Here is a 484,876-nt window from a genome sequence, read left to right as displayed (position 1 = left end):
CTCGAGCGCATGGGCTGGCTCTTTCAAAACATTACACTATATTCTCAGTCGTCGTGGTCTTATCTGCTTTGAACTAGACAATTATGTTTGCCCAGTCAAAACCCCAAAAGAAATATTAGGCAAGCACTGAAATACGAGATTTTAGACTTCCTTCTGACAAAGACGCGCAACACGCTTGCACATCTCCGTTGATTCTGCAATTCTACCCAACCCAAACACCGGTTTGTCTTGCTACTTCGCCTGTCCCTTTCGTGTTTACGTATCACTGAATGACGAATTGTTCATGCCGCGAGCAGTATGGACTTCATAACTCCAGAATCTTTACGAATCGGGTAAGACGCTTACTTTTGACAAGACAGGACACGCATGCACGGCAAGAAACACGATGGACGAATGCGCGATAAACCAGCAGAACGAATAAGCCGAACCAACTAATGAGAAAAGTCAAACCACCCCTCCCCCCACTCTGGCTCCTTGGCTTCGAACTGAGAAAACAAGCGTCGAGATAAGAGAAGACGAGAGGGAGCAGGGCTAGCTCGGTGTCTGTCTTCTTCCATATTAACTAGAACCAACGAATTGCATCCCAGTGCAACATCGTGTTCTGGCTGTGTCCTGGCTATGCTCTGGCTGTGCTTGTTTGCCTCTGTTTGGCTGGTGCTGCAGATTTGTTTTATTTTGTTGCGTCGTGGCGTTCGTTGTATTGCATGCTATGGATTTAATAGCACGCTACTGCTTGGTCTACTTTACCACTAACGCGAGCCTGTTATATGGCCCTCTTCCCAAGCTTTGGTCCAAGTGTTGCTCTTGACTATTGTCTACGGCTTTCCCCCCTGGTGGTGTGCATAAAGAAACTGTCTCTTTTCAGGCTAGTAAAAGAGATAGCAGAAATTTTGCTTCGTTACACGTGCCAATTTCCACCCCATAGCTAGGAAACGACGAAGCAGACGATCGCTTCCTGTCAAACTAGCAAGTAGCACGAGCCAAGCTTGGACTATGAGTTTTGTGTGCTTCTCTATGATTTCTCTGTTCTGCATTTCTCTTCTATTTTCGTACACGACACACCGTATATATGTCCCCTCCCTTCTGATTTTGTTATAGCCTTAAAGGTTGACTTCCTTGAACCTTCGTTTTCTATTGCGCTAACCTTAGAGGCTTGGCCACAACCTGGCTCTCCCATCCCGCGCTACTTATGCTCATCAGGTCATGAACCAGAGAGCAAAAAGCACAGTCTCAGAGATGGACAGAACACCTGGAATAAAACAGAATGGATTGGAAGAGAAAAGAGAGGAAACAAAAATGGACAATGCAGAAAACAAACATGGCCATCAAGAAACGTTCTGCTCTCATGTTGTCTTTGCTTCTTGTCAAATTATGTGAATGGGCCCACCAACAACTGACAAGTCAATCAACTCTGAAGCATGGATGTCAGCGATGAAGTTTCTTAATTCCGAGGCCGAGATTTTGGTAGTTTTTCTGAAGAATATACTACTAGGCCATTCGGGCCAATTACATCCATCTCACACCTCAACTAACCCTTCCTATTTCTTGCTGTGTTTCCCCCCTCCTGATATCTGGCTTGTTTTACTGCAAATCACCACTTTAATTTCTTCATGTTCCTTTGAAAAGGGCGGGCTTTGAAGCTGCAGCTCGACAAAACAATCCAATCCAGTCCAGTTTGGCTAATGTAAGTACAATGTATTGAAGTAACATAAAGGAGTACTGGACCCACAAAAATAAAGAAATTACATGTTCCGTCTTGTAGCTTGTATCAAGTCTCGTCTCAGCTGCTGCTATGGGCTATGGGCCGATGTGACTTGAGTAGAAATGAGCACGTTATACATAGTACTGCAGTCATTACCCCAAGGCGCTACTTGACCGAAGAGCCCATGTTGCGCTACTTGCTGCGACGCGCTGGCGTCAAATCATCACGTGATACAGGGCTTAGGGTCACTACTATACTGACTATGGAGCATGTGGGTAGTGCTTTTAGTCAGAAATAGTTTCAGTTTAATCAAACATTCAAATCCCCTCTTAATTGTGGGTCTTGTGCAAAATGGCGAGGCCCCAGCCTCAGGTGAGAGGCTTCAACGTCACCTGCAGCAGCTGAGGGAAAGCCATTATCTGTTTATATGACCTAAGCCGCTCCGAACTCTCCGCTGATTACGAATTTGCCCTGCCGTGATTACACGCCGAATTATTCCCTACCCCACCCACCAAAGCATTGTCATCGCCGGCCGAGCCTCTGTCGTCCCCTCCTTCATTCTCCACCTCAACACTTGTCACAGCCCATCGTCAATATGGTGGTACGTATTTTGAGACTTTCCTTACTCCGGTTTTCTTTGCGTCTCTACCTTGTGCTTCTTGCTCTAGACAATCAAGGCCTTCGGTTCTAAGCAGATCTTGTTCTCCCGCTAGTTCCTCGATTTACTGACTTTGGGCTTGTGGTCTAAGCTTGGAAAACTAACCCACTATGCCTTTGACGCCGTCATGAGTGAGTCTCCTGTTCTTTTATGACCTCTAGTTATCATGTGAAGTGCATCTATCTGCACGCCTATATCAAGTTATAGCAATAGCGGTGCAGCTAACTGGTCTTCTTCTTACCCATAAGTCTCTGCTGTTCTGGCTGGGATGCGCCGCTCCACTGGCTTGACGTGAGTTCTCTTTTCATCGCCTTACCCCTTTAGCTTTGATCAATAGCTATAGAGTACTGCCCAACAGGCTTTCTAACACTCATCATGTAACAGCTTCCGTAGCGACAAAATCTCGGGCGACAACAAAGACCTCAATGGATGGGTCGACCGTTACTTGGGTGTTGGTGAATGGGTCATGGACCAATCAGTGGCGATTGCTGGCGCAAGTAGCTGGTTTGAGCGACGCCGGTGAGCCGGCGGCTAGATAGGCTGGGCTGGGGCTTGCTAGAGGAAGCTAGGCTGTAGTAGTGACTGTATAGGCTGTGAGTTGTATATGGTTTCCATGTCATGTTTGTACACTATTTACAAGCAACACATTCAGTCAGTCACTCGACTAGCCACTCAGCAACCCTCCTACCCTTCTTGCCTATCTTCATACGTGTTCCTGACTACCGCATTGCATCATTTGCCCTGATTGGATTCTGTTCTTTTCTTGGTTATTGTTTGTTTTCTTCTGCTTGTCTTTGCCCGCTTGCTCGTTGTCCTCTTGCCCCCCCCTTTTTTTTTGTTCATATCCTCGAGTTTCGATATGAACTCACCTCATGTTTTTATGACTTTTATTTATGCTTGTTTCAATGAACATTGTCCTTCGTTTTGCACGCCTGAGCGACTCTCAATTTTTCCATAGCGATCATTCAAAACAATATAAATAAAGATATGATTAAATGTAGTATTGTAAACTCAGAATACTACTATATAGTGAGTGTCATTATTATAAGTCCTTCCCTTATTCATCGTATTATTCAAGACGCATTGATAAACACCACACTGTCATTTCAGGTCAAAAAGTCCGCTGGTACTTCGTTGTCACTGTAATAAACATCGCCATCATGACGATAAGGCTTGAAAGCTGGTGATGGCATACTCTCTGAAGACTTGGTTGATGATACAGGGCTAGATGAGGCCGCAAGTCCAGACCGAGATACTTCAAATTTGGAAGCTGATCCAGTATCACCCGTTTTGTCATGGTCGGCGTTGGCCTTGTGGCCGTCGGCTCCGACAACTTGATTTTCACGCTGCTCTTGCATATCGACCAGCACACTGCGAGTTGGTTTTGTCAACACATCATTAGACTGCTGCTGTGGCTTCTTCGCATCTTGCGGGGCGTAGCTTTCCAGGAGAACATCCTTGCGGGGCGTAGCTGACCCAAAGCGCAACATCGACTCTGCCTCTTCAAATGCTTCCAGCTCAGCACCAATAGCACATATCAGTAAATTCCACTTTTTTGTCGTTGCCAACTGGAGGTTCTGTTTGAGAACGTTCATGACTGCATCCATTTGCGCCACGAGCTGATCTATGGTATTGTCTGCTGATTGGGAATCATCACTATTGCCTTCACAGTCAAGTTTCTTCATCTGTTCACTTAGTGACGACTCGTACTGAGTGACCAACTTGATTGTGGCAGCCCAAACCTCAGCGCCTTCATCTAGCGCAACGATTTCTTTAGCTACAGCCTCTTCCCGGGCTTTTAGTATTCGTACCTCAGCTTCCCACCAGTCACGGGCTAAGTTTAGTGTACGTCTTTCAGGTACAAGGGCGAGAAATTCGTTGCCGCCAGGCGAGGTGATACGTACGCCGTCGCTGTCTACTACATGTAGATGTGCATAAGCCTCTGCCTGCAACGGCTCGACTGGTGGCTGGTGCATGAAAGTGCTGATTTCCTCGTCGACCTCCTTCAATGCACCGCGATAGCCGCTGAGCCCTGCTTCTCGTTTGCCTCGGATGTTCAGGATCTTATCATCAACCCAGCGACGCTTTTTTTGGAGGAGAACAAGGCGCTCTTCAAGTTCGCGAATCTCACGGCAGAGGCCGTCGTGTTCGGTTTCTAAGCTGTGAAGTTCTTGAGCCAACTCCTCGTCAGTGTTGTTTTCCAAGAGTCCAAGCTCAGTTGATATCTGCAATTGACGGGCAGTAAGGTGTTTAGCACGTGATAGAGCGCTATTGCGCACTTGAGCCTCGTTCTTGATATATTGGTGCTCGTGTTGTTTAAGGCTTCGTAGTTCAGCAAGAGTGTCCAACAAAGACCTGCGTGCGGCTCTCAAGCTAGGCTTTTTTGAAGTCTTGGGCTGGCGTACCGGCATGACCACACCGTTAGGCCCATGGTCATTTAGTTGATGCAATGACATTTTCATATGTGATGACTTCGTAAAGGATGCTGAGCCTTGTGAGTAGAGGTTTCCCGTAGGTGTGCTCCCTCCGCTACTTTGTGGGTGGCTCGCATTGTAAGACGCAATATGGCCATCGTTTCCAAGTCCCCGGGTCAGAGCCTGAGACTGTACGTCTAGAATCAGCTGCAGTTCTTCACTCAGTGATTTTTCACGAAGTTGAATACGGCGCCACACTGAATCGGGATTGTGTTGGGCCCGTGCGGGAGGTTTATTATGAGCTCTGGAGAGGGTAGTGATGTGGCTAGTATCAAAAAAGGCACTACCGATACTAGCTAGACTAGCAGCTATATTATGACCTGTAGATGACACTTGATGCCCATCCTGTAGCGTTGATGATGAGTAGTGGTGTGACTGTGAGGAAGAAGGTGAGTATGGTTTAGCCATGTACATAGAGCGTGCAATAGGTGGGGGTGGGCCGCTAAAGACCGGCGCATCTATGACATCCGCACCTCCACCATGACGATGAGATGGGAGGCGCGAAAAGGCAACGTTCTTGAAACCAGCCGTTGGAGTAGAGAAACCACTACCCCCATCGGATGACTGATCTTGTAGTTTATGGAACGAAGTTGAAGACTGCAGTGGAGAAAGAGGTATATCAGACATTTTGATGCTGCTTTAGGAAATTTCCTTTTGATTTATGTTCGTCTTGATGATAGATCACGGAGTCTGATACCTAGTGATAAATTACAAGGGGCTCAGTTCCTGTCGGCTGTTTTAGGGTTAATATATGTACAGCTATAGGGTTATCATGTGTTTCTCAACCTAGTGTTGAGGCGAGGTTCTATGCTGCTTGCTACCCAATGCTCTTAATAACACTTTAATCATGACCCTTTTCAGCTTCTCACCGCCTATGTGTCTCCTGCCTGATATTCTTTTATTATATTTGTATTAATATGAAGAGAACAGCAATAGGCAAGTGCTCAGTAAACACTATATCACTGCGCCCCACATGATCTTTTTAATTGGCCAAATCACAACGCGCTTGTAAAAACAGCTTCTGTTGCCTTCCATGTTGCTAAGCTATAGAAAGAAGGCTGAAGTAGTCAGCCTGGTTGTTCATTTGAGACCAAATTTCTCATGCCTGCCTGGTCTTTTCACCCCCTTCCCTTCATCTTTTGTTCCCTTTTTAAAATTTCTTATTTTGTTGTCTATTTTCCCACCATCCATCAAGACGACCCCCAGCTTGTTTGGAATTCTTGCTCCCAGGAATTTCTAGGCTTTAACCTATATTCTCCGTTTATCTGTTCTTTTGATCTTTCTTTTTACATCTCTCTTTTCTCCCCACGCCGCGTTCGTGTCTGAGAACTCCCAGTTTAACGAAGAAGAAAAAACACGACCTTATCTAATTTACATCGCGACTTTGTCGAGCTAGACCTAACCGCGCACCCATTCTCCTTTTTTTTATCACCGTCTAACTTAATCATTCGCAATAATGTCTGCTGAAGAGGATCTCATCGACTACTCCGATGACGAGGTCATCACCAGCAAGGAGCCTTTGGTCTCTGCCACCGCTACTAAAAAGGAGACTGTTGGTACTGAGCCTGTTGACAAGAAGGGCTCATACGTCGGTATCCATTCTACTGGCTTCCGTGACTTCTTTCTGAAGACAGAGCTTCTGCGCGCCATCGCCGACTGCGGTTTCGAGCATCCTTCCGAGGGTCAGTTACACTTCTAATTGCCATATTCCAAGCACCCACCATCTCCAACCCATACGTCCCCAACATACGAAGAAGAAGAAGAAGAAGAATATCAAAGAAGAGAGAACAAAAACACCAGCCATTGGTTCTTGAACTACGGCATCAACCCCTTCGTCGTCGCTGGCGTCTGGGAATCCGAAAATACCCAATTGCTACCCTTAATTGGAGTTTCAATTGGTACGCCTGTACGCACGTCGAGTCTAGCTTCTAGTCTTGGTAGCATCGGCAATGAAGATTGGAATATATCTTCAACACTCGCTACGACTTCTCCATCAACACAGGATGCGTAATTACATGGAGAACATCGTAATTGAGGCTCAGCATGCTGGTAGCTTGCCTAGCTAGCTGCAATATCACATGCTGTTTCTTTGTGAGGTGTCTAAAACAACGAGCTGTATGATGTCCTTGCGTTTAGAAATAAACGTATTTGGCTCTTCTTTTCGTTTTATTTATTCATTGACTTTGTGTTTCTGAAAAGAACGGCGTCAATGAGTATCGCAATTCCATCAATGGTCTGGCCTGAAGGTGATACTTCGTAGCCTTGCCTCATGGTATATTGTTTTTTGTATCTTGGAACGACCTAAGAACTGATGGCCAATTGAAAGGTTGGCCAAAGGTTTGGTTGGTTGCTTTCGCTAACATATGCATATATTCACCTATACCATTTACACCTGTGTTCAAAGGATCTCCATCCAGAGAAGTCGTTGGACAAGGTGATTCTAAACCAACCTTCGTGGTTGAGTTCAAGCTGGTTCTTCAAGTAGCCCAAAGGCTCTTCTTCGACAACGCCAAACCACCCATGTTCTGCAGTTTTCTCCCAACTCATACGTGGCTCATGATGCACACCATTATCCGATAGTCACTGGCACCTTTTTTATTCTTCTTCTTCTTCGAGCCACCAGTTCTTGCTTTGATCCCTCGTTTCATATTTCATCAATCAGCCCTTGTGGAAACTTCAATCTAACATCATTCTTCCACATGTACAGTCCAGCAGACCTGCATCCCACAGGCCCTTCTGGGTGGTGATATCATTTGCCAGGCCAAGTCTGGTCTTGGTAAGACTGCTGTCTTCACCCTTGCTACCCTGCAGCGCCTCGAGCCTGTTGATGGCGAGGTCTCTGTCCTCATCATGTGCCATACCCGCGAGCTGGCCTTCCAGATCCGCAACGAGTACAACCGCTTTTCCAAGTACCTGCCTGACGTTCGTACTGGCGTCTTCTACGGCGGTGTTTCTATTAACAAGGACATTGAGCTTATTAAGAACAAGGATACCTGCCCTCATATTATCGTCGGTACTCCTGGTCGTCTAAACGCTCTTGTTCGCGACAAGGTTCTGCGCCTGGGAAGTGTTCGCATGTTTGTCCTCGACGAGTGTGACAAGATGCTTGATCAGATCGGTAAGTTTCTTGCTCTCTTCTCTTCTATTTATGTCATATTAATTCCTCTTAACTAACATTTTGACAGATATGCGCCGTGATGTCCAAGAAATTTTCCGTGCTACTCCTCAGCAGAAGCAGGTCATGATGTTCTCCGCTACTCTGTCGGATGATGTCAAGCCTATCTGCCGCAAGTTCATGCAGAACCCTACTGAGCACTACGTCGACGAAGACACCAAACTCACCCTGCACGGTCTGCAGCAGTACTATCTAGCGCTGGAGGAGCGCGAAAAGAACCGCAAGCTCAATCAGCTTCTAGACGATCTCCAATTCAACCAGGTTATTATTTTTGTCAAGAGCACTGCCCGCTGTACACAGCTGGACAAGCTTCTACGCGAGTGCAACTTCCCCTCCATTGCTGTGCACTCTGGTATCAGCCAAGAAGAACGGTAAGTTATGGAATATGGCCCGGCAACCTTTTAATTTTGTTCAATTCTAACCCAATATCTAGTATCCGCCGCTACAAGGAATTCAAGGACTTCAAGAAGCGCATCTGCGTTGCCACCGATGTCTTTGGCCGTGGTATTGATATCGAGCGCATCAACCTTGCTATCAACTACGATCTTCCTGCCGATGCTGATTCTTATCTTCATCGTGTTGGTCGTGCTGGCCGTTTTGGTACCAAGGGCTTGGCCATCTCCTTTGTTAGCTCTGAGGAAGACCGTGAGGTTCTCAAGGCCATTGAAAAGCGCTTTGAGGTTGCCCTGCCTGAGTACCCTGCTAATGGTATCGATGCCAGTACCTACATGGCGTCGTAAAGGTTGGCTACATGGCTGCATGGCTTCGTGTAATAGTGCCTATCTAGCCTTTGTTTCTTCAGTTCAACGCCTACGGCGTGTTACTTGACATGTCCCATTCTCTCTCTTTCAAGATACACCAAATTGATAGCAATTACACGGGGGCTTATTTCCCTTCTAGATAAGGAACATTGAATACTAGTGCTCTCTGTTTTATATTTTGCTTGGCCTCTTTTTGCATCATTGTTTCTTGTTCAAGGCGAGGCCTGCGCCCGACATACACTGGTACTTGCTTGGCCTTCCATAGCATGATAGATCAGAAGGTTCCAAAGATCCGGGTGGCCGCCTGATGTTACACGTAATATTGCCACGGTTACTTGTCAGCTGTATTGGAGACTTTTTGACCATGTGTGCAGGGTTGTGATGTGTTGCGATGTGTTTAGATGTTGTCACCGCCACCAGTGCTTCTGCCTAGTACTAGGCTGGATCATGATTGCACTTGGTTTCTACAGTAGGCTTTCAGCTTTCAAATAACACTTTAGGAAGAGGCCACCCCTCCTCCCCCTTCCTAAAAAGCCAACTGTCCCCATGCTAAGAGCAGGCAGCATATACATATCTTTTCTCCTTGGGCGAAAAGAATGAAGGGAAAAAAAAAAAGAAAAAGGGAGTCATAGCATGAGCAAAGATGATTGGATGGCGCGAGGCCAGGAATATGAAGCTAAAAAAAAAAAAAGAAAAAACCTCCCAAAAGAAAAGAAATAACACCACGGACCATGAGACTAGGTTTGGCTCACGCGCTCTTCGGGTGAAAAGCGAATTATGAGGTAGAAGAACGAGACGCAAATATGAACGCAGAAGAGCGTTTGGTGCATAGCGACTTATTCGGCCAAATCTGGGCCAAAGCGCATTGGCTGTTGTTCACTGCTTCTTACAAATATCATTAGCTTGTTACCTGATGGGCAAAATGTCAGGGTTGTCAGGATCTAGAATTCTATGGATCCCATCATGTGATGTGATGCCCAACTAGATGGCTCCATTACTCAGATCGGGCTCCGTCATAAGGTGTTAGAATGAGCAAGCGAGTGGAATCATCTCAGGCTTTCTTTGCCCCAAGTTGGATAGCGTCTGATGTCTGTATACTGTTTGCAATTGTATAGGGCATCCATCTACCCACCTTGCAAGCACCCATCCGCGTTCTGTTTAACTTATTGGCGGTGAAGGAGAAGTTACTTTATCACAACACTAATACGTTGTACAGATAACACGACATCCAAGCATGCAGCACTTGGGTGACATGAAGGCCTGGAAAATTCTTTGGAGTTTTAATTAGGCTCCTGACGGGGCTGGTTCGGGTCCGATGTTGAGTGAGAAAAACAACAAGCCCATGCGCATTGTGCTGCTTCTCGAGGTCATAAAGACACGTGCTTTGTACATTTTATTGCTGTTTCAGCATTTGTCAAGTATTGTGTGCAAAATGTGATATTCTTGATGGTCTATAGGCAATAGCAAGCAGCATGCTGTTACCTGCTGGTCCATCTTAAGCCACCTTGTTTTTTTACATTTGGCTGTCATGACAGCCAATAAGCTGCAGTCGGTTTTAATGAGCCATTTAATATTGCCACCTTGGGATGACTTGGCGGGTAAACATGCCCAAAACTTAGGGTTATCATAATGTAATTGGAGCTGCATGCATGTGATATGCGGTACTAACCCTGGTGAGGAAAATTGGGGAAAATTTGAGAAACAACGTTCCCATGTTACCGCCTATCTTGGAATCGCCAAGATATTTAGTGCCCGGATAAAGCGCTTCCATGACTTCTTTAAAACCACTCTCAAGTGACTCTGAGGTCAGGAGGGAGTGGGGAAGTTGAGAAGAAGAAAGCATGGCTAATTCTCGCTAGTGCAGTGAGTCATGCCATTATTGTAGGTAGGCTCAGCTCTCTTTGGCTTGCATTTAGGTTTTGAGGCCGGGCCTGTAGGAGTGATACAGTTATGCCATCGGGCTTGCGTACATTTGGGTATTCTGCCAAAGCTATTCTCGAAGGAGAAATTGTATCCTTTGATCTTGTTCGAGTGTGAGTGTTGGGAAAACTGAGGCTTGCAGTTTGTAAGCTCTTGGTCGGTTAAATCGAAGAAGGGGAGGAAGAGGAGGAGGTCAAGCTTCTTGTGGATTCCTTTTTTTTTTTTTTTTTTTTTTTTTTTCGTTTGCTGCATACGGATCAGCAACGACTCATAATTTGGTACGCGTGCTCATAGACGACGGTTGCAATATGTCAGCAGCAGCAGTAGCAGAGAGGAGGGTCTGGCTATCTTAGTCTGATCTGGCTAAGCCTGCCTGTAGCGTTGCTTTTGGTTCCCTGCAAAAGTCAGCACAACCACAGCCTTTCGGTGCGAGTTTGCATAAGCCAACAGTGATGGAACCTTGAAGACTGGCTTTCCCCCAATTTCGGCAGACGTCGGTCGACCTTGGGCTATTGTACTGTACCGTCTTTCTCTGTTGGATTATTCCTCCGGGTAAATCCAGCAATGTTTTTCCGGAAATACCGGCGTTTGCAAGCTAGATGAGGTGAGTCGTGGTTGGACCTCGCGACTTTTCAAGCAATACAGGATACAGGATTGAACGGGTAGAGGAGTTGCCCTGTGTGAAACATGGTCTGGTACATTAACGGCTTGTATAACTTGCGTGTTGTGATTGAAGCTTGATGCAGCGATTTTTCCACTTCCCCTTTCTTTTAGTCACGGGTATAATAGCACTTGGAATAAGGATAAGATGCGAATTTACCAGCCCTCCAGTAGAAAGAATCGAAGGATTTTGAATGAAGCGTGGCCTTGATGGCCCATTTATTTTCTCCATTTTTTTACCGCACAAGCTGCAGGAGATAAGATAAAGGATTTGGATCCTAGTATTAGGGCGCCACTAGAGGCCGTTGTATGGATCGCCTGGCCAATGAAAAGCCATTGCCTCTCCTACCACTCAGCTCAGAAAAACTGGGTCTGGGAATAGCAGATGATAGCAGTGGTGCCTTGAACTTGTTTCTTGACAAGACCTTAGGACGTGGCGTGGTACGCTGATCATGGGTATGCTCGCAGATGCTGTTGACGAGGGGAAGAAAACCCTAGACATTCTGAGACAAAGTGTATACATACCTGAGGAGATATTGCCATGGGAATTCCCAAACTCATTTGTCCATCACTGTTATGACGTTGGTTTGAGTCGGCAGGCAAAGCTAGGGAAGACGCCCCGGATATCAAAGCAAATTTTACTGTGACGGTTTGAGCATGGCACGCTTTTGTAGCCGGATGAACGAACATCCGCTCCTTCCAGTCCCTTTGTACCCGATTTCGTTTCCATTTTGCGTGCTAGGACTGGTGTAATGTGCACATCCCAAGGCTGGTTGGATATTCACTTACATCCTTTTTGTGCCCACATAAGAGATGCAATTTAACTATTGCGTCTTGGAACTGATAAAACGACCGAAAAACGCCCATCACAAGCAGAATTGTTGGTATTTTGTGCCACGAGCTTGGTGGGAGGGGGAATTCGCGTCATAGCCGCATATCTACAACCTCGGTCAATTATTCTCTGTTCTGTTCTCCTCAGTTCCCCCTTTTTTTTTTTTTTCCAGATTCTGAGGGAGGTAGGCAGATGGCTCTCGCAAAAAACACGAGCTGCGTGATTAGCTGTTGTAGGGGTCTGCTCTGTTAAGCTTTTGCTTTCTTGGTATTTCGTCTTCCTCATGGTGCTTTGCTGTCTCTTTTATAATCAGTGGGAGGAACTTTTTCGTTCGTTTTCTTTTTCTCGGCCGCCAAAACCCTGGATGAAAACTTGCAGCAAGTGGCCGCTCGAGACAGTGTCTATTTCTTGGCTCGACTTCGTATATCTCCCTGACTTGCAAGCCTTGCAAGACCTGGTGGATTTTGTGACGCCATCCGTATCCACCAAAGGGCATCAATCCGCTTCACACGCGTCGCCGTTTGATACTCTGTTTCACGGCCTCACTGAGGCCACCGAAGATCAAGGTCCAGCTTGTAACTTGCCACTAAGCCATGCGATGACTTGTCTTCCTCTGTCTTATTACGCATGCCATACTCATACTCATACCCAAGGTCTTTTTTTTTTTCTACTATTTTCCCTAGTCATAGGTCATAGATAGATCTTGTATCATCCATCGTAAGAGTCATTCCTTGCAATCTAAGCCCGAATCCGTCGTCATATCCTTTTTCCCTCCCATGCTCTGTCCACGCATTGTTCGGAGACAAGCCCCCAAAACAGCAAAAGGACGGGCTAGTCAATTGCAAGTGTTCTTTGACACCAGTAAAAGAGGGGGGGGGGGGCTGCTCTCGTCAGAATCCCGAATTAGCCTGGCCTGGCCTGGCCTAGCCTGGCTTAGTCTGACTTGGACTGGCCTGACTTGGGCCCATTCGCTTTGGAGGTGTCTCGTCATACTGGGAACTGCAAACTTCTTTGCGCGTCATGTGAACCCGGAGATGACTAGATTTCCACAAGTTTGGATGGCTCTAAGCGTGGTTTGGACTACCTCTCCGATATCGTGCCATGCAGCCTGTCTAGCCCCATCGCTTCATTTCATCCACTGTGTGGCATTTTGCATCAGACCACGCTGGCTTGTAATATGCTGGTGCAGTGAGCGCAATTATGTGTCCGCCGTGGTCTCCATGCTGGAAACAAACGCAAACCACGCCTTCTTTCGCTGAGTGAATGAATGATCTGCAGGTTGTCATATCCAGCTGAAAGACGCAATCAACAAAACCTCTAGTCGGGCACGGGCTTTGGCGACAGAGGCCCATCCATCCATGACAACAGGCACACACAGCATAGCACAGCACAGCACAGCAATAGCACAGCAATAGCACAGCATGGCGTAGCCAAGCCGGTGGGACTTTGCGCTAGAACTGAGTTGCCACTAACAATGACCCTCTTGATGCCTGTGCTAATGCTTACGTTGGTGTCTGCGTCTGTCTCAAGGGCTGAGCGAGGAAAAAAAAGGTTGTGGTCACCCATTATTGCCTGTAAATAGGGAGCTTGTATAGCGGGCTGTGCCCTGGAAGCCTTCCTGTTCTAGTGCGCAGTCTGCGCCAAAACCCCGGTAGCTTGACAAGTGGCAATGGCTGAGGCAAAGCAGCAGACGAGTGCAAAAATGGAGATGCTCCTTTGCACTGCCAGCCAGCCAGCCAGCACCTTCTGGCGGATGCCGCTGTGTCTGTTTTTAGAGTGTTTTGGCGGGCTTCCCTTCTTTTCTTGGTGACGGTGATGTCCATTCGCTAATAACGCCCCCAACGCCTCGCAAATGTAGATGTGACATAATGCTGGGAAAGCGAGAAGAAGTCTGGAGCTTAATCATCAGCATAGTCGCCCGCTCGCTTTGATACGATAAATGGATTGGTCCTCCCGAACAGGGGGCGTGCTCCCTCTAACAACAGTCATTTTACTACTCGCAGTATGTTACAGGCAAAGCCAAGGGACACTTTACTGGCCGACGGCCTGCTCATTAAACCAAAGCAAAGCCCCTGTATTCTGGGCCTCTGGGCGGGAAGGGGGTGGATTCCTCTTTTTCTTTTTTGCTTTATTTTTTAATTTTTTAATTTTTTTTTTTTTAAATCTGTTTGGCTGCTTGGCTGCTTGGCTTTGCGAATGGGATATGCAACGCCTGGATGCGCATGTGCAGACACGGATGCATATCAACATCAGGGTTTGTTGGTTGGCAAAAGCCGAAGAGGCACAATAGAAGACCTCAGCCTTTTGTGCTGCGATGTACTACTATTCATAGTGGGACGGAAGAGTCTAGCCTGCAAGGTTAACTCCGTTTGGGTGCCTAACAAAGCCGACATCAAGCATGCCAAGCAAGAGCAGATCCAGAGGCAGAGTCACTGGAAACGAAGGCCTTCCCCCTAGTGGTCTTTCTTTTTTCTTTTGTAATAACGCTATGAGTAAAAAAAGCAACAGACAGCAAGCAAGTCATTGCGCGCTCACGCCTAGGCGGCTGGCATTTACAGCCCCCCCCCTACGCTAGCACACCTGGGTGGGGGGGGGGGGGGGCCTGTACGTGAATAGCCCACTAGCCCACTGAAATATAGTTGGGTCCGCTGATGTTCCAGCGAGCCACTCCTCCTTTCAGCCAGCTGAGCACTGTATTTTAGGCTGCTGACTTGGCCACTTTTCATCAAAGCACCGTACGTCTGACCCTGTGGCTTCAGTCAGTCAAAACGCATTGGCATCTCCATTTTTACCCTCGTCTCTCCTCCACACCCCCCCCCCTTCTCGTCTTTTTCTCTCTGTTTTTCCTTATTCCACACTTCAGGGCGTCAGTATCGCAGACCTCGTGGGGGAAGGCTAATATATTTGGAAACGCGTTTGTCAAATACGACAGCAGAAGCAATATCAAAAGAAACCAACAGCAAACTCACTGCCCACAACGGCTTTCCTGTCGTCTATCAAGCTCAAGCTCGTCACTGACAGGCTCTTTTCCTGCTGCCTCTTTGGATTGTGCTTGCTCGCCATCGTCAACAGTCACACCTTCCGCCCTTCTCCCTCTCCTCTCCTCTCCTCCCATCTCCTCTCTGCTAGGCGGGCAGGCTCGTTCTCTTGCTTGCTCCCTTGTTTGGGCCATCGCCTACGCTTGGACTCTGGTCTTGGGATCTGCTGCGCTGTCTATTTTCCGTCTTCATTTTCCTTAATTGGGTAGCCGGCTTGCTGGAGACGACGTTTCTGCTGGGCCGGATATCTATCTTCCTTTGTGCCTTGTGCCTTGTGCTTTTTATATTTTATTTTCATCGCCACTTATACTATATCTCTTCCTCCTCCTACCTTGTACTCCCTCCTGCCTGCTCTCTTTGCTCAGTCTCCCACTGTCACTCTGCCTATTGGTAGTTGTCCTTTATTATTTTTTATTCCTTCTCTATTTTCCAGCTGTTCATATTCTAGAAACCTCAGCTTAGCGCGTCTTTGTGTCTCTGCATCGCCTTGTTTTTATTTCTCTCTTTTCCCTCTCTTGGCCTGGATTTGCGCTTCCCGAACTTCCCATTCTCCGACGTTTCATGAGGCCTCTGTCTATCCCTTTGCCTTCTGCTTTGCCTTCTGCTTTGTAAAAAAAACTCTTTTTATTTCCCTTTCTCGCCGTCCTGTTCTTTTCCATCCTGTTCTCGCTCACTTTTGCCTCCGTCAGGTTACCCAGCTGGCCACAGCCTAGTCATAGTCAAACAGCCACTCTTTGTCATCAGATGACTGCTTAGCTTGGTTGCCTGCGAATACTCTCGACCGACTCACCACTCCCTCTCTTCCTAGACCAGGCTTGGTCGCCTCAAGATACAAGATATATTCCAGTGGCAGCCTTGTCGGCTTCTGTGTCCTTCCATCGCCTCAAACACCTTTTATACATCTCTTCGCCTTGTCCTCCCGCTTGGCGTCCCCTTTCCCTCTCCCTCTCTCTCCCTCTTCTCCCTCTCCTTCCCGCCTCTTTCTCTGCCAGCAATGCACATTGTGACAAAGCTGTCTTTTCCTCCAGTCGTCTCCGTCTTGTCGAAAACTAAGTCTATCCGGATTTCTGCAATCCGCCAATAAGTCTCGAGCCATCCTAGTCTTCATCCACTCTACTCTACACTCGCAGCATTACCGACTTTGCTCTTTAACAACAACACCGACGACTGGAGGAAAGCCGAGTTACACCACCGACCTGCCTCACCCAACGTTCACCCATCGACAACCAAGATGAACCACAGTTCTATCCAAAATCTATCCTCGCCTTCCGAGTTTGTCTACGGCGGTAGCCCTCATCGCATGGCAGCCTCTTTCACCTCCGAAATATTCGATGTCTGCTCAATATCCTCCTCGCAAACTTCTTTGTCTCCCGGTTGCGACTTCGAGGAATGCGCATCGTCAAATCGATGTGGTGGTAGCGTAAACACTTGCACTGCCAGCTCGGCCGCCGCTCTTTCTACTGCTCTCCCTCCGATCCTCTCTCTTGATGCCTCGCTTCCCCGTGAGCCCACTGTGGTGGCCCCTATGGCTCCCGTAGCCCCTCTGATGCCTGTAGCCCCCGCTGTCTCTATTGCTCCCGCAGCCCCCGTTGCCTCCGCTCCGTACTATGGCCGTCGCACTGCCAACCTTGGAAACACTCGCACGATCCCGAATCTCGTCCGCCAACCCGAGCGCAAGGTTAACTTTGTCGATACCCTTGTCGGTAAGTCCACAAATACTCGCACCCTGTCCTATGGTGCCGGCTATCGCCATTGTCAGCTGCACTTGCTCACCTGTTCATTTCCTCAACTATACAGAATCTGCGACACTTATCGTTGAAGCCATATGGCCGCTCTCGGATGCCATGCAGTGTCAGGTCTCTCAAAGTGCAAAGTCCCCGCTAAAACTGCGCACTTTCATCGAAGAAACCCTGCGTCGTTCACGCACATCCTACTCCACGCTTCAAGTCGCCATGTACTATCTGATTCTCATCAAGCCTCACATCCTCTCACAGAGTAACTCTGCCTCGCAGGAGCACCGCGATTCCTCTCCATCCAGGGCGCTTCAATGTGGTCGACGCATGTTCCTCATCTCTTTGATCTTGGCGTCCAAGTATCTTCAGGACCGCAACTACTCAGCCAAGGCCTGGAGCAAGATTTCTGGTCTTCCCATTTCGGAAATCAACCAGAATGAGCTTGCTTTCTTGCAGGCTATTAACTGGAAACTCTACATCCATGAGTCGCTGTTCTCGCGCTGGACGACCTTCAACCTCAACTTCCCACCCCCCCCTCCAGGACCTGGCCGGGAGAAGGACGCTGCAGCCTTGCGTTGGCGAGACATGATTCTTGACCTAGATGTTGAAATAACCAACGTTGATCTGACTGTCAAGCCTTCGCCTCCTGCAGGTGTCTCGATGCCAAGCTTGCTCTCTATGCCTCGATCGAACACTTTGCCTACTACTGTCGAAATGCCCACAACCTGTCCCACCGCGCCCCTTCGTCGCTTTTCCTACGGCCACATGTCCCTGCCTCCCATGCGGATGGCTGCTCCTGCTGCGAGCCCCACCCCTTCGGCATTCTCTGTCGCGTCGTCTGCTCCCTGCCAGCGATCTATGGCCATGGCCATGGAGTGTGCCAATGCTTCATTCGCTGTCCGGAATATCGATAGGTATCATATGAACTCGTCTCCGGCTTCCCAACTCTCTGCGTCCATGGGTCCCATGCGCTGCTCCCCTTTGGCTGCCCAGTCCTCCATTAGCTCATCGCCTGAATCCATGATTTCCGACGATTCTCGTTCTACAGTGTCCTCTGTGAGCTACACTCCCATCCATGAAGCTGGCACGTATCCTGCGTCGCTGCCGTGTTCGTTGGGCCCCTCTCGTGGCCCACTCCGACCCGTGCGCATGCAAACTACTAGCTTCAGTCGGAGTAACAGCTCTAGTCTGCCCAAGATATACGAGAACAAGGCGCCAGGAGTATTCCCACTTAGCGACTTTGGTGTCCCAACCGTCCAATCACCCGTTAGCTTTGTTGAGCAGGAAGCAGCGCGTATTTTGCAAGGCTTCAAGTCGCAGACCTCTGCTCCGTCACTTAGGCCTAAACGTAGCTTCTCTGTCATGTCATACGAGAGTTGTGGTAGTGCAGGCCCTGCGAACAACAGCTCTCTCCATGGTTCTAGTCGCGATATTTGGATGACACCTGAATCTGCGCTGGAGTCGAGCAAGCGCATGCGGTACAACCAGGACATGGCACCCTATGCCCTGAACTATCTGATGTCACAGTATCCTACTGCGTCTGCGTAGATTTGTTTGCCTACAATTAACTGCGTTTCTGTTTCTGTGGTTAGAAGGAGTCTCCTTGCTAATAACCCTTCATCGGAGCTACGCTTTCCTTCTTCCCGCTCACACCCGTACTACACATTGCTTCTGTAACAATACCCTTTTTTTCATGAAATTAAACGGCGATAGTGGTTTGGGGTTTTTTTTTTATTTATTCATACAGCGATATCCCCCCCCCCATTTTTGCTTCCTCATACGTTTCCTCGCCGATGATGCTCACCATTTTCTTCCCTGCTAATGGCCGTTTCTCTTTGGAGAGCTTTTTCACATGCCACCTCCGTCTTTATCCCCCCCAATTCTTAGGATTCTGTTGTTTCCCTCCTTGCATATATCTTGTATGGCACCAGTCCAACATTCTATCAAGCTTTGCTAGATAAAAACCCTCTTATTCTTGAAACGTCTTTCTTTTTACTTGTCCGAACCTGTTGATACCATTTGTTGTGAGATCATTATTGAGGCTCATAGTATTGTGATTGGAGAGTTGTATGTTGAATGGTCATGTGAACGGGATCGGGTCTTTGATGTACGTTAGCAGCGGAGTGTTGGCGCTCGAGACAATTGAGATGCTCATGGTGGGAGTGCCGTATGGGAACGAAGGCTGAATTAGGATAGATGTAAATGTGCTGCGAGGGGTTGGGCAGAGAAGAAGGCCTCGGGTTGACTAGAGCATAAAAGAAAAGATGTTATTACCATGATATAAGCCGCTATTCATTTCAGCAAAGGAACAACTGGTTTGGTGTCCTGTGGTTTGTTTGATTGCTACTCTGTCCGGGGCGGCATGGGAAAAAAGTGAAGTTGAGTCCCGTCGAGGGATGATGGTGAATGCATGATTCAAGTAATCTATGGGATCGATCCATTGTCCGTAAGCTGTGTATCTCTGCAACTTGTTTGGTACTGTGTGTACTTGGACGTGTAAGTGTTTGTCATATGTCTATAATACGTGCTGTGCACATATGTCTTATTCCTACCCACACTTCGGCTTTCCACCCCGGAAAGAGGCCTATCTCTCTAAGGGGGGGAGGGAAGGTATATCTTCTCCTATGAGGACCAATCCTGATGGAAAAATCAAAGAAAATAAAAAACAAGGTCCTCGATCTGGATATACATAAGCAACGCAACGTCTTATGCAAGCCAGCCAATAAGATCATGACCCTCTTATATCTCCTATATACAGCGCCGCGCCATCTCTGAAGTATCTCCGTACAGTTACTGATTCAACCACTTCGGAATATATTTTTAAAACCTCTCGCTTGTCTCAGTAAGCTGAGCGGAACTTGGCTGTGCTGCAACATAGCTACAGTTCAACATTGTCCAATCGAAGGGCCATTTCGCCTCTCATGAACCCGCTACCACTTACCCACCAGCTCCCCCACTCACTTCCTCTCCCGCTGCCCGCTGCCCGCTGCCAAACGGCCATGGCCCAACTCTTTACCCCAAAACAAATGCCAGCGCCAAACCCACTCTGCGAGCTCGTAATATTTGACGACGTGTAGCCGTAAAATGCGCAGGTATAGTACTACTACGGTACCCAGCACTACGATACACTACTACATCACGAGTCACGACATAGGTGGGCTGTTGCAACAGCTACGAGCTTGCAATTCATGGTCTTCATGTGTCCCCGCTATTCTGCCCCTGCTTTCTCCTTTCTAGTTGGCCTCGCCCTCGCTTCTCCTGTGCGGCGTTCTCTCGATGCTCGAGGTTTTGTCTGCGCCTAGGAGAGACACAGCCGTAGCAATGACAGCATAGCGAGTAGAAGTCCTGGGCATAGAGAACCACAAAACGAAAAGAGAGGGAGGGAGAGCAGTGAACAAATGAGACGTTCCAACTAGCCCAAGATGGTTATCAGAGCAAGGGTAGCGTATTTTGTCTCAAGTAGCACATGCGTGAAGCAAAGGACTTTCTTCGCTTTCGTTTTATGGGCTTCTGTCTTCCTTTCTTCTCATTGTTTCTTGGTTGGCTTTGTGACACCTAACGGTGTTGTCCACTTCGTGCCTTTCCATCATAAGCAAGCCCATTTGTTGTCTTTGCCCCTTGGCCTTGTTCGTCGATCTCAGCCCTTGTCCTTGCCCTTGTTCTTCGTCTTAGTCTTGCTCTGTCTCTGCTCTTTTGTATATACCAGCCCCGGGAGCATGACGTACACCGTTGCACATTAGAAGTAAAGTTGTGCTGGCTTAGATTAGATCACTTGACCTGGCCTGACTTGGCAAGGAACATGGGGTGGGCCGCTGACTGGCGGTTTCGGTATACAAGCTAGGATCCCTATGTACTCCACTCCGCTTGTGGTTGGCTTGGCTGTGTCTTCTGGGTTATCTTTTCTTTTTCGCTCTGCTCTGATGTATAACCTTCTCTACAAGGCAAGACTCACAACAGAAGCGAGGACGAACGATCTTCTGGCTGGTCTATGCACCCCATATATGCATGCTGTCTTGCCTGTGCAGTGTGCTGCTCGTCCTTCTTCTCTCGTTCTCTGTGCTGTTGCCACAGGCGGAAGATGATTTTTGCCTTCCCCTCTTCCTTGTGCTTTTCTCGTGCGAGAGAAAAAAGCCCTGCCATGGGCATCGGACGAGAGGAGTCAAAGGACGAAGCGATATATATGTAGATATATACATAAATTTTTTTCCTGGCTACAGTGCATTGGATGCGAGGCGGATAGTTGCTTACTATTTTTTGCCTCCCCCCCCCCCCTTCGCCCAAGACATGGTGGTGGTGACGATGATGGTGGCCTTGGACTTGGTTATGCAAACCTGACTTGTTTTTGAGATGGGCGGGATTGCTGTCTACCCGCGATTGGCCTGAACTCTGGCCGTGGTCTGCTGCTGCTGCTGCTGCTGCTTTTTTATTTACGGACAAGCATCCGAGCCTGGACTTAACTTGTCTTGCTGGTCAGTGCATTTCTTCTCTGCAGTTTTGTTGGTCTTACTGTGACAACTCCACGGAGGGTCAGCTTTCCGCGGCCTTTGGGTTTCATGCATCGTATTGCTGCATATCCACCCCCCAGCTCTCTCACACCCCCTGCGCATTTGGCGGTGGGCGGCAGCGGCGCTCAAATTGACAAGTTGCAAGGGATGCTAGATTTGCGAAAGAAGAACGAAGCTTGTTGAAGCCAGGCAGAATAGACAGGCAAACATGATCATCGTAGGAGAGTTCTAGAATAAAAGGAGGTTGGGGCTGGGGGGTCTTTGTTTTTGATACTCCCTTTCCAACGATTATTGCCTCCATGTAGCCATGGGAGGCTACCGGTGCCTTGATTGTGGTTAGCTGTTGTTTGTGGGGTTGTGGTCAATTTCCCTAGGTTGCCTTCTAAGTGGAACTTTGGCGAGCCGCAAGTATATTTACTACTATTTTTGCCCTGTTTTTTTTTTTTTTTTTTTTTTTTCTTTCATTTTTTTATTATTTTATTATTTTTATCATTTTTTTCCCCTCTTTTATTATTTTTGTGCGTGTCTTTTTTGTGTGTGGGCGGGTGGCGAGAGCATCGTTCTTGCCAACGAAAGGAACAATGCCTTGCCCCCCCTCCCCCCACTCACGTAGAGCCCCAACCCAATATTGATAGTGTCCCATTATAGGTTGTATTGGCTTGAAGTCTCTTGCCTATTTCAATCCCTTTTTATTCTTTTTATTCTTCCTCTTCTTTTCCTCCCCCACTGGGGTACATGATACATGTTCATGCAAGTAGAGAGAACGCAACTTGACACGCTAGTGAAGGACAGCGTATAATGGCGAACTGCCCCTACCGGGGCTTCGATGGGTAAATCCCCCAAGAGCGCAAGCCAAATGCTTTTGCCTTGTGCCCTCTTTGCTGCTAGCGAACAGAATGCTAGTTCGGCTCGTTGCCTAACTGGGCCGTGCTAGCGTTTCTAGGCTGTCCCATTTCTTTGCTCATTTTCATTTTATCCCCTAGCTTGCGTTCACCTCCATCCGATAGTAGCGTTCCGTACAAATAACATAACTTGCCTAAACTAGCATCTAGTCGTGGAGCCGATGCCCAAGTACTGTCGTCCGCCCTTGACGAACGGATTCTGGAAATACCCTTGCTCCCTCCCCTCTGGACCGGAATTGCGTATTTCTAATTTCTACTAGTAAAAGATTCAAGGCATGCAGCGTCTCTTCTCTTCTACTGGAACTAGCATCACTCAGAACGCACCAGGTTGCTCTCCTGATTTTTGATTTTTTCTTTCCAAGCCATGTCGATGCACAGGTAGCACCTAGTGCTACCGCAGCCCTCCCTTTGGACTTGCTACAGGCCCTCATTACCAAAAGCTATTGGATGCTATGGATTTTTAACGCTACGCCATTTCTGGTCAATATCCCGCCTCTAGTTCTAACTCTAGTTCTGGCTGGCACAAAGGCTATAAAACCTGAGACTTGTGTGGGTAGGTTGCACGTTTAGCTTCCATCTTGGTGAATAATAAACACCTCCTTATTAGTGTAGTTTTGCCCTGCACGAAAATAATACGGAACCGTGAGAGGCGACACAAAAATGCGAAGCCATGCCATCTAGAGGGAGAGATATCTGGCAATGGGTAGCCGCTGCTCCAAATTGGGGAAGTCCTTATGCGCAAACCAAGGCATGATAAGCATCACACTGACAGCACCATCAAGTCGGCGCGTTACGACAATTTATAGACAAAATACTGTGTGAGGTTCTGCGCCACATGCTCCATAGAGGAAGCCCAAGAGAAATATTCGGAAGAGCAGCATCAAGAACATGAACGTCAAGCTCTGAGTGAGTGCTACAAGGGGCGACGAAGGCTAGCCCAGACAAATCAGATATTCATTTACCGGGGTCTTAAACCTTAGCCTCGGAACGTGGAAGTAACGCAGCACTAGCCAGCCTCTTGCGCATCTAGTTGCAATTGGCATTGGTGTCACATATTCTTGCGATGCAGGTTTGCGATACACGGTTCGTGGCCGCAAGTACCTGTTTGCTTGGTCATGTTTCTGATGCTAATCGTCATACACATATATCTATATGTGCGTTGTGTAGACAAAAAAACAATCCCCCCAGGCTGTAGGCCGCTGAGTGGCTTGTGTTGCTGGACGGGCTTCGATTTTATTTGTTCTACCTCCTCAAATCGTCTCGTGATCTATTTTCTGTTTGCTGTGTTGGTGTCTTTCTTGCGTTGTTCCATGCTTTTCCCAAGCTTATTTGTCCTTGCTTTTGGCCTTCTGATTTTCCTTACTTGGCTTCTCTCTCCTACTCCTGCTCCTCCTCCTCCTCCTGCTCCTCCTCCTCTCCTCTTACTCTCCTGCTCCTCATCCTCTCCTGCTCCTCTTCCTCCTACTCCCCCCCCCCCCCCCCGCCTCACCTTGCCCTATTCCATTCATTTGCATGACATGTCATTGGTTGAGCCGAGTGGCAGGGCAGCTATTCGCAGGGGGCTTGGGCAAGACATCTAAGGCCGGCTGTTAAATATGGATAGGAGCATAGCCAAGGGCTTTCTTTCTGAAACTTGGCGGGTCGACATGAGCCTCTCTGCTAGCGGCTTTCATCGCAAGTTTGCTGCTGCTGCTGTATTTGCGGCTGGGCCTAGTCATGGACAGGTGTTTTCGTTGTTGTTTCTATATTGTTTGCTCGGCCCCTTGGTAGTGGGTGTACTATGCTGATATCTCATGAACGGGCAATCCAAACAAACTGCTTGAAAAGCTCCAGTGGGGAATAAGAACGAGGAGGACTGCATGTTTGCATATGCGGGTGGACACAGCATATTGCGCCTTTTTGTTCCTCTCTTCTTGCTCAACCCTTTCTCCCGTTCTGTTGTCTCTTCTATTTTTCCCGTTGTCTCGTTTTTCCATCGCTTGTCGGTCTGGGCGCATCCTTTTTTCTCTGGCCCTCCCTCCTATTCCCTGTGATTTTGCTTCTTTGAGAACATGCTAGGTCTATATCTTCCGGTGTTATTTGTGCCGAAGCATCTAATTAGTAGTAGTAGCTCCGCCTGTGCGTCTTTTTCCCTCTACCCTCGATCCCTGCCTGCTTGTCTTTCTTTTGCTCTTCTGCTTGTTGCTTAAGGGCGTCTTGGTCGTATGCCTATATGCATGTACTGCATATACGCATACACCCGGCCTACATGCAATCGACGAGGTAGAGACGAACCGATGGAGGACAGGGCGCTGTTATTATGTTATTATTGTTCTTTTTTTTTTTTCTCCGCCGAGCTCATGTGCATACACGCAAGCAATGTGTTACGGCTTTCCTCGTAAAGAGAAAGAAGGATAAAATAGAATGACGGAGCGGAGTTATGTAAGTGGGAATGCGCTGCATGTGCATTTGCATGTGATGAAGAAATATTGGCCGCTTATGCACGTTGTACGCACAATGCATACACACACACACACACACCGAGCAACAACTCAGGTATATTGACGCCTAGGCACACACACGTATACATGACAAGCAAACAAGGCATCTGCTTGCAATCGGATTTTGAACCACGGCTCTCCTTGCACAAGTGAGGGTTTCTACCAAGCTTTAGAAGATCTAGTCCATCTACTTTTATCTAGCATTTTACTATTCGATGTTTTACTACCCATTAGCGGCACTGCCTTTGCCCTTTTGGCTTTGTTCTCCTGGAACTAGGCTTCTTACGAATTGCCATGCTATGAAGATTGGCATCGCACCGCTTTAGGCCATAAATGACACGCGGCTTCCTTCCATTTCTATACATCAAAAGATTCAAGTCGGCATCTTATCCGTCGGGCTATGGACACTTGATGGATTTACTAACCAAATTCTCATGATATAACATCTCAGTTAGAAAGCAGGTCGGGTTTAAGCAACAGAGACGCCTCAAGTCGAGGCAACAGACGGCTAAAAGCACACTAAATCAGCCTAACCTTGTCGAAACGACAGCTTGGCTTGCCCCGTTTTTGCCCTGTTTTCCGTACCAATCACGGGAAAGATATTGAGACAAGAAGGAAGGGCAAAAAGGAAGAGGAAAGGGTGGACTGATGTCTTGTTAAGTGACTTGATTTTTACGTCGAGGAACCGTGGCACATACGTAGCATAGCACACATTAGAGATTATTGGGTAGTTGCCTGTATTTGAAGAACCGTGGTCACGGGCCTGTTGAACGCCACCCCACCACGACGCCATCGCGATACTGCCCCCCCTCTCCCCCATCCTCTCTCTCTTTTCTAGCAGAGCCTCCATCAAGTGCACTCTTCATCCAGCCTTCAGTTCGCTTCTTTCCGGCTTCTGCTTGCTCTCTCGCGACTCATCACATCTTATCAAGTCCCAAAGTGTCAATAAAACCCGCTACTAGTGGTGACCACATCCCCCCCCAGTCATCGCTTCAGGGGCCCTGGTCTTCTCAACCCCCGTCCATTCGTCCATCGCCTGCTATTTTTTGACCCTGCCTCGGTGAGATTTTTTCGCTATTGCGCCGACTGTTTTGACAGACCAGGTCCAAGTCGACCTAGTCGAATGATAGGAAGAAGAGTGCGACAAGAAAAAAAAGCAAACAGCCAAGAACCAAGACTTGGCCTTAGTTCGGAGTCTCCTAGAAAACGAGAAAATCACCATTTAGAGCAAGAGATGGAGTTCCCAACCCTAAGACATGGATGGAACTTTGAGACCCGAGAGTCGGGCTGATGAAAGGCCTCAAGTCCTTCGTCAAGGAGACAAGACGGTGTAGGATGTTGACCTACAGCCCAATAATAACCAGCTCTTGCAGCCCTGTTTTTCGACTTTTATTTATTTTTGATCTACGCTCAGCCGCCACGTTGACTTGCAACAAGTGGCAAAAAGAGGAAAATAATAAAAAAAACGATCAAGCGTAGTCCCGCGTTTGTTTGAAGATTTAAGAATTCTACTGGAGGATGGGTCACAGAAGCTTGTCGCATTAACGTACCAAATAGTGGGCTGAATAAAACAGCGGGCATGCAATAGAAGATGTTCATATATATATTATGTATATATGCACGTGATAAGCGCACAATCAGCACACAATAAGTACATGTAAACATGTGTAGTGGGGGTTGTGATAGGCGTGTATGACTGAAGCGGGGCGGCGCTCGATGGGTGGAGGTGGGGGGAGTTGTAGCAAGGTGAGGCCCTGTATTGTACCGCATATTAACATGGTATCGGAGCTATTGAGAGCTTGATTAGGCTAACCTTATGGGCGTTCTTTTGAGAAAATGGGGAAGAGAGATGGAAAGTGGCAGCCATGCAGGTCGCAAGGTCAGACTAGTGAAGAAGAGCCTAGGCTTCGAGTCAAAATAAGAATGCACTTAGCCGGCTTAATATGTCTTTAGCGGAAGGGCGGAGAGAACTGAGAAGCTTGAACGGAACAGAAGGCAATACGCAAAGAATATAGCGAAAAAAAAAACCAGCACTGTACACACACAGTCAGTACACTGCAGCACACAAAAGAGACTGCAACATGTTTGCTTCTCGACCCCCAAACAGTCAAAGCCCGGTGCCAGTGCCAGCAAATCTACTAACTACGCTACAGCAACTAGTCGACTAGTCAAATGGGCCGGTGATGGGCCGCTAACTGGCCAGTAACCCGCAGCCGCGGGCGCAACCAGTTAGTGGTCCTAGGGCTCCAAAGGTCGAAGCAGGGAAGCAGAGAAGCAGAGAAGCAGGAACAACCCACCCCCATTCTTCTGAAAATAGCCGCAGACAAGGAAGAGGAAGGGAAGAAGAACCCAGAGAGCGATATGCATCTAGCGAAGGGGCGGGCCTCTTGGTCTTGGTCTTTCTTGCCTTTGCCTTGCCACTTTTGCTGGATGGCTACTTTTTATTGTTATTTTACTTGGGCATTGGTTTTGTATTTGTATTTCGTAGTATATTTTATTGCTTCTGCGCTGTCTGTACAATAGTAAATTTCCCTCGCTGTTATTGCAGCGCATTAGTCTGTTATGGTTTTTTATTCTTCATTTTCATTTTTTTTTTTTTTTTTTCATTTTTCGTTTCCAACCACCAAGACATCAACTAAGCTAAAACTTCCCCCCTCTTCATCCTCATACCCATTCTCATCCTAATCCAATCTAATCCTGCTTTTTGGGTTCCTCAAGGAAGAAGGAAAGAAGAATCCCAAGCTCCAAGTCCAAGTTGAAGGCCTCCTTTCTCTTTTTCTTCTTCTTTTCGATCTCTGCTAGAGACAAAGTCGTCGTCGTCGCCGTCGTCGTTTCCAACTTGCCTGCCTTATAGTATTGCATTTGCATCTGCATTTGCGTCCGGGTCTGCGTCTTTCTCTTTTGTCCTTTTATTCTTCTTTCTCCTCCACTGCCCTCCGCAATCACCTCCATTCTCATCGTCATCGTCATCGTCTCTTTCCCTTCCTCCCCCCTCTCCTCCTCCTCCTCCGCCTCCTCCGCCTCCTCCTCCTCCTCCTCCAACGACAACAGCAACAAGGTGGCTACTGCCATATTTCGATTACATACTATTATCATCATCGCATCGCCATCTTCGGAAAACAAAACCCACAGTCGCTTCTACTCCAAACTTCAAACTCCGAACTCCAAAATACACGCACACACACACACACACACAATATCGTCACTGCGCCGCCTCTCATATTTTCCCTCGCTTTCTCCCTTCGCCCACCTTTTTCTTTCTATTTTTATTTTTGTTTCTCTTCGGGCTCACCCTTTCATCTCTTTCGCCTTTGCTGCTCGCCCCGGATCTCTGATCTCTCGCATTGCCCGTTCCTTTATCCTCGCCCAGCTTCTCTTCCAATGTCAACTGCTATCGACAGCTATCGCTTCACCCCAATGGCTGAATCAATGGACCTTTTTGGAGCCACAAGCCGGTCAGCGGCGCAAACTCCCACGTCGCTTTCTCTCTCTGCTTTTGACCTCGAATTTGATTACGCTGATGACACACAACTGCACGCTTCTGCGCAATCACACCACATGTTGACTGCATCTTCTTCTGAGTCAGCCTCAGTTTCAGCCCCTACTTCTACCAAACATGTTCATGACTCGCAATCTTACAATCACAGGCAAAGCCATAAGCATTTCGATATGGCTGCCGCAACTCTGCACCTTTTTGATGCGGGGATGCCTCCAATGCGATCATTGCAGGCCGCCGCACCTTCTTCGCTGTCACCGTTGCCGCCACACCCTAACCAGACCCTGTCCGCCACCACCGACGACGACGATGGCAGCAGCAAAAATGCCCAGAGCCACAAGTCACTATCGCCGCCATCGTCGCCGCCACCGTCGTTGGATGAGCTGGCGATGTGTGTTTGGAAGTTCTTTTCGCAGACAAAACAGTCTCTCCCGCAACAACAGCGCATTGAAAATATGAGCTGGCGGATGATGCACGCCGGTCTTCGGCGGCTCTCAATGCAGGCCCATGCCAGCAAGCGAAGTAGTAGTTCTATGAGGTGAGTTATTGCTTTTTTTTTTCTTTTCTTTTTCCTCAACCCAATTCAAGCCGACAAGATCTCACGTTCCTTCAACTTTCTGTCGTATTGTCCGTATCCTTATGTTTGTCTGCTTGGCCTTCTTTGATTTACTAGAGAAATTGAACATAAAACGAAAGAAAAAAAAATCAATAAAGAAGAAGACAAAATCTTGATGAAGGTGCATCGACATCTCCAAATGCTGCCCTGCCTGTCATGTCCCCCTCCTTTGCTCCCTTCCTCGCCTAATCTCACTCACCCACTCTACCTCTATGCCTCAATCCGTCCTGTGTTCACCAGGCCCCGTCCTCCATATATATACCTTTCCCAGCACGCATTCGAATTCTATCGCCACTGCGGTCTTCTGTGACGTGCTATTGCCTATCACTCCGCTGTCAGACGCTCAGACAAGAAAAAAAAGGACCCTCTCCTCCTACTTTGCTGAAAGTCACCCATCCTCTTCCCTCCCTCATCTTATGCTGCCTATATCTAGGCCTCTCTAGACCTCTCTAGATCTCCCCAGATCCCCCCCCCCAGACTTCCGTTTTCCCCAGTACTCCTTTTATTATACTATCCTTGTTTCCCTGCCCTATAGACAGTTCCTATTACTCGTCATGTTGTGCTGCGCTGGCGATGACGAGATAATCCCCTCCCAAGTCGTCAGAATATATCATCCGCTAACCATGTTATACTCGCCCTTTCCGCTCGCTTATAGCTCTGGCACCGCTGTGGGATCTAGTACTCTCTCCGCCCTTTCGGTCGCCTCTACTTCTCTCTCATCCAACCACTCGCTGTCTTTTCATGGCCCTAGTGGTATTGCTCAGCAGCTACAAAAAACCTCGGACAACTATCACCCTATGCAGTCTGGATCCAGTTCAGAGCGCGCTGCCGTTGCTGTCGACTCCATGAACCTTGACGACTTTATTTGTGATAGCATTGCTGCCACACCTATCCCATCGTCCCATGTCATCACCCAGTCCTCCCTCTCACCAAACAGCAACAAGGGCGGTGACTCTAGTTTGGACAACCAAGGCCAAGGCACACATGCACTAGCTTCTGCAATTCCTATCAAGCCGCGAAAACCCGCTTCTGTTTCTGCTTCAGCTTCGGATTCTGCTTCTGGTGCCGGTGCTGGTGCCGGTATTGGTTCTGTTAGCGACGACTTCGCCGATGCCGCAGCACCAGTCGCTAATAGTGGCAGTATGATCATGTCCGGAGAGTCGCAGGCGCATGGAAGCCTACAAACCCAGCTTCACCAATCGGCGCAGAATTTCGTGCCACAATCGTTGCCATATCCACTCAACCACCATGGCCGACTCAAGGATGAGTTTAATTACGTCACAAGACACCACCGCAAGACAAGCGTTGATGACCGCCGGGTAAGTTTATTGAATAGCTCGAGAGGAAAAGAAGCCACGAGAAAGAATAGAAACGACGAGAGCTGTGAAAAGAAAATACCAGAAAATGGAAAAGAAATGTGGATAGAGCCAGTGCTGCCTGAATTCAGATGGGCAAGGAAAAGAAGGCGGATGAGAGATGTTCAAGCACTGGCGGCGAACAAATGTCGGGGGAGAGAATAAGTAAATCAAGACCAAGGAAGCCAGGCACAGTAGCAGACTGAGCTCTAGGTAAGCCCGTCTTATATTTCATGTCTCTTCTCGCTCCGCCTGTTTGTCGTGCGTGCTTTTTTATCTTTGCTCCCTTGCTCGGCCGCTCGGTTGCTGGATAGCCAGCCCGCTCTTTATCTTTGCTCTATCTATCGGGGTTTAAGGCAAGCGGGCATGAACGCCCGCTGTGTTTGGCTTTTTTTTTCTTTATCTATAATTCCTGTGGTGTTATTTATTTTCCAGCTACTCCTTCCGCTACTTTTTTGCTGGCTTCTTTCTCCTTCTCTCCTCTTAGTACCCCTTTGTCCTCCTGCCTTGCCTGCCCTATACTTTTTCTTCTCTCACTCTTTCCTATTCCATTTTCCCATCATCCCACACTCGCCTTGCTCCATAATTCGCTCCGTGTCCCGTCTAGTTGGCAGCTACCCTGTTATTCGGCTATCTATCATCTTTTATGCCATCACCCCCATGCTTCCTCTGATGATACCCACCTCATTTTCCTTATCTCTGCCCACTGCGCGACCCCCTCTGCTCTGTCTTCCCCCCCTCTCTTTCTTGTCCCTCATCTTTTTCTTTACTCTTTTCTCTTTACTGAAAAGACATTCTCTTACTTGTCTTTATCCTCCTCCATTCCTTTATAGCATCTCCTTGTCCTCCCCCACGCACACTCTATTTTATTTCTCCTACTGATCCTAGGCTAATCTCAAACTCTCCCTGTCCCTCCAACACAGACACGCAAACGTCCCGCCAACTTCTCGCCACACGTCTCTGCTACCACCAGTCTAGACTCATCTAACAACCTAGAACCCGAGTCAGAGCTGCACGAGTATTCTCTAGATAATACTAGCACTGCCTCTGCTCCTGGGACTGGCACTGGCACTAGCACTGGCACTGGATCTGCTGCTACTTCTACCGTTATGGGCACTCAGCAACAACAGCAACAGCAGCATCAGCAGCATCATCATCACAGCCACCATTCATCTGCCACTAGTGTACCATTTCCATTGGACACCTATCCTATGGAAAATGACCCCATTATAACTTCTGCTGGCCCTTACCAGCAAGCCTTTCCCTTCTCTCCTTCGACCTCTCCTTTGATGCAGCATGGCCCCTTTTCCAATGCCTTTGGCGGTATAAATACCAATGGCCTCAATAATAGGACTGAATATTATGCTCCTCAGACCTCGAATTTCCAAGCTCCCAACAATCCAACTTCTCATAGCATAGGGGAGACCGACCCATTTTTCTTTGGCAACATAGAAAACCGTCACCATGGCTCGATACGCCCTACAAGCCATGGCCATGGAATTTCGAACTCTGTCAACTCACAATATATCTACAACTCTACGAACAACCCTATGTTTCCTGCCGCGGAATCCACAACTACCTTTGGCTCTTCCTTCACTGGAATTGACCCTAGCCACGTCTTCCCTGATCAGTCAGGACGGTCGCCTAGTACTATTTCAATGCCTACCGACACCATGTTCTCTAACTTTGCTGCCGATTCAGACGAAGAAGAAAACACTGCTTTCCCCGATCGTTTAGTGATGGCCCCCGAGTTTTCGCCTGGTGCTTCTCTCGAAGAGACTGGGACTCCTTCCACCTCTAGCGCTATGAACTGGGATCCTACACTTCCTGGCCAGTTCCAAACCCATGCTGCCCGCTTCCCTGGGGGCCCTCCCCGTAAAAACACAATGTCTAGTGAAGCAGACAAGCCGGACTGGGATTCCTCAAGCGCCCCTCGCAGTCAGCCAATCCATGGCACTACTAGTACTACTACCACCACCACCAACAGCAGCAACAGAAGGTCTAAAGCTCTCCGAGCAGCGCCAGGTACAACCAGCTCCCAGAGCCGCAGAAACCCCTTTGCCCCTTCTAATTCTAATTCACCACCTGCTGATGCCCCTACTTCATTACCTGGAGGCTTTATGTCGGCTCAGCCTAGTCGCCAGTCATCGCCCCCACCTCCACCAAAGAGCGCATCTACCACAAATCTGCAAACCAATTCTAGCTCTGGCGCCACTGCCGACAACTCTTCACCTACTACTTGTACAAACTGCTTCACGCAAACAACACCTTTGTGGCGTCGCAACCCCGAGGGCCAGCCCCTTTGCAATGCCTGCGGTCTTTTCCTCAAGTTACACGGTGTAGTACGACCGCTATCTCTAAAAACTGATGTCATCAAGAAGCGCAATCGTGGCACTGGTGCTGCTACACCTTCGAGCACTGGTACTCGTGCTGGAAAAAAGAGCGGTCTTTCCTCCCGCAAGAATTCTACTTTGGCTCTTTCTTCAACACCTGCCGCGGGAACGGTGGTTACAGGCGCTACTGCTAGCACTCCCCCTAGCAACATGCGGCCTGGATCTGCTACCAATGATGGAGACAGCCCTGGAGCTAGTGCCGCAGGCGGCAAAACCGCAGGAAGCACCCCAAATGGATTCCCAGCAAATGTAAATAACAAGGTGGCTATCCCCCCAGCAAGTCAACCTGCCGCACGTGTAGGAACCGCCCAAAATCGCACATCTACGACTTCTTCGAAGAGACAGAGACGTCACAGTAAGAGTGCAGGAAGCGACTTGGTTAGCGCAGTGTCAATGCCGCCACTTTCGTCAACGTCCTTATCGTCCACGACGACTGTCACTGCTATGAGCGGTAGCAATAGCACACAGCACCACCATAGCCAAAGCATGGACATTGATAGTCCTGGCTCTTCAGACTCAGCGGACCTCATGCGCACATTTTCAGCGTCGCATGGCCTTGGTCCCAGCATCGGGTCGCCAGGAAGCTTGGGTCTGACAAGTGCCTTTGGCTTGGCCAACGCTAATAGGTCTATAGTCTCACCTACTGTGTCTGGGACATCAGCCGCTGGTCAGCAGCAAAACATACTGGGTAGCGGTTCCGCAGGGCCACAAGAATGGGAATGGCTAACCATGAGTCTGTAATTCCATGGTAACATTTCATCTCTTCCCCTTTCCCGTCCCGGCCTTTGTTCTTCCTTAAGTGACATGTGCCTAGCTGGTTATATTCCTGGCCCACTCCCACACCACTTTTCTTTTGTGTTACCTTTTCCTGCCTTTCCTCCCCCATTTGCTCCCTGTTATGATTATCTTTCCTTGTTCTCTTTTGTAGTTCTGTGCTATTTTATACCCCTCTATTTTCATTCCGTTTTCATTTGTCTTGCTATCCGGTTAAATCTACATACATTCTTTTCCTTCTTTTTTCTTCCCCTTATCATCTTAGGTCTCACGACTAGAGAGGTTTTTTTTTATATTCTTGATTGCTTCTATCTCACTGCGCATCTTGTTTGGAGTTTTCTCTCTTACTTTCTTGTTTTGTTTTGTTTTGTTTTGTTTTGTTTTGTTTTGTTTTGTTTTGTTTTGTTTTGTTTTGTTTTGTTTTGTTTTGTTTTGTTTTGTTTTGTTTTGTTTTGTTTTGTTTTGTTTTGTATTTCTTTTTTACTTGACTTTCACAAGTCTCATGTCTCTCTGTCTACTGGGAATTTGATGAGTCTCGCTTTGTCCTTTTATTTTTTTATTTTCCAACCTTCTTCCTCTTTGATTTCCCCATGTTTTCTTGACTACCTTCCTATTTGCGATAGCTCCACTTGATCTCAGAATGCTTTCTTCCATACTTATATCAGTGCGGCAAGTCTTCCTTGACGATTAATGATGCCTTTTATCTCTGGATTCTCAAATAGTTGGATTTTTATTTAATTCTAGCACTTTCCCCATATTATTCTGCTAAGATATTTAACCCATTTTTCCCATTCATATTCCACTGTGTGTGTTGTAATGAAATCACATGTAGGTGACTTGATGCATGTTAGGTCTGAAAACCTCAGGTGACATGACAAAGTACTGTCCATCGTTACGCAGCATGTTGCCAGAAGCACTAGACTGTATTTTCTGGTTACCTCCAGTTGAATATTGGGTACCAAGAGTTCCCAGTCTTGTTATACGTTTCCTAGTTTTAGCATCTATGAAACGTTCTAAATAGTATTTTGCGCAGCTGTTAGACGCCGAAAAGAACCATGGCTGATAGGTCCGTATTTTGGTGCAGATGTGTGGAGTACAGCCGTCATCAAACTTCGTCAAGTCATGGACTGTCCTGTCCGTATTTGTGCAATTCATATTTTGTTCCTCGATAGAAAACTAGTTAATGAGAACTACAATTCCCTCTGGGAACTACGTTTGTATCCCCGCATAGCCACTCTACAGGATGAACTAGCCCATATGCCTGTTCTCTTGCAGGATAATTACTGGAAAGGAGCCACTTAGAGCTAAAAAGAAATGACCACAATGGTGGAATTCTCTAATTGTATAAAACTCGCCAAACTTAATAACCTGTATGAAGTAGACGAGACTTCACAAATAATTCATCCGAGTCGTTCAATCATGAGTGCCATGTACAGACACCGATGTCAACCATATAGTCTGCACAACTAACATGGACATTGGCCCCCTCTTCATTTTCATTTTGAACCCTGAAATGATTCTTTCCTAAAAAAAACCATAATAATGCAGCGTACACAACGTGGTTTCACGCGAGAAATGACTGTAAAAGGAAAAACTCTGTCTCTTGATGCCAGTCTCCTGGACATTGGTATTCGGCTCATAAGGCAGAGGGCGCCATGTTCATATTTTTTATTGACTAGGCAAGTTGTTTAAGCAGAAGGACTAGGGTTCATCTGCACAAAAATGAGTTAGAAACAGACCAACTAATTATTTCACATATGTCAAGAGATATACATACCTTGCGCTTGCCGTTGGTCAGAGTGACATTAACGAAACGGCGGGTGTAAAGGAGCCGCTTGCGAGCACGACCCTTGGGGGACTTCTTCTTCTCCTGAGCCTCGACCTGTTTATGTCAAAAGAGAAATGGTAAGTGTACCGTTCAATACCAAATGCCATGGAGATATAGGTTCGACGGAAGCTAATCGGGTCACTAGTCCTGAACATGTCCCAAGATGCGAATGATGTCGTGTAATAAATGATCGATTGAGGTATATTTCATGTCGTTTGTCGTATTAGAAATCAAAGTTTATTGGCGTATGGGAGTAGTTCGATGGAAAGGCAAGTGAAGATGCGATAGCTTCCTGATGATCAGTAAAAAAGGCGCAATAAATCGGCTTACCTTAGGGGTCTGAGACTTGACCTTACCGGCACGAGCCAGGGAACCTATAAAGCAAAGAGTCAAAACCAATGTCGTCAACGTAATAGGGTGCAAATTGTTGGATTTTCTTCATTAATCGCGTTGAAGTGGGTAAGGAACCATACCGTGAACTTTGCCCTATATACGAGTAGGTTAGTAAATCTATTAAAAATAAGGGTCCTCGTCGACGTGAGCCATCATCATCCACCACCAAAGGTAGCGATTTTTGTCGGCCTTCTCCTTGCAATAAATGACTCTGCTTCTACTAATGAGAGAGCAGCTTAGCCTGCAAGATGGCATTTTATTGAGCCAGCGAAGTGACAGCGAAACGATGGCATTTGGTGATGGTGATTTCAGATTGTCTGTTTTGGCCGTAATGTTGCTAGATTTTCTGTGATCCAAACGTACCATTGTGAGTGTGTGTGTTTGTGACGATGTGGGTTTAACAGCAACAGTACTCAAACTGACCAGCAAGACGTAATAGCGGCCAAGATCTAGAAATTTTGCCCTTGGCATAATTTTCGACTTGCAAGCGGGGGGCTTGCAGAAGCCCTCAAGTCACGTGCAGCCATTATGACTGGTGAATCAATTTTGATTATTGTGCACACACTAAATTAGCATTACTCTGACTAAAAACAGTGGATCAACTTTGGGTAGGGATTACGCTCCGGTGAACACATTCGGTAAAGTGGGTAAGGTCGGTAAAACGGTGTAAGAACGCTTTATGTTACACACTACGTGTGGGGCTCTTTGCTATGCTATTAGACGACGTCGTTAACATGATATGCAAAAAAATAGCGATACTTCATAAAGCTTTACTGGTATGTAGTAGTCATAAATTCATTGGTACCTATAATAATTCGGTGGCATGAGAAGCAGACCAGTGCCTATTTTACAGGTCTTGGGGCTACACATCAAGTTTAAAGAGCTCCAATTGCAAACAATCCACCAGCAAGTACACCTCCAATCAAAACCGAGTGATCCACAGCCCATTCAGTTGCGCCGCTACCCTCTGTAGTAGTCGAAGTACCAGTAGCAGTTGCTGAATTGTCAACTGCTAGAGTACGGATGGTTTCCAGGTCGCCACTGACAGCAGTTTCAAGGGCCAGACTGGCTCCGCTAGTGATGGTCGCCCCTTCGGTGACAATTGATGACTCAGCTGTTGTTGTAGTAGTTGTGAAGTCCCAGCCGGAAGATTTGTTCGCCCAGAAATCATTTCCGTAGCCTAAACCACGCCAGAACGGGAACCCAAATCCGTCTCCGTACCATGGGCAGCCAGTAACTGTGACAGTACCAGTAGGCCATGCCGAGCCCCAGAAGCCACTCCACTGGCCTGAGTTGCTTTCATAGCTGTACGTGTAAGTACCAGTAGACGAGCAGGATAGATACATGGAACACAGAGAGCTGCTTTTAGAAGAGTAGGAAGAGGCCACGGAAGGATCAGCAGAGCAATCTGCCTCTAGACAATCGCCAACACTTGCGCCATTTGAGCACCATGATGAAGGGGCAGGGGTCACCTGTGCGGTACTCCAATAGGAAGAGGCACAAGTAGCCTACGTAAAACAAGTTAGCAAAAGGCTTGCACAGAAAATGTAGTATAGCTTCGGTAAACTCACAGCACAGCTACTGTTAGCAAGACCTGTTCCCCAAGAGTGGCCATTCCGACCGTTTTTGTAGCCACCATATGGCCAGCCATTCCCTTCGCCGCTCCACGCAAAGGTAGTAGCAGGCACAAGGAACATAACGACAGCAGTAGACCACATTTTGACTACCCAGAATATATGAGGACTTGTGGTTTGGGTATAGCAAAGATAATGAGACAGGGAAGATTGGAAAAGAAGGCTGGATTTGGTATGTTGTGATTAACACAACAGAACAAGGTAAGTGTTTAATTAGAAGGGCAGTTTGCCTATTATATACACGCAGCTTATTCAAGCCTAACACAAAACATCAGAAACAGTTGGTCTCTGCTTAAGCCGGAGACAGTAGCCATCCTTCGTACTCAACTACTCTCCGGGAAACACTGCATACGACGCTTTAATCCTACCTAAACAGCATCATAATGCCCGGTTTCCCAGACATTTAGACCTTAGTTCATTGTCGATCGAGGTCCCTCTTTTCCGGAAGCCCGTGTTAGGCCTGCTCTCTGCCTCCCATGTCTTACAATAGCCAATACGTTTTTGTTTTACACGTCAGCTCAGAAGTGGTAGCCATCAATAAACAACGCGCGTCCTCTTTCATTCACTTCTGATAAGTCTGACGTATGGAGTTATTTTATGTCTATAGGCTGTGTGTCTCCGTTTGTAATGCTGTTAATGGACTGGAACCTGTTGTGATCCTTTGTCCGGAGTAAGCTGGGGAAGTTCCGAGTCCCGTCCGTCACAATTTGAGGTCTTGGTAGAACAATGTTGTTATTGATCAAAATGCAGTAGTGGCCAACAGAGACCTAATGTTTCTTCTTCTGCACACAAGGTAACATGCCAAATGGTGCTTGCGTCAGCTGTCGTCTAATCTACATATGGTGTAGAGGGCCATGTTGGTAATGTTGATAATTACCATGCTTTGTGTTAACCCTAATACCAAGACTATCCGGTTATGATGATATTTTTCTAACTTGTTTTTTCTTTTTCATTGTAATCCTTTCTTCAAGGCACTCGTCTTTGGGCTACTCCGTTGTGCCAAATGGTTTCCTGCAACGGCGTCTCTCCCTAAAGTATCGTGCCAAAGTCCATACTAGAATCACCGCTCCCGCTGATATGACTTCCGCTCCCTGGCTTGGGCGCGTTGTCGAACGGAATCGGCTTCCTAGGGCTGCTGCTAGCACCTGAATGGCCCTCATCTGCAGTGGTTTTGCGATGACGGAATGTGAAACCAACAAATAGAGCCTTAGCCATTTCTTCCTCGCGTTCTGCTAAGCCCTCTAGTGCTGTCTGCTTATCGTGAACCTCCTTGTACTTGGCCATATCAGCCTCATTAGTGAAGTCGTCAAAGTAACCCGCGTCAGTTTCGGAGTCTAGCTCGGGAATAAATGGTGCTCGAGTTTCGCGCAGATTGTCCCAATCAACCTCCGCAAAATATTGATGATTGAAGATTGCTTGGATATTAGCAAATCGCTCTTGGCGAGAATTGATAGCCCTAACGTGAGAAAGGATTAGTGATTTGGAAGGTAGGAACAAATATCGGATTGATTCTAAGTCTTACGTAGTAATGAAATTCCAAGTACGGTTGCTGAGGAAATAAGAAGGGTCCTCCCACACTGGCCGCTTTAACACATCTTTCCAGTGTTTCAAGTTACGCCAGGTCTCATCGGCCGTTGAGCCAGCAAATGGTGGGAAACCAGTAAGGGCTTCAAAAAGCATGCATCCCAGACTCCAGTAGTCCACCGTGAAGTCATATTGCTCCCCACGGAGAACCTCCGGGGCCATGTAATCAGGGGAGCCGACAATGGACTTGGCGTAGTTGTAGTCCTTGTCGCGCATAGAGCGGTAGCCCTCACGGCGTTCGGCAATCGTGCGTTGGTCCATGGGTTTGCCAAATGGAACTGGAGTCTCACTTGCCTTTTCTAGACGTACGCGCATCGACTCAATTTTTGCAGGAGCAAGCATGCCGGCAGCAAGACCAAAATCAGTTAGCTTGACATGGCCCTGTGAGTCGATCAGAAAGTTTTCAGGTTTCAAGTCGCGGTGAATATAGCCGAGCTGGTGGAGAGCATCAACAGCACAAAACATCTCAGCGATGTAAAAGCGTGCATGGCGGTTGCTTAGAACACCTGTGTTGTTAAGTAGAGTGCGGAAATCACCACCAGGCACAAACTCCATAGCCAGATAAATGCTCTGGTCGTCTTGGAATGAGTAAAGAAGACGTACGAGCCACTCACTCTTAGCGGTGGTTAATATATCACGCTCCGTCAAAACGTGCCGAACCTCGTCGAGCTTGAAAAGAAGCTTTTTGCTCATGACCTTGAGAGCGCAAACTTCACGAGTATCTTTCTTCTGAGCTAAGAAAACTTGACCGTAGCCACCCTGACCGACCTGAGTCAAAATCTGGAAGTCTCCATGGCGCAATCTCACGCGGCGTTTGCGCAGAGCAGCACGTTCTCTGCCGGTATATTTTGACCACATCTGCCGATACGCAGTTTCGTCGGTTTTAGGGGGAGGGGGAACTTCGGAGAGAAAGGCATTGAGCCGGCCCTGGCGAGAGCCGACATAGGTAAGGAGATCGAAGTAGTAGTCAAGGAAATCTAAGGAAAAAGAAGGGAGAGTTAGCACAAAGGTTTGTTGATTAATAAAGAAAACGGGAGGTAAAAGAGAGAAAGTTAAATACTTACACAGCTGTGTTACATTAACAAGACGCCGCACGTTAGGCTTTTTCAAAATTTCCAGTTCCTCTGGTGTCAACCCTCTAGATGTGTTAAACTTCTTGATAGGTTGGTGACGGGTTCCGTGCTCTTTTTGTTGGTCTTTGTGCTCGCGATGATACATTTCATGTCTAGAGAAGGCAGCATGGTTTTTATGGAAGTTCTCGGGCGCAGCAAGAGCTGATTTCGCCCCAGGTGAAGGGGCCAGAATTTCTTGCCTGAGACTCTTATTGGAAGTGGTTGCAGACATTGGAGCTCTACCATGCGCTACGTTTTCCTCTGCAATCGATGTATTGAGGAGAGACCCAGTGCCTATACCAGAGTTGCCCATGGAAGTGTCAAAGCTCATATTGGTCTTGAGTGGTAATCCATCAGCACTAGTAGAGGATGCTATTGGAATGCGTGTGGAAGTAGATATCGGCTTGGTTGGGCTATCGAAAATTGTCATGTTGTTTATCTTTAGAGAAGCTTCAAAGGCAACAGGCAAGTCATTGGAGCCTGGAGGGACAGTCTTTTTACTGGGACTCCCCTGAGGTGTCGAGATAGGGTTGACAAAGTTGTTGTTTGTCATCTGAACGTCACCATCGTCACCATCATCAAAGATGTTCTTGGAGCTAGGCGTTATAGGACGAATAATTTCTATGCCATCATCACCACCGCGATGGTTAGGATTTTGGAAGAAAGAGCCCATGAATGAGGAGGTCATGATTGATGGCCCAAATCAGCGCACTTGCAGGAAGTCTTCGGAAAATGGAAAGAAAAAAATGCAACATCAATTATGTAACTTTACTACTTCGCGTAACACTGGCAGTATACCAGAAGCGCCGTGGCGAAGAGAGGACGGGGCGGTCAAGGATGACAAATAGGCTAAGGTAGAGGGGTGATGAAATAAGGGGTATCGACCCAATATGCGCAGGCTGCTTGATTGAAGCCGAACAGTCTGTGTCCGATTCCAACAATAATCAGCCTTAAAAAGAAGACGAAGCTTGGACCCAATGGAAAGGGCACAACAAGGTTGGTATCGTGAGGATGAGGATAAAGAGACAAGGGATGGGGGAAGGAGAATAGAGATAGCGGTTATCAATATATCTCAGATAAAAAGAAGTATTGTTTGATGGTAGAAGAATAGCGGCTCGTGGAAAGATCGCCTGCTAGCTTTTATTTTGTTGTTATGAGAGTTGAAACACAGAAGTTTGATGGTGGTCAAACAATAATAACATGGAAGTTCTTGGGCTCTGGTTGTTTGTTGACATTTGATGTACCTAAAGGACTAGAGGGGAAAAGGTAGGAGCTTAGTTTTGGTGGGGCAGAAATAATCGTGGCGTTTTTGGAAAGTAGATGTGGCTAATTTTCCATATGAACCATGGCAGACGACCACATGAAAACATGCGCTGTTCCAGCTTTAACCCAACAAGACAAAATACTCAAGATTCTAGTGCATGAACAAATTTAGTCCTGGATCATATTTACAATCACCCTATCCATAAATCAACACAATAAGAACATTATTTACTCCACGGTCTAATAACATTCTTCTTTTTCCGTTCTATCTATGTCTCACTCACTCTAGGCTTGTTTTTCTGTCTTGCTTTCTTGTGCTCCGCCAATTTATTTTGTGCCCTGTATAGACTATATTAATACATAGACCACTGTCCAGCGATCTCTTCCTCTTCCTCAATCTCTGCTGCTCTACTATACAAAGCACTGAGAGAAGCAACCACGTCGTTCGCCGACCGTAACCGACCCTCCCAGCAAGCCAGAATAACAGAGCCACATACTAATCTGCTAACGTCATCAGGGAAAATACCCTCTTGAAAGCATTGTTGAACTTCGTTATCAGTTAGCTGGGAAAACACCTCACGGCCCATCATGATAAAGTATATGACAGAGCCTAGACTAAACACATCATCAGACTTTTGCGACCGGCGCACCCAGTTCCATCCAGGAGGCAAGTAGCGGGGGCCAGCAGCCATGGTAGCCTCGGAGCCATCAATAGAGCTACCGGCAAAATCAGAAATGACAATATTCAAAGCTTCGTCCAAGAGGAAATTACGGGGGCAGACATCGCAGTGTATGATATCAGCCGCATGCAAACAGTCGAGTGCAGCAGCAGCTTGCAGAGTCCAACGCTGACGAGTCTCTTTGGGAATAGAATCAGTCCCGCGCATATAAGATGCAAGGTCGCCCTTGGGGAGGCATTCGAGAGTCAGAGAACAGGATGTGGAGTCCCAATCAATCAGTTTTGGGACATAGGGCGAGTCACCAACACGGTTGTAAACCTCGGCCTCAGTACGCATGTCTCGAAAATTGAGTTCTTCTTCACGGGCATCGTACGGATTAGGTCGGGGGTACTTGATGATGTTACCGGTCTTGAGGCGTTCAACATGAGAGGTAGGACCATGGCTAATATGCTCGCCACGTGTAATGTAGTAGACAACCCCGGCAGGGACTTCCTTTGGAATCTCAAACTTGGAGTCGGGCCAATCGGGATGAGCTTCGCGTTCCCATGCGCCAGGTACTGCAATATACTTGAGCTGTCCAGACTTTAGGTTCTGTGGGAAGTTAGTATTGATTCAAGCATACAGCAACAATGAATTAAGACTAGATACACACCTCTTCCGTAACGATCTCTTCAAGCTTTGACTCAGTACCGGTTTCTTGAAGTTTCTCCAAATAATCAGTCCGAGTGGTCACATTTCCGGTTTCAAAATCAGTAGTAGCAGCAGTAGTAGTGGTGGTAGCAGTAGCGGTAGTAGTAGCAGTCTCGTTGATGGATCCATGATTAGGACCTTTGCTCGTGATAGGCTTCTTGCCTCCATAAGCCTTGGGAGTTCCGTTGGTGTATCCTGGATTATTACCGGCCCTAGCCTCAAGATCTACAAAGCCTGCATTTGGCCTCGCAGCTAGTTTCCAAATCAAATTCCACAATGACTTGTATTGCTGGAACGCAAATTGCCATATTGAAGATATATACGGCAGCTGCCGAAGGCTGTAAAACATGACGGAGTGAGATTCAAGATGATCGTATGGGCGTAGTATGATAATGAGGAATATATGTAGTAGGTAATAGGTATCAAGGCTTACTTGACATTACCCGGGAAGTGAAGTTCCAAAACAGAATAGAGGTTGTCTTTCGGTGTCCTTCTCGGAATATTTTGTCCTCTCAATGAAAGCTGGGTTACCTCACCACAACGACCAGACTAGTGTTTTTATTTTGGAGCGAGCGTTGTTGGTCTGTGGCTCACGAAATTTAATTGTTGGTAGTGACTAGCTTTTTTGCAGGCGCTCTTTAGGCACCTCCAGCTAGTGCTTTTGGGGAGAAGGGTTGCCTAACAAGTAGCTTTGGCTGTGTGGGATTCTGTGACGGCTCCTTGGAGAACATGAGAATCAAAGAATAGAGCAGGTAGAATAGGCTCTTTTTCTAGCTACCCCGAGAACAAAACTCAACAAGCAGGACAAAAATGAGGAGTATAGAAACAAACAAGGTAAAGCAATAGGTAGATGATAAAAAGAAAGTGAGGAAAGTGAGGGGAATAATGGGAAATAGAAGTGGAGAGTAGAGGCCCAAGATGATTCAGAGCCAGATCATCCACGGCAGAATAGAAATTTATTTCCAACCCAAAGTCAATCGGCCCAAAAGAGAGAAGACTCGAACCCAATCCAGCAAAACGGTTTCTAGTGGTCTCCTGTAATCAAAGAAAAAAAAATAGAACCGGCACTCTTATCAGTCGTGCGGGATGGCTATCAATCACGTGCCCATATTTTTTTATCGGCTGTCTATTACTTCAAGGGTTAAGTAACATCGTAATTACCTTGTTAGTAACTATATGTTGTTAAAACTTGTAACTACTTACTACTACGCAAAGGCTTCTCTTTAAACAGTGGTGTTTTCTGTGCATTATAATCAACTTACATCGGATTTATAGCTGCGTGTTTCCGCATGAACTGATATCTCAGCCGATTGGGTGTATTTTCCTCCAATCCCGATCATCCTATCGAGCCTAACATCAAACACTATAACCACCTTCTCTGCTATAACAATAATATATAAGTACACCAACTTACCCCTCAAAAATCAGAAAGCTCCAAGCTTAAATGCACCTAACTGTTTTTATCAAGTACAATGTTGTGTCAGAAACGCTACTGCAGCTTTGCCGATGCGACCTATTGACATGGCTAAACCATACTCATGCATAGCAATTAGAAACATGAGAAAGAAAGGTGCAGGTGCAGTCGTCCTTCCTTCAAACTTCTCCAAATAGCATGAACAAAGAAACAAAGGGCTAGAATTTCAGGCTCAAAGAATGAATCCCCAGCAACTTCGATTAGAGCCTGGCCCAAGGCACAAGCCTCTTTTCTAGCTTCACGTCAATTGTCATGTAGATGTTTTTTGCGTTTAGTACGCGATGCATTTGATCTAGCACACGATCTAAATATTTTCATTATCATTCAACTAATATTGTGCAGAAGCCGTGGTGAAATTTGAGCATCTCGGTTAAATCAAGTGCTAGAAGTTTAGCTGGTAATGAAAAAGGGTTGCAAACCCTATAGATAATAAATTATTAGTCAGCACAAGCATAGCATGGGCGCCGCCTACATGCGCGCCCCCAATTCTTTTATGCGCCCCCTCCCTTGTTGTTTTTTGCTTACCTAAGCAATTTTTTGGCTTACCTAAGTATGATTTTGCTATGACCAGCAAGCAGACTACAGATACAGCAGATGGAGGCAAACAATACAGTGAAATTTATTGATTCAATAGATCTGAATATCTAAGCGGGCATGTCCTCGAAGCCATTGTATGGCCAACCTGATAACACTTGCTACATTTAGGGGCTTTCCTTGTCCTAGGCTCAACATTCTCAAATCCAGACGGCTCACGCCTCGTACTTGAGGCTGGCTGAGTGGGTGTTCTGAAAGTCGGACACCTCCATGGCTCTAAAATAGGCTGCTGATAAAGTTGATTTCGGTTTAGATGCCAATGAGGATGAAAATATTTAAGGGAAAGATTCCGGTTTGTCTCCTGAAGTAGCTGAAGAGTGTGGACACAGGGTAGACCAAGAGAAGATGTGAATGATTGGGTACAAGCTTTCAGAGGCTTTCCAAGAAGTTGCCGCTGCTCTTGGACTTTGCGTAAAGCCTGATGCGAGACCCAGCCACGGACAGATTCAAATGGTGCCACAGGGATATCTAGAGGCACACGTAATTTCTGGGAGGTTTGCATTTTGTGAAGCTCTCTCATCTGACCCAAGATTGCGTTTTTAATGGCTTGCCAAGCATCGAAAAGATCAAATCTTGAAGTTCCCAAGTGTGATTTGATCAGCCAGTGAATTCCTTCAACCCTTGAGGTAGCGGTATTACCAAAATGGAAATACTTGTCCACCCATGCTTTTACAAGTCGTTCCTTGTGTGGGTTGAGCCAGTATGTCAAGACATACCCAACTTCTTAAAGGTGTTGTGAGGTGTACTGACGCCGAAAGTCTTCAACACGGGTCTTGTACGTCTCTTCGTCTGGCGATGCGATTATGGAGTGCCACCATCCATAAAACTCCTCCCATGCCTTGGTCTCCGGACTGTCGGGTGACTCATTGCGCTTAAGGCCAAAAGCTGGTTGGCAGTGTTGGAGAACTGCCTTATTGGCATGCCAAAGGCAAAGCAAGGCAGCAGCAGAAGGGAAATGAATTGGAACAGCATTCATAACTGCTTGACATCGATCTGTGAGAACAACAGAAGGAAGTTCTTGTTGGTATAGAGACTTCAGGTGTTGTAATGCCCATAGATAGTCATCCTCCGTCTCTCCTGAAAGGAATGCGAAGGCGATGCAAAACGATTTCTGGAAGGAATCGACTCCGATCATATCCAGGAGCGGCATAGAATACCGATTTGTCTTATATGTACAATCAAGTAACAAGACATCTGGGTTCTCTAGTAGATATGCTATAGAGCTAGGATGCGCAAAGAAAAGAGCTGTTAAATGGTTTTCCGAGTCAACCCGAACTTCGCACCTAAAGCCTTCTATCTTGAGCTGGTCGATGAGGGCTTGTACGCTGCTCTGCCCTTGGCGTAATTCTCGTCTCGCAGCTGCAATTTGATTGCCAATGTCTTTTGCAGTTGCAAGAGTATCTGAGGTATTATATAGATACGTCCTGATGCTTCGAGGGGCAACTCCAGCCGTTACTAGGCCCGAAACTGTAGATATGTCCTCTGTTTTGAGAGTGCGATGTATGGGATGTGCAGATGGGTCGTCGCTTGGCGGATGATTATGCTGGGCAAATTCGCTGCCTGGCCGGTAAGTTAGAGTCCAGCCACCGTCATCTGGAGATTCTTTGGCTAATACTGAAAACTTGCAGCTAGTTACTCGACTTGAAGTTCGGCGTTTTCGTATGGCTAAAGGGTTTGGCGGCTTTCTAGATCGATCGCAAGCAACAACAACTTTTGTCCGGCCATTTTTAGTCTTTTTAGACTTTCCAGTTGTGAATGCATAGCCTCGAGGTTTCGCCCAGGCATTCGCAGCAGCAAAGAGAGCTTCGCGAGACTCGTAAATCCCTTCAGGGGGAAGGATATCGTCTGGAAATTGACTGACTTGTAGTGCCTCTGCATTGTCTGCTACTTCATCTGCTGTGTTGTTTGCATTTACAGCATTTAAAGCGTGTGATAAAGCGTCTGTCTCCATCTCTATCTGGTTTATCTGGTGTATTTGATGTGGTGTATGTGGTGTATTTGGTTTCATGTATCTTCTGAATTTGCATCGCTGTTGAGGGGTCAAAATCATACTTAGGTAAGCCAAAAAATTGCTTAGGTAAGCAAAAAACAACAAGGGAGGGGGCGCATAAAAGAATTGGGGGCGCGCATGTAGGCGGCGCCCATAGCATGACCCAACATGATTTCAACTCTAGTAGATCTCGTTAACATCAACTTCTATATCAATCTGTCACACTATATCCATCAAAATGGTCAAAGAAAAGAATTTTAATCCTGTTCAAGTGCAGCGCAAGGCCGAGAAAGCCAAAGCCATAAAAAAAGGTAAGCGATGTTTTCAATCAACTTGATGGACACTATTGACGCCTATATACCGACATAAATATTAACTGATTTGTGCACCCTTTCACTTAGGCAAGGCTGAAAACCAAGCTCGCCGCGATGAGAAACTTTCACGTCGTAATCCTGCGCGAATCCAAAAACAAATTGATGACTTAAAAGTCATCATGATTAACGGCGGCAAGCTTTCGCAGCATGAAGAGCAAGTCTTAGCCGGCCTTGAAAAAGAACTTTCTGCAGTGAAAAAAGCTCGCGCAACACTTGGTGACAAAGCACCGGTCTTTGCGAATCCTTGCAATGATGCCCTAGGCAAGCGGCGACGTGGGGAGGGTGGCGATGGCGGACAGCGACTACGTCGCTGGGATCAGGATTCAACAGACGAAGATGTTCCAACTGAAGTGAGACGCATACCAATGCCACGCGACACTCCACCACCAATTGCAAAGGAGGAGCTAGATAAATGGTACGCAAAGCGTAGAGAACGGCGAGCTCGCGAAGAAGAGCTGCGACAGATAGAACGCGGTGGGGATGGATCAAAATCTATTCCTGAATCATCTTCTGGAACTATGCATGACGACGCTGGGCAAAAAGCTAAAACAAGGGAGCCAGTTGCTGTCAAGAAGGTCTACGAGGCACAGCCAGTTGTCAGAGATTTAGTTAAGGAGGCTGTCAAAGCCTTCACGCCATTGTCAGTATTGCGCAAGCTAGACAAAAGCAAAGGCAAAAATGGGTTATTAGAGCCTGAGGAAGCAGATAGACTTGAGGCACAGGGGTATTTACAACTAAATAATGGGATATCCGTAGGTGGGATGACAGATGAACTAAAAGCTACAGTGGAAGATGCCGACGAGGATGTATAATATGGGGAAATAAATGAGTAGTTTCATAGCGTTACTAAAGCCGCCTTGATAGAATTTGGGATAAAATATTACTATTCGCTTCTATTGGAGTATCTTAACTTCCCACTTGATCACTATATACTGATCTAGATTCATACAGTTTTTCTTAGACAACCATCTTAATAGGATACCTAGACTGCAGATTCTAGGGACATTAACGTCAATGATAAGCGAATGCACCAACTATGCGAACGCACCAAAAATATCGACCCTCGAGACAAAACAGAGCATAAAAACGCAACAAAGCATCTAATCAATTGAAACTAAGTGTTATGCTCTTCTGTAGACACTGTAGCAGCTTTCTGACAAGTTCTTGAATTATGACCAGCCTTTCCACAAGTTCCACACAGCCTTATCCTCGCTAATCCCGACCTTCCCTGACCACCACTTCGGGATAATTCTGCCATCACCTGCGCATCAACGTCTTTCTGATCAATCTCACTCCTTCCCTCATCTAGAGTCATCTCCCCTCTATTCTGTAGTATAGTTCTTTTTGTTCTATGACGCCTGCTAAGGGTCTCATTTGCCTGTCGAAGGATCTGGACCTCGGACTTCAACAAGGTGTTCTGGCACATTGTTGTGTTCATTCCTTTTGAAAATGACTCAAGTGCCTGGATAATTGGTGTTGGGGAGCTGCTTTGATGCCTTCTAATTCGCTTTTCAAGATATTCAGATTGAGAATTGGCTTCTAGCACTGTCTTTGGTGTCTTAGAAACCCAAGGGTCGGGGAGGCCGGCCTCCTCCTCGATCGGTGTTGGAGTCCGTAGCTGCACATCAAGCTTAGATATCACACTTTCTCGATCTAAAGGAATGATTCCAGCGCCTCTAAAACCCCCCTTGATATTGCTTTCCGTCATAGCTGCTTGGTGGGCAGCATAAAAAGCCAGAAAGAAATCAGCCTTGGAAACGTGGGTTATCGAGCACCTGATCAGATGCTCAATTTCTCGACCATAAGCCTTCTTCAGTGGCCCAAAGCACCCGACATCAAGAGGCTGAAGTAGATGAGAGGAATGAGCTGGCATACAAAGTGTGATGATGTGGTTCTCTTCACAATATTTCTCAAAATCGGCTAAGTGGTGGCTTTGATGCCCATCGACGATTAGAAGCCGATAGCGACTGTTTGATCGGGCTCTTGTATGGTGATTGAAGTGCTTGAGCCACTTAAGACCTGTATCATTGTCGGTCCACCCATTTTGAGTCGTGGCAATAGCCCAATCCCCTGGCAGGTTACTTTCTCGGTACCAGCTGGAGAGGTGATATTGGCCCGAAACCACGATGAATGGTGCGACTGCCCAGCCTTCAGCATTAATCGCCTGAATAACTGTGACCCATTCCCGGTTTCCAGGCTGCAATGATTTAGCCTTTCCACGCCTTTCTGCACCTGTGACGACAATTCCACTTGCAATGACACCCATCATAAAGCCAGTCTCATCAAAGTTGTAGACATCAGTGAGGCTGATACCGTATTTTGCAATTGTGTTCTCCACAAGCGTGAACCAACTGCGAAAAATAGCTGGATCTTCGCATTTGGCCCTCTTGTAGTCATATCTACGATTAAAACGCGCCTTGAGGTCTGGCTGTCACTTGACAAAGTTGGAAGCCCAGCGCTTGCTGACGCGTGACGCGTCGCGGTCGGCGAGCAGTCAGTTGGCCATTTCTTCAACACCACGTAGTTGCGGGGGGTACCCTCGCGAATCCAAGTCAAGAATGAACTTGACAATGACCTGCTCTTCTAGATCGGATAGTCTGCGTGAGTTGGGGATGTTATTGCGTCGACATTGAATCCCATTCTGTCGGCGACAAAGGGTATGATAATCCACCTGGTATAATCTAGCGGCAGGTTGGAGACCTAATTCCGGGTTAGTTTGAAGGGCCCGAAGAGCGAGAACAATATTAGCCTCATTTTTTGGTTGCGCCATGTTTTTTGGTGGACAAATAGTCGATTAGATGCGAAAATGAGAGATTGGAAGATTTTTGGTGCGTTCGCATAGTTGGTGCATTCGCTTATCATTGACGTTATCGGTTAGGAACTTTTAAAATCTATTAGTTGTTTTTCGTGCAAAAATGAGATACTCCCCTCCGTGGGACTTTTTAAAGTGATGTCAGAGTTGGAGGCTTTGGTGTAGTAACATGAACCCTAGGCCTGGACTACATAGGGTTATGCAATCACGCAAAACTATTCATCAGCTAGTTGCATCTTTTTTTTTCTCTAAGTGCGACAAGCTAGATTTGCGAAGTGTTATCTAAATAGTACAAACCTGACTGTTCAGTGTTGACATTAAGTCTCTTCTTTCTGCTAGGGCTACTATTGCGGTTTTGTCATTCGAATTCAGAAAAGGAAAAATTGAATCCAATTCATTCCCTATTGCTACAATAAAATGCATATTGATACTATGCGCCTTTCCGATCTCGATCCCGAACTTAATAGCGATGGCGAGCTTATTTTTGGCGGTTCTGTCTCCAATCATGCACAAAGCCTCCAGCCATTCGACAATAGCATTACGCATGTTATTCCACAGGCTGAAATCGTCGAAGCACTATCTACTGGGGGGAGTGATATCGATGAGCATGGGAACCTAGTTGAGGATGGAGGAGAGGTTGACAGTATTTTTGCTTCTGATGATGAAAGCGGTTTAGTGATTCTAGGAGAACACAGACCAGCCGCTCTATCCACCGAGCTTTCCGAACTACCGAGACTGCAGCGTGAGCATGCGACTAACGGTTATCGAGATGGGGTCACGGCTGCCAAGGCGATGAGCATACAGGGCGGTTTTGACGAAGGATTCAGTCTTGGTGCTACATTTGGCAAGATCGCAGGACAGCTTCAGGGCATGCTGAATACAATTGCGGAGGCATTCCCGGAGAATAGTTCTGAACGCACAGAAATTGCAGCTTTCACAGCTGCTGCGGAGAAGGATTTGTGCGTTGAAGCAATCTTTGCGCCCGAACTCTGGAACAATGACGGTACATGGAAATATATTGTGCCGGGGGAGAAAGAAGAAACGGATCTTGATGGGATGGTGGTATTAATCGACGTGGCAAAGGCACATCCTGTGATAAGGAAGTGGACCGAAACGGTCGACGAGCTCATGGCTCGATGGGATATCAAGTGGACGATTCCTGGAAGGGAAGGCGACGAGGATCGGATCATAGATGAAAACGTGGAACAGGAAAGAAAACCACCAATGAAGGGTGTGGGACTATCAGCAGGTGTAACGAAGAGCTCATTAGACTGGTAGAATAGTGGGAGGGTGTACTAGACTTGCATTTCTGGGAGTAGAGGCTCGAGGCGAAAATATAGCAACGAATACTTCAATAAACTGAGGAGTACCTGTAGCATTACACACCTAGCGTTTCTCCTTCTATCAAAGGCTCTTCAGGAGGGTCGTCGAGTTTTCCAATTAGATCTTCTAATTTTATTGTTTGGCCGCCCCCAGCTAGTCTTTGGGCTGTGGCTAGATCTGGGACTCCATCGGCAAAAACTGCTGCTTGCTTGACGTTTCCATCATCATCGACGATAACTCGGCCTGTACGTCCATCTATCCATGTAATTGATATATGCCTTGCCTCTGGATCTGACGCACCAATTTCAAGTATACTTGTGACTTCCTTACTACCACGTATTAGACCATCCCCTAGTTCTTGAAGCGCGTTATTTTGGGACACCCTAGAAGCTTTTCGCACGTCTGCAATAGCTGCTACGCGGTTATGGTATCGAAAGATTTCCCTTCTAAGCGCTTTGGCGAAGCCAGATAAATCTTGTGTATATGTCCGTGTTGTCTCTTGCTCTTCATGTGGTCCCCTCGTTGTGAAAGGCGGGGGAGGAAGAAAGCGAGCTGCTAGCCCCGATAGTGGGATAGCAGGCGGAGCTGTGTGTTTGTGCACACGCCATGCCTTGGAGCTTGGTTTGGCCGAAGTCCATGGCCTATTCAAAAGAACATAGTACGGGCGTAAAAAGCGCGCGCTCACCATGACTTCAAACCGCAGGCCAAATACTTTACCATGGTCAACAGCATGTGGATCTGGGTCCAAGACTTGAAAAGAGGTAATGCTTGCACAGATACGATACAGAGATTGCTGGTCGTATGTTTGTTGTTCAGCAAAATGGGTGGCGAGGACTTTGGAGACTGGGCTAAGATCGGTGGAATGATCGGCTTGAGATGAGGTTGTGGAGGGGGGTGAGAGGCTTAGAAGGGCGCGGTGAATAGACTCGGAAGTCAAAAGATTTGTCGCTTGGATACGAAGTTGCTGCTTGAGGTTTGCGACTATGTGGATGGATTAATTAAATGTTAGCGAGGGTGTGGGTTCGGCAGAATGAAACTATAGCGATACCTTGAACATGTAAAGCCTCTATTTCGGCATCCAGGGACTGAGAGACCGGGTCGGCTTGCGTTTCTGACATGACAAGCTAAAGTGAAAGCTTTGCAGTATTTATGGTAGAGCCTATGGATGTGCAAGCAGAGATGGATGTATTGTAGATTATAACCACATGGATCATCTTATCTTATCAAGGCACCTTGGCCTTTTACCATTCTTGCGAATAATTGGTCGCTTTGTTTGTTATTCTTAATCTATTCCTTCTTCCCCCATAGGATTGAGATTCGCTTAAATGGCTTTACATATTCAAAGTCTTCGAAGACCCTTTGGACCTGCGAACTTTGCTTTATGGTATAGAATGGTAGACTTGTTTGAATATTGATATGAAGGGACAACGCAATATCGGAATCAAGGCTGTAGCCTATGTACAACTATTTATGCATTGAATATTTCCCTTTGTGTTTATGCCCACACATATCTTCGAATGAGGCACTTTCAACTGCAAGGGTTGTTCAAAACCGGCAAGAGTGCTTAGTAATATGTCAGCATTGGTACTTGCTCTACATCTGAATGGCCACCGTGTTAGTCTAGAAATTTGACTTCAGAGGAAGTTTCTTGTTATAATGCTGCGATTTTGGACCCGAGTTGTTTCATGGATAGACATTTCGATTAACCTGTGATTCTGGAGCCAACAGTTTCCCTTCTTTTCCTCTTTTTTCTCTTTTTTTCATCTACATTTCTTTCGCCTGTTCCATCCACTTTGTCCTTGCTTATGCTCCACACTATCTTCGGCTTGGTAGACTTTCTGATATCCATCAACAGATAAGAGAACCTTTCTAACTTTACACATTGGTCTCTTGATCCCTTCGTGTTGTTTTTCATTTTCTTCACATTTGTAGAGGATTCTCGATAACATAATTTTGCTCCACCGCACCATTTGTTGAATATTCTCCAACGAAATTCTCCCTCGAGTCACTGTACATTACTTAGCTTGCGTTTAGCATTACAGCGCAAAACTAGTCGCCAGTTACAAGTATAGCATTAGGGTGTGCATTGTGTTGTTGAGGCGCCTATCGACAAAGATAGACATTACACAATACATGCATACATACCACTGCTTATCCTGCGAAACAAAAAATACCCAACAACTGCATTGGTAACTGCCTGGATCTCCAATGGGAAGCCATCGCTTACAGCGCGGCAAGTCTTCTAAGAGTACTGGTGGCACACCCCTCACAAATCTTGCCCACCAAAGAAGCGATTCGCCCTCTCCCAGCCTTAGCGAAGGACCGTATGATTCAGCCACAACCGAAACTGTACGTGGCCGCAGCCGAACCAAGAAAAAGTCACTCAACGCGAAGAACAGTGCCCTCTCCATCACGACCGCCGGCAACATGAGCTCTGGCATTGAGCTTAGACGCAAGAATGCGACTAATGAAATAACGCCCGGCTCAGTTGCAAATAGCCATATAGCCCGTGGGGACTTTTCGTTAGATGAACCTGCTCCAAAAACCCCGACTATGAACAACCATGGCTTCTTCGAGCTGCCAGCATCTGATCAACGCAACTTTGGCTTGCTTGTGCTACTATATTTCCTGCAAGGCGTACCCATGGGACTTGCGACGGGTTCTGTGCCATTCTTGCTCAAGAATCACATGTCATACAGTCAGATCGGTATCTTTAGCTTGGCGTCATACCCTTATTCGCTCAAGCTCTTTTGGAGCCCTATTGTTGATGCGTGTTGGAGTCCCAAGCTCGGCCGTCGCAAGAGCTGGATCTTGCCCATTCAAATGCTATCTGGCATTGGAATGTTGTGGCTTGGGTCTACAGTCGAGGAGATGATGACGGGCATCGGAAAGTCCGGTGGTCCAACAGTATGGAGTTTTACTGGATGGTGGTTCTTTTTGGTTCTGATGTGCGCTACTCAGGACATTGCTGTAGATGGCTGGGCCTTGACACTCCTGACGCCGGGAAACGTGTCCTACGCTTCTACGGCGCAGACAGTCGGTTTAACTGCCGGTCAATTTTTGTCATACACGGTATTTCTGGCTTTGAATTCGAGCGAATTTGCCAACCGCTGGTTCCGTGCTGTACCTAGCAATGAGGGTCTTGTGACGTTAAGCGGGTACCTTGGCTTCTGGGGTTGGACTTACCTCCTGGTCACTCTAGGTCTAGGGCTTTTGAAGAAGGAAGAACGCACTCGTAATGAAGATGGTATTTGGGATGTATACCGAATTATGTGGGGTGTTCTCAAGCTGCGCAATATCCAAACCATTATTGTAGTGCATTTGATTGCCAAAATTGGATTTCAAGCTAACGATGCAGTTACAAACCTGAAGCTTTTGGATAAAGGCTTTGGAAAGGAAAACATGGCACTCACGGTTCTTATTGATTTTCCTTTCGAGATTGGCTTGGGTTACTATGCAGGAAAGTGGTCTCAGGAATATACACCGATGCGTTTGTGGTGCTGGGCATTCATGGGTCGGCTGTTAGCTGCAGTTATGGCCCAGATCACTATTAGCATATTTCCCGATACTGGTGTTGAGCCATGGTACATGCTTGTGGTTATCCTGGAGCACATCTTTTCGACGTTTACGAATACGGTGATGTTCGTGGCTATTTCGGCCTTCCATGCACGTGTGGCTGATCCTGTGATTGGTGGTACATACATGACTCTGCTGGCAACGTAAGTTCAGTGATTCTCTTTCTCTTGAGTGAGGGCTTGTATGACCTTTTATTTCGTGTGTTACTAACTATCATGATTAGTGTTTGTAACCTGGGTGGTACTTTCCCCCGGTTCTTCATCCTCAGCCTGGTCGATACTTTTACTGTGGCTACATGTCATCCGCCTACTTCTTTGTCTACGGTTGAAGCAGCGGCCTTGGGGAAAAAACTTGTCACAAAATCTTTTTCATGCGCTTTGCAGGCTGATAAAGAGCTTTGCATGGCTGGTGGCGGTGCTTGCGAGATTGAACAAGATGGCTATTACTTGGTCAATATGATGTGTGTGTTGTTTGGGCTTTTTACATTTGTATATTTCATCCGGCCACGCGTTTTGTACCTCCAGAGTCTGCCTCTTCGTGCATGGCGACTAGTCGCAGGTATGAACAAAGAGTAACTCTAAGAGAGGCGAAATGATGGAGTAGAATGGGGAAGACAGTGTTTTTTTTCAAACATATGAGGAAGCCAATTCATTTGCATATTGGAATAACTTTTTGAGCTAGGTGGAGAAGTATACTAATATTATGTGTGATGTAAATAGAGGGCTACATCTGTATGTATCTACAGAAACATGGGGCTTTGTGCACCGTGTTGCCGTCTGGTTTGTAATGGTTTGCTAAATTTGCCATGGCTGGCTGGGATATGGCCTTCGAATGACTTAGATGTATGTCAATATTTAAAGCGCGAAGTAGATGTATTTCTATGATGAGGTTTGAGAAGATGACAGGTAAACTGATGCAACTGCGTTATGACTAATAGTATGTTCTTATTTAACTTTGCTGTGATGTCTAGGACATGACGAGTCCCTTTCCTCTATTCACATAATGTGCTTGGTATCAAATTAATTCTTAGATTTGCGCGCTTTTGGATGCGCAAGGCGGAGATGATCTTTTTATTCATATTTTGCTTGCCTTGTCACTTTTTAGCAGACTGTCTAGATGATGTTCTTTGTGATTTTCGTCTGGGGCCTTCTTCTACTTTGTCACTTGTAGCATCTGCCGCTGGTATTTGTTCTGATGGGATGCCGTTTTCTGAGGCCCCCTCATCCTCATCGCTGACTGAGACAGATTCTTCCTCCTCTTCTCCGCTGAAGCCCTTGAAGTCATCTTCCACACTTTCTTCGTTTATAGAACCTTCTTTATTGGTCTCGTTGTAATCCCTTTTCCGCTTGCGGGGCATTTCGCCAAGCTTGCCATCACGAGCTTTGATAGTAGCATCCTCGGCATCTTCATCTTTAGGGCAAGGAGTGAACCAAGGAATCCGTCCCCTCAAGAAGTCCTGAATGACAATACGAGCAACGCCATCGAGATCAGGCTCGCCTCCCTTGAGAAGACGACCACTCTTTCGGGCAATAAGCTCCAACAGCTCAATGTGCGTGTTCCATCCACTAAGCTCATATGTGCGTTCGATATGATGGCGTTTGCACTTGGCAAGCAAAGCTGGTAGATATTGTTCGGGGTTTTCGACATTTTCGACCCGTACAACACCACGAAGAAGAATATCCTCGGGAGTATCGGTCATACTGGGAGGGACAATTCCGGGACAATCAATCATACTAATACGTTTCATCAACGAAACATATTGCCAAACTTTAGTTGAACCTGGAATAGGAGCAGTAACGCAGGTCTTCTTGGCACGAAGAGTGTTGATGATACTAGACTTGCCGACATTAGGGTAACCAATCATGCCCACGGCAATTTCTTTTCTGTCTTTAGAATGTAGGGTGGAAAATTGACGGAGAAGGGAAATAAGTGATCCCTTGCCGAATGAGTTTGTGATCGAAGCATGGAATGCAAGAGTTGGTGCATCTTTTGATAGTCGACGGACCCAGGCAGCCTAGACATGAATTAATTAGCTAAGAACATGTGCTTAAACATAGTCAAAAAGTCTAGTAATAGGAATGTGTGGACCAAGACTAAGAATGTCATCGGGAAAAAGAGCTTCCATGAAGGAAAATGATGACATTCAACTCAATATGAGCCACAGACATCCTCCGGGCACACTCCAAAACGGAGCATACTAGCCCGACCAGCAAAACGCTGGGGGGCAGTGGAGGTGTATATTTGATTTGCCCAAAGTGTAACAGACCCCTTCCATTGAACCATAAGCGGCTGCAACATGAAGATGCGGATGAGATCCTGACAAAACTATTGGGCATTGGATGTTGATTGAATTTCATATTTGGGGGAGATATTAAGGTGACATTTAATAGTAGCCAGGCATGAAGGTATAGGTAACTTACAGCAACAGTAGTAGGAATGAGATCGGTCTTGTTCAACAAGAATATTAGGTGCTTGTGCTTGGCTTCATTCTTGAGATACTTTTCGACGCTTCTGCATCTGGTACCTTCCGGGTCACGAGCGTCCAGGACATGGATGACGACATCTGAACTATCCAATACCTTGTATAACTCGTTCCAGATGCGCTTAGACTGACCTTTGGAGAAAACATGCTCACGGGCAATCTTCACTGAATCATCCTCAGGGTCGTTAGGATTGCCACTGAGTAGACGATCTTGTTCTAGTTGCTCCTCATACGAGTCAAGGGTTTTCTCAGCTTCATCAACGAAGTCATCCAAGGTACTAGAATTGATCGTCACACGTTTCCGCTGAGCCTTAGGACCAAAGACATCAGAGAACGGGGTGCTCTCAACAGTCATTTTGGCCTTGTGTTGCTTTAATCCATTGACACCATCACCATCGCGGATAAGAGTCATGGGGAGTGTGTTTCGTCTCAGAAGCACACTGTATGGATCATCTGCCCTCTCTGTCATCGCCGAACGGAAGGCTTGTAAGGCTTCTTGCGAAATAACTCGAGTGTTGCTGAACCATTTCCGGTTAGGTTCAATCAATGCTTTTGGTACTTCTCTGCTTTGGAAGGCAGCGGCTACGACGACCTCGCCCTTTGCATTGTGTTGTGATTTCCCTTCTTTGTACATGTTGAGCTGCTTTACCCGCTTCGTATCGCTATAGGGATGAAAATTAGCAAGTTGTAAAGGAGGCACAGATAGTATTGGTGGTATCTTACCGGTAGAAATTTTCACCTTTGACTCGCACATTGGCCATGCCATCGGTTGACTTGCCCTCCTGTTAATCATGGCGGTTAGAAGGTGTAGTCCATGAAAGGCAAGAAGTGCCAAACTTACTCGGACTCGTCTGCTTGATTCCTTCTTTCTGTTGCCCATGATTACGGGTTGCGCTCTGAGATTTGGATGAAAAGTATTCAATAATTAAAAGGAACGTAAAGAAATAAAATGGGTATCGTGTGGTACTAAACGCAGTGGGAGGAAGAAGAGGAAAAGAAGAAGAGGAAAGGAGAAGAAGAGAAGGAACTGATATGCAAATCGGAATAAGGACTAGATGGTGAAAAGTAGAGAGGAAAGGCAAAGCAAGAAGAAAGAAAATGCAATGAGAGAGAATGTTGAGGAAAGATTAAGGACCAAACTTTTTTATTTTTTTCTGCCGGTTTACTCCACTAAAGATTATTTGGCGGTGAGAGAGAGACGCTTGGTTCATGTATCTCCTACCATTAGAATTTATGTGGGGTCGACTGATACCAGACCAATCATACCTCAATTTGACAGCAATTCTTGATGGATGGATTTTGCTGGGAAATAAACTGCCCGGAAGAAAGATATCGTCACGAACAGAAGTCAGGGACCCTCTTTGCTTTCAAGGCAGCAAGTACAACCTCAGAGTCTCTTTGGGTCACTTCGACTGCCCATCCCCTACTCTTCTACTCCTAGCCATTCATATATCTAAACTCTTTTTAAGGTCTATAATGGCCTCCCAGACCTCCATGGTCCCTCTTCGTTTGATCCGTCTCCGGGCTACCATCCCATTTATAACAGCCCAGCGAGCCTTTGTCACGTCATCATCAGTTAGACAAACTGATAAGCCGCCCCCGGAATCCCCTGCTTTTATCTACGTGCCTACGCCCCCTCTATCCGAAACCGAGAAGTTACCCCGTGTGAGGGGTCATCTTCCTATACCACGGAACGTGTTTCCCCGGCAGAAGGAGACCGTAAGGTGACAGAAAGCTACATTCAGCAGACTGCCCCGGAACCTTCTAATGAATCCTCTATGATCCCAGCTAGAGACGGCTCTGCTGAAGAGTGGCGAAGGAAAATGGCCGAAAAGCGACGTGAAAACCTGAGACAAGGTCTATCTGGGCTCTGGCAACGCAAGAAAGCTCGGGACGATGAGGAGGGGAAGGCCAAAATCCGCAAGATTAAACGGGATAAGAAAGCTTCAGAAGCTCAAGAGCCGCGTTCTGAGGAATACACCCGTAGCACTGTTCTTAAGGCCACCGCTGAAGACACAGCTGTTTTACCCGACCCTCTACGTATGCAACGTGCTGAGGAGAGCCGCATTCGCACAAGTGAAATGCAGGCTCAACATCAGAATGCTCGTCGTGATCATTTAGTTGAACTATACATGAAGGCGTCTAAATTCATTGTTCATGAGACCCAATTGCAACAAGAGATCGATCGTATATTCTCAGAAACGTACTGGCCAGTCCAGCCTGGGTTCTATGAGGATGGTAACGCATGGGCTTCATGGGGCAACCCTTCCAGTGTTGAGAACATGCTCAATGATTACACAAACTCCGGCAACACTAGGCAGTTCACAAGCTCGAGAGCGGGTTCAACACACAACGCTATGCGACAGAAAGAGGTTGCTCAAGAGCTCATTGGTGGAAAGATTAACTAAATTAGATGCGATACAACGTCCGCCACCTAAAATCTTGATCTTCTTCATGTAAGACAAATTATGGGTTGCAGCACTAATGTATATTCCAATGGCATGGCCAAGAGACGCAAAGTATCTTGTCTATGTATTTATGTATTTTTATGTTGCCTTCATATCCTTTAATGGGCATCAAAATAGATCTGAGTTTTATTACTGTGCAAGACGTATTCAATTGATAATGACGCTGAAGAATTGGGGTCATAAACTATGCATATATTTAACAATTGCTCTGAAATGTAATATTATTGGATACGATGCGGTTAATGCACCAAAGAAATCAAGCAAAGTATTATATATTGATGGGTGTGGTAGTTAGAAATGGTGCAACAGCTAGTCTAGCAGGGAAACATGTGCGGATGACGAGGTGTGAACAGAAGCAATAATTAAGGCCATCTATCTATCACCGCTTTTCAACTAACAATATATGCATAGCAGCATATGCTACTACAACAAAAGATGCTGCAAATACACCTAGCTTGGTGATATCAGACCAAACAGCGGTTGTGTCAAATCCGAATGAACTGAGAATGGCAGCACCAGGCACTGTAATGTTAATACCGTACTTCTTGTCTATTAGTGTTATCTCAACCACTTCGTTGACTATGAGTGATTCAAAGCCATAGTGGAATATAGATAAAGACTGAAGCCATAAGGCGGTCTTTGGTATTGCGTCATGGTTTAGGAGGAGACCTGCAAACAGTAGGCTAAATAGCATGACAAGACTGCCAATTAAGTTTGCCACACCGTGATCTTTGCACACAATACCAATGAACAAGCAAATTGATGCAGCAGCCAGATTGAATAAAACCAGAATCAATAGGAACTTGGCAAAATGGGAAAGGTCTGGAATAAGGCCAGTCATTGGGTACACGATTGAGCCCATCATAACAGGTGGGATAATTCTCAAAGGGACAATATCGAAGATTACTTTGGCCGCAAAATACGTGATTGGGGCATAGTATCCGTTAGCACGCTCCCTGACAAATAGAAGCCTCTCTTGAGCAAAAACATTGAGGCTAGTAAGGGTGCTGAAGCCAAAGAGAGCTAAGAGAAAAAAGAATAGGCCAAGGCGGTTCTGAAAGCCGGCAATGTCATCCGTAATGCCGTAAAACAAGAATCCGGAAAGGACGGCAAGCAAAATTGCGATCGCATAATGGGTGAGCATGAGCATTGGGTTGCGGTAAAGATTCTTCCATGTACGTTGAGACAGAATAACAAACTGTGACACATATCCGATACGAGGATAGCCACTCCCAAGAACAGAATTATAAGGTAAATCACCGTTGAGAGCATTATCACCATTGGCAGCCTGAGCAGCAGCGACGGCATTTGCAGTTTCCTGTATGTTTTGTTGGGCTATAGTCGAAATTCTAAAGCTTCGAACAAGGCTTTCTAGCTCCGTTAATTGATTAGCAGGTGGGGGCAGGTCGTCAAGCTGGTCAATGTCGTTTGAATCTCTCCGACTTGGGGATTGTGAATCATGAACTTCCATTGTTCCGGCAGTAATATTATGAGTAGTCTTGCGGCGAGTGAAAAGCTCTCGATCCTGACGAAATCGTAGCGAGTTTTGGCGCTTACGGTTACAAGACGGTAGTAAACGGTCATTGCTTTGATCATCGGTATTGCGTAGTGTTTCACCCGCGGCTGACTTCCTAGTGCATAGAGTGCTAGGCTCAATGGTAGCTGCATCTAGGCTAGCATCGACACTTGACTCAGAGGTTAATTCGGAGCTGTTAAGAAAGGTGTTGGCAGCATGCATAGTGAGATCAACAACATAATCCGCAATGTTGAATCCAGGAGGGCAAGTGTAGCCAAGGTTGTCGAAGTAGTTCTGGCATTTTGAGAAAGGACCAGAAAATACAACCTGTCCGTGAGCGAGGAGGATGAGACGATCAAATAATGCAACAATATTAGAACGTGGCTGGTGGATGGTGAAAACAACGGTACGCTTGTATGTCTTGGCTAGAGTAACTAGGCATTCAACGACATTGAATGCGTTGTATGCGTCAAGGCCGCTAGTTGGTTCATCGAGAAACAAAATAGAGGGACTAGTAACCAGTTCACAGGCAATACCAACGCGACGCTTTTCACCGCCAGATATGCCACGTCCCTTGCCTTCCTCCGAGCCAATCAGTGAATCGCGGATATGGTAGATTCCAAGCTGCTTTTCAACTTCCATGACCCTTTGTTCCTTGGAAAGCTGGCTCATATCTCGTGGTAGACGCAGGAGAGCACTATTCATGATGGTCTCATGAACGGTCAAGGTTGGAAGCATTGTATCTTCTTGATCAACAAAGCCAATGAACTGCTTGTAATTTGGGTTGTCAACCTTTTCTCCGTTGACTAACAAGTTACCAGTAACAGTACCACGTTTATTCTTGCGCGCTAGTATGTCAAGAAATGTTGTTTTTCCGGCCCCAGACGCCCCCATTATAGCTGTGATTTCTCCAGGTTTGGAGATTCCTTGAATGTTGCTGAGGATTTGTTTCCCATTAATCATGTATGAGATGTTTTCAAACATGAGCGCAACAGGTTTGTGGTCCGCCATGAGCTTAGAAGTTTCGTCGTCGGATTCCTCGAGTCGGATCAAGCCGTACTGCAAATTGCGCCGAGAAAGATACCATAGACCCAAAATTATAATTACCAGGAATAATGATGCAGCGGCAATAACTGTTGCGATAAGCGGCGTGTTAATAGTCTTCACAGGTGGCTCGTAACCCGGGATCTCGGTGTGATACAGGCATTCTCCGGAGCTGCAGGACAGAAAAATGCTGCTATCGCCAATGAGATTTTGAATCAGCTCATCCATGGCTGGCTCTTTGAATTCACAGTTTCTAGGGCCTCCCAATTGTTGCGAGCACTGAAACTGTGCTGGTCCTCGGACACCTTCATCTAAAAACTCGCTAATATCGAGAGACCCATCCTGGCCACACATCATTCGATCTGGAATGCAACTGCACTTGATGTTAGGACAAGCATAGGATGTTTTGTTTGTAGTTTCAGAGAATTCGGTCTTTGAGGTGCAATCAGTGAGATCGCAATAAAACGACTCGGTTTGATCAACCCAGACTATAGACAAGAGGTGAGCGAATTAGCAACATGACGAAAATATCTAGAAACGCGCAAGGCAGATACAAAATAATTTTCACTTACACTGAAATTGGCAAACAGCTTCTTCTTTCCCGCATGTAAACGTGACCTGGGGTATACGTTCACCCAGAAGATTCTTGATTTTCTTGTTTGTGACATCACACATCTGATAGTTGTTCTTGACTACATCTCCGCCTGTGTAGCAGATACCGCCATCTCCCTCAGGCATGAGGGCATTACACGCCGTATCAGATGTACACATATTGCAGTTGATGCCTGTCCAACCATCGTCGCATTCGCAAGTCGTTTTATTTGATCGCATGGGTCGATCTTTCCCTCGGGCAAGGGAGCCACATACTATAACGCGACGACAGGTTAGAAACAAAATATTGGACTGCGTAAACTTCGAGTTCCAAAGAATTAGATGGTTAGAGAGGAACTCACGAGGTTCAAGACAATCTTCTCCACCGAACCCATCTGGGCAGTCACATTTGCCATTAAATTCATTACAGGTTCCATATTGTGCACAGGTGTTTGAAGGAAGGAGACAATTAAAACTAGGTGGTAGGAAGATGTCAGCCAACGAGACATCGAAGATATCGCGACATAGTTTGGTTTGTAGCATACCAAGGGGGGCACTCATTTGGGGCATTTTGCATCAAAGCCATCTGAGCATGCAACATTTCGGCGGTGGAGTATGTTTTTGCATGCGTCATTGAGCTAGAAATCATGCCCCAGGCGACGAGTGCCTTGAGCGCATAACTAACCATAGTTGCTGAATAGTTAGCGCGTATTTGTGAAGCGTCGTAATGCGCTATCTCTAGGTGTGAGGATCAGATGTATGATAAGAATCTGTCACGATGAAGGTTGGGAAAGCGATGGGAAAAATGTCGACAGATTGAGGAAAGCTAAACACGTCTTGTTGTAACTCTCTCAAAGCCGACTGAAGAATGAAACTCTATTGGTCTGTTAGAGCTTTGACTAGGATGATGACCCACTTTTCTTCCATCATTGCCACTGTGGATTAAGATGAGACTGATATGACAACACATGGGGCAAGGCTAGCATTCTGTTTTAACATCATGATGCATTGTTGATTGACTTGATGCTATCGAAGTCAGCCCAAGGTTATCAAGGGATCAAAGAATCACTGCATCTTCAACCCTGCATATTGTTTCCAGAAAACGCCTGGCTTCTCTGAAAACAGACAGAAAAGAAAACTAAGCCCTGTGCACATTGGTGATGGGCGCCTCTGTTTCTACTGCTTCAAATGCTAGGCAACAGGCAATACGAAAGCTCCCGACAAGCCGCACATCTGTTAGAAGTGAAGCAGTTATTAATACAACTTCAATAGTTAAAGGTACATAAGAAGTCACATTTTTTTAACGTTGGTGTGGCTGTTAGAGGCTGACATGTGAGCATATTCAAAATCAGAAGACCAAATATCAAATGAAGGATCACGACTTTCAGAACGACTTTACGAAATCGGCATTGTAAAAACACCAACACCTCATTCTGGAAATGCAATCGACATCCCCACTGAGATACTAAACAAACATACTCTAATTGCATCACGAAGCAGAAGTATCATACGGGAGACAGCAAAGAGACGGCTTGAAATCCAGGAGGAGATACGAAATGAATCAGCAAACGCGAGTATAGAACCGAAATGGTTAACAGCGGAAGAAATCATAAATGGTGTAGGTACAAGAACAGGCTCACTTGTGGAGAAGATCAATGAGTCCCTGATCACAAAGCTCTGATAGAGACAACCACTAGGCATTTGTCTTTCCCATACATATGCCAGTACACATAATTCAATCATATGAACTTCACTGCCAAAAGCTTCAGTCAAATGCCAATCAATCAGTTGAGTATTGAAATCAATTCAAATTATTTTGTAAATGCTTCACATTGGCCCCATGTACTAAGAGTGACACAATTGTTTTCAATATGCTTTTTAGGAGGCATAAAAAGCCTCAATCAGGTTCAAAGCTTGAAAGTATAGAGGTCAATCTGAGGAATCCACTCTTTGTCCTGAAAGAAACTCCAATGTGGCTACTGGGATTATTTAGTTCTGCTAGCAAAAAGAATGCCCACTTCAATTCTAGGTTGGCATATTGAGTATTTTGGGAACTGATTTTTGAAGTTTTTCTATCTAAGCCACCACCTAATTTTTATGCTTTTCATATGATTTTTTACTGAGCTAAGGAGTTGATACATGATGTCAGAGTAGACTGGTGCCTCTGCCCTGACTGCTGCCATAGCCTTGTGTAACCTTGTCCACTCCTGGGGCCTTGTGTTACTATGTTCACTGCTGTAGCCTTGCTCACTGTTAGCCTTGCCCACCAGGTCTATCACTGTAGCTACTTGTTGTTACTGTTACTGAGTGTGTCACAGGTTGGATATTGTAATGATCTACAGATCATGTATGGTTCAGGCCTTGCCCTCACCTAGGAAACTATATAATGCACCAAAAGCCCCTTTTTCTCTCTAGCCCCCTCTGTAAAGGAGTGAATCAAACAAAAGGATGTATTGGCATAAGAATAGAAACAATTGTTGAAGTAGAAAGAGCTAACTAATACTACAGATGGTGGAGGGTTCTACACTACTTTATACTGGTGGAAAGAGGTGCTTCTTATTACAGTTTAGTACTGAATATGAAAGGCGGTGAAGGTGGGCAGAAACGCGGGGGGTAAGTGAAGTATTTCACCCTGCTCACCAGCACAACCTTCTAGATAGACTCCTTTCCCTCCCCATCAATCAATAAAGATCTTATACGAATCATAGCATTGCGCCTCACCCGTAACAAATTGATTGATCATCCCAAAAATAAACAAAAACACCTCATACAAAAAAAACTTAATGCCAACATATCAATTCTCGTCGGAAGGTTCAAGCATTTACGAAAGCCCGACAGATCACGAAGACGTCCCCGTTGAAGACGTAAGAACCCATAGTGTCCCCGTTGAAGACACAAGAAAACGAACGATGCAAAACACACCAGCAGCAGCCCTAGGCTGCCCTCTATACAATGGTAACCGAGCCCTGTACAGGGCTTGGAAAAACCACATGCAAGGAGCAATGGATTATCAAGACAACCTCAGCGACCAAAAAAAAATCACCCTCATCCTAATGTCCCTGACAATACAAGCCAGCGAGGGTATCAGCGAAAAACTGACAGAACTACGAAAAAAAGAAGGAGCAACGGAAGCTGAGGCGTGGAAGGTCCTTGACAACAGGTTCGAAGACCCGGGACATATAGACGCCGCACGCATGAAGCTGAACGCCCTGAAGCAGAAAGGAGACGCATATGAAGTTTACGTCCAGGACTTCTACAAACTGCTACAGGAGGCCAGAGGACAGGCATGGCCAGAGGAGATTAAAATAGATGCCTTCCGCAAGGGACTGGACAGGAAGGTGACGTACTACACACTTGCCACAGCTCCAGGCAAAACACTGGAGGAAGAAATCAAAATCTACAGACAAGTGTACACAAACATCCTGAGAAATAAAAACCTCGATAAATTCAGCGCGTACATCAGCAGCCCGAACCAGCACGACGAGATCCCAAGAGAATACGGCGACCCAATGGACATCGACTCGAACTATACACAGTCCCACTCCACCCTGAGACCCAAGACAACACAAAACTCCGGCCCTGGGCTACCAGACGACCACAAGTACAGGGGCAGAGTCGCAAAATGGGTCAGCAATGAAGAGATGTCCAGAAGACGCCAGGCAAACGTCTGCCTACGCTGTGCACGACCCAAATGCTGGGCCAGAGTTTGCCCCCTGAAACCAGCAAGAAGGCCAGCCCCTATTCATACCCAAGTCAACAACACCACAGTTGAGGAATGGAATACACCACCGGTGGAAGAAACCTCAGTGGCGGATGATCAGGGAAAAGCCTGAACCCTGCACAAAGTCGTGAGCAGGGGCACCAAGAGGAGGATCTGACTAAACTTTGGTTGAGAGAATGGAAAGAAACAATGGACTGTAGTCTTCTTCTAGTAGAAGTCCTGATCAATGACATGAACATGACAACTGCATTAATAGACCCTGGTTCATCTGCGTACAACGTGGTATCTGATTCATTTGCAAAACAAGCTCAACTAAAGCGCATTCCGATCCCAGCGTGCACAATGAAAGGAGCAATGGGAAGCAGAGGGGTGATCAAGGAAGTAGCCCATATGTCTATCAACATTGAAGGCCATGAAGAAAAAGAAGTGTTTGCATACATTGTACCTGGCAATGACCACGATGTGACACTTGGGCTGCCATGGATCAAAAAGCAAGGAGCCATCTACATACCCCAAGAGGATAGAATGATTATCTGCTCTAGCAACACAGTGGTTGAAAAACTTGGAGTGAGAGAGGAAAGATTAAAAAAAAAGAACAATGGAAAAACGAAAATGAGTGTAGTCAACGGACAAGCATTCGCCGCGATGATGAGAATAGCCAAGAGAAAAGGCAACAACACGACAAAAATCTTCACAGCCAGCATAGAAGATATCAACAAAGTTGAAGAATATGAAACTCGGACGACCCAACCGCAAACTCGACTGGCTCAATGCGAAATACAAAGTCATAAAGCAAGTAGCACCAATGGTCTATGAGCTAGACGTGCCAAGAGGGATACACCCAACATTTCATACGGATCTACTACGGCCAGCAGGAGAAGACCCATGGCCAGGACAAAATGCAGACTCTGACAAGACAACCCCACTCTTCAATGAAAAAGGAGAAGAAGTATGGCTTGTGGATGACATCCTTTGTGCTTTTGGAAAGAGGAAAGAGAGGGTGGTATGGATAAAGTGGAAAGGGTTTGAAACACCAACTTGTGAACCAATCGACAATGTGATCGAAGACAATTTAGAAGCCCTACACAGTTGGGAAGTGAAATGGGGACCAATAACCAAAAACGATGGACCCAAAGAAACTTACCTCACACTGACAGGCCAACTGAAGAGCAAGTGGAAGAAGAAGGAAGGGGAGGAGAAGGAGAATGATATTACAGTTTAGTACTGAATATGAAAGGCGGTGAAGGTGGGCAGAAATGCGGGGGGTAAGTGAAGTATTTCACCCTGCTCACCAGCACAACCTTCTAGATAGACTCCTTTCCCTCCCCATCAATCAATAAAGATCTTATACGAATCATAGCATTGCGCCTCACCCGTAACACTTCTTGTAAGGGCTGTGCCTGTATGTGTTAGGGCAATGCCCTTGGTCTGTGTGAGACCCTGCCACACAGAGCTCACCTATAAAGAGCCCCTCTTCTGCCAGTATAGTCTAGCTAGTTATTCCCTTTCCTCCTTAATGTAATGATCTATAGATCATGTATGGTTCAGGCCTTGCCCTCACCCAGAAAACCATACAATGCACCAAAAGCTCCCTTTTCTCCCTAGTGTCTACCTAGTGTCCTCCTAGCATCTCCCTAGTGTCTACCTAGTGTCCTCCTAGTGTCTTCCTGGTGTCTCCCTCTAGTCCCCCTACTAAAGTACATCTCTCCTAATATATATATAAACCACTTGACCACTATCATTAGTATAGCTCCCTTTAGTTTCTCTTAGAACTTATTGAGTTCTTCTTAAATATAGAGCTATTATACAATTGAATCTTCTTATATCTTATAAAGCCTTATATTAGAACTTGATTATACTTTTTTTTTTTCCTCTATCCTCTGCCCTCTGCCCTCTATCCTCTATCCTCTATCCTCTATCCTCTATCCTCTGTCCTCTATCCTCTGTCCTCTATCCTCTATCCTCTGTCCTCTGTCTTCTATCCTCTATCCTCTATCTTCTATCCCTATTCTAAACTCCACTGCTATAGACCCCTTAAACCTAGCCTAACCTATATATACTCCTGAGCCTACTATACTTCTAATGCCTATAGAAATGAAGGAGGCACTACTTGAATTACACTATAGGCTGAAGTAGTCCTAAACTTCCTAGGAATAAATGCACTAGAAACTCAAGCAATTAGAGTATACTCAGTAGTATATACTCTAGTAGTTCTAGGAGGAAATCAAAACCCTCTAGTAATAAATGATAGCTAGCCTACTGTAGATCACTCAAGCCTTCACTACTCCAACACCTCTAGCCCCCCTAGTAGCACCTAGTGCCCCAGCTACCCCCCTAGCCTCTATAAGCCTTCTAGCCCCCTTAGCCCCTATAGGCTTTCTAGCTCTAGTATTCCTAGAGGTATAACCTACTAGATACCCTAAGCCCTATCTCCTAGACATCTACCTCTTCTTAGGAAAGGGGTTAGAATACTAGGTATAGTCTTAGATAGTAGAGGCTAAGCTAGAATAAGATAGTGATGCTATTAGGAATAATAGTAACTAGTTCACCTACCTATAGATATAGATGTCTACTATAGTATAAACTAAGGTATCACTACTATATAGATAAGCTAAGTTGAAGAACTATACTATAGCCTAATTTCTCAAAGCACTAGATACTATATTTCTAGATCCTTATATAGAGGAATATACTAAGGCTAAGCTATACTACCTAAGTTAGGGAAATAATAAACTATTCTCTATATTTATACTAAAGTTCAAGAACCTACTCCTTGAGGCTAGGATTATTAGTGACTATACCTATATCTTAAGCCTTAAATAATGCCTTAATGATGAGCTTATTAGGGCTATCTATATAGGTGTCAAAGCTAAAACCTACTCTACCTTTGTCTCTAAGGTCTTTAGCCTAGCCTCTAACCTAGAAGTACTGAGAGGGTACTAGACCTAGGTGAATATACTCTCTAGATTTAGCTACTAGATACCTACTCTAGTACCCCTGACCTAGGCTACTCCCTCACTAGATAAAATAGACTAGTAACTATCTAATATCCCCTTCAAGCCTATAACCCCAGGGGAGAGGGAGAACCTAAAGTAGACAAACTCATATTTCTACTACTATAAACCAGGGTATATATAGTAGAACTGCCCCCTTAACCAGGGGTAGCTAGTAGTGACCTAGGCTATAGAAGCCTAGTAACCTAATAATGCCCTAGTCCCTGCTAAATACCTGGAAAACTACTAGGCCTAGATAACTATCACTATCTAGTACCTAAAGGGGAGATAATTACAAAGAAAGAAATAGGAGTAATAGGTACTTATATAGATATAACTCTAAATAAATATATCTTTACTACTGCTTTCATTGACAATAGATGCCTCTATCTTACTACTATTTCCCTATACACTACTATTAGGTGTAAAGCCACTACCTTACTTATTATACCCTATCTAGTCAAATAAGTCATTAGTGACCTAAACCCCTTAATAATAACCTAGATCACTATGATTAACTTAGGCCTTAGGGGTCATAATGAAAAACTCTATATATATATTATCTCTGACTAGATAGAAGACCTTATACTAGGCTAATATTAGCTAATAGACTATAATACCTCTATACACCTAGCCTAGAATGAAGTCCTCTTATAATAACCCTTTAGACTCTACCTTATAACTATTCCCCTTGACTTAGATACTATAGCTATTACCTAGTATATAATATAGGTACTCTAGGCCTAAGTTACTAAAACTAAAGGTATCTATATCTTTTCAGCCTCCCTGTTATAGGCTGGGCACCTATGAGAAGGTTGAGCAAGGGTACAGGAAAGGATCATGTGAAGGGGAGATGTGTCCTTGGCAAATCCTTATAATACTTAAAGAGGGGGAACACTCTAGTTTTTACTTCTTTCTCTTCTTTCTCTTTTCTCATTAGTTTATTTAATAATAAAATGCTTTAAGGTATACTTCTTGAGACATCAATAGCTAGCACTGGTAACAATTATTAAATAAACTCACTTTCTTATTATACAGTGTTTTAACATCCACTTTTATCTCTTTGATCATTTACCTCTTTTATACCCCCCCTATACCATGGAAAATAATAATATAGAACTATGCTATGATAGCTCCTAAGACTTGACCTTTTATTCAAGCCAGTCCTAATTTCAAGGACTACCTACTATAATGACAGCTATACCTATAGTAATAGGTGCCCTGACCTCACAAGCCCCACCTACTAAAACCCTAGAAAACCCACCAGCTCCCCAGCCTCCCCAGATCATCTATATACAACCATGTCCCCAGCAAGTACTCCCACTATTACATATATTTGAAGGAGACTGTAAAAAGTACCTAGACTAGTGCCTAGACATAGTAAATAAGATCCTTATAGATAGGGAAGCTATAGGTATACCTTTAGTATAACTTATTTACATTGTCTCTTGCCTATAAGGAACTGCCAAGGCTAGCTGCTATGAGTTCACTACAAGGCTCTAGAGTAAACCCAACCTATAGGTGGCAAAATTGTTCAAACACCTAGACAAGGTCTACAAGGACCTAGCTACACAGGACTATCACCTAACTATATTGTGAACCCCCTAAGGCAACACCCTATTCCAAGAGTTCTTCCCTGTATTTAAGGGTCACCTCTCATAGGCTAGAGGTCTAGTCTAGTATAAGGATGTGAAGATTACCTAGCTGACAAATGTCATGAACCTAGACCTATGTACCCTTATATCACTAATAGGAATAGAGGGCCTGACCTTTGACTAATACTATGATTTAGTAATGTATTATTCAATGAACCCTAAAGGCCTGAAAATAGTCACTAGGAGCAGTCAGCCTCTACCCCCTACTATAGCTAATAGAGAACTGATAGACTAGATGCACTCTTATCTAGTATATTCCACATAACCTACCTATGACTCATTTGGAAAGAAGTTTCCTACTAATCAGGAACTTAAAGGAAAACAGGTAAAATAGGTATTAGTAGAAGAAATTATAGCCTAAAGAGCTGCTAAAGTGTATTTACACTATGCCTGCCCTAGGTATAGCACCTCCAGATGCCCCTTGTCAGCAGTGATCAACCTGTCTAGACACACCAGGGCAAAGGTAAACTCTACCTAAGTCTAGTTATAGTGGAAAGCTCTAGAGGTGGAAGACATTGTAGAGGATAGAGAGGAATTGAGTGTGAAGGTGGAAAACTAATGTATATAGCTGAAAAGCACCTATCACACAAGACATTAGAATAGGAATAGATGTAGTTTGAAGATAAAATGACTAGCTAGACCTTCTAGACTAGTGTGATTGCAAACTCCTGATATACAATCACAGTATTGATAGATAATAGCTATAACTCCTTTGCTATAATCAATGAAAACACTATTTCCCTCCTGAAACTAAAGTGTATTAAGATAAAACCCTATGCTCTTAAAGGTGTAAATAGAGAGTCAGTCTTAGATATAGTGGTATGCTTAGACTTAGATGTCAGTAATGCCTAGACATATAGAGTATTTATATATATAGTACTAGGCTAAAGTGAAAAATTAATTCTAGGAACACTATGGATTGAATAGAATAGTGCTGTAATCTCCCTAGATAGTAGTATCATAGAACTCCATCTCCCTGGTGTAAGCTACAAGGTTCACCCTATCTCCTAGTATAACAAAGTGAAAAAACCCAAGGCAATCATAGGAGCTATTATAGCAGCCTAAATACTGAGAGATAGACACAGAGTACATGAAGGGGAAGAACTAGTGGTTTTCACAGCTACTATTATAGACATCAAGAAAGCCCTATAAGTCAAGAGTAAGACAGACCTAAAAACAAAAGTTCTACAAACATACTAGAAACATTTAGGAGTCTTTGAGGACAAGTAAGATGAAGAAATCCCCTACTACCTAGGAATCAACTTAGAGATCCACCTAGAGAAAGATGAGAATAGTAAAGAAAAGTGAGCTCCCTAGGGCCCCCTCTATAGTATATCATAGGATGAACTACTAGTCCTGAGAAAGACCCTACTAGAACACCTGGACAAAGGATATATACAAGCCAGTCAATTAGCTACTACAGCACCAGTTGTATTCACTAAGAAACCAGGAGGGGGTCTATGGTTTTGTATAGACTATTATAGGTTGAATATAATCATTATTAAGGACAGATACCCTCTCCCCCTTATATATGAAACCCTCTACCAAGTAGCTAAAGCATAATAGCTAACTAAACTAGATGTATACACTGCTTTCCACTGTATTAGAGTGAAAGAAGGTGATGAGTGGAAAACAGCATTTAAAATACACTATAGCCTCTATGAGTAGAGGGTAATGCCCTTTGGACTTTCAAATAGCTCTATAGTATTCTAACACTATGTCAACTAGGTACTGAGGAACTATCTTAATAACTTCTATTTAGCATATATGGATGACATTTTGATTTATATAAATAGGACAAAGCAAGAGCACTAAGAGTATATACTAAAGGTGCTAGCTGAACTAGAGAAAGCTAGGCTCTAACTAGATATAGACAAATGTAAGTTCAAGGTTAAGAAAACAAAGTACCTAGGGTTCATCATAGAAGTAGGAAAGGGTGTCAGTATAGACCCTAGAAAAATCAAAGCAATTACTACCTAGGAAGCCCTAAAGACAGTAAAAGGAGTCTAATCCTTCCTTAGATTCATAAACTTCTACTAGACTTTCATTGAAAACTTTATAGAGCTTACTACCCCCTTAGTAGAGTTAATAGGAAAGAATAAGCCCTTTATCTAGAGTAAACACTAAGAACAAGCCTTCTAGATACTAAAGGACTACTTCTGCTATAGAGGTTTACTAGTAGGATAGGACCTAGACCTTGAGGCAGATATAACTATTATAGAGAGTGATGCTTCTGGCTTTAGTATTAGAGGACATCTCTCATAGAATAGACTGCTAGTCACCTTCTTCTCCAGAAAAATGAATGACACTAAATGAAACTACCCTATATATGACAAAGAATTACTAGGAGTAATAGGCTATTTCAAAGAATAGTATCTAATGCTCCAAGGCCTTATAGGCTTCAACCTCATTACAGACCATAAGAACTTGGAATATTTCATAAAGAAACAGTTGCTAAATGAAAGACAAGTGAGATAGTCTGAATTCTTGGAATCCCTTCCCCCCTTCAAGGTCATACACTGCCTAAGACACCTTAATCAAGCAGCTGATACACTTTCCAGGAGAGAACAGGATGAACCAGAAGATCTGAAAGAAGGGTGAGAACTCCAACTGTAGAAACCCCTTCAAGTCAACTATCTCTATACAATACCTACCCAAGCCCTAAATAACCTATTTGAAAAAGCAGACCTCCAGAACCTATAGGAAAAAGCTATGAAAGAAGACAGGGATATAGAAGCTATTTGGAATGCCCTCTAAAATCAAGACTCCACTAAAATGCCTAAAGATATATATAGATAACTAGGAGACTTTACTGAGAAAGATAGCTATCTGTTCTATAGAAACAGGTTATAGATACCAAGCTCTAAACCCCTGAGAACCAGACTTTTACAGGAAGCCCATGACAGCTGAGTGACAGGCTACCTAGGATGAGATAGTACAATTGAGATCCTACACTAGTAATTTTATTAGCCAGGCTTAAATTCAGATGCCAGGCAGTTTATATACAACTATAACATCTATAGCAAAGGAAAAGTCTAGAGACAGAAGAAGCAAGGCATCCTCCAACCCCTCCCCATCCCTGACTGATAATAGAAATAGGTCTCAATAGACTTTATAGGTCCCCTCCTAAAGTGTGATAACACAGGTAATGAACACATCATAGTCATCACTGACAGGCTCATAGGAAGTATTACTCTATAAGCCCTACTAAACATCTAGATAGACATAGTCATCACTCACTTTAGTGAATATCACTATAGCCACTACAGCCTCCCTAATTCCATCATCTCAGACAGAGGACCCTAATTCACAAGTGGTTTTTAGAGATACCTATGTAAACTACTAGGGATTGAGTAGAAATTGATAACAGCCTACTATCTATAGTCAAATAGGGGTATAGAGAGGGCAAACTAGGAAATCCAGGCTTATTTACAAGTATTTATCAACTTTACATAGTTAGACTAGGATAAGCTACTCCTGTCAGCTATACTAGCTATCAACAACTAGCCATTAGTACTATAAGTAAACATCAGCCCCTTCTTTACAAGCCATAGGTACTATATAGACCTAGTCCAAGTGGCTATTCCAGAAGGAGAGTGTAGTGTAGAAGGCTTAAATTATAGATAGGTAGAAGTATTAGTTAAGTGTATAGTAGATATAAATGACCTGATAGCTAGTGCCCTAGCAGTAGCTCAACAATGCCTAGAAGACTAACCTCAATGCCCTATAGAGCTATACTAAATTAGGGATCAAGTCTAGCTCACTATGAGGAACCTCCAGATGATAAGAACATCCTGTAAGCTAGACTAGTTACACTGTAAGTTCATAGTTATAGGAATACTAACTCCTCTGACAGTGAAACTAGATATCCCTAAGGAAATATATAATGTATTCTATATAGACTATATAGAAAAAGCTATAAAAGACCTATTTCCCAGTCAGTAATAAGCACTAGAGGAACCCCTAGGCATAGTGAATGAAGATAGAGAGGAAGAATGGACAGTAGAGGACATAGTGTGAGCCCAAGGAAAAGGAAGTACTAGAAAAGCCTTAGTAAAGTGGTTAGGTTAGGATGACCCAACATAGGTACCCCTAGATAACATTAAAGACACTAAAGCTTTAGACCACTAGGAAGCTAAATAGGGCCTGATCTCAGAAAACAATAGACCACCTATGACTAGAGGATGTCATCCTAAGAAAGGAGGGGGGTGATGTTATAGGCTAGGCACCTATGAGAAGGTTGAGCAAGGGTATAGGAAAGGATCATGTGAAGGGGAGACATGTCCTTAGCAAATCCTTACAATACTTAAAGAGGGGGAACACTCTAGTTTTTACTTCTTTCTCTTCTTTCTCTTTTCTCATTAGTTTATTTAACAATAAAATGCTTTAAGGTATACTTCTTGAGACATCAATAGCTAGCACCAGCAACACTCCCTCTATAATATTAAGAAAGCCTTATAAACCAAGATCCACACTAACCCCTGAATATCTTACCCTAGCTAGCTACTCCTAGTCATTAGTACTTTTAATAGAAAGAAGGCTACTACTCTACCACTATCATAACCAGGCCTAGACACTGAGATCTAACTAAAGCCAGATGAATTAACCCCTGTATATCCCTTGTATTCCATGAGTAGAGAGGAGCTGCTAGTCCTATAGAAAACCCTATATAAGCTCCTTAACTCTAGCTTCATTTAGGCTAGTAGTACTAAAGGAGGAGCCCTAGTGATCTTTGTCAAGAAACCTAGTAGAGGCATTCATTTCTATATTGACTACTATACCTTAAATAACACTATAGAGAAGGATAGATACCTACTACTACTTATCTATAATACCCTCTATAATATTACATTAGCTAAATATATCTCTAAAGTCAATATTATCTCTACTTTCCACTATCTTCAAGTTAAAGAAGGCTATGAACTATAGACTATTTTCTATACCTACCTCAGCTCCTTTGAATAGCTAGTAACCTTATTTAGCTTAAGTGGAGCACTAGCTTCCTTCTAGTAGTTCATTAACTATGTCCTTTCCTAGTGGCTAGGCATTACCTACTTAGCCTACCTAGATGATATAGTGATCTATACTTTAGGCTCTAGAGAAGACTACTGTAAGCTTATCTATCAGATCATTAAGGCCCTAGATAATATAGGCCTCTAACTAGATTAGGATAAGAGTGATTTCAAATCCTCTTCAATTAAGTATCTAGGCTTTATTATAGAACCTGGTATTAGAATCTATACTAACCCTAAAAAGACCTATATAATTCAAGAATAGGAAGCCCTAACCTCTATATATAGCCTCTATAGCTTCTTAGGCTTTATAAACTTCTACTACTATTTCATTAAGAACTACTTAACTCTAGTGATACCACTGACTACCCTAACTAAGAAAGACTAACTATTTATTTAGGGCCTAGACTAGTAAGAAGCTTTTAATAAGCTCTACTAGGCCCTTATCTCTATACCTGTCCTAGCTACCTATGATCCTAATCACCCTACTATTATTGAAGTGGATTCCTCTAGATAGGTAATAGGAGCCTTATTAAGATAATAAGGCCTGGATTCCCTTTAGTAGCCTATTATATACTTCTCATGAAAACTCACCCTAGCTAAGGTTAACTATCCTATCTATGATAAGGAAATATTAGTAATCTTTTCCTACTTGAAATATTAGTGCCCTTTCTTAGCTAGTATTATATTCTAAGTATATACTAACTACTATAACCTCATCTACTTCTAAACCTACTAGACCCTCTTAGAATGTCAATACCACTAGTCTTATAAATTATCTGAATTTGACTTTATACTGATATATAGACCTAGAATAATATAAGTCACCTCTAATGCCCTGTCCTGATATGACTAAGACCTCCTATATGACCTGTCTAATGATAGACTATAATCTAGAGTTCACTAGATACTATGTCCCTATAGTAAGAACTTTGTCATTACTATAGTAATATAGGCTAAAAACCCTGATAAAGATCTAGAAGGCTTAGAAGTCACTCCCTACCTAGGTCTTCTATCTCTATTCACTGACCTAGAACTCTATAACCTATAGGACACTGTACTGAGATACAATGAGAGATACTGGTAAGCCTACTCAGTAGTATAAGAAAAAGCATATATATTCCCTAATAACTAAGGCCTGTCTTAGTAAATCAGTGAATACTCCCTTGACTCAGAAATATACCTATTATAGCAGGAGTATCTATGGATCCTAGCCTATAAGCCACTTCATATAGTGATAATTCAAGCTACCTATGATTCAAGTCTAATAGGCTACCCTAGCACTACTATTACATAAGACCTTATAAGCCACTCCTATACCTGGCCTAGGTTAATAGAAGATATATAGTGCTTTATAAGAAACTATAACACTTGTGGATAGAGCAAGATATAGTGGGAACAGAAGTATAGCCTCTTGAAACCCCTCCTGATCCTAGAATAGACTTAGTAAGAAATTATAGTTGATTTTATTATTAACCTTCCACCCTCTAATAGGCATACTGTTATTATAGGTGTCACTGACTAGCTATCAAAGTCTAAAGTCCTCATACCTCTGAAGTCTTCTACTACTCATGATGTGGCTGAAGCCTTCTTAGTCTATATATTCACTTACTATAGAACCCTATATATGATCACCTCTGACTAAGGTCTATAATTCATTAGCCTCTTCTGGGCTGAAGTATACTACTAACTTAGAATCACCTTATTATTTATCTATAGCCTTCTACCTAGAGACTGATAGAGTATAGGAATGCTTGAACTAGGAAATAGAGATATACCTCTAGACATTTACAGCCTACCTATAAGATGACTAGGCTTCCCTACTGCCCTAAGTATAGATCACCTTGAACAACTGGGTTTTAGTATCTATAGGTATTAGCCCTTTTTTCTTCTGCTATAGCTACTATATAGACCCTATTGAAACTAATGCTTCACACCCCACTAGCTCAAGTATTTCCCTAGCTACAGCAGGATATAACTGGCTAGCAAAGCACTGTGAAGCTATGGCATTCTCCTAGGCATCTATAGCCTTAGCCTAAGAAGTATAGGAATAATACACCAATAAAGGCTAATAAGTTATAGAATCATTTCAAGTTAGTAATAGAGTCTACCTAAGACTCAAGAATGTCTATACCCTATACCCCTTAAAGAAACTTAACTAGTTAGCACTACTATATAAAGTCATTAGCCTTATTAGATCCTATACTATTAAACTTGACACCCCCTCTAGCATCCACCTAGTATTCTACATCAACCTAGTCTACTAGTATAGAGAAGACCTATTGCTATCCCAAGTGTCCTCTAATCCTAAGCCACCCCTAATATCATAGGAGGAAGCTATAGATGACATAGTTATAGGGGAATACCAAGTGGACAAGATCCTTTAACACTAGAAATATAGGAAATAATACCAAGTGCTAGTAAAATAGACAGGTTATACAGAACTAACCTAGGAACTATTAGTACACCTTGAAGACATAGCTGCCCTAGAAGAATATGAGTAGACCACTGACTATCCCTAGGTGACCTGAAAGGAGGGGAAGGGATTAATTGTAATGATCTATAGATCATGTATGGTTCAGGCTGTTGCCAGTGCTTGACATCAATTGCTCAATGAAAATACTGTAAAGCATTTTATTTAGAAAAATCTGAAGAAAGAAAGAAAGAAGGAGAAAACTAAAACTAAGTGCCTATTGTCCTATTTGTATTTCTTGCTTCCCTCTAGCAGAGTTTTCTCTGCACCATTTGTCATCCATGGTCACCAGTTTTCTATGCACTCCTTGCTCTGTGATCCATATTGACTGTAGGCACATAGCCTATAACATCATCCCCCTCTTCTTTTGGGCTGGTGTCTCCCTACTGCTGGTGGTCTATTGTGGGTGGTGATTAGTCCTCATTTGGCCTCCTAGTGATTGAGAGCTTCTGTTTCTTTAATGTTTTCAATAGGTACCTAGGTTAGGTCATCCCATCCTACCTATTTTACCAGGACCTTTCTTCTGGCTCCTTTTCCTTAGGCCTGTACAATATCCTCTACTATCTATTCATCTTCACTATCATCATTGATAATAGCAGCTGGTTTGTCTGGCACTTACTACTGGCTTAGTAGAGGGTCATTGGATGCTTTTTCAATATAGTCTATATAGAAAACATTATAGATTCCCTTAGGCACATCTAGTTTCACTGTCAGAGGAGTTAGTACTTTAATTATAGTGAATTTTCTGTGTAACTAGTCTAATTTGTGAGAGGACTGTGCTATCCACAGATTCTTCATAGTAAGCCACACTTAGTCTCCTGCCTAGTACACTTCTACTAGGCATTAGGGCTAGTCCTCTATTCATTATTATATTACTGCCAGGGCACTAGTGATCAGATCTATTACATCAGTTATCTTTTCCACTAAGGCTTCTGTATAGCTGAAGTTTAAACCTTCTATACTCCAGTCTTCATCTGATATAGAGAGTTGTATAGGGTTTACATAATAGCTATAGCTAGTAAAGAATAGACTGATGTTTACTCTTAGTGCTAATGGTCAATTATTAATGGCTGGCATTGCTGAAGGGAGTAGTTAGTCCTAGTCTATTTATGTAAAGTTCATAAAGGCCTATAAGTATGCCTGAACTTCCTAGTTAGCTCTTTCTATACCTCTATTCAATTAGGGATAGTAAGCCATTGTAAGTTTGTGTCTGATTTTCAATAGCTTGTAAAACTATTTCTAGAAACCTCCTGTGAACTGTGGGCCTCTATCTAAGATAATCAAGTCTAGGGGTCTATAGTGTCTATAGTGGCATTTATTGAAATAGTTAATGACTATCTCAGTCTAGATGTTAGGCAATACTTATAGAGTCATATTCCTAGTAAGGCAGTCTGTGATAACTATAATATATTTATTACTAGTGTTATCACACTTTAGAAGTAGGCCTATGAAGTCAATAGAGATTTGCTTCTATTGTTAGTCTAGTATAGGGAGAGGCTATAGGATGCCTTATTTCTTTTGCCTCTATACTTTTCCCCTTCTACAAACATCACAGTTGTATAGAAATTGTCTGACATCTGAGTTTAGGCCTGGCCAGTAAAACTGCTGGCAGAGGATCTCTATAGTTCTATCCCTCCCTAGGTGGCTAGTCACTCTACTGTCATAGGCTTCCTGTAGAAGTTTAGTTCAGAGTGGCTCAGAATTCAGTACCTATAGCTGATTGTGGTAAAACAAACATCTATCTTTTTCAGTGAAGTCTCCTAATTGTCCTTAAATACTCTTTAGGAGTTTAGTAGTATCTTGATTTCTCATTATAGACTAGATGGCTTCTATTTCTTTATCTTCACCTACTCCTTCCTCCTATAGGTCTTGGAGTTCATAGTTCTCAAAGAGGCTAGTCTTGTCATGGGCAGGCAGGAAGGTTCTATGAGACTAACCCAATAGCTCAAAGACAGGACAGGCAGGACAGGTAGACAGGGATGAGGACAGGCAGGACAGGATGTTCAGTATATTCAGGGTAGGAGATGAGGACATTGCTTGGGGAGCAACATTCAGGTAACAGAGGGAGGTTCTATCTAGTCTATATATCTACACAGGTTGTAGTTGACAAGATCTATAGTGGGGTGTGAGGCTAGTAGCAGTGAGCAAGGCTCTAGCATTGAGCAGGACAGTAGTCATGTAGGGAATGCTAAAGTAGTGTAGGAATAGTGGTCATATAGAAACAGTGGTCATGTGGATGACAGTATCATACTATGACAGATGGTGGTTATACAAAGGACACTAGTATGCTGTTACATTATGTAGGAACACTAGTGTACTGTAATAGTCATGTAGAAGACACTAGTGTACTGTGACAGTACCCCCCTCTCTACAGTAGAGCTCTGTCAATGCTGAGAGGGTAACCAGGAGGGTTCACCTAGGGGCCAGGCTTGTCAGGGTAATAGTAGTAGTAGTTTTCCACTAGCTGCTTTGTATTCTCCAGGTATTCAGTAGGTTTAGTTATTAGGTCATTATAGCTAGTCTAATGAATAATATATTTCAAGTAGGGGCAGTGTCTATAGCTATAGTATTCCTAGAAGGAGTCCAAGACTTCTTCAACTTTATACTCAGTTTATCTAGCTACTTCAATATGAGGTGGAGGTAGATAAACTTGACTAGGGATAGGATCAGAGGTATTAATGTATTAGAGCTTAGACATATGAAAAACAGGATGAATCCTTATAGAGGTAGGCAACTCAAGTTTATAAGTGTATAGGCTTACAATCTTATAGATATAGAATAGTCCTAAGTTCTTCTAGTCTAGCTTCTTCTGAGGCTAGGTAGTTTGAATCATCTAGGTGTTAAGCTAGACTTTATTATCAACTTAGAACTAGTGAGGTGGCTAGTAGTACTGATTCACCTGCTCTTCATAGAAGTTTTAGGCTATTACTATTTCAGAATAGGTTAGTTCTATTATCTCTTCTATTTAGGTAGTGAAGGTAGTAGTGTCTCAGGACTAGGTGGAATCAGGTAGGTCAGAGATTAGCTTGAATCCTATCTGGGGTTGGAATCCATAATTCATAAAGAAAGGGGAAATATTAGTGGTTTCAGAGTAATATATATTGCTAGAGAACTCAGCTAGTAGTAACTAATCTTCCTAATCATCTTATAGATATACTATATATATATATAGATATTATTCTAAGACTGAATTCATTCTTTTGGTTTGACCATTGGTTTCTAGGTGGTGGGCAGAGGATAGGGTTAGTTCAATTCTCAAGGACTAAGATAGGCACCTCTAAAATTCAGTAATGAATTGAGGTCCTTAGTCTGAGACAATAGTCAATAGAAGGCTATATAACTTCTAGACATTCTTCAGGTATAGATAGGCAGTGTCTTTAGTATTATAGTTACTATGATAAGGAACTAGATGATATATCTTAGTTAGCTAGTCTATAATTATAAGGATGGTATTATAGCTATTACTCTTAGGTAGGTAGGTGATAAAATCAATAGATATATCATACTATACTCTCTTAGGAATTAGTAGTAGGTGAAGTAGGCCTTTCTAGCTATTATAGAAGGGTATTGTGTAGTGGTAGGTATAGTACTAGTGAACCTAGTAGGTGATGTATCTTACTATGCTAGGCTAATAGTATTCCTAGGATAGGAGGTTATAAGTCTTAGAATGACCTGGGTGTCCTGAGACAGGAGAGTCATAGTATAGGTAGAGGAGCTCTACTTTCAGGGCATTGCTTTTAGGAATATATAAGTAGTCTTATATATATAAGTAGCCTTTACACTCTGAGTACTTAGCTAGGGTGAGTATTAGCAGGTGGCTTATTTCAGGGTTTAGGATTATAGCTAAGGTAGCATAGGGTATAGGGTCAGAATCATATGTAGTGTAGAAGAGTTCTTATAGATTCATTAGTAGGATAATCTGATTCAGGTGAGTCTAGTAGCTAGTATTAGGTAGGTTATGATTCTTTAGGATAGTTTGGCTCTGGTGTAGAAGATAGTTATCACCCTCCTTAGGTAAGTCATCTGACTAGTATATGAGTGAATTAGGCTTTGCACCTAGCTTACCTAGGTGGTAAATAATATAGAAGTTAAATCAGGATAGGAATTCAGACTAATAGGCCTGATAGTGGTTGAGTTACTTCATAGACATAAAGTACTCTAGATTTCAGTGGTCAGTGATAACCTTCATAGGTGAAGGGGCACCTTCTAGTTTAGGATACTATTCCTTGAAATAGTAGATGATAGCCAGGAGTTCTTTATCATAGATTTCATAGTTGTACTCAGCTACTAAATACTTCTTGGAGAAGAAGGCAATAGGGCAGAGGCTACTATTATCATTATATTAGGATATAACACTAGCTGACACATAATCAGATATATTAGTCTTGAGGATAATGTCTTTATCCTAATTGAAATAGGCTAGGACAGGGGTAGAGGAGAAGTGGTCTTTCAGGGTTCAGAACACTGATTCACAGGTAGAATCCTATATAAAAGGGATATCTTTCTTTATTAAGTGTATTAATAGGGTGACTAAGCTAGAGAAGTCATGAATGAAGTAGTAGTAAAAGTTACTAAAGCTAAGGAAGGCTTAGGTATCTATCAGGGATTTCAGGGTAGGCTAATTATATACTATTATGACCTTAGCTAGGTCTATTTGAATACTATCACAGCTGATGATCAAGCCTAGAAACTTGGTTTCAGTGTAGTAGAACTCATACTTAGGAGCCTAGGCATATAATCCAGTAGTGTAGAGGCATTCAAGGACTATATAGATGTGTTGAGTGTATTCTTCATAGGTATAACTATAAATCAGGATATCATCTAAATATACTATATAGAATAGGTTGAGATATTCTCTTAGGGAAGAGTTGATATATCATTAGAAGGAGGATAGGGCTCCTATCAGTCTAAATAGCATGACTAGGCTCTCAAACAGGCTAAAATATATGTAGAAGGCAGTCAGGTATTCTTCTCCTATAGTCATTCAGAGGTTGTTGAAAGTAGAGATGATATTAATCTTGGAAAAGTAGTGTATTCCATATAGATTGTTCAGAGTTTCCTTAACTAAAGGCAGTAGGTATTAGTCTTTGATAGTCATAGCATTCAAGGTATGATAATTGATATAGAAATATAGTCCTCTATTAGCCTTCTTCATAAATAGAATAGGAGTGGTAATATGTGAGGAGCTAGGGTGGATAAAACCTTTCCAGAGATTTTCATTGGGCTATTCACAGAGGGCTTTCAGTTTGTCTTAGGACATGGAGTACAGGGGCCTGAAAGGCAGTTTCACACCTTCTACCAGGGGGATATAGTGATCCATAGGTTGGTATAGTAGTAGTTTTTCTACCTCATGAGGGGAGAAAACATTAGTGAAATCTAATAATTCAGTAGGTAGGGAAAAGGGTTTAGGTTTCTAGGGACTTATAGAGTTATTACAGGGTAGAGATGCAGAAGATGAGGAGCTAGGCTAAATGAGGAAGGCAGTCAAAGATGGCATGAAACCTGGGAGGACATGTAAAGGACACATGGCCAGTAAGCATTTTAGATAGTTTCTTCCTTTCTTCCTCATCTGACAATAAAGTCATCAATTAGCAAACTTAGTAGTATTTACAAGTCCCATAACAAATTATCAGATCTTCAAATTAAAAATTCAGTGAAAAACACCATTTTCTTTACACCTTCAGATTTGTTAAGCCTTTAGACAAGAGAATTCAGAACTATGACACCAAAATCAGAAACACTATTCAGAAAATCAGCAGATCTTTGACAGCAGAAGCAGATGCCACAGTTTAGACCCCACAGCAGTCAATCATCTTCATCAGAATACCATGAACTGGAAATGTCAGATAAAATGGACATTGACTAGAGCCAAGAGAGTCCTAATGCCCTCTGGCCTTGATCCCTATAATTCCCTTCATTTGATGGGAACAAAGGGAAATATTGTATTTGGAAGTGGCACATGGTAGCTGCTTTGAACCTACAATGTTGCATGAAGCTGGAGGACATGATCCTAGCCCTACAGATAGCCTTGGTAGAGGAGGCTAATGAAGGAGTGGGTCAGGATCTGGAGAAACTAGAAAAGAAACCTGAAGCCACAATGAAGGACATCTAGGAGATCCTGGACAAATACTTTGAGGACCCCTTCTACAGAGCCTGGGCCAGTGAGAAGCTGGAGAATGTATAGCAATGTAGAAGGCCTCTGGATGACTATATTATAGAGTATAGTGACCTCTTGTAGTAAGTAGGAGGAGAGGACTACTACAAGGATGTTAAGATCTGAGGTCTGATGAGAGGTTTAGACAATGACCTCTATGACTGAATGATTACAACACCAACTTGTCAGAGGCTGGTAGATCAGATTGAGTCCCTACATCAAGTCTCCTAGTGCCTAGAGGAAGCCTAGAGGTGGAAAAAGCTGAGAAGCCATATAACTATTTTCAACAAACCTACTGAAATTCAGTGGGGTGACCTAATGGATATTGACATTAATACCAGCCAGGTAGGAAATAGGCCTACCCAAGGACCAGGACTAGGCCTACTGACAGACAATGCCTACTAAGGCAAAGTCTTGAAGTAGGTCTTGAAAGAAGAACTTCAGGCCTAGAAGGATATAGGTGTGTGCTTGTATTGTGCTTATAGAGGCTACTTAGTATAAGTGTGCCTGATGAAACTAGCTCAGAACCTGAACAGACTGGCTATAAAGATCAACAATCTGGAAGCATAGGTGGACCCCCCACTGGAAGATGTTTGTGAGAAGGAGGGAAAAGCCTGAGCCCTACATGAAGTCATGTGCAGGTGTAGAACTAGGAAGGGATAGAAGAGAGAGAGAGTTGGTTGCTTGCTGATCTGTGGGAAAGTATATAGAGAAACAGGATGGACTATGAGCTCCTACTAGTAGATGTCTTAGTAAATGAAAAAACAATGACAATAGGACTCATTGACCCAGGCTCTTTAGTATATAACACAGTGTCAGAATCTTTTGCAAAGTGAGCCAACCTCTAGAGAATCCTAATTGAGATATGAATAGTAAGAGGAATTTTAGGTGCACATGGCACTATTACAGAAGTGGCTCACATGTCAATTGATATAGAAGGACATCAAGAGCAGGAGGTTTTTACCTACATTGTGCCAGGAAATAAACATGATGTGATACTAGGGCTTCCCTAGTTAAAACAATAAGAAGTAAACTACATACCAAAGACTAATCAGCTCTTCATTGGGTCAAGTGGAGTGGTTGTAGAGTAGGTAGGAGTTAGGCAGGAGAGAGTGAGGCAGAAGAGCACAATGGGTACAGTGACCCAAGTGAGTGTAGTAGTTTACAGTGCCATGGTGAAACAGGTAAAGAAGAATAGCAGGGAGTCATCAATTTTTGTTACCAGCCTGGAAGACATCAATAAGGCTCTACAGAAGAAAAAGGAGCCAACCCCTGATCAGGTCAAAGCAGCACTGCCAAAGCAATATATAGACCTCTAGGAAGCTTTTGTACATGTAGGGGAGAGACTGCCACTACATAAACTAGGACTAGATGTGAAGCTGGAAATTGAACCAGGCAAAGAAGTACCATAGGGTCTACTATACTAGATGTTAAGAGATGAGCTCCTGGTATTGAGAAAGACACTGACTGAACTGGTGGAAAAAGGGTTTATTAGGACAAGTAGCTCACTAGCAGGGGCACTAGTTCTATTTGCTAGAAAGCCAGGTGGTGGACTCTAGTTTTACATAGACTACTGAGCTCTCAATGCTATTCTCAAGAGAGACTAATACCCTATTCCATTGATCTAGGAAACATTACAGGTGATAGCAGGTGTGAAATAGCTCACAAAATTAGATGTTCAAGCAGCTTTCCACTGTATCTGTATTGAAGAAGGGAGTGAATAGAAGACAGCATTTAGGATAAGGTATAGTTCATATGAATAGATAGTTATGCCATTTGGATTAGTGAATAGACCATTGATTTTCCAGAGATACATCAACTATGTCCTATAGGAGTTCCTAGATGACTTCACCTCAGCCTACATTGATGACATCATTATATACTCCAAAGGTATAAGGACAGACCACTAAGTGAAAGTGAGGAAAGTCCTTTAAAAACTGAAAGAAGTGGAGTTGAGGCTGGACCTTGATAAATATGAATTTGAAGTGAAAAGAGTTAAGTACTTGGGAATGATAGTCACTATAGGAGAAGGAGTTTCAATGGACCCAGAGAAGACAGAAGCTATTCAGGAGTGGAAACCCCCTACCACAGTGAAAGGAGTATAAGGTTTCTTAGGGTTCACAAACTACTACTAGGATTTCATCAGGGATTTTTCAATACTTACAGCTCCCTTGGTGAAGTTGACAAAGAAGGACAAGCCTTTTATATAGAGTTCAGAAGTGGAGGAGTCATTCCAGACTCTGAAATCTACATTCTAGGATGATAAGATACTAGGTAATTAGGACTCAGAGGAATAAACATAGCTAGAGACAGATGCCTCAGGGGTAGGGATAGGTATAGTCCTGTCTCAGGGCCTAGAGAGCAAAAAGCAGCTGATTACCTTCTTCTCCTGAAAGATGAATGTAGTAGAGTAGAATTATGGTATCTATGATAAGGAGCTCTTAGCAGTCATTGAAGCCATACATAAGTAGAGGGGAGAAGTGAGGAGCCTTAAGGAATTCACATTGATTGTTGACTATAAAAACCTTGAGTACTTCAGGACAAAGCAGATCCTCTCAGAGAGACTAGTCAGATGGATGTAGTACATGGAAGAACTTCTACCCTTTATGACAATTCACTGGCCAGGACACTTGGTAGTAGTACTAGACACTCTCTCCTGTAAGGATGAATTCAATGACCTAAAGGAAAGAGAATAGAGTAGGACCTAACAGCTCTGGAAAGAAGAATAGGAACTGAAACCAGAGGTGTGGATCCAGGTATAAGATAGCAGAGGTCTATTTGAGACAGACTTAGATTTGAAAGAATTATAGTAGTAAGCTCTATAGGATGATAAGGACTATGAGAAGATTACTCAACATATCCAAAATAGGCAACAATTCCCTACATCATTAGTACTACTGAGGTCAGCCCAAGTGGTAGAGTGTGAAATACAAGGTGGAGTTGTGAAACATCACTATGCCATCTAGGTACTAAACTATGAACAACTGAGAGGAATCCTGCTATAGAAGCACTACAATGACCTAATTTCCAGCTATAGAGGATGAGATGTGATAGTAGTAGTGCTCAGACAATAATTTTTCTAGCTAGGACTAGATAATGACATCAAGAGGTTAGTGAGAAACTATGATTGGTATAGGAGAATAAAACCATAGTGAGAGAAGCTGTATAGGCTGCTGAAACCACTGCCAATTCCTAACTAACCCTGGCAAGGAATCTCAATAGACTTCATGACACATCTACCAGGAGAGACAGAGAACTTACTAGTAGTTACATACTGCCTAATAGGCAATGTGATACTAGTTCCCCTAGTAGACATTGAGATAGAAATAGTAATTAAGGCTATCATTACACATGTATACATATACTATAGGACCCTAAGGTGGATTATCAGTGACTATAGGCAGTAATAGGTGAGCAAGATGTGGAAAAGGCTATGTGAAGTCCTAGGTATTGAAAGGAAACTCTCAACAGTATACTATCCCTAAATAGATAGGGGTATAGAGAGAGTGAACCAGGAAGTACTATTCTACCTATGAACATGTATTACAATGGACTAGGAAGATTAGCCAGAATGGATTCCTTTGGCATAGCTCTCATTGAATAACTGTCCCTAGCCACACCACTACAGAGTCAGCCCCTTTTTCCTTATATATAGCTATAACATTGTACTAGTGTAGATAGAAGGAATAGACAAAAGTGTAGAAGGGAGCAGAATGGTGAAGGCAGAGGAAGTGGTAGTCAAACTAGGAGAGTTAAATGAGTGGGCCCAAGTGGTAGCAGTAGACATACAGCAGAACATAGAAGTCCAAGTGAACTGACACTACAGCCTAGCACTGATTTTTAAGCCTAGAGACAGCATATAGCTAAAGATGAAGAACATATAGATGGGCAGACTAAGCAAGAAGCTAGACTAGCTAAATGTGAAGTACAAGGTGGTTAGGCAAGTGTCTCTATTAACCTATGAGCTAGATGTCCTAGGAAAGATCCACAAGGTTTTTCACATTGATCTCCTCAGACCTACAGCAAAGGACCCCTGGCCAGGCCAAAATAGGGAAGCAGAGGTAGTAGTGAAACTAATCATATCAGAAGAAGGGCATAAACTATAGGAGGTGGATGAGATTCTGTATACAGTGGGGACAGGGAGTACAAGGAAAGTTTGGGTGAAATGGACAGGTTTTGGGAAACTAACTACAGAACTAATCAATGTGATCTTAGAGACCAATCTACAAGCAATAGATCAATAGGAAGCAAAATAGGGGCTGATTATAGAAAACAATGGACCTAAAGAGACCTACTTGACTAAATCAGGAAACCTGTGAGTGAAATAGGCAAGGTTACCAGATACTACTTGAGAAGGTCACACATCTCAACCCAGAGAAAGAGAAATATATTACAGGGTAGAGATGCAGAAGATGAGGAGCTAGGCTAAATGAGGAAGGTGGTCAAAGATGGCATGAAACCTGGGAGGACATGTAAAGGACACATGGCCAGCAAGCATTTTAGATAGTTTCTTCCTTTCTTCCTCATCTGACAATAAAGTCATCAATCGGCAAACTTAGTAGTATTTACAAGTCCCATAACAAGAGTCTAGGGAGTCAGGACAGTTCAGGATTTAATTGATTTCTTCTAGTGTCATTACAAACAGTCAACAGGTAGACCAGTAGGAATAGGCAATAGTACCTTCCTTTGAGATTAGGACAATGTTCAAGTTGTGAAGGGCTAGGGGTCATAGGGGTAAGTTACTAGGTTAATCTTTATAGGGGACATTGTATAAGGCCTAAAGCTTCTCAGGCTTTCTAGGAATATTACAGTGGTTTCAGTAGTATTCACTATCAAAAGTGATTAAGTGATCAGTGAAGTAGATAGTTGGATCATATTGCTTTAGCTAAGGCATACCTAAGACAATAGGGTAATGAGTGAGCTATGTGATGAAGAATAAAATGTTCTTCTAATAGTGATTGTTTATATAGAGGTAGGCATAGACATAATAAGTACATTTTCCAGCTTCTATTTCTCTTCCATTGAATACTTCAATTCTAAATAGAGAATAGAGGGGGTAGGTCAGAATTCAGTGTAGGGATACCTAGGTGGCATTAATAAAGGCTTTTCCTTCTACACTATAGTCAGTCAGGGTGAATATTAGGAAGGAATAGTCTTGAAGAGATAGTTCTATAGGGAGGATCATAAGATCTGACTACTAATTATATTCTTCCTCAATTAGAAGACTATATATAGTAGTAGTTGAGATATGAATAATCTGGTTTAGGGTTGTACTAGGAGGTTCTACCTAGGGGTAGCTTATTCCAGGTGAGCTCCTTTTTTTAGTCTATCACTAGGGCAGTCTAAGTGGAAGGATGAGAAGGAGTCATAGTGGTAGTAGGAGCAGGAGACCTAGGGTGTTGTAGTAGTAGAGGAAGGGGATAGTATAGCTAAGCAGAGCTATTAGTTATTAGGTTATAGGCACTAGCCTACTAGGTAGCCCTTTATTCTATAATAGTAGTATTCACCCCTTTCTTAGTAGGAGGTATAGTATTAATAGGATAGGTCTATAGTATCTAGGTCTAGTAGAGGGGTAGTTATTCTTTTTAGGTCTGTATTCCCTAGTGCTAGGGCCTAGGGGATAGGGGCATAGGGTTTAGAGGTAGTGCTATAGCTCTAGGCAGGGGGAGCATGATTCTAGACAGGGGGAGCACAGGTCTAGGTAGTGGGTAATATCATAGAGCTGAAGTGGGTCATATAGTTCTCAAGGTTCTAGAGGAAGTTTGTAAATTCAGGGTATATATAACTTAGGGGGTTATGATATAGTAGTATTATGTGGAGTTCCTTTGAGATGTTTTGCTTAAGGAGGGTTAGTAGAGTTGATTCACTTACTTCTCCCTTAAGAGCTAGGCACTAGAACTTAGAGAAGAAGGTAGTAAAATCCTTATTACTTTGTCAGAGGTGGAATAGTTCACTATATATACAGTTGACCTTGTCTAGGTCCCTATATATATAGTCAAGGACCTTTAGGATAGTATTATAATCTGAAAGTAGGTATTCCCTATCCTTGATATATAGTAAAATGAGGGTATATACTAGTCCTTTCAAGTAGTTATTGATATAGGCTATATAGTCCTAGGCATTAGGGAAATAGTCATAGTTTCTTTATATCTTCTAGTGGATCTAGGTATTGAAGTAATAAAGGTCTAATCAGTCACCTTCAAACTTATTAGGGTCAGGTATATATTCAGAGGGCTTAGTAGTATAAGTCATTATGAATAGTTCAGCTATAGAAAGGGCTAGGGCAGGAGCAGGAGTAGAGGTAGGGGAAGCTATAGGGGCAGAAGCAGGAATAGAGGCAGAAGCTTCTCCTTCTATAATAGTAAAGATAGCAGGAGCAGCAGGAGCAGTAGGAGCAGTAGGGGGTGGTATAGCTAACTAGAGTTTGTTAAGAGCCCTTTGCTCATTGAGGTGAGCCTAGTAGAGCTCACCCTAGGCCTCTTTCAACTTGTTTTATATATACTTAAGCTGGCCCTGAGTTGCCTGAAGGTTGGCAGTGAGACTGTCTTGTGTAGTAGTGTGGTTAGTGGACTTGGTAGTCAGTGTGTAGTTCAAGGTGGTAATTTTAGCTTCTTTTTTATTAGTGTATGAAAATAAGGAGTGGATGTATTCAAACCAAGCACTAGTGTAGTTAGTAACCCCTTCACTGAAGCTCTTGAAGCTATCAGGCATGATCAGGGGTTCTGGGCAGGCAGACATCTCATCAGTGTCTATGGGTAGAAGCAACATAATGTCATAGGCAGGCAGGAAGGTTCTATGAGACTAACCTAATAGCTCAAAGACAGGACAGGCAGGACAGGTAGACAGGGACAAGGACAGGCAGGACAGGATATTCAGTATATTCAGGGTAGGAGACAAGGACATTGCTTAGGGAGTAACATTCAGGTAACAGAGGGAGGTTCTATCTAGTCTATATATCTACACAGGTTGTAGTTGACAAGATGTACAGTGGGGTGTGAGGCTGGTAGCAGTGAGTGAGGCTCCAGCATTGAGCAGGACAGCAGTCATACAGGGAATGCTAAAGTAGTGTAGGAACAGTAGTCATGCAGAAACAGTGGTCATGTGGACAACAGTATCATGCTATGACAGACAGTGGTTATGCAAAGGATACTAGTGTGCTGTTACATCATGCAGGAACACTAGTGTACTGTAACAGTCATGCAGAAGACACTAGTGTACCATGACAAGTCTGCCTTTGGGCTGGCATTGCTTAAAGGGGTGGGTCCTATTTATACTTCTACAGTTGTAATTCTCACCCTTCACCAGGGTCTTTTGGCTCATCCTATTCTTTCCTGGATAGGGCATCAGCTACTTGATTCAGGTGGCCTGGTTAGTAGATGACTTTGAAAGGTAGTAGGGTCTATAGGAATTCTGACTATCTGATCTGTCTCTCATTGAGTAGCTATTTGTTGTAGAATTGCTTGTATTGATTGGTTTTTCTCTCTCCTCAGTCCACCCCTGAGTACTTTGACTATGAGATATTATACTTGGGTTTATGATTACATGTCCTTTCCTCCATGTCTGCTTAGTCATGTTCTGACACACCCCCTTGCAAGATTCAATTGTAGTGATATACTCAGAGTATGACTCTCATCCTAGCCTAAGTCTGCCATTTCCTCATCCTCAGATCCTGCACCACATTCTCTAGTTCCCCTCACTTGTGCTTCACCCAGGATCCTCACCCCCAAGGATTGTCTGAAGGCTGTGTATTCTTTGTCTAGTAGTGGCTTTGTGAGCCTATCTGCTGGCATCTATTAGAGGTGACTGATAGATGTGTTGTATCTTGAAAGAGTCTCTAGGAGATTAAAGGGAAGAAGAAGGAGGAAAATGTGAAGGTAGAAAGAAGAGGAGGAATAGCTGTTAAACTTGATTTATTAGATATCTAGTTAGAAGAATATATGGTGGAAAGGCCAACTATTTATGCATTTTCAGTCAAGTCTTTTGGTAGGTCTGTAGTCAAGACTGAGTTCTCCAAGGTTGGTGATTGTGCCATTTAATCTGCTGAAAGTCATTGCCAAGTCTCAATTTCCTAAAGTTCTAGATGAGTCTATCAAGTCCTTCAGATCCTTCAGATCCTTCAGATCCCTCAGATCCTTCAGATCCTTCAGATCCCTCAGATCCTTTAGATCCTTCAGATCCTTCTAAAAGAGTGGGGCAGAAATAGGCATGTGGAGGAAAAAATAATTCTGGCAGTAGACAGGTTTGAACCCATGACTTTCAGAAAGAACAGAACTAGTTTACTAACTGAGCCTTGAGACTTTTCTCTGGATTTGTTAGAAACTAAGAATGTAGATTTCATATAAGAAGTATAGTCAGTTAGGAACATCTGGTCCTAAAATACTAACAGATATGAAGGGGAACCTAATGTACTCATTGATCATGTTCATAGTAGATAGGTTCTCTAGGTTTACCTGGGGGGTATGCCTTATGAATAGGAAAGCCAGAACTGTCTTTGAAGCAGTTATGATGCTCATAAGGAAACTTGATATAGTACACAGATACAAGGTGTCTGTTTTGGAGGCTGATGGAGAGATCAGAAACTTAGGCCTAGAACAAAGCTTTAAGAATTACAGCCTCATGTTATATATCTCAGCACTATATGCTCAAGACTAGAATGGTGGAGCTGAATGAGTTACAGTGGTAATCAAGATGAGATATAGAGTGATATCTGTTTACTCTGGAATCCCTGCTCTCCTATGGACAGAGAAAATAATGTCAGTAATCTATATCTATAACTACTTACCAAGTGATATGATAGGCAGTGTCACACCCTACCAGCTAGTCTATAAGAGAAAGCCCTTGATCAGGCATCTGTAAGTCCTTGGGTCAGTAGTCTACTTACTGAAATCATTAACCCTAAGGGGAGTAGGCAGGATAGAGTGTGACAACCCAAGAGCAGAAGTAGGATGCTTAGTTAGGTATAGAGAGACCACAGGGGTCTACTGAGTGTGGAACCTAGACATAGGGGTAGTCTAGGAGAGGAGAGATGCTGACATTGATAAAAGAACTCTCTTCTACAAGCTGGTGGATTTTTCCTGAGAACCATGCAAGTACATAGAGCATCCACTAGGACACAACATTTTGCCAATATCAAACACCCTACTATGACAGGCTATAATGAATGATGATCTTGTGAAAGTAGTGAAAACAGGATCTCTAGCCTTTAGTCTAATAGTAGACTCCTCACAAGAAGTCTCTAAAGAGCAGTACCTAGGGCCTCAGCCAATCTACATGAATGCAGCTCAGGGGGTGCTTATAGCAGTAGTCAAGTGGTATCTGAAGAAAGCAAAGAAAATAGTGAAGAGAAGGACCTTCTATAACCCTAAGACACTAGAAGAGGATATTTTCAAAGGAAGATAGTAAGACTGACACACCCATCCAATCCCTATGTCAGAAATGCCATTGACACTAGCCCACTACAAGGAATCCCTAACTTACTAGATAGCTGATGAATAGAAGGAAGCATGTGAAGTGCACCTGTAAACACATGCCAAGGTGAACTCATGGGATGAGATTGACTCAGCAAAGGCTACAGGTGACAGGGTCCTTGACAACAAATGGGTCTTCTCCTATAAGACAGATGAATCAGGAACATATTTCAAGTCATATAAGGCAAGACTTATAATTCAAGGTGATCAATAACTAAAAGATCTATTGACAGTACTGTATACCACTATACTATCATTAGTATCATTGCACATGATACTAGTCCTTACCCTTAGGAAGGACATGAGTGTGACCTAGTGGGATGTGTTGCCAGTGCTAGCTATTGATGTCTCAAGAAGTATACCTTAAAGTGTTTTATTGTTAAATAAACTAATGAGAAAAGAGAAAGAAGAGAAAGAAGTAAAAACTAGAGTGTTCCCCCTCTTTAAGTATTGTGAGGATTTGCCAAGGACATGTCTCCCCTTCATGTGATCCTTTCCTATACCCTTGCTCAACCTTCTCATAGGCACCTAGCCTATAATATCACCCCCCTCCTTTCTTAGGATGACATCCTCTAGTCATAGGCAGTCCATTGTTTTCTGAGATCAGGCCCTATTTAGCTTCCTAGTGGTCTAAAGCTTTAGTGTCTTTGATATTGTCTAGGGGTACCTATGTTAGGTCATCCTAACCCAACCACTTTACCAAGGCTTTTCTAGTACTTCCTTTTCCTTAGGCTTGCACTATGTCCTCCACTGTCCATTCTTCCTCTCTATCTTTATTCACTATGCCTAGGGGTTCCTCTAGTACTTGTTACTGACTGGGAAATAGGTCTTTTATAGCTTTTTCTATGTAGTCTATATAGAATATATTATGTATTTCCTTAGGGATATCTAGTTTCACTATCAGGGGAGTTAGTATTCCTATGACTATGAACTTGTAGTGTAACTAGTCTAGCTTATAGGATATTCTTATTGTCCAGAGGTTCCTCATAGTGAGCCAGACTTGATCCCTAATTTAGTATAGCTCTATAGGGCATTGAGGTTAGTCTTCCAGGTATTGTTAAGCTACTGCTAGGGCACTAGCTATCAGGTCATTTGTATCTACTATATACTTAACTAATGCTTCTGCCTATCTATAATTTAAGCCTTCTGCACTACACTCTCCTTCTGGAATAGCCACTTGGACTAGGTCTATATAGTACCTATGGCTTGTAAAGAAGGGGCTGATGTTTACTTGTAGTGCTAATAGCTAGTTGTTAATGGCTAGCATAGCTGATAGGAGTAGCTTATCCTAGTCTAACTGTGTAAAGTTGAGAAATACTTATAAATAAGCCTGGATTTCCTGGTTTACCCTCTCTATACCCCTGTTTGACTATGGATAGTAGGCTGTTATCAGTTTCTACTTGATCCCTAGTAGTTTATATAGGTGTCTCTAAAAACCACTTATGAATTAGGGTCCTCTGTCTGAGATAATGGAATCAGGGAGGCTATAGTAGCTATAGTAATATTCACTGAAGTGAGTGATGACTATATCTATCTAGATGTTTAGCAGGGCTTATAGAGTAATACTTCCTATGAGCCTATTAGTAATAACTATAATATATTCATTGCCTGTGTTATCACACTTTGGGAGGGGACCTATGAAGTCTATTAAGACCTATTTCTATTGTCAGTCAGAGATAGGGAGGGGTTAGAGGATGCCTTACTTCTTCTATCTCTAGAGTTTTCCTTTGCTATAGATATTATAGTTATATATAAACTGCCTGGCATCTGAATTTAAGCCTAGCTAATAAAATTGCCAGTATAGGATCTCAATTGTACTATCTCATCCTAGGTGGCCTGTCACTTAGCTATCATGGGCTTCCTGTAAAAGTCTGGTTCTCAGGGGTTTAGAGCTTAGTATCTATAACCTATTTCTATAGAATAGATAGCTATCTTTCTCAGTAAAGTCTCCTAGTTGTCTATGTATGTCTTTAGGCATTTTGGTGGAGTCTTGATTTCAGAGGGTATTCTAAATAGCTTCTATGTCCCTGTCTTCTTTTATAGCTTTTTCCTATAGGTTCTGGAGGTCTGCTTTTTCAAATAGGTTATTTAGGGCTTGGGTAGGCATTGTATAGAGATAGTTGACTTGAAGGGGTTTCTATAGTTGGAGTTCTCACCCTTCTTTCAGATCTTCTAGTTCATCCTATTCTCTCCTGGAAAGTGTATTAGCTGCTTGATTGAGGTGTCCTAGGCAGTGTATAACCTTGAAGGGGGGAAGGGATTATAAGAATTCAGACTATCTCACTTGTCTTTCATTTAGTAACTATTTCTTTATAAAATATTCTAAGTTCTTATAGTCTATAATGAGGTTAAAGCCTATAAGGCCTTAGAGCATTAGATACTATTCTTTGAAATAGCCTATCACTCCTAGTAATTCTTTATTATAGATGGGGTAGTTTCATTCAGTGTTATTCATTTTTCTGGAGAAGAAGGTGACTAGTAGTCTATTCTATGAGAGACATCCTCTAATGCTAAAGCCAGAAGCATCACTCTCTACAATAGTTACATCTGCCTCAAGGTCTAGGTCCTATCCTACTAGTAAACCTCTATAGCAGAAGTGGTCCTTTAGCATCTAGAAGGCTTGTTCTTAGTATTCACTCTAGACAAAGGGCTTGTTCTTTCCTATCAACTCTATTAAGGGGGTAGTAAGCTCTATAAAGTTTTCAATGAAAGTCTAGTAGAAGTTTGTGAATCTAAGGAAGGATTAGACTCCTTTTACTATCTTTAGGGCTTCCTAGGTGGTAATTGCTTTGATTTTTCTAGGGTCTATACTGACACCCTTTCCCACTTCTATAATAAACCCTAGGTACTTTGTTTTCTTAACCTTAAACTCACATTTGTCTATATCCAGTTAGAGCCTAGCTTTCTCTAGTTTAGCTAGCACCTTTAGTATATACTCTTAGTGCTCTTACTTTATCCCATTTATATAAATCAAAATGTCATCTATATATACTAAATAGAAGTTATTAAGATAGTTCCTTAGTACCTAGTTGACATAGTGTTAGAACACTGTAGAGCCATTTGAAAGTCTGAAGGGCATTACCCTCTACTCATAGAGGCTATAGTATGTTTTGAATGCTATTTTCTACTCATCACCTTCTTTCACTCTAATATAGTAGAAAGCAGTGTATACATCTAGTTTAGTTAGCTATTATGCTTTGGCTACTTAGTAGAGGGTTTTATATATAAGGGGGAGAGGGTATCTATCCTTAATAGTGATTGTGTTCAACCTATGATAGTCTATACAAAACCATAGACCCCCTCCTAGTTTCTTAGTGAATACAACTAGTGCTATAGCAGCTGATTGACTAGCTTATATATATCCTTTGTCTAGGTGTTCTAGTAGGGTCTTTCTCAGGACTAGCAGTTCATCCTATGATATGCTATAGAGGGGGCCCCAGGGAGCTCACTTTTCTTTACTATTCTTATCTTTCTCTAGGTGGATCTCTAAGTCAATTCCTAGGTAGTAGGGGATTTCTTCATCTTACTTATCCTCAAAGACTCCTAAATGTTTCTAGTATGTTTATAGAACTTTTGTTTTTAGGTCTGTCTTACTCTTGACTTGTAGGGCTTTCTCAATGTCTACAATGGTAGCTGTGAAAACCACTGGTTCTTCCCCTTCATGCACTCTGTGTCTATCTCTCAGTATTTAGGCTGCTATGATAGCTCCTATAATTGCCTTAGGTTTTTTCACTTTGTTGTACTAGGAGATAGGGTGAACCTTGTAGCTTGTACCAGGGAGATGGAGTTCTATAATACTGCTATCTAGGGAGATTATAGCACTGTTCTATTTAATCCATAGTGTTCCTAGAATTAATTTTTCACTTTAGCCTAGTACTATATATATAAATGCTCTATGTGTCTAGGTACTACTGATGTCTAAGTCTAAGCACACCACTATGTCTAAGACTGACTCTCTATTTACACCTTTAAGAGCATAGGGTTTTATCTTAATATACTTTAGTTTTAGGAGGGAAACAGTGTTTTCATTGATTATAGCAAAGGAGTTATAGCTATTATCTATCAATACTATAATTGTATATCAGGAGTTTGTAATCACACTAGTCTAGAAGGTCTAGCTAGTCATTTTATCTTTAAACTATATCTATTCCTATTCTAATATCTTATGTGATAGGTGCTTTTCAGCTATACACATTAGTTTTCTACCTTTATACTCAATTCCTCTCCATCCTCTATAATGTCTTCTACCTCTGGAGCTTTCTACTATAACTAGACTTAGGTGGAGTTTACCTTTGCCCTAGTGTGTCTAGACAGGTTGATTGCTACTGACAAGGGGCATCTAGAGGTGCTATACCTAGGGTAGGCATAGTACAAATACACTTTAGTAGCTCTCCAGGCTATAATTTCTTCTACTGATACCTATTTTACCTGTTTTCCTTTAAGTTCCTAATTAGTAGGAAACTTCTTTCTAAATGAGTCATAGGTAGGTTATATAGAATATACTAGATAAGAGTGTATCTAGTCTATCAGTTCTCTATTAGCTATAGTAGGGGGTAGAGGCTGACTGCTCCTAGTGACTATTTTCAGGCCTCTAGGGTTTATTAAATAATATATTACTAAATCACAGTATTAGTCAAAGGTCAGGCCCTCTATTTCCATTAGTGACATAAGGGTATATAGGTCTAGGTTCATAACATTTATCAGCTAGGCAATCTTCACATCCTTATACTAGACTAGACCTCTAGCCTATAAGAGGTGACCCTTAAACACAGGGAAGAACTCTTGGAATAGGGTATTGCCTTAGGGGGTTCACAATATAGTTAGGTGATAGTCCTATGTAGCTAGGTCCTTATAGACCTTGTCTAGGTGTTCAAACAATTTTACTACTTGTCAGTTAGGTTCACTCTAGAGCCTTGTAGTGAACTCATAGTAGCTGGCCTTGGCAGTTCCTTATAGGCAAGAGATAATGTAAATAAGTTATACTAAAGGTATACCTATAGCTTCCCTATCTATAAGGATCTTATTTACTGTGTCCAGGTGCTAGTCTAGGTACTTTTTATAGTCTCCTTCAAATATATGTAATGGTGGGAGTACTTGCTGGGGATATAGTTACATGTAGATGATCTAGGGAGGCTAGGGAGCTGGTAGGTTTTCTAGGGTTTTAGTAGGTGGGGCTTATGAGGTCAGGGCACCTATTACTATAGGTGTAGCTGTCATTGTAGTAGGTAGTCCTTGAAATTAGGACTGGCTTGAATAAAAGGTCAAGTCTTGGGAGCTATCATGGCATAGTTCTATGTTATTATTTTCTATAGTGTAGGGGAGGCATGAAAGAGGTAAATAATCAAAGAGATAAAAGTAGATGTTAAAATACTATATAATAAGAAAGTGAGTTTATTTAATAATTATTACTAGTGCTAGCTATTGATGTCTCAAGAAGTATACCTTAAAGTGTTTTATTATTAAATAAACTAATGAGAAAAGAGAAAGAAGAGAAAGAAGTAAAAACTAGAGTGTTCCCCCTCTTCAAGTATTGCAAGGATTTGCCAAGGACACATCTCCCCTTCACATGATCCTTTCCTGTACCCTTGCTCAACCTTCTCATAGGCACCCAGCCTATAACAGGATGTCTCTAATGCTTTTATGAATGCAATGCTCCTAAGGCCCATTTACATGAAAATGTATACAGGTGGTCAGAAGGATTGCATCCTCTGGATAAAGAAGGTGATCTTTGGTCTCAGAGAAAGTCCATTGCTATGGAATGCTCTCTTCATGAGAATCATCACAGAACTAACAGACCTATAGCCAGTACCAGAAGATCCCTATCTATTTACAAGCCTAGATAGAAAATGTTTTATTATCCTATAGGTAGATGACTGGTTGGAAATCCACACCAAAGACCTAGAGTCAACTAGAAGGGTGATAGAACAGGTCACTATGATCCACTCAGTCATTGAGTGCATAGGGGGTGGACCTCTATCCCTGTACCTTGGAGTACAATATGTTTGAATGGAGAACTACATCAGAGTGAATCAATATGTGTATATTGGAATGCTATTGAACAAATGGGGGACCTACCTGTAAGATCAGAAAAGATGTGTAGCCACATGTCCTATACAGAACTATTGACTTCCAAGGAACCCAGCTGATAACAGTGATCTCAGACTTAAGAACAAATACTAGTAACTTCTAGGAGGACTTCTCTGGCTCAGCAACAACACTAGACCAGATTTGAAGTTTAGTATCAGCATTGCCTTAGAACATGTAGTGAACCCAGGCTAAACACACTAGGTAGCACTACTCAATATACTAGAATATGTCTAACAATCCAAGGACACCTTTCTGACAATAGAGGTAAAAGACACTACACTAGTCCTAACATTCCAGGTCTACTCAGATGTAAGCTTTGCAGACAGATTAGATCTCAGAAGTATATAGGGGCAGTTAGTCAAATTCATATTGACAGTCATCTTTACCAAAAGTAATAAGCAGATAGTTGTCTCTACCTTGACATTGGAAGCAGAATTGATTGCAGTATCATCAGTGTGTAGGGAGGCAATGTGGATACACTGCATTACTAAGGCAATATAGGTTCCTATTCTACTAATACTGAAGACACACTATGATAACCAGCAGACAATCAGGGCAGTGACAAACACCTACACTCCACAGACCTCAAGGATGAGGCATGTTGACCTAGCAAATGAATAGCTATAAGTAGAAGTCTAGGCAAAGTGCATAGCTGTCAACTACCTGCCAACATCAGAGATGCTGTTAGTATTTTAGGACCAGATGTTCCTAACTGACTATACTTCTTATATGAAATCTACATTCTTAGTTTCTAACAAATCCAGAGAAAAGTCTCAAGGCTCAGTTAGTAAACTAGTTCTGTTCTTTCTGAAAGTCATGGGTTCAAACCTGTCTACTGCCAGAATTATTTTTTCCTCCACATGCCTATTTCTGCCCCACTCTTTTAGAAGGATCTGAAGGATCTAAAGGATCTGAGGGATCTGAAGGATCTGAAGGATCTGAAGGACTTGATAGACTCATCTAGAACTTTAGGAAATTGAGACTTGGCAATGACTTTCAGCAGATTAAATGGCACAATCACTGACCTTGGAGAACTCAGTCTTGACTATAGACCTACCAAAAGACTTGACTGAAAATGCATAAATAGTTGGCCTTTCTGCCATATATTCTTCTAACTAGATATCTAATAAATCAAGTTTAACAGCTATTCCTCCTCTTCTTTCTACCTTTACATTTTCCTCCTTCTTCTTCCCTTTAATCTCCTAGAGACTCTTTCAAGATACAACACATCTATTAGTCACCTCTAATAGGTTATGAGCCTGGAATTGCACTAAATCTGCACTGTTTCTCTTCAAAATCCCTTTTCTTTTCACAACTTCAGTTCAATTCCTCAGTTTCTCTCAACTATGTCTCTTCTTACATCAGTCCAAGGCCTTAACATCACCATTCCTATCCTATAGGATAAGGATAAGGATGCTACTAATTTCAGAGTCTGGAAAAATCATCTCCTCTGCTATACTGCTAATGCAGGCTATATTTCAGCACTTCACCCTCCTACTGAGGGTGATAAAACCAAGACAACTCAGTAGCTTGAGCAGGAAGAACTAGCCAAAATCAATATGTGGCAGTTCTATGACCCTGCCCTCTTTGAAAGACTCTTAGGCTCAGAGACAACATAGGCTAAGATGACAGCCTATAACATACTGACTACTCTGGAAACCTACTTCACAAGCTCAAGTTTCCATGACAAAATCTTAGCTTTTCAGCACCTACAAGAACTTGAACAGTCATTTGATCAGTTCTACCCAGCTGAGTATGCTATTAAGGCTAAAGCAGCTTTTGAGAACCTTAGTAACCATGGGTTTACTCTGACTAAGTAGTTCAAAGTGGCTTCTATAATCAGTAAAGTGAGTAAACACTACCCTGAGTAGTATTCTACTATTAGATCAAGTCTCTATACACTTGAGACTGAGAAGTGGCCTTCCCTCACTGATCTGATTTGCCAACTGGAGAACTTAATCATGAGGAAATTAGACCTCAATGCCCTCTCCTATGTTAATGCCTCTAAGCAAACACCTAGTCAACAACCTCTGAAGACTGAGCCTAAGCAGCCCTCTACAAAGTGGTGCTCTTTTCATCACTCTACTACTCATTCTAATGCTGAATGTAGATCTCAGTCTCAGAAGACCTCTACCCCTAATCCTTCACTTCCTAGCACTATTGGCTGGAGCTTTTCCACTATAGGGCTTGGACAGTTCACTACCTTGACATCCCTCTCAGCCTAACAGCTGCCTGATCTCACAAGGGCATGGTTTGTTGACTCAGGAGCCTCTTTCTATATGACTCCTAACAAACAGCACCTAGCTGATTTTCACCCCTGTAGAGGAATCCAGGTTCAAGGATCTAGGGGTATCCTTGAGGTAGAGGGCTATAGCACTATATAGATCAGGACTACCCCTGAAGAGGTGCTTACTTTCACTGAGGTAGCATATGTACCAGGCCTCTCACATAACTTGATTACAGTCTCTAAGATCTGTGAAAAGAAATGCCCTGTGGACTTCCTTCATCACAAAATTCTTGATCCCCAAGGCACTATCCTAGCTCACCTCAAGCAGGAATCAGGAGTTTATCTACTAGATGGAATGATACTCTCTCCATAGGAACCCTTAACTTCTCACTCTCCAGCTTCTACTACAGCTGCCCCTCTATCATCCTCTCCCTCAGCTCCTACAAGAGCTACCCCTCTATCATCTTCTCCTTCAGCTCCCACAAGAGCTATCCCTCTAGCACCTTCTTCAGCAGTACCTATAGCCTCTGCTACTACTCCTCAACCTTCCATGTCTTCAGCTCCTACTTCCCTCTGGCATAGGAGACTTAGTCATGTCTCCCTAGACTATATCAAGAAAACTAGTCAGGCTACAACAGGGATGACAATTACATAGGATAATCACCTACAACAAGCCTGTGAAATCTGTCTAAAGTATAAGGCCCAGGCTTCCTCCTTTCTATCAATCCCTGAAGATGAGAAGCCTAAGAAGTTTAGGGATAGGATACATGCTGACCTAATGGGTCTAATTCATCCTGAAGCCCTAGGAGGTCTTAAGTATATCCTACTTGTCATGGATGCTACAACTAGATACACTTGGACTAGATGCCTTAGTAATAAGCAGTCTAGTACTATCCTTGAAGAAATGCTAGCCCTTATCAAAATCCAGTTTGAGATTCCTATTAAATCCCTCCAGATTGATAGGGGTCTTGAATTCAGCCAGATCTCAAAAGTCCTTGCTAGCCAAGGCACTATCATTAGGAAGTCAGCTCCCTATGCCTATAGCTCTAATGGGCTAGCAGAAAGATGGATCCAAACTCTATAGACTAGAGCTAGAGGACTCCTAGCTGATTCACCACTCCCTCAAACCTTCTGGCCCTATGCATTAGACACAGCAGTTTATATTACAAACAGAATGTCTACAAAGGGAAACAACTGGAAAACTCCTTTTGAAGCAGTATATCATAAGAAACCATTCCTAGGAAACTTAGTGGTCTTTAGTGCTACTACTTATGTATATATACCACCTAAGGAAAGATCAAGGACTCACTACAGTGATAGGCATACCTATGGAAGGGGTGCTAAGTTTGCTCCTAGAGCTCACAAAGGCCTTTTCCTATCTTATGCTAGGAACTCTATATATAGAGTCTATCTCCCTGACTCTAAAAAGATCATTATAACTAGAAGTGTACAGTTTGATGAGTCTATTACAGGGAGCTTTGAAGACACACAACCCACTAGCCCTCTAGTCCCTATAGTCCCACTATCCTACTCAGTTCCAGGGGGTGTTTAGGAAATCACTCAGGATATCCAAATGACAGACATCCCATCTGAGCCTATTCATCAGCAATCCACTCTAGCCAATGAACTAGACCAGATGGAAGGAGTTATTCAAGATTCAACCCCACCTCTTTCCCAGCCTATCTATGACAATAACCAGATAGCTCTCCCCTTACAGCCTGTCTATGACAATAACCAGATAGATCTCCCTTTACACCCTGTCTATGACAATGATCAGATAGAGGTTCCCTTACTACAACACTCTGACTATGACACCAACCAGACAGTTTCCCCATCCCTAAATTCTCTCCTAACCAATACAACAACCTCTGGATCCCTGAATTGCCTTAAAAATAGACCATCTTGAAGACAGAATTGAAGCCTATTAAGACAAGTCCAAGACAAGACTATATCTCAAGTCTCTAGGTATTCCTCCCCTGATCCTATCCTCCCTCTAAGATAAAACTCCCCTTAGCTTCTCCCTATAAGGAGAAGTTACCTTGAATACCTACCAACCTCTCCTGATCCCCTTGAAGGAGACTCACAAGCCCTAGTTCTAGTAACTCAGACAGAAGAACCTGAGGACCTAAACAACCAGTCTACTGCTTTGATGAGACACCCACACTTTGGGCTCACTGTTAGTATTGTCTCAGATGATCCAAAGACATATAGGCAGGCTAAAGCAAGCCCCTATGCCCTCCAATGGCAAGAGGCTATGAAAGAGGAAATGAAATCTCATACAAAGATGAAAACCTTTGAGATGGAAAAGCCTCTGAAAACTGACTAGGTTCTCCCCTCAAAATAGGTCTTTACAACAAAGAGGAAGTCTGATGGCTCAATTCTTAGACACAAAGCAAGATGGGTAGTCTGTGGGAACTACCAATACCCCACTGAGTTTGACACCTTTGCTACTATAGCTTCAGCTATAAGTCTAAGAGTTTTGTTTGCCTTATCAGCACTGAACAACTGGGTAGTGAGACAAGCTGATATTGAAACAGCCTTTTTACATGGAGATATTCATGATAGTGAGAGAGTCTTTATAAGGCTCCCTGATAGCCTCTATGCCTAAGAAACAGGCCAGGCCTGTTGACTGAAAAAGGCCCTCTATGGCCTAAGGCATGCTCCTAGGAGATGGTATGAGAAATTTGAGGCAGAAATTACCTCTTATGGGTTCACTGCCCTTACTGGTGACCCTTGCATATTTAAGAAGGGAAACCTACTCATTGCTCTCTATGTTGATGACATCCTTTTCTTCTGCCCACAGGAATCTCAGATACAACAGCTTTATAATAACCTTCACACTAAATTCCCTATGAAAAGACTGACTGAAATAGGCTAGTATCTAGGGATGGAAATCACTAGTGATGAAGGCTCAGGCTCTATCTCAATTAAATAGACAGCCTATATTAACAAGCTACTTCAGAGGTTTTCTATGGCAGACTGTTCTAGTAGAAAAACCCCTATCAATAGGAAAGACTTCTATCTTCTATTCCAGAACACCAACCCTCCCCTGTCAGCAGATGACCAAAAGCTTTACCAGCAGCTGATAGGGAGCTTCTAGTGGCTGTCTACAATGACTTGACCAGACATTTCATTTGCTACATCTTTCCTTACTAGATCTATAGCAGGCCTATCTCAAGAACATCTTCAAGCAGCTAAACATATCCTTAGATACCTCAAGGGAACTAAAACTAGAGGTCTTTTCTACTTAAAGGGAGATTTTCAGGTATTCACTGATGCCTCCTATGCTGATGATCTACTACATAGAAAGTCAACTTCAGGATATCTGTTTAAGTTAGCAGGGGGGCCTATTGCTTGGAAGTCCTTTAAACAGACTATCCTAACAGGATCAACAGTAGATACTGAGTATGTAGCAGCTGCTAGTACTACTAAAGAAGCTAAGTATCTTCTAAAACTACTTGAAGAACTAAGTCACTCAGTCCCCTAACCAGTTCCCCTGTTCTGTGACAGTGCTAATGTTATTACAAGAGTTAGCACTGAAGCAGTTAATCAACAGTCCAGATATCTTGACATTACCTTCCACCAGATGAGAGAAGCCACTCAGCAAGGGATTCTTCAACCTACACATATCCCAAGCAGAGACATGGCAGCAGATGGACTAACAAAAGCCCTTGAAGGAGAGACCTTCTCAAGATTTATCTATCTCTTAGGATTGATAGATTCCTAAGAATACAGAATTCAAGGGGGTGTGTTAGTATTTTAGGACCAGATGTTCCTAACTGACTATACTTCTTATATGAAATCTACATTCTTAGTTTCTAACAAATCCAGAGAAAAGTCTCAAGGCTCAGTTAGTAAACTAGTTCTATTCTTTCTGAAAGTCATGGGTTCAAACCTGTCTACTGCCAGAATTATTTTTTCCTCCACATGCCTATTTCTGCCCCACTCTTTTAGAAGGATCTGAAGGATCTAAAGGATCTGAGGGATCTGAAGGATCTGAAGGATCTGAGGGATCTGAAGGATCTGAAGGATCTGAAGGACTTGATAGACTCATCTAGAACTTTAGGAAATTGAGACTTGGCAATGACTTTCAGCAGATTAAATGGCACAATCACTGACCTCGGAGAACTCAGTCTTGACTACAGACCTACCAAAAGACTTGACTGAAAATGCATAAATAGTTGGCCTTTCTGCCATATATTCTTCTAACTAGATATCTAATAAATCAAGTTTAACAGCTATTCCTCCTCTTCTTTCTACCTTCACATTTTCCTCCTTCTTCTTCCCTTTAATCTCCTAGAGACTCTTTCAAGATACAACACATCTATCAGTCACCTCTAATAAGGTCATTTGTGTCTGCCATGTGCTCAACCAATGCTTCTGCCTGTCTATAATTTAAGCCTTCTGCACTATGCTCTCCTTCTGGAATAGCCACTTGGACTAGGTCTATATAGTACCTATGGCTTGTAAAGAAGGGGCTGATGTTTACTTGTGGTGCTGATGGCTGGTTGTTGATAGCTAGTATGGCTGATAGGAGTAGCTTATCCTAGTCTGACTATGCAAAGTTGACAAATACTTGTAAATAAGCCTGGATTTCCTGGTTTGCCCTCTCTATACCCCTATTTGACTGTGGATAGTAGGCTATTATCAGTTTCTACTCAATCCCTAGTAGTTTGTATAGGTGTCTCTAAAAACCACTTGTGAATTAGGGTCCTCTATCTAAGATGATAGAATCAGAGAGGCTGTGGTGGCTATAGTGATATTCACTGAAGTGAGTGATGACTATGTCTATCTGGATATTTAGCAGGGCTTATAGAGTAACACTTCCTATAAGCCTGTCAGTGATGACTATAATGTGTTTATTACCTATGTTATCATACTTTAGGAGGGGACCTATGAAGTCTATTGAGACCTGTTTCCATTGTCAGTCAGGGATAGGGAGGGGTTAGAGGATGCCTTACTTCTTCTATCTCTAGACTTTTCCTTTGCTATAGATGTTATAGTTATATATAAACTGCCTAGCATCTGAATTTAAGCCTGGCCAATAAAATTGCTAGTGTAGGATCTCAATTGTGCTATCTTGTCCTAGGTGGCCTGTCACTTAGCTGTCATAGGCTTCCTGTAAAAGTCTGGTTCTCAGGGGTTTAGAGTTTAGTATCTATAACCTGTTTCTATAGAATAGATAGCTATCTTTCTTAGTAAAGTCTCCTAGTTATCTATACATGTCTTTAGGCATTTTGGTGGAGTCTTGATTTCAGAGGGTATTCTAAATAGCTTCTATATCCCTATCTTCTTTTATAGCTTTTTCCTATAGGTTCTGGAGGTCTGCTTTTTCAAATAGGTTGTTTAGGGCTTAGGTAGGTATTGTATAGAGATAGTTGACTTGAAGGGGTTTCTACAGTTGGAGTTCTCACCCTTCTTTTAGATCTTCTAGTTCATCCTATTCTCTCCTGGAAAGTACATTAGCTACTTGATTGAGGTATCCTAGGCAGTGTATGACCTTGAAGAGGGGAAGGGATTGTAAGAATTCAGACTATCTCACTTGTCTTTCATTTAGTAACTATTTCTTTATGAAATATTCTAAGTTCTTATGGTCTGTGATGAGGTTGAAGCCTATAAGGCCTTAGAGCATTAGATACTATTCTTTGAAATAGCCTATCACTCCTATTAATTCTTTATCATAGATAGGGTAGTTTCATTTAGTGTCATTCATTTTTCTGGAGAAGAAGGCAACTAGTAGTCTATTCTATGAGAGATATCCTCTAATACTAAAGCTAGAAGTATTACTCTCTATAATAGTTACATCTGCCTTGAGGTCTAGGTCCTATCCTACTAGTAAACCTCTATAGCAGAAGTAGTCCTTTAGCATCTAGAAGGCTTGTTCTTAGTGTTCACTCTAGATAAAGGGCTTATTCTTTCCTATTAACTCTACTAAGGGGGTAGTAAGCTCTATAAAGTTTTCAATGAAAGTCTAGTAGAAGTTTGTGAATCTAAGGAAGGATCAGACTCCTTTTACTATCTTTAGGGCTTCCTAGGTAGTAATTACTTCAATTTTTCTAGGGTCTATACTAACACCCTTTCCCACTTCTATGATGAACCCTAGGTACTTTGTTTTCTTAACCTCAAACTCACATTTATCTATATCCAGTTAGACCCTAGCTTTCTCTAGTTTAGCTAGCACCTTTAGTATATGCTCTTAGTGCTCTTGCTTTATCCTATTTATATAAATCAAAATGTCATCTATATATACTAAATAGAAGTTATTAAAATAGTTCCTTAGTACCTAGTTGATATAGTATTAGAATACTATAGAGCTATTTGAAAGTCTAAAGGGCATCACCCTCTACTTATAGAGGCTATAGTATGTTTTGAATGCTATTTTCCACTCATCACCTTCTTTCACTCTGATATAGTGGAAAGTAGTGTGTACATCTAGTTTAATTAGCTATTATGCTTTAGCTACTTGGTAGAGGGTTTCATATATAAGGGGGAGAGGGTATCTGTCCTTAATAGTGATTGTATTTAACCTATAATAGTCTATATAAAACTATAGACCCCCTCCTGGTTTCTTAGTGAATACAACTAGTGCTATAGCAGCTGATTGACTAGCTCATATATATCCTTTGTCCAGGTGTTCTAGTAGGGTCTTTCTCAGGACTAGTAGTTCATCCTATAATATGCTATAGAGGGGGCCCTAGGGAGCTTACTTTTCTTTACTATTCTCATCTTTCTCTAGGCAGATCTCCAAGTTGATTCCTAGGCAGTAGGGGATTTCTTTATCTTACTTGTCCTTAAAGACTCCTAAATGTTTCTAGTACATTTGTAGAACTTTTGTTTTTAGGTCTGTCTTACTCTTGACTTGTAGGGCTTTCTCAATATCTACAATAGTAGCTGTGAAAACCACTGGTTCTTCCCCTTCATACACTCTACATCTATCTCTTAGTATTTAGGCTGCTATGATAGCTCCTATGATTGCCTTAGGTTTTTCTACTTTGTTATACTAGGAGATGGGGCAAACCTTATAGCTTATACCAGGGAGATAGAGTTCTATGATACTGCTATCTAGGGAGATTACAGCACTATTCTATTCAATCCATAGTATTCCTAGAATTAATTTTTCACTTTGGCCTAGTACTATATATGTAAATGCTCTATATATCTAGGCACTACTGACATCTAAGTCCAAGTATACTACTATATCTAAGACTAACTCTCTATTTATACCTTTAAGAGTATAGGGTTTTATCTTAATACACTTTAGTTTCAGGAGGGAAATAGTATTTTCATTGATCATAGCAAAGGAGTTATAGCTATTATCTATCAATGCTGTGATTATATATCAGGAGTTTGTAATCACACTGGTCCAGAAGGTCTAGCTAGTCATTTTGTCCTTAAACTATATCTATTCCTATTCTAATGTCTTGTGTAATAGGTGCTTTTCAGCTATACACATTAGTTTTCCACCTTTACACTTGATTCCTCTCTGTCCTCTATAATGTCTTCCACCTCTAGAGCTTTCCACTATAACTAGACTTAGGTGGAGTTTACCTTTGCCCTAGTATGTCTAGACAGGTTGATTACTACTGACAAGGGGTATCTAGAGGTGCTATACCTAGGGCAGGTATAGTGTAAATACACTTTAGCAGCTCTTTAGGCTATAATTTCTTCTACTGATACCTATTTTACCTGTTTTCCTTTAAGTTCCTGATTAGTAGGAAACTTCTTTCTAAATGAGTCATAGGTAGGTCATATGGAATGTACTAGATAAGAGTGTATCTAGTCTATTAGTTCTCTATTAGCTATAGTAGGGGGTAGAGGCCAACTGCTCCTAGTGACTATTTTCAGGCCTCTAGGGTTCATTGAATAATGCATTACTAAATCATAGTATTAGTCAAAGGTCAGGCCCTCTATTCCTATTAGTGACATAAGGGTACATAGGTCTAGGTTTATAATATTTGTCAGCTAGGTAATCTTCACATCATTATACTAGACTAGACCTCTAGCCTATAAGAGATGACCCTCAAATACAGGGAAGAACTCTTAGAACAAGGTATTGCCTTAGGGGGTTTATAATATAGTTAGGTGATAGTCCTATGTAGCTAGGTCCTTGTAGACCTTGTCTAGGTATTTAAACAATTTTACTACCTATGGGTTAGGTTCACTCTAGAGCCTTGTAGTGAACTCATAGCAGCTGGCCTTGGCAGTTCCTTATAGGCAAGAGACAATGTAAATAAGTTATACTAAAGGTATACCTATAGCTTCCCTATCTATAAGGATCTTATTTACTATGTCCAGGTACTAGTCTAGGTACTTTTTACAGTCTCCTTCAAATATATATAATAGTGGGAGTACTTGCTAGGGATGTAGTTATATATAGACAATCTAGGGAGGCTGGGGAGCTAGTGGGTTTTCTAGGGTTTTAGTAGGTGGGGCTTATAAGGTCAGGGCACCTGTTACTATAGGTGTAGCTATCATTATAGTAGGTAGTCCTTGAAATTAGGACTGGCTTGAATAAAAGGTTGAGTCTTAGGAGCCATCATAGCATAGTTCTATATTATTATTTTCCATGGTATAGGGAGGGCATGAAAGAGGTAAATGATTAAAGAGATAAAAGTGGATATTAAAACACTGTATAATAAGAAAGTGAGTTTATTTAATAATTATTACTAGTGCTAGCTATTGATGTCTCAAGAAGTATACCTTAAAGTGTTTTATTATTAAATAAACTAATGAGAAAAGGGAAAGAAGAGAAAGAAGTAAAAACTAGAGTGTTCCCCCTCTTTAAGTATTATGAAGATTTGCCAAGGACACATCTCCCCTTCATGTGATCCTTTCCTGTACCCTTGCTCAACCTTCTCATAGGCACCCAGCCTATAACAATATTGAACTTAGTGAACTATTATACCTTATAGATTCTATATAGGGTTTCATTGAACTTAGGAAGGGGGAAACAATCCTTTTCCATATATTTATTTAGTGCTCAGTAGTCAATACAGAAGTGTAAGCCTCCCCTAGGTTTCTAGATAAATAGGATTAGAGTAGTAGTAGTATAGCTACTGATTCAGATGAATTTCTTCTTTAATAGGTTTAGGAGGGTCTAGTGGAGCATGAGTAGCTCCTTGTATAACATTTTATACAGGGGGCCCTAGGGGGCCTCACTATTAGGAACTATAAGGTTGATCTTATAGTTCATTGCCTTTCTCAAAGGGGGAAGTCAGTGTGTATATAGGGCTTTGGGATTAAAAGTAATGTAGTTATCAGGGGTCACCTATAGGGGAATCTTATCTACCTAGCTCAGGTCAACTAGTCCCTCCTCCTTAGCTAACTTGTAAAGAGCTAGGTTGATATCTTTAAGGGATACTATGAATACTAGTAGGTGTTCTAGGGTTTCCCATTGTACTATGGTTTATACACTATTCTATACCTATGCTATATAGATCTCTTAGGGTCTCCTAGGTACCTTGGCCTAGGAGGAGTAGGGAATAGAGAAGTAGGGGAAAATTAGTCAGTCATACTTATAGTTAATTATGGCTCAGTGCACTTTACACTATAGGTAGCTAATGAGGATTTCATCCTATTTCATATTTAGGATGACTAGTGCTAAAACCTATTCCTCTAGTCTACTAATATCTATAAGGAAGTATATGACTTCTATTACTATTGAAGTAGGTTAGTCATTAAATAGGGCTAGATAGAGTGGAGTGATGAGTATAGATCTATATAGGTCAAGCTATTTACATATATGATCAGGTATAATAATAGAGGTTATATTCCCTGAGTCTACTAAAGTAGTGGTTAGATGGAATCTATTAACTACTACATCTACTTCCAAGGAACCTCCAACCTCTAATTTCTCATAATGTATAGGCAGCTCTTCTAGTAGTATCTCTTTCCTCTAAAGGTGACTATCTATAGAGGGTACTCTTTTCCTAGGGTCCTAGCCTATAGGTCAGGTGACTCATCTTCTGAACCTTTAGTATTAGAGTCTATGTATTACAGGGTAGAGATGCAGAAGATGAGGAGCTAGGCTAAATGAGGAAGGCAGTCAAAGATGGCATGAAACCTGGGAGGACATGTAAAGGATATGTGGCCAGTAAGCATTTTAGATAGTTTCTTCCTTTCTTCCTCATCTGATAATAAAGTCATCAATTGGTAAACTTAATAGTATTTACAAGTCCTATAACAAATTGTCAGATCTTCAAATTAAAAATTCAGTGAAAAACACTATTTTCTTTATACCTTCAGATTTGTTAAGCCTTCAGACAAGAGAATTCAGAACTATGACACTGAAATCAGAAACACTATTCAGAAAATCAGCAGATCTTTGACAGTAGAAGCAGATGCTGTAGTTTAGACCCTATAGCAGTCAATCATCTTCATTAGAATACCATGAACTGGAAACATCAGATAAAATGGATATTGACCAGAGCCAAGAGAGTCCTAATGCCCTCTGGCCTCAATCCCTACAATTCCCTTCATTCAATGGGAACAAAGGGAAATATTACATTTGGAAGCAGTGTATAGTAGCTGCTTTGAACCTATAATATTGTATGAAGCTGGAGGACATGATCCTGGCCCTATAGATAGCCTTGGTGGAGGAGGCTAATGAAGGAGTGGGTTGGGATCTGGAGAAACTAGAAAAGAAACCTGAAGCTATAACAAAGGACATCTAGGAGATCCTGGACAAATGCTTTGAGGACCCCTTCCACAGAGCCTAGGCCAGTGAGAAGCTGGAGAATGTATAGCAATGTGGAAGGCCTCTAGATGACTACATTATGGAGTATAGTGACCTCTTACAGCAAGTAGGAGGAGAGGACTACTACAAGGATATTAAGATCTGAGGTCTGATGAGAGGTTTAGATGATGACCTCTATGACTGAATGATTATAATACCAACTTGTCAGAGGCTAGTAGATCAGATCAAGTCCCTATGTTGAGTCTCCTAGTGCCTGGAGGAAGCCTAGAGGTGGAAAAAGCTAAGAAGCCATATGACTATTTTCAACAAACCTACTGAAATTCAGCAGGGTGACCTAATAGATATTGACATTAATACTAGCCAGGCAGGAAATAGGCCTACCTAAGGACTAGGACCAGGCCTACTAACAGACAATGCCTACTAAGGCAAAGTCTTGAAGTAGGTCTTGAAAGAAGAACTTCAGGCCTAGAAGGATGTAGGTGTGTGCTTGCATTGCACTCACAGAGGCTACTTGGTGTAAGTGTGCCTAATGAAACCAGCTCAGAACCTAAATAGACTAGCTATAAAGATCAACAATCTGGAAGCATAGGTGGACCCCCTACTGGAAGACATTTGCAAGAAGGAGGGAAAAGCCTGAGCCCTATATGAAGTTATGTGTAGGTGTAGAACTAGGAAGGGATGGAAGAGAGAGAGAGTTGGTTACTTGCTGATCTGTGGGAAAGTGTATAGAGAAACAGGATGGACTATAAGCTCCTACTAGTAGATATCTTAGTAAATGAAAAAACAATGATAATAGGACTTATTGACCTAGGCTCTTCAGTATATAACACAGTATCAGAATCTTTTGTAAAGCAAGCCAACCTCTAGAGAATCCTAATTAAGACATAAATAGTGAGAGGAATTTTAAGTACACATAGCACTATTATAGAAGTGGCTCACATATTGATTGATATAGAAGGACATTAAGAGCAGGAGGTTTTTACCTATATTATACCAGGAAATGAACATGATGTGATACTAGGGCTTCCCTAGTTAAAATAATAAGAAGTAAACTATATACTAAAGACTAATCAGCTCTTCATTAGGTCAAGTGGAGTAGTTATAGAGCAGGTAGGAGTTAGGCAGGAGAGAGTAAGGCAGAAGAGCACAATAGGTATAGTGACCCAAGTGAGCATAGCAGTTTACAGTGCTATAGTGAAATAGGTAAAGAAGAATAGCAGGGAGTCATTGATTTTTATTACTAGCCTGGAAGACATCAATAAGGCTCTATAGAAGAAAAAGGAGCCAACCCCTAATCAGGTCAAAGCAGCACTACTGAAGCAATATATAGACCTCTAGGAAGCTTTTGCACATGTAGGGGAGAGACTGCCACCATATAAACCAGGACTAGACACAAAGCTGGAAATTGAACTAGGCAAAGAAGTACTATAGGGTCTACTATACTAGATGTCAAGAGATGAGCTCCTGGTATTGAGAAAGACACTGACTGAACTAGTGGAAAAAGGGTTCATTAGGACAAGCAGCTCACTAGCAGAGGCACTAGTTCTATTTACTAGAAAGCTAGGTGGTGGACCCTGGTTTTACATAGACTACTGAGCTCTCAATGCTATTCTCAAGAGAGACTAATACCCTATTCCATTGATCCAGGAAACATTGCAGGTGATAGCAGGTGTGAAATAGCTTATGAAATTAGATGTTCAAGCAGCTTTCCACTATATCTATATTGAAGAAGGGAGTGAATAGAAGATAGCATTTAGGACAAGGTATAGTTTATATGAATAGATAGTTATGCCATTTGGATTAGTGAATGGACTATTAATTTTCTAGAGATATATCAACTATGTCCTATAGGAGTTCCTAGATGACTTCACCTCAGCCTACATCAATAACATCATTATATACTCCAAAGGTATAAGGATAGACCACTAAGTGAAAGTGAGGAAAGTCCTTTAAAAACTGAAAGAAGTAGAGTTGAGGCTGGACCTCAACAAATGTGAATTTGAAGTGAAAAGAGTTAAGTACTTAGGAATGATAGTCACTACAGGAGAAGGAGTTTCAATGGACCTAGAGAAGACAGAAGCTATTCAGGAGTGGAAACCCCCTACCACAGTGAAAGGAGTATAAGGTTTCTTAGGGTTCACAAACTACTACTAGGATTTCATTAGGGATTTTTCAATACTTATAGCTCCCTTAGTGAAGTTGACAAAGAAGGATAAGCCTTTTATATAGAGTTCAGAAGTGGAGGAGTCATTCCAGACTCCAAAAGCTACATTCCAGGATGACAAGATGCTAGGCAATTAGGACTCAGAGGAACAAACATAGCTAGAGACAGATACCTCAGAGGTAGGGATAGGTGCAGTCCTGTCTCAGGGCCTAGAGAGCAAAAAGCAGCTAATTGCCTTCTTCTCCTGAAAGATGAATACAGTAGAGCAGAATTATAGTATCTATGATAAGGAGCTCTTAGCAGTCATTGAAGCTATGTGTAAGTGGAGGGGAGAAGTGAGGAGCCTTAAGGAATTCATATTGATCATTGACTATAAAAACCTCAAGTACTTCAGGACAAAGTAGATCCTCTTAGAGAGACAAGTCAGATAGATGTAGTACATGGAAGAACTTCCACCCTTCATGACAATTCACTGGCTAGGACACTTGGTAGTAGTACTAGATGCTCTCTCCTACAAGGATGAATTCAATGACCTAAAGGAAAGAGAATAGAGTAGGACCTAATAGCTCTGGAAAGAAGAATAGGAACTAAAACCAGAGGTGTGGATCCAGGTATAAGACAGTAGAGGTCTATTTGAGACAGACTCAGATTTGAAAGAATTATAGTAGTAAGCTCTATAGGACAATGAGGACTATGAGAAGATTACTCAATATATCTAAAATAGGCAACAATTCCCTGCATCATTAGTGCTACTGAGGTCAGCCCAAGTGGTAGAGTATGAAATACAAGGTAGAGTTATGAAACATCACCATACCATCTAGGTACTAAACTATGAACAACTGAGAGGAATCCTGCTGTAGAAGCACTACAATGACCTAATTTCTAGCTATAGAGGATGAGATGTAATAGCAGTAGTGCTCAGATGATAATTTTTCTAGCTAGGACTAGATAATAATGTCAAGAGGTTAGTGAGAAACTATGATTAGTGTAGGAGAACAAAACCATAGTGAGAGAAGCTCTATAGGCTACTGAAACCACTGCTAATTCCTAACTAACCCTGGCAAGGAATCTCAATAGACTTCATAACATATCTACCAGGAGAGATAGAGAACTTACTAGTAGTTATATGCTGCCTGACAGGCAATGTAATACTAGTTCCCCTGGTGGACATTGAGATAGAAATAGTAATTAAGGCTGTCATTACACATATATATATACACCATAGGACCCTAAGGTGGATTATCAGTAACTATAGGCAGTAATAGGTGAGTGAGATATAGAAAAGGCTATATAAAGTCCTAGGTATTGAAAGGAAACTCTCAATAGCATACTATCCCTAAACAGATAGGGGTATAGAGAGAGTGAACCAGGAAGTACTATTCTACCTGTAAACATATATTACAATAGACTAGGAAGATTAGCTAGAATGGATTCCTTTAGCATAGCTCTCATTGAACAACTGTCCCCAGCTACACTACTATAGAGTCAGCCCCTTTTTCCTTACATATGGCTACAACATTGTACTAGTGTAGATAGAAGGAATAGACAAAAGTGTAGAAGGGAGTAGAATAGTGAAGGCAGAGGAAGTGGTAGTTAAACTAGGAGAGTTAAACAAGTGGGCCTAAGTGGTAGCAGTAGACATACAGTAGAACATAGAAGTCCAAGTGAACTGACACCACAGCCTAGCACTGATTTTTAAGCCTAGAGATAGTGTATAGCTAAAGATGAAGAATATATAGATAGGTAGACTAAGCAAGAAGCTAGACTAGCTAAATACAAAGTACAAGGTGGTTAGGCAAGTGTCTCTATTAACCTATGAGCTAGATGTCCTAGGAAAGATCTATAAGGTTTTTCATATTGATCTCCTTAGACCTATAGCAAAGGACCCCTAGCCAGGCTAAAACAGGGAAGCAGAGGTAGTAGTAAAACTAATCATATCAGAAGAAGGGCATGAACTATAGGAGGTGGATGAGATTCTGTGTACAGTGGGGATAGGGAGTGTAAGGAAAGTTTAGGTGAAATAGATAGGTTTTAGGAAACCAACTACAGAACTAATCAATGTGATCTTAGAGACTAATCTATAAGCAATAGATCAATGGGAAGTAAAATAGGGGCTAATTATGGAAAACAATGGACCCAAAGAGACCTACTTGACTAAATCAGGAAACCTATGAGTGAAATGGGCAAGGTTACCAGATGCTACTTGAGAAGGTCATACATCTCAACCCAGAGAAAGAGAAATATATTACAGGGTAAAGATGTAGAAGATGAGGAGCTAGGCTAAATGAGGAAGGCAGTCAAAGATGGCATGAAACCTGGGAGGACATGTAAAGGACACATGGCCAGCAAGCATTTTAGATAGTTTCTTCCTTTCTTCCTCATCTGACAATAAAGTCATCAATTGGCAAACTTAATAGTATTTACAAGTCCTGTAACACTATGACTAAAGGGGGCTAGGCTATTATGTAAGACACCTGAGCCTTTCTTTCTAATAGATGAATAGCAGGGGCATAGGGGCAGCTGCTAATAGTATGTCCTGAGGCCCTATAGTGGAAATACAGTCTATCCTAGTAGTATTAGGTAAGGACTTTGTCTAAGACCTAGACTACTCATTAGTATTTACCTTTAGAGTTATATACTATATATATCTATGTCTAGTCTATATAGTCTTCTCCTTTAGTAGTTATAGGAGGCTCTCTAGGGGCTGGTAGGGCCCTCTGTGATAGGCTAGGATAAGAAGATAATACTAAGGCTATATAGTAGGCTTTATACTAGTCAACTGTCTATATCTCCTACTAAAGCTCTCAGACCTATAGTACCTATATATTATATTCCTTAGGTAGGATTATGAAATAGTAATATAAGATATCTATGATCTTTAGGGAGATAGAAGCCTTTAGGAGTTTGATCTTTTAGTAGTCATTGAACTCATTATAACCTGATAGGTATAGGAGCTCTTCAAACCACTATAGGTAGGCATCAAATGATTTATTTCCTTAGTGGAGTTAGTATAGAGTATAGCAGGCCTTGCCTACTACTATTAGGTTATAATACTTATTATATATTATTTTTAGGAAAGATTCTCCTGAGAGGAGGTAGGCTATATCTAGGCATTGGACCTATACTATGGTATAATGTGTAGTAGGTCCTTTAAGTTTATTAATTACTATAGTGATAAATTCCTTATTAGTTTTTAGGAATTCCTTATCAACCTCCTACTTTATTCAGAGGCATTAGTAGTATATTAGGAAATCCTTAAGATCTCCTTTAAATGTAGGAGCCTCTATCTTAGGGCAGTATATAGTGCTCCCTATGGTCTTCTATATAGGTAATCCTAGGAGGTATTCAAATTATATGAATGACTATCCCTTAGCTTTAACTATAGCCTAGAGCTATGTAATGTAGTAGAGGTAGTTTACATAGGCTTTGACTACTTCATTCACTAACTCTAGAACAGTGATTTGAGCTACTATTAGGGGGTCTATTTCTATGAAAGAAGCCTGAGGGGTATTCTCTAGCACTTAGGGGTTCATTGTAGGGTACATTCCATGTCTTCTATATGATCTATATATTCCATGTGTTCTATATGTTCTATATATTCTATGTATTCCATGTGTTCTATGTGTTCTATGTGTTCTAGATATTCTATGTATATTCTATGTAAGGCTGGTGTCACTTAAACAGTAAGAGGAATGATTGTGATGTAAAGGAGTGAATCAAACAAAAGGATATATTCGCATAAGAATAGAAATAATTATTAAAGAAGAAAGAGCTAACTAATACTATAGATGGTAGAGGGTTCTACACTACTCTATACTGGTGGGAAGAGGTGCTGCTTCTTGCTAAAGGTCTAGACCTCTAGGACCATTCTAGGGGGACTGTCTGAGAGAGGCCTTAATGGATAGGCTGTCTCCAGTGTGTCTGAGACATGTCCCAATGGATAGGCTGTTTCCAGTGGTTGTGTTTAAGGCATGCCCCAATGAATAGGCTGTTTCTAGGGGATTGTATCTAAGGGAAAGGCCCTAGGCAAAGCCTCTATGGGTTGCAGACCCTAACAAACTAGAGTTTGTCAAGAGCCCTTTACTCATTGAGGTGAGCCTAGTAGAGCTTACCCTAGGCCTCTTTCAACTCATTTTATATATACTCAAGCTAGCCCTGAGTTACCTGAAGGTTAGCAGTGAGACTGTCTCATATAGTAGTGTAGTTAGTGGACTTAGTAGTCAGTATATAGTTTAAGGTAGTAATTTCAGCTTCTTTTTCATTAGTGTATGAAAATAAGGAGTAGATATATTCAAACCAAGCACTAGTGTAGTTAGTAACCCCTTTACTAAAGCTCTTGAAGCTATTAGATATGATCAGGGGTTCTAGGTAGGCAGATATCTCGTAAGTGTCTATAGGTAGAAGCAATATAATGTCATAGGTAGGCAGGAAGGTTCTATAAGACTAACCCAATAGCTCAAAGACAGGATAGGTAGGACAGGTAGACAGGGATGAGGACAGGTAGGATAGGATATTCAGGATAGTAACAGATACCAGGACAGAAGGTAGGGACAGGAAGTTCAGTATATTCAGGGTAGGAGATGAGGACATTGCTTAGGGAGTAACATTCAGGTAATAGAGGGAGGTTCTATCTAGTCTATATATCTACATAGGTTATAGTTGACAAGATCTACAGTGGGGTGTGAGGCTGGTAGTGGTGAGTGAGGCTCTAGCATTGAGCAGGATAGCAGTCATACAGGGAATGCTAAAGTAGTGTGGGAACAGTGGTCATATAGAAACAGTGGTCATGTGGACAACAGTATCATGCTATGATGGACAGTGGTTATGCAAAGGATACTAGTGTGCTGTTACATCATGCAGGAACACTAGTGTACTGTAACAGTCATGCAGAAGACACTAGCATACTGTGACAGACTGAGTTCTCCAAGGTTGGTGATTGTGCCATTTAATCTGCCAAAAGTCATTGCTGAGTCTCAATTTCCTAAAGTTCTAGATGATTGTTATAGAAAGGATATATTCACCTAAGCAAGTCTATAGCAGCTGCACTAATCCTATTTGTCAGGAAACCAGGTGGTAGTTTATACTTCTATGTAGACTACTATACCCTTAATATAGTAATGAAAAAGGACTATTACCTATTACCTAACATTATAGAAACTCTATATAATGTCTTAGAAGTAACTCTCTTTATAAAACTAGATGTCATCTCTGCCTTTCATAATATCTATATTACTGAAGGAGATGAATAGAAAATAGCTTTCAGGACTCACTAGGGACTTTATGAGTGGTAAGTGATGCTATTTAGACTAGCTAATGTACCTATACACTTCTAGAGATTTATCAATAGCCTGCTATGACTATATCTTGACATTTAGGTATTAGTATATATTGATAATATTTTGATCTTCACAAATAGAACCCTAGAGGATCACTATGAGAAGGTTAATATAGCCCTGACCTATCTATGAGAAGGAGGCCTAATAGTAGATATTAACAAGTGTAAGTTCATAACCTAGGAAATCATATACTTAGGATACATCCTATAGCCTAGTCAAATCTTGATAGACCTAAAGAAAATCACATTGATCTCAGAATAGAAGACACTAACCTCAGTCCAGTATATTAGAAGATTCTTAGGGCTTTGTAACTTCTACTAAGGGTTTATTGACAATTATTCAGAAGTGGTCTTACTACTTAATGCTCTAGTAACAGTTAAGAAGAAGTTTTTCTAGACTAAAGCAGTAGATAAGGCATTTAAGAAACTCAAGAAAGCCTTCACCTCAGCACTAATCCTTTACAGCTATAACCCAGATTTGACAATAATAGTAGAGGCAGATGCCTCTAGATATACTATAGGTATAGCACTTCTATAGGTTTAGCTAGATGGCTCTAAACACCCCTATACATATATAAGCTAGAAACTAACACCAGCTGAATGTAATTACCCTATCTATGACAAAGAGCTACTTATAATCATTTATATACTCAAGGAATAGTATAGTGAGCTAAAAGGCCTGAAAGATGCCTTTGAGGTATTGTCTAATCATAAGAACCTCTTACACTTTATGAAGCTCTAATACCTATTAGAACACTAAGCTCATTAGTACTTAACTTTGAGTGAATATAATTATTTTATCACCTACTGGCCAGGCAAGCTTTCTCCACTCCCTAATGCCCTGTCATAGCATGACCTACCTGAAGGCCTAGACAATAGTCAATTTGAGGAATAAAAGCAATAGCTACTATAGCACTAAGGGAATAGGTTAGAAGGTGTACTAAAAGTGAGGTGGACTGATAGCTAACTACTAGTCCTAAGTGAGTTCATACCCCTAGAATCACTGCTAGAGAAAATCAAGAACATCTAGTCTAATGCTATAGAGCAGGACAGTGATCTAGAACAAATCAGAGCCTACCTGATAGTGAAAGATAAGCAGTGGCTAGAAGATCTTAGACATAGGATATATATAGGCATTAGTGATTGCTCCCTGGATAATAAGACCTGAGTGCTATACTAAGGCTGATTTTAGGTCCCTGACTCAGAACCTTTGAGAATATCATTGATACAAGACATTCACAACTCACCTACCCTCATTCACCCTGGAAAGAATGTGCTATATATAGAGTTGGCTCACTTGTTTTTCTAGCTAAACTTTGTTATAGATGTATAATAGTTCTTAAGAAATTGTCAAGTGTATAGAAGTATAAATACTTAGTATACTAGTAAAGAAGGGTTATTAAAGCCTCTACCTATCCTAGATCAGCTATGGCAAGACATTGTAATTGATTTCATTAGCCTACTACCAACTGCTAAAAAGGGTGAAGAAGAGTTTACACATATACTTATAGTTATTGACTATATATCAAAAGGTATACTCCTAATACTAATAAAAGCACTAGACATAGAAAACATAGCTAATATCTTCTTATATAACTACTATAGATACTATAGGCTACTAAGATCTATACTTTCAGACCAAGAATTCATCAATAAAGCTTGGAAAATGATTTGTACTGAACTTAGAGTAGAGAGGAGGTCAACAACAGTATACCACCTAGTAACTAATAGAGCTATCAAGAGGATGAATACTGAGGTCAAATCTAAGCTCACTAAACTTAGTGCCTAAGGTCTATACTAGTTGAAAGCTTTACCAATAGTTGAATTTATACTCAATACAATACTAAGTAGCACTACAAAAGTTTCTCTATTCTTCTTAAGCCATAGCTACTATCTAAAGACAATTGACTTAGAACCTCCCTAGACACCACTACCAAACCCTAATGGACCTCTTAGTCAAGTAAAACAGGTTTTAGACAAGTTGAGGAGTGCTTAAGATTAGGCCAAGACAAACCTCACTATGGCTAGAGCTACTATGGAAGAAACAGTAAATGAGAAACAAAGGCCACATAAGGACTACCAGCCAGGTGACTAGTGTAAAGGAGTGAATCAAACAAAAGGATGTATTGGCATAAGAACAGAAACAATCATTGAAGAAGAAAGAGCTAACTAATACTACAGATGGTGGAGGGTTCTACACTACTTTATACTGGTGGGAAGAGGTGCTGCTTCTTGCTAAAGGTCTAGACCTCCAGGACCATTCCAGGGGGACTGTCTGAGAGAGGCCTTAATGGATAGGCTATCTCTAGTATGTCTAAGACATATCCTAATGGATAGGCTGTTTCCAGTGGTTGTGTTTAAGGCATGCCCTAATGAATAGGCTGTTTCCAGGGGATTGTGTCTAAGGGAAAGGCCCTAGGCAAAGCCTCTATGGGTTATAGACCCTAATATCAGCCCCTCCTCTCTTTTCTTTTCCCTGATGGGTAGGAGAGGAAGGGTAGTGAACTTCTTATTAATCAGATACTCAGATCCTTCCTTCTTTGTGTAAATAAACTTCTAATGCTTCTATATCCTCTAGTGTAGATACTGGCTCCCAAGTTGCTTTCTAGTAGCCTCACCACTTGATATAGTAGCTTTCCTCTTGAGTATAGCTGGCAGGGCAGTGTCCTAAGATCTTCTCTACTTCCTATTCTAGTATACTATCTACTATCACTAGATCTAGTTCAACTAGATATATGTCTTATAATAGAAATAGGTCTGAACTGATATAATGTAGTTAGTCAGTATAGAATACATTATAGCCCTAGGCCCCTTGTATGTTGAGCTGGTAGGTATGTGTTCCCACTGATTCCTTGACCTAGGCCTTAGTGTATTGAGGCTATAGTTTATACCCTAGTCCTTCTTATTATTATATGTGTGAACTCTTTGAGACCTAAACCTAATCCCCTGGCTTGAAGTGTTAGTATAGGAGACACTTCTAGTTACTTTGCTCCTCTATAGTGACTCAGGTGTCAGATAGTACTACTCAGGCCTATATTACTATGTCTCAGAGACTCTAGAGCACCTGTATAGCCTACACTATAGGGCTATTATTCTTTAGGTCTAGGGATTCTAGGGAGTTTAGTGTAGAGGGGTCAAGTTACACTAGGTCTAGATTGTTATAGGCTGGGCGCCTATGAGAAGGTTGAGCAAGGGTACAGGAAAGGATCACATGAAGGGGAGACATGTCCTTGGCAAATCCTCACAATACTTAAAGAGGGGGAACACTCTAGTTTTTACTTCTTTCTCTTCTTTCTCTTTTCTCATTAGTTTATTTAATAATAAAACACTTTAAGGTATACTTCTTGAGACATCAATAGCTAGCACTAGTAACAATTGTTAAATAAACTCACTTTCTTATTATATAGTATTTTAACATCTACTTTTATCTCTTTGATTATTTACCTCTTTTATGCCCCCCCTACACTATGGAAAATAATAATATAGAACTATGCTATGATAGCTCCTAAGACTTGACCTTTTATTCAAGCCAGTCCTAATTTCAAGGACTACCTACTATGATAATAGCTACACCTATAGTAATAGGTGCCCTGACCTTGCAAGCCCCACCTACTAAAACCCTAGAAAACCCACCTACTCCCTAGCCTCCCTAGATCATCTACATATAACTACATCCCTAGCAAGTACTCCTACTATTACATATATTTGAAGGAGACTGTAAAAAGTACCTAGACTAGCACCTGGACATAGTAAATAAGATCCTCATAGATAGGGAAGCTATAGGCATACCTTTAGTATAACTTATTTACATTGTCTCTTGCCTACAAGGAACTGCCAAGGCTAGCTGCCATGAGTTCACTATAAGGCTCTAGAGTGAACCTAACCTATAGGTAGTAAAATTATTCAAATACCTAGACAAGGTCTACAAGGACCTAGCCATATAGGACTATCACCTAACTATATTGTGAACCCCCTAAGGCAATACCCTATTCTAAGAGTTCTTCCCTGTGTTTAAGGGTCACCTCTTATAGGCTAGAGGTCTAGTCTAGCATAAGGATATAAAGATTACCTAGCTGATAAACATCATGAACCCAGACCTATATACCCTTATATCACTAATAGGAATAGAGGGCCTGACCTTTGACTAATACTATAATTTAGTAATACATTATTCAATAAACCCTAGAGGCCTGAAAATAGTCACTAGGAGCAGTTGGCCTCTACCCCCTACTATAGCTAATAGAGAACTGATGGACTAGATGCACTCTTATCTAGTATATTCCATATGACCTACCTATGACTTATTTAGAAAGAAGTTTCCTACTAATCAGGAACTTAAAGGAAAACAGGTAAAATAGGTATTAGCAGAAGAAATTATAGCCTGAAGAGCTGCTAAAGTGTATTTACACTACACCTACCCTAGGTGTAGCACCTCCAGATGCCCCTTGTCAGCAGTGATCAACCCATCTAGATACACCAGGGCAAAGGTAAACTCCACCTAAGTCTAGTCATAGTGGAAAGCTCTAGAGGTAGAAGACATTGTAGAGGATAGAGAGGAATCAAGTGTGAAGGTGGAAAACTAATGTGTATAGCTGAAAAGTACCTATTATATAAGATATTAGAATAGGAATAGATGTAGTTTGAAGACAAAATGACTAGCTAGACCTTCTAGCCTAGTGTGATCACAAACTCCTGACATGTAATCACAGTGTTGATAGATAATAGCTATAACTCCTTTGCCATGATCAATGAGAACACTATTTCCCTCCTGAAACTAAAGTGTATTAAGATAAAACCCTATGCTCTTAAAGGTATAAATAGAGAGTCAGTCTTAGACACAGTGGTGTACTTGGACTTAGACATCAGTGGTGCCTAGACATATAGAGCATTTACATATGTAGTACTAGGTCAAAGTGAAAAATTAATTCTAGGAACACTATGGATTGAATAGAATAGTACTATAATCTCCCTAGATAGCAGTATCATAGAACTCCATCTCCCTGGTATAAGCTACAAGGTTCACCCCATCTCCTAGTACAATAAAGTAAAAAAACCCAAGGCAATCATAGGAGCTATTATAGCAGCCTAAATACTGAGAGATAGATATAGAGTGCATGAAGGGGAAGAACCAGTGGTTTTCACAGCCACTATTATAGACATTGAGAAAGCCCTATAAGTCAAGAGCAAGACAGACCTAAAAACAAAAGTTCCATAAATGTACTAGAAACATTTAGGAGTCTTTGAGGACAAGTAAGATGAAGAAATCCCCCACTGCCCAGGAATTGACTTAGAGATCTGCCTAGAGAAAGACAAGAATAGCAAAGAAAAGTAAGCTCCCTAGGGCCCCCTCTATAGCATATCATAGGATGAACTGCTAGTCCTGAGAAAGACCCTACTAGAACACCTGGACAAAGGATATATATAAGCTAGTCAATCAGCTGCTATAGCACTAGTCATATTCACTCAGAAACCAGGAGGGGGTCTATAGTTTTGTATAGACTATCATAGGTTAAATGTAATTACTATTAAGGACAGATACCCTCTCCCCCTTATATATGAAACCCTCTACTAAGTAGCTAAAGCATAATAGCTAACTAAACTAGATGTATATACTGCTTTCCACTATATCAGAGTGAAAGAAGGTGATGAGTGGAAAATAGCATTCAAAACATACTATAGCCTCTATGAGTAGAGGGTGATGCCCTTTGGACTTTCAAATAGCTCTATAGTGTTCTAATGCTATATCAACTAGGTACTAAGGAACTATCTTGACAACTTCTATTTAGTATATGTAGATGACATTTTGATTTATACAAATAGGATAAAGCAAGAGCACTAAGAGCATATACTAAAGGTACTAGCTGAACTAGAGAAAGCTAGGCTCCAACTGGATATAGATAAATGTGAGTTCAAGGTTAAGAAAACAAAGTACCTAGGGTTCATTATAGAAGTGGGAAAGGGTGTTAGTATAGACCCTAGAAAAATCAAAGCAATTACTACCTGGGAAGCCCTAAAGATAGTAAAAGGAGTCTAATCCTTCCTTAGATTCATAAACTTCTACTAGACTTTCATTGAAAACTTTATAGAGCTTACTACCCCCTTAGTAGAGTTGATAGGAAAGAATAAGCCCTTTGTCTAGAGTGAACACTAAGAACAAGCCTTCTAGATGCTGAAGGACTACTTCTGCTATAGAGGTTTACTAGTAGGATAGGACCTAGACCTCAAGGTAGATGTAACTGTTATAGAGAGTAATGCTTCTAGCTTTGGCATTAGAGGACATCTCTCATAGAATAGACTGCTAGTCACCTTCTTCTCTAGAAAAATGAATGACACTGAATGAAACTACCCTATCTATAATAAAGAATTACTAGGAGTAATAGGCTATTTCAAAGAATAGTATCTAATGCTCTAAGGCCTTGTAGGCTTTAACCTCATTACAGACTATAAGAACTTAGAATATTTCATAAAGAAACAGTTACTAAATGAAAGACAAGTGAGATGGTCTGAATTCTTACAATCCCTTCCCCCCTTTAAGGTCACACACTGCCTAGGACACCTCAATCAAGTAGCTGATACACTTTCCAGGAGAGAATAGGATGAACCAGAAGATCTGAAAGAAGGGTAAGAACTCCAACTGTAGAAACCCCTTCAAGTCAACTATCTCTATACAATGCCTACCCAAGCCCTAAATAACCTATTTGAAAAAGCAGACCTCTAGAACCTATAGGAAAAAGCTATGAAAGAAGACAGGGATATAGAAGCTATTTAGAATGCCCTCTAAAATCAAGACTCCACTAAAATGCCTAAAGACATGTGTAGACAACTAGGAGACTTTACTGAGAAAGATAGCTATCTGTTCTATAGAAACAGGTTATAGATACCAAGCTCTAAACCCCTGAGAACTAGACTTTTACAGGAAGCCCATGACAGCTGAGTGATAGGCCACCTAGGATAAGATAGTACAATCAAGATCCTACACTAGTAATTTTATTAGCTAGGCTTAAATTCAGATACTAGGCAGTTTATACATAACTATAACATCTATAGCAAAGGAAAAGTCTGGAGATAGAAGAAGTAAGGCATCCTCTAACCCCTCCCTATCCCTGACTAATAATAGAAATAGGTCTCAATAGACTTCATAGGTCCCCTCCTAAAGTGTGACAACACAGGTAATGAACATATCATAGTTATCACTGATAGGCTTATAGGAAGTATTACTCTATGAGCCCTGCTAAACATTCAGATAGACATAGTCATCACTCACTTCAGTGAATGTCACTATAGCTACTATAGCCTCCCTAATTCTATTATCTCAGACAGAGGACCCCAATTCACAAGTGGTTTTTAGAGACACCTATATAAACTACTAGGGATTGAGTAGAAACTGATAATAGCCTACTATCTACAGTCAAACAGGGGTATAGAGAGGGCAAACCAGGAAATCCAGGCTTATTTATAAGTATTTATCAACTTTGCATAGTCAGACTAGGATAAGCTACTCCTATCAGCTATACTAGCCATCAATAACCAGCCATTAGCACTATGAGTAAACATCAGCCTCTTCTTTGTAAGCTATAGGTACTATATAGACCTAGTCTAAGTGGCTATTCTAGAAGGAGAGTATAGTGCAGAAGGCTCAAATTATAGATAGGTAGAAGCATTAGTTGAGCATATAGTAGATATAAATGACCTGATAGCCAGTGCCCTAGTAGTAGCTTAATAATGCCTAGAAGACTAACCTCAACACCCTATAGAGCTATACTAAATTAGGGATCAAGTCTGGCTCACTATGAGGAACCTCTGGATGATAAGAACATCCCATAAGCTAGACTGGTTATACTATAAGTTCACAGTCATAGGAATACCAACTCCTCTGACAGTGAAACTAGATGTCCCAAGGAAATATATAATGTATTCTATATAGACTACATGGAAAAAGCTATAAAAGACCTATTTCCTAGTCAGCAATAAGTGCTAGAGGAACCCCTAGGCATAGTGAATAAAGATAGAGAGGAAGAATGGATAGTGGAGGACATAGTGTGAGCCTGAGGAAAAGGAAGTACTAGAAAAGCCTTGGTAAAGTGGTTGGGTTGGGATGACCTAACATAGGTACCCCTAGACAATATCAAAGACACTAAAGCTTTAGACCACTAGGAAGCTAAATAGGGCCTAATCTCAGAAAACAATGGACCACCTATAACTAGAGGACATTGTCCTAAGAAAGGAGGGGGGTGATGTTATAGGCTAGGCACCTATGAGAAGGTTGAGCAAGGGTATAGGAAAGGATCACATGAAGGGGAGACATGTCCTTAGCAAATCCTCACAATACTTAAAGAGGGGGAACACTCTAGTTTTTACTTCTTTCTCTTCTTTCTCTTTTCTTATTAGTTTATTTAACAATAAAACACTTTAAGGTATACTTCTTGAGACATCAATAGCTAGCACTGGCAACATAGATTATAACTATAGTATATAGTAAATATAGAGGTGTTTATCATAGAGCTAGTAGCTGTATTAAGGGTGAATTCTACTAATAGTAGGTAGCTTAACTAATCTTTATGTTTATAGAGGAGCTTAGTTAGTTTTGTCTTGATCTCACTATTGACTCTTTCTATAGCTCTATTTATCTATAGGTGATAAGCTATAGAGAGGTGGTGTTCTACTTGTAGTATAGTATAGAGATGCCTCTAGAATACACCTGTGAACCATCTATCTAATATAATCATTATAGGGAGACTATAGTAAGGGTAGTAGTGTTCTAAGAACTGTCCTACTAGGTATAGGATGTCTATAGAGTGGTATAGAATTAGGATTACTCCCTTGGAGAGGTGGTCAACAAGTGTCATAATATACTGGTAAGAGTGCCTATCCCACTCTACTACAGCTAATAGGCCTACTATGTTAAGCCTAATATCTTACTATATCTAATCTAGTATAGGCAGTCCCTTTAGTAGCCCGTACTTCATCTATCACTAAGTGTTTACACTTCTATATAACTCATAGTTATAGTAGAAGTATATAGTATCTTCTATGTAATGTAGCTAGAAGTACTGTTTAGCTAACTCAGAGACTATTATCCTTTTCCCTAGGTGAATTAACACTATAGAGTCATGGATTACCTGTAGTAGTCCTGTATAGAGGGGCTCTGATGCTAGTATCTAAATTCAGTTGCACTAGAAGAGGTGTTCCACTATGTCAAGGGTATATTCTGATATAGAGACTTTCTATATACCTTTAAGGGCCTCTGGCTAGTATAGTGCTCCTATAGCTACTATACTTCATACAAGGGAGTATATATTATTAGATTTGATGGCTTCTTCCTATAGCTTATATAGGGGGGCACTATGGAAGGGGGAGGTAGGTAACTCATTAGATACCTTGACTCACTATACTTTCATTAACCTATTTCTATCTAGCTAGAGCAGTTAGTGCTTCTATATAGTGATATAGGGGTCATTGCTATCTTTAGGTGTATTCAAGTGGGATAGTACATTAGGGAGGGGGGACAGCTTCCTAGGGCAGTGTTCAAGCTCAAGGTTATATTCTGATAGGAGTAGGGCCTATTAGGCTTATCATTCTGTAAGCTGGCAGGTCTCTGTAAAGTGTATGAGGTTTCAGTGGTCAGTTAGTATATGTATAGGGTGTTAGGCCCCTTTCAGTTCTCCCCTCTATTCCTTGAGAGCCCTTATGATTACTAGTAACTCTTTGTTATAGATCTTATAGTTAGCTTCTACTAGTGATAACTTCTTACTGAGGTATATATATAGGAATAGCTGTTTACTATGTCATTGAAGGAGGATAGCACCTATGCTATAACCTGATGAATCTACTTCTAGTGTCATTAGTAGGTCATGGTCAAAGGTTTTCAGGATAGGGGTAGAGTAAAATATATCCTTGAGATCTTAGAAGGCTTTCTCAGCTTCTAGGGACTATATAAATAGGTTCTTCACAGTAGTTAGCTCTACTAATAGATAGGCTAGTGCTGAAAAGTCTTTGATAAAGATCTAGTAGAAATTCATAAAACCTATGAAGGACTATACTTCCTTATATGTAGTAGGGACTTCCTATTCTTTCATAGCTATAACTTTCACATAGTCTATCTTAGCTCTCCCTAGTGTGAGAATATAGCCTAGATACTTGACTTCTCAAACAGTGAATATGTACTTATTAATGTCAACTGTGAGGCTAGTGTGAACTAGTTTCTCAAGGACCTGGTTAGCCTTCCTATAGTGATCCTCCAGTGAACCTTCTGAGAAGACTAGTACTGTCACAGGCAGGCAGGAAGGTTCTATGAGACTAACCCAATAGCTCAAAGACAGGACAGGCAGGACAGGTAGACAGGGACGAGGACAGGCAGGACAGGATGTTCAGGATGGTAACAGATACCAGGACAGAAGACAGGGACAGGAAGTTCAGTATATTCAGGGTAGGAGACAAGGACATTGCTTGGGGAGCAACATTCAGGTAACAGAGGGAGGTTCTATCTAGTCTATATATCTACACAGGTTGTAGTTGACAAGATCTACAGTGGGGTGTGAGGCTGGTAGCGGTGAGCGAGGCTCCAGCATTGAGTAGGACAGCAGTCATGCAGGGAATGCTAAAGTAGCATGGGAACAGTGGTCATGCAGAAACAGTGGTCATGCAGACGACAGTATCATGCTATGACGGACAGTGGTTATGCAAAGGACACTAGCGTGCTGTTAGATCATGCAGGAACACTAGTGTACTGTAACGGTCATGCAGAAGACACTAGCGTACCGTGACAAGTACATCATCTATATATACTGAGCAAAAATTGTCTAGATACTCCTGTAATACTGAGTTTAGGAAACACTAGAACTATACTAGGGCATTAGCTAACCCAAATGGCATTACATTCCACTTAAAACTCCCTAGCCTAGTGTGGAATGTAGTCTTCTACTCATCTCCTAGCTTGATATAGATATTATAGAATACTAAGACCACATTAACCTTAGTGAACTATTATACCTTATAGATTCTATATAGGGTTTCATTGAACTTAGGAAGGGGGAAATAATCCTTTTCTATGTATTTGTTTAGTGCTTATTAGTCAATATAGAAGTATAAGCCTCCCCTAGGTTTCTAGATAAATAGGATTAGGGCAGTGGCAGTAGAGCTACTGATTCAGATGAATTTCTTCTTTAATAGGTTTAGGAGGGTCTAGTAGAGTATGAGTAGCTCCTTATGTGATATTTTATACAGGGGGCCCTAGGGGGCCTTACTATTAGGAACTATGAGGTTGATCTTATAGTTCATTCCCTTTCTCAAAGGGGGAAGTCAGTGTATATATAGGGCTTTAGGATCAAAAGTGATATAGTTATCAGGGGTCACCTATAGGGGAATCTTGTCTACCTAGCTTAGGTCAACTAGTCCCTCCTCCTTAGCTAACTTATAAAGAGCTAGGTTAATATCTTTAAGGGATACTGTAAATACTAGTAGGTGTTCTAGGGTTTCCTATGATACTATAGTTTATATACTATTCTATACCTATACTATGTAGATCTCTCAGGGTCTCCTAGGTACCTTGGCCTAGGAGGAGTAGGGAATAGAGAAGTAGGGGAAAATTAGTCAGTTATACTCATAGTCAATCATAGCTAAGTATACTTTACACTATAGGTAGCTAATAAGGATTTCATCCTATTTTATATTCAGGATAACTAGTACTAAAACCTATTCCTCTAGTCTACTAATGTCTATGAGGAAGTGTATAACTTCTATTACTATTGAAGTAGGTTAGTTATTAAATAGGGCTAGATAGAGTGGAGCAATGAGTATAGATCTATATAGGTCAAGCTATTCACACATATGATCAGGTATAATGATAGAGGTTATATTCCCTGAGTCCACTAAAGCAGTAGTTAGATAGAATCTATTAACTATTATATCTACTTCTAAGGAACCTCTAACCTCTAATTTCTTATAATGTATAGGTAGCTCTTCTAGTAGTATCTCTTTCCTCTAAAGGTGACTATCTATAGAGGGTACTCTTTTCCTAGAGTCCTAGCCTATAGGTCAGGTGACTCATCTTCTAAACCTTCAGTATTAGTGTCTATGACTAAAGAGGGCTAGGCTATTATATAAGACACCTAAGCCTTTCTTTCTAATAGATGAATAGTAGGGGCATAGGGGCAGCTGCTAATAGTATGTCCTAAGGCCCTATTGTAGAAATACAGTCTATCCTGGTGGTATTAGGTAAGGACTGTTGCCAGTGCTAGCTATTGATGTCTCAAGAAGTATACCTTAAAGCATTTTATTGTTAAATAAACTAATGAGAAAAGAGAAAGAAGAGAAAGAAGTAAAAACTAGAGTGTTCCCCCTCTTTAAGTATTGTGAGGATTTGCTAAGGACATGTCTCCCCTTCATGTGATCCTTTCCTATACCCTTGCTCAACCTTCTCATAGGTGCCTAGCCTATAACATCACCCCCCTCCTTTCTTAGGACAATGTCCTCTAGTCATAGGTGGTCTGTTGTTTTCTGAGATCAGGCCCTATTTAGCTTCCTAGTGGTCTAAAGCTTTAGTGTCTTTGATGTTGTCTAGGGGTACCTATATTAGGTCATCCCAACCCAACCACTTTACTAAGGCTTTTCTAGTACTTCCTTTTCCTTAGGCTCACACTATATCCTCTACTGTCCATTCTTCCTCTCTATCTTCATTCACTATGCCTAGGGGTTCCTCTAGCACTTGTTACTGACTGGGAAATAGGTCTTTTATAGCTTTTTCTATACAGTCTATATAGAATACATTATGTATTTCCTTAGGGATATCTAGTTTCACTGTCAGGGGAGTTGGTATTCCTATGACTATGAACTTGTGGTATAACTAGTCTAGCTTGTGGGATGTTCTTATCATCTAGAGGTTCCTCATAGTGAGCTAGACTTGATCCCTAATTTAGTATAGCTCTACAGGGCATTAAGGTTAGTCTTCCAGGCATTGTTGAGCTACTGCTAGGGTGCTAGCTATCAGGTCATTTATGTCTACTATGTACTCAACTAATACTTCTGCCTATCTATAATTTAAGCCTTCTACACTATACTCTCCTTCTGGAATAGCCACTTGGACTAGGTCTATATAGTACCTATAGCTTATAAAGAAGGGGCTGATGTTTACTCATAGTGCTAATGGCCAGTTGTTGATAGCTAGCATAGCTGACAGGAGTAGCTTATCCTAGTCTGACTATGCAAAGTTGATAAATACTTGTAAATAAGCCTGGATTTCCTGGTTTGCCCTCTCTGTACCCCTGTTTGACTATAGATAGTAGGCTATTATCAGTTTCTACTCAATCCCTAGTAGTTTACATAGATGTCTCTAAAAACCACTTGTGAATTAGGGTCCTCTATCTGAGATGATGGAATCAGGGAGGCTATAGTGGCTATAGTGATATTCACTGAAGTGAGTGATAACTATGTCTATCTAGATGTTTAGTAGGGCTTATAGAGTAATACTTCCTATAAGCCTATTAGTAATGACTATAATATGTTTATTACCTGTGTTATCATACTTTGGGAGGGGACCTATGAAGTCTATTAAGACCTGTTTCTATTATTAGTCAGGGATAGGGAGGGGTTAGAGGATGCCTTACTTCTTCTGTCTCTAGACTTTTCCTTTGCTACAAATGTTATAGTTATATATAAACTGCCTAGTATCTGAATTTAAGCCTGGCCAATAAAATTACTAGCATAGGATCTCAATTGTACTATCTCATCCTAGGTGGCCTGTCACTCAGCTATTATAGGCTTCCTATAAAAGTCTAGTTCTTAGGGGTTTAGAGCTTAGTATCCATAACCTGTTTCTATAGAATAGATAGCTATCTTTCTCAGTAAAGTCTCCTAGTTATCTATATATGTCTTTAGGTATTTTGGTGGAGTCTTGATTTCAGAGGGTATTCTAAATAGCTTCTATATCCCTGTCTTCTTTCATAGCTTTTTCCTATAGGTTCTGGAGGTCTGCTTTTTCAAATAGGTTGTTTAGGGCTTGGGTAGGCATTGCATAGAGATAGTTGACTTGAAGGGGTTTCTATAGTTGGAGTTCTCACCCTTCTTTCAGATCTTCTAGTTCATCCTGTTCTCTCCTGGAAAGTGCATCAGCTGCTTGATTGAGGTGTCCTAGGCAGTGTATGACCTTGAAGGGGGGAAGGGATTGTAAGAATTCAGACTATCTCACTTGTCTTTCATTTAGTAACTGTTTCTTTATGAAATATTCCAAGTTCTTATGGTCTGTGATGAGGTTGAAGCCTATAAGGCCTTGGAGCATTAGATACTATTCTTTGAAATAGCCTATCACTCCTAGTAATTCTTTATCATATATAGGGTAGTTTTATTTAGTGTCATTTATTTTTCTAGAGAAGAAGGTGACTGGCAGTCTGTTCTGTGAGAGACATCCTCTAATGCCAAAGCCAGAAGTATCACTCTCTATAATAGTTACATCTGCCTCAAGGTCTAGGTCCTATCCTACTAGTAAACCTCTATAGCAGAAGTAGTCCTTCAGCATCTAGAAGGCTTGTTCTTAGTGTTCACTCTAGACAAAGGGCTTGTTCTTTCCTGTCAACTCTACTAAGGGGGTGGCAAGCTCTGTAAAGTTTTCAATGAAAGTCTAGTAGAAGTTTGTGAATCTAAGGAAGGATCAGACTCCTTTTACTGTCTTTAGGGCTTCCCAGGTAGTAATTGCTTTGATTTTTCTAAGGTCTATACTAATACCCTTTCCCACTTCTATAATGAACCCTAGGTACTTTGTTTTCTTAACCTTGAACTCACATTTGTCTATATCTAGTTAGAGCCTAGCTTTCTCTAGTTCAGCTAGCACCTTTAGCATATGCTCTTAGTGCTCTTACTTTATCCTATTTGTATAAATCAAAATGTCATCTACATATGCTAAATAGAAGTTATTAAGATAGTTCCTCAGTACTTAGTTGACATAGTATTAGAACACTATAGAGCTATTTGAAAGTCTAAAGGGCATCACCCTCTACTCATAGAGGCCATAGTGTGTTTTGAATACTATTTTCTACTCATCACCTTCTTTCACTCTGATATAGTGGAAAGCAGTGTATATATCCAGTTTGGTTAGCTATTGTGCTTTAGCTACTTAGTAGAGGGTTTTATATATAAGGGGGAGAGGGTATCTGTCCTTAATAGTGATTATATTCAACCTATAATAGTCTATATAAAACTATAGACCCCCTCCTAGTTTCTTAGTGAATATAACTAGTGCTATAGCAGCTAATTGACTAGCTTGTATATATCCTTTGTCTAGGTGTTCTAGTAGGGTCTTTCTCAGGACTAGCAGTTCATCCTATGATATGCTATAGAGGGGGCCCTAGGGAGCTTACTTTTCTTTGCTATTCTTGTCTTTCTCTAGGTAGATCTCTAAGTCAATTCCTAGGTGGTAGGGGATTTCTTCATCTTGCTTATCCTCAAAGACTCCTAAATGTTTCTAGTACATTTGTGGAACTTTTGTTTTTAGGTCTATCTTACTCTTGACTTATAGGGCTTTCTCAATGTCTACAATAGTAGCTGTGAAAACCACTGGTTCTTCCCCTTTATACACTCTGTATCTATCTCTTAGTATTTAGGCTGCCATGACAGCTCCTATGATTGCCTTAGGTTTTTTCACTTTATTGTACTAGGAGATGGGGTGAACCTTATAGCTTGTACCAGGGAGATAGAGTTCTATGATACTGCTATCTAGGGAGATTACAGTACTGTTCTATTCAATCCATAGTGTTCCTAGAATTAATTTTTCACTTTGGCCTAGTACTATATATGTAAATGCTCTATATGTCTAGGCACTACTAATGTCTAAGTCTAAGTATACTACTATATCTAAGACTAACTCTCTATTTACACCTTTAAGAGCATAGGGTTTTATCTTAATACACTTTAGTTTCAGGAGGGAAACAGTGTTTTCATTGATCATGGCAAAGGAGTTATAGCTATTATCTATCAACACTGTGATTATATGTCAGGAGTTTATAATCATACTAGTCTAGAAGGTCTAGCTAGTCATTTTGTCTTTAAACTACATCTATTCCTGTTCTAATGTCTTGTGTGATAGGTGCTTTTCAGCTATATACATTAGTTTTCTGCCTTTACACTTAATTCCTCTCCATCCTCTATAATGTCTTCTACCTCTGGAGCTTTCTACTATAACTGGACTTAGGTGGAGTTTACCTTTGCCCTAGTGTGTCTAGACAGGTTGATCACTGCTGACAAGGGGCATCTGGAGGTGCTACACCTAGGGCAGGCATAGTGCAAATACACTTTAGTAGCTCTTCAGGCTATAATTTCTTCTGCTAATACCTATTTTACCTATTTTCCTTTAAGTTCCTGATTAGTAGGAAACTTCTTTCTAAATAAGTCATGGGTAGGTCATATAGAATATACTAGATAAGAGTATATCTAGTCTATTAGTTCTCTATTGGCTATAGTAGGGGGTAGAGGCTGACTACTCCTAGTGACTATTTTCAGGCCTCTAGGGTTTATTGAATAATGCATTACTAAATCACAGTATTAGTCAAAGGTCAGGCCCTCTATTCCTATTAGTAATATAAGGGTACATAGGTCTAGGTTCATAATGTTTATCAGCTAGGCAATCTTCATATCCTTATGCTAGACTAGACCTCTAGCCTATAAGAGGTGACCCTTAAACACAGGGAAGAACTCTTAGAACAGGGTATTGCCTTAGGGGGTTCACAATATAGTTAGGTGATAGTCCTATGTAGCTAGGTCCTTGTAGACCTTGTCTAGGTATTTGAATAATTTTGCTACCTATGGGTTGGGTTCACTCTAGAGCCTTATGGTGAACTCATAGTAGCTGGCCTTAGCAGTTCCTTACAGGCAAGAGATGATGTAAATAAGTTGTACTAAAGGTATGCCTATAGCTTCCCTATCTATGAGGATCTTATTTACTATATCCAGGTGCTAGTCTAGGTACTTTTTACAGTCTCCTTCAAATATATGTAATGGTAGGAGTACTTGCTAGGGATACAGTTGTATATAGATAATCTAGGGAGGCTAGGGAGCTAGTAGGTTTTCTAGGGTTTTAGTAGGTAGGGCTTGTGAGGTCAGGGCACCTGTTACTATAGGTGTAGCTATCATTGTAGTAGGTAGTCCTTGAAATTAGGACTGGCTTGAATAAAAGGTCAAGTCTTAGGAGCTATCATAGCATAGTTCTATATTATTATTTTCTATAGTGTAGGGGGGGCATGAAAGAGGTAAATGATCAAAGAGATAAAAGTGGATGTTAAAACACTATATAATAAGAAAGTGAGTTTATTTAACAATTATTACTAGTGCTAGCTATTGATGTCTCAAGAAGTATACCTTAAAGTGTTTTATTATTAAATAAACTAATGAGAAAAGAGAAAGAAGAGAAAGAAGTAAAAACTAGAGTGTTCCCCCTCTTTAAGTATTGTGAGGATTTGCCAAGGACACATCTCCCCTTCACATCATCCTTTCCTGTACCCTTGCTCAACCTTCTCATAGGCACCCAGCCTATAACAAGGACTTTATCTGAGACCTAGACTACTCATTAATGTTTACCTTTAGAGTTATATACTATATATATCTATATCTAGTCTATATAGTCTTCTCCTTTAGTAGTTATAGGAGGCTCTCTAGGGGCTGGTAGGGCCCTCTATGATAGGCCAGGATGAGAAGATAACACTAAGGCTATATAGTAGGCTTTATACTAGTCAACTGCCTATATCTCCTGCCAAAGCTCTCAGACCTATAGTACCTATGTATTATATTCCTTAGGTAAGATTATAAAATAGTAATATAAGATATCTATAATCTTTAGGGAGATAGAAGCCTTTAGGAGTTTAATCTTTTAGTAGTTATTGAACTCATTGTAACCTGAGAGGTATAGGAGCTCTTTGAACTACTATAGGGAGGTGTCAAATGATTTGTTTCCTTAGTGGAGTTAGTGTAGAGCATAGCAGGCCTTACCCACTGCTATTAGGTCATAATACTTGTCATATATTATTTTCAGGAAAGATTCTCCTGAGAGGAGGTAGGCTATATCTAGGCATTAGACCTATACTATGGTATAATGTGTAGTAGGTCCTTTAAGTTTATTAATTACTGTGGTAATGAATTCCTTATCAGTGTTTAGGAATTCCTTATCAACCTCCTACTTTATTCAGAGGCATTAGTAGTATATTAGGAAATCCTTAAGATCTCCTTTAAATATAGGAACCTCTATCTTAGGGCAGTATATAGTGCTCCCTATAGTCTTCTATGTAGGCAATCCTAGGAGGTATTCAAATTATATGAATAACTGTCCCTTAGCTTCAACTATAGCCTAGAGCTATGTAATATAGTAGAGGTAGCTTGCATAGGCTTCAACTGCTTCATTTACTGACTCTAGAACAGTGGTTTGAGCTACTATTAGGGGGTCTATTTCTATGAAAGAAGCCTGAGGGGCATTCTCTAGCACTTAGGGGTTCATTATAGGGTGTATTCTATGTCTTCTATATAATCCATATGTTCTATTTGTTCTATATATTCTATATATTCTATGTATTCCATGTGTTCCATGTGTTCTATATGTTCTGTGTGTTCTATGTGTATGCCATGTAGTGCTAGTGTCACTCAAATAGCAACAGGAACAATTATAATGTAAAGGAGTGAATCAAATAAAACAATATATTAGCATAAGAATAGAAACAATCATTGAAGAAGAAAGAGCTAACTAATACTATAGATGGTAGAGGGTTCTACACTACTTTATACTAGTGGGAAGAGGTGCTACTTCTTACTAAAGGTCTAGACCTCCAGGACCATTCTAGGGGGACTGTCTGAGAGAGGCCTTAATGGATAGGCCATCTCCAGTGTATCTGAGACATGTCCCAATGGATAGGCTGTTTCTGGTGGTTGTGTTTAAGGCATGCCCCAATGAATAGGCTGTTTCCAGGGGATTGCATCTAAGGGAAAGGCCCTAGGCAAAGCCTCTATGGGTTACAGACCCTAACAACCAGGTCTGGTTGACACTATAGAAAGAACAATTTAGTCTAGGACTAGGGAGAAGCCTATAGAACAAGCATATACATTACCAGGTGAAAGAAAGAGTTAACAGCTATACCTATAAGTTAGATGTCCTAGGCTCAATAGCCCATGACACTTATCATATAGATAGGCTCAGACCAGTAGTAGATGATACTTTCCCTTCCTAGACAATATATAATGACTGCCTAGGCCTGGTTGATAATTAAGAGGGTATAGACATGTATAATACAGAGAAAATATTGAGTGAGAGGAAAAGATATAGTAAGCTACAGTACTAAGTAAAGTGGCAAGGGTAGAATCAACCTACTTAGGAACCAGCTGAATACCTAGAAAACACCATTACATTAGAGGAATAGAGAGAGACAAACTCACTACCAACAGAGGGAAGAAGAAGAAGGAGAAGGAGGCAGATGTAAGGGCTGTACCCATTGGTCAGCCTTTGGCTATAGTGGAGCACCCCCCCCCCTTCAACAGACCCACAAGTCCTGCTAGTATAAGGACCCTTTACCCCTCATGATACTTTAGATTAGTTTCCTTTCCTTTCCCCTCCAATGTGTAATATCTGATTATCTCTGGACCTGCTCATATGAAACTATCTGTGATCTAACCCATGACAGTTAGGACAGTTCAGGATTCAATTGATTTCTTCCAGTGTCATTACAAACAGTCAATAGGCAGACTAGTAGGAATAGGTAATGGCACCTTCCTTCAAGATCAGGACAATGTTTAAGTTGTGAAGGGCCAGGGGTTATAGGGGCAAGTTACTAGGTCAATCTTTATAGGGGATATTGTATAAGGCCTGAAGCTTCTCAGGCTTTCTAGGAACATTACAGTAGTTTTAGTAGTATTCACTATTAAAAGTGATTGAGTGATTAGTGAAGTAGATAGTTAGATCATATTGCTTTAGCTAAGGTATACCTAAGACAATAGGGTAATGAGTGAGCTATGTGATGAAGAATAAAACATTCTTCTAATAGTAATTATTTATATAGAGGTAGGTATAGATATAATGAGTACATTTTCCAGCTTCTATTTCTCTTCCATTGAATACTTTAATTCCAAATAGAGAATAGAGGGGGTAGGTTAGAATTCAGTGTAGGGATACCTAGGTAGTATTAATAAAGGCTTTTCCTTCTATACTATAGTTAGTCAGGGCATATATTAGGAAGGAATAGTCTTAAAGAGATAGTTCTACAGGGAGGATCATAAGATCTGACTACTAATTATATTCTTCCTCAATTAGAAGACTATATATAGTAGTGGCTAAGATATAAATAATCTAGTTCAGGGTTATACTAGGAGGTTCTACCTAGAGGTAGCTTATTCTAGGTGAGCTCCTTTTTTTAGTCTATCACTAGGGTAGTCTGAGTAGAAGGATAAGATGGAGTTATAGTAGTAGTAGGAGCAGGAGACCTAGGGTATTATAGTAGTAGAGGAAGGGGATAGTATAGCTGAGTAGAGCCATTAGTTATCAGGTTATAGGCACTAGCCTACTAGGTAGCCCTTTATTCTATAATAGTAGTATTCACCCCTTTCTCAGTAGGAGGTATAGTATTAATAGGATAGGTCTATAGCATCTAGGTCTAGTAGAGGGGTAGTTATTCTTTTTAGGTCTATGTTCCCTAGTGCTAAGGCCTAGGGGATAGGGGTATAGGGTTTAGAGGTAGTACTATAGTTCTAGGTAGGGGGAGTATAATTCTAGATAGGGGGAGTATAGGTCTAGGTAGTAGGTAATATTATAGAGCTAAAGTAGGTTATATAGTTCTCAAGGTTCTAGAGGAAGTTTGTGAATTCAGGGTATTTATAACTTAGGGGGTTATGATATAGTAGTATTATATGGAGTTCCTTTGAGATGTTTTACTCAAGGAGGGTTAGTAGAGTTGATTCACTTACTTCTCCCTCAAGAGCTAGGCACTAGAACTTAGAGAAGAAGGTAGTAAAATCCTTATTACTTTATTAGAGGTAGAATAGTTCACTACACATATAGTTGACCTTATCTAAGTCCTTATATATATAGTCAAGGACCTTTAGGATAGTATTATAGTCTAAAAGTAGGTATTCCCTATCCTTGATATATAGTAAAGTAAGGGTATATACTAGTCCTTTCAAGTAGTTATTAATATAGGCTATATAGTCCTAGGTATTAGGGAAATAGTTATAGTTTCTTTATATCTTCTAGTAGATCTAGGTATTAAAGTGATAAAGGTCTAATTAGTCACCTTTAAACTTATTAGGGTCAGGTATATATTTAGAGGGCTTAGCAGTACAAGTCATTATAAATAGTTCAGCTATAGAAAGGGCTAGGGTAGGAGTAGGAGTAGAGGTAGGGGAAGCTATAGGGGTAGAAGTAGGAATAGAGGTAGAAGCTTCTCCTTCTACAATAGTAAAGGTAGTAGGAGTAGTAGGAGCAGTAGGAGTAGTAGGGGGTAGTATAGCTAACTAGAGTTTGTCAAGAGCCCTTTGCTTATTGAGGCAAGCCTAGTAGAGCTCACCCTAGGCCTCTTTCAACTCATTTTACATATACTCAAGCTAGCCCTGAGTTGCCTGAAGGTTAGTAGTGAGACTGTCTCATATAGTAGTATAGTTAGTAGACTTAGTAGTCAGTATGTAGTTCAAGGTGGTAATTTCAGCTTCTTTTTCATTAGTATATGAAAATAAGGAGTAGATATATTCAAACCAAGCACTAGTATAGTTAGTAACCCCTTCACTAAAGCTCTTGAAGCTATTAGGCATAATCAGGGGTTCTAGGTAGGTAGATATCTTATTAGTGTCTATAGGTAGAAGTAATGTAATGTCATAGGCAGGCAGGAAGGTTCTATAAGACTAACCTAATAGCTCAAAGACAGGACAGGTAGGACAGGTAGATAGGGATGAGGACAGGTAGGACAGGATGTTCAGGATAGTAATAGATACCAGGACAGAAGACAGGGACAGGAATTTCAGTATATTTAGGGTAGGAGATGAGGACATTACTTAGGGAGTAATATTCAGGTAATAGAGGGAGGTTCTATCTAGTCTATATATCTATACAGGTTGTAGTCAATAAGATCTATAGTAGGGTGTGAGGCTGGTAGCAGTGAGTGAGGCTCTAGCATTGAGCAGGATAGCAGTCATACAGGGAATACTAAAGTAGTATAGGAACAGTAGTCATGTAGAAATAGTAGTCATATAGACAACAGTATCATGCTATGATGGATAGTGGTTATGCAAAGGATGCTAGTGTGCTGTTACATCATGCAGGAACACTAGTGTACTGTAATGGTCATGCAGAAGACACTAGTGTACCATGACAGTCCTTGTCTTCTGTTCCTAGTATCTATTACTATCTTGAATATACTATTCCTTCTGTCCTTGTCCTTGTCTACCTATCCTACCTATCCTGTCTTTGAGCTATTGAGTTAGTCCTATAGAGCCTTCCTGCCTATCCATGACATTATATTACTTCCTCCTATAGACACTGATGAGATGTCTGCCCACCTGAACCCCCTGTCCTCACCTGATAGCTTCAAGAGCTTCAGTGAGGAGATTACTAACTATACTAGTTGTTGCTGGTGCTAGACAATGATGTCTCAAGTGCCTATACCTTAAAGTGATTTATTCTTAAAGAAACTAAAGAAGGAAGGGAAAGAAGAAAAGATCTAAAAGCTAAAGTATTCCTCCTTTTAAGTACTGTGATGATTTGCCAAGGACATGTCTCCTTTTTACATGATCCTTTCCTATACCCTTGCTCACCCTTCTCATAGGCACCCAGCCTATAACACTAGTGACTGGTTCAAATACTTCTACTCCCTATTCTCATATACAGATGAGAAAGAGGCTGAGATCACTACCCTTAACTATACTATGACTACTGAGTCCACTAACTATACTACTGTATAAGATAGCCTCACTACTAATCTTCAAGCAACTCAGGGCTAGCTAGAGTATGTATAGAATGAGTTGAAAGAGGCCTAGGGTGTCATGGGCAGGCAGGAAGGTTCTATGAGACTAACCCAATAGCTCAAAGACAGGACAGGCAGGACAGGTAGACAGGGACAAGGACAGGCAGGACAGGATGTTCAGTATATTCAGGGTAGGAGATGAGGACATTGCTTGGGGAGCAACATTCAGGTAATAGAGGGAGGTTCTATCTAGTCTATATATCTACACAGGTTGTAGTTGACAAGATCTATAGTGGGGTGTGAGGCTGGTAGTAGTGAGTGAGGCTCTAGCATTGAGTAGGACAGCAGTCATGTAGGGAACACTAAAGTAGTGTAGGAACAGTGGTCATGTAGAAACAGTAGTCATGTAGATGACAGTATTATGCTATGACAGATGGTGGTTATGCAAAGGACACTAGTGTGCTGTTATATTATGTAGGAACACTAGTGTACTGTAATAGTTATATAGAAGATGCTAGCATACTATGACAGTACCCCCCTCTCTATAGTAGAGCTCCATTGATGCCAAGAGGGTAACCAGGAGGGTTCACCTAGGGGCTAGGCTTGTCAGGGTAATAGTAGTGGTAGTTTTCCACTAGCTGCTTTGCATTCTCCAGGTATTCAGTAGGTTCAGTTATTGGGTCATTATAGCTGGTCTAATGAATAATATATTTCAAGTAGGGGCAGTATCTATAGCTATAGTGTTCTCAGAAGGAGTCTAAGACTTCTTCAACTTCATACTCAGTTTGTCTAGCCACTTCAACATGAGGTAGAGGTAGATGAACTTGACTAGGGATAGGATCAGAGGTATTAGTATATCAGAGCTTAGACATATGAAAAATAGGATGAATCCTCATAGAGGTAGGCAACTCAAGTTTATAAGCATATAGGCTTATGATCTTATAGATGTAGAATAGTCCTAAGTTCTTCTAGTCTAGCTTCTTCTGAGGCTAGGTGGTTTGAATTATCTAGGCATTAAGCTAGACTTTATCATTAACTTAGAACTGGTGAGGTGGCTAGTGGTGCTGATTCACCTGCTCTTCATAGAAGTTTTAGGATATTACTATTTTAGAATAGGTCAGTTCTATTATCTCTTCTATTCAGGTAGTGAAGGCAGTAGTGTCTTAGGACTAGGTGGAATTAGGTAGGTCAGAGATTAGCTTGAATCCTATCTAGGGTTAGAATCTATAATTTGTAAAGAAAGGGGAAATATTAGTGGTTTCAGAGTAATATACATTACTAGAGAACTCAGCTAGTAGTAACTAATCTTCCTAATCATCTTATAGATATACTATATATACATATAGATATTATTCTAAGACTGAATTCATTCTTTCAGTTTGACTATTAGTTTCTAGGTGGTAGGCAGAGGATAGGGTTGGTTCAATTCTCAAGGACTAAGATAGGCACCTCTAAAATTCAGTAATGAATTGAGGTCCTTAGTCTAAGACAATAGTCAATAGAAGGCTATATAACTTCTAGACATTCTTTAGATATAGATAGGCAGTGTCTTTAGTATTACAGTTACTATGACAAGGAACTAGATGATATATCTTAGTTAGCTAGTCTATAATTATAAGGATAGTATTATAGCTATTGCTCTTAGGCAGGTAGGTGATAAAATCAATAGATATATCACACTATACTCTCTTAGGAATTAGCAGTAGGTGAAGCAGGCCTTTCTAGCCATTATAGAAGGGTGTTATATAGCAGTAGGTATAGTACTGGCAAACCTAGTAGGCAATATATCTTACTATACTAGGCTAATAGTATTCCTAGGACAGGAGGTCATAAGTCTTGGAATGACCTAGGTGTCCTAAGACAGGAGAGTTATGGTATAGGTAGAGGAGCTCTACTTTCAGGGCATTACTTTCAGGAATGTATAAGTAGTCTTATATATATAAGTAGCCTTTATACTCTGAGTACTCAGCTAGGGTGAGTGTTAGTAGGTGGCTTGTTTCAGGGTTTAGGATTATAGCTAAGGTAGCATAGGGTATAGGGTCAGAATCATATATAGTGTAGAAGAGTTCTTATAGATTCATTAGTAGGATGATCTGATTCAGGTGAGTCTAGCAGCTAGTATTAGGTAGGTTGTGATTCTTCAGGATAGTTTAGCTCTAGTATAGAAGATAGTTATTACCCTCCTTAGGTAAGTCATCTGACTGGTATATGAGTGAATCAGGCTTTACACCTAGCTTACCTAGGTAGTAAATAATATAGAAGTTGAATTAGGATAGGAATTCAGACTAATAGGCCTAATAGCAGTTGAGTTACTTCATAGATATGAAGTACTCTAGATTTCAGTGGTCAGTGATAACCTTCACAGGTGAAGGGGTACCTTCTAGTTCAGGACACTATTCCTCAAAACAGTGGATGATGGCCAGGAGTTCTTTATTATAGATTTCATAGTTATACTCAGCTGCTGAATGCTTCTTAGAGAAGAAGGTAATAGGGTAGAGGCTACTATTGTCATTGTATTAGGACATAACACTAGCTGACACATAATTAGACATATTAGTCTCAAGGATACTGTCTTTATCCTAATTGAAATAGGCTAGGATAGGGGTAGAGGAGAAGTAGTCTTTTAGGGTTCAGAACACTGATTCACAGGTAGAATCCTATATAAAAGGGATATCTTTCTTTATCAAGTGTATTAATAGGGCAACTAAGCTAGAGAAGTTATGAATAAAGTAGTAGTAAAAGTTACTAAAGCTAAGGAAGGCTTAGGTATCTATCAGGGATTTCAGGGTAGGCTAATTATATACTATTATGACCTTAGCTAGGTCTATTTAAATGCCATCACAGCTGATGATCAAGCCTAGGAACTTGGTTTTAGTGTAGTAGAACTCATACTTAGGAGCCTAGGTATATAATCTAGTAGTATAGAGGTGTTCAAGGACTATATAGATGTGTTTAGTATATTCTTCATAGGTATGACTATAAATTAGGATATTATCTAAATATACTATATAGAATAGGTCAAGATATTCTCTTAGGGAAGAGTTGATGTATTATTAGAAGGAGGACAGGGCTCCTATCAGTCTAAATGGTATGACTAGGCTCTCAAAGAGGCTAAAAACACATGTAGAAGGCAGTCAGGTATTCTTCTCCTGTAGTCATTCAGAGGTTATTGAAAGTAGAGATGATATCAATCTTAGAAAAGTAGTATATTCCATATAGATTATTTAGAGTTTCCTTGACTAAAGGCAGTAGGTATTAGTCTTTGATAGTCATAGCATTCAAGGCATGATAATCAATATAGAAATATAGTCCTCTATCAGTCTTCTTCATGAATAGAATAGGAGAGGCAACATGTGAGGAGCTAGGGTGGATAAAACCTTTCTAGAGATTTTCATTAAGCTATTCACAGAGGGCTTTCAGTTCATCTCAGGACATGGAGTACAGGGGCCTGAAAGGCAGTTTTACACCTTCTACCAGGGGGATATAGTGATCCATAGGTCAGTGTAGTAGTAGTTTTTCCACCTTATGAGGGGAGAAAACATTAGTGAAATCTGACAATTCAGCAGGTAGGGAAAAGGGTTTAGGTTTCCAGGGACTTATAGAGTCCAGGGAGTCAGGACAGTTCAGGATTCAATTGATTTCTTCTAGTGTTATCACAAACAGTTGACAGGCAGACTGGCAGGAATAGGCAATAGCACCTTCCTTTGAGATCAGGACAATGTTCACATTGTAAAGGGCCAGGGGTCATAGGGGCAAGTTACTAGGTTGATCTTTATAGGGGACATTGTGTAAGGCCTAAAGCTTCTCAGGCTTTCCAGGAACATTACAGTGGTTTCAGTAGTATTCAATTTTCCAGCTTCCATTTCTCTTCTATCAAATACTTTGATTCCAAATGGAGAATAGAGGGGGTAGGTCAGAATTCAGTGCAGGGATACCTAGGTGGTATTAATGAAGGCTTTTCCTTCTGCACTACAGTCAGTCAGGGTGTATATTAGGAAGGAATAGTCTTGAAGAGATAGTTCTACAGGGAGGATTATAAGATCTGACTACTAATTATATTCTTCCTCAATTGGAAGACTATGTACAGTAGTGGCTGAGATATGAATAATCTGGTTCAGGGTTACACTAGGAGGTTCTACCTAGGGGCAGCTTATTCCAGGTGAGCTCCTTTTTTTTAGTCTATCACTGGGGTAGTCCAAGTGGAAGGATGAGAAGGAGTCATAGTGGTAGTGGGAGCAGGAGACCTGGGGTGTCATAGCAGTAGAGGAAGGGGATAGTGCAGCTGAGTAGAGCTATCAGTTATCAGGTTATAGGCACTGGCCCACTAGGTGGCCCTTTATTCTGCAATAGTAGTATTCACCCCTTTCTCAGCAGGAGGCATAGTGTTGATAGGACAGGTCTATGGCATCCAGGTCTGGTGGAGGGGCAGTTGTTCTTTTTCATCAGTGTATAAAAATAAGGAGCAGACATATTCAAACCAAGCACTAGTGTAGTTAGTAACCCCTTTGCTGAAGCTCTCAAAGCTATCAGGCACAATTAGGGGTTCTGGGCAGGCAGACATCTCATCAGTGTCTATGGGTGGAAGCAATGTAATGTCACAGGCAGGCAGGAAGGTTCTATGAGACTAACCCAATAGCTCAAAGACAGGACAGGCAGGACAGGTAGACAGGGATGAGGACAGGCAGGATAGGATGTTCAGGATAGTAATAGATACCAGGACAGAAGACAGGGACAGGAAGTTCAGTATATTCAGGGTAGGAGATGAGGACATTGCTTAGGGAGCAATATTCAGGTAACAGAGGGAGGTTCTATCTAGTCTATATATCTACACAGGTTGTAGTTGACAAGATCTACAGTGGGGTGTGAGGCTGGTAGCAGTGAGTGAGGCTCCAGCATTGAGCAGGACAGCAGTCATGCAGGGAATGCTAAAGTAGTGTGGGAACAGTGGTCATGCAGAAACAGTGGTCATGCAGACAACAGTATCATGCTATGACAGACAGTGGTTATGCAAAGGACACTAGTGTGCTGTTACATCATGCAGGAACACTAGTGTACTGTAACAGTCATGCAGAAGACACTAGTGTACTGTGACATAGGGTGAGCTTTTCTAGGCTTACCTCAATGAGTAAAGGGCTCTTGACAAACTCTAGCTCACTATACCACCCCCTGCTATTCCTACTGCCTCCACTATTATAGAAGGAGAAACTTTTGCCTCTATTCCTGACACTATCCCTATACCTATTCCTATCTATACCCTAGCCCTATTCTCAGCTAAGCAATTCATAATAGCTTATACTGCCCTACTCTCTAAATGACTGCCTAATCCTATAAAGTTCAATGGTAATAAGAAAGACCTCCACTATTTCACCTCCTAGATTAGGGAGAAGTTATCTACTAATAGTGATTAGTTCTTAATACCCTAATCCTATATAGCCTATGTCAATAACTATCTGATAGGTATCCCCTATGCCTAGGTCCTACCCTATATTAATAAAGGTATATACTAAATAATAGACTATAAAGAAATCTTAGAATTACTCAAGCTTACATATAGAGACTCTGACTACTATAACTATGCCTACTATAAACTATTCACACTCTAATAGAATAATAAGGAGTTCCCCTTGTTTTTCACTGAATTCTACTGCCTAGTTCTCAAGGGAGATATAGAGGACTCTATCCTAGTCACCCTCCTTAAGAACACTATTAGTAAGGAGCTAAAGGCTATGCTCCTACACAATGTATTCACTAGTAAAGATTACTATGAATTTACTAGGTTCTTTTAAGAACTTGAGAATTACTATAACCTTTTCTCTAAGGGTAATGCCTAGGGCCCCTAGTTCTATATACCTGTACTATTGACCCTAGCTATAGGAGATACTGCCCCCTACTAAACCACTACCCCTACTCTAGACCTAGATATAATAGACCTTTCTCTCTAGTGTTATACTACTCATTATAAGAAGGGTAAGTATTACTACTATAGTTCAAAAAGCTATATAGTAGTGTAGTATTCACTTCTAGACTCCTACTAGCTCTACTCTACTACCCTACCCCTATCTACTAATACCCCTGCCTTATTATTACAGTGCCCCTGCTCCTACTATTGATAGGCCTCTATCACTCTATTATAAAGGGACTATTCTAGTGATAACTTAGAAAAAGGTACCTACCTGGATTAAGTCACTTCTAGGAGGAGTCCCCCTATATACTATCTAATAAGATCATCTATATCTTAGCTATAGCTATATATAGACTTCTGATTGAGGAAGAGTATAACTAGTGATTAGATCTTATGATTCTTCCTACTAAGCTATCTCTGAAAGATAACTCTTTCCTGACCTATACCCTCACTGACTCTAGTATAGAGGGTAAGGCCTTTATTAATTCTACCTAGGTATCCTAATACTAAATCCCTATCTACCCCCTCTATTCCTTATTTAGGATTAAAGTCTTTAATAGAAGTGAAACTAAAGCTAGTAAGTATATATATTACACCTATACTAGCCTCTATATTAGTGACTATTACTAAAAGAATATCTTATTCTTTATAACCTAGCTTACCTACTACCCTATTATATTAGGTATACCCTAGCTCAAATAATATAACCTGACTATCTACTTCACTAACTACTCTATTATATTTGATAGTGAGTACTATTATGACTACTATAATATTCCTAGTAAGCCTAAGAAGCTTGAAGCCTTATATAATATCTTCCATAAGGATTAACCTAGTAACTTGCCCCTATAACCCTTAGGCCTTTATAATCTAAATATTATTCTAATTATAAAGGAAGGTGCTATTACCTACTCCTACTAGTCTTCCTACTACCTGTTTATAGTAACTCTAGAGGAAATTGATTATATTCTGAACTATCCTGACTCCCTAGACTCCCCTAGTCCCTAGGAGCCTAAACCCTTCCCCCTACCTACTAAACTATTAGATTTCACTAATGTCTTCTCCCCTTATGAGGTGGAAAGACTACTACTACACTATCCCATAGATCACTATATCCCCCTGGTAGAAGGTGTGAAACTGCCTTTTAGGCCTCTATACTCTATGTCCTGAGATGAACTAAAAGCCCTTTATAAATAGCTCAATGAATATCTCTAGAAAGGTTTTATCTATCCTAGCTCCTTATATATTACCTCTCCTATTCTATTTATAAAGAAGGCTAATAGAGGGCTATATTTCTAAATTAATTATTATACCCTAAACACTATGACTATCAAAGACTAATACCTACTGCCTTTAGTCAGGGAAACTCTAAATAATCTATATAGAATATACTATTTCTCTAAGATTAATATTATCTCTACTTTCAATAACCTCTATATGACTATAGGAGAAGAGTACCTGACAACCTTTTATATATATTTTAGCCTCTTTGAGAGCCTAGTTATACTATTTAGACTAATAGGAGCCCTATCCTCCTTCTAATGATATATTAACTCTTCTCTATAAGAATACCTTAACTTATTCTATATAGTATACCTAGATGATATTCTCATTTATAGTTATACCTATAAAGAATATATAGAATATATCTATATAGTCCTAAAGCACCTCTATACCACTAGATTATATACCTAGGCTTATAAGTATAAGTTCTACTATACTAAGACTAAGTTCCTAGGCTTAATCATTAGCTATAATAGTATTTATATAGACCTAGCTAAGGTTATAATAGTATATAATTAGCCTACTCTAAAGTCCCTGATAGATACCTAAGCCTTCCTTAGCTTTAGTAACTTCTACTACTACTTCATCTATGACTTCTCTAGCTTAGTCACTCTATTAATATACTTAATAAAGAAAGATATCTCTTTTATATAGGATTCTACCTATGAATTAGTATTCTAAACCCTGAAAGACTACTTCTCCTCTACCCTTATCCTAGCCTATTTCAATTAGGATAAGGATATTATCCTTAAGACTAATACATCTGATTATATATTAGCTAGTGTTATATCCTAATATAATGATAATAGTAGCCTCTGCCCTATTACCTTCTTCTCTAAGAAGTATTTAGTAGCTAAGTATAACTATGAAATCTATAATAAAGAACTCCTAGCTATTATCTACTATTTCAAGGAATAGTGTCCTGAACTAGAAGGTGCCCCTTTACCTATGAAGGTTATTACTAACTACTGAAATCTAGAGTACTTCATATCTATAAAACAACTCAACTACTATTAGGCCTATTAGTCTGAATTCCTATCCTAATTCAACTTCTATATCATTTACTACCTAGGTAAGCTAGGTATAAAGCCTAATTCACTTATATACTAGTTAGATGACTTACCTAAGGAGGGTAATAACTATCTTCTATACTAGAGCTAAACTATCCTAAAGAATTATAACCTACCTAATACTAGCTACTAGACTTACCTGAATTAGATCATCCTACTAAAAAATCTATAAGAACTCTTCTATACTATATATAATTCTAACCCTATACCCTATACTACCTTAGCTATAATCCTAAAGCTTGAAATAAGTTATCTACTAATACTTACCCTAGCTAAGTGCTTAGAGTATAAAGGCTACTTATATATATAAGACTACTTATATATTCCTAAAAGTAATACCCTAAAAGTAGAGCTCCTCTACCTATACTATAACTCTCCTATCTTAGGATACCTAGGTCATTCTAAGACTTATGACCTCCTGTCCTAGGAATACTATTAGCCTAGTATAGTAAGATATATCACCTGCTAGGTTCACTAGTACTATACCTACCACTATACAATACCCTTCTATAATAGCTAGAAAGGCCTGCTTTACCTACTACTAATTCCTAAGAGAGTATAGTATAATATATCCATTGATTTTATCACCTACCTATCTAAGAGTAATAGCTATAATACTATCCTTATAATTATAGACTAGCTAACTAAGATATATCATCTAGTTCCTTATCATAGTAACTGTAATACTAAAGACACTACCTATCTATACCTAAAGAATATCTAGAAGTTATATAGCCTTCTATTAACTATTATCTCAGACTAAGGACCTCAATTCATTACTGAATTTTAGAGGTGCCTATCTTAGTCCTCAAGAATTGAACTAACCCTATCCTCTACCCACTACCTAGAAACTAATAGTTAAACTAAAAGAATAAATTCAGTCTTAGAATAATATCTATATATATATATAGTATATCTATAAGATGATTAAGGAGATTAGTTACTACTAGCTGAGTTCTCTAGTAATGTATATTACTCTAAAACCACTAATATTTCCCCTTTCTTTATAAATTACAGATTCTAACCCTAGATAGGATTTAAGCTAATCTCTGACCTATCTGATTCCACCTAGTCCTGAGATACTACTACCTTCACTACCTAAATAGAAGAGATAATAGAACTGACCTATTCTGAAATAGCAATAGCCTAAAACTTCTATAAAGAGTAGGTGAATCAGCACCACTAGCTACCTTACTAGTTCTAAGTTAACAATAAATTCTAGCTTAACACCTAGATAATTCAAACTACCTAGCCTTAGAAGAAGCTAGACTAGAAGAACTTAGGACTATTCTATATCTATAAGATCATAAGCCTATATACTTATAAACTCAAGTTGCCTACCTCTATAAGGATTCATCCTATTTTTTACATATCTAAGCTCTAATACACTAATACCTCTGATCCTATCCCTAGTCAAGGTCATCCACCTCTACCTTGTATTGAAGTAGCTAGATAAACTAAGTATAAAGTTAAAGAAGTCTTAGACTCCTTCTAGGAATACTATAGCTATAGACACTACCCCTACTTGAAATATATTATTCATTAGACTAGCTATAATGACCTAATAACTAAACCTACTGAATACCTAGAGAATGCAAAGCAGCTAGTAGAAAACTACCACTACTATTACCCTGACAAGCCTGGCCCCTAGGTGAACCCTCCTGGTTACCCTCTCAGTATTGACAGAGCTCTACTGTAGAGAGGGGGGTACTATCATAGTACACTAGTGTCCTTTATATAACCACTGTCCATCATAGTATGATACTATCATCTATATAACTACTGTTTCTATATGACTACTATTCCTATACTACTTTAGTATTCCCTATATGACTGCTGTCCTACTCAATGCTAGAGCCTTACTCACTGCTACTAGCCTTATACCCCACTATAGATCTTATTAACTACAACCTGTGTAGATATAGACTAGATAGAACCTCCCTCTATTACCTGAATATTACTCCCTAAGCAATGTCCTCATCTCCTACCCTGAATATACTGAACTTCCTGTCCCTGTCTTCTGTCCTGGTATCTGTTACCATCCTGAACATCCTGTCCTGCCTGTCCTTGTCCCTGTCTACCTGTCCTGCCTGTCCTGTCTTTGAGCTATTAGGTTAGTCTCATAGAACCTTCCTGCCTGCCTGTGACAAGAGAGGCCTTTAATGGATAGGCTGTCTCCAGCATGTCTGAGACATGTCCTAATGGATAGGCTGTTTCTAGTGGTTGTGTTTAAGGCATGCCCCAATGAATAGGCTGTTTCCAGGGGATTGTGTCTAAGGGAAAGGCTCTAGGCAAAGCCTCTATGGGTTGCAGACCCTAACATCACACCCCACTGTAGATCTTGTTGACTACAACCTGTATAGATATATAGACTAGATAGAACCTCCCTCTGTTACCTGAATGTTACTCCCCAAGCAATGTCCTTGTCTTCTGTTCCTGGTATCTGTTACTATCTTGAATATATCTTCCTTCTGTCCTTGTCCTTGTCTACCTGTCCTGCCTGTCCTGTCTTTGAGCTATTGAGTTAGTCCCATATAGCCTTCCTGCCTGTCCATGACACTAGTTTACTTCTTTCTCTTCTTTCTCTTCTCTCTTTAGTTTATTTAACAATAAAATGCTTCAAGGTATACTTCTTGAGACATCAATAGCTAGCACTGGCAACAACTAAACCCACTGAATACCTAGAGAATACAAAACAGCTAGTGGAAAACCACCACTACTATTTCCCTGACAAGCCTGGCCCCTAGGTGAACCCTCCTGGTTACCCTCTTAGCATCAATGGAGCTCTACTGTAGAGAGGGGGGTACTATCATAGTACACCAGTGTCTTCTATATGACTATTACAGTACACTAGTATTCCTACATAATATAATAGTATACTAGTGTCCTCTATATAGCTACTATTCATTATAGTATAATACTATCATCCACATGACTACTATTTCTATATGACCACTGTTTCCACACTACTTTAGCATTCCCTATATGACTGCTATCCTGCTCAATACTAGAGCCTTGCTCACTACTACCAGCCTTACACCCCACTTGTCACATTACACTAGTGTCTTCTACATGACTATTACAGTATACTAGTGTTCCTACATAATACAACAGCACACTAGTGTCCTCTGCATAGCTACCATTCATCATGGTATGATACTGTCATCTACATGACTACTGTTTCTATATGACCACTGTTTCCACACTACTTTAGTGTTCCCTACATGACTGCTGTCCTGCTCAATGCTAGAGCCTCACTCACTGCTACTAGCCTCACACCCCACTGTAGATCTTATTGACTACAACCTGTGTAGATATATAGACTAGATAGAACCTCCCTCTGTTACCTGAATGTTACTCCCCAAGCAATGTCCTTGTCTTCTGTTCCTGGTATCTGTTACCATCTTGAATATATCTTCCTTCTGTCCTTGTCCTTGTCTACCTGTCCTGCCTGTCCTGTCTTTGAGCTATTGAGTTAGTCCCATATAGCCTTCCTGCCTGTCCATGACACTAGTTTACTTCTTTCTCTTCTTTCTCTTCTCTCTTTAGTTTATTTAATAATAAAATGCTTCAAGGTATACTTCTTGAGACATCAATAGCTAGCACTGGCAACAACTAAACCCACTGAATACCTAGAGAATACAAAACAGCTAGTGGAAAACTACCACTACTATTTCCCTGACAAGCCTGGCCCCTAGGTGAACCCTCCTGGTTACCCTCTTAGTATCAATGGAGCTCTACTGTAGAGAGGGGGGTACTATTATAGTACACCAGTGTCTTCTATATGACTATTACAGTACACTAGTATTCCTACATAATATAATAGTATACTAGTGTCCTCTATATAGCTACTATTCATTATAGCATGATACTATTATCCACATGACTACTATTTCTACATGACCACTGTTTCCACACTACTTTAGCATTCCCTATATGACTGCTATCCTGCTTAATACTAGAGCCTTACTCACTACTACCAGCCTTGCACCCCACTTATCACAGTACACTAGTGTCTTCTGTATGACTATTACAGTACACTAGTGTTCCTGCATAATGCAACAGCACACTAGTGTCCTCTGCATAGCCACCATTCATCATGGCATGATACTATCATCTGCATGACCACTGTTTCTATATGACCACTGTTTCCACACTACTTTAGTGTTCCCTACATGACTGCTGTCCTGCTCAATGCTAGAGCCTCACTCACTGCTACTAGCCTCACACCCCACTGTAGATCTTATTGACTACAACCTGTGTAGATATATAGACTAGATAGAACCTCCCTCTATTACCTGAATGTTACTCCCTAAGCAATGTCCTTGTCTTCTATTCCTGGTATCTGTTACCATCTTGAATATACTGTTCTTTCTGTCCTCATCCTTGTCTACCTGTCCTGCCAGTCCTGTCTTTGAGCTACTGAGTTAGCCCCATAGAGCCTTCCCTGCCTGTCCATGACACTGGCTGGTTTTCTTGATATAGTCTAGGGAGACATGACCAAGTCTCCTATGCCAGAGGGAAGTAGGAGCTGAAGACATAGAAGGTTGAGGAGTAGTAGCAGAGGCTATAGGTACTGCTGAAGAAGGTGCTAGAGAGATAGCTCTTATAGGAGCTGAGGGAGAAGATGATAGAGGGGTAGCTCTTATAGCAGAAGCTGGAGAGTGAGAAGATGCTTGAGGGGTACCTCTTATAGGAGCTGAGGGAGAGGATGATAGAGGGGTAGCTCTTATAGGAGCTGAGGGAGAGGATGATAGAGGGGCAGCTGTAGTAGAAGCTGGAGAGTGAGAAGATGCTTGAGGGGTAGCTCTTGTAGGAGCTGAGGGAGAGGATGATAGAGGGGCAGCTGTAGTAAAAGCTGGAGAGTGAGAAGTTAAGGGTTCCTATGGAGAGAGTGTCATTCTATCTAGTAGATAAACTCCTGATTCCTGCTTGAGGTGAGCTAGGATAGTGCCTTAGGGATCAAGAATTTTGTAATGAAGGAAGTCCACAGGGCATTTCTTTTCACAGATCTTAGAGACTGCAATCAGGTTATGTGAGAGACCTAGTACATATGCTACCTCAGTGAAAGTAAGCACCTCTTCAGGAGTAGTCCTGATCTGTATAGTGCCATAGCCTTCTACCTCAAGGATACCCCTAGATCCTTGAACCTGAGTTCCTCCACAGGGGTGAAAATCAGCTAGGTACTGTTTGTTAGGAGTCATATGGAAAGAGGCTCCTGAGTCAACAATGTTAGGGTCTGCAACCCATAGAGGCTTTGCCTAGGGCCTTTCCCTTAGATGCAATCCCCCTGAGACAACCTATCCATTCAAGGTGTCATGGGCAGGCAGGAAGGTTCTATGAGACTAACCTAATAGCTCAAAGACAGGACAGGCAGGATAGGTAGACAGGGACAAGGACAGGCAGGACAGGATGTTCAGGATGGTAACAGATACCAGGACAGAAGATAGGGACAGGAAGTTCAGTATATTTAGGGTAGGAGATGAGGACATTGCTTAGGGAGTAACATTCAGGTAATAGAGGGAGGTTCTATCTAGTCTATATATCTATACAGGTTGTAGTTGACAAGATCTACAGTGGGGTGTGAGGCTGGTAGCAGTGAGCAAGGCTCTAGCATTGAGCAGGACAGCAGTCATGTAGGGAATGCTAAAGTAGTGTAGGAACAGTGGTCATATAGAAACAGTAGTCATGTGGACAATAGTATCATGCTATGATGGACAGTGGTTATACAAAGGACACTAGTATGCTATTACATCATACAGGAATACTAGTGTACTGTAATAGTCATGTAGAAGACACTAGTGTACTATGACAGTACCCCCCTCTCTATAGTAGAGCTCTATCAATGCTGAGAGGGTAACCAGGAGGGTTCACCTAGGGGCCAGGCTTATCAGGGTAATGGCAGTGGTAGTTTTCCACTAGCTGCTTTGTATTCTCCAGGTATTCAGTAGGTTCAGTTATTAGGTCATCATAGCTAGTCTAATGAACAATATATTTCAAGTAGGGGCAGTGTCTATAGCTATAGCATTCCTAGAAGGAGTCCAAGACTTCTTTAACTTCATACTCAGTTTATCTAGCCACTTTAATATGAGGTAGAGGTGGATGAACTTGACTAGGGATAGGATCAGAGGTGTTAATGTATTAGAGCTTAGACATATGAAAAACAGGATAAATCCTTATAGAGGTAGGTAACTCAAGTTTATAAGTATATAGGCTTATGATCTTATAGATATAGAATAGTCCTAAGTTCTTCTAGTCTAGCTTCTTCTAAGGCTAGGTAGTTTGAATTATCTAGGCATTAAGCTAGACTTTATCATTAACTTAGAACTAGTGAGGTAGCTGGTGGTGCTAATTCACCTGCTCTTCATGGAAGTTTTAGGCTATTACTATTTCAGAATAGGTCAGTTCTATTATCTCTTCTATTCAGGTAGTGAAGGCAGTAGTGTCTCAGGACTAGGTGGAATCAGGCAGGTCAGAGATTGGCTTGAATCCTATCTAGGGTTAGAATCTGTAATTCATAAAGAAAGAGGAAATATTAGTGGTTTCAGAGTAATGTACCTTACTAGAGAACTCAGCTAGTAGTAACTAATCTTCCTAATTATCTTATAGATATACTATATACACATATAGATATTGTTCTAAGACTGAATTCATTCTATTAGTTTGACCATTGGTTTCTAGGTGGTAGGCAGAGGATAGGGTTGGTTCAATTCTCAAGGACTGAGATAGGCACCTCTAAAATTCAGTAATGAATTAAGGTCCTCAGTCTAAGACAATAGTTAATAGAAGGCTATATAACTTCTAGACATTCTTTAGGTATAGATAGGTAGTGTCTTTAGTATTATAGTTGCTGTGATAAGGAACTAGATGATATATCTTAGTTAGCTAGTCTATAATCACAAGGATAGTATTATAGCTATTGCTCTTAGGTAGGTAGGTGATAAAATCAATAGATATATCACACTATACTCTCTTAGGAATTAGTAGTAGGTGAAGTAGGCCTTTCTAGCTATTATAGAAGGGTGTTGTATAGTAGTAGGTATAGTACTAGTGAACCTAGTAGGCAATATATCTTACTATACCAGGCTAATAGTATTCCTAGGACAGGAGGTTATAAGTCTTAGAATAACCTAGGTGTCCTGAGACAGGAGAGTCATAGTATAGGTAGAGGAGCTCTACTTTCAGGGTATTACTTTCAGGAATATATAAGTGGTCTTATACATATAAGTAGCCTTTATACTCTAAGCACTTGGCTAGGGTAAGTGTTAGCAGGTGGCTTGTTTTAGGGTTTAGGATTATAGCTAAGGTAGTATAGGGTATAGGGTCAGAATCATATATAGTGTAGAAGAGTTCTTATAGATTCATCAGTAGGATAATCTGATTCAGGTGAGTCTAGCAGCTAGTATCAGGTAGGTTATAATTCTTTAGGATAGTTTAGCTCTAGTGTAGAAGATAGTCATCACCCTCCTTAGGTAAGTCATCTAACTAGTGTATAAGTGAATCAGGCTTCACACCTAGCTTACCTAGGCAGTAAATAATATAGAAGTTGAATCAGGATAGGAATTCAGACTAATAGGCCTGACAGCAGTTGAGTTACTTCATAGATATGAAGTACTCTAGATTTCAGTGGTTAGTAATAACCTTCATAGGTAAAGGGGCACCTTCTAGTTCAGGATGCTATTCCTTGAAATAGTAGATGATAGCCAGGAGTTCTTTATTATAGATTTCATAGTTACACTCAGCTACTAAATGCTTCTTAGAGAAGAAGGTAATAGGGCAGAGGCTACTATTGTCATTATATTAGGACATGACACTAGCTGACACATAATCAGACATATTAGTCTTGAGGATGATATCTTTATCCTAATTGAAATAAGCTAGGACAGGGGCAGAGGAGAAGTGGTCTTTCAGGGTTTAGAACACTGATTCATAGGTAGAATCCTATATAAAAGGGATATCTTTCTTCATCAAGCATATCAATAGGGTGACTAAGCTAGAGAAGTCATGAATGAAGCAGTAGTAAAAGTTACTGAAGCTAAGGAAGGCTTAGGTATCTATCAGGGATTTCAGGGTAGGCTAATTACATACTATTATGACCTTAGCTAGGTCTATTCAAATGCTATCATAGCTAATGATCAAGCCTAGGAACTTGGTTTCAGTGTAGTAGAACTTATACTTAGGAGCCTAGGTATATAATCCAGTAGTGTAGAGGCATTCAAGGACTATATAGATGTATTCAGTGTGTTCTTCACAGGTATAACTGTAAATCAGGATGTCATCTAAATACACTATATAGAATAGGTTGAGATATTCTCTTAGAGAAGAGTTAATATATTATTAGAAGGAGGATAGGGCTCCTATCAGTCTAAATAGCATGACTAGGCTCTCAAAGAGGCCAAAACATATATAGAAGGCAGTCAGGTATTCTTCTCCTATAGTCATTCAGAGGTTATTGAAAGTAGAGATGATATCAATCTTAGAAAAGTAGTACATTCTATATAGATTATTCAGAGTTTCCTTGACTAAAGGCAGTAGGTATCAGTCTTTAATAGTCATAGTATTCAAGGCATGATAATCAATATAGAAATGCAGTCCTCTATCAGCCTTCTTCATGAATAGAATAGGAGAGGTAATATACAAGGAGCTAGGGCAGATAAAACCTTTCCAGAAATTTTCATTGAGCTATTCATAGAGGGCTTTCAGTTCATCTCAGGACATAGAGTACAGGGGCCTGAAAGGCAGTTTCACACCTTCCACCAGGGGGATATAGTGATCTATAGGTCAGTGTAGTAGTAGTTTTTCCACCTCATGAGGGGAGAAAACATTAGTGAAATCTAACAATTCAGTAGGTAGGGAAAAGGGTTCAGGTTTCTAGGGACTTATAGAGTCCAGGGAGTCAGGATAGTTCAGGATTTAATTAATTTCTTCTAGTGTCATTACAAATAGTCAATAGGTAGACTAGTAGGAATAGGCAATAGCACCTTCCTTCAAGATTAGGACAATGTTTAAGTTGTAAAGGGCCAGGGGTCATAGGGGTAAGTTACTAGGTTGATCTTTATAGGGGATGTTATGTAAGGCCTGAAGCTTCTCAGGCTTTCTAGGAACATTATAGTGGTTTCAGCAGTATTCACTATCAAAAGTGATTGAGTGATCAGTGAAGTAGATAGTTGGATCATATTGCTTTAGCTAAGGCATACCTAAGACAATGGGGTAATGAGTGAGCTATATAATGAAGAATAAAATGTTCTTCTGACAGTGATTGTTTATATAGAGGTAGGCATAGATATAATGAGTACATTTTCCAGCTTCCATTTCTCTTCTATTGAATACTTTGATTCCAAATAGAGAATAGAGGGGGTAGGTCAGAATTCAGTGCAGGGATACCTAGGTAGCATCAATGAAGGCTTTTCCTTCTACACTACAGTCAGTCAGGGTATATGTCAGGAAGGAATAGTCTTGAAGAGATAGTTCTATAGGGAGGATCATAAGATCTGACTACTAATTGTATTCTTCCTCAATTAGAAGACTATATATAGTAGTAGCTGAGATATGAATAATCTGGTTCAGGGTTATACTAGGAGGTTCTACCTAGGGGTAGCTTATTCCAGGTGAGCTCCTTTTTTTAGTCTATCACTAGGGCAGTCTAAGTGGAAGGATAAGAAGGAGTCATAGCAGTAGTAGGAGCAGGAGACCTAGGGCATTATAGTAGTAGAGGAAGGGGATAGTACAGCTGAGTAGAGCTATCAGTTATCAGGTTATAGGCACTAGCCTACTAGGTGGCCCTTTATTCTATAACAGTAGTATTCACCCCTTTCTCAGTAGGAGGCATAGTGTTAATAGGATAGGTCTATAGCATCTAGGTCTAGTGGAGGGGCAGTTATTCTTTTTAGGTCTATATTCCCTAGTGCTAGGGCCTGGGGGATAGGGGCATAGGGTTCAGAGGTAGTACTATAGTTCTAGGCAGGGGGAGCATGATTCTAGACAGGGGGAGCATAGGTCTAGGTAGTGGGCAATATCATAGAGCTGAAGCAGGTCATGTGGTTCTCAAGGTTCTGGAGGAAGTTTGTGAATTCAGGGTATTTATAACTTAGGGGGTCATGATATAGTAGTATTATGTGGAGTTCCTTTGAGATGTTTTGCTTAAGGAGGGTTAGTAGAGTTGATTCACTTACTTCTCCCTTAAGAGCTAGGCACTAGAACTTAGAGAAGAAGGTAGTAAAATCCTTATTGCTTTGTCAGAGGTAGAATAGTTCACTATACATATAGTTGACCTTGTCTAGGTCCCCATATGCATAGTCAAGGACCTTTAGGACAGTATTATAGTCTGAAAGCAGGTATTCCCTATCCTTGATGTATAGTAAAATGAGGGCATATACTAGTCCTTTCAAGTGGTTGTTTATTAAGGTTGCACCTTGTTCAGAGAAAAGGAAGTGGGAGGCCTCTCACCACCCCCTGACAATCACAATCTGCCATTGATGATCACAATCTGTGTCTGACAATCACAATCTGCCTCTGACAATCATAATCTGCCTCTGACAATGATAATCTTAGCTCTTGGTATAAGTATTCATCCAGTGCACCTGAAATCAACTATTAGTTTAGTTTACTCTTCAATGTGAAATATTTGTCCCTAAGTCCTAAGTGCTATGAAGATCTAGTTCCTAAATCATGACCTTAACATCATTTTGCATTCATTAAACCTTTTATTTTTTTTTTTACCTTCAAAACCCTTTTACCCTTTTCTTTTTTTTTCATCCTCCTCCTTCTTTCCCTTTCCCCACTAAGAAAACATGTCTTCAAAAGCAATAAAGATCACTGTCCCTGACTCAGACTCAGAGATGGCAGAACAGTTCCATGAAGCCTCAGCCCCAGTGTCAATCATCCTAGTAGGCAAATCACATGTACCTCTAGTCCTAACATATAATAACTCAAAACCCTCTAACTACCCTGCTTTCTAAACCTTCCTAGAAGTACAATAGGTGTTAACAGGAAACAACTATATATCCCAGGCTGAGTTCATCCTGCACTATTATAGATACCTAGTAGATAGTGCTTCCTCACAGGTGCATAACTATGTGAAGACAATACTCAAAAAGCCTGAAGAAGCTAATGTCAAGAAGTTCCTCAAGCATCTAGATACATTATTCATAGACCCTGCTGCTGCTACCCAGGCTCTTCACCAAGTGTCAACATTGCAAGTCAATCTGTCAGCATCACCCCAGGCACATGTGTCCATAGTAATACAACTATTGAACAACATAGGTTCTAGTATATGGGCTGATAATGTAAAGAAGAGACAACTGATAGCAATGCTCCTAAAGAAAGTGTGTGATGCCTTGGCATCACACCTAGATATAGGAATATACAAAGAATATACAACAGTTGTCATGGTGGTTTGGCAGAAGTTGTGTAAAGATTTCCCCACTGCCTTTGTAGCACTACCCCCTGCCCCTATCCATACACATCACCACCCTCAACCAGCACTAGATATGATGGATTGGACCCCAATGCCTATCATAGCTGCCTCATATAGCACACTAAACAAACCACAAGCCAAGTGGGTGCCTCCTGCTGTGCTTGAAAGTAGAAAACAGAACTGGCTTTGCTTCCACTGTGGCACAAGTGGGCACATTATCCAAACATACCCTTATCTTCCCCCTACTCCCCCCACTGGCCAACACCTGACCTGAGTCAACAACAGTAATGTTATCATCAAGCCCCTCTTAGAAACAGATGAAAACAATGGCCCCTCTCCTAGTTCAGAACACCAGGAAAACTAGATACCTCTGGTCAAAGTCATGACCAGAGGTCAGAAGCAATTTCCAATAAAGAGCTTAGCAAGTTAGTAGAAAACTAGCAGAATGAATAGAATTCTCAAGGAGCTACTTCAATTAATTTAGATGTAGTAATTAATGATAAATGTCCTGCTTCCACCATGATAGACACTGGTAGTGCCTCTCTATCCATGATCACTCTAAGTCTCATATAAAAATAGAAAATTACAACACATAAAGCATCCTGACTGATTAGATTGTCCCTATTCAATTCCAAGGATCCTATTATAGTAAACACAGTGGCTATTTTCACACTAGATGTGTCTGGCCAAAAGGAAAATCATGTCACCTGGGTAGTCCCTGAGCTTGTAGAAGACTTGCTTATTGGCTACCCATAGCTAAAGAAGAAAGGTATACTCATTGACTGTGAAAAAGACACAGTTACATTCAAATCTAGCATTGTTGCCTATAGAAAACTTATGAATACTCCAAACTTCCACTCAACATTAGAGCAAATTTACAATGTTATAAAGATCCTTCACACTGTCAGCCAGGACTCTCTCCATGTGTTCATGGCTTCAATCAATGATATCAACAAGGTGCTTGACAGACTCTAGAGAGACTAACAGCCTATAGACCCCAATGTCTAGAAGAAGAAGGTCCCCCACTGGATTAATACTGAGAATGTCAAAGTGTTTAACCCTGACATATAGTTTACAAAGAAACTTCCCCTACAGCAACCTGGACATGACCACAAGATAGAACTCACAGTGCCAGATGAAGAAGCCCCCTGGGGTCCCCTGTATAGTATGACAAGAGAAGAACTAGTTGTACTATGACAAACTCTTCTAGTACTACTGGAGAAGGGTTATATTGAAGAAAGTCAATCCACCACTGCTGTACTAATCCTTTTCATCAAGAAGCCTAGTGGTGGCCTATGTTTCTGTATAGACTACTATACACTGAATGCTATTATGAAGAAGAACTGATACCCATTGCCTAACATTATAGAAACATTGAAAAATATCTCTAAAGCAAAATAGTTCACAAAGCTAGATGTAGTCTCAGCCTTCTACAATATAAGAATTACAGAAGGTGATGAGTGGAAAACAGCCTTCAGGACAAGACATGGCCTCTTTCAATGGAAAGTAATGCCCTTTGGCCTGGCCAATGCTCCTGCAGAATTCCAAAGTTTCCTGAACTCCCTTCTACAGCCCTATTTAGATGTATAGCTGTCTGTATACATTGATGACATTTTGATCTACACTGATGGAACACTTGAAGACCATTATGAAAAGGTCAACTTAGCACTAAAGAAGATCCTGGAAGGAAAACTGACAATTGACATTGACAAGTGTGAGTTCACAGTGACTAAAGTCAAGTACCTCAGCTATATCCTTAAACCTAGGTCTATTTCTACAGATCCCTCTAAAGTGTCCACTGTCATAGAATGGCCAATACCAAAGAAAATCAGAGACATCCACTCCTTCCTAGGCTTATACAACTTCTACCACTCCTTCATTCCTGACTTCACTAAACTCACCAATCCCCTACTACAGTTGACAAAGAAAGACCAAGCATTCCAGTGGGGTGTACAAGAAGATGAAGCCTTCTAAGAACTCAAAACCACTTTCATGACAACACCTATCCTATATACACACAATCCTGAGCTTCCCACTATAGTAGAAGTAGATGCCTTAGGCTATTATTTAGGCACTGCCCTCCTATAGAAACAAGCTGACAACTCTACATGGCCCTATACTTACTTCAGTAGGAAGATGACTGCTATAGAATATAACTACCTAATCCATGACAAAGAAATGTTAGGAATAATCTATACACTGAAAGAGTGGCACAGTGAACTGAAAGGTTTACAAGACAAATTCACCATCCTCTCAGATCATAAGAACTTACTGCACTTCACAAAGTTATAGCACCTATCAGAACACTAGACAAGATGGTACCTCACCCTGAGTGAGTACAATTACAGTATTGTCCACTGCCCTAGGAAATTATCCCCCTTCCCAGACACACTCTCTCACTAAGATACCCTAGACAATGTATTAGATAAACACTACCAAGGCCACTTAGTGACTATGTTACATGGTGACTCCAAGACACTGAAAATCTACACAATAGGAACCTAATAAGCAGTACCCTCCCTTCCCCCTATCCTAAGAGAACTCTAGGTAGAAGTATATAACTCAGATGAAATGTATATAGAAATCCATAGAGCTCTAACTGAAGGGTTGTCCTAGTGGCCTGAAACCATCAGAATAAAACTAAGGGTAAATGTATCAGACTACTCCCTGGATACTGATTTAGCAGTATACTTCAGAAATAAACTTTAGGTACTGGAATATAAACCACTACACATAGCAGTACTTCAGAACATCTATGATTCACCAATACTATTGCACCCTAGTAAAAACACAATATAAGTCAAGTTCATATGTGAATTCTTCTGGCCTTATTATGTAGAGGATATTCACTGCTTCTATTGAAATTGCCAAGTCTGTGGCAGTATAAACATCTGAAGAGATAGCAAAGAAACCACACTCAAAGCCCTACCCATTCCCAACCAACCTTAGGCAGAGATTGCCATTGATTTCATAGGACCCCTAGAGCCTATATAGAAGGGGGGTATAATATATACACACATACTGACAATAGTCAACCACCTGACCAAAGGTGTTATGCTCATCCCTACCAACTCCTTGGACATAGAATCAGTAGCTAATAGCTTCTTTTAACACTACTACAGAATCCATGGGATGCCAAAATCTATACTCTCTGATTAGGAGTTTATCAATGTAGCCTAGTGTCACCTATGCAAGAGACTAGACATTGAAAGACTGACAACTACAGTATACCACCCAGTGACAAATGGTGCTATAGAAAGAATAAATGCTGAAATTAAGACCAAACTGGCAAAACTCAATGCTAAAGGCCTAGCCTAGTTAAATCTCTTACCAACAGTGGAATTCAGTCTGAATACAACACCCTCTACCACTACCAATGTCTCCCTATTCTTCTTGCTATACAGCTACCACCCATGCACCTTCTCAGCACCACCATTGCCTACAGAGCCCAATGAGAATGGCCCCCTTAGACAAGCTGAAAGAGTCATGTAACATTTGAGAAATGCCTAGAAATGGGTACACATAAACTTGTCTCTCACAAGGGCAGAAATGGAGCAGAGAGAGAATGAAGACTGCTGGCCAGCACCAGACTTCCCCATCAGCTCATTCATGTGGCTAACCTTACACCCTAAACAACAAGGCCAAGGCCTTAGATAGAAGTTATGACAAAAACACTAACACTGTAAAGTGTTAGAACATATGACACCCTATACATACTGCCTTGAAGTTCCTGGCTCACAATCACATGATGTCTACCACATTGACTAATTGCAACTAGTAGCCAATGACCCCTTCCCATCCCAAGACACCTATAATAGCCAACCACAACCTATAGGAGTGATCAATGGAGAGAACTACTGGGAAGTTGAGAAAGTTTTAGGTGAACACACCTATAGAGACAACAAACAAGTCAAAGTCAAATGGAAAGGCTACATAGAAGCAATATGGGAACCCATTGATGCCCTCCTAGAAACAGATGCATATAAATAGTAGTGCTAAGAAAAGGGCCAAACAACTAACCAAAGGAGGAGAAGAAGAGGCTGATATTAAGGTTACACCTTGTTCAGAGAAAAGGAAGTGGGAGGCCTCTCACTGCCCCCTGACAATCACAATCTGCCATTGATGATCACAATCTGTGTCTGACAATCACAATCTGCCTCTGACAATCATAATCTGCCTCTGACAATGATAATCTTAGCTCTTGGTATAAGTATTCATCCAGTGCACCTGAAATCGACTGTTAGTTTAGTTTACTCTTCAATGCGAAATATTTGTCCCTAAGTCCTAAGTGCTGTGAAGATCCAGTTCCTAAATCATGACCTTAACATTGTTGACATAGGCCATATAGTCCTAGGTATCAGGGAAATAGTCATGGTTTCTTTGTATCTTCTGGCAGATCTAGGTATTGAAGTGACAAAGGTCTGATCAGTCACCTTTGAACTTATCAGGGTCAGGTATACATTCAGAGGGCTTGGCAGCATGAGTCATCATGAATAGTTCAGCTATAGAAAGGGCTAGGGCAGGAGCAGGAGTAGAGGCAGGGGAAGCTATAGGGGCAGAAGTAGGAACAGAGGCAGAAGCTTCTCCTTCCACAATAGTAAAGGTAGCAGGAGCAGTAGGAGCAGCAGGGGGTGGTATGGCTAACTGGAGTTTGTCAAGAGCCCTTTGCTCATTGAGGTGAGCCTGGTAGAGCTCACCCCAGGCCTCTTTCAACTTGTTTTACATATACTCAAGCTGGCCCTGAGTTGCCTGAAGGTTGGCAGTGAGACTGTCTCATGTAGCAGTGTGGTTAGTGGACTTAGTAGTCAGCATGTGGTTCAAGGTGGCAATTTCAGCTTCTTTTTCATCAGTGTATGAAAATAAGGAGCAGATGTATTCAAACCAAGCACTAGTGTGGTTAGTAACCCCTTCACTAAAGCTCTCAAAGCTATCAGGCATGATCAGGGGTTCCAGGTGGGCAGACATCTCATCAGTGTCTATGGGTAGAAGCAACATAATGTCACAGGTAGGCAGGAAGGTTCTATGAGACTAACCCAATAGCTCAAAGACAGGACAGGCAGGACAGGTAGATAGGGATGAGGACAGGCAGGACAGGATGTTCAGGATGGTAATAGATACCAGGACAGAAGACAGGGACAGGAAGTTCAGTATATTCAGGGTAGGAGACAAGGACATTGCTTAGGGAGCAACATTCAGGTAATAGAGGGAGGTTCTATCTAGTCTATATATCTATACAGGTTGTAGTTGACAAGATCTACAGTGGGGTGTGAGGCTGGTAGCAGTGAGCAAGGCTCTAGCATTGAGCAGGACAGCAGTCATGCAGGGAATGCTAAAGTAGTGTGGGAACAGTGGTCATGCAGAAACAGTGGTCATGCAGACAACAGTATCATGCTATGATGGACAGTGGTTATGCAAAGGACGCTAGTGTGCTGTTACATCATGCAGGAACACTAGTGTACTGTAATGGTCATGCAGAAGACACTAGCATACCATGACACAAGGCCTGTCTTAGATGCAATCACTGGAAACAGCCTATTCATTGGGACATGTCTCAGACACACTGGAGATGGCCTATCCATTAAGGCCTCTCTCAGACAGTCCCCCTGGAATGGTCCTGGAGGTCTAGACCTTCAGCAAGAAGCAGCACCTCTTTCCACCAGTATAAAGTAGTGTAGAACCCTCCACCATCTGTAGTATTAGTTAGCTCTTTCTTCTTCAATGATTGTTTCTGTTCTTATGCCAATACATCCTTTTGTTTGATTCGCTCCTTTACAAACAAACCATGCCCTTGTGAGATCAGGCAGCTGCTGGGCTGAGAGGGATGTCAGGGTAGTGAACTGTCTAAGCCCTATAGTGGAAAAGCTCTAACCAATAGTGCTAGGAAGTGAAGGATTAGGGGTAGAGGTATTCTGAGACTGAGATCTATATTCAGCATCAGAATGAGTAGTAGAGTGATAGAAGGAGTACCACTTTGTAGAGGACTACTTAGGCTCAGTTTTCAGGGGTTATTGACTAGGTATTTGTTTAGAGGCATTGACATAGGAGAGGGCATTAAGGTCTAATTTCCTTATGATTGAGTTCTCTAGTTAGCAAATCAGATCAGTGAGGGAAGGCCATTTCTCAGTCTCAAGTGTATAGAGACTTGATCTAATAGTGGAATACTACTCAGGGTAGTGTTTACTCACTTTACTGATTATTGAAGCCACTTTGAACTACTCTATCAGAGTAAACCTATAGTTATCAAGGCTCTCAAAGGCTACTTTAGCCTTAATAGTATAATCAGCTGGGTGAAACTGATTAAATGACTGTTCAAGATCTTATAGATACTGAAAAGCTAAGATTTTATCATAGAAACTTGAGCTAGTGAAGTGGGTTTCCAGAGTAGTCAGTATACTATAGGCTATCATCTTAGCCTAAGTTGTCTCTGAGCCTAAAAGTCTTTCAAAGAGGGTAGGATCACAGAACTGCCACATATTGATTTTAGCTAGTTCATCCTGCTCAAGCTGCTAGCATAGGAAGCATAGGAGGCATTAGTAAATGCCTGGAAATCTCCCTTGGAATAGATTAGACCTCAGGTGATTATCTCCTTAAGGTATCTCAGGATGTGTTTTGCTGCTTGGAAGTGTTCTTAGGATGGGTTGATGTCAATGCCATAGGGAGGCAGAAGCTGATGAGCTAGTCAGGCTTAGCTCCTTGTTTTGCTGGACAGCTGCAAGAGCATGAGGTGTAGTGGATTGTGGATAACTGGTCCCACCATTGAGTAGATATATGGTCGTATACTGCATGGTGATGTTTTCATTTTGTATCTTCAGCAGTGATGTCTCAGTTGTATTCGATTGAGTTTTCACATACACTCGATTTCTCTGATGGAGTATTATAGATTGGCATTAACTTTCCATTCTTCTTGGTTTTGTTAGGTGAAGATTGAATAATTCGTTATAGGCAATGTCGCACTGCTATTCGATGTATAGAAACTTTATTGTTCGATGGGATGTAAAGAGAGCCTAACTGAAAGGCTGTGATGGTGTGCAGGGTGAACCATGTTTATTGACACCACTGTGTTCTTGCCCTGGCTCGCTTCCTTCTACTCTCAGTTGTTCTGATTTCAGGAATCTGATGACTGTAGATGTTGCCGGTATGACTGCTCGAGTCTTCTTCAGTAGGTTGGTCTGGTGAAGATGGAGGAGAGTCATGGTAATGTCTGCTTGGCTACACGCTGATAACACGCTCATTCGTTGATTTGGGGATCGGATCGGGGGAAGACGCTCGGGAGGTGATGTTCTTTTGGAAGGCCACATATAGTGAGCAGACTCGGGAGACGATAATAGCTGGGACTCTAAGCTGTCTCGGTGGGCTTCGATTTTGTTGTCGTACTCGTTTCGGTGTTACACAGAAAGTGGCTATAAGCTCAGTCTTGTGGCAGAAGCCACTGCCTGGCTACAAGTTACTACGTCGATGTGCTTGGTTTCGGTGCTAGCTCCCAGATTTCCTGCAATCTTCAAGGCAGTCCGATTGTCATTCATGGAGCTTTCGTTTGTAGTGATGCGTCCTTGTTCTATGTATTCTCGGTTCCGGATTCGATTTCTTTCTAATCACATTCGCCATAATTGCTTCCAATCTATGTTGGTGGGTCTGATACAAGTCGCCGTAATTGTGCCCGTGGATCTTGTTGTGGCTCCTGTCAAGGATTTAGGTGCGATTGAAATACTTCTGGACTAAATGGCCCAAGTAACGGTTATGATGAGCGCTGCATGGGTTGCTTGTGCTTCCATGTCAAAAGTTGTGGGTTCATCAGTGTTCATGGTAATGTGAAAGAAAGGTCAAGTCGTAAAAGAAGGGAAGAAGCAGATGCTGAAAGATAGGGAAGGGTAATGAAGTGTGAATTGAAGGTAAATCAAAAGTTTGGTGTGGTAAATTTATTCTGATGTGTTTGACAAATATCAGTAAGTTGACATGTAGATGAGAGATGTGGAGTATTAGGTATTCAAATTTGCTTGAGCCATTTTTAGATTGAAGTGCCAGGCTCATAACCTATTGTGTGTTTCCTTACTAAAAATTTAACCCTCTGGGGTTTCTTCACCGCCTGGATTGATTGGGCATCATAGGCTTAGCCGAGGCTCTACCGAGCGGGGGTAAATTCTCCACAACATAGGAGGTATCTTTATGATGTCTGAGGTTACACGAATCGTGGCCGAATGACACTCATGTACAATTGTCATTACATTTATCTATAATTGCTCTCATAGTTCAATCCATATCCATGTCACATTGATTTCGAAAATAATGCCTCCCGAGGATAATGCAGCGCAAACTCCCAAGCTCTCGCTCCCTATAAGCACAGTTGGCCCTAGTCCTGAGGATATTGACAGTTGTGTGTGGAGTGACAGCCAAGATGATGCCATTTCATCAGCGAGTATGCAAACTCCCCTTGGTGGTTCTCAAACAAAGGGCAGCCAGTCATTTAATTTCCACAAGTTTGGGCTTTATGAAACTGCTTCACGCTTCTATGTTGTTGGTAGTGATGTCACTGAAAACCATCACCGTATCCTCAAGATTGAGCGGACATCCGAGGACAGCGAGTTATCTATCGCAGACGATAAGACAGTCTACACGAGAAATGGAATGAATGAGCTCCTAGAAGCAATTGAAGATGGCAACCGGGCAACTGGTGGCATAAAGCTCCGAAGCACTATTTGGGGTCTCCTTGGTTTCATTCGTTTTACTGGCCCCTACTATCTGGTCGTCATTACCAAGAAGAGTACCGTTGCTCTAATAGGAGGCCATCATATATATCAAATCGAGGGGACCGAGATTATCCCGCTCACCAGATGCAAGAACAAACAAGACCACCGTAATGCAGAAGAATCTCGCTTTTTAAATATTTTTACTTCTCTCGATCTCACCAGAACCTTTTACTACAGCCCTTCATATGACATCAGCCACACTTTGCAACACAATCTTTCACGAGAAAGGGAAAGGCTTACTACTCAGCTATCTGAGCCTGGCAATAATGGATTTAATGGCATGTTTGTGTGGAATTCCCATCTCGTGAAACCTATTGAATCTTGCATAGAGAACCCTTACGTCTGGTGTCGGGCCATAATTCATGGGTATATTGAGCAAAGTGGTGAGTTATCTCCTCTCAATTATGGTATAAACAGCAATTCAAATATGTTGCATTAATTTTCTAATCAATTGTCTTAGCTCTAAATGTCTTCGGACGCATACTTCACATCACCCTTATCGGCCGCCGGTCTCGTCATTATGCGGGTGTGCGTTTCCTTAAGCGCGGAGTAACAGAAAAGGTATAAAGATCAACGAAACTCCTGATTTTCTTTTGATTTAAAGTCTCTCTAGGCTTTTATTTTACTCTCTTCCTTGCCTTCCAGCTACTAACTTTCAAATAGGGTCATGTTGCTAATGAGGTTGAAACAGAGCAGATTGTCTCGGAAGCTTTGACAACTTCTTTTCACTCTCCAGGACCTGAGCTTTATAGCAACCCTCACTTCACATCCTATGTACAACACCGAGGAAGCATTCCCTTATCGTGGACGCAAGATGCTTCAGGGGTATCTCCAAAACCCCCTATAGAGCTTCAAGTATCAGATCCCTTTTACTCAGGGGCTGCTGCTCATTTCGACAACCTTTTTGGGCGGTATGGAACACCAGTATACGTTTTGAACTTGGTCAAAGCCCGCGAGAGAATTCCGAGGGAGTCTAAACTTTTGGATCACTATATCCAAGCCACATCGTATCTAAACCAGTATCTGCCCGACGATGCCAAGATTATCCACACAGCGTGGGATATGAGCAGAGCATCTAAAAGTAGAGACCAAGACGTTATTTCCACACTCGAAAGCATAGCCGAAGATACTATTCTAAAAACTGGCTTTTTCCACAATGGTAGCGCTAGTTCCTCCGTAACTCCACCGAGGGTACAGAATGGCGTGGTTCGGACTAACTGCATCGATTGCCTTGATCGTACAAATGCTGCTCAGTTCGTGATAGGAAAGAGGGCGCTTGGGCACCAGCTACACGCTCTAGGCGTTCTACCCGACACAACCATGGACTATGATACTGACGCTATCAACATGTTGACCAATCTATACCATGATCATGGCGATACTATCGCTCTACAGTATGCTGGCTCACAGCTTGTCAATACCGTTGAGACATATCGAAAAACAGGATCCTGGACAAGTAACCCACGTGATATGTTGGAAAGCTTTAAACGCTTTTACAATAACTCATTTCTGGATACTCAAAGGCAACAAACTTATAACCTGTTTCTTGGAAATTATGTGTACGAACCCGGGAAATCCTTCTTATGGGATATGCATGGTGACTACCAGCTACATAACCCACGGCCAGCCAAGAACGAGGAGCTTGCCACAAAAGATTACATGAATTGGTTCAACCCACAACATCTCCAGCCACGACAAATCCCGTTGGACTACCGCTCGACACGCCCTTCTCGGGAGAGATGCTCCATTGATCATGCTGATAATTACTGGGTTGAGTACTACCGACCTCTAACTCTATCAACTTTTAATAATATGTTTGCTTTTAGGATGAAATCAACTCTAAAAGAGGGACAAGCAACCTCTCGCCCCTCTGAAAGCCTAGTAGATATGAGCCCATTTCGGGTCAGAATTGGCCCAGAGGCTAATGCGCCGCTCAAGAGACACCCCGAAAAGTCCTTTTCTGAAAATAACCTGAAAGATGAAGATACAGACGGCACTTCTACCCGCGGATCTTCTTTACAGCAGTGGTTCCATACGACAAATTCTCAAATTATGCAGAACCCAGCACCTACACCTACATCTTCCAAACCAGGACCAACAACAAGCAACACAAATGCAACTCCTGTTTCTGGGACACGACCGCAGAAGTTAACACCACACGAAAAGTTCGAGTCAGCACAATCAATCTTTGCGAAGGCCGTCCATGAATCATTAGACCCAAACGTTACCGTGGAAGAGAAGGAAGACTACTTCCACTATCTATCCCATCCCCATAGTCTACCTTTGGTCGTTTCAGCGGAGACACCTGCAGATGTTGAGCCCGAGTATATCAAGTTTGTGCATGGTTTATGGCAATCTGAGGGTCTTGAACCATCTGGTACAGAGGACTTACAGGCTTATATCGAAACTATGGAAATAGGGGATGATCCTCTTAATGTCACTGAAAACGACTCCCAGAAAAAGCGCTACAAAGCGTATCGGAAGTGGCTACAGGGCAAATCATTCTTCAAGCAACATCCCGCCGTTGCTTGGCAGGTTCTTGAATAACTCCTGAAGAAATGGCTGAGCCTGCAGGAGTGACCTGATTGAAAACTCAGTATCCCCTTGGTTGTCTAAGAGGGTCTTCATCATAGCCGCTATTTTTATAAGCCGTTCCTCAACTCTTCTGAGGAAACTTTTCTCAGGGGTTTGTAAATGTCGGGCAGGAGACATAGCTGTCTTCAAATTCAACCAACATATACAGATCATATTCAGAACTTCTCCGGCGTATAGACTTCTAATACGCACCCAACATGCTGCGAGAGTCTTCTCGAGCACAATGCATGCTTCATAGACAGACTTTATGCTAGCATCCGGCAAAAATGGATCTGTCATAACCATTGATACGATAGGGATTATATCCTAAAGGGCGTGAAATTTTGTCAGTTAACTGTCTCTGCTACTCAACCAACACATGCTACCAATGCTCGCTAATATATATCGTTTCATTCGCTTACCTTTAGATGCTTCACGGCATGAATACCCATTGCATCAGTAATAGTAGCCATTTCGCGCAAAAATAGTTCAATCATACCAGAATACTGTGAGGCGTGAGAGTAGTTTGTAAAAACACCTTCCCGCAACATTTTGTCTAGTAATGCCATTTTCTTCTGCTGGTCGTTTTTAGAGGCGATGCAAGCAAGACTAGCATAAGCGAGCTCAACTACTTGGATGACTTCGTGTTCAGGATAAACACCAGGCGTAATAGATATGACGGGAAACACTGCATCCCAGATAACCTGGCCAATGCCATTGATGAGAATAATCTGGTGAGGAAGCTTGTTGACAACAATAATACTGTAACGGAGGCCAGAAGTTCGGGATGGGATATCGGTGTCATCGAGGAGGTTAAGTACGAATGGTAAAAGCTGTGACCAGTGGTTTGCAGCATATTCAGGCTGTATTTATATGGGTAGCTTGTCAGCAAAGAAGAATAGCATAGATGAAGGTTCTTTATTTTGGACTAATGTGCATACCGAGCAAGTAGTCAAGATCCATTCATACATCCGTCTCAGGAAGAAACCCCGATTGTGCCACGGCCGATCTGTTGAGTGGTCTTGTAGGGTCGCTAGACTTGTCGTTCTCTGTTTCAACCCAATAGATGAAATGGCAGGACGTATCACTTGACTTAACACCAAGTCCATGACTTCTTCAATGCAGCCCCCATTTTGAACATACGATTTCAATATTTCCAACGTAAGAGCGTTTAACCTGTGGCTATTCCAGTCGTCGCAGGGATCCATATACGCTATTACAGGTACCAAAAGGGCTGGGTTTATAACTTTGTGGAACTTGACCATCTGAAGAATAATCTTCAAGCTAACCAAGGCTTCAGCGCCTCTAGAAGGAGGGCCATTGGCAGGAATCAAGATGGGATGCAGTTCCGACAATAAAAGCAAGTTTAGTCTTTCAATATCATCAACAGTATCTTGCCTCAAAGCTAACAAAATAGCTGTCAAGGCTTCCACAATGTTCTGCACTTTAGCGTTAGATTGATGATTAGAAATGAAATGACAAGGAAACTCACTATTTCTTTCTCTACACTAAGCAGCCGGATTAGATCTTCAGCGTGATACTGATATTCACTACTATCAAGTTTTAGGTCTGGTGATGTGTTAGCTATAGAGAAGTTGACATAATTATGGGACATGAAGCTTCTAACCTTCAAGGTTTTGGCTCCCATCATCTTCCAAGATGGACATTGGGTCAATGCTGCGTACTTTTGCTAGCAGTGAGTCCATAGTGGATTGTTCGCGATGGTCAATCATCTTTCGTGTAGTAATATTGAATGAAAGAAGAAAATAAGCTTGAAACAATCTCAGTAGTACTTCTGTTGTCAGTCTCCACAGTTAGGGTTGAGGATACACCATGGCCAGTGTGAATTTCATTAGGATTCACTGTATCCCTATATTGATCACGATCTATATAACCGCTAGACTGCCTTCTCATCCATATATTTCACGAGCAGCATCTATCGGCTTTGTGATATCTGTGACACCGGGGTTGTCAAATTGCCATTCAAGGCAAATATCGAGAGCAGGACGCATCCATTGTCCAGGACGCTTGTTCAAAGCCTTTGAAAGAGTGCGGCCATCTACCAGACCCACGACAAGATGGGCATCCATAAGATTGAGGTTTTCCAGCTCTTTTAAGACCGAAGCCCATGAGACCCGAAGCTTTTTGAGTTCTTGGGTAGCATCAGAAGGATACTGGAGTGCTTCAACGAGCATAGCATAGAGAATTTGGAGGCGCCAGTTCATAGCGTTTCCTTCCCACCTTCTGATCATCATAGCTACAGCACCTCGTTTTTTAGCCCATAGTTGTCCCTCTAGCACAGCATCTTTAAACCGGCGAATCTCGTCAATATTTTTATGTGACCCGGTGAGACAATCAGAGAGTTTGTTTGTTGCTCTAAACCCTTCGCGTGCAACAGTGACAATCTGAGGAAGTGACTTGGACTTGGGCTTTTGTCCACTCAATGGAGTTGGGATATTTTCCCATGGGCAGAGACATGCAAGTGCCCACGCTAGATATGATTCGTTACTATCCGTTACTAGAGTGTTGTAAGGAAAGTCGCCAAAGCTGTTTTTTGACATATCATGAAGAAGGTTGAATGCCGTAGGCCAATTTGCAATATCCGGCTTGGGCATGTCAGGCTGGGTGACATTGGTAAAGATAGTATGATAAAGACCAAGTTCATAAATGAGCTCCAGCGCAGCTCGGGGATCATTCCCTGCAGAAACAAATGACACCGCATTAGTTGATACTTGTAGTATTCAGCGGAGAAGAAAAGTGAAATGAGGACAACTCACCCTTGAGCATCTTATCAAGCTCAATACCTACACGCTCACGCGTAATCTTCAGAGCTAGAGCGTCCAGAACCCGAGGATCGCTCATACATTGACAAGTGTTTTCAGCAATAGTGAAGCCTAGACGGCTAGCAAAACGGACCAGTCGTAAGACCCGGAGAGGGTCATCCATGAAGGTCTGGAAAGGCTCAAGAGGGGTGCGAATAACCTTGTCCTTTAGATCAGCCACACCACCTGTATGATCCTCAATACTGTCCGAGTGCAGATTATAAAACATGGCATTGACTGTTGCATCTCGCCGCATGGCATCTTCGTATGCTGTTCCAAATTCAACTTCAGGATTTCTGCTATCCTGCGCGTATGTCTCTTTGCGGAGATTGACGAAGTCCAGGTCGACACCGAACAGTTGTGTTGTAGCCGTCTCTAGGTTCTTGGATTTTTCAGGATTCAATCGGATCAAGTGTAGGCCATGGAGATCATCCTTTTTTATGCCATACTTTTCTACGACCCATGCCTGCTGGCAAAACTTCCCTAGCTCAAGGCCAAAGGTCTCGCCCGTCATGCAGTTGATAGCAACATCGATATCATTGCTTTCAATTCCTAGAAGCTTGTCTCTCACCCAGCCGCCAGCCCATCGCAGCACTACCGGGCCATTTGGCTGGTCTTGGGCGAGTGAGGCTGTAAGATCTAGGAGAAGATCCTTGAGTCTGGTTTCGTTTGGCGTAAGATTTATCCGAGGCAACAAGGAAGTCGACATGATGGATCGTTTGAATCCAGTTTGGAAGAGGGAGAGCGACCGTTTCATAAAAGGCTGGCTTCGTTTCTCATTAAGGAGGAGAGCTACAAATTTTTCATCGACTGTAAGCCTCACACAAGCACCTTTCAAAAAATCACTAACCCTAAGGACCCCTCTTTAATAAGTTTCTAGTCAAATACTTGGATCAACAACTCTTATTTTGTAGACATCACAACAGCTAGTACAAACATTTGTTTAAACTACTGCCTTAAGGAAATAGTAGGAAGGGGCTTGGGAAAAGAGAAAAATAAAAGGAAAAACGACAAACTAAATGGGGCGTTCAACAGAGAAATAAAGGCAGAAGAAATACGAGCGGCCTAATCTTGATTACTCATCATCAATGTCGATTAGGTCGGGGTTGGCAGCTTGAGGTGCGGCGGCCTCTTCTGGAGGTCCTGACCGGAAAGAAGTACCGGCAGAGACGAAGCCCACGGGTGCCTTAGATTGTCTGTCAAGAAGGGCCATGGCATCTGGGGATGATTGGCCGTCTCCGCCTGCACTGGCACCCTGAACACGAGCTAGAGCCTGTGTTGCAATAAAATTGACATCTGTGTTGAACTGAGCCTGGACACTACGCTTGACCCGCAGCATTTCCTTGAAGGTATCTTCATTTCCATGCTGCACTTCAAATGCCTCCCACTTGGCCCAGAAATCGGGACTCGTGCGAGGGTCACAGAACTGAGATCCGTGACCAAAGATAGCTCTTGCGCGGTCGATCTCTCCTAGGCGTTTTTCCATCTCAGCAAACTTGAGGCACATATCGCGGGCGTCCGTGTCTGGAAGAATTTCAATGGCTTTCTCATAGATGGAGCGTGTTGACGGTAGTCCGAAGTTAGATGCTGACTTTGTGATATAAAAGCTAAACATGTCGGCACGATCCTCGTCGGATACAGCTCTGGTAGCGCGTTCGTAGATGCGCATAGCATGACGTGCTAGGCCGCGTTCTTCTTCTAGGTTACCGTACATGAGATATATGACCTTCGCAAATCGAGGAGGGCAGCCTTCAATAGCTTGTTCAAAGAGGTCTCGGAGCCGTTCGATGCTAATCTTGCGATCAACTGCCTTGGTTAAATAGAGATTCCACAGCTCAAAGGCCACAGGATAACTGAACAGATCCAGACCACGCTCAAAGATTTTGAATGACTCTTCAAAGTACTGGTGCTCTTCTAGCATTTTGGCGTAGTTGACAACAGTCTGTGGCGTTGCTATCCTTAACTCGAATATCCGCTCGTAAACATTGCGTGTTTCATCAAGGCCCTCCACACTCTCGACAAGGTCAACATAGAAGCTCCATAGCTTCCAGCTTTTGTGTACTCGTTGTTGGGGCGTCAGAGTTTCATCAAAGTAGTCAACCGTAGATCGTTTCGGTGCCTGGACAGCTTTGCGCATGACTTTTACTGCGTCTTCAAAGTTTTCATTACGCAGTTCTAGTTCTGTCCAAGACAGCCACATATCAGCGAGCTCAGCAACAGATTTAAAAGGGACTTTGACGGCCTTGTCCATGATGACACGTGCGGTAGCAAGGTCGCCTGCCGATTCGTAGAACTTGGCGTAGTTTCCCCATAGTTCATGGAGGGGTCCAATAGCCTTTTTAGGCTGAATAGTTGCAAGCGCATTGGCATAAGTCTTTCCAATCTCTTGGGCATTTTGGCCCCAGAGCACCACTCTTTTTTCCCATTCATGGACACTGTTGGGGTTTTGTCGGAGAAGAACGTCGTTGAGAAGGAAAGGCCGCCGGTCAAGCAGTTGTTCAAGTCGCATCATGTGAATGTCAAGCTCAAAGTCGGCTGTTTCGTCCACAATACCTTTATCGCTTCGTATGCCGGCCTTTTCCATGAGGGCTTCAATGACATTGCGCTCAAACTCCATGAACGAATCGAATATCATGGTGAAGTCTCGCACGGTCATGACTGTTGATATACCTTCTTCAAAGATATCACGTGCGCGATCAAAATTCCCGCGCTTGATCCAGAATGTTGCAAGACCACACCAAAGATTGCCTCGCTGATCTGGAAATAAACCAACTCCGCTTCGTAGGATTCGCTCGACATTGATTCCGTTTTCTGATCCCGTCTTGATTTCTGAGGCATGCCTAACAAGGAGATCGACCATTTCGCTCCAGATTTCGTGCTTGCCTTTGCCATTTTTGCTTGAGAATTTGGGATTATTTAGCATAGAAATATACGCCTGGACTGCTTCCGTGTATTTCTCTACATGAACCAAAAGCTCGATGTAGTCCTCGTAATCCTGTGGGTGAATTTGTATGTATCTCCGCCAAATTTTGATTGCTGTCTCGCCCGATGCCGAGTTGGCAAAGGGAAGATAGAGCGCCCAGATCCGTTGATGCTGGGTAATGGGAAGGGCGCGCAATGCGCGATCGAATGTTCTTCGAGTCGTAGTTATGGCTGGTTGAAGCAAGAGAAATTTGAGAAACAGCTCCCAAATGCGAGGCATCTTATTGAGGAGAATGAGGGCGCGCTCAAAAAGAGCATTGACTTTGCGATACTCAATGGAGAAGATTGCCGCATTGAGCTTTTTCACATGCTTCACACGGAACTCGAGGTACATTTTCCATAGTTTGTAAGATCGAGGAAGTTGCATACATGCCCGCTCCATCACGAAAGCTTGGTGTCGAACGGTTCCGTGCTGGAGCTTGGAAGCAATAAAGGCCAACCATGGCTTGGGGCTATTAGGGTTTCGGAGAATGTCGTGTTCGTACACTGGATCATCTTCGGTCTAAGGTGGATCGGATTAGATTAGAAAGGCTGAAGTTAGATGGCGATAGCACTCGAAAAGAAATTAACATACAATCATGCAAAGGTCAACTTCATCCTGAGCCGTCATTGTTGAGACAGTGATCGCGGCAGGCATTTACACACGGAATTGGCCGGAGAGGGGGCTTTATCGCATATGGCAGTGCCTTAGGCTGAAGCTAAGAGATTCCAATAATGCCGCGCAGTAAAAGCAAAGTAAAAAAAATGGAACTCTTGCTGTTCAATCCAAATGCAAAGGCGGCGCAAGACGGTGTAGGTACCAACAAGACGATCGGGTGGACATTTAGTGCAGGTCCTTCAAAAAGCTGGGTCGCTCTCAGCAAGGGACTTGGCTGTGCAGCATATCGATTGATGCATATTCTTGGTATATGCATTTGGCCGCAGCACCAAACAGCTTAGCTTATCCCAGTTAAGTCAAGCTCGGAATGATTAATTAGCATTTCAACGCATTGATTGCCCTTTAAAATCGCTACGATAACGCTCCCTCTACTCTAGCAGTCTGGTCTCAAGTCAGTTTGCTGCTTGCTTTTAAGCCCTCGCCTCTCACACACTACCACCTTCGCCTCATCTTCACTTCATCGCCATCTCTCGCGTACCTCTGTTTTATTCGGATCCAATATGTCAGGTGCTGCTGTAAGTTGTACAATGTCTGCTTGCAATTCACAAGATCAACTGGTATAGCGCATCTTTCTCATATATCATAAACTATAGGATCGTGAACCTGTCTTCCCCACGCGCCAGTCGCTGGGCTTGATGAAGGCTAAATTAAAGGGCGCTGAAACTGGCCACAGTCTTCTAAAGAGAAAGAGCGAGGCTCTCACAAAGTATGTTGGCCACCAATTGTCGTGAATGCTTGTTTCTAACATGGCCTTGCTATCTCATAGGCGCTTTCGAGGTATTTAAATATCGCCCCATCCGAATCCGATACTTGTCATAAATAAAAGCTTACCAATTCATCTGCCCGGTACTAGAGATCACCAGACGCATCGATGAGGCGAAACGGAAGATGGGCCGAGTTATGGAGATTGCCGCCTTTTCCCTAGCTGAAGTCACCTATGCTGTTGGTGGTGACATTGGCTACCAGATTCAAGAATCTGCAAAGTCCGCTAGATTCCGCCTGCGCACAAAGCAGGAGAATGTCTCGGGTGTTCTTCTTCCTGCCTTTGAAAGCTACCAGACTGAAGGAAACAATGACTTTGGTCTAACAGGTCTGGGACGTGGTGGTCAACAGGTCCAAAGATGCAGAGAAACCTATGCTAGAGCAGTAGAGGCGCTTGTCGAGCTCGCAAGCTTACAGGTCTGAACCCTCTTAACTTTCAAACCTGCTCAGATTTATTGACTCACCATGCTAACAATCGAGGGGTGATAGACTGCATTTGTTATCCTTGATGAGGTCATCAAAGTCGTGAACCGCAGAGGTAAACTACGTCCCCCCCTTAGTATTTTGGATATGTCGAGACTAACACGCTATTGACAGTAAACGCCATGTATGAATGAATCTCTTTTTAATCCATGTTGCAGCCTCTTTGGCAAAGTAGTCAGCTAACCAACCGCCTTAGTGAGCATGTCATTATCCCAAGAACGGAGAATACTATCAAGTGTAAGCTTTCAATGATACGCCCTCCTAGAACTAGAATAAGCTAACCCGTGTTTAGATATCAACTCCGAGCTTGATGAGTTAGACAGAGAGGAGTTTTATAGATTGAAGAAGGTATGCCCTGAAAAGACATGTGTAGCATTTCGTGCTATACTACGATATCCCATACAGACTAGGCCAGTATTAACCGTATCATAAACAGGTCGCAAACAAGAAACAGCGTGATACAGCAGCTGCGGATCTTGAGCTTAAGGCTAGGAGGGCCGCCAAGGGCCAACCCTCAGAAGATGACGATGGCGATCACCCGAAGGACCTATTAGCTGATGGGGACGAAGAGGAAGTTATCTTCTAAGTATTGTGGGATTGATTATTCGTTGCTTGGTTGTTTAGGAAAGCGGCATTATCCAGGACTTCAGTTTTGCCAGACGTTATATATATTGAATCCGAAGAGATATATATCTCTCGTGCTATGTATGCCAGTGTGTAGTACATGAAGAACTAATCCACTTCCAGAATCAAGACTAATATTGATAAATACACCTACCCTCACATAATAAATATGCTAGATACCATTCATTTCCGCTGGTATGTCACCTTAAGAGGCTTTGCATCATCGCCCAAGGTCATGCCTGAAGTACTCTCCTTGGCAGTAATAGCATTCTGGTCATTTTCGTACTCAACAAAGGCCAACCCACGTCTACCTGGCACTAGGCGAACCTCCTTGAATCCCTCAAAGCGACCAAAAACAGACGTGAGAGCATCAGTATCGTACTGATCTGGGATATTTTGTAGAAACAAAATTTTGTTAGGAGGGAGATACTCGTCTGCCACACCCGTGGGACCGGCTGGGTTGGACGACTTGAGCCCTGTTGGACCACGGCCTAATTTCAATGCCCCCTCCTGCAACGCCTCGGCACGGCGTTGCTCCTCTGCAGCAGCAATGCGCTTTTCTATAGGTGAAATCGAAATCGTTAGCAAATAAGCCTCGTCTGTACAGCCTCCCTGGCACGTGCCCACAACGCGGGCCACACTGTAAGTGGCTTCTGTAACCTACCTTTATCGGCAATGCGGTGGCGTTTGTGAAGCTCAAGCTCTTCGGCTGAGCAGGTCTTTTGGACTGTCGCATCACTCCTGGTGCGCGCCAGCGCGACGCGCATCGGCTTTCCAAAAAGCTCAAAGCCCTGGATTTCTTCGATAGCTTTGGCTGCTGATTCAGGGTTGTCAAACACCACAAAAGCCTGGCCTTTAGCTTTTAAATTGCTTTTAGCAACTACGTCAAGGACGGTACCGTACTCAGAGAAGATGCTCGTCAGAGCCGCAATGAGTGCATCAAGCTTAATGCGCTCCTCCAGGTTCTGGACATAAACCCTACAGTTAGTAGAACATAAGTCAGCCAGATGCATACATAGTGCCGGGGTGCAATGACACTAACGTAGCGATAGGCGGTTGAGAAGATGTCATTTTGAAAAGAAAAGTAAAACTCCGAGTTGGCTGTTTGGAGATCTAAGATAGTTGGAAGGCTGGAAACTTGTCACGAGGCTGATTAACCAAGAAATAATGATATGCTTATATCGGGGCTTTCGGTTCCTTAGCTGGCCCTGTTATATGAATTTCGGTTTTCAATGCTGAAGCTTTCGTCCTGAAGAGCCTGTTATTAATTGTGTATCCATAGTCATATCTAATTCAGGTTTTATTCCAGATTTTCATCTACGCGCAATAATCAAAAGGAAAAAATGAAAAGAAACAAAGCTATCTAGTCTAGGCTATGGTTATTCAACTCCATCAACCTAAATTACGCTGTGCCTTCTGTAACCACATCCTCTATAGCATCCTGCTTCTCTTTTTCACTAGATGCCGACCCCTCATGGTCTACCTCAAGAGCTAAGTCAATCTTCAAATCGGGCAAGAATCGGTCGATACGTTTCCATGTCTCGTGCCAGAGCTCTGCCTTGGAATTATCCTTGGACGGCGGAACCAAATAGTCAATGCTAGACATGAATAAAACCACATTCTTTAGGTTCTCACGGACTGCCTCTTCCTACATGATTTTATGGTGGTTAGTACGGAGACATATTGCTTTGATAAAATACAGCGTCACATACCAGAACGTCGCCCTGGCCGCTGTTCAAGAGGCGATCCATAATGTCAATAATTTTAACCCAGAGATCAAACATGCCGTCCCATGACGACAGAATTACGAGGTACTGTAGGAATACCTTGCACAACAACGAGGCCGTTTGTACACGCATCTCACCCATCCCTTCGCGGTCAGACGAAAACACCTCAGGCTTTAGAAGACGATGGATCAGAGGGAACAGAACCTCGCTGAAAATGGCAGTCCATTCTTTGTGATTCGTATCTGTGAGGTCAGGTGACAAGAGAGTACGGTGAAGGGATGTAAATGCAAGCTGACGAACATCTCGGCACGGGTTTGTGCATTGCGAAGTAAGTGACTTGAATACGGGAAGCCAATAGGCAGACCATGCTTAAATAATGCAGTTAGAATAAAGACGGCACATAAATATCAAGATAAAAAGATAGCTTACCCTCATTACTTTCCAAATGAGATTGCTTCATTAAATGTGGAATTCTGCCTGTCATATTGTAGATCAAGGTGATGGCTCGCATTCCCCTTGAAACAACCTCGTCTGCTTCACAAGTCTTCTTAGAGCGTTGGCTGCTAGGGCGCTGTTTAATGTCTGGTCGGGGCGAGGTTGATAAACGAGAGGCTGTAGCAAAGTCGTTTAACAACTTAATAGCTGCTTCGTAGTTATCTGAGATGATAGATGGAGGATCTCCAGTAGTTCCAGCATCCAAAATCTCAAAAACTATAGACGAACAGTCGGGGCGGCCAGAGAGCAATCTCAAAATAGCCCAAAAATCAGGCGAAGTCATGATCTCACTACGCAAGGGGCTAGGCTCTTGGATACACCCTCTTAGCCCCTTGAGTAAGAGGTTAGAACACTTGGCCATAACGTCCTTGGGGAAGTTGGCGATAGTGTGAAGAAGAACAGGAACATTAATGAACCCATTTTGGTAAGAGGCTCGCAGTAATTCGAACAGGTGTAGCGCACATCGAGACACTACAATAGAATGATTGCTCTTTGCATCGCGAAGTATAGAAAATAAAGAGTCGGCAACAGGGCGGCCCAGGATTCCAACGGTTTCATCATCCTTAAGCACAAAGATTGTGCAAAGTTCTAGAATATACAGAATAGATGGGTCATAAGTGGGCTCGGAGCTGGTAGGATTTTGGCCATTCACAGGAGAGGCTGGCGGCTGGTCGGCCATGACGTTGATGACCGCAGGGCTTCCTTCAGGCAAGTGACGTAGTAGCATATCAATGAACTTCGCCAGAGCATTAGGATCCATATTCCTTTAAAACTATAATCAGCATCAGTTGTACATTTGCGCGTGTGGGGTAACGGGATCTTACTGGATATTGGTGAAGATGTCTTGCATATTGCATTGCTTTACGCAATCAATAGTGCATAGAGTGCTTTCCAATTCCTCGTCGGAGGGCTCCGGGGGGTCGTCGGCAGCGTAGCTTGAAATATAGGAGGTGAAGGCGGAAAAGAAGCCGCTATCATTAACTTTAGTGGCTCGGTCAATAACCTGAGAAGGGGTCTGTAGAGGAATTTCGGGGAATGTAAGCTTGTCAACATTTGACAAAGTAGCAAATGAGGGGATGAGCGAATTGATGAAAAGATTGAGCCAAATTTGAATTATCTGGTGTTTTTAGTTAGCCAAGGACAAAGCCATTTTTTTTCAAACATGTGAGATAGGATTGCAGTTTTACTCACATAGCTCCAGCCACGTTGTACCAAAGCTTCATTGCCATTTACGACACGAAATAGTACAAGAGAAGCTAACTGGGCCCTGAAATCACGGCCAAGTTTGACAGCCAACTCGCTAACCATCACACTGCTATCTCCAACCTGTACCTCGGTATTGAGGGCAGTGTTGTGTGATAATTTCTCTGCCAATGTAGACATCTGGCACAAACAGTACACAATTTGATCAAGGGCCTCCGTATTTCCATGCTTGGCGGCAATTCGGGCACACTCGTGGAAACCAGTGACAACACGAGCAAATACCGCATCGTCAGTGGCAGACATGAAAACATAGGCCAGCGTAGATACGATTGGTTTCCATGTTGTAGCAAACAATTCAGAATCGTAAATATTGGTGTCGCAAACTAACAGCTCACTTTCGCTGCCAGCCTTGGAAAGAAGCTCCCTCCATGCGTAGTTGAAAGCATGTTGGTTGTCATGCTCATCAGGGAGGATAATCTCGTTGGAACGGATGGAGTCAAAAATCCTTTGTAGAAACTCAGGCAAGAAATCTTCGCCGTTGTTTTGCCCCCGAAGATTACGAGAGAAATCCTCAAATGTCATACGCTTCTGATGCTTGAGGTTTGGGTTGTGTTGATCGGTGTTGAGAATAATGACGGCGTAAGTCAAGATAAAGACGCTGTCCTTGTGGGCTATATCGTTATCGGTATAGGATTCAAAATACTTTTCAGAGAATAGACTGACAATGCGCTCAATTAGGGGAGCCTCTCCTGGAAGGCGGAACGTCTCAAGCATCATGCGAAGTGCCTCGTCCAGCGTCTTGCCAGAAAAGTCAAAAGCATTGAGGAATGCATCTAATATCGACTCGTTTCCACGCTTAGAGATGAAGTCACCCAATACAGCTTTGTTTATTTTCGTCGTACTTTGCAGGAAGCTTGCCACAGATACAGGATTGCTAGCATCTTCGATGATTCCTTGTGCTTCAAGGTAAGCTAGCCCATCTTTGGGCTTCTCATTGAAGATAGCAGCGCCCTTCGAAATAACAAGCTTTCTCTGGCGTCGTTTTTTAAGAGACTCCGCATCGGGAAGCCCATCGGTCTTAGGTTCATCGTCTAATCTTTCGGCCAGAAATTGAACGAATCGAAGCAATGCATCTAGACAAAGGGGAGGGACGCTAGTAGTACTCCAAGTGGCTGAATCCGGTAATGCGTTTCTAGACAAAAGACCAACGAGGTCTTCGCAGAGGTCTGCTCGGTCCTCATCACAGTCATAGTTCACAAAGAGTTCAATCATAAAGGTAGGCATTCTTGATAGAACTCCAACGCATTCAACCATTGCCTGTCGGGCATCTGGCTTCCGTGCCGCCAATTCAAAGCTCGACTTAGAACGATCTTTTCCAGCAACTGGTGTTGAACGTCCACTTGCAACCTTTGTCGTGGGGGCTGCAGGAGCTGGCTTTACCAGCTTGAGAGTCTTAGGGATGCCATCATACAAGGACGGATCAATATTCAGTTCTCTAGGTACATCGGCAGGGGTGAATAGACTTGTAATAAGAAAAGAGATGAAGAATTCTTGTTGTAGCTTAAGAATATCGCGGCAAGTCTCAAGCAAAGTTCCAGCAACGGCAAGGGATTCTTGGAGGAGGTCCATGTTGTCCGAGCGAACGAGTTGGAATAAGTGACAGCAAAGGCTGTCGCTAACAATGGCAGCTAGAGAAGGATGGCGAGCAAGTGAGGAGCCTGCAACTTCAAGAGCCACATGGATTATACGCAATGCCATGATACGCATAGTCGCAGTATATTGAAGGTCGTTTGGATCCAAAAAGCTCACGAGCACACGAAGTACCTCCTTTACCGAAGCTAAAGAGTAAGGTCGAAGATCAAGAGGCTCCATTTCCATTTCCTCGTCTTCATCTTGTCTAGAAGATGAGGTACTATTGCGGACAGCCTTATGGCTCGTGTCGCCATCTTCCTGAGATTCCGACAAAAGGGGTGTGTCTGGGGTTGAGGTTTTGATTGTGTTGTCGTCAACCAGGTCTTCATTTACTACCAGATCTTCCTTCTGTCCATTCAAGGGATCATCTTGTGGTTTTTCCGAAGCGATGGGTAGTGGGGGTCCCATAAGGGTTACGTCGAGGTTCGGGTCATCGTCCAGCGAGACTGATTGGAGTTGCGATTCGCTTTCCAAAAACTTAAGATCTTGGAAAATAATCTGACACATGCGGATCAGCGTAGCTTCAGCAGTTTGACGCAAAACAGGAGAGAATCGTGGTGAGGAGCAAATGACCAAGCCTCGCTGCATCATTTTACACACACTGTCATCGCTCAAGATGTGGCCGCCTGGACCGGACATCATGTCCTCCATCAAGTTAAGTATCATAAGCAGTACGACCTCCATCTGCCCAGAATCGTTGAATTGACAATGAGTCAGTGCAGAAGACAAAGATTGCATTGCCAGCGGAAACCTCGGAGAATGTGTCCCTATGAAGCCGTAGGCAAGGAACTTGCGCAAAGCACCAAGGGCAAGAATTGTGATTGGGGCCGCAGTCCCTTTGGTCTGCATAATTTGAAGAAAAGGTTTAAGGAGTGACAAGGCATCGAATGAGCATATATCTGCAAATAACCCATAGTAAGCACAAGTTCCGTTTACAGGGAGAAAATAACAAATTGAATCACTCAGTACAAGTCAGCCTACGCACCTTTGGTTCCAGATAGCTCGTGCCGAAGTCTTCCAAAGCTAGACATTAGGGGATGGTCCTGAGTTGACTTGGCGTTTGTAGCGCGCAGCCCCCAGCGATTGCCTGAGGCCACATCATCATCGACTCGAGAGGCAGAGGTTGAGCTGAAAGCCGCATCGCGAGGGCTAGGAGGTACCAAATGCACAGGATTTGGACTACCACCTAGAATGGCGGATACAGAAGAATTTTGCAAAGGAGCTCTTTTGCGGATTTCAGAGGTGATGGAAATACATTCGGAAATAACAAGGGAAACGGGATCGACGGCGACGGACACTGGGTGGTTGCGATACTGCATTCGTGATGAAGGGAGTTGGGAAGACAGCCCTGATTGCGAATCTTCATACGAGTGCGTTGGTAGTGTGCCGAGACTCATCTTGCAGGAATATTTTATGATGAGCCTTGAACCTGACAAAGAACACGAAGTAATGCTGTGCTTTTCTAAGTTGATAGGGGCAAGGACAGCTTGTTAGCAAGTAGTAATCTGTGTAGATGGCATGTGCAATTTGGCCACTTTTTTTTTAGTTTGTTAGGGGAAGGGGTTGAGGTCTAAGGAAGCAAGTCGTCCATTGAGTTTAGGTTTATGCCATCGAGGGATGGCACAACTATCAAAATCCTTCTGCTCAACTCATATTCGTTCCACCTTTACTTACTTATTCTGCTCTTTCTTCTGCTCAGTTTCAAAGACTTTTAAAGCTGTGACCAAATACTCAGCACGCTCCTAGAATTGATGGCCCACGCCGAGAAAGTAATAATAGAGCCTCAAAGCTTCAACAGATTAGCATTCTAGAATCAAGCCCGGCACCAAATGTCAAGTTCCATGTTGCTACAGCCAGCTGTTGTCAGCCGCCTGTGACTCCACTTATTAATACGTTACAGTGTTCAGCCTCAGCTAGCTGTTATGTCACCTTACAAGTGCATAGCGTCGAGTTAGGAACGGCCATTAACAGATTACATTCGATATTGATCGTTACAACATTCAAGCGCAAACTATCAAACCTCACAGCCCTGCCAAAATTCAAACACAGCCTTCGCCATTTCCCGCATTCTCTATTTTTTTCAAGATATTAAAGCAAAAAATCATGTGCATGATAAAATAACAATCTTAGGCCATATACGGATCTGAACACATCCGTCCACCCATCGATAAAACAAGACCATGTACTATGGCATATCACTTAGATCACACCCTTTGACCAAAAAAGAAACGAAACACTAAGTACAGGAGGCCATCCATCAATCATGACAAGTAACAAGGAAAGGAAAAGAAACAACGCTGAACTATTGGCGCTTTAAGCGGCTCCGGCAACAGGCTTATCTTCTCCATCGGTGATAATACCGGTACCATCCTCCTGTTCTTGGTTAGCCAGGTCCTGCATGTCTGTTTTGTCCTTCTCCCATTGGCTGTTAGCATCGCCAAAGTCCTCCTTCAGCTTCTCAGCCTTCTTGGCCTTTTCCTGGTCCTCTTTCTCGCGTTGTTGACGTTCGCGCTCCATTTCCTATAACCATCTAGGTTAGTATATTGCCTATTTTTCCAAAGAAGACAATCTGCATTCGCATTTTTTACGTACCTCCATATGCCGGATGTCGTCAACACTAGGTTCGTACAGATGCCACACGGTGTAATGAGGCAACCCCACAACAGAGAATCCCATGCGACGAGCCATCTATATCTGTGTTAGCAGTAGTACAACTACAGTAGAGAAAAAATAGACAAATACCTTTCCAAAACCCTCAGTCTCAGCATGTTTCTCAAAGCTGAAAGCAGGGAAATGAGCGCCGAGTCTGAACACTCTTGCCTTGGCAAGAATACTAACACCACCAACACCATCGATTTCCATCTCCATGTCAGGGTCGCCGTAGGGGTCGCGAAGGTAGGCCAGGTGAGGTCTCCAGGTAGCATACTCTGCATAACCTTCAACAATAACGGCATCCTCGTCCAGTGTATCAGCCAAGGCCAGAGCAGTTTCGGACTCTTGCCATGAATTCAAATCGTAAGGTTGTTCGCCGCCAAGCCAATCAGGGAGCGGACGCCAGACATCTAACAAATCAGTTAGCACACAAATCAAAATACAGGCAATGACGATTATTGTCAACTTACTAGGCACAATAACGTCTTTGTTGTGACGCATCAGGTCTTCAAGAATAGTAAAAGGTGCGGTTTCAACATCCACATCTCTCCAATACACCCACGAATGATAGGGACGTAGGGTAGCACTAAGCAGCCAATTGCGAGCCTGCGCCATCAATTTACGACGACTAGCCTGAGCAGCAAATCCATGACGAGATTCAACGTCTTGATTAACCTTTTGACCAAAGTCCTTCTCAATGATAGAGATTTCACCGTAGTGCATGTACTCATTCTCATCAGCCTGAATTCTTTCCAGGTTCTGGATTAAAACACTTAGGGTGTTGTCCTTTGAGTCGGAGACGAGAAATGCCAGATCGATAAGGTGATGAGGGTAGGTGAAGTTTCGAAGGTGAGAGAAGAACATGCCCAGATGAGCCTCAGCATCTCTGAGAGGGACACAGAGGAGAATCCTCTCTTCGCGCTCCCATCCTCTAGCGGTACCCTGGGTTGCAGTAAGATCATAGTATTTGATGCTGTCCACCTGGAGGCTGTTGCTGGCCGATAAAAGACCCAGAGTTAGAACGGAAGCAGGTCCGCTGTTAGGCCAGATGTAGTAGGCAAAGGCGAAGATAACAACGAGACTGACGACAATGCGCAAGACCATATTTCTTCGGCGTCGAGATGCAGGAGTAGACGAGCGAGGTTGGTATCTATTAATATGCAATGAAGCATCTGTTAGTTACCATGGTAAAGGTCAGACAAAGATGAGGCCATGTGTAAAATCAGCAATTAGCCGCAAGGTGGCCTAGAGTTTTCACATGATGCGTGTAGAAATAAGGATGCAAGTAAGGTTGTGTTTGTACCTATGAGGTGAAATATCGAAGGTATTGCCACGAGGGTAGCCATTGGCGAAAGCGCCATTATGATGCCGAGGCATCATTTTGAAGATATGAAAAATATAAAATGATGATGTTGCGAGATGAAAGTAGGCGAAGAGAATGGGACACAGGCACAAAGACCACAGCGCCGCTTCAACGCAGAGCCTCAAGTAATCTGATCGAAGAAACAATTAGTGGCCGCAAAGCTAAATGGGCCTGAATGGATGGGATAAAAGAAGAAACGAGGCGTAATCAATGTGCCATGAAGTACAAGAGAAATTGAAGTTCTGCAACCTGCAACAGGAAGACACAAGAGACGGCAAACGTGTGAAACCTAGTCAATTGGAAAAGACACAATACCAACGACCAGCAAGATGGGTTCCGAAAGGGGCCCCTTTACCCACTAAAAAGATACGCCTCAGCAAAGCTAGGTAAGCTAAGCTACACGTGTGTAGTCACGTGACATCCCAGCATTTTCCCAGAGCCAACCAACGACGCAAGTTGTGGTGAGGTCCCCATTATTTGAGATTACAATCAACTGTTAATCTTCTCAAAAGAATCAGGAAAAACTCCTAGTCAATTTTCAATCTACATGTTCGCGGCAACAAAAGTGGAGATATTTTACATATATTTTTTAACTAAATGGAACTACTATAGGTTTGCACTTATCCTAAAAAGATACGTCGTTAGCACTCAATCCCTTATTAATGAGAAGATTCCAGGGCCGTGTTCAAGAAGACGTTTCTGTTTTGCAATGCATCAGTGTAGCGTTGTACTCAGCCACCTTGACCGTCCCCAAGCAATTCCGGCTCAGAACGAGACGAAGTAGGTCAGGGCAATTGAGCCGAATTAAAGATCCCGCATAAACGGGTTCAAACTCCACGACCAGTCCTCGCCGCCACAAGAACGACTATGGTCTGGAAGGACCGCTTGGTCAAGGCGGAATAGTTGAATGGATAAACTTGATCATCATGTTGCATTTTGCACAAAGCGAATATAGAGAGAAAAAAATCCTTACCTTACCAAATAATGCTATCGTGAGCATTATATGCTGACTATTTTGAGATTAGAAACGCAACGTGAGTTTAGAAGATCTACATGTCTATCTTCAGCATCCAGGTTAGTAACATGCCGATGAAGCGAAGGTAATTCAAGAAGCATCCAGGGTATTGTGACGGTCTTATCAGATAGATTTTGGTATAAAGTTGTCTTCATTCTTTTCAGAAGCAGAACTGAATAAGAATATCATCATTGAAGGTCATAGGAGGGCGAGTCAAGGGAGCGGGGAATGCGATCCTTACCACATAGAGAAAGTTACAAAAAGTCGTTGTGTGAGCAACACATCCAGAATTTACTAGTTTGAGTTAGCAACTCTAATGACGAAAAAAAGGGCAATAAAATGGGGGAAAGATGGTGAAAAAATCAGATGGTAGTGCATGTTGTTTTATATGTTCAGGTAATCACAAAAACAAAGTGGAATTGTTTTGCATCATAAAAGAGTGTGAGATTTCGGATAGGGAGAGTAGGTGTGACTTACCATAGCTATGTTCACTGTCGGCGTAGAGGGTTATAAGGGCACTCATGCTGTTGTCTGCTGCCATGCAGTTTCCAATATCACCATATACTCATCCATGCCCAGCAAATCGCAGGTTTGACAAGATGGCAGTAGTTTTCAAATGTTGTGAGAGAATTGGAAAGAAGAAAAGGTTGACGAAGTTTTCGCGTGGTGCAGGCTTTTTCTATACTTTTTTATTGTGGAGCGTCGTCTCTAAAGAGAAAAGTGTATGTAGTTTATATTGCATTACTGAGGTGTTTTGGAGCCATATATTGTTGTAGCGGGGTTAAGGACCCACATTGGATGGAGCTTGCTTTCTTAGCGTCACGGTACTAGAGACATTGGCAGAGTTCCCAAGGCCGTGGATATGATATTTTCACCTTCATCCAAGATTACTCTCCAAGTTAACCATAATGGCCGATAGAAGACGTATCAACGGCCCCGCAGCTGCTACAAATCCTCCGGTATATCTTCCTACCAAGGTTGAAAATTCTTCTCGAACTCGTAGCAACGATGGCATTCGTGCCGCTTGTAAGTTCGCATCTACGTTGTCTTTCCAGACATGTCCCGTCTTTTCCTAGTGCCTAGAGTAAACATATAGCTAACATACCCAACTATCTAGTTCTCAGAACAGGAGTGACACCCACTGCTTCTGGGTCAGCGTACCTTGAGATTGAGAAGCAGTTGTCATCTTTGCAAACGACCAAGGTAACCAATGGCATGAAGCTCATATGCACTGTCCATGGGCCTCGTGCTTTGCCCCGATCAGCGCCCTTCTCTCCACATCTTGTATTAGCGACGCATGTCAAATATGCGCCTTTTGCGACCCGGCAAAGGCGAGGATATCTTCGTGACACAAGCGAACGTGACTTGAGTGTACATCTTGAGACTGCACTTAGAGGGTCTATCATTGCTGAGCGATGGCCTAAAAGCGGTGTAGAGGTTATAGTCACCATTATTGAAGGCGACGATCCCCGCGATAGTATCGAGGGCATCAACAATAGCGATTGGGATATGATGAATGTTCTTGCAGGATGCATCACAGTAGCGTCAGCCGCCATTGCTGATGCTGGCATAGATGCAGTTGACACTGTCAGTGGCGGTGTAGCAGCGTTAGTCCCAGGAGCTGGCTCGCAGTCTCCTGTCATTGTGCTTGATCCTGTCCCCTCAGAGCACACAGAGATTTTAGCCATGTGCTGTGTCGCATACATGCCATCTCGAGATGAAATCACGAACCTGTGGTTAAAAGGGCAAATCCCTCCGGAAGTTGAGGGAATCCATCTTCAGCTAATTTCCCGGGCAATTCAAGCAGCAAAGGGAAGCAGATCAGTACTTTCCACCAGTCTCATGGAAGTAGTAAAAGTCGACTGTTGATAAAGGTGCATACACCAAGGGATATTTATTTTGAATCTCTTTACTCAGCACTATATCTTCTCTTTTTGTCCAGATCAGACCATAGACCTGTATTTCTTGCATAACCAAGAGTCGAGGCATACTATCCAAAGCAAGCTATTAAAAAACGGACCATTTGAATTTTTGAAACCGCAAAAAAGATGAAAATTTTTGAAGCTGGCTGTTACCATCATCACATCCATTAACCCTAGAAAAGACCCTAGTATATACCCTAACAAATAACTTGTCATCCCTCTAAACGGCGTGATCTGACCTTTCGTTGTTCATAAACAACGAAATCTACTGAATCAAGATGCGTGACTTTTCTGCATGACTTGTGAATAAATCTTTTTTTATTTCCGCAATACGTCTACTTTTTCTAGCTGTTTTCCCCTTATCCTGGTGCTTCTAACACCTAAACTATTCTAACCTCTTTCCATTCTTGAGCGTGCCCAACGTGAGTGACGTGAACGTGAGAGCAAATGTTTGTTTAGCCTTTGATTTTGTCACTACATTCTTGGCCTTATCTTGTCTTGTTTTTTGACGCATGGCTTTGAAATTTAAGCTAGGAATCGCTTAGAACAAGTTCAGGTGTCCCAAGCTGTGTTGTGTTGTGAGCGAGCGGTCTTTAACTTGTTCTCCACCATGTCAACACTATCCACCGAGAATTCTGCCGCGTCAAATGGCGGATGGGGCAGCCTCGGCCTGAATTTCTCGTCGTGGCATTCTCAACAGTTTCTTGCCAAGGCCGACGTTTCAAAATATATGCCATCGTTGAAAGATCTTGCCTTGGTTGGCCCGCGCATTGTGAAGAAACTCAGCACCTTTATTTTGACCCAGGACGACGACGAGGCTATCCCGATCCTGTCGCAGTCACAGTTATTGGCTGACCCTAACCACCCTGATAACACTGTTGCTGCCGTCGCTACTGCTGCTGCTGCGACTGCTTCTGTAGAGCTTCATGCTAGTAGCTTACCGACGATGGCTTCAACTGTTTTTGATGCTGCTACATCTACTACCCTCAACTCTCTTAACGATTCTCAAACCCCGACAGGCCCTGTGGGTAGAATGGCTTCCGACAGCGTTCGAAATTTAGGAACTATTCTGTCATTTGCCTTTAGCAAATGGGCCATCTCGAGTGTGGCTATGACCATTCTTTTGAATAGGACAAATGTTTATGCGTGTACCCGACGGCCCGTTCGCCTCTCTCTTCTTTCTCGACTTATCGTTCGATCACCTGCTATTGCCCTTCTCGTGTATTATGCTATTAGCATCCTCCGAGCCCTACAGTGCCAGACATCGCCCGAATTTTCTCGATTACGATGGAGCGACCCTACGCAATCCTCTGATCTCATGTTCGCCTTCGACCTCCCAGCCTTGAATTGGATAAGCTCATCTCTTCTACTTGGTGCTTCCGATCGCGACTCTTGTATTGCTGCCCATATGATACCTTTAGAGCCTGGAAACAGCGGAAAGCCTTTCAGCTTACATGGCTCTCTTTCCCTCTTGTGGCCTGTGTTCATGAGCATCTGTCTCAGTTGGTTTGTTGAGTGCCTGTCTTGTTCTGTTGAAGGGCGACATGTGGGAACTGAAACTGGCATGAGCTTGCTGGAAACATCACTTGCTTTCTCAGAAGCTGAAGGTGCAATTAGTGGTCAGATCAGCTGGACGAAACAGAATCCAATCAAACCCTCTGTCACCGGCACAACAGGTCTGGTTCTAACGCGCTCTATGATCTTGAATCGTGCTAACGCATCTCCTGAAATGCTGGTTGTCGCATTTTTGACATGTATGGCTCATATCACTAGCAACTTGCTGGCTATATTTAGACTGCAGTCAAGATACCGCCTTATCAGCACTGGAGTATGGGCCTCGTGCTTTATGGCTATTCTGATTTGCAGCTGGTGTAGCTTTTCATTTGATGACATCGAGAGTCAAAGCTTGCTTCGTTTCCCAACTGTCTGTCTTTTGAGCTGGGTGCCTCACATGATGCTCTTCTTTGGCATGGTTTGCTGCCTTGGTATTTATGGTTTGACGGTCCTTCTATCTTCGCTCTCCTTAGATGGGAATAGGGAATACTCAACCATCGCTTCACGAGCTTCGGCTGCTATGGAGAATATGCAGGCCCGAATATCACTGGCAGAACTGAGAGTTACTGGCCAGGTAGACTTTTACACGGCCCTCCTCAGAGTCGGCTTTGCCGCAGTGTCTTTGGCTAGTGAGGTCGTTTATTTACAAGAAGACAAGCAAGTCAATATAAAGCCGCGGACATGGCTTGAACAACATCGCCTGGAATCTTTAGGATCCCCAAATACTGTCTTGGGGCGCATGTCAATTGTGGATCTCCGTTATGACGATGTAGGAACAGTCGGCCTGATACCGATTGAGAGGGACCCTTCTCTGCCAGTTTCGGTCGACAATGGATACGCTCATCAACGCTTGGCACAGTCTATAAAAGACTCGTCTTATCCCGAGAAGCGAATTCGTGATAGTATTGGCGCGGCCGAGCGCAGAAACAAACTTCTCATGGCGATTGATTTGCTGCTCAGTATGCTCCGTCTTGTAGGCGCGGTTTCTGCTTTACTTGCCTTGGCATTATTCAGTTCTGTCGGAGTAACATGGCGCCCTAGGCTTCTCGTACAACTCTCTAGCAATATTAAGCCGCGCCAAACTAACGATTCTGCTGAGGGACCTGGGAAGCAACGATCGAATGGCCTGAAAGGACTCGGTGGTACCATTGCGGGTGTGCGAATTCCAACTTCTGATGACGTTGATGTTGAAGCAGAGGTTCGAAAAGGTCGCGCTGCCTCAATAATGAACGGGGAGATTGATGAAAATGATATCGATAATCGCTTGTACCGTTGGTGGGTTAAGGGGGGGATTTGGGGGAAAACAGATACCAGCGGTGATTACAACCCACCCATCGATGAGGAAAGTGAAGACCACACAAGTGACATTTCTGAAGATGAAGATGATGACGTTACTGACAATGAGGGCGCACCAGGCGCAAGCCAAACTGGGTTGCAGCGATACCGCCACTCATCCCCATTTTCTGATACTCCAATAGAAGCTTCTGATCTTGCCAGGCTCCTCCATCCACAGACACTGCAGGACCGCGAAAATGCACGCACACTTTCTGCCCATTTGGCTAGCGATACACTTGTGACGCGATCACGTTTCAGGCGTATTGAGCAGCTGCAGAAGTCGCGTATTCTTATGCCGCGTCAAGTGCAGCAACGCTCAGTCAAATGGCAATCTGCACTTGATGATGAGGAAGAAGAGCGTCTCTTAGAGGCACTGTTACTATCTCGGCGTAACAAGGCTTCTGGGTCTGTTGACGATAGCAGCGTTGGTGACCATTCGAGTTGGTCTGAGGGCGCATCAGGCTTGGGAAATAGCGGGCCACAGTGTGTTGTATGCCAATGTGCGCCGCGAACCATCATTGTGTGGCCATGCCGTTGTCTGAGTTTGTGTGATGACTGTCGTGTGTCTCTTGCCATGAACAACTTTGACAAGTGTGTTTGCTGTCGCAGAGAGGTTGGTAGCTTCAGTCGCATTTATGTACCATGAAGGAGCAACGGCAATAATCGTTGGAACTTGATCCGCTGGTATGATGACTGGGCGTTGAGACTGTATTTTCTTTATATTCTTTTTGCGCATTTGTATCATTGTCTAGCATCTACTTTTTTATTTTTCGTCTTTTTGCGTTGGGCACCATTAGTTGAGTTAAAACCGAGTTAGGATTTTCCTATTTGCATGAGTTTGTCACATATTCTGCGTTGATTGAGGTTGGCCTGTTTTTATGGCAGTGTACGATGAGTAGCAATGTACACATAGAGTTATTTTTGGTCATCATCATTAAATTTTTTATTTAATCATAAGCTTCTACATCGCCGCCCACTCGATGGTAAACGCTCTGAACGGTCCCTTGCTCTGACAGTTTTCGTCTAGGTACTGACCTCCAATAAGGAACCCCTTTTTCACGGCCGTGCCTAATCTTCCGTTTCCTACTAAATCTAGAAGAGGAACAGGCTTGTCCCACGGGTAAGAATTGGCTAGAAAATGCGCATGGTAGCGAAGAGGGTCGCCAGGATATACGCTGTAGTGTGACCCGAACCGCAGACCAGGTGTCATATAGTAGCCATTGCTTTGAAGCCATCGCCAAAGCGGATCTACTACAGGTTTATGAGAAATTGAAGGGTCATGAGGGGGCGATATAAGGGTAAAGCTATGGGCCGTAGTTAACGATGTCATGGGAAGTTTTGAATCCTCAGTTGTCGTATCTACTTTCGTCTCAAGCTCAAGTCCTGGGTCAGAGGTTTTCAAGATCTGGCTACCCTTCGAGCCCGACTTTCGGTATATTTGGGCTTCTTGTTTCTTGCGTTGGTCCTCTTGATCTAGAGCACTTGAGAATTGGCGTCGACGCGAGGCTAGATCCTTCAAGTATGTATCACGGGTTGTCAGGTCCGAACTGTCTAGAGCGTTGAGATGAGCTTGTAGTTCATCAACAATGTACGCTGCTCCGATGGAAACTAGGCCAGTCGCCTCTTCAGGCCCAATCTCCAAAGGGACCCCTTGGAAGACATTCTGACTTGGGTTCTGTGGTGTAGTTCCAACTAGGATGGCGCAAATGTTGTGATCTCGGCGAAGCCGCGATATTTGCTTGTAGTCAAAGACAAGGTATCTGCCTCCTATGAGGGATATGCGGACAGGATCAGAATCATTTTGGATAGCCATTCTGGAATGTGTGGCGTTTTCTAAAAGAGAGATCTACATCTAGGATGCGTTAGATTTATTTGTTCAAGAACGCAAGACTAAGTGAGAGAATGTGAAGTCAAGATGGATCATATAAAAGACACAGTAAAAGGTTGTCGACATCGTAATTCAGGGGATTGACAGATATAAAGGAGATAATCTTGTCCATGTGGATTTCGTGGTTTTGGAAGTAAGAGTTGTATACATACCTTTGTAATTTTCTCTACACGCTTGTGTTAGCTGTGTAGAGATGATATAACGATAGAATCAGAGAAAAAAAGGTGGGAGCAAATTTTCGGGAGGATACTATTATATGTGGACAGGTTGTGGAGACAGGGGAAATTTTCGTATTCTTATACCGGGGCTATTGGCTATGCAGGCAATTTTTTTTTGTTCGAATTGGTGGGCCCTAGAATTCAAGGTCCACTTTTGACGACGAGGGCTCAACTGGGGCACTGTCGATAGCTGGGGGCAACACTAATGGTGCAATGACTAGCCCCGAGGTACTACTGATGTGGAATGATAGAGTCTCTCCGAGATTGTTGTCCTCAAGGCCACCGCCCTTTTCATTGTAAACAGGAAGCCGGCGCATCTTCATATAGCCTTGGGTAGTTTCCGTAGCATCGCTAGTTTCGTTGTTCGCTGGCTGGGACTCTGTTGGTATGAGATGTGCTACGGCATCATGCATAAGCTCTATCCACTTGCCTAGGCCCGAACTGGCAGGGTATAGGTCAGCAGGTATCGTCAGCATTGCTGCTGTTCTATCAGAAAATTGTCGCAACAGGGCTCGCAGGCAGTGAAGAAACTGAAGACTTTCTGTTGGACGGCAAAATTGAGGGGCGTAGATAGTAGGAAGAAGGAAGCCGGGGATAATTATTCTGTGAATAGATTTTGTGGGCGATGACACCAACTTTTGCTTGATTTCAGCAATTAGGCGTGAGTTCCCGCCTGTAGGAGATAGAGGGTATGTGAAGAGTTGGCCCTTGACTGCACCTGGTTCAAGACGCTTGTTCAGGTCAAAACGATGGCAGAATGGTGTGCTCCCCCTTGATTGGTCTACTGAATTTCGTTAGTTACTTTTATTTGACGTTAACAAGGCTGGCCTGAACAATACCTGTGCCACTAGCCTGGCGCTTCTCGAATGTTTCGTATCTCCAGGCAATCTTCATGCGATCATCGGGAATTTTAGGTGCCGACCTCTTGGGCCCCGAGTCCTGTTTGCTGGCAAGACCCGGCAACGATGCTTTCCATGACTCGGAGACGCCAAGAACGTGGACGTGGTGTCCTTGAACTAGTCCCTCTGCCGCGAAATATCTTAGAGCAAGTCCTCCAAAATCAGTTGTAGTAGATTCCTGGAGCAAAAGGCTGTGTCCAAGGGGAAGTCCCGCATGGCCAGCGAGAGTGCTGTCAAGGGATGTGGTTCCAGTTGAGGTTGTCAAGCGTCCATCCACTGTAGATAGTCGTACACCTGGAGCAAGACTGACTAGGGAGGGTAGGGGAGTTAGAGATGATGGTTCTGTTGAGGCATTTGCGGGTTTTCCAGCTACGCCACTATTAGGTGTGATCGCGACATTCCTTTTTTTGAATGACATGTTGGCTTTAGAATACTGATTTATGAAGCTAGCTGTCGAGGTTATTCTAGAGGTTTGTAGTATTAAAGTCTTAGGTGGGGTGGGGTAATGCTTCAATTGAAGCTTTTGGCCCCACTACAAGGCTGAATGCGTAGCCTCGTAGGATTAAAAAAACCTTGGCCACAGACAACAAAACTTTGACGATGCAGGTTAGCTTCTTGGGATCACCATTTCCTCTATTTTATACATTCAATACGATCTCCGACTATTACTACTTAATAACCAAGAAAAGCTGCCCATAATGTCAGGAAATGGAAGCGACGCCACTCTCTTTGAGGAGAGTTTCAACGTTACAGAGTTCGATCAGTCTAAGTACGACCGTGTCGCCAGAATATCTGCAACATCTTCCGATGAATCAACTATTCTGACACTTGATATCAATGTTGAGCTTATACAGCCAGGCATTGGCCAAAACATGACTGTCATGATTGCTACCTCGTTGGCTTTGGATGGATCTAAGAGTGAGGAGAAGGGCTGGAGAGACACTAGCAAAGGCAACCAGCCTGCGGAACCTACGCTGGCTGATATGTACGATTATGTCTGCTATGGCAAGATTTACAAGTTCGAGGATGGCGACGATGGCAAGAATATGTACGTATACATGCGATCCGAATATTTTATTTCACAGTCAACGAATATAGCACTAACACCAAATCTAGCAAAGTTTACGCCTCGTTTGGCGGTCTTCTACTCTCACTGAATGGTCCTTACAAGAAGCTCACTTCTCTGCGGGTTGACTACATTTACCTGCTAGTCAAGAGACAATAGATGTGAAGCATGACCTAACATTCAATCGTTTCATGTTATCACGAGCGTCATATTTTGTTTTATATAGATACATTAATAGGCCAAAAATAAAGTTGGTGTCGCGAGAAATTTTAGTGGGAACTTCGACTTCTAGATGTTCGTCATTCGGTTCAAATGATATCCCAAGAAAAAGAGAAAATTCCGTTCCGCATGAAGTTATTTCACTTCCCTACACTTGGATATGTTCATGGGGCCCCGGAAAAGGCAGCGGACGTCGGAGACGCGCTTTGATTTCATCAAAATCAGGCTCGTTATCTTTCGTCATAATGCCATGGCGGATGAAAAAGTCTATCAAAAGCAGACCACAATTGGGTTTGAAGTTTCCCTGGTGTAGTTGATCAAGAACTTGGTCTACAGTCCAGAGATAAAACGCCTCAACTTCGCCGTCCTTTGGGACTGGAGTGAGTCCCTCAGGTAACTCTATGTCGTAGATCCATTGACACTCAGGATACAAAAGTCCGGATTCGCCTCCATCCTCACGTGTAGAAGACGTTAGAGCGATGTACGAAATAAACCCTGAAGGAATGACGTTCTGCCGCATTATGGATTCGGGCAAGGATGCCTCTTCATCAGCTTCACGGATAATACACTCGAGAGGATCCTCACCCGTTACCATACCGCCAGCTGCGGTATTATCCAGCATTCTAGGATAGGTAGGCTTATCGGCTGCACGACGCCCAATCCATAATTTCATTCCACCCCTGGAGTCACCGCTGCGAACCCAGGCGTTTAAGTGGGCTCCATACCTGTTGACACCGAATAAACTAGCGGCAACACGTTCTATGCTATACAAAACGGTAACGCCATCACGGCCGTATACTGGCCACATCTCATTTCTGAAGCGTTTGAGGACTTTGAAGACCTGGCGGCTTTGCCAATGCTGGACGATAGCGGCAACATGTGTAGTGCGCTCAGATTCGGTAGGCTCTGTGAAAGCAAGCACGGTCTTGTTTTGGTGGTCAATTTCGATACTGGAGGCAAGTTCTGTCGGGAGCTTGGTCAGGGCATTGACAACCTCAGGCACTAGAAATCCGACAGAGAATCTTCCTTGGCTATCCTCAAACAAGAGGCAATAATGGCTCTTCTCAGGACGTTCACATGCTATGGAATTTGTGGCGTGTTGGGGGTAACTGGATGGCCGATGTTAGTGATGGTGGTGATATTTTGAGTTTCATGATTAATACGGTTACAGACTTGTCCACGTTGTTAATGATATCAAGGTTCGTAAGTTGCGTCATTCTGAAAGAATTAAGGGAGAAATTGCATTATGAGGACTCTGAATGAGGTCGGGGCTTGCGTTGCTGCGGACAAGACGGGGGTTGGGTTGTGTTTGTCTGTGTCACCTTGAGCCCCACTGTGCCCCACAATGCCCCGATAATGCAATAAATTTCAGCTAGAAACTTCATGAAGTGGGAAAAAAAGGATGTGGCTGCATCCACATAAGGCGTAGTCGAACTAATGCTTTGATTACTGGTATATATGTAAAAGCCCCCTTTCTAGGTAAATATCCTCGTGTTGATCAATTGTTCTACTGTAACCACACATTACCGAAAATCTGTCTACGCCAATCTTCATTCAGTATTAGTCAAGACACGCAAAGTCTAGCTCATCATTATCTTTTAGCAATGTCCGGTGCTCTGTTTGGGGTAATCCCCATTGGCCAAGCCATCATGACTGCCCCGAGCTCTGCTATATCAGAGACATCTCTTTTGTATGCGGTTAATAATTGCGAATCTGTGGTTGTGTGCCTCATTCCAGGTGCCTCGCTGCCTGCACAAACTGCAGCTGCAATTTATGTCACTAGTGCATCAGACTTTACTTTGGCCTCTGCAACGGGCCAAACACCTGATTTCAAGCTTAGTGGAGCTGTGGGCCCCGGAAAGGAGAGTGTTTCCATCGACATCAAGTCGTACTTGTCAGCTGAAGGCGCTGTCATTGGCATTAGCATTGAAGCCGCAGATGAGGTAGCGGGAAAGATGCAGCAAATGCCACTTGTTAAATCAAAACCTGGTCGTGAGACTACAATCTCGCTTGCGCAGGCCATAATTAGCAACGCCTTTGATTTCATGGCAAGTTTCAGTGGCACGCCTGGACCAGATGGTGTGGAAGTTGTTCCACTCAAAGCGTTTGAGAATTGGTGGAAGAAATTCGAGAGCCGGGTAAGGAGCGACCCTAGTTTCCTCGAGCGATAGTCAGATTGGCGGGAGACATTGTGGCGTCTATGTTTTGTTGACGAATGTGTCAATAAGGTTGTGCTAGGTTAGGGGGTCGTTTCGGAAGGGAAAGACATACCAAAATATATATAACACGCACATGAATAGTCACGGAATATTGCATATCTCAAATGCTTGGACAATCGAGAAAAAATGAATCTGATAGCTAAGAAATTTTCATACTATCTAGTAAAGCCATAAGTACCAGGAAAACAGCGCAGAGGAAAAGATGAAACCAAAAACTCCGGGACACGATTTATTTCAATCGTCAGTCGGCCAAGGGACTTTTGTTTCGGGTTGGGCTTCCAGTTCGACTTCTCCGACCTGCATTTAACATTTGTGGCAGAGCCAACTGTTCTCTACTCTCTGTTCTGACTACCATGCCTCTTCTATCGATTCTGGCAGCTGGGCTACCTTCCTGCCGTTCAAGATTAATACGAGGCAGGGAGCTTGGGCCTCTACTGAGAGAGCTCACTGAGGCATCAGAGTCATTACCATCAGTGTCGGCAAGTTCAAAGTCGTCAAGATCGGCCTCTTCGAGGACACGTTCGTATGGGACAGAGTTTGTACGTAGCAATCTTCTGATGAACGAAGTTCCAGGACCCAAAGCCTTACGGGGGCTTGAGAGACGATTGTTGGAAAACAGGCCTTGGCAAAAAGTGAAGATACGTGCTCGATAGTCACGCTTTCGGAGGCAAAGAAGTAGGGCAATTATGACTAGGATGAATAAAAGAATGCTTGAGAAAGACTGGGAAGGTGGCTGGACTAAGTTGTTTTTGTCATTGGGGGCCTCATCTTCAACGGAGCCGGCGTACTCAAAGTCTGTGGGGATTCCAGCTTCATTACTGCCGAATCCAACCGGAAGAGCCGAAGGGTCCGAGGAGGGTATCTGACCAGAGGCATATAATAGCATCTTGCCCATAGTCCAGCTAACTTCCGCGCCATCGATTTTGTTCACAGGCTGGAAGGGATCAATGGAAACATTATGTGGCGATTGCTCTAGTCCGACTCGCGGAATACCGATTCCTTCATAAAGTACATTGATTAGCCATGAGGCTTTGAAGCAGGCTTGTAAAGCATCTTGTGCCTTTTCATCAATGGACTTGCTACGGTCTTGTAGTAGATTCTGAATGTCGGCCCAGTCTTGGCTGCAAAATTTGTTGACTTTATCTTGGTACGTCGCAAAATCGTATTCGTCCTTGTCGTCGTCATGTGTTCCAAAAACACCATGTGTAGTATGCCAATATTCTGAAACGCCGACAAAATGATTCACGTCGAAGTCAATGGCCGGAACGTGTTGGCCATTGATTAAGCAAGGCTGGTCAGGACAAGGGGCGTCCTTCTCCAACAGGGGCTGGGTTTCGGCAAGGCAGTTTTTGAAGTCACCTGTTCCGAGAAGAATGGCACCGGAGGGCTTGCTCTTGTCAGAACTCAGAATCTGGCCAGTTGGCGTCACTCGCAGTCCTTTTGGTAAACACGGGTCGGGAAGTCCATCAGGATGATCTTCATACTTGGATACGAGCTGTTCAATATAGCGATCTCTAGCTTTATTCGCTCCAAATCCAAGCCAGGTAGTAGTGAAAACTTTGTATTCTAGAGGGTTGCCATCTAGTGTCCGAAAACGCACGAGCTTCAAATCATTGGCGTGCTTTTCCGCCTCGGTCGCATTTGGTGCAAAGGCAATTTGCGCTGATGCACCACCCATATCCAGGAACCCATAGGTGTTGTGGCTGTTAGTGCCTGCGTTCTCTTTGGGATCAAACCCACCAAGAAGATAGTTGGCAGCTATCCATCCATACAGGCCCTCAGTCTCTCCCGGAATAACTTGAAACTGAGTAGTGCAGTCGCCAATGCTGAACTCGGTGTGTTTTTGAAAATATGAGCACATTTCGCTGAGTAGCATTTTTTGTTGAGCTTCAGGTAGTAGTCGCATACCGGCCGTTGCCATGAGATAAACTGGCGTCCCTGAGACCTTTTCTTTGGGGATTTCAGACAGAGCGACGTCGACTAGGGCCTTTAGGTGATCGGGACCAATACGGGTAGGCGTTTCGGCAAAAGAGGACACTCCAGGATGCACCTTTTTGCTTTCTTCAATCTTGATTTTGGGGAGAATATTCATATGATTTTTTCTAGCCTCTTCAATGTCTTTGTGTGCATCTTTCCATTTATAAACATAAACTCGAGTCCCTGAGGAGCCGGCATCAAATATAACACCGTATCGGCCTAGAGAATACAACAACGGTCGTTAGAAATGGGTAGCAAATGAGGTCTAGCGAATGTTTTGAAGTGGCATACTATGTTTCCCCATGATAGGCTGGAGTCTGTAGTGTATGCGCGATAGGCTGAAATGAAGCTCAATGTTTATCACGTATTAGAAGCTTGATTGTTGAAGTCTGCATGTACTTCTAACTTGGGTCAAATGTCCAGTTTCGGCGTTGCTAGAAATTGAATCCGACAGTGTAGCGCGAGCTAGAATATTCGATGATAGGATAAAGCAAAAAAAAGGCACAGAGAATTCATGTCACGTCTGAAATGACGTTGGTAATGTGCAGACCAATCCCGCGTGTTGATCAACGATATAGAATAACGAGTAAATAATCATGAAGAGTTGCTATGTAGAAAAATGTAAGCTGTATGTTGAAGTGCCTAAAAAAAGAATAAGTGGGGCTGGTTTGTCACTTGCGATAAGAGATAAGGCCAGGGCCTCTTCCATGATAGTAACTCGAACACTAGTCCTTGTTTGTTACCACATGATATTTCTTGAGATTTCCGCCTCTTTTTCCCCTTGGGTCTGCTGGGTTTTCCATGAATAGTTATACGATCTTCGTCTAAAGCCGATTAGATTATTTTCTTCGCTCTTGCCACGATCCGTTTTCGCGCCATTGCAATCAGATAAATTATTTCATTGAAAAAAAACTAATATGAAACACACAAAACGTAACTGAGTGGTGCTATTCGTCATGTATTTTCTAGTTGTCTCAAGATTCCAGACATGAAATTACATTATCCATTATCTTAGTATGTATCGGCGTAACATCTACTATTGCATACACGTGCTACATATTACACCGCTACTCTATCCACGAGGGCCCCATGTCGCAGTTGGTGTTGAGGTAGCAGTGTGCGGATAGTAGGCCACGTTGCCGCTGCCCGAATGACTTGTTTTGACCCCGGAACTAAGACCCATACCTCTTCCATAGCCCCCGGGTTGACCTACGACAGAGGACCCTCTTGGTCGGCCTACATGCCCATGGGATAGAGTTGGACTAGCCGAGGCAATAGCATCACCGGCTCGTTGTCGATAGGATGTGACAGGGGCGTTATTCGTGATCATGTTAGGGCCAACCCCCATAGATCGTACCCGCTCTATGTTGTTATTATGTGCGGTTAGAAAAATGATTCTTTCTCTCAGCCGGGAAGAATAGTGGGAAACACAATTAAACGAACCTGTCATCGGACTGACGAGGAAAGATTGTCCCCATGGTCGTGTGGTGCTATTTGAATTTGGCACAGAGGAATCTATGTCTCCCAGACCTGTGGTAAACAACCCCGATGGATTAACTAGTTTCCTGTTTGCCGATGCTTCTTGCAAAGTGTCAGGAACGAAACCTGTAGCTGCCAGTCGTGTTTGAAAAGGGTGGTTAATATGTGTATCGCCATCAGTCACAGCCTTCTCTATATTGTTGATTGATGACTTCATCTTCGCGTTGTCATACAGTGATTGCACACTATCCAAACGTTTCTTTAAACCAGATCGCGCTTTCTCAAGGCTATCATTTTTACGGCGCAGATCTACGTTTTCAGATTTGAGTTCTAGAAGAGAATAGATAGATTTTGTCAGTAGTGATGCTGGAAACACACTTTATGTTATATGATATACCTGATATTGCCGTATGCAAATCTCGTGTATCTGAGCTCATTTTATTAATGAATGCATCAAACTCTCGGCGGTCGTTATCAAATTGCTTCTTTAGCTGTTTGTTTGCATATTGTTGGTAGTATCTAAGGCATAGTTAGGACATGAATGGTGACTCAAGCCCATGACATTGAACATTTCGAGACATACATTTCTTGGCTAACTTGGTATGCCCAAAAGCTCAGGGCACGGCCGGCGCACTCCATGACAATATTAGGATTAAGGCCACTCAGTACACTTGTTTTATAGTCTTCCGTAGGGTTGAGATTAGAGATGATGGCATCGTCTGGACTATGTAGCTGTGTTTGGCATGCTGGGCATGGAGCTCTTCGTACCGGCTCTTGGTTGAGAAGTCCCTCACGGTTGGCACAATCCAGGCAGTACAGGTGACTAAGAGATTACGAGAATTAGCATTCATAATACCTGAATTTCACTCTAGATAAAGCCATACTTGCCTGCACGTTGTGACTAGAGCTCGGTCTCTGAGCTCTTTTCGGCATTGAATCCAATTGCATCGTAAGTTGTCATCCATCTGCAAGAGCCTCCCGATGTCAGTTGCTTGATAGCAGACAGAAGCGTAATAGGATTATGTAAAAAAGGTGAAATGGGTGAGACGCAAGCCAGCCATCATAGGTTGAAATTGGTGGCTTGTCGAAAAACGAATATAACCCCATCTTGTCCTTGATATTGAACACGTTTAGTATGTTTCATGAAAACGCAATTACTTTCCCTTTAGATATAAGGGCTTTTGCTAGAGAAACCCCAGAGTCAAGAACTAGCAGAAGTATTGTGCGATAGGTGATCCCACAAACTCAAAGTGCAACTTCCCTTATGAAAAAGGCGATATGATAGACTGTACCAATAAGCACTCGATCCTCTATTCCATGCAAAGATTTCTATAGAGCTTGCTTAAATATTGATAACTTGACAACGACTAGTAATTCCATCAAAAATGCACGTGTTGTTGATGGGGATATACTGCCTGGTTATAACTTTGATCATTTCCTGAGCAATCATCCCACCAACCGCTGCTGAGATGTTGTGTAGCTCACTTCCACCTGCACGAGCAACCTCTTCAGCAATAGCTTGGAATCGCTCCCTGTTTTTGATGTTAGGAGTAATTTCGTTGATAGAGCTCATAATTCCTTTAGCTGATGATGTTGCCACATAAGAAGTTGTCTTGAGGGCAAGATAAATAGGAAGTAGAGACAACGGCGCTCCTGTATCCTTAGACATTTCATCGTTGGCAGCTTCTTTTTCTGTGGGTAGAGTCAGTACGCTATTTCACCATTGATTTATTAGAATTCAACAAACCTAATATTTCCTTGAGATGCTCGGGGCTAACAGTCTGAGGTTTTATAAGTTTAGCAAAAGCGGCATTTTTGCAAAACAAAGCGATGTCCTCTTCCGTCACGCATTTCCCGTCAAGACTAGTGCGGAGAATCGCGAGAACCTCTTCAAAATCAGCCTTTGCTTTAGCCTTGTAGATGTTTTGCAAAGAAATGTAAATATCAGACTGCGCCTTCATATCAGGTAACCCCCCAGACACAGGTAGGCAGTTGTGTTTGTTGTAAAAGCTCTTTATTGCTGCTGCTATGGCCCATATAGTCGAGCTAGAGCAGTCAATCTTCTCAACTGGATGTTAGTGATAACTCTAGACTTGTAAGGGATGAATTCGTTGACAAACCTTGCTTGAATCAAGAAGATCAAAAATTTCTTTGAGATTTGGCGGCAATGATGGCTTAGTGAGATTTCTCATAACAGCCGCCACAGCTTCTTCAAAGTTCTCCTCACCACCTTCAGGATTATCTGTTCGCATGGCAGCTGTTACCATCTTGCGGAATTCATTCTTTTGCGAAAAGGTCAGGGGATATGAACCCTCATGGTTATCCTTCCACTTTTGTAGATAGTGCAACAATACAGCGACAAATGGCACGTGACCGTGTGTGTGGTGGTCTTGAGACTCCAGGTCCTTTGTGATATTATCTGCAAAATCGACCAATGCTGCCCAGGGAGACAAAAGACGCAAGTCTGTAGTAGTGGCAGGATCGGGGTGGGTTTCAATAATGAGAAAGGGGCCCGGAAGATGAATATTGAAGTATGCGTAGAATCCCGCAGAATGAACCGAGAGAATGGGAATTTTATGCTTCTTCCCGTAGGCCTCAATTATATCCTGATATTCTGGATTAATTGGCAAGGCATACAGAACAATTGTGAATGCCGGAAGAGATTGCAAGAGGTTTTGGAGACCCAGACATCCAGATGGAGAGTTTGACAGCCTAACTCTCTTGGTTTCTAGAGCACCAGGTGCCAACTGAGCGTCTTGGTCTTCAGTTTTAGGATACCAATTGCCACGAACCTCGGGATTCAGCTCCAACAAGAAGTTAGTACAACATTCAGCACGAGATCGGCCAAGGCTCTTCTCATCGAGGAAGAAGTTGGTGCCGAGATCTACCTCGGTAACAGTAGCCTCATCATATATGGAAAAGTGGCCAATACCTAATAGAAAAGTCAACACTAAATTCATAAAAAAAAGGCCTAAGATTTAAGAGGAACAAGGGAAAAAGTCCACACGAACCGGGTAGTACTAGATTCTTCAATGCTTCAACTCCAACAGTCCCGCCGCCTGAGTTGAGCAATAAGACACGAGCATCTTCCAAGGCAGCTTGTCCACTGGCCGCCCAGAGCCGCAACTGACGATCGTATTTGCGTTCCTTCTCGGAGGGACCATGCAGCGATGGGGGCTGTATACTTGGCGATTCCATAGTATTTATAGCCGAAGATACTGATATAAGAGACAGGAATGTAAGTTTCAAACATTCAGTAATGGTTTAGAAAGCCAGCTTCATTCATGACGTTTAGGCTTCCTTTAGGCGTTAGTGCCCCCACATTATGTACCCTAAAATAACCCTATCATGTATGTTTTAGAGCGCGGGGTCACTAAGGCTGATTTGCAATGCTCATTGTTAGGCTAAGACGCTATCGATTACGTTAGAAGTGACTATAATTCTGTTAGTGATGGCATCATCCGCAGGTCTAGCGAGGATACTAAATATGTGCGTGCTTTTTCTTGTTTCCATAACCTCATAGTCTTTCCCATCTTCCTAAACTTTCTTTCTCAAGTCATTTATGAGATACTTATTGATTTTCTATCTTTCTTGTCGAACCCGTTCTTATTAAGCCAATCCAAGCTATGTCTCTTGCTGCTGCCGCCAAGCGTATTGTAGGCAAGACAATACTGGTCACTGGAGCCTCCAGTGGCATCGGGAAAAGCACTGCCCTGGAATTCGCACGCAATGCTCCTAACAATCTGAAACTTATTTTGACTGCTCGTCGAGTCGAAAACCTTAACGAGCTTGCAACCCAAATTAAGAGTGAGGTTGGTGATGGCGTCAAGGTACTGGCTGTGAAGCTAGACATTAGCAACCCTGCCGAGGTCCGGCAATTTGTCCCTAATCTGCCAGAGGAATTCAAGGAGATTGACGTCCTGGTGAATAATGCGTGAGTTTGCTTTACTTCGGCCTTGCTCAAAGTTGGCTTGATATTTCTTTCTAAATATGTATTGGGTACTGAACAATATTTAAACAGAGGCCTTGTCAAAGGCGTTGCCTGTGCTCCGGATATTGCCGAGGAGGATATAAACATTATGTTTCAGACCAATGTGACTGGCTTGATCAACATGACACAGGCAATTCTGCCAATCTTTAAGAAAAGACCTGATGGTGGTGTCGGCGATATTGTCAATGTCGGTTCTATTGCTGGTAAAGTCCAACTAAATTTCTATTGTAATGCAAATTGCCACTAATTATTAGATATTTCTAGGCCGTGAACCTTACTCTGGCGGGAGCATTTACTGTGCTACAAAAGCTGCTGTTCGCAGTTTCAGTGACAGTCTGCGTAAGGAGCTAATTTCTACTCGTATCAGAGTGATCGAGATTGACCCTGGCCAGGTTGAAACGGTATAATGAGCCGCAATCTGTCTGACCACCCTTAACAAGGACTAACATGATCTAACAGGAATTCTCTGTTGTGCGATTCTACGGTGATAAGAGCAAGGCTGATGCTGTGTACAAGTAAGTCCAAATTAAAGACCCCCTATTACAAGCCATTTTGAGCCAAGGCAATCAGAACTAATGATTTGATACAGTGGCGTGGATCCCCTTACACCAGGAGACATCGCCGAGGTGATCGTATTTGCTGTCTCTCGCAGACAGAACGTTGTTTTGGCAGATGCTCTAATTTTCCCCAGTCACCAGGTAAGTTCCCTTCGTGAGTACGTATGTGAGACACAATACTTTGAACTGACTAAAATATAGGGTGGCGCTGGCGTGATTTACCGCAAGCCGACGTAAATAGCACATGAAAGTCAAATAATAGGATAGAGCATAGGCCGAGAAAGTGATTCATGTGTTTGTATGTGGTGGTTATTGTTTTAGTCCCTAGCTAACAATTCAAATGGGTTATTCGAGTTAGGCGATTTGAGCTTCGGCATGCTAGCCTGTGAAATGGTCTTCGGATTCGTATTGGTCGCCTTTTGCTTCCTGGGTGGTTTCACCCGGGGTTCATCAACTCCAAACTCGGCACAGAGATCCCGAAGAAGAGGTGTTCCTGGAAGCTTCAGAAAAAAACTTTGAATGCCTTGAAGGTCTGGGAGTCCTGTTGGAGGCAGCAATCTTAGAAGATGCCTTCCCATGTGACTTGTGGACTCAGGCTCTTGCGTGTTGTTGCAAGACATAAAGGACAGTAGTTGCTGGATCATGCGGAGCGAATAAGCGCACGCTTGGGTTTGAGCACTGAAATGCAATAGAGCCCAAGATACCGTGCTTTGCAGTTCATTGATTGAAGAAGCATTGGCAACCAGTTTAAACGAATGCGGTCTACGCTGGGCTAATACCGCGTTCTGAATATCAAGACGCAGGGTTATTGCCATTAGAAAGTCTGAAGACGATAAATCATTAAACCTGACCATGATCTGGGTCAAATTTACAATAGCTCGTGTTAAATATTCGTGCGATAACACATCGACGCCTACTCCTTGTGAGTTCATTTGAGATATTCTGCGAAATTCGTTAACAGACTTTATATGGCTTGGGCGAATGATTTGCAGCAAAGAATATGCTATTTGGCGAATAGAGGTAGATGGTACCCATGCCGATGTTTCTAACATCGAGTCTACTAGGGCTGGCAGAAAGGAGTAAGGTGTTTCGGTTTCTTGTGTTTTCTCATCCTTGAAAGAAATCTGAATATATCGTAAAGTTGTTTCTGACAGCCTGGGGTCGAGATACGGAGGGCCAAGAAAGAAGCCTTGATACTTGCTAACCATTGTCAAGTCAGGCGATTCGAGATATTGTTCAGCGAACCTTTGGTATTGTCGTTCCTGATGAGATATGTTGAGACACTCCTTTGCTATCACTCGCGCATTTGCCTGTGGCATGTTAAGGGCTTGATAGGCAAGCTGGATCATCGACTTGGGTGGAAGACTAAGCTGGAGTTCGATGAACGCTGGCTCAAACCGTAAACATCGAAGGGCATCATCTGTCGCCTCTATGTCTGCAAAAAATACAACACCGCCTCCCGGTCCCAGGGCATGGATAATTAAATCACTATCCCCAGACACAACGGTGATGTTCTCATGCTTAGCCGCGTAAGCAGCACAGTAAGTATCAGCTTCTCCAGGAACTACGCAAACTTTGTCTCCATAGTCGGAAGATTCCAGCAATGCCTCAAGCACCGCTGGTACAAGAAACAGAGTAGTTGGTATTTTGGAACCAAAGTTGGCTATGCCAGGTTTTTTCGGGGAGTAGCAAGCTACTGAAAGAGGACAGCCACTGCTAAAAGCTTGGAAAAACTCCCTGCTTGCCTTGCATCGCTCGACATGTCTCTTCATCCTGGTCTGCAGCTTGTCGGCAGGCAAAAGCCCATCAAAGTAAATGGCTTCACTAAGCGCAAGGGAGTGGCATATAATGTCAGAAAAAGTACAACGGCCGCTAAAAAAAGGATTTATAGATCCTTGAGCTAGATTAAGAGGGAACAAAACATTTATAGAGTTAGAAAACGTTCACTTACACTTCTACATTAAATTCTTTCAACACTTCTAGCCATGCAAGCAATCTTTCCACAATATCGAGAGCTGAAAGGAGGCCCGTGGCTTTTTGCTGACATGAATAGAATAAATAATAAGCAAGGGCAGGCCCGTCGATCACGATTTTGGAGCCATTAAGGATAGTTTTTGTGGCATACGGAAGCAGCTTCGCTCTCAGTCGTGGAATGCCCATTGTTGGTTTAAGGCAAGAGACTTGATGTTGGTGATGTTGCTAGGTAAAAAGAATAATCCCGACGATTGCATAAGTATGCTTACAGTAATATTTATATATACAGTATAATGCCAGCTGCTGTCAACTAGCAGGAGCCTAAGCTTTTCCCTTCGGCCCCCCCCCCCACTTTAGAAAACGGTAGAAAATCTCATCCTTCAAGGACACTGAAAAATATTTTCTTCCCAACTTCTCCCTTTCTTGATGCTTAACAAATTGTCCTGCCTCATCTCCGATTGCAACATTACCAAATAAAGCTACCATCATGCGTAGCACCCTCATATTTGCGGGCTCGTCATGCCCAGAACTTACTGGCCAAATCTGTACTCATCTTGGAATGTCGCCAGCAAGGGCCGAGCTGGGCCAGTTCGCGAATGTGAGTTCTTACCAAGATTCTATGCTACAACTGAATTAAAGCTAGACACCCTGATGGGACGAACAGAGACAAATCCATCATGCTAATCATGATTCCATTTTCAGGGCGAAACGAGCGTTCGTATCTTGACTAGTGTGAGAGAGCAGGATGTCTTTGTCGTCCAGTCGGGTAGTCCTCGCATCAATGACTCCATAATGGAGCTGTTGATCATGATCTCAGCTTGCAAAGGTGGCTCTGCAAATAAGATTACCGGTAAGTTGTTGCAATGCACATTCCCCTCGGCCTATTCTGGATCTTTGAGCTAATTTGGATTGCTTAATAGCTGTTGTACCTTACTTCCCATACAGCCGCCAGTCCAAGAAGAAGAGCCAAAGATCTGCCATCACGGCAAGAATGTTGGCCAACCTTTTAAATGTTGCTGGAGTTAAACATGTCATTACTGTTGATCTTCATGCATCTCAGATGCAAGGTTTCTTCAAAGGAACTGTTGATAATCTGCATGCCGAGCCTCTAATCGCCCGTTGGATTCGTCACAATATCTCCAATTGGCGTGAAGGCGTAGTGGTTTCTAAAAACCCTGGTGGTACTAAAAGAGTTGCTTCTTTGGCTGACGCTTTGAAATTAAATTTCGGGATTGTCACGACCGACAAACGCCGTGTTCGGAACATGATGACGAATAACAACACCAGCATTGTCATGAACCATTTCGATGGCATGGACCGCCAGACTATCTTCGACACCTCAATTCATGGCCGTTTACATGGCGGGCTTGACGATATCTCCACGCAATATCCGATAGCACCCGACTCAGTTGGTCCCCCGGCTCATCGCGCGACTGCGCGGGACCGTCCTAATAGAGGAGCTTCTCAGGCTGCTGCTGAGCCCACCATTGTTGAGGTCCCCGAAGCCGAAGAAATCCCTGAAATGAATACCGATGCTGAACCTCAAACTCAAGAGCATATTGAAAATGGAGTTGATGGAATGACTCGAGAGACCATAGCAGAGGATGAAAAACTCCACAGCCAGGATGAAATCACACAAGGACGACTAGTTCAAGGCCACATTGTGGATGATGACTTTCCTTCCCCTGCCCTGTCGACTGCCGATGCTAGCCAACCTGACATAGACCCGATGACTATGTCACATGCTTCATCTTTCTTCGCCCCCGATGCTTCCCACAAGGAAGATGAAGAGGTTTCAGATGAAGAGGAAGAAACCCTGAAAAATCCCAAAGTCGAGCACATGATCACTCTTGTCGGCGATGTTCGCGACAAGCCTGTTATTATCATCGATGATATGATAGATAAGCCAGGATCTTGGGTTGCTGCTGCCGAGACAGTCGTCAAGCGTGGTGGTGCCAAGAAAGTGTTTTGCATGGCAACCCATGGTGTTTTTGGAGGCGACTGCCTTGCCCAAATGCAAGCTTGCGAGTGCATTGATAAGATTGTTGTCACAAACAGTTTTCCTATTAGTGAGGAAGATATCCATAACACACCAAAGCTGGTTGTGATTGACCTTTCTCTCCTTTTAGCTGAGGCTATTCGCCGTAACCATTATGGCGAGTCAATCTCGCCATTATTCCAGCAGTTTGACTAATGTGCTATGTTTCAAGATTTTGAGCCAACTTCAAAAACTTGAACGCCTGCGCTACGTGACACAGACTCTATCTTCTATTTCTTTGGGTAAGGCATTCTTTTTTGGTTTTCTTGCAACATGGGATACCAAAAGATCCTTCTCCGAAGCTGTACTGTACTTTTACTCACTCTACTAGCGGCACCAGCCCTTGACATCTTTCCATGGTAGTGACGTTTGCTTGATTGTTATTTAACCCTTGTTTTGTATGCTTATTAGGTTCCAGCGTTTGGATAATCTTAGTGTTTGCCTTTGAAAGATGGAGGCTCTCAACACTGCAGCTATATCACAGAAAGCAAAGCTAGTAAGGCGACGATCCTCACCAACAATGAACTACCAAAACACTCAGAACACTCAGAACGAGCGTCTGCTTTATCTTCTTGATGCTACTATCCTGCCCTCATGATTCTCTGTAGCACAGATACACGTTCACCTCAAATATAATTATCCACTTTTCTATTGTGGTAACCCGCGATGCTGCCGCTTAGTGGCAGCAGGGGCTCTTGTTCTTTTTTCATGAATGAGTCCCTAACGGAGCGCTGGGAGATTGAGCCGATATAAAAGGACAGGCATTCTCGATCACACCGTGATCAGCGGATGCTTGTTAAGAGAACTATTGCAACATTTGCTTCAAATAAATACATACATAAACTTATAACGTCAATGATAAGCGAATGCACCAACTATGCGAACGCACCAAAAATATCGACCCTCAAGACAAAACAGAGCATAAAAACGCAAAAAAACATCTAATCGATTGAAACTAAGTGTTATGCTCTTCCGTAGACACTGTAGCAGCTTTTTGACAAGTTCTTGAATTATGACCAGCCTTTTCACAAGTTCCACACTGCCTTACCCTCGCTAGTCCCGACCTTCCCTGACCACCACTTCGGGATAATTCTGCCATCACCTGCGCATCGACGTCTTTCTGATCAATCTCAATACTTCCCTCATCTATAGTCATCGCCCCTCTATTCTGTAGCTTAGTTCTTTTTGCTCTATGACGCCTGCTAAGGGTCTCATTTGCCTGTCGAAGGATCTGGACCTCGGACTTCAACAAGGTGTTCTGACACATTGTTGTGTTCATTCCTTTTGAAAATGACTCAGGTGCCTGGATAATTGGTGTTGGGGAGCTGCTTTGATGCCTTCTAATTCGCTTTTCAAGATATTTAGATTGAGAATTGGCTTCTAGCACTGTCTTTGGCGTCTTAGAAACCCAAGGGTCGGGGAGGCTGGCCTCCTCCTCGATCGGTGTTGGAGTCCGTAGCTGCACATCAAGCTTAGATATCACACTTTCTGGATCTAAAGGAATGATTCCAGCGCCTCTAAAACCCCCCTTGATATTGCTTTCCGTCATAGCTGCTTGGTGGACAGCATAAAAAGCCAGAAAGAAATCAGTCTTGGAAACGTGGGTTATCAAGCACCTGATCAGACGCTCAATTTCTCGACCATAAGCCTTCTTCAGTGGCCCAAAGCACCCGACATCAAGAGGCTGAAGTAGGTGAGAGAAATGAGCTGGCATACAAAGTGTGATGATGTGGTTCTCTTCACAATATTTCTCAAAATCGACTGAGTGGTGGCTTTGATGCCCATCAACGATAAGAAGCCGATAGCGACTGTTTGATTGGGCTCTTGTATGGTGATTGAAGTGCTTGAGCCACTCAAGACCTGTATCATTGTCGGTCCACCCATTTTGAGTCGTGGCAATAGCCCAATCCCCTGGCAGGTTACTTTCTCGGTACCAGCTGGAGAGGTGATATTGGCCCGAAACCACGATGAATGGTGCGACTGCCCAGCCTTCAGCATTAATCGCCTGAATAACTGTGACCCATTCCCGGTTTCCAGGCTGCAATGATTTAGCCTTTCCACGCCTTTCTGCACCTGTGACGACAATTCCACTTGCAATGACACCCATCATGAAGCCAGTCTCATCAAAGTTGTAGACATCAGTGAGTCTGATACCGTATTTTGCAATTGTGTTCTCCACAAGCGTGAACCAACTGCGAATAATAGCTAGGTCTTCGCATTTGGCCCTCTTGTAGTCGTATCTACGATTAAAACGCGCCTTGAGGTCTGGCTGTCGCTTGACAAAGTTGGAAGCCCAGCGCTTGCCGACGCGTGACGCGTCGCGGTCGGCGAGCAGTCGGTTGGCCATTTCTTCAACACCACGTAGTTGCGGGGGGTACCCTCGCGAATCCAAGTCAAGAATGAACTTGACAATGGCCTGTTCTTCTAGATCGGATAGTCTGCGTGAGTTGGGGATGGTATTGCATCGACATTGAATCCCATTCTGTCGGCGACGAAGGGTATGATAATCCACCTGGTATAATCTAGCGGCAGGTCGGAGACCTAATTCCGGGTTAGTTTGAAGGGCCTGAAGAGCGAGAACAATATTAGCTTCATTTTTTGGTCACGCCATGTTTTTTGGTGGACAAATAGTCGATTAGATGCGAAAATGAGAGATTGGAAGATTTTTGGTGCGTTCGCATAGTTGGTGCATTCGCTTATCATTGACGTTATGCCGTTAAAGAGAATGGAAAAGTCTACCCAGTAATTTAATATATGAAGTGAACTAATTGTCAAATTAGTTCTTGAACTTCTTGATTAGGGAAGAGTTTCTATTTCAAAGTGATCATGTAAATGCAATGCTAATATCATCTATTACTCCGCACTAATGTATCCCTAAAATTATACAATTTCTTAATGTGCATGAAGAGTCTCCAAAAGGCTAAAAAAGTTCTTGTCCTGAAGCGACACCAACGATACTGGTTCAATCAAGGCCTCAGTTGGCATGCCATTCTGTGCGCCCTGGATCAGTCTCCATGCACGGCGGAATTCATCACGGATGCTCGAAATGCCATGGTGCGTTACGGTGCGGGCAACGTTATGGTCAATCTCGAACGGATCCTCAATAGCGAAAAGGTAGCGACAACGAACCTCTTTGAGAGAGATTTCTGCCATGTCTGTGCGACTAGCCTCATTCTTCTTTTCAGCAGCCGATGTGTCTAACTTGAAGGCTTTTTCAGGGCTGGCATTGGAGCCGAGGTTGGTGGATATATCAGCTTTTGCAGAGGTAAGGCGTGGTGGGCTGCCGGGCCCAGTGAAACTAGAACCACTTTCAACCATGAAAACAGTCTTTGCACCCGTCCAGTTTTTAGCCTGCTTGGTGAGGATGCCTCCCTGGAAGGTCCGCAAGCTTAGAACCTCACGTCCCCAATCAAAACCACGCTTGCCCGGAATGGTGAGCATTGGGCCTGAGTGAGCGTAGTACTCAAAGAAGCCGCAGAGCAAAGCCCCCAACGAATCTGTGTTGGCAGTGATAGCCTTTTGCTTGCAGGCGGCAATTAGAGCCTCTTCATCCCGCATGAAACGTACATCGTAGCCTTGACACTCAACCATTTCAGAGTACTGCTCAGATGAGTATGCAGACTTCGGTGGTGCCGACTTTTGGAGATTAGGGCAGACAAACGGCTCAGCAATATTGACCAAAAAGTGAAGAACCATAAGAACATAGCCATAGCTGCTCAGGGAGCCTCGATACGGCGTGTTTATTTGGCGCATTTTAGCCCAGCGCTTGATGAAGAGGACCATCTGGCGAACCCGAGCATCAGTGTGCGAATAACAGCGTAACAGTGTTGAGTTCTGCAAGGCAAGATGTGCGGAAAAGTTGACATCACATTGTGCGCCTACACCTTCTTTGGGAAACTCAAGCTCGTCGCGATACCGCTCTCGTGACTGCGATATCAAAGCTGGGTCTCCTATAACTTTGATTCGCTCAATCAGTTGTTTCTCCTCGGGCTGCATGGAGAGAGCATACTTGTACCATGCGCGAGCACCAACCGTAGGTAGTCTAGACAATGGACGTCTTAGAATTTCAACATACTCTACCACCGTTTTATTTTGCTCCTCGGTGTATATGCCTTTTTCGCGGGCCAGTTCGAAGTCAGCTGCCAGCTGCAGGGCCATCAATTTAAGTGATAAATCAGCCAATGTAGGAGATTTCAAAGGTTCTTCAATCCCGTTAAATTCTTCAAGCACCTCTCGGAACTCGGGCTTGTAAACTCCACGGATGAAATAGTAGAGAAAGAACTGCGTCATCTGCTCAGAGGCATTGCCACGCCCGGGGGAAAAAGATCTGAATAACCGGTTTGAACGGCTATAGTAGTCCATTGGAGGCTCGTTAGGCCGCTGTTCCATACCAGTAACCTGCACGACTGAAAGTTGCTTGAACCGCGCCAGTGCGTTGTTGATATTACGAGCATAGAGGATAACATCTTCAGCAGTGAGGGTTTCCTGCTCAAGTGAATGCTGTAATTCTGAAGCCACCACCAAACATTCTTGTTCATTGTGCACATCAAGAAGGCCCTTCGGCCTATCGTCCCAGCGCTGTAGGATATCCTCTGCGTCCATTTGCAAGAATGTTGTCATTATGCTGTGGCATGCAGCTGGAATAGAGACTGGAGCATCTTTTAGAGGCAGGCTAAGCTCCATTTCCTCGCTCGCAAACCGATTACTAGGAAGTGACATGACGCGGCGTTTCAGGTCCGGGTCGCACAAACCCTGAATGAAAGCGTAGCATACTTTGTTTATGGTGAGAATAGTAGTAGGAGTCAGAGAACGATAGGTGTCCTCCTCCAGATCAGGGATGTCTAATTGCAAAAGAAGCTTTTTGCATGTAGTGAAGTAAGAGGATAGATTTTGGTTGTGCTGCTGGCAGATTGAAATGCGCCCGGATAGTACGAATAGATGTGGTCCATCAACTAGGTTGAGCCCGGATTCCGTAATTTCAATCTCTTCGGTAGTCACAGCTTGAACCTCTTTGCCTGAAGATAGCGGCGGTGAAATGGCAGCAGCGCCGTCCCGATTCAAAACAGTAGATTGCTCATCACTCCTAGACAAATCCTCGTCATCATTAGATAAACCTTTTTCCCAACACTCTCGCTCTTTCAGTAGCTCCTCAAGCAACTGAGATGATGGCTTTTCGCAAAGCTTGATGATAGGAACGCGTGTCCGAGTGAGAAGACGGGCGCCGTAGCCTAAATCAAGGAAAGCCTTTTCTATTAATCGCGGAATTGGCGAAGAGCGGTTGTCGGGCTGTTGCTTTGATTGGGGAGTAACCAATCCCAAATCCATATCAGATCCTTTAGTCGCAAACCCAGACGCAATGCTTCCAAAGCAACGCAACTGGACAGATTCTGGACGAAAATCGAGGTTTTTATTCACCTCTTTTTCAAACTTAGAGACAGCCTCTCGACACACAGCTTCGAGTGTTTCACGGAACTGGTTTTTGGAAGCAAGATCCTCAGAACTAACTTCACAATCTTCAAGGACCTCGCAGCTGATGCTATCAAGATAAGCAAAAGACTTATCCATCTGAATGCGTGACTGGCCAGAAGCGCCCGACCAGCCTTGGACATTTTGACGACAGTTACTCGCATGATATGATCCACCGTGATGGAAGTCACCTGCAGAACCATTGAACCGATGGCTTTGAACAAAATGGTGGTTGCTATGATGGTCCTGGCCATGGATATTATGGCTATAGCCATTGCGATTATAATGGTTGGCATTATGCGGATTAGTGCGGTTAGGCTGGTGATACTGCTGGTTGTTGTGTTGATTGTTGAGATGCTGATTATATTGATGATTCTGATGGTAACCTTGGCGGTTGTGGTGCTGCCATCGTGGAGAATTTTGCCCATTAAAGCCCAGTGAATGATTGTGGTGATGGGGCGGGCCACCATTGGTTGGAGGCTGCACCCACTGCTGGCCGCCCCGCGTTTGCTCACTATGTCTTTGTTCGGGATGGTGGTTATGAGCTTGTGGTCTTGAGGGGCCAGAAGGCGACTGCTGAGCACGAGGGTCAATAGGAATTACAAGTTGGGAACTCATATTCCGCCGCTGGGCTTGATTCATACGCCTCCGTGTAGCCTTGGGTGATGTTACACCTGCAGGAGAAAAAGCTGAAGATCCTTGAATGGCTCCATTAGCAGCAAGGCCGCAATTTTGAGAAGGGCTTCCCACGGCCATGTTCTGGAAATGGTTTCCAAGCCGATCAACACTGGATTGTACTGGCCGGTTGGCCATGCGGTCTGAGGAGCTCATCTTGGGGAACCAAGACGGGGTGCTGAACGTAGAGGCTTTATCAAGTAATGAAGCTGGGAGAACTGAGCAAGCCAAAGCTGCAAAGAATAACGAAGATTGAGGTGTCTCGTTAGCCTTTTTATGTAATAGAAGGTCAATAAGGGCTACTTACAAAATCAACCTGAGGATAAAAGAGTCAATATTAGTGGCTAGTGCGTTTAGTAAGGGCAATGTTCAAGCCCCTAAAGCTTTCGTGTTTGTATAGTATTCGATAACAAGGGCGTCTATCACAATGGCCTACACCCAAGCACTTAGCTGCAGTCTCAATACGTCCAACGATCAATTCAAAGGGAGAACAAGACCAGCAAGGTTGGGAAAAGTCAAGGGATCTCTAGCAGACAACAAGGAACAGCGTTCTGTGGAGTGAAACTCTATGTATGTATGTGTGTTTGCGTCTGTTTTTTTGTGTCGTATGTGTCGTATGTGTGTACATACGATGGATGTTATGTTTGTTATATTTCAAAGAAAGAAAAAGAAAGTCTCTGTCTCAAGCTCGTTGCACTTGTTTGCAAGGGTATAAAGTTGCACAAAAAGACAAACTCAGCATTGCAAACAAGGTAAGGCGAAGCAAGGCTGTGGGTCATCGCTAGTTAAGCTGGCCGCTTCTGGATTTACCCTAGTGCCGATCGAGATACTCTACAGCTGATGACAGCTGACTAGCGCTAAATCAGGCTGTAATCTTGGGTACCCACAATTTCCCGGTGAAGCTTCTCAACCACTAAGGCAACCTTTGCTCTCTTTGTATCCTGACCCATCCTGCTCCCCTTCTACGGCCTTGCCTTTATTCTTGTTTGTGGCTCTTCGTTCCTACGCCTGCTCCGCTATTGATTAAAGCTATCCCATTGTCTATCGTCTACCATATTCAAGCCCCCGTTCTCGATAAAAGGGTATTGTGGTCTCGGTTTTCGTCGCATTTCTTCGCATTTCTTCGTGTACTGCTACTGTACTACTGATTTACTTCGTCGCTCTTCATATTTGCTCGAGGCACTCCTAAATATGCCGTCGTTGCCTTCTTGATATTAAGATTACCTCCTGTTCTTTCCATTCTTCGCTTGTCCTAGACCAATAATCGCGCGCTCACGTCACCCACTCTGCTTGTCTTGAATTTCCCCCTATCGTGTCGATATCCAACCGCAATATTTTTTTTCGTAAACTACCGTTGTAAACTCTTGATCCTACTTTCATATCCCATCATCAGCCTTCTATCTCTCTCGATTACAATCTGTCGTTAAACCTTTCCACTATGAGTGCTCCTCCGCCTTCCGGCCCTCCCCAACCCATGGGCACACCTACCCCCAATGGCGCTCTCAACGGGAGTCAAGGGCTCCCGGCGCGACGCCCGCCGCCACAGGCTCTTCGCCCGCCTCGCCGGCGACCCGCCGACCCTATGGTAGCGCGGAAGCGCCCCAACGCTGCTAAACAAATCGGGTTCCGCAAAATGGCAGACTCAACTAGTATGGATCGTTTCCCAACAAAGTCCCTTGAAGATTTGCAACGACGCCGTCAGCAGTATGGCGGCTGGTCTGAGCCCCCGCCGAATGTTTCGTATGCCGACTACCCCGTTGTGACTACCAAAAGGGAGCTTCGAGAGCACATGCGAATTCATGCTATGCGCTTCATCAAGTCCAAGGGTGGCGATGATTCGACTGTTATCGACCCAACCAACCAAAACGAATTCACCCGCCCTGTAACTCTCCACCGCCGCGATCCTCGACAACCACCACCTGGCCGTGCGCCGCCCAAAGAGCCTACGCCAGAACCTGTAGCCGTTGATGAGAAGGAGGCCGAGCGCCTAGCGCAACTTAAAGCCGATAAAGAGGCCCAACGCGCTATAGACCAAGCCAAGATTGCGCCGGGGATCAAAGAACAGAAACAACCTAAGCAAAAACCCAAAGAAGAGAAGATAAATCTCAACCGTATGCCGACCACGGCCAAGGGAAAAAAGCAGTCAGATATCAGATATGAAGAAGCTCTTCCTTGGCATCTAGAAGATGCCGACGGAAAAAATGTTTGGGTTGGCTCTTATGAAAGCGCACTTTCAGAAAGCTATGTTGCTCTCCTTATTGATGGCAACAAGTTCCGCATGATTCCCATTGAAAAATGGTACAAATTCACTGCGAAGCCGCCTTTTGTGCCCATCTCAGCAGACCAGGCTGAGGACATGCTCCGCAAACAGATTCCTGTTACTCGCTGGCTAATGAAAAAGGAAGAGGAGAAGGCAGAGGGCCAAAAGCGTATGCAAGAGTTCCGTGCAGCCAGTGGACCCGCCAAACGACGCCGTCCGGACCAGGAGTCTCGCGACTACGATGAAGTGGACATGGACCCCGGTGATGAATTCCAAGATGATGACGAGACGGGTGGTATTCTCGACTTTGATGACGAGGACGCGAAGATTTCTAATGAGCGTATTCGCAAGAACCAACTAGGTGCCAATCTATTCGGAGATGGTGACGAAAAGGATGTCGACGAAAAAGAATCTGCCCAGATGCGGGATGAGCGTATCAAGCGCGAGCAAAGCCGAAAGCTCAAGAAGAAGTTCTTGAAGCGTGTCAACGAAAATGCGATCGAATCGGATGACTCTGATAGCGATCCTTTCTTGGCCCAAGCATCGGTAAGCCTGTGCAGCCCCTATTACACCGTAACTACGACCTACAGCAGCCAATACTAACTGTCTATATCAACGTCATAGTCTGCAGATGAAGATTCAGATGAAGAGGAAGAAGAAAAGAAGGAAGAGGAAAAGCAGAAAGACAAGCCCGAGGATGACGGTGAAGAGGATAAGACCAAGGGAAGCGAAACCTCGAATGCCAAAAAGGCAGTACCTGACCCGCTTAAAAAGAAGAGCCTCAAGCGCGCTGGCTCCCCTGGCGCTTCAGAGTCTAGCGGTAACGAATCATCGCGCAAGAAGAGCAAGATCAAGAAGATCGGTGTCGCTGGCCAGAGTAGGGCATCAACTCCGCTTGCGTCTACTCAGAGACGTAAAGTTGGGGGGGCTGCTAATCTTAGTGATGACGGCGAAGCCACCGCCGGTGAAATGTCGGACAGCCATCCCAGAAAGAAAATTAGAATTATTGGTAACAAGCCTGTCCCGTCTGGCTCACGTGCAGGTAGCCCTGTGCCTCCAAGTAAGTCTACAGTCTTTTCTGTCTCCTTCCTACTCTCTGTTTCCCCATGCTCCCTCTATTGAAATGCGTACTAACGTTTGCCAATAACAAGCTGCTTCTATTGGGCCTATTCAACCCCATGAAATCATCGCCGCATTGCCAGAGTTACCCGACGGCATCACTATTCTCAACCTATTCAAGTCGTTTGATGATCGTGTTGGAGATCGTCCTGGGCTTATGTCCAAGTCGGATTGGCTCAAGCTGGTGAGGGAAAACTCCCAGTATGGGCAAGACAAGCTTCTTCGTCGCAAGGAATGATTTGACAGCTTGTTGTATTCCATCTAATCAATACTGTTTTTTGGCGCCCTGTTGTAAAGTATCGGCCCATGTTGGTACACATATGCGAACTCATTAATAAAACACTGGGCTTTTGCGTAACAAAAAGTTGGCTAGTCATTCTTAAAACAAATGAAAGTGAATACATGTTCTTCCCTTTATATCCAGAAACGGAAGTGCTATGCTTCTTTATTATATGCCGAAATATTATGCGATCTTCACATGTAGTAGTCAGACAGCAGTTTCTATTCGTCCATTTGCCATGAGTACTCCAGGCCTTTGTCCCGCTCTCTGCGATTTAGAGCTTTAAACCTTTCAGCTTCAAATCCATTGCCTCTATCCACACCATCCCATCTATATCCAGGCTTGATACCGTACCGATTTGGTGGCGCAGCCCCTTGATAGGATGGCCGCCCTTTCCTCAAATTATTTTTCTCCATCTCCTTCCTAGGCTCCATGAACTGCATCATAGGGTCGTTCCATCGTTGCTGTTCCTTCAATTCCTTATTAAGCCCATCATCGTCAGCATGGCGTGCAAACTTCATCAAAGCGGCATCCTCTAGATCATTTTTCTTCTTGCGCGCCTCTTCTAGTTGTACGTCTCCCTTGAGAGCTTTTTTCTCCTGTCTTTCCTTTTCTTCGGCTTCCTCTGCGGCTTTCCTTGCCGCGGCGCGTCGCATAGATACATCTATTCTACGACCCGTAGCATCGCGATAGACAGTCTCTGCTTCCTTAACGCCCTGTTTTGAACGCTCAAACTCTTCACGTTCCTCGCGCTGTCGCTTCTTAAGCTGCGCCGAGATGGCTGCCGCGCTTTGCAGGCCAGCATGGGTTCCATCGCTCATCTTGACCACATTATCCGCGCTGTCTACAACCGGCATCTCGTCATCCCCTTGTTGAGCGGCGCGCGTCTCGGCAGCCACTGAAGCCAGGATTGCGTCGGCTGAATTAGAGTCCCGGGTTTCGCTTGATAAGACCTTCCAGCTTGACTCCTTCTTTTTACGAAACTCAGCTGAAGTGCCAGCAACAGCAGCTAGAGCTTCATCTTCGCCGTTTTTCGTGCTATGTGCCTGGCTCCAGCTAGAATCGTCGTCCTCGGTGATGAGAAGCCCAGTTTGGCCTTTGGACTTTTTTTTCTTGGATTTTTTGGATGGTGCTGGATCTGCAACAAGATAATGTGTGGCGAGGTAGTTTGAAAGGTCAGACATTTTGGTGAAAAGCTATTCAGGGATAGTAATATATCGATGGGGTTAAATTATTTGATGTATAGGGAAAGGAGAAGTTATGGTAGCGATCACAAACTTGGTATACTATTGGAAAGGAATATGCATCTAAGCGATATATGCAGAAACTAGCACTTAGGGTTCGTTGACATCATTGCCTAACCGATTGGCTATTAGCTGTCATCTGCCAGTTTGGTCAGTTCCGCGATAAAAGCACGTAGAGGTTTAGTATTATATTATATCATCATAAAAGCTTGGGTTCTTGTTTTGCTGCAAATACGTCGCTGTTTGCTGTACACTTTTCTACTGGGAAATCTGAATTTATTTTTGTAGCAGTCTAACTATACAATCCGTTGCTACATATCATATGTTAGGGTTACATAACCAAACCCCGGTTCAAACTATAGTTGAACATTGGTAAACCAAGGCTTACCAACACATCAATACATCTTGACGATTCGTCTTTGTTTGTTTCGATATCTAGACGATTTTTGTCTTGGCAACTCAAATCTTGTTGGAATAACAATATTTTCAAACCCCAAAACCCTCTTGGTACTCCTCCTCTCCTATTCTCCTCTCTGTAACTGCGCCTCAAGCTTGCTTATTTAGCCTATGCCTTTCGTCTTTTTCGGCCTTTCTGGATGCTAATCACTGCGACAAGTTTATGAATTTGCCGATAATTCGCTCTCATTACCCTGTGTGATCCGGAATAGCGAGGCAATAGCTTTCACACTACATAGGCAAATTCATAGCTGGAGAATATGGAGCCATCAGGTAGCCTGGCGTCTCCGCCTAAAGCCGTATCTCCGCAATCTCCCTTCTCTACTGTCTCAACCCCGCAGTCACGTCCCGAACGAATGTCCTCGCCACTAGACTTCACATCAACATCTACTGAGCTTCCGTTTCGATCGTCCCGAAAATCGCTTACAGCTTCTCTCTATGCTTCCACACTCTCGCCACCCGGTTCACGGTCCATATCCCCCGCGCGCCACGGGTCACCTGGTCTCTCTTCGTCTATCTTTGACACTAGTAGAGTTTGTGAAATAGCTAATGGCGAGGCAGCGGGAACTCCCAGCGACCCTCTCAATCTTATCCTCCAGTCGTTTGTTCCCCATGTTGCTGTCTACGCTTCACGCGATACAGAGGAGCTTCTCGAAAGGAAAGGTTTTGAGAATGGACTCTGGGAGCTTATTCGGCCTTTTGGAGAAAAAATCCATGGAAAGGTGACAATTAGAGACAGCCATGGAGGCTCACACTCTTACGATGACTTTTCAGTCCGCTTCACTCGTTTCGGGGATGATCTTGAAACACCATTACCTCCTACAACATCAACAAAAATTAGCGGCCAGCGTCGAGTCTCGAATCCTGCCGAAGCTGCCTCTCAACAAACCCGGGACGACTTAACCCAGATCGAAACCGTTGTCAAGAGACACCTCGAATTTGCGGAAACGTCGTTTCAAGTTGGGCCAAAACCTGAGCTCCTGCCCCAAGATATTGATATTCCGTCACCATACTACGCTTTGTATCTACGTCGCCTCCTATCTTACATGAAAATGTCGGCTCATGAGACCTTTGCGCATCCCGTGGCATGTGTTGCTGCTATAAGTTCCCGTAATCAGTCACCTATTGAAGAACTGAGGATGTTGTATCAAAATACTAGCCAGGGAGACGACAAGCTTCCCGAATGGATCAACAGCGATTACCTTCGGTACTATGTTTTGGTTCATGACGAGGAGAACGACAACCTTGAGCAGTCTATGGCTCTGTTTGAGCAAATGAAACGACATTTGGGACTCCACTGCCACCTTTTACGAATTAGAACTGCTCAGACCATTCATCCGGATGATACTAATGTGCCCATGCCGCGAACCGAATGGATAACAGCTACTGAAGAGCTTGCACATCTTCAAAAGAGCGAAGCCGCTGGGGACAATGACGAACCTACCAGCTATATTTCCGAGATTGACACTTCAGTAATTCGCACTTTTGTTCGGGAGATGGTCACGCAGTCTATAATACCCACAATGGAGCGCTGTGTAATGCTTTGGAACGAGCAAGAGGCATCTCGCAGGCGAGGAATTACTGGCAAATTCATTACCCTTTCCAAGAAATGGCCTTTTGGTGGCGGCTCTTCCAAATCCTCTTCTGGACTAGGGGGGCAGACTAGTAGCTATGAGTCGACTGGATATTATACTAAAGATGCGTCCGAGGCCATTCTTAGGAAGTTGGCAGATTATGCTTTTATGCTGCGTGACTGGAAGCTTGCTCACTCTACTTACGACATCTTGCGAACCGACTTTAACGAGGCCAAGGCTTGGAAGTACTATGCCGCTGCAAACGAGATGGCTGCTATCAGCCTGCTTATCCTCCCTCAGAATCTATCATCGAAATCTCGTGCAGATACAGTCGATCAGATGCTTGAGGCTGCTTTCTATTCCTATAACACTAGATGCAATTCTCCATTTGGCGCAATACGATCACTAATTTTAGGGATGGAACTGCTCCGGTCACGTGGCGGCAGTAGCATTGACGATGCAGTGCGCTGGGGGGTAAAGCTTTTGGACTCCCAGCTTTTGGGGGAATTCGGGGAGGCTCTTATCAGTGAGCGAATTGCAATTTGCTATGCATCTAGAAAAGGCATTGGCAGTAATTCCTGGGGCAGCCGCAGCCGCAAAGCTGCCTTGTGGAACTTCGTCTCTGCAGAGCGGTGGGCGTCGCTCGAAAAGCCTCTTCAAGCCTGGCGTTGCCTCGAAGCCGCTAATGCGGTGTATGGCGTGAACCCAGGCCAAGGAGTGAGCCAGTTTAAATGGGCCCGCGAGAATCTACGCAGCCTTGAAAAGCATCTCAAGGATGCACTGAATATTGATGAGGGTTCTGGCTGCGATTATAACCATGGTAATGCCGGAGAGGAGGTTGAGGAAAAGCCAGAAGCTTTAGACACGGCTAACCAAGGTGAACTGTAAATGAAGCTACGGGTGGCCTGGATAAGAATAGAGCGGGGAACAACCAAGCGATAATAGAAACATCCATACAGAACTTGCGATATAGGGCTCAGTGCATCTGTTGCAATTTTATGCTTACTTGTGTGTGTCAACAGGATTAACTACATGGAGCGCAATACAGATTCGTAGTGCTTCTGTGCTACCTTGGTTGATAAATATTCGATAAATGCATATTTTCGTTGCCTGCCACTTTGTTATGTTTAGTTGCATAGAATGTCTCTCTTTCACATGGAGGTTTCTTTGGCCTTAGGTAAGGAGTGATAGTACGCCTTCTTCATTATCAACTGTATTATCTTTCTTCCCATTCACACTCTGCTGGTATTTTATTACTGCTTCTGCTTCTTGACACGCCTTGTCATTTCTTTGTATTTAATCACTGCGAGCAATTTTCTTCCCGTTGAACTAATCTACAAATTATCATGGGTGATCTGGGTACATTCTTGACAGCTAACGATCCTAATTTTCGAAGGTATTGCTTAAGCCCCTTTTCTTTCTTGTCAAGTCTTTTTCAGACTCGCTAACTACACACATTTAACAGTGTTCGAATTCCGGCTCTGTACTCAGATTTTCGGGAACAGCGCTTGAAGGCTCCACAGTCGTACCAGGAAAAGATTGATGCATGGAAGCTGGCGTTGTGCAAGATAGCGTGGGATGGCCCATCACCCGCCAATACCGAACGTAATTATCTGTCTATCAATGTGAATGGGAATCTTCTCCAGCGGCTCAAGACTCAGAGATTCGGGAGTCCACAGGCCCTAGGCACGGTGATTCGAGAGTGTCTTTCATCGAAACACGCATATCGACTACAGGACTTTTTGCAAGCCAAGCAAAGCATCTTTAGTTATAGCTTTACTAGTCTTCCGTGGGCTGCTGTATCATGGGCTTGTAGCCAAGTATGGCCGTCCCGTAGTTCTAGCGGTGAAGATAGGCTGGAGAATGGTCAATTTCTCTTGATGGCTAACTTGAACACGGCGTTCCAGGGCCTCACTGACGCTGTCGCGGGGCTCTCGTCGAAATCAGAACGTACTTTTACGAGGGATAAGTTTATCCGGCAGTTCTCAAAGGATATTATTGCCGATAGCCAGCTGTCACAGTCTGACATGGAGGCTCTTCTGGTTTTTGCATCTCGCGATAACAGCTTGCTTTCTTATGATGGCCAAACTGTGCGGATTCGATCGTCTGAAGACAACTTGCCTTCTATTGGTGAGGAGGACTCGTCTATTGCCTCGCTTAAGAGTTTGATAGAGGATTTGCAGGACCAGGTCGAGTTGATGAACAAGAGAGTTGAAGATCTAGGATTACAAGCTAAAGAGGCAGTCGTTAAGAAGAACCGTGTCGCTGCCCTAGCTGCCTTAAAGTCTAAGAAACTCACAGAATCCGCCCTAGAAACCCGTTACGCCACGCTGCACCAACTTGAAACCGTCATGGTCAAGCTTGAGAAAGCAGCCGATAATGTGCAGATGGTGAAGAATATGGAAGCTGCCACGACCGCACTACAAACTCTTAACGAGAAAACCGGAGGTGCTGGCAGGGTTGATGAAGTTGTCCAGGGCTTGCGTGAGACTATGGCTGATGTCGATGAAGTCGGTGCAGTTCTCGCATCTGCAGGCCCCGAGAGTAGTGTTGTGGATGAGGGCGAGCTGGATGAGGAGTTAGCAGCCATGGAGGCATCAGAGAATGCAAAGGTTGCAAAGGAGGAAGAGCGTGCGACGGCATCGGCAAAGGAAAAAGTGCGTCAAGACCTAGAGCAAGCGCGCCAGGCGGTCGAGCTTGGAAAGCTCTTAGATACAGTTTCAGTGCCAAGCGGAGTGCCAGCTCCGTTATCTATGGATCCAGCTGATGCGCTGGCAAGAATGTCCTTGGAAGAAAAGGAAGCAGAGGCAGCCTGAGAGGATGTGGGTGGCTAGATGGGAATGCAGAGAAGGCGAGCAGAGTGTGAGTGACATTTACGATAGTTGGATGTTATTTTTGTGGTGCTTGGTTTTTAATAATAATGGTGTTATACGGCATATAATCACATTGCTATATACACACACATAAGTAGACATGTCCTATTCTTTTAACCTCGTGGTTTCATGTAATGCATTAATTGGCTCGGCTCAGCTGGTTGCCTTTACTACGTGTAATTCTACAGACCCAGGGCCCTGTTATGATTCTAATCTTTTTTTCATCCTATTAGTCCTAGATTGTGACGGCGAGAGCATTGGATCTTGGGCTAAGTCTTGAGACGGATCTTGTGTGACGGCAGACGGGGAGCGGTTAATGGATGCCTGCGTGTGAATAATCTCTACACTGGGGGACCTAGACAGAATGGCTGGCTGGGCGGAGTTAGCCAATGCTGGATTTGATAGAGACAACGATGACGATGGCTCGGTGGATTCCTGTGCACTTTTGGCCTGTGCACGGGACCTCTGCGCGTCAATAACAAGCTCTTGGAATGATTCCTTGTGCTTTGAAGCCCATGACGTAGCATCAAAGTCCTTATCCTTGATGTTGATGCGCCCAGAACTATGGACGGGCAATCTGTTTTGTCGTGGGTTGGCAATCAACCGCTCCCACTGGTCTAGATCACGTAGTAGTTCTTGCTTGCGTTTGGGCTTTCGTGAATCGCAGTTGGCGTTCCATAATGTTGTCCACTCCTGATGGCGGCTGATTTGTAGTGCACGTGAACCATGTGATGGCAAGCCAAGTTCAGTTAGTTTGCGTCTCAAGTGGGCGTCTTTCAGCAGCGAGTAGCTGAGTACGGGTAGGCGCTCGGGCGGCTTGGTTTCTGGTTGGAGGTGTTGAAAGGGATTTGTTTTGGGTAGTGCGGCGGTGGGAGTCGCTGGAGAGATGGAGATGCTCCCACATGTGTTGAGGTGGGTAAATACTTGGACTTCCTTCATGCGCTTGTTACAGATGGGACATGGAACAAGGCCATCTTCTGCGGTGTGTTAGCGATCAAGCTCAGTCACATGCCAGTTAAAGTTTGGATGAGAGTACCTGGAACAACTTCGAAGTCGGGGTCTTGGCTGTTAGATGAGTGGACCTCAGCTATATCGTCTTCTATGGCTTCAGAATCAAGTGTATATGAGATTGTAGATTTCCCTGATGATCGTATCCGCTTGCTTCGCCGTGTAGATTCGGTTGTGGAGTTTGCTGTTGTGGCTTCTAAATGGGTGCGTTTTGACGATGGAGATGGCAGGCCGAGAGAAGATGGCGGTACTTCGGTAACTCTCTGCTGCCCTTGCTGTTCATGTTGAGCGTTCTTTTTTTGGCAGAATTTGATCAAGGCTGATCGTGCTGTAACAAAGGCTTCAATCGTATCCTCAAGGACAGGGCATTTACGCAACTTCATTTCTTGGTCGAGAGAGCTGCATAGTGGACATTTGCTAGTGTCACGTAGCACCCTGCGTATGCACAAAGAGCAGAATGTGTGGTTGCAGGATGTGATCATGGGCGTCTTGTAAAAGTCTTTGCAGACTTCACACCGCATTGCCGCCTCTACAGGTCCCATTTCAGGGACAAATGTGGTGAGCCAGTCTGTGGTATCGGGAATGTCTGGAACTCCAGTATCGGCCATTGTAAGGGTGAAGCAGATAGAAGTACTGTATTAAAGAGAGGTAGTTATGGGTAGCCAAGACTAGGAAATATAGCGTAAATGTTCATATAAAGTGGTAAAGTGTTGTGCCAACACTGTTAGCAATCGAGTTGCATCGTTGAGCCTAGGTTCAAGTGTTTGCAATCTACATAGTCACGTGCTCTCGTGTATTCTAAACTCGCGTTAATTTTGCCCCACTTTACTCGACGCCATTTACGCGTTTGCTATCCAAAGCCATCTACTCAGTGCTGACTTCTGTTCTCGATCTGGTCTCATCTCCAGAACGGCAAACATAGCCTCTCTTCTCCACTTGCCGATTAAAAATGACTGATTATACCGAGTTTCTTGCTGCCCATGTCCTAGCCCAAGATGAAGTCGTTACTTATCGTACGCTAAGCAGAGCTCTTAAGGTTAATGTTCACGTGGCAAAGCAGTAAGTCCCCATGATCATGATGCACAGCTTTGTTACACATTACATTCTAAACGTCTATAATAACTGTTTGCCATAGGATGCTTTATGACTTTCATGCCACTCAGAATGCCATTAAGCCGGGTAGCGTTATTGCTACCTATGCAATCTTCGGAAAATTAAAGGCCAAAGATACAGACGTCTCGATGGAAGACAACCCTGAGCTTACTGTAGTCTCCGACCCCATCGATACTCAAACTCTGACTATAGTCGCTCAAGGTTGCCTTGAAAGAATTCTTGCCACGTATGAGTCTGTTAGTGCTTTGCATGTTTATAGCATAGGCATAACGCTTGGGAATGACCTCCAGTTGATCTCTCAGGCTCCTGCGCTTTGCGAGCCTGATGCTAAGTGTGATCCACTTGAGAATATCAAGGTGTATGGCGGTATTTCAAATAGCCATACCCATCGCCGCTCTCATCGCCCTAACCCCATCGCACCTATTACCCAACCTATAGCAAAAGTTGAGGCACCTTCTGCCAAACAGAATTTCAAGGCTCTTGAACCAGGAAAGTCTACGACTAAACTTCCATTCGGAAAAGCACCACCTGCATCTTCAACATCCAAAGCAAATGTAGCTCTGCCAGAATCCTCTACTAAAACCTCCCAAAAGACTCTGGCAATGTCCCAAACTGCTACCTCGAAAAAGGCTCCTGGGAAAGGCTCTAATATCATGCAATCGTTTGCAAAGGCTGCCTCTCGGCCAGCTAAGCCTAAACCCGAAGCTGAAAAGGGTACTTCTGAAGAGCCTCCTGAAGATACCGTCATGCTTTCAGATGATGGTGACGATGACGAATCTATAATCAATCCAGAACTCGAGGCTGAAGCCGAAATAGCGCGAAAAGCTCGCGAGGAAAAGCAAAGCCAACTCCGTCGCATGATGGATGAGGATGAAGAGGAGTCTGAGGACACGAAAGAAGAGGAGGATGTACCCATGGAAGAAGCCTCAGAAGAAGTAGCTCCCGCCGAATTGGAAAAGACAGAAATCATCACCGCTTCCAGCAATGGTAGGAAACGTGGGCGGCGTCAGGTCATGAAGAAAAAGCAAACCATGGATTCAAATGGCTATTTCGGTGAGTCTCTGACTTTGTCTCAGCATCGTCGCTTTATGTTGCTTATACAGATGCTAACTGTCAATATGCAGTCACTGTTCAAGAAAAAGCATGGGAGTCCTTTTCCGAGGACGAAGAGCCCCCAGCTGCCAAGCATAGGTCTTCAGCTGCCCCAGCAAGCGCTGCTACGTCAACAAAGCCTAAAAAAGGAGCGCCCAAGGGTCAAGGAAACATAATGTCGTTTTTCCAGAAACGGTGATATGCTTTAGCGCGTATTACAATTATGCTTCTTTTTGATAGATTTCGATAGGCTGAACATCCAAAATCTAATCCTCTCTTCTGTCCTAGTCTATAAATGTGGCCCCTTCATCTCTTCAGAGGCTATGGATCTTGCTCGAAACCTCGGACCACTCACTCATTGCTCGAGAATATTGATCTTCTGAAGTCGATGGCGCTGAATTCTGCCTCCAAATAACAACCTCCTCAAACTTTGCCCTGATCTCCATCTTCCCTTCTGGCTGCTTCATGTCTTCCTCCAACCCTTCTTCGACAGCGCTAGGATCTGCCTCAGTCTCGACTACCTCTACAACTACTCCCACATGTGTCTCTGGGATCTTAGTGGTACAGCCAGTCATCTTGCGGCCTCTGAAATATGATGATTGAGAATTATCTAGTGACAGGAATTTCTTAGGTTAGTGCTAAAACGTAAGACTAGATGAAAATCAACTTATGTTCAGAAAAATTAGCAGTGCTCACTCTCGTTTAATGTGGGCTGCCAGTGCGCCTCGTTGTGCGGAAAGGTGCCTGTATGTGATATATTGACGGGGAGGATATTGGCTTTGGCTATGGGCTTGGTTTCGATGCCCGCAATGGCTATCATTGGTTGCGCCATGACTGTAGTTAGCGTGTGGTGTTTTCGAAAAGGAGAAAAAAATAAAAACAAGAAATCGAAACTATCGTGGACTAAATTGTCGAGACAGGGAAAGAGGATTGCTTCATGGGCTTCATACCATGTAAACGTGTAAAGCTGAACGCGTGGTCACGTGGTGTTAATACATAGATAGCCCCACTATAACTTGCCTACTCAAGGGAATGAACTCCTTAGCACGGCACCTTCACTCTTCTGAAGCGCCTTTTCATATTTTGATTTAGAATGGCCAGTAAGATACATTGTATTTGCTGCTTTACGAACTATCTCCGATAGCTTTAACATAAGAAAAGCTGCTAAATACAATGGTATCTCGTACCCGGCACAGCACAATTAGAGAAAGGCGCTAGAAGGCATAGAGAAGCTTAAACGCCTTCTAAATGTGGAGAAAATGTTTTTTTCGGGCCATCAAATCTGGAGATATGCATTCACATGCAAAAATCTCAAGTGTTCTATGAAGTTTCCTAGGGAATTAACACTTAGAAAAGGATGTATTTTTGCCTTTTAAAAGTGAGACCCAAAGGTAGACTGTTAAGCGCTTGAGGAGTGATAGTGCACGCGTCTGTGGTGCATCTGTCAATACTCTTTACGCCTTATGCCTGTCTACAACTCCCATCTGTTCCTAATATTTCAAATAATACGAATAAGGATGATACTGGGCTTATAAAAGATGCTATCGAGGTGAATGCAGGTAATTTTCATTTGTTGGTTAGTTTTGTTTGATAAAAACATTGGGCAGGATATTGACTCGAGTGGCTGGAATCCAGGGATCTAGTTGGCAAATACTTTCGTTTCGGTATTCATATCAACATACTACATGATAAACTATGCGCCACGCGAAATGTACAACCGCCCTACTATCTCTTTGACTTCTTTTTGCCGTTCCCGCCGCCAACCGACCTCTTTTCTCGAATAGCAAATCGCGACGCATTATCAGCGTCAAATCCAGTCTTATAACGACGAAATATCTCCATCGTGACTCGGGCATCCTCTACACTTGAATGCGCACCAGACTGTATCTCCACATGTAGCAACGCTTGGGAGAGTACACGTAGGGCTGGCTTTCTTCCGTTTCCATACTTTCTGAACTGCGGCGACTTGGCAGTGTCCCGAATGTCTTTTACAGGGTGCCTGAGCTCTAGTGCACCTAGATCATGCGATAAGTCGTGGCCTACAAGAATGCGCCCTTGGAGGATAGCTGCAACCTCTGCCTGCACTTGTGCAAATGTGCGCGCAATTTTCATATGGCGTGGTTCGATGCCGCTAACAGGCGTGCGCCAGTCTGTGACTTTACCCTTGGGTCTCACGTATGAATCATATATCTGTCGGCCATGGAAATCAACCATGCTGATGCGAGCTAGGGCGCTTTCCCGCGATGGGCCTATACCAACCATCTCACAATCAATGGCTACATACTTTCCCAGCTCTAGATCGGGAGTCTGGCCGGCGTTTACTTTATCCGTTGGGTGGTGCAAGATGAAGGGTGTCCTTGACGATAGTTTGTAAGCTGCAGCAAGATCATCAGAGCATATAGGTTCAGTTTGAGTCCATAGACTTAGGGAGGGTAGTATCTCAGGCCTCGCGACTTTATCAATCTCAGAGCTTTGTGTAGCCCCCATTTTAGTCTGTGCTAGATTTTTTCCCTGAACATTAACAACAGGCGAAAAAGAAGGTGACTGTCTGGACTTTTTGTTGGGCTTCGTCGGCTGGGTTGATGTGCGCTTTCGCTTAGTTGATTCGGGCTTTGAGGTAGAGAACTGCGTTTGCGATGACTCTTTTTTCATCTGATCCTGGAGCTTCTTCCAGTTAGATGAAAGACCCTGGATATTCATTCTCTTGGGGTTCGTGGGGATATTAGGCAGAATGCTAGGTACGTTGGTTGTGGCTGTAGTTGTAGCTATAGCTGTGCTTATAGCTGCGACTAACTTAACAAAGGCTCTATTAATGGAAGAGCATAGAAGCGTGTTTAGATGGAGGGGCGCTGCTTGCAGTTGTCGGTTAAAGTAGGAAGAAAGTTGGACTGTCATGGAATTTCACAGAATTTCACAGTTTGGATAATCGTTGAATAATAACATGTCAGGAAACATTTTTGCGGGGAAAGCGAAGCACCCAAGGGAGATACGATAAGATAAGATAAGATAAAGGCCCTATTCTCCGTTTAGCGCTTGCATGTACTGGAGCGCATCGCAAAATCGCAATCCGCAAATATCACAAGGCTAGGAGTCAGCGACACACTCATTGACAATATTTCATCAACCACCTCCAAAATTCTATCAATATGACATCTGGAGGATCAGGCGGAGATGGCGCATCAGGTTCTTCAGAGCCCAGGCAAAAGGGACAAGCAACCCCCGACACAATACAGTAAGTAGCAGCTAGTTAAATGAATAACTACTGGATAAATTCTAATTGCAAATAATTTCGTGTTCTACCAGAGTCGGATGCATAGCCATGGTCATGAAGGTAAAAATACTTTTCCTTCTCTCCTCATACTCCTTACAGTCCCATCTAACGCACACTGTAGGACAATGCCCTACGACGAGCTGAAATCCTCAGCATACGAGACATCAAAAGTGGACGACAGTTTTACTGCAACTTTGATACCTTCAATAAGCGACTTGACGAATGGGTCCCCCTCGACCGCATAGACTTTACACACGACGTTGAATGGCCCAACTTAGAAAAAGACAAGGGCAAAGACGGCAAGACCAAGAAGACTGCAGCCGGAAAAAAGACACACCCAGGAAAAAAAGCAAACAAGCGGCCTGGAAAGAAAGAGGCCATTGCTGCTGAATCCCCCACAGTACCAGCAGGTAAGAGATCTCTCATTCCTTCTTACGCCTCGATCCTATACGCCCTAGATCCGGTGCTAACCATGGCTAGAAGGCGGCGACACAGGCGATGATGATGCTAGGCCGGATCCCCTTTCTGGCTTCAAACGCGACGCTGAAATCGAAAAACTTCGAACCTCCGGCTCCATGACGCAAAATCCTACCGAAGTATCCCGTATACGAAACATTTCCAAAGTGCAGTTTGGCAACTCAAACCTCTTCCCATGGTACTTTTCACCGTATCCAGAAATCTTCAACCAAGAAGACGTCATATTTATCTGTGAGCTGTGCTTAGGATACTACGCAGACTCCTTCTCATTTGGCCGTCACCGAAAAAAGTGCACACTCAAGCACCCTCCAGGCAACGAAATATACCGTGACGATTATGTTTCTTTTTTTGAGATTGATGGGCGGCGACAACGCACATGGTGCCGTAATCTTTGTCTGCTTTCCAAGATGTTTCTCGACCACAAAACGCTCTACTACGATGTCGATCCCTTTCTATTCTACGTCATGGCCTCCAAGGACAATAAGGGATTCCATATTGTCGGATACTTTTCCAAGGAAAAAGAAAGCGCAGATGGTTACAATGTTGCATGTATCTTGACACTTCCGCAGTACCAGCGCAAGGGATACGGCCGACTTCTTATTCAGTTCTCATACGAACTGTCCAAGATTGAAAACAAGGTCGGCTCGCCAGAAAAGCCACTCTCAGATCTTGGTTTACTCAGTTACCGACAGTACTGGTCTGAATGTATCGTCGATTACCTTGTTCCCTATGCTGACCGTGCAGAGAAGGTAACGATTGAGAAGATTTCAACCGACCTAGCCATGACCACACAGGACATTGAGCACACGCTTCAAGCAATGAAGATGCAGGTTTACCACAAGCAGGATCACAAGATTGTCATCCCCGATTCATTGCTGGTACGCAGAGAACAACTCAAGTCAAAGCCACGACACGTGATTGACTCAACAAAGATACAGTGGAAACCACCACACTTTGCGCCATCAACAAGGACATGGGCATGGTAAAGGCGGGTTTGGAAGGATAGAAAGATTCCATGACCAAAGTTTCGGAGCTAGTGCTTTACGATGGCAGTGCCTGCCTAGGTCAGATTTTGGCACTACAGAGTTCGGCTTCGATTTAATAGAGCTATGAAGGACTTGTACTGAGAGAACAATCATATCTTCTTCTAGACAAGTGACACAGACAGCGACCACACATGAGCTTTTACGTTGCCTAGTTAGTTTTATATACCCATTAGTACTGCAAAGCCTAAACCTGGCTAACAAGGCGCAAGAGCGAAATCTAAAGCACGTTAGTGCTATACAATGAGTAACTTACCTCGGTCTACAGCTGTTGGCACCTGCCCCCCCACTAACCATCCATGGTCCAAGCTTCATTAACCCTCTCAAGGTCTAGCCAAACTCTTTGTTTTCTTCAAATGGGTTCATTCTTGGATCCAAGCTACATACGAACGCAAAGCTGGCTTAGATTTTGGCCTTCATAGTTTTCTTTTCAAATCTCCTGAATCTTCAATCAGCTGTCTTTACTCGGATTTTACTTCCATCTTTCTTTCTAGTTTCATGTAAATAACGCTCACCTAACCCTTTTGCTTATAGCTTTGATAAGCTAAACTCTATCGTCAAATTTTGAGAACTCTTTGTTAGTCTGACCGCTTTCAACTCATTATGATCTCTCGCTTCGTCAATTTAGCTCTACCGGCTTCGGCAGTATGGACCGCTTCGGTCTCTGCTATCAATAACCAAGTGCCTTTGGCTCCTATAGCAGAGTTTGACAAGAGTGCCTGTCCCAACTATGCCAACTATGCAACGTTTATGCAGTAAGCTTGCGACTCTCCTTCTCTATCTAGGGGACTCTTGAGGCGCTTAGCGTCTGGCCGCCTCCTCAACACTTTCACAGCATCAGCTACTAACTTCTTCGTCTCGATGCCCTCTAGCCAGCCACTCAGCGAAGGCCCTCTTGCACTTCCATTCCAACGCCCAGATGAAAAGTGTCGCACTTTCACCGCAGACTCAATCGAGCAGGTTATTAAAGACGTCACAACTCGCATGAAAGACCCTGACATGGCTCGGCTGTTTGAAAACGCATTTCCCTCTACTACAGACACAACTGTCAAATTCCATACCGATGGGAAAGATGCCACGTTTATGGCGATGGTGCAAAACTCTCTGCAGTTTGACGTTGGCGATAAAGGCAAGTGGGAGGGTCCCCAGTCCTTTGTCATCACCGGTGACATCATTGCCGAGTGGCTACGTGATTCGACCAACCAGCTGCGGCCGTATCAGCCACTTGCCAAAAAAGATAAAAAAGTCTTTACCTTGATTCTCGGTGCTATCAACACCCAGCTTGAATACGTCATTGAATCGCCATACTGCAATGCCTTCCAGCCTCCGCCTATCAGCAATCTTGCGCCTAGTCACAATGGGCAGCACGACGTTGTCAACCCGATTTATGAGCCATCAGTCGTCTTTGAGTGCAAGTACGAGCTTGACTCCTTGGCGCATTTTGTCGCTTTATCAAACGACTTTTACGAACACACTGGCTCTCAGGATCATCTAGGTTCCCGCTGGTACAAAGCCCTCGATACTATTTTAGATGTCTTGGAGGCGCAATCACAGCCGACATTTAACCCTAAAACCCAGCAGTTTGTCCGCAACACGTATACCTTCCAGCGCAAGACCGACACTGGCACCGAAACTCTCAACCTACGCGGTATTGGTAATCCGTTGAACTTTGGCACGGGACTCGTACGCTCTGCCTTCCGTCCCAGCGACGATGCCACCATCCTAGGCTTCCTAATTCCCTCAAATGCTATGATGGGCGCTGAGCTGAAGCGTACTGCTTCCATGCTCACATCAGCTGGAAAGACGGAACTCGCCGACAAGATCTCAGCCTGGAGTAAAAAGCTTATCGACGGAGTCTGGGAGCATGGTGTAGTCAAACACAAAAAATACGGTGACGTCTTTGCCTATGAGGTGGATGGCTACGGCTCCAATATCATGATGGATGATGCCAACTACCCTTCGCTCCTAGCCTTACCGCTTATGGGCTTTTGCAATGAAGACGACCCGGTTTATGTAAACACACGCAAAATGATCTTGGAAAAGGCCGGCAACCCGTACTATCTTGAAGGCCGCCAGTTCAAGGGCATCGGTGGCCCACATATCGGCCCCCAAAATGCCTGGCCAATGAGTCTATTAATTCAGGCACAGACGAGCTCGAACGATGAAGAGATCAAAGAATGTCTCTCACTGGTCCTCAATTCATCTAAGCGGGGCTTAATCCACGAGAGTGTCGATGTCAACCACGCCTCGTCATACACACGCAGCTGGTTTGCTTGTAAGTTTCTTTTCTATAATTGCTTGACTTGTTTGTTCCCTTTTTGTATATCTCCAGTCCAGAGTTAACAATAATCCGATACTTGACCGTAGGGGCCAATGGTGTGTTTGCCAACACCATCCTCGACCTAGCTAAAAGGAAGCCATACCTCATCTTCAAGGAGAATGTTCCTTATGAGATTTAAGGAATTTTCTGCGTTGTCCTGTTGTCTTCTTGTTGCCACGATTAACGGAGTTGTAAAGTCGATGTACTTGGGGTGTTTTATGAAAAAGAATTATTCATATTGCTACATCAAGTTGAAGAGCCGTGTGTTTCAAACTAAATGCCTGATTTCTCCCATTACAACCATGTTCTAGTTATCTAATACATGCATCCTTGTCCTACCGCCAATCGCGCGTAGATTCTACATCAAGCACAGTACTAGATCTATCATCCCACGTCTTAATCACTTTAGCCAGTCTCTTGACCCCATCGACCAAGCTTTCCTCAGGCTCCCACGAGAAACATAGGCGAATATTATTGCTGAATCCCGCCGTCTTTTCATCTTCACGAACTTCAAACAGATCGCCATGACCAATAATCAGATTCTCCAGGACGCTCGTCTGCTCTGCAATAGCCTTGGCACTAATTTCACCGCCCAACGTCAACCAAACAAAATATCCTCCATAGACACTGGCATCTGGCATGCTCTGCTCAAGCATCGTAACCCCCAGTGGATAGAGATGCTCTCGGATAGCAGCGCAGATAATGTTGTGGCGGCGCTGTAGGCTTGGCACTGTCGTCTGCTGAATATGCTCTTGCAGTGACCTAGTACGCAATAGTTCGCACAGAAACGCAGCACTCATCTGACTTGCGGCTCCACCAGAACGTGTTGATCCGGTTTGTGAGAGACCATATGCAAAAGCCGGTGATGCCTCTACCCAGCCAGTTCGGCAGCCTGGACCAGCGATTTTGCTAAACGATCCATTACTAATTGCATATCCAAACTTGCCAGGGTCTTGTGGTGAAAAGCCCATGGCTAGGTCAATGTCGCAGAGACGAGGCAGGTAAAGGTTAGATGATTGCGTGATAGCAGCAGCAGTGGTATCAGTGGTGGGTGCAGAAGTATGCCATTGCAAAAGATCGTAGACATCATCAGCAATAATCAGGGCATTGTGAGCCCGAGCCAGTTTGACAAGGGCTTTGCGTCGATGAAGAGGAAGGGTTTTCCCCGAAGGGTTGCCGCTAGTAGGAACAAGATAGATAACATGACGGTACAGTTTGCGCGAGAACTGAGTCTTGCATGGCTAAACGGAGCAGTTAGTATCCATAGTTCAATTGAGTAAACGAGACGTAGATGCCTTACTGCCATTTCTGGCTCCTTGTCAGCAGCCTCCAGCTTCTCCTTCAAATACTCAACGTTAATCCCCTCCGCATCCTCAGGAACAGATTTCAAGCGACCAACGAAGCTAGAATCTTCAAAGATAGGACAAGCCAGAAAATAGCATGGAGCTACCATCCAGATGTTTTGTGTGTAGTTTGGATCTGTGAATGACTGTAGAATGCAGGCTAGGTTCTGGCTAGCACCGCCAGTGATGCATATACGCTGTGGGTCAGCTGTGACGTTGAAGATAGTGCTAAGCCATTGTGCAAGTTCCTTGCGTAGTGGCTGGAAGCCAAGGTCAGGCCCATACTGCAGGGCTGGCACGGAAGTTTCGGGGTTAGATAATACTTCTGCTGCAGCAGCTTTTAGCTGGTCTATAGGGAGCATATCGGGGGCCGGCCAGCCCCGGAGAAGATTGATGGGGGGAATCTTAGCGGTAGCCATGAGCTGTGTGTTCAAGGTCTAGGTTAAGTGATAGATTCAAGGTGGATAGTAAGAAATGAGAAAGAGCAAAATAGGTAGAATAGTTGTAATAATCCAAAAGTTAGTGTTGGAACTCTTGTTTAGTATGCTTCCGGGTCGGTTCTTGGGTTGGTAGTACACTAGGGTTATTGACGTATTAGGGTCGTTGAGAGGGGGTTAACCGGGGTTAAATGCAAATAATCTTGACGCGTCGCGAGGAACGACAAGGCCAAGTCAAGAGAATTAAGCAGAAAACAATAGCCCCTCTTTCTACGCCTCCATACTTGATGACTGCTAGCTTTTGTTAATTTCTCTTGCTTCTATCACCCGCCTTTCATTTCAAAGCACTGCGCGGACGCTGTATTTTTCGTATCTGCTCCTGGCTGCCCTTTGCTGTGCTATCTATTTTCTATAAGAGACCTGTTCTCCGGCCAGTTTGTTCTCTTTCGCTACTAGAATATCTTGACTATCAGGCCCCATCACGACCACATCAACAACCCCGCTATGTCCACCCCCCAGGACAGCCTCATGTCTGATGGCATCAGCATTGGCACTGCTACTCCCCGCCGCTCTGCATTCCCTAGTTCCCCTTATGGAAATAGGCCTAGTTCCTCGGGTCGGCCTCGTGGTCCACCAACTTCGACGCCGGGTGCTCTCAGTGACGATGATCGCGATCTAGATGACAATGAAGTGCCCATCAAGACCAATCGAAACAAGCGAAATGCCGGCAACGCCAAGCGTATTCTAGACCAAGTAGCTACAACAGCTGCCGATGGAATTGTCGAGTTCCTCAAGAGGTGAGTTGAGCTAATGGCTTGTCCTATAGTCATGAAGTCTGCAAACACCCTCCGTCTACACAATAGAGAACCCCCCTCTAACTCCTTGCTCTTCCCGTGTAGATTCCCTGAGAGATCCTCTAAGCCCATTAATGGCTCCGGCTATGACCCCATTGCTCAAGAAATGGAGACCAAATATGCCAAGGGTTACTATATGTCTATGGTCAAGAATATGCAGAGTCTCAAGATGTCAGTGCTGTACATTGATTATAGCCATCTCGATTACTTTGATGCTGCTATGGCTCGTGCGATCATCAGTGAATACTACCGTGTGTTGCCCTATCTCAACCGCGCTGTCGAGAACCTTGTGGCATCCCAAAGAGCAAGAAATAAGCCCAAGTCTAGGAAATCCACTGCTGGTGAGAGCCGCAACTTCTATCCTTCTACACCTGGCTTTGATGTATCGACGCCTGGTCAGTCCAGTGCAACACCGCAAAACTCTGGCTATGATGATGACCTTGACGATGACGACCTTCCCCAACAAATCCAGCCCGATGCCCCCATAACTGTCGCCTTTTTCAACATGAAAATGACATCACGTTTGCGGAGTCTGCGCTCGAGTGATATTGGCCATCTTATGTCTATTTCGGGAACCGTCACTAGAACCTCCGAGGTTCGTCCTGAGCTGTCACAAGCCGCCTTCATCTGTGAGGCCTGTAGATCAGAAGTCCTTGATGTCGAACAGACCTTCCGCTACACTGAGCCATCTCAGTGCCCAAATGAAGCATGCAACAACCGGTTTGCCTGGCGCCTTGAAATGCAAAAAACTACGTTTATAGACTGGCAAAAGGTCCGTATTCAAGAAAACTCATCTGAAATCCCAACTGGAAGCATGCCGCGTACTATGGACGTTATTCTGCGTGGTGCCATGGTCGATCAAGCGCAGGCTGGAGAGAAATGCATCTTTACTGGCGCATTGATCGTGGTTCCCGATGTTAGCCAGCTGAGTACACCGGGCCAACGGGCGTATGCCATGCGAGATGGCAACAGAACCGATGAAGCTGGTGGTGAGGGTGTCACGGGTCTCAAGGCCCTAGGTGTGCGTGAGTTGACATATCGTATGGCCTTTTTGGCGTGTACCGTGTCTCCGCAAATTGTTGGTGCTGATATGCAAACTATCAACAACACTGTCCGGATATTGACGGAAAACAAGAGTCAGAGTCTCGATACAGACAACGAACAAACCAGACTAAGCGATGCCAACTTATTTCTTACAACAGCCGAGATTGCTAGGTTGAAGGATATGGTGCATGCCGACCATATTTACCAAAAAATTATTGCCTCCTTCGCGCCCATGATTTTTGGCCATGAGACTGTCAAAAAGGGTCTACTTCTCCAACTGGTCTCCGGTGTCCATAAAACTACACCCGAGGGTATGAAGCTCAGAGGTGACATTAACATCTGCATTGTGGGTGATCCGTCAACTTCCAAATCGCAATTTCTCAAATATGTATGCTCTTTTGCCCCGAGAGCTGTCTACACGAGTGGAAAGGCTTCGTCTGCTGCTGGTCTCACGGCTGCTGTGGTTAAGGATGAGGAAACAGGCGAATTTACTATTGAAGCTGGTGCGCTAATGCTGGCTGATAATGGAATTTGCGCTATTGACGAGTTTGACAAAATGGATATTGCTGATCAGGTTGCCATCCATGAAGCTATGGAACAGCAGACCATCTCTATTGCTAAGGCTGGTATTCATGCCACTCTCAATGCCAAGACTAGTGTCCTAGCCGCAGCTAATCCGGTAGGTGGCCGTTACAATCGCAAAGCACCACTGAGAGCCAACATCAACATGAGCGCACCCATTATGTCGCGATTTGATCTTTTCTTTGTCATTTTGGACGACTGCAGCGAGCAGACAGACCGTAACCTAGCTCGTCACATTGTGGGCATTCATCAATTACGCGATGAAGCTATTGAGCCTCTATTCAGTACAGCTGAGCTGCAACGATACATCCGCTACGCACGTACATACGAGCCTGTCTTCACGACGGAGGCTAAAGCCCGGCTTGTCTCTCGATACCAGGAACTCCGCGCCGACGACTCGCAGGGTGGTATCGGTCGTAATTCATATCGCATTACAGTGCGCCAGCTTGAAAGTTTGATCCGCCTGTCAGAAGCTGTAGCTAAGATCAACTGTGTCAACGAAGTAGTACCTGCCTTTGTCGATGAGGCGTACGATTTACTACGTACGAGTATTATATCTATTGAGCACGAGGATCTAGAACTCGATGAAGACCAAGATGGAGCCCCCGAATCGAGCGATGATCTCTTAGCAGCGGCACGCCAGGCTTCAGGCGAATTTGATCAAGAGAATGACGAGTTAATGCAAGGCGGTGCTCCAGCCCCGGCTCCAGCCTCCTCCCAGCCTAAGCTCAAAGTCACATACGAAAAATATCTTGAAATTGTCCGGCTGTTTGTTAAGCTTATCAACGAAAACGAGAATAGTGCTGGTGATGGACTGCATGAGGACCGGCTGGTTGAGGCGTACCTAGAAAGTTTGGAGGCATCATTGAACACACAAGAAGATATGAAGCGGGAGATGCTCACAGCACATGGCGTTTTGAAACTGATGGTCAAGGTAAGTTTGTGTAAAGCAGGAAAAGAGAAAACTGGAATGTGCGCTAACATGTTGTGTTAATTATTAGAACAACGTCATTATGGCTATCCGTGGCGAGGCCCTGCCGGGCACTGAAGTGCCATCAGGCGATACTAGCTCAAGTGCAGGAATGGGCCTGGGAGATAAGCAAAAGCTAGTCTATGTACTACATCCAAACTGTGCGATGGAGGACTTGTCATAGGCCTAGCGGAAGGCGGGAGAACGGTGGGAGAGAAGAGCAGATGAAAGGAGAAAAGAAAAAGAGGTTCACATCTCTTTATCCGTCTTTTTACTTACTATTACGATCCTACGAACTACTAGGCATTCTATCTATTTTTTGCCTTTTGTACTTGATAGTTATTGATATCTTTCTGTAGTACTTACATGAGAAAGTTGGATTTCTTAACACTGGAAGAAAGCAAGAGAAAAAAAGAGGAGACCCAGTGATAGTAGAAGATGCCCCTAAAATGCTTGGTGCTAGCAAGATTCTTTGTAGACTTTCTTCACTCTTGCGCGTATTGAGGAGATGAAGACGGAGGAGAGATAATGCGTAAAAAGACCGAGGAAAAACCCACGCGGAATGAACGAGACAGGCAAGGCAAGACGGCAAAAACGCAGCCCACTAAATAGAGTCAATAACACCGTCCTCTAGAGAACTACTATACATATACTGAGCTACAGTATAGACCAGACAGGGAGGAGAGAACGAGCCATTACAGACACGGGGAAAAGAATCGCAACCAAAAGCCTCATCTCATCAAGGTACACGCTCTCCTCCCTTTGGCCTTTCAGCTCCCACCCTATCTAGTCATTTCTATTTTCATAACACAAAGAACTAAGTGAATCAGTCGTTTTATTGAACAGGTTTGCTTTGCTAGTAGGCTAGCGTGTAGTAAGTAAGAAAACGATCTCTCAAGTGCAAATACGATACGATATGAATATGCAGTGGAGTTAGAGCGTTAGTAAAACATAAAAGACGGGAGGACAGAAGATAACAAATATCGGAAAAAGGGAAGCCTGGTAAGAGATGAATAATGTGGAATCGGAGACTTGGTCGCAGGCTGGTTCAGACGCAATACAGTAGGTAGTGGGAATAAATAAATGTGAAAGAGTTAGCTAAAGGCCATAGCAACCCAGAGTAGTGCAGGCTTAGCAAGAAGGCCTCAAGACAAAGAGATAGATGGTCAACAGAGAACAAAAGTCTAAGCAGTAGCTAAGACAGTGCTCTCAACTCTTAGTCCTAATTCCAGTAGTCCTAGTCTGGCTCGAACTTGAGGGAACTTGCCCGTCTGACATCTAGACTGTTGTCTGGCTCCGAGACGTTGCAACTTCACGGCGGCCCCACTCCGCTCCTCCGCGGTTTTTATATCCTCCACGCGGGGGTCTTCCCTGACCCTGACCCTGACCCTGACCTTGACTTTGACTTCGTGTCTGGCCCTGTCCGTGGCCCCCGGAATCTTTGGAGCCTCTCGATTCCCTGAGCCCACGTGCGGATCGTGGCTCGCGCTCACGTCTATGATGTCCACCACTACTAGCTTCCTTAGCCATAGAAGTCTCCTCGTTGGAGCGAGTTGCCCTGCGGCTGGTTTCAAGTTGATTGCTGTGTGTTTTTGTTTGTGCTGACGCCTGTACCTGTGAATGCGAAACAAAAGTAGATGCTGAAGCAGTTACGGCAGAATCTTCAGAGCCCGGATGAGCCGACTTCGAAGCAGGTGCAGAAGAAGTAGTGGGATGCCCTGGATGAGGTTTAGCAAGAGAGGCAGCAACAACAGCGGCGATAGTGAGCGGAGGCCCGGATTTAGGCGTAGAGGCAGCAGGCACAGAAGTAGAATCAAGCGCAGGTACCGGAGGAGCTGGCATAGACGCAGATACAGATGCGTACGTAGCTGTCGAGTTGCTCGCACCAGAATGGCCCTGTTCCTGACGCTGGCCACGATTTCCGCCCCTGCGAGATCGGCTCGGGCCGCCGGATCCACGGCTCTGTGTACGTGAGCTTCGCGCACTCGCATGGAAAACAAATCGTGGATCTGACATGCCCGCCAAGCTAATCCTAATCTGCCCCGACGGCTCATAGAAGTCGGGGTTGCTGGCCGAAGTGTTGTGGATAATGGCAAAACGGCGTGGCAGTTGCTTGGTCTGAGGCGTGGCCGGGTTCCAGGCAGCTTCAGGTACGTCCTTGGGAATATGGATGGACGGCAGAGAGCCCATCTCAGGCTCTTCAAAACACTCGGTCGACATGGGCATAGTTGTAGGCAGCTCAGCGATCTGTGGTAATGGACTAGCAAGGCTATTGTGAGCAGAATGGCTAGTGCCGCTATTACGCGACACAGGTCGCGAGTGGTGAATCTGAGGAGAGCCATGGTCAAAGGAGTCACGGCGATGCTGAGGCTTGTGACCACTAAGCAAACTATTTATCTTGTCTTGCCAATGGCCTGATGCAGAAAGTGGGGCGGCCAGTGCTCTTCCGGAAGCCAAAGTCGACGCCGACCCGTCCAAAGCCGGAGGCAGTTTAACCACGGGCTGAGGCTTGGGGAACGAGACCATAGGATGTGAAGGGTTGCCGTCATATACAGGATGATCCTCAGCAATAGGAGGGGGCGGTGAAGGCGACTTTATGCGTATTCCCGGCTGCTCAACAACAGGCTCAGTGCTAGAGGTAGATAAAGCAGTAGCATATGCCGACGTTTGTGTGGGCTGAGGATCACGTGTCGGGAAAAACCTTGACGGCCGAGGCTGAACAGGTACGGTAGACTCGACAGAAGTCGGCTTAAAGTCACAAGAACCTTCGGCTTCTGCAGCGCTTCGCCAAGCTGGCTTAAGAATAGCAGAGGGGTGAGAGTGGGTGTGGTGATGTTCAGCATTAACGGTTCCAGTCTTCTCAATGCTGTGAAACTTGCTACCCGAGCGGCCCTCTCTAATACCACGACCTTCAGCATCAGGTGTGGCTGCGCTCCACACAGAAGAGGTAACGCGGGTATTAGATGAGCTACTAGGAGGGCCAATAGGAGTAGGACCACTAGTGGTCTTGTTAGGAGTTACCGATGCAAGACCAGACATATCGGTGATAAAGGTTCCATTACCAAGGCCACGGTCATTATTAGGGGCGCCCCATACATTTCGAGGCGCCTGTGCATTACTCCCAGAGCCCCAGCTAGCTGTTGCTAAGTCTCTAGAAGGAGGAGGTCCAGCGATTTGAGCGTGGGGGGAGACACCTGATGACTCCCAGACACGTGGTTGTTTAGAGGTGTGGGTCGCGGTGTCGTTAGAGGCATCCAGAGCTGCTTTATTTGGCACTGGTTGCTCTGAAGGTAAGACAGGGTATGCCGTGTCCTTAGATTTGCTGCGGTCAGCTGGAACATGATCCCTTAAACGAGCCTGCAGAGCTACGGGAACGGGAACAGTCTCTAAGGCCGTTGTTACGGCATCTGCGGTCGAAGGCTGCACGGACGAGCTTATAGGGGTTTGTTTCTTTGTGCTCTGTCTTTCAGGGGCAGGACCCAATGCTTCGAGCTTTAGCCTCAGGCGTTCCTGTTTCGCAGCTTCTTCTCGACGCTCTTCTTCCTGGCGACGGCGCATAGCCTCTTCCGCCCTTTCGCGCATGAGCTTTTTCTGGAACTCCGCAGTTTCTTCCTCGGGGATTTCAACGGGCAGTACTGTGGCAGAGCCATCGACTTCTATGCTGTTAGGGCTAGGGTTATGGCCACGGTAAATCATTGGTCGTTGACTCTGCATGTTGTTGGGTTCGAGAGGGCGGGCCATGTCAGATGTAGACGCCATAGCCCCATGAGGAGGAAGTCCACCATGGGAGGAGCCACCATGGGAGTTGGCACTACCGCCTTCTGGTCCATTGGCAGACGTGTAGTCACCAGATGCCGAACGACCACTAGCTGATATGTGCCCATGCTGGCGGCCGTGACTGAACGGGAGTGGGCCATTGTTGAATGATGGGCGGCGTGGAGCAGTGTATCGTTCGTGGTGCGACGAGTCCGGATTATGATAGTTGGACGACGGAGAATTATTGCTCATGTGGTGGAATCGATCAGGGCCATGTCCCATATTGGATGAGCCACTTCGGCTACGGCTATATGGACCCTCGTTGGGCATTTGACGAGGAGGATAGCCAGACGAGTGCTTGTAGTCCTGCGAAGTCGTTGTCTGTCGAGACCGCTGCATCATATAATCTTGGTGGCCGCCATAGTCACCGCCGGCTCGCTTGTCCATAGACGAGTCAAAGTTTCTAGACTGATACGAGTCCTGAGGTGGGGCCATGCGATTGTTGCTGTTAGAATTATAACCCTGGTGTTGGCCATGAATATTGCGCTGGCTTTGTTGGGGAGATGATACGAATGGTACAACAGGTGATGCTCTCTCAACAGCGGGCAGAGTGGCCCATGGAGACTTTGCGGGAGCAACAGCGGGTGGTGCTTTGGCTACAAGCGACGGTTTATCGCCAGTGTTGCGCAGAATAAGGCCGGGTTTGTTGGCTGTTCCGGGAACGTATGGGGTTGCACCAGAGGCGCGTGCCGAGTATCTTGCACCTGTAGAGGGGACAGTATTGACATTGGCAGCTGCAGGAGTATTCGGTTGATGCTTAGAAGGAGAGGGGCTAGCGGGCGGCGAGAGAATAGGCGATTGTAGAACCTCGTCAGCCGGAGGTAGGGTAGTTTTGGTTCCATCAGTCCAGGTAATAGAATCGGGAACTGCCCATTCATCATCATCGTCTTCAATGTCGGCCCAGTCGTTATGCGAGGTTTTAGAGTCATCTGTGTGCAGGCGATTGGCAACATGGATGCCGTGCTTTTTGAGTTCCTCGTCGGTAAGTTTGGAGTGATCGACAAGGGGGGTAGCGGTAGCAGTGGCTTGGGTGGTTGAAGTAGAAGGAGTAGTAGTCGCAGGAGGCGGGGGTGCTATGGGCGGTGGGAGAACCAGAAGGGTATATGGTTAGCAGGAAAAGAAGTAGTAGTGTGGTAGCAGTGCCAGTCGAGATAGGAAAGGGCAAATGTGGAGAAGGGAAGAGGAAATAGGAGGAAATGGATAAGGGGAATAGAGGGAGAGACAAACGTGGAGGGTTCTTGTTCCAGACGCCTGCTGGCTCAGGTGTCACCGATGACCGGCCACTATTAACCCCAGCAAACTTTGGCAGTGGGCCATTCCCACCCGTCTTTGCAATCAAACGAGGCCGGGTAGCTGGCAGAGTAGAGCTAGTTGGTGGGGTGGAAGCAGCGGAAGAAGGGGCTGACTTGTCGTTAGTCTTGAGTTGCGAGGCGGACATGGCAGACTTGGCAGCGAGAAAGGTCTTATTGACAGAGACAGCCTTGAAGGTGGTAGCCTTTTTTAGAGACGAGGCGCGGTCTGCTTTCTTTGAGGCATCTTGCTTAGGTATGTTGGTGCTGGAGGCGAGGGTAAGAGACTCTGAGTCGGAACCGTCGGTGGCGCTAGTAGTGGTAGTAGTAGTTACAGGTGGTTGTCGTTGCGAGGGCTGAGCATCTGCGCTGTCTTTGGCTGGTTGTTTTTGGGGCGCGGGGGTGTGACTGTGGGAGATCTGCTGCTTGCGATGCTCTTCAGCAGTTGCAGCGATAGCGGTGCCGGAGATTGATGAGGGAGGCTCGTTGTTAGTGATGGAGCTAGAGCTAGAGCTGGAGATGGAGGAGCAGCTTAAGCCAGGCTCTGCTGAAGCTGAAGCTGGAGTATGTGTCTGTATGTGTTTGTAACCAGATGGTTAGCAAAGAAAGAATGAGAGGCTGCGAGTAAGAAGGGAGGAGGAAGGAAAGAGGGATGACCGTACCTGGCTACTGCAAGCGACAGCGCGGCTGTTGTTGTAATCATCGGCATCGACAGACTTGTTCGTGGCTGTAGTCGTGGCGGCCATCATCTGCATGGGCAGTTGAAATGGGAGGGAAAAAAGACGATGCGATGCGATCGAGGGAAAGGCGATCTTATCTCTTGTCTATTATGAGTCTTGGTGTTGGAGTATGACTTGCGTATATGAGTTTAGTTGTTGTAGTGGGTGTGTGTGCTGTAGATTCAGACAGCAGATAGGATAGTCTGGGCTAAACTGTGGATGTTTGTTGGATGGCTGGATTTGCATTAACGAGGCTTGCTTCCTGCTTTGTGTGTCTATGCCTGTCTGTCCTTGTGTGGGCTTTGACACAGAAAATAAGACAAAATTTGGTTAAAAACTAGCCTTGGGGCTCTATAGAAGCCCTGTAGAAGGTCTTATAACGGTGCTGTAGCTTGTACTCAGCAGCCCCTTTCACCACGCTGCTTTAGGGTTCATGAGGGGCTTTTTTTCTCCAAAACGCAGCTATTTCACTTCTTTTATCGCAACCTCGGAAGAAAAGAGGGGAGTGTCAAACCCTAATGGGATGTGAGAGAAGGGCTGGCCCAGGATGGGTTACATTTGCGTTTTGGAGGGGCACGTACTTTCTTCTTTTTGCATTTTTTTTTCGCCTGCATAGTATCATTTTGTATCATCTGCGTACACAAGATTGAGCATCTGTATTATGTATGATTGGCTGTCTGTACCTGTACTTGTTTTTCCCTATGCTTGTGTCTGCACAGGCTCGTAGCTCTACATCAGATATTTTCACCTCCAACAAGGCCGTGCCGATTTGGCTCATGACATTTTCACGTAACACGGCATAATATCACTTCTTCTTCCTCAGCCACTCATGTTGAGACCTCCAATAAAGATGGCTCTGATATTGGGAATAACTTTAGCTTTTGTACACTACCCGAAGACCGTATGATCTGCCCGGTACATATCAAGAAGGCAAACAAGACAACATGAGTCGCCGCTTAGTCACCTACTTAGTGAGCGTTGTTCTTGTGGTGGCCTGCAAAAAAACAAGTTAGAAATGGATGCATCACACGTCGGCCTTTTTCTGCGTCTTACGGAGGTGGAAGTAGTAGTTCTGGGCGTATCCAATGACCAGAAGCAGGCCAATGGCGTGAATGATGGCTATTATAAATGTGTGGTTAGCTTCTGCATCTTTATCTTCGTATCCTTGATTTTATCAACCTTTGGAATAAGATGGGGTACTCACGCTTAGCCGAGGCGTTCTTGCCAAAGTGCTTAGCCTGGTAGCGGCCCAGAATGCCCTTCGCAACAGGCTCGGGAGCGGCGCCACGAGGAAGCTTTTCGTAGAAGTTGACGACACGCTGCATCTTAACAGCGTCAGGGTTGGCACCCAAGGCCTATATATGTAGCCCAGTAAGTTAGAAACTGCCATTAGAGTTAATTTTCGTAGTAATAGCAACAGTGGCGCTAATGTTGGAATGGCTTGGATCGCAGTCGGCTACTATTTCAGGGCAGCTTGCGGATATTCATCATGGGCTGTCACTGCGGTGGCCGCTTAATTTCGGTATTGTTGTCGCTGTTCTCATTACTACCTGCGGACTTCGCCAATTCGTGTATATTCCATGGCTGGCACAATATCCGCTTCCGATTGTGAGCCTGGGGATTGTTCAAGTTTTTCGTACGTCGTTGTGATCCGATTCGGTTGTGCCATCAGGAATCAGGTAACATGTTGGAGAAAGGGCGAAAACATCGGGACTAGGATACCATCTAGCCCTGGCCTCTGTATATACAAAGCGGGAAGCCAATTAATGGGCGGTTTTCAGATATTCGTTTTTCAGGCAAATTGCGCATCGTTCATCGGCTGTTGTTCATCGTGCTGCGATCCATCCACTTAACTACACCACCAACAAACACACGAGAAAAGTCATACCTTGGGAGAAGCAACCTAAAACCAGATTTATTAGCGAGCTGCCCTAAGCAAAACCCAAAAGTCCTAAGTTACGGCGATTATGCCGTCACCACCACAACTCTCATAGCCGTGACCGGCTTAGAAACGCACCTTGGGAGGAATCAGCGTGGACAGCGCCCGTCTCGTAGCGAAGCTCATGTTTGCGACCTGAAAGGCGAAAAAAAAATCAAAGAGAATGAAAGAGAGAAAAAGGAAAAGAAACTTGATCGAAAAATTACCAAATTTCTGAAGCAATTCGTGGACACAGGCGGGACGACGAGAAGTGGGCTTGTGAAGAGAAGCTTTGCTTTTACAGGGCAGCCAACAGGAGAAGAGCCTCTCTTCCCTCCCAAAATGCTAGCCATCCTGTCCGATAAACCTGGTCTTGTCTTGGGCGCCTTGCCCCCCATACGAAAACCGCTCGGCTTCGGATAATTGTTGTTACGAAGCCGGCCAATCAAAAGAGAGAAATTCCCTCCCCAGGCTTCTCCACCTTTTTGCTGCTGTTTCTTTTCAAGAGCCCATTTCACGATTAAGTAAGCAAACTAAGAAAACGGATCACGACCAACAAAGCAACGCCCGCTCGTCCAATTGAGCTCTTTCGGCCCCCGTATCAACCCATTTTTGCGAGCGACTCTACAAACTAGCCTACCCTGGCCCATATTATCACTAGCTATGTCATCTATGCGAACTTCCTCCGTCCGCGTGCTGCGATCGGCCGTTGCTCCCACCGCCCGGAGCTTCTCTCACGTGTCCCGCCTACAGCAGCAAAAGTCTGTTACCACGACCAACGAGTCTGTGACAGTGGCAGTACCAGCTTCGAACCAGCCTGATTATACCATTGAGCCCGACAAGGCGACGTCGTATGTCTCCCCCCCTCTCCAAAGAATCCGATGATGGAAAAGAGAAAACGAAGATCCTTACAAGAGATGAAAACCACAATTGCTTTACATGCTAATCTACCCATCCTTTTTCCAATTGCCGTATAGCACCTTCACCCCCGTTCCGAAGCGGATCCAGGTTGGTAATGAGAATATTCCTGTGTCTGCAGCCATCAGCTCCGGTGCTCCAATCGAGCTGCAGGGCCGCCAAGTCCGGTGAGTTGCATTACAACGTTTCGACTCTGCACAAGGAGGCTGTACAACTAACTGCCTGCCTCTCTGATAGGATCTATCAAGAATCCAAGCCCGCCACCCAATCTGGCGACTGGAAGGGCCACCATTGGCGGATGGACTGGGACGTACTGGGCAAGGGCCACCGATGGGAGAACCCGCTCATGGGGTGGCAGTCGTCGGCCGATGCTATGCAGGGCACGCGGATTAACTTCGAGACTAAGGAGGCGGCCATACGCTTCGCCGAGAAGCAAGGCTACGAGTACTTTGTTCAGGAACCGCAACGCCGCCGTATTGTGCCTAAGTCGTATGCGGATAACTTCTTGTATTCAGCCAAGGAGTTGAAGCATGTGCGGACGAAGTAAGGGAGTGAGGAGATAAATGGGGGAAGGAAAGGAGAAAGGACTTGCCCACCACCGTATCTACAGACAGGAGACACGAGGTGCAAGACACATGGGAAAGATTTACTTGTCATGAGTCTGCTGCTAACAGGCTTTAACCTCGACATTCAACACAACAGACTAAACAGAACAACAGTATTACGACAGCAGCATGCAATCAATCATGGCACCGGGTGAAACAGAGGAATTACGAAGACATATAAACATGTGACGTAAGACTAGATGCAAGATGAATCACTGATAATTAAACGACTGTATTCAATGCCATCATGTTTCATTGATTTGGATGAGTGTTGACTCGATCTCAAGGATGGGAGGGGGGTATCATTAGATCGACAAGTATATAAACCATGGTGACTTTCGACTTGACATAATTTTTATTGGACTGGGTTCCAGTGGTTGTCAAGCAGAAAACAAAAAGAGACACAACATCATGCATACATATCAGGTTATGAGACGGAAGCAGACAGGCAGACACTCGAAAAGTCAGCGTCATTTCACGTCCAGGCCACTTTGCAGACTCTCAGGCAGCTTAATATCGGAGTTCTCAGCCATCTTTTGCGACCAGGCCCGCATGCCCAGTAAATAGCGTATGACCGTCTCGCCCCGTTTATCTTGATGGCTGAGAATGGCCTTATTTACAGAGTCAGCGACTTCCTGCCGCAGCCTGGGGTCAAGAAGGCTAGTAAGTTCACAGGTAAGTTCGGCTTGGGGAAAGACAATAAGAGACATAGCCTTTTCAAGGCTTTTCAACAATGAAGGGTCTTCAACAGCGCGAGAGGCAAGGTTCTCCTGTGCAAATTGGACAGCAGGGAGGAAGCACCCAGGATCATCACCTTTGCGGGAACAGTCGCGAATCATCTCGATCAGCTGCAGGCGAAGCAGAGAGAAATGGACATCGGTATTACTGTCAAGAATCTTTTCCGATGGAAGAGGATGATTTCATGTTAGCTACATTGTTTTTACTCTCGCAATAGTGCGTGGGATGAGACGTAGCGAATTTGGGAGGGGATGTCATAAAAAATGTGGTTTGTTTCTCAACACAGACCCGAAGAGGTCATCTGCGTGGTGCATGTAAAACTTGAACTAATCATTCGAGGATAGGGGGATAAGATGTGATGTGATGTACGAAAATGTGGTTACTAACCTCGGGATTCAAGTCATTCAAAGCCTCTATGGCGTGTTGTACTCTGCCTGAGCGTATCGCTTGTTGAATATCTCGACGTTCTTGAATCATTTCAGTGGGTTGTTGAGGGTCAAGATCCGCCTCGCGGCAGAACTTGGCAGCCGCATCAGCGTAGCCTTCTCTAGTAAGATAGTCAAGTATCATAGCATTGATTTCACTGCCAGATGGAAGACATCTTGTTAGCTGGCATAGTCATGGAAGAGGGAGATGGAGAAGGGTAGGAATTTTGTTGCTTGTGGCATATCAGAAGTCAACCTTATGATAAATGTGTATCCGCATGATAATTGCTTGGAGAGATTCCCATTTGTTGCTCATCATTTTGCCATTGGAAGGTGGAGTAGGGGAGTATGAGAGCGTACCTTTTTGGGGGATGTAGTGTGTCTATGCGCTGTTCCATAGATCTTGTCATGACCGCCATGAGTGTTGGGGGGGAAGGGGAAGGGGAAGGGGAAGGAAAGAAGTTTTAGTCTCGAACTTTCGAGCTGTGTGGTTTTAGTACTCTGCAAAGAATGTGTCAATTTTTCTTTTGTTTGGCGTAATTTAACACAACCTAAACAATAACTAAGAAGACAACAAATGCGCCTCTGCAGTATAAAGTATGTGATTAGGCTTCTCAATCGTGCCGAGTGTGGTGATGGAGAGAAGAAAAGAAATACAAGAAAGTGAAAGATTGCAAGATGTGATGGAGCTTTTGAAGACGATCAAGAATTTTTAAACTGGGGCCTAAAGGGCTTTAGCCCAAGTTATCTCTGTATCGGGGTTGGAGAATAATGACTTGATAGAAGCATAAATTGGGGCGACTAGATGGCCCCTTGCACAACCTTACGGCTTGGGAGATTTGGAGTTTCTGCAGTAGTGCTGCTAAGTTACAGTCAGTGCTGGTGCCAGTGCTGCCTTGGTCTTTACTTTCCCTTGTCTCCATCGCCTTGTTCCATTATCTTTGAGGGATTCGATTTGATCTCGATAACACATACATTGATAGATAACGCTGATTTGCTTGGCTGATTATGGTTATCGCGGAACCTGACAAAGACAAGCAATCAACTCTTTGTTCCGAAGTCTGATATAATAGATGCGTAGTAAGTCCGGTCTACTATGAAGCACTTTAGGACTCATGCTGTATATGTACGTGCCTTTTCCCACATTTTTTCTCATTAATTCCCGCCAAAATACTCTGCAAATAGCTGCAATAGTCTAGTACGAGCTACTCCAGCCACTGTAAAGTCAGCTATAGCCACTGCAGCCACTGACAGCCACTGAAAAGTGCTACACGGGAGGCACTGTAGCCAACACTGTAAACTCCAAAATCCTCTATCGTCAAACCTGAATTTTATTCTTTTTATTCTTTTTTTTTTCGCTACAAGGAAAAGACAAAGACCACATCGCGATCTTTTTCCACGATCGCGAGCCTTTTTTTTCCTTTGTTATATTTTCTTCTCTTCCGTTTCCTTGATTTTCTTTATATACATAACTCTCTCTTTTTCTTTCCTTTTTTTTCCTCTTCCTTTTTGCTTCTTTTTCCCCGCATCCATCAATCACCCCAGCTTAACTCACTTAACCTTGTCAACCAAAGTCCCTTGCTGCTTCTTACAACCTCAGACAGCTTCCAACCCCGAACTACCAACTTCCCTCTCAACCTCGCCCTAACTTTAGTCTCAGCCTTAGACATGGACGATACGCAAGAAGACGCTACCATCATTAAGCGTACTATGTATGCTCCTCCTTGGGCGGACGTCAGTATTATTGGTATTGCTGGAAGCTCTGGCTCAGGAAAGTCCACACTATCACAGGCCATTGTGAAGAAGCTCAATCTGCCTTGGGTCGTGATTCTTCCTATGGACTCATTTTACAAGCCATTGACCCCAGAGCAGTCCAAGAAGGCCTTTCGCAACGAATATGATTTCGACTCTCCAGAGGTATGGATGGCTACATGGTAGCTAGAGGGGCAGGAAGAACAAGAGAATGAAGCTGACCTTTCGCTTTGTAGGCTATTGACTTTGAAGTCATTATTCAGAAGTTGCGAGATCTCAAGGCTGGGTAAGACATTGCTTGCTTGCTTGATGCTGTTGCTTGACCTGAGAAGGAGGGCAGCGGACACACGGAGGATCTAGATGCGACCAGAACTTTTACCAGACAAATAAATCAGCTTCTGTGTCGGTTCCCTTGTCCTTATCCCCAGTCTCAGTCGGCCACACAGCCGGGCTGAGTTGGCCAGGCAGGGTCATTCATTGTCATTGTCACTGCGCAAAAAAGCAACACTGCTTCACACCCAGCCAGCTAACATCCTAATTCCTCCTCACCTTCTAGCAAGCGGGCCGAGATCCCCGTCTACTCCTTCTCGAAGCATCAGCGCCTACCAGAGACTACCACCATCTACTCTCCACATGTCTTGGTCCTCGAGGGCATTTTTTCCCTGTACGACTCACGAGTGAGAGAGATTCTAGACATGATGGTGAGTTGAAGAGGCCGGCCCGACCCTCATCTTTTGCTTCGTATTTTGTAATCTGACGGGATATAAGCTAACTACTGCTGTCTACTCTTTCTTTGTTCCTTTCGCCAGATCTTTTGCGAGGCAGATCTTGATCTCTGCCTGTCTCGACGACGTGAGCTTGTGGTTCTCTTCTTTCTTATTCTCCCCGTCAAACTAACACATCTTGTTTCTTTCCCTCCCTCTTCCTAGTCCTGCGTGATGTCAAAGAACGCGGCCGCGATATCGAGGGCTGCATAAAGCAATGGTTTAGTTTTGTCAAGCCCAACTTTGAAAAGGTGAGACTATGTCCTCAGTGGCCAGTCTCCAATGGCTAGCTGCCGGCAATCAATGCAACTCCTGGTTTGCTGACAAAAAGACTAGTACGTCGACCCGCAAAGAAAGGTGGCCGACATTATTGTGCCCCGTGGCATCGACAACAAAGCCGCCATGAGTACGTGATTTCTGCTTCCGCCTCATTAATCTTGAGCAGCTGACTAAATTCCCTTCCTCCCTCCCTAATTAGCTATGATGATCCAATATATCGAAAAGAAGCTAGTCGAAAAGTCTACCCATCATCGCGCCGCCCTCAAAGAGCTTGAGATGCATGCGGACCAGTATCCTCTGTCACCTAATGTCAGAATCTTGGACCAAACACAACAGTTAATAGCGATGAACACAATCATCCAGGACATCGACACGTCGCCAGAAGACTTCATCTTCTACTTTGACCGCCTAGCATGTCTGTTGATCGAGCAGTAAGTGCTATTGTTTAGCAGTGCCCCTGTTGTACCCGTCATGTAGGCGCTAACTCAACCGCCGGATAGAGCTCTTAACAAAGTTCGTTTCCTCGAGAAGAACATCGAAACGCCCGACGGCGGCCAGTATCAAGGCTTTCAAATCAAGGGCGAAGTCAGTGCCGTCCTCGTCTTGCGCGGTGGCTCGGCTTTTGAAACATCGATGAAGCGTGTCATGCCCGACTGCAAGTTCGGGCGTATGTTGGTGCAGTCCAACATGAGCACTGGCGAGCCAGAGTTGCACTACTACAAAATGCCGCATGATGTTGCGCAACACGAAAGCGTGCTTCTCATCGATACACAGATGGCCAGCGGTGGCTCGGCCCTAATGGCCGTTCAGGTACTCATTGATCATGGAGTGGATCCCAAGAGGATTGTCTTTGTCGCATACTCTGCTGGGCGTATGGGACTTCGCCGTCTATCTATGGTGTTTCCTGATATTGCTATTGTGGTGTGCAGCATGGTGCCTGACATTGAAGAGCGCTGGGTTGAGGCACGATACTTTCGGTGCTAGGGCGGTAAAAAAGTTTTAGAGACAAACCCTAGTATATGACTGATCGCTTGTGATAGGGTTATCTCGACTCGTCTTCCTTCCTTCCTGCGGTTCTTGTTCAGCGTGACTCTGTTTTGCTTCATTGAAAATAGAGAGTTGGACAAGAGTGTATTTCTAAACTATCTGTTTTATCATTTATTTGCAGTTTGCAGCCATTTATTTGTCGTCTTTTCAAAATATCAATCCAAATCTAAATGCTTTTTCTAGTTGTCTGTTTATCTCCATCTCATGATTCTATATCAAGTGCCCTATATTTTATAGCCCTTGTGTCCATCCCTATCAATCTTGATATGACGCAAACATGGCGCTTTGAAACCTGCACATCAAGCTACCAAATGCAGCCAAGCCAAGTTCAGTCGAAGCTAAAATCTTTCCCCCTCTCTTCAGCCAAGCTTCTGAAAGCTGCAGCTTTTGAGCTATAGCTAGAGATATAGCTTGCCCTTGGTTTCTTTCGCACTGGCGGGAGCTTGTCTCGGCCAAAGATGAGAGAGCTGCATTCGGATTCCATGTCTTCTAAGCTTTTAGGTACGTTGGGCATTTTAGGCTCTCTCGGCTTTTACTACTGCTTTTCCATGAGAAAATCACTCTGAGAAGCTGAACAGGACAAATGGCAAAGCTCCAGATTGGGCGGCGAATAACAGGGCCGCATTCCGCTGTTTCCGTAGCACTTAGGTTAAGTTAGCGGCATAGTGGCAGTAACACAGTTTCCCCTACAATCAGTCATTCTTGTTCATATTTACACAGAAACTTATCCGTCTATCTGTCTGTCCTCTTTATTCCCCCTTTCTCTCCCTCTGTCCTGCTCTTCCATCTTAGACTGTCCAACTCTTCTTCCACATCCACTTTCCCTATCATGAGACGTCCACTTCCTCTCGGCAATGCATCCTTGACATTGGCTAGTTCTACGCCAAGACTAAACCTACGCCGTCTGACATCAAGTCCTGGCGTTAGATCTTCCGTGCCTTCGGCTCTATTTTCGACGGGGCTTGCTGGATACTACCATCATAGGCAATGTTTCCCGTCAGTTACAAAAGCCAGACATAACTCTCTTGGGCCATCGCCAATGCTACAGCCCAGCCAATGCCGGCTAACCTCTACAACATCTACTCCTCCTCCCCTGCCTTCATCCTCATCTTCTCCATTAGCTCCGCCCAAGAAAAGATCCCATCTCTTGACTCTAGCTCAGAACACTGCTGCTGCTCTAGGAGTTACAGTGACTGTGTTAGGTATTGGCATTGTCGGATTTTTCTTGTACGACGCATCAACCTATTCCGAGGAAAATTCCCTTGCGGACATCAATGTCTCCAAGTTGGCTCTTAGTCCGCGCACTGGCGGTCCCAAGAACTTGCCTATTGCTGAGGTCTACATAGACGACAACGATTGCGAAGAGATGAGGCAACGCCGCGATAAACCGCACTTGGTGATTCTCGGCACTGGCTGGGGAAGTGTTGCCATCCTCAAGGACCTCAATCCTGAAGACTACCATGTGACCGTTGTCTCGCCTCGTAACTACTTTCTCTTCACACCCATGTTGCCCTCAGCCACTGTCGGCACACTGGAGGTTCGGTCGTTAGTCGAGTCAGTTCGCCGCATTCTGGCCCGTATCCATGGCCATTATCTCTGCGCCAAGGCTGAGGATGTCGAGTTTGCTGACAAACTGGTTGAAGTCTCGCAACAGGGAACTGATGGCAAAGAAGTGCGTTTCTATGTTCCCTACGATAAACTAGTGATAGCTGTGGGCTCCGTTACCAATCCACACGGCGTCAAGGGGCTGGAAAACGCCCACTTCCTTAAGGACGTCAATGATGCACGCCAGATTCGCAAGCGTATATTGGAGAATGTTGAGATGGCCTGCTTGCCTACTACTAGTGACGAAGAGCGCCGAAGACTCCTTTCATTTGTTGTCAGTGGCGGTGGGCCTACTGGAGTCGAGTTTGCTGCTGAGCTCTTTGATCTGTTGAACGAGGATCTGGCTCGATACTTCCCTAGGCTTCTGCGGAACCAGATTTCCGTTCATTTGATCCAGAGTCGCAGCCATATCCTCAACACATACGACGAAACCGTATCCAAGTATGCCGAGGACCGCTTCTCGCGTGATCAGGTCAACGTCATGACAAACTCTCGAGTCAAGCAGGTCTACAAGGACAAGATTGTTTTCACGCAAAAGGCCGAGGACAACACCATTATAGAGAAAGAGCTTCCCATGGGCTTTTGCCTCTGGTCTACGGGTGTCTCTCAGAACAGTCTCTGCCAAAACATTGCCGCCAAGCTCGACTGCCAAAGCAATCGCCATGCCCTTGAAACTGATACTCACTTGCGTGTAATTGGCACGCCACTCGGCGAGGTTTATGCTATTGGTGACTGCTCAACGGTACAGAATAACATTGCCGACAAAGTCATCACATACCTGCGCCATTTCGCTCAAGAGAGTGGCAAGGACCCCGAGAAAGTGCAGCTGAATTTCCAGCAGTGGCGCAAGATTGCTAAGGGCGCCAAGAAAAACTTCCCTCAGGCTGTCAGCCACCTCAAGAGGTTGGACAAGCTGTTTGCCGAATTTGATAAAGACAACTCAGGCACACTCGACTTTGCCGAGCTACGTGAGCTTCTCAATCAAATTGATTCAAAGCTGACGTCGTTGCCTGCTACTGCCCAGCGTGCTAATCAGCAGGGCCAGTATCTCGCAAGAAAGTTCAACAAGATAGCACGTCACCCAGGCAATTTTGGCACCAAGGATGACACCATTTTTACTGGTGATGCCGACTCCGCCACCTACAAAGCCTTTGAGTACCACCACCTCGGGAGCCTAGCGTACCTTGGAAATTCGGCTGTCTTTGATTTCGGCTCCGGTTGGAACGTGACTGGCGGACTGCTGGCAGTTTATGCTTGGCGAGGCGCGTATTTTGCACAGAACGTGTCGCTGCGGACAAAGATGCTGATGGCCATGGACTGGACGAAGAGAGCGCTTTTTGGGCGAGGTAAGTCCTTTTTTTCCGTAGAGACGGAGTGGCGCAGCTTCTAAGAACAAGAGTGATGTATGCTAACCAGATGTGACAGATCTTGTGACCTTTTGAGTACACGAACCAATACAACACTGCTAGGCTGCCAAACAGAACGGCAGCAACTAGATTATATGCGCAAAGATACACACAATAAAGATCTAAGAAGACAACAGTATCACATATCAATATTGCCTAACAAGACATACAACATTAGGACTTGTCGTATATCAGAGCCATATCAAGCAGCCTCCCCAGCCTACTAATAGGATGATAGCATCTAACTGAATCTATCCAGCAAACGCCAATACTACTCCCTAACTTTATAATACCAGGACATACCTTAATACTACTATGTCGCAAGTGAAATGCTGAATAACAATTAATCAACAAAAGATAGCGCATTACAGCAAGCGCCAGACAGTAATTGTAACCACTACATACTCTTTTCCTTCGAGACCAAAAAATAACTCCGGGTGAAGATAAGCATCATAAGGGCAAACAAGCAGAGAAAGAAACCCGCAGAGAAAGACAAAAGATAAGGCGAAACCCAAAACTGAACCCCTCGTAACAGCAGCATACAGATGAGCGCCAAGCACAACAATCCCACAAAGAACATGCAATAATCTAGCCCTAGCATGAAAGAAAAAGAAAAGAAAAGAGAAAGGAGAAGAAGAAAAGAACCTAGGCCATCAACCTGCCAGCTAAATCCAAGCCTAAATCTTGAAATCTTTGTACGTCCACTTCTCAGTAAGCTTGCCCTTTCTCTGCTTCTTGAACGGCACGCGCTTTCTAGCATCGACGCGGCCACGCACAAGCAAATTGCGATAGCGGTCCTTGAGCAAGTTGCCCTCTGGCTTCAGTGCACGCAACGAGTCCTGTAGCTCATCTGGCAGCACAATTTCCAACTCCTTCTCGAGCAGTGGTAGCCGACTCACGGCCTTGCGGCGTAGAACAGAGTCGTCACCCTCGCTCTCACTGCTGCTTCCAACCTCGGCCTCTACTGCTAATTTCTCCTGTTCCTGCGCCTCAACCTCTTTGGTAATGCGTTTCAGCTGGCGAAGTTGTTCTTGCTTGCGCTTCATGGCACGCTCGTGATTGGCTGCCTGTTCCTCTTCTTTGCGGGCCTTGATGCGATTACGCTGCGCCTGGGTCTTGCGCTGCGGCCGCTTAGCAGAGGCTTTAGCCGCGGCAGCATCCTCGGCACCGCTCTCAAAACCCTCCCATGCCGAGTCTTCCTCCCATTCTGATAGGTCAAGTTTAGCCTCAGCCGCCTCAGCCTCAGCAGCAGAACGAGCAGCAGCCTCAGCACGCTGGCGGTCAATCTCTATTTGTTCCAGGCGTTTCTTCTCGGCTTCCATGGCCTTAGCACCCTCAGTATCTAGCCGGTTAGTGTAGTCATCAAAGGTGGGGTTGTAGCTAAAGCCTCCGGTCGGTTTCTTAACGGCAGGAATGGCCTTGCCATTGGCGGCCAGTGAAACAGGCTGCTCCTTCATAGTAGACGGCAGCTTGGCCTTGGACGCCTTGGGAATGAAGTTGAATTCATCATCGTTGGAGGTGGTAACCGGCTCAGCGTCCCACAAGTCGTAGCTAGCATCTTTGACTTCGAGAAATTCACGCTCACCGTCAGCCACGCGACGCAAACGACTAAGTTCTTTGTGTGACACCCAGTCTTTGCGCAGGCGCTTAGTCTCAACTAGCCCGTCGCCAACTTTGCTATTAGCGGCAGGCCGTTTGCGCAAGGAAACACTGGGCACGGCCGAGCGTTGGTTGATGATCTCATCAGCCTTAAGGCCCCGCAGTCTGGTAGGGATGGACTTTTTGGAAGCGACGTCGCCTTTGGTGTCAATGTCGAACAGATCTTCAGATTCCTTTTCAGCGAGAATGCCACTTGAAAGGGGAAAGGGAGAATAGTTAGTATACAGACAAGTACTAGAGGGGAAGGACACAAAATAGAAGCCTATAGCCTCGCTCACCCTTGAATTATCTGGTCATTGCGCTCTTCTAGGCCTTGCTCGACTTCTGTCACGTCAATGTTTTTTCTCCAGGCCTTTTTTCCCTTTCTCGATGACTGCTTGTGTTGCGCAGGAGCGCTAGGCGCCGCTGAGAGGCCTTGGATGACGGGCATTGCGATTTAGTTTCAGGAAAGGGCAGAAGAGTAGGATTTGAGATGATCAGAAGGTTTAGAAGTAGTGGATGAAGCGCAGTCAATTTGGTCGGTCTTTCGGTAATGATAATCGGTTTTATGGTTGTGACAGGTTCCCGTGTTGGCTGGTCCCTTGTTGGCAGTGGTTCCTTGTAGACTTCACTTTATGATGAGAACCAGATCCAGAAAAAAAATCGCAAACCCCACGATTGATAAGATAAGATAGCAAAGTTACTATCTTATTTACACGTGATTCTTAGACCCTAATTACATCAGGGTGCTATGTCCTTTTAAACCCGTTAAGAGCTTAACCAAGAAGAGAAGAGCAAAGAAAGGCCAGTCCTTAAGCTTCGGTTGTTAGTAAACTAACGGCTAGAAAAAGCCAGAAGCTCTGTCTCATTTCTTGCGCCTTGTTCGTTGTCTTTTCCACCAACTGATTAATCCCTTCTTCCCCTTCATTTTTGGGCTCTTTTTTTTTAATTCAATATCAACAGATAACTCCAGTCTTTTCTGATACTACGACAAATCACAATCTTCTTTGCTGCTAGAAACAAGACAAATAACAGCCTCTTGTTCTTCTTATTTAGACTCAATTCTTCTTTATATTTTATCTCATATTTTGCCTCTATTACTAGCAGTGCCCTCCTCCCCCCATTCACCTACCTATAAGCTTTTTCTTCCCTTCTCTCCCTCACAGCATTATCATCAACCATGGCTTCCGGCGGTACCAGCGGGTCGTATAACACCCCGCTCAAGAAGTTCAAGTAAGCGGCTTCGCCTCTCTCCATTCCCCTCTTCTATGTCTGCTTCGTAACTAACCTTCACATCTTTACGTTAGGCTTGTCTTCCTCGGCGAACAAAGCGGTATGCTCTCATCTTCTTTCCCTCCCCTAACCCCTTCCCGCACCGGTCCCGGTCCCAATCCCGGTATCAATACCAAATGCACCGACCCGGCCCAATCCGAATCCGGTCTCAACTTCGGCAGCATCATCCGCCTCTTCCTCCTCTCTGAAACCGGCTCTGAGCTGGCTAACCATGGCAAATACCCCCTTTTTTAGTTGGCAAGACGTCTCTGATCACGCGCTTCATGTACGACTCTTTCGACAACACCTATCAGGCTACCATTGGCATCGATTTTCTGTCCAAAGTAAGTTGTTTCCCCTCCTCTGTCACTCCTAGCCGGCCCCTCTCCACCCCTGTGTAGCCAGGGCTTTGACCCATGAACGCCACGTTGATCTCTCGCAATTTATAGTTTCTAACGGAAAACCTGCCCCTCCACACAGACCATGTACCTTGAAGACAGAACCGTCCGGTTACAGCTTTGGGACACTGCTGGCCAAGAGCGTTTCCGCAGTTTGATACCTTCGTATATTCGCGACTCCAGCGTTGCTGTTGTAGTCTACGATGTAACCAGTAAGTGTTTTTGGTGTCTCTTTTCGAGAGCCGCAACAATAATAATCATAAAATTAACAATAAACACCCGTTGCTAATCACCATATTCTCTCTTCTCTCCCACAGATGCGAAGTCCTTCCAAAACACCAAAAAGTGGATCGACGACGTCCGCGCCGAGCGTGGCAACGACGTCATTATTGTTCTCGTCGGAAACAAGACCGATCTTAACGACAAGCGCGAAGTCACCACCCAACAGGGTGAGGATGAGGCCAAGAAGAACAACCTCATGTTTATGGAGACCAGCGCCAAGGTTGGCCACAACGTCAAGACGCTGTTCAAGCGGATAGCACAGGCTCTGCCAGGCATGGACGATGCCGGCGCCCAGACTGCGAATCAGAGTGAGCCCCCTAGCCATAGTCGCAAACTTTTCTTTTTCTTTTCTCTATTGTCGAAAAATCTGATCAATATGCTAACGACTTGGGCAACAGTGATTGACGTTAATGTCAACACGTCACCTACTACACAGGACGGCTGCGCCTGCTAAACGGCCTTACTTCCGCATAACCAACGCCATTCCCTCTTCTTCTTTTCCTTGCTATGCCCCGTTATGTCCCCCCCTCCCCATCCTCTCTCCCCTAATCGTTTTTTTGGATCCCCCTTTGTTGGCTTCTAGGTACATACATTATCTTACTTTATAAACATTGTAAAGTTCCGTGTCTGTTATTCCCTCCTGTTTTTCCCATGGAACACTATTTGTCACGTTCTGTCTTGGGCTTGGTCTTAGTTAGTTAGGGTTTCTAGCACGTAAGACCTTGACCCCCTCTACAAAACTCATTTTCGCACAACCAGAGGTGTGCATCAGACTCTCTAAGCTTTCTGCACACTGACAGAACCATCCTGCATGCCAAAATACGCAGCTACTGGTTTCTGCGCACGCTTCTTGCCCTGCTCCTCGGCCTGGATACCATTTATTCCATGGAACAGGCCCGTCTCAACGACGCCCTCAATGTTCTTGAGTGCCGCAGCCAGCGCGCCAACTTCCCAGCAGCCCGGCTTTTCTCCATCTTTAGTCAGAAGCAATGGCTCAAACGGCGCGTCAATGATCCAGTTGCCATTATCCGTCACACACTCGCCTGCCTTGGCTGGTAGGCCCGAGCGGATGGTCGGGTTTACTGAGCCCATTTCTTTCAGGTCCTCGATAATGTCAACAGCGAAGAATGGTGAGACCTCAATTGGGACTCCAGCTTTCCAGGTAGTGCACAGTCGGGGCGAGATTTTACGATAGTCTGAAGAGGCGGGGATGAAAAAAAGGCAGCGTTAGTATAATACACACATAAGCAAGTGAAAGATAAAGTAGTTTCCTGGCACACTCCAGTTGCCAGATGCACGTTAATACTTGGCAACTGGTCCTCTGTCCATGTCGGTACATACCTGCAACAACAATAAACTTCTTGGCGCGAATTGCCACTCCTTTTTCCTGCAACAAGCACGCACCGCCGCCCTTGATGCAATTCAACTCCTCGTCAACCTCGTCCGCGCCATCAAATGCAACATCCAGCGTCACTGGCCGGCCATCAGCCCCTATCGGCCTCTCCGGTAGCTGGCAGACAGCCAGGCCCGCGTCACGGATCAGGCCCTTGGACTGGCTTCCAGTCGGAACGAAGACCATATTCTTATGGAATTCGACGCCCTTCGCAGCAATAGCCTCAACCACATAGACAACTGTGCTTCCAGATCCAATGCCAACGTATTTGCAAGTCGTGGCATTCAAGTGCTCGGCTACAGCTTGGTAAGCGGCGGCTTTTTTGGCGGATTCGACGAGAGTAGATGAGGACATGGTGTGGGTTTGTCTGTGGATGTAAGTGCAGGTGTAGATACGTGCTTGATTGCGAGATCGCGGGTAGCTGCAGGTCACAGTTGCGTCTTCTAAAACTACAAGATTGCGACTGGCACTGGTATAGAGCCCGCTGTTTGTGTTTGTGCTGAAAGATCTGTAATTGAGAGAAGGGAATCGAAGAGTTGAGTGGAAACTGGCGAAATACTTTCCGCGAGACTTGAGTTGTAATAGATTGCGGGTGTTGTTGCAAGACAGCCTTGACATTTCCAATGTCACAGTCCCCTCAGGATATTTACAAGAGTCATTTCAAAAGTTAGACTCCAAACACTTTAAAACAGATTATGTTCCATAAGAATAAGGGTTAGTAAACATTTATTCCGAATTTATCTAACCCTAGAAAGTTAACAAATGCCGCTACAAGAATAAAAAGGGTTTGTTTGTTTGTCTAGCAAGCAGTAATATTTTATTGGCCAACGATGTGGACGGGAGAATACTTATCTTTATAGAGGCTTTCTATCTCCATGCAAGAAACCTGTGACCCGCTGCAAGTCTTCCGAATATACTATAACGTTGTTACTATGTCTACACTAATAGTCATTAGAGCTTCAATCGCTGTCGCCATCACCATCTAAAGCAGTTTAATATTTACTGCACAGGCTTGTGGAAGCTGTGGTTTTAAAGGGTGGTAGATCACAGCTATCAACAGAACTACATTTTTGTTCTGTGAGATAAGGTAGAAGTTAGGGGTTGAAATGAAACTATAGTCTTGAACAGTCGAGATAATCACCGGCTAAAAATCGGAAATACCAACACAACTCATCGAACCCTAAGCGTCATAGCTGGCCAAGCTTGTGTCCCTACATCTAGCTTCTTGTACAGTGAGATGACGACCTTAAAAAGTGTGAGGGCTGCGCAATATTAGCAAAGCTAGACCTGGGCGAGAGCCTCTCTACCAAAACGCAACTACCGTCTTCGCTTACTCTGCGACTATAGTCTACGTGACAGGGTTTCCATTTAGTTGCCAACTATTTTGCACAACCAGGGCGATTACGTTCCTGAATACCCCGTCCCGTTATTAAGGTCCCAGTCTCCTCATTCATACACCGGCCCTCTCTCAATTCATGCCCTTGTGAGTCTGAAATGGACATCTCGACCACAGGCACCCACCGTGGCTCACCCCACCTCGAACAGCATAACGATAGTGCACAAACATCAAGCGCAGCAGACGAGCCATATATCGAACAGAGTTTTGAGGACGACAATTGCGACGGTGCCGCTAGCCCTTTACATACAGAAAATACATACAGCCAGTCTCAAGTTGATATAAATAATTCTGGCTTAGGCCAGGATGTATCATCTTGGGCAAGTGCGGCTTTGCCGGGGTCGCCATCTTCTAGCATAAATGCTAGAGAAATAGTTGTCAAGGGAGATAATATTGCAAATGTGGTACAACCACCACAAAGTCCACAACAATCTATCAAATCAGACTTGGACGACGCAGCTTCAATACAGGTATGCAAACATAGCCCATGAGAGTTCACATGCTTCTGATAATGCCACGGTATCTAATACCTTTGTCCAGGGCTCATTTCTCTCATCACCTGGAAGCAGCATCCTCCCATCTGCTGCAATACACAGAAGCGATACTGGTTCCCCTGCGAGAGGGCTTCACTCCCATACATTGCGCCCGTTCGATCGTAGATTCTCGTCGCGGATTGTCTCGACTTCCTCTTCAATTCATTCACGGCCGACATCCCCAGTTCCAGGTACTCTAGCAAGCCATGTGCGTAATTATTCCGTAACGTCACACTTTGCTTTTGATCAGTTGGGAGCGGAAAGCCAGTCACCTCCCTGGGAGGTAGTGCGATGGACGAGACTGAATAAACTTGCTAGCCTAGCGTTCTCGGAAATGGGCAGACGCAACTTCGGTTCACCCACGTGTCTCGCTATTGCGTCATCAATATTCGTGGGCACATCAAAGGGCTTTATTTTGATGTTTGACTATAGCCAAAACTTGAAGGGTGTGATAGGTTCTGGGACTAAAGCGATCGAGTGTGGCGCTGTCACTTCCATTGCTATTTCGGCTGATCATTCTACTGTGGCTGGAGGCCATATGAACGGGTCCATATTTACTTGGGAGACTAGTAAACCAACTCGGACCTTTCTCTCTATTCCTCCCATCGTTGTTACTGACAAAGCAGAACGGACATCTGATGGTCATGTGCCTGATTCCGCTGTCATTCATCTCGGGTTTCTGGGCACACGGCGCACAGCTCTAGTCTCGGCAGATAATCGTGGGATGGCTTTTTCGCATCTTGCTACGCGAGGCACTGGAGCTCTAGGACGCACAGTCAAGACCAACCGCATTCTTGGGCGCTATCCCGATGCCCTATTAACTAGCACTGAACGACCAGTAAAACCCAGTACAGTTCTTGCCTTTGCGCCATTGCCCCTGGGAAATGCCGAACGTGCTACTGATAGCATGGGGCTCACTGCAATGTTGACGCCATATCTGCTTGTTATTGTCTCGACAACACCAGTTGCACAAACCCAACACAAAGTGGCCCGCCCAAAGAACGCTGGTTCCCAGAGTGCTCTGAGTGGCTGTCTCTCGTGGTTTCCAGCCGGCAAGCTTAAAGTTGCCGATGCAGAATCTGGCAGCGACATCAGCAAGGCAAAACTCGTATATTGCTGGTCCAACATCTTGTCTGTGATGGATGTAGATGAGGTATTACCAGAGAACTCAAACAAACCCCCTACACTTGAATTTCGAACTAGAAATCGATGGAAGTGTGATGAAGCCATTGTCGCTGTACAGTGGCTCAGCCGCTCTGTGATAACAGTACTCACCGCCACCCAGCGGCTTGTGATTATAGAAGATCGGAGCATGCGTGTCACAGATGCCTTTGATCTCCTTCACAAGTCTATTTATCATGTTGATTTCTTCTCGCAACAACTCCGCCCATTAATCGGGCAGGTCGATGTTCAAGATGATAGGAACGAAGCTTCTACGCATAGTGTTGTCTGTGATGCATTTTATATGAGCCTCAGAGTCTTCAAGGGCCGATTGTTCTTGCTTGGGATCGAAGACCTGTCCATTGGTGCTCTCTCTAACTGGTATGACAGGCTTGTGGCCTTGATGAATAACGGGGACTATGTCGCTTCTATGCAACTAGTCATATCTTACTACACCGGTGATTCAGACAAACTCACCGTTGGCCTTCCTGAGGATGCGACAATCCGCCAATCTATCGTCTCATCAAAAGCATTTGATCTTATGACAGAGTCCCTAGCTCATATTGCGACCAGACGCAAAAAGGACAGCACTTGCATCTCCGAATCAACTCTCAAAGATCTTGCTGATGTGTTATTTTTAGCTTGCAAGACTCTAGGGAACATTGACTTTCTTTTCGATGTTGTCTACGATTGGTATGAAGAGAACAGCTATCAAGGCCTTTTTCTAGAGACCCTTGAGAAATACATAGTTGCAGAGGCCATTACGGTTGTTCCACCGGTCGTGATGAAAGCTCTGGTTTCACATTATGTTGAAAAGGGTATGGAAACTCGTTTAGAGGAGATGATATGCCACGTTGAGCCAAGTACATTAGATCTTGATCAAATTACCGCTCTATGCAAACAGCACGGGCTGTACGACGCATTGATATATGTCTGGAACACTGGCTTAGGCGACTACATCACACCTCTGATAGATCTCCTTGATCTCTTAGTTCATTCAGTTTCTCTCCAAGAATCTGCTTCAATGCAAACGAAAACCCAAGGATGTAATGAGGTACACAATGAAAATGCTGCCAAGATCTTCCCTTATCTTGCCTACACCCTCACAGGCCGGGTTTATCCTATGGGCGATATGTTAATGGAAAAAGATGCTACCAAGGCCAAATCAGAAATATATTGGTTTCTGTTTTCAGGCCATAGTGTCGAGTGGCCCCGTGGCAGCAAACAGAAATTCATCACCTGTCCTGATCGGCCTCAAGAGCCGTCATTCCCTTACCTGCGCCTAATCCTCCGATTTGACGCTCCAAGCTTCCTCAGTGCAATGAACGAGGCCTTTGAGGACTCCTTTCTCAACGACTCCCCCGATAAGCAAATAGGAGCCAATATCGGTGGGGATGTTCCAGAAGAACAGGTCTTTGGGCTTACTGTTGATCGCCAGTATATTGTCTCTATCCTACTAGAACTTATGGGGCCTTCAGTAGAGTTTTCCTCTAGCGACACAATCTACTTGGATATGTTTATTGCGCGCAACCTCTCCAAGTTCCAGCAGTATCTGATATTCCCTGGCTCCACACTCACGAAAGTTCTTACTGAGCTTTGCCAGTATTCTGAACAGGACCTGGTGGAAGATGCCCAGCTGAGCGCTGAGTATCTCTTATCAGTCTATCATCCACCTGATATGGATGTGCTGATGCCGTTGCTTAGGGAGGCCTCCTTCTACCGCATATTAAAACGCATTTATTTATCTAATCGAGAATACGGATCTCTTGTCGAGGTCTACCTTGAGGATCCCCACAACCAAATCGCAGTATTTGATTGTCTTGCCGATTGTCTTCGTACGGCAAAGAGTTTGACGCAGAGGCAAAGAGACTCACTGTACGACGCGATTTCGAAATATGCCTCAGCCCTCATTCAACTCGACCCTCGAACAGCTGCCATTACATTTGCCACACAGAATCTCTCTCTTCACCGCCGAATTCTGGATTCAACGATGGATTTTCCACATGCTCAATATATGTATCTCAAAGCACTCCTCGAGCCTGATGCCAGCCTAGAAACTGTTGACGAGTCAGTCACAAATGACCAGGATCTGGTTGAGCTATATGTGCGGCTAATGTGTGCACATGATACAAGTCATGTTTCCGACTATATTACATTGCACCACGTACCTAACTTGCGCTTAGATAAGCTTCTCGAAACACTAGAAGATACGGGTGTGGTTGATGCAGTAGTGATTTTGATGGCCAATCAAGGGCTCATAAAAGACGCCATGGCCCGCCTTGTTAAGCATCTCGAAACGCTAGAGATTGCCTTCAGATACACTTTTACCGGATCCAATTATTCTACCAATTCAAAGTCTACAGCGGATGATCTGCTCCAAAGTGTGCAAAAGTTCATTCATGTGGGCATTTGGCTTTGCAACAAGCAACAGGTCTTGGGGACCCCATTTGAAAGTGCAAAGTCTAGAGCAGCGATTACACCGGCATCGAAACGTTCGTCTATGATACGCGAAGAACCTCTATCTGACACTGAGTCTCTTTGGTTGACTCTCATTCGAGCTTCCGTCCAGATGACGAAATCTCTTTCTCTTGACATTGATGATTTCGTGACGTCAATCGACCTAGATAGAGAGAGACTTGAAATACAAGTGCGCTCCCTTGTTCAGCATGTCTTTACGGCTCTTCTGACCGCTACTGCGAATTTAAATCTTGGCGTTGAAAACAGCCATTCTGTGGATGGCAATGTAACCTTCCTTCGTATTTTACAAGCTTTTTTGACAGATGAAGCCGTCTCTTCACCAAGTTTGGCTGATCTCCGGTCGGTACTGTCTTCGATTTTTGCAGCCTATGCATATGAAGAATCAATTCTCCAATTATCCCATAGGCTATTGAACCAAAGCCTTTTCCTGAGCATGACTCAGTCGATCCAACTGAAACAAAGAGGATGGAGACCCCGAAGCTCTACTTGCGAAGCATGCGGTCGCCGTCTTTGGGGTCCTGGAGTTTCTGGTAATATTTACGAGGCTTGGGAATTAAAGCAAGCGCGCAAAGCTGAAGAACAGAGAAATGACACTAATTCTGCCCGCGGCTTGGTAGACAGTAGAGGCAAATCAAAAGTTGCAGTTATTGAAAGCAACAAGTTGGCCAGTGGTCATCATGATGAATGGCCAGCACCATCTTCGATTCAGCTGCAACAGCAGCAACAGGAGGAACAGCTGACCACCGACTACCATTCAGGAAACGCAAATCCAACACTAGGTACCACTAGGCAAGATCTAGGAGTAGACCGCCGCCAAGATCTCGATGATATCGTGCTCCTTGCATGCCGGCACATATATCATCGGAAATGTCTTGAGACAGAATCTAGCACCATGAAGTGCCCCAGGTCACATTGAGAAGAAGAGGCAATAGTCGAAGAGAATCAACGAAAGAGATAGTAGACACTATGGATCAAAAGGTGTATGGCATTTATAGAGTAAGTGCCTTTGGGTTGAAAAGTTGCTCATCAAGACCCTAAATTTAGATGGGAGGTTTTGGATAAGCTACGTAAATTAACTTCTTCCTGCTCCCGCTTTTTTTTCTTACATAAAATCAGATATTTGCGTAAATATGATCAAGAAGATGGAGCTAGGTGTATAGTAAAAGCTCTCTCTCCTCTTAAGGCTTTCCCTGAGATCATACGTTTGCTCTTTTCCTGGAAGAAAAAAACAACGGCACGTGTCGTGAATATATCATAATCAACGTGGTATAATCATTTGATATTCTATCAACTAACGCCACAGGTTTCAAGGGAGGCATCATTGCCGAGGACTAGCTACATAGAATCACACACGTACATTTTTTATGACTCTAGTAAGCCCTCAGCGATATTTGATAGATACTAATGACGATTCTCTAGTGTTTGAATGACGTTTGACAATATTCCGATGTGCGTTATGGTTCCGTGATGACTCAGGATTCATATTTTTATATACCGCCTCACAGTAAAAGTATCATAGCATTTTGCAAGCTCAAATCATATCTCTTTTCCCAAACGTCCCAGCCCAATCATCAGGAGCTCTTTCAACATGACATGGCTGCAAATATTGGGAACCAATCCTATATGCCATTTCTAACCCCCCCTCGTGTCTCATCATTTAGAGGGTCTTCCATCTACAAACTATACACCAAGCAACTCATTAGGGTTTCCCATAATCTCTAGTCTCCTTCAAAAAGGGCTTGATTCTCATATATAATGCCTGTGTGTAATTTTCTACAAGGGAACCGCAATGAAGGAGGCTAAGCCAAAGCCTTTTGTGATGGGGCAGCCTCGGCTTTTATGGGGAATTCATAGTGAAGAGGATATCAATAATGAATATATATGTCCCTTATTTTGATTCTAGTTTTATTTCCATTCGTTTTCATCCGGAAAACTTTCCATACTTTGCCTATACAACAGTCATCAGGCTTGCGACCAGCTACTGTATCTTGTCCCACCTCAGAAAGTGAGAAAAGAGACAATAAACGCCACATGTGTTCTCGAAGCCACATAACTGGACGCCACATCAAGACGCACAACATGTTAAACTGGGGATCATCAAACTTTTTTTCCTCTCAAAATATTCTCCCACTGTCACAATCGCCATAGAGCTTCTCTTCTTCTCTTCTCGTTGCTTTTATTTGCTTTGCTTCTACGAGCCTAGCATATAGGTCTCGAGGTCTTGAAAGCAGTCTTGTGCTTTGATATTGCGAGACTCAAAATGATCAAGGTAAGCCTTCACTCAGTCTATAACCCCAGTCTGTACTATGCCTCTGTTGGTGATGAGAAAAAGCAATTAGAACCGCTGCAATTAAGCACCTTGTTGTGCTTGTGATTCGAACGTTGCCTTTATTCTGAAAGACAATCCATTGACTGTCCGATAAAAACAAAAACAAAAACTTGACATGTTTTAGCCAAGTTACCATTCTGGGCATTCTGTGCTAACCAACTCTGTGTTGCTATCTTGTTGCATCACATACAGATACAATGACTCTCCTCCAATGTTTCAGGCTACGGGCCATGTCCCGGAGTCTCTCTGGTCCATTTCATCCCGCCATCTTGGTAGCTACATCTCTTTCCCATCCCCTCTTGGCGCTCCACTCCCATTCAGTCCATCGATGGAAATCGTCATCTCATAAACCGGTGACCGGATCTGCAGTCTCCGAATCTCTGCTTTCGGAAGAGGAGGAGTTCTCATCGTTCAAGCGTCAGCGGCTTGAGCGCATTGAACAAGCACGCAATGAAGACCCATCCGTGCCAGTTGAGCCATATCCCCGGCTACAGCACCGTACACCCCCCATGTCGGTTCCAGAGGTACGCGCTCGCCATGACGATGCCTCGGACGCCATCAATTCGGACGTTGACGGCGTGACTGTCTATGGTACGGCCCACCATCACTATCACCAAAACCCATTCGTGACATGACCTAAACTATACCGTGTGTCGTATGCATGTAAAGTGAACAGAACACCTGTAGCTAATCGTGGGATTCTCTGTCTTTTTTCTTCTTTTCTTTATTGCGTAGGCCGCGTTTCTTCAAAGAGGCAACATGGCAAATACCTGCTTTTTCTAGACATCGTAAACGAGTTCCGCTCCGTGCAAGTCATGGTCAACTGGAAACACATATGCGAGGGGACTCATCTCCGTCATGCTCGCTTCCAAATGTTTACACGTCTTTTGGAAAGGGGCGATCATATCTGTAAGCCAAGCTGCTTGGGATCCTAGACATGAGATACAAAACATGTTCTCTCTTTGCTCTCTCCCATCGCAACTACCCACACACTACACCTTCAGATCACACTCAGATCCTAACCATGTCTCTATTTCTCTCTTCCATTAAGCTGTCACTGGGCATCCTGTGCGCTCCAGCACGGGTGAGCTGACCATCAAGGCCGACTTTCTGCCCGAGCTGCTCGCTCCTGCCATGCAGCCCATCCCAACCGAGTACACCGACGCGGACAAAAAAATGTCGCGACGCCACATCGACATGATGATTACGCCACAGGTTTCGGACACACTACGTATGCGCTCCGATATCATTCGCTTCATTCGCGATTTCCTACAGAGCCGCCGCTTCATAGAGGTGCAGACTCCTATTCTAGCCCACAACGCCGGGGGTGCTATTGCCCGGCCCTTTACCACGTCGTCGACCGAATTCCCGTCCCGCGAGTTGGCGCTTCGTGTGGCGCCTGAGCTATGGCTCAAGCGTCTAGTTGTCGGTGGCATGCAGCGCGTGTTTGAGATTGGGCCAGCTTTTAGAAACGAAGGTATTGACCACACACACAATCCCGAATTTACAATGTGCGAGTTCTACAGTGCCTACGCCAACCTAGACGACCTAATTGCTCAGACTGAGGACTTGGTCCACGGCCTAGCAATGGAGGCCCACAACTCCATCAAGACCAGCCTCAAGTCACTGCCACCTCTTGACCTTATGTACTACCAGCGCCCCTTTCAGCGGCTTGAGTTCATCCCAGTGTTAGAAGAGCGCATGCAAATCAAGTTCCCCAACCTCTCTACGTCCACGGCTCTGCCTGATACGCTCACGGCATTGGCACTATGCGGTATCAAGCTCCCCGGCGAGCCACCGGCTACTATCGCTAAGTTGCTTGACCGACTAGCTGCACAGTACCTAGAGCCCGATTCTTTCATTAAGCCAGTTTTCATCACCCATCATCCGGCCTGCATGTCGCCTCTAGCCAAAAGCTACGTGTGTTCTGTAACAGGCCAACAAATTTCAGCACGCGCTGAGTTGTTTGTGCAAGGTCGAGAGATTGCAAACATGTACGAGGAAGAGAATGATCCTGAAGCACAGCGCCGCAAGATGACGGAGTACCGGGATGCGGTTCTTGCAGCACGTCGAGAGAACACCCATGGCAATATGCTGCCGGACGATGCGATCGATGAGCTAGATGAGGTCGATATGGACACGGGTGAAGTGGTCCATCATGCCAGTGAGGACTTTTCCATCGGTTACAGCAACGACGGTGACCTCAACAACCAGTCTGAGCCCGAGTCTCAAGGCTATTCTCATTTAAGCATAAACGACGACAACGATAGCAGTATATCTTCATATGCAATCAATGAAGCCAATGCGACAATCGACGAAGCACCGCCCATTGACAACCGCTACATCGAGGCACTTGAGGCTGGCCTACCCCCAACTGGTGGCTGGGGCTGCGGCATCGAGCGGCTGGTAATGATGTTCACGGGAGCTAAGCGCATCAGCGACTGCTTGCCATTTGGAACGTTGAAGAATGTGGTCAGCCTTGGAGCAAATGTAGGTGCGGGCGGGCGCGAAAGGATTAATCGTAAGAACAGGAAGATTCTACGGGACGAGCGGCAGTAAGAGGTTGACAAGCGGGTGTGGGAATAGAGAAATGGGGTGAATATTTGGTAAGGGTCTGTGTATTATTATTGTTACGATTATTACTGCTACTGCTACTGCTACTGCTACTGCTACTGCTACTGCTACTGCTGCTGCTACTGCTGCTGCCGCTAGTGCTGCTGCCGCTGCTACTACTACGTCTACTTTGATGGCCAACCACGGCCGTATATATAGGATGGATTTCAAACGAGCCAAACTCTGGACATACTCTAGAGAGCGCATAACAAAATTAGAGGAGGCCAAGAGAAGAAAGGAATATGAACATGTCATATCACTTCTGCCAAATGCATGAACCAATCAATCAAATTAGTCACTGGGTGCGAGGCAGTGTTGCTGTGTTAGCGTCGCAGCTATCGGAGGAGAGGGAGGAGAAGAAAGATAACAAAAGAAATAAAATAGAAGGAGGGGGGAGAGAATGAGGGGAATGATATTGGAGAGGGGAATGGGCCCCAATGACATCATAGACGGGCATGACGACAAATGACAGAGGGGTGGTGACAGATAAGATATGTATACACATTCTGCATTGTACGGTGTGTACATGTACAGTACATAATCCAGGCAGGAATGCAGCACACACAGGAATGGAAGAACAAACGTATGCGCCTATGCCGAGCTATCACAGTCTTCACTTCTACCATCTGACCACCCAGTCACTTTCGAGTCTTGGCACTCTTACTTCTTTCTTATTTTTCTTTCTTCTGCGTCTTCTACAACAGCAGGAAAAACAAATCGGGAGGAGTAGGAAGAAAGATGACCTGGAAAAAGAAAATAAAAGGGAAAAGGGAAGACGTCATGTGTCAGTTCACCATCTTCCTCTGAGGCGTATTTCTGAGTCAGTCACATGGCGACTACGTGCATCTTTGAAACCTGGCTTTAGGAGAAGCAGGAAGGAAGAAGTAAATAGAAATAGTCACACGCTTCTAGTACGTCAAAACAAGTCTGCTTCGGCCTTTCTGTCAATCACCTTACGTCTTGCGCATTCGACTAGTATTATAGGGTTATAACCCCTAGTACTACTACTACTAACTAACCCTTGTTTGGGTGACTTGTCTTCACTTCACGCGGCCCACTTCTTCTCTCTTGGTTATCTCGGTGGGAAAATTGAAAGAGAGATCCGAAGAGAGATTGGGAGAAAGAGGCTCAAACTTTCAGCTATTAAAAATAAAATAAAAAAGAACGAAACCGAGGCTCCGACACGAAGCAAAATCCCAGTTATCAAAGCTTTCATTCTTCTTTCCAGCTATGGAGCTTTTCTTTAGCTTATGAATTTATTGAGGTGGTAGTTCTTGATATTAACGACACTTCGCTTAGCGGCCCCGCTTTTACTTTTTAATTCTAAAAAGATAAAGAAAAACAAAGAGGTAAAATCATGTTTTAAGAGCACGACAGAAATACAAGCGGCTAGCTCGATGCTTTATAAGGTGCAGCTCGAAGATTCAGGCCTTTTTTTTATTTTTATTTTCGGTTTCCTTTTGCAAAGAATGTTTGTATTTTTTTTTTAGTGGGAAGCCACATCACAATGAGATTCTCGAAGACAAGTAATATATGACAGCACGTTTGATGCATGTATGCATGTTATGTCTATAGCGAGGAGACAAGTGGAGATAATCAGGTTCTAGGCCATAGAATATAAGATAAGTTAGGGGGACTTGGAGTTTGGTGGTGATAAAAGGGGGCAGAAAAGTTTGGCATTTTATGAAAGGAAAGAATACCGAAAGTAAAAACTAAAAAAAAAAAAAAAAAAAAAAAAAGGCCTGGCCTGGCGTCTTATGATTTGGATGGGCTGTCTGTCTGACCGAAGAGGACCTTTGATTCAGATAGAGACACAAGACAAGACAGGGCCAGGGCCAGGGCCACGGACAGTTCGAGTATCTAGATACAGCACTGTGTTGTTTATACGCACTGTCCACAAGTACGGTGTACACACTACATCGTGAGAGTCAAGGGCAAGACAGAGGAATGGAGACGGATGGAGAACAGACCAGTAGAACTGAAAGAGAAGAGTCGTAGAGTCGTATCCTCCAGGCTGATTCAAAACAAGCGGATTGGACTTGGACTCGGCAGGAAATCACAGGGCCTAGCATTCGAAACCTTCGCAGAAGAAAGGAAAAAAAAAGCAGGACGGGCCAGTGGGGGAGAGGAGGGGACGTCTGGAAATGGCAGTGAGATGTGAGATGAGACGGTGGGTGGTAGGACTAGTACCAGAAAAAGGAGACGAGAAACAATGCTGAGTTTCTGGTTGACTTTGTTTGCTCTCAAGTCTGACGAGTTTCCTGATAAACCTTAGGGTTACAAGCTCAGACTCCTCAAACAGCAGCTAGTTATTATGCCTATGCTGCCGTTGAAACAAGGTCACGAGCGGAAAACGGAGCCTTTCTTGATTCCTGTGTTTAAGGGTTTCACCAATGCACGAACCAAGCGGCGGCGTGCCAAACATTGAGCACTGCTTTTTGCAAAGGACAGCAGGAGATATGACTAAGACGAATAAAGCCCGAAAGTGACGATCTTCCTTGGAACGAGACGAAAGGGAAAGGGAAAGACAAAAGAGAGAGGCTGACCCATATTTTCAGTGGTTGCTCATTTCGGGGAGAGGTTTTGGTTTCTTTTGTGCTGTGCTTATGCTAGGTTGGGCTTGACTAGGCTGGGGTGCTCGTGCCTCTGTCGCGTTCAGAAAAGAGAGACACTGTGAGAACGAGCAAGGCTCTAGCTTTTCTTGGTTTTAGCTTGGTTGAAGTTCCTGGCTGGGTTGAGCATTGACCTTGGCTAAAACTGGACGAAGGAAAGAAGAGAGTAAATGTGTATGGACAAATAGAAATAGATAATACGCAAGCCAGGACAAACAAGACATGGCATACACGCGTGCGATACATACGGGTACAAGACTGGCAAGAACAGACAGATGGATGGACGCACATCTTGGTCTTATCTCCATCTGTACATCGGCTCTGCATACTTGGATGTACCTGTTGGACGTACCTGTTGCTAGTCCTTGTTCTATGCCTTTGTTCATGCAATGCACAACTGCAACTGGGTTGCGTGTATGCAGAATGTGCGTACATACACAACATGCAACACGGTGCATACACGGCGGCCGCCACCTGCCTGTACTGTACTGTACCTGTTTTGGTGAACTGCAACAGAGCTTCTGTGCGATGCATGAGGCTGCAGGCAAGCATTGCTTAACATTTGAAGCAGGCCCCTCTAGTTCTGCTCTTGGTCTGCTTTGCTCTCGCCCTCCAACTAAAACAACACTAAAGGCCCTAAAGGCCCCCCCCCTTCTTCGCCCCCTCACAGAACTTCTGGAGCTAGAAGCAGAAGAGCCCCTATAGTTGCCAGGAGCTAAGCCAAGGTGCGGCGGGCCCCTCGAAAACAGTAGCAATACTATAAAACCATTGGATTTTATTTATTGCGAATCTAGTGCCAAGGGTCCCAATCCTACTGGCTCTTCTATTTCTCTTGTTGGGACGACGCGCTAGGACCCCTGGCCCGTGAACAGCATCAATGAAATAAAGGTGGACCGACTTTTGCTTGAAGCCACGGATACGACACGAGATGAGAGCAAGCAAGAGAACGATGGACGACGGGCCTGCAAACAAATTGGTTGAGTGGACTGTTCGGTTGGTGTCAGGGCCAGCAACAGAAGCAAAGCCCTCCTTCATATTCCTTACCCAGATTCACGCCTTAATCATGACCAATATCAATATCCCAGACCAAGCTAATTTTGGTGCCTCTTCGCTGTCCAATCCCGGGCCATAAAATGAAAATATCAAATCAAAGGGCCTGCTTGGGACAAGACAAGCCAAGCCAGGGCCTGAAAGACACCGCCTAATTATGCAGCTGGCCGGTTTTATTCTCTCTTTTGCTCCGGTTGTGCGCTTTGCTAGACTCCCAGGGCTATAGAAGCCTGTAGAAAGAACAGATCCAGAGCGTGGCCACGACAAAGGCATGCCATGCCAATGCACTTCCATCAGGCCACTTTAAGACTGGCTTCCCATTTCGCGTGATTGGGCGGCAACGTTCAAACAAATGATGGAAGGGTTAGCAAAAAGGACGGGAATGCAGAGATGGAGGGGTAGCGGACGGGCCTTGTTTGTGGCGGTGGTGCTGCTGCTGGAGAAGAAGAAAGAGAAGGGCTGTATCAGGCCAGAGAAGATGCTGGTTGCGGGAGCGGAGCAGAGGAGAGCAGAGCGAGCAGAGCAAAGAACAAGGCGACAGCTAGCTGGCACGATAAAGTCCGAGGAAAAAAAGAGGAAAAATCCTATAAAAAATAGAAAAAAACCCCCCTCAGAAGAAAAAAGAGAATATAGAAGCATACGGGCGACCCCCGGCCAAAGCAACCAGCCGACCGCCTCCCAATATTGCCTGTCAGGAGTACCACATGTACAGTGCGGTACAGTGCAGAACGGACTGAGGAGGGAGGAGACTCAGGAAAAGGAAAGGAACCCCTTTTGTCCCCTTCTGCCTCCTGCCTCCTGGCTCTCCCCACTTGGCTCTCCTTGTCTCTCCTTCCTTCCTTCTTCGTGTCGTCTCTCCTTCCTTTCGCGCAGGACACCGTACTGTTTGTCTCCCACTGTACTGTATACAGCGGCTTCCTGGTTCTCTGCTCTTTCCTCAGGACTCGTACCCAGTTTTATTTTTTGCTCAGGGCTTGCTTGCTTGGCACCATTCTGGACGCAGCTTCCACAGATAAGTACCGTGACTGCCCTCGCTTTCTTCACACTTGTCCTCTCCTCCTTTCCCTTCCTCTCTTTCTCTCTTTTCTCACTGCACATCCATCAGACATTTCTTTTCCCTTTCTTTTCTTTTATTTTCCTTTCTGACTTGCCGACGCCCATCCTCCTCCGTCTGTCTCTTCTATTGTAATAGTCGCTTTCTTTTCTGTGATACCCCTAGTTTTTTCTAATCTTCCACGGCTTTACCTTTGATACCCGGATTCTAGTCAATCCACCGAACTCAAGCCATTCATCTCATTAACTCGATTGACCCTTTTGATACCAAGCTCATCTCTCCCCTTTATTTCTTATTACCAACAATTCTAAAACACTCAACCACTCAAAATGTCTGCTGAACAGAAGCCCACCGAGACCGTCGAGGCTGTTGCCCCCGTCGCCCCCGTTTCCGCTGAGACTCCTGCCGTCGAGGCCACCGAGACCACCACCGAGGCGGCCGCCGCTGCTCCTGCCTCTACTGAGGAGACTGCTGCCGCTCCCGCTGAGGAGGCTGAGGCCCCCAAGGAGGAGGTCAAGCCCATAGAGGAAGGTGTCCTTGAGCACAAGGGTGCTAGCTTCCCTAAGAACTTCCTGTACAAGAAGGACAACTTCTGGTTCGGCACTGATGCTGTCGAAGCCTCTGTCCTGGCTGCCTACCGTAAGCACGAGAAGAACTCGGAGCTGAGCTTCGAGATCTCTGCTTGGGCTGCTGCCACTGGCAAGGGACTGCTGTTTTTCGGTGACAAGGCGGCCCCGTCTGTCATTTCGCTGGTTGACGCCTCAGAGCCCACCACCGAGGGTGTTTCCAAGTTCACCGTCGTTGCCAAGGGAACCAAGTACCTGTTCAAGGCTGCCAACGCTGCTGACCGCGACAACTGGGTTTCCCAGATCAAGGAAAAGACTGCTGAGGCTGCTGAGCTGGCTAAGACTGTCCCTGAGTCGGAGGAATACAAGGCTGCCTACGAGGCACTGAAGCCTACTCCCAAGGCTGAGGAGCCCAAGGCTGAGGAGTCTGCCACTGAGGATGCTCCCGCTGAGGAGGCCAAGTCTGAGGAAGAGGCCCCCAAGGAGGAGGCTGCTGAGGAGTCCAAGACCGAGGAAGCCACCAAGGAGGAGGGATCTAAGCGTCGTTCTGCCTCCCGCAAGCGCGTCTCGATCCTGGGTCTGGGCTTCCTGGGTGGAAAGAAGGAGAAGGCTGCTGTCTCTGAGGAGGCTAAGCCTGAGGCCGCTGCTGAGGAGTCCAAGGCTGAGGAGTCCCCCGCCGCTGAGGCTGCTGCTCCTGCCGAGGAGTCTGCCGCTACCGAGGAGGCTGCTCCTGCTACTGAAGACGCTCCCGCTGAGGAAGAGAAGAAGGAAGAGGTCCCTGCCACCAAAGCCTCTAAGCGCTCTAGGTAAGTAATGAGAAACTGAACAGCGATCATGAGTTGGCGCTAACCCATACACCAGTGTCTTTGGTTTCCTGAAGAAGGCCCCCAAGGCCGAAGCCCCCAAGGAGGAAGCTCCTGTTGAGGAGGCCGCCCCCACTGTCGACGCTCCTGCTGCCGAGACTCCCGCTGCCGAGACTCCTGCCGCTACCGAGGAGGCCACCGAGGCTGCTCCCGCTGCCGCGGAGGAATCGGCCCCTGAGCAGGCGAAGACCGAGAGACGCAAGTCCTCCCTGTTCGTCTTTGGCAAGAAGGAGAAGACCTCTTCTGACGACGAGGCCGAGAAGACCGAGAAGACTGAGAAGTCTGGCTTCTCTCTGGGCAAACTCCGTGCCACCATTCGTGGCCGCAAGCCTGCTAAGGCTGAGGCTGCTGCCCCTGCTGCTGAGGTTAAGGAGGAGGAAGAGGCTGCTCCCGAGGCTGCCAAGGAGGAGGCTGCCGCTGCTCCTGCCACGGAGGAGGCCAAGGCTGAGGAGTCTGCTCCCGCCAAGATTGAGGGTGCTGCGCCTGCTGCCCCCGTTGTTGCTGCTACCGCCTAAGCCGGAAAAAAGCCCCGTAAACTGGCTTTAGCGTTACACCTATTTTATACCCTTGACACTATTGATGTTGTTTTTTACTCGCTTCCATTTCGTTCACTTTATCGTTTTGCTTCTATTTCCCTTTTGATTTGTCCATTTCTGATTTACTTCATGAAACATAAAAATCTTGAACGGGTCCGCATCCCAACACTGGCATAACCAGCAACGGAACAGCAGCAGTAGCAGCGGCAGCATGAGATGCGGCAGGATGTGGCTAGCACTAAGGTCTTGAACCAAGACCCTGATGTGTCGAATTCTTACCCTCTAATGAATATCCCTTCTCCCAACCCCTCTCTGTTCTCATCCCTTTTTATATTACCCATTTCCCAACAAGGCCCACCTTAATACTGATCAGGGGACGATTTCCACTTGGGCGTCGATCTTTGCGAGGATCATGCACCCTGGTGTAATTTCTCACGTTCCTTTTATTGGGTCTGGGTCCTCTCCCCTGTCCCTTGATCCTGTGTTTTTTATATCCATCTATCTGCCTTTGGCTGTCTGATCTGTTAACGATGCTATTTGGTTGTTTTGCTGTTACTCTGTTCTGATATCCTCTCTGCCGTTCCTGTTCTTTTCGTCAAGTTATTATACCAGCTTTCGCATCTTGTAGTTTTTTACTCTTTCCTTTTTGTTCCTAGTTCCCCCCACCGATTGCACTCGTACTTTTTTTTTTCTTTGTTGAATATCAAATTTGTTCTCGAGACTGTCTGAGTAATCCGCGTACTAGAGATATATGAACTGTGCCATTGTATGTGCATGTATCAATTTGTCAGTAGTATTAGGCGTACTGTGATCCGTTTTGTCTGTCTTCTATATACGTGGACATATTATTCCCACTCCCTCAACTACTTCTAGTTTGCATCTCTACTTCCGACTTGACAGGCTTCGACGCGGACATGCCTCGCCCTGATCGCTCACTCTGCCTGACTCGCTCACTAAGTCGCTTCGCTCGTCTCCCAGGTTTGGGGTTGATGGCATATGGGCCGGTGGCCGCGGTCGTTCTAGCCTCGTCATACCCCGCGTCTTGGGCGCTGGGCTGTGCGAGCTGGCTCCCTGGGCTGGTGGTGGCGGGTACAAGGTGTACGGAATCGTTAGCGACGTCGGCCGCTTTGGCTTGCGTGTCGGCGGAGAGGATGGGGTATCGGTCAAGCCTATATTCATTTTTGGGTCCGAAGGCGGAGTTGCCGTCTGCGCACCACTGCCGTTCGTTACTGCGATGATGGAATTGACCTTGGCAATCAATTCACCCATGCGGAACGGCTTCGCAATAACTCCATCCATTCCCAGTTGTGCCATTTCCTCCACCACTGCTGGCCGTGTATACGCCGTGACGGCAATAATTAGCAGCCGTCGTGTCAAGCTTCCATCACGCTCCAATGCGCGGATTTGTCGCGTGCACTCTTTTCCGTCCATGACTGGCATCTCTAGATCCATCAAAATTACGCCAATGTCGAAGCCAGAGCCGCCGTTCGCCGCCCAGAAACGTGATCCGCGTAGTTGCTCTAGGGCTTCGGCTCCGTGCCGTGCGATTCGCACTATAGACCCCAGCTTTTCGAGCTGTCGCTTTGCTAGTGCCGCGTTGACTGTATTGTCTTCGACGTACATGATAAATTTGGGTGGTCGGCTGGTCGTGCTAACATCGCGTAGTGTCTTGGTTGAGGCGTGTAACTGCTTCTGCGAGCCTTCGATAGCGCTTGTTGTACATGCACTATCTACAGCTGCCACGGCTGCAGCATTATTCGGGCCTACGATGTGTAAAGGGTGTTTTTCTGCTGCCATTTCGGCGGCTGCTGCGCTTCTAAGCACTGCTGGTTGTCGGCCATTGCACTGCTTCATCTTGATGTAGAACGTAAACGTTGCACCAACACCCTCGTCACTCGCGACACCTACCCGCCCCCCTTGTAGCTCGACTAGATTGCGGGAGATGAAGAGCCCGAGCCCTGAACCGCCGTACGTCACGTGTGTGCGCGGTGATGCCTGCCAGAACCGTTGAAATAGTTGTTCTCGTGCAGATGGCGAAAGTCCTGGGCCTGTGTCGGTCACGGAGATGACTAGGTTAATGGTACGGCCTGAGCCCCACTGGCTAGCGGCGGGGAAGTGGCAAGACCCGGCAGAGGGGCTCGAGGGGTTTGAAGAGTCTGAGGCACTTGGAAATTGCGAAATGTTCTCGGGACGCGGGGGCAGAAAGTTAGTCCCGGTAATCAGGGGGCATTTATCAAGTGTCAGCGCGGAGGAGTAGCTGCCGCTCGCCGGACTACCGTCAACGTTATCATAGGCAGCTGCTACTTGTACCGTCACAGATTTGCGGGGCTGGCCACTCGTGAACTTGATCGCATTTGTCATGAAGTTAATAAGCACCTGCCGCAATCTCATTGGGTCAAACATCGCCCATCCTGCCAGTCCCGTTGTCATCATGCTATCGTCAACTACACATGACAGCCGAATGCCGGCTGCTAGTAGCTGTGGCTCATGCATACGCAGAACCTCACGAACAACTTGGAGTGGCTGGGCTGCTACGGGTGCCACATGCAGCAGATTGGCGTCCATTTTGGACAGCATCAACACATCATTAACGATGCTGGTCTGGTGGTTGACGCATAGTGTAATGGCCTCGGCTGCTGCCGCAAAGCTGTCGAGCAGTGCTGTGCGCTCGGTCCGAGTTGTTGCTGCTCCAGCTCGAAGTGCCGCTAGGCCCGTAGTGATCTCGTCGGCGCTCTGCATGATCACGCCGAGCGGATTACGCATTTCGTGCGATGTCATATCAATGAACCGGTCCTGTCGCTGCTTTTCCTTCATTGCTTCCTGGCGCTGTCGGGCCTGGAATGCCTCGGCTTCTTTCTGGGCACTGATGTCAGTGATACATCCAAAGACCAGTGCCGTTGTCGACGTGCTGCGCCGTAGCGGGTACGCGTTGAGTAGGACCCATGTTGATTGTGGAACTGATGATTCTAGAATTGGGCAGTGTCCTCCGGCAGTTTCAGCGGAGTCGTATGTTTCGCCAGTCTCGGATCTTGGGGGACGTGGTTTTAGCCGGAACTCATGTGTGAGTGCGTCGGCACCACCTAAGAGCTTCTTCCATAACGCCTCAACACCTGACCGGTCTTCGTCGCACACACTGTCGAACCAAACAGCACGTGATGAATTCTTATCGTGTTGCGACATTTGCGCCCACATATTGTTACAGAAGATGATGACTCCGCTGGCACTGGCCGTGAACAGGCCCACTGGCAAAAACTCTACCATGCGGGAGTATTTGTGCTCACGCTCATTGAACATCTTCTTAAGGTAGATAACCCGCTTTTCGAGCTCGCTGTGGCCTTGCGCTAGCTTATGCGCCTCTTCTTGGCCCTGCCGTAGCAGAACCTCCAGGCTGGTAAACTGTGTGGCTGAAATACGTAGCTGCGAGCACATGGTCTGGAAGAATTGCGTATAGGCAGCGTCCAACCGCCGATGGGGGTTGAGGCCGAGCACCACAAAACCTAGCGTCACGCGGCCACCTAGGTCTGAAGCTGCCGTCTGATCTAGCTGTAGTTGTGCGCGAATGCTGGCCGCCGTGCTGTCGAGCTCGATCGGCAACACCACTACTGTATCGACGTCTGGCACATCCAGATTCTCAACTAGTCCGCTTGCTAGGGTATTATCGCGTTTGGAAAACATCATCAAGCTCTGGCGAGCCATGGCCTGTCGCAGATATGGGGCAAAGCCTGTGTCAGTGCCATCGAGGTCCGCTTTCCGTGCTGCTACTGGGTGGCCTTCAGGAACACCTAGAGTTCCTTCTAGCATTACGCCCGGGGGGTACTTGGGCGATGCTGGTTCACGATCTAGGATTTCAGACGCCTGTGAGACAGATGCCTTGCTTTTGAGCGAGTACAATAGTGCAAAGGTTACTTCGTCCTGAGCCCCTTTAAAGCCGCGCACTAGTGCTGCCCAGAATGAGTCCATGCTGGTGGCCTTGCGTGTCTCGTCCATCATGTTACGTAGTACGAATTCGCGCCGTCGCCGTAGCGTCAACGGCGTTGTCTCGTACATCCATGCTATCACGCCTTCCACAGTTCCGGCCTCTCCAACCGCTGCTGCCATTGACCACGTCACATAAACGTCCTCCATACGGCCATTGCGCAACACCCGGTTCAGCTCTTCGTGCTTTAATATACCCTCGCCTTTGTTGAGAACTGCTAGTAGAAACGGCTTGAACCGATGGTACCGCTTGTTGGGAACGTTTTCAAGCTCCCGGCCGAGTGGTTGTGGATGCATGTCGCCTAGGAAGTTTTTGTAGGCTTCGTTGTAAATCAGCACTAGGTCCCTGCCCCAGAATAGCATGGCGGGGTGTGCAGTGCTGATGATCATGTTGGCCATGGCGCGTAGCGTCTGCGACCAGCCAGTAATCGGTCCGAGTGCTGTTTGTGCCCAGTCAACAGACCGTAGCGTGCGCATGTGTGGCGGCATGTCATCGCTTATTTGAATCTGCGTCCAGTCAAACGAGGTTCTGTTGTATTGAAGGGCTGGCTGTATCTTGTGGTCTGGGAAAAGATCCGGTTGTGATGATGATGCATTTGGTGGTGAGTGTGTATTTGGCATTACCGAACTGCTGCTAATTACGCGGTACCGGCTTTTGAGTACGATGGCAGTCCATGACATGCCTTGGAAGATGTAAGGTACTGTGTTAGACTGCTGGTCGGGATTATTTCCTGGCGATTGAAGCGCCCATTTCTGGAATTGCATCGCCCTGCCTGTACTAGTACTGGTGCTACTCTCGGTTGCCGCTGGAGGTGATAGTACGGCATCAGAGAGGTCTCGCGACTGCCGCAGTGCAGGGTTAGCATATGTTAAGCATAGTGATAAGGAATATGTGGTGTGGGCGTGATTGCGGGCCCGTTCCAACCGGGCTAGGTCAATGGCGAAGGCTGGCCGAGGATCGTGCTCAAGGAACTCAAAGGCGCTGATGCACTGGAGAGTAGTGTTTTCCACAAATCCAGCGGCTGATGGTGATGCTAGTGGAGATGGAAGTGGCGAAGGCGGACGGAAGCTAGGGGCGGGACGGAACTTCCTGACGTCTTCACCCGGTAGGTATGTGTACGGTTGTGGAGAGGTGTCTCCCTTGGAGGCATCGCCTAACTGGCCGGGCGCTATTGGCACCGTGCCCTTGTATAGCGAGGCTTTTTCCGTAGATTCTGGCGCCACGGCGGAGGAAATCGGTGTTAGGGATAGTAAGGGCCGTGGGTCGGACGATAGATTGTACATGTTGGTGAAGTTCATGGCCCTGGCGTTGAGGAGAACGGGGAGAGGGAACAAGTGGGCCGGTCCGACAGTTACTAGAAATATGGGGACACGGATACCGAGAGTAGGGTTAGCAAGCCAAAGAACTTTGCAAAGAGCAACAGCCCTGTTATGTTCGGGGTTGAGTGGCTGGCCGTCCGGTGCCAAAGGACCTAGGGAGAGCTCGCAACTGCTATTTATTGTATAAGCGGGTTTCTATGCAAAGGAGGTACCAGAATGGGAGGGCAAGCACGAAAGGGGGGAACGTGATTGGGTACAACCGGGATTTATTAGAGGATGCGGCTGTTGTATCACCACAGGAAGGAAGGGGAAAGAAGAAAAGGATCAAGGAGACAGAAGACAGAAGACAAGACGTTTGTTGAGTAAAGAAAAGGGAAGATGAAGAAGGAAGAGAAGAAGGAAAGTGAAGGGGAAAGATGGAAGAGAAACAAGAGGCAAGAAAAAGGCGCAATCAAGATGAGAAAGAAGAGAAAAAGGCAATAAGGCTGGATCTACAAAACAGGCAGGAGCGAAGGGGCTGTCAAACAGAGCTAACTTCAAGATTAGGCAGTTTCCTGTTTTTAGTCGAAAGTCATCATCCCATTATCACCAACGCCGATAAACACCCGATACAAAGACAGAACCACAGAGACAAGACAAGGCCACCAGGATAGGCAAGCAAAACTCGAGTCGAGCCTCGAGCTTCCCAGTCAGCTGGCTGGGGCTAATGGGCTCGACTGCGCCTTTACGCGGACCAGCTAGCCAAGCTTAGAAATACAAGAGCACTAGGCACTAGGCACTAGGATGAAGCTAGTCAAAGTATAAAAGCCCCCGCCCCCCAGCTATTAACTAAATATGACCAAGTACTACTAATAGAGTAAGCAGTAACAGTAGCAGTAGCGCCTCTTTCCCCGCAGAAAGAGCTTTCCCCTCTCCTAAAAGAATAAAGAATGCTTTTTTCTCAGCTCCGGATGACCCCTTTCTTAGAGACGGAGGGCGAAAGGAAAAGTGGGTCGTCGGATGCTTCCGGCTTAGCTGTGCGCCGGAGGTGGAGAGGCTACAGTTAGTGCGACAAGAGGTGGAAGTACCGTCTTCTAAAAAGCCGCAGTTGCACTTCTTGGAAGTCGCTGCCAGTGCTGTCCTAAAAAAACTAGAGAAAGGGAGAAATGGAGCACCCCCGGATCAGTGTACACTAATCCTAGCGGGCAGCAAAGGCAAGAATCTGGCATCGTCCGATCTGGTCTAGACCAATGAAGGGCTGCCGACTAGACCACGAGCCTGGGAATGCAAGAGCAGAGCCTCCCTCCCTTGTTTGTTTGTTTGACGGGACGGGGGTTGCACATGTCTATGGCCTTGGCTGTCGCTGTCACTGTCGTTGTCTGCAACCATGCTAAAGCGCAGCTTATGCGTAAAGTCGCCGCCACAAAAGAGGGTGAAAAGCCTTAGATGGATGCATAAGAGCGATAATAAAAATAAGAACAACTAACACCAATGCTGCGTCTGCGTCTGCGTCTGCGTCTCTTCTTAGGGCCCGCAAGGATTAGGCCAAAAAGACGGTTAAGGAGTCTAAGGGATCCTGCCGCTTTGGTTGAAAGGAAGGCACGTGATATAATGGCATATTAGGGTTAAGAGTGTCGCACAGGTGCACAGATACTTGAGAATGCAGTTGCTTCCCAGCCAGCATCAGCTGTCATCCCCCCAAAAGTACTGGGTTCCCCTTCCGTCATAGCTTTGACCTGGCCAATCAGAGCAGGCCTCGGACTCTTTTAGCGCTGGGCCGTCGTGCAGAGTGGGTCTGGGATAGCCAATGGGCCGGGGGAGGGGAGGTATGGCCAATCAACATACGAGATGAGCCGACGGGTTTTGCAAGGTTGGAGCTTTGGAGGGGCAGAGCAAATTTAATGCTGGTTCTTTCGCCCTGTTGGACTGGGGATGGTAGGCTTATCATGTGTATGTTGGTCGACTTGTTGGCTGGTCTTCTGGCTGCTGCTTTTCTGCCAGGCCTGGGCCTGGGCCTGGGGCTGGACTTGGAGGGGAACGGCTCGCAACAGTCCGTCGGCATATTGGGGGAGAAGGCCTATTGTGTGTCCTATATGCTGTAGAAAAGCCGGCTGGGCCCCCGTTTCTGGCTTTGAGAGCAGTTGCTTGCTTGCTTCTCTTTTTTCTTCTCTTCTTTTTTTCTTTTTTTCTCTTTCCGTGCTTATTCCTATTTATTATTTACGTCTTTTAATAGTCTTGGTGTTTCGGTGCCTCTGCTTTGCATCAAGTCCCGCTCGACTTGTCGAATTTGCTTCTTTCCCGTCTCCCTTTGCCATGCCCTACAAGCTTTTACATCGCCCATGGAGGGCCCGCAGCCCCATCTACTATCTAATGCTCGCCGAACTGGCTGGCCTAGTGCCGATTCTCATTATCTTCGGCTTATCACAGCCCAACTGGTACCGCACTCAGTTCTGGCGTATTGGCTTCGAGAATGGCTGGAACTCAAACCCAAATATGGTGCTGTATGCATATGCAAACTACGAGTCACCGCCGAGTATTCCGTTCGTGTGGTCGCAGACGTGAGTTATCCCCGTTCTTGCCTTGAGGCCTTGGTCGCTTGCTGGACTGTGCTGCTCTCTACATACTAACACATGCCGTCGGCGGCCCCTTTCTGCAGCCTCACTAACTTCAACGTCGCCATCTCACTCATCACGCTATTTTTCTTGCTTAGCAAGCTCATTGCCTTTATCATGCACGTGTGGTACCCGTTAATCGCGTTACTCATCAACATCGCCATGGCTGTGCTGTACACTGTCAGTACCTATGGCCAAATTGGACCCGACCATGCCGATGATCGTTATCGCGCCAACGTCGTTTGGTACATTGCGAAGCCATGCAGTGCTGTATCTGACTATGGCGGCAACGTTGTACACAAGTGCAAGATGGCTAAGGCTGGGCTAGCCGTGACTGTATATATGCTGTAAGTGTGTGTGTGCGTGAGCGGAGTGAGAGTGGAGTAGCAAAAGAAGCACGCAAGAAAGAGCGATACACATCTTTTACTAACCACTCTACCCGATAGTTTCCTTTACCTATGCAACGTCGGCCTAGCAGCCTGGTCGATGAAGCCAACCGAGACCGACCGTGTTGCCTGGGACTCGGATACCGAAGCCGACGGCCTCGAAAAGGCCACATCAAACAATAGCTGGCAGATGAAGACGATGCAGCATCAACTGAGAAAGGAACCAACAGGAGCGGAAGTGCCGTTTACACCGAGAACACAGGCATTCAATTCTCTTGGGGGAGGAGCTGTGGGACAGCAGCCAACAGTGCCAGCAGCATATTACTAAAGGCGTTGGCCGGTTCTTTGCTCCTTTTTCTTTGTTTCTTTTCTTGCTTGTACTATTTAAATTAGCCGGTGTCCTTTTCTCTGTGTTTATTTGTACTATCTATGTATGACTTTTTATTATTAAAAATTTGAACCGATTCTTGCTTCCCTCTAACTTGCTCACGTGTCTTAGTATGGATGACCTTCCTGTCCTCTAGTCTGAGTTGGGGTCATCTAGCCCGATAAGGAAGGCCTTTCAATAGCTACCCTTTAAATAAAGCTACCCCAAATTGCTCTTCGTCTTCCCTATCTACACGCAACCACACACGTACATACAGTCAGAGAGATAACCCATGAAAAATGCTTGCCCTGCTACAACCGACGGCCCCTATCGCATCGCGCTGCATTTCTTTGGTCTTTCAGCCTTCTCTTCGCCGCTGGGCGTCAGACCTGGTGCCAAGGGTATGTATTTTCAGTCGGGAACTCAATACTGCAACCATAAGCCCAGCTGACGCTAACACCGCCTATCTAGCTGCGCGATCCATCGCTGCTAAAGACAAACGTGTGCTATGTCAATGGCCAGTGGATTCCTGCTGGTTCTGGAAACACCGTTGACGTATCAGGCAAGCAAAAAGTTTCCATGTCTCTCCTTTATTTCTTCTCCCATCTAACCAGTGCCTATGCAGACCCTGCCACCGGAAAGCTCATTGGATCAAGCCCCGACTTTGCAGCTGTTGATACCGAAGCCGCCATTGCCGCTGCTAGTCATGCTCTAGCTGAGTTCCGCTACGAGACCGGCCGATCCCGGGCTAAGATGCTCCGTCAGTGGCACGGACTTATAGTGAAAAACGCCCAAGACCTTGCAACCCTGATTACTTGGGAAAACGGAAAGCCGGTAGCTGATGCTAAGGGCGAGGTGGCTTATGCCGCTAGCTTCTTGGAATGGTTTGCTGAAGAGGCACCACGTTTGTACGGGCAAACCATCCCGTCGTCAGTGGCTGGTAATAGGGTAATGACATTGAAGGAGCCTGTAGGTGTCTGTGGGCTGATAACCCCGTGAGTGCTGGCTTGTGTGCGTCAACTCTGCCTAGAACTTGGCGCTGACCTTTTCATTGTTTGTTTAGATGGAACTTTCCTGCAGCTATGATTACCCGAAAGGTCGGTCCTGCTCTGGCAGCTGGCTGTACGGTTGTCGTGAAGGTGCCAAGCGAAGCGCCCTATACTGGCCTTGCAATCGCTGAGTTAGGCCACAGGGCAGGCATTCCCAAAGGTGTGATCAACGTCATTACGTCTCATCAGAACACTGCCGAGGTCGGAAAGACTCTTACGACGTCACCTGCTGTTAGAAAAATCTCCTTCACTGGGTCTACAGACGTCGGCAAGACGCTCATGGGGCAAAGCGCTTCAACGTTGAAGAAAATGTCTATGGAACTCGGCGGAAACGCTCCATTCATTGTCTTTGACGATGCTGATCTTGACGCTGCTGTTTCTGGAGCTATCGCCTGTAAATTCCGCTCTTCGGGCCAAACCTGCGTGTGTGCCAACCGCATCTTGGTGCAGGCTAGCATTTATGATGAGTTCAGTGACCGGCTTGTCGCCGCTGTGGCCCGGTTCAAAGTTGGGAACGGCTTCGAGCCAACTACTACACATGGCCCTCTGATCCACGAGCGGGCGGTGCAAAAGGTCGAGGCCCATGTGCAAGATGCCCAGGCTAAGGGCGCACGGCTGCTTTTCGGCGGAAGGCGTCTCCCCTCAACGGGCAGTGCCTTCTTTGAACCTACAGTCCTCGCTGATATGACACCGGACATGGCAATAGCAACAGAGGAGACCTTTGGGCCAGTTGCTGGACTGTTTCCGTTTCAGACAGAGGCCGATGCAGTGAAGTTGGCGAATGCTGTCAATGTAGGCTTAGCGGGATACTTTTTCTCGCGTAATATAGAGAGGATATACCGCATGGTGGAGCATATAGATGTAGGCATGGTCGGAGTCAATACTGGTATTATCTCCGATGCAGCATCGCCGTTCGGGGGAGTCAAAGAATCGGGCTTTGGGAGAGAGGGATCATCTGAGGGTATTTCTGAGTATCAAGTGACAAACACAGTGACATTTGGTAACATAACCAAAACGCTGCAAGAATAGGAGATTAGATCAGGAGGGGCTATTTAAGACGAAACAAACTGGAGAGAGCATAGCTTAGAGAGTGTGGCCTAGAGACTAGTCTGAAGAGCTTAGACTCCCGTTACACAAGTTTACCCTAGTCCGTGCTACAATTTCCGGCCCCACACTAAAACCCAAACCCTCAGCCTCTCATACAAGGCTCCGCTTACGTAACATGCCCCACGAGATTTTCATTGCCTCAAATCCATCTCCATCTTGACGGGCAATCAAGGCCAGCTTCAACGCAAGGCCTCAAAAGACACAGGGAAAAACAAGAGGAATAAAGCCAGCAGCGACGGCATCCTTTCGATCTCGGCCTTCGATCGCCCAATCAACAACCGAAGAATTCCTGCAAGATCAAACCGAAACCCCTCCTCCAGAACGCAGTCCGCCATGTCCCGGAATCTTCTCCGCCCGGCCTACGGCTTGACCCGGGCCGAATTCCACAACCAGCTTTCTGTGCGCTCGCGGGCACTATCCACTACAACCTCTTGCTTGGATGATACCTCCCGGTCTTCACCACCCCACAAGACGTCCTCAACTTCGGCCTCACGTCTGCCGCGCTCGCGGGTAGCGGCCTCGGAAATCAGCTCCATGCTTCGCCATGAGGCCTCGCAGCCACCACCGGGTGCCAACCAGGCTGGTCCCGGTACAGCCGGCAATCCCCGAAGCGGACCACCTCTCGGCACCCGCGTGGTCAACGTCCGCTCACTGCCTCGCGGCCGCGGTGGCCTGCGGTTAGGCGGAGGTGCGCTAGGAACTGTTGTGCGTAATCCCGATGGTACAGTATCGGTTCGTCGCATGGCAAAGCCTACGGCAGGCGGGCGGTCAGATGACCCCCGCCGCCAGCAGAATGGCCGCAACAGTGAGGGCATCTTTCGCTCCCGTGGTGGGGCTCGTACTGGAAGGGGTCGTGGCGGTATGGGCTCAGGCGGTAGGGGAGGAAAGGCCGATGCCGGTGGCCGTGCGGGCCAGCCCGGACAATCGCGTGATAAGCGCCCCGTGAACCAGTACCACGCCATGGCTGAAGATATTGACTGGTACGCCCCGTATACAAAGGAGGAGCTTCAGGTACTTGCCGAGCGCGTGCCAGCCGCACCGACGCGTGTGGCAGAGACGTTTGTTCCGGAACTCGGAATTGACGAACTGCTTGAATATGCCCCAGCTCTAGCAACTGACTCCAATGTGCTCGGAAAGGCAGCTACAGTGCGGCAGACGCTCAAAACCATTGCTGGCGGCCCCGTCGACCCAGGTCACCTTGCCCACCCCAACATGATGGCTGCTAAGTACGACTACCGCGGTGTCATGTACTTTGAGAAGCTGCAGACTAAGGAGTTGCTCGAGCAGCGTGCCAATATCTCTATCAAGATGGGCCCTGACGATAGACTTAAGGACGTACTTGTCCGCCGTACACTCAAGGGCCAGTACGAGCCTATTCCTGCCGTGCCCAAGTCCGATGTGCTCCAGCTCACACGCAACTACCACTTGAAGGCCAACACATACCACAGCACGGCTACCGACAAGTTCCAGGTTAAGCTGGAGGAGATCCTGGCCAAGGCCAAGCCTAAACAGCCCGCTCGCTCTACCTAATTTTGGATATAACGGAACCAGGCTGCAAAAAGAAGGCGGATTACTGTCGGCCGGGATGAGGATAAAGCGAATTATAGTCCTGGGTGTGTGTTGCCCAGGGCGTGTACACTTTTTTCTTCCTTTATTTTTCCTTTTTTCTACTCGCTTTGCTTCTCTCTCTACGCCATGTATAATAGACAACAGTACCTTTACCAACGTTCCGTCCTATATCGTGCATTTTCTGCATTTCAGCACAGTCTACTTGCGCGGATTTTTTTGTATATTAACCCTAATGTAACCCTGGTAATCTGGACCTACTACGATGATGCTTTTCGCTTGATCTCTTTAGCTGCTTGCGCCTCAGCTGTGTCTACGGCTTTGAGATGTTTCTGTGTAGCCTTTAGCAGATCTGCACTAGCCAGTTTGGCCAGATCAGGCAAGATTGTCTTGTCTTTTGTCCAGGCCTGGATGACTTTTTCGCGTTTTGCTCTGATGTTACGCACCTGCTCACGCCAGGCATGGCACAACTCCCCGAGCTTCTTGGTCATTTCGCTAATTGAGACAGCCTCGGTCCTGAGCACAAGCTCTAGCTCGTTGTCGGCGTCCGGCTGGGGCTGCTGGTTAAAGTCGGGCGACGCCTGGATGGCGCTCATCAGCGGCTTGATGTAGCCCTTCTCGAAGGCTAACAGTGAGATAGAGCGTGCCGTGCGTGGCACAACTTGGGCAAGTTCGCGTAATGGATACGTCTTGGTGTCTTTGCCACTGCCTACACGTACGGGAATGGCACCAAGCACGTCGGGGTTGAAGGATCCGCCTGCTTTAAACTGTTGTAGGGCCGAAACATAGTGTGCTTCGGTCCTTGCCCAGCGCGATTCAACGTCAGCCAGATCGCGGGGCTGCTGAGGGTCAGCAGCTGGATGTTCGCTATCATGGCCCTCGGATGCAGAAGGGCCAGACCCAGATGAGCCAGGCACGGAACTGGACTTGGGCGGCTTCTTACCGCCCTTGGCATACTTGTCCTTCTTATACAAAGTTGCAGACCGGCTGAATGCACGCGTCACAGCGACACGTGGGACGCCGCCCGGCATGACATGGGGACTACTAGCATGGAGCGGGGGCATGTTAGCAAGACTGTAATAAAAATATTGGTAGGCAACGGCATAGCGCTAACTTACAGCCGGGGTGCAACCGCAACGGTGCGGCAGATGCGGGGGGCAGCGAGCTTAAACAGACTCATTATTTTCTTAGATTTTAGACAAAACACAGATATTCCCAGTAGCCTTTGTAGTGACCGCCTTTGCTCCTCGTTCACATTTGTTGTCACAGAGTAAGGTTCAAGGGAAGTTTTGGCTTGAGGCCTGAGATGTAAGGATATCAGGATATAAGTGGGGCTGCCTTTATTTGCACTTTGTCTCCACTTCGTCCTACACGGACGAGAATTATGTATGTACTTGGTACTCATGTTTGCATAAGACGGTGCTGAAATCTAACAATATAGACTTCAGCAAATCAATGTCAAGTAACGCAAAAATAATCTGGCGTTTCTCATCGTCACGAGAGGGGTTAGGTGTAGAAGAAGGATCTGAATGGTATTTAGACTTGAGTAGCTCAGTACATAGTAGAGTCGCTGATTGTTATTTTACGTCTACTAGAGTCACTAGGACCAAACAACCTGGTTTAAATTTGAAAATTGAAAAGAAGTGGTTTATATCCTGGGAAAAAAATGAACTTGAGGTTATTCAATGTACAAGAGAACTGCTTAGATCAAACGACGCCGGATCAGCTGACGCTCTGCAAGGCCGATCACAGACTTTGGACGAGAGAAGCGCATATGCTTCCAAGCCTGAACTTGAATATATTTAAAGTTTACCGGAATCACACAGATCGAACGACACGTTTCTAAGCTTCTTACTCGCCTTCATCCTGTAGTCGACGAAGAAGAAAAGGAAAAAAAAAGACTTTCCCCGCTTTCTACATGAGTATATAATGCCCGGTAACGGTCGATTTCCCAAGATCCGCTTAAGTTCTTCGGTCGTGTGGCCCAGTGGTTAAGGCATGTGCTTTACACGCACAGGATCGCAGGTTCGATCCCTGCCACGATCAAGAGAAAGCATTTCTTGTTAGGATCGCTTCTTTTTTTTTATCCCGTCAAGACTTGCTATTGTTGTTCTATTACTCAACGTCTACGACGGAGGTCACCCGACAGGTACGTCCTCGGCGCCGTCGTATTACCGGGAAAAACCAACTCTCCCTCTTACAACCCTCGGGGGGGTACCTTTGAGGTCTGGCGCCTCCCCTTCTTCCGGGCTGCTAGAGGACGACGCCTATGACACTGATAAGCGTCTTTCATTCTTTTCTTTTTCTTTGACTCTGTCATGGATTCAGACAATGAGCTGTGGAGCCTTGAGGCCGCTCTTGCCCAACTTTGAGGAACAATCTCGTCGTCGACTCGCCCCCTTTTTCACGACAACTTTCGCGATCGCCAACTCCTCATCGCCACAACACCACTCCAACTCAAGGAGTTCACCTTCACGCTCAGGACTGAGTATTTGAGAGTTCACACAGTCCACACCTTTTTCTTATGTTTTGTTTTTTCTCGCGCTCCTCTGTCCTCGGACAGACTGGTGACTGTGGCAGGTCACTAGAAAGGGGGCTGCCTTAGGTCACATCCACACCGCATGAGGCAGCGGCCACTAGGGCGGTGGAAGGATAGACCATGAGCCCTCGGATGCTCACACAGTATGGTTGACTTTCTCGTCGCTTGACGGGATGCCCAGACTGCACTGGAATCTGTTGTCTTGTCTCCATGATCTTCATGGCTTCAGGACACATAGCAGATTTTTCAGAGGATCGAATGGTTGTGGGGAAGTTGGGAGTCGTTTCCACTTCTGGGTTTAGGGTTTGTCTGGGGTTTTTGTCGGTGGGGAAAGGGGGATGTGAAAAATGGGAAAACCGAAGGTGTTGCAGCAGCCACGCATGGAAGGACAAAACCACTGTACTCCGCCGGGGCCTACCCCCCGTGCCGACAGCCGGGGCCTTTTAGACTAGTTTTTACACGGGGCCTCCACCAACCAAAAATATCAGGTAACCAATCCTAGATCCCGACAGGTACGCCCTCGGGCCGCGCTATACAGAGACCCTCCTGGCTATATTGCTGGACCCTAAAAAGTCATAGGAGAAGGTTGAAGTCTATGCGTTCCTGTCACTGCGGACCGCCCGGGAGGTGCTCCCGGCCGGAAGGCCGTCGTATTACGGTGAAATAACTGTAGGTAGACGTTAAATAGAACATACATACATACATACATACCGGGAAAAACTGGTAGGTAGACGTTAAATAGAACAAACAAACAAACAAAGTACATACATACATACAGGTACGTCCTCGGGCCGCGCTAGACAGAGACCCTCCTGGCTATATTGCCGGACCCTAAAACGTCATAGGAGATGGTTGAAGTCTATGCGCTCCTGTCACTGCTGACCGCCCGGGAGGTGCTCCCGTCCGGAATATGCCGTCGTATTGCTGCGAAATAACAGTAGGTAGACGTTAAATAGTACAAACAAACAAACAAACTACGAACGGTCAAGACTTGCTATAGTCTGCAGCAGCATACTATCTCACTAAACTCTCATCCTGCTTCACTTCCTTCATTTTTTGTACCATCCACACTTTCTTGTACATCTCTACTTACTCCCCTTCATCCCCCACCGTCCATACCTCCATTCCCACACCTGCAACCACAAATCCTCTCCCTTCATCTACCTCTTCAACGCACCCTGCGTCGGCCACGCCACTATACGCATTCTGCAGCATCTCTACACTAATATCCCCGCTTTGCACGCCACGCACGCGCCAGAGCTTGACACGCTGGTCGTTGCTGGCTGACACAAAAGAGCACGTATCGTCAGTCGGCCTTGCACCCCGGCTGCCGATAGCTAGGCCATTGATGGCTGCCGCATGAGCCTTGCGGATGGCGAATTTACCCGTGACCTTGTACGCGGCCGAAGGCGCAGGCGCAGTAGAACTACCGAGAGTCGAAGAAACGTACCGCACGATTCCGATGGCGTTGTCGTCGCCGCCGGTGACAACAAGGTACCCATGGGCTCCGTCAGGTGTCTCAAAGTAATTTATGTCAAACGCTTTGGGGCTGTTTTGGTGTGTTGTTGTAGCCAGCGTCAGCTCGTACTTTTCAACGCCGCTTGAAACATCACTGTCACTGCGACGTGAAACTTCCCACAGTGCTAGATGGCCATCTGTTGAGGCCGTTAAGACGGGTGGCAGCACATCATCACCCACTCCCGCTCCTGACTTTTCTAGCTCGCGGATCTGCAGTAAACAAGCCCCGGTAAAGTTACCAGATGCCAGGAGCCGGAAGCCGCTGCTAGGCGAGTATGCATACGTCTTGAGCTCCGAGTTTGAGAACGCCATGTGAATGCGAAACTCGGGGTTATCCACGTCAGCCATGGAGATCACGCGCACATCAATGTCTGTGATGCGCAGATCACCGTCACGCGACTTGTCCGGCAGCTGGCCCTGAAACATTGCTGCAAGCCCGGCAATCTTGGCGTCTAGCTTGCGGATGCGCCAGACAAAAAATTCTTCGTTGCCCGAGCTGCTGAAAAGCCACTCGTTCGCTACCCATCTCAGGCTCTGCAGGCCCGAGACATGCGTGCTCAGTTGCGCCACACAGCTCATACTTCCACGGCCTACGGTCTTGTCACCAATGTACTCCCAGATACGGATTGTTGTGTCCTCGGAGCCCGAGGCAAGATAGCGACCACACGGGGCCACCGTACGGATTTCGCGGCCGTGAACTCCCTTTTTCAAGGACCGGAAAGCCGGCTTGAGCTGCGAGTGCACATACACCTTTGAAGCCTTTGTGAAGGCTACCCTAAGTCGGTTTGGGTCGGCCGAGGCTGTGTGGGCAAACACGCGGTGGGCACCCCCGCACTCAACCGATGCGATTTGCTCGCGCTTCGATTCGTTCCACACAACCAGCCTGGTGCTCCGGAAGCCACAGATGATCAAGTCCAATGACTCACTAGAGAACCAGGCCGTTTCAACGACAGGCCCAAATGGCAGGGAAACCTCGTGAAACAAACTAGCCATGCCTGTAACGGCTGAAATCTGGTAGATCCGGTATTTTCCGTCTCTGCCGGTTGTGAGGAAGCACGGGGACTCCGCTGCTTCATGGCCAGGAAGCGCTGCGATACACGTCACCGCATCAAATGCCCGGGGTGGAATCTCGGACACAAGCTTGTACTGGTTATTGTTGTTGGTGGTGGTACACAAGACTGATAGAAAGCCGGATCGCGAGCCTACAACCAGGAAGTCGCCGACAAAGGCAGCAGCCGTGACAATGAAGCGTTCGTCGACACCCTCAAGGATAAGCTCAGACGCAATAGAGCCAGCATCAACATCAATGGTGAGGATTTTGGTCTCGGGGCTGTTGAAGACAGTCACAAGCACCTGGATGGCAGAGTTTCTAGCGCCAGTGTTGAGAGAAATTAACTGCATGATTTTGCCAGATAGTGTAGCCAGCTTTTGCAGTCCTTTCCCCAGAGAGTAGACATAAATATGACCCCTACTAGTACCTAACACGGCATGACCAGTCCCAGGGCTCGTCATGGTAGTGCAAGAGCGGAGGTTGTCACTCGTGTCCTGATCAGTTGCTACGTCCACCCAGACGGCCGCAGTATCAAACTCGCCCTGGCTGAATGTGCCGGTTTTGAGCTTCCCAGATTTGGTAGTGGCAACAAGACAGTCATCAGTGACGAATGTGTACTGACGGAGGCCGTCAGAGTCCTTGCTGCCGCTGTTAGGCGAGGCATCTTGCAGGACCATGACGTCCATGTGGTTGCCGCTGCAGTCAGATTCACGGGAGTTGCCCTGTTCTATAATAGAAATCTTCCCATCGGCGCCTCCAGTGGCAATCTGGGGAAGAGGACTGTCACCAAGCAGGGCAGCGGACCACAGGTGCTTTCCGTCATGGTTTGCATAGCTAGCAATGTGTTTCAAAGTGGAAGGAGGCTTGGACGCGGAAGTCTCGTTTAAAAGAGAAGCCCAGGTGGACTCGAAGTGCCATAGCTGCACGGTTGTGTCCTCGCCAAAGGAGTAAACGGGAAGTACAAACTTGTCTGCGGAAGAGACGAGCGGAGTCGAAGGGAACTTGACGTGCCAGATTCGCGACAGGTGGCCCATTGCCATGGCCAACGGAGACTCGCCCTCTTTGGCAAGTGCGCCAGGAGAATCGCCAAAACCGGTTTCGCGGGGCTGGTGCAAGGCGGATATTGTGCTGCTAGAGGAAAGAGGCTCAGCAGCAGATGCTATGGAGGTTCTAGCTTGTGAAGACGCCCTCTCTGAGATATCCCAGACTCGAATGGTTCGGTCATCGCTACAGCTAGCCAATAGTCTTAGTGGCCTCGAGGTTGGATCTGTGCCTGTGAACTCCGAAGAGATTTGGACACCGAATATAGATCCCTCGTGGCCAGTGAAGACGTGGAGCAATTCTGCGGTAGCGGGCTTGGTGGAATGTGCGTCCGCTATGTGGTAGTTCCAAACCAAGATCTCGCCAAAGACGGTACCTGCAGCTACCAAAACCGTTGTTGGGGCGGTCCAGCAGAGATTAGCCGAGTACAGAATTGGCCTGGAGATAGAAAAGATGGATCCCAAGACAATGGAGTGGTTAGCAGCCAGAGTCACCGGCAGGACTTCGTTGTGAGCCAGAACCAGGAGGCCTCGGGAAGGATCAAAGGGCGAGATAAGGCCATCGTAGATCCAGTCAGGGGTTTTTGTCTCTACGAGCAGGCAAGTGTCCAGGAGCATCCGACCGTTTGCAATAGCATCCTCGAGCATCAGGCTTGGGATAAGAGTAACGGACTGACCGCCCCAAATAAGAATAGGCGCCAAAACAGACTCTGGGTTTGCCTCGGAGGTCGTGGCGGTGCCGATGTGGATGCCATGAATTGCCTGGGCATCAAAAACCTTGAGCGCGCAGCACAGCGCAGGCGCTGCATCACGAGGGCGGGATTCATAGACGTTCAAGACGTTGTCCTCGGCGGCAAGCACGTAGAGCCGGCCGTTGTGCTGTGCTGTGTAGAAGGCAAGAGCAGTGACAGGCAGAAGCGCAAGGTGGCGTTGGAAGCGAGGCTGAGAGGCTGAGGCTGTGGCTGAAGACAGCGGGGGCTGTTTAGGAGTGTGAGCGAAGTGCTAATGGCTGCTACCCCTCCATATTATAAAAGTAAAAAAAAAAAGAGATTGATAAGGGCAAAAGAGAAGCATACAAGACGAGAAAGGACGAGAACGTACCGTTTGAGACGCCATGAAGAGTAAAGACGATCAAGTATAAAAAAGAAGCAGTTTTTTTTTATATCGATTTTTTTTCGAATTTTCTTTCTTCCTTGCCCTTAATTTCTTGTGCGCCACTGGTAAACAAAAAAAAAAAAAAAAAAAAAAAGAAGCCTAGAAAAGAAGGAAGGTCTTGATTTTTTTTCTAGGTACGCACAGTGCCGTCAGACAGTGTTTGTAGAAGACTAAATATTTTGCACGTTGTCATACAAGCACTGGCAAGTGGATCCTTTCAGCTTTGTTAACCAACAAATTTCATTTCTATAGACAGAGAAGAAAGTAAAAACCAACAAAACAGAAGAAAAAGAGTGTAAAAAAAAAAAAGACTATAGAAAACGGAATAGTAATAATGAACCCTGAATTACAGCGAGAATGAACAGAAAAGCGACACAGTCTTTCTCAGTTTCTCCTCTTTGCTTCTCTTGTCTCTCTTTCGCTCTTATAAATAAAAATAGAAGCAGGTATTTATTTATAAGAAGGCCCCTCAAATTTCTCTGGACCAATAAGAAAGCAAAGCATAGAAAAATACCCCACAACAACGATAGCAAATAGCGGAACAAGTAGCCAGAAACGGAAAGAGCCCAAGAAACGCCGAGGTTACACAGAAAGCTCGAACGGCAATAAAGAGAAAAGGAAAAAAAAAAATATGAACAAGCGACAAAGGGAAAAGCAAACAGAGGAGATGGAGGATGGCAGCATAGGAGCGTGGCATGGCGGAGGCCAAGGAAGTCATAAGGCTATGTATGAATAGATAATATGCGACTTAGCCGCGGTGCGAGTACGGCTCGTAGCTAGAGTTGGGCTGGGCAGCTCCCGAGCCCATGGCACCCTGGTTGTGGTCAATGGGCTGGTACTGGGTAGAGCCAGCGACAGGCCCGCCAGCGCCGTTGATCAGCTTCTCGCCATCAACCGAAGCGCGGGTGCCACCGTTGGCAGCAGGAGCACGCATGAACCAGACAGCACAGGCACCCGCAGCGAAAAAGACACCGAACCAGGCCATACCAAGGAAGTTGACGTTCATCTTGGCCTTGAGACCGTAGTCCTTGGCAGCGTCCTTGAAGCCGCCGACAACAACACCGCTAACAATGCTTGCCAGCAGGGCAGAAGCAGTGGCACCCATGACAATGCTCATGGAGGCCATGAGCCAGATCTTGCGCGACAGGGGGCGGACGAAGCTGACAAACAGGCCCAGGCCAAGACCAACGATCATGTGGATGAAGGCAGAGACAAAAGCGGCCTGGCAGTACATGCTGAACTTGCTGAACAGCTTGAGGGCATCCTTGAGGTCCTTGGGCAGCTCAGCGACGCCGTTGGTGCTGGAAGCAAGCTCGTCGAATCTAGTCATGTTGATGGCGTCCTTGGCCCAGTCAAACTTGGCGCTGGAGCAGTCGCGAGTGCCGTTGGCAGAGACGGCGCAGTAGCCCCAGAGGCCGACCTCGTACTTGTTGGCAAGACCCAGGTCGCTGGCGGTGATGTTGTTGTCGTCGCCAAAGACGGCAGAGACAATCTCGGAGGCGGTGGTGGAGCCGGAGGCGTAGGCTTCCTCGACCGAGGCGATAATAGGGGCAACATCACGCTTGGTGAAGAGGTCGGACAGCTCGGTGTTGGAGATGGTCAGGTCGGACAGGTTGACCTCGAACATCTGCATCTTCTTGACAACACCGCTCAGCATGGCGATGAGGAAGAGCATGATGGCGTGGGCCAGCAGCCAGTAGGGCAGGATTCTGTGGACGACGGGGGGGATGTTGAGCTTCATGGTGGAGGGGTGTAGAAGAGAGTAGAGACAAGTAAGTAGAGGGAGATGGAGACGGAGGTAGGACAAGACTGTTCAGAGGGGTCAGTCAGGCGTTAGTTATGAAGAAAAGAAGAAAGAAAAGACGAAGAATATAAAGAAGATGAAGGAAAAAGAAAAGGAAAAAAAGATGCTTTGTTGGTTTTTGATGAAATGTTGATGGTGATGAAGAGCTTGTGTGTAATTCCTCTCCTCCAGACCCGGGCTGTCGGCCGGTTATAAACAACAACGACTCCAGGCATCCAAAATAGCAAGAGAAAGAAAGACGACAGCGAGACGAGAGGAAAGAGAAAAGAAGGCACAAAAAAAAGAAAAAAGCAACGAGACGATAAAATGGAGGTAAAATGGAGGGGGGGAGGGGAGGCAGATCCGATGAGGAAGAACAGAGACCGCGTTAGAGAATAGCATAGCATCTTTTCAACTAGGGTGTTAGCCAGCTGGGCAGTAGGTCTGGCTGGCTGCTTTCATGCGGGGTTTGGCCTATAACTCTAGCTGCGCACCAGATGGTGTACAACACGGCCACCTCTTGTCTCTTCTCTCTAGTCCCTAGTTCGTCCGTGTCGTCTCCTCCGACCCCCCCCCCTTGTATGGTTCCTGTTCCTGCCCTTAGGTCTTGACAAAAGCCGAGAGAGAAGGGCCAAGCCAGGCATGCAGTAGCAGTTTGGTTGGGTTAAAGTTGGTAGTGTTTTGGCGGATGTTTTGGCCAGGGGACTTTATTGTGGAATTAACTAACATTTTACAGCGTATTTCCGTGTGTTTTTATGGTGTATTTTGGTGATTTTTTAGCGTATTTTTCTGTGAATATTCTGGAACTTTGCGTTTATTAATTCCTTTTTTTTTTATTATCTGTGTAAGTGAGTCTTCTGTAGCCACTAGTTGGCGAGCAGACGTAGTCCCCCAAGTCCCCCAAGACCGGCTGGTATCAACGTCCTATTGCTTGTAACAAGAGGGAAAAGAACCAAGTGAAGGCTCTCCTGCGGCAGGCAAGTCAGGCTTTGTTTTTCTCCCTCTCTATTCATGCGCATCAAGGCCGGGAAAAGAAAACGAAGGGAATAAAGAAATGTTTCTTGTCTTCGGTTTTCCTCGCAGGCAGCAGAATAAAAATGTAAGAAAAAAAACAAAAAAGAACATATAAAATTGCAGCATGGCCTAACTCCGTGTCTTAACTGCGAGCGGCAAATTCACTATAAGCCAGAGGGTCTTACCGCAGGGGGGCTCTTTAGGGGCTAACAGCCCTTTAGAAGCGTTCAGGCCCCTTTAGCTGGACGGCTAGCAAACACCTCCAGCAGTAAGCAGAGCTCTTTTACAGCGGATCTTACAGCGCGCACAGCCCTATAAGTTTCAGTTGGCTAGGTGGTGGCACTCGACGACAACAAAGTGCCCACTAACACCGATCCCGCGGCCGTCTGTTTGTTAACCCTGTAGCACAACGCTTCTCTAGTCTTGGCCTGGGTCTCCCTTCCCGCCGCTATACTGGTGCTGGCCACCTGTGTCTGTCTACGCTGTTTCTGCATCCGTCTGCGCAGCCCGTGTCTCGATCCGTGCTTCTGTCCCTCCTAGTCGTCCCCCCGTGTCCTCCCCTTCCCCCGCCCCCAGTGATGCCGTCAGAGAGCCAAGGCTGTGCTTTCTCTTGTCCTCTGTATCTCACGAACTACTAGAAGCTCTGCCCATCCGGCGCAGTGCCATCCCCGGCTCATAGCACTCGCCAAAGGATCACCGCCAGCCAAGCCACTCAAACTGGGCCTAACTCTATCTCCCGGCCTATCTCCTCGGCGAGCCTCCCCCATATCAATATCTGATATTGTGTTCTGTCTGGCGGACTAGCTAGTTGCATGCAACATTAGCAGCACCCGCCGATTCCAATGCCAGCACTAACGCCAGCCAGCCTTTTTTTCTCGTCCGTCTAGCTTTGCGTGTGTGTGCCCATGTGTATCTGTCTCTAGCCTGTCTCCATCCCATTGCATCCCATTGCATCCCATTGCATCCCATTGCATCACCCGTCACGTCACTCGACCTGTTCTTTTCTTGATTCTTTTGCTTCTGCCTGGCCGGCAAGCTGCCCTTTATCCCCACGTCCATGCCCGTCTAGGTCCCACCCATCCAACCCCATCCAACGCATGCAGTCTCACACGAACTCAGAACGAGAACGAGATGCACCGCACCATGGCACACAAGCAAAACACAGGGCCGGAAAGCTTGGGCGGCCGTCGATCTCTCAGTCTGCTGGACCTGTGCTTCTTTGCATCTTCTAGTCACGTAGACAGCCCCTTTGTCTTTCTCACTTTGTCTTTCTCACGTTCTCTCTCTCTCTCTCTCTCTCTATGCGTCTCCTCATCTCCTCGCTGGCCTGCCTTATAGCCGAGAGCATCAATCACGCCAGCAGCACGCACACACACCCCCCCCCCCCCCCCGATTCCCAATTTTGACCTGCAGCATGCCACTTGATTCTTAAACATTAGTTTGGGCCTTTCTTGGCTGGAAATGAGGCAGTGGGTAAAGATAGAATAAATAAGATAAAGCCAGTCTTAACGCCTACGCTAAACCAACGCAGTATAATACCAGCTAAATAAGTGTGTATCCGGATCGTAAGACCCGAAGCATATGCACTGATCTGACCGTTGAACTTTGATTTAAAGGAGAATGAAAATGGAATAAAATAAAATAAAATAAAATAAAACTACGTGATATTGATAGGAGAGCCCCAGCTTATCCTTCTGCCTCTGCCTCTGCCTCTGCTCCTCTGCTCCTCTGCTCCTCTGCTCCTCTGCTCCTCTGCTCCTTGAGATCTGGCCAGCCCGCCGCCCTGTCTTCTGCTCTGTCTGCTTATGCCCGACAGGCTGCCATATAATAGCGTGTCTCTCGTCTCTTCTCTTCTCTTCTCTCCTCATCTCTTCTCTCGATGCGCTCGATGCGCTCGATGTAGGTATGCGTCTCTTGCTGTCCGATCCCAAACAAACCTTAAACCACGTTCAACCTTTTGCGTAGCTTACGGAAGGAAAGATGGCGAAGATCTCAGCTAAGTTCCCCCTGTCCCATGCCCATGCCCCCCTCACCCTGGGCCTAGCCTTAAGCCTTCGTCTTGTCTAAATCCTTCCACGGTCTTAACGCCGGCCTCTCTCTTCTCTGCCCTAGCATCCACTGATCGTTTGTCACCTTCCATCTCAATATCTCTCTGCCTAAAAAATAGAAGAAAAAAACAAAAAAACGGTCAACAAGGCGGAAAACGAGCAGGCAGAGATATAAGTGACATCCTAGCCGGCTTCACAGCCAGAGCCACCGCCTGCTCTGTCTCCACGAAGCGGAGCCCAGTAGCTCTTCTATCTATCGTCATCTTGTTGCCTGCCAGTCAGCTGCAACTGCTAACCCCGAGCCGCTTTCTCGTCGCGTCTTTCCATGTCTTACTTCTTCTTGTTCCGTATTCTGCTATCCAATATCTCCCAATGCTGATGTGCTGTGTGCTAGTGTGTCCGCACCTAGTCTAGCACCTATTGTGCTATGTTGCCTGATGCCCTTCTTGCTTACCTTGCTGCATCTCATACCAGTCCTCCAAAAATGCCAAAGTCCCCTAGTCCACCAAGCTAGCAACTCGCGCTTGTTAACGCCGGGAGAGAAGAAGGCCCTGGGTCCTTGGTACCTTTGTAATGGCCAGTCAGTCAGTCACTCAGTCATTAACCAAGCCAGGCGGTCTAAGCCCAGCAGCAAACAGTCAGTCTCAAAGGCTTCAATCAAGCCAGTCCAAAACAACAACAAAGAGCCAGCCAAGGCCAGCCAAGGCCAGCCAAGCCAATTCTAGGCTAGAAGCAGGAAGAGAAAAGAAATAATAATAATTTATCTCGAATACGTCCAACGCCTGGAAAACAGCGGCAAGCCAAACAAAACTAACACGCAAGTTAGTGAGAAACAGTGTTGATCACTCTTTCTCCGTGTGTTATGTTGGCTTCTTAGGTCTTATGCTATTTGTTTATGTTCAAGTCTTGTCTCTCTTTTCTCTCCTTCTCCTCCAGCTCTTAAGTCCGGCCTCTGGTTAGAGCATCAGCCTTTTTTCTCCTTCTCTCACACACCTAACGTACACATCTATTCATGCTTATTCTTTTCTGTCTCTGTCTCTATCCGCCTCCCCCTCCCCTATTTCATACACTAAACATCAAGCCAAACATCCCCTTTCTATCTCTGGCTCTTTGGTTACCCCTTCTTCTATTTCCGTTCTATCTAATATCCTCTCCCCCACGTCCAGGCCTACTGTGCTCTCCCCCTCCCCCTTCTCGTAATCATATGCGTCTCCTCTATTTTTGTTTCTCTCTTGTACATGTGTGCAATGCATACGTTTATCTTGCGTCTCTCTAGTTACTGAAATAAACAATCTGAACTCGCTCACCAATCCCCGCTCTGTCTGCCATTGCACCAACACCTGCTGTGCTTCTCTCTTGCCTTGGGTTGCTCCCCTCCTCTCCCTGCCCCCTCCCCCGATCGCCAAGCCCCTTTGTCACATAACCCACTAGCAAACACATGGAAGTAGCGACAAAGAGAACGGCCAAGACACGCAAACAGGTCAAATAAAAAGAGACAGGCCAAGACAAAGTCCGCGCTCAGACTTGAGGACAGAATTGCTTTTCTATTTGTGTTGAGCTAGCGTCATCTCTCTCCCGCGCCTCTTGGTAGATTCCTAGCCTCTTGAGCAGACCCTTAGCCCAGGCAAGATTCTTAGTCTTCAGTTCCAGTCCTTGTCTCGGGCTTGTTCTGTCGACCAAGAGATCCCTTGGGCAAGACCGGGGTTAAAGTTAGCTAGTCTCGAAGGTTGGAGCTCTGGCTTCCATGTAGCTTCGGGCTCTAGCTTTCTTGTGATAAGATGGGCGATTAGCGATAATACTTTAGAACTGCTCTGGCTCTGGCTCTGGCTCTGGCTCTGGCTCTGGCTCGGGCTCTGGCTCGGGCTCTAGCTCGGGCTCTAGCTTCGACTCTAGCTCTCCTCACTATAACCATAGCCTGCGAACGACAACCCTCGTCTCTTACAACACTCCCTTCTCCAATTACCCCTCAATGGCAGCCTCAACGAACGTGAGATGCTGCCTGTGTCTTATAGTCGATGTCTGCCATCTTGATCCATTCCCAACTCAGCCCCCAACATGTCAACTCTAAACACCATTTACACGCAGGTTTTTGTTTCTTTTTTTCATTATGCCAATATGAGGGTTATCATGCTTGACAAGGGTTATCAGAACGCCGTTTCTTTCTAAAAATAGGCTTTTATTGTTACGAGATGAAGACAGGGTATGGGAGGCAGAGCAGGCAAGCAAGGGTATCGATCCTTCTTAGTCTTGTTCTTCTCTGTTGCATTCGTTCTGTCCGTCCGTGACGGGCCAAACAAGACAGGCTGAGCTGAGGGACATGAGGTCAGGAATATGACTGGTAAGGGGGGGGGGGGACAAGGTTATTTTCAGTGCTTTTGGTGACTGAACTGGGCTTGAGCTTGAGCTTAGGCTTAGGCTGTGAACCTGCGAGTGGGCTGTGAGCTACGGCGTATATTCAGGAGTCAAGGAGTTTACGTATTTACAGACTTGGCTGCCGTTATTATTTTCATGGATTTGTTGTTGTCTACTTGGCTTGCAGAAGACTGCTGGCCCTTTTATTGTTTCTCCTTTTATTAGCCTATGGCCCTTGCCGGCTCTAGCTGCGAACCATAGTGCCACCGCCATCTTTCCAAGCCTCGTGATATAGAGGGATGTCGAGTGAACTGGACTGGACTGGACTGGACTGGACTGTACATCGGCCAAGGCTATGGCTACAGATGGGGCTAGAGCTAGGCAGCACAAGCAGGCACATAGACGTAAGCAAACGCCTGGAGATACTCAAATGTCTGGGCTCTGAGCTGATGCCTACAGGGTGTTTTCGAGGGCGCACGTCTTGATGCTACTGCTCGTGGTTTCTACTGCCCCAGGGCCCTCAGGCAGTCTCCATGAAACAAGAAGAAGCAGTTATCAAGCAGTTGTCGAGCAGCAAGCAAGGCAAGCAGTGGCATAAAATTAGATGGCTATAGTATGGCTCGCCAAGACTGGAGACCCATTGGAAACTTTGCTGAGGGCCAGCAGAGAGCCTGGTAGTCTCCTGCTTGCGCCTGCTGCTTCAAATCGAGTCCACGAATAGATCTTATCAAACGGCTCAGTTCAACACCAATGCTACGATGCCGGCGCCGATGTCAACAACCAATGCCGACGCTGACGCCGACATTGGCTTCGTCACCGATATGAAACATCGACATGAAACATTGATATGAAACATTGGCATCGGCATCGATATCGCCGTTGACAAGGGCCTACCGGCGCCGATATGAAAACCACACAGTATTGAAGACCATTATTCGCACTAGAGCCAATGTTAGTGCTAGCAAGAGAGACGCCAAAAGTCACTTACAACAGTTCCCAAACACTATCTTCTCCTAGGACACTAGGCATCAAGTAGACATTCACGCATTCCATTTGTCATTTCCCTCTTTAAACATCGTGAGTCAGCAATATACTAACCAAGGCTAGGCAACTTAGGCTATGCAAGCAGCACAAAAGCACGAGAAATCTGAGCACGGGGCGCATGGCCAGGCGGGCGGCTATTCAGGGAACCGCGAGTCGGGCAGCATCGTCAAAGATGAACGGGCCAGGCTTAGGACGAGTAATGGACCAAGCTCGCGATGCCAATCTTGACAGAGGCCATACAACCTACCCATTCAGCTAGCTATCCCGACAGACTTGGCCCATGCGTTGCAGAGTTCCACCTTCCATTTACTCCTTCTGCCCATCGATCCATATCGGCATACTTATTTCCAAGTATAGATAGAGAGCGCTGTACTCTCTGCATATGCTGCATGCAATATGCAATATGAACATGACATGTACAGATTTCATTGCAGCAAAACACAGCGGCCCATCGGGTCTTCTTCCCCTCAGGCTCTTCTCCGCCTCTATTAGGCTGTTGGCTGTTGTGGTTGGGGGGGACGAAATGCTTGTTGCCTCAACAAACGTCTGCAGGCGCTGGTGAAGCGGGGTGATATCAGCTCACACAACGACACTTGTCCCAAGAGCTTTTTTCTTCTCTTTTGCTTTTAGTAAACCCTTAGAGGCCGGCTCCTGGCTGGTCATGGCAACACAAACTAAGGCAACGTGTGTATAAAACACAGAGCAGACCGGTGGCAGTCCCGGGCTAGACACCCTTGCTCCCCCGGTTCGAACCCGATTCGCACTCTCGGGACTAGGCAAAGCGTGTATTCACGGAGAGCAACACCCTATTTTATTCCACCTAGCAGACTATGAGGAGAGCCAGGCAGGATGGTAATGCGATGTTGAGGCAGATTAGTGTGCGGTTTCCCACAATCATATTCCGGGTCTGATTTGGAGCCTCCTATATTGGCAATTGTCCACCACAGCATAGTATGGCATCGTTTCCGTTTGTAGTTTTTCAACTGACCGACCTCAAGCTGAACCATCCAACTGTGTGATCGATGTGAGTACGCAGTACTATACCAACATAGGTGTAGATGATATATGGCAGGCTATTTGCCTCTAGCTATATCTTGTCGGGCTGGTATTTGAACTTCGGTAAATGGGACAGGGTGCGTGCTCAAGACCAGAGTCGGCTCTGGAATTCAGATAAAGTTATTGAGGTGATGTGATGTGTACAATGATCAAAGCCAACCAAAATAGGGTCAAGCGAAATCAAGCCGGGCCATGGCGAAGTCGTTGGAGCAGAGCAAAGTTCCTTGTCACACAGACAACCAAGACAAGAAGACAGCCAAGCCGGTTACAGAGGCAGCGACTGGGACATCTGTAGCTAGTTGTTATGTGATGTAAACATGGAGGCATATGAGCCCCCCATTTTGCCTGTGTCTGTGTTATGACTCTCCTATTTCTTTCATTCCCTTTGGCATGTGATTGAGAACAATCCCAAATCAGCATCAGTCATTCATCAGCTTCAGCCCAGCTTCAGTCCATCTACCATCTCTTCACGATAATGGCCCCCATCCACGTTCTCCAACGACAGGACGCGGGATGCGGCTTATGAGACAAGGAGAAAGATAAGAAAACGCAACAGCTTTTTTCTTTTTCACCCCCTTCTCTTGCCTTCGAGTGTCCTACCTTCTCGTGAAAAAAGTATCCGATCCCGCCTACTCTAGCCCTGACAACTCGGCAACCTAATCTGATTGAATAACCTAGAAAAATGTCAGTCAGTTAGATGACAGGAACATGACAGCCACAAAACCAAATTAGCAGTAAACAACGACAACAGTGAGTGAAGATCATGGCGATGAGAACAACAACAGCGGCAGTGCTGTCAGGATAAGCAAAGTCAGAATGGAAAAGTTTCAAACACAACGCAACGACGCGTTGTTGAAGCATAAAAAAATCACAGCAAACCCTTCTCAGTACTTTAGGGTTAGGTCGAAAATTGTCGTCATGCTGCCTTAGACCCTAAGTTGTCCCTCAACCCTACTGTGCTATGTCTTATGTCCTGTCTCTTGCTTTCTTTTTTTCGCTTCTCGTTGAAACAGGATGCACTCATACGTATAGTACACAGTACACACAGACGCACAAAACGGACAGTGCACAGAAATACGGAAATGTGGGTCCAGTGTGGCGTTCACATCGGTTAAACAAAGCGATGAAGGGCCAAGGCAAGCACAAGCCCTGATCATCAGACCAATGGAGAGCAGACGGAAAAAAAAAATACAAATCCACTCGCTGACAAAAACAAAACAGAAACCGATATGTAACCCTGACGCGCTGAAGTGTTGGAATGCCAGAACTCTCAAGCTCGGCTTTACATAGCCCAAGGTCTTGTCTGGCATGGATAAGTGGGGTGGATGGGCAAAGGAAAAGACCAAAGTACAGGTACATGTGCTTTTGAGGCCCAGCTGGTCCCTTCCCCCAGCCCAGCCGGGCCCAGCCTGGGCGAAATTGAATGGATGGTGACTGTATCCAACTATCCAATCCAATGCAAGTCTTTGAAAATTTAAACCACCTTGCATTAACCCAACTAGGTAGGCAGCCAGCCCAGCCAGACAAGAGAGGCGTGAGAAAAAAAACAAAAAACAAAGGCAGCTCTAGATGACGTGTGCCCAAGAGAAAGACAGTAAGAGCGTCAAGTGACATGAATAGCAAGTTAGGTGAGTCATAAAGGAAGAGGGCGAGGGAGACGGGAGTATTTGCCTTTGAGGACAGGAGGCAGGGAAAATAAAAGAGGCAGAGTCAATACACACACAAATAAATGTTGTTAGACAAACACCGCATCACCTAATTTCTCTTTTCCTTTCATCTCACTCAATCAAGCTCGTGTTTTGTCTGCGTTGGATTACACGGCAATCAGAGACACTCTCAAACGCTCACTTAACACTGCTCATACACAAGTAGACGCAATACAATACAACACACCACACCACAACTGAGCCGCTGCGGCCCATGCATGCAACCTAGCCGTCGTCTAGATTTGTGTAAAAAGGGGCGGTGAAAAAGGAAGAGAAAGGGATGGAGCCAAATAGGTGATAAAAAAGGATCTTCATTTCTTGTCTCGTCCCGTATTAACAATATATGTGTTTTGTGCACACAGGGTTTCAATGGCAGACATGATATTAGTCCGTTTCAGGGGCCAAGGGAAACGAGAAGCAAGAAAAAGAAAGGAGTTAACGTCGTCAACAAAGTGGAGATGATTGGACAGGGCCCCTGGAACTTGGGTTATCCATGGCCATGTGCGTATATGAGGTGAGAGAATAGATTGATACGCAATGGGATGTGCATAAACGGTAAATGAGGGACGTCCGTTGGGGTGAAGTGGGGTTTGTGAGCAAGAAATGGAGGGGAAACGAGAAAGATAAGAAGCAATAAGAACCAGAGCAGAGATCAAGGGCGACCAAATACAAGAGCCAGTCTCTCAAGACGCCGAAAATTTCGTCACCTTGGGCCATGTCCGGCCTTTGCCACTGTTATTATCTCCTCTTCTAGCCCCGGAACGTGCACCACATCGATACCGGCCGCGCGGAGCTTGCTTTTACCTGTGTTTTGTTGAACAAAAGTGTCTGGTTCTCCTACGCCGTAGTAGACACAACGCAGCCATTCACGTTGGTCCACGAGGCGGTCGGTGCAGGGTGTATTTCCACTGAGACGAAGAGAGCAGGGCTCCATGGTAGTGTAAATTGCATAGCGAGCGGCGTGTTCAGGGCCAGGCCCATGACCTGATCCACTAGGTGGATGCGCACGCTCTGTCTGTGTCAGATCTCTGACTGAGCAAAGCCCAGCCTCAGTTGTGTTATGCATGGCTGCTAGTTTCTTGAGGGCACTTTCCTCAGCATGTGTATTGCCAGACATTTCAAGCGTGTAGCCCGTAGCTACCACAGCGTTGGTATCCGTGTTGACAATGACTGCGCCTACTCGAAAGTTGGATTCTTTGGGCGGCGACTTGCAGGCTTCTGCGAGAGCGAGCTTCATGAACACGACATGTTGGGATTGTTGGGACATGTTCATGGGATAGTCTCAAGACACAGCTGGCGTGGCAATAGTATTATAATGCAGGCAGGCCGAGATAGAGTAAAAAGGGGGAGCGCAATAGAGAGGGAGAGCGAGCGAGAGAGAAAAAAAAAAAAAAAAAAAAAAAAAAGCAAAGGAATCCCACTGGTATGAGATTTGAGCCGAGGTGGGACAGACAGCCGAGGTGAAGAGTGCCTAAAAGGGGGAAGGAGGGGAGGGAGGGGAGGCAGAGGGGGCTGGGTTAGTGTAGTGCTGTATTGAAAAAGAAACAAAAAGAAAGGAACAGAAAGCCAAAGAAATTAGGCGAAGAATAATCTAGGAAAGAGCAAAAAATGTTGCTAGTGCAAACTGTCTGTTTGTCGCGGCGGAACCGAAAAAATTGGGGACTAGCTAGATTGAGGACGATTTCTCTGGCCACAATATTACTTACGACTGCTACAATGCTCACTCGCTGCTGCGTTGATGCTGTTGCGTGCACTACACACTAAAGCCAACTACTGGAAAAATTTGCCGGTGGCAGTAGTGAGGAGGAATAGCCAAGAGGGGCGATAGAGATGCTCTATATGAGCAAAAATAGAACAGTTGATATCGCTGCAAATAGGGAATGAGGATGGATCAGTCACATTATATTGTATGCTGCAAATCCACATTAGAGCGGTAAATCGAGGCAGAGGCCAGACTAAGGGGCGAGTGCGGTATCGATATGGTCAGTTGGCGATGGCGAAAGCATAGCGATAGTACGATGGAGAAACGTTCGGTGGTTGCGGCGGAGGCGGCGTCTATTATCGTGATAAATTATGGTGATGAATATGATGATACTCTCAAACGCGTTCGACTATACATACAACAAAAACAGAACGAAAGGTCGGGTGCAACGGAGAGAAAAATAAGAGTGGAAAGAAGAAAAGGCATGTTTCTAACAACATGCCTGGCAAGGAAGCTAAAAAGTGGCCCCTCCAGGCAGCAGCAGGCAGGCCAGCCAACCGATTAGCTCTGATAGCAGAGGTGATGTGTATGATAACTATAGATAAGAACAAATGAGAGGAAAAGCCTTGTTTTCATTGCCCTCTTCCTACTCGTCCGTTTGCATTGCAGTAAACGAGGCAATATTTTTTTGGCTTTAGCTGCTTTTAGTGAGCCTAGCTAGCTAGCTGTGGCGTATCCCACCAAACACAAGATGTAGGATCTTCGCGTTGACGGCTTTTGTATTAGTACTTGCCGACTAAGCCGTGGTGCTATAAGTTTTGTTGCTATCTGTCCTCTTTTCCTGTCCATGCTATCTGATAACTTGGCTACTCTCAGGGGACCTAGCAACCTCCTGTCTCCGCAGTCAGGGATATCAAGTCACGTTCTGGGCGGCTGGATGGGCAATTATAAATTCGATAAAATATTTAAATGAAGTCGAAAAAAAGCCCTAATTGGCTGTTCTTTCTCTCTCCCATGCGCAGGGGGGGGCCCGCTGAGCCATCAGGAATCTGCACAGTCGTTTGTACCCTGTGCCACCCAGACAAGACCCAGACGTACGCTTGCCCTTTTTTTTTTTTTCATCGGTCCCGCTCAAAAAGGCTAGAGCATGAAAATTTGAGAAAAATTACGTCGTACTCAGCGCCACACAGCCAAAAATATAAAAGGCAGCTTTCCCCCCGCAACTTGTTTTCTGACGGTTTTGCGCGGCAGTTCCGACCACCGGCCTCACGTTCCCTGCCTACCAATACACACTTTTGCTCTCTCTTCCCTTTCCAACAACCAATCGCACTTCACAATTCAGTATTGATTTGTTGGTTCAAAACTATTCTCACATTTTCTTCCCAACGCGTTTTTTCTTCTCATTATTGGGAAACGCACTTCCTTTGCTTTTACGTGTCTTTCTCCACTTCTCCCTTCATTTGTGGCCTTGTTCCACTTCAGCCTTGCGATATCTGTTGTGTTTTGCCCCGGCAACCTTGGTGTTGATCATCTTGATCGCGGACTTGACTCTTGTCGCCTTCATTAGTTTGGATATTTGACAAAGCCAAAGTGGAAAAGAACAAGCGTTTCTTTCTCCTTCCCCTTTTGTGTCCTGTTTTTGAGGTTCCTGTGAAAAAGAAGGAACTCTTGTGTTGTGGTTAATTTTGAAAAAAAAGGAAAAAAAACATCACGAGCCCCAGTATCACTACTGGCTCAAGTCCTCATACACTGTTGTACATCTGCAGACCTTCTGAAAAACGATTGGTCTCTCTTGTATTACACCATTTCCTTTTATTATTCCCGCATCTCGATTGCTCGGCGTGTCCCCGAACGATCATCCATCCTACCCTCGACGAGCGGCACTGATCTCGCGAGAAGAGCCAAGCGAATATTTTTCTTGAACGTTCACTCTTCCCACTCGCATCGTCAGACCGCCAGTCAACGGTCGTTGGTTGTTCAAGGATCCTCCGTCTGTCGTCTTGCGCCCTTTCAGCGTAGACAATAGTACAAATACGATCTTGCCATTCCGTTTGACCTGACGGTTGTGAGTGAGGCAGTGTTTTGGTTCACCCGATCAATCCATTGTCCCCATTTCTCCTTTTACTCCTATCATTGCTCTTCTCTCGGACGACGGTTTAATCTGCCGTTCCCAACCAGTGCGTTTCTTGTGATTCTCTTTCGTCTTGAACGGGCTTCTTCATTGCTCGATTGGTATCGACGCGAATTTCTCGACCTACTCTTGCCAGAAACCCGCGACCGTAGGGGGAGACATTTGTTTGTTTATCTCCAACACTCGGTACGTGCTTTGTGATTTGTCGCCTTTTTGGTTTTGTGCATGCCTTCAGCCTTGACCCACTCTACACCACTAGCTGTCGTCTGTCACGGCCTTGCTGTCTTGTGCGGTGCCCCGCTGTCATTTATCATGTCACGCTACTTATGACGTTGTGGTGTTGCCCACCGGACTACATGCCATGTCGCAAGCCAGTGGCCTCTTCACTCTCGTTCTGGACGCTTGTGTTGGTGATTCACGCGGCAACCAAAATGATGCGCGATTTTAAGCCGCTCTATAAAAAGGCCGCGTCTTGTCATGCAGCTCGGCTCGCGTCACGATTATTGTTCTCTCTCTTCCCCCTGTCCTTCATGCCTTGCGCTCTAGACTATACTCTAGGATTGACTTGTGCTAACTGTCTCAACATCAGTGTTATATCAAAACCCACTCTGACTTAAAATTCTGAGACATTGCCACCATGGAATCTCTACAGAGTCATCCTACCAGTGCTGCTCAGGCCAAGGCCTTTACCGCCCCTGGATCTTTTTCATTTCCTAATGGGCACAATGAAGACAAGTCTGCTAATGGCGCTGCTGTCCTCCCTGCTACTCCGGTGGCTACTCCCGTCGCCAAGGAGGTTGGATCGGGGTTGACTCCTACGTTGCAGTAAGTATGGAGTAGTTGTCCTTAGTTTCCAGGACAATGCAAACTGACAATGACGTAAAGGAATATTGTCGCAACAGTTAATCTTGATTGCCGACTAGATCTGAAGACGATAGCCCTTCATGCTCGCAATGCTGAGTATAACCCAAAGGTAGATGATGTAACTTGATAGATTGTTTATTTACATGTGTGCTAACCCACTCTATCAAGCGATTCGCTGCCGTCATCATGCGGATTCGAGAACCAAAGACAACAGCCCTGATATTTGCGTCAGGAAAAATGGTTGTTACTGGTGCCAAGTCAGAAGACGACTCAAAGCTTGCCAGTCGCAAGTATGCACGTATCATCCAGAAGCTGGGTTTCAATGCAAAGTTTACGGACTTCAAGATCCAAAACATAGTTGGCTCCTGCGACATCAAGTTCCCCATCCGTCTCGAGGGTCTTGCATCACGCCATCACAATTTCAGTTCTTACGAGCCCGAGCTGTTCCCTGGCTTGATCTACCGCATGATCAAGCCTAAAATTGTGTTGCTTATTTTTGTCAGTGGAAAGATTGTTTTGACTGGTGCCAAGGTCCGCGAGGAAATCTATCAGGCCTTTGAAATGATTTATCCTGTGCTTCAGGGTGAGTTGCGGACTTTTTTTTTTTGTCTTGATCATTTTAGAAGCCATATACTAACCAATTTCCAGACTTCCGTAAAATTTAATTTAGGGTTGTCCGGGTGCGGACTACATCACTCTCGATCCTCGTGTCTTAGCCTCATGCCAACTAAATGCATCTTGTGGACAAGATGCAGACTTTCGCCTGGTCTATTGCTGTATGGGGCACAGTCTTGTTTCTCCGTTGAATGATTGCAGAGGATCCTGTAACAATATTCTCCTTTTTGACGACCGTGATGAATCAGTCCTTAATTCTATTTTCTTCTTTATTTTGGATGTCCGAGGTTGTCGTGGGAGAGCCTTGTTCTTGTTACAGGCCTCCACTCGACTGAGCAGTATTTGACAACAATACTGCTGTGGCTCGGGGCTTTCTTTTTTATCCTCTTTTGTTTATTATTTTCTTTTTATTCCTTTATTCTTCACACTGCATATGCACGGCGTTTTAGGTTGGATCTGAAGAGGTGGTTTATCCTTTATTCTTTATCCTTTATTCTTTTTTCTTCTTTTTCTTCATCACATGGCTCAAGATCAGCAGGTTCTTTTTTTATTTTTCTTCCAACTGCTGTTTGCAGACTCATAACAAAAGAAAATCCTGAGAAGTTCTTGATTTCGTTAACGGAATGGGTGTTTATTGCGGATGGCTTTATCTCGTTTATGCTCTCTTCATAGTCCCTCTTTAGACAGCCTCTCTACAAGGCGATAAAGACGGTCTTGGTCTCAAGGAGTTACATGATGATTGACATTTGGCGCGTGCTAAGGAGGCAACAGGGCTCTCCTATTAAATAAAAAAAGCTTACTCATCGTGTCATGATTATGCTATTCTGTGACTTGGTTATACTTGTTTCCGACTGCATCTTTGCTAAAGTATCATTGAACAATGCTGCTTCTTCGGCTACGACTTGATGTATTTTCCGCTATCGGTGACGTTGGTGTCTCTCGTGACTTGAGTTTGCTTGGCCATCGAGTAGAGAAAAATGGCATATAATAGTTGTGGATTTAGATTATCTTGCCTCGCTGATTATAGCATCATCGGTGCTGTGCATGGCGTGCCGCTCGACGATCAGGCTGTCTTGCGAGTATCGTTCGAGTGGCAGATGTGGTATGACCGTTTGCCTGTGAGCTACGCCAGGTATAGCGGCGAGTTAAAGAACTTGCCTGATGAATACACGCGTGACCATAAGTCCGTACGGGGTTGGGACTAGTTCAATCATAGATTGTTTTCTGTGTAACCATGGTATGGGATGCGGCGGCTGTAGTGGCGCTTTGGGGTGTCCTTAGGGCCTGAGTCCGAGTCCGAGTGTAGCTTGCAAGAACCACTAGACTCACTAACAAATATAGGACTGCGTCAATATTAGACAGTTCGTGTCATTACCGCTGCCTAACCAGCCCTTCTAGTTCGATAGATGTATCTGGGGTCCCGTAGGCCGCATTGAATTTAGCCTCAAATACAAAAAGTCATTTCCAGAATATATGGGCATAAGGAATGTTCATTGACTGAGCCGCTTATGTCTGATTGGAGGTTCGAGCGTGTTTTCGCCATGGTAACATACTGCTGAACTGATAGTTCCCAAAAGAGCAATGCTATGAGTAGGTAGACTGGGGCTAGAGAACCATGGGATAATGAAGCCTTAATACAGGACTGACAGCGCCAGTGATGAGACAAGAAGAAGAGAAGGTTCTTTCGCTTGTTAACTGCTCTCCGGGAAATGATGCAAACATGGCGAGAGATAATTTCGAAAGCTGGGCTAACAGTCGCCTCAATAGAGAGAGAGAGAGAGAGAGAGTAATAGTATCGTGGATTCTGCTGAAGTCTCATTTGCAGGTGGTGGCTAGTGGGGAAAAGGGGCCGAAATCGAGTACGTAGTGTGGCCTATGCAAGCAATTCGTTTTTTCCAGACTGATCTGTTTTCTTTCAAGCTTCTTGGCCTTTAGTATCTCAACCATGGTCCTCTTGTTTGATCTGCTACGGTGCTTGTGTCTTGATGGGTTGTTTTAATTGCTTGTGACAAGTTAAATGCCATGACGGCATGTGTTAAATGCAAGGATCAGTTTTCACCGCCTTTATACTTGTAAGGTGGAGCTACTTGGCAGAATCTAATCTATTCCTTTTCGTTCTCTTTGTCCGTCTAGCCTCGTCCTTTCAGCCTTGCCCCGCCTCGCCTTTTCTCTCATTGACCCTCCGTTGACAAACTAATCGCATTGGTGAACTACGAAGATAATAATGAGCGATAATTCTAAGAAAGCCTCCAACGACACACCGCCACCGCACTTCCCCGACGCCGATGCCAAAATAGTCAAAACCACCACTAAGTCTGCCTTCGAAAAGCAAAAAGCCGATGCTCATGCCAAGCGTCAGCGCGAGGCTGCCGAGGCCGCTGCCATCTATGATGATTTTGTAAAGAGCTTCGATGCCGACGAGCAGCAGAGAAAGCCAGAAGGCCCAGCCTCAGGCTTGGGATCTGGTGTCCCTCGGCTTGCTGGATCACTTAAGCACAACAACCCCATGACCACGCGACCGGAGCATTGGCCACCGGACAAACCTAAGGGCTTTGCGAATGCGTCAAATGATGGCTTTAAGGGTCGCTTTGGCCCTACATCGGCTTCCTCAACGGCCCATAAAAGCGGGCCAGGTAGCCTCGGACCTGTGCCTGTTTCATTCTCTAGTAAAAAGCGGCCTTTGGAAGGCTCAGCTTCGTCACGTGCTAAACTTGGATTTGAAGACTACACAACGACTACAACAACGAATACGCTGACTACAAATACGCTAGCACCCACAAAGACAGTAACAAATAACACGCCTGCATCTACACATAAAGGTCTTAAGCCGCTTGCGAAAGTCTTCAACACCAGCGATGATGAAGGGGATACTCCGTCTCTCCACCGGGATGAGGTCCCCATTTCGAGACCCACAATACGTCTAGCCCAGCTCCCACCTGCCACATCGCTAGCCTTTGTACGTAAGCTGATTCCGTCTACTTTGGTAGTTGAAGATGTGCAGCTCATGCCTGGAACTTCGGCTGCTGGCTCGGCTAGTACAGAGCGCAAGTCGACAGTAGCTATTGTGACGCTGGCACAGGACACCCCGGCAACACAGATTGACACTGTCGTGAGCGAACTACAGAACAAATACCTTGGATTTGGTTTCTATCTTTCGTTACATAGACATCTATCATCGTCTAGCGTAGCATCATCTTTGGTCTCATCTGGTGCGACGGCCATTGGCAGTAGTGGTATATCCACACAGCCATTTGGTGCGAAGAAAATCTACCAAAACTCCGGCGCACATCGTGGCTCCCGTGGGTTTGCACCACCAACTTCCTATGGACCCTCGTCTTCAGCTGATGGGCATAGCCAACAAGGCTTGTTCCATGTTCCCGTCAAACCGCCATCGGATATCCGCGTCGTCCGGACCATCAACAAAGTGCTCGAGCAGGTGCTTGAATTTGGCCCTGAGTTTGAGGCGTTGCTTATGAGTAGGCCGGAAGTGAAACGTGAGGAGCGTTGGGCCTGGCTCTGGGATGCACGTAGTGTAGGCGGTATCTGGTATCGCTGGAAACTGTGGGAAATTGTTACTTCGTCATCTTCTGCGGCGTTGCGGGATAACGGCCGGACTGGAAACAGATTTGTGCCACTATTTGACGGTGGCCATGCCTGGAAAGTTCCAAAACATGGCCTACCGTATGAATACGCAACACAAATTGACGAGTTTGTATCAGACCCCGAGTACAATTCCGACTCTGACTCCGACGCATGTGGCCTTGATCGAGAACGGGATCGGCATGGCGATAGAGAGCAGACTTTCCTAAATCCCCTGGAAAAAGCACGCTTAATGCATTTGCTTGCGCGGCTACCGCCAGCAACTACGAGCTTGCAGAAAGGGGATGTTGCCCGGGTCACTGCTTTTGCCATAACGCACGCAAACCGTGGCGCTGCAGAGGTGGTACAGATGGTGGTGACCAACATCCGCAAACCATTAGCGCTAATGGGCGCAACACGTAAATATCTCCCACACTCTCTTGGAAATGACGATGAGAGCAACTACAAACCGAGCGACTTTTCAGCAGAAGGCAATGATAGGCCATCGGACAGCACAAAAGACAAGAGTCAGACGAGAGACAAAGACATTGTTGGTTCCAGCGCTGGCTCTGACACCAGCTCGGCGAGCCTTGTTGGGCTCTATATTGTCAGTGACATTCTTTCAGCAGCATCAAATAGCAACGTGCGTCATGCCTGGCGCTTTCGGCAGCTTTTTGAAGTAGCGTTGCGTGAAAGTCACGTTTTTGCGGAGTTAGGCGAGCTGGCTGCAAAGTTCTGCTGGGGCCGATTGCGTGCTGATCGCTGGAGGCGCAGCATCGGCGCAGTGCTGAGTCTTTGGGAAAGCTGGTGCGTATTTCAGGCCGAGACACAGGCTGAGCTAGTCCGCACATTTGAGGAGGCTATGGATGGTGGCCGAGATGCAGACGGCGGGGCAGATGAGGAAGCCGCTGGCTATAAGGGCGCCAGTGCGGAGAGGCGGAGTAGATGGAAGAACATGGAAAATTTACAAGCATCGGCAGAAGCACGACCAGAGCCATTGCCGGTGTCTAATCTAGACACACAAGAGACGATGGAGGTTGATGGCGAAGACGAGGATGGTGCAGATGTGGAGGGTGAGCCAATGGAGGAGTCAGATGTGGAAGGCGAGCCAATAGAAGACCTAGATATTGACGGGGAGGATGTAGAAGGCGAGCCTATGTTGGATGACGTCGAAGGTGAGCCGATTGACGAAGACTCGGACTAATTGGTGGTATGCATGAGGAAAAGCAAACAGATAGTCACTCTATAGTAAGCAGGTGGTGTTGGCCGAATGGATGGCAGCCACATAGATACAACAACCTAGCCTAGACTGGGCCTGTTTGTACCGTGGCTAAGGCAGAAACTAGGACAGCACCTGGATGCGGGGGAAGGCTAAAACATGGCTAGAAGTTTCAAGCTAGAGAAGATCCGTCTAAAGTCGCGTTCAAGGCGGCGAGAGCGGAAGAACTGGCAGGCAGACTGAGGCTTAAGCTGAAAGGGGAGAGGGGAGGCACGCAAGGACCGGGGCAGGGGTTAAAGCAAGAGAAAGGCCAGAGAAGGCCTGAACACCTTCTTCAGGGTGGACTTGGAGGGGGGGAAGGCTAAGATAAGGTTAAACACTTGAGTGTGAGGGGAGAGACTCTTTCCCCTTATATCTTTTAACCCCTAAAGGCAAGGCTAGACAAGGTGAGGCTAGGCCAGACAGAGCCAGAAACAGAGCAAGAGTCAGAGCAGAGGCAACGAAGCAGACCCACTTCTAGATCTTGAAGGGCTGAAAGAACGGCCCCACTTTGAACGGACCCAAATGGGTCGCTATTTATTTGATAACTTGTTTACATAACCTTCTCATAGCCTGGTGTGAGAAGGGACAGCCATTTTGTCTACGTTTGGGACTTTGGGCTTAGGGGTATGTAGCTGTCGTCGTCTATGATTGCCACAGGGTCTGTTGACATGTGGACCTGCGTGCATCTGCTGCTGCTTGATGAGGCAGTTGCGATGCTTCTTTACTTGATCTGCCCCTTCGACCTGCAGGAAAGAGCGTGTGTCAGAGGTGGGTGGACAAGCAGGAAAGGACGAACGAGAGGGAACGAAGAAAATAAAGGGAAAAAAGCAAGAAATGAACGGGCTATTGCTCTTTTGGCTCACGGGCCCTGATTGAAAGAGAAGAAGGAACGAGAGAAGAGAGGAACCGGGGGGGCGTTGTTAAAAAGGGAGTTGGGCCAATGAAAACTTGCTCAACCTTGAATTTATGGAGGAGGGGGAACAAGTTCAAAGAAAATAATGTTGTCAAGAGAAGAGTAACTGCGGTTTAGGTCTTGACAAGAACTTGACAAGAGAAAAAGTAAAAGAATTTAGATAATAAAAACAAGAATGTATAGCCACCGGAAAATGATAACAGAGACAGAATTTATGACGGATAAGAAGCAAACAAGGCTGCGCAATGCGGGTAATAAAAAAAGGAGGAACGGCCATCGAAGGAAGGCGACGTTCAGAAATTTGACACAACGACAAATAAGAAACAAGCAAGGAATGCGACCCTCAACGCCAGGAAAGAACGAGCAAGTAAAGAAATAGGTGAGAACAAGCAAGACACACACACACACTTAGTAAGAACTAGAGCAAAAAAGGCCCCAAAGTTATCAAGTCAGGCAACAAAAGAATAGGAAGGCAGAGCAAGAGAAGCTAGCGAGTAGTTGCCGCCTTGGGGGCTTCTTTTGTTCTGAGCAAGCCGGCTTTTTCTACGTTATAACTATTTCTTTTATGTTTTATTTTTCATCTGATTTTTCTTCCTCCTTCTACTTGCATCGTTCTTTTTTGTTCTTTCCCTTTATCCATTACGCGGTCGTGTCTTCTCGTCTTCGATTCTTCTTCTCTCGTTCCTCTTCTTTGACTTTCCCTTTTTCTTCATTTCTCTCTTTGGTCTTGGGGCTTCTGGAAGGCCCTCATATACAAAGATCCCTCATCGCTAGCCTTTCGACTTCGGCCACAGCCTGCCTCCCTCTCTCCCTTGTCTCTCCACTGGCCTTGTCTAGCTCTGCTCTCTCGTCCTCGCTTGTGACGCAAATTCGGTGCATGATAGTCACGCGCTCCTCGTTGGTTTCCATACACAATGCCGATCATTGATGGTATTAAGATGGCCTGGTAAGCTCTAGAGTAACCCTACAGAGCCCCCTCCCCTCACCATATCTATCCCCCCTCCTTCCCCGTCTACCTCTGTTATTATAGTATTGCTAACCCTTGGCCTGCTCTGATTCTCCGCTCGCCTTCTCTATAGCGTGCCCTGCATTCGCGGCCACCGTTCAACTAAATGCAACCATGCAAGCGAGCGTGTCATGGTTCCAGTGCGGAAACCCGGCCGGCCTCTTAGCATATGTCCGCACCCGTCGACCAAGCCCTGCGCATGTGGTGTGACCGCTGCGATTCCCAAAAAATCCACCTGCTCATGCAGCCCGTCTGGCTCCAAAGCTGAGCCTTGCGCGAGCAAGAGCGTAGGCGCCGGCGCGGGTGCAGCTGCCTTAGTTCCAGCATCATCTCCAACTCCAGCTCCAGATCCGGCCCCGGGTCCGGGTCCGGCCCCGGCTGCTTCCTCGTCCTCAATCTCGGCTCAGAACGGCCTCCCGCACACGCATATCCACAACCCACAGTCCAACGCGGTACCTCCGACACAACTCGCATCGCAGTTACGCCCCACCAACGGAGCTTCCCCACCCATTAAAACCATCTCAGCCCCAGGTTCTGGTCGCATACAAAAGGCCCAACCGCCAAAGAGCACTCGCAAGTACAGCTTCGACCCTTCAGTGCTGCACCGTATCGACGTCAATCACACCAACATTGTCTCACCGGTCATGGCTTTTGACACCGCAAATTGCTCACCACAGACACAGACTCCCACAATGCCGCTTCAGCCACAGCTTCCGCCCCAACTACAAACTCAACAGCCACATCTCCAGTCACTGTCGTACAACCCAAATCCTATGTTATCTGATCAAGCATCACAAATCACCGTCCCGATGATGATGTCCATGTACCTGCCTACCATGTCAGGCAGTATGATGAGCCAGATGCCAGGGCACGTGACCGACAGCCCCTCAGCTAGCCCGACTACGACTAGGACCACGAATACGAACGCGTACATTTCATCCCCACACGTAGGCCAACAACGCCCACAGTCCATTAAGCTTGAGTCCGACTCTAGAGCCCACGAACAAGCCCTTTCCTCTCCATCATCCTCGCCCTCGGAAGCTATAGCGCCTAAAAAAGGATGCTGCAATGGTGGGGGTAAGAAGTCTCCAGCTGTCCCAGCAAAGCCAGTGAGCGCAACGATAACTCCAACTTCTATGCCTGGCTCAGGCGGCCAGCAACCGCCAAATACCGCTGTCCCGACGACCGCATCGTCTGGTCCCGGAGATATGCACATGAATGCCTTCTACTCTCCGTTTGCGTATCCCCCGCAAATAGGATCACTCATACAGCCCCTAAGCCCCGAACAATGGCGATTGTGTATGGACTCGCACATCGCTGCACAAACCCATGCAGCGCGCAGCCAACATGAGACAGAGTCTCAAAGCCAAACGCCTAACCCTATGCTTAATTCCACCTTTGGTGGCTTGCCTGTGCAGCTTAACCATCCAGGTTCGCTCAGCCAGAGCCAACCCCCGGGCCAACCTCATGGTCAACCTCAACCGCTCTACCACGTCCCCCCACCACCCCCAGATGCCCAACCATGCACATGCGGTGATACATGTCAATGTCTTGGATGCTGGTGGCATCCTTACAACCAGACTACGACCGATCAGGTGATGTCGGCATACAATGCTATGTGGGGTGATTCCGTGTTTGATGCCGATCCTGTATCGGCAGCAGCCGTCAAGAGCCCCGTAACCTCGGCAGGGAACGGCGGGTGTTGCGCAGGCGAGGGCAGCAATGGAGGCAGAAGTGCGGGTGGTACAACAAACAATGGTAATGGCAATTCTGCGCCGACTGGCACACACGAGGCACAGTCCCATTCGCCAGTCTCGGCTGGCGGGAGCTCGATAGAAGAGCAAAACCTCTCGGCGGATACCTTTTTGTTTGTGCATTATCCGATACATGGTACGTGTCTAGGTGAGTCGGTAACATGTCCATGTGGCGACGACTGCGAGTGTCTAGGTTGCGTGGTGCATGGAAACTAGGGGGCGAAAGGAAGAAGTGTAGAAGGGAGAGTATAGGAAGAAGGATCTACCCCCGGGAGGTCTTTAGCTATTATATCCAGTCCAGGGAGTGGAAGATGTTGGCCTTGTCTGGCCATTTTGAGAGAGCCCAGCCGGTGTCGGGGCATCGAGAAAGTTGCATCCTGTTTTGTTTATATATATGTATGATACCCTTGGTGTACGACCGGATCGCATTCCGGCGGGTTAGTTTCATGAGCAAGGAGAATGGCCAAGACCAACAATCAGCGTGGGGTGATAGCCTGTATTCTTGGCTGACACACGTTGCTTTTTGTCCTTTTTTTGTCCTTTTTTTGTTCTTTGTTTGTATTTCTTTTTTTCTATGCCATGCCTATGCTTAGATGCTTAGATGCTTAGGCCTATGCCTCCGTGCCTGTGTCAGTACGTTTTATTGTTATACAATCATCCTCGTCTTTTCTCCCCTTTTCCTTTTCCCTTTCTAACTCTCCATCCCTCACTGACCATCTGCTGTCCATGCCTCTTCTGGCCATGTGACTGTCCACCCGGTAACTGTCTTCTGCACCTCGACGTCACCCGGGTCGTTTTCAAACAAGGGCTTATCCAGTTTCTGTTCGAGGATCTGCTGCACGACAAAGCCATCAGCGCGACACAGGTCAAAAAACATCAGATCCTTGGTCCGCAGCCACGGCCGGTATGATGTGAAAACCACTAACGCCTGTGCCGAGCGTGTCTTCTTCAGCGCATCACGGATTGTCTTGACCATCATCCCGTGCTCGGCATGGCGAAACAGCAGATCCGCAAGAATGAGCATGTCAAAGCGCTCCGTAGGGCTGGGGAGTCTACGCCCAGGAGATTCCGGAGATGGGCTTGCATCCGTTCGCTCTTCCTCCGATGCGTCCGTGCCGGCAGCTGCAGCCATGATAGGACCCACATCTGCGCCCCACACAAATCCACGTGCCACGACTATATTTGAAATACGACCGCTGCCACCGGCAAGCATGGCATCGCATTCGTCAATATTCTTCTGCATGTTCTTGACCAGATCAACGTCTGGAAAGTCGGTGACTACGACCCGGCGCGCCCCAAGCACGCCGCACACGAGACTCGGTAAGCCAGCCCCGGCCCCAAGCTCGAACACCGTCTTGTCGCGGACTAGTGCTGGGTCGCGCTCGAAAAGCTTCGAGACCACCCGGCTGCCATTCCACAGGTGGTGTGCCTCGAGTGGTGAGTGACCGACTAGGTGCAGATTAATTATTTTGCCAGAATCAAGTTCGTATGTCTGCAGTGTAGGTGGAGGCGTTGGGGGTAAAAGTCCTCGGGATCTTGGAAAAGATCGCCAACGTCCTCGGGATCGGCCATTTTTAGGGTGGGGATTAGACTTGGTAGTTGTGAGGCGGCCAGTGGAACGCCAGGAAGGTCAAGATTGCAGAAACGCTGATTTAGTAGGTTGTAAGTAAAGTAACGAGTCGCGCGTAATTAAGAAGCCAAAAGAAGACGGGCTTGGAGGGGTACCATCAAATTTCTACACGGCTCTTTGCTTGATGGTGGGGGGTTTATCGATAAGGATTATTTTTGCACCCTAATCCTTAGACCCTAAAGCATATGCGTGCGTATCTACGGCTCTACAGCCCACTACCAGCACCGCCGCGGTTACGTGCAAACTCCCGCAGCATGCGTACTGTCGCGTCCTCTTTTTCTCTATACTCACGAGCCCTCTCTTCGCGTTCGGCCTCGCGGGCACGCCAGATTTCTTCGCGGCGTTTCTCGCGTTCCGTCTTTTTGCGCTGGGCGCTTTCTTTGGCACGCTTCAGCTCAGCCAAACTGTCGCCGCCGCCAATGAGATCATTGTCGTCGTGCTCGGGAACTCCGCCGCCAGGAGACACAGCGCGCAGCTTCTCACGAATCTCCGACTTCTTTTCCAGTTTGCGCTCGCGAGAGCCTGGATCAGCGCGGGGTACGAGCTCTTCGAGGCGTTCCTTCTGTAGTATGCGGTCCTGCTTGCGCGCGTACCGCAAGTCGTCGATCGAGGCTTGACGGTCCTCGAGCCGGGCTTGGTCCCTTAGCTCAAGATCGGATAGACTAGGTACGGAAGCGCCGTGAGGTGTTGCGTTAGAGCGGCGGACTGGGGCTGGTGCAGGCCCGACATCATCTGGATCTGAGTCTGAGTCTGAGTGAGAGGCAGGGGGCCGGGAGGGCTTTTCTTGAGATAAAGAAAAACTCCCTTCACGATCGTAGCTTCCCGTTCGGCCTCTTGCTTCATGTGTAGCATCTCCATCTTTCTCCGGTTCTTCCTCGAAAGACCACGAGTCCTGGCCGTACAGCTCCTTGGATCGCTCAAACATCACGGGATCATACCAGCCCTCGGCAAGTTCTCCTCGGTTCCACTTCCCCAAAAAGCTCTTCCAGCGCCCCTTGGCTTCGCGCTCGTCCATATCCGAGAGGTCTTTTTGTTTTTGCAAATCCAGATAGTAGGCAAATAGCGGTAAGAAAGCTTTAAAGTCGCGTTTGTGGAGGGGCCGCGCCTCGAAGGGCAGCTCTACAGCGCGGACCGGAGCTACAGCGGTATCCAGCCGATGCTTGTGAGACCCCGATGTGTCATGGCGGCGGTCATGTGTCCTATCTCGAGTCCTATGGCTTCTGCGGCTTCTGTGGCTCGAGTGGTCGTGGTCATCAGCGCGTGGAGAGCGCGATCTTGTGTAGCGGCGATGGCTTCGACGTGGTGAGTGGGACGCTCTAGATGAAGTTCGTCGTTCGTTTCCCATGGCAATAAGATAGATAGTGCAGCAATTTAAGGCTAGTTACAGGAGCTCAGGTGAGAGATTATGCGATTAGTGAGGACAAACTGGAGATGTTCAGCTGTTCATCTGAGTGTTAAAACGAGATGTGAAAAAGTGGGCCGGTAGAAAGGATGGCAGGACGGTGTGTATATGTTCGTAATTACGGTCTTTGCACTGTATCATGAAGGCCCCTAAAGCTTAGGATATCCGAGATCGAATCGAGCACCTTTAGTACGGTGTAGAAATACAGCACTAGGCGAAACGTGCATATATGCCTGCCATGGAAAGCCTAGTTATATAGCAATACAACAATAAAGAAAGGGAGCAACAAGGGTAGATTTTAGCTTTAAGGTACATGGCAGCAAGATAGACAGCGTTACATAGCCAGGGCCTCGCGGCCAAGCTTCATTTGTCCTGAGACACATCAGGCTGACGATGATTTGCAGTATGTTTGATATACCCTCCACTACTGCTAGGACCCGAGACGAACCCGTGCAAACAAAACGGCCCTCTTCTTTTAGAGTTTGGCGGATTTGCAGCTAGAAATGCAAGAGGAAGAGGGACTTGCTACTACTGACTTTCCGATAAACCCTAACGTAGCCCTAAAAAAGGCGACGGCGCCATTTTGCCAGAGGTGACTTAGTGTGGTACTCTGTTTTGGACCCGCCAAACTGATTACGTCAACTTCATAGTTGTGCAAATGTACTTGTACAGTACCAGTGCTATAAACACATTACTTCTAGTGCGTTTGCAGCTTTAGAGCCCGAACTTCAGCCGGGGTACCTACCCCCCCAAAGTTAAAGCTGTCAAAAGTCCTCTAAGAGCTTAAGGGCGTTAGTTAGCTTTCTTCCTCGCCCATCCCTCTCCAAGCCAATGCTCTCAACCTCACGAACACTCGCAACTCGAGCATCAAAAACAGCGTATTTTCGCTTTCGGCCATTTGTCTGCACCGAGTTGAACCCACAGAACCATCCGATACCGACCCCACCCCCGCTTCACACCCGTCTCCGTCTCCGCCTGTTCCACCAAACCGGCATCTTCTCGTCAACGAGAATCCCTGCTACCGCTATCGTTACAAATAGCATCAGAATGGAAAACTACGAGACTATCCTAAAGGGCAAATATCCCGCCAAGGCGCACGCCAAGCGTGTTGCCGAATATATCCGTAACAAGCGCGGAGGTGACAGCAATGCCATATTTTATATTGAGGGTCGCCAGACAAAGCTGCTCGAGGACAATGACGAACCTGAGTTGTTTCGGTAGGTGAGCCTTTTGGGACGCGCCTGCTCCTTTATGCCTCGCTCGCTAACACTCTATTTGCACTTCACTACTACTCTATTAGCCAGCGCCGTGCATTTTTCTATTTCACCGGCTGCGAACTGGCTGACTGCTTCTACATTTACAACACAGCCACTGACCACGCTACGCTGTTTATCCCGCCCGTTGACCCTGACAGCGTCATCTGGAGCGGCCTGCCCATGACACGTGAGGAAGCCTTGGGCAAATATGATGTCGATGCTGTGCGATTTTCGACTGAGCTGGATTCAGTACTGGCCGACTGCGTCAAAACTTGCCCCACGCTTCACGTCATCCCGCATACTGTATCGATAGCAGGCATCAAGACCGCTGCTGTGACCCATAACTTCGCTGTGAACGAGGACATTCTTCACGAAGCAGTGGACAACTGCCGTGTAGTTAAGGATGAGTACGAAATTGCCCTGATCAAAAAGGCTAATGTGATTTCTACTACCGGCCACCATGAGATCATGAGACGCGTCAAGACTGTGAGCAATGAACAGCAATTGGAAGCAGTATTTTTGGAACGCTCTGTAGCCCATGGTGCTAAAAGCCAAGCATACCACTCGATTGTGGCTGCAGGTCGTGCAGCGGCTACTCTGCACTACGTCAAGAACGATCAGCCGACCAAGGGTAAGCTGAATGTTCTGCTGGATGCCGGCTGCGAGTGGGATTGTTATGCGTCAGACATTGTAAGTGCTGAAGAGGCTATACGGGCAAGACGCGCGCTTGCTAACCACTCGATCTCTGTATACATAGACTCGCACTTTCCCTATCTCAGGTCGCTTCACTACAGAGTCCCGAGCCATATACGATATTGTGCTGCGCATGCAACTTGAGTGCATTGATATGCTCAAGGAGGGTGTTTTGTGGGATGATGTGCACCTACACGCGCACAAGGTAGCTATTGAGGGGCTTCACGACCTGGGAGTTTTGCGTGGTGACAAGGCGGCGATTCTGGACGCACGCACATCGGTAGCCTTTTTCCCGCATGGCCTCGGCCACTATCTGGGCATGGACACGCACGACACGGGCGGCAACCCCAACTACAGCGACAGCGACACTATGTTCCGGTACTTGCGAGTGCGCGGCACTCTGCCAGCCGGGTCGGTGGTGACAGTGGAGCCGGGTGTATACTTTTGCAGATTCATCATTGAGCCGTACCTCAAGGACGATAAGCATCGGGCGTTTATTGACGAGCAAGTACTGGCCAAGTACTGGGATGTGGGTGGCGTACGCATTGAGGATAACCTGGTGATCACTAAGGAAGGGTCAGTTAACTTGACGGACACGGCCAAGCAGGTGGATGAAGTGCTGGCGCTTGTGAATGGCGAGTAGGCCAGAACAGAGCTGAGGGCTGAAATGGCGGTAGGGAGGGGAGAGGTGAGTGGGCGGTTGGGCTATCATAGGATAGCGGAAATAGGGCTAGGGGCTGTATGGAGTGTAATAGAAGTTGTTGTAGCATCAGCGCCAAGCTAACCGCACCATGGAGAAAGAGAAAAAAAGTAGGGAATAGAGAGAGCGTGCACGTGGTGAAACCGGGAGGACAGGGTGGAAGACAGAGGAGGCATGGGGACAAATGGTAGGGAGAGCACCGGAACTTGAACTGAATATATATTATACACACTACAAGAGAAACAAAAAGACAAACTGAGAAGCTCCCTTCTTCCACAGCCAACAAAAATGAACCGAGGCGGACTTGAACCGCCGACCTTTTGTGTCCATCCATCAAGGAATGAGATGTTAGACAAACGTGATAACCAACTACACCATCGGTCCTGATCCGAAATACTCGGCGCCTATTGGCTGCTATGGCTGAGACTTTCAGGACCGTGGCCCCATTTTTTTTTGGACAACCCTAAACAATCCCAGAGACAACACGCAAGGACAAAGCAGCCCAAGAACACATTGCCTTCAAGGAAACAAGGCCTCCCCAAGACGTCTGGCTATACACAGACGGCTCCATGCTCTCGAGTGGATGGACAGGGGCAGCGGGGCCCTCTAAAGCGGAAGGCAAGTCATTGGTTCAGGCCTATACTCCTGTGGAAATCAAGAGAGGCAGCGACACGAACCACAGACTACCATATGTCACTGGCGAGAGCCAAGAGGTGGCTAAGGGAAACGGGGGAAGAAAATCTTCGAAAGTAGCTCTACAGCAGAGCAGGAGTAGAAGACTATTTTTTTCCGGAAACACCTAGAATTCTCAAGGAAAGACAGGTTCAGAACCCCAAAGGAACCTCGAAAAGATCTAGGGACCATACTGGTGGCAATCTCTCTCAGGACACGGTGACTTTAAGGAGTACCACCAACGGTTTAAACACCACTCAGCCCCCCTACAATGTTCAGCCTGCGGCATGGACAAGAAGGAGACGCACAAGTGGACATGCAAAAATACCAAAAACCATGGTCAGAAACCTTTGTCACCAAACTCCTGAGGACACCAAAGGGCAGAATCACACTTGGGAAAGTGCTGATGGCAAACGCAGGGCAATAGACGGGGGCTCCAAAGGCAGGTTGGGTCACACTCGCATTAGTGCCAACGACTCAACATCTGGACTCTATGAATTTTCTTTTCTTTTGTTTTCTTTGTGTTTGATGCTAGGTGGCCACGCCTAGTAGCAGGGGAATGTCCCGTGAAGGCTCCTATGGGTACGGCAAAGCCGTGACCCGGGACCTCACAGAGATGGACGGCAGGGGCACAGAAAAACAGGCGCCAGAAAACACAGGCCCCGAAAGAGCTCCGAACTCCCGAGGTGGGGCCGCATATAGTCCTTGGAGCATAAATAGAACTTCATCATAATCATCATCATCATCATCACCACCACTTTTTGGTGCTGCGACCATTATAGAGCGGAAACGAGCAACAATTTAGCTTGTCAGCTAATCCAGCGTCGTTTGGTCTCTGTGATTCCCATGGGCGTTAAATATATTCCAATTTCCATTCCAATGGCCCCACTATTTTCACGTGGTCCACTTCTTTTGTCCACATGTCTATCCCCACTTTATTTCTTGCCACTCAGCCCGTGCCTTAGCCAATCAAGTCTATCGAGATCCCCCTAATAGGCCCCTGGTTCCTTCCCCTTGAAAGGAGAAAGAAAATCCTTCCCGTTGTTTGAAATACTGTGTGGATGCCTCAAAGAGAAGGTGTCTCCGCTTTTCTTCTGTTCTCGTCCAAGGGGGGGACGAGGTATTAAGTATTGATGCTTGTACTTTAGGATGCCCAGAGACTCAAGGAGGCCCTGGGCAATATGAAACAGAACATTGGCTTTTTAAGCCTTTGTTTGAATGGAAGAGCCAGCCAGAGTCCTAGGGTGGAGAGGAAGCTGAGGCTGACTGTAACTGGGCTTGGAATTGTCTATCTTTTGTGTGGCTTTTGTGTGCCTTGTGTGTTGTGTTGCGTCGAGCCGTCTCCTTTATTGTCACCGCTGGCTAGTGTAATAGCCTGCCAGTCGGCTGGTTTATATACGGCCCTCTATATTGGCTGGCTGAGCCATATATATATAGAAGGACAACAAGCGCCACTGGCAGGGCATACGTAATCATCATTGCATGCATAGTATCAAGCATTAAGTAGCAATATAAACAGTACCAAAAGCGTATATGCACTCTCTATGCATGCTCTCTGCAGCTCGGAGACTTGTTTTTTTTCATTGGTGGGTGCCCACTAGGCTTTGAATTAGACAAGAACAAGAGGTAGAGAGACATAGAGCGAGACACAGAGAGCATGGAGGACCACAACAGAGGGCACAGAGACCTGCATTGCAGCCTGCCTGCAGGTACAGCATCCACCAACGTCCCACCCTGTTCCACTTTGTTCCACTGTGGATAGTCTTGGGTGGTCGTATAGCTGTTTGTTGGGCTGTTGGTCGCTCGTGTGTTTGCCCTCTCCTTCCTCACTCTCTTCCTCCTCGTGCCCCTGCATGTCAATCCTCCCAGGTTTAAGCCCGGGCTGGACGACCGGCCAGTCTGTGCGAGGGAGAAAAAAAAAAGAAAAAAAGAAAAAAGGAAGAAAAAAAGAAAAAAGGAAGAAAAAAATAGGGCGAGATCCAACCTCTTGTAGCGCTAGTCTGTTTGAGCTGGGGCTTGGCAGGCGTTACCATACGTGTGCCTGGTTGCAGTGATTGTTGTGATTGCTGTGATCACCTTGAAGTGAACCCTTGGCTCTTGGCCCTTGAGTCAAACTGAGCCCAGAGCTTATTGGGTGAGGTTTTCGAGACGTATTTATATATGGCCGCCGGCGTATCCCCCTTCCTCTCTTCCTACTTGTCCGAGTCTCGTGTGTTGACAAGACTGGTGCTCTTTATTTTCCTTCCTCCTTTTGCCTCGCTCTCCTCATCATCTTCCCTTCTCTTGTCCTGCTTCTTGCATTGTCTGGTCTTCAGACTTTTACCTTCTTTTCTTCTCTCCACCTTCGTTTCTTTTGCTTCTCTTTCTTTTCCCCGGCCTTGCTAGTCAGTGCCCCAGCCAACATTCATTTTTGTGCTTCGTCTTTTTACTCTCCAAAGCTTTCGACTTGCCAGGCCTAAGTTGCAAATCTTATTGCTCTCTCTTTCTTCTCTCCAGCATGAAGTCCCCTAAGCTCGCCTCTGGCCTGTTGGCTCTGGCTCTGGCCCTCTTTGGCCCAAGCTCCGCCGTTGCGGCGCCCAAAACTTCCCGCACCTTTGCCGTGATGCGCTTCAACGGTAAAGAGATCCACAACGGCCGTGTTGACCCCATTGTCAACCCCAACGACTTCTCACCCCACGTGCACACCGTTCAGGGCAGCACTGGCTTTGGCCCATCGGCCAATGGCGAGTCTCTGCGTGCTGCTAACTGCACTAACTCTAAACTCAAGGGCGACATGTCCAACTACTGGTTTCCTCGCATGTACTTCCGCGATCCTTCCAGCGGCGAAATCGAGGCTGTGCCCATGTTCTACACCAATGTCTACTACTTCTTTGAGCCCACTGATGATGAATTGACTGCCTTCCCGTTGGGTTTGAGCATGCTTTCTGGCAACGTCAGTTTGCGTACGCCGCCCACCTCGCGCTCAGGCGCTCAGGTGCTTGACCCCAAGGACGGTGAGATCCAGCCTGTTGGCTTTACTTGCCCCCGCAACTCATACTCGCCCCCGTCGTGGCCGGCCGACAGTGATGGCGAGACGGTGGGTATCCAGGATCCTAACAACCAGGGCCAGGGTGTTGGTTTCCCCAACCAGAATTGTGATGGGTATGCCTCGCCCATGCGTGCCGACATCCACTTCCCATCATGCTACAACCCGGAGGCTGGAGTGGCCAGCCACAAGGAAAACATGGCTTGGCCCACCTCTGGAAATGGTGCCACAGCCGAAGCCCGTGCATCTGGCCGTGCCAACTGCCCTGAGGGCTGGGTGCACGTGCCGCATCTATTCCTCGAAGTTTACTGGGACACGGCGTCGTTTGCTGACCGTTGGACTCCGGGTGGTAACTCACAGCCGTTTGTGCTGAGCAATGGAGACGCGACCGGCTACTCGCTACACGCTGACTTTATGTCCGGTTGGGACGAGACTCTGCTCCAGAACATTATCGATAACTGCAATGCCGGCCACCAGGGCATGGAGTACTGCCCCGGTGTGGCTGACCAGGTAAACACCGAAGAGTGCTCAGTCCCACCGTTCATCGACGAGGATGTAGATGGTCCGTTCCAGTCATTGCCAGGCGGACAGGAAATCACCGGCTGGAGCTATGGTAGCGGTAGCGGCAGTGGCAGCGGATCGAAATCATCGGCCTCCGCCGTGTCTTCTTCGTCAGCTAGCCAGACCGCGACGTATAAAGTCTACGAGGCCAAGGCTTCGGTATCCTCGTCGTCATCGACTCCTGCCCCGGTTGTGCCTGCACCGACTTCGTCTGTCTCGTCGCCTGCTGAATATGCCGCGCCAGTCTCTGCAGTGACTTCGTCTTCATCGTCATCTTCGTCCTCTTCAGCTGCTCCCCTTCCCCCATCTTCCCCCCTCCCGCCTTGTCATCTTCGTCTTCATCGTCCTCGCTGCCTCCTGCAATCACACCCCTCCCCGCACAGACCACGCCCTGCAAAACGCCGGTGGTGCATACTGTCTGGGAGACGGTCACGGAATATGTCGATGCTGACCCAACCGCTGTGCCTGTTCAGACTCCAAGCTATGGCCGTAGACATCTAGTTCGTCATCGTGGACGAAGCCATAGATTTTAGAGTCTAGGTTCGGTGTTTTGTTTTTTCTCTTCTCCTTTCTTCTTTTGCCTTTCTTCCTATTTTCTCACTGCCTTTTTTTTTTCTTTTCCCTTCTCTTCGCCACCAACACCGTGCCGGTTCCCGTGTCTGTCGGTCTTCTTTTCTTCTTGTTTAGATTTTTTTTTTCTCTTCTTTTACGTCCAACTATTTGAATAATCCCGAAGAACCCATTCGTTCCGTCCTGTTTATAGCCAACAAACAAAATATGTTCCTCGGGGTTTTTCTTCTTTTTCTTCATAACGCTTTTATGACCTTGCCCTTCTTGCTGTAGATGAAAAATATGGAATCCAAATAGAAACTGGATTTTTTTCTTAGCAACTTTTGTTTGTTTGTCCCTGCGTGATGATAGTGTAAAAAGTAAAGCAGAGAGACATGAAAATTGGAGCGAAGCCCATTGGTTGTGCAAAATCCAAAACCTGCCAGCTGGTAATGCATGTCTGTCAGCTGGCTGCGGCTGCCATTAAGTAGACGACTTTTTTCTCTTGGAGTAGGTCAAAAAGTTACATCGACCGACCAACAGTTGTGAATACTGGCGCTTAGAAAATCTTCTAGGCTAAACTTGAGCGCCAATTCAGCTTTGCTTCTTTTCTCTGTATGCGCAGATTTTCATAGTTAGCAAGCAATAACAAACGAATAATAAATAGGCCGCAAGCCAGCGGATCACCTAGAACAACCAACCTCACATCTACCGTCCTTCCAATGTCTCTCTACTACGAGGCCGCTGACGTTTTGCGGACTCTCGACACCGCTCCCGGCAGCCTGAAGAACCGGGTGTTCAAGCGCAAAGACCTCAAGTCGTCGGCTGCTCAGGTATATGCGCTGGCCATCGAATCGTGCAAGTGGAGCGGTATTTTGCGCGAGGTGATTGATGCGACGGACCTATTGAAAAGCGAGCGCAAGGTAAGATTTTGCTTCCGTCATTTTTGCCATCCTTCTCCTGCTTGCAGGAAGGAGGCGACTCTCTATATCACCGTCTTCTCTCTAGGACAGTAAAAAGAACTACGTATTAACATCCTTGTGTTAGATTACCCCCGTGCTCGCTCTGCTTCTCGTACACGACCTGCTCCTAACCAAAGGCGGCATATCACTGCCCGCTTCGCATGGCCTACGAGCTGCCATTGAGCGGCACAAAGGTCGACTCGCATCCGAACTCACACGAGCGCGAATTCGTCGTAAGCAGCCAACACTAGACGCACTGCGCCAGCTAGTCGAACAGGAAAACAAGTCAGAAGACGCTGGCTACCCGCGCTGGATCCGCGTTAACACCATCCTGAGCGACGTAGCGACCGAGTTACAAACAACTTTCAAGGGATTTACACAAGTTGGCTCGGTAGCCGAGGTTATGGCTGCGGCCCCTGGTACGGCCATACACGTCGACGAGCATATCCCAAATCTGCTAGCAGCTTCGCCTGGCACTGACGTCACTAAGACGGAGGCGTATCGCACAGGACGTATTATTTTCCAGGATAAGGCATCGTGCTTCCCAGCGTACCTGCTAGACCCGATGCCAGAGCATGGCGACGTGATTGACGGCTGCGCAGCGCCGGGCAATAAGACGTCTCATCTGGCAGCGCTGTTGTGGGACCGTCGTGGCGAGGCGCAAGCGGCAAATGTCAAGCGCTCGTTAGTATATGCGTATGAGAAGAGCCGGCAACGCAGCGAAATCCTTACTAAGATGATCGGCATTGCTGGCGCTAAGGATATTGTTAGAATCGCTTTTGGCCAGGACTTCCTGCAAACAGATCCAGAAAGTATGGATTTTGTCAGCTCGCTGCTTCTCGACCCGAGTTGCTCAGGGAGTGGCATCCTTGGCCGTGACTCAAACCCAACATTATACCTACCCACGCCTTACGAAAAGCCCGCTCCAGGTCCCGGGAAGGGTGCTGGCGCAAAATTAAAGCCTGGCGCAACTAAGGATACTGTGAATGTCAGCAGTAAAAAACGCAAACGACCTGCCTCTGACGCACAAGAAGCCCAGGCCGAGACAGCCGATGATCCGTCGGCGGCAGCTGCGCGCGTGCTTCTCGATGACGATGGCAACCCGATTTTCGCAGCTTCTTCGGCGCAGGAGCTTGATGCACGACTGCGTGCACTGGCTTCCTTCCAGTTGAAAATTGTGCTGCATGCTCTCTCCTTTCCTGGAGCACGTCGCATTACATACTCAACCTGTTCTGTGCACGCAGAGGAGAACGAGGGCGTTGTACGTGCAGCGCTAGCATCAGACGTGGCACGACGACGTGGCTGGCGTGTGCTAAGTCGCGAAGAGCAGGTACGTGGCTTGCGCGAGTGGCCGGTCCGCGGAGATAAAGCAGCGGCCGGTGGTGATGAGAAGGTGGCAGAGGCGTGCATTCGCTCATACAAGGGCGATGGACGTGGTCTGATGGGATTCTTTGTGGCGGGGTTTATACGTGATGGGGATGGCTGCGGAGCGGGGGCTGAAGCCGAGCCGTTTGTCCGCGATGAAAGCGGGATGATTGTTAGACAACCGGGCACGGGAATGCCACTACTCAAGAAGACGGGGGAATTTGTAGAGCTTCTGGAGGGCGACGAACTAGAAGCCACGGCAACCGAGGACAGTGACGATGACAGCGAGAGTGGGAGCGAGAGTGAGAGTGGGAGCGACGATGAGAGTCGTAATGGAAGTGGTGGTGTAAGTGCTAGCGGTGACCACAGCGAAGATGAAAGCAGTAGTAATAGTGATGCCGGCGGTTCCTGGGCCGGCTTTGAAGACTAAGCCCCACTAGTCTAATATCACAGTAAAAAAGACAAGAGACATACGCAAATGTGTATGGATACCAGCACACTTACATGCTCCGTAACCCTTTGTCCCTCTAAAGCTAGCCACTAGCTCACCAAACCGATCTTTATTTTTTCGACTTTGTGCGCACATTTTGATTTCGCCTTCACCGCCGTGCCCTAAGTCCGCAAAAGAAGCAGTTGCAGTGTCTAGACTAACTTGCCGTCCTCATTCCTCATGACGCTTCCATCTTGTGAGCAGGCAGGCACGCGTAGCAAGCAAAGTGGCAATTTTGTGTGGTGACAAAACGCGACAGAAAGAGAAAAGACTTTCAGAGTAGCAAACTGGGCGATGGCACAGAACCAAGATCTGCGCATTCTTTTTTGTTTGTCTTGAGACCTGGCTTGTTACGAATTAGGTGGTGGATATTGCTGATCGGAACTGCGTGTCTATCCGACTGGGGGGGGAAAAAGGCCAGACGGCGGATCAATTCCGGTATGATAGACAAGGGTTGCTTTAGGGTTAATGGAAGTTGAGCTTATTCTGTATATCCCGGGCCGTTCTAACATCCCTGCTAGTGAGATGATGGTGGGATGAGATGAGAAGAGAAGTTGAGCCGCGGCTGTTTTTTTTTTTTTTTTTTTTGGAGAGGACAAGCTGGTTGGCTGGTTGAGTAGGCCTAATGTGCGTAATTTAGCTTGTACGGAGATTGGTGGAGCCCATGTCTAGTGCTGCGGCCTAAGTCTGTTCATCTTCCTCTTTTTCGATTTGATTTTACTAGAGTAAAGCCGCGTCAAGAGTATAAGCAGGTTGATTGCTAAGCCGAACGGGAGCGGGTTTTGGAAGAGAAGTTGCAGAGCACACATTAGCTGCTGTACTCCTGGGATGTATGGGATGTTTGGGGTGTCTTGGATGGATATATGGGCGAGATGATGCCTTGGGAGTTATCGTGTGACTGTTGTGCAGAAAAGCAAAAAGGGCTTCCGAGTCGAGTCCTTCGCCGTTCGTCAAATCAGGCCATTTCTGCTTGCTCATAATGGTCGTCTGTTAAAAGGGCCTAAATCCTCCGTACAACGGACCATTTGGTTGGCCTGCTGTATCATGACGGAGAACATAGGCTACTCGCACCTAGACTTGGGTGTGGACGTTAGCAAGGGCGAGGGCGAGGGCGAGGGCGAGAGAGCGTGGGTGTGGACTTGGAATTTAGCTTGTGCCGGCAGTGGCTCACTCAGTGATGTATGGGTCAAGATAGGAAACTAGGACGGGAAGAAGGCTTCTTCTTGCTGGACCCTCATCTTTCATCGTCTCCCCTCTGCCTCTTTGCGTCCGGCAATTCGTTCGTCTTGCGTGGGTGTCCTTTTTCGCCATCGAGGCTGGTATTCTCTTCCTGCCCTAGGCCAGATGTAGAGAGGGCGTGCGAATATAAGCGGTTGACTTTTGTGGGCCTACTGGCCGGTATGACAAATGTGACAGGGTGCTCTTATTTATTAGTAGTTGTCATATAGCAGAACTTGAGCCGAGGTTATTTTTTTGAACAAGAGAGGGGGCCATATAATAGTGCATGACAACACACAGTCCTTTATCATCTCTCCCTCCCACCGCCACACGACCACGCCATGACACGAATGACCAATGCACCAAGGGGATGGGCAAAGCCACCATACCATTCCAGACCTAAAAGGTCGTGACCATTGCCTAGTTCTAACAAAAACCAACCCAAGGTAAAGGATGCCCCTTCATAGGCTGTAACGACAATTTGCAACGGACTTGCTTTTTCAACAACTAAACCTAACTACGAAGTGTTTGTCGTATTAAGCTTTTGTTGAATAAGCAAGAAGCGGTCCAACTTCGCTCAGCTCAAATCCCGCCCTAGTCGTGAAATCCGCTCCTTGTTAGCAAGCTAGTCCTTGCGGAGTTGACTGGTGACAAGCGGGAATGTCAGTAGCCAATAGCATCAGTAGCATGGCGTGGTGGCAAGCCTAGTAGCTAGCAGACGCACCCCCCACCCCTGCTGTGTCTCTCGCTCTTCCTCTCCTTCGTTTTCGTGTCGTGCCTTTTTTCTTTCTAGTATTCTGCTTTGTCTCTGCGCTCTCGTGTGCTGTAAGACATGTGTCATCCCATTGCTTCCTCATATGACGAAGACCGCTCTCCCACCCTTGCCCACTAAGAGGCTAGCCGCCCTTCTTCCTCTCGTCTTGCCCTTAGCATAGGCACCGGCGACGGGGCAGGAGTAAGAGGCGGGGACAGGCAGAAGATTGGCGGGTTTGGGCCGCTCGCTGCAAGCCCGCCCACCTGATTTGATACCAATCCTTTCGTCACACGCCCTCCCTCGTCTTTTTGCTCTTATGTCTTGCCTCTTAAGCGATGCCGCTCTTTTTCCTCCTTCCTTCATGTTTCCCTTGCCAAGGCGTAGGGGAAAAAAAAAGAATGAAAGAAGCACGGTCGAAGCAGCCAAGCTTTAGGAGAAGGGAAATAAAATACACCCCCTCTCAGAACGGTGGTGGCCCATGCTTGCTTGTGTTCGCCCCTATAAGGGAAGACTTTCCGGCTCTTCGGAGCCTGCAAAGCCCACTTCCGCTATGGCTCGCTCCTGTTGCCATAACAAGCAGAGCAAAGGAAGAGGAAAATAAAAAAAGAGAAAAAAAGAAAGTGTGGACACTAGCAAACAATACTAACACGGGTTAGCTTGCACTTCTCGTTCCCTATGAAATTTTGTAGTACGTATATAACATACACGACCCTCCGCCTCTTACCTTTTTCATCCCGGGGTCTTTTCTCGCCCATCTTCTTGTCCGTTTCTTTCTTGGGGGCTTATATATATACTCCCTCGCCTCTTGGAGCCACTCTTGCGACTTGTATGCCTTGTTAGCTAGCTAGGATAACTTTTAATATCTACTCCTCCAAAGGCCAGGCTTTGACTTTGGAGTGCATAGAGACACGCGCGTGCACACAACGATACACCTCGCAGCACGCCGCACATATACTCTCTCTTCTTCTTCTTCTTTCTTCTTCACGGACGCACACGCCCATACCAAAATACGGGCTCCATACACGCACTCAAAGATATGGCGGAGTCCTCAAGTTCCACAATAAACGCTAGTGCCGAGGTCGGCACCGGCACTAATCACCACCATCACCACGATCTTGAAAACCAGAAGCCTCATGTTCCGCGATACTCCCACTGGAATGTGCTTCTCAAGCCGCACGGTGTCAGCGAAGCCGTGCTGCAGCATAAGTATCCCGGTAATGGCACGGCCGAGAGTCCGTTTGTCATCGATTGGCTGCATGTTGATCCCCACAACCCCCAACAGTTCTCGCATAAACGAAAATGGGGCATCACCTTGCTGGTGGCCCTGGCGACCTTTGCCGTAGCCTTTGACTCCGCGGCTTACTCGGGCGGCGTTCGCCAGGTCATTGCTAAATTTGGTGTGAGCCAGGAGGTTGCCATCCTGGTAAGTCCCCGGTGCCTCTCTCCCACTCCAAGCTTCTTGATACTGACTCTTTGCGTGTAGGGTGTTTCTCTTTTTGTTCTTGGTTTTGCCATCGGCCCAATGCTTTGGGCGCCCTTGTCCGAGCTCTACGGTCGCCAGGTCGTCTTCCTCGGCACTAACTTTTGTCTAACCGCCTTTCTAGGCGGCTCTATCGCCTCGCAGAATATGGCCACGCTGGTGATTCTGCGTTGCTTAGCTGGCTGCTTCGGCGCGTCAACAATGACCAACTCAGGTGGTGTCATTGCTGATATGTTCTCGGCCGAGGAGCGTGGCTCTGCTACTGCTGTGTTTGCGCTGGCACCTTTCATGGGCCCATCGCTGGGCCCTATTGTCGGCGGGTTTTTGGGTCAGGCTAGTGGCTTTCGCTGGCTCGAGGCTCTCATGTGCATCTTCACCGGCATTGTGTGGCTTATGGTCGTGCTCATGGTGCCTGAGACCTATTCACCAGTGCTGCTGCGCAAGCGTGCCACGAAACTGACCCAGCTAACAGGCAAAATATACGTCTCCAAGCTTGACATACTGCGCCCACGCAAGTCCATCACTGAGGAGTTCAAGGTGGCGTTGGTGCGCCCTTGGGCGCTCATCTTCCGTGAGCCTATTGTGTCGCTGACGTCGGTCTACATCGCCATCATTTACGGCACATTGTACATGCTCTTTGCGGCCTACCCAATCGTCTTTCAGGTGCACCGGGGCTGGTCTCAGGGAATCGGTGGGCTGCCTTTTCTTGGCGTGCTAGTCGGGATGATGTCGGGAGCTATGTATTATCTATGGGATAACCGACGTTACATGGCCATTGTCAATGCGCGGGGCGCGGCGCGGCCCGAAGACCGGCTGCCACCGGCAATAATCGGCTCGTTTTTGATCCCCATTGGCATGTTTTGGTTTGCGTGGACAAATAGTCCATCGATCCACTGGATCTCTTGCGTTATGGGTGGTGGTGTGTTTGCGGCTGGTCTGGTGCTGGTGTTCCTGTCGATGCTGAACTACCTCGTTGACTCGTACGTGATTTACGCAGCGTCAGTGCTAGCGGCCAACAGCGTGCTACGGTCGCTGTTTGGAACAGCGTTCCCGCTGTTTACAACTTGTGAGTCTTAGTCTTCGTGTTCTTGGCTGGGTTTAGATGCTTTGTCACACTGTTTTTTTTTTAGCCCAAAGCAAATTGCTGGTTTTAGTTACTAACACGCCCGCTTCTTTTAGATATGTATGACGATCTTGGCATTCACTGGGCCTCGTCTATTCCCGGCTTCCTAGCGCTTGCCTGCCTGCCTTGTCCGCTCCTATTCTACAAATATGGCGAGAGCATTCGGCTCAAGTGCAAGTTTGCGGCTGAAGCCGACGCTTTTCTCAAGAAACTTATGGGCAGCGACGGCGGTAGCGGGGGGGTCAGTAGTGAGGAATCCACCAGCGGTCAGGCGCCTGTAGGCCATGGCGCTGTTGATGGTATGGGCGGCGACGCTGCCGATGAGAAGCGGGATGATAGACACCCGTCGCAGAACGGTGCGACTGGCACACCTTCGCTACCTCGCGAGTTGCCTGATAGAAATGACCTTAGTGAGAAGGGTTTGGAGAGAGATGGGAATGGACCATCCACATCAGCGTAGACTGAGTCAGTGGGGCAATGGTGTAGCAGGACCGGCCCTGGTGAAGTTGGGCGCCCGATGTGCAAGTGTCATGGCGGGGTTTCTTTTCTTTTCTTTTCTTTTTTCCATATTCATCTCTCTTTCTCTTGTTTCTATCTATCCCAGGCCTAGGACCTCGCTTTTCGTATAATCTGCCTCACGAGAGAGAGAGCAATGATTAGGCAGCGTCTGTTGTGTGCGCGGGACTCTTTCTTTTATGATGGATTAATTACATTGTCCACTGTACATAATTTTCGATCTGGAATTTACATTAGAGTAGCGCTTTTCCCCTTATTGTAGATAGATAAATTTTCATTTATGTGGCTTGGAATTGATGCGTAGTAAGTTGAGGTTCAGGTAGACAATATCCATCGTATGTCAAGTATAGAGCGCCACAATTACCCAAATGATCACCGCCACAACTAACTGCGCCACACTTTCTCTAAACACGTGATTTTGTAAAGTGCGTCATCACCCTGCTGGCTAGGAGACATTAGGGTTAAGGACCAGGGGAGCTTTAGCTTCAGCTTGCTTGCAGAATGTAACAACGGACCGCTATAATGTCTGTGTCTTAGCGCTATAAAGCCAGCGGGACCATAGCACTAAGTGACCTTGTAGCTCGCACTATGATGTCGACGGGACCTCCCCTCACCGCTGAGACCGCCTAAAACCCAGTGTTGCCCTAAGCTGTCCGGTGCTGTCTGCCAGGGTCTCTTAGTGTTAGGCCCCACTGCTTGTCTTTTCTCCCCTCTCATCCCATTACATCCCTCAGATCAAGTAGACGCAATGCTGAGCTCTGCCTAAAAGCCTAAATAGAGGAAGGCTGAGAAAAATAAATTAATTTTATTATTTTATTATTTTTTTTCCTCTTTTCTTCCTCCTCTTTGCCCATCAATCTCCACCAACCGCAACCACATTCAATCATCACGGCCTTCTTTTTCTTTTCTTTATTTCTTTTCTTCATAATCTTCTAAAAAGCATCCCCAAAATCACCAAGTCATACCCCCTCCCCCTCCCTAAACATGAAGATTACGTTCAAGGTATGTCATGCCCTTCTTGGGAACGATGACCCTTATCTTGCGACGAGACTATGATCCTGTCTATTTTGCTGAGCCCGTCATGGTGGACGCTCTGCTTTGGAGATTGTATCTTTCCTCATTCTAACTGGCTATTACTCTGTAGGATCTCAAGCAGCAGAAGTTTGTGCTTGAGGTTGACCCAACTATTTCGGTATGCTTCCCTTCCCCTAAAGCTTCTCGACTGCTCGCCCCTCCCTCTTCGTGATAACTTGAAGTCTGGCCTATGGGGAACACTGCTTCTGACTATTGCCGCTTCCTCGCTATTTTTCTTCCAGGTTGCCGATCTGAAGCAAGCGATTTCCAACGACAAGGGCTGGGACCCGAAACACCAGAAACTGATTTATTCTGGTAAGCAGAGCTCTCTCTGGACGGCGGTATAATGCCTAGCCCAGGCTCTGTCCAAAGCTAACCTCTGTTTCTAGGAAAAATTCTCAAAGATGATGACAAGGTCGAGACCTATAACATTGAGGAAAAGGGCTTTGTTGTGTGCATGGTGAATAAGGTGAGCTTGAGCAAGTGTATTGTGCTTTGCCCCTCTTTGCCCCTCTATCCATTGAGCAAAGCAGAGAGGATTAGACATCTACTCTATTAGCCCCTTTGCCTGCGTTCCTTGCCTCATTATCAACCGTTTTCCTCTGGGTCCCACTGCTGTTTTTACTGCTGCTAACATTGTTGACTCGTTTGTTCCCGAATCCAGCCCAAAGAGCCTAAGCCTGCATCTGTTTCTGCCGCCAAAACAGCCAAAGCCGCCGTCGCGGTCACTCCGGGCCCCGCATCAGCCTCAACTCCTGCCGCTCCTGCCGCCCAGAGATCGTCTGCTGCAACTGCTGCCAGCGCCGGCGCGCCTGCAACGCCGACGCCGGCGTCTAGAACGGCTCCGCCGTCATTCACAAACCCGTCAGCTATGGCTGTGGGCGCCGCCAACCAGGAGGCTATTGAGAACATGCTCGCCATGGGATTCGAGCGTCGTATGATTGAGGCCGCCATGCGAGCTGCCTTTAATAACCCCGACCGTGCGGTTGAGTACCTGTTGAATGTGAGTGAGGACTTAAGAGAAGAGGGCTCCTGTTGGCTTAGACTCGGAGATTAGTTAAATTCGTCTCATCAGGCCTATCTTCAGGCTAATCCCTGGGCCTGGTTATCTCTAGTGGGTTCTTCCTCGGCTAATCTTTTTCGCTTCTTAATAGGGCATTCCAGAGAGCGCACTTCGCCCAACTCCTGCAGAAGCTGCCGCCCCCGAAGCCGCTGCCGCCCCCGAAGTCCCTGAAGACACCAACATGACGGATGATAACACTGACAATGTGAACCTGTTTGACTTGGCCGCTCAGGCTCGCCAGGGTGGCGGCCACGGTGGCCAGGAGTCTGCTGCTGCGGCTGCAGCTGCAGCTGCGGCTGGTGGTGCTGGAGGATTTGGTAACCTTGACTTCCTGCGTAACAATACACAGTTCCAGCAGCTGCGGCAAGTAGTGCAGCAGCAGCCGCAGATGCTTGAGCAGATTCTTCAGACACTGGGAGCTGGCAACCCGCAACTGGCTCATTTGATTGCCAACAACCCTGAGCAATTCCTGAATTTGCTGGGTGAGGATGTCGACGACGATGCGCCGCTGCCGCCTGGTGCACAGGCCATTCAGGTGACGCCTGATGAGAGAGATGCGATTGAGAGAGTGAGTACAATGTGCGGATAGGAGAAGGTGGACAGGAGGAAGGAAACGAGGCAGAAAAACATTATGGGATGTGTGTATCTGTGCTAACCAATATGTTTTCTACCTACTGCAGCTCTGCCGGTTAGGCTTCGATATTAACCAGGCTATGACGGCGTATTTCGCTTGCGACAAGAACGAAGAACTGGCTGCCAACTTCCTTTTCGATCAGCCCGAGGACGATGACCAGGCACCGGAGCATTAAGCTATTGGGCTGTTGAGCTATGAGGCTATTGAGGTGTATATGCTGCTACTGAGCTGTTAGGCTGAGTGGCTGAGATTTCAAGAGGGATAGGGAAGAGCTTCCCTTGGGTTGATTCGGGCTCCTTCAACCTTTATACCTCTATTGTTTTTTTTCCTTTTCGTTTATTCTTTTTCCGGGCTTCCTTTCCTCCTATCTTTTTCTCTTTCTTTCCTTCTTTTTGAGTCATGCCTCTTTTATGCTTCTTTATGTTCCTCCCGCATTTATTTCTCCCCCCCCTTTTTTTTTTCTTTCTCACGATCTTCGATGTTCGATCTCGGATGCCATCCCTCCCCACTTTGTCTAGGTCGTCGTCGTCTTATCCATCTTCCTTGGTCTCGGTGCCTTGACGGATGAGTGTTTTGGGATTCTAATGATACACTGGATTTGGGCTTCTTTCTGGCTGTTTATGAATGCGTGTATGTGTACGTGTTTGGGAGAGATATAAAAAGAGTATTATTAACTTAAGACGATGAGTAAATATGATTCTGTGTGTCCATATGCCGTCCATTGGCTTGTATTGTATTGTACTGTGAGTCTTGGGTATGTTTTTTTTGGTGTTATGTCAAGAAGAAAGAAAGATGAAACAAGACACTAACAAACAAGAAGCAAAAAACGCAAAGTGTTGGTGGAAAAAGGCAAAATACAGTAGAAAGGTAAAACAAAAACGCAAAAACTCATAAACATAAGCCGACCCAATCCCATCCGTTTGCATCCATCCTAACCTATCCAAGTCCTCACCAATCCCACACTGTGTAGTGTGGACATAGATGTAGAAACACCTTCTATCCCTTCCCTACTATCGCATAACTATCTCCATTTTGCCGTCTACCGCTTTGAGCCCTTGGTCGACGGGCCTGCGCCGAAATACACGGGGCCCTCGCCAGAATCGACGATAGTGGTGATGCCGTTTTCGTCGACTGGCGGTTTCTCGTCGTCGCGGAACAGTTCCTCGCGCCTGCGGCGCATCTCTGACTCCTGATCCTCAACCATCCGACGCTCCTCAGCCTCGTGCTCAGCAGCAAGTGCCTGCTGCTCAGCCTGGATCGACTCGACGCTCTCGTACTCGATGCCTGTGGTAGCCTTGTACTCGGCTATGTCCATCTTGACGTGCTTTTCGCCAACCAGGGCGGCGTTAATGCGCGTGGGCGCAAGGCGTTCTTCGCGGTTGAACTTCATCTTGACGTGACGCCGAGTGCGGCCGGGGAACATATTGCTGATCATCTGAAAGTCCGTTCCAAACATTTTGAGCGCGTGGTAGAACTTCTCCGTGTCCTCCATTGTCCAGTGGTTTGGCCCGCGGAGCTTGCTGCCTGTGCGGAACGAGTTGCTGGTGATATGCCGCGAGAAGTCATGCTCTTCAACCACTTTCATGCCTTTACGCTCTACGGCGGCGTGTGCATGTCGGTCCACGACTAGAGATCCTTGGTCGAGGACAATTTGCCCGTCGACGATGAAGAACTTCGGACCGGTAGGATCGGCGTCGCTAGACGAGGACTTGTCCTTGCTGGTGGCGGCCGATGACGATGAGGTGGTGCTCGGGCCGGCTCCGGGGGCTGGGCTTCCTGAGTCGCCCTTGTCTTTGCTGTTGCCGTCTGGTGTGGGTTCGCGCCCGGACTTGCAACGGGCGCGACGCTCTCGCAACTTGAGTTCTTCGTGGCGACTGAATTTCTTGCCAATGCGCAGGTCGCGCGTAAGGTCAGCCATTGTGAGTTTTTGCAGGTCAACCAACTGGTTTTCAGAATTGGGTGGGGTTTGGGAGCGAACGCGACGGCGACGTCCGCTGCCGATGCCCGAGGCTGCAGTGCGACGACGAGGCAGATGGGCAGTGGCTGCGAGCGGGTCTCCATTGGCAACGGAATCTGGAGGCAAGGTGGTGGCGGGGCTGGTAGTGGTCACGTCGTCGTCGACTTCGATTGTTGCACGTGGCTTTCGGGGACGTTTGCTGCTGGTACCGGCGACATCGCGAGAATTTTGGTCGGGAGTGCTGATCTTGCGCTTACGGGTGATGGCAGGGGCTGTTGAGGCGACAGCGCCGCCAGCATCGGAGCCGGCGATAGAGACGTTGGTGCTGTCAGCGGGAGTAGGCTGTGAATCGTCGGTAGCTGTGGGAGTGGAGACAGTAGTCTGCAGCTCAGGTAGAGAGTCAATGGAAGGCACAGGCTGGCCATGGAAAAGGGGAGACGAAGAGGAAGAGGGTTCTGGGGAGAAGGCAAGAGAAGGCGCTAAGGCGGATGGTGATGGTGGTTGTTGCTGTGAAGGTTCGGGTGTAGGAAGGAGAATTGGGTTATTATGAGAGATACTGTCAGCTGAGGCAGAAGTAAGAGCAATGGGAGCATAAGGGGCGATTGGAGCTGTAGTGGGAGGAGAGTTATTAAGAGGGAGAGTAGATGTAGAAGTGCGAGTGTGAGTATGGGGGCTGGTCTGAGCAGGGATGTCTTGACTCTTGAGAGGGGCGTCTGATGTTTGTGAAGGCGATGACGGCAGATGTGGGGCGGCAGCCAAAGGCGTAGTAGTGGCGGTAGTATTGGCAGTATTGTTGGCGGCACTTCTAGTAATGCCGCTAATAGAATTATTAGTTGTGGTAGAAGCGCCCGTCTTGGCCATCAGACGCGGGCGTATTCGCGGACGGGGGGCCAGCGAGGGCTGTGGTTGTGATTCTGAACCTGCCGGTGATTGTGGCTGCGATTGCGAGGGTGTTTGTGAGGACTGCCTCTCTGCCTGTCCGACTCCTAAGGGTTCTCTCGACTTAACATGTGGTATGCTGCTCTCAGGTGGTGTTGAGAGAGCCTGCAACTTCTCCGCCAAAGCTGGTGCAGATGGGGTAGCATGGCGATCGGAGGAAGGAGGAGGGGTGGGAGAGACGGAGGGACCAGAGCCGGAGCTGGGGTCGGGTCCGGTTGAAGGTTGAGCGGCGGGAGACGATACGACAGCAGCCGTAGAAGCCGTAGCAGAGGAAGCTGTAGCACCAGCAGGCGCTCGCGGACCCCTTGGTCCAATCTTGGGCTTAAAGGCCGGACCGCCGGTCCTTTTTTTGAACATGGAACTCATGGTGTACGGCGAGAAAAGCGGAGTCGAGCGGCAAGACTATATACTATAGCGTGAAAGAAGCGGGAAGGCTGAGCAAAAGACCACTCAGCAATGTGGTCGTGCGACTGATAATGTAGTAGATCGTAATTGTGCGGAGCAGACTTGTGATGAGAGCGAGAGGGTATATTGGAACATGTCGTGAGTTGTTGGAGGGCTGATACGGAGCAATCAGCGGGCTGAAGCGGTGGTAGGAGGAGGAGGAAGAAAACGCCCAGAAGTAGAAGAGCGCAGACTCAAAAGAGGGAAGGGAAAAAGAGGAAGAGGAGGAGAAAAGAAGGGGGAGAAGCAGTTAAGTCTAACTAGAGTTGGTAGAACGCCTTGTTTGGTTGCTGGCGAAGGAGAAAAAAGAAGTAGAAAACAGGAAAAAAAAAAAAAAGAGAGAATTTCGGTGGGGAACTTGTCACTAGTGGGGGGGGATGCAATCAACCGAATATTAACCGTTAGTATCTGTTTCACATATCAACTCTTAACAGCAGAAAGGAGCGTTGGAGGCCCAGATGACGCTTAGCGTCATTGCTGTGGCCCACGGCTGTGGTCTCCTAACCGTTTGCCTTGGCTTTAGCCTTTTGCGCTTGCTCTAGTGGCTACTCATTAGCCTTGTCACTATGTAGCCACTGTAGAAAATCTGCATAGGCCCAGTTTTTGTCTCTGTATTCACCTAGGCAATGCAAAATCCTAGGCCCCACTAATTTGTTCCATGCAGATTTTTACCAGCCAATGGGAGGAGCCCAGGAGGACAAGAATGTTTTTGCTAGTGTATTTTCTTTTATTTTTTTATCTTCTTTTTTGCACAGGATTTTGTTTTCTCTGTCCTCTTGGCCGCGCTTCGTCTTATGCCTCTACTGTTGCTGCACTACCAGCTAAAATCGCGTCGTCTCCCCCCAGTCCCACGCATTGTGCTACTACTACAGCCAGAGTCAGAGTACCAGGCCTATTTTCCATCTTTCTTCATTTTCTCTTTTTTATTTTTAGTTTTTCTTTTCACTTATTTTTGCGATACATTTATTTCTCTTTTTTCCGTCGTTTTCTTTTCAGCACAAACCCGAGGGCTGCCTTCTACTACTGACTGCGTGACTCCCATCTCTCTCTCCGAAACACAAGGCAAGAAGGGAAGGAAAGAAAAAAGTCGCGTGCCTTGTTCTTTTTCCGCAGCCACAGGCTCTTGCCCTCGCTTTCCCCTTCCCCCCTTCCCGTCGCCATTTTTCTTCTTGTTTTGCTCTTCCCCAACATTGGGCTTGCTATTGCTCGATTATTGTTGCCTTGCAGCCTTGCCAGCCGAAAAATCTCGATTGTGAATTCTTGCGTCAGCCTTGCGATCTTACTGCTTGCTTGCTACAACACATAACATATACTACTCAGCGACCGGCTCTCTGCATCAAGCCTTGGCTCAGGACCAGCAGAGCAACAACCACAGCTCTCTCTCTCTGATTGGCCCGCTTCCCGTCACAGCTGCCATAAGGCCAACGACACTATCAGTTGCTCCATCTCCCCGCTTGTTATCCTCTTCTACTCTGTACCTACCGCCTCTCTTTCCCGCCGCCTTCAATTGCCCCTCCTCTAGCTCTTCCTCTCTTTCCTCCCTTCTCTCTCCTCCCCCCTCTCCATCCCATGCCCGTGGCCACCCCCAATCCCGCTACCACCACGCTCTCTTCAGTCTCTCGAGTAGACAAGATGGATGAGAGAAAACGACCCGCCTCTACTGCCAATAATAGCGATGAAGCCGCCCCGCCTCGCAAGAGACATGCTGCCAACGGAAACGAACGCGAAGACTATGAAAAGTACGAAAATCAGCCCGAGGAAGTATGGATAACGGTGAGTTGATTGTCCTATCTACGCTTTCCTTGCACTTCTATGCCTTGCGCGTGGCCACGCATGGAGACATACGCGCACATGCATACATGTATATACAACTGCAAATCTTGGTACGTGCTCGCGCGCTGACTCAATTCGTTCTTTCTCCTTGTAGAATTTTACCAAGGGTGCTATCTTCCGTCGCATGCATGAGTACCGTCGCGAATCGCAGACCTTCTCAAGCCGCCTCGAAGAACTCCACAAGCGCTCCCTCTATCATGATGACCACATCCGCATTGTCGACGCCTGGTGGCGACAATTTGTTGATGAATTAGAACTCCTGGTCGACTCCAAGGTTCCCAGTGCCGAGATCGTACCTTCTGGTAGGCTCTTCTCCCCTCTTGACATGCCCAACCATCCAAACCGCTGACCTCTCCACTCTAGAACAACCCTATCTCTCCCGCGTTGCTTTTCACGATACTGTCGACTTCCAGCGCCACCTCGACGAAAAAAAGCGCTCCCTGGCCTCCAGGGCAGAGGCCTTGGTTGGGCGTATAGCCGCCAGCAGAGGTCAAACTAATCCTAATGTTGCTGCTCTTGAATCGGAGGTTTCCACCTTGCTCGCAGTACAAAAAGAATATCTCGTCAAGCTCGACCGCCTCTCCAACGAAAAACAAGAGCTGACAGAGCAACTAAACTTGGCATCTTTACGCTACTTTAAAGCTGAAAAGAAACTCGATCGTGCTAAGAGTGCCCAGGTCACTGAACTCGAACAACAGGCTCTCTCTAGAGATGCCCGCAGTGGTCAAGGCTTCAATGGAAACGCCGAGGGGTCGAAAGCCGCCAAGCCTTCAACTAACCATGCTGAGCTCAAGGCAAAAATAGAAGAAGAACAAGCGTCTGTCAAAAAACAACAGGAGCAGATTGACAGTTTATTAGCAGATATAAAGGCCCTACAAGACGAAAACACAAAACTCCGCATGACTAAAGAGCCCGCATCTGGTACCGAAGAGGACTTTGCTCACACTGAGCTCTTCAAGTCGCTGCGATCCAAAACCGAGGACCTCATCAAACAAGTTAACCACCTTGAAACCACCAACAGCCAAATACGCGACGAATGCGAAAAGCTCCTTGCCGAGAGAACAGCCTTCAAACGTCAGCTCGATGCTGATACGCAGGCTGTGACCACCGAACTCGACAATGAATTGCTCTCTCGCGATTCCGACTTAGCGCGTATACGAGCATCACGTGACGAACACATGACAGAACTCAACTCCAACAAGCAAGTTCTAGATCAGGAGCGCACCGCGCTGAATCACCTCAAGGAATTAGTAGCAGCCAAGGACGACAAGATTGCTTCTCTCGAATCCAGAATAGCGCGGCTCGAGCCGCCAGCGGAGGACCAAGAAATGGCCGATGTCGAGGCCAAGCTTGACGAAGTGCCCGAAGAGGAATTACGAGCAAAGTTCCGCAAACTTCAACGCGACTACGATTCCATCAATCACGAGCTGCCGTCTATTTCCACGGCCTACAAAAAGGCCATGGCTCTAGCTCACAACAAAGTCATGAATCTTGAAGCGCTTGAGCGCAAAGTTGAGCTAATCCTAGCTGAAAAGGGCCGTGTCGACCAAAAGTACTTTGCTGCTCGGAAAGATGCAGACATGCGTGTCACCGAAATCAACACTATGCGCCGTCAAAATAGCAAAAGTGCTGAGATCATCGCCCAGCTCAAAGAAGTCGAGACTAGCAATCGCTGTACCATGGCCAACCTGGAAAAGCAGCTGGCACAGCTGAAGCAAGCAAATATAGCGTTAGCCGCTGAGCACAAGAAGCTCGAAAGTGCGAGCATCGAGGCAACGCGCAAGAGCGAAGGTGCTCTTAAAGAAGTGCAGAATCTTAAGGAGCTTATTAGTGTGCGCGACACGTCGATATCAAGTCTACGCAGCACTACACTTGAGAAGGACATGGAGTCCAGTCGGCTCAAAGCCAAGGTTGACTCACTAACCAAGGATCGCGATCAGTGGCGGCGCAAGGCCGAGGGCAACAGCTCGGACGTCGAGCATAATCTCAGGGTATGTTACTTGGACCCTCTGCCTCCTGGTACTCCACAAATTGCTCCAAACATGATTTGTATACTAACCCCCGCGATAGACACTCATGCTCTGCACCATCTGCAACGACAAATTCAAAGACACAGCTCTGAAGACCTGTGGCCATCTATTCTGCAAGGCTTGTGTGCAAGATCGACTGACGAACCGCATGCGTAAGTGTCCAAACTGCTCCAAAGCGTTTGACAAGATGGACATTATGGCTGTGCATCACTAAAGCAGGATGAGGAAATGAGCTGTTTTAGGCTTCATGCCCCCCGCCATAGATGCTTGTGTGTTGTTTTATCGCAGCTCTCGTCACTTCCGCCCGTTGACTGCTGCGTGTCGTTGCGTTTATGCGCCTCTTTTTTTTTTTTCTTGCTTTCTCTTGTTTCCTCCTGTTGCCTTGGCATGGCTAGACTGAGCTCTGATAGTGATCAAACGTTCACTTGGGCCTATTGTGATATCCCCCTTTCACCTTCCCTTTGTTCTTTCTTTTCCGGTGTGCTATGTGTTGTTCTCTTTCTCTTTCTTTCTGCTACAGACAGCCCAGGCGTTTAGTGGCCGTGAACCAATTTACGCATTTGCCTCTTGGTGGCGGTGTTAAATCTTTTAATGTATCATATCATGGACCTGTTCTTCTTTTTTTTGTCTCTTCCCTTTTTATGCCTGCATATAGTCCTTGTGACTAGACGTTGTTTGTGTGATGCAAAGTATTTATTGGATTCATGTGTTTCTTCCACCATCTCGCCAAAGTACTACTAAGCTTTATATATGTGTGCATGTTACGACCATATTCTCTTCTCGGAGCTAGGCTCGAAAAGCTCAACATCCAAGACAGATGAACAAACAGACAAACGCCTATCGCCGCCTAGTCGACCCGTAGCCCGTGCTCTCCCGAGTCTCCGCCCTCGCCCCTCTCATACCGCCGCCACCACCGCCAAACCGCGCGGCCCGGTGTGCATAGTAAGCGTCTTCGCGCTCTCTATTCGCACGGCCCATATACCCCGCCGCCGCGCCCGCCGCCAACCCGCTCCAGAACCCCGGAGTCCAAGTCCCTTGATCAGCCTCCTTGCCTCCCCATCCAGGGCCGCCACCGAAGCCTGGACCTCCACCGAAGCCCGGGCCACCCCATCCCCAGCCTCCACCACCCCAACGGCGCCGATATGCTCCATGATTGCCAAAGCCAGCTGGGTTCACACATGCCGACCATATGATCCAGAAGAACACACCAACAAATAGAGCCATGAACAGTACGCTTGCCAAGGTATTCGTGAAGTTGCTGCGCGCCAGCTCGGGATATGACTGCCGGCCAGCGGGCGTCAGTTCCACGCGATACTCCACGCCACAGCTACCTCGCAGCACGTATGGATCGTCAGCCGAGTCGTACCCTTCACAGATGACATCGGTCGACGCCAGCTGCAGCGTGTCAGGCAGTGACGCAGTACAAGCCCACTCGATGTCCTCGGACGAATACGACGCGCCTTCGTTTGTGCAGCGCATCACCGAAATGGGGTGGATTCTGCATAGGCTTTGTGACGAGACACATCGCAGTTGCGGGATCGGCATCATGCGCCTTCCGGAAGTTTTGCGCCCGGCGTGCAGGGTGATGCTAGACACATCGGAGAGCAGGATAGCGCTGGAGGGCTTGCGCGCCGCTGCTGCGAGAAGCGGCACAGCAAGCGCAAGTGCTGAGGAGACCCGCATAGCAAAGAAATTAGCGCAAGGTGGACAGAAGACAGATTACCTGTGTCAAACACGATATGCAGTAGCTGTGTAAGCAAGAGAGAGTGTTTGTGTTGGACTGAGACGGGGGAGTGGCTTATAGCGGGGAGGAGGGTACAGGGGGTATAACAAAGTAGAACGTAAAGAAAGATGCGCTGCAGGTTGCAGGTTAGCTGCAGGTTGGGTGCAGGCCACAGGAGATAGGAAGTTGGTTGGCTGCCAAGTGCCGAGACTACAGCAAAGGACGGAAGCAAGAAGTGAAAAAAAGAAACAAGCAAGAGGAGTACGCTGGGACGTGTTGCAACTATAAGATTGAGGAGCGGCGATCCTGGCTTTGTATGAAATCAACCAAGAGCATGGAAGACTAGAGAAACGTAGAGAACAAAAGAAAGCTCGTCGACGAATCTATAGGTACTGGTTTATGTGGTAACTTATGCGCTGGGACCCTAACCCTAGTGCATATTGCGCCACACTATCTCCACACCTGTGCCACATATATTACCTAATCACATATTTACATCAGCACTGACCGTGTACAACCTCATGAAGGATTCTCACTCATGGTGGCACGTTCACCAACGATGCACGCATGTGCAATCTCTAGGCATATCTTCATCTAGCTCGAAGAGATGCTCCCAAGGTAAGACCTCCCAAGCCTATTTTATATAGAGTTGCTACCCTCTTGAACACCTTTATGCCACCCCCCTTTGAATGCAGTCCTTTGTCCAATTCTAATAGTGCTGAACAGGGCTGAGATCAGGAGAATATGTAGACCAGTACTGCTTGCTTAGGTCTTGGAAGCTCTTGCAACCAGTATGTTTGAAGCACCACTAAATGGCCCCTGTATTGCCATCTACAAAGCCTGGCCTAACTATGCTGGGGTAAAAAGCCTGTCATTTATTTACCCCAAGCATGCTAGATGTTCCCGAGAAGCATCCCAAAGCACCCAATCTCTCTCGGGGTAGCTTTTCTCGCCAAGACACGTTGCACTCGCCCTTCTTTGGGGTTCCTAATTCCGTAGCACGAAAGCCACCAGCAATCCAAGGTTCATCACACCATAGGATGTTATTCTATTGGTCAATTGCCCGGTTTCTATGTCTAGGGGCCTGCTAAAGGCATACTTATCTTTTGGCGTAGGAAGGTGTTTACGGCAGTATTACGCAAAGAAAATAGGAGCTCTGCGACGGCCAAAGAACTGTGCATGCTTTTGCCAAAGAACAGATAACAGTCGTGTTGCCCACCTGTCCAGAATATCATGCCTCAAAGCTTATCCTGGACTGCCCTTCTTGTATTTCTTATACAAAAACGTAAGTGAGGAATTCCGCTCCTCAGTGCTATTTTGGTTGATGCTTCCCAGCGGCATTGGCCTAGTACCTACAATGGCTTGAAGTATAGGACTTTGGTCTTTGGCAGGCGCCCTATTTTAATGATAAAGTTGTCTCTCAAAAGCGGCAGCCATATTCTAGACTCTAGATGCTAGAGTTCAACTGCTAAAGATGCTGGCAAAGGCAAACTCACACCTCTCTCGTCTCTTCGCCCATAATCAAGGAATAAACTCAGTCTTGGACATGAAGCAGACCCCCGCTTATTTACCCTAGATAGAAGCGATATCTTCGGTCTTGGCTGGTGTTAAGTTGTCAGAGGCTTTCATTGACGAGCTCCTCCACAATACAATAGTCAAGAAAGCCTTGAACGAAACTTAAGAAGGGGGGTTAGGCCAAGGCATTTCTTACTTGAGATAGCGTGAAAGACAAGAAGAAGAATAAGTATGGCAACGACTTGGCTGTCTCTCCGACACATGCTATCAAGGGGCATTGTCAAGAGCTTCGAGAGCTAGTTTGTTCTTACTTTATACTGATGCGCCGTCATTAACAGCACCCCCTAGCAAGGGCTGATAAGAACGCTACATTTGAATGGTATTCTTCAAGGCAAGATTCGACATCTTCAGACTAGTTTGCATATCGGCGAAGGTCTTTTGATTATTCAAGTATTGCAACCTCACTGACAAAGCCAATGACTACCTGGCCACCCATCTGGAAAGCGCTAAGCTGCTTCAAACCCAATTTTATCACAATGATAGAGTCATGGCTGAATTGCTTGGCTCTGTTACTTGTAGGGGAATGTGTTGATGGCTGAACTCGTTGCACATTTGATAATAGAAGCAATGAATTGAGAAGAAGTTCGCTGATCCCTGCTGTTATAGCGACAGAGGAATTTGTGGTTATTTTACGTGACCTTAATTACAAGTATCTACTAGCTTTAGTTAGCAAGACTTGTGCACACAACGCCATGTCTTCTGTAATACTTACATATATGCATGAATACTAGTCCTGCCTCTTTCTATTCTCTCATAAACACTCCTGCCATGCCCATCCCTGTACCGACACACATGCTGACTACACTGACGTGTCCACCCGTTCTCTCCAGCCCGTGTAGCGCCGTAACAGCCAGTCTTGCTCCAGTTGCTCCCAATGGATGGCCCAATGCAATAGCACCTCCATCGGGGTTCACCTTGCCCTGAGCATACGCATCCTCCAGGCCTAATGCCCGGATCGAGTACACGGCCTGGCTTGCAAACGCCTCGTTGATCTCCCAGCGATCGACATCTGTCGTCCGCAGACCCAGCCGGTTCAGGAGGGCAGGCACTGCATGAACTGGTCCTACGCCCATTTCACTGGGCGCACAGCCGACGCACACGGCTCCGCCAAACTTGCCCATGATCGCGCTGCTGAGGCCTAGCTCTGTTGCCGTTGATCGGCGCATGAGAAGCAAAGCCGCTGCTCCATCGCTGACCTGTGAGCTATTCCCGGCTGTGCTGGTCCCATCTGCCGTGAACGCCGGCTTGAGCTTTGCTAGGCTTTCGCGCGTGGTCTGTGGGCGCACACCGTCGTCTGCGTTGGCTGTGATGGTCCGCTCGGCTAGGTCGGCTTCACTGGCCGTGCCATTCTTGGGCGGCAGAGGCGTGAAGCGTGTCGTCACCGGCACAATTTCGCGCGTGAAATGGCCGGCGGCCTGGGCAGCGGCAGCACGGCGATGGCTTTCGAGCGCTAGGGCATCCTGGGATGCACGGTCGATACCGTAGCGCGCGGCGACATTCTCACTCGTCAGGCCCATGGGCATGAAGCAGTCAGTAGCATCCTTGCCGGCCACTGCGGCATCGGCAAGCGCCGGCCAATAGGCGGTGGGGATGGCTCGGCTTCCGTAGTTGCGGCTCATGCTCTCCATGCCGGCCGCGATGCCGGTATCGATGGTGCCGGTTTGGATAGCACCGGCGATAGCGGCGATGCTCTGAAGCGACGAGGCGCAGGCACGATTGACCGTGTACAGGCTTGTGGCATGCGGCGAAATACCGCGGATGCTGTTGAGCGCAGCACGTGCAGCCTTAGATCCACCTAGTTCCGAGAGCACGGTGCCTACAGCGACATCGGCAATGGCAGATGGTGGGAGGTTGGGATGTGAGGATACGGTTCTGGCAAGTACGGCGGCAAGAAGCTCTTCAGGGTAGGCGTCTTTTAACGGACCACGGCCGGCTCGTGTGATGGGTGTGCGAAGGGCAGACAGCACGACAACGTCTGTTGGCGCTTTAGCAGTAAGAGCGCGGAGGGCCATGGCGGGGAGTGGAAAAGGGACGTGATTTCTGTTGAACTGACTAATAAGAATGTCGTGCTAAATAATTGCAGGTTTTGAGCTTTGAGCTGAGGCCTGTGAATACGGACGGTATCAAGTGATTGTACAAAGCAGTGAGCAACCTTGAGAAGCATAAGAAAAAATTAGGCTAGGAGCAGAATGTCTGCCTCTCGATCTTTTTGACTTGCGTTAGCAATTTGGGCAGTTGTGCAATTTGGCTCTCACCGCCCTGCCCGTCCGTCCGCCTGGATAAATACAACACTCGCCGGTAATTTTGCGACCTGGCAGCTGCCCTTTTCTTTTTCGTAAGCTTCTCTGGGCTGTCCTCTTGATATCCGGTCTCAATGTTGTATCCTCACCCTCGGCTAACTGTTTACCCGGGCCTGGAAAAAGTAACTGCCGGCTGTCTTGCCGCCCCTGCCATGTTATGTTGTAAGAGATAGAAGCTAGCGCCCCCGCCCACGTTTGTTAACAGCAAGCGACCCACTTTTCTTGTTTGTGCGAGGGGTCATGTGAGACGAAGCAAGCTTCCCCCAGATTCTGTCTCGTTGGAAGAGATGTAAGGTCAGGTGAAGACAAAAAGCTCGGGGTTCGTGCGTGCTTTTAAGCCGGACTCCTTCCTTTACACTAAGAGGGCGGAACAGGTCCAGAGGAGAAAAGGAAAGGGAAAAGGGAAAGGAAGAGAGAGAATAGAAAACCCTATGTCTCCCGCCCGCTAAAACCCCAGCTCGCACTTTCGGAAAAAGAAACTACCCCTGTTATTGGGCGGCGGGTAAACGAAATGGCAACTACCTAAGAACAGGGTGGCTTGCTAACAGACAGCTGCGACGAAAGACAAGAAAAGAAGCCGAATATCCAAATCCCGGGTAGTTACCTGTTCTGCCCGTCCTTCCATAGCCGCATTTTCGTGCCTTCCCCATTGCCTTGGGTCTGTTCAAGGCCAAGTATTAAATTGTCGCATTCGCAATTTTGCAACTCTTCGTTTCTGGTCCTCTGTTTCTCCCTTTCTGACCGCTTTACTTTTGCTTTTTTTTTGGTCTTGTCTCATCTTGTCTTGACTCTTTGTCCGCTTCTCCACAAATATGGCGCTGAGATTAAATCGAGTGCGTGTAATGGCGGCGCTGCGGGCCGGTGTAAGTTGAAGGCCCCTCCCACCCGGCGAAACTACCCCCTTTTTGTTTCTATTGTTCCTCTCTAACACCATGGCCTTCCGGCCCAATAGCCCAGCTTTGTCCGTTGCTTTTCAGTCTCTGCCTCTCGCCCCCGCATCAACAAGATCGTCGACTCTCCCCTTTCCGCTGTCAGAGATATTTCCCCCTCCTCAACCGTGCTATGTGGCGGTTTTGGCCTTTGTGGTGTGCCTAATACTCTCATTGACGCCATTGAGCAAACCCCCGCTATCAAGGACCTCACCGTGGTCTCCAACAATGCCGGCACTGACACCGACGGACTCTCGGCCCTCATCCGCTCGCGGCAGATTAGCAAGATGATCTCGTCGTACATTGGCGCTAATAAAACTTTCGAGACTGCCTATCTGACAGGTCAAATTGAGCTTGAGCTCAACCCACAGGGCACCTTGGCCGAGCGCTGTGCAGCTGGTGCGCGCGGCATCCCAGCCTTCTACACCCCGGCTGGGGTTGGCACAGTCGTTGAAACCGGCGAGCTACCAGTTACTCACACGGCGGATGGCGTCCCAGAGCGCTACTCAGCGCCAAAGCGGACCGAGACTTTTGGTGGTCGCAAGTACGTACTGGAGGAAAGCATCTTTGCCGACGTTGCCTTGGTCAAGGCGCACAAAGCCGATCGTCTGGGCAATTGCACGTTCCGGCTGACTGCACAAAACTTCAACCGCGCCATGGGGGCTAACGCGCGGCTGACAATTGTCGAGGCTGAGGAGATTGTCGAACCCGGCGAGATTTCAGCCGATGCTGTCCACCTAGCGGGCATCTATGTCGATCGGGTAGTGCAAAGCGAGGGCACGACAAACCCAAAGGAGAAAAAGATTGAGCGCCTAACGTTTGCGCGCGAGGAAACAGACGCTACCAAGACCAATGCAGAGCCCGAGCCCGAAAGCAAGCGCGATTTCATTGCGCGACGGGCAGCTCGCGAGTTCCAGAATGGCATGCATGTTAATCTAGGCATTGGAATCCCGACCCTAGCACCGGGCTACATTAATGCGGACACGGAGGTGCGGCTGCACTCGGAAAACGGCATCATTGGTTTCGGCGACTTCCCGCGCCGTGGTGAGCAGGACGCTGATCTAATCAATGCCGCCAAGGAAATCGTTACGCTGAAGCCTGGTGCAGCCGTGTTTGGCAGCGACGAGAGCTTCGGCATGATCCGTGCTGGACGCATTGACTTGACGATGCTTGGTGCCATGCAGGTCAGTGCCACGGGCGATTTAGCGAATTGGATGGTGCCGGGCAAGATCAAGGGCTTTGGCGGCGCCATTGACCTGGTAAGCAACCCGGATCATACGCGTGTGGTGGTGACTATGGAGCATGTGGACAAGAAGGGCCGGCCCAAGATTCTCTCACAGTGCAAGTTCCCGTTGACAGGCCGGCAGTGCGTCAAGCGCATCATCACAGACCTAGCAGTGTTTGATGTCGATCATGCCTCGGGACTCACTCTGGTGGAGATTGCCGAGGGCGTAACAGTCGAAGAGATCCGGGCCAAAACAGCCGCAGACTTCACTGTGGCTGCGGATCTAAAGCCGATGTTTTAGGCGGTGGGCTATACTGCTAGATAGAGAACTCCATAGGCCCGGCCCGTAAGGTAGTTTTTGGTAAGATCAAGACGTAGGCGGCCTGGTTTCTATGGGCGGATAGGTCTATAGGGGGTACATTTGTATGATAATAGTAACGACGGTTGCCAGCATACCAGAGCTAGTCCCATGTGCACGACATGAAGTAGATATCCATACTCTTTGTTATCCCCCTTCTTCTCTCATGTGACTCTCGAGCCAACGCTTACTATTTGTTCTCCCCCATAAACAAATCCCTGAAAAAAAAGCAACAAGAGATAGGTCTTCCCTGTAATACCCATTGCCCTAGTCACCATCACCCACTTCTTACAGTAGTAGCTTAAACCCTGATCTGATTGGCTAACCTAGTGGCAAATAACCTTAATTCTCCAGACGTCTAGATTGCGAGATGCATTATACACCCTTGCATCCCTGCATCGGGGCTGACGAACGTTATCTTCGAGATTGCTCTGTGAATCTCTAGGCTGCTACTTCCTGAGCGTCCTGACCGCAAGCCATGTTCCTCTGGCTGATGCAAAATACGCATGGGAACGGCCCTCCAACTCATGCTCCCTGACTGCGATGCGAATCTTTCGCACCAGTCAGAAGAGAGGCCTCGTGGTGCTTACAGCCTACCTAGCTCTGTTTCCCGGATCTCAAGATAGATGCCTGGCAGTCATCAACGTAGTCTTAAGACGCAAGCTGAAAACGACGTCTATAATATCACCAGGCCAGGCCAGGCCCAGGAGAGACGCCGAGCGAGTCAAGCCGAATCGCCCCAGGTTCGAGGATGATTGGTAGTCGGTCTGATCAGGGCTGTTGGGAGCTCGAAAACAGTGCCCAGCACGCCAACTCATTATCATCAATAGCAATGCCCAGCACTTCCCACTACCGACCTGGACAGATCAGGAGGATCGGGATTCTGGTCATGTGTCAATAGCACCGGGTCTGGTCTGTTTGATGGTATGGGGCCCTTTTGTGATTTTTTAGCTCTTTTTTTTTCTTCTTTTTTTTTCCTTTTTTTCCTTTTTTCCTTGTCTTTGCCTCTTCCACTCATCGAAAAGGCAAATGGCGAGGCCAGCTTCTAATACATGGCCAGTTATTGGAGGCTGGCCTAGAGTATTTCCATCCCGTCGTTTCCGCAGGTAGTACAAGAAAAGCAAGAAAAGGAAGGTGTGACAAGACACGCTGAAATAAAACGGCAAGTACCTGTTTGGTTGCTCTGGAGTCTGCCTTCTTCTGCCTTGTGTGTTTTTGTGTTACTTCTTATGTACTTTGTTGCTTACATTCACGGCTGCTTTCTCCCCCTCTCCTCCCCACCTCACCTCGGACCCATCTCCATCCCATAGCTCGGGTCTGTGAACATCTGATCCCAGTTCCCGGCCGGCATAAAAGAATTGAAAAATGAGCTCTCGGGGAAAAGATTCGGCCAATCAAAAGCCCCAGCCCCAAAGTGCACCACCAGCTCGTCATCTACCATCCCCTCCACGCCCCCAGGAGCCGGTTTGTGGCTGTTCATCAACTTCTCGACGACTTCGGTATGCTGTGCCAGCGGGAGCTCTGCTAAATCCCACTCGTAATGCTCTTGGTGGTGGCGCAGCGCCTTGAGCAGGTCTTGGGCCATGCGCAGTGACGATGACTGCGACAGAGACGCGCCAACCGACGTAGCAGGCGCGTCAATCTCCAGTGCGCAACGAAGCAGAAAGGTCACGGTCGATGCAAAGATGAAGGTACTGACCGGCTGCCAGAAGTCGCTAAAATGCGCAGCCGAGAGTTCCTGGGCAAAGAGAACTATGTCTTCCGCAGTCCGCCGTGAGGCAAGATAGCGAGTGCGTACATCACCACTATGTTCTTGCTGTCGAGCCGACGTAGCTGGCGCAGATGTTGCCGCTGCTGGAACTGAGGTAGAAGGTGCTGTGCCGGCAGGGCCTTCGTATTCGGGCTCGCCTCGGTCGCCGAGAAGCTCGATGCGCTGTGTTAGAAGCCTAAGAGAGAGGTATGAGAGCCGCAGGTTGGCAGCGCCAGGTGTGTCGAGCTCGGTCCCGCGGACAATAATCTTGCGGCAGTTGCCAGTCAGAGAATCGACCCAGCGCTCCAGATCATGCATAATGTCAGAGAGCACGACATTTCCCGAGCTAGCAGGTGCAGCCGGCGGCCGGTCAAGGTTGTAGACGCGGTCAAGATAGCGATACAAAAGCTCCGTCAGGCTGAAGAGAACCATAAATACCTCACTAGCGTCGCGATCGCGTTGGGTTGAGTTTTCAGTAATGCCAAGATATTCTAGAGTAGGCGGAGGAACATCGCTATGGGAGCGGTTTAGATGCGGCGGCGTTCCATAGCCAAGTGAGGACCTAGGCGAGGATGTGTTAGTAATGGGAAAAACAGGCTGGACAGCAAGGGCATAGTGCGGAGAGCAGAGAGCAGAGAGTACAGAGCGCCCATTCCCCGAACACCCCACGACAAACTCACCATGCATCCGTAATATTAAGTGCCCACCATATCCGCATCCGCAGCCCTTTTTCACTTTCGGCTATGTCCCAGCTCATCGGGCTTCGGTTCAACCCCAGACTGTGAGCCAGGCTTACAGCAGAACCCAGCTGCACCTGGTTGCCTAGCATGCTTGATGTTGGCCGACCACCGACATTCAACACCAGGGCTACTATTGTGGAAATACCCGGACTCTGGTGCAGCTCGGAAAACAGGGCCTCGCTAGCCAGCTTCCACAAAAACGTCGGGTCGGGCCGGTGATGCTTGGCCAGATCAGGGTCGGCACCCCAGTACACAAGGCTCTGGGCGTAAATACAGCATATCAAAGCTGGGGAAACACGCTCCTTAGCATTAAAGACTTGATGCAAAAACGATTCCTCGTTGAGAATAGGCAGGCAAATATTGTGCTTGCGAAAGAAGAGCTGTAGCAGCTGCTTGTTCCACGGCTCAAGCAGCTTTTCAACAATCTTGAGCTTCTTGGCTGACGGCGACGTTGACATCACCATCCCCAACGGCTGCTTCTTGACCCGCGCAAATATCACAGGGCCACCCTGCGTCGTGGCCTGGGGCTTAATGACCCGCATGACGCCTGTGCTTGGATGCATCATGGCCAGATAGTCGGCCAGTACTTGACTGTCACGTGTCATGTCAGGGCCGATGATGTGTGCATTTCCCCCGTCCTCGTCCTCGAGCAACAGCGATGTTTGCTTGCTGGTCTCTGGCGAGTTTGTGTGGCCTGTCAACGGGCCCTTGGGCGGCAGCTCGTGGCCCAGAGGGGGGGTTATCGCGGCTCCCGGGCCGGCTAATAACCCAGAAGTTGGCCCCGAAGCCATCCCAGCCATGACACCGCTTTGTGGTTGTGACATAGCAGAAGAGGCCGAGCCGAGATCCGGGAGACTCTTGCGCAATCCAGGCTTAGAAACAAGCCCGTGCCTCAACTCATGCGGCGACGACGCCTGGTCTTGTGCCGGAACCGACACCGGCCCTATCGGCAAGCCCTGTGGGCCGCCTAGTGAAGGTACCGGCGACATTTGCGCTGGTAATACACGCGCAGGGAGGAGCATGTGTGCCTGCGAGTTGGTCTGTGCATGGGATGAGGCCGGCGAAGAGTGATGCTGCGTCCCATCGCTGTCGACACTGTGCACAGCCGACCCTGGCCGCGACGTAGGCAATGGGGCCGAAGTTGATGCTTGCGCCTGTGCCGGCGCTGAAGATGACGGGGGAGGAGGCTGGCTGTTCTTGCGCGCATTCTGCTTCCGTATCCGCGCCGGCGTCGCGCTAGTTAACAGGGGAAAGACGCATTCCGTATTATGCACACGGCACATCAGACACACGGTTGACCCCGCCTCGATCTTGCACCGCGATTTTCGCCGACGGCACTGGTGGCAGGCAGGCCGCAAGTGAGAACGATAGGGCCGTTCTTCGGCATCGGCATCGGGAGGGGCCATCAGAGTGAGAGGGAAAAAAAAAAAAAGGGCAAGATAAGACAGGGCCCAAGTTGGAGAAGGCAAGCAAAAATCCAGAATTAAAAGTCTAGAAAAAATATAAATAAATTCTAAGGAGCTCTATACGATTCTAGCAGGTTCTAGAGACATAGGAATTGGTATCAAAAAGGCCGACGATGCAAAAATAAAATGCAAGATACAAAACAATGAAGCAAACAAGAAAAGAATGACAAAAAAATGAAAAAATTAAATAAAAAGAAAATGTAAAATCAAAAGGATAAAGGATAAGGAGCGCCTTGATACCAATCATAATAATTGTGGGTCTTCGTGGCTAGGGTTGTCTGCCTGGAGCTGCCCATTTGCTTTTTATGTCTAGGGCTACACACCCTTATGGCAGGAGCTTAGCTTGGGGTAGTTTCCCTTGCTGTCCCTTGCTGTCCCTCCCTGTCTCTCTGTCTCTATTTTTTTTTCTTTGTCTTTCCTCGCCTTCTGCCTTGCGCTCCGCACTTTCCGCCTTCTCCCCTTCTCTCTTCACCATCTACCCAAACAACTTATCCAACACCCGGTTGTACGAATCCGTCTTCTTCTCCTCCACATAGTTCATCGTGTACTCTTCAATCTCCGCCACTCCTGAAACTAGGTCCACGTCCTCGGGGCGTCGCCACGTAGTGCCTTTGATCAGCTTCCAGCCCACAAACAGCACCGGCACCACCATGACCATGGTGTATGAGAACAGAAACGTTGGCACGTCCCACTGCCCCGGCAAGAACACGGCATAGCCGCCAACAAACGTCATGGTGAACGTGCCGGCCAGCCCGTACCATGCGGCATACGGCTGCAGCATGCTCTTATACGGCAGCGTATTGCGGTCCACTCCCTGTTCACGCATGGCGTAGTAGAAGCCTAGATACGCCGAGCACATGACGGCAAAGTTGATCATCTGCGATGCCGTCACCAGCGACACAAACCACGAGAGCACCTTGGCTGAGCTGGCGCTGAGCTGCAGGAAACTGAGTAGCGAGATGGCCAGAACCACCCCGACGCAGTACAGGGGACAGCCAGCCTTGGTGCAGTAGTTGAGGATCTGCGGTGCCTTGCGCTCAAGCACAAGGCCATAAAGCGAGCGGGAGGCACAGTAGACGTAGCTATTTCCCGCGCTCTAGCAAGGAGACACATCAAAGGTTAGTAGCAGAACATAGGCCAAGCAAGGGCATGGGGCAGAGCCAGGCTCCTTGGTGAGGCCGGCAAGAAGGTGGGCTGGGGATAGGCCCCCTAGGTCGCCCTCTCTTGCACTTACAAAAGCCGCGGTCAAAACAAGCGCGTTCACAATGTGCGGCAGGACGCCGATCTTAAGCCGTGCCATCGCTACGACGTATCTACCAGGCGATCAAGCAAGATCCGTGTTAGTCGTCATATCTAGGGTTAGGGTATGCTCCCTTTAGGGTAATACTCACGGTGAAGCTGCTGCGCCGGGCTTGCCGTTCTTAAAAGCGTCAATGAGTGTTTGGTCGTCATATGGAACCAAGATTCCCACGGCAAGCGAGCCCAGAACGAAGAATGCTGTCAGGCGGTAGAAGACAGCGTTGAAGGCGCGTGGCATGACCCGACGTGGATTGACTGCCTCGGCAGCAGACATGGAAACGTACTCGGGCCCAGCAATAGAGAAGGAGGCTTGAATGAGACACTGCGGGGAGGGGGGGGAAAGAGAGAGAAAACGGTACTGTTAGCTGCATAGCTACGCCTATGACTGCATATGCACTAGGACATCTGCATGTGGGCTCTCTGGGGTTTGACGTACCTGCAGGAATCCTAGGAACTTGCCTAGCCCACCAGTATAAAACGATTCGGCAAAAGCGCCGGGGTGCTTCCAGTAGCGGAAGCCGAAGCGGTCGCCTAGAGGATTGCCGCCCAGCATGACGATAAACGTAAAGATGATCAGCCCGATGATCAGCAGCATTTTGCCCAGCGCAGCCCAGAACTCGATCTCGCCATAGAACTTGACAGCCAGTACGTTGATGCTAGCATAAAGCGCAAGAATAATACAGATGACTACGGCGGTGGGGATCGCCTCGGTCCAGAAGTGGATGATGATGTTGCACGCCACAATCTCAAACGGCACCAGAGCCGCCTCGAAGACAAAAAAGTTCCAGCCCGATGCAAATCCAAAGGCTTCATCGAGGTAGCGGCCGGCAAAGCGTACAAAGGGAGACGAGATGGGCAAGTATGTGACCATTTCAGCCATGCAGATGGTCACGGCGAGGATGAAGGTGCACCAGACGGAAAAGGCGATGAACAGGGATGCGGGGCCGCCTGCAATGAGGCCTTTGCCGATTTGTACCTAGGGCAGTTAGTAGAGCAATTGCGTTGAAAAGGCGGGCGGGGGACGGGTAGCAGTACGTAGAGCGCGGTTCCGATGGTTCCTCCGATACCTAAGGCGGGGGTTAGCAGCGAAAAACAGCAACAGGGTGGGGTGGGAGAATTAGCAGTGAGGCGCAAGGCCGGTCTGCGCGTACCGATCAGCTGAATGTGACGCGGGCGCAATTGGCGTTTGGTCTCGTCGTCCTGGCAGCTCTTCTGTGGCGAGGCCCTTCCGGTACTCGCCACGATTGAATTGGACGGCAGTTTGGCGATATCCATGGTGAAGGAAAGGGAGGGAGACAAAAAGCAAAGAGAACGACACTGCAAAGACAAAAGGGAAAAGAAGAACGCAAAGAGTAAAAGGAGCGAGGAGACGGAGTGAAGGGACCCAAAATCCGGGGATAGAAGGTAAAGTGGAAGATCAAGCAGGCCGCTCCTCAAGGGGGTATTTTTTTTTCTTTTTCAACACGTGGGTGAACGAAAAGTTGTTGTAGAAAGGAAGAAGAGAGATAGAAGAAAAAGAAAAGAACGAATATGCCACCCAAGCCAAAGGCAACCCCCCCTCCCATGGCTTCGATAAAGAGCAGGACTAATACCGCTGCTGCTACTCGACCTTGACCTCGACGCTGGACTCGGCACTCGTTCTTGCCTGTTTGGGTTTTTTTTCCCTTCTACTGGGCTGATTCCGGAACGGCGCAAGGTAACTACTACGTTTTCACCTTTCTTTTTATTCCTATTTAACTTCGGTCTTTTTTTTTTTTCTTTTTTTTCTTTTTTTTCCTTTACTCGGCTGTTACCATCGTACTTTGGCTGATTGAAAATAAAGTGAAAAAAAAAGAAGACAGAGAACGAGGGGAATCACGTTCCACTAACGCAGAACTTCTTGTAAGAGGGCTCTTTCTTCGCCCGTTGGAACTTTTTTTCGTTTTTTTTTTTTGCCCTGCTGGCGGAAGAGTGAACGGCCGATGTGGCGAGACGGATTGCATTCGGTGTTATTTTATTATTATTATTATTTTTTTGCTCCTTCCTTTTTATTTTATTTCCTTCTCTACTACGCTCCTTGCAAGCTCCCTCTTGATCTTGTCCTTCCTCTCCTGTCCCTTCCTTCAGTGCATCAAGTCTTTTGAACCCCCCCCCCCCCCAAAGTGTAACAGAACAGAAGTAACCAGGAAAGAGCGCCCTCGCCCCGCCCCGCCCCGCCTCCCCATAAGAATTCGTTCCTTTCTTCCATCTTCTCTCGCCGGGGGCGCGGACAGGTAGCTGCCAACTTCTAGCTTCGGCCCCACTTGAGACCTACGAAAGGCTGAAGGCGGGGAGAGGAAGGAAGGAGCAACGAGGCAAGGGAAAAAGCCTTGTTCTACATCCTATACATGCATGCATGGTGCATGCATATGTGAGTACTATGTGTATACATACTTATACACAAGTACCTTTTTTCTGCGTACAATAGCAACGCTTGTAGTCGGCTGTCAACTACCAAAAGGGCATTTCCTTTCGAGACATGTCTTGTGTTTCTTCCGCATTAACTAGATTAAAGCACCAAAAAGGTTGTCACTCTGCTTATCCGCCGCCCTCCCCCACATCCTTTTCCTTCTTAGCCTCTAGCTAGCTAGCTCGAAGGCCTCCCTCATGCCTCTATTTTGTCCCCCAACTGACGTCAAGGGCCTTTTCTGTCCCCCGTCCCCTCCTTTTCAGCCGCTTTGTGCTCGTCCGTCACATTGAGCCCCAGCTACTTGAGAACTCTCCGCTCATATGCAAATACGACCGTTGCCATCTCTCTCTCCCCTGGTCGTCTCTCTGTCCACCCATTCGCAGACTCTTTTCTTCGCCATCCGCAATTTTAATGGCGCCATAGTCTCTTCCACGGGTCTTCATCTTTCCCTCCTTCCTTCTCCCCTCCCACTCCCACTCCTTGCTCCAGTTGGCCGGCAGCCGCCGCTTTGGGTCTGGTACTTGTGCACAAAGTTTCCGTTGGCGTTGGTTGATGGGCTCGGTTAGAGGGCAACTGTGCTAATTCACGCTAAGACTGCCGCTAGTAAGGTGGGAAGAGTAAGAAAAAATGTAGCAGGTTGAAGCAGGGCCCTTTGGATTCAAGCTGTAATTATTGATTATTGATTATTTTTTATTCGTTTGCTGGTTTTTGTTCTAGAGTGAGCCTCCCCTGCTCTCCTCCTCTCCTCTCCTCTCCTCTCCTGTTTTCCCTCTCTGTGCCCTGCCCGCTGTCTCACCTACTACAGCACGGCTGTCCATTGTTTATTCCTCAAATTGTGTCTCAAACTCCGCAATGTGTAACGTCTTCCCATCTACAGTACATACCAAGCAAAGACAGCTAAAAACGACGCCGCCCGCCACCCTACCCCCAATCTTACTAGGATAGTGCAAAAATCAAATCACCAAGTCAGACTCATTGGCTTCGTCAACATGTGACGTAACATATAACCCATCCGCTCTTGTTTTTTTCTCATGCTCCTATCTACCATCTTCCCTGTGCTTTAACCCCGCAAATCTTCTTTAGTTGTCCGTCCTGAATCCTGAACAATATCCTAAGAATCCCTTCTTCTCCTTTTTCCCATCCTTACTTTTTTACATGCGCTCTACAGGCGACAAACCCAATAGACGCATACCATTGCCCAGAACCTGCTTGGCCGACTCATACAATGCTAGACGAGCAACCAACAGGTCCTTCTCAGAGCCGACGACACGCAGCACGTCGTAGCTGGAGCTCAGCACGTGCGTCATCTTGAATAGGTAAGTGAGCACGGTGGTAGGCTCAAGTGTCTTGATGGTGTTAACAAACACGTCGGGGTACTGACCAAGAAGACGCACGAGGTTTATGGCATGCGGCTCCGAGAGCAGGTCCCAGTTGGCAGTAGCAACTTCGGCATCAGTCACGTCGGATGCAGCTCGCGCCTTGCGGCCGATAGAGGCCAGGCGGGCGTGGGCGTACTGCAAATACGGGCCAGTGTCGCCCTCAAAAGAGGTCATGGCTTCCATGTCGAATTCGTAATTGTTTATTCTAGAGCGAGGGAGAGCGTTAGCGGGTATTGGCTGGTTTACAAGGCTTCTACCAGAAAGCGATTGCAGGAATCGAACTCACCTCTTTCCCGTCATATCTTGCACCATGACACTGCTAATTCCCAGGATATCAGCTGTAGCCTTGGGGTTCTCAACTTGCTTGTACTTGTCCTCGTTCTTTTTCATGACTTCGTGCATGTGGTCACCGACTTCCCGCAGAATGTCATCCAGGAAGACAACTGTGCCCTTGCGCGTGCTCATGCCCAGAACCAGGCCAAAGTTAACGTGCTGCACTTTCTTGGCAATCTCAGTGTGACCCATGAGCTCAATGATCTTGAACAGCTGCTTCAAGTGGAGATCTTGAGCAGAAGCCACAACGTAAATCATCTGGTCAAAGCTGTACTGATCGTGGCGGCGCAGCAATTCGCTGATGTCGCGGGTCAGGTACAGAGCGGTGCCATCACGCTTACGGATGATAGGCTTCTCAAGCGACTTGCCAGCCTTGCCGGAGACGTGCTTGGTAAAGTCAATAATCAGAGCCTTGTCGGACTCCTCGGCAATGCCCTTCTCGGTCAGAGTCGCGGCAGCCTCCTCCATGGCGTCCTGCTTGACCTGGCTTTCGCCTGAGAACTCGTCAAAGGCAATGTTCAGCCGGGCATATGTTTCCTTGTAGCGCATAATCGACATGTCGCGGAAGCGTTGCCATTGGGCTAGAGCAGCAGCATCGCCATCAGACATCAGCTTGAAGTACTTGCGGGCTTGCTCGTCGGTGCCTTCCTCCTTGAGCTTGGCAGCCTCCTCAGCCTTTCCAACAGCAGTCAGGTCGGCAATCTGCTTGTCCTCAGCGCTCTTGTCGGCGTTGATCTTGACGTAGATCTGGTACAAATGGTTGATGGGGTCGGTCTTGAGGGCCTCCTCATCACCGTACTTTTCGAAGCCCAAGGCGAGGAGACCGTACTGCTTGCCCCAGTCACCCAGGTAGTTCATGCGGATGACATCCCAGCCAGCGCCAGCATACAGATTGCCCAGGAAACCACCGATGATGGTCGAGCGGAGGTGGCCGGCATGGAAGGGCTTGGCAATGTTAGGCGAGGAGAACTCAACAATAATGCGCTTGCGGCCCTGGGACTCATCTTCGACATTCTTCAGACCCAATTTTTTGTTCTGGCCATACTCGACGCCACGTGCTTGTATCATGGGGAGCACCAGCTTGACGAGAGGGCCAGGCTTGAAGAAGAACTGCAGAAAGTGGTTGAAAGCGACGGGCTTCTCGACGAGGGGAGACTCGGGGAACTGCAGGCAGTAGAGGAAAGATTAGTGACTGTAGTGAGCAGCAGTGGCAGCAGCAACATCTTTTTTCTTTCTCCATTTCCATTTTTCTTGCACTTAGCACCAAAGAGGCTGGCTCCAAGAAACAGGGTGGAAAGGAAAATGCACACATAATAGAATGAGGGCGCGTCTAGTGCCCCTGTCAGGTTACGCCTGCAAGCACTATAACGCTCTGGCCATACATAGCCAGGGCTGTCAACATGCTGTCATATCATGCAATGCAAGTACATACCTTGGACACCCATTCCTCAGCAAGCTCAGTTGGCTTTTTGCCCTTGACACGCAGAGCAGGCACGGCAACTAGCAAGTCACCCTTGTCGAGGCCCGTGGTCCATTGCAGAGCAGGATAGATGATCTTCTTGTCAACACCGCTAACCTCATGCAGGAGAGACGTGATGTGTGAGCGGTAGATATCGACAGGGTTCTCAGCAGGGAACCAGTTGGGGTAGCTCTCGAGCTCGCTGATGGGCAGCTTGGCCAAGAGGCCAGACAACTGATCAACAGCGACCATTTTGCCCTTAAAGGAAACGAAGCGGGACGTAGTAAAGCGGCGAGCGTGACGGCCGGTATAGCAATGGAGGGGCAAGGCCGAAGGCGATGGAGGGGCAGTAGCTAGTGGGGTAGGCGAATGACTGTGGTGTTGGACAGTGGCTAAAGCTGAAGTCGAGACAGAAACAGCAGAAGTATACAGACGAAGGCAACGGCTAGGCTTGAAGCAGGCGCTAGGCAGAGGCAGAGACAAAATAGACAAGCGTGAAGGCAATGGTGCGGCTGCTAGTCTAGAAGCCCCGCCAAACATTTGGGATCTGGATGCGTCACAAAAGAAAAAAAAAATAAGGGAAAATGGCAATAGGGCCAAAAAAAGAAAGTGCATGCAGTGCCCATGCTGCCTTAGCAGATTTGTATGACAGGTCCCATAGAACAGCGATAGTGCATTGGCGTCATCGATTTCTAGGGTTAGGAGTCGCATCGGTAGATATTCGGCAATACCTATCAAAGACCATCTCGTTTTCCTTGCATAGTGTGATATATTGTATGGTACAAACTAGCTGGCGCAAGGCCGCTCTCTAGAATCTACTCTCCCTAGAAACTGTATTCCTCAGCGTATAAATGAATGCCCTGCGCTCCTGTGCCCTTGTGTACTGCTCTTTCATCTGACAAACTAGCTACCGAGTTCCGGACCCGTGATGTCAATGCCCGTCCGCCGCACACTACTACGCTTGTTTCGCCATGGGCCGCCTCAACTGGTGTTCTAATTAGCGCTGCAATGTCTAGCCGGGAGTCGTACTCCTTGACGACATCGGCCTCGGGCGCCATGACAATCGGGTTGGTGGCCTGACAGCAGTTGGCTCCACTCTCAATGTCATCAACAATGAGCCCTGTTCGCCGCCGCTGCACAGGGGAGGCGATAGGTGTCAGCTGTGGGCTTTTCTGCTTTTCGCTGCCATCGCTATGCGACTCTAATGCCAGCTCCGCCTCCAGTGTCTTTTCATGGGCTGTGGTACTCCCAGAGTCCGGGCGTTTGCCGGCAGCACTGCCCGTCTTGGCCACATGAACGTTCAGCTCAAAGTCGACAAGGTCACGGCTCTGGCTGAGAGCCTGACGCAATCGGTGCACGTACCAGTCGACTTCTTCGCCTTTACGAGCCGTAAGAACAAAGTCGACTCGTCTTGTGCATGATGGCTCCTTGCGGCGCTTTGACTCGACCACGGCCTCAAGAATCGGAAGCGTAAACGACGCGCCAGTCGAGGCAGACACAAGCACTAGATTCTCGTAAATATCCCAGCGTGGAGGGGCCCCGTACGGCCCCGCAACATAGGCAACAAAACTAGCGTGACCGTTGGGGTCCTGTTCCTGGGCCTTGACGGCTGCTGCATGAAGTCGCTTGGAGAAGCCGCTATGCTTGCGGATTACAAGCTGCACACTGTTGCACGTGCATACGCCAGGCACGCGATGGGCCACAGCCACGGTGTACGGATGGGCCTCAAAGGGGCCCAGTGACGGGATCCAGAGATAGACGTACTGGCCTGGAGTCCACGAAAAATGCACGCTCTTGAGCGTGACGATAGTGGTCGAGTCGCCGACGGCAACTGCAGACGCATCATGGCCAAAGCGTCGCTTGCCGTTGCAGCCCGTGCGTTTGACAGCAGTGAAGCGGGTGTTGCGGACGGTGTAGACAACGGCTCGGGCAAAGCGGTCAAATGCCCACACGCCAATCGACCACCACAGGTTGTAACGTGCATTGGGCGGAATGTGCTTGTAAATACACCACAGCATAGCAACGCTACTCATGACATGTTGGGCGACAAATATCTCGTAAGCCAGATTTCGCAGTGGTGCTACGGTGGTGATGACGTTCCAGACCATTAGACCCCAGGCGCCGAAGCCGTACTTAACCATAGGCATTGTCTCCATCTGGATCTTGACAAAGTTTGCACGGTCCCACTCGGCATAAAAGAAGAAACCATGGAGCGTGGCGGTAATGAGCATGGTGCGCGCCACCCAGCGATGGAACCAGTTGATGCGCTCGTGGCCCACTCCCAGCAGTAGGCCTAGTGGGTTGGTCTTGTTGGCCAGAAGGTACACAAGAGGCAGTTGTGTGGTAGTCACCCAGGCGTTGCGGTAGCCAATGCGCTCCCAGTAGTACACGTCATCCTTGACGGCATCCTCGGTGGCCATGAGGAAGACGACTAGCCAGTATGTGAAGAGCACAATGCATCGGCCCAGTGACGGCGGCGAGAGCCACGAGAAGAGGCGCGATTTAATGTAGAAGGTGGGGTGTCGCGTTTCGCGCAAGACAGCAGTGAATGTAGCCCAGTAGGCAAAGAACGGACCAGCCGGTCGACTAGCGGTTGGAGGCGACGATTCGGGAGAGCATCGCTTAAGGCTGGAATAGAATACAAGAGTAAAGTGGCACAGATTAGCATGTAGTAAGAGTGGGAGGAGGGGCAGGGAGGGCGGCTAGAAGAGGGGCTAGACCTACCGGCTGCGAGCATCCAATTCCTTGAATGCACGGGAAACTAAGGTAGCGCCAACAAAGGCCGCGATGATGTACCAGAAGATTCGCGCAATCTTCATGTTGTCATCGCGGAACATGGACATGCCCATATCCATGATGGGCAATGTGGCAGCTGATAGCGGTGGGGAAGACCGAAGGGGAGGAGGACGGCCGGGCGGGCCTTTGGGGAGGAGTTGGAGCCAAAGGCAAAGGGCGCGCAGTGGGAAGCGGCGAGATAAGTAAAACGGACAAGTTAAAAAGGGGAGAGCGCAGGGACAGGAAAAGTAGAGTCGGACTTGGCTATGCCAAGAACACCAAAAAAAAAGATATATTTAATTAAATTGTCATAGAAGCAATAGGAAAAAGAAGGAAAGTATCACAAGGTCTCGAGATGAAATCAACAGCATGCAAGCAATTACGGCCTCCTTCTTGTCTATGCCTCCTGCCAAATCCAATGCAGCGTTTCCTCGCCATAGCTTCAGCGTGAAGCTTTGTTCATGCTGCTGTCGTTTTCGTCACCAGCGTCACCAATGTACGCGGAAGGTGGGACTTCTTCTTTCTGATTTAAGCTTCTTTTTTTTTTGCCCTTGCCAAAACTTGCTCAAACTTTCGCACAGCAAAAATGGGGCTCTGGCCAATGAAAACCAGATCAACTGCTATCCGGCCAATCACAGCACTCGCAAACTGATTGCGCTCAGACCCAGGGCAAAAGGAAGGAGCAAGCAACCCCCTTCCCTCTTGGCAAAGTTATGTTGGATAAAAGACAACTCATGCTGCTTAGAGGCCAACTCTATATCCCTACATGATCAACCTATGGCAAATTAGTACGAATTTAGCATAGTGCCGTTAGACGCCAAAATTGGCCTTTTAACCAGCTGATGAAACATGGTCATTATATGGGTGTAGACATGGATACAGATCCCATCATCTCCCTTCGCTGTGCTGTTCCTTGGCTCGATCCTTACCTTGCCTTACCTTGCCTTGCCTTGCCTTGTCTTTTCTGCCTTTTCTGTCTTCCTTGTCCTTCCCTCCCTCCTCTGTCTCAGCCCAAAATAGCTCCAGTGCTTTTATACACGGAGGTGACGGCTTCGCCTGTTCAACCGCCAAGATGCCAAGATCGCGACCCGCCTCAAAATGCGCCGTTGGAGGGTTTTTTAGAGTTTTGAGGCCTTGGGCCCCAGATTCCCCTTGCTGTCTATGAGCTGTCTAGCTGTATAAAACAGCTAGGACATCGCTACTCTTCGATGTAGTTGAATATCCTTTTCTTCCTCACCCGCTCCCACCATCATTCACCCAAACTTCTCCTTCCGCTTTCTCCTTCCGCTTTCTATTCTTGCCCACATTTACATCCGCAACCATGAAGTCCTTTTTCGCTCTCTTTGCTCTCTCCTCCCTGGCTCTGGCCCACTTTGACCTTGAGTACCCTGATTCTGTCGACGGCAACGACAACGCGATGGACCAAGCCCCATGCGGCGGCGCCACCATCTCGTTCACCGATGATGCTGACGACGTCACTGACTTCTTTGTTGGCGGCGATGCCATCGCTCTGACCCCCACCCACCCCCGCCAGAACTGGCTGTTCCGTGCCACGCTTGACAAGACTGCCTCTGGCAACTGGACCCAGATCTACCCCATCTTCGAGCAGAGCGAACTCGGCACTATCTGCATGCCCAGAGTCACTGTGCCTGACGAGTGGGCGGGCCAGCAGGGTGTCATTAGCGTCGCTGCCAGTGCGTCTGACGGTCTGTTGTTCTCGGTATGTATTAAGTCGCGACCTCTACATTATTAACCCCAAGTCACCTTGCTAACCCTAAATACAGTGCGCTCTCGTCCGCTTCGTCTCAGGCACTTCCACGCGCACCCCTGAGGACTGCCGCAACACGACTACCTCCCTGTCGTTCAGCAATGACAGCACACTGTCTGCTCTAGTGGACAACAATGCTTCGTCGTCCAACTCTTCGTCTGGTGCTTCCTCTACCGGCAGCTCTTCCTCCTCAAGCAACTCTAACTCGGGGTCCACCTCGACATCATCACCCAGCAGCGATGGTGTCTCTCTCCTTGGCCAATCATTTGGCATGATGATCTCGGCCTCGGTTGGCGCTCTGCTGGTGGCTGTGACCCTGGTGTAAGCAATTGGGGCGGTTGGTGCAATCTACGCGGCGCTTCGCGTAGTACCAGTGTAATAATGCTGGTGTGATACTGGTGGGATGGTCCTTTTGTGTTGTGCATTGTGGAGCCGTCCTGTGTGTAAACGAACTTGTACATGATGTATATACCCTCATCTTACTACATACAACTACAGTACCATGTTTCCTTTTATGGTTCCATAATTCCATCTTTTTAATTCCTGCTTTGTCGTGCGCCCTTCGTATCTTGCTTCCCTCGTGTATGCCTGTGTCACTTGTTTGCCTTCACACTAGCCTGTCTCTGGCAAATCGCATGTTCTCCATCGCCTTCGAATAAAACGCTGTCTCAGCTTCGCTTGTGTCGCCAACGCTGGCGCCCATAAACATCCTAGCCAAGGACCTAAGCCCAGTAGATCTGCCATTGAGTGCCGCCGCCACTGTTTCCTGCGGGGTCATATCCAACCCTTCCCTGGACCCGGATTTGCCTAGCTCAGCCAGGTCGTCATGGGCTATGCTGTAATCCGACTCAGAGATCGCCTGCTCAAGCAACTGTCTTGCGCGAGCAACATCCCCATCCTCAATATGCACACGGGCTAGAAGAACCAGCGCCATGGGCCGCCACTCGAACGCACCCCCAGTCTTGAGAGCGCGGGCTAAAAGCCGCTTCGCTTCTTCGCCGTTTGACATTGAGCCGAGCTTGTACTTGGCCTCGATGGTTAGTGCGTCGGGGTCATCCGTACGCAGGAGCCGCGCAAAGGCCGCGTGGGATTCGCTAAATATGTTCATGGTTGACGGATGGCTGCCAGATAGAATGGTCAGGTGGGCAAAACTAAGCAAGGCAGGCACGTAGCTCATGTGCACCCCAGCGGCATACAGGAGCAGGAGGGTGGTGGTGGCGACAGCAGGGGAGGCATCCTCTGGCGGGGTGGCAGTATGGTATGTGATGGCGCTCTCATAAATGAGCTTAGGCGTGAGGTTGTTTTCTATGGGAGAAAGGGCATACAGGTTAGCATTACCAGAAGTCAAAGGGGACCCTAAGTTACAAGCGTAATAGGCGGCGAGATGCGGTAGGAGCAAACACACTTGAAGCCCAGCCGCGGATCCAGTTCCAATCGTCAGTGGATGTTTTGAACGCTGCAATGATGCTTATTACACAATCCCGGTAGACCTTTGCCCTGTTTTCTGACAGCCCTGTTGTCTCTGCTGCGCGCACGAAGCTATTCAAATCCGGTATTTGCCGGTCGGCAGTCACAACGGCTCTGACCTGTGCAATCACCTGCACTAGAGACGAAGGCCGGTCGCCGGTAGCCCGCTTGGGTCTTCCCGAAGACGGTGCTTGTCTAGAGCCAGAAGAGACGTGCCTGAACGGTTTGGGGGACGAAGCATTGAGACCCGAGGCAGCCACGAACGCCCGGGTCTGGAATCCGATAAGCCTTGTTACTAGAGGCTTAGCGTGAAGACACGACCCGGGGCGTGATGCGCGCAACACAGCACGCATTGTAGCACTGGGAAAGGAAGCGTGCAAGCAGGATAAGGAGTGTTTCTACAGATACATGTTAACCTTGATGCCATGCAACTTTTCACGGTGGGTTATCTCAACTCACAAGCCCGTTGAGCACACAAGGCGTTCCTCGTCATGTGCGGCTTGAAGGCTCTTGTCTGATATTGCAAGTCACAAGCTTGATGTTTCCAGAGCTGAGAGGTTCCAGGTTGAATGGATCTTGATCCCTGTTGGTGTCACGTGATTGCTGTCGCTGCCTTATCGACCCAATTAAAATGCGCGATATGTGCCCCGCTTATATTTTTTTCTAGACTTTGCGACGGCATTTTCCTTCAAAAGACATCGTGAAGAGACCAGACAGACTAGCAACACAATAAGTTAGATAGGTTAGACACGACTTGATTGCATTATATTCTCCATATCTTCATTTACCATCCCGCCAACCTGCCAGCCCTAGAAGGTCTTTGTCTCTGTTCCCCACCCGCATAATCGCTAGCTAGGCCACCATGGTCTCCTCCAAGTTCTCAAGACGCAAGGCCCTCGACAGCAGCGCAAAGCAAAAGTCGCCCATTGTGTCTCGTGCGCCAGCCGTCAAAAAGTTCGACAGCGACGATGAAGATATGGCCGATCAGATTGAAGAACAGACATCTAGAATAGAAGCCGTGGCAGCCTCCCCCACAGACGACAGCGAAGCAGACTCCGACGATGACGCCCCCAAGGCTATCTCCACATCGGCCGCAGCAAATATCGCAAAGCAATCAGCCAAAGCAGCGCAAAAGGCAATCCAAGAGTAAGTTTCGCCGCCCCGAGCCCGCCCTTTAACTAGTTGCCCACTAACAGTCACTATGTCTGTCTGTCCTGCAGAGCTGCCGCAGCCGAGAAGAAGAAGCGACAAGAGCGCGACCTCAAGTTCAAGGAGCAGGCGGCCGCGCGTAAGGCTAGGGAAGAAAAGCTCGAGGCCGAGATTGCGGCAGCCAAGGCACTGCTCGCCAAGCCTGGCACTGCCACCGGTGAAGAAGACGACGAGTCCCGGACGGCAAGACGCAAGAAGACAGCCGCGCTGCCGGACGTCCTGCCCCTAGAATTCCTCGACTCTGACGACTCTGACAACTCTGATGATGATGCCTCTCACGACAAAGGCGCTGATACGTCCGTGGCGGCCACATCCCGGACTGCCAAAAAGATAACGAAACGCACGGGTGCAGATAGAGTAGTGGGCGGCACGACATACAGAGTAGTTAAAAAGACAAAGTTAGACGTTGTGCCGGCGGCCAAAAAGCACACGGTACATATCAAGAGCCAACTCCTGAGGCGGAAGCGGACAGGTGTGCCAGTGAAGAAGGGGTTTTTGCGGCGATAGGCGAATCAGGGCGAGGCCAGCGGTCGGGGACTTGTGCATATATCTACAGCGATAAGCGTGCCTGCAGTAGCAGGCCAATACCATACATACTTGTTTTGCTTTGTGGCCTATCATGGGAGGGTCAGAGGAAAACAAAGCACAAGACACAACTATTTTAAACTAGCAGTGAAAACGGCTGTGATTCTGTAAGAACGGGGACTAGCGCTGAAGAAGCAGAGGCTTGGTCTGAAAATCAATGGTCAGAGCAGGAAGGAATATCAGCATCACACTTTAGCTGAACACAAAAGCAGGAAAGCAGAAAGGGAAGAAGAAAAACAATATAAACCAGCTAGTCCTCAGGTTGTCAGCTCCCAACATAAGCCGGGTCTTGCCGTTGTCTCATCTGTGAACCTTGTCAAGTTCTTGAAGCACTCAATCTCACGCGACCTGCCAGTGGCCCTTTCTTCTTATCCGCCTACAGCTTCTTGGGTAACTCTAGATGTCCATGTAGCCAGTGATAAACCCGAAGCTTAGAAAACCTCACCACCACAGCGTAGCCAGTCTCCAAGTCGCGCCACATTCTGCACAAGCTCAAGTCTCTCTGCATCACGTCCCGTTCGTAAACGGTATATGTGGGGGGTAGTGCCTCCAACTCTAAGAGACACCGCGTGTCTTATTGATCGGATCAGGTAGGCCGACGTCCCGGCTACGACGCCTAGATTTGGGTCTTGAGTGGTAGAAGGGCTCCGGTTTATTTCAGAGAGATCTGCTTAACTGAGGTAGATCTGCGGGGATGGGGATGCTCTAGTCTAAACCTTGATGCTGAAAAGGGTGTCTGTTGGAATCAGGAGAGTCTTTGCCCTATGATGACAAATAAACTATTGAGGGATCCAGAAGCCCCCCACCGCCATGAAAAGCTTATCCAGAAGCTGGCTGTATAGCTGGCATGGTTAGAAACATCACTGTCGCCGGTGTTTTCTCTTTGGTGAGAGGTGCATTGGAACCCATGGGATTCAAAGCTCTCCTATGTGTAGTAACTAGTTCATTGTTGTTATGAGATAATCTCCATTAGTCTTGGTAATGCCACTGCTGCCACTGCTGCCACTACCACCACTGCATCACCTGTTAGCTACTAAAAGAGTCACCCTGTGTCCCAAACGAACTAGGCCTTGGTGTACCATTACCGTCATCATTAGACTAGTTTCGTCTCAACCTAGGAGATCAGCAGTACAGTTGGGAATGAACAACGAATGACGTCCACCATGAAAGTGATATTGTTATTTTTGATTGCTTATTTTTGTAGACCAGCATTACAAATCGAGGCATATTGCCCCTTGCAAATTTATACTGTATGGTGGCTCAACCCATGACAGTCTCGAGCGTTAGTGGAATAAAGCAAGTAACGTCCGAGGAAAAGACCCCAACAATCCCGAGTTTTGCGAGGACGAGAGCATCAACATAAAGCAATAATAATAGGCGCGATGATTATGAGCCCGATTTTCTGCTTAGCTACATGAATGGGCACTCAAGTAGAAAGACTACGTTTGCAGCCACCCACCGCAAACTAGATGATCTTGTGTTGTGATTTTCTTTAGTTTCAACATGGGACTTTGTCGGAACAATGTACTGAATTCAGTTAAATCACTTGGGAAGTCACTCGTGATCCTGTACAACCGCACGTGGAACCGTGCTGATATACAGATTGATCGATATGGTGAAGCTTGTTTCTCTATTGTTAAGTTCTTCCATCATGCACACTTAAGCTGGAGTATTCAGGTTCGAGTTTACCCAGGGTTAATCCGACAAATGGCAGATTCCCCACAATACCCGTCCTCCATGTAGTTCATCCAACATTTCATCCAACAGACTTCATATTCATGTATCATGAAGCAATTGATCTATTAAATCTCATATCAGTTTTCTTCTCGAGTACCGTAACTGCTAAGTGATATGGCCTTTTGCTATAACCAGCCCAGCAGTGTCCCAAAGAACCACCTCTTCTTTGGTTATGCCGTCACTGAATCTCTGCCACTTGCTCGCGATTCGGCCGCGATCTACGGTCTAAACCCTGATTGTCAGCTGATTCTTTCTTGGCACACCTATGCTGCTGGGAAGTTATCTTGGCTCTACACCATTTTCTAGACAGCGCGTTACCTTTCGGAAGCACATTAAAAGGGGCTACGACTTGAACTCTTCGCGGAGATGGGGAAGGATAATACATGACTTCTTCCCGGCCCTAGTTCATCATCGACTTACACTTGCAAAAAGCTGCAGATATGACCTATTTTGAACCTTGGTTCGACATATCCATTTGATGGTCCCATCTTTTCTTCCTGTTCTGTGCGGCAAGCCTAGCTCTTATCAACTCCAATAGTAAGAGCCTCGATACCTAGAACCTGCCCCGGTATGCGCCCCCTAGGCCAAGTGCGCCGTTAGGTAGGGGAAAAGTTGAGGCCACGCACCATGAGATTGCAGTAAGACCCTGGGAATGGTTATGACATCGTCAAGCCCTGTCTTTCTTTACCTAAATCTGTAACCAAACCATAAAATAGAATCCCTAGGAGAGGTAGACGACAATCTATAACTATTATGTGAATTATCAAGCACCAGGGCAGAGACTAGTATGCATGCTAAGTTATTATGCCATGTACGAGACTTGAGAAGGAGGTTAATATGTAGCTCGGTCAACAATCCCATGATTGAATGTACAATAAATCTCAGTGTTTTACTTGATATGGGGAATCTAGACCGCCAACACCAACACTGGCTGGTGAAGCTCAAAAAACAACGCAGTTAACTAGATAAAACGATGTAATGTAAACATCAATGCCATTCAAGTCAGTGCCCCTTTCTTAGCTGGCAGGTCAATCCCGCACAGCAACAAGTCGAAGAAGCAAGACAAGCAGTATTACCCCTATTATAGAAAGGTCAAGTCAGGCCGCATATGGCGCCTTAGTTGACGGCAGGCCATAGAAGCATTGGCCAAAAGGGACCTGGGCTATCTCTTGGAGGCCGATCTACTTTTCTCTGGCTTCCCGTTCCTTTCGAGCCAGAATCTTTTGGGGCATTCTCCATGGAGGCGACTGTTTCGTCCCTCATCATAATCCCACTCCTATTCCTTACCGTTCATCTTTCTTGCCCTAATATTCACAAGGCCGCTTTGGTAGATGCTGATGAAGCATTCAGAAGCCTGCCCACGATTAACTGCTTTACTGAGCAAGTTTGCAGTGGTAGGCCATTTATCTTCTTCCAATACATTCTGAACAAGTCGAAGCTTACTACAGCTGGGATACATGGTTCCGGCTTTCAATGTGTCCAACTTAAGCGATAGCATTCATCAGGCATATAGGGCCTTGTTCCAAGGCCCATGTGCTTGATCTAGACATGGTAGTGATGCTGTGCAGGTAATGGAGGTCTGGGTTATCAGGATTGTTGCCCCTTTTTCAGCGTGACCAAACGTTAGGGTTAGTATCAGATGTAAAAGGCCGGCCTTTTCCAAGGCTATTTGTTCGGTCTAGACACTGTAGTGAGGAATATATTAATCAGTTGACATCTGCAATTCAACCAAAAATCAGATAGAAAAGACAGAATCCAGAAATCACAGATCCCTCTTCTTTTCACTCAACGACATTCACTACGTCCTTGCAATATGTACTGTTATATTGGCCCAACGTAGTCCATAAGCAAGCAGACCACATAAGTGAGCGGGCCACTTTCACCACACCTGCAACCAGAAAGGCCCTATTACACCACTACAATGAAAGGAATAGATTCAAACTATTCAGAGCTAAATCCCATCACCGTCATCGAATCATTCTCGCAAGTCCGTGCGTTGTGTCCGGTTTTGCTTCAAATACTATAGTGCCGAATCGGCATAATTGGCCTCCCGAAGCATCTTGTTCTCAGACCTGAGAAGGGCTACCTCATGCATTATGGCCTTCGTCCGTTTGGTAATTTGGTCTGCAGCGCTGTAAATGGGCGCTAAAGGGCTGCTATGATGACGGGAAATCCGTCTTTTGATCAAAGTAGACTGTGAGCTGGCTTCCATTGGGCTACGTAGTGTTTGGGAGGCCCAAGGGTCGTAGTTGGGTTGAGGAGGGATAGATGGCGTTGGAGTCTGCAACTTCATATCTGGCTTTAACAAGACTGCCTCTGGATAAAAAGGAACTAATCCTGCTCCTCTGAATGCAGCCTCAGAAATTTCTTCTGTAAATGCAGTATGGAAGGCAGACTTGAAGACAACAAAAAACTCCAGCTTCATTACATGATTAATGTGTGACTTGATAAGCACCTCAATCTCTCGCCCATACGCTCGCGTTGATGGACCAAAGCATGCAACATCCAAACGCTGAAGCAAGTGTGATAATTGTGGTAGCATGGAGATAGTGATTACATTCTTCTCTTGCAGAATGTGTTAAACTGGGCTGACCGATGACTGTCATGGCCATCAATCACAAACATGCGATATACACTGATTGCATGACGGGCAGTATGTATATCGAAATGATGAATCTAGTCTAGGAATATCTCATTGTCAGTTCATCCATTCTCACTCGGTGTACCAGTTGGCAAGGTGGTAGGTCCCCTTGACCACAACAAATGGCAGAATGCACCAACCGTTAGCATTCACTCCTTGAATCACTGTAGCCCATTCTCGATTGCTAGGCTGGATTGCCTTTGCTCTGCCACGTCTTTCAGCATGTGTAATAACCATGGATGAAGTGAACATGCCCATTGCAAAGCAGGTCTCATCGAAGCTGTACAAATTTGCATCCTGGATGCCGTATCTGGCCGCCATGCTCTGGACAAGTGTGAACTATGCGTTTATTTTGTGATTGTCAGAACCTTCGCAAAAGGGCTCTTTGGTCGTCGTATGCACGATTAAACCGCATATGGAGGTCTGTTTGTCGTTTTACGAAGCTCAAAGCCCAAAGCTTTCCAACGTGTTTTGAATCGCGCTTTGCCAGAAGGACATTCGCCGTATCTTCCACATCAATAATCTGGGACGGAAATTCTCGCAAATCCAAGCCAATGGTGTATTAAAGAAGAGTCTTCTCTTCTAGCCCTGCCAACTTCACTGAGCTGGAGCGGATATCCTTTTGAGCGCATCACCCGTTCATTCTGTAAACGAGAGTGGTCCTTGGATCATTATAAAGATTTGCTGCTGCCCTGGTGCTTATTTCAGGATCTCGTTATAGCTTGAATGACTGGCAATAGCCTTGATTCAATTGAACACGATTCCATTTGTCTTGGTAGAGTAATGTTTTGTAGAATTGCTTGTATTCCTTACTCCCTTTCTCCTTTATCAACGCCTGTATTGTGGTTCAGTACGGGCAGGAACATAGTGGAACAAGTAGATGTAGTTCACCCCGCCGCACACCATCACAGCCTTTTGGTTAGACTCATTTTACATCCCATTGATTAATAAAGATTCTATACGTTTAACAGCATTGTGCCTTGTATCCGTAACATTTGATAGAGAGGGTCAAGCTATTAAAGTTGGTGCCACCTACTGGCATGCTCTATTTCTAAGACCCTTCCTCAGTAACGCCACAAAGAGAAGCTTGATTAGTCGAGCCAAAGGTCTTGCTTGCTACTCCAGTCACAACCGATAACCCCATGAAGGCTAGAGCAAACATTCACGATCAAGGACTCTAGTAATCCCGCGAGGGCTTGCCAAGAGTGGCGTAAGAAACAAACTGGAAATCAAGAGTGTCACGACGGGTGTTACTAGTAGATAAGTCTCGTTGACAAGGCGAGGTAGTTCATGCGGTGTTGATATGGGAGGTGGCAACTGGACTTGGTTGGCATTCTATGTCAGGGTTATCAGGGTTGTTGCTCCTGATTAGGTTCAACCAAACATTAGCGCTAGCATTAGATATAAAGGGTCTGTTCCAGTCTAGGCAAAGTCGTGAGGAACATCTAAATCAGTTGATATCTGCTCTTTAATAAAGAAACAGATAGATGAGAAACAACCACAAATCACAGGTCCCTTCTTCTTGTCATTCATGGGATATTCAGTATGTTGAACCAATTTGTAATATTAGTTCTGACCTTTATGAATTGATGATTAAAACTAAGAACTTGATTTACGAAAATAACCGACAGATAAATAGAATCTAATGAAGGGTGGAATCTGCAATGTTATGGAAAAAGTGGGAGCGGGTCGCTTTGATGCTAAAATGCTAATGATAAGAGATGGGCTTGAATCCTATGACTGTGACGTGATGAGAGGCGGAGACTAGCACAATAGTGTTAGATGAGCATGCCGATTTCTTAGGACGATATGATGGTGGCAGCCAAAGCATGTGTTGCTGATACTCCATAATCCAGCCCCCACTAATACTATAGGTGTGAGACAGAAAGAGAAACAAGGATGGCTCGTCGAAAAATGGTGGCGAAGATGATTGTTTAGTGTTCAAGAACACTGTTTTGTCAACTATGCGATAATGGTCCTCAAGGGTCCGCAGACACGCACCAGAAGTCGCATCCCAGATCTTGACTGTCTTGTCATGTGACCCTGATGCCAGTCGCTGTCCATCATTTGAGAAGACCACTGAATTCACATCACGACTATGGCCCTCGAGAGTCTGCAGACACGCACCAGAAGTCGCATCCCAGATCTTGACTGTCTTGTCCCAAGACCCTGATGCCAGTCGCTGCCCATTACTTGAGAAGACCACTGAATACACAGATTCACTGTGGCCCTCAAGAGTCTGCAGACACGCACCAGAAGTCACATCCCAGATCTTGACCGTCTTGTCTGAAGACCCTGATGCCAGTCGCTGTCCATCATTTGAGAAGACCACTGAATTCACAGCACAACTACGGCCCTCGAGAGTCTGCAGACACGCACCAGAAGTCGCATCCCAGATCTTGACTGTGGAGTCAAAAGACCCTGATGCCAGTCGCTGCCCATTACTTGAGAAGACCACTGAATTCACATCATCACCATGGCCCTCAAGAGTCTGCAGACACGCACCAGAAGTCGCATCCCAGATCTTGACTGTCCTGTCATGTGACCCTGATGCCAGTCGCTGTCCGTCATTTGAGAAGACCACTGAATTCACATCACGACTATGGCCCTTAAGAGTCTGCAGACACGCACCAGAAGTCGCATCCCAGATCTTGACTGTCTTGTCATGTGACCCTGATGCCAGTCGCTGTCCATCATTTGAGAAGACCACTGAATTCACATCACGACTATGGCCCTCAAGAGTCTGCAGACACACACCAGGAGTCGCATCCCATATCTTGACTGTCTTGTCATGTGACCCTGATGCCAGTCGCTGTCCATTATTTGAGAAGGCCACTGAATTCACAGCACTACTATGGCCCTCAAGAGTCCGTAGGCAGACAACCCAATCTTCTTCCACCCGTGGCTTCGGGTCAATCCAGTCTGGTTCTTCATGACTGTATATTTGCCTTGTCAAGCTATTTGTGGGGCTGAATATGAGAGCCGAGACATAAACCTGCAGCGGCGCAATCTCAATAACTCCCCCAAAAGAGAGGAGAAATAGTTGAGCGTCTTTCACAATTCTTTGGAGATCTTGCGATGTTTTCTTTTGCTACACATTGTTAATCACCGTTTCATCGCAGCCCTTCTTGTCATCACAAATTTACTTACCAAAAAAGGCGCCAAGTTTTCCATCGCCCTTCCAGCACTGGAAATGCTCCGTAGAAGGCTAAGCGCTTCTAACCACTGAAGGTACTTTTCGTTAAAGAAGGCCAAGATCCCGTCATTCACATTGGCTCCATCATCTGCTGCAGATTCGCAAAGATGATCAGCCCAGAAGATGCAGAAATACTGAATAGGGGCTAGTGGATTAGGCTCGGGGACTGAAACCTCATTAATCAGGCACCCAGGTTCCTGCAATCCGTAAATGTCACGCTGAAGCTTTTCGTGCAGGATCCCAAGTGATCGTAACAAGACTCTGTGGTGTTGGTGTGGAATTCCAAAAGGTAGGATCTCTTGCAATGCTTTATTCTGGAAATAGTCCTTCGCTGACTGGTGCACAAAAGACACAACATTGTTATGAATTGTCAAGAAAGACCCGCACGAGGCGATGAGTTCTTCCACTTCCATTGTTCGCTCGTCTTCAAGTCCTTCGACAAGGACACGCAGCTCGCCCAAAGTGAGAGGTCGGTACACAATCAACACATAAGCAACAACATCTTTGCAGAGCTGTGCATCATTGGACTCGGAGATGTTGATCATCATTCGCTGGTACAGTGGATCAAGCCCAGGTGGGAGGGACTTCATCGTTTCCAGCATGTGCCGGTTTCTGACTTGTGAGTTGGAAAGCTCGTGGCAAACGAGGGCTACCCAGAGGAAAGTACCATTTGCATTCGTCTTCAAATATTCGAGTATGGCCGCCTTATTCGCGTCATCGCATTTTTTCTTCTGTGTAAGTTGATCCACCTTGAACTCGATAAACGAATCGACTGCCGCAGAGACTGAATCTTGGTTTATTTCAAGGTGTATCTTGATCTTATGCTTCGCATCTTCTAGGGCGTCTTGAATATCTAGCCAATTACGGCTCGACACAATCCATTTGACTGGTAAGGGCTTGTTGATAAATTTGAGCAGCTTTGGTCGATCTCCACTGCACTCATCCAGGCCGTCGACAATAAGAATGACATTCTTGACGCTAGCGTCGTTCACCATTGCAGTTAGTATGTCACAAAGGTCGTACCAAGGAAGTTCATTTTTGAAAAGCTCTCCCTTGTAATCATACTTGTCTCGCACATGTTTGATGAGCTGTGGGTTGAGGCGTGCCAGATGGTAGATTAGGCCTCGCAGTACAGACGTGGCTGTATTGTGCTGATTGCTGGCGGTTTGACAAAAGAAATAAGACAGGGTCGCTGAATTTCCCGTCTCTAACTCATTGATGATGCCACAGAGCAGCATGGTCTTGCCCTTGCCGGGATCTCCTTTGATCCAGAGGATTTGAGATTCACTTCCATTTTGGAACTGTTGGAAGTTGTCGTGGCCGAGAATCCATTCATAGGAGTCTTTCAATAAACCTCCCTTTGTGTCTTCGATCGTTTGCTTGTCTATGCTGGGATCAGTGACGAAGAAGTCAGAAAGGCATTTCTTGTCGTCTTTGTCGATCTCGATGTTGCGTCGGCCTTCTGCTTCATCACTTTCTTCTTGATCATTTCCTGCTACACGAGTGTTAGCTCAATAACTACATAAATTTGTAACAAAGGTCGAGTAATACCATTTGCAGCTAATGCCTTGACACAGTTAGTAACAAGGTTATCATTCTCCTTGAGATAGTTTTCCGTAAGTGCTGCGATCTTGCTCAATGCACTGGAATCAAGCAGAGTAACATCCATGAGACCACTTATAACGTCCAGTCGGTGATAATTGTTTGTGTCCTTGAATTTATTTTTCAGGCGATGGTGAGTAGCCTTTGAGCTTGATACCATCTTTTTCAATGCCGCAGTTATAGAGCGTCGCAAATTGTTGATTTCAACGACATGGCCAAGGCCTGTGCCAATGCTCAGGGTTATCGTCTCGTGGCGTGGAAAAAGCTTCTCAGCCTCCATGATGAGGGTCTCAGACGGATTATTGTTGCCAAAAGCTGCATCGATGAATTCAATGCCATCTCGGCCAAGTTTGAAAGGCTTGAAAAAGGCTACAGCTGCGGATGTCGCCCTTGCAATCTCCCAGACTGTGCATTTGCTAAGGCTTGTAGTAAGTGGAGGATATGTTGTGAAGATAGTCGGCAATGTTTCAGCATTGTTCTTAGTTACGGCCAGCACAGCGCTATGAAATAAGTGTCAGATGTTGGATGTGAGTCCTTCTGGTTGGATCAGGCTAGAACTTACGTCTTAACACAGTTTTCTTCGTAGAAGCACAAGTCGCCATGCGTACAATTACTGGGTGTAGAGGTTGTTCTTTCTCTGCGCTGTTCGACGCATGATGCCTCACAGCAGTTCTCCCAAATCGCTACTTTGATAGCAGCCTCCAGTTTCTTGTCTGAGAAGGCATATTTCCGCCGCTTGAATATGTTGCGCTCCTCACAGAAACCAGTCTCGGAAAGTTTCTTATATGCTTTAATCGATTCGTCAACATTCATTTTTAGCCGTCCAAGCATAATAGCGATGATGCTGCGATAGTCTTGTTAGCAAATTACTCGTAAGATAAAGGTAGAACTTGGACCTGGTAAAAGTCATACCCTCCAGTGCCTGTACCACCAATGAGATCAAACCTGTCACAGGGCTTTGGAACTTCAGGTAAGTCTTCTACCTGCTGGATACATTCCATGATCTTTTCTAGAATCAGTAAGCTCGAGAGCCCACGAACACCACCGCCATCTATACAAATCAGTGACATGAAAGCATGCGAGTTTTATACGAATAAAGGGGCGTACCGATAGAGAGGATTCTTTTTGGCGGCCCAGTAGCTGGTCTCATAGATGAATTCATGACTGTTTGGTTCATACTGCAAGGCTGAAGAAACGAGAGTCTGTAATCAGGACAGAGGATAGATGTAACAAAAAGAGCTGGGTGAAGAAAACGATCTGGGTGTATGGAATGGAATAGCTGTACTATGAATTTCGTGGTAAATAGCTTGATAGCAAAAACGACAAAGGAGGAGAAACAAGAGAAACAGGGGAACGGGAAGCATACCATCAAGTGAGGGGAAGGACAACCACTCGCCCAGTTTATTACATATGCAAAGGTCAGGATGTTGTTGGCGATGATTGGCTCAATGTGCAGCTTTTTGGAGGCCAACTACGTACCATTGTATTTTTGTCAGTAACCTACGTCATGGTTACGGCACGAGGTACATAAACCCCCCCATTTGGTACTCCGACCCCCCCGGGGCCCGGTAGGCACACGGGTCCCTGTGGCTTGAAAAATCACACGGGTACCCGTGGCGATTACGTGAGCTTTTCTCTTTTGGCATCTCTAATATGTGAGAACTTGACTTCCATCACCAGTACTCCTTCGGCTCCATTGTAAGTATTTGGACCACAGGGACAGCACTAACTAGAAACCACCAGCGCTTCATCTTTCTCCTGTGTTTGTGTTTGATTTTCATCTATTTCAATCTCACTCTCTGACAACTTCCATCTGAACATTATCTACCTGTTTGATCCCATCACAGCAAACATACAGTATGGAGAAGGCTGGAGCATTTCCATTCACACTGGCGTTTGAAACGAGATGACACACCCCAATTACTACTGGAGCCTCGTCAACGTTTTGAGCCACTTACTGCCAGATCAACCATACCACAATCTAGCACGAGATGAGAGCCTAGTGGATTCGAGGCAGTGGAGGCAATGGCACGGCAGAAAGCACCACTGAAGTGTAGTAGATGCCACGCCCTTGGTCATATTATGACTTCGAAAGCATGTCCTCAGAGATTTCAGGAGCTTATAGCGTCAGTCACAGCTACTGAACAATCCCAAGCCCCCCTTGAATCACAGGTAGTAGAACTGGTTTCGCAGACAATGGCGGCTACACCAGAGCAGCTTACCATTGGACAGGTTAGAGGAAGCACATATCAAGGCTCAAGCAGCACAGGAGATGGAGGGTAACCCTTTACAGGTGATAAAAGAGGTGTTGGTGAATTATGGGAGAAAATGGAGAAGGATATCGAATAATAGTATCAGATACAGTCCTGTATCGTAGTCAACTTGCAATAGAATTCATCACTATTTAATGATGGAGCTGTTTTTGTAACTTAAGGCGTCCAATTGATCACAGTACTGTACTTCATTATTATGATGTGTGAGCTATGCCAAAAGAGAAAAGCTTACGTAATCGCCACGGGTACCCGTGTGATTTTTCAAGCCACAGGGACCCGTGTGCCTACCAGGCCCCCGGGGAGTCGGAGTACCAAATGGGGGGGTTTATGTACCTCGTGCCCATGGTTACCAGGATTTCTGACGCCCAAACTCTAGGGTTAGTCTCAGACATCAAGGGTCTTCCAAGGCCTATGTGCCTGATCTGAGATCCGCTCTTTAGACTAGACCTAGATAAGACACAGAACAACTTCAACAATCACTTATTTCCTTCTTTCTTTCTTTACAGGACATTCAGTACGTCCTCCTAATATCTACTGTTAATTTTCGTTAAGCAACATGGTGCAATAACAGTTTGTAGCACAGTATTTTTTTAGCGCGATGCCTAATCAGCATAATGACATAACGTACACGATAAGCATGCGTACCAAAAAAATCAACACCTAAGACAGAACATCGCATACAAACACAACAAAGCATCTAAACAATTGGAACTGAGTGCTGTGTTCTTCTGCAGACATTGTAGGAACTATCTGACATGTTCTTGCATTGTGACTAGTTCTGCCACATGTCCTACAGTGCCTTTCATTCACTAGCCCCGACCCTCCTCGACCACCACTTCTCGATAATTCCCCCTCTATCTGTGTGCTAATGTCCTTTTGATCAATCGCCAGCCTACCATCACCTATAGTCATTGTTCCTGTATTCTGTAGCCGCCTTCCTTTTGCTGTGCGCTGCTTGCCAAGGGTCTCGTTTGACTGTCGAAGCGTCTGGTTCTCAGACTTCAACAATGTTGTTTGATGCATCATTGTCTTTGTTCCCTTGGAAAATGACTTGAGTGCCTCAAGAATAGATGCTGGGGAGCTATTTTGATGCTTCCTGATTCGTCTTTTAAGGTATTCAGACTGAGAAGTGGCCTCGAGTATTGTCTTTGGTGTCTTGGGAATCCATGGGTCGGGAAGGCTGGCCTCATCCTCGAGCGGTGTTGGGGTCTATAGCCGCACATCAAGCTTAGAGATGGTACTTTCAGGATCTAAAGGAACAAGTCCAGTTCCTCTAAATCCCCCCTTGATATTCCTTTCTGTCATAGTGGCTTGATGGGCAGCATAAAATGCTGCAAAGAAGTCAGTCTTGGAAACGTGGGTTATCGAACAGCTGATCAGATGCTCGATTTCTTGACCATATGCCTTCTTGAGAGGTCCAAAGCAGCCAATGTCAAGAGGCTGGTGTATATGAGATGAATGAGATGGCAGACAAAGTGCGATAATGTTGTTGTCCTTGCAGTGTTTCTCAAAGTCAACTGAGTGGTGGCTTTCATGACCGTTGAAGATCAGAAGGCGATAGCGACCGCTAGATCATGCCTTTGTATGCTGATCAAAGTGCTTAGGCCACTCAAGGCCTGTCTCATTATCGGTCCAGCCATTGTGGGTTGTCGTGATAGCCAAATCCACTGGAAGGTTGCTTTCTTGGTACCAGCTGGCAAGGTGATATCGGCCCACAACTACGATAAACGGCGCGATCGACCAGCCTTCGGCATTGATAGCCTGAATGGCAGTAACCCATTTCCGGTTTCCAGGCCAGGTTGCACTGATTTTGCCTTTCCACGTCTTTCTGTGCCTGTGACAACCATTCCACTCGCAATTAGGCCCATCATAAACCCAGTCTCATTAAAGCTGTAAATATCCACAGGGGTAATGCCATACTTGGCGATTGTGTCCTCCACAAGCCTGAACCAATCGCGCATAATAGTAGGATCTTCGCATTTGGCTCTTTGATAGTGGTATCTACGATTAAATCGCGTCTTGAGGTCTGGTTGTCGCTTGACGAAGTTGGAAGCCCAGTGCTTACCAACATGTGACACGTCGCAGTCGCTGAGTAGTTTCTTAGCCACTTCTTCAATACCACAAAGTCACAGAGGAAATCCTCGCGAATCTAGGTCGATAATGAACTGTACAATAGTCTGCTCTTCTAGATCAGATAGTTTTCGTGATTTGGGGAACCAGTCATGCCGAGATTGAATACCATTGTGCTGGCGACGTAGCTTATATTAGCCCACTTTGTATGTCTTTACAGCCTGTCGGAGACTTAATTTTCGGTCATTTTGAAGGGCTTGAAGAGGAAGAAGTTCATTACTCTCGTCATTTAGTTGAGGCATATTTAATGGTTGAGAATTGATTGATCAAATGGAAGAAAGTAAAGTTGTTTGACTTTTGGTGCACATACTCGTTTGGTGCGCACGCTTATCCTGTACGTTAACGTATGTGCATAGGAAGTCGCAAAGTATAGGAAGTCGGAAAGAAATCGGCACCCTCTGGACAGGATTATATATAAAATTAAAAAAAAAAAAAACATAAATCAATTGAAATTAACTGCTATTCTGTTCACTAGGCATTTCAACAGCAATTTGACATGTTCCTGAGTTATGGCCAGCTGTACCACCACATCTTCCACATCGCCTTTCCCTCGCTGCTGCCGAGCCTCCCAAACCCCCAACTCTTGATAATTCCGTCCTCACCTGTGCATCAACATCTTCCTGGTTAATATTATCCTTTCCCTCACCTACAGTCATCTTCCCTCCATGCTGTAATCCGGTTCTTTTTGGATCTGCACCGCTTGCCAAGGATCTCATTTGCCTGTCGAAGGTCCTGAACCTCAGACTCTAATAACCTGTTCTGATGCATTACTGCTTTTGTTCCCTTGGTTAATGACGTGAGTGCCTCAGGGATAGATGCAGGTGAGCTGCTCTTATGCCTGTTGATTCGTCTTTTGAGGTATTCAAACTGAGAGCTAGCTTTGATTGCTGTCTTTGGGGTCCAAGGAATCCAAGGGTCAGGGGGGCCGGCCTCCTCCTCGATCGGTGTTGGAGTTCGTAGCTGCACATCAAGCTTTGATATCACACTTTCTCCATTCAATGGAACAAGCCCAGCCCCTTTAAAACCCCCCTTGATATTACTTTGTGTCATATCTGCTTTGTGGGCAGCACAAAAGGCTAGAAAGAAATCAGTCATGGAAACGTGGGTTATTGGGCACCTGATTAGATGCTCAATTTCTCGACCATTGGCCTTTTTAAGTGGCCCAAAGCACCCGACATCAAGAGGCTGAAGTAGGTGAGATGAATGAGCTGGCATACAGAGTGTGATCATGTGGTTATCTTCACAATATTGCTCAAAATCAACTGAGTGGTGGCGAGGATCAGAAGGCGATAGTGACCGGTTGATCGACCCTTGGTATGTCGGTCAAAGTGCCTTAGCCACTCAAGACCTGTCTCATTATCAGACCAGCCATTATGGGTTGTTGCCATAGCCCAATCGTCCGGGATGTTGCTTTCTCGATACCAGCTGGCGAGGTGATATTGGCCTGCAACCACGATGAACGGCGCGATTGCCTAGCCTTCAGCATTGATCGCCTGGGTGACAGTAACTCATTCTCGGCTTCCTAGCTGAACTGATTTCGCTTTTCCATGTCTTTCCACGCCTGTGACAACCATTCCACTTGCAATAACGCCCATGGTAGTAAAGCCAGTCTCATCAAAATTATAGATGTCAGCTATGTTGATACCATACTTTACAATCGTGCTTTCCACGAGCCTAAAACAATCGCGAAAAAGGACTGGATCTTCGCATTTAGCCCTCTCGTAGTCATATCTACGATTAAAGCACGTCTTGAGATCTGGTTGTCGCTTGATAAAGTTAGAAGCCCAGTGTTTGCTGACGGGTGGCGCGTCACGGCCGGCGAGCAGTCGGTTGGCCATTTCTTCCAGGCCACGAATCTGAGGGGGGAATCCTCGAGACCCTAGGTCGATAATGTATTCAACAATAACCTCTTCCTCTAGATCAGATATTTTGCGCGATTTAGGGACAATATCGCTTCGAGAAGGCTTGCCGTGATATCGATCATAGAAGGTACTAGGCGGGACTTTGTACATCCTTGCAGCGCGATGAATGCGTAATTTTGTGTCATTTCGAAGGACCTGAAGAGCGAGAATTATATTTCTCTCTTTATTCAACTGTGGCATACTTGGTGGTTGAGCAATAGTTGAAAAAGGGAAAGTAAAGGGAGCTGCGGCACTCTTTTCCGATTTCCCATGTTTTACGACTTCCTATGCACATACGTTATATGATAAGCATGTATTGTGCATTTCGGATACTATGCCGTACATTGTTGTAGAGTTGCTTGTCTTGATCCCCTCTCTCTCCTTCGTCAACACCTGAGTACTTCGACTATGAGATATGTATACTTGGGTTTACAGTTACGTGTTCTTTCCTGCGTTTTGACATCTTCCTACCTGTCCATAGCCTTGATCTTTCCCTGTGACTGTCATGTCATAAGTCGTGGTCCTAGTCTTTTCTCGCTCTATGATTAGTTGTATGACCTGTTGTAGATTTGCACTTCGTAGCCGCTAAATACGTTCTTATTGCTTAGAAAGCGGCTCCAAGGAATTGCTCTCATGTTTCTGTCCATGTTGGGGATCATCATTCTTCATCATTCTAGCACTCCAAAGCACGCTCCGGCCTCTGTAGCTACCCCTAGAAGCCAAGAAAGTTCACTTCTCTCCTTGCCCCCTGATATTGTAGAAGGCAAATGAGCACTTGGTGTGCTGTTTGGACTATACCTGTTGTTAGGGCCACACCAGCCCAATAGCGTAGTTCCATCTCATATCTCATAAGCTTGGAAGTCGGCACATTCTTTTACCATTAGATAGTCTTTCCCTCTGTTTTTGGCAGACGTAAACAGTACAGCAACAATCATCCCTTTTCTTCCAAACTTACACTGTCTCTTTATTTCCAAGATCTGCTTGCATTTCACATCTCAAACAGGCCACTGTCACATGGTCCATTCTATGTGGTGCAACGAACCCAACTGAAATGCAGGCAGGATATTGACTCCAAAAGTAGGCGGCTGCAAAAAGCCAAGGGTAAGCGCTAATCTATTGATGGCGGCATAATGTACTATCTTTTCCTGTAACTGACTCTGACCCTAGCTGCTAGGTTTAGTGAGACTCCCACTTGTCAATATTCATTTGTTGCACAAACTCTTCCTTTCTCAAGTAGGTTTTTCTGCTCACTTCAATAGCTTTTTGTTTCGGTATATTCCGTGTACACTTTTGACATCTCTGTTGTCCTTCAAGGGGTACCTAAATCGTAGGTCGTTCATAAATTTTCTTCATATTGACTGTATCAGCACTCTTGTTATGCAAGTAAACTCTTGCAGTTTCTTCAGGAACTGAGTTTTGACGTCTTCCACAGTATTTGCTACTAGAGAGTCACCATATAGTGAGAGGGAAGAGTATGGGAAAATACATCCGAGACTCCAACCAAGCCCCCTTTGAGGATAGCAGGCAGAGGCTGGCTATTGATAAGGCCGAGTGGGTCTGACTGATTTCAACGTGAAGGTTCTGCTTTGCAGACGATAGAAACTCTTCAAGAAGCCATGCTGAACGTGACAATCATAGGGAATGACCACTTGCCAGTGGAAATAAGGAAGTTTAGGCAAAGTGATGGTGCTATTTTGTCAGTAACCGAAGTCAGGGTTACCAAGATTGCTAGCCCTGATCCAGTTCGCCCAAACCTTAGGGTTAGTATCAGACTTCAAGGGTCTTCTTCCAAGGCCTATGTGCTTGATCTAGAACATGATGGTGATGGATATATAAACCGGCTGAGATCCGCTCCTCGGACTAGACTTAGATAGACATGGAACAATCAACAATCACTCATTCTCCTTCTTCTTCTTCTTCACAGGACATTCTGTACGTCCTCCTAATAGTTACTGTTACATTTCCCATCAAAACATCATGGTGGTTGTTGATCGACTCGGGCTTGCTAGAAGCTCTTGGCGAAGTTGGAAGCTGAGACCAGGTAAGGCCTGCAATTTGATATACATGTGGTAGAGAGGCTCAAGTTATTAAAGTTGGCGCCACCTACCAGCATGCTCCTTTTCCAAGACCCTTTCTCAGTAACGCCACAAAGAGAAGCTTGATTAGTCCAGCTAAAGGTCTTGCTTGCTACTCCAGTCACAACCGATAACCCCATGAAGTCTAGAGCAAACATTCACGATCAAGGACTCTAGTGATCCCGCGAGGGCTTGCCGAGAGTGGCGTAAGAAACATAGTGGAAATCCAGAGTTTCACGACGGGTTTTACTAGTAGATAAGTCTCGTTGACAAGGCGAGGTAGTTCATGCGGTGTCGATATGGGAGGTGGCAAGTGGACTTGATTGGCATTCTATGTCGGGGTTACTAGGATTGTTGCTCCTGATTAGGTTTGGCCAAAAATTAGCACTAGCATCAGATATAAAGGGCCTTTTCAAGTCTAGACAAAGTCGTGAGTAACATCTAAATCGGTTGAGCTCTTCAATAAAGAAACAGATAGACGAGAAACAACCACAAATCACAGGTCCCTTCTTCTTGTCATTCTTCGGATATTCTGTATGTCCGACCAATTTGTACTATTGGTTCTGACTTTTGTGAATTGATGATTAAAACTAAGAACTTGATTTACGAAAATAACCGACTGATAAATAGAATCAGATGAAGGATGTAATCGGCAATGTTATGGAAAAAGTGGAAGCAGGTCGCTTTGATGCTGAAGTGCTAATGATGAGTAATAGGCTTGAATCCTATAACTGTGATGTGATTGGAGATGGAGACTAGCCCAATAGTGTTAGATGAGAATGCCAATTTGTCAGGACGATATGATGGTGGCAGCCAAAGCACCCGTTGCTGATTTTGCATAATCCAGACACGATCCTTGCTAATACTATAGGCGTGAGACCGAGAGGTAAACGAGGGTGCCTTGTCGACAAATGGTGGCGAAGATGATTGTTCACTGTTCAAGAACACTGTTTGGTCCACTATGCCATCACGGGCCTTAAAGGTGTGCAGACACGCACCAGAAGTCGCATCCCAGATCTTGGTTGTGGAGTATTCTGACCTTGATGCCAGTCGCTGTCCATCATTTGAGAAGACCACTGAATTCACAGAATCATCATGGCCCTCAAGAGTCTGCAGACACACACCAGAAGTCGCATCCCAGATCTTGACTGTAGAGTCCCTTGACCCTGATGCCAGTCGCAGTCCTTCATTTGAAAAGACCACTGAATTCACACAATCATCATGTCCCTCAAGAGTCTGCAGACACGCGCCAGAAGTCACATCCCAGATCTTGACTGTGGAGTCAAAAGACCCTGATGCCAGTCGCTGTCCATCATTTGAGAAGACCACTGAATTCACAGAACGATCATGGCCTTCAAGAGCCTGCAGACACGCGCCAGAAGTCGCATCCCAGATCTTGACTGTGGAGTCAGCTGACCCTGATGCCAGTCGCTGACCATCATTTGAGAAGACCACTGAATTCACAGAATCACCATGGCCCTCAAGAGTCTGCAGACACGCACCAGAAGTCGCATCCCAGATCTTGACTGTGGAGTTAGAAGACCCTGATGCCAGTCGCTGTCCATCATTTGAGAAGACCACTGATCTCACATCATCACCATGGCCCTCAAGAGTCTGCAGACATGCACCAGAAGTCGCATCCCAGATCTTGACTGTCTTGTCAGAAGACCCTGATGCCAGTTGCTGTCCATCATTTGAGAAGACCACTGAATACACCAAACCGTCATGGCCCTCAAAAGTCTGCAGACACGCACCAGAAGTCGCATCCCAGATCTTGACTTTCTTGTCCCAAGACCCTGATGCCAGTCGCTTTCCATCATTTGAGGAGACCACTGAAGTCACATAAGCACCATGGCCCTTAAGAGTCTGCAGACACGCACCAGAAGTCACATCCCAGATCTTGACGGTGGAGTCAAAAGACCCTGATGCCAGTCGCTGTCCATCATTTGAGAACACCACTGATTCTACGGATTCGTGATGGCCCTTAAGAGTCTGCAGACACGCACCAGAAGTCGCATCCCAGATCTTGACTGTCTTGTCAGAAGACCCTGATGCCAGTCGCTGTCCGTCATTTGAGAAGACCACTGAATTCACATCACGACTATGGCCCTTAAGAGTCTGCAGACACGCACCAGAAGTCGTATCCCAGATCTTGACTGTCTTGTCCCAAGACCCTGATGCCAGTCGCTGTCCATCATTTGAGAAGACCACTGAATACACAGCACGACTATGGCCCTCAAGAGTCTGCAGACACGCACCAGAGGTCGCATCCCAGATCTTGACTGTGGAGTTCACAGACCCTGATGCCAGTTGCTGTCCATCATTTGAGAAGACCACTGATCTCACATCATCACCATGGCCCTCAAGAGTCTGCAGACATGCACCAGAAGTCGCATCCCAGATCTTGACTGTCTTGTCATGTGACCCTGATGCCAGTCGCCGTCCATTATTTGAGAAGGCCACTGAATTCACAGCACTAATATGGCCCTCAAGAGTCCGTAGGCAGACATCCCAATCTTCTTCCACCCGTGGCTTCGGCTCAATCCAGTCTGGTTCTTCATGACTGTATATTTGCCTTGTCAAGCTATTTGTGGGGCTGAAGATGAGAGCCGAGACATAAACCTGCAGCGGCGCAATCTCAATAACTCCCCCATAAGAGAGGAGAAATCGTTGAGCGTCTTTCACAATTCTTTGGAGATCTTGCGATGCTTTCTTTTGCTACACATTGTTAATCACTGTTTCATCGCAGCCCTTCTTGTGATCACAAATTTACTTACTAAAAAAGGCGCCAAGTTTTCCATCGCCCTTCCAGCACTGGAAATGCTCCGTAGAAGGCTGAGCGCTTCTAACCACTGAAGGTACTTTTCGTTAAAGAAGGCCAAGATCCCGTCATTCACATTGGCTCCATCATCTGCTGCAGACTCGCAAAGATGATCAGCCCAGAAGATGCAGAAATACTGAATAGGAGCTAGTGGATTAGGCTCAGGGACTGAAACCTCATCAATCAGGCACCCGGGTGCCTGCAATCCGTAAATGTCACGCTGAAGCTTTTCATGCAGGATCCCAAGTGATCGTAACACGACTCTGTGGTGTTGGTGGGGAATTCCGAAAGGTAGGATCTCTTGCAATGCCTCATTCTGGAAATAGTCCTTCGCTGACTGGTGCACAAAAGACACAACATTGTTATGAATTGTCAAGAATGACCCGCACGAGGCGATGATTTCTTCTACTTGCACTGCTTGCTTGTCTTCAAGTCCTTCGACAAGGACACACAGCTCGTCCAAAGTGAGAGGTCGGTACACAATCAAGACATAAGCAACGATATCTTTACAGAGCTGTGCATCATTGGACTCGGAGATGTTGATCATCATTCGCTGGTACAGTGGATCAAGCCCAGGTGGGAGGGACTTCATCGTATCCAAGATGTGCCAGCTTCTGAATTTTGGCTTGGAAAGCTCATGGCAAATGAGGGCTACCCAGAGGAAAGTGCCATTTGCATTCGTCTTCAAATATTCGAGTATGGCCGCCTTATTCGCGCCATCGCATTTTTTCTTCTGTGTAAGTTGATCCACCTTGAACTTGATAAATGAATCGACTGCTGCAGAGACTGAATCTTGGTTTATTTCAAGGTGTATCTTGACCTTATGCTTCGCATCTTCTAGGGCGTCTTGAATATCTAGCCAATTACGGCTCGACACAATCCATTTGACTGGTAAGGGCTTGGTGATAAATTCGAGCAGGTTTGGTCGATCTACACTACACTCATCCAGGCCATCAACAATCAAAATGACATTCTTGAGGCTCGGGTCGTTCACCATCGCGGTTAGTATGTCGCAAAGATCGTGCCAAGGCGTTTCAGTTTTGAAAAGCCCTCTCTTGTAATCATACTTGTCTCGCACATGTTTGATGAGCCGTGGATTGCAGCGTGCCAGATGATAGATGAGGCCTCGCAGTACAGAGGAAGCTGTATTGTGCTGATTGCTTGTAGCTTGGCAAAAGAAGTAGGACAGCGTCGATGAATTTTCCAGCGTCAACTCATCGATGATACCACAGAGCAGCATTGTTTTGCCCTTTCCAGGATCTCCTTTGATCCAGAGGATTTGTGATTCGCTTCCTTTTCGGAACTGTTCGAAGCTGTTGTGGCTGATAATCCATTTATAGGAGTCTTTGAGTAACCCCCCCTTTGTGCTTTCGATAGTTTTCTTGTCTGTGCAGGGATCAGCGATGTAGAGATCAGAAAGGCATTGCTTATCGTTTTCGTCCATGTCGTAGTTTTGTTGATCTCCTGTTTGATCATTTCCTGCTACACGAGTATTAGCTCAATAACTACATAAATTTGTCACAAGGGTCGAGTAATACCATTTGCAGCTAAAGCCTTGACACAGTTAGTAACAAGGTCATCATTCTCCTTGAGATAGTTTTCCGTAAGTGCTGCGATCTTGCTTAATGCACTGGAATCAAGCAGAGTGACATCCATGAGACCACTTATAACGTCGAGTCGGTGATAATTGTTTGTGCCCCCATATCTATCTTTCATGCGTTGGTGAGCGCCCTTGCTGCTTGACGCCATCTTTTCAAATGCCGAGGTTATAGAGCTTTGCAAACTCTGAATTTCCACGACATCGCCAAGGCCTGTGCCGAGGCTCACGGCTATCGTCTCGTGGCGTGGAAAAAGCTTTTCGGCCTCCTTGATGAGGGTCTCACACGGATTATTGTTGCCAAAGGCTGCATCGATGAATTCAATGGCATCTCGGCCAATTTTGAAAGGCTTGAAAAAGGCTACAGCTGCGGATGTCGCCCTTGCAATCTCCCAAACCGTACATTTGCTAAGGCTTGTTGTAAGTGGAGGATATGTTGTGAAGATAGTCGGTAATGTTTCAACATTGTTCTTGGTTACGGCCAGCACAGCGCTGTCAAATAAATGTCAGATGTTGGATCTGAGTCCTTCTGGTTGGATAAGGCTAAAACTTACGTCTTGACACAGTTTTCTTCGTAGAAGCACAAGTCACCATGCGTACAATTACTGGGTGTAGAGGTTGTTCTTTCTCTGCGCTGTTCGACACATGATGCCTCACAGCAGTTCTCCCGAATTGCTACTTTGATAGCATCTTCCAGCTTCTTGTCTGAGAAGGCATATTTTGACCGCTTGAATATTGACCGCTTCTCGCAGAAGCCAGTCTCGGAAAGGTTCTTATATGCTTTAATTGATTGGTCAACATTCATTTTTAGCCGTCCAAGCATAATAGCGATGATGCTGCCATAGTTTTGTTAGCAAATTACCCATAAGATAAAGGTAGAACTTGAACCTGGTAAAAGCCATACCCTCCAGTGCCTGTACCACCAATGAGATCAAACCTGTCACAGGGTTTTGGAACTTCAGGTAGATTCTCTAAATGCTGGATACGTTCCATGATCTTTTCCAAAATCAGTAAGCTCGAAAGCCCACGGACACCACCGCCATCTATACAAATTAGCGACATGCTGGCACGTTAGGCTTAGGCAGATAAGGTGGCATACCGATAGAGAGGATTCTTTTTGGCGTCCCAGTAGCTGGTCTCATAGATGAATCCATGACTGTTTGGTTGATACTGCAAAGCTGGAGAAATGGGAGTCTGTAATCAGGATAGAAGATAGAAGTAACAAAAAGAGCTGGGTGAAGAAAACGATCTTGATGTACGGAATAGCTGTACTATGAATTTCGTGGTAAATAGCTTGGTAGCAAAAACGACAAAGGAGGGGAAACAAGACAAACAGGGGAATGGAAAGCATACCATCAAGTGAGGGGAAGGACAACCAACTCGCCCAGTTTATTACATATGCAAAGGTCAGGATGTTGTTGGCGATGATTGGCTCAATGTGCAGCTTTTGGTGGCCAACTACGTAGCGTAGTATTTTCACTCAATAACAGTTTGTAGCACAGTATTTTTTAGCCCCGTGTCCAATCCTACTGAATTTAGCGAAGAATAATGACGTACATTATAAGAATGTGTTGTGCATTTCGAATACTATGCCGTACATTGTTGTAGAATTGCTTGTCTTGATCTCTCTCTCTCCTTCGTCAACCCCTGAGTACTTTGACTATGAGATATTTATACTTGGGTTTACAGTTACCTGTCCTCTCCTGCATGTCCGCTTAGTCATGTTCTGACACACCTTCTCACAAGATTCGATCGTGGCGATATACTCAGAGCATGACTCTCAGTCATTGTCACGGCAGTGCTTTTTCTAGCACAGGCTATGGCGAACGGTGCAAGCCCAAAGCAGATGAATCTGGAGAGACTTGACCAACAGATCCTAGACCTTTTTCCAAAAGATCATTAGGATCACCGACCCAGCTCTTATTGGTTATGAACGAAGCGCCGCCCAAGGATTATGACGGCAAAGTCGAAGTGCTGACCCAAGGCTGAATGGTCACATCCTATCCGTTCCCGGTTCTGGCTCTGCAAGGTGGTAGAGGTGCGTTTCTAGATGATCCCAATCGATGTTAAAAAAACACGGCAGCTTCACTATTAGACGCAAGACCATACTCCAGTGAGAGCCACTACTTTGTTGTGGAATTGGAAGAAAGACACCAGGGCAAAGGGGTAATTTGATCTGGGGGGGTTCCTGGAATTCCCTGTCAACAACCCTGTTGCCAAATATGACATCCCATCTGGGACTAGTCTAACACAGAAATTCCTATTGCAGGCAAGTCCTTCAGGCCATGAAATGCTCAAGGGCCTTTTTATCTGCCACGGCTCGCTTCGGGATTGGCTGATATAAGGTAGCCAGGGGCCGTTTGAGCTCGAAAACACCCAGGGTGGCAATCGATGCCTTCCGGAATTTTATTTTACTTCTGGATATCAAAAAGAGTTAACCAGGGCCGCCAGCAGGTAGGCTGTTGCTGATTTTGTTGAACCTCAGAATCCCTATTTCTCTACATGGAGAAGTTAGGAGATAAGGGGCTAGGGCGCTAGCCTATTGAATAGTGTCCGTAGCTTCTGTGCTTCTGCGTCAAAACTACCATCAACCAAGCTATTGGTTTCCTTTCGCTCCTCTGACAAGCCTGGCTAGCCTTTCTAGTGGCTTTTCCGGCATCAGGGCATTTTGAGCATATCGAGCTCCAATGAAACTGGAGGCCAGAGGGGCAAAATAGGATGCGAAGGTATAGACATTATCCAGGGAGATTAATATAATGTCATTGTGAAACAACAAAAGACCCATGTCATTGGAAAAAGGAGGAAAAAAATGAAGGTTGAAAGGAAGATGGAGATGTCAACAGTGTCAAAAGAATCTGGATGAATATATATGGTGGGTATCAGCTTGCAAAATGATGTGGGCCGCACAAGCAAGGGTCCCTTGTGTATTTGTGCATCATATATCACGTGAATCCAACCTCATAGTCACGTGAGGGGGGTTTCTCTATCCTGCCTTTTCATCTACGAAAAGTGTTACACATACCACCCGCCACTGTTATGGCGCTTGGTTGGCGCCACATGCAGTCAGCTGGCAGCTTATAGCTTCCTTATCTCCTCAGCATTTGCCCTTCTAGAATGAATGCAGCAGTCACTACTATAAAATTTAGGTTAGGCATCTGAGGACAAGACTGGACTTAGGCACACACCAAATGATCCCAAGTCTCCACTAAGTGACCCATTGGTGGGTACCTATCAATACTGGATTTATTCAAGTATTTCCTACTTCGAACTACCACTGTCATCTTCCCACAACATGGACTTGCTTGAAAACTGTCACTATACACGTTCTTAATCCCGACAGCAAAAATGCCGCACCTTTTTTGTTCCGGGTAAGCTCTGCCGGTTCACTACTGCGCCGCCCCCACTCTAAGTCAGACCCTCAAGAACAGCAATTCTTCAGCTTTGACCATGGGCCCGGTGTTAGTACGCCGATGGGTTAACGAGAAATCGCCTATGGCGCTAGTCAATCTGTCACTTAGCAAGAAGCAGCCGTTGTGCTTGTACACTACACGGAATTATGGGAAGACATGCACCAAGTAATGGAGTGCAACAGAGCCATATGTCCATACAGGGATTCTTGCGCTGACCTCCCAACGACATACACCACAAGCTTGATTGTTTTCGCGTCATGAATCGGCTTTTCGACCATACACCTATTAACGTGCCTGAGGAAATATGATTATTAATCCTTTCACGCAGGGGAGCTAGGGCGAAAGCGACTAAAAGCCACTGGTTTGGTGCCCCCTTACTGTCTACGTCCTCTATCGCGGAGATTACGATAACAACTCCATAAACTCACTCAGTAAACACCAGCAAATTCAGCCCGCTCCAGACGATGGGGCTCTATGGCGTACGATAGTCGGCCCTGTGCAAAGTGTGCCAATCAAATATGGCGAAAGACTATCTTAGTTACAATGGGTGTGTGACTATCTCTTGGCTTTATACAAACTAGAAAAAAGGCGGTAACGTAGTAAATTTAAAATGAATATGTGAAACCAATATCGATCAGATACATGTTCACTATATTTCGATCTTGCAACGATGCAGGAGGCTGCTCTGCATGGACTTCAGCGCTCCAGGATAGCTTTGTGCACTAACTTGCCGGCTGCTCACGATGCCAGCATAGGCCTCAATGCCTCTCTGGGCGAAGGCGTTGGTGATGTTTACGCCGTGCTTTGATTTTTGCCTTAACTCCGCCAAAGACCAGATTAATACTTACGGGGTATAACACAAGAATGTTTGCGCACTCCGTAAGCTCTATACGAGCTATACGAAATGATTTTAAACCGGTATTTTATTGAGCCAACGCCTAGCAAATAGAAGCGTATAGCGAGTATACTGCTACATGTGTAAGAGAACAGGAGTCCCCAAGGTTCCTCAGACAGTAGTAAAGGGTAGTCTTCTCACAAAGCCACTGTCGCGAGGCCATTTAGTCGAGCTAGAAAAGCAGAAGACTATAGCAGGACCAAAACCTAGGACGGGCACCCCTAGCGGCCTTGACTCGTGCTTTCAGCTTTAGGCAGCAACCATGTCCCTAAGGTCGTAATAATAATTTAGACAGTTCATACTCGGACTGTATTGTCTTCCTCCACCAGGCCCTCCAACGTTAGCCTGTCGAAGCCAGTTGTTTCCTATAGATTTGTCAATAACGAGACTCAAAAGCCTAGAGTAGCAATAGAGTAACTCACCAGCTGTGCTCAGGGAATCGATATCGGGGTTCCAGACAGCCTTGCCACCGTAAATCAGTCTTAAATAACTAAGGTTAGCATACGTCCTGTGATCTTCAAAAAGCCATCAAGAAAGTTCATCATTTTGGAGAAGTTGGTGTGCCTGAATAGTGGCATAGAAGAACTTACTTTTGGTTCGACCGGGGACTATAATCGTTCACCGATTGCTTCCAGGCTGTGCCGCTGGGCGAATCACTCGCGTTTAGGTAAGTAGCTTCAAACTTCTTGGTCCAGCTTGTCTTCGTGATTTTGCCCACGACGAGAGCAACATGAGTACAGCCTCCTGTCTGGTCGAATACATATCTCACTGCAGGCTCACTCGGAGTGAAACCCGCGCGAACCGTATTGCAGGACATGAAGTAGTAGTACTCGTCATTCTCAAGCGTAACACCTTTCTCGTTGGCAGCCCGCTTGGCCTCCTTATATGCATCGGATGAACCGCGTGACAGCAATTTGTGAAGCTGGAGCGGGCCAGTCGGGTCGTCAGCCATGGCTGGACTAGGCTTCAGATCAGGGGGCGAGGGGATGATAGCACCAAACACAATGGTGCAGCAGAAGGTTAGGAAGAGCAGAAACTTCATGGCTGTAGTAAAGCGATGTAGATTTAGAAAAGGATAGATGGTTCTCAGGTTGCTGTTCTCGAAGTCTTGACATTTTTCCGGCTATGTGGCCGGCGTGGCCTACTATTTGTAGTCCTTCTCGATGCCTCTTTCGTGCAGCAAACAGATGCCTCTCGACACCGCCGAGCACGCAAGCAGACACATCTGCAACGACACATCTACAATGAAATGAACCAAGACCTCAAAATGCACACGGCAACGAAGCAAACGGGGACAAAACCCTTCCAAGTGCACGATACAAGCCCGAGCGGCTTACGGAATTCGTGGCGAAATCAGGCCTCTCAAGTCAATCGACTATGTCGCCATCATAGTTCCTGCAATATTGCTTCCACTTTCTTGATGGTGATTTCAACAACGCCGGTTTTTGTGTTCATACACCCCCCTCCCCCACCCTCCTCTCTTCGTAGCGGTGCTTATTATGGGAACTTGGAAGAAGCTTTCGATAAGGCTACTATAGGATGCTTGCATGTTGCCGTCCAAGGGCGTGCGCATGGTTAGTTTCCCTTGGAGGGTAAGCGGGTCAATAGTAAGTTACTGTCCCGCTCGCAACATTACCAGCCAAACAGGACAGCAATCCATGCAGGGCAATGTCTTGTGCGTCTCGCTTGCCGAGCCAGAGGCGGCCAGTCCCTAGCGTCGGGAATATTATTCAAGTTGGCGCTATTCAGGTTGACGCCTAGCTAGCCGACGACGTTGGTTTCTACTTTGTGTAATCCTCAGGAAAAGGGGGGCGTCGATCAAGTGCCCTAGCCTGAAACGCGGTTCTGCCATGGGCTGGCCCATGCGGAAACCTTAAAACCATATGTTTTTGATTTGGCAACTTATCCGAGGCAACCATACGACAGCGAGGCCCATAATGAAAGCAAGTTAAGCGAAGGAGAAACGCGAAAAGGGGCAGCAAGGCAAAGAGGACAAGACTAAGAAGACGGAAAAGTGAAAAAAGAGAAGGAGAAAAGGAGAAAAGGAAACAAGGCAAAAAAGGAAATGAGGTATCAAGGCATCAAGGTATCAAGGTAAAACGAAAATTTTTGAATTGAGGAGTAGGACTGAGGACGGAATTCGGAGGCCGGAAGCCGGAAGAAACCTTAGTGTAGATCCGGCGAGGCTCCGTCTCCATTCCCGCGCGGCAGGTTCCGTTTGTGCCACTAGGCAGTTTGTCGAATTAATCTAGTCAGGATACCCCTGCTTAATTATGTAGTTGTTTTGAATGTGGACCCATTCCACCATGTCACATGGGTAAAAAAACAAAGCAACTACCTACTATCCAGTTCGTAGTTGGAGAGGTCACTGCCTCGTATTGGCACAAGCCTGTCAAGACTTGGGTTCCCCCAAGCCCCCCTTCCCACGACCTAGTCATCTCTCGAGTTGCGTGCGTCCATTCATTACTTAAGACTTACCCTAGGGAGTCTGCCACGAAATATACATTTATTCGACACCCGGACCAGGCCAATCAGCAATCACCCAACAATCAGGTACTCGATAGGCACGCACAGTTCCCAGTACGATCGAATCTTTGTGCGGCCCTACGGGAGGCCAATGAACCACAGAAACCCTCCTAGAGAGAAGAAAAAAGATAGGACTTACCATTGCCTAGCCGGATCGGTGTCGGCCACCCCCCCTCCTTCCCCAACCCTACGCCTTCCATCGTATTCATATGATCGGGACATTGTAAACGCAGAGCCACATCGCTTTGTTCCAAACGCCCTGGGGTCCTGGCGTCGTATTCGCCCCGAAACCCTTCAGTTACGCTTGAGCCAAATCAATGGACCGGCGAAGGAACGGATACCTCGACTAGACTATAGCCAAGCGTACGGCGAGAGCCTAATGCATGTCATGCAAAGCAGTTAGAACAGTAGCGCAGCGAGCGCGCAAGCTAGCGCACACTGATCCGCACAACGGCTGCCACACCAGCAGCGGGAAGCAACCATAGGGCCACTACCGGCAGCTGACCCTCATGTCGATAGTACGAAGACAGGCTGGACAGCAGCCATACTGAAATAAATGCAGTGCAACGGCCGGGTGTGCAGTGCAGTCTAGCATACATTAGACTTTCACAGGGCACCTAATTCAAGTCCACCAGTTCATGCGCCCACCCCCCCCCCCCCCCCCCATCTATCAACCTCTGCAGATGAACAACAAACTATAGCACAACAAGCTGTGGATCAGATGCTATATCTGGTATAATATCATATAACAGAATTATGATTCGCTATGTCTATATACAGGCACGCCCCATATACACTCCCTTAATACACCAGTGCCGCCCATTACATAATTATACGACGCACTGAAGCATTAGCGGCCCCAAGGGCGATCCTCCTCTAGAACATCAGGCATTTCACATTCTTACCTTCTCAACAAACACTTCGCAGTCTTATTTCCATCAAAACAAGAGTGTCTACCGCGCAGGCGGCTAAGTGACATGATTATTCTAGGGCAGCTCATCGGTCCGATAAGGCTTGAAGTCCCTACCGCTATCCACGGGAATCTCCAGACCGGCAACTCAACCAAAGAGAGCCGCAAGTCCGCTCAATATCAGTCATAAACGGACTTGCCATATCCCCCATAGTCATAGAAGCTTATATTATTCCTGAATGATGCTTCGGAGGTAAAAAGAAAGTCTAATCGGGTGCTCTCGATGTGCGATGGTCAGCTATACAAGCATCCCTATAACTAGTATTAACTAATGGAAATTGCCAAAAGCCTTTCCTGTCACAATGGAGATTCTGATGTTTCTATTCAAGATGGTTTCTGGAGACTTAAATCCCCCTTTTACGGGTGGCCAATAGGTAAGATTCCATGAATATACGACAATACGACGTAACCATAGCCTTAATAATATCTCTACTGATACTTGGCTTGCTTGAGCAGTCTGGTGCAACGCACAACATACGATAGCATAGTTGTGCGTAAACTAGCCCCCAACCCTCCCGCTTAATACCTCTCTCGAGTTCAGGGCGCCAAGGCAAGGAGAGGACGAGAAGCAGATAACATGACTAATTAAATCGCACAAGTCACACGCTAGTGACCAAACGCTTACGATCGGGCGTGATATGCTCCCGCCCCTTCGTGCCAGCCTCCTTCTCCTTAGTTGCAGAGTTTCATCTTCATCGCGCAACAGTCGCAAGGCTGCCTAACGAGCGTCTCTACACCATTCGAAAACCCTGCAGTGCAGCAGTGCTCTCTATGAGCCGAGCAACCTTGACGACGGAGAGCTTCGAATCCATCTACAGCACTCAAGGCTCAAAACACCCGGCAACGGGGCCAGCCTGTCCCAGCAGGTCGGAAATGTCTCCTCTGTCTTCCATGGCATGGGATCTAGTTCCGTACCGCTTGCATGTCATCAGCTGGATATTTCAGTTGCGTAAGAGCAGGGCGAAAGCGCTAGCATGGGCCACAATAGTAACCAGTAGTAGCCACCGGAGATACGCTAACCGCTCACCAAAAAAATATAGCTTTAGACTTATGCTATACTATACACTTGATGAAGATCCAAACTTTGATGCTATCTTGAACAAATCAGTCTCATGCTCGCCGCAACACAGCGCGGGGGTCCCAAATTAAAAACGCCTTCTATACCCCTTAGACTGGACGCACAAACGGAGGGCTAACCAAGATCTTAAGCCGATGGCAAATTCAACTCGGCTGTTGAGCAGTGTTCCGTATGCATAACAGAAAGCCAGACACCTTATTTCGCAGAGACCACCCACCACTAGAGGCCACCCCTTGGCGAGGGCAACCAACAAACCTCCTCATTCTATAGATTCTTCAAGTACCCGAGCGTAGTGTGTTCTAATTGCCAGTCATTCTTCACTAACCTGACTAAAAATTAACACTAGAAGCTTAATTATAATATTATTGGTCAACTAGTTCGCTAGATCAAACATCACGAAGGCCGCCACGGGCTTATTCACAGACGAGCGGAGGAAACATGATACGCATGAGGGAAAGGCGTGACCCGCAACGTAGCCTATAGAAATGGTGCGGCTTTTTGTGTCTTTACGTACTACAGTTCGCAGGCTTTATCAAGGAACGACCATTGAGCCCCCAAACATCATGGAGTGTATTGCTCCTTATAGAAGGCGTTTCAAGAGAAATATAGGCGCTTGCTAGGGGCAATTCGACATTATCACCGCCTCGTAAAGTCATGCGGATGCGGGTATTCCCAGCCCAGGCTTCTCGCATAAAAGCGATAGCACTTCGCGTTATATCCGGGCTTCTCCGACAGTCGACGATATATTTCTTCAAATCGCACACACTATCATGGGAAGCCGGGGCCATTCCAGTTTGAAGTTTGAAAACACAGTCATGATGTTATCCCGAGCCACAAGCTCTGTTCGGCAAACAGCACGCGGGGAGTACAAAGAGCATGTTTAGAAATTTCCTTCTTCCCAAGCCCTTGCGTTCTTGGCCTTAGGGGAGGGTATCTTGTGATGGTCTTTTGCCGGCCAGGCAATCATAAGGATGCATAAGCATCGGAAAAAGTGGCGGGCATTACAATTACAATGAGGTAAGTAAAGACACCGGAAGTGCAATGCAGTGTAGCGACCTCGGAGGAAATACGACCCAGCACAAAGCTGCCCATAGCAGCCTCAGCGCAGCAGCCAACGCAGACAGCGCAGCCAGCCCGACCACACAACCTACAGCCATGGCATTCCCCATCTCCCCCCTCTCTCTTCGACTCAGGCATGGCCTCCCCAATCTCCATAGAGTTTCTGCCCTGTCGTTTTGACTGCTGATAGCATGATATGCCAATGGACTACCGACGGGTGATGGCAAGCTTGAGCTTGCCGATAGGGACCCTTTCCTTGGGTTAGCTTCTTAGCCATCATCCCGTCAATTGATCCGGCACGCTTGCAGATAGAGGCAACGTCCATAGAGTTCCAAGCCCCTCCCATCTTAAAGCATGCTATGTAGAAGATGTACGGCGCCAGAAACCCCAATCTTGCCCCACGGCCACGCAAGTACTTTGGCCACCACAGGAGGGCAAGTAGATGATACAAGCATATTAGTTCTAACTAATCAGAAAGAACCATCGCAACTATTCTAAGAAGACTAGACATGGTCTCGGACGAACATGCGAAAAAGAAACGTCGCTGTCAGGCCTTTACACCAAAAAGACAGCAATTTTCCCTGCCTCTCCTACAGGCATGCTCTCAACCAAACCTCTTGTAGCCGTTGCCAAACAGACAACCAATAGGCCCTATACGAAGCCATGACGTGTCTCCCGGCACAACCAAAGCTATCGACAAGTTGCCACGTCCCGACAGTAAGATTGCATTTCTAGACAGCCCATACACCTATGCGCCAAAGCGCATGCGTTTAACCATCTTGGAAGTAGCCTGCTGACATCGCCTTAGTATCGTCCTGGCTACCACGAAGGACAGCACCCACATAAACCCAGCCCCTATCACGACACATGATAAGTCTACTGGCCTTCATAGACGTACGACCTAGCAAGTAGCATGAGCAGCTTCTGCCACGCCAGGACTCTTCAAATATCCAGACCGGCCAAGGCGAAATCAGGCCCATGAATTCGAGCTTCTGATGCAACGGTCCCTACGAGATGCTGCCAGCGAAACCCCAACAATAGTTTCCTCAAAGTTCTAGAGTTCGAGTGCTTCGTATTAAGCCGCTGACGCAGACACATGCCCCCCTTTGAATGAGCTTAAGGATATAGCCACGCTGTCGGAAGGGACCAAAGCGAATCATAAGGTATGAATGTTTCCAGTATTTTGAGTTCGCCATCAATCAGAGCCCACGAGACGTCGCCCCGTCCAGCTAGGAGAAGTCTATCAACGGTAACCAATATTCAAGGGCGTGGCTCGTGGAAGACATAGGCAATAGAGCCCGCTATAGCAGACTTTGCAGGTTGTAAAGCATTGACTCTCAGATCAATGCTACAGGGGCCCTATCCTTCCACGGCAACACCCATCGCAATGGAAACAGCCGGACTTGCTATGACACCAAGCAGTAAGCATATAGCACGGATGTTCTGCAGATGACTTGGTGTTAGTTCTGCTGCAGTTGGCGTTGGATATCTAGGGTTACATATCTATTCCGCAAGAGTCAGTTCTTAAACACGTTGGCAAGCCTCATTCCCAAGGTCTTTGGGAGAAGCCATGAGGCTTTCGTCTAGGTAACGTAAGGAAGCCCCGAACCGTGCTGCATCTTGCGCATTGTGCCGAAAAGAAACACTCCCAAACACTCCCCCTGCCAGATTCAAGTAAAGGGACCAATGACTGGTATTTATGTTCGGAAGAATCATGGCTGCGGTCCCTGTTGTGCAGCACGATAAATATATGCCCTTTCTATTAGGCCAGACATGGCCACCCAGTACATCCCCGGAAGCGAGGGCGGCCTAGCGCTTGTCTTCACACAATCCCGCCAGATAGAAATGGCGATTTCCAGGAGCAAAATAGAGTGGTTCCAACAAGGGCAGTAGGCCACTCTGATAGATAGCTTGTGGAAGTAAAGATGGCCCACTCCCGGAGCCGATAAGCCCGTCCATCTCCTACCAGCAGTTACACAAGCAGTGGCGTAGCCAAATCCAGACCAAGCCCCGGTCGCAGACTATGCAACATGAAAAACATGGCTAGCTCAATACACAAAGATTTGCCAAGCAGTACGCAATGCGCCGATTCGAAGAACGCTACAGCGACAGCATAATTGCATGCTAGACACATACATACATAAACACAACACACAAACTATTGCATTTGGCTGCACGGGTCTGACGAGCTGCAGCCAGAAGAGGGTGCAATACGGCATCTAGCAAATATGTTCCCAGCCGCTAAGCGCATGGAGGAAATGCAGCTGCCGTCTGCCGTCTGCCACATTCCGTATGCTGCAGTAGTCAGGGTCAGGCATCATAGGCGAAAGATATAAGTTGTTCTTTCAGGTTACATAGTGCTTCCCATCAATACAGACGAGCTAGAGGCTGCACGCAGCGCCCGTGAGAGCTGTCAGTGGAAGGGAAACACCCGCAGAATAGCGGCCTGCTTGGCTGCCATTGCACTGCTTCCTCGCAATATTATGCGAAGCTGATGGTCACATCAAGAAAGCAGTAGCACTGCCCAGCCAATCAATAGTCGTCGAGGGGAAGACGCTTGGCCCTCACAACTAGCAGAACATCACCCGCCCATGACATTATGCAAATCCAGTGCACTGGTTAATACAACATTGGCATTGGTTGAGTTAAGGCAAGGATGCTCTCCATCAGCCGGCGGAATAAACAGCTACCCAGGTCGCGATGAGCACGCCATAGTACAGCAGCACCCTTGTTTTCATGTACACTTCCAGCCAATCCAGACAATAGCGGGAATTGCAGACTATAACTTCTCCAACACTATATCAATGATAGGCTTGGCTGATGGGATGACTTGGGGGAACAGCACACTCGCACAACGACTGCAATTTAAGCCCGCTTTAATTAAAGCCACACAACATGCGCCAAAGGATGCTGCGCTGATATACATGTGCTCTGTCAACGGCAATAGACTATTTAGTTATACATGTGCAGTAAGTCCTGCAGTCAGGTATTATCGACTGTTAGCCAGCACTTCCGCAGCTGACCCCGGATACCCGAACGCTACTATTGCTGTACCCTTGGTTGCCTACTATATTAAACCCATGTAATACACGGTAAGCCAAATTTATAGGCATCCCCACTGAGCGACAAGGAACTACCCTCTCCCATTTCGAGCCTAAACCGCCTAAACCCTGAGACACGACAACTCTTCTAGCTGCTAGGCCGGCGTTACTCTTGCCCTATGTCCGAGAGTTTTTATCAGCAACTTTTTTTTCTTCTTGCCGGCTCCGAAACCGTTTCCCTAGGCGTTTCTTTTTTGGTCAGTTATGAGGAGCCGCACTAGCACTCGTAGAAGCGCTTCTACCAACTAGCCAGCAATTAACAGGCAGTACTTTCTGTTTCAAGCTTCTATCAGAATAGACTATGTGCAGTGTATATGAGCAGAAGCCCCGAATAGAGAAAGTGATGTGATGTCACAGACCCCCCTTTCGCTATACATGGCCTTGTGGGTTATTCTTAGACCAAAGCGAGGAGAGAAAACGTGCGAAAAAGCCAGGTGATGCGGTCCTGGCAGGGGAAAGGCTTTCGTGAAAGACATGTGAAAGGAAGGCCGTGGGTGTCATCTAGTATTGATGCCTAGCCCCAGACACACAAAGAGAAGCAGGCAACCTACCGGCTTGTCCCCAAGCTGTAGACATTTGCCCCCCACTGCCTCTGCCCCAATCGGCGTCGTCCAGGTCAGGCCGTCTACCTCTGTCCCGAGAGCAGAGCAGGGGCCCAGCCACGTGTGGCATTCCATCTGGGCTAGGCTTGGCGTGCTGCCCGGCTTGCCGGCCACGAACAAAGCCAGCAAGAAAAAGGAGAGACTGAGACTGAGACAACCAAGATATGCAGTATAGACAAGTGCACGGTACTCGCATATGTACTTATTCCTTGTAGTCCGCATGTGTTACATGCTCAAACCGGAAATAACAGCAGAAAAATACAAACAGACAGGAGCAAACGAAAACAACGGCGGAAACTGCTATAGGACTGCTGCTGCAGTTCGTAGACAGAGCCTGCCGCGCGTTAGAAAGCGAAACAAGCAGCTGCCAAGACGGAGAAGCGTCCTTTTGGTAGCAACCGAGCTTCAGCGGGGAAACTACCAGAAAAGACCCTAGGCTCATTTCTTCACGGCCAGCTCTGACACAATATGTGCTATAGTTCCCCTCCTGCCTGCCTGTATTTGAAATGCTCGAGCCTAGCTAAGCTAGCAAGCAATGGGAAAAGAAAAAAAGAGAAAGAGAGAAAGGCCCCTCTCATTCAGACCCACATGTTCACCAGGCCCCGCTTGTCAGGGAAGGGCCTCTCCCTTGCATATTCTTCACCTCCAAGGTCACGTCGCCTCCAACTCCAGTCGGCCTGTTCCTGCCTTGTTCCTGTTGTTCCTGCTTTTTTTTTTTCTTTCTGCCTCTTCGTTTGAAATAGACTGTTGCCTTGTTTTTGTGATTTGCCCCCCCTTTTTTGTTCTTTTGTTCTCCTTGTTTCTTAGACGTTTGGCAGTTGCGTTTTGCTCTATGCTTTCCTAAAGTTGCAAAACCAACGTCGAGTCGGCCTTGTGGGCGACAGCTCGTCCCTATGTTTGTCTGCTCTCTGCTATTTATCATATGTATTCTGATGGTTTCTGCTTTCTGCTTTCTGTTTCCTACTCCTGCTTTCTGCCTCCTGCTCCCTGCTTTCTGCTTCCTGCTTCCTGCTTCCTGTTGTCTGCCCTTTTCCATATATACCTTTTAATAGAACGGATCAACCCCCAAAAACGACTTCTGCTGCACACTATAGCATGAACAAAGCCTTCCTGTCCACTTATCTGTGCAACGCGCTCTCACTGCATGCATAACCGTGCACAAAAGGAACCCAGAATGGCATGAAAAACTTGGCCTCTTCCTGCTAGTACTAATTTCCGGCCTGCCTCGTGCGAGGATAAACAGGCATGGAGAATAAATGCACGCTTTATGCACAACACGGCCTGGCTTGCATAAAAAGAACAGCACCCCTTGTGCGGGCTTGACAGCTTCCAGATCAGCTTTTTCGCTCGCTCTGTGACGCCGCTGAGCCCTGAAAAACGTTAAACTTGACCCTGTCTCCTGGACCCTCCCCTAGTCAATATTGGCCAATATTAGACTGAGCTAGAACAAAGAGTAAGCTTTTAGGTTGTGCTAAGTTGTGTTTCTATGGAAGAAAGTTCCCCTGAGCTAGCCTGTCTCATTTCATGATAACCCTATCTATCAACATAACCCTTGTTTTCCTGTACCTACTCTTGGCCCAAAAACGTCTGATCAAAAGCTTTGACTGAAGGAGTCGTAGCAGGAGGGAGGAAGAGGGCTTGTTCGATGTACGCTATGTTATCTTTGCAGGAGATGTTGTTTCTGTTTTTCCCCTCCAGCCTGCCTGCCCTGTCATGCTTGTTCCGACTAACTGATTGCTTGCTAGCTTGGTGCGACTTCTTACTTCCCAAAATTCTCAACCAGTGGTTCATGGCAGCGCATTTTGGCTGGCTTCCATAACGACGGCTGGTCTCCTCTCGCGTCCCCGGCCCCTGGATCTGGCTCCTCTCCTCAGTTCGCACTCCGATCCCCCCCCCCTTCCTCTCGATGGATGGACATGTATCCCTGCTGGGTCCTCACCCATCACATTGCCTTGTCCTTCCCTCCCCAATTTTGCTGTCTGTTCTTCTTTTCCTATTGGCAAGAACAGCACACTAACTAGGCTGCCTGTGCTCAGACTCTTCCTGCTGCGCTTTGCCCTCTTTGTAGTTCTCTTATTTACTAGGTTTTAACCATCTCCTAGGTATTTTAGATCCTGGGCTTCTGCAGATAGACAAATGTTTGCAACGCCGAACGTGCACAGCACACAGACAAAATGTGTAGAGGAGAAAGATCATGGCCTTGCATTATGGGGAGGATATAAAACAAGGCGTTTTGTTTTCTAGCCAATGGGATCGCTCAGAGGGGAGGACCGGCCAGGCGTGATTGTGGCTGTTTCCGTTTCTGTATGGCTCCTGCCTTGTTGGGGAGGGTGCTCGGCTACGTGAGCCGTCCCAAGTTGCCGACCGCCCTTTTCTTGCGTGGGTGGTGACGGGCGGGTAGGTTGTGGGTTGTGGGCTGTGGGCTGTGGGCTGTGGGCTGTGGGTTTTGGGTGATGGATGATGGCGATGGGACAGATGATGGACGATGGACGATGGGCATCGTAGTAGAGGTATTTGCAACAACCAGGCTGGGTGTGACATTGCTGGGTCTTGAGTAGCATTTCCTGCCTTTTTTTTCTTCGTATTTGTTCTGGCCTTGTTTGGTGGGTTTGGCGCATGGCCTTTTTGGGCAACTGCACGAACAAAGAAAGCCTGCCTCCTTCCGAATTTGCGAGTCAAAGGATGAAAAAACATCACGTTTTTGTCTTTTCTTTTATCACTTTTTATAATTTTTTTCTTCTTTTTTCTTGGCTCTTTCCCTTTTTGCCTTCATGTGCCAAGAAAGAATTTCACCTCTTTCCTTTGTAGACGGGGATCGCTGTGACAGCCTTGTGCTGCTGTCTGTCCTTTTTGTTTAGGCTAAACCTCCAAAAGATCATCTCCATCCCGCGTTTCTTGCCTCATTTTCAGCCTTTCTTCTCTCGAATATGAGCTGCCAAAGCCATTCGCAGCAGTCACGATGACAACGATGCTGGCCTTGTGTCTTCCTTCTCTTTCTTGGTTTCTGAATCCTCTTTTTCTGTGGCCCTGACTTTGTTTATGAGGCCAGTGCACTCCCCCCGCTTGGCTTGGCCTGACTTGGATCAGACAGACCAAGAACAAGCCCTGGCTTTGCTTTGTACGCTTTGCCTGCTTGCCTGTGCTTGTGCAGCTGCGTTGCAGCAATATTCCCTGCTTCAAACACTCGCTAAATCCACGCCTTTGCCAGGCCAGGTCGGGCTGCTTAAAAGTCCTTGCTTTCTGTTGTGCTATGCACCATTCTTTGCTCTGCTTCACGCCTTGCCTTGCAATAAAGACGAAAAGAACGGAGAAGCCCTTGCGATTCCTGTTCCTGTTTCTTTTTCTTTTCTTCCTTTATTTCCTTTTCCCTCCTTCTCATGATCTGCTGTCAAAACCTCCCGAAAACAAAAGAAAAATCAAAAGAAAAATCAAAAGAAAAGAAAACGGCCTCGCGTCTATCGCTTCTGGACTCCCTTCCTTTCACGACCCTTATTTTCTGCGAGCTTCTGTTCTGGACTTGTTCTGGTCTCCACGAAACCTCAATTCAAGCCCTTGCTCAGACTGTTTGACCCGCCAATTCACCGCCGTCGACCCTTCTATTCCTCGGCTCAGCGTTCTTTGCAACCTCCTTGCAGTAGCTAGCTTCAGCCCGGCCGGGAAGAATAGAAGACGAAGAAAAAGAAAATATACTCCATTTCTACTCTCGCCTCGTCTCGTCTCGTCTCGCGCTCCCACTTAAAGCCTATCGTCCAATTCAGATGCAAGACACCCAGACGCAAGACTCAGAAGAAACCTGAGGCGGCCTTGACCTTGCCCACAAGCCGCAACACATCATATCCCATCCATCCATCCATCCATCCATCCCTGGGTCGTCTTTTCTTTGTGCAGAATTCCTTGTAGATTTCCTTCTTTCTGTGTTCCTCGTGTCGTTTTTCTTTTTCTTTTTCTTTTTTTCTTTTTATTGCTTCTTGTTGTCCCCCTCTTCTTTTTTATTTTCTCTTCCTTTTCTTTTTTTCTTCTTCTTTTTCCACGCTATCCTTCATGTTTAGCCGATCAAAACGCGGCTTCGGTAACGGCCCCTTCTCTGCCTCCACCACCTCATTTCACTCCTCCTCCAGTCACCCCGAAAGGCCTTCACGCGAGAGAGAGCACCACTTTTCCGACCTCCACGACCGTTTGCGAAAAAAGAAGAGGGATAGAGACGAGCCGCCAGTGCCTGCTCTCAATCCCATACTTTATGAGCCAGGCCCGTCATATCCCGCCAAAGGTAAATACTGCGGACCCCCCTTGTGCCTCACGATCATGAGAGACAAAGTGGGCTTCCTTCTGTTGACTGTGGCTATGTGCAACATACGCGCTGGCCCCTCCTTTTTTCCCGTCTTCCTCATTGTCGTATGTTGGGTCTAGGCAAGTCTTATCGATGCCTGCGGTGGCCCGTCTCATGACTGGTTGTGTATCTTCGGTACTCACTGTAGCACAACAGCCACATTCAACGGACCAACAAGACATGACGAGGACAAGGACAAGAACGAGGAAAAAAGGAATCAAAAGTCTTGCTTTTGCTTGTTAGCCCTTGGCTACTTCTTAACAGCTTAGAAGCCTTCCAAAATCTCTAGTCCAAGACGACTATCAACCCCCTTCCTTCTGGCCCCTGACACAAAACAAGCGCCACTCCGCCTTTAGAACCACCTTATTTTATTTAGTCTTAGACCAATCCGCTAACGATGCACTTTTTCTTTCTCCCTCTCTTCCTCTCAGGCACGTCTATTTCCGCAAACACCTATAACCAGCAGCAACAACAACAACAACATCAGCAGCAGCAGCAACAACAACATCAACAGCTGCAATTGCAGCCACAGCCACAATATCACACCTCCCAGGAGCGAAACCCCTCCATAGCCAGTGGCGTGACTGGCCAGCAAGCAATGTCATCATCAGATCGCAGCCGCGGCCGCAGGGAACGCACTTTTGTCGGTAGCGAATGCGCAGTGTGCGAGGAGCCCCTTGAACACACCCTTCGGGGAGAGCGCATACTTCAATTTTCATGTACCCACGTGGCACATGAAGCCTGCTTCTATGCCCTCATCAAAGAATTCGAATCTCAATATTGTCCAACTTGCGATGCCCCGCTCCATCTCGACACTAGTAGAGGCGGGAATGTTATAGACATTGGTGAGTTACAGCCATTACTACTAGTAATTTTATTGGCTCAGGGCTGAAGGGCCTATTTTGTCGCTGCTGTGCATTTTACTAAATAGCCCTTAGAAAAAATTTCAAACATGGTGAGGTCACCCTCGACTCATGACAGCCGGTCACAAGCAACCACTACTCCAACGCCTGGAAGTGGCCGAAACAGCGCAGCAAATAGCGCCTGGGATGCGCCGCCACCGCCATCTCCACAAGCACCACTTCCTGTCACTAGTCCAACCACTGCGAGATTTAGCGGCACCGAGTCCAACCCTCGTAACACAGCAATGTCTATGCCCGGCAGCCTCAATGGACGAGACACCCGTGACCGTGACGGTAGAGATACACGGGATAGTAGCACTGCTAGAGTTCGTGACCCTAGCACCACAAGAGCCCGAGATAGCTCACAGAGTGGGGGTGAGCGCTACACGCTTCGCTCAACTACCCACACTCACCAGCGCTCCGACAGCGAAGTCACTGGCGCAGCCTCTACCACAAGCTTTTCAAACGGATATCCTGAAACTACACAAAGCGGGCCTAGCCGCCGGCATGATTACGATGTCCAAGCGATGGAGACTACAATCAGCAGCCCGCGCCCCATTGCACGGAACCCTATACCTCACCCCACTGTAATTGTTCGTTCTGAGTTCCCCACAATCAACCGCTCGCGTCAGCAACAGAGCATAACCTGCTTGATTACCGTCGAGGTGCCCGACAACAAGTGGCAGGCCGACCCCGAGGACTTGGGAGTCCCAATAATTCCCCTTCCTCAGCCCGTGCCCGTATCTACAGCTCGCTCAGAAGATAGCTACGCCAGGCCACTCTCGCCTGTCCGAACAGCCCCTCGGTTTTACCCCTATGAATCTCGCGAGGTTTTGGATGAGATCACGGAAAACCTGCGCAACCGTGTCGACAATTGGCATGGACTTGACTTTGGTCGCTTTGGTCGCTTGCGCCTGTATGGCACGCTGCGTGTCGGCAAGGACCGGGTCTCCTGGCAGGAGCTGGAGTGCTATTTGTTTGCCGAAATGTTGATTTGCGTTAAGGAGAAAAAAATCAACCAGCAAATGGCCTTTAATCCAGATGATGCCGCCTCTGGCTTGCCTAAAAAGACGACAAGGTGCACTCTTAAAGGCTCAATTCTGATCAAGAAGCATCTCAATGAAGTGTTGGAGATTGCTTCGCCCGACGAGATCTCCCATATTCTAACTCTCAGTCTCTCCGTTGCTGAGCTGCCACAATTCCACCTCAAGTTTGAGAACCGCAATCAACTCAAGCTTTGGCAACAGGCTCTCCTCGATCTTAACGCCGTTGAGGCATCTCCTGTCCGCAGTCCTGAGTATGACAGACGAGGCGCAGGCGACTACTCAGAGGTCGAGGACGATGACTGGGGCAATAGTACCACTTCCTCGTCGACTAGGCAGCGCGTCTCTTCTGTGGCGTCATGGGGCGTCCCCAAGTCTTCCACGCCGGGTCCCGCTGACTATGCCAATTCGATAGCAGCACGCACGCCTCCACTGAGTATGCAAGCCTCAGTTCATGTGCCTATTGACGTTGTGGTTGTTGTCCCAATTTCATCGTCTATGCAGGGCGTCAAGATAAACCTGGTCCGGGATGCTCTGCGTTTCATGGTTAGCACTTTGGGAGAGCGCGATCGCATGGGCTTGGTTACCTTTGGCTCCGGTGGTGGCGGAGTCCCAATTGTCGGCATGACCACCAAGGCGTGGCATGGTTGGTCCAATGTTCTTGGTTCTATCAAACCGGTAGGCCAAAAGAGCCACCGGGCCGATGTTGTTGAGGGCGCCAATGTTGCCATGGATCTGCTGATGCAGCGAAAATACAACAACCCCATTGCCACAATCATGCTCATCAGCGATGCGTCAACGTCGGATGCCGATAGTGTTGATTTTGTTGTTTCGCGTGCCGAGGCGGCCAAGATCACCATCCACTCGTTTGGACTGGGAATGACGCACAAGCCTGATACTATGATTGAGCTGTCTACTCGCACCAAGGCCTCATACACCTACGTCAAAGACTGGATGATGCTGCGCGAGTGTCTAGCAGGATGCCTAGGTTCCATGCAATCCCTCTCACACCAGAATGTTAAGCTTAAGCTCAAGCTGCCTGAGGGGTCTCCAGCCAAGTTCCACAAGATCAGCGGAGCGTTGCAGATTACCAAGCGGGCTGCTGGCCGTGACGCCGAGGCGTCATTAGGTGATCTGCGCTTCGGAGATAGGCGCGATGTCCTGGTGCAGCTGGTAATTATGCCCGATAACGCTACGCAGGAGGCTTTGCCTCAAGACACATGGGATACGCTAGTTTCTGGCCTTGAGGCACTAGGAGGCAACATGGACTCTGACGAACAGCGCACTATGTCTGTGGAGGAGGTCCCTCTTATTCAGGCTGACCTTACGTGGGGTGATATCCTCCGTGACGGGACCCTTACTCACATGCCCCGGCCCTCTCTTCTGGCCATTACGATGCTCCCAGCGTCTAACAACAAAAAGTCATGGGCCATGGTGCCCCCTATTCCTCCGCATCCCGGAATTGTGCAGCGTCGCATGGAGCTGCTTACGTCAGACATGCTGACTCGGGCGCTCACTTTGGTTTCTCGTGGACAGCACGACCGTGCGCATACCTTGCTCAATGAGACTCGCACTATTCTCAAGGGCCTGGGCAAGGGTGGTCTTCCCCCTGTCCCCCCCGCCTAACCGGTCTACTCCCCCCGATCCCTGTGCCGAGTCAACCAAGCGTGAGCAACTCGTCACCGACTTCGCTGACGCCTCCCCGTAAGCGCACTCCATCTCCGCCCACGCCCACATCAAGCTCGACTGCCAATGGCGGCTATGGAAATACGCTTGCGTACAGTCGGTCTAGTGATGGGCTTGGCCTGAATGTCGGGATCGACCCGGTGACCGTTGCTGCGCTGGATGCTGAGCTCGAGGCTAGCCTGGAATGGATTAACCATCCTGCCGTGTTTGGGCGCGATAGTCGCAAAGCTGTCCTGCAAGCTATTGGTGTCATCAGCTCGCAGCGTGCGTTTACTTTTCGCAGTTCGATTGAGGCACTCTGGGCCGGTCGTGTTAGCGGCGTGAAGAAGCTGACAGGTCGGAGCCGGGAGTGGCGTGATGAGGGTGGTGGTGAGGGGGGGATCATGGAGGAGGCCTAGAGTGGGGGTGGGTGTTAAGTGTAGATGTGGGTGTGGGGTCTAAACAAAGATGGAGAACATAAAGATACATGGATATGCATTGGGTGTATTTGTACTCAGCAATTGTCGCGGGGGTCATCTCTTTCTTTCTTTTCTTTTCTTTTTTTTTGTTGCTGCATCGGATTGATATCCTGGAGCTCTTTGATTTTGCCTGTTCTCAGCGGTTTTTTTTTCTCCTTTCTCTTCCTTTTCCTGCTATTTCCTCCTCCCCTTGTGCCATTTTCTATTTCTTTTTGACATACTCTGGCTATGGCTCTTTTTCTCTTGATACCAGTCTTTCACGACTCTTCATCTCTTATTGACCATTGTTTCTACTGTTTTGATTAATTCCTGCTGCTTGTGAGACTGATGAGGACGGCATGTTCGTATTGTGGCGTAAGTAATGGTACGATATGGCCAGATGGAGAGCAGCACAAGCGGCTACGATTACTTCACGAGAGGTGATCACAGGCATGTGCCCGAAAAACAAAGGGATATATGCGCAAGACATGGAGTGCCCGAAAGAAGGCCGTAGCAGTCCGCCTTTTGAAGGGCCAGCTCTGTCTGGCAACGGATTCAGTGCTGTTCGACTCGGGCGATTCTGGTGGGCTACTTTGGCTTTAGGGGGCAAGACTACAAGAAGAACAGCAACATGAAAGCTCCACAAGCCAATTAGAAACAAACGCCAAGCCCAAAAGTGCAGACTCCCAGGGACTAAGCGGAATGGGAGAGCCTGGCGCCTTCTGTTTGGCTATACGTGCTTTTCATGCACCTCAGCAGATGTTTTGCCCGTAATCTGCTGTGTCCCTTGGGACAGCCTTTGCGCATCCGCGCATCCACCCCGTCTCGCACCTCCCCGCATCTCCCACGGCCAAATGGCGTGTTATGATTGAAGCGGATATGCCAAAATACTGTAGGTGGTCAAGCCGGCCCGTAGGCACCACGCCTAGTTTGTTCGTATTTTTCAGCACATGCCGGCCTAGTATATGTGTAAGCGAGTAGTTGGTCTTGAACGCCTGTCTACCTGCCATTCTTTTTTTTGCCGCAGTACGGTAAGTTCCGGATGAGAGCAGCTCTAGCCGGTCAGTAGTGTCAAGTGCCCAGCCCTCAAGTGTCTCCTAGTCTTTATTTCTATTTGTTCTATTAGTGTCTCGGTAATATGACGGCCTGGGGCCGCGAATACTCGATGAGGGGGCGCATGTACCTCTACCTCTGGATTGCTTAGTCATCCAAAGTTGACGCTCTAAAGCCACTGGTAGGGTTAGCTATTACCGCGAATCCAAGGCAAGATGGCCGAGCGGTCTAAGGCGCTGTGTTCAGGTTTCTGTTAACTCAAGAAGCTTCGCAGTGGAGCAATCCGCGCGAGTTCGAATCTCGTTCTTGTCAACATCATATCTTTTTGGCTTGATCAGTGTTCGGGCTGTCAACAACGGAGGAAAGGTTGATGGGGTTTTTTTACTCTTTTAATTTTTCCCTTGTTTTGTCTTAGTTTTGGGGTAACTCGCTGGCTATTGGTGTAACCTTGCCGTAGCAAAGAGAACCCTAGCAATGCATACTTTGTTCTGCTACTCAACTAAGTACTCCCCCCTCTCCTTTTTGTAGAATGGCTTGATGAGTGTATGAGTGGCACGTATATATCGTCCGATGTATTTTTTGACGTCATAGTAAACAGGAACAAGCAAGCTATAAAGAAAAAAAAAGAAACTTTATTTGCCCATCTCTCATTTCCTTCTTTTCTCGTTATGCCAAGGCTGAAGCTACTTTGGAGGCCCTCAAGGTAGTAAAATCCAGCCTAGTTTAACTATTTTGGAGGGCTACGACAACGGCCCGAAAATCCATGCGCAAATAAATAGCTCCAACTTTTTTTCTTCCTCTCTTTTTGCCATTCTGCGAAGGGCTTTTGTTTTTTTCTTTCCTCCCTCATTACTGCAGCTTTTGGCTTTTGTTTCTCTCTCCTCTCCATTTCACCGGCTCTCTTCAAAGAATAGCCTACTAGAGAAGACACTTTCGGTGCCCCCAGCTTTGGTCAGGCCCCAACTCTAACTAGGCGCAAAAACGACAGAAAAAAAGAAAAAAAAAGGTCGCGTGCTCTTGAGAAGGTGACAAGAAACACCTAACAAAATCCTTGTTCCTGGACCCGAGCAAGACAAGCCAAAGTCCGATCTCCTCATCTCGATCAAACCTGCCCTTCCGCGGATCAAGGCGAACCGAAGAAAAACACATGTGCCACTGAAGTCGCTTGGCTATTACTTGCAACCCCCCTACGCATTCCTACCTGAGTTCCTGAACGGCTTTGCAGCTTGCGTTACAACTACGGCCGCCGCCGCTTCTTTAAACATACTTCATTAGCCACTGTCGCAGCTGCTGTCTGTCTACTATGATTGCCGTTAACGAAGTGGCAGTACTTGTTCCCCCACCGGCTCCTGTGCCGTCGCAAGACCCCTTCGTTATTCCGCTCCGGGCCGCAGAAGCCGCAGCCGCAACGACGGCCTCGCCGCTTGCATCTCCCCTAACGCCGCTGTCGCCACCGGTGCCTAAGCCAGCGGGCCCCCTACAGATGAAGCCACTGCTAGCTTTAGAGCTATTAACAGACGTAGTAGAGATGCTGCTACATAACCATGAGGATATCCCGCCAAGCCCACATGATCCGACGGCCACAATGACAAATATGCGCGGGATGGAGGCCGAGAAAGTGCACATCATTCGGTCTAATTCCGAGCGGGACTTGGCACGCATGCGCCAGCTAGCTCTGAAGGACGAGCAAACCGTGCAAGGGCATAGCCAGCAAAAGAAGGAAGAGCAGCAGCAGCAACAACAACAACAGCAACGACTACAACGACCACAAAGCTCCGGCACAGACAAAGACCAACTCCAAGGGGCGCAGGCGCAACCACAGCTACACCCACAGCTACAGCCGCAACCACCTGCCACCGGCGACCCGCCCCTCGACGTCCCCATGCCTCACCCATTCTCGGCACAGCACAACGCCGTTACGCGGCGTTTCTACAGCAAGCACCCACCACAAATTACAGCACGCGAATATCTGCAGCGATTACATAAATACTGCACCCACAGCAGCGGCGTGTACATCTGGACGGCATTGACACTCTTCCGACTAGCGCGGACCGAGGGCACGATGCAGGTGACGCCGCGCAACGTGCACCGCCTTTTATTAGCGGCATTAGATGTGGCAAGCAAGGCACTGGAGGACCATTCGTGGCCACACGCGCGCATTGCTCAGGTCGGGGGCGTCAAGAACGGCGAGCTGACGAGACTCGAGGTCAGTTTCTGCTTCTTGAGCAACTTTGAGCTGCAAACAACGACAGAAAGGATGGTCGATGGGCTAATTGAGATACAACGCGCGCTAGAATACTGGAAGACTGGCGGCGGGAACGAGCGGTGGGGCAACGGAGTCAGAGACATAGCGACATGATGTGGGGGAAGGTTGGCTCTGGAGCAGGGCTTGAACAAGGACTCGAGGCCGGGTCCATGGATTGATTTGTTTGCTTGTGGAATCTACGGTTGCAAGGCTGGGCCAGTGACTTGAAAAGAACAAAATACCCAATAACATATAGTTACATAGTTACACATACATCAGCATCGCATGGTTGCAATTCTCCCCCAAGATCAAGATACAACATAACCCTTATAATCCGACACAGTAACCCTACATTCATCGAACCACAAAACATGCAGTTCTTTGATTGGCCATAGGATCCGTTACGTCAGTGGGTCCGGGGTCAAAAACATTTTCTTAGTAGTTGCTTCGAAGATGAGACGAAGCTTAGGGAGTGATTCAGCTTTCAGACACCAACGAAACCTTTGGAGTGGCTTCGTAGCATTAAACTGGCACGAAAGCAAGTAGGCCCGGAAGCCCACATAGAAAAAGCCACAGGAAGCAGGAAGACAGAAAAAAAGAAGACAGGTCGCGCTGAGTGAACAGAGCTTTTGCACGTGGTTATCTAGCCCTGTTCAACCTCTTATCTGCCTTTGTTCTTTTTGTCCTAATTTTTGCTGTAGCATTTCTTTCGATTCCAGGATCATTTTTACGCCTCTTTCTGCCTGCCCAAACTTTCACGGCTTTTTCTCTTGTGCTTTATTCTGCAAGGCTGGTTGCTATCGTTTGTTCCCTGTTCCTTTTGCTCGTTGAAATTTAGCCAAAGCTGGGAGCTACCACGCTACCACCAACCTAGCTGAGCCGACCACGAGCTAAAGCACTAAGCCAAAGAAAAAGGCAATTGCGCACGCGTAATTCAACGGCCCGAAGCCTCGTTCCAAGCCTTTCGACGTGCATAGCAGTTTTACGATCTTCCATTTTCCCGCTCTTTCCATTTTTTTGTTTCCAACTCTGTTTCAAGTTACACAATGGCTGTGGCTTCCCCAAACGTCAGGCCACCAGCAGGAGCGACAGCAGCGCCAACGCCAGCAGCAGCACCAGTTGGTAGCGGCGCGCCGGATCAGCAGAAAATGGCAGGCGGCCGAAGTAACAAGCACAAGACGTCGTCATCGCGGACCGGCTCTTTCCTAATGCGCGTTTTTGGGCTTGGAGCTAGGTAAGACGACACCACAAGTCCGGTAGAGGGGCTGGAGAGGTAGATAATCAGGGAAGGAGCTAGTGCACAAAACAACAGGAACGCGACAACAAGGCAAGAGAGAGAAGCCCGACAGGAAAGAGCGTAGAGTTTTCTAAGCCAATATCTCACTTCCAATGGGGCAGGTGCCTTTCGTCCTAGGGCTCTGTCTTAGGCTTCTCCTCTTTTTTATTTTTCCTCTTTTTTTTTCTCCCCCATCTCACTGTCAGGATCTCTCCTCTTTGGTTGTCTGCAAAACTGACATCATGTCCATCCGTTATCTCCGACCGCTGCTAACTTCTGTGTATAGACTCTTTGCCTGGTACGCCATCATCACTATCCTTTTCCGCTGCCCGACTGCCCCGGAGACTTCCGCCCATGATAGCCCCACTCTCCCGGCCCTCTGCGAGCCGTACTTTCAGTTGCGAGCTTCGGTTTCGCCCTTAGTCTCGCCATACTACAATGCGTATATCGCTCCATACGTCGACGCTGCCCGGCCGTACTACCAATCGGCCGATACCTTTGTCTTTACCCCCGCCCGAAACTATGCCGTTAAGACGGCTGGTCCCCGTCTTGAGCAGGCCAGCCACATTGCGGGAGCCAAGTACGATGACCTGGTGCGGCCATGGCTCAGCCAGTACGAGGCCCAGGCTCGCCGGCATTACAACGAGCAGATTGCTCCGGCTATGCAAAAGACTTCCGAAGCTCTGGCCCCATACTATCTGCTCGCTCAGGACGGCGCTGCACATGCGTATCACCAGGTGCTGGTTCCTGCTTACGTGGCTGTCGAGCCTTATGCTTATGCTTCGTACCAGGCAGCATCGGACTTCACCAAGGATACGGCTGTGCCCTCGGCCGTATGGGTTTTGAATAAGACGTATGTCTTTCTAGACACGGCTATCTGGCCCCACATCAAAGTGGTCTACACGAACAACGTTGAGCCTCAGTTGGTGCGTATTGGAAAGCGCCTGGGGCGATATAAGGGGAAGCAGGGTCTTCATAAGGCGAAGACTACCCATATTCTGCGTTCGTCAACATCTGCGTAAGTTTGAGCTGCAGGCAGGCATGGTTAGGTTAAAACAAAAGGTCACCCTTATGCTAACTTTTACTTAGTGAGGCCAAGACGTCTTCGTTTGTCAAGCCGCCCCAAAAGCCTGCTTCTAAGACGAAGCCTGCTGCGAGCGGAAAGACAGCCACTGCTGCGGCCTCTAACTCTGCTGGTAGCCGCCACAATATGAAATACTCCCACCCGTCAATGATTGAAGCCCCTGAGGCATCCGAGAATGAGTCTCAACTGCGCCATGATGCACGCCTTCAGGTTGCTGCTGATCTTAAAGAGTGGCAGGAGCGGTTTTCTAAGGCTGCAGATGAGGGCGCTGCGGAAATCGATAGCCTTATTCATGGCGTGACTGAGGATATCTTGAGTTCGCCGCTCATGGAGACTGGCCACGCTTTGGTTGATCAACTTGGTCAAGCTATTAACACGGAGATACAAACCCTCAAGACCCAGATTCTGGAAACTCTGAACCAAAAGGACAGCCAGTACTCTACCCTGGATCTGTTCAATACCCAGGTTGCTGCTCTAGTGCGCCAAACTGGCATTCTTATCAAGACCCAGGCTGAGGAAGTTCGCTCATGGCGCCAAAAATTCGACACACAGCTACAAGCCGCCATCACAGAGAATGCCGACTCACACTTCAAGACGTTGGACACTATGCGTGACTTGGCTTTGCAAAAAATTGGCATGAAGTGGGCTTGGATGGACGGAGTCACGTACAAGGACTGGGCCAAGTATCATGAACTGCGCGCTCGTTTCGATGAATGGACCGATGGCCTCAAAGCCATGATTGTGACACATTCGGATCTCAGCTTGACCCACGACTATGCCAACGCTATCGAAGATCAGGCAATGGATCTGGCACGCGCAGCAGTAAAACAGCTTGGAGAAATTAAGGAGGTGGTAAGCGCCAAGTTCTTGCATAACGATGTTACAGATGATTTCAATCTTGAGTCGGTGGAGCAACGGGCTAGGGAAAAGGCTGAGGCTGAGGCCAGAGCTGAAGCCGAGAGATTGGCCGCGGAGGCCAAAGCCGAAGCAGAGGCTGCCGAACGAGCTGCTGCCGAGAAGGCGGCGGCCGAAGAGGCCGAGGCCTCCTCCGAGGCTATGCTCCAAGCCGAGCCGATATTTTCCACACAGGTTGATCCAGAAGAGCCGCAGGTCACCGTGTCATCGCTGTTTGACGATTCAGCCGCTGAGGAGCATCAGGATGAGAAAGAGGCCTCATCGTCAGTTGCCTCTGACCTCTCTGAAAAGAGTGAGCTATAATGCTCCTTTCCCTTCTTGGGCATGGCCCCTTTGCCCTATCCTTCCTTCCCCTTTTGTCTGCTTGTACATTATGTTCCAATCCTTGTTGTTTTGTTCTTCCTCGTTGATTGTCTCTTTTGTTAGCTTTGTTGCGCATTTATTACATGGATAGGCTGGAGTTTTCTTTTTTTCAGTTTTCCTTCTTTTTTTGGGCACGGTTATATTTGTCTACTTTGCCTTGTTTTGCTTGTCTTTCCTACTGTGTGTCGGCACACATCGCTACCGCCACATCTCTACAAATTTATCCTTCTCCTCCCCGCCTATAACCCGGCTAGTCTGGACATTGGCAATTCTTTCTTGAGCCTCTTTGACCTCCCTACCGATCCATGCCAAACTCTCTGCCATGCCTGGATCGGCCAGCCCAACGTCTCCGAACGGATAATCTGCCTTGATGTGGCCTAAGAGCGTGTCGATATCCCGCTTTGAGTCTGCGAGGTGGTGCGCCGCGCTGCTTTCGAAGCTTGCCTGTGCGTTGCGCGATGTCTCTTGTACGGTCAATGAACGTTCAGCTGTAGTCCGCGCTAGCATTTGCAGGAGCTGGAGATCTGCCATGGCCTTGCTAGTAGCCGCCATGGGATCGGGTGGTTTGACACCTAGCGTGTGTAGGGCTCGCTCAAATGCTGTGAAGGTTAAAGAGGGGCTACATCGTCGGCGCGCTGGCCCGGGCGTAGCCGGATCTGAGATTTTGGGTCGCCCTGTGGTGGGGGCTGGAGAGGCTCCCGGAGCTGTAGGTGTGTTGTTGTCAGGACTCTGGGGTAGCGCCGGCATGGTAATCGGTGTGGAGAGTTCTTTTTCCGCGGCCTCGGCTAGGAGAGTTGTTGTAGCCTGGTGTGCTTGGAGAGTTTCCAGCCTATGTTTTACTCGCCGCATGCGATCTAGGAGATGTTCGAAGCACTCGTTTGTCTGATGCGACAACATAATTTTCTAATTAGTACCACGAAAAATATACCATAACCATAATAATACATGGACACCCAAAGAGTCTATCAGGGCCAAAAAGAGAGACCCCCCGTGTCGTGAAATGTAGTACTCACATATCTCAGTCCCGCTGTGGTATGTTGTCTCTCGGCTGTATGTCGGGCTAGTAATGTTGATCGCGCCGGCTCTAAGAAACTGTTCTCCACTGCCATCTGGGCTACTGGTAGGATCTCGGCATAGAGAGACTCAACTTCAATCTGTAGTGCTTCGGTCGATTCCAGCTCATCTGTGCCAAAGCCAGTGGCAGCCAGAGGCGATGTTAGGCCGTCGAGATACACGCGGTCGAGGCGAGTGCGGGCTAGCTCGACGGTAGATTTGATGAGCCTAGAAGAGAGAAAAAAAAAGATCTGTTAGCCGGGAGCTTTCTTCGACCGGAGAACACTACATGGTCAGCGTGCCCGAGTATCTCGTGGAAGTAGAAGCAAGCGCAAGGGTACCTCATTGCCTCATTGTTTAGCTTGTCTAGCTCCTGCTCCTTCTCAGCCTCTCTCTCCTCACCACCAACCAGCTCCCGCGCCAGCTTCTCCATGCCCTGCAGGACTTTATCATCCGCTTCCCCAATACTACACACCAATCTTGCAGCCTCGCTGGAGGCCTGCTCTGCATCCATCCGCGCATCTGCCACTTTCTCTGCCACGTGGTCCTGAGCTTCACGGAGCCGGGCTTCGGCTTCGGCCATAGCAGCGGCGCGGCGCGTGAGGTGGGCATCTGCGAGGCGGGAGCGGCTTGCATCACGCGTGCTCTGCACTGAGGAAAGTCGGACAAGAGAGCTTTCTTGGGCTTGTAGTGCACGTGTGTGCTGAGTGAGCTGGGCTGTTGAGGCAGTGAGCATTTGAATGGCAGCGCGGAGCTCAGAGTCGCTAAACACTGCAAGACCGGGAGCTGAGAGGTCCTCGGAGGCTGCAAGCCGGTCGACAGTGCCAGAGGCCTGGAGTGCGGAATATCTATGTAGATGTTAGAGATAGGAGTTCGGATGAAAGGGGCACGGGAGGGGAACGTACGCTGCAAGCTCATCGGTAGTCAGGAGGTTGTCGGGGGTGAGATGCAACTCAGCCCAGCTAGCGAACAAGTCATCCTCAAGCATAGCCTGGAGCCGGGAATTTCCCAGACCAAGACTATAGTCGCGGGAAATGCGCTCGAGGGTTGGGAGATCCATGATGGGCGAGGAATGGGATGTCAGGGTTTAGCCAGGCCATGTGAGGTTGGCCGAGAGGTATATCTAGGGTTATCTAGACGATCACCCAAACTGACAGCTGACAGCAGCTGGCTATCCAATGAGGTTACACAACCGTGACAGGGCAAGGTCGTTCATGCTCGATCGGTAAGTTGTCTTAGTTACAAGTCCAACCCAGATCTTATCTTGTGATACCTTGCCTCCCGACCCACAAAGCGGCCAACATCTTTTTATAGGGCCCGGCTGCGTTTTCTCAATAGACGAATCTCGATAGGAAAAGCCACGAGAGACGAACGCGACGCGAAAGGATTCTTTGTTTATGCAGAGCAAGACATGTTTTTTGGGGAACTCATTTTGTATCACGTGTTGGCCGGGGAAAGAGTAGTTGGAACTGCCGTGGGTAAAAATATTAGTTGCGGGATTGCAAAACATGGGATTATACGATGCGAGTAATTGCTAGAATGGGAAGAACGGGGAGGCAGCTAGGTAGTTACTCCCGCGTCAGCTTCGAGTTTGAGTAGTCTAGGTAGTTGTCCAACCTCGGGCTTCGACTAGACTAAGGGGAAGATTTGGATCGGCTTTATATACTGGCATGGGACGAGGGCAACGGCGAGGATGAATGGGCGAACTGGGCACTTGCTTTTTGAGTACACATCAGTGCTTGGTGTATTGTGTCAATGGCAGCTATTCAAAGCACCGAAAACGGTCTCCCATCTAATACAGCTTATGGCACCACGACTGCGGCTTGGCGAAATTGCCTCGCGCGTTTACCACCGTTGGTTCTTAAAGCAGCGCTGGCATACTTGAAAGATATCCTCGTGCTGCTTGCTATATACGCGGTGTCCCAATTTCTCATTTGGCTTTTCGCCGTCTGCTTGCAGTCTCATGGCTTGCAATACCTCTCACCCATCGTATCCATGGTCTCGCTCCTTGCGGCATGTATTTTGCTCGCGTGGATTTTCCCGGCACTCGATGCGTGGTATGTCTACACGCTACAAAGCAGAGTGAGTTTGTCGAAAGACGAAGAGGCACATCAATAAAGTTGATTATTTACTAACCGCAATAAGGTCGAGACCTTGAACGAGAACATCGGCATAGGCTTCGCGATCCCACTGTTGCAAATAACGTCAGGAAAGTTCATGGGCGTATCACAGTTGGCACGGGCCGTAGCAGCCTTTTGTGAGTCAAAGGAAAAATAAAGCAACGCAAAGAAAGAAAAGTCCGGTCCCTTATTAACACCAGCCCAGTCCTCACCAACGCCGTTTTCTGGCCCCTACTCTTTAGCATAAGCTACGCTCTTCTGGCCATCTCTGCTTGCCAAGCTGTACAAACAGCCAAACAGCGATTCAAGCCTGTTAGTGACGCAGGTTCAACGCCGCAGGCAGTCAATAGTTGTTCTAAGGCCGGTGCCCCAGACGCTCGACTTGTCCCGTTCTTCCATGCCATGCTCCTTCTGGCACTTTTCAGCGCCGGCATTGCTGTTCGCCGGCTGTCTCTGTTTATACTTGACCTTTCCGCCGTTCTTCTCCTCTGGCTAATCGCAACGTCTGTTCAGAGAGCGATCCCCAAAGGCCACATAATGCTGCGGGCTCTTGCCAACCCCGTTCTTGGGACGACTTTAGGGCTCATGTTATACACGCATCTAGTAGCAACAGCGACCCATGTGCGAATAGACACAGCCGTCAGCGCATTCAACAGCGGTGTAACACCGGCTGACTTCCTATCCAAGCTTCTTGGCATATCTACAGCTAAATCACCGGCCACACCAGGAGCCGGCGATCTGGCCAAGTCGATCTTGGATGTCGGCATTGTGATCTGGGGCTTCAAGCTATACGAATGCCGCACAGCCCTATTTTCGCTCCGAGGCTTCCTGACGCTTGTAGTGGCTGCAGTAGCAGCTGTAGTAAACATGGTCTTGGCGCCGATGCTAGCCCGTGCTACGAGACTGTCCACTGCCAAGGCACTGGCATTTACAGCTCGCTGTGTTACACTGGCACTGGCACAGCCAGCCACTGAGCTTGTCAGGGGAGATTTGACGGCTAATGCCGTGGTGGTGGTGGCGAACGGGATCTTGGGGCAAGTCATGTATCCGCTTGTGTGGCGGTACTGCGCATGGTTATCCCATGGGGTCTATGGCGGGGATAGACCGGTAAAGACGGCGGCTATAGGGGCTGTTGTTGGGATCAACGGGCTGGCATTAGGAGTGACCCATTTATACAGGGAAAAAAGCCCAGCAGCGCCGTACTCAGTGTTGTCGATGGCAGGATTTGGCGTAGTGACAGTTGTTTTGCTGTATAGTGAGGGCATGCGTAAGACTGTGAGGGAGGCTGGGGAGGGGAGCTGGTGAGTAGAAAGTGAGCTGGTTCGTCGCTAACCGCAGTGGCTATTAGTTTTAGTGTTATGGATAGCAGAAGTATCAGTTACGCGGGAAGCAGGCAGTACAGAGAGTAGCAAAGTTGATATATAACAAGAAGAAGGGCCTTTCTAGCTACAGAGAACTCGGCCACAACTTGGCCGCAATTCGACCCTAATCAAATGTTCAGGTAAAGACTTCCCCGAGTACCATGGCTGGTGATATTAGCCCAGGCTGTTGTAGTATTGCAGTATGTTAGCAGCAGATTCTTCCTAGCTCGCTCCCACACTTCCCCCGGAACCCGGAAATCAACTTACCGTTCAATCAGATGTAGACCACTTGCCGTTTCTATAATGCCACTCATCTCACCCGGCTTCAAGGAAAACGCAACCTCCTCAAACTCGCGCTGCATGTCGCCACGACCAAATACGCCCAGATCGCCTCTCTTGCATGCGCTGCTGCAATCACTGGCCTGGACAGCCAAATCACCCAGAGTTGCACGCTTCGCGCGAATCTCTGTCTCATAACCCTTGAGGATCGTTTCAGCTTCGGCCTTACTGCGTGTGATGTTGGCCTCACGCCAGCTCGACGGTCGTCGGCTGCCTTCATGCTTGACCAGCAGATGGGCGGCCCATACTTTGTTAGCTGGCACCTGAAAACCCGAGTCTGGTCCGGACGCAGCGCTGGAATGACCCGAGGCTTCCATGTACCGTGCCAACTGCTCTCGATCGAAGCCGGGCGGTGGGTCCCAGCGGGAATCGCGGGTGACAACGTTGAAGTAGTAGGGTAGCTGCTTGCTCTTGCTATGACGGACCTCCCAGTCCATGGGAAGGCCAGTTTCTTGGTTGATTTCCTACGGGCGGGACAGAAACAAGAGTAACGAGAAATTAGCAAGGCTATTACCAGCAGCTTTACATAGTAGGGAAAGGAGCTTGATAAGGGGCAGGCTTGTTGTCTAATAAATACCACTTACGCTAGGCATTTTCGATACGCAAGAGCGGGCAAGTCTAGAGACAATAATACAGTGATAGCAGGCTTTGTATCGCCAGGCTTGGCTGAACTGAGTAGTTTTAGTTAAAACGAGCACAATGCAGGCAACGAGCCCGTAGGAGGGTGGAAGCTTAACTCTAAATAACCCTAATTTTGGGGTTATACCCGAACTGTGACGGCAGTGTGGGGACAAGGCTGAGAACTTTGGGAAGACAGGGCTGACCTTTTTTCTTATTTTCTGTTCGTCTGCTATCTTGAGGCTCTATCACGGCATATTGTATATATCTACGTCTACACAGCCGCTCTGGTATTTATACCCGCATCCACATCTATTTCTCGACAGATCCGCTCTCCTCCCCGTCGCTCCCGCCATGTCGTCCCCTCAATCACAGGACTCCTACTCCGAGACCAAGCAGCCAACGGACATCGCGTACCGCTTCTGCAGCGAATGTTCCAATACTTTATATCCCAAGGAAGATCCACAGCGCCGCGTGCTCATGTTTACGTGCCGGACATGCGAGCATACTGAAGCTGCCGAGAGTGCGTGCGTGTTCCGCAACACCCTGAACAACGTAGTTGGAGAGACGGCTGGAGTGACGCAGGATGTCGGCTCGGACCCGACCCTGCCGCGTTCCAACAAGCAGTGCCCAGCTTGCTCGCACCCCGAGGCTGTGTTTTTCCAGTCGCAGCAGCGTAGCGCCGAAACGGGAATGGTAAGATGGACAGATGTCTTTTGTGTGCTGTTGAGAAGGGCCTTTCTAACTTTGTGATTCTTCCTCTACAGAAACTGTTCTATGTGTGTTGCGACTGCGGCCACATCTTCCAGTAAGCGTGGGGGGTTCCTTTGGTTTTACGGTGGCGTTCTAGGAGTTCTCAGCTGTCATTTATCCTGCGTTAGAGTTAACATGCCTATGTTGATGTTTTCATGTTTCATGAAAGAGTGTTATAGCAAAAGACCGTGATGCATGAAAACAGACCAAACAATCTCTGTGCTTGTTGTATATGCTCCTATCTCATAGTACCATCGTATTTACTCTGTATATTGTACACCCGCCTTTTCCAAGGAGCTGCTTGGAAACAGACATCTAAGGGAGAGTCGGTGGATTTGAAAAGACAAAAGGCAAAAAAATCGCAAACTAAACGCCATGAAGTCGCCTTCGCAAAGGCAGCCTCAATATATGAATACAAGTAATGTAAGTGTACATGCACATCAGTCTTTGCTCCCAGTCCCCGTGCCAATACCCACACAGTCAGGACGGGCTTCCGTTCCGCCGCCAGGACCGCCTGTGCCCTGTAAGCCAGCCCCATCCTGTTCACTGTCTACGCCTGCAGCGGCGCCATGGACAATATCTTGCTCCACTTCTTCTTGCGCAGCTCTTGGCCCACCACACCGTTGATGCGGGATCCGACCGGGTCGCCGGCCTTGTTGATCAGCACACAGGCGTTATCGTCGAAGCGTACGACGCTGCCATCGGGTCTCTGTGACATTTGCTTAGTGCGGACGACGACGGCGTGACGCATGTCTCCGCGCTTGACCTTGTTGGCCATGGTGGTTCCGGACTCGGAGGAGCCACGCTGCTTCTGCACTACAACGACAAGGCGATCACCTAGACAGCGACGATAGAAAGAGATAGTAATAGGGTTAGCGTGTGTCGACTGCACCGGATATTAGGATAGCTCAGTAGCGGGCAGGAACGGGGACATAGAGGAGCGGCGGGACGAGGCTAGGTGGGAAGGCAGACAGCTTTCTTCAGCCCGGGGTTTGTGCATACCAATACCAGCATGGCGCTTCTGGCCAACCACCATAGCGCACTCGACTAGGGCGGCACCCGAGTTGTCGATGCAGTTGAGGATAGTCTAGAGAGGAGGGGAGAAGTCTGGTTAGTCATGCAATGTGGCCAATTGGGGAGGACTGGGCGAGACCCGGCTTCGGCTCCTGCTCACCTTCAGTTGAATCATGGCAGGCCGTTTAATTCCGCTTGGCGCAAGAACGTGCAATCACAGCTTTCTCGCTGTTTTAGCCTGAGCATCAGGGAAAGGCCATCCATCGCCAGTGTCTCTCTTCCCTTGGCTTTCCAAGCTTTTCAGTGGGGCCCAAGGCTGGTGGAGAACAACAGGTTACTGTAGTATACAGTACATATAATGGTGCATACTGTAGTGCATACAGTACGGCATGGAGAGCAACAGCTCAGAGCTTGTGACAGCTGCTAAAAGCTGACTGACAGCTGATTGAGGGCACATGGTGACAGCTGCAGGGACCACCCGATGACACAGTGATCAATGCTGGCAGCTGGCAGCGGCTGGCACCTCAACTTTCCCCTGGGACTCCCGTGCCGCTGCCGCATATTTGGTTGGCTCTTCCCTCCTTCCCGCCAAGTCCAAGGCGTGGATTTGGGGTTGGGGCTTTGCCGCTTGTGCTGTGCTGTGCTGCGTTACGTAGCCAGGTACCTGCTTTTGTGTTATTTTGCTGTTGATGCTTTATTTCGCAGAAAGCGAGCTATCTTGCGACACTTTTTCCTGGGAGGCGGTTGTTTCCTCCTCTTCTTGCCGTTAGTATTAGTTCCTTCCTTTTTTGCAAGATGGGAGAAATATCTGGGCACGCCTGTTCCTTTTTTACTTTGTTTTTTTGGCTTCCTAAATTTCTCCATCTTCAACATTCTCCCTAATTAAACAGGCGACTTGGCTTACCTCGCTCTTTGTCTCTTCGTTCTTTCTTGCCCACAAATCTGCGTCCTTTTTTCTTCTGAAACCTCTGGCTGGAAAAATCAAATGTCTTGATAAATCTGTGCAACGTCACGTTAATTGCAATTGCCAACACGAGCCGCCGGTATCTACGCTGGGCTTTGCCGGCTCGTATAACAGCTTCTCTGAACGGTTTCCCTTCCTTGTCTCTCTACGACGGTGCTTCCAGCCGGGCCAAGCTCTTTTCCGCTCTTTTCCGCCCTTTTCCTTCTTGAACACACACACACACACACACACACACAGAGCAGGTAGCCTTTGCTCCACCTCACCCACAATGCCGCGCAAACCTGCAGCACAGAGCAACAACAATAACAGCAAGAAACCCGTCTTAACCCTGGCGCAAATCTCCGCCTACGACGACATCCTCACCGATTCTCTTATTGACCACGTACGATTTGAACCCCAAAAGGCCCCCGCGGTCCGCCTCTTTTTCCTTCCCTGCCCTGTCATCGCTTGAAAATGCTAATGCTGCGCTCTGCGGCGATGCTTTCTACCCACTAGGCCTTTTACTGGACTATAGTACCCAAGAACCGGCCGTCGTACCACCCGTCGCGAGGGACGCGTGAGGAGGAAATATCCAGCATAATCACCAATGAAATCATAGTCAAAAATGACCTCGACAGTGCCGAGCAGCAGCTCATCGAGACCAAAGGCCTGTCCAAGTTCTACACCAGCCTTCGAACCGATGCCGAAAAGACCAATTTCCGCGCCCACATGCGCCGCTACATGAATGTCTATCGTGTCGACTGTGCCTGGGAAGTCAACAGTACGAATCGTTACACCATCATCAACCATGAAGCCTCTATCACAGCACGCCGATTTATCCGCCGCAACGAGACCATCAAGTACCTGGCCGGCATCCAGGTAGTCATGACTCCCGAAGAGGAGCGCGAAATTTCAGTGAGAAAAAAGGACTTTAGTGTTGTGGTCTCGGCCCGCAGTAAATGCGCGTCTTTGTTTATGGGCCCAGCGCGTTTTGCCAACCACGATTGCGCCGCAAATGCGAAGCTGATGACCACCAGCCAGTCGGGGATTGAGATCGTGGCGACGCGCAACATCGAGGTCGGCGAGGAAATCACTGTCACGTACAGCGCAAGCTACTTTGGGGAAAACAACTGCGACTGTTTGTGCAAGACATGCGAGGAAAATCTACGCAATGGCTGGGCCCAGCCTGTGGAAGGGGCCGTGGCTGGTGTGCCTTCGGGGGTCAAGCCGAGCATTGAGGGGGGTGAGCTGGCAGCGGAGGGATACTCGCTTAGACGCCGCCGACGCCGCTGTGACGACATCTCGGCCTCATCGGCCTCGCGCTCCTCGTCGGCGGCGCTTGCGGTTACAGAAGACATCCGACCGAAAGTAGCGCGTGGTGCACGTCATAGAGCGGCTGCCAATGCAAGCCCCGGCATTGCAGCAAGTGAGTCTCCAAAAGCTTTGACCGACTCAACCAAGCCGAGCCCAAAACGCAGGCTCAGCCAGCTAGAGACACCCCCCATCACGCCAGCAAAGAGAGCCAAGTCCGAGTCGGATAGCGAGAGCGGATCTAGCGGTAGAGGGTCTGGCAGCAGAGGGGCCACAGCAGTAGTTGTTTCTTTCGATAAGAGGGGTGGCAGATCAAAGCAGCAGGCTTCAAACGCGCCCTTAGTACAGCCGGATGCCCGCTTGCTTTCTCCCGAGAGTATGCCCGAGAGCGAAGCTAGCAGCACCAGCGCTCTGCCAGCTCCTAAGACAGCAGCCAAGTCAAAATCCGCTGTCAGACCCACCAAGCGTTCGCCTTGCCGCGTGCCGGGCGATTACACCCTCACGCCGCTTTTGCTCTGTGAGCCGGAAATGGCCTGGATCGCATGCACAATTTGCTCGGCCGTCTTTGTGCAACACAACGCATACTACACCAAGTCGGCGTGTCCGCGCTGCGAGCGCCATTCCAAGCTATACGGCTTTGTGTGGCCTAAGACGGAACCCGCTGGGCCACGCGATCGCGAGGAGCGTGTTTTGGACCATCGCACAGTCCACCGCTTTTTGCGGGCAGCCGACGAACTGCGTGCGCGAGGACGCAAGGTCCAGCCGAGCCGGAGCCGGAGTTGTACGACGCCAGGCGAAGGGGAAGAGGCAGGGGCCGATACAGAAACAGGGCCACGGCAACGGGGAAGGTAGGTATGGGGCACATGGGCACGCAAGTTTAGGGACAAAGCGATATGCTATGGATGCGTTTTGTTAGTCTCTCAAATTTGAGGGATGGGTGGGGAGAATGCGAGGCAGCAAGATCCAAGAACGGCCCGGGTATAAGTGAGCCATGACGTCATACAAAGCAGTGTGTGTAACCTGGCATCACCCATTTACGAACCGCTCGTCTTCGCTTTAAGCCTTTTAAGCCTTGTTCATGGCTCAAGCTGGGCCTGTCTCCTAGCATAGCATGCATGCCTTGCGCTCCACTTCCTTCCTGCTATTGTCTGCCCGCCCCCTCTCTCATGCCCTGTAGCATGGCTGAGGACGACAAATTTTTCCTCTGCGTTGCACTCTCCTCCTTTTCCTGTTACTCCCCCGCTCGATCTTTTAGTTGCTTTTTACCTCTGGGCTGCATATTGCATGCGGTGTCATGGACCCTTGTCTTGTCCTGTCTTCTTCTAGCTAGTCTAGTGCAGCGCAAGCTCAAGATCATGTGCTGCTATAGAAGCTCCTCCTTTGTTTCATGTTTCTCCCGTGGCTGGTTTGGATTTCCTGTTGGATCATTATGGGATGGGCGTCCTTTTATCGGCAGGTTTTGTTTGTTGTTTTCTCTACACTTTTCTCTACACATATGTGAATAATGCTATTACCGCCCGTCCGTGTATCCTTTTTTGTTGTTTTCTCTTCCTCTTTTGTGTTTATTGAGGCCCGTCTATTTTTTCATGTAGCCTTTTATTTTTACCCTTTTTTCAAGCGCCTCTGCTATTCCCCGTGTCGTAATATCAACGCCCCCCCCTTCTTCCTTTGATACCACTCCCTAGTTCTAGCTGCTTGACCGCCATTTTCGCTTCGTAGACAGCAAGCCAGCCACTGTATGTATGCAGACAGCTGTAAAGTTTGGTGCCTTTTTGTCGATGGGATAGATTACGCAGGCGAGCGTGCCGCAATCCAATGCTCTTATTAGCAGCACAAGATAGGGATGGACCAGACAGACGGACAGACAGACAGACAGCCCTTTTGGTTGGCAGGAGCTATTAGGACTTTCATCCCATGTCGAAACAATCAAGACCCAGCCATCTGCCTTTTCTTGGGCTTGTATGGGATAAGCTGTCTAGGATGGGGGGGGGGGGGGGAGAAGCGGTGAAGAGAGGTGAGGAGCAGCAGGATGGAGGATTAGTATGGGAAGTGCTAGCAGTGGTAGCAAACATTATTATTATAGACTGTATGGGATTGGCTCTTATTCTCTCCGCTCAACATCTCCAACTAAACAAAGCCACTCCGAATTATACAGGCACACGAATGCCGCCTGCATTAGGGCTCAAGCCCACAACTTTTTTTTCTTTCAGACTTGCACGTAGTCTTTGCTTCCTAGGGCCTGTGGACAAGGATTGTGTGACAGCTGGAGAGGGGGGCCCTTTTTTTTATTTTTATTTTTCTTTTCGCCTACTGTGTACCGTAGCAGCGACGTTGTACGGAGCCAAGGCATTCCTTTGACTTTTTTTTTTTTTTTTTCCCTCTCTTCCTCTTCTTTGCGTTGCATAAATGGCGTCACCGACAAGAAGCGCAAGGAAAAAATCTTCTTGTTCGTGCTCTCTCCTCCATGACGCCATTCCCAATGGCCATTCAGCCGAGGGGCGTGCCACAAAAAAGGTTAGGTGGGGTAGGATAAGGTAGAGACGAAAGGGAGAAGAGAAGAACCAGAGCGCTGTCGCCGCCCACTGTGGCTCGCTCTTTGTTGATTTGTCCCCTGTCATGTCTGTGCGATGTGTGGTTCTTCTTCATGCTTTCTCTTTCCCTCCCTCTCTGTCGACTGGGAGCACGTGTGAATTGGCAGCGTACACGGTGGTAGCAGCCCACATTGTGGAGGTTTCACAGGCGTTGTGTCCAAAGCACAGTGCAATCAATGCAAGGAGGTAAGAAAAAGACGGCGAGGGGGAGTGTAGAAAGAGCCAGAAGGGGGCAGGCGTTGATGGATGGAATGGGAAGGGCTTAGACCCAGACATGTTTTCGGCTATGGGAAAGGAAACTGCTGATCATAGGCTGGGAGAGGACGAGCAGCAATTCGCTTGGGGACTGAGATTACGCTTAGCGGCGGCGCGTATATGCTGAGAGAGCGAACGGCTAATAATAGATGATGTAATACGTGTTGCTCCCCACCATGGCTGGCTGTGGGCCTTAATCCTGGGTCTCATCTCTGTTTTGGAAAAGGCTAGTCGCCTGGCCAGTCGTTCCAGCGGGTCTGGGCACTGCTATCTGATGTTGTACAGAGAATCATAAGGGACAAGTCCTCTGGGAAGCAACAGCAGTAGCAGCAGCTAGAGAGACGAAAGAGATGGCTTGGATCTGCCTGGGGGGAGGGGCATGATGGCGGTTCCCCATCACCTCCATCCGTCGCCTCACCGACTCATAGCTGAACTTGCAGCAGACGAAGCAGAGCGGCCAGTGCTACCACAGCATAACATTGTTGGTAGCTTGTAGTATCGGCAACAGGTGGAGGGAGATATACATGTGAGGAGGCTAGACCTAGACCAGACCAGCCAGCCTCTGGAATTCGTACGCTGTGAAAAAGTGACTAGGTTTTGTGGTATGTGTTTTTAGCACAGGGACAGGGATCATAGAAGGCTTAATAGAACAAAAATGTGGGCTTTCTTAGTTGGGCAATGGCAACTGCCTTGTTTGGCCCAGCAGGGTCTAGTGTGGCCTCTAACGTATTTTGAGCCACCAAGCCGGCTCGCCCCTAACAAACACAAAGAACTAGTGCTAGAAGCAAGGCGAAACCCTGGACCCTTGACATGGCTTTGTTCGTGCCATAGGAAGGCGGGCTGTCCCTCTTCTTGTGGTCCTAGTGGCGCTATCCTTGTCACCCCTAGGTGCCAGGAGCGTGCTATGCTCCCTGGTCCTTGCTGGGACTACAACAACACCGGGCCTCGTTTTTTTGCGTGTGCAGAGGAGACAGGCGATTCGTTTACTTGGTGTTTGGCCGTTGTTGAAGCAAAGAGTGCAAAGATTGTGAGCTGAGCAGGTCGAAGCACAGCCCTTTTCCCATCCTGAATTCATGCAGATTTCGCTAGTATTACACATAATTGCATATTAATGAAAGAGACAAGGAGACAAAGGGCGTTTCTTTTTTCTCCCTTGTTCACAAGCTGTCTCGCCGCCATTTCTCGCTTAATGGGAGAGAGAAAGAAAACATGGACACGGAGATGAGATACGATGGACATGAAGTCTGAGAATGCATTAAACTTCAATTTATTGTTCTGTTGCAAAGGTTGATTGACCCATTCAAGAAAAGACAAGAAATTCCAAAAACTAAAACTCAAACAAAAAGCAGCTAAGCAAAAACAAATCTAAGATAGAACAATCAAGTTTTACAGTCTGAGATGTCGGCAAAACAGACAGCAGAAGCGCTGCATAGAAAGACAGAAGAGCAATCCGGCTCAAAGCCGGGTTCCAAAAAAAAGAAAAGCAAAACCAAACAAAACATACAACGGTCGCCCGAAGTCAAAAACATAGTAGCAAAGTGGGTGGTGTTGTGCTTGTGTCGTCTCTATCAGATGTTGTTCATTATTCATCCGGGAGAAAAAAGGGCCACAAAATTGGCCCAACAAAAAAGGTCGGGGAAAGAGAAAAGCTGAGGCCAACAAAAAGATAACTCTTTTTGTCGTCTTTTTTGTGCGTCATTCGGAAACCGAATGAGTAAGAAAAAAAAAAAAAGAGATATCAAAAGAACAGAAAAATGTGGAGTAAAAGTTGTGCCAGCGATGACGGGAGGGTATAAACAGAAGGAAAAGGAAAAGAAATAGAAAAAAAGTGTATGGCGTGGGCGGTGCAAAGAACAAGAAAACAAAACTTGACCAGAGACAAAACAACAGAAACACAATAGTCTATAAAAGAGACGGCCAGGAAACAGGCAGGAGACCAGCGGGCGGCAGATGCCGGTAGAAAGCAGCGCCCTCACAGGCCCTAGCTCAATCACCACGCCTGGGATTGGTTGCATCGCGGAACAAAACGTTCCTTGAGTCTCTCGCGCATCGCCTCTTCCTCCACCTTCTTCTGAATCTGCTGCCACGACACGCCGTCGTAGCCCGACTGGCGGGTCGAGCGCGGCCGTCTAGCATCTACTAGGGTGGAAACCCTAGTGCCGCTACCATACTCCATCGGGTCGGCTGCCACTAGTTCGTCGACAGTCATCTCCACGTTAGGTCGCACGTAGTTGTTGGCGGTGGCCTTGGAGGTCGACTTGAATTTGCTGGCCTTGGTTGACGACGTTGATGACTTGGGCGACTGGGTCCGAGACGATGACACGATGGCCGTAGTGTGGGTAGTCGAGGGCGTAGAAGAAGGCGAGTCGTGAGAAGGCCGGCGACTGATTTCGCGGTTGTGAGCTGCAATGCGAGCATTGATGCGCAGCTGCCGTGTGTCTTCATCATCCGAGTCGGAAAAGATGAGAGGCGTTTCATAGAAGCGGGCCTGCTTGCTGTGACGGTGGGCTCGGCGCTCGGCCTCGTCAGCCTCTGCCGAGGTGTCCTCATGGCGGACCTTGGAAGACGACCGACCCGAACTGCCGCTTCCAGACGCAACAGTCTTCTTCATCTGCATGCGCTCGCGCTCGCGGGCAATTTCACGGCGAAGCTTGTGCCGGATACTCTGCTTGTGGCGGTCATCCTCATCGTCGCTAGCCTCGCTCATGGACGAGTACGGCGAAACTGACTGGCGGCGGGCACGGGTGCGGCTAGCAGCGCGCTTTTTCTTGTGCTGGGAGTCCTTGTCATTTACGCCAGACTGGTGGCTTTGACGCATGCGGGACTCGGAGAGGGAGGGCGAAGTCTGCTGTGGTTGGTGCTGCTGCGCCGAAGACTTGGAGGAGGACATGTTTGGAAGAGTAGATGAGCTGGGAATTTCTGGAATGGTTCGGGGGATATGGGCAGTGGTCGAAAGGCGGCGATGGCCAGTCGAAGTGTAGGAGTGGGATTGAAGGTGCGACTTGGACTGAGAGTACGAACTAGCCTCTTGGTGGTCCCGAGAGCGATGCGGAGCGCTATTCGATTTGCTGCTCGTGCTCTGACGATGGTGGTGATGATGACTGCGGCTGTCGTGGCGTCTACGATTGTCCGAGACAGGACTACGAGACGGAGACTGGACAGAGGCAAAAGTATGATTTGGCAGTGCCAGGTGGGCTATAGAGCGAGGGGAAGCAGAGGCTACGGCTAAAGTAGACGAGCGACGGTGAGTGTAGGAGGTAGAAGCAAGTGAAGTACCAGACGCTGACGGAGAGTCTGGAGCAATTGGAGGATGAAATAAAGAAACAATGGGTTTAGGGCATTCAATGCCAGTAGAAAGATAAAAATCACACGGTTCAAACTGATCTGAATCGTAGAGTTGACGAGGAGAAGGGGAGGAGGAAGATGAAGGAGAGAAAATGAAGCGGATATATTTGCACATTGCAAGAGAAGGGAAGAAGAAAAAAAAAAGAGAGTGGGAGGAATGCAGCATATAAAGGAATGGGACAAGATTGGCTCTGGCTTCTGTTCTTTTTTTTTTCCCCTTCTAGGCTAGGGAGGGGGTGGAGAGGGGGGTGTGAAGTCAAGTACGAAGCTAAAGCACAGTATAAAGGAGAAAACAAGCAGAGAGAGAGAGGAGACTGAGCCCAAGAGCACAAACAAACACTGATGCAAGATGTGACAATTAGCTGTGTAAATAGTCGCCGTGCTTTTGCCCGCTTGTTTCTTCTTCAGAGTATAGAGCAGCACAGAGAAAAGTGAGTCTGTTTAGGCGGCCAGCTAGTCGGCTGATTGACTAGTTGACTTGTTGCCAATAAATAGGGCGCCCTTGGAGAACTCGCAGGCTGGTTTGGACAAGCGAATTGAGAAGAGCAGCGCAGCAACAGGGCCTGGTCTCGTTTGGCACGAGATATGTCGTATAGAGAATGTTCCGTCTTCCACTGCTGTGGTCAACAAAGAAAAATAAAGAAAAAAAGGAAGGAGAAATTTTGAAAACAAGAGGTGTATGTGTAGCTTTTTGGTAGGAGTAGGTGTATGAAGGCCAATATGGAATGGAGCCAAAGGAAAGCTCTCTGACTTTTTTGCTCTTGTCGAGCTAGGATGGCCTCAACGAGCTGCGGAAAAATAACCCACAACTCCGAAAGGAAACCCTTTGGAAATAGCGGGTGTTTCGTGGCTAGGGCAGAGGGGGGCCTGATTTTGGGGTGTCTATCCTGAGAAACGCCTGTATCACGCCTCAAAAAGAAAAGGATACCGCCTCGGACAGATACCAGGGAATGCAGATGTTTTGGAATATAAGGGTGAGAGAAGTGGGCCGCAGCACGGGATCGAGCGTCAGAGCACCGAGTATGAAGAACTGCGGGAAGGTCAAATGGGCGATGTAGTGCAATGTAATTGCAGTTGTACGTGAGCGTACAAATGTCAATATTGTGTGTAAGATCAAGAATATTCCGCTGAAAGCTAGACCTGGGACCCCGAGCGGGATTATTGGTGTTGGTGATGGCAAAGAAGTATGACTGAGTGTGAAAATGAGGGATTGGGAAACTGGATAGTCAAAGGGAATCCCCGGCAGTAGAAGCCCCGGGCGTGTCAGGCTCTTTATATAGCCTCTCAACCTCTTTGTTCCCCGGTAGATTGCCAGCACCTACGCTTTGCAGGGCATCAAGATTTTCCCCGTTTCGAACGGAACCGCTATCTTTGTCTCATGTGAGTAGTTGTTCTCGTACCCTCCCTCCCCCCCCACCCCCGTGTGCAATGGATGGCTTCTAGGCAGACAGGCAAAAGAGAATCAAGCAAAAGTAGGAAGCGGCCCACACCCTTCCGCTCTTTCCCACCATAGCCTTGTGACTAGGAGACCCCCATACCATCGTAAGCACACCCCTTCCTGAACGATGGACAGAATAAGGGGGCGAGGATGTACGGATCCAGTCTAGTAGCCACCCCAATCAGGTAGTGTGCGTGTATGTGCTGGACTAACAGCGGGCAAGCAACTGCAAACAATGGTATTGCTGGCTGGCCAGGCCTAGAGAGACCACAAAAAAGGCGGGATTAATGCAGAAACGAATGTCGCAAGGTAGATGTATATTGGCGTGGACACGCGTGGGGTTTGCCTCTGCTGTCGCTGACATGCGATAAACAGAGAGTCCGCCTTGAATTGGCGGCGCATTGGAGGGCCAGACCAACCAGTCCAGCAGACAAGATGCGGTCTAGCCTCTTGTTTTCTTTTTTTTGGCAACACACTTTTTGCCTGGTCCTTTTCTCTGGTTTAGATGCGTTTTTTTCTGCTTATTGTGTACACACCTTGACCCTTGACTTGTCGTCCACGCCTCGTTATCGTCTCGTTATCGTCCTTGGCCTTGAATCAAGGTCTCCGAGCATGCTACGGCCGCCGCCCATTTCATTATGTTGGTAATTGTGCTCCGCCGCCGAGAAAAAGTGACGTAGTCAGGGCTTGCTAATACCTGACCTCTATACTCTTGCCTTGCCTAAGCCTGGCTTGTATTAACATAGGTATGCTTTTCTTCTGTACAGGTTTCTTCAACTAATCCGTAGCCTTGTTCCTTATAGCCTTGTGCCAATGACACATGATGACATATGATATGATCAGCCGTCGCGAGCTGTGCTAGGATTTTCCTGGTCAAAATGCTGGGGGTTGCGAACAATGACTAAGCACTTGCCCCTACCTTTAGGGACGCCTGGACTAGACAATGGACTAACAAGACAAGGGCACAGACGAGCTAGTAAAGCAAGATAGACAGGCTTCTGGTTGGACGACGCCTAAGAAAAGGATTTGCGATTGTAATACTACACGCTGCTGCAGGTCTCTCAATACTACAGCGCTGCATATCTTCGCATATATGTGTCTGCGTACATACGTGTTATACATCTTCAAAGCATCCACCGTGAAGATAGGGGTGGGTACTTGGTCACTTGAGCTTGAATACGGGCTTTAGTGAGGAGACGGCGGAGAGCCAACCTAACAGTAAATCATGGTAGGGCAGCAGTCTGAGCAGGGGGGGGGGTGATCCACTGAAACCTGTGACCGGCCTAGCTCAGCCTAGCCTGCCTGATCTCATGCTATCATGCTATCATGCTTCTGCCTGTCCGTATGAACTGAAGCCAAAGAGGAGATATGGACACTATAGCCATCATCGTGTCGTCATAGCAAGGAGTTGGGTAGCCCAGGCGGATAGAGCTGCTACGGTGGCGATAGTGGTGAGGGTCTGAACTAAAAGAAGCGCAAAATTGTAGCGGCGAAAAATGGACGATAAAAGCAAAAAAGGGAGGGTAAACAAACGTATGATCTTTGACTTTTAGCTTGTGGTTTGTCGGCAGCACGGCCCGCACTCTAACAGATAAGAAAAGCTAGGCAGTGGCCAAGATGGTTGAGTTATCGACATGTTGTGTGCCAAAGACATGCCGGCCAACCAATTAGCTGGTACCCGGTCTGGGTCTCGGTCAGCCTGGGCCTGTTTGCTTCTTCATATTAGGGCACGGTATTATCCGTCTTTTTTTGCACACCCTTTTTTCCGTAACTTCCTCTCATCTTTTGCTCACGTGCTTTTACGCACAAAACGACATAAAGTAACACAAAAAAACATCGGGAGCGGATAGAGCGTTGTTTTAGTCAGGTGGTTAGGGCATGTTCTAAATACCTACAAGAACAGATTCCACTTTCCAAATTAGAAATACAAACACCATAGCAGTTGTCGTCAACGACACCAAAGACGAGACATGCCAAAAAACCAAAATGATGCAAAAAAAGCCTAAAAAGGCATCCCCAAACTAACGACATGTTACACGTTTTACAAGACACTAAAAGTAGCCACGTCCGCCTAGCAATAGACCCGATAGACTCGAATGGCGAGTTTTGATTGGCGCACAGAGGCCTTGTCTGGATAAAGAGAGAAAAGAGAGCCTGTATAGACAAATGCAAGCCCCACCATAAAAGTCGTACAGAGCCAACTTGGCGGCCTCCTACGAAATGAAAATTCTTCAGTTGCAGACAACTCCATGCTATTCCCTCTCTCCTCATTTTTGCCTCAACCTACCCCATCATCTCCTTGGCCTGTCCGTCCACTTGCCCGTCATTGCTGTCTTGCCAGGGTTTTCTCGTAAGCAAATCATGTACATGTCCTTTCGTTGATTTAGTCTGCATCAATTCCATCCTTTCTCCTCCCATGCCCCTCCTTCTCTCCACCCCTCCCTCCCCTTTGTCTCCCTGACCCAATTTCACCCCGGCTCTGCTTCTTATCTTTGTGTATCGTCGTGCATGAGTTTTGCTCTGCTATGACTAGTGCTTGCCGCCAAGATAACATAATCCCATATACTGCGGCATATCGTGCTTGGGCTCTCTAGCCATAAAAATGACGTCGGCTTGATTAGCATGGCACTAATAAGGGTTAGACAGTTACTTCACATCTGGCACACCAGCGTATGTGCCTGTCCAAGCCCTGACTGAAGATCCTACACATTGGACTTGCATGCAGCCTGAGAGCTAATTTCGAACTCTGAGCTTTTCGCTTACACCCCTCCCTCGCCGCTGACCGAGACCGCTGTAGCCTGTTTGTCGTCACTGAGCAGAAATGAGGAAGCCAATTCTTCCTTCTAGCGGCCAACAACCAGCCTGTAGCCTGGTGCGCACCATAGCCTTCTTGTCTCTTCTGGCCGTCTCTGTTCATGTATTGGATCTCGTCTCGCACCTTGGCGGCCCGAGACGTGAAGCCCTTTGTCAAGGAGAATAAGCCAGGCTATCAGCCATGCCCCATCCTGGATTTGCTGCGCAGCTGGACTAGAGTTACGGCGGCAACAGCGCTACTAGCGCCATAGACAGAGTGGCATAGTTTGAATTGTGCGCCGCACATGGCAGAGCTTTCGACTGTGTGTGCGATGCATGCACTCACATACGTATGTACAGTACATGTGATCCATACATACAAACACTGTGTGCATGCACACACATGCCATCTGCAATCCATATGCACTGCACTCGCTATTCCGCGTCTTTCGTAACGGGGAGGATGGGAAAGTCTTTCCGGCCTTCCTCTCCCTCTGTTTCTCTCCCCTCCCGCTGTATCTTCTGACTCTATCTCTTCCTGTGCAACAAGCTTCCAAGTCTGGATGCAGAAAATAGCAACCAGTACACGCACTTCTGTGCTTCACTCTCACCTGCTTGCATAGCTGCACATGCACTGGTATGTGCACGCACCGTGCATAGCACTAGAACCTTTCTGTGCAGCAGCCCAACCCGTCTCCAGTCCTAACTAACTCCGCATTTGTGCTATGTCATTGCTTCACCCCTCCGTCTTTTATTTTTCTTGAGCTAGAGAAAGCGAGAGGTAAGGGTTGTGTCTGTGGTTGTGTTGCGTTTAGCAGCAGTATAGATTCTCCGACCCCGCTTTTCTGCCCAAACTCCAGGCTTTCGGCCGACCGACGTGCACGTCCGGACAACGATCGCTTCTTATACATGCAGATGCTGAGTTGTTCTCCATGCAAACGTGAAGAAAAAAAAGAATGCCAGCTAAAAAAAAAAAGCAAGCGCAGTCCTGACTCGGGTGGGCATTTGGTAGAATGAGGGCTTAAACTTGTCACTTTTTTGTGCCTCTCCATCTATTGTCGCCTGCCACTAGACAGCCTGGTGTAATACAGCCCATGTTGTGTCAAGCGTCATATACCAAGCTTACAATACTGCTGTGATGACGCTTCTAAAATAGATTTTGTGCTAAGAAACACAGGCATACATCATCATGTAAGTCCAAGAGAAAGAAGAGCCTGGACATGCTGTCTAGAGGATAGTTCCACGCCCTCCTGCACAACTGATAGGCCGGCTTCTGGAGTGAAGACTGAGAAGAGAGGGGCTGTGAGATCCACATGCATCACACACCCTTCTTTCTTGTTCCCTTTTGTAGCCCTACCTTGTTGCCGCGCTTTCTAGCGATTAGTGGCTCTGAAGTCATGTCATAAGCACTTTCACATGCATTTTGCTAACCTCAAGCACTTGGACACATGAACATTGCCAAACTAGCCTGTGCATAGCCGGCCTTTACGCCCCAGACTTCTTCTCCCTCCATCCTTTCCTCTCCTCTTCCCCCCAATCTTTCCCCTTTCTTACTCACCGGGTCTGGTTCCATCCGGCAGAGAGCGTTGATCTCCTCACCCCCTCCTTCTTTCCGCATTCCGCACCTGCATGCTGATCTAGCTTTCCTGATAGCTGCTCGCCGGCTTCTCAGCATCTGGGTTGCCTCTTTGTCCTTTCCTCTTCCCTCTCATTCTCTTTGGCATCATCATGATCACAACCACCTCGTATCATGGCCCCGAAAAGTGGGGCTCGGCGCACCAGGTACACTGTAGCCGGGCAAAAAACCCCGGCTGCTTTTTTTATTTTTATTCTCTCAATCACTTAGCCAAGTGAAACTGACTGACTAGTTTCTCTGTCACTATCAAAATATTTTGACTACACCCTAGCTTCTCAGCCTGTCGATTATGGCCTGCTAGGTGATGTAATTAGCAAGCCCTCAAGTCATCCAGTGTCTGCCTTACGGCAAGCAAATCTCTTTCCAAATATGCATGGCTGCCTGCTTCCTTTGCTGACATGCTCCCGTTGTTTCTCTGCCCTTCTGACCAGTTCTCTCTGCCAACTTCGCTTAGCGGCTGCGTGCATCTTGTTCCCTCTGGTCACGCCGCCGTATCTTCTTTGGTTGACTGCTTGCATCTTATCACATCACCCAAGTCCCTAATTTTGCTCACGCCTGTGCTGTGCTGAACAGCCTGCCGTGAGTCATCGCCACACCACATGACACAAGATACAGCAGAGTAGGCACGGCGACATAGCACCAATGGTCATTCATTCATCCGTCTAGAAATTGAGCTGAAACCTTGCACGAAAAGTAACGTAGGACTCTTGCCTCCGCGCCACACGTTAACACGCCACACATATAGAAAAGAAGGCGGGACGCAAAAAGAAAGAAAAAAATCTAGATACCTCAATCCAAGAAAAGAGTAAAAGGAAAACAACAGTCATATCTACATACCCTTGCTTACATAAAGCTCTCCCATGCTTGTTCATGGCCATCGTTAAACCTCCTCTGACGTCACGGCCTCGTAGCCGCCCCGCCTCCGACCGCGCGTCATTTCGATGAGCGTTGGCGCCTCGTACATGTCGGTATAGTTGACCTTCTCGCCCTTGACCACAGCCATGCCAGTCTCGCGACGGCCGAACACAGGAGCCGGATCGCACCAAAAATCGGAGCAGTTGGCAATGCAGCCGTGCGAGTAAGGGTTCTTCTTCTTTTTCTTGGCAGCTGCAATGCTGGAGCCCACAGTGCGGCCCGAGACAGTCTCGATGAAGGGCGTGACACCAAGCAACACGGCGATTTGCGACAAACAGCCGCCCTTTCTGCCGCCACGACCGTGGTTGTGACCAGCATGCGGGTCGTTGGGGTCGCCGGACGAGCCTGAGATGAAAGACGGGTGGTTCGGGTCGAGTGGCATGCCGGTGGACGTAAAGGCCGAGGTGACACTGGCGTCGCGAATGCCAAACATGTTTTCATATGTAGTCATTGCGCGGGCAACCTGGATGAACTGGACAGAGAGAAGCATAGACACCCACACCAGCTGCATAGTGTTCCAGATGCCGATCAGTAGGGCGTATGCATCAGCGTTGATGAGTCGGCAAAGGCTGGGTGACAGGAAAGCGCAGGTGGGCTCTGCGTGCTCAGAAATACGGGAAAAGTCTGCACATGAGCTAAGATTAGTATTGAGGACCAATGACAGAGTAAGAGGGGCGTGCAGTCGGGGAAGGGGACACTTACAGTGGTAGAGGATCCAGTCGTATATCAGAATTCCCAGCGCTAGCGTGATGACGTAGAGGAAGAAATGGCGGTGGTTATTGACACCAATGCAGTTGTTGACCCATGGGCAGTGGTGGTCGTGTTTGGCCACACAACGCTGGCACCGCTTGCAGTGTTTACTGCGCAGCGGCGTGCGGATCATGCATGTGACGCAGAAGTTTTCCTCGTCAAACTTCCACAGGCTAAGCAGCTCGTCAATCACGGCCTTTTGCTCTGCGATGCCGTTAAGCCGCGGGACAAACCCGGGGTCGTACACCATCGAGGCAGTGTAGAAGTAGACAACCAGCACAAAGCACACAATAAACAGCAGGCTTAGGAGCGAGTGCGACTCGCCGGCCCCAGCCTTGAAGGTCGTCTCGGGCATCACCGTCCATAGCCAGTTGAGGCCAGTCCAGAACAACGTCGCGGCAAAAATGCCTGCCATCCAAGGCGTGCGGCTAAAGTGGCGCATGTCTGGGGGCGCATATTCCATGACCTGCAGGGCAACCCACATGAGACCATACGAGACAGCAGCTGTGGTGGGCACGGCAGCGAAAACGGGCATGTGGGCCATGATGTTCAGGCCAGCCCAAACGAGAATGAAGGGCCAGAAGAACATGAACTTATTGACGAAGCCCCGCCTGTCCTGAAGCATGTAGGCCGAACCGGGCCAGCTAGGCACAGAGGCATGTCCGTCTTGATCGTATCCACACTCCTTAAGGGCGCGGTGCCAGGCCGATGCAGTGTTGAGCTCCACCGCGGTCGTGGCAGGGGTCTTTCCGCTAGTCGTCTGAGCGAAGCGGTCGGCGCCGTACTCGATGAGCTTGAGAATGCACTGCGGCGAGCCTTTGACTAAGGCCCAGTGAAGCGCAGTGAAGCCCTGCTCGTCGGTAATGTGCACAGAAGCTCCCCATCGCAGGAAAACGTCGACGCAGCGCGGGAAGCCCTTGTAAGCTGCCCACATAAGAGCAGTGTGGCCGTAGGAGTCAAGCACGTCAACGGGTATTCCCTGGTGCAGTAGGAGAACAATCAAGAGCACGTTGCCGTTGAAGCTACTGATATGAAGCGTGTTGTATCCTTGGGAGTCGGTGATGAGCGGGTCGGCGCCATGCTGGAGGAGGAGATTTACGGTGTAGTAGTGACATCTTTGAGCGGCCCATTGCAGCGGGGTTGAGATGGATTCGCCGCCTTTGCGGTTAATTTCTGCGCCGTGGTCGATGAGGAACTTGCACATGGCGTATTGGTTGTTGATGGCGGCCCACTAGAAGAGAAACAGGGTTAGTTGGCGAGGGTTAGAGGAGGAGGGGGAGAAGCGAGGGGAAAGGAAAAATTGAATGAGAAAGAGAACCACATCAACATCAAGAATGAATAGCAATGGGTGATAAACGAGAATGGGCAAGCTCTCCCTTGCCTCAGACTTACATGCAGCGGAGTGATACCCTCGTCATCATGATAGGTAGCATCGTAGTTGCCTGTCTCAAATAGTCTCTCCATGGCCGCGACGTCGCCCACGCGCGCAAAGTGCATGATGTCCGTCTCGTCAGTAGCGCCGGCAGCATCAGCACCCGGCGCGGCTCCACCGGCAACAATATCCTTGTTGCGAGATGTATCGACAACGGGGTCAGAGCCAGCCGACGACTCACCGCCAGAACCGATGTGGCCGAGCTCCATAGCGCTGTTGGTGCTTCCAGAGGCGTTGATGTCGAGCACAGGCGCGGCAATGGCAGATTTGGATAGTGGAAGGAGGGTATGTTTCTGGGGCTTGTCCATGCCACAATGTGGGGGGCTCGGGCTCGGGCGGAGGTCGGAGGGCGGAGGGGGGAAGGGAAGCACAGGTCGGAATTTGCTACGGAGGCTCGGTTTCGATAGCGTAGGCCGACTGGTGGTGTTGGTGTTGATGTTAGCTGCGGGCTAATGGCGTCTAATTTATTCCACGCTGGCACGATTTAGCGATGTCTAGGGTAGCCTGGCGGTTGAGACAAGGCTTAGGGATAAGCGGGGAGGGCGTAGAAGAGCGTTGCTTATACAAAAATGGGAAACACGACGGCACACGACAATGCTAGGGAGTAGAGGAGAAGACCATAAGTGGTAGGCGAAAAGGGAAAAGAGAAGAAAAAAAAAGGAGAAAAAAAGATGAACGAAATGACGATCAAGAGGAAGGGCCTGGCTTTCAAGAGACTGAGAAAAGAAGCAGCAAAAAAGATATAAAAAAAGCCAGAAAAAAGGCAGGCAGGGGCTTACAAAGAGAAGAAAAAGAAATTAAAATCAAAATATGGGAGCCAGGCTGGCCGCAGCAATCCCGCTCCCAACAGCCAATAACACGCCGTCCCCAGCTCAATACAGACTACAGTATCTTACTATCGTACATTGACGCTCCATCTTCCCGCGTCTTTTTGCTGTGCTATCAGCTCTTTCCTGATGATCTAGCTCCCTTTTCGTCACTCTAAAAGCCCGGCTGCAGTAGGGGAGAAAAATATGGCGGGCTAGATGGTCATAAATCAAGTCATTTTATCGCCTGCGTCTGTCTACACTAATGGCCCCTGTGAGCCTGGGCTTACCAGGGCGCAGCAGGGCATAACAACACCCAACCACAAATCCCCCGAGCACATCCCGCCCTAGCCATGATTAGGCTGCTCTATAAACTATGCCGTCACACACTGCAGTCCGTATATATATATATATATCTCTCTCCCCTTAGCCTTGCCTCCTCTACTTGCGCACCATCCACGTCAGCAGGTCCACCTTGGTCGCCACTGCCACCGGCTTCATCGTGCCATCGGCCGTCTTTTCTGTCACAATCGCGGCCGAGTTCCACTCCAGGAACTTGCTCAGCGTCGTTAGCGACGAGGCCATGGTCAACTCGACAAATGACCGCTTCTTGGCCTTGGCTGAGCCGTCAGCTGCTAGGTCGCGTGCATCTGTGACGACCTCATCGATGCGGCTAAAGTCGAACATGACCGAGCTGACGAGGCTGTCGGCCGTCGCCCGGCCGCTTGAGATGTAGCTTAGCAGGTTGCCCAGCGTCACCAGGCCAACCAGCTTCTGGCTGTCGCTGAGGACCGGGAGCTGGTCAAAGCCCTTGTCGCGCATCGTCTCGATGGCGTCAGCGCAGCGCTGCGAGCCGCTGACTGTGGTCACTGGCTTCAGGCGCAGCTCTGAGATAGTTGCGTTGGCAAGACCATCATCGCCAGTCCCCGCAGGCTTCGCCGTCTTGGAGGCGCCCTCCTCGGGCGTCAGAAGGTGGTTGGCAGCAAGCCAGTCATCGTCGGCAAACTTAGACAGGTAGCTGCGGATGCTGTCGGGGAAGACAACCACGATCTTGTCATCCTTGCCCCAGCCGTTCTTCCGCACAGCCTGCACCATGGCTGACATAGCCGAGCCCGACGACCCGCCAACCAGGATGCCCTCCTCGGCGATCAGCCGTCTAGCCAGCTGGAACGACTCATAGTCCTCGGTCTTGTACCACTCGTCGATCACCGGGCGGTCAAGGACGTCAGGGATAAAGTCGTAGCCAATACCCTCGACCTTGTATGGCTGGTTCTCGTGCTCCTTGTTCAGTGACTCAGGAACAGCCAGAATGCTGCCCTGGGGGTCACCAGCAATGATCTTGATGTTGGCGTCGTGCTTCTTCAGGCCGCGACCAATGCCAGTAATAGTGCCGCCCGTGCCAGCGCCAGCCACAACAGCCGTGATCTTGCCGCCGGCCTGCTCCCAAATCTCCTCAGCCGTGCCGAACTCGTGGGCGTCGGGGTTGGCGGGGTTCGTGTACTGGTCGAGGATGTGGGCGTTGGGGATCTCCTTTTGTAATCTGCGGGCAACACCAATGTGCGATTCGGGCGCATCCCAGGCCGCCTGTGTCGGCGTGCGGATGATGGTGGCGCCGAGAGCCTTGAGAACCGATACTTTTTCAGCCGACATTTTTTCGGGGAGTGTGATGATGGCCTTGTAGCCCTTGATAGCGGCGACCAGGGCAAGGCCGATGCCGCTAGAGTAGGGAAGCAGGACATGTTAGCAGCGCAAGGCAGGATCAGGCAGTAAAAAGGAGATAGACCTACGTGTTGCCGCTGGTCGGCTCAATCAGGGTGTCGCCGGGCTTGATGCGGCCGCTTCGCTCGGCCTCCTCGACCATGCGCAAGGCAATACGGTCCTTGACACTGCCACCGGCATTGAAAAGCTCAACCTTGGCATAGACCTCGCAGTCAATGCCGAGCGACTGGGGGACCTTGTTGAGGCGAATTAGTGGCGTATTGCCGATCAGCTCGGTGACGGAAGCGGCGACACGGGGCGCAAGGGATGGCGGCTGGGAGGACATGGTGAGCGGCAGTGGTGTGGTGATGCAGAGAGTGCGAAGGAGAATAGGAGAGCGAAGCCAGAATGTGAGGAGGAGAAGAGAAGAGAGAGCCTGAGAAATTTTCTGCTTCTTAATGCGATGAGAGGGATATTTACGTCAGATTTCCCGCGGATAGCGCAATGTGGGTTGGTCAAAGAAAGAGAAGAAGGGCCTAGGGTTAGCCACAGAGAAGATCAGGATGGGCGAATGAGAGAAAGGGACGAAGAGGAAAAGTGAAAAGAAAAGAAAGAAGATCAGAAGAGCGTTTATGCTCAAGAAGCCGCTCTGTATAAGACGCCTTCCCATTTCTTCCTCCTGCCTATAAAAGACAAGAAAGCATACTTAGGTAAGCAACAAAAAATAAAACCCGCTTTTTTTTTTCTCTTTATTTTGCTTCCCAGAAAAACGATCATCAGACTTGGCCAAAGCTTTTGCATCCCAGCCAAGCATAAACCGGGAAAAAAATTCTCCTCTTGACGTTATCCTCTATTAAAAATGCCCTCCTCAGCCATGCCCTTCCCTGCTCCCCTGCCACTTATCTCTTCGCTATCTGCTGCCCGCGGCCTCTTATTCCCTCGTTCCCTTCACACCGTCACCCGCGCTCACTACCTCCTCCACCGCCCCATCCACCACTCCCTCTGCCCCTCTTCTTGATAACTATAATCCCTGCCTCCGTGTCTCGGCCTCGGTCTGTGCCCACGTCCGTGCCTGTCCCCGTAGTGGAACATCGTCCGTCGCTGGTCTGCACAAAACACTCGGCCCGGCCGTCGGGGCAAGTTTGACTCGACAACTACGTACGGTCGCGACCGCCGCACGTTCTGCTGCTGCTCGGGGCTGCTCGCCCCGGAGAAGCTGTATGATACGTCTGACTCGCTCATGTAGCGCAAGTGCGTTTCGCCCTCTAGCCCGGAAAGGTCGCTGGAGGCGATAGAAGCCGACGTGGTACTACTATTTCCACTGTTATCGTGCTCTACTTTTTTCTTGGTAGAGCTGCGTAGGAAGTAGCAGCAGCTACAGATGCACAAAGCAAACACAAACGCACCAAGGACGGACCCTAGAATCGCCCCAAGCTCAATATTCGTAGAGGATGAGGATGAGGACGAGGATGAGGAGGTCGGGGATGTAGTCGAAGTCGCGGCTGGCGTCGAAGGCTGCGAATGGATGTAGCTGCGAGCTGGTGTCCCGCTGCCAGGCGGGAGGGAGGCAGAATCGGAGAATTGACTATGTAGGACAGCCCACACGAAGGCCTGTAATATCCTGGGTATCTGCGACATTAGACCACGCTTAGAAAACAAAAGATTGAGCTGTAGTCGTGCTTCTTTCCGGACTTGTAGATAAAAGATAGACGGACAGCAAGCCCTTGGACAGCCTTTTTGAAGGGTCCGTCTAGGCAGGCTTCGGCCGCCCAAAGCGTAGAGCAGGGGGAGAGGGTCTGCCCCTCCCTCTTCCCCTCCTGCCGCTGCTCCCCTCATTCTCGTGTCCTCGTTCCCTCTCGTCTGCAGTCTTGTCAAAGCCTGGCTCGAGTCCGGCTTGTCTTGGTGGTACATGGAGGCTAGCGCTGCTGTGTCTGGGCGCACATGTATGAGCCGAGACAGAGACAGAAAGGCAAAGGGTCTGTGGGCGGTGAGAAGACCCCAGACGGCTGGTTCATAATTTAACCTCTTCTTGCTTAGTTCTCCATGTTCTCCCCGTCCCTGTTCTTGTGTCTGTTCTCCTAGCAGGACAATGCGAGGCTGATCTGATGTTGTACAGCAAATGCGACCCGGTAACCTACATGTATGTCTGCCGGTAGCTCTCGCCCCGGTACGTGCATAACTACGATCCGCTCTAATACTGGCCGACTTGCGTCAACCAAAGCCTGGCCCCTTTGTGTGTCTGCTTCTGTCTAGTCTACTAAGAGCAGTTCTTTGCCTCCTCCGCTTATTGCCTTTCCCTCTAACCCCCATCCAAATCCTAATTCCCTCCTTCTTTCTCTCTTCTACCTCTACTTATCCCATCAGCTGCTGCAGATCCGTTGGCGGCCACCGCACCTGTGCGAATGTCAAACACCGCTTGATGCTCTGCAGATATTTGCGTGTCACCTCGTCACCCATCACATGGCCCTTTTCGCCATTATGCAGCTTCTCGCGCGCACTGCGTTCGTGAATGCCCACCATGGTCACTCCAATAGGCCATGCCGCCTTTCCAATGCTCAGGCGCAAATAACCATCGTTCGCATCCACGTACCGCCGCTCTTGTGCTGCTTTGACAATCTCGACGATTGGCTCCAGGACCGAGTCCTCGATGTCGTCTTTTTCGAACTTGCGGAAGAGCTGCAGAGGAGGAAATAATTGGGTTAGCAAGAAGCGTATAGACGCTTAGGGAGATTGCCTAGGGTTGAAAAGCGGTAGAGCCTAGTACTCCCTAGTCGTAGCCATGATGTAGCTATAGCTGAAACTAAGGCTCCATCCCTCGCCATCTTAACTCACCGGTTTCATGTCTTCTCGACATCTCTCCATTGTATTGTATGCAGCCCGGCTAGCACTTGTGTCTACACGCTCTCGTTCCATCGCGCGCTGGTACTCCACCAAGACCATGGAAAAGTACGATGCCAACTGCCGGAATAGGTACTTGCGCCCGGCCTTGTCCTGAGGCACGCTTCCATCCAGCCGCATGTCCTTCTCCTCAACCGGCTGCAGCGTCGTCGGGATCGGCCCGTCAGTGACCACCGTCGCCAGCCTGTGGTAGCGGCGTACACGCTGCCAGTGTGACTCGCCAAACAGCCTGACCGGGTGGCCCAGTTCGCGCAGTCGCGGTGCCAATTCCTCCTCAGCCACATCGTCGACGCCATCTTCCTGTGCCTTGCGGCTCTCGGCCTCGGCATCGTCAACTTTCTTGAGCTCTGGCAGGCCCAGACGCTTGCGGCGTGCAGCTTCCTCCTCAGCCTCGCGCTCCTCGCGGGCTTGTCGCGACTGTTCAGCCAACCTCTGGCGCTTTTCCTCGCGCAGACGCTTTTCTTCGGCCTCCTCCTCCTCGAACTTGCGCTTGGCGTTTTCCTTCTCCGCGCGAGCCTGGGCTGCAGCGGCTTGCTCGGCTTTGTATGCGGCTACTCGCTCGGCTTCCAGCTCAGCTTTCTTGACGTATTTCTTGGATTTTTCCGGCTTGGCCTTGGCCAGCTCCTTTGACATGAGAGACGCAAAGTCCATTCTTGACGGTTCAGTTAGGGCGATGATGGGGGGGATGAATTAGTCTGGCGAACAACGATGGCATTGATAGGTGGTGTTTGAAGACATGGCCCAGCTCCACGCCAAATTTCGGCTAAGCTGCGCCGCTTAAATGTCGGCTAAACACTGCAAAGGGCTAAACTTGCAAGCTGTGTAAGGCTCATCTTATCATCTTTAGTCCAATTTCCAGTTTCGAGCTTTCTTGCTCCTCTACGTCATACTTTCTCTTTTCTCTTTTCCTCTTTTTTTCTTGCCTTTCATCTCCAGGTTAGACACACACGCCCTCGCTCTATCCTCCCCTAGCCAAAATGACAAACTGGCACTGCGATGACGATCCAACGCCCTTCCATCTCCGCGTTTACACCAGAAACAACACCTTCATCCAGTAAGCCAGCCGCCATCCATCCCTCAACCATACACCCAGCACTAACCAATGAATCCCTCCAACTCCGCAGTCCCGATGACCTCGCCTCGCATCGTCCGCCCAGACACCTTGACATCTACACCCTCCCCAGCTGCACACTCGGCAATCTCGCCCTGCTGATAGCGGCCGAACGACCCGAAACCTTCCCCGTGCCTGCACTGGGCACGCGCGTTGCCTTCCAACATATCTATCCTGACCCATCCCCCCACGACTCATCCAGCTCCGCGTCGCTGCGGCCGCGCTACATAGCTCGCGATCTGGGGAACGTGGTTCTGGGGGGCAGCGGCATCGGTGCTCTAGCGGCGCCCAAGGACACAGACGATGATGGGGATAGTTCAATGGCCGGGCTGGATTCCCACGGGCGCAAATTGCCCCCGCTGCCTGTCGATGAGGCGCTCAAGTTTGAGACGAGAACGCTCAAGTCGCTGCGCTTCGTGCCAGGCGATGCCATTGCCGTAGCTGTGCTGCCACCTATGGATGATGGGCACGTGGCACCCATGACGACGCTGCGCCGGGACAAAGGCGCGGCAGATAGAGATCGCAGCGGCTGGGGCATGGGACGGGAGAGAGGCGGCGGCAGCGGCGTAGGACGAGAAGGTCGGAGGAGTGGCGGCGGTGGGTTTGATATTCCGCGGGGCGACTGGAGACGGGGCGATCGACTGCCTGAAGAGCCGTTTACTAGGGCGCAAAGGGGCCGTCGGCGGTGGTAGGCTAGAGTGTATGTGTTGTAGTGTGCTTTGCGGGCGTGTTTCGGGGCTGTTTTTTTTCATACTGTGTTGTCAGTAACCTGCCCTTGCGTCAAGTCATCTAGCGGCGAGCCAGTCCCATTGCATTTAATCTCAAAATCAAGACCACAGATCCGCTCTTTGACCTTTCTCTCCCTTGACCCTTTCCTCATTAGGCTACCTCGCTGTGCTTTGTCTGTTCAATTCAGTGGCAAAATAACAATAACGTTGGTCAAGTAATTCCCGCAGGTCTGTTGATCTTGCCCGGTCGTTTGCATGTCTTTGACCGTCTGTTTGTCTGTCTGTATATGTGTATCTGTCTGTCTGTCCTGCCGCCATGAGGCGGTCTTTCAATCCAGACCCGCGTCCCCATTCCTTGATGCGCCATAGCTGCCGCTCAAATCCGAGTTGGTTCGATTCAGCGTCGCAAGGAGATAAAAAGGCAGGCTGTGCTGTCTTATTTCTCGAGAAGCGAGTCGCCCTTGCGCTTGGCGCGGAAGTCCAGAAGGCCCTAGTCCGGTTAGCTTTCCTCCATCGACCAGAGAGAAGCATGCCATGAGCTTGCTGCTATGGCCTTCAGCCGCTACTCACATCCATCTTGTAAGCCATCATGCCGACTATCGAGGGAACCACAAAAATGTAGATGAACGAAATGCGGGCAGTCCTCGGCGTCCAGCGGAAGTACTGGTAGCGCTTGGTTTGCATATCTGTCGTTCTAGTTAGTGACTTTAGCTCCTGTTTGGGAGATTCCAGGGCTGTCCTACCATTGAGTTTGGCAAACGCCGGGTCCAGAGGGGCTGCTCCAGGCTGTTAGCATGTGGTCTCTTTTATCTGTCCAGTGTGTATGTGGGCCATGTGGTGTTTCATACGGTGACCATGGCCTGCCATTGTGCCGGTTTTGTGAGTGTTGTCCTGCGAGGAAAGTAAGAGAAAACTACTATCAATCGAGCGGACCGCAAGTACGAGGGCCGTTGAGCTGCTGGGATGTTTTCGGTGATGGGCGTCAGCTTAAGAGTGGCTGTTTCGTGATCGCTTCATCCCGCAGCAGCAGCTCAGAAGCTAGAAAAAAACTGGGGTAGCCTTGTTGCAGCCTGATATCTAAGGCAGCAGAAATTGCTGGGTTCTAGACTAACCCATAGTTCGTGCAAAACCCTAACGACGCTCGCAGATCAAACAGGAAGCTCTATTCCTTTTCAAGAGTCAAATTAGAAGACATGAAATAAAAGGAAAAGAAAACCCCAATGCATTCTTAGATTGATAAGGTAAGTCTGTCGTCGTTCTTAGCTGTCGCAGTTCAAGTGCAAGCTGATTGGATGTCTGCTTCTACCTCTACCTGTTGCGAGCCCTGTGCCTACAACGTCATCGCTCCATCACCATCACCATCACCATCACCCACCCATCGCCAAAGCCTTCTCGCTCTAGTTCTTGCATCCATTCCCCTAGAAGGCTGCCACTATGTCTGTTGGCCGCTTCATTGGCCTCAACGCTATCTTTCTCGCCGTATTTGCCTTCATCCTCTTCTACTCTATTATCCAGCTCCAGCCTACTAGTCCCTCCTTTAGACATCGCTCTCTGTACCTGCGTGATGATGGCTCCTTTGACATACTCATCTTTTCGGACCTCCACTTTGGCGAGGAAGAACACGGTTGGGGGATTGCCCAGGACCGCAAAAGCCTGGCCATTATGAATGGTATTCTGGATGCGGAAGATCCCGATTTCGTCGTCATCAACGGCGACCTGATTACGGGCGAGAACACATTCCGTGAGAATGCCTCGTCCTATGTCGACCAGGTAGTAGCTCCGCTGGTGTCGCGTGATATTCCTTGGGCATCGACCTACGGCAACCACGATTCCAGCTACAATCTCTCGCGAGAAGCCCTGTATGAGTCCGAGTCTCGCTATCCTCTATCGCACACCCAGTACAGCGACAAAGCTCTTGGCGGAGTCACCAATTATCACATCGAGGTTCTGGACCGAAGCGGTCGCGCCGCCCTGATTCTGTGGTTCTTAGACAGCCAAGGGGGCAGTTTGTTCCAGACAAAGGGCAACCAGACGCAAACCGAAATCCCCGGCGTGGTGAGCAACGCTACAGTTGACTGGCTCACCGAGACACACCAGCAGCTGATCGACCGTCATGGCCGTGTTCTGCCCAGCCTGCTGTTTGTGCACATCCCGCCACGTCTGTTTGCCGAGACGCAGACCTCCGAGTCGTTTGCGCCGGCGAGATTCCCGGGCCTGAACAAGGACTACCCGCTATCAACACAGCATGGCTTGGGGCTGACGGACTCTAGACTTGTGGATGCGCTCTTGAGCCTGGAAGGCTTGCACAGCATCCACTCAGGTCATGACCACGGGGCCTCGTGGTGTGCGTCTCGACAGCGGCCAGCCCCCAAGATAGACCAAAGGGACCACAGTAGCGACGCCCCCATATTCTTGTGCTTTGCTCGCCACACTGGCCAGGGCGGCTATGGGGACTGGACGCGCGGGGCTAGGATGCTCCGTGTAACTGTTCCTGAGATGGCAGATGGCAGTGGAGACGGTGGCCACGTCAAGGGCAAAGTTGAAGTGGAAAGCTGGGTGCGCCTGCAGAGCATGCAAGCGATTAGCCGTGTGTCTCTGAACGAAACATATGGGCAGGATGAGTACCCGTTAGAGGATGTTGAGTAGTAGTTGTGGCAGGCAATACTGTATCCTAGGGGGCTGGGCTAAGATGAGCAGGGGCAGGAGATATGGGGGGGGCCATGCCTTGGCTGGATGCGCGAACAGGGGCAATATAGGGCAGGGCGCCTAGCTCTGGGTCTAACGGGTCTGGCTGTGGTGTGGTGGGGCGCCTGTGGTGCGCTGCATTTAGTGCCCTGGCCTGCTGGACGGTCGCTCTGCCCATTTACTAAGGGGGCCTTTTCGCTTCTATCCTTTCTTTTCTTCCGTTGGCTTTTACCTCTTTTTCTTTTTTTTTTTTGTTTTTTTTTTACTCTTTTTACTTGCTTTTCGTTCTTTTTCTCTTCTTGTCGTTATACTTTATGTCCTTCCATTCGTTTTCATTGTTTTTCTATCTTTTTTTCTTTATTCGCTACCCGGCCTTTGTAGGCTCTACGGGCGCTTATCCCCCCCCTTTCCGGCGTTTTGATTCCTCCTTTCTTTTTTTTTCTTTTTTCCTTTCCTCTTCTCTTCTCGCCCCCTTGCTGCTGCTCTTCACTTCCTCCTCGTTGATCTTCTTGTCTACTTCCCCCCCCCCCCCCAGATCTGTCTAGCCTCTATCCTCTAGCCTCTAGCCTCTACTATCCTATATCCTCTGGCTCTGCTCTTCTAGCCCTGTCTAGCCCTCAAATCCGCCCCGTCCTAATACTTGTGGTCTGGGGCTCGCCCTGCTCACTTGCTCACTGGTTCTTCTTCCTACCTCGTCCTAGACCCTTATTTTCTTCGTCGGTCTTTCTCCACCACTACCTCCAATAGCGCAACCATCTACATGCCGCCCAACCAATTCGTTGTTCTAAGACAGGCAAAGCCCAATTTCCCCTGACTTGGGCTTCAAGTTCAGAAGGTGCTGTGCTACGCCCATCTTTCTTCTTCCTTCTGCTTCACCTGAAAAAAAAAAAGAGGCATGGATCCTCCTCCGCAATACTCGCCCGCGACCACGGGCCCTTCTGTTCCGGGCTTGCAGCCAACGGCTTTCTCAAGCGCGACAAATATCGACAGCGCGACAAACGACACCCCTTCTTCCACCTTACAGGCCGCAAATGTCCGGACCACGTCCGCAGCACCGCAAGCCTCCCCAAGTGATGCGACGCTAGCAGCCGATCCTCAATCTGCACAGCCCGCATTAGTACCACTACCGGCGTCTCACACTCCTCCAATAACAGCTTCTCGAGAACAATCTAACCAATCTAACCAATCTGCAGCCGCGCAGGCACCAGTATCTCAGCGGCCGGCCCAACAGAGCGCTGCTGTCCAAGCTTCTCCCGCCACGACAAGTGGTTCTAACGCCAACAAGACAGTCGATGTTTCAAAGGGCCTTGCGTATCGGCGTGCAAAGCCGGCACTCCTAGCTATCCTGCTCGTCAGTACAACGTCGCTATCCTGGGTACTCCTTTTTGCAGCCGACCGAAGATCCCGCAACTCTATGGATGCGACCATATCTAGGGCCAGAGAAGACCAGGTGCACAAACTGATCCGGGCCGCCTGGATTTTGCACACTGTCGGGGCGTTGATAGCCTTGTCCGCTGTGACCACGATACTGAGTATCGGTGCTGTCATACTCACGACCAGACGTAGAGAAGACCAGCGACTCAACATTCGCCAGGTCTTTGCCTTGGCTGATGCACGGTGGGCCTCAGAGAAGCTGCGCACCGGCGAGGCCGGGCTGTTTGCCACGTTGGCATGTACGCTGACCTTTTTGAGTAAGCTACGCCTCTATTTTCTTTGGTGAGCACTTGTTTTTTGAACCCGCTAACACCGCTCCGCACGCAGGCATCCTCACCCCTTTTCTCCAGTCGGTTCTCGTCCATAACGAGATGCGGGGTGTTCTGTTTTGCCCGCATGGCGGTCCCTGGACCCCGGAATGTGACAGAACATCAGACAAATACCAGGCTCCGTCGTTGATAGCCTCGACAACACCAACTGCGTATCTCTCTGGTTACAGCAACACAATAGGCGAAACCACCGATATACTGCAGGACCCTTGGACAAGCTCGCTGCTGCACGGGTCACCGTTCGATCCAGTGGCCCAAAACGCGACAGACGCCAAGTCATGGGTGTCCACTGTGCCCAAAAGGCTAGTTACAGGCCCTATCCGCCAGGCCACAATCCAGACTTACAACAGAGCCAGTTGTAGCGCTGTGGACCTAGACGAGTGGCCACAGGACTGCTCCTCGTATAGCTCTTCAGATGTGCCGTCATCTGAAGGATTCTTTGTTAAGTTTAGCGTTAGTGGCACCACGGCCCAGGTCTGTGCCCCTGCGTCTCAGAGCCCTAGCTGGCTAAGCCAGGGAACGCTGCGGTATACCGAGATCGAGAATTTCTATGTGTCGCTTAACGTGGATGCCAGCCAGTCACGCGCAAGCTTTCCAGACATCCCCGGCTTCATCTTATCCAACTTTAGCCTTAATTGCACAGGCACGTCGAAGTCGGGCTTCTACGAGATGCCAAACGATGGGGACGGGTTTTCCGACCGGCCTGTCTTCGAAGCTCCCGAAGACATCCCCCCTCAGGTCTTTGTACCCATCAGCCCGCTTTGGGAGGACCCTGTGGACATTGGGCCGTACTCGCCGTTTCGTCTCGCTGTCGCTTCTCTCTTTGGCATCCAGTCTTACCTGCAAAACATACTGACCACGTCCTTTGACTCGAGTTCAACGGGTATCGAGCCATCCACAAAATGCGCCCATTCTCCCATGAGCGGCGCACTTGGCGAGGGAGCTTTTTCCAAGCGTACGGATAACAGCAAGGCTGCCTTCCTCTTCCGGCAAGCTTGTGTCCGAAATCTCAATTATGTCGACGATGAGACCTCGCGCTGGAACACTATCCGCCTGTTCTTTGGGGCCTTTTCAGATCCTCACAATGGTGCTGCGGCTGTAAAGTCGGCCATGGACTCATCTTTTATTGCCATCCACACAGGCGCCAAGCCCTCTGACGCCCTGGCAAACCAGGTTCCTGTGATTGGTGGCAGCGGCCACATGATGCTGGCCCCGGAATTCAGCAATGCGGCCGAGATCATCATGTGGGCCTTGGTCAGCCTGCAAATACTCTTCCTGATTTTGGCCCTTGCCTGGGCTGTACACCAGCAGACATGGACTGCCACTTTGGATGCATTTGCCATTGCCCGGCTGGCTTCGGATCTTGCAAATCAGGGCTACTACATGCCGCCGCTTGGCTTCCTCGTGCCCGAAGACATCTCTAGACTTCAAGAAATTTCCGGCATGGTTGGCGTTGCTGAACGCGATCTGGAGACTGATAGTCCTAGTCTTAACTCGCCATCTGCCATGCACAACTGGGGGAATGCTGACGAAGTCGAGCTGCAGCAAACGCAATACCACAACCAGGCCGTAGCTATACCTCCCGTTATCCCCCATGACCCAGTCTCTGTGCCATCTTCGGCATCTCAGGCAACTCCTCGTATAGCAATCAATGATGCTGTGCAGACACTACCAACAGCTCAACAACATCCCATGCCGGTGAATATTGCCGAGCCTGCGCCCATGGCTATGCCTATGCACACAATACCATGGACTCCTGAGGCTGAGGCTGAAGCAGCACTAGTTGTAGATGGCCCTCCTATGGGGCCAAACAACAGCGAGATTCCACAGGAACTCACGATGCCTACAGTCAATGCCACGTCTCAGTCCCAGGATACGGGCTTACTGCCGCCATCTTACGATGCTTTAATGTCACATAATTCTAGTGGCCAGCAGTCTGGATCTGGTCCGCATCCACGGTCTCATCTGTCGCCCCTAGCGTCTTCTCGGTCTGCCAACCGCCCAACTCCTCTTATTCAGGGCTTTCAGGGGATATCACCTTCTCCCCCGTTAACAACCCCCAGCTCGCACCTATCAAACATAGCCCCTCACTTAACCTCGACTGATGATCGTTCTCGAATCCATAATCATCGGCCTCGCCCGCCATTCCACCTTAGCGTTGGTGCACCTGGCTTTGTCCCGAGATCTAACCCATCTCCTACAACTAGCCGGGGCAGTCGCAGGCCCTTGCGATCTTCTCAGTCGAACACCACTAACTTCCAGGCGCCCTTGTCACCTATGCAGTCGGGTTCCACATCTTCGCGGCCAAACTCAAACACCAACTCAAACGGGCACTCGCAGTATACTCATGCCCCTCTAAATGTGCAGCTTCCGGGCTCGTCAGCGCGCTTGTTGCCATCTGGGACAAGCCACAATGCTGCTGTGGTGTCGGAATCCGAAGGGAGTTCTCCAGTTGCGACTTAGGTCATTACTTGACAGCGCTTCGTCTCTCCAGCCGCCTTCCCTTCCAATTTATGTTACTACTATTTCCCCCATGGACATATATACTTGCATTAGCCATCTTTCACGGTCGCGTAGCTGGCCTCACATTTTACCCTCTCCAGATTTGTTTTTCTTTCTTTATACGTCTTCGTCCTTCTGTTGCTCTCCTTTCTTTGCTGCCTTTGGATACCCATTTAGATTTGCTTATCAAATTCATTGATCACAGAATACATCCTTCACCTACTTACCAGCCACAGTGCAATCAATAACACCCATGTCTTGTGCATCTGGTCTTTGCTCTTCTTTTCTCTTTTCTAGTCTTGTCCTTTTTTGCTTTTGTTTTTTGTCACAGTCGTGCAAGCTAAAGGCTATGTGAGTGTACAAGGCTGATAACGCATAACTACTAACAAGACTAGGATTTGTGGCTTGGGTACATTGTTTTCCACCAGTTCGCTGCTCATAGTTAATCCATTTGAGGTCACGAAATCTAGCGCTACTTCCTTTGGCTGGAGTCTTCCGCATCAGTTGCTAGCTTGGAATCAGATGTCTTTGCCTCGCCGTCACCGTCGGTATTGTGGTCTTCCTGTGCATCCTGGTCTCCCCCTGCACGAGTATTTCCTTTCTTTATGGATATCAAGCAGCCCTGTTCTCGCAGACAGTGTGTCAGTGGCGTGCTTGCCCGCATACCGGGAAAGTCTTTAGCGTTGTACACCGTGAACGGCGTGCTCATTGCATGGCCCCGAATTGGGAAGGATCGCTGGTACTGGCTGTTCTTAGGGTCGATAATGACCATGGCAAACCGCAGCCGGAACGACCCGGGCGTGCGGCAAGATAAATCCGGGAAACAGAAGAAGCACCCCTCCTCCCCGTTTTCGTCCTTGCCCACGAACGGCGATGACACTAGCGTGCCCATCAATCGCCGCTGAGACCGGTACTCGGCCGGCATTGCTGAGCAGTCGGTGTCGCCCGCCTCGTTCCACACCGAGCAATGCACTACAACGGCGCGGCCCTGGATCCTCTGTGCCAGCTCACCCGGCTTCAGCGGTGGCGTGGTCGTCATGGTCATCTGGACAATGGGCGGGGGGTCAATGGTGCGTCGGTCGCGCTCGCCAAAACCGCAGGACCGCGCTGCGATGGGCTGCTGTCGCAGGAAGATGCGGTACTCGACATTGGAGTCGTCGTGGGTTGGTGGGGGCTCCATGGCAGTGCGCCGCTTGCTAGGCCGGCCTCTTGCAGCGGCTGGGGCGCTCTTCTGCGTACGCTTGGTCGCCTTGGCTGCTACCAGGGCGCCCGGGGCGCTGTCTGGGCTCAAGATGTCGGATATCTTGATGCCTTCCTGCTTTAGCCGCTCCGTTGACGACGTGGACGACGATGGCGTTGATATTGACGCAGTTGCGGGCGCGGATGCAGATGTGGAGGTGGAGGTAGATGTGGCTGTGGGCTTTGTGTTATACGTATCACAGGCCGGCCCAAACGGCAGAAGCCTAGGCGAACAGGGTCCGTCAGGAAGAGGCTTGTAGGACTGGGCCGGCGTATACGGCTCCGGCCGCTTCCTCACTGGGGAACTGAGGACTGTGGGGGACCGTACTGGGCCGGAGGAGTGGATACTAGACAACCGGATGCCGGCGGGGTGGGCGTGGGCTATTCTAGGACTGGGGCTGAGGTTGGGGTTTGCTAACCCTTGTCTTGGCGGCAATTGCTGTGGCTGTGGCTGTGGCTGCGATGGATACCCTTGGCCTGACGCGGCCTGTGTTGCGTGTGAATGTGGTAGATGTGACGGATACGTAGGACTAGATGCAACAGAAGATGGCTGCAACGTAGAGTATCTATTTATAGAGGGCCAGCCCGGGTGCGGTGGCGGCGGCAGTGGTGGAGCCGTGGAATGCGGCTCCAGACGCTGCCCGGGATATTGCTGTTTCGGCGGCTGCCTTTGTTGAAGGTCAGATCTGGAAGCCGCCTGTGATGCCGGCGTGTGACGAGCTGCCTTGTCAAGATGGTCGAAATGGGGCGAGAATACAGGAGTTGGGGTCTGTGTAGGATACTGTGCATTTACTGGCTGTTGCTGAGACTCTGGGTGAGAGCGGGCATCAGGTAGAGGCAGGGGCGCCTGGTTATATATTGAAGACGAGTGTTGTTGCTGGTGCATGTAGGAAGAGGGATAGGTGTGGAAGGCGCCATTATCGGCTCCACTTCTGACGCCGTGGTGAGCGTGACCCGGCTGCAAGTGTGGTTCGTATCGGGCCATTGGATTAACGGCGGAATTAGCGTAAGGATGTGATGAGTAGGGATGCGCAGCAGTAGTAGCAGCAGCAGCAGCAGCAGCAGAAAGAGGAGGAAGAGAAAGAGAAGAGACAGGATGAGACACCTGATTGGGATCTGTTGCTGGAACAAATGAGACAATCCGGGAAGGGGAATCAGGTGAGGAAGTAAGGGCCGGTCTTATAGGCGCTTGGCTGCCAGCGAAGCCAGTCAAGTCCCGGGCTGAATCAGAGCGAAAGTTCATGGTGGCAGGAGATGGGGAAGGTAAAGAACGAGGAAGAAGGACTAGACGCTTAGCAGTAGGGAGGCCTAGGCCTGGTGGTGGGAAAACTGAGACGGGGCTTGACGAAGTAGGCTAGAAATGCAAAAAAAAAAAAAAAAAAAGGACCAACAAAATATGAGCAAAGCGTTGGGCCAGAAATAAAGAACGAAGGAAAAAGTACGTCTCTCGCCTTGAGTTCAGGTAGATGTGATGTGATGTGATGTAAATACATGCATGAAAGAGCATCAATGAATTCCGCCAAGAGGGACTCAGACAACAGAAACTGCTTTAGTGTGTGTATAGCTGATAGCTGTAGCTGTTTAGGACCAGAGATTGGAGAGAGATTAATAACAAGAGATTAGAAAGAAACAACAAACAGGAACCAAGCATGGGGCGACGAGTGGCAAAGAAAAGAAGGAAAACAGAAGAAAGAAAAAAAAGACGTCGAGATCACGGCATTTATCGGCGAGCCAAACACACAGGGTTGGTTGGCCTGGGGCTTGATCCAGGATTTTAATGCACAACAAAAGCCGCACAACAACCCAGCCGCAATCTAGAAACAGGCCTGGCCTGACGGTCCAGTCAAGCCAAGCTAAGCTGCTGGTTAACCGGGAAAGCGGAAAGTTTTGTCTGGCAGGTGGAACTGGCGGCTGTAGGAAGAGAAAGTAGGCAACAGAGGGCTGGAAGTTTTTTTTTTTTTTCATGGGGGGGGGGCTCTTTTTTGGGCTTTTTTTATTTGTTCCCTTGAGCCTGGGGAGAAGAAAGCAAGAGAGAGAGAGAGCGAGCGAGAGAGCGAGAGAGAGAAGGAGACAGCGAGGAAGAGCAAGGAAAAGTGAGGAAGAAAAAAGGCGTGGAAAAAAAAAAAAAAAAAAAAAGACCTAAGAAGAGGAGGGGGTGAAGGTCTAAAAAGACAAGGGGACGTGAAAGCCAAGAAGATAACTGGGTTGACTTGGCTTTTGGCTTAATGCTCAAATGCTCAAATAAAAAAAAAGACAAGAGAAAGGTGCTAAAAGAGCCGTTTTGCTGAGACAGACACAGAGAGATAACAGGGAGGGGAGAGAGGGTGAAGGAGGGTGAGGGTGAGTATCTATCAGCCAATCATTTATACAGGTACAAAGTCCAAAGAGTGGGTGGAAGAAGAAAGCCTGTGATCTCATACTAGGGCTGAACAATAAGGTAGTCAGCTCGGCCAGCTGGCCAGCACTGACTGGCGAAAGAGGACTCGATGGCTTTGTTTCAATCCCAATTTTTTTTAACTTGGCATCTCGATCTGATGTGTTGAAACACAGGTAGCGGCTAGTTGCTTTTTAATTCTCCTCTCACCCAATGTTGCTTCCTGTCCCCATGGGTAATAACAATAATAATACCAAGCCCAAGTGCCCAGCCCTCCCTTGTTGGGCTTTCATCCGTTTCCTTCTGCCAAGTTGGCCAAAATGTCTGTGCAGAAAGGCAGAGCCAGAAAAAAAAGAGGGAAAAAAAAAAGAAAGATAAATAGCACCGTTTACGTTACGTACACCTGACTTTGCAGCAGCAAGGTGAGTGGGAGCGACTTGTCGATCAGCAGAGCGTCAGAACCCTCCCACCCTTCCCGCTCTCCTCCATCCATCCAACCCCAATCAACGAGACGTCATACAAGCTGCTGATATATTATACAGGCGCATATACGCATACACAGACACTGCGGTAAAGCGCTCTTCCTGGCAAGCTTGGTTTGCTAGTCTGTAGTTGTAGTACAAGCGGTAACACAAGCACCAGAACTTACACAGGGACCAGGGCAGTTGCCTTGAGCGAAATCGAACGAAAAAAAAAAAAGCTAAGACGTAGTTGCTGCAAAATAATGTGGAGAGGAAACAAACGGCAATAACCATAACAAGCATCGTGAAGTGACAACAACTTCAGTTATGCTTACAGCCAGCCACCGACGGCCGGGTCAGACATGTAAGCCACAGTTCTATTCGTTTCCCACGCACCACGCACCGTCCAACTATTCAACCAACCAAACGGCCAGCCAGCCAACCAGCGAACCAGCACCAATCACCCGTCCATCCATCCATCCATCCATCCCACCCCATCTGTTCCCCTTCCCCTCCTACATCCTACATTGCTCTTATCTTACCGCTTCTACCGGTGCTGCCCAAACCCTTTTTTTTTCTCCTTCTCTGCCTCTCCCGCCAGCTCACTTTTTCCTCTCTCCTCTCTCCTCTTCCTCCTCCTCTTTCCCCTCCTTCTCACACGAACCCAGCAACCAGGTTTACCTCCACTGCTGCGCTCGCGCTTGTGATTGGCTCGGCCAGCAGCAGAGGAGGCGATGCACAATGGTGAAACAGTGTCAAGAAGAACGCCCGCCGCATGCATGTGACGAGACGCAGTTGTGAGCCCAAAAGAGCCCCCAACCGACACGAGACCAAGTGGGTAGCGCAAATCTCTGTGATTAAGTGCAGTGCATGTTTGGCCCGCTTTCTGGATCTCGCTGGCTTTTGGCTTGCTCGCTTGTCGGATTGCATGCTCAGGATTTAGCTACCATGTACTGCATACGGCAAGTCCATGCTCTTTCTAGACAAGTAAGCCAAACACCAAAAGGGTGGCCTCGCGATCTTGCCAGACCCTAACCCTTGTCACGAAGACGAGAAAGAAGAGAGCGCTCCCCCTCCCCAGCCATAAGTAAGCCAACAACAAACATCATGCACGCGCTCCTACACCCGGCGCAGTGTAGGCCACCAGTTAGTTGCAAGCTGACGCCAGCCACAATCCACATTCACGTTAAAGTGCTGACTTCTACACTCGCCCCATTGTACAAGATATCAAACCATATATTGCATGTATGTAGATGGAAACCGCAAGCTGCCAGTCTCATCATGTAACCTATCAACCGGACCCAAGGTCCTCCTAAGAGAAAACGAAAACGAAGTAGAAGAATGAGGACAAAGAAATACATAATGGGGGTGGGAGTGGGGGCGAGGGGGGAGGGGGAGGAGAGAGTACATTATGGCAACTGGGTAGCCATTGATGTGACCGTGAAAGAGGAGAAAACGAAGAGAAATGCGAGGGAAAAAGAGAAAATAAAAAAATAAAAATGAAATGAAGGTAATCAAGGAAATGAAGGGAAGAAATACAAAGCAACGCTCGCTTGCAAAAATGTGGAAGAAAAATATAAAAGAGAATTTTTAGTACAGAGGCGGCAACAGGCCGCAGGGCCAGAGGCCGGCATAAAACCCGCAGCAGTCGGTATGTGTGATCTGATGCTGGATGCTGCAACTACAGCCAGGAAAAGGCTGCTCCCATCAGAATTGCCAGAAGAATCGTAGACATGGTCGTCCCAGCCGCCGGCATGGGCGCCATTCTCCCGCTAGCATCTGAGCTTCTGGTGCCATTGGCCTTGGGCACGGTGCCGTTCTTGACCGTGATCTTGAGCGAGGTCTGGTTGACGAAGCCTTGGCCGCACGCATTGTTGATGATCTTGGCGGCCGGCCCGTAGTTGTACGCCACGGGCTGGCTGGCATCGTTCGTGAAGCTCTGGAACACGGCCATTGTCTTCTGCAAGCACGTGTTGCACGACGGCTCGGCAGTCGCAGGGAACGACGAGTTGAGTGGCATGAAGTACGTGTAGGCGTTGCCAGTGGTAGAGGTGTTGGTCACGGCGTTGGCGTAGCAGTACATGCTGGTTTCCGGGTCGCGGATGCAGGTTGCCTTGTACAGCGGCTCGTAGGCAATTAGACCCCAATAGACCATCATGATGTTGGAGGCATCGTCGCGGTACTCCTCGGCGCAGTTCTTGGGGCCTGTCAGGTCGAGGGCCTTTTGCTTAAGGTAGGCCTTGCAGGTGTCAAAGTCCACGTCGCAAGAGGTATCAAGAATACTGACGACGGACTGGAGCTCCCTTTGGGCGCTGAAGAAAGAGTGCGAGCCCTAGAGAAATGAGAGGATTAGTATCTGCGAACCAAGGTACGAAAGGCTGCGGTTATGCAGCTCAACTCACCTTCAGGAGCATCGAGATGGGGTAGCAGGCGGTGAACTGCTCGTCGGCAAGCAGGCTGTTGAGGAAAGCCGGACATGACTTTCCGCCATTGGTGGTGAAGTTGTAGTTGAGGTTTTCGTCCATGGGGGAGGGGAGGGCAGACTCCCCGCTAGTCATGGTTGACGACTGGGTGGCGGTGGCCGTCGCTGAGGACTCTGTGACGGAGACAATGGCTGAGCTGGGAGTTGAGCCCGAGGAGTCGTCGACCGTACGTTTGCGCAGCTCCCATTCAACGTCGTCCACCAGCTTCCACTGCCCATCAATGCGGATAGGCCGCATAGTATCCACGGCTAGCTGTGTGTCTTCCCCATAGTCGTGGGAATCGAACGCCGCTGGCGTTATGAATGGCGGCAGCTCTACAGTGGAAGAAGAAACGGTGAGATCGGAGCCTGAGGCCGTGACAGGAGAGGCGAGTGTGCTCTGAGAAACGAGGGCCACAAATGCGGCCGACCAGAGAGTCTGAGACAGACTCAAAGGTGCGAGCTTCGCTGACGCCCGCACGAAACGCATCACGAAACGGGCGGCGCTGGGTAGAGTAAACGAGTGACGAGAAACGAGCGACAGGAAGAGAAGGAGGCAAAGAGAAAGGAACAGAAACGGAAACAAGAAAAAGAGCGACAAGAAACAGAGGACGGCCGAGTCACCCAGTGACGTTTCAAGGCGTCTGTCAAAAAAGAAATCCTCTTGGGCTGCGGGCACAAATGGCACAGACAGAACAGCCAAGAGAGGAGAATTGACAGACTTCCTGTGCGCTGGGTTGGACAGGGCAATATATGATTCACCCACAGACTGCGTTGTTTTCCTCTTTTTGCCAAATCTCTTTCTGTTGCTTAGCTCTTTGGCAGCTTAGCGAGAGGGAAGATCACCTTCTCTTTTTACTGCTGCACCCCGGCAAGACTACAGCGGTCCAGATCTTGTCAAGCAGGAGCTTGGGAAATCCAGGCCTCTCAGCCTACGGTAGCAGCAGGGCAGGGCAGGACAGGGCCCAAGGAGAGCAGGAGAAAAGTAAAAAGAAAAAGAAAACAAGAAGGAATCACCAAGGGGAGGGGAAGTCGATCCACGCTTGTTAAGGGGTGAGAGCTTGTAAAGAGCCTGCAGCTCGCAGAGTAGTCCGGTCTAGACCAACTTAAACGAGAAACCCACTGACGGAGAGTGGAACAAGACGACAGAGACAGGGTCTAGCAAAAGCAGGCTAGAACGAAAAGAGAAGCAAAATAGAAAAGAAGGAGATAGCTTCGTGGGCTTGCTTGTTCAGGAGGCAGATTAGCTCCTAGAATCCCACCCAGCTTGAGGCAATGCCACGAGGCTCGAAATTGACGGCCAAGATAAGTGAGACTGCAGAGGGACACACAACGAGCAGCGCGGTTATTTAGAA

The 484,876-nt window shown here is 46.8% G+C and overlaps 112 protein-coding genes across 112 annotated transcripts; 53 read left to right on the top strand and 59 right to left on the bottom strand.

The window, feature by feature from the left end:
* Positions 1-3,466: 3,466 nt before the first annotated feature.
* On the bottom strand, positions 3,467-5,461 carry HOO65_070167 (uncharacterized protein; the record flags this gene model as incomplete). The annotated part of the gene is made up of 1 exon (XM_071001265.1): positions 3,467-5,461. One exon carries the CDS (start codon positions 5,459-5,461, stop codon positions 3,467-3,469), a length of 1,995 nt encoding a protein of 664 aa, XP_070856885.1.
* An 829-nt stretch (positions 5,462-6,290) lies between these two features.
* Positions 6,291-8,749, top strand: HOO65_070166 (ATP-dependent RNA helicase SUB2; the record flags this gene model as incomplete). Its single annotated transcript, XM_071004900.1, has 4 exons — positions 6,291-6,516; positions 7,542-7,952; positions 8,020-8,380; positions 8,443-8,749. The coding sequence occupies 4 exons, from the start codon at positions 6,291-6,293 to the stop codon at positions 8,747-8,749; spliced, it is 1,305 nt and encodes a 434-aa protein (XP_070856884.1).
* Positions 8,750-16,451: 7,702 nt separating this feature from the next.
* On the top strand, positions 16,452-18,501 carry HOO65_070165 (G1/S-specific cyclin pas1; the record flags this gene model as incomplete). Its single annotated transcript, XM_071004942.1, has 2 exons — positions 16,452-16,923; positions 17,018-18,501. 2 exons carry the CDS (start codon positions 16,452-16,454, stop codon positions 18,499-18,501), a joined length of 1,956 nt encoding a protein of 651 aa, XP_070856883.1.
* Positions 18,502-27,531: 9,030 nt separating this feature from the next.
* HOO65_070164 (uncharacterized protein) lies at positions 27,532-27,912 on the bottom strand (the record flags this gene model as incomplete). Its single annotated transcript, XM_071001264.1, has 1 exon — positions 27,532-27,912. The coding sequence occupies one exon, from the start codon at positions 27,910-27,912 to the stop codon at positions 27,532-27,534; it is 381 nt and encodes a 126-aa protein (XP_070856882.1).
* A 309-nt stretch (positions 27,913-28,221) lies between these two features.
* On the top strand, positions 28,222-28,878 carry HOO65_070163 (putative nitrogen regulatory protein areA; the record flags this gene model as incomplete). The annotated part of the gene is made up of 1 exon (XM_071001263.1): positions 28,222-28,878. One exon carries the CDS (start codon positions 28,222-28,224, stop codon positions 28,876-28,878), a length of 657 nt encoding a protein of 218 aa, XP_070856881.1.
* Positions 28,879-29,575: 697 nt separating this feature from the next.
* Positions 29,576-33,441, top strand: HOO65_070162 (Nitrogen regulatory protein areA; the record flags this gene model as incomplete). The annotated part of the gene is made up of 3 exons (XM_071004816.1): positions 29,576-30,271; positions 30,400-30,472; positions 31,286-33,441. The coding sequence occupies 3 exons, from the start codon at positions 29,576-29,578 to the stop codon at positions 33,439-33,441; spliced, it is 2,925 nt and encodes a 974-aa protein (XP_070856880.1).
* A 3,129-nt stretch (positions 33,442-36,570) lies between these two features.
* Positions 36,571-37,413, bottom strand: HOO65_070161 (uncharacterized protein; the record flags this gene model as incomplete). The annotated part of the gene is made up of 2 exons (XM_071005149.1): positions 36,571-37,203; positions 37,267-37,413. The coding sequence occupies 2 exons, from the start codon at positions 37,411-37,413 to the stop codon at positions 36,571-36,573; spliced, it is 780 nt and encodes a 259-aa protein (XP_070856879.1).
* A 945-nt stretch (positions 37,414-38,358) lies between these two features.
* On the bottom strand, positions 38,359-40,713 carry HOO65_070160 (Serine/threonine-protein kinase sid2; the record flags this gene model as incomplete). The annotated part of the gene is made up of 3 exons (XM_071004908.1): positions 38,359-38,785; positions 38,852-39,890; positions 39,978-40,713. The coding sequence occupies 3 exons, from the start codon at positions 40,711-40,713 to the stop codon at positions 38,359-38,361; spliced, it is 2,202 nt and encodes a 733-aa protein (XP_070856878.1).
* Positions 40,714-41,641: 928 nt separating this feature from the next.
* Positions 41,642-43,007, bottom strand: HOO65_070159 (Protein kinase-like domain protein; the record flags this gene model as incomplete). The annotated part of the gene is made up of 2 exons (XM_071005041.1): positions 41,642-42,559; positions 42,621-43,007. The coding sequence occupies 2 exons, from the start codon at positions 43,005-43,007 to the stop codon at positions 41,642-41,644; spliced, it is 1,305 nt and encodes a 434-aa protein (XP_070856877.1).
* A 2,443-nt stretch (positions 43,008-45,450) lies between these two features.
* HOO65_070158 (mutator-like element transposase) lies at positions 45,451-46,677 on the bottom strand (the record flags this gene model as incomplete). The annotated part of the gene is made up of 1 exon (XM_071001262.1): positions 45,451-46,677. One exon carries the CDS (start codon positions 46,675-46,677, stop codon positions 45,451-45,453), a length of 1,227 nt encoding a protein of 408 aa, XP_070856876.1.
* Positions 46,678-46,954: 277 nt separating this feature from the next.
* HOO65_070157 (WW domain binding protein) lies at positions 46,955-47,902 on the top strand (the record flags this gene model as incomplete). Its single annotated transcript, XM_071005129.1, has 2 exons — positions 46,955-47,027; positions 47,118-47,902. 2 exons carry the CDS (start codon positions 46,955-46,957, stop codon positions 47,900-47,902), a joined length of 858 nt encoding a protein of 285 aa, XP_070856875.1.
* A 302-nt stretch (positions 47,903-48,204) lies between these two features.
* On the bottom strand, positions 48,205-49,860 carry HOO65_070156 (uncharacterized protein; the record flags this gene model as incomplete). The annotated part of the gene is made up of 2 exons (XM_071005001.1): positions 48,205-49,441; positions 49,628-49,860. 2 exons carry the CDS (start codon positions 49,858-49,860, stop codon positions 48,205-48,207), a joined length of 1,470 nt encoding a protein of 489 aa, XP_070856874.1.
* Positions 49,861-50,334: 474 nt separating this feature from the next.
* Positions 50,335-51,180, top strand: HOO65_070155 (ABC1 domain containing protein; the record flags this gene model as incomplete). The annotated part of the gene is made up of 1 exon (XM_071001261.1): positions 50,335-51,180. The coding sequence occupies one exon, from the start codon at positions 50,335-50,337 to the stop codon at positions 51,178-51,180; it is 846 nt and encodes a 281-aa protein (XP_070856873.1).
* A 100-nt stretch (positions 51,181-51,280) lies between these two features.
* On the bottom strand, positions 51,281-52,343 carry HOO65_070154 (uncharacterized protein; the record flags this gene model as incomplete). Its single annotated transcript, XM_071005102.1, has 3 exons — positions 51,281-51,468; positions 51,526-52,206; positions 52,274-52,343. 3 exons carry the CDS (start codon positions 52,341-52,343, stop codon positions 51,281-51,283), a joined length of 939 nt encoding a protein of 312 aa, XP_070856872.1.
* A 1,090-nt stretch (positions 52,344-53,433) lies between these two features.
* On the top strand, positions 53,434-54,948 carry HOO65_070153 (acetyl-coenzyme A transporter 1; the record flags this gene model as incomplete). Its single annotated transcript, XM_071001260.1, has 1 exon — positions 53,434-54,948. The coding sequence occupies one exon, from the start codon at positions 53,434-53,436 to the stop codon at positions 54,946-54,948; it is 1,515 nt and encodes a 504-aa protein (XP_070856871.1).
* A 946-nt stretch (positions 54,949-55,894) lies between these two features.
* On the bottom strand, positions 55,895-58,163 carry HOO65_070152 (nucleolar gtp-binding 2 protein; the record flags this gene model as incomplete). The annotated part of the gene is made up of 4 exons (XM_071004922.1): positions 55,895-56,815; positions 57,222-57,945; positions 58,007-58,065; positions 58,125-58,163. The coding sequence occupies 4 exons, from the start codon at positions 58,161-58,163 to the stop codon at positions 55,895-55,897; spliced, it is 1,743 nt and encodes a 580-aa protein (XP_070856870.1).
* A 596-nt stretch (positions 58,164-58,759) lies between these two features.
* Positions 58,760-59,691, top strand: HOO65_070151 (uncharacterized protein; the record flags this gene model as incomplete). The annotated part of the gene is made up of 2 exons (XM_071005133.1): positions 58,760-58,946; positions 58,994-59,691. The coding sequence occupies 2 exons, from the start codon at positions 58,760-58,762 to the stop codon at positions 59,689-59,691; spliced, it is 885 nt and encodes a 294-aa protein (XP_070856869.1).
* A 439-nt stretch (positions 59,692-60,130) lies between these two features.
* Positions 60,131-63,082, bottom strand: HOO65_070150 (putative ATP-dependent permease; the record flags this gene model as incomplete). The annotated part of the gene is made up of 2 exons (XM_071004875.1): positions 60,131-62,799; positions 62,884-63,082. 2 exons carry the CDS (start codon positions 63,080-63,082, stop codon positions 60,131-60,133), a joined length of 2,868 nt encoding a protein of 955 aa, XP_070856868.1.
* A 2,603-nt stretch (positions 63,083-65,685) lies between these two features.
* HOO65_070149 (Retrotransposon gag protein) lies at positions 65,686-66,735 on the top strand (the record flags this gene model as incomplete). Its single annotated transcript, XM_071001259.1, has 1 exon — positions 65,686-66,735. One exon carries the CDS (start codon positions 65,686-65,688, stop codon positions 66,733-66,735), a length of 1,050 nt encoding a protein of 349 aa, XP_070856867.1.
* Positions 66,736-171,748: 105,013 nt separating this feature from the next.
* On the top strand, positions 171,749-174,756 carry HOO65_070148 (Polyphosphoinositide phosphatase; the record flags this gene model as incomplete). The annotated part of the gene is made up of 3 exons (XM_071004872.1): positions 171,749-172,592; positions 172,670-172,770; positions 172,873-174,756. 3 exons carry the CDS (start codon positions 171,749-171,751, stop codon positions 174,754-174,756), a joined length of 2,829 nt encoding a protein of 942 aa, XP_070856866.1.
* Positions 174,757-175,193: 437 nt separating this feature from the next.
* On the bottom strand, positions 175,194-176,489 carry HOO65_070147 (uncharacterized protein; the record flags this gene model as incomplete). The annotated part of the gene is made up of 5 exons (XM_071005057.1): positions 175,194-175,616; positions 175,927-175,959; positions 176,010-176,222; positions 176,276-176,352; positions 176,411-176,489. The coding sequence occupies 5 exons, from the start codon at positions 176,487-176,489 to the stop codon at positions 175,194-175,196; spliced, it is 825 nt and encodes a 274-aa protein (XP_070856865.1).
* Positions 176,490-176,693: 204 nt separating this feature from the next.
* Positions 176,694-178,314, bottom strand: HOO65_070146 (CCA tRNA nucleotidyltransferase, mitochondrial; the record flags this gene model as incomplete). Its single annotated transcript, XM_071005007.1, has 2 exons — positions 176,694-177,514; positions 177,561-178,314. The coding sequence occupies 2 exons, from the start codon at positions 178,312-178,314 to the stop codon at positions 176,694-176,696; spliced, it is 1,575 nt and encodes a 524-aa protein (XP_070856864.1).
* Positions 178,315-178,680: 366 nt separating this feature from the next.
* Positions 178,681-181,197, bottom strand: HOO65_070145 (Pre-mRNA-splicing factor syf1; the record flags this gene model as incomplete). Its single annotated transcript, XM_071004898.1, has 2 exons — positions 178,681-181,089; positions 181,162-181,197. 2 exons carry the CDS (start codon positions 181,195-181,197, stop codon positions 178,681-178,683), a joined length of 2,445 nt encoding a protein of 814 aa, XP_070856863.1.
* Positions 181,198-181,745: 548 nt separating this feature from the next.
* Positions 181,746-183,076, top strand: HOO65_070144 (vacuolar ATP synthase subunit D; the record flags this gene model as incomplete). Its single annotated transcript, XM_071005049.1, has 6 exons — positions 181,746-181,760; positions 181,839-181,951; positions 182,109-182,424; positions 182,497-182,545; positions 182,783-182,838; positions 182,927-183,076. 6 exons carry the CDS (start codon positions 181,746-181,748, stop codon positions 183,074-183,076), a joined length of 699 nt encoding a protein of 232 aa, XP_070856862.1.
* Positions 183,077-183,297: 221 nt separating this feature from the next.
* Positions 183,298-184,185, bottom strand: HOO65_070143 (U1 small nuclear ribonucleoprotein usp102; the record flags this gene model as incomplete). Its single annotated transcript, XM_071005142.1, has 3 exons — positions 183,298-183,674; positions 183,779-184,092; positions 184,157-184,185. 3 exons carry the CDS (start codon positions 184,183-184,185, stop codon positions 183,298-183,300), a joined length of 720 nt encoding a protein of 239 aa, XP_070856861.1.
* Positions 184,186-184,516: 331 nt separating this feature from the next.
* Positions 184,517-189,628, bottom strand: HOO65_070142 (Sec7 domain-containing protein; the record flags this gene model as incomplete). Its single annotated transcript, XM_071004782.1, has 6 exons — positions 184,517-184,762; positions 184,827-185,209; positions 185,271-186,100; positions 186,161-186,453; positions 186,528-189,130; positions 189,217-189,628. 6 exons carry the CDS (start codon positions 189,626-189,628, stop codon positions 184,517-184,519), a joined length of 4,767 nt encoding a protein of 1,588 aa, XP_070856860.1.
* Positions 189,629-190,544: 916 nt separating this feature from the next.
* HOO65_070141 (Mannan polymerase II complex ANP1 subunit) lies at positions 190,545-192,263 on the bottom strand (the record flags this gene model as incomplete). Its single annotated transcript, XM_071004993.1, has 5 exons — positions 190,545-190,751; positions 190,824-190,919; positions 190,974-191,293; positions 191,354-192,033; positions 192,187-192,263. The coding sequence occupies 5 exons, from the start codon at positions 192,261-192,263 to the stop codon at positions 190,545-190,547; spliced, it is 1,380 nt and encodes a 459-aa protein (XP_070856859.1).
* Positions 192,264-194,169: 1,906 nt separating this feature from the next.
* HOO65_070140 (Exosome complex component MTR3) lies at positions 194,170-195,130 on the top strand (the record flags this gene model as incomplete). Its single annotated transcript, XM_071005125.1, has 2 exons — positions 194,170-194,287; positions 194,379-195,130. The coding sequence occupies 2 exons, from the start codon at positions 194,170-194,172 to the stop codon at positions 195,128-195,130; spliced, it is 870 nt and encodes a 289-aa protein (XP_070856858.1).
* A 663-nt stretch (positions 195,131-195,793) lies between these two features.
* On the top strand, positions 195,794-198,718 carry HOO65_070139 (Protein ASI1; the record flags this gene model as incomplete). The annotated part of the gene is made up of 1 exon (XM_071001258.1): positions 195,794-198,718. The coding sequence occupies one exon, from the start codon at positions 195,794-195,796 to the stop codon at positions 198,716-198,718; it is 2,925 nt and encodes a 974-aa protein (XP_070856857.1).
* A 315-nt stretch (positions 198,719-199,033) lies between these two features.
* On the bottom strand, positions 199,034-199,885 carry HOO65_070138 (putative tRNA-splicing endonuclease subunit tsp-4; the record flags this gene model as incomplete). Its single annotated transcript, XM_071001257.1, has 1 exon — positions 199,034-199,885. One exon carries the CDS (start codon positions 199,883-199,885, stop codon positions 199,034-199,036), a length of 852 nt encoding a protein of 283 aa, XP_070856856.1.
* Positions 199,886-200,312: 427 nt separating this feature from the next.
* Positions 200,313-201,495, bottom strand: HOO65_070137 (Elongator complex protein 4; the record flags this gene model as incomplete). The annotated part of the gene is made up of 2 exons (XM_071005072.1): positions 200,313-200,959; positions 201,018-201,495. 2 exons carry the CDS (start codon positions 201,493-201,495, stop codon positions 200,313-200,315), a joined length of 1,125 nt encoding a protein of 374 aa, XP_070856855.1.
* A 280-nt stretch (positions 201,496-201,775) lies between these two features.
* Positions 201,776-202,302, top strand: HOO65_070136 (rna polymerase rpb8; the record flags this gene model as incomplete). Its single annotated transcript, XM_071005189.1, has 2 exons — positions 201,776-202,125; positions 202,194-202,302. 2 exons carry the CDS (start codon positions 201,776-201,778, stop codon positions 202,300-202,302), a joined length of 459 nt encoding a protein of 152 aa, XP_070856854.1.
* A 208-nt stretch (positions 202,303-202,510) lies between these two features.
* On the bottom strand, positions 202,511-203,579 carry HOO65_070135 (thiamine pyrophosphokinase; the record flags this gene model as incomplete). The annotated part of the gene is made up of 2 exons (XM_071005100.1): positions 202,511-203,471; positions 203,536-203,579. The coding sequence occupies 2 exons, from the start codon at positions 203,577-203,579 to the stop codon at positions 202,511-202,513; spliced, it is 1,005 nt and encodes a 334-aa protein (XP_070856853.1).
* A 432-nt stretch (positions 203,580-204,011) lies between these two features.
* On the top strand, positions 204,012-204,533 carry HOO65_070134 (uncharacterized protein; the record flags this gene model as incomplete). Its single annotated transcript, XM_071001256.1, has 1 exon — positions 204,012-204,533. One exon carries the CDS (start codon positions 204,012-204,014, stop codon positions 204,531-204,533), a length of 522 nt encoding a protein of 173 aa, XP_070856852.1.
* Positions 204,534-204,822: 289 nt separating this feature from the next.
* On the bottom strand, positions 204,823-206,673 carry HOO65_070133 (Golgi apyrase; the record flags this gene model as incomplete). The annotated part of the gene is made up of 1 exon (XM_071001255.1): positions 204,823-206,673. One exon carries the CDS (start codon positions 206,671-206,673, stop codon positions 204,823-204,825), a length of 1,851 nt encoding a protein of 616 aa, XP_070856851.1.
* Positions 206,674-209,379: 2,706 nt separating this feature from the next.
* On the bottom strand, positions 209,380-211,235 carry HOO65_070132 (Nedd8-activating enzyme E1 regulatory subunit; the record flags this gene model as incomplete). Its single annotated transcript, XM_071004974.1, has 4 exons — positions 209,380-209,729; positions 209,785-209,950; positions 210,158-210,969; positions 211,049-211,235. The coding sequence occupies 4 exons, from the start codon at positions 211,233-211,235 to the stop codon at positions 209,380-209,382; spliced, it is 1,515 nt and encodes a 504-aa protein (XP_070856850.1).
* Positions 211,236-211,663: 428 nt separating this feature from the next.
* HOO65_070131 (NADP-dependent 3-hydroxy acid dehydrogenase) lies at positions 211,664-212,822 on the top strand (the record flags this gene model as incomplete). The annotated part of the gene is made up of 6 exons (XM_071005078.1): positions 211,664-211,971; positions 212,059-212,231; positions 212,293-212,429; positions 212,488-212,543; positions 212,618-212,726; positions 212,787-212,822. 6 exons carry the CDS (start codon positions 211,664-211,666, stop codon positions 212,820-212,822), a joined length of 819 nt encoding a protein of 272 aa, XP_070856849.1.
* Positions 212,823-215,046: 2,224 nt separating this feature from the next.
* On the top strand, positions 215,047-216,753 carry HOO65_070130 (Ribose-phosphate diphosphokinase; the record flags this gene model as incomplete). Its single annotated transcript, XM_071004995.1, has 3 exons — positions 215,047-215,157; positions 215,262-215,409; positions 215,480-216,753. 3 exons carry the CDS (start codon positions 215,047-215,049, stop codon positions 216,751-216,753), a joined length of 1,533 nt encoding a protein of 510 aa, XP_070856848.1.
* Positions 216,754-217,552: 799 nt separating this feature from the next.
* HOO65_070129 (uncharacterized protein) lies at positions 217,553-218,944 on the bottom strand (the record flags this gene model as incomplete). Its single annotated transcript, XM_071001254.1, has 1 exon — positions 217,553-218,944. The coding sequence occupies one exon, from the start codon at positions 218,942-218,944 to the stop codon at positions 217,553-217,555; it is 1,392 nt and encodes a 463-aa protein (XP_070856847.1).
* A 545-nt stretch (positions 218,945-219,489) lies between these two features.
* On the bottom strand, positions 219,490-222,894 carry HOO65_070128 (Poly(A) RNA polymerase protein cid1; the record flags this gene model as incomplete). The annotated part of the gene is made up of 1 exon (XM_071001253.1): positions 219,490-222,894. The coding sequence occupies one exon, from the start codon at positions 222,892-222,894 to the stop codon at positions 219,490-219,492; it is 3,405 nt and encodes a 1,134-aa protein (XP_070856846.1).
* A 1,282-nt stretch (positions 222,895-224,176) lies between these two features.
* Positions 224,177-226,355, top strand: HOO65_070127 (Transcription initiation factor IIF subunit alpha; the record flags this gene model as incomplete). The annotated part of the gene is made up of 3 exons (XM_071004930.1): positions 224,177-225,544; positions 225,623-226,058; positions 226,150-226,355. The coding sequence occupies 3 exons, from the start codon at positions 224,177-224,179 to the stop codon at positions 226,353-226,355; spliced, it is 2,010 nt and encodes a 669-aa protein (XP_070856845.1).
* A 263-nt stretch (positions 226,356-226,618) lies between these two features.
* HOO65_070126 (Pre-mRNA-splicing factor cwc-26) lies at positions 226,619-227,581 on the bottom strand (the record flags this gene model as incomplete). The annotated part of the gene is made up of 1 exon (XM_071001252.1): positions 226,619-227,581. One exon carries the CDS (start codon positions 227,579-227,581, stop codon positions 226,619-226,621), a length of 963 nt encoding a protein of 320 aa, XP_070856844.1.
* A 776-nt stretch (positions 227,582-228,357) lies between these two features.
* On the top strand, positions 228,358-232,487 carry HOO65_070125 (Transport protein particle subunit trs85-2; the record flags this gene model as incomplete). Its single annotated transcript, XM_071004807.1, has 2 exons — positions 228,358-230,555; positions 231,137-232,487. The coding sequence occupies 2 exons, from the start codon at positions 228,358-228,360 to the stop codon at positions 232,485-232,487; spliced, it is 3,549 nt and encodes a 1,182-aa protein (XP_070856843.1).
* A 412-nt stretch (positions 232,488-232,899) lies between these two features.
* Positions 232,900-234,160, bottom strand: HOO65_070124 (DNA repair protein rad18; the record flags this gene model as incomplete). Its single annotated transcript, XM_071005062.1, has 3 exons — positions 232,900-232,916; positions 232,988-233,521; positions 233,581-234,160. 3 exons carry the CDS (start codon positions 234,158-234,160, stop codon positions 232,900-232,902), a joined length of 1,131 nt encoding a protein of 376 aa, XP_070856842.1.
* Positions 234,161-234,501: 341 nt separating this feature from the next.
* Positions 234,502-235,956, top strand: HOO65_070123 (DNA polymerase delta subunit 3; the record flags this gene model as incomplete). Its single annotated transcript, XM_071005028.1, has 3 exons — positions 234,502-234,611; positions 234,688-235,718; positions 235,790-235,956. 3 exons carry the CDS (start codon positions 234,502-234,504, stop codon positions 235,954-235,956), a joined length of 1,308 nt encoding a protein of 435 aa, XP_070856841.1.
* Positions 235,957-237,482: 1,526 nt separating this feature from the next.
* On the bottom strand, positions 237,483-238,457 carry HOO65_070122 (RNA exonuclease 4; the record flags this gene model as incomplete). Its single annotated transcript, XM_071001251.1, has 1 exon — positions 237,483-238,457. One exon carries the CDS (start codon positions 238,455-238,457, stop codon positions 237,483-237,485), a length of 975 nt encoding a protein of 324 aa, XP_070856840.1.
* Positions 238,458-238,903: 446 nt separating this feature from the next.
* HOO65_070121 (MOZ/SAS family protein) lies at positions 238,904-240,491 on the top strand (the record flags this gene model as incomplete). Its single annotated transcript, XM_071005011.1, has 4 exons — positions 238,904-238,989; positions 239,061-239,088; positions 239,150-239,438; positions 239,509-240,491. 4 exons carry the CDS (start codon positions 238,904-238,906, stop codon positions 240,489-240,491), a joined length of 1,386 nt encoding a protein of 461 aa, XP_070856839.1.
* A 660-nt stretch (positions 240,492-241,151) lies between these two features.
* Positions 241,152-243,007, top strand: HOO65_070120 (Histone acetyltransferase ESA1; the record flags this gene model as incomplete). Its single annotated transcript, XM_071004973.1, has 3 exons — positions 241,152-241,303; positions 241,346-242,823; positions 242,916-243,007. The coding sequence occupies 3 exons, from the start codon at positions 241,152-241,154 to the stop codon at positions 243,005-243,007; spliced, it is 1,722 nt and encodes a 573-aa protein (XP_070856838.1).
* Positions 243,008-243,203: 196 nt separating this feature from the next.
* On the bottom strand, positions 243,204-244,630 carry HOO65_070119 (putative aminotransferase protein; the record flags this gene model as incomplete). The annotated part of the gene is made up of 2 exons (XM_071005033.1): positions 243,204-244,109; positions 244,169-244,630. 2 exons carry the CDS (start codon positions 244,628-244,630, stop codon positions 243,204-243,206), a joined length of 1,368 nt encoding a protein of 455 aa, XP_070856837.1.
* Positions 244,631-245,152: 522 nt separating this feature from the next.
* HOO65_070118 (DNA replication licensing factor mcm6) lies at positions 245,153-248,282 on the top strand (the record flags this gene model as incomplete). Its single annotated transcript, XM_071004867.1, has 3 exons — positions 245,153-245,445; positions 245,548-248,062; positions 248,130-248,282. 3 exons carry the CDS (start codon positions 245,153-245,155, stop codon positions 248,280-248,282), a joined length of 2,961 nt encoding a protein of 986 aa, XP_070856836.1.
* Positions 248,283-249,376: 1,094 nt separating this feature from the next.
* Positions 249,377-253,949, bottom strand: HOO65_070117 (uncharacterized protein; the record flags this gene model as incomplete). Its single annotated transcript, XM_071004792.1, has 3 exons — positions 249,377-252,987; positions 253,142-253,775; positions 253,866-253,949. 3 exons carry the CDS (start codon positions 253,947-253,949, stop codon positions 249,377-249,379), a joined length of 4,329 nt encoding a protein of 1,442 aa, XP_070856835.1.
* Positions 253,950-254,890: 941 nt separating this feature from the next.
* HOO65_070116 (ATP synthase subunit f mitochondrial) lies at positions 254,891-255,987 on the bottom strand (the record flags this gene model as incomplete). The annotated part of the gene is made up of 4 exons (XM_071005094.1): positions 254,891-254,916; positions 254,976-255,041; positions 255,127-255,277; positions 255,940-255,987. 4 exons carry the CDS (start codon positions 255,985-255,987, stop codon positions 254,891-254,893), a joined length of 291 nt encoding a protein of 96 aa, XP_070856834.1.
* Positions 255,988-256,503: 516 nt separating this feature from the next.
* HOO65_070115 (NADH-ubiquinone oxidoreductase 21 kDa subunit) lies at positions 256,504-257,305 on the top strand (the record flags this gene model as incomplete). The annotated part of the gene is made up of 3 exons (XM_071005156.1): positions 256,504-256,691; positions 256,818-256,925; positions 256,996-257,305. 3 exons carry the CDS (start codon positions 256,504-256,506, stop codon positions 257,303-257,305), a joined length of 606 nt encoding a protein of 201 aa, XP_070856833.1.
* A 528-nt stretch (positions 257,306-257,833) lies between these two features.
* HOO65_070114 (ran binding protein in the microtubule-organising centre) lies at positions 257,834-258,671 on the bottom strand (the record flags this gene model as incomplete). The annotated part of the gene is made up of 2 exons (XM_071005150.1): positions 257,834-258,211; positions 258,489-258,671. 2 exons carry the CDS (start codon positions 258,669-258,671, stop codon positions 257,834-257,836), a joined length of 561 nt encoding a protein of 186 aa, XP_070856832.1.
* A 1,523-nt stretch (positions 258,672-260,194) lies between these two features.
* Positions 260,195-262,305, top strand: HOO65_070113 (Uridine kinase; the record flags this gene model as incomplete). Its single annotated transcript, XM_071004935.1, has 6 exons — positions 260,195-260,443; positions 260,515-260,564; positions 260,835-260,979; positions 261,379-261,448; positions 261,521-261,752; positions 261,822-262,305. 6 exons carry the CDS (start codon positions 260,195-260,197, stop codon positions 262,303-262,305), a joined length of 1,230 nt encoding a protein of 409 aa, XP_070856831.1.
* Positions 262,306-263,407: 1,102 nt separating this feature from the next.
* On the top strand, positions 263,408-265,661 carry HOO65_070112 (External alternative NAD(P)H-ubiquinone oxidoreductase B1, mitochondrial; the record flags this gene model as incomplete). Its single annotated transcript, XM_071004925.1, has 2 exons — positions 263,408-265,319; positions 265,639-265,661. The coding sequence occupies 2 exons, from the start codon at positions 263,408-263,410 to the stop codon at positions 265,659-265,661; spliced, it is 1,935 nt and encodes a 644-aa protein (XP_070856830.1).
* A 395-nt stretch (positions 265,662-266,056) lies between these two features.
* On the bottom strand, positions 266,057-267,468 carry HOO65_070111 (60S ribosome subunit biogenesis protein NOP53; the record flags this gene model as incomplete). The annotated part of the gene is made up of 2 exons (XM_071005036.1): positions 266,057-267,230; positions 267,317-267,468. 2 exons carry the CDS (start codon positions 267,466-267,468, stop codon positions 266,057-266,059), a joined length of 1,326 nt encoding a protein of 441 aa, XP_070856829.1.
* A 729-nt stretch (positions 267,469-268,197) lies between these two features.
* HOO65_070110 (Ras-related protein Rab-6A) lies at positions 268,198-268,544 on the top strand (the record flags this gene model as incomplete). Its single annotated transcript, XM_071005207.1, has 2 exons — positions 268,198-268,250; positions 268,325-268,544. The coding sequence occupies 2 exons, from the start codon at positions 268,198-268,200 to the stop codon at positions 268,542-268,544; spliced, it is 273 nt and encodes a 90-aa protein (XP_070856828.1).
* A 29-nt stretch (positions 268,545-268,573) lies between these two features.
* Positions 268,574-269,423, top strand: HOO65_070109 (Ras-related protein Rab-6A; the record flags this gene model as incomplete). The annotated part of the gene is made up of 4 exons (XM_071005147.1): positions 268,574-268,633; positions 268,770-268,899; positions 269,005-269,277; positions 269,368-269,423. 4 exons carry the CDS (start codon positions 268,574-268,576, stop codon positions 269,421-269,423), a joined length of 519 nt encoding a protein of 172 aa, XP_070856827.1.
* Positions 269,424-269,746: 323 nt separating this feature from the next.
* HOO65_070108 (Ribose-5-phosphate isomerase) lies at positions 269,747-270,716 on the bottom strand (the record flags this gene model as incomplete). Its single annotated transcript, XM_071005121.1, has 2 exons — positions 269,747-270,123; positions 270,311-270,716. 2 exons carry the CDS (start codon positions 270,714-270,716, stop codon positions 269,747-269,749), a joined length of 783 nt encoding a protein of 260 aa, XP_070856826.1.
* Positions 270,717-272,625: 1,909 nt separating this feature from the next.
* Positions 272,626-276,846, top strand: HOO65_070107 (vacuolar assembly sorting protein vps8; the record flags this gene model as incomplete). Its single annotated transcript, XM_071001250.1, has 1 exon — positions 272,626-276,846. One exon carries the CDS (start codon positions 272,626-272,628, stop codon positions 276,844-276,846), a length of 4,221 nt encoding a protein of 1,406 aa, XP_070856825.1.
* Positions 276,847-278,456: 1,610 nt separating this feature from the next.
* Positions 278,457-281,149, top strand: HOO65_070106 (Lysine--tRNA ligase, mitochondrial; the record flags this gene model as incomplete). The annotated part of the gene is made up of 4 exons (XM_071004888.1): positions 278,457-278,850; positions 279,043-279,168; positions 279,311-280,749; positions 280,871-281,149. The coding sequence occupies 4 exons, from the start codon at positions 278,457-278,459 to the stop codon at positions 281,147-281,149; spliced, it is 2,238 nt and encodes a 745-aa protein (XP_070856824.1).
* A 4,768-nt stretch (positions 281,150-285,917) lies between these two features.
* On the top strand, positions 285,918-287,532 carry HOO65_070105 (immunogenic protein; the record flags this gene model as incomplete). Its single annotated transcript, XM_071005008.1, has 2 exons — positions 285,918-286,960; positions 287,016-287,532. 2 exons carry the CDS (start codon positions 285,918-285,920, stop codon positions 287,530-287,532), a joined length of 1,560 nt encoding a protein of 519 aa, XP_070856823.1.
* Positions 287,533-288,435: 903 nt separating this feature from the next.
* HOO65_070104 (hsp90-like protein) lies at positions 288,436-292,812 on the bottom strand (the record flags this gene model as incomplete). The annotated part of the gene is made up of 1 exon (XM_071001249.1): positions 288,436-292,812. One exon carries the CDS (start codon positions 292,810-292,812, stop codon positions 288,436-288,438), a length of 4,377 nt encoding a protein of 1,458 aa, XP_070856822.1.
* Positions 292,813-295,140: 2,328 nt separating this feature from the next.
* On the top strand, positions 295,141-296,153 carry HOO65_070103 (Succinate-semialdehyde dehydrogenase NADP+ GabD; the record flags this gene model as incomplete). Its single annotated transcript, XM_071005114.1, has 3 exons — positions 295,141-295,385; positions 295,538-295,786; positions 295,886-296,153. The coding sequence occupies 3 exons, from the start codon at positions 295,141-295,143 to the stop codon at positions 296,151-296,153; spliced, it is 762 nt and encodes a 253-aa protein (XP_070856821.1).
* Positions 296,154-296,491: 338 nt separating this feature from the next.
* HOO65_070102 (Glutarate-semialdehyde dehydrogenase DavD) lies at positions 296,492-299,878 on the top strand (the record flags this gene model as incomplete). Its single annotated transcript, XM_071004851.1, has 4 exons — positions 296,492-296,593; positions 296,664-297,096; positions 297,273-298,241; positions 298,521-299,878. 4 exons carry the CDS (start codon positions 296,492-296,494, stop codon positions 299,876-299,878), a joined length of 2,862 nt encoding a protein of 953 aa, XP_070856820.1.
* A 296-nt stretch (positions 299,879-300,174) lies between these two features.
* HOO65_070101 (ribosome recycling factor) lies at positions 300,175-300,978 on the bottom strand (the record flags this gene model as incomplete). Its single annotated transcript, XM_071001248.1, has 1 exon — positions 300,175-300,978. The coding sequence occupies one exon, from the start codon at positions 300,976-300,978 to the stop codon at positions 300,175-300,177; it is 804 nt and encodes a 267-aa protein (XP_070856819.1).
* A 2,347-nt stretch (positions 300,979-303,325) lies between these two features.
* Positions 303,326-307,178, bottom strand: HOO65_070100 (Regulator of Ty1 transposition protein 10; the record flags this gene model as incomplete). Its single annotated transcript, XM_071004818.1, has 3 exons — positions 303,326-303,377; positions 303,547-307,040; positions 307,164-307,178. The coding sequence occupies 3 exons, from the start codon at positions 307,176-307,178 to the stop codon at positions 303,326-303,328; spliced, it is 3,561 nt and encodes a 1,186-aa protein (XP_070856818.1).
* Positions 307,179-307,965: 787 nt separating this feature from the next.
* HOO65_070099 (SUR7/PalI family protein) lies at positions 307,966-308,958 on the bottom strand (the record flags this gene model as incomplete). The annotated part of the gene is made up of 1 exon (XM_071001247.1): positions 307,966-308,958. The coding sequence occupies one exon, from the start codon at positions 308,956-308,958 to the stop codon at positions 307,966-307,968; it is 993 nt and encodes a 330-aa protein (XP_070856817.1).
* A 9,965-nt stretch (positions 308,959-318,923) lies between these two features.
* HOO65_070098 (cytidine and deoxycytidylate deaminase) lies at positions 318,924-319,493 on the bottom strand (the record flags this gene model as incomplete). The annotated part of the gene is made up of 1 exon (XM_071001246.1): positions 318,924-319,493. The coding sequence occupies one exon, from the start codon at positions 319,491-319,493 to the stop codon at positions 318,924-318,926; it is 570 nt and encodes a 189-aa protein (XP_070856816.1).
* Positions 319,494-322,690: 3,197 nt separating this feature from the next.
* HOO65_070097 (TATA-box-binding protein) lies at positions 322,691-323,582 on the top strand (the record flags this gene model as incomplete). Its single annotated transcript, XM_071005140.1, has 4 exons — positions 322,691-322,878; positions 322,939-323,026; positions 323,086-323,500; positions 323,566-323,582. The coding sequence occupies 4 exons, from the start codon at positions 322,691-322,693 to the stop codon at positions 323,580-323,582; spliced, it is 708 nt and encodes a 235-aa protein (XP_070856815.1).
* Positions 323,583-325,756: 2,174 nt separating this feature from the next.
* HOO65_070096 (coatamer subunit protein) lies at positions 325,757-328,315 on the top strand (the record flags this gene model as incomplete). Its single annotated transcript, XM_071001245.1, has 1 exon — positions 325,757-328,315. One exon carries the CDS (start codon positions 325,757-325,759, stop codon positions 328,313-328,315), a length of 2,559 nt encoding a protein of 852 aa, XP_070856814.1.
* Positions 328,316-330,199: 1,884 nt separating this feature from the next.
* HOO65_070095 (Protein GRISEA) lies at positions 330,200-332,261 on the top strand (the record flags this gene model as incomplete). The annotated part of the gene is made up of 3 exons (XM_071004941.1): positions 330,200-330,231; positions 330,365-332,181; positions 332,239-332,261. 3 exons carry the CDS (start codon positions 330,200-330,202, stop codon positions 332,259-332,261), a joined length of 1,872 nt encoding a protein of 623 aa, XP_070856813.1.
* A 490-nt stretch (positions 332,262-332,751) lies between these two features.
* Positions 332,752-335,020, bottom strand: HOO65_070094 (putative nicotinamide N-methyltransferase; the record flags this gene model as incomplete). Its single annotated transcript, XM_071004921.1, has 2 exons — positions 332,752-333,494; positions 333,967-335,020. 2 exons carry the CDS (start codon positions 335,018-335,020, stop codon positions 332,752-332,754), a joined length of 1,797 nt encoding a protein of 598 aa, XP_070856812.1.
* Positions 335,021-336,124: 1,104 nt separating this feature from the next.
* HOO65_070093 (putative Xaa-Pro aminopeptidase) lies at positions 336,125-337,669 on the top strand (the record flags this gene model as incomplete). Its single annotated transcript, XM_071005016.1, has 3 exons — positions 336,125-336,294; positions 336,378-337,023; positions 337,091-337,669. 3 exons carry the CDS (start codon positions 336,125-336,127, stop codon positions 337,667-337,669), a joined length of 1,395 nt encoding a protein of 464 aa, XP_070856811.1.
* A 3,226-nt stretch (positions 337,670-340,895) lies between these two features.
* On the top strand, positions 340,896-345,290 carry HOO65_070092 (25S rRNA (cytosine(2278)-C(5))-methyltransferase; the record flags this gene model as incomplete). The annotated part of the gene is made up of 3 exons (XM_071004797.1): positions 340,896-342,253; positions 343,201-343,456; positions 343,581-345,290. The coding sequence occupies 3 exons, from the start codon at positions 340,896-340,898 to the stop codon at positions 345,288-345,290; spliced, it is 3,324 nt and encodes a 1,107-aa protein (XP_070856810.1).
* A 3,068-nt stretch (positions 345,291-348,358) lies between these two features.
* HOO65_070091 (putative MFS-type transporter) lies at positions 348,359-350,385 on the top strand (the record flags this gene model as incomplete). Its single annotated transcript, XM_071004947.1, has 3 exons — positions 348,359-348,745; positions 348,806-349,868; positions 349,982-350,385. 3 exons carry the CDS (start codon positions 348,359-348,361, stop codon positions 350,383-350,385), a joined length of 1,854 nt encoding a protein of 617 aa, XP_070856809.1.
* A 1,040-nt stretch (positions 350,386-351,425) lies between these two features.
* HOO65_070090 (UV excision repair protein rhp23) lies at positions 351,426-353,387 on the top strand (the record flags this gene model as incomplete). Its single annotated transcript, XM_071004956.1, has 7 exons — positions 351,426-351,443; positions 351,586-351,633; positions 351,758-351,830; positions 351,905-351,984; positions 352,180-352,518; positions 352,670-353,146; positions 353,259-353,387. The coding sequence occupies 7 exons, from the start codon at positions 351,426-351,428 to the stop codon at positions 353,385-353,387; spliced, it is 1,164 nt and encodes a 387-aa protein (XP_070856808.1).
* An 864-nt stretch (positions 353,388-354,251) lies between these two features.
* HOO65_070089 (Transcription factor TFIIIB component B'') lies at positions 354,252-356,474 on the bottom strand (the record flags this gene model as incomplete). Its single annotated transcript, XM_071001244.1, has 1 exon — positions 354,252-356,474. The coding sequence occupies one exon, from the start codon at positions 356,472-356,474 to the stop codon at positions 354,252-354,254; it is 2,223 nt and encodes a 740-aa protein (XP_070856807.1).
* A 1,710-nt stretch (positions 356,475-358,184) lies between these two features.
* HOO65_070088 (E3 ubiquitin-protein ligase BRE1) lies at positions 358,185-360,629 on the top strand (the record flags this gene model as incomplete). Its single annotated transcript, XM_071004902.1, has 4 exons — positions 358,185-358,325; positions 358,480-358,687; positions 358,749-360,376; positions 360,456-360,629. 4 exons carry the CDS (start codon positions 358,185-358,187, stop codon positions 360,627-360,629), a joined length of 2,151 nt encoding a protein of 716 aa, XP_070856806.1.
* Positions 360,630-361,252: 623 nt separating this feature from the next.
* Positions 361,253-362,098, bottom strand: HOO65_070087 (Store-operated calcium entry-associated regulatory factor; the record flags this gene model as incomplete). The annotated part of the gene is made up of 1 exon (XM_071001243.1): positions 361,253-362,098. The coding sequence occupies one exon, from the start codon at positions 362,096-362,098 to the stop codon at positions 361,253-361,255; it is 846 nt and encodes a 281-aa protein (XP_070856805.1).
* A 2,358-nt stretch (positions 362,099-364,456) lies between these two features.
* On the bottom strand, positions 364,457-365,725 carry HOO65_070086 (3-ketoacyl-CoA thiolase, peroxisomal; the record flags this gene model as incomplete). The annotated part of the gene is made up of 1 exon (XM_071001242.1): positions 364,457-365,725. One exon carries the CDS (start codon positions 365,723-365,725, stop codon positions 364,457-364,459), a length of 1,269 nt encoding a protein of 422 aa, XP_070856804.1.
* Positions 365,726-366,825: 1,100 nt separating this feature from the next.
* Positions 366,826-368,468, top strand: HOO65_070085 (succinyl-CoA 3-ketoacid-coenzyme A transferase 1, mitochondrial precursor; the record flags this gene model as incomplete). The annotated part of the gene is made up of 2 exons (XM_071005002.1): positions 366,826-366,876; positions 366,966-368,468. 2 exons carry the CDS (start codon positions 366,826-366,828, stop codon positions 368,466-368,468), a joined length of 1,554 nt encoding a protein of 517 aa, XP_070856803.1.
* A 1,339-nt stretch (positions 368,469-369,807) lies between these two features.
* Positions 369,808-372,421, bottom strand: HOO65_070084 (putative transcriptional regulatory protein; the record flags this gene model as incomplete). The annotated part of the gene is made up of 2 exons (XM_071004892.1): positions 369,808-370,837; positions 370,956-372,421. 2 exons carry the CDS (start codon positions 372,419-372,421, stop codon positions 369,808-369,810), a joined length of 2,496 nt encoding a protein of 831 aa, XP_070856802.1.
* A 535-nt stretch (positions 372,422-372,956) lies between these two features.
* HOO65_070083 (General amino acid permease AGP2) lies at positions 372,957-375,055 on the bottom strand (the record flags this gene model as incomplete). The annotated part of the gene is made up of 6 exons (XM_071004937.1): positions 372,957-373,577; positions 373,716-373,794; positions 373,873-374,138; positions 374,217-374,756; positions 374,816-374,847; positions 374,932-375,055. 6 exons carry the CDS (start codon positions 375,053-375,055, stop codon positions 372,957-372,959), a joined length of 1,662 nt encoding a protein of 553 aa, XP_070856801.1.
* Positions 375,056-377,359: 2,304 nt separating this feature from the next.
* HOO65_070082 (Arginine--tRNA ligase, cytoplasmic) lies at positions 377,360-379,631 on the bottom strand (the record flags this gene model as incomplete). Its single annotated transcript, XM_071004919.1, has 3 exons — positions 377,360-377,792; positions 377,874-379,084; positions 379,353-379,631. The coding sequence occupies 3 exons, from the start codon at positions 379,629-379,631 to the stop codon at positions 377,360-377,362; spliced, it is 1,923 nt and encodes a 640-aa protein (XP_070856800.1).
* Positions 379,632-380,203: 572 nt separating this feature from the next.
* Positions 380,204-382,234, bottom strand: HOO65_070081 (Ferric reductase transmembrane component 3; the record flags this gene model as incomplete). The annotated part of the gene is made up of 2 exons (XM_071004945.1): positions 380,204-382,007; positions 382,104-382,234. 2 exons carry the CDS (start codon positions 382,232-382,234, stop codon positions 380,204-380,206), a joined length of 1,935 nt encoding a protein of 644 aa, XP_070856799.1.
* A 1,241-nt stretch (positions 382,235-383,475) lies between these two features.
* On the top strand, positions 383,476-384,247 carry HOO65_070080 (putative gpi anchored protein; the record flags this gene model as incomplete). Its single annotated transcript, XM_071005160.1, has 2 exons — positions 383,476-383,874; positions 383,939-384,247. 2 exons carry the CDS (start codon positions 383,476-383,478, stop codon positions 384,245-384,247), a joined length of 708 nt encoding a protein of 235 aa, XP_070856798.1.
* Positions 384,248-384,529: 282 nt separating this feature from the next.
* On the bottom strand, positions 384,530-385,742 carry HOO65_070079 (Tetratricopeptide-like helical; the record flags this gene model as incomplete). Its single annotated transcript, XM_071005066.1, has 2 exons — positions 384,530-385,278; positions 385,328-385,742. 2 exons carry the CDS (start codon positions 385,740-385,742, stop codon positions 384,530-384,532), a joined length of 1,164 nt encoding a protein of 387 aa, XP_070856797.1.
* A 509-nt stretch (positions 385,743-386,251) lies between these two features.
* On the top strand, positions 386,252-387,618 carry HOO65_070078 (uncharacterized protein; the record flags this gene model as incomplete). Its single annotated transcript, XM_071005040.1, has 3 exons — positions 386,252-386,535; positions 386,610-386,894; positions 387,396-387,618. 3 exons carry the CDS (start codon positions 386,252-386,254, stop codon positions 387,616-387,618), a joined length of 792 nt encoding a protein of 263 aa, XP_070856796.1.
* A 5,651-nt stretch (positions 387,619-393,269) lies between these two features.
* Positions 393,270-397,521, bottom strand: HOO65_070077 (Vegetative incompatibility protein HET-E-1; the record flags this gene model as incomplete). The annotated part of the gene is made up of 6 exons (XM_071004803.1): positions 393,270-394,652; positions 394,712-396,252; positions 396,309-396,859; positions 396,922-397,203; positions 397,272-397,410; positions 397,467-397,521. The coding sequence occupies 6 exons, from the start codon at positions 397,519-397,521 to the stop codon at positions 393,270-393,272; spliced, it is 3,951 nt and encodes a 1,316-aa protein (XP_070856795.1).
* A 4,749-nt stretch (positions 397,522-402,270) lies between these two features.
* Positions 402,271-402,774, bottom strand: HOO65_070076 (uncharacterized protein; the record flags this gene model as incomplete). The annotated part of the gene is made up of 1 exon (XM_071001241.1): positions 402,271-402,774. The coding sequence occupies one exon, from the start codon at positions 402,772-402,774 to the stop codon at positions 402,271-402,273; it is 504 nt and encodes a 167-aa protein (XP_070856794.1).
* A 2,663-nt stretch (positions 402,775-405,437) lies between these two features.
* HOO65_070075 (Vegetative incompatibility protein HET-E-1) lies at positions 405,438-409,961 on the bottom strand (the record flags this gene model as incomplete). The annotated part of the gene is made up of 4 exons (XM_071004793.1): positions 405,438-407,456; positions 407,516-409,038; positions 409,098-409,648; positions 409,711-409,961. 4 exons carry the CDS (start codon positions 409,959-409,961, stop codon positions 405,438-405,440), a joined length of 4,344 nt encoding a protein of 1,447 aa, XP_070856793.1.
* Positions 409,962-413,710: 3,749 nt separating this feature from the next.
* On the bottom strand, positions 413,711-414,503 carry HOO65_070074 (uncharacterized protein; the record flags this gene model as incomplete). The annotated part of the gene is made up of 3 exons (XM_071005158.1): positions 413,711-413,826; positions 413,884-413,942; positions 414,052-414,503. The coding sequence occupies 3 exons, from the start codon at positions 414,501-414,503 to the stop codon at positions 413,711-413,713; spliced, it is 627 nt and encodes a 208-aa protein (XP_070856792.1).
* Positions 414,504-427,521: 13,018 nt separating this feature from the next.
* On the top strand, positions 427,522-431,153 carry HOO65_070073 (von Willebrand factor type A domain protein; the record flags this gene model as incomplete). The annotated part of the gene is made up of 4 exons (XM_071004829.1): positions 427,522-427,969; positions 428,063-430,559; positions 430,654-430,773; positions 430,853-431,153. 4 exons carry the CDS (start codon positions 427,522-427,524, stop codon positions 431,151-431,153), a joined length of 3,366 nt encoding a protein of 1,121 aa, XP_070856791.1.
* Positions 431,154-433,548: 2,395 nt separating this feature from the next.
* Positions 433,549-434,604, top strand: HOO65_070072 (PHO85 cyclin; the record flags this gene model as incomplete). Its single annotated transcript, XM_071001240.1, has 1 exon — positions 433,549-434,604. One exon carries the CDS (start codon positions 433,549-433,551, stop codon positions 434,602-434,604), a length of 1,056 nt encoding a protein of 351 aa, XP_070856790.1.
* Positions 434,605-435,536: 932 nt separating this feature from the next.
* HOO65_070071 (uncharacterized protein) lies at positions 435,537-438,068 on the top strand (the record flags this gene model as incomplete). The annotated part of the gene is made up of 3 exons (XM_071004897.1): positions 435,537-435,724; positions 436,053-436,784; positions 436,856-438,068. The coding sequence occupies 3 exons, from the start codon at positions 435,537-435,539 to the stop codon at positions 438,066-438,068; spliced, it is 2,133 nt and encodes a 710-aa protein (XP_070856789.1).
* Positions 438,069-438,326: 258 nt separating this feature from the next.
* On the bottom strand, positions 438,327-440,241 carry HOO65_070070 (vacuolar H /Ca2 exchanger; the record flags this gene model as incomplete). Its single annotated transcript, XM_071004964.1, has 4 exons — positions 438,327-439,010; positions 439,142-439,409; positions 439,523-440,029; positions 440,087-440,241. The coding sequence occupies 4 exons, from the start codon at positions 440,239-440,241 to the stop codon at positions 438,327-438,329; spliced, it is 1,614 nt and encodes a 537-aa protein (XP_070856788.1).
* Positions 440,242-440,936: 695 nt separating this feature from the next.
* HOO65_070069 (uncharacterized protein) lies at positions 440,937-442,295 on the top strand (the record flags this gene model as incomplete). Its single annotated transcript, XM_071005043.1, has 4 exons — positions 440,937-441,263; positions 441,327-441,438; positions 441,507-442,241; positions 442,285-442,295. The coding sequence occupies 4 exons, from the start codon at positions 440,937-440,939 to the stop codon at positions 442,293-442,295; spliced, it is 1,185 nt and encodes a 394-aa protein (XP_070856787.1).
* Positions 442,296-442,389: 94 nt separating this feature from the next.
* HOO65_070068 (Peptidyl-prolyl cis-trans isomerase ssp-1) lies at positions 442,390-443,594 on the bottom strand (the record flags this gene model as incomplete). Its single annotated transcript, XM_071005067.1, has 3 exons — positions 442,390-442,549; positions 442,930-443,465; positions 443,586-443,594. The coding sequence occupies 3 exons, from the start codon at positions 443,592-443,594 to the stop codon at positions 442,390-442,392; spliced, it is 705 nt and encodes a 234-aa protein (XP_070856786.1).
* A 379-nt stretch (positions 443,595-443,973) lies between these two features.
* Positions 443,974-444,431, top strand: HOO65_070067 (DNA-directed RNA polymerase II subunit RPB9; the record flags this gene model as incomplete). Its single annotated transcript, XM_071005198.1, has 2 exons — positions 443,974-444,315; positions 444,387-444,431. 2 exons carry the CDS (start codon positions 443,974-443,976, stop codon positions 444,429-444,431), a joined length of 387 nt encoding a protein of 128 aa, XP_070856785.1.
* Positions 444,432-444,922: 491 nt separating this feature from the next.
* HOO65_070066 (mitochondrial 54S ribosomal protein uL14m) lies at positions 444,923-445,843 on the bottom strand (the record flags this gene model as incomplete). The annotated part of the gene is made up of 3 exons (XM_071005135.1): positions 444,923-445,188; positions 445,375-445,459; positions 445,826-445,843. The coding sequence occupies 3 exons, from the start codon at positions 445,841-445,843 to the stop codon at positions 444,923-444,925; spliced, it is 369 nt and encodes a 122-aa protein (XP_070856784.1).
* A 775-nt stretch (positions 445,844-446,618) lies between these two features.
* Positions 446,619-448,492, top strand: HOO65_070065 (Histone-lysine N-methyltransferase SET9; the record flags this gene model as incomplete). The annotated part of the gene is made up of 2 exons (XM_071004971.1): positions 446,619-446,732; positions 446,846-448,492. The coding sequence occupies 2 exons, from the start codon at positions 446,619-446,621 to the stop codon at positions 448,490-448,492; spliced, it is 1,761 nt and encodes a 586-aa protein (XP_070856783.1).
* A 3,984-nt stretch (positions 448,493-452,476) lies between these two features.
* HOO65_070064 (uncharacterized protein) lies at positions 452,477-453,376 on the bottom strand (the record flags this gene model as incomplete). The annotated part of the gene is made up of 1 exon (XM_071001239.1): positions 452,477-453,376. The coding sequence occupies one exon, from the start codon at positions 453,374-453,376 to the stop codon at positions 452,477-452,479; it is 900 nt and encodes a 299-aa protein (XP_070856782.1).
* Positions 453,377-460,578: 7,202 nt separating this feature from the next.
* On the bottom strand, positions 460,579-465,645 carry HOO65_070063 (Palmitoyltransferase akr1; the record flags this gene model as incomplete). Its single annotated transcript, XM_071004785.1, has 5 exons — positions 460,579-461,237; positions 461,316-462,594; positions 462,756-463,244; positions 464,055-465,318; positions 465,389-465,645. The coding sequence occupies 5 exons, from the start codon at positions 465,643-465,645 to the stop codon at positions 460,579-460,581; spliced, it is 3,948 nt and encodes a 1,315-aa protein (XP_070856781.1).
* Positions 465,646-466,734: 1,089 nt separating this feature from the next.
* HOO65_070062 (Pre-mRNA-splicing factor 18) lies at positions 466,735-468,848 on the bottom strand (the record flags this gene model as incomplete). Its single annotated transcript, XM_071004934.1, has 4 exons — positions 466,735-466,814; positions 467,015-467,401; positions 467,711-467,975; positions 468,132-468,848. The coding sequence occupies 4 exons, from the start codon at positions 468,846-468,848 to the stop codon at positions 466,735-466,737; spliced, it is 1,449 nt and encodes a 482-aa protein (XP_070856780.1).
* Positions 468,849-469,193: 345 nt separating this feature from the next.
* Positions 469,194-470,000, top strand: HOO65_070061 (Sin3 associated polypeptide p18 (SAP18); the record flags this gene model as incomplete). The annotated part of the gene is made up of 1 exon (XM_071001238.1): positions 469,194-470,000. One exon carries the CDS (start codon positions 469,194-469,196, stop codon positions 469,998-470,000), a length of 807 nt encoding a protein of 268 aa, XP_070856779.1.
* Positions 470,001-470,472: 472 nt separating this feature from the next.
* HOO65_070060 (uncharacterized protein) lies at positions 470,473-470,893 on the bottom strand (the record flags this gene model as incomplete). Its single annotated transcript, XM_071005202.1, has 4 exons — positions 470,473-470,526; positions 470,607-470,722; positions 470,780-470,822; positions 470,885-470,893. The coding sequence occupies 4 exons, from the start codon at positions 470,891-470,893 to the stop codon at positions 470,473-470,475; spliced, it is 222 nt and encodes a 73-aa protein (XP_070856778.1).
* A 577-nt stretch (positions 470,894-471,470) lies between these two features.
* Positions 471,471-472,682, top strand: HOO65_070059 (putative inactive purple acid phosphatase 16; the record flags this gene model as incomplete). Its single annotated transcript, XM_071001237.1, has 1 exon — positions 471,471-472,682. The coding sequence occupies one exon, from the start codon at positions 471,471-471,473 to the stop codon at positions 472,680-472,682; it is 1,212 nt and encodes a 403-aa protein (XP_070856777.1).
* A 934-nt stretch (positions 472,683-473,616) lies between these two features.
* Positions 473,617-476,947, top strand: HOO65_070058 (uncharacterized protein; the record flags this gene model as incomplete). Its single annotated transcript, XM_071004855.1, has 2 exons — positions 473,617-474,394; positions 474,483-476,947. 2 exons carry the CDS (start codon positions 473,617-473,619, stop codon positions 476,945-476,947), a joined length of 3,243 nt encoding a protein of 1,080 aa, XP_070856776.1.
* Positions 476,948-477,458: 511 nt separating this feature from the next.
* HOO65_070057 (nuclear divisionprotein rft1) lies at positions 477,459-479,468 on the bottom strand (the record flags this gene model as incomplete). Its single annotated transcript, XM_071001236.1, has 1 exon — positions 477,459-479,468. The coding sequence occupies one exon, from the start codon at positions 479,466-479,468 to the stop codon at positions 477,459-477,461; it is 2,010 nt and encodes a 669-aa protein (XP_070856775.1).
* Positions 479,469-482,741: 3,273 nt separating this feature from the next.
* HOO65_070056 (C6 transcription factor) lies at positions 482,742-484,011 on the bottom strand (the record flags this gene model as incomplete). The annotated part of the gene is made up of 2 exons (XM_071005059.1): positions 482,742-483,392; positions 483,463-484,011. The coding sequence occupies 2 exons, from the start codon at positions 484,009-484,011 to the stop codon at positions 482,742-482,744; spliced, it is 1,200 nt and encodes a 399-aa protein (XP_070856774.1).
* Between the last annotated feature and the right edge of the window lie 865 nt (positions 484,012-484,876).

Source organism: Ceratocystis lukuohia (assembly GCF_044167205.1).
Source record: "Ceratocystis lukuohia strain C4212 chromosome Unknown Supercontig7_pilon, whole genome shotgun sequence".
Taxonomy (NCBI): domain Eukaryota; kingdom Fungi; phylum Ascomycota; class Sordariomycetes; order Microascales; family Ceratocystidaceae; genus Ceratocystis; species Ceratocystis lukuohia.
The sequence above is the reverse complement of the archived record's forward strand: the minus strand, read 5'-3'. Positions and strand labels throughout refer to the sequence as shown.